The 548,912-nt window shown below is 40.7% G+C and overlaps 31 protein-coding genes across 50 annotated transcripts; 13 read left to right on the top strand and 18 right to left on the bottom strand.

The window, feature by feature from the left end:
- Positions 1-414: 414 nt before the first annotated feature.
- zdhhc18a (zinc finger DHHC-type palmitoyltransferase 18a) lies at positions 415-7,381 on the bottom strand. 2 transcript variants are annotated; one of them, XM_072394568.1, is made up of 10 exons: positions 6,735-7,381; positions 6,447-6,607; positions 6,042-6,191; positions 5,632-5,769; positions 5,500-5,551; positions 4,391-4,493; positions 4,180-4,292; positions 3,989-4,094; positions 2,779-2,849; positions 2,025-2,114 (listed from the first exon to the last, which is right to left on the bottom strand). In XM_072394568.1, exons 1-9 carry the CDS (start codon positions 6,965-6,967, stop codon positions 2,808-2,810), a joined length of 1,098 nt encoding a protein of 365 aa, XP_072250669.1. In that variant the 5' UTR covers positions 6,968-7,381; the 3' UTR covers positions 2,025-2,114; positions 2,779-2,807. The 2 variants fall into 2 exon arrangements, with proteins under 2 accessions (XP_072250668.1, XP_072250669.1); XM_072394567.1 differs by lacking the exon at positions 2,779-2,849 and having other exon boundaries at positions 415-2,114.
- A 2,280-nt stretch (positions 7,382-9,661) lies between these two features.
- On the bottom strand, positions 9,662-12,020 carry pigv (phosphatidylinositol glycan anchor biosynthesis, class V). Its single transcript, XM_072394569.1, has 3 exons — positions 11,644-12,020; positions 10,274-11,440; positions 9,662-10,182 (listed from the first exon to the last, which is right to left on the bottom strand). Exons 1-3 carry the CDS (start codon positions 11,710-11,712, stop codon positions 9,895-9,897), a joined length of 1,524 nt encoding a protein of 507 aa, XP_072250670.1. The 5' UTR covers positions 11,713-12,020; the 3' UTR covers positions 9,662-9,894.
- A 1,740-nt stretch (positions 12,021-13,760) lies between these two features.
- Positions 13,761-30,751, bottom strand: arid1aa (AT-rich interaction domain 1Aa). 2 transcript variants are annotated; one of them, XM_072394571.1, is made up of 20 exons: positions 29,537-30,751; positions 26,977-27,195; positions 26,293-26,892; positions 26,075-26,170; positions 24,526-24,766; positions 23,334-23,423; positions 23,056-23,226; positions 22,171-22,504; positions 21,891-22,036; positions 21,694-21,779; positions 21,377-21,586; positions 21,054-21,258; positions 20,753-20,888; positions 20,475-20,644; positions 20,199-20,370; positions 19,132-19,257; positions 18,331-18,421; positions 17,274-18,114; positions 17,013-17,143; positions 13,761-16,920 (listed from the first exon to the last, which is right to left on the bottom strand). In XM_072394571.1, exons 1-20 carry the CDS (start codon positions 30,449-30,451, stop codon positions 15,049-15,051), a joined length of 6,852 nt encoding a protein of 2,283 aa, XP_072250672.1. In that variant the 5' UTR covers positions 30,452-30,751; the 3' UTR covers positions 13,761-15,048. The 2 variants fall into 2 exon arrangements, with proteins under 2 accessions (XP_072250672.1, XP_072250671.1); XM_072394570.1 differs by having other exon boundaries at positions 20,753-20,906.
- A 3,584-nt stretch (positions 30,752-34,335) lies between these two features.
- Positions 34,336-38,563, bottom strand: gpn2 (GPN-loop GTPase 2). Its single transcript, XM_072394572.1, has 5 exons — positions 37,508-38,563; positions 37,176-37,332; positions 36,928-37,088; positions 34,965-35,095; positions 34,336-34,786 (listed from the first exon to the last, which is right to left on the bottom strand). Exons 1-5 carry the CDS (start codon positions 37,925-37,927, stop codon positions 34,714-34,716), a joined length of 942 nt encoding a protein of 313 aa, XP_072250673.1. The 5' UTR covers positions 37,928-38,563; the 3' UTR covers positions 34,336-34,713.
- Positions 38,564-38,629: 66 nt separating this feature from the next.
- gpatch3 (G patch domain containing 3) lies at positions 38,630-41,148 on the bottom strand. Its single transcript, XM_072394573.1, has 7 exons — positions 40,694-41,148; positions 39,931-40,388; positions 39,626-39,800; positions 39,459-39,518; positions 39,227-39,348; positions 39,008-39,135; positions 38,630-38,887 (listed from the first exon to the last, which is right to left on the bottom strand). Exons 1-7 carry the CDS (start codon positions 41,106-41,108, stop codon positions 38,704-38,706), a joined length of 1,542 nt encoding a protein of 513 aa, XP_072250674.1. The 5' UTR covers positions 41,109-41,148; the 3' UTR covers positions 38,630-38,703.
- A 5,236-nt stretch (positions 41,149-46,384) lies between these two features.
- Positions 46,385-47,726, top strand: nr0b2a (nuclear receptor subfamily 0, group B, member 2a). Its single transcript, XM_072393311.1, has 2 exons — positions 46,385-47,000; positions 47,129-47,726. The coding sequence occupies exons 1-2, from the start codon at positions 46,466-46,468 to the stop codon at positions 47,368-47,370; spliced, it is 777 nt and encodes a 258-aa protein (XP_072249412.1). The 5' UTR covers positions 46,385-46,465; the 3' UTR covers positions 47,371-47,726.
- Positions 47,727-49,786: 2,060 nt separating this feature from the next.
- On the bottom strand, positions 49,787-53,087 carry kdf1a (keratinocyte differentiation factor 1a). Its single transcript, XM_072394574.1, has 4 exons — positions 52,749-53,087; positions 51,401-52,461; positions 50,941-51,015; positions 49,787-50,137 (listed from the first exon to the last, which is right to left on the bottom strand). Exons 2-4 carry the CDS (start codon positions 52,440-52,442, stop codon positions 50,052-50,054), a joined length of 1,203 nt encoding a protein of 400 aa, XP_072250675.1. The 5' UTR covers positions 52,443-52,461; positions 52,749-53,087; the 3' UTR covers positions 49,787-50,051.
- Positions 53,088-53,577: 490 nt separating this feature from the next.
- On the bottom strand, positions 53,578-55,489 carry LOC140316659 (trophoblast glycoprotein-like). The gene is made up of 2 exons (XM_072394575.1): positions 55,224-55,489; positions 53,578-55,028 (listed from the first exon to the last, which is right to left on the bottom strand). Exons 1-2 carry the CDS (start codon positions 55,481-55,483, stop codon positions 54,089-54,091), a joined length of 1,200 nt encoding a protein of 399 aa, XP_072250676.1. The 5' UTR covers positions 55,484-55,489; the 3' UTR covers positions 53,578-54,088.
- Positions 55,490-56,642: 1,153 nt separating this feature from the next.
- Positions 56,643-59,753, bottom strand: LOC140316660 (transmembrane protein 222-like). Its single transcript, XM_072394576.1, has 6 exons — positions 59,584-59,753; positions 59,297-59,381; positions 59,029-59,060; positions 58,835-58,931; positions 58,608-58,738; positions 56,643-56,730 (listed from the first exon to the last, which is right to left on the bottom strand). Exons 1-6 carry the CDS (start codon positions 59,700-59,702, stop codon positions 56,643-56,645), a joined length of 552 nt encoding a protein of 183 aa, XP_072250677.1. The 5' UTR covers positions 59,703-59,753.
- A 584-nt stretch (positions 59,754-60,337) lies between these two features.
- wdtc1 (WD and tetratricopeptide repeats 1) lies at positions 60,338-68,095 on the bottom strand. Of its 4 annotated transcripts, none has more exons than XM_072394579.1 (16): positions 67,959-68,095; positions 67,313-67,447; positions 67,102-67,185; positions 66,922-66,968; positions 66,154-66,265; positions 65,578-65,765; positions 65,314-65,496; positions 65,103-65,197; positions 64,863-64,978; positions 64,671-64,731; positions 64,452-64,545; positions 64,175-64,345; positions 63,854-64,089; positions 63,584-63,752; positions 62,034-62,226; positions 60,338-61,911 (listed from the first exon to the last, which is right to left on the bottom strand). In XM_072394579.1, exons 2-16 carry the CDS (start codon positions 67,376-67,378, stop codon positions 61,714-61,716), a joined length of 2,013 nt encoding a protein of 670 aa, XP_072250680.1. In that variant the 5' UTR covers positions 67,379-67,447; positions 67,959-68,095; the 3' UTR covers positions 60,338-61,713. The 4 variants fall into 4 exon arrangements, with proteins under 4 accessions (XP_072250680.1, XP_072250681.1, XP_072250678.1 ...); XM_072394580.1 differs by having other exon boundaries at positions 63,584-63,749; positions 67,954-68,095; XM_072394577.1 differs by having other exon boundaries at positions 67,954-68,095.
- Positions 68,096-70,254: 2,159 nt separating this feature from the next.
- cep85 (centrosomal protein 85) lies at positions 70,255-81,669 on the top strand. Of its 2 annotated transcripts, XM_072394581.1 has the most exons (14): positions 70,255-70,373; positions 71,291-71,350; positions 71,444-71,575; positions 74,685-75,466; positions 76,657-76,787; positions 76,947-77,064; positions 77,161-77,346; positions 77,749-77,901; positions 77,986-78,140; positions 78,244-78,361; positions 79,056-79,106; positions 79,200-79,307; positions 79,413-79,656; positions 79,758-81,669. In XM_072394581.1, the coding sequence occupies exons 2-14, from the start codon at positions 71,311-71,313 to the stop codon at positions 79,919-79,921; spliced, it is 2,382 nt and encodes a 793-aa protein (XP_072250682.1). In that variant the 5' UTR covers positions 70,255-70,373; positions 71,291-71,310; the 3' UTR covers positions 79,922-81,669. The 2 variants fall into 2 exon arrangements, with proteins under 2 accessions (XP_072250682.1, XP_072250683.1); XM_072394582.1 differs by lacking the exons at positions 70,255-70,373; positions 71,291-71,350; positions 71,444-71,575 and adding an exon at positions 73,929-74,074.
- ubxn11 (UBX domain protein 11) lies at positions 81,613-85,285 on the bottom strand. The gene is made up of 13 exons (XM_072394583.1): positions 85,082-85,285; positions 84,934-84,974; positions 84,213-84,317; positions 83,966-84,066; positions 83,831-83,882; positions 83,671-83,750; positions 83,317-83,589; positions 83,148-83,225; positions 82,949-83,072; positions 82,769-82,872; positions 82,601-82,677; positions 81,985-82,125; positions 81,613-81,895 (listed from the first exon to the last, which is right to left on the bottom strand). Exons 1-13 carry the CDS (start codon positions 85,150-85,152, stop codon positions 81,739-81,741), a joined length of 1,404 nt encoding a protein of 467 aa, XP_072250684.1. The 5' UTR covers positions 85,153-85,285; the 3' UTR covers positions 81,613-81,738.
- A 369-nt stretch (positions 85,286-85,654) lies between these two features.
- On the top strand, positions 85,655-91,920 carry fez2a (fasciculation and elongation protein zeta 2a). 3 transcript variants are annotated; one of them, XM_072394585.1, is made up of 9 exons: positions 85,656-86,152; positions 87,084-87,192; positions 87,368-87,484; positions 87,612-87,738; positions 87,812-88,077; positions 88,244-88,324; positions 88,509-88,584; positions 88,661-88,726; positions 90,905-91,920. In XM_072394585.1, exons 1-9 carry the CDS (start codon positions 85,815-85,817, stop codon positions 90,919-90,921), a joined length of 1,197 nt encoding a protein of 398 aa, XP_072250686.1. In that variant the 5' UTR covers positions 85,656-85,814; the 3' UTR covers positions 90,922-91,920. The 3 variants fall into 3 exon arrangements, with proteins under 3 accessions (XP_072250685.1, XP_072250686.1, XP_072250687.1); XM_072394584.1 differs by having other exon boundaries at positions 85,655-86,152; positions 88,661-91,920; XM_072394586.1 differs by lacking the exon at positions 88,244-88,324 and having other exon boundaries at positions 88,661-91,920.
- A 2,066-nt stretch (positions 91,921-93,986) lies between these two features.
- clec3ba (C-type lectin domain family 3, member Ba) lies at positions 93,987-95,332 on the top strand. The gene is made up of 3 exons (XM_072393312.1): positions 93,987-94,204; positions 94,319-94,417; positions 94,622-95,332. Exons 1-3 carry the CDS (start codon positions 94,108-94,110, stop codon positions 95,020-95,022), a joined length of 597 nt encoding a protein of 198 aa, XP_072249413.1. The 5' UTR covers positions 93,987-94,107; the 3' UTR covers positions 95,023-95,332.
- A 565-nt stretch (positions 95,333-95,897) lies between these two features.
- Positions 95,898-104,595, bottom strand: LOC140316666 (CUB domain-containing protein 1-like). The gene is made up of 9 exons (XM_072394587.1): positions 104,335-104,595; positions 103,487-103,696; positions 102,757-103,119; positions 102,308-102,676; positions 100,930-101,121; positions 100,116-100,490; positions 99,667-100,023; positions 99,480-99,567; positions 95,898-97,789 (listed from the first exon to the last, which is right to left on the bottom strand). The coding sequence occupies exons 1-9, from the start codon at positions 104,405-104,407 to the stop codon at positions 97,348-97,350; spliced, it is 2,469 nt and encodes an 822-aa protein (XP_072250688.1). The 5' UTR covers positions 104,408-104,595; the 3' UTR covers positions 95,898-97,347.
- Positions 104,596-106,216: 1,621 nt separating this feature from the next.
- On the bottom strand, positions 106,217-107,788 carry LOC140315723 (transmembrane protein 158). The gene has a single exon (XM_072393313.1). It carries the CDS (start codon positions 107,504-107,506, stop codon positions 106,799-106,801), a length of 708 nt encoding a protein of 235 aa, XP_072249414.1. The 5' UTR covers positions 107,507-107,788; the 3' UTR covers positions 106,217-106,798.
- Positions 107,789-120,330: 12,542 nt separating this feature from the next.
- On the top strand, positions 120,331-152,164 carry lars2 (leucyl-tRNA synthetase 2, mitochondrial). Its single transcript, XM_072394589.1, has 21 exons — positions 120,331-120,478; positions 124,213-124,457; positions 128,006-128,137; positions 134,835-134,926; positions 135,031-135,091; positions 135,201-135,290; positions 135,591-135,734; positions 138,994-139,101; positions 140,125-140,284; positions 140,749-140,853; positions 141,125-141,240; positions 141,342-141,625; positions 144,853-144,951; positions 146,842-146,979; positions 147,063-147,166; positions 147,741-147,920; positions 148,163-148,332; positions 149,146-149,223; positions 149,327-149,438; positions 150,398-150,525; positions 151,815-152,164. Exons 2-21 carry the CDS (start codon positions 124,224-124,226, stop codon positions 151,992-151,994), a joined length of 2,715 nt encoding a protein of 904 aa, XP_072250690.1. The 5' UTR covers positions 120,331-120,478; positions 124,213-124,223; the 3' UTR covers positions 151,995-152,164.
- Positions 152,165-155,786: 3,622 nt separating this feature from the next.
- limd1a (LIM domains containing 1a) lies at positions 155,787-171,570 on the top strand. Its single transcript, XM_072394590.1, has 8 exons — positions 155,787-157,696; positions 162,320-162,421; positions 165,732-165,799; positions 166,796-166,858; positions 167,310-167,440; positions 168,421-168,472; positions 169,353-169,421; positions 169,987-171,570. The coding sequence occupies exons 1-8, from the start codon at positions 156,478-156,480 to the stop codon at positions 170,119-170,121; spliced, it is 1,839 nt and encodes a 612-aa protein (XP_072250691.1). The 5' UTR covers positions 155,787-156,477; the 3' UTR covers positions 170,122-171,570.
- Positions 171,571-174,634: 3,064 nt separating this feature from the next.
- On the top strand, positions 174,635-205,839 carry deptor (DEP domain containing MTOR-interacting protein). Of its 2 annotated transcripts, none has more exons than XM_072394593.1 (10): positions 174,635-175,036; positions 175,198-175,290; positions 178,276-178,454; positions 179,134-179,257; positions 186,872-187,050; positions 192,305-192,487; positions 194,286-194,423; positions 196,675-196,745; positions 197,912-198,016; positions 202,507-205,839. In XM_072394593.1, the coding sequence occupies exons 1-10, from the start codon at positions 175,023-175,025 to the stop codon at positions 202,633-202,635; spliced, it is 1,215 nt and encodes a 404-aa protein (XP_072250694.1). In that variant the 5' UTR covers positions 174,635-175,022; the 3' UTR covers positions 202,636-205,839. The 2 variants fall into 2 exon arrangements, with proteins under 2 accessions (XP_072250694.1, XP_072250695.1); XM_072394594.1 differs by having other exon boundaries at positions 175,201-175,290.
- Positions 205,840-217,590: 11,751 nt separating this feature from the next.
- On the top strand, positions 217,591-339,739 carry LOC140316670 (collagen alpha-1(XIV) chain-like). 2 transcript variants are annotated; one of them, XM_072394591.1, is made up of 54 exons: positions 217,591-218,018; positions 219,414-219,529; positions 231,233-231,349; positions 234,468-234,611; positions 235,120-235,224; positions 253,428-253,583; positions 253,752-253,871; positions 254,143-254,307; positions 254,523-254,687; positions 255,693-255,844; positions 256,747-256,876; positions 261,910-262,065; positions 262,253-262,372; positions 262,650-262,814; positions 263,030-263,194; positions 264,649-264,800; positions 265,701-265,830; positions 266,112-266,257; positions 266,369-266,498; positions 266,645-266,781; positions 267,053-267,179; positions 269,576-269,715; positions 271,501-271,633; positions 272,005-272,040; positions 273,088-273,227; positions 276,105-276,237; positions 278,177-278,299; positions 279,644-279,793; positions 283,000-283,116; positions 287,728-287,874; positions 289,232-289,306; positions 290,845-290,984; positions 293,487-293,610; positions 298,350-298,493; positions 298,763-298,927; positions 299,075-299,113; positions 299,299-299,437; positions 300,364-300,506; positions 301,053-301,162; positions 306,040-306,198; positions 308,141-308,218; positions 309,592-309,678; positions 312,785-312,838; positions 315,303-315,398; positions 315,920-315,973; positions 321,206-321,259; positions 328,170-328,223; positions 328,316-328,387; positions 330,288-330,323; positions 331,130-331,196; positions 331,411-331,602; positions 333,433-333,510; positions 334,374-334,529; positions 338,373-339,739. In XM_072394591.1, the coding sequence occupies exons 2-54, from the start codon at positions 219,436-219,438 to the stop codon at positions 338,639-338,641; spliced, it is 6,480 nt and encodes a 2,159-aa protein (XP_072250692.1). In that variant the 5' UTR covers positions 217,591-218,018; positions 219,414-219,435; the 3' UTR covers positions 338,642-339,739. The 2 variants fall into 2 exon arrangements, with proteins under 2 accessions (XP_072250692.1, XP_072250693.1); XM_072394592.1 differs by lacking the exon at positions 338,373-339,739 and adding an exon at positions 337,256-338,257.
- mrpl13 (mitochondrial ribosomal protein L13) lies at positions 339,738-349,531 on the bottom strand. Its single transcript, XM_072394595.1, has 7 exons — positions 349,428-349,531; positions 348,625-348,748; positions 347,902-347,995; positions 347,165-347,225; positions 345,397-345,483; positions 343,524-343,645; positions 339,738-340,532 (listed from the first exon to the last, which is right to left on the bottom strand). Exons 1-7 carry the CDS (start codon positions 349,452-349,454, stop codon positions 340,508-340,510), a joined length of 540 nt encoding a protein of 179 aa, XP_072250696.1. The 5' UTR covers positions 349,455-349,531; the 3' UTR covers positions 339,738-340,507.
- A 221-nt stretch (positions 349,532-349,752) lies between these two features.
- Positions 349,753-466,513, top strand: dscc1 (DNA replication and sister chromatid cohesion 1). 2 transcript variants are annotated; one of them, XM_072394619.1, is made up of 10 exons: positions 349,753-350,060; positions 350,478-350,646; positions 350,760-350,894; positions 351,120-351,210; positions 351,340-351,478; positions 351,692-351,744; positions 351,855-352,009; positions 352,191-352,339; positions 352,419-352,569; positions 466,499-466,513. In XM_072394619.1, exons 1-9 carry the CDS (start codon positions 349,891-349,893, stop codon positions 352,528-352,530), a joined length of 1,173 nt encoding a protein of 390 aa, XP_072250720.1. In that variant the 5' UTR covers positions 349,753-349,890; the 3' UTR covers positions 352,531-352,569; positions 466,499-466,513. The 2 variants fall into 2 exon arrangements, with proteins under 2 accessions (XP_072250720.1, XP_072250719.1); XM_072394618.1 differs by lacking the exon at positions 466,499-466,513 and having other exon boundaries at positions 352,419-352,693.
- On the bottom strand, positions 355,207-379,253 carry LOC140316676 (carboxypeptidase Q-like). 2 transcript variants are annotated; one of them, XM_072394602.1, is made up of 11 exons: positions 379,127-379,253; positions 378,520-378,667; positions 377,855-378,070; positions 377,635-377,751; positions 377,344-377,551; positions 377,000-377,207; positions 373,062-373,173; positions 370,782-370,873; positions 370,080-370,175; positions 369,631-369,736; positions 355,207-355,969 (listed from the first exon to the last, which is right to left on the bottom strand). In XM_072394602.1, the coding sequence occupies exons 2-11, from the start codon at positions 378,665-378,667 to the stop codon at positions 355,779-355,781; spliced, it is 1,494 nt and encodes a 497-aa protein (XP_072250703.1). In that variant the 5' UTR covers positions 379,127-379,253; the 3' UTR covers positions 355,207-355,778. The 2 variants fall into 2 exon arrangements, with proteins under 2 accessions (XP_072250703.1, XP_072250704.1); XM_072394603.1 differs by having other exon boundaries at positions 379,104-379,253.
- Positions 358,649-364,333, top strand: LOC140316673 (uncharacterized). Of its 4 annotated transcripts, none has more exons than XM_072394596.1 (3): positions 358,649-359,048; positions 362,341-362,491; positions 362,593-364,333. In XM_072394596.1, the coding sequence occupies exons 1-3, from the start codon at positions 358,671-358,673 to the stop codon at positions 362,793-362,795; spliced, it is 732 nt and encodes a 243-aa protein (XP_072250697.1). In that variant the 5' UTR covers positions 358,649-358,670; the 3' UTR covers positions 362,796-364,333. The 4 variants fall into 4 exon arrangements, with proteins under 4 accessions (XP_072250697.1, XP_072250698.1, XP_072250700.1 ...); XM_072394597.1 differs by lacking the exon at positions 358,649-359,048 and adding an exon at positions 359,947-360,384; XM_072394599.1 differs by lacking the exon at positions 358,649-359,048 and adding an exon at positions 360,490-361,136.
- On the top strand, positions 365,081-367,484 carry LOC140316675 (uncharacterized). 2 transcript variants are annotated; one of them, XM_072394600.1, is made up of 5 exons: positions 365,081-365,541; positions 366,112-366,291; positions 366,433-366,674; positions 366,811-366,931; positions 367,045-367,484. In XM_072394600.1, exons 1-5 carry the CDS (start codon positions 365,178-365,180, stop codon positions 367,242-367,244), a joined length of 1,107 nt encoding a protein of 368 aa, XP_072250701.1. In that variant the 5' UTR covers positions 365,081-365,177; the 3' UTR covers positions 367,245-367,484. The 2 variants fall into 2 exon arrangements, with proteins under 2 accessions (XP_072250701.1, XP_072250702.1); XM_072394601.1 differs by having other exon boundaries at positions 365,082-365,541; positions 366,445-366,674.
- Positions 382,413-392,526, bottom strand: LOC140316677 (syndecan-2-B-like). Its single transcript, XM_072394604.1, has 6 exons — positions 392,438-392,526; positions 392,222-392,282; positions 386,640-386,772; positions 385,799-385,950; positions 385,264-385,567; positions 382,413-385,151 (listed from the first exon to the last, which is right to left on the bottom strand). The coding sequence occupies exons 2-6, from the start codon at positions 392,279-392,281 to the stop codon at positions 384,988-384,990; spliced, it is 813 nt and encodes a 270-aa protein (XP_072250705.1). The 5' UTR covers position 392,282; positions 392,438-392,526; the 3' UTR covers positions 382,413-384,987.
- mrs2 (magnesium transporter MRS2) lies at positions 394,243-404,073 on the bottom strand. The gene is made up of 12 exons (XM_072394616.1): positions 403,130-404,073; positions 402,024-402,088; positions 401,805-401,841; positions 401,143-401,255; positions 397,538-397,699; positions 397,327-397,457; positions 397,122-397,238; positions 395,804-395,873; positions 395,635-395,717; positions 395,404-395,521; positions 395,168-395,281; positions 394,243-395,046 (listed from the first exon to the last, which is right to left on the bottom strand). The coding sequence occupies exons 1-12, from the start codon at positions 403,503-403,505 to the stop codon at positions 394,987-394,989; spliced, it is 1,446 nt and encodes a 481-aa protein (XP_072250717.1). The 5' UTR covers positions 403,506-404,073; the 3' UTR covers positions 394,243-394,986.
- LOC140316686 (integrin beta-1-like) lies at positions 398,022-401,060 on the top strand. Its single transcript, XM_072394617.1, has 7 exons — positions 398,022-398,192; positions 398,353-398,601; positions 399,007-399,217; positions 399,363-399,492; positions 399,684-399,990; positions 400,078-400,356; positions 400,687-401,060. Coding segments are annotated over exons 1-7 (1,353 nt in total). The 5' UTR covers positions 398,022-398,190; the 3' UTR covers positions 400,862-401,060.
- On the top strand, positions 404,308-410,860 carry LOC140316679 (lipid scramblase CLPTM1L-like). Of its 2 annotated transcripts, none has more exons than XM_072394605.1 (17): positions 404,308-405,019; positions 405,429-405,520; positions 405,688-405,865; positions 405,981-406,102; positions 406,510-406,588; positions 406,711-406,828; positions 406,924-407,018; positions 407,150-407,234; positions 407,380-407,480; positions 407,566-407,616; positions 407,725-407,775; positions 407,865-407,947; positions 408,196-408,230; positions 408,369-408,424; positions 408,562-408,606; positions 408,704-408,837; positions 409,149-410,860. In XM_072394605.1, exons 1-17 carry the CDS (start codon positions 404,819-404,821, stop codon positions 409,207-409,209), a joined length of 1,587 nt encoding a protein of 528 aa, XP_072250706.1. In that variant the 5' UTR covers positions 404,308-404,818; the 3' UTR covers positions 409,210-410,860. The 2 variants fall into 2 exon arrangements, with proteins under 2 accessions (XP_072250706.1, XP_072250707.1); XM_072394606.1 differs by having other exon boundaries at positions 405,984-406,102.
- Positions 414,205-468,470, bottom strand: LOC140316684 (focal adhesion kinase 1-like). 3 transcript variants are annotated; one of them, XM_072394613.1, is made up of 37 exons: positions 468,291-468,470; positions 461,514-461,540; positions 451,622-451,902; positions 451,358-451,524; positions 449,675-449,762; positions 449,388-449,467; positions 448,819-448,881; positions 448,626-448,680; positions 448,139-448,279; positions 447,775-447,852; positions 445,599-445,706; positions 444,822-444,939; positions 444,397-444,427; positions 443,882-443,952; positions 443,492-443,509; positions 442,762-442,818; positions 441,132-441,152; positions 439,606-439,703; positions 439,361-439,445; positions 439,138-439,238; positions 438,433-438,548; positions 438,113-438,213; positions 437,884-437,973; positions 437,516-437,720; positions 430,127-430,238; positions 428,422-429,273; positions 425,160-425,237; positions 424,817-425,005; positions 424,233-424,358; positions 421,075-421,137; positions 419,295-419,334; positions 418,580-418,683; positions 418,325-418,333; positions 417,187-417,342; positions 416,662-416,742; positions 416,476-416,561; positions 414,205-416,234 (listed from the first exon to the last, which is right to left on the bottom strand). In XM_072394613.1, exons 1-37 carry the CDS (start codon positions 468,325-468,327, stop codon positions 416,108-416,110), a joined length of 4,260 nt encoding a protein of 1,419 aa, XP_072250714.1. In that variant the 5' UTR covers positions 468,328-468,470; the 3' UTR covers positions 414,205-416,107. The 3 variants fall into 3 exon arrangements, with proteins under 3 accessions (XP_072250714.1, XP_072250716.1, XP_072250715.1); XM_072394615.1 differs by lacking the exons at positions 418,325-418,333; positions 428,422-429,273; positions 441,132-441,152 and having other exon boundaries at positions 468,291-468,455; XM_072394614.1 differs by lacking the exons at positions 418,325-418,333; positions 428,422-429,273; positions 441,132-441,152; positions 443,492-443,509 and having other exon boundaries at positions 468,291-468,454.
- Positions 468,471-539,455: 70,985 nt separating this feature from the next.
- Positions 539,456-542,941, bottom strand: LOC140315724 (protein NDRG1-like). Its single transcript, XM_072393314.1, has 12 exons — positions 542,891-542,941; positions 542,370-542,475; positions 541,944-542,064; positions 541,709-541,771; positions 541,531-541,591; positions 541,084-541,170; positions 540,866-540,922; positions 540,503-540,669; positions 540,269-540,368; positions 540,088-540,123; positions 539,944-539,995; positions 539,456-539,682 (listed from the first exon to the last, which is right to left on the bottom strand). Exons 1-12 carry the CDS (start codon positions 542,939-542,941, stop codon positions 539,456-539,458), a joined length of 1,128 nt encoding a protein of 375 aa, XP_072249415.1.
- Between the last annotated feature and the right edge of the window lie 5,971 nt (positions 542,942-548,912).

The raw sequence follows: 548,912 nt of genomic DNA on the forward strand, positions 1-548,912 counted from the left end.
ATTACACATAACCTGCTGCATTAGAACCTTGTGGCATATGACCCACTACTGATGTCCGGGTCTAACCCAACGGAGTCACCCATGAATTCCTCACCCGTCTTTCAGTGCAGGTTCGTGTCAGCCGCCGTCCCCACACATTTGAATCACTTTACGCATGCCTCTCTGGGCACATGTGGTCGGCACGCAGCGCCTCACAGTTTCCAACAGGGAGCTGTCGGGAGGAGCGAACCCCGCTTACACCACATAAGAACTTGACTCGAATCAGTTTGAGTGTGCCAACAGAAAATGAGGTTAGGACGATTCAATCAAGTCTGTTTTAGTCTGTATATTTTTGAAGCGCTCAAAAATCTGCAGAAAAAAATTTGTGATCCTTCCGGGGGGGCGGGGGGGGGGGTTGAAATAAATAGTCCAAAGTCCACAAAACTTATATTTATTGACCAAATGTTACAGTTCCACTGCTACACTACAAAACTCAACAAGTTTGTTCGTACAAGCACTGCTTGTAATCGTCTACCCAACCTACGGGTCGTGCTGCAGACTAATAAATGAGAGACCCCCCCCCCCCACTGACTACAGCAGAGGGGCTCTGCACAAACTCACAACCTATGTACAGCTTCAAAGCTCAGTTACAAAAAAATAAATAACATAAAAAGGCATTTCTTCTATTGCTGTCCACGTGACTAAATATTCACATCCTGCCCTCTAGTGGTACAATAGTCTCACAAGGAAAAAAATAAACTGTTAACCATCATGACAGAGGTTTCATGCTTTAAGAGCAGTAAAAGGTCACAAACATGAAAGAGGCCTCAGGGACGTGCCGGAGAACCTCTTCACATTGTGCCTTTTTGACAAAGAAAAAGCAGAAACTAAGAAGGATCCCAGCAGTTTATATAAAAAGTAAACAGTGTGCCACTGATGAATACTGCCAACCAAGTCCTGAAAAAAACAAAACAAATTCGCAGCAACTGTGACTTCAGTATTTTTGTTTTGAGGTCCAAGATATTAGACGAGGAATAAAAGAGTTCATTATGAAACACGGAGATGCTTCTTCTTTTTTTTTTTCCTGAAAGGCTACATGTTTCACTTTGTCACAAACTCATTCTATTTTAGAAATCTCTCTTTCCAAAAAGCTTCCTAACATAATTCATAAAAAGACATTCGCTATTCTAAGACCCTCTGACATGCAGAAGTGCTTACAAAAAAATCCAGCCACACAAACCTTCACAGAAGAACTGAAATGAAAAATTAAGATGCACATTACGCTCCCCTTCAGATTACCAATTTATCTCCAGACTGTTAAACCACGCCCACCTAATGACACTTTGATGATGCCGATGGAGAATGGCAGGGCATGAGGCCAACTCTTGAGTTGATAAACTTAAAATGGCTTAATATCCAGAGAATGCCCATTCGGTAAAAATACAACTTTTGTCTCCGCACTTTGTGCATTCACAGTCATAAACTCAGCATTCCCCAATTCAAACATTTGCTTGCATAAGATACTAGCAGGAACTTAAACACTGAGGTTCTGCCGAAGGTGTGAAGGCTTAATTAGGGTCTTAAAGACAGGTGTTAAAAAAAAATCTTTGTGCTTCCAAGTGTTACTAAGATTCCCCTTCATTCAGAAGGACAAACTCAATAGGATACTGGTGATATAACTGAATCAACTCCTACAATGACATCTTGAGAGACCATGTTTCAACATGCATCGTGACCACCATGAGGAAGAGGTTTCTGTGTAGCCACAGCCACGGCGTGCAGCCGGAGCTGTCCACACCGACTCCCGCTCACTGCAAAGGGATAAAACCGAGGTCAGGCGCACTGCCCAGGATCAGGGCGGTGTGGCTGAGCGATGGTGACGGAGAAGCCAGGCGGAAGGCCGGATTGATGGAGTGCAGCGAGTCCCTGTCGCTGCTTCTGCTGAATGCAGGACAAGGAGCAGCTAAAGGCTGTCGTGAGCAGCCAGCGGAGGGTGAAGGCTCTGGGGTTGGTGCTGCGGCGCTGGGAACCTCCTGGTTCAGCGGGATGGTCTTCGGGGTCCCTGGAGGGCACAAGCAGTGAAAGTCGGAGGAGTGGACCATCCTCTCCAAGATGTCCTTTGTGCTCCGAGTGCACTGCGGGAAGAGGAGGAAGCAGGGAAAAGAAGAAAAGAGAAGAAAACTGAGCACACTGCTTTATGGGAAGGGGAAGCGGCGATGACAACATGTACGACAGGGCAAGCGTGCGTCAAATATTCTGCAGTGGGATTCAGAGGATTAGTTTGGAACTCATAATCGCAGTAAAAGCAGCGGGAGCCCTGACGACATCAACAGGTTCAAATGGAGAAGCATGGAGGAGGGGAGTTAGACGCAGACAGTGAGATAAGGCAAACATGTTGAACATGGGTACAGAGAGAGTTAGATTCATCCTGTGTTTCTGACTCAAAGAGTGGACTTGTATTGATTTGTGTCACCATGCATGCACAACAACACCCAACTGTAACGAGAGCAAATCCAACAAGATCATCAGCCCTTCAGATCCAGCGCTGAGCGAGCACATGTTAATGAGTAGTAGAATGAATGATCATGAAGCATGCACAGTCACAGTAAACAGTGATCCACACCCTCACCACAAACCAATCACAAAAAAAGGGGAAAAAAAGCCAATGCAAAAAGGAAAATGTAAACGTTAAGTTAACAGCGAATGCAAAGACAACCCCAAATGTAACACTACAGAAGATTCAGTGGATGGCGAGCGAGGGGATGATGTGATTGGTTTAATGTTCAGCCCTACTCTTACCATCAACTGTCTACATGCAGCAGTGCCCTTCAGGCTGTGCAGGACAATGAAAAATCCTGACAGTTCTCCTCCTAGCAGAGGGGAATGGATACAGCACAACACTGAGTGTCAGATCTCTCATGTAGCTTTTAAGATACACCCGTACGCAAGGTTCATGATGCATAAATCATTCTGTTCGTTAACGCAATTCCTGAGGAAAGAAAAAAACAAAACAAAACACAGATCACAACTTCTTCCAAGTATTTTCAATCCTGCAGTCAGTCGTGTTAAGATGTGAAAAACTGAAGACTAAAAAAAATAAATAAAAAACTCAAAACAGACCAAAACCTTCAAAATACAAAAATAATGTTTATTCAACAAATAAAAGAAAGCCTGCGAATGCATGTAAAAATAAAAATTTGTTATAAAGCAACATACATTGCAAATAACAGACTTTTGATATGTTGACATCATTAGGACAAACGTAGAATCGAGGCGTTTGATAAAGGTCTCTCGATAAAGTGCCGATGACCCAACGGGTTTCCACTTGCACGTACTGATAAAAACACAGCATTTAAACACTGGTTTGTTTGCATAAACCTTCACCACAACATACAAGCTGACTCAGCAGTTCGGTAACAAGGAGCATGACACAGCAAAGCATTGAATTCCTGAAGTCTGAGCCAACAAATAAAACGAATAAGAACAAAAAGTGCCACAGTTAACCTCTTGAGGTTTACCTCTACACACCTGCAGCTGTCTGACGTTCTGTCAGCCACTAAGTCGCTCAACACTGACCTTAACATAAAAAATAAACATTAAAAAATCTCACAGAATCTTCTTTATAGTTCCATCTTTAATGAGCTTGTTTAATCACTTCTGCTGTGATTACTTTGCTTTGTATTGTGTATGTTCTGAGCTGCTTACACTAGCCTAATGAAGTTGATGTGGACCATTAAATCATTCGTAACTGATGAAACAATTACATGCCCCCCCCCCCCCCCCCCCCTTTTTTTTTTTTTTTAACTTTCAGAGATAATACATAGAAAATATTGGGAAGACATTAATGGCATTTCAGGTAGCCAAATCTACTTCGGGAGGCTGGAGTTGGAGGTGTCGAGAGGATGTAGGAGGACACAGCGGGTGAAGACACACAGTGGGTAGGGCTAAAAACCGCACGAGCTATGGGGCAGTCGGGACTCGGAAGGGACCACAAGCTGTTTCATCCTACCATGTTTACGTCGTTCTTGACTGTGAAGGGAGGCAGTTCTACCTCCGAGGCAGAAGCAGCAGGGATCGCTTCATCGGGAGGAAGGAAGCCTCTTCTGTCAATCAGACTACAGAACAGAACATAGGATTCTGTTATGAAGCACTAAAATTTGGAACATAAGCCAACATAAGCCTCCTAACAGTGTAACTTACCTCGGGGGCATGGGGCCACATAACGTCACACAGCAGTTGGTAATAATGTTGCTGTAACTGTACGGGTTCCCAGACTCTTCTGCACCTCTTTTACTTGACCAAGACCCTTTAATCTGTTAATGAACACGGAAAGGTTGATGCTTCTCTAAGCATTTTAAACCGAGCATCAATCACAAATTCAGTTTTGTCATTGTGAAACATCTTTACTTACATCTTCATTTGTGGTGAGATTGGAGGCCACTAAGTAGGTATGGAAGCCTGAGAGGCCCAGAATAGACCAAATGGAGAAGAAACAAATCACCAGCTCCACCACGGTGCACAGGGATGAGTCAAGGCCTAAAGTCACCGTTATCACTGCTATGAGAAGGGTGGGGAAGTTGAACTTGTTGTCCTCCCATCGTGACAAAATAAATTCACAAACATGAGAATCCCATGAAGTCTAACACGGACGGCGGCAGCTCTGCCGCAGGGACACAGAAACATCATAGACCAAGTTGGAAAACACTTGCTTTGTTAAAACTTGGGATTTTTTAAGCTACTGAAGTCAACTTCTTGTCAGCCGTGTGGAGAAATTAGCTGAAAGCTGCATTTCTTAGTTGATTTTAACACCTTGACCTTGAGCCAATTTGAAGAACTTAATAGCGCAAGTAATGAAAAATAAGCCTGCCTCTGTCCGTTTTTTGTGTCCTTTTAAACTCTCGTCCATTAGCAGCACAACTGCTGTCAAATGGGAAAAAATAAATAAATAATAACAGAACATGTTACTGAGATCGAACTGAACTTGTTCTGCGACAGTTTATTTTCATTTCTTGTGTCTAAACGCAGCAATGACAAATAGTTTGAGGCAATCGTTTTCTCGGAATTCATGACCAATTAAGTCGAATATGATTTATGAATTGACTCATATTGGAAACCGATGCCAGAAACTGCAAAACATGTCTGGATACGTCACACGAAGTCACGTTTCATAAATAAATAAAGTTCTAAATTCAGAAATACACCCACACTAAGAAACTGATAGCAGTGTCTTGCATGTCATACACACCATGAGGAAGCTAACCCACAACCTCTTTGTGGATAAAGAACTGTAGTACTACAGTTCTTTATCCGTCCTCCAAGTTCCCAAAGCAGCACACTTGCTACTTGAAAGCCATCTGCCTAAAAGCACTGCTTTGTATGATGCCAACTGTCTGATCCGATCAAATGAGCTGTAGGAAATGCCTCATCCACACCACAAGTTTTGCAATTTCTTAGCACAAAATAAGCAGCAAATAAAAAATAAAAAAAAAAGAAAGAAATCTCTGACTCCTCAAAGGATATCTCGCGGGGCTCTCCTGAATGGCTTGAACAAGGCTTTTGCCTGCTTGAGATCCTGGAAAAGAAAAGATAAATCAGGAAACCGTCCTCTATAAGATGGCAGGAACGTTCATTTCCTTCCTCTTGCATACTTACGCAAGGTGATGTGTGTGACGACGCAGCCAAATATGAAAGACGTCAGAAAAGACAGAGAGATGATGAAGCTGTAGAAAAAGCGGTAATTGCGCTTTCCAACACAGTTCCCCACCCATGGGCAGTGGTGATCAAATCGTTCTGATGGGTGAAAAGAGCACATAGCAGGGGTTAGAAACATGGGGTTAGCAATTTTGGTGTTGACATGAGCTGAAGATGAGATATACCAGGTCCCATAACACAGTTTGATTAAATCAGACAGCAGCCAATCAATCCTTACATTCTAAATCAAGAAAATGGGACAATTCAATTCAATAATTAAAAACATAAAGAGAACTTCACAGTGGGGGAAACAAAACACCCTCCAGCCAAACAGCAGCATGTTATACTCTCTACAGCTACAACAACCTTACCAACACAGTTGTCACACAGACTGCAGTGGGAGGTCCGAGGAGGCCGGAACATCTTACAAGTAAAGCAGTACTTGAGCTTTACCACCTGCTGGTTGATGAGGATCTCCCTGGTACGCGGAGGGGGGCGATATGTTGATGATCCTGAGGTATCTTAAAATAGACCAGGGGTAGTCACTCACTGACACGTCCACATTTCATCAAAACATTTGACCTAAGAAGCCACCATGTGATACGGTAACAGCTCTATAAAACACATACATTTTGGGTATGTCTAGTGTTGCTGCTTCTCAGACATGACAGAGTAATCTGCTTAGGTGTGGGTCTGTAGTTCAACAACAAACATGTCTTCCATATGGCAAAGCCATCTGTCCCACAGCGGGGATACGCTTCCAGCATGTGCCTTACCTATCTGCCTCTCTATGTCTGCAGCTTCATCTGGAGTGGCCCTGGGTAAAATGCCTGGGTCTGTAAAGCTGGTTCTCATCAGGGACATGACAACAAACACAAAAAGCACCCCACCTATCACAGGTATGAAGACGGTCAGGTGCTCCACTAGGAACGGGCAACTGCGGAAGAGAAACCATCTTTAATCAACACATATATTAAACAAACTTCCACATGCACGCCAGCAGACCCCTTTCATGTTTTAGTCAGGACCTGTGAATCAGGCATACACGGGAACAAGTTACTCACTCAAATGCAAAGAAAAGGCCACAGGTGACAACAATAAGGCCCAGTGTCAGAGGAAGGACGCCGCTCTGCCTGGCTAGGATGAGCCGTCCATCGCAGAAAAACCTGTTCTTCCCTGGGAACACTTCCCATTTTCTCCGCGTACATTGCGCCTTCCTCTCGGTGTGGTTCTGCGCCGACAGCGGCGGCGCCGACAGCGCCCGCGGGTCGATCTGCTGGTACTCGCAGTTCTTCATCGTGTAAACGGCGTCGACGCAGTTCGGAGACAGGCAAAGGCACCGACTAAACTGTCTCTATACCCCGAACTCTGGAGAGACGATTCTCTCAAAATTCAGTGTGGACATCCGTATTTCTACTAGTTCTGCTAGCGTCCAGTCGCCCAAACTGAAGCTAACCCCAGCTAGCTAATGTACCAACAAAGGCATTCTTCTCCGTAGGTCACTTGTAAGAGTTGTATCCATTCACGAGTAGATTCCGACTTAACTAGCATGTTTGGTAGGTACATTAAAGCCGTACATAAATATCGATACCCATTTGGATAAATAAAGTCGACTTTTATAAATGATTCAACACAAACTGGCCGACAGCTTCTCCGGCTTATTGCAGCAATTCACTAATTCATGTTCTCCTTTTCTGTTCCTGTCAGCCAATGTACGTCACGGCGTGACGATGACGTAGTCACGCAGGTTCCGCTAATTTGTAAAGACAAAATCATATGCGCCGCGCACACAGATTATTTGTAAATCAGGGGTTTGTTTGTGAGCCGGGATAATCTGGATTGACAGGAGCTGCCTGTTCCACTGTGCATATGAAAACTACAACAAGGATTTGTTAAAGCAGATATCCAGGTTTGGGTCAGATTGTACTCTCTTTATAAATAATTAAAACATAAATAAATAAAAAAGACATCAGTTTAAGCAAATTTGCTAACCTGAGAGGGTCATTTTACTTGCTTCTTTCAATGTAACATTTGATAATTTGGCTAACTATTCGCTCTTTGGTCCCTCTCTTTTCTCTTGTAGCTGTGGGATGTAACACTACTGTCATGGAAACAAATCCCCGTGGCAACCCTACACGTGTACAGCCATACCCATACACATCTCAAAACAGAAGCACAAAAGGTATCAGTTCACAAACCTTTCTGGTGCTACTTTAAGCTTTTAGTGACAGGTTTTCAAAGATGCAATCAAAATGCGGCTGTGTGATAGTTTACAATGTCCATTTTGTATTATTATTGTTGTAGTTGTACTGGGTGAGCTGAATGAGAATTGGAAGGCAAATTAGATTTTTCTAAAAGATGCAATAAAATGTTAATTTATTACTCACTGGGTTTGAAACATATTTCCTCCAGATAGTGTAAGACGTATCTGTGATTTGTCACTATGTGATCACCGCGACGAGCTAAAGCTCTGCAAAACCATATCACCAAAACCTAATCAGCACTTTCAGCTCCACGTTTTGTTCATGAAACCTTGTAGTTTTCTCACTGTAGTAAATGTATCCACTGTTATGCTATTTTTCTTTAAACGAGTACTAAATCTCTCTGAACATTTGCCACGTGAGCTGCTGAGAAAAAGACTTTGGAGGCTGTGATGCACTTAACAGCATACCGAACACTCCTCGTTCTTGTGATGAATAACAGATGACAAACTAAGTGTTTCAGATGTTTTATGGAATTCAAGGTCAACGACTGGTCTGCGTGACAGCTGTTCTTCAAACTTGTCATCATTAGAAAATGCAGACTCCTTCATACACCAGAATGTGTGTTAAAGTGTTTAATCACATTTGTGCTCCACGAGTTTATTCAGTGCCTTTCATTGAATGACAAATCATAGCAACCGTTCAGTCTTTTTCACTCTTTATCTTTTGCAAGTTCTTCTACAGATAAGTGGAAACCTTTTTTGATCGTCTTCTTACTTATTAAGGCAGAGCTCTAAGGGAATGAAGTGCAAGGATAGCCTATCTAAGGTAAAACACGGTGGAGGTGCTATCATGCTGTCGGCCTGCTCAGATAACAGTGAAAATGTCTGAGGTTTAGGTCTTTAGTCTTTCAGCAGCACAGTGACCTAAAACACACCAAACTGAACACGAGCAGCTCAAAAAGGAAACACAGAACAGACAAAACAGACTCTTTTCAGCTGGCTAGCGACGAGCGCCGACTTAAATCCCACGAGCAGTTTTTGGAGAGCTGAAATCTGCCGAATGGACCGAAACTGGAAGGGGGGGGCAGAACCTACCACCTGCAGAGTAGTATGGGTTCAAGATTTAAAGACAAAAAAAAACAACCATATATTAGCTGAATCAACATCCCTGAAAAAACATTCAGGTATAAGAGGCGGCCGCAGGTCATTTCATGAGTCACAGCAACCTCTACTGGTTTGAAAGAGATCCCTGCATGTGTCACATATGTAATATACAATTCGTTCTGTTTACACCGTAGTAAAAGATGCGTTTCGTAGATGAAGGGACGATACATGTTTAGAACACACCGTAACTGCAAGTTTTGAGCTTTTTTCAGTTAGATTTAGGACGTTTTGTACCTGCCCAGCACAGACTTACAACAAAACACACTGTGGAACATTTACAACATTTAGTCTCAGATAAAAATCAAAGCAAATAAAATTGAGTCTCTTTTATTTATTTATTTATTTTCTCCCCCATTTTCAGTTAAAAAGTCCCAAACCTCAACTTGGAATAATTATCTTAAACATGCAGGGGATAAGACTCTAAATAAAATGATTTTTTGTGGGGTTTTTTCTTACATCACAGCCATGCAACCACATTTGAGCTTTACTCAAACAACTACAAACACGAAACAGTGCAAATTAAACTTACCCATATCATAAAGAAATTAGCGTCAAAAACACATTTTTTTGTCACAATAAGCTGTGCGGGACTGGTGGCCCGGCGCCACAGGAACATGAGGAGCAGCAACTGAGCTCTTTCTTTTCTTTTAAATAATTAAGATGCTGATAATATGTATTGCTGATGTTTGCAATTACTTTCATGGTCACTAAATCTGAATGTTATACCACTAAATGATGTCTGGAGAAGAAAATGTTTCTGTTGGTGAGGTGCAACAAGGACACGTCTGACTTCACTATCTATAATTCAACGAAAAGTCCAGTCCGACGCGGATACGTCGAACCTTAAAAGTCTTCATTCAAGTCCATGGCAAGAAGTTGCAATGCAGTGCGAGGCCCAGTACCCAGTATGAGAGGAAGTATCCCAGTATGCTCTGTGTGGTGGGAGAACAGGATTTAAAGTGTGGCAGCAGTGCAATGACGGGGTTTTGAGGTGTGTGCGTGCAGCCGTTTCTGGAGTGGGTGTGTAGCTGCACATTAGGGTTTGATGTTTTCCTTCGGTGAAGAAGAGGCTCGTTTAGGAGGAGCAGGTGAGCACTTATCCAGAAGGGAACAGGAGAGGAGGAGGCCATGAATCTGGTCAGAACCTGGAAGAGAAGATCAAAACAGGCAGCATAAATATCCCTTACACAAAGCTTGACTTGGACGGTCCACAAGAAATTGATATGATTTTCTTACCTGCACATGCATGCAGAGCGTTCCAAACACCAAGAGAACAGCCGAATGGACAACATACACAAACACTCTGGGGTTGAAGAAGCCTGGTGCGGGTTTGTCAAGTCCTTTGTTTGCTCCGGACTCCCAAAGTCCAAGCCTCATACAAAGTTCAGGATTAGTTTGAAAATATGCATAAGCAGCCATTATACCGAGTGTAGCCATGGGCAGAGCCAGAATAAAGTTTGGTATCTGCTTCAGCTCAAAGTAACGGAGGAAGCCCACATCCCAATACACATCCTGGATGTGGGAATAAAGCAGGGGGAGGGGTCTCATACACCAGAGGGGCGGCGGACCGTTTTCATCTGGAACTCGATAGCCCTTCCTCTCAGCCAGCGACAGAAGAGCAGGGTGGATCTGTTCCAGGGAGGTGGAAGGGGTGCAAAACGTCCGATAGCCATAGTACTGGAATGCGCAGAAAGGGAGGGCAATAATTGCAGTCCCTAACAGGGAGGTGAGCATGAGGGAGATGATGACCCAGAGGTAGTGCAGGACTTTACTGTGGCCTCTTGTGGTCGTACGATATACACGAATCTGGGTAATGGCGTGCAGTGATGGGAGATATAGCAGAAACCCTATGTTCACAAGTCCATTTGAGCGAGCTGCAGTGGCTATGCTGAGGGCCAGGCAGGCTCTGAAGGTGAACCCTTTCTCCAGGAGGAAAAGCCCACCAAAAGTGAGCGCAGCAAACAGGCTCTCAGAGTACCCAGCAGTCATGAAAACATTTGCAGGCGTGATGCAGTACAGCAGGCTGGCAAGAAGAGCAAGACGTCTGTCCTGCAGAACTATTCTGCTGAGAGCATGCAGGGCAACCACACTCAGCAGGAAGAGGGCACTGTTCCCCAGAGCAACAGCCACCAGTAAACGCCCCCGCACACTCAGCCAGCTGCTGAGGGGCCACAGCAGCGTCTCTGCCAGGCCTCGAAGGATTACAGGGAACAGGGGGAAAAATGCAAAGTTGTGCTCATAGAGGTATCCTCGCTCTGCGATGAAGAGGAAATGCTCAGCATCCCAGTGTGAGAGGCCACCGAACAACCACTCCACCACAGAGTCCAAATACAGGGGCTCCTCTGTCCGAGGGGGACTGAATGCATCAGCTTCGTGATCAGGAATGGCCGCATTCAAGACAGCCTGAAAAGAAATGCTCCACATTATAGATATAAATACATAAAGACTTTGATGGTATGGGAACAGTAATGCAGACTATTGTACTTTTACACTGTGTAGAGGGCACGTTGCGGAAAAACGGGGCTGGTACGAACACAATAAACACAAAACACGAAAACAATGCCGATCAACGAAGTGGACAAATTTACAACAGTCTTTAAACTTACCTGCAAAAATAGGGACAGACCCCTGGTTACCGTGGCAAACTCCAGAACTGCTTTCACATCCATAGTCATTGATGAGACGGACCAAATGTGGAAAAGCCGGTTATGACAGCCATGAGCACTGCCGCTGCTACGAGGCACTCACTGCTGGATTTGACATATTTTCCATAAAACATACCTAGCTGAGGGGACTAAAAAAAAAAAATCTGGAAATTAGCTTTAAAACGTTTTAATCGTTTACCCACTGCAGAGATGGTAAAAAACAAAATTTCACCAAAAGGGAATTCTTCGAGCAGCATTAATTTGTCGCTTAGCTACAAGCTTTGTCCTCACATCCTCATCCTGAAGCAGGAAACTTCCTTTCAAACGGCTTTTTTACTTCCGGTGCGTAAACACGGTATCAAAACAAAAGCTTTGGAGCCGTCTTACATACCGATACAATAAATGTTTATCTTCAGAATAGTTTGTGTCTTTAACATATTACTAATCATTTATTGACCTTGATATCTTAACCATTCGCTGGTGTGGAGACTATTATTTCGCGACAGTTGTTGTAAATTTTTTATAAACCTGTGTTTCTCTCCAGCAGGAGGCGCTGCACAACGTCTTATGACTGATGCTAATACGCATACACTATATTGCCAAAAATATTCGCTCACGCATCCAGATAATTAAATTCAGGTGTTTCAATGAGTTCCATGGCCACATGTGTATAAATACAAGCACCTTGCAGACTGCTTCTGCAAACATTTGTGAAAGATTGGGTCGCTCTCAAGAGCTCAGTGAATTCCAGCGTGGCAGGCTACTGTGATAGGATGCCACCTGTGCAACAAGTACAGTCGTGAAATATCCTCGCTGCTAAATTTTCCACGGTCAACTGTCAGTGTAAACTGACAGCGGGGTCAGCGGATGCTGAGGAGGCGCATTGTGCGCAGAGTGCGCATAATCGCTACAGACCTCCAAACTTAATGTGACCTTCAGATTAGCTCAAGAACAGTGCGTAGAGAGCTCCATGGAATGGGTTTCCATGGCCGTGCAGCTGCATCCAAGCCATCCAACATCAAGTGCAATGCAAAGCGTCAGATGCAGCGCCGCCACTGGACTCTAGAACAGTGGAGACGCGTTGTCTGGAGTGATGAATCACGCTTCTCCATCTGGCAATCTGATGGATGAGTCTGGGTTTAGTAGCTGCCAGGAGAACGGTATTTATTTGACTACACTGTACCAAGTGTAAAATTTGATGGAGGGGGGATTATGGTGTGGGGCTGTTTTTCAGGAGCTGGGCTTGGCCCCTTAGTTCCAGTGAAAGGAACTCTGAATGCTTCAGCATACCAGGAGATTTTGGACAATTTCATGCTCCAAACTTTGTGGAAACAGTTTGGGGATGGCTCCTTCCTCTTCCAAAATGACTGCGCAACAGTTTACAAAGCAAGGTCCATAAAGACATGGATGAGCGAGTTTGGTGTGGAAGAACTTGACTTGGCAGCAAGTCCTGACCTCAACCCAATAGAACACCTTTGAGATGAATTAGAGCAGAGACTGAGGACCAGGCCTTCTGGTCCAACATCAGTGTCTGACCTCACAAGTGCGCTTCTGGAAGAAAGGTCAAAAATTCCCATAAACACACTCCTAAACTTTGTGGAAGGCTTGCCCAGAAGAGTTGAAGCAGTTACAGCTGCAAAGGGTGGGCCGCCGTCGTATTAAACCCTATGGATTAAGAATGGGATGTCACTCGAGTTCATTTGTGTGTAAAGGCAGATGAGTGAATATTTTTGGCAATACAGTGCAGCTTTGGAAACACCATTCTAATGTACAAGTTTTACAAGATAGTGTAGACAATGCAGAGATGTACTGCCTTATTTCAGCTTCTCCATGGACTCATCTGTACACCAGAATATGGCGACTGATGGCCAGAAACACTGCTTTGATGATTAACAAGCCTGAGTTCTTATGTCAAGCTTTATGTTGTATTACCTCATGTTTAGTCAAACAAACCCACTGGCGAAACAGACATATAGTTTTTTTTTTTTTTTTTTAATCTTACGTTGTGTGAATTCACACATTTCTTTCTCCAGGAGCGCTTACTGTTCCAAAAGAACGAAACCATCAAACAGCTTACGAAGATTTGATGTACATTTATTCTTACCACGTGGAACATATAGTATAAAGATTTCATACTGAATAAATGATATTCCTTGAGCCAAAAAAAGGGAAAGGGAGGAATTTACATGATGTCTTAGCTACATAGTCTGAAATACAAATATGCAGAATCCATGACCAGAGAAAATTTGTCGAGTGTGTGTACTTCATCTAGTTTATTCTTGTTGTACCAGGAGATAACAAGTTGGAGCTGTGTCTGTCATACTACGGAGCTGTGGAGAAACCAGAGGAGTGGGTGCAATCGGTGTGGACTGGAGGTCACGGACCAAGCTCACGTCAGCCTCCGTCCCGTACCGATGACAAGTGTGAGAGTAGTGACACAGACAGAGACAGACACAGAGAAAGGAAGTATAATGTACAACATTATATATACACCACAGCAAAGCTGTATTTGAAGTTGAAAACCAGTCCTAAGAGGTGATTTCTTTTCATAAGGGTATTCATACAATCAAGGGATAAGAGGAGGTAAGGGTGTTGTAGGTTCTTGATACTTTGGGGAAGAAAGCCATTTTCTGTTCAACACCAAACTAAAATGACCTCAGAACTCTAGAGCTGCATCATCAGCCTCTGTGTGAAACGTGTGGTACAGAATGCTTACACTCAAGAGCAGTACGGTACAGAAAATGTCCTACAATCTACTGCACACTGCACAGGCCTCCCCGGTGAAGGTGTTTATTGACAGCGCTGTCTACTGTCGGGCTGACTGGTGAGGATCCAACTATAGCAACTATAACCAGCAGGCCACTTGTCAGTCTGCTTCACCTCTGAATGTCAACCAGCGACAGACTCACTGTGCCCTCGAGGGGAGAGCTAGGGCACACTGCGTCTCCCAAACTCACTGTAAACGAGACAGCAACTTTGGTTACAGTTTTTGTTTTTCAGCTATTTATTTATTCATTTATTTATCTTTATTAAAAAGTACTTTTCCCCCCCACCAAGTGCAGAACAGTCTCCCAACCATGGTGCTCTGCTCCGTGTCATCCAGTTGGCATTCGCGTTGCAAGTAGTGTCACTTTGTCGGCGTCTCTCTGGTTTGGAATCCACCACAGCTCGGCAATTACCCTCCTCAAGCAAGGCTGGCCTGTGGAGGGCTCACATAATGTAATCTGAAGGATTTTCATAAATTAAAAGACAGTCACTTGAACTTTCCTTGCCCTGCTTTACACACACAAGCCAGGTTTACCAGGGAGGTGGGGATTGTGGATAAAAACCCCCCCGAAAAAGTGGAGCCACGGCTCTCTACAGCCGTCATGACTGGCCGATCAAAAAGAGTACATCACAGATAACATGAGAAACCAGCGAGTTCATTAGGGGAGACACTGAAAGGTCGAGGAGTCGGGACTCGTGTAGTGTGAACTCTGAGTGGTTCTCCTCCACCTTCGCTAAGGCGTGCAGCGCCCGGGCAGCTCGTCGCATCATGTCCGGGCTGGTGGGCTCGAAGTGCATCCCCTGTAGGTGCAGCAGAGAGCCCTGGCTCTGTTGAAGCTGTGTGGCAGCCAGACTGTCCTCCAAGAAACCCAGCAAGTTTCCCACACTGCCCTTCTGAACAGCGACTGCTCGGGCTGCCAGTGTGTCACCCTGGGCCAGATTGGCCAATAAGACCACGGCCATCTCCCTGCAGACTGCAATCTTCCTGTCTCCAATTAACCGCACCAGGTTCCCATACAGCTTCTCCAACCGACTGAATGGCGGAGTGGCCAAGATGAGGTCCACATTGTTATCCTGGATGCTTAGTTTGCTTAGCGTTTCCAGAACCAGTCTCTGAGGTGACAAAGCACTGTGGGGACCAAGGGTGGGGAAGGGGTCCTGGGCCTCTGCTGAGGGGCACACGGCCCAGTGAAGAAGACCATCCAACAAGGGAAAGCAGATGCTCTCAGGGTAGATCGAAAGGTCTAGTTGGCCTGAAATGTTTGCCAAGGTGACCAACGTGTTCTCCCTCAGGAGCTCCAAGCAGTCCCACCACCACTCATCCCTTTGGCCCATTCCCTCGTCTGAATCCTCGTCTTTCTCGTAGGTGAGTGGCGCCTGTTTGCGCTCAGGGTGCCGGTGGTGCAGCAGGATCAGGCGCCCGAGTAAAAGCAGCAGTCCTGGATGTTTGGACATTTCATGGTCATTGCCTGGTACAAAGGAGAGGCTGCGGACAATATTTGAGACACAGATGCAGCGACGTGCTAAAGAATCCTGCCAGTCAGCCAGTGCAACGAGTGGCCCTTCGTCTTTACTGTGAGGCTCATCCTCTAGGATGGTGCCAGTCTGCTGTGCCTGTTGGGTTAAAATACTTCCCGGGGGAAGAATTGGTCTATTATTTTCCTGGTGACTTTTACAAGCTTTCTCTACCGCCTTGGAGTCAGCTTCTGTTTTCCTCTCCTCCTCACTGCTAACGGTGGAGCCCGCCTTCTCCGAGACCGTCGATTTCTCTGACGAAGATGCCCGTTTTTGCCTTTCTTCCTCATCTTCATGCTTCTGCTTTTCCTCCTCAGAGGGAAAACAATTTTCCCGTATGTCCTCTTCGAGGACTCGTCGCTTCAGTAAAACTTGGGGAACGAGTATTCGTTCTCGCGGTTCCAAGAAGTCTTTGCATGGCTCAAAGTGGGTCAGGATGTGCTCTGTTGAGTCACCCCCTCCAGCACTCCAGTGAAGTAACCCACTGTCGAACTCCTGCACTTTGCCGTGATTATTTGCTTGGGCAGCGACAAATGGGTCTTTCTTTCGTACCACCCTCAGAGGAAACTTGTCAAACTTGCTGGCCTGTTTGGCGCGCTCATGGGCAGGTAAAGACTGCGACGAGCCAGTCTGCTCAAATGAAGAACTCTTGTTCTTCCTCTCCTCATCCGTCTTCTCATCTTGACCGTGAGAGCATTGCTCTCGGTCTTCCTCCTCTTTCACATGAGCTGGCCTAACCGTTTCTCGCTCCTCCTCATCGTCATCTTCTTCCTCTTGTTCCATATCCTCGACCCGTGGTTCCTCCTCTTCCGTGTTGTCCAAATCCCGTTTCAAGGCTTCAGGATCAAGCAGCGTCCTCTGACCAAGGTCCCCAACTTCATACTCCCGCAGGATGCCAAAGATTTCAATTAGGCAGCGTCTGAAATACTCAACCACCAACTCCAGAAAGCCAGGCAACTAAATAAAGAACACAAATTGAGAAAACATTAGACATGATCACCACTAAGAAGGCTATAAAGTGTCATAAAAGGATCAATATTAAGCCTCACCGTGTTGAGATCGAAGGTAGAAATACTGTTGTCATCATACAGGAGAATATTGATGGTATCTAAGGCCCATGTACTTTCAGCCAACAAACCAGATTTTAATGACATCATGACTCTCCAGGCCTCCGGGGTTCCTAAAATGAAAGGAATAAAAAACTAAATGGGTACAAAGAAATTTCTGTGCAATAACAGACAGCTGAGAAAATCTAACATTAAACACTGTTGTGGTTGAATGGGGTCAGCTTTTATCGTTTATAGTCCTACCGATATCTTTCATGGTGAGTCTGCGTCTGGGTTTCAGCACAGGATGTGTGGCTTCTATCGAGCCTGGGGGAAAAGGCATGTCTCGCCTTATTAGAGGCGACTGCACCGGAGGGGGCACAATGTGGGATGCAGGCACTGGGGGGCCGGCCTTGTGCATCTTCATTACTCCGTGCATATAGGGAGATTTACTGGGTGATGTCCGGCTCTCCATGGGGCGGGGCATGGAAGCTGGGCTGGACACTTGTGGAATGTGGTTCTGCACACCCTGAGGGGGCTGGTAGTTGGGCTGCACTGAACGAGGCATAGGTTGGCCAGGCCCAGCTGGACCATAGGGAGGCTGCCGAGGGCCCATCTGACCCCCCCACTGACCGTCATGATTCATGCGCTGTTCTGATGGCATCATGTCATCTGAACGGTTCATGCCGGGATAACCGGGTCCCTGGGGTGGGCCCCCAGGGCCACCCTGTCGGTTAGGGTAGTTCTGATAGTTGATATCTCGAGGTCCCTGCCACATTCCTCCCTGAGGACCATCGGGACCCGACTGCATCATCTGAGGGGGCATGTTAGGCTGAGCATTAGGCCCGGTCGATCCCTGCATCCGCTCGCGACCAAAGGGAAACGGGAACTGATTGCCGGGGCCAGGTGGACGACGGTCAGGGCCAGGGTAGGGCCCGCTGCCGCCGTACTGATTGTACGACTCCTGCTGTCCTGAAGATGGTGCAGGGGCGCCTCCTTGCTGTTGTTGCTGCGGTGCTTGCTGTCCACCAGGAAAAGGCCCGCTGTACTCAGTCTCATGACGTTTAGATGGAGGGTAACCTCCTTCCACAGGACGCTTGTAACTCTACAGAAAATTACGTACAGAGAAACATCCGATTACACAAAAACATCAACTGAACTGTTGTAGAAAAATCAAGTTGCTCGCAATTTGGTTTTACTGCTTTCTGACATTTGAAATGAATGACTGTGGCACTGCACATTCACACTAAAGTACAACTTTCAAATCTGATCCCAGTGTACTGAATGTAGTTGGAGTTGGTCGTGCAGATGGATAATTTACCGTTTGTGGGTACATTCCAGGCTGCTGATTCGGGTATGAACCAGTAGGGGGCGCTCCCTGTCCAGGATACTGATTACCATAGGAATCATGCCTGCAAACAATAATGCCTCGTCAGTTTGAACATTTAAATCTTCTGCATCTCTGACTCAGTGGCAACACATGCAGTTTGTGACAAATTTATAAATAACAGCCTCTTAAATTTCCTTTTTTTTTTTTTAACAGTTTAAACATTCGTTACATTATGTCTCATCTCAATCATACTTGGTTCCCTCAACCTGATTTTTCAATTAAACCACAAATCTATAATGTAAAATAAATAGATAATGCAATTTTCATAACACACTCAGCTTTCTCCGCTAAGCATAAATGAATATTTTTAGCCTTGAGCCATTTTAAATCGAATTCACACATTCAAAATTAAAAGTACATTTCAGTCAATGCCATCCGAATCTCACACCAGAATCATATGCGAAAGAGACCAAACCAAAAGGCTGTCAACATATAACTAAATTTGGACTGGATGTTCTATCCAAGAGAAATGACCAAGATCTGATGTTCGTGATGTGACCAAAAACTGGGCCTCTAAATTGACTGCAATACTGGAAGAAATAAGCTGCTAAAGGAAAAAGGAAAAAAAAAAAAAAGAAAGAAAGAAAAAAAAAAAGGAGCGTTTTGATCAGATTTCGGGCACTGAAACCTCTCAGAGATAATATTCTTGTTTACGTAAAAAGAACAATCAGTTTCCACTGACAGCAGTTTTAAAGCCAAGAAGTCTGCCAATCAGATGTTGAGTGAACTGACCGTGGCTGCTGTGGTGGGAAGCGATTTGGCGAATACATCCCCGCGTCGGCGTTGGCAGGCATCATAGGGTTTGGCTGAGGAGCACCGGATCCCATGTTGCCCTCCGGGCCCATTCCTTGTTCCGACCTGGGAAAAAGCAGGAGAGCACACGGGGTCATTTTCTTTGCTTTTGCTGAACCCAAATTATGTTCGAGATGTTCAAAACGACAGGAATAAAAACACCAGGACAACTCAAAAAAAAAAGAAAAGAAAAAAAAAAAAAAAAAAAAAGCACAGAACAAATTAAAGGGAAAAAAAGGAAATACTGTCTTCATCATAAACCGGAGACCAACATTAAGCAGGTACAAGAGCGTCTTTGATGGGCTCCTTTTAACATCCGGTTTGATGACAAAACACTGAGAAAAGTGGCTTAATAGGGATATTACAGGTGCCCAAACAAACTTTAAACAAAGTAATCAGCTGTAATGGACTGTTTTGAAAATAAGCTCAAAGAAATGAAAATCTAAATCCTGTCATTTTTGATGGACTCATTTGCTTCACAGTTTGTCTGCAAAACAGCTCTCTTGCTCAGTTAAATCAAAAACCACAGGGGTGACTTGGTTGATGCAAGTTCAATCGTAAAGATTTTTCAATAATTTAACGTACCAAATGAAATATTCGACAATGAATTTTTAAATGTATGCACAACGATGACATTTTCAAAAGTCTAATTTCTGTTTATTGACGCTTTTCTGCCACAAAAGACAGAATCAGCTGCCTGCATGTCACCGACCGACACGAAACAAACAGATGAAGATGAAAACATAGAATTCTATCATTGATCCACACAACAAAACATGGAAGTACATTGGAAACTTAACACCCATCTTTTCAAAAGCACAATACATTTTCTTCAGATGACAAAAAAAAAAAAAAATCAATCAAATGTAACTAAAAGTTAGACCTGCTCCTCCTGAATTGAACAGTTATGTTCAAGTTTGATCAATTAAAAAAAAAAAGATAAAAATCTTCTGAAAAAGAAAAAAGAAAAAAAAATCCATGTCTGTCATCAGTTCCACATTTCTCACCTCCTGTCATAGCCTGGTCCATAAGGATACTGCTGTCGGGGTCCCATTGGCATCGTGCCCATGGCCCCAGGCGGCCCTCTATTGAACGGAGGCTGTTGTTGTGGCGGCTGCTGCTGCTGGTCACCCACTACACTGTTAGGGCCCTGGCTAGCAGGCAGAAACTGCTCCCCGACTGGAAACAAGTTCAGAATTTAAACACATTGCGCAAGAGACGAACTGGGAATGCTAATTTTAACTTGGACTACATGACGACATGAATACATTCAGTGCACCCACCTTTTCGCATGTTAGTGAAGGGGTCCTTGTTGGGTTCATAGGGTCCCATCCTACCCTGCATGTCTGGTGTGTTCATGCCTGACTGATAGGTGGAGTTGGGTGTCATGTTCTTCCTGGGGAAAGTGGGGTCACTTCCATCAGAGAAGGGGTCCTGCAGGTTAACGCTGCTCCTAAGACAGAGGTAACATGAACAAGAGGCAGAATTAAACCGGTTGCACCAATCGCCATGTTTCCTTCATAAGCAAAGATCCATTAGTAAAATCTTATTTGACAGTTACCTGGACCCGGGTGGCATTGGGGGCATCTGGGTATGAGGAGTAGAGGCCGGCGTGGGAGGTTTTAGGTCTCCCCCCTCAGCCATGGAGCTACTGGTGGACTGGGGCGTCTGAGGGCCCTGCAGAGAGCCTGACCCAGCTGTGGAGCAGAGGGACGCTTCAGTTTGAAGCAGACAGACATGGTACAAGACTTTAATGACACTGCAAAAAAGGCAAGTTCTTGTCTTTCTTTCTTTCTTTCTTTTTTTTAAAGTGAGTAGATGTGGGCCACTGAACCACATGTTTTATCTGAGAATGCTCTAACCTGGGGAGGGAGGCTGGACCTTAGCAGCTTGGTTCTTTTTGTTGTCTGTAAAGATCTCAGGAGGAGGGTCTTCACCACGCTCGATTTTGCACTCAAAGGCGTAGAGACACTGGATGTACTGCTTTTTCAAAGAACTGGCAGCACTGCTGGATGTACCCACGTTTAAGGAGGTAGCAAGATCCCGCCACTTCTTACTCTTATTTACCTGCAACGCAACCAAAAGGAGACACGATTTAAGAAGGGTGAAAAGAAACAAAAGACGTCAGAAAGCGAACAAAACATACACTTTGGAAATGACTGTAGTTTATAAATGGCATATTAACCTGTGTCATTCCTCCAATCTCTTTAACCGACATATACAGCCGGAAGAGGTCGAGGGGTTTGCGTCCTACAGCAGGCAGGTTGCTCATGCCCATGGCTTTCTCTTCAATGAAAGCCAAGTATCGGTCAACCCACAACTTCCTGTCCGGCTCTGGTCCGAGCTCGTACAAGCGTGTTATGCTTTCACTGGTTGTCGTAGAAGAGTTGGACTTCTGTGTTTTTGGACAGAGAAATAAGAAAAAAGTTAGAAAAAAAAATCTGAGTAAGAATCTAAGTAAGAACCCCCCCAAAGATTTTCAGAAATTATTAAAATTTTTACCTTAGATTTGGATTCTGGTTTGGGCGTTACACCCCCATCTACTTTGTTATTCATCTTATTATTCATCTCTGGACTTGGAGCCATACCTACAACATGATGAAAGGGGTTGAAATTAGCAGTGATGTCTCTACATTTAAAAAAAAGGAAAATAAATAAATAAGGACAGTGCCAAAAGCAGTCATCTCTGTCTAACTTACCACTTGTATTATTGGCCATGTTGGGCCCCATGGGATACGGTGCTCCACCAGGAGTGTTCATCATTCCAGGCATGCTGTTCATTGGTGGGCCATAGGGTGGACCAGAGCCCATCATGCCTTGAGACATGTTAGGATAGCCGGGCATCCTTGAAAAAGGAGAAAATGTATGAAGATCTGATATGCACCATATGTGACAAAGTATTGGACACCAATTTCATATTCAGGCAAAGCTGTATGACATAGATAAATGTGTCCACAGGAGGACTGATGGAGAACCAACCTGTTGTGCATGGAGTTGGTGGCAGGGTGGTGCATGGCTGTTGGGTCCTGGGGCTTTCGGTTCAATCCTGGAGGGGGACACATCCCTGAGCCTACCTGGGGTGGCATGTTGCCCATATTAGGGGGCATGTTTGGACCCATAGTAGGGCCCATATTGGGTCCCATATTGGGGCCATAAGGACGAGCCCCCATCTGATTAGGAGGCATCCTTCCTGGAGGCATGCCAGCATATGGCGGCCCTCCACCCTGTCCCGCCATGGGGTTGATGGTGCCCATGCCTGGCCCAGGGTAGTTTGCATTGGGCATGTTGCCATAGCCAGGTTGTCGGGGATAACCTACAGATGATGGCACGACAACAACAAACAGAGATTTATTGCTTGTAACTGAACAATAAAAATAACTAAATAAATAAATCACTGCCACACAGTGACCTTAATTTGTGTTTGTGATTTAAAGTGGCCTGTTATATGAAAAACAAGTGTCTCTCACACTTTTCCTAAAGAGCTGTGTGAGAGACACAGAACTATGCACCCAGTGCAACAAGCCTTTGTCACAGTTTCGGCTCTACTGACAGGAGGCTAGGCTACGTCAGCTGACTCTCTGCTTCACAGCTATAAATAGCTGCAATAGAGTCAGAGGGAGGGACCAGCTACAGCATGGTATTCCTATGAGGCAAGGAGATATATTCCATAGGTTTGTCTAAAGGGATATGTACATGAGCAGATTTCACCAAAAGACTGTCAAGTAAGTGGAAAATCTTTGTAAATCACATGTTAGGCCGTGTCAAATAACGCCTTTCATTATGAGAATATTTTAAAACAGAAAAAAAAAAAAAAAGCTTTCAAGTAAAGTCAAAGTCAAACAGGGACGATTTCATAGTACAAACCTTGGGGGCCATATTGTCCTCCCTGCTGCCCATAGCCACCCATGGAGTTGTTCTGCTGGTATGGGGCCATCCCAGGATGCATCTGTCCCCCAGAGGACTGACGAGGTGACAGTGCAGAGGCTGACTGGGGGGAGCCGTAGGGGGGCATCTGAGGGTTTCTCTGCATGAACCCTGACACAAATGGACAAGAAAAGGAGACAGGGCTCAGACCCGGATGCTACAGCAAACTCTCTTGATGGGTTCATCCCCACTCACTCTGGGTTAAGTCAGCTACGTACCTCTATCCTGGGCCATAGGGGACTGGCTCATTGCAGGATGCAGGCTCCCATCTGACTGCACACTTGATGGCCTGGGAGGCATCTGGGTCCCTAAATAAAAATCAAAGTTTGGTTAGTTTGAAGTCAGGGGAGGTAGATTTTCTGATTTGAGGAAAAGGCCGTGAAAATAAATATGCCGTTTTGATGATAATTTGCATCTGTGTGAACAGAAATTCTATGACGTTCATGAATGAAAAAACAGTGTTAAGGTTCACAGAAAAATCTGTGAAATCTACAAAGTCTACATTTACTCTTTATGGGATAGAAACATGCGTCCCATCTGAGAAAAAGTCTATTCTCAATCCAAGTATAATCCAGACCTCCACTTTCCACATTACTTGTAAAAGCTGCCTATCAGACCACAAAGGCCTCCAAAACTAGCTGTGTTATATCATGAGACCGTAAACTCAGATTTCAGATGAGCCAACAGAAACTTCAGCAGTGGGTTTGAAAACAGCCTTCTAGTGTCAATCTCTTACACATCATTCCTCACAGAATGTGGCCTTCAACCTCAGCGGAGCCAAATTCTTCTTTTTTTTTTTTTTTTTTTTTTTTTGAAAGCAGCACTCTTTAAGACATGCTTTTAGCTCAAACAAGGTGAAATGTGGGTACTTGAGTTCTCACTTACTGCCTTCTGCAGAGGATGGACAAAAACATCATTTCACATGTGTGCGAGATACTGTTTGACAAATTGATTTACAACAAGAGAAACCAATAGAAATAGATTTAGCCTTCTGATCTGACTTGTCACGTCAGGTCGGTCGGCTCAAGTACTCATTTTGTGAGCAACCACCTTTAAAATAAAAACTTTACAATTACAGCCTGTGAAGTTTTCAGATAAAAATGTGATTACGCGCCACCTTTAACGTTGCCATTCGTACTATTTTTAACCCCAAAATGAGCAAATATATGCAGGTTTGCCTCGGCGTGGGTACACACGCTAATACATCAGGTGTATATGGATTTTATTAAATAAAACAAACCGGTCGGGCTGGTGCTTTCAAGCATCAGCGCCTCTAAAGCGTGAAAAACAACTTAAAAATAAATAAATAAATAAATAAAAATTGACATCCGTTAAGCGATTTGACAATATCGTGTCTCGGGAGTCTGCTACATATCAAACGCCTCATTTCTCTGTGAAGTATTGGCTCACCTGGCATGTTGGCGGGTGACAGCGGTCCTGTGCGGGGTGTGCTGGCGCTGGCAGGGGAGCCAGCGGGGGAAGGTGAGGGCCCTCGGATGCCTGGCAGGTGGGGAGACGTATGTGGAGAGAAGGGCGACTGGGCAGGGTTACTCTGCTCGCCTTGGCTACTCGACACACCCGACGTGCTCACGCCGGGACTCAGGGCGCCCTCTGTACCCGTTGGCAAGTCGTCGATGGACCCCGATAAATCCTGAAAAATACCAACAGTAAGACACAGTCAGCAAAAAGAAAAATGTCAGGTCATGATTTCATAAGATTCCCTTTCGGTGCCCGTTGTGCCGTGCAGCATCTACTTCATATGCCGGCTGTAGTATAAGTATGCACACACATCCCCTGGAGGCCTTTGTCCTTATTTATCTTTTTCATGGAGAGCATGAGCATGCATTAGAGCCATGGGTTGTCATGGATACAAAGGTTTGTAGGAGGCAAGTCGTCGAGTCAGCAAAAGCAGCAGCCTTGCCATGTGATTTCATTACACAAACAAATTCTTGTGATTTCATGTCAGATTTAGAGCCTTTCTATACCGACATTTGGACCTGGATGGGAATGAAAAACATGTTCATCTCAAAGTCATGAATGTAAGTTCACACAGGTTGACATTCAGACAGACAGGCAACTCGCAGATTAGACCGTTTCAGTGACTTTATCCAACGGTTGGTGACTGACCCCAGCTCAACGTGGACTCCTGGAGTCACAAAGAGCTGACAGAGAAGCAACTGCATATGAATAGCACCTGTAAGTTTTTACTATCTGCAGCAACTCGGCCGCATGTTGCGAATACTAACAAAGGTACAGGCAGAGCCACTGACAGATGCCATGTGTAAGAAGAATTTTTACTTGCTGGGTCTTTTTTTTTTTTTTTTTTTTAAACAGTCTTATTGAACTGAAAGTAAACATAAGATACAAGCACTAGAAAATGCTTTTGATTCTCTGACAAGGTCAAAATCCTGGTACTCACGTACACATGTCTTACCATTATTAACTAATTATTTACAGCCAGAAAAGATGTCTGCCAAAACACTCGGCGCACAGATGAATTTATAACTCACTTAGCTGAGGAATCAAATTTAAGAATGAATTTGCTTTGTTTTGAGCGAGCAGGTGTTCAATCTTCAGAATTCTCATCCACGCAAACTAAAACACCTCATTTTCACACAGCAGCATTTCCACAAGCAGCCGCCACACAGCTGTGCCCCAACAACCACAGAAGTGCAGCAGCGGAAAAAAACAAAGACAAAAATCACCGAGGAGCAGAAAGCGCAGCGACCACAGCGCGACAAAACAGTAGCAGAAACCCGTTCAAACAAATACTTTTCATTCATAATAAAAAGAGAAAAAACTGGGATGTAATTGGCCTCACGCTGACACCAAGTTGTAAAATTAACATATTGTGTGTAAAAGAACTGCCATACAAAGGTAGGAACTAACTGTCCTACATTAAGGTGAAAAGCAAAAGCACTGAATGTGACCCAGCTGTGATTTAACAGGCATTACTGACCGGAAGGCTGGAGGGGCGGCCTTGACTGTCTTCTTGGCCAGGTTTAGGCTGAGTGGATGGAGGAGCGCTGGACTGAAACGAGTCCTGGGATACGTCCTAAAAAATAAGGAAACACAAATTTTATTGTAATTAAATGGAAGGACTGGGGAAAAAAAAAAGAAAGAAAAAAAAAAAAAAGAATGAGACACACGAATTTGATCCAAGGCCGAGGGAAGTACCTGCTGCTGGGGGGGAGGAAAACGCTGATAAGGTGACTGCTGTGCTTGCTGTTGCTGAGCATTCTGCTGGTATGCTGCAGGCTGGACCTGTGGGTGTTGGCTGTGCCCCGGTGGCTGCTGTGGATGAGACTGTGCCTGCTGTTGCTGCGAAGGGGGTTGCTGAGGGCCCTGTGTGGATCCCGGGTAGTTGGATTGGCCTTGTGATCCAGGAGTAGCCTGGGAACTTGGCTGCTGTGGGGTCTGATTTGGAGGTCCCTGCTGTTGGGCGTAGGGAGACTGGCTGGGCTGGGGGGCTGATGTTTGAGAATAAGGTGGCTGAGACTGTGGGGGCCCCTGGGATGGGCCTGGCAGTGGCCCCTGGGACTGCTGGGGCATATGGGGCTGCTGATAGGGTGGTCCTCCCTGGGTGAGTGGAGCAGAAGTTGGTGTAGGGTGAGGCTGCCCTGGATAAGGCGACTGCCCGCTGGGTTGTCCGGGTGTGGGTTGGGAATACGGAGTTTGTTGCTGACTTGGGTGAGGAGCTTGACCAGGTTGGCTGTAATAAGGTGCCTGGCCCTGAGAGCCATATCCTCCTGGTCCCTGCTGCGCATAAGTTCCCATCTAAACAGAATACACAGAACAACTTCAGAAAGACTGCAGAAAACTCTAATATTCTGAAAAACAATCCAGAATAGGATCAAATACCTGTGGGCCATAGGGCATGGCACCCATGCCTGCAGGGGTACGTCCTGGCATTCCCACTGGGTATCGCTGGGGACCTGGTGGGCCGTAACCCTGGCCGGGGTACCCCGGCCCGGGCTGAGGACCTGTTGGAGGCCCCTGCTGAGTCTGCTGACTGTACGGACTGCCTGCTCCATATGGCTGAGCTCTCATTTTTCCCATCGGATCCATGGGACCAGGTGGCTGGACAAGACAACAAAATGAGACAATAACTTCAGTTAACAACTACATACGTTAGGAAATAAAAATCAACAGAGGTCAAAACTTACAAGCAGTCTTCCTCACCCATATGTAATTATGCCATCACAGCGTGTTTTTCCAAAGGCCCTAAAATACCTGGCTGCAGTGTGCCACCATTATAGACCCAAAGTATCAAAACAAACTTCGGTGAATGGAGAAGTTGTGCTTTTTTTTTTCGCACTCCTCACCTTATTTCCCACGGTCATTACCCTGATATTTTTTTTTCACCTTACTTTGCCATAGTTTCGGAAGTCAACAGAGCTATATATATCTCCTTTCGAATGGAGGGCAGTCTGCCCAATCTTAAACATATCCCAGCTGTGCTCCTGTTTTGAGCCTGGTCCAAGTAGCTTTTTTTTCCTCCCCAGAGAAGGCAGTTTGGCTTTGGATGAATGACACCAGAAATGAGGGAAGTGATTTAACAACATCCAGAGAGAGTGAAAAATGTACGAGCATGCACACACTATTACCCAGCAAACAAGTCCTAAGACTGACTCATCGGTTTTAAATTCAACAAGGGTTTCACTGTATATAAAAAGGTCAGGTCTCCCATGACAATTTCAACAAAAGAAATACGTACAAACGAAAATTGTCCCCAGATGTGGGAGATCTGTTCGAATCAGATCTCCCACATGTGCACTTTGCTGAGAGGAGCATCCTCAGCTCCAAAACCGCCCCTTTACAAACAGTATACACCATGCCTTATGTGACATACCGCAGATCCAAGATAATGAGGTGAAATAAATAAGAGCAGCACATGGCTAATCTGCATAAGACAGAGAGGAAACTCCCTTGGTGGATGAGAGATGGTGGACTGCTTTCTGATTGGCTTGGGGGGGGGGGGGTTGGGGGAATTCTTTGCAGGCACACAGTCAAACTTGTGTGGCATGCCAGATACAGCAGCAGGACACATCCTCATGGGCAGAACGCAAGGTTGGCTTTTGCAATTGTGTAATGAGTTGGAATACGTAAAAAAAAAACAACAACAAGCAAATCCATAATTTATCTTGGCAAAATTCAAGACAGATTAGACAACAGATGTTGTCATAAGCCATTACGCTGTGAACATTTAACGACTGTAGTAATGATATTATAGTTTAATTTGAATTATATATAAAATCAATCCAATCTCACACACTGATGCAGACTGTTGACATCATGATGATCTCTCTGGTGTTCTAATGGAGCAACCATGAAGCACCTAAAAACAGGGGCTAATAATAATAATGATAACAATAATAATAGGGTTTTTGGAAGAAATACACAACCATATTTTTTTTCCTGCTCTAAAAGTGTGTGTTTTTAAAGTAAAAAGTGCAGCTGGGAGGAGGAGTGAGGCAGTAATGGCCCAAGTGACCCTGTGATGAGCTAATGCTGTGTGTTCTTATCAGCAACTGTTCCCTTGCATCACATGTAATTATAAATGACCATGAGCAGCGGATGAGGAGCCAATCAGATTTCAGCTAGCATGTCAACCCAAGACCAACTATCTCCTAGCTTTGACAGTCGGATTTTACCTCCACAATTCAAATCCCACTGCAAACTGCAATCTGCAGGCTGCACTCAGTCACTCATAAGGCAGAGTTGACTGTTTACAGGCAGCATGCGTGGAAAGTCCGGGATCCTTTCACCCCACCGAACGCATTTAATCAATATACTGCCAAAATCTAACAATTTCTGTCTCTTCCTGACATCTCACGGGGCAAATGAGCAATTTAAACAGGACCTAAACGTGCCATTTAACTAACCGTGAAGGACTCATTCGGCACGCAACACATTCCTTCCGTCATGGCCGCAAAATTACAGCTTACCAGGCAAGAAACAGTATAAACATAAGGGTATAAGCAACCCTCCCATGTACTACGGTGTGAGGGCACGTTATAGAGTCGCATAGTAAAGCTTGCTTATGTCAAATAGTCTTGAAAAGTCCGCGATTAAAAAGGAGTAGCAAAGCTGTAGGTGAAAAAACGAAGCGTTGCTCTTCAGTGAGCATTTTCGCCCCCTTTTCAAAGTCAGGCCTTCTTAGCTTCCTGAACATCATTTCACCAACTTATACCTTATATAATGAACACTCTGTTGTGACTACATGCCTTAATAAATTTACTAAAAGCAACACTTATTTATTGGTGTGGTGTAAAGAGAAAAAAATACACACGAGAGGCAGCCATTTTAGAGTCTTTGCGAACTAGTATCAGACAATGGCTGGCCTGCTACGTTGTGAACTAGCTCAGAGGAGGGAAGCAGACGTGCTAAAGCCCGTGTTTCAGTAAAAAACTGATTTTACCTGGCTTCTAGCTAGCGGTTGCCCAGCACTTCCCGGGCTCATGGGCGACGGGTGATGACTCCTTTGTTGCCAAGCCGGATTGCTCCCTCCGTACTGACCGCTACTGCCCATGTCTGCTGGTCCCTTACTAGCTCCTTCTTGGCTACTGTAGTCACTAGACGGGTAGTTTGGATATGCCCGCGATGAGCTGGGGGACGTTAGGAGCTTGTTGAGTGTCGGTGTGGATGTTGGTTGAGGGTTTCCAATGTTATATCTCTGGTTACTGTAAGATCCAGCCATTGCCGATGGTCCTCCTGGTGGTGGCTGCTGCTTAGCTGGCTGCCCCCCAGCTGTCGGCGCCTGAGCACTGCGAGGCGAGTTCATGGCGTATGCTTGGCCGGGATATGGAGTCCTGTTCGGGAATGGGTTGTAATTATTAAACTGATGGTTTGAAAAGCCATGCTCGTGTGAATTAGGCTGATACGGGTCCATCATGTTGCTCGACTGCACAACCGGACCCGCAGCAGCTGCCATGCCAGGGCTTTGTTGTCCGCCATGTTGATGAAAAGGGGCCCGACCGTAGTGCTGACCGTATCCGTACGAAGGTGGAGGAAAAGCGGGGCCGTGGTGATGCACCAAACCGGGGTGGTTATTTCCCTCCGGTCCTACAGAGTCATTCTGGGTATTATTGTTAGCCCTGGGCGGGTTCCCATTCCCGTTCTTCATCTCAGGTTCCCCTCCTCCCCCTGCATTTCCACCGTCGGCCCCGTCCTGCAGATCCACCCGGCCCGGCGATCCGCTGTCCAAACCCGGCTGCTTTTTATCCGACTGCTTCTCTCCAGGAACAGACTCTTCCTTGGCGTCTCGATCCGGCTTTTTGAGTTCGGAAGGCGGGCTAGTGTTAAGAGTGGCGGCGCTGGCGACCTGAGCGGCCATGATATACCCCCCCACCTCTCTCTCCCTCTCTCGGCGAGTCAGTCACAATCAAAAGCTAGCATTGAATATAAATAATTCTTTAGAAACATTAATCCTTATGTCGATTCATTCCCACCCCTTATTCCGGACCGAATCCGGCTGCCATCCCACCGGTTCCGGCTCCGTAAATGGGTTTGAGAGATGATGGAGGCTCCATACAATGCGTAAAGAAGCAACAGAAATTGTTGTGGGAGTTGTGTTACTGAGCCCGGGTAGAGGCAGGGAGCTAACCCAACCAACACGAGGCTCCGCTACATACAGCCATTTTACTGAGCCGCACGGGTGGCCGCAAAACACGGACTGCCTCTCATCCGAGGCGGCCCGGATTTTTCTTGTCTGAAACCCTCATGTTGTGTCTCTTTTACCTTTTTTTTCTTTTACCCTATAGGTGGAATATGCTATGCACATGATAAGTCTTAATGTGTGTTCGAGTGAAAGACAATCAAGAAGCGTTCACCAGAGAAAGTGCAGCCCGGTGAATTTCCCGAGCTGAACAGAGAGCACTGACTGATTAATGAAACTGTAAGAGTGTTCGCATATGTATTGATGCCACAGTTGTACATGTAAAAAGCAGGGGTACACATACATACATACATACATACATACATACATACATACTAGCCTACAAATTGACTGGGCACGTGCAAAATTGACACAAAACACTCAAATCATGCATGTGTGTTTTTGCTTTTGTTGTGTTTGTCTCCAACTATTTGTCTTTCAAGTGGATTCAAATTTTCAATTTGTGTCTCGTTTTTGCCCTTTAATATCTATCTATGTTTATTTCGTGGCTGATGGTAGTTTGTATTTAATTTTGCCATTCTTTGTTGCCATTTTCCCTTTCAGTTATTCTATCAAGTGTAACAATTGGACTTTCTTAATGGCTTAAATAGTAGGCAAATGAGCTTCTCCTCATAGTTCTTGAAGATATTTCACCTCTCGCCCAAAATGCTTCTACAGTTTAGTGAAATTGCCCACTATTTAAGCACTTATCGTGATGTGGATGAGTGTCGCAGATATTACATCACTTTCTGCTGCCTCGAACTACATTTAGGTAATTTAGTATCTTTGTCGCCATTTTGTGACCATTTGATGTTTGTGTCACATTTTGGTAATTTTGTTTCTCTTTGGGATCATTTTGAGCTAAATTCTGGTAAATGTGACTTTTACATCTATCTGTGGCCGACACATTTTGGTCATTTTGTGTCTCTTTGTGGCCATTTTGTGGAACATTCAGGGTAATTTGGTTGTTTTACATCTCTTTGCGGTGGTTTGTATCTCATTTTGGCCCTTTTGTGACTCTATGATGCTGTTTTGTGTTGCATTTTGGTTATTTTGTGTCTCTTTGAGTCCATTTTGTGTAACATTCAGGTCAATTTGGTTTTTTTACATCTCTTTGCGGTGGTTTGTATCTCATTTTGGCCCTTTTGTGACTCTATGATGCTGTTTTGTGTTGCATTCTGGTTATTTAGTGTCTCTTTGAGTCCATTTTGTGTAACATTCAGGTCAGTTTGGTTGTATTACATCTCTTTGTGTTGGTTTGTATCTCATTTTGGCCCTTTTGTGACTCTATGATTATGTTTTGTGTCGCATTTTGGTTATTTTGTGTCTCTTTGAGTCCATTTTGTGTAACATTCAGGTCAATTTGGTTGTTTTACATCTCTTTGCATTGGTTTGTGTCACATTGTGGCCTTTTTGTATGTCTTTGTAGCTGGTCCGTGTGTCTTTCAAGTAATTTTTTTTGTCAAATTCAGGTCTGTTTGTGGTCATTTTATATTTTTCTGTGGTTATTTTGTGTCAGGTGTTGGTTGTGTGCCTCAAATATGGACTACAGTCTGTGTTTAGGAATTAATTCCCATTCAGTTTATAAGAAGCAATGGAAGTGATACAGTTGTCGATGATTCACTGCATGAATGATGAAAATTCCTTAAAATAATTCAGCGCGGCTCAGACACAGTTATATTGTTAGTCAAACAAAATAAGTAAGTAAAGAGTGGTTATTTGGTTATCTTACTAGATATACTGAAGTCATAGATATGCTTTTGCACTGTTGGTTTTGGTTATTTCCCACCAACGTCTCTGAGAGGCATTGACACAAGAGAGGCAACACACAGGTTTTTCCACAGCAGAAGGAGGAAGCCTTGCAGCAAACGAGACTAGCAATGCACATTCCCTCTTATTCCCTCCCCTGCCTGCCTGCCTGCTCTGCTCTCCTCTACCACCCCCTCTCCTCTCTGTCTGTATCTCACTCCAGCAGAAACACTCTGTGCTGAGTGTGGGGGGATGGGCGCACAGGCTCCTGCTCTCTCTCAGCCTACAAACACTGAACTATACTAAACAGAAGAAAAAAAACGACACCTCATCTCTCAGAGAGAAGAAGCGTGAACAGTTTTAAAGTCTCAGAATTTTTTTTTAGATTGTAGCATTTGAGTCCCCTTCTCCACTGACATACGAAGGGGACCTTTTTTAGCACACTGGGTGTGTGCACTGCATTGAGCAGGGGTGGGATGGTAATGAAGTGTGTGTGGTGAGCTGAAGGAGTTTTGTGTGTGTGTGTGTGAGAGAAAGAGAAATAATTAAAAGCCGAAGCAGTGAAATCTTCATGAGGCATTTAATTGTTCGATTTGGGTATTGATTAAAATTCAGATTTGGCATGTAAGTAGGACAAGGCTGCCTTTCGGTTTCTGTTCTCACTCTCGACACACAGGCGCGCGCGCGCGCGCACACACACAAACCGTCTCTCATGCTCTCCCTTTCACACACACAAACACACACATCTACCTCTAGGGGGCTTAAAGGAAGAAAAAAAAGGCAGGAAGTACCAATGAGGAGGCATACTTGATCACATGTACAAACATCGAAACACAATTTAACATTCAGCCTGACACACCCCCCTAATGCACACAGAGCTTAGCAGGCAGGAAGCTGTCCTCATATAATTTGCAGCCACATCACACAACGCAGGGTTAATGTGATTTCCCACATCAGCGCGAGCTCGCAAAGTGGATCACGCTTTTTATGTCAGTATAACTGCAACACAGCAGAAGTGCGTGCACGCACAGAGCCTCGCACTGAATTCTGGTCTGAGATTGTGTCGGTTTTAGTGGCAGGGGTACAACCAAAATGCAGATAGGATAGATTTTGAACTGTGAAGAAAGAGCGCAGTTGGCAGCAGTGGAAACAGTGGAAGTAGAGAGTTTTTTTGCAGCAATCAGTAAGACAGAAGATCTTCCATCCCAAAGACTAGACACAGGGCCAGTTGTGCAGAAACACAGATTTAATGTGGCTTCCTCTCCCCGCCTGACTTAATTTTTCTGCTCTGGCTGCTGGAAAGAATCGGAGCGGACTTTTGTGGATCTGGGAGGAGGATTTGGGAGCGCATGTGCCACCTGCTGGTCAAAACGGAGCCGACATACAGCGCGCGCACCGGTTCTTGACCCAAGTCAGTTTTTACTGCGGTTATGATGTGTTGCTGACGACTTAGATTCACACCGTCTTTCTAAAGGGGTATCGTGCAGCTGTTTGTACAAAGTAACCTGTAATTGCTCTGAATTCATAGGATAGAACACCGTTTCATTTCAACCTAAAGAACAAACAAAAGCCAATCTGACCAAATGGTCAGATGGTTCTGAAAATGTTAAAAGGTCATCTGAGGCACCGCATATTGCCATGCTCCGTTATGTTCAAACGCTTAGTAAGAGGGGAAAAGGCAGTTTTCTGACTCCTTCTGCTCGACGGCATTCTAACTTAGAAAAGAAAATGCACACGGGATGATATACACGGTAAAAGTCCTCTTCACCACAATTCACTGAAGAAAAACACCAATAATCTAAAATAAGAAGGAAAATGTTTCAACGTTTATTCCAGTCACTTCAAACATGTAAATGAGAGACTCCGCTTTCGGTGCCTCTTAAGAATCAGCATTGGTGTCAATAAGAAACTTTATTTGCCAGTACAAACATAAGATTATTCAGACAACACATCATTAATACAGGGAAGGAAATCTCAGCATTTTCTCCACCCTGTCGACCTCAGTGTGTATTTTCAAGAGGTTTAATAAAAGCACCTTCTGCACAGCACCCAGTTCTAGTTCCCGTCTTTCTCTTCCTTTTTCTGTTGAGTCTATGAATTCAGGCCAAGCGAGATAGACGTCGCCAAGACTCGACTGGTGTACTGCTGCTAGGGAGGCATCCGCTTTTGTCCTGTGACGTGGTCTTTTCATTTCACGGCTCCATCATTTCCTCCTCCACACTCTTTCCACTGGTTTCGACATACCTTTCTTGGACCCCGAGAGTACTAGAGGGTCAAATGTTAAGGAAAACACGCTAAAACCTTCCCATGTTCTGTGTATGTTGTCAGATTCAGGTTAGCTTTTGACATAATCAGGGGTATTACTGAGTCTCAAAGTGCCTTTAGGTTTGATCTTAAACCGGATGAGTCACAGTGAGTCACCGCAGTGATTAGGAAAGGATACGAGTTGAACTGGAAGTCTGCCCCCACAGCAGCTGACATCATAGCTTGCAGATTCCTCTCCTCCAGGTCTCCAAAGCAGTAGCCATTGGCCTTGTCCACAGCGCGTAAGACCTGAATCATGCTCTCTTTGTCCTGGAGAGAGCAAAGAACAGCATGTGATCTGGGGATTTCCCTGGAGAAATTCAAAGAAACTAACCACTGCCTAAGTATTTACTGTAAGAAAGAAAAAAAGTAAAACTCTCACCGAAACCTTGATAATATGCTGTTTAAAGACATTTTCGTTTCTGGTTTCTGGAGTTACGACAGCGGTATGCGGAGTCAATATCTGTAGGGCTTTCACAAGTCTGCCTTTATCGAGTGTGTTTAGCCGCCGTGCAGATTTACAGCACGAGGAGGCCTTCTGAGTTTCTGAAACCTTGAAAATGTGGTAACAGCTTCCTCAGCCTTGTGTTTTGTTGAGCAAAGTTTGGCTTGGCGAGATAAGCAACAGATGCACTCAAAGCCACAAAACCCCAAAACTTCACTGACACAAAGTTTTTGTGTTTTTTTTCCCTCTCTATCAGGGTCAAAGGTGGGTTTTTTTTTTTGCTTTTCACACTGGCTGCGTATATAAGTGTATGAGTTAACCAAGGTAACAAGTGGCTGTTATCTCGGGGGGAGCAGAAAGTAGAAATGCATCAGGATTTTCACCATGTTAGAACAAGAGACGATCTGCATTTTGTAGTCCCATTTTCAGAGCCGGCACATGGTCTAAACTTCTGTTTCTGGACGCATACGGGATCAAATCCCTCTTCATCTAGAGGCAACTTTCACCAAGCTAGTCACAGAAAACTGGTCCGATCCTCAGTTCCAAAACCGAGAAGGGATTTGTGACTGGTCTGTTCAAACAATGAAATATGACTTGGGATTTCTCAGAGGGGCTGAAGTGAATTAGTTTAGGACGCTCAGATGACTTCTACTCAGTTTGGATGCCACGCAACTATTGTACAACCCATGCAGAGTAATGTAATAAAAGGAATTATTTGTGCACACGCAGTGTCTTTGAGCAAACTCGGATCATTCCAACAGCAGGATAAATCTGAGATGAGCTGCGAATATAGCGAACAGACAATAAAAACAAACGCGTCTTTTAACTGCAAGATTGGCCTTCAATCAAAGCTCAACATAGGTTTTAATAGGCATGCTGCAATAGGAGCTTACTAACCGCGGTACACACAACTCGCACCCAAAGAGCCTGAACAGAGTAGTTCAAACATCTCCACGGCACATGTTAACTGTTCTTCTGGCTCCCTACAGCACAAGTATGTTCAAGCTAACTAACTTGAACCATCTGCACAGAAAAATACTCACCGCCGCCATTTTAACTGTGTCACTCGTGCAGTTTCTTTAAATTTGTTTGTCCAGTCAACTTAACCACATTGTAATTCCTTGGACCTGAAACAGTTTTGTAAGGTTGCCCTGACACTGACTCCCTGGGCTTTGGGTCTCGTGTCGATACAGAGCAAAGCCGCCGTACCAGTATAAAATGAATAAGCACGATTCATAATTGTGAGCAAAAAGAAAAACACCATTTTACGTGTGAGGCAACGTACGATTCTACTTTCACGCCGTTTGCTTAACGGTGGAAAATGTATAACAAGTGAAAACGTGCAGCTTAAAGGGGATTTACCCTGTTGCTAATTATTTGATGAAAATAGTCATTTGGCACTAGCGACTAGGCAAGAAGCACATAAACCTTTACCTGGAACCTGGAAAAAAAAAAAAAGGTAAACCATTCAAATTCTGCTACAAAACAACACATGCAAGTACTATCAAGTGAAAACTGTCCAGATGCCCAGAGCAGCCCTAGACATTAGCTCCTATGGAGTAGAATGAACCGCAAGGACCACATTGAGCCCGTGAGGTTAATTTTTTTGCCACACGCAGATGAAATGATTTAAAAAAGGACAAAACTGCAGTGATACCTGTACATTGAGAGGCACAAAGGAGACGAGGCTGTAATCCTGTATGACTTCTGCCAGCTTTTCGTTTAGACGGTGGAATTTTTTAAAGAAGGGGTCTGCGGCCAAGTGATCGAGAAGATAGGTCAGGTCCATCACCTCTGTGTAGAAGTCCAGGTTGAAGGCTGTACGAGTAGAGACAGCAAAGAGCGTCAGCGCCGTGGATGAAGAATTGAACTCGGTGGAGGGACGGCTAAGAGCCCTTCACTTACCAAGTTTGCCGTACTGCTCAATCAAGTCCATCTTGGAGAGGATGTTGACGTGGGGAAGCTCCACATGCAGCATGGTGGAGAGGGAGGTGCACAGCACGGAGATGAACTTGGCAGGGTCAGCGCAGTAATGAGAGTCCACGAGGTGCACTGCAGTCAGCTAAAAGAAAGAAAAAAAGAAAAAAAAGGGGGAGAGGCAGAATAATTACACCTAAATGCAGTCTGAAGGGAAACTTTATTGTGTTAATTCAGTGCATAATAATGATTGTGTGGTGAGGTTTGAGTTTCAGGGGGCTCAGGGGATGTTAGATTAATAACATCTACCGATGGCTCACCCTGAAATTCCACTTGGCCAACTGTGAGAAAACATTCTTTACTGAACTCTGGTGAGTGTAGAGCTCAACCTGTCCTGGACAGTCAAACAGGAAGTAACAGTCACTGTGCGCTTTCAGCTTATTCTCCAACCAGTCCAGATTAGCCTCCACATACTCCATGCAGTAAAGAAGCCCGCCGTTGGGCCCTAGCTTCAAGCTGTCCATCACATCGTTCAGGGTGACCAGCTCCGAGATGTCCACTCCACAGGAGTATGGTATTCCTTCGTTGGCTGGGTCCATATTCACCACAATCACCTTGCGCCCGAGGCTGGTCAAGAACTCCTGCATTCCTTGGCAGTAAGTGGTCTTACCTGAGCCCGGGGGTCCGATAACCACCTGACCGAAGCACAGAGAGGGTTTTCCTCCTCTCTGAGTGGACATGGTTCTGGAAGTCCAAAGAAAGGGGGTGCAGAAACTTCACGTCGGAAGGGATCAGGGTGTCAGAGGGGCCACATGCGATACCATGCAGAATGTCAGCATCCAGCTGTGGTGCTACCTGGCAGGGTCACACTCTCTAATAGTAGTCTGAATAAAGCAGGAGTTCAGCTTCCTGAGATTATCGGACAAATCAAAAACGCAGAAGCAATAAATCTTTGCCGTGTCAACACTCATGGAAGTTGGACAGCTTCATAAATTAAGTGTTATAAAGCTTGGACGTGCCGAAAGAGAGGTTGAATTTGACCTAAATAAACTTTTCTGAGATATAACAGTGGGCTCGTATAAAAAACTAAAAATAAACATAATACTGATGGAAAATTACCGCACGTCGACTCAAAGTTAGCATGCGTACAGCAGCTGCTAACAAACAAGCGAAGGTAGCAGATGCACTTCCGGGTTACGCGATCTGCCTGTCACAATAAACGTTGCTCCGTTATGTTCAATGAGCCCCAAAGGAAACTCTGGACTTCTGGTTTAATAATAATAATACTACAATACTTTATGCAACCCCACTTTAGCTCATGCTTAACATTCTTACATCGTTAAGATATGTGTTCACGAATTCTTGCAAAACTTTAAGTTTCATACAGGAACCAAAATCTCACAGAACGAGTTAAAGTAAATACAATCAGACATGGACAGATGTAGAGAAATTTTAATAAAATACAATAAACAAATAGTTAACAGCTGAGTATTTGATATCTAACACTGAATTAAAGTCATCTTCGTGGGCCAATGCTGCCACCTGGTTGCCACCCTCTGTACTTCATGCTGGTGTTTGGTTGGCGTCTCAGTAAGGTGTCGCCTCCATCTATGTCTTTGGGCTCATCGTACACCGTCGTTATAACCCAGTCTTTTCTGGCCTTTTTTACAGGATGCAAAAACAGTTTTTCTCCATGATATCTGTAAAAAAAAAACAAAAAAAAAAACATTAGCCTTCTGCCCATTCTCTCGCACCACAAGACATACAATTATATTCTATATGAAATAATTAGCCAGTCCTGTTGTAATGTTCACACTCACCCAAAGCCTCTTTTGCAGTGGGGATGTTGACCTTCATTCTCAAGTGCTTCAGAAATCCCAACCTGGCTGTTTCCCAGTCCTTCACCGTCTCTCCAGCCTTGCTTCTCCATCAAACGTCGGCCAAAACCCTAATCCAGGAAAAAAAAAAAAAAGAAAAAGTTCCAGACCTAACAGAACAAAAGATTACAACCCTAAACACGCTTAAGACAACTTCCTCACCTTAGTGAACTTCTCGAAGCTGCCAATCTCCTGATTGTGTCCCGATCCATCTTCGACACCTTCCCTCAGCCTCGTTTCATACCGCATTCTGACATAGTCTCGAGCGTCCATGTCACCTCCATCTGTGAGAAGAAAGACCGGTGGAAATAAATCTGACTTTCCAAGTATAACACATGGTTTAACTATCTTACTTAAGTGGTGTAATCAAAGCTGATGAACAAGCCTCAGGTACCTTTATCGTAGTAAACACTCATATCGACATCCCAGTCATCTGCCGTTTGCTCATCAAAATCTACGAAAAAACAGCAGACAGAAACATAAACATAGCTAATATTTCACAGAGACAACACACAGGTATGATTAGTGGGTTATTTTTGTTTTGATTTCTTTTTTTCATACCTCCCTCTTCCTCCTGCCAGAACTGAGCGTCAGTGTAGAACACCAGACCCGAACCCCCTTTTTCCCACTTCAACTCTATCTCCTCCTCAAAAAGCCTCTCTTTGCTTCGCTCCTGGCTTGTGACATCATCGTGCAAGGCTTCGTGGCGTTCCCACTCCTCACAGCAGTCATCGTCCTGCAACCAACCACACGGACAGACGATAAAACCACAATGAAGGAATAACTGTTCGTCCACAGCACTCCAGCCACCACAGTTTTTGACAAACAGACAGGAACCGATGGACCTTACAGTGACTCAAACTCACATCGTCAGCATTTGACTCTACATCCTCCTCTTCCTCTTTTTCCTGCGTCTCATCAGCTCCTGTCGTTTCTTTGCGATCAGCCAGCGGCCTTGGCTTTGACGATGGAGCTGTCCACGTGCCCGGTCCCGATATTTCATGTCCAGCGGCTGTTACGACGGTCTCCTCTGTGGCTGGAAGGGTGCGTGTGTCACGGTACTGGAAGGGGACGTTTCCATAACGACGGCTGGAGCTGGTCTTCGGGAAAGTTAGGCCCAACTTCCGAATGAGGCGTGGAGGCAGGCGGCAGGACTGGATAAGCTGGAGGAACACTTTCACCGGTGTGCCCACATTTCCGTTCTGCATCAGAACAGGTGGATTCAGCTCAGGTAAGCTTCTGAGGTCAGCCTCTGTGAAGCGCTCGGTGAGGGAAACACGGTGCCGCTGCTCATATTTGGTTTTATATGGGAAAGCGCCATCATCTGAGAGAATAAAAAGGACAACAATTATATACAGTGATAACACATTATAAAGTCACTTTACAAAAGACAACTGTAACTCTATCCTACGGCTCCTACAGTTTGTAGAACAGACTTCAGGTTCTTATTCTGTTGATGTTGTGTTATCTTTATGTTATATATGTTAGCTAACATTCTATAAGGAATAATAAGGAACCCTGTAGAGCCGCAAGTTGTCATATTGTTGCCAGGCGGAGTAACACTCCCGTTCATCTGTAAAATCGTAGGCAGCCCCCTTATTATGCCACAAATAGAGCGTGACACTTTACCTTCGTCTTGTGAAACTTTTATTCTTCTGACAACGCAGCGTCTGGCCAGCCAGCTTCCTTTCGAGTCGATCCAGTGATTGCCCGCATACATCTTTATGAACCTGTCGGCGTCTTTGGCGTGAACCGACACGATGCAACAGCACGACCTCACCGCCTGCTTTGACTCAGAGCCGTTCTTTGTCGACGCGTCGGGTTCCGGGGATTTGGAGCTGCCCTCTTCGCCGTCTCCACACACGGCGGGTTCAGGCCCCGCGGACTCTCTGAGAACCTCAGGTCGATGTCGGTAGTGAAAACACTGAAAACCGCCGCTCTCTATGAACTGGCTGAAGTAATTTCTCAGGTTCGCCGAGCGGAAGGCAACGGGAATGTTACTAATAGCAAGATACACGGCACTGTTAGCTTCGCTGTCCGCCATGATTGTTTATGTTGTCTAATATCAGACGTCATCGGAACAAAATTCAGCCACAACGTCACATCCGCTTCCTGAGCGTCACGACACCCTGTATTATCATTATTATTATTATTACTATCGTAAATAATCAGCAAGTAATTTCCCTGGAAAGAGTGTAAGTTACGTTACGAAATCCAGAATTAGCTAATTTTATATTATGCTCTTCTTCTTCATCGGATACTCCATGTAGCCTCGGTATTAAAAAACAAATATAATAAACTCCTTTTTACGTTCCATAAGGTCGAGAATGGTCCATTGCTACTGTATTCAAAGATCCATTGTACATGTTAATTTAAAATAATTATCTTCACATTCATGATGTGGAGATTAAACAGTCAATGGCCGTTATACTTCACTTATAACTCGAACAAGACAAATGACAAAATGTCAGGTCTTTCACGATAACTTTTCAAATCCTTCTAAATATAGTAGTATTTTGCCTGTATTTTTCATATGGGAATATGTTAAATATACTCAGTCAGAGTTCATTAACCCAGTGACTAACGCCAGCTGTGGCCTTCACCTCACCTTTTATCTTTCTATTTTGTTGTTAATAGGCAGTAAAACTGAACTCGTCTGGACCCTGACATCATTGTACACATATCACCCACATTATTATGGGTTAGTCATAGTCATTAATGGTTTAAAAAAAAAAGTCATACTTATCATCAAGCCGGGGATTTTTTTTCTTTTAGGATAGAAAAAAAATTGAGAAAATGTTTGTTGAAATTCAAATGAACTTGTCAAACGTATTATACAGAGTTATGCAGTATTGCTTTTATGTCCATAATCTCACAGAAGTAGGTGTAATCTTAATTTTTAACAGCCTTTCAAGGGCAAAATAAGAACCCTGTCTTATAATAGCAACATGTAAGAATGCTCTGCTATATAAGCATGTACACCATGCTTTACATCACTAATCTCCACTAAACTCGTGCTCATAAAATACTGAGAGAGAGAAAAGAAAAACAAAATATGTATGATAAGTGAAATAATCTTAATGATTTGTTATCTTGGAAGAGGAGAAATCTCTTCAAAGGCAAGAGTATTATCATTGCTATCATGGATCACTGCATTTGAGTTTTTGGTTTTTGGAAATTTAATATAAAAAAGTAAAGCTTTAAGGTGAAACCCAAAGTCTCATATATCACTGCCATTCTATCAAAAACGTGTCCCTTCATCAGCTAACAATTAGTTGGTTGGAGATGCAGTAAAATATGGTCTGACACACCAAAATGAGGATGTAGAAGAAATCTGTATTTGTTGACAAACCGGTGAAAATGACATAAAACTATAATTTTTAATACAACGTTCCTTTTTCTTTTGTTTGTTTTTGTTGTATTCACTCACCGTATATATTTCAAAGTAGCCTGACCCATCAGATACATAAGGAGTATGCATACCTGAAAGGGACTACAATGTTTAATCCAGGTATGTATTGATACACACAAACGCTTATAAAATTCTAAGAGTTTGATTTCCAGGATAACAATTTGATCCCTATGTGGATGACCTTTTTAAAATGGAGCCAGGCAAACATCCACAGTATTAGCAGCGCAAATAAGGTTAAGAGTCGCGCTCCTGACGTGATGTCCATCACGCTCATGCATGTGGCTGCACTGTGAGTTCAGTGACCCAGTGGGAATACTGTAACAGTCGGGAAGTAAAGTCAACAGAAGCCAGCCTCTGGTGGAAGCTTTGGAAGAACAGCAGACTGAGTTTCTGATGGTGTGGGTTTCAATTATGTAATTCTACATCAAATTATCCAATAATCTATGAGATTAATTTTTATAGTCACATCTAAATGACTGCATTATTCTGTTCAAGTTTGCATGCATCTCAAACTGTGGAATTACAAACAAGAAGACTTTGCTGTTCTTCAAATGTCAAGCATTATGTCATGTTTAACCCGAGAGTGGACAATTTGGCTTCATTGATCCCAGGATCCTGCCGTTGTTCCATTTAAGGAATGAAGGACAGTTCATCTTTACTGTCCGAACAGAGATAAGCGTCTGTCCTCCGTACATGTCTCTGCCTGCTCCTAACCTCCATAAACACAGGCCTTATCACAGGCATTTACAGCTATCATCATGCTTCATGAAGCCTGAGGGCTGCTGAGTGCATTGTAGGCCACTGTGCTGAGAGGCTCACATTTTTTTGATGGTAATGTGTCATATTGTGTTTTGCAGTCTTGTGTGAATTATCCTCAGTGGACATCGTGTCTAGTATGACTGATCACGCTGTATCATAATGAGGTTACTCATACTGAGAGTTGGAAAAATGAGGCTATAAAACATTTTCCGTACAAGTCTTTCAAGGAATAAGTAAAGAGAATGATGAGGTAAAACAAACATTCAGTGACTGGTGCTGCCAGTTGTGTCTGGCTTCTAATCTCTTTATTGCAGTCATCTACTTCATGACTGACCTTGACTCCACAGTTTGATGGTTCACATCTTCCATTCTGTGACACTTTAAAGCTTTCTGGCAGGTGTCGCACTTAAAATAAAGACTACTACGTTAAACTTTGTGTCTCCTGTGACTTTAGATATATATGGATATTTTTTGCTGGGGTTAGTGTTATTAGCTCATCATTCCGCCGTTTTGTTTATGTGTGAGAGTAATAAAGTAATTTGCTTATCAGTCTCAAACGACGGTGCCAGGCACTGAGAAGATAACAAATTGGGATGGTGGAACATTGTACCAACTGTTACAGGCACCATGAACTGAACTTCTAAGCTTTTGTTGGCCCGTTTTGATTGTTTCAGAACAAAAACACCTATCACCTGAAGTCCGTCTGAGACATAGCAGAACCTGCTCCACTCACAGCGATCAATCAGTCACATTACATAACTCTAGAAGCTGACGGTCTTGTCAGAGGTTTTTTGGCCAACATCACATCCGATGCTTTTCTTTCCCAAGGACGGTGCCGTGGAGGCTGCCTCACAAGCAGCAGAAATGACAGCTTCCTTAATAAATATAGCCTCCACCCTGTTTTTGGTGAGTCAGTAGATGCTCTGTGCACAGTTATATCGTGGCAACGAGTCAGACAAACGGAGCACAGCCCTGTCTACAGACAAGAACACGGGCTGTTTCTGGTCCTTTCTGGCCAAGAAAGTTACAGATCAGTACTGTCACCTGGCAGGTAATTTGCTAACTTAAAGACATCCCACCAAAGACCGTGCATTTATGGAAATGGCATGTATGTTGGTCCGATTTTAGTAACCAAAGAGAACCATTTTGCCTTTGACGCAGCAATTGTAAGTTTCACAGAGAATCACTTAATCAGTGTTGATAAGCAAGCCCTGTTCAAATAATCTTTGAGAGTTGAACTTACTGTTTGTACGTGTGCCAAAACAAGTAAAGCTCTTTTTTCTTTTTTTTTTCTTTTTAATAGATGAGAAATACAGATATGTTGTGAGCCACAACTGTTTCTTTTGCAAACTTAAATACTGTTTTGACTGAGATTCACAGATGGCTCCTTTGTGAATTTCTTTGGATAAAAGCGTCTTTAACATGATGATACGCGAATGTAAGAATCGAGCCAAATTGATTGTTCAATCCCTTTCATTCCAGATGCTTATAACCTCTGCGCTACCTGATGTACATCCAGTCGAATTCGGGGCAAACCTTTGAAAGCTGATGAACAGAAACATGCATCGGTCACATTTCCATGGCCTGGTTTGAAGCGAATAAACTGGGATGGTTAGTGTAATCATAAGATGGCAGCCAAGTCATCAGCTTTATTGTGTTTGACTGTAATAAATGGATTAATGGTCACCAACAAGCATTGGTTGCCTTGGCCTAATAAGAGAGAAACATTTTTAATAGGGCATACAGTGATCATTCTTCAATGTCAGGAGGTATTGGCTTTATTTAAAGTTTAGAGGAGGAAACAAAATGATTGTTAATTCAGCGTGTCATGGAAATGAAAAGTTGCTGTTTCATAAATGATTTGCAAAAGGTTGTTTGTACCTCCCATTCCGCCTGTAAATTCCTTTTTCTTAAAAAAAAAGGGAAAAATCAACTTAATCGAGTGTACAAATAAGCCTTTTATTTAATTTTCTGTCATGAAGCTTTCTCGTGTAATAAAAGAAAAAAAACCTGAACAAAACTTAACTGATGAAATCAATAACACGCTGCACATCCTCTCCTTCCAACGTAGTTACTCACTCAGAATGTTACACATAGGCTCTTAGAGAGGAAATAAATGGTCTCTGCTGTTGAGTTAAAGAATCTGAAGGCAGAACGTTGATATTTATTTGGGGTGTGACGTGTGCCTTTGTAAAACTGTTTTACACCTTTGCTTTTTCTTTGTGCGTGGACTGCTGCACACATTTGTGGCTACTCATAATTACCTTTAGCTTATCTTTTTATTTCTAGGGCATTTAATAGACATTTGGGACCATTCTGACTCCAATTTTCCTCCACACAGCTGCTTTACATTTTATCAACAACTAATGGATGACCCGTTATGAAACTCACTCCCTCACTCCCTCACTCACTCCCTCACTCCCTCACTCACTCACTCACTCACTCACTCACTCACTCACTCACTCACTCACTCACTCACTCACTCACTCACGGCTGCTCAGGAATATTTGTAATAATCTAAACTTAACTTCAACTTAGCTTACAGGAGGTTTTTGGGACAGACAGGAATCAGTTGAAAGTTTCTTCATCCCTCTGTCGCTCTCCACAATCGTGAAGTTTGTTTCCTTTTATCCATATTCATTTGAGCTTGTTAGTATTTTTGTTTAGCTCCTGTTAGCATTTAGCTTGGCACAGTTGCTGCGAACCACAGCCCACGTTACAAATATCCACGAATCATACTTCCAAAATTCCACTATTGCTTCTAGAGTAGTTACATTTATTCACTTTTATATGTCATGAGGAGTTAACCCAGGGGTCAATGCCCTTGCTGTGCCCTGGCCTTCTTCCAGCTCTACAGGTGTGAGCTGGCGGGTGCAGGGACACAGTGTGGGGCTGATTACCTCTGCAGTCCTTGGTAGCTTGGTACTGCCTGGGTTAATGACACCGGCTACAAGATAAGGCCCATCCCTCTAGATATCCATGCGTTACTCCAGCAGCTACTTTTCATTGAGAAAAGCTTATCGGTTTCCCAGGGTTATTCCAGCAGTCACCTGGCAGAGCTCAGAGTTGTTTTTCACATAGAGTATATTGACATTTCAAGGTCCTCTTAGTGGGAGGGGTTGGCCTTATAAATATAGGGAGATGAGAGGAAGCAGCACCAGTCAGCCTCATAAAGAGCCCATCCTGTGAGAGGACACGCGTTTAACTAGAGACAGTCTTACTCAGAAAAGATGGATAACAGATGTAGTTGTTCGTCTAACAGCGATAGGCTTTTAAATCCTATCCTCTACAACATCCTAAGCCAAATGGATAGCAGCAGGCCAAGCCAAGACCACTTCAGCTACAGTTCTGTTCCTCACAGATGCAACTGTGAGGTGCGACGGACAGTGTGCTTGAAAAGGCCATCCGAGACCTACAAAGAGGCTTCAGCGGTCCTGGTTAAAACCATCCATTTCATGAAGAACTTACCTGCTTTTAACCAGCTGCCTCCAAGTGACCAGTGTGCACTTCTGAAAAGCTGCTGGGCACCACTCTTCATTTTAGGTCTGGCTCAGGAGCATGTGGACTTTGAGGTGACAGACGTCCCTGCTGACAGCATGCTGAAAAAGATTCTCCTGAACCGCCAGGAGAGCCCTGAGATTGAAAGGGAGCAGCCCACCATGGCAGGTGTCAGCAAGCTCAAGTCTTGCCTCAAAAAGTTTTGGAGTTTGGATTTGAGCCCTAAGGAGTATGCATACCTGAAAGGGACTACGATATTTAATCCAGGTATGTATTCACTGGATTAAAGCTGTTTTTGTGAAAAGAAATTTACTTAACTGAAAAGATGCTGTGCAAAAATGCGTACATGCAGGCATCTAACCCTGCTTTCTTTTTTTTTTTTTTACCCTCGACAGATGTGCCAGATTTGAAAGCAAGCTTGTTTATTGAGGGCTTGCAGCAGGAAGCTCAGCACGCCCTGAGCGAGGTGGTCCAGCTCCTTCACCCGGGAAACCAGGAGCGCTTTGCTCGAATCCTCCTCACAGCCTCAATGCTGCAGGGCATCACACCCAGCCTCATCACTGAACTGTTCTTCCGGCCCGTGATAGGCCAGGCTAACCTGCTGGAGCTGCTGATCGACATGCTCTTCGGCAGATAGGATCGGTGGACCTCATGTCAAACTTCTTTGAGTGATGATGCTTTTCATGACACCCGTGCAGTGTCCTGTCATGAAATGAAGAGATGCCTGACAGTAGGTCGATGTAAAGCCCACAAAAACTGTTATTTGCTGAGCACGGGATTATAAGTTTTCTTACATTTACACTGAAGCTGAGGTCACTTTAGCAGATTTCCTCCACTGAATTGGAAATAGTTGGCTTTCCACATGAGGGCAGACTGTGCTTTACTGTCACTATACTTGATATTATGTGAAAGATGTTTTCTGTTTTTCATTGATGTAAATAGGTGTTGTTTTCATTTACAGAAAACATCAAATAAATATATTTTTGTACATGGGAGTAATGGAGAAGTTTAGCCTCAGACTCAGTGTTGTGAACACCCTCAACAACCCTAAAGCTCATTTGACAGATCCTTCATTCCTGACACGTTGTGCTCAACAATGGTTCAACCAAATCTTTCAAAAATTCTAGAAAATTCCAATGTGTCAAAGAACTGGATGCCTTGAAAAAAAAAGTAGGACTTCTGCTATTTTCTCATATCTAGAATTTTCCTTCGTCTTGAAACAAATCATACGGATGATATGACATATCTGGGAGAAAGCTATAAGGCAACAAAATAACATCTAAGGTGAGGACTGAACCCTAAACTAGTAAGCAGCAGTACGTCATAGTTAGTATTGCATATCTGTTCATCGTATCATCATGACATGGCCAAAATGGCACAGTCAGATATTACAAATGCATCTCAGTGTCATGTGATCCTGGTTAGTGTAATTTTCCTCAGACTGAAGACTGACAAAATCAGGCAGGCCTCGCATCAAGAAAAATGGTGCCTTGACATTCTTGAAATTCAGATCAGAGAGATGTTTTAATACGACCGCAAATTTTGAAGCATCACAGTCATGTTTTTGGTTTTTTTTACAATTATGCTTTGTCTCCCTCTCATGGAAAATAGTGGAAGTCAAACATTTACTCAACAGCCAGATTTTTACATAAGAAGTTGTCTAAGATTTGATTTTTTTTACCAAGTCATTTAAAAAAATAAATAAATAAAGCATTCAGCAACAGGAAAGCCAAGCAGGAAGTGATCACACTTTCTGACACATAGAAGAAAATAGAAATATAGTAAACCATAAAAAAATCCAAGCGATTAGTGTGCTATTATTTATATGGGACAGGCCCTGCTTATTCATCCACCTCTGTGGTGTGTTTGTTGTGAAACTGAGCCCTTGCAATACACCTTGTACAGGTAAAACAGGAATGTGGTGGCGGGGGCAGTGAGAAATGGGGTTACACAGGAAACCAGCAAATTACATTGAGCAGTAACTTCGAAATCTTTTCTTCTTCCAGTGAAAATCAAATCATTTCAAGAATGTCAAGGCACCATTTTTCTTGATGCGAGGCCTGCCTGATTTTGTCACAAATCCCCAACTGAACACAAGACCAATGTAAACAGACCCTGCTGTTCTCAGTAGGTTATTACCAACTAAACATAAAAGTCTGGAAATGCATACGTTTGTTGGCTGAAGCAACAGACCTGTCACCGCAAGGAGCAACACTTACAATCCGAGGTGTTCGGTATCCTAAAGTGCACATTAATTGAGGACTGTGGCTCAGTTTGTTTGACCCAAAGCAATCACAGCAGGCTGCTTTTCTCTGCACGGCTTCTACCTTTAGCAATAAATAACAAAGACAAACCCCAGGATTTTATTTCCTTTCTGTTAGAACCAGCCAAACAAGTTCCTCCTTTTGCTGAGGGCGGAAAAAGCCTGCCTGCTTCAACGCTGACCTCGGGGAGATGAGCCTGACAACAATAATCCCAGACATAAAGAAGAAAAGTTTGCCAAAGAGAAAAACTTTGTCAATACTTCTTTATATGTGAGAATATTTGGCTGAGAAATGCAATCGACAAGTTTTACTTGCGGTCTTCACGGATTTTTGTCTTGGCGCTGGGAGCGAAAAAACAAAAGGTTGACAGAAAGCTCTGCAAGTGCAGAGCAGCATATCTTATATTCTGTGTGAGCTGCGTCGAGAAATAGGTGGAAGAAATGCTTTTGTTATGACACAGCTCCTTCCTCAAAAAAAAACACAGAAAAAAGGCACAAAGCAGAGTTTTTTTTTATTTTGTTAAAAACAGAACTTATTGTATAACCAAAAAAAAAAATAGAAAATTTTTAAAAAATGGCACAGAGTAACATTTGCTTAAGAGTATTTACATCGAAATATGGCTTAGAACAGCATAGCTTTAAGGTAAAAAAAAACAACAACAAACAAAACAATACATCGCAGGTGTCTAAAGAAACGGTAGAAGACAATAAGCTCATACACTCAGATCTTGTTTAACCAACAACAAGAAGGACGGTTATGTTTTTTTTTGTTTTTTTTTAAAACCATCAGCCTCTACATTCTGGAAACACTGCATACAAATTCATAACTAGCGTCCCTGGGTGGACGAAAACAAAAAAAAGTCCCCCCTGTTGGTCACGGATTACATAGATAAAGATATTTGAAATAAAAACAATCCTGATCATGAAAAAGAGAAGTATAACCGTCCAGGTGTAAAGGTGCTGTAACAGCAGAAATGACAGCAGAGGAGTAAAAATTGTCCATTTTGGCTACATGCTTTGCCAGTGCGGGCAGCTTCGTCTCCATGTGTCGATCTTCAAATAAGCAGAGGAGCGCCCGAGGAGTTAGTTTCAGTGTCGTGATGGTAGGCCGAATAGGCTGCGGCGGAGCTGGAGGAATATGCTTTGAGAGAGGAGAAAACATTATTTAACACCGTGAAAACTGAACAAAGCACGCCGGCAGATGTTATACTTCATCCGCAGAGGGTGAGACACAAAACAGCTGAGTTTCAAGCCACCCCGCTGATTAATTCCCAGGCTTCAGTGTGAAAGTTGTGGAAGCACAATGTGATGTACCCTCATTCAAAGGCATGTAACAGGACACCCTGTCCTTTAAACAGCCTCTTCACAGAACAGCTAGAGGAAGGAAGGGGGGGGGGGGGGGGGGGTTGCTGTACTGTAATCCATCTGTAATTCAAGTTCTTTGCTAAGATTACATAATAAATCAGGGGACATTTTGAGGCATATACTTAATGTGACTCGATCTGCTGCTTTGGAAGGTGGTGTAGCGTGAACGCTGAGCTGGAGGGGGAGAGAATGAGGCAGACGGGCGGGCAGGTGTTGGGTGGCAGAAGTGGGGAGGAGGCCTCTAATGAGCCAGGGATTGTAATGTACAGAGAAAAGGGTCGGAATGCAGGGCTTTTACGGTTTAAAGAGAGGTATGCTAGTGGAAAGTAGAGAAGAGGTGAGAAAATGCCTACAGCTGCTGTGGGCACAATGGGTCGATGAGCCCGAACCCCACACTCACACATACACACACACACACACACCGGAGCCATAATTATACCTCAGTGACCACGACAAATAAAGACCGTAGCTTCTAACGCAAAATTCAATATCATGATATCTTAATTCCTCATCTGTGCTTTGAGCGCAAACGATGGTACAAGTGGGATTGCGCTGCGTAATGGAAAATTCCCAACTCACTTTTGCCGCTGTAATGTCTCATCTTCCTCGCCAGTTCGTCCGATGGCGTCTGCTCGGACACTTTCACCTCTGGAACTGCAGCAAAGACAAAAACAACCAAACCAAAAGGCACAAGGTGAACACAAGCGGACTGGGCGCCTCAACAAACGCCAACAGGGCTCTTGCGTTAGATTAAAGATGGTCATCTCTGAGGTTTTGCAATGTTTTTGTTGACAGCGTGTACTTGTATCAGCTTGCCTCAGATTAACTGACTCCTATGAGGCCACTGCCTGCAAAACGCTACAACTGTGAGGCAAACAAAAGCAGCAGCATTCCAACAGACACCATGAGTCATTTCGGGAGGACCTAATGACATGAACGCTGCAGCCAGATGGCACTGAAAATGGCTTTCTAATTGTATAATAAACACAGAGGTTATTGGTTATAAAAGCTAATCAAAGAAGCTGACTGATAGTCTTACATTCGCTGCTCATGAAGGGGTTGGTCATGGTCTCGTTGCCGCTGTCGGGGAGAGTTCCGTCGTTCCTGCCATTGGGACGCTGCCCCGTTGATTGATGGCTCTTGTTCCTCTTGCTTTTCCGGGTGCTGATGCGGATGACCCCGTGCACCAGCTTGCACTCTGCCTCCTGCTGCTCCAGGTTGTAGTCCTGAGCGATGCTGTAGATGAGCTCACTGATCTCATTGGTCTTGCGGGAGAAAGAGGAGTCAGAGGTGCACTTGGCCAGCTGGTCAATCTGATGGAGGGCATAAAGCTCAAGCAGCTTCTTGGTGATAAGGGAGTCAATGTCTGTGCTGTCGCACTGGTCATCAAAGTCATAATAGTCATTGGATAACAGGCTGGTGTTGCTGACTGGTCGCTGGCTCTCCCCCTTAACTGGTGCACGGGTCCGTTTGGGGATGTTAACTGGATACCTTACCGTCTGACCTCCAATGCGCACATCTGGGTAGCGGAAGCTTTCGTTTTGTTGCAGCTTGGAAGGTTTAGCTGACTTGCTAGTTTCCAAAGGGATGCCACAGGTGGGGTTGCTCACAGCCAGGCCATTCGGAGGGTGAGGCTCACCGCCGGCTTTGGGAGGATGGTCTGTGGAGCTCTCGTTAACAGGCAGACACGGCTCTCGGCTGCCGTAAAACCCGCAGGTCAGCACGCAGCAGATGAGAGCCTTGCAGCCACTCCAGCCCATGGAGGCACAGGAGCCACAGGTAGGTCTGCTGCTGGGCGCGCTGTCTGCTGTCCCTGGGATAAATCCTATAGTCTCCGAGCCCCGAGCCGTGCCATTTCGTGGGTGGCTTCTGCTGCGACCATACTTGTTTTCTGAATATCGGGAGTGGTCAGTGTGGTGCTCACGTAGATGTTCGCCATGAGGATCCTTGTAGGAGTCTTGGCTGGCCGTGCTCTCCCTGGATATAGTTCGATTTTGCCGGTACTTGTCCCCCCTGGAGCTGGAGGTGTGCTGTTTGTGGTGGCGGGACGTCTGGGGAGCCCCTGTGCTGTGGCCAGGCATGCCTCAAAATGCCTGGGACCTGGAGTAGCACAGGAATGTTCAGAACTTGGTGGAAATCTTTCGTCTTTTGTTGTCACACAGACTCACAACATGAAACCCGTCAAACTTAACACAAAGCATCCAGAAAAGAAACCATGGCCTGAAATCCTGCGCATGGAAATACATCAGAGTTCACCGATTGCTGGCTTAAGTTGTATTTTTGTCTTATTTCGGGGCCTCCCTCTGGCCTATGGTACCTGTGCAGTGAAGCCCAACCACCATTCAACATTTGACCGCTTTTAGTTTTACCTGAAAACGCCCACTTACCGCATAAGAAGAAACAGTTGTGATGGCGTTCTCTCCCAGATAACTTGCTCTGCGAGCAAACCGCGGAAGTCTCACAGAGAAAACTCCTGGCGCCTCAAACTGAGAGAGAAAGGCGGATTTCGACAGCCCACAGACTTCCAGGTGTTTCGGCATCCAGCAGACAACAGACTTTGTAAACTTGAGGACGGGAGTCCGGCGCCTCGACCGAACCACACAGCGCGGCTCATTCGCGTCTCCTCTGTTAGTAAAAACTAACTCCCCTGTGTTGCAGAGTCTCACAATGTTTGGCTATTACCTGCGGCTACAGCTAATCCCAGAGCCTAACACCACCCACAGGTGAGCCGTGACGTCACACGAGGCGGATACAAATCGTGCAGAGGAAGGCGGGTACGGTGATGCCAGGGAAGGAATTAAACATCCAACCTTTGAACGTTCAACGACCAGATGTTTCAGCCAGTTGTTTCAGCTCGTGGGGGAATTACATTAGCGCAGACATTTTTGCACTGTGACAAATCTGCGACTTGCTAATTCATGCACAAAGACCGTGCTGGTGACGTCACAGGTGGGGCCAAGAGAGGCACAGAGGGGTGCACAGCTGCAAAGCCAGCAGGTGTTTCCACACAGTATCTGTCATTCTGCCCTATTTTCACTGCGCGGAGACACTTAATCACGCAAATAGTAAATGGGCTGCATGTGGAGAAAAATATGAGCGCGTGTAGCATGTTGTGCCACACTGTAGTCACAGTAAAAGAGCACAGTACCTCGAGAATTAGATTAGATAGGCAAATGATTTATTTATTTAATATTTATTTAATGCACTTTTCTTTCTATTTCACAGAAGCCATTTTGTCTACTCCTTTAAATATACTAATACAGATCACAATATAAACACTAGCAAGCACAATAGACACATACTTAGTATTATATATATATATAAAAAAAAAAAACGATATTACAATTTACAGGGTCAATGTGCATTTTTCATGTCACTGAGCTGCCATCTATGTTACTTCCAGCTGCGCGTCGTCTTGATATTTACAGGTATGATAATGATCCCAAAAAGTAAATACTAAAACCGGGATTTTCTACAACATTCCACACCCTGCTCATGTTAAATTTATAAAAACACCAAACTAATCTACAGATTATGTTTGCAGTGCCCCAACACAAAGGCACTTTTTAGTGGTTAGGTTAATAGGTTGTTACTGCAGTATATATAAACTGGATGCTCCAAACATATTAAGTATAAATTCCCTGACACAACCTAGTCAAAGCTACTCCATTTTTTGTCAATTAACTCTGCTTGATGATCCCAGGTTTCGAGGCGGGGATGCTGTCACCTATTTGGCTTGCGTTTCTGTGGGAACTTGGACAATACAGGTGTCATTTGGCAGTTGTTGTGACAGAGCTAATCCCACATCCCCTTGTGCCCTGCTGCCACCTGCTGAGAGTTGTCTCAGGCGAGGGTCCGAGTCAATCTCATAGCGGTAGTGATACCCTTCAAGAATGTCCTGACATGCATCTCTAGTGTCCACGATCCACTTCTTCATATCATTGCGATTCAGGTAGAGCACAAACAGAAATATCATGCCCACCAAGCCCAGCACCAAGCCCAGGAAGACGTAGGACGTCTGCAGGCTGAGGTCAGTCACCTCAGCGAGGCTTGGAGCAACGCAGCCAATGGCCTGGACAGTGAGACCTCGCAGCCGAGAGTTGATTAAATCCGCTGGTGAGGCACATCTGACAGCATCCACATCTATCTGAGCTCTTGATTTATTCAGCCAAGTGACAAAATCGTGGATCTCACAAGAGCAGGTGTACGGGTTATTACCGAGGAGGATTCTCACGCTGCCAAGCCTCTCCAGCTCCTGCAGAGAATCAGCTCTGAATGTCTGGATGGCGTTGTGCGTCAGGTCCAGCATCTCCAGATGGTTCATGCCAGAGAAGGTCCCGCTGTAGACGGCCATCAAAGAGTTGTTAGTGAGGAGGAGCTGCTGCAGATTGGGAACGTGGGAGAACATCCCGGGGGGCAGCAGGGCCAGGTGGTTTCCGGAGAGGTCAAGGCGGAGGAGCCCCCAGAGGCCGCCCCAGCGCAGAGCCGTGGTGAGGTCTGTCAGGGCGGTGAAGTTGTACAGCGAAGAACTCAGGTTGAGCTCCTGAAGGGGGCTGCCAGGTATGCTGAGAGCCTCTGGATGGATGAGTGCCAGCTGGTTTCCACTGAGGTCCAGGAAGCGCAGGTTGATGAGGGAAGAGAAGGTGTGGGATGCCAACTCTGTGATCCTGAGGAGATGACTAACACTGTAACACTCGCTCTCAGGCATTTCATATCATTTTCAAATGCCAAATAACAACCAGACTCACAGATATATACGTTATTTATTTATTATGTACACATCAAGAAAGTTAGTCCTATTATCCAAAATAAGGGTTAATATACATGACTGAAAAAGAGAGAAACAACACTGACATTCTCACCTGTTATTGCTTAAAATAATGTTTGTGACATTCCCCAGCTCTGTAAACGAATCAGGTCCAATTTGGTGGATATCGTTCCCTGTGATGATGATGGTCCTGGCATATCCTGGAATATCTTGTGGCACGTTGAGCAGAGCCTTTGAAACACATTTCACTGTGCGCGTGACAGCAAAACACTCGCAGCCAAAAGGACACTCCAAGCACCGGTAGGGTGCAAAAAAAAGCACTCCCAAAAACACAAGGACGGCAAAAATGCACATCTCTAAATTGCAGCCGAAATGTTCAGAAAAGAGGAAAATGTGACCTTTTGTTCTCACACACTAACACTGCAGAGGCAGCAAAGACCGCTCGTCCCAGCACTGGTCCCTCCTCATCTGCTCCACTGTGGCAATGAGGGTTCCCGTAAACTGATGGCAGTTCATATCACACAGAATCTGCTGGATGAAAAAGGTACGTGGTTCCCTTAAAGGTACAGAGGATGGTTAGCACGTCCACAGCCTGTGACCTACACCACAGTCTGCCAGGGGAGACACCAGAGAAATCCAAATATTCTCTTACAAAATCAGGTATTTTCAACCGGGAATGATGTAAAATAACACTATAAATAGTGCTTATGTAGGAACCAAGCTTTAAACACAAATCAGTTTATACTTGGTCTGGGTTAAAGTAACATTCTAGCATGAGGTTGCACAGTTTGAGAGCTTTCAGTTTCTGCCTGGAGACAAACAAAAAGTATGAATAATAATAACAAAAAACATTTCACACATAACCTTTACACGCCAGAGGAAAACAGATTCATATGGGAGCACAATACCACCGGCTTTTCACATGCGAGTCCTCCGTCATTCTATCTTTGGTAGCGGCTCATATCTCTTGGACAAATAATTGATGAGTACTTTCAGCATTAAGATTTTGCGACCATCGCTGTGGCGATCCATCACCGAAATCAGCATAAGCCGGTCTGGAAACACGTTCATCAGCGAGGTTCATGAAAAATGCATCTCCGCAACTCAAACGTGTTGCTCCAGTGTGGCGCAGCACACGCCGTCACCCTCAGCACCACCAGTCCCACGGAAAACAAAAACACCGGCCAGAGTGGGAGATCACAGAGTGGGAGGAGAATATTTGAAGACATTGAGGTGGACCTGTCTGATACAGTATAAAACAGAAAAGAACAAAACAACAACAACAAAAAAAGGAAAACCCACAGTTTTAAACATGAATTATGTCAAAATAAACCAACAGTGAGGGTTTGCCCTTGACTGCCCTCCAAGACGCTACACTGCTACAGATCACAACATGTAATGGAATCCCTTGTTTGGTACTTTTTTGTGGCAACAAAATCCCGTGAAAACACGTCATTCACGTCAGTGACAAGAGAAGTCCAACCCAAGCCGTGTCCTCGTACTGCTTGCTGCATTACTGTAGGTGGAATGTCAGGACGAATGTGGCGAGGACTCCGAAGAGCATGACGGAGGGCAGCCAGGTCTTGAAGAACGCGGCCCAGCTGAGGGACAGAAAGAGCGCGTTAGAGGAACCAACATCTGGAAAGTGAGGGGTGCTGGCGTCATTTTTGGAAAGCCCAAGGACATGTGAGGCGTGTCGGGGGGTGTCACACACGTCAGTCACTTTAAATTCACACAACCGCACCACACCTGGCCTGCGTCCTGCTGTCCTATCCACCCAGTCGGCGCTGGGGGCCCCAGCAGAGAGGTGACCTCCAGCGGTGGCACAGGAGGGAGCGCCGCTGTCAGTGATGAATTACACGGCTGCCCATCTGTTTAAAAGACTCCTGCGCCGTGGGAGTGTACGCACAGAGGCAGCACAAACTGTGACGCCAGCGTTCTCTATGTGGGTCAGCGGAGAATAATGAGGGGGTTCTCTGAGCCGTATGTCTCCTAATGCAACTACAATCCAGCAGCAGAGCGTTTCACCAGACGGTGCGCATGTTTGGAATGACATTGCCATTAACTTTACAAAAGCCACTGGTGTGTTTTCTGTCCTGATTAAGGGAATCCTCCATTGTCATCATTACTTCTTACGTTCTTCCAAGTGGCTAAGGACAGAGCTAAAAAATAACAATAATCTGGACAAGAAAATCTAATTAAAAGTCCTGTTTATAATCAAAACTGCACTGATGATTGGTGTCAGTGAAGCCACAACAGGTCATGTGACAGTACCAGGTAGTTTGATCCCAGCTGATTCTGTCCATGTTTAAATGTCACAGACGATCAAAACAGAAAACGGCTCTAGATGTACACAGGTGTGAAGGAAACGTCAAACGGTCGAGGAATATATGAAATGTAATGCTGGACATAAAGACCGAGGCATTGATGATTATCTTGTCTCGGTAAAAGTAGAAGATTCCTCCTTACAGTATTTCAATAAGTAACTATAGTTCATTTCCAGAGTACAATGGAAAAGTTTGAACTGAGCCAAGTGCTGTACAGAGGGGGTATAAAAACATAAAAGAATCAAATCACTAACAGTAAGTGACGACAGTCAGGAAGCAGCAACTGTGTAGTCGTCACCTTTTATGACCCCAATTGCAAAATGTAGATGAAAAGTGAAAGCAATGATTTGAAAATCTCATAAACAAATATTTTAGTCATAACAGAACATAGAAAACTTATTCAATGTTGAAAATTAGACATTTTTCTTAAAAATTACTAGCTCGTCTAGGGATTTCAGGGTTATTGTTCGAGTGACTTTCATGACAGAGACATGCCTGTTTTTAAATTTAGTGCTGCCCGAGAGGGCTGATTTTCAGCTATGTGCCTTGCGCACAGAGATGTCTCCACATTCTCAGAGTTGTTGATGATCTTATATACTGTAAATGGTCAAATATTTAAAACCTTCGCAGTTCTACACAGAGGACTATTTTTCTGAAATGGCTTCACAATTTGTGGGCATAGTTGGTTTTTCAGAGATGACTGAACCTCTCTAAGGTGCTCTTTTTGTATCCAGTCATTGACCAGTTGCAAATTAACTCAATGAGGCTCAACAAGTTGCTCCAGCTGTTTCTTTTTATAATCGCTTACTTTTCCAGCCTTTTGTTGCTGCGTCATATTCAAGACGAACTGAAATAAATATGCTGAGGCAACAAAAAGAGGCCAAGACCCCACTCAAAAGCCGTTCTACATGTGACTTCATATGTTAGATGAGGTGGTTTAGCTTCAAGGGAGGAAGCTTTTCCGCTTTGAGGGGACCAAAGAGAAGTACTTAAGTTTCATTATGATTGGATGAAGGAAATGATCTGGCATATAACCACGAATGTCCTCGAAACAGTTCAGAGGATTAACAGTTTGATAAACAAAAGAAAATGATTTATATTATATGAATGTAGCTACAACGAATGTGTGTGAGTGAGCGTGAAATATTCACCTGACGTGTTTTCCATGAATGAGGGACAGAATGCACAGATTCACCATGTTCCAAGATGTGCTGTTGTCGTATCGCATAAGGTTGAGGGCCATGGCAACGTGGGAATGGCAGTTATCTAAGCACAGATTGTGCTTCAATGAAAAAGGGAAAAAATATACATATATTGTATTAGTAATACAAGAGTTAGAAACATGTATTAACGTGAAAAGTCTTAAATACAGTCTCACCGGCCTGCATTTGTATTCTTCAGATGCATCCTGGACTGCCTTGTCCCACGTTGCTGCACCACTACCACAGACCTTGTCCACATCCAGCCTCCAATATCTGCAACATTAGTTAACAGCGGATCAGTGGACGTTGATTTAATGCGGGACAAACTTGGGCACGTCGAAAATAATTGAATTTTGACCGATAAACCTACTTCGTTGGCTGACCAAACCCCATGTTGTCCTCCTGGATGGAACATTTCAAAATCATACATGTGAACTTATGATTAGCATCACAGTAAAACTGAACGGGCTCGTTTCTAAAAAAAATACACTAAATGTCAGATATGATATAAGCTCATTAGCAATGCGGCAGCTCCTGCTTTGCACATCTGCGTAACGTTAAATGTAAGTGTTTCAAGTTGACGGCAAATAACCTGTTAGGTGAGGATATGAATTCAGTGCAACAGCTGCAAAACTCACCGAGACGAAGTAGGATCCTGCAAAATCTCGTATGACTCCAGCAGAGGTGCATATGCCCATGTGACCAATAAAGGGGAGCACCCACCTGCAGGATGGATGCACGGGTCAGTTCACAGTCAAACGTAAGCGATGCACTAAAATGTGTAATAAAACAGATCAAATGACCGACGAGAACTAATCTGCTTTCGTTTGTTTGTTTTGAAAATAACAACCTGCCGCCCGAGTTGTCAGCTGCCACATTTGATGCTAATGCTAGCCAAAACAGGAATAATGTTATAGCCTCTTACGATAATATAGGAATAGGTGTCCAGACAACGCAGTAGGGGTAGCGGGTGCTTTTTCTATCGGTTTTAAGGAAATCACCGTGGTAGTTAATCATTATGTCGGTTTCAGCCACCTCCGCCATCACAGCCTGCAGAAACGAGATGGGGGGGATGTCAGTGACGCACAGGCGCACGGTCAGCGTGGAAGACTCTAGAAAACGGCCGGTCCGTGAACGCATCACCATATGATCCTTTGATTGACTGCGGTGTCTACTTCACGGTCAGTGGCTGAGATTCCTGTTGGGTACCGATACAGGATTTTCTATGAAAGCCTCATCTTTTTCCATCTGGTTTTACTAGTTTTTGTCTATTTTCCTTCTTGTTGAGCTTTTATTTCCGTCCCAGAAACCTTTCATTTTACGATATATATATATATATATATATATATATATATATATATATATATATATATGAAAAAGACTATTTAATGTTTAACGTGCTTATAAAGTTGGGTCACCTCACTACTACAGTATATTGGGTGTGAGACGCTGCCCCCAGTGTACCAACTTGTGTATGGAGCCTACATCTGTTGTGTGACAAGTCAGCAAAAGCTGGGAGGAGAGCGGACACTGACTAATGAGCACACTGTAGCTTCACCCACAGTACATCTTCCTAACCTAGATAGTATTGACTCTGTAATGCTGGTTTTCTCGTTGTGTGTTAGAACGAAAGGAGCAAACCATTTGTCACCAAAGGAATAAAGGGACTACCAACGAGAAGGTGTTCAATAATTTTATTCTTTGTTTTGTTGCAACAAATGTTAATACAGGAATCCTCAAAGGAAAACAAATTAATGAACAAAGTAAAACACATGGAAGCCTAGTGATGCATGTTGCTGAGGACCCATTTGTTAACATCAACCTATGAGAGGGGGGGGGGGCGTAAAGGAATCTCAATGAGCTCCTCTCTGGGCACCAGATGGAAAGTGGCTTTCTCCCCCCACCCCTCACAGCTAAGGTTAGAGGAGCCTCATAAAAGCTGAACACCTGACTGCAGAAGAGGACTACTGCTAGAGCCATGCAGCCGGGAACCTTGTCGCCACCAAATACTTTGCGCCCAGTTGTAATACAACACACATCAGCATGTGTGTCCCACTTATACCCAACAAAAGTTTGACACTTGACATTTCTTCTCAAATGGTATGTGCAATCAAAGGGACTAAAAACAAAATATATATATATATATATATATATATTAGTCAATTATTTTTTTCCCTTTAACAAACACTTGTCAATGTCTTGTGGACATGTCAATTATCTATTGTCCTAAAAGTCTTTAACTAAAAGGAGCCAAAATCATTTGCGAATGAAACAGAGAAACCAACATTAATCCTTGGCTGTTGAAATGATAGATGGCAACCTTTGGCAGAAGAAACCCTCGTTTTTCCCGACAGTTGTAAACTAAACACAGCTTTTAAATGCATTTCATTGGAGCAACAACTTGAACAATTTAAAGTTACAAATAATTTCAGGCTTCCGAAACTTCAACTAAAAATAGGACTGAGTCTAATTTTATCTAATTTCCATGTGCAGGCTTTCCGAGATGAGTGGGCACTGTGACGCTTTGCTCCATCTACTGAGCAGACAGGAGATGCAACAAACTCCTGTTTTCTGGCCTGTGATCTGTTCCTCCACTGAGACACTGTGGTCACCCTCACTTGAAAATGGATCACCTGGCCCTGCCCTGCTTCTCCTACGTGTTGCGTGTCTGTCCAACAAAAACCTCAGGAGTGGCAAGTGCTGAACTCCTCCTTCGTTGTGAGAAACTGGGAGTGACATGGAAGGTGCTCTCCTCAAAAGGTGTCCCCCCCCCCGCCGTGAAAGGTTGGAGGGACGGGCCGAGGTGTTGTTGGTGCTTTGTAAGGACGAGAGTGATGTTGTCTCCACCCTCCATAAATTCCTCTCCTTTAAGTGGCCTCCACAAATCCTAGCGTGGGACAGCGGAGGGTGATGCATAGTGCAGAGATGTGACATGACATTCACTCAATGTTCTGTCAGAGAGGGGGTGGGGTGGGGGTGGGGATTAGCTTTCAAACAGGAGCCGGGAGAATGCTTTGCGTCCTAAATCCATTCTACAGAATGGACGACTGTATGTCTAGCTTGGCCTACACTGTACTTGTCCGTCTGAGCTGTCCTCGTCATCTGAACCATCTGGGCCGACGCCATGCAGGCCAGTGATGCGATAGCCCATGTTAAACAGCATAACCTCCAGTGGATCAGCGTTCATACGCCGCTGATTGGCCTGAGCAGCTCCCTCCATGTCCTCCACGACACGCCCATTGTCGCTGTCCGTCTGCAAAGCAAGAATGCAGAGATAACCAAGCACAATTCATGAGATACCTAATTAAGACCAAAGTCATGGTGATCGGTCTTTTCTTCTCTATGAAAAAATAGACAGAAGTCGTCTTTGTTTACCTCTGGTCTGGGGTTCCATAATCGAACCACAGGATCGATACCGCTCGTAGCCAGGAAGCAGTAGCTGGGGTGGGGCTGTAAGCAGTTAACGATGGATTCATCCCCCTGCAGAATTCTCACCAGATTAGTCGTCTCCTTCTCCCAGATGAAGAAAGAGCCGTCATCTGAGCCGCTGACAATGTACTGCCCTTTGCTGGAGAGAAAAGAAGAGCATTCAGACCTTCCCCCGACGAGCCACGTTCCTCGGACGTGAAACATTGACTGGAAATACAATAATTTTCACTTGGAAACTGTGAAACTGTTTTTCATCGCAGTACAGGACTTTTTCAATTATCATGTGAAAAGATGTGAAAGATGAGCCGGATATTCAGGTATATTAGGTTCGGGAAGAACTGAAACAATGCTTTTAGTCATTCAGAGCACTCAGCTACAGAATGTGATGAGAAACAAGATGAAGTGGAGGTCAATCAACTGGTTTTTTTTACCATCACACAGCATACATTAGAATATGTGGCCTGTGGTGTCAAAGACTGAATACAATAATAATATAATATAGGTTTCATTAGTGCCACAAACTACAGTTTCACTTGTCCAGGTGATCAGTTTCAACAGCGCTGAGCCTGGCCTGCATTGTGTTTTACTTTACAAATCTGTCCGTTTGTGTGTGTTTCGTCCGTTAAAATGGCAAAATGTGCTCCTGGAAAGTCCTACTGTAACTCCCGTTAAACCACAAAGCACTTAGGCTTAAAAGTGGTGTTTATATTATGCTGTGGACAGATTTTGCAAGTAAATAATGCAAGTATTTAGTAAGTAATGACAACAATGCACAGTCACAAAACCTTACAGTCATGTAATTGAGATCTAGGCCACCAACAAGTAAAAAAAAACAAAACAAAAACGTGTGGGATCTGACTCATGAGTACTGAGTGAAGGTGCTGGTAGGTGTGGCATTCCAAGTAAATGCTCCTCCTAACATTATCCTAACAGTTAATGTATTTGTCACTTCACATCATCAACAAAATATGCCCTCTTAAAAACATATTAATGTCCACACATCTGATCTAATATCCAACTGATTTCCACAGGTTGTGATGATGCTTATTAGAATCTATTCTGACTGACGTGACATTTGACAAAAGACAAATTTGTCGGACATTTTTCTGTACAGGCAAGCAGTTAACCTAAAGACACAGGAACATGTCGAGCCACGGCGCCGTTGAGAGGAGAAAAATACGCCATCTTTACTGAAAACTAGAAGGAAAGGTAAAATGGCTCAGCAGCTTTGATCTGCAGTTAGAGTTGCAGTTTGAGGTCAGGCGAGGTTTCATCAGCAAATAAATCCAAGGGTTCACTTACTTTCCCCACCGACACTGAATGTTTGACAGGCGTTTTCAGTGCTCAGAAAAAGCTTATAATTGTTTGGTATTAGCAGCAGCAAGCTGTGCTTTGTTTACACTGTGACTATCTGGAGGCTCAGATCACATTCAGTCACACAGATGATAACTGCCCCCTAGTGAGACCAGAGCAGACTGTCGGGGAGATGCACTGACCTTCCGAAGAAGTTGGCCTCTTTGATGTCAGTGGTGGTGTTACAGTGACCACAGTATCTGTGCTTGTAATCAAAGCTGCGCTCCCTCAACACCACCTCGTCTTCAGGAATGGATTCTTTCCGACTGAATGAGTGGAATCGAATGGAGCTGTTGGCCTTCTTATCTTCTGCTGGTGAAGACAAAAGTTAAGTTCTTTCGCACATTGAAATACAAAAACTGAATTCCTTTCCTTGTGGCAAACCAGCACGGCAGCATTTCACTCTTTCCCACCTGATTCTGACTTGGAGAAAAGAGCGGCCTTGATGTCTTTGTCTAAGGCGTCGCAGGCGTTGCTCTGCGCCTGCTCCGGAAACTTTCCTTTAAAATCGTCAAGACACTCGAGAGCCTCAGCCACATACTTCAGCTCAAACAGACACCGTGCCAGCCTGAAATGTGCCTTCAGATGGCTGGGGTTTAGTGTGAGAGCCTTCACACAATCCCTGAGAGCATCGTAATGGTCTCCATCCCTGAGAATCACAGACCCAAGCGTAAACAGGAGATAACTGATTCCAAAGCATTCAGAAGAGGATTCATCATTTCTGTGACACCTACCACTTGCGTTTCATATAAGCTGCAGCCCGGTTCCCATATAGCATGGCGTTGCAGCTGGCCTCGTGAATGCCTAAACTATACAGCTGGATGGCCTGTGTCCACTGCTGGCGGGCAAATGCATCATTAGCTTGTTGCTTTATTTTCTCCAATTGGGGTGGGAGCTCAGTAGAACTAAATAACAAGGAAATAGAAAGGAGGGAACATTTTCAAAATAAAATTGCGTCACAAAGAAAAAAAAAAAAGAAGCTAACTCAAAACAAGAGGCTGTGACAGGTACCTAGAGTGCATTTTGCCTCCAGCAAAACAAATGTGGCTGGCTGGCAAGTGAAGTCCATTGGAGACACCATTGGTTGTCTTTCCATTCTGCAAATCTTCTGGAACACATGAGTAGCAGAGATTACCAAGACAAACTGTGTATGGATACCATCCTTGGTATATGCTACATAGTAACCCGCTATTCAGAATTATGGCAAAAATCTCCCGACTGACGACTTGCCTTTTTTTGGAAGCAGGAAAGTATACGGCCTCTGCTTGAATGTCAAGTCAAACAGATACACCTGTAAGAACCATGAAAATAAAATTAAAATAAACCACACACAAGTCAAACTTTAAAAACACTGTGCCAGTGAAGGGTGCAAATGAAAGAGAACCCCTCTCATCATTTGGCGTTTGTTTTGGGACACATTACCTGTTCCCCGCCCATGTTAACAAGAAGCTCGGTGCCATCTGGGCTGAAGGTAACGTACGTAGCCACCAGCACCCTCAGGCGGTTATTATAGTCGGACAGTTTCACTGGAAGGTGCCCTGAAGCATTCACACAGAAGATGATTTTACTAATCATCTCAGCTAAATTCCCTTCAACAGTTGCATTTCTCAATTAGTTCTCAGTCAGTTCATTTGTTAGTGGACAGTTAAGCGGTGTACTAACCTGCTACGTAGTACTGCCCAGCGCCATCTGGGATGGGCTTCTGCCTGTCACAAAATGTGTGCACTGCTGCCGATGTGCTCTGACTCAAAGATTTCCTTCATAAAGAACAAAACAGACTTTGAAAATCCAGTTGTGTGGGTGTGTGTGTCAAAACTGGAATGTAGCACATTCGAGTGGTCGTTGAAGAATGACAATAGAAATTGCCATTAACCTGTAGTTATGAATCATCCTGATGTCATAGAGACGGACAAAAGGGCCGTTGGCTCCCACAGCCAGGTAGTTGTTGTCCCGTGGGTTGACTGCTAGACACTTGGCCTCAACCAGCTGACCACAGAACTCTGTCAGGTCAATCAGCACCTCAGAGTGTTTACTGTTCTCCCGCAGGTCGTACTGTCTGTTGAAAGTTAACATAACACATGTGACAGCAGCAGCAATTGCTAACTCCTTTGGCTTCATCTGAGGTCCCTTATGTTACCTGATGATGCCATCTTCCGCTGCACTCCAGAAGGTGTTGGGCCACATGGGTGCTGTGGCGATGCGTTTGACTCGGTTGGTATGATCAGAAAACATGTGGATGGTTTCCTTCACCGTCAGGTCATGCACGTGGACCTTTGTGTCGGCTGCGCCTGTTACCAAGATCCTGTCCCCGGAGTGAGGAAGGAACTGTATGGACAGAGCAAAACACCAGAATATAAACTGATAAGTGCAGACTGAGTGTTTCACAGAGGTACGGTCATCCAGTTGTAGGCATTATTAGGTTGTTTACAAAGACAACCAACAGTCCATTCATAGCCCCGATAACTGTTCTGTTGAAGTCAGTTTTAAAAAACAACAACATATTCTACTCCGAAACATTATTTGACCTCAAGGCAAAGCAACATGTCTCGCCGATATAATTAAAAAAAACACAATAACAACGACTCCTCCTTTCCTCTCAATGCCACCTTACTGATACTACACTGCCAACATAAGCACACACACAGCACTTAGAACTTTAGTAATGTGGCCCCTAACCATGCAATACGTCCATCTTACAATAATTTCTCCTTACCTTTACAGAGAATATATTTGCTGCGTGACCCGTGTGCATAGTTGTCAGCTTCTTGTGTCTGAATGGATCCCAGATGATGGCGTGCTGATCATCTGAGCCAGAAGCCAGCAGACTGAATACAGAAAGAATCAGCAGGACAAGTCAAGCAACAACTGATTAGGTCAGACTGGTTAAGATGTACAGTAGTGGACCTAAAGTAAGGATCTGCCCTGTAATTTAATTGTTACATACAGTTGTCATTTACAGGCCTTAAGGTGAGCCATTGGGATTAAACGTCAGGAGCTGTAATGAGCTGAATAAATTATCTATTTGTGGACTTTCTGCCCTCTTCCTATTTGTACTTATCTAAATTATTCTTTTTAGAATGTAGAAGTCAGAATTTACATGTTATGTGCACTTGTATACATGTATACTAGTAATCTGGTTATGATTGGTGATATCCTGTTAGTGGGTTTCACATGCAAACATCTTACTCTGCTTTTAAAACCAGGATAAGGTATTATCCTGGTTTTGAGACCTTGATATGCTACCTGGACTAATCTGGAATAAACTATGATAATGTGTCATATAAAACACCTTGTGTTAGTATATAATAATTAGTTAGTTAGTATAGCATAGAATACTTAGTTTCTATAACTAATAGTTAGTTAGTATAGAAACTGCAGCTGTCAACACTCAAATAGACACTTAGCTGCGTATATGACCACATGTACAGTTTTATGAATAACCAATTGATTCAAGTGCAAAAATGCTGTGCCGAGGACTTACTCTCCCTTTTCGTTCCACTCCAAACAGTTTACACAGCCATTGTGGCCCTGTTGAAACAGGTGATACTGACTATCAGAAGAGGGTATCACAGTACAGGAAAAACATCTTGTTATGCTGCCCTACTGTTTCATATGCATCTCAATTTACATGAAAAAAGTGTTAAAAATTGCTCCATGTGACCTGAAGCTCGGCCTCCAGTCCAAGCCGTTTGATGAAGGGGTCGGTCACATGATGGAACCTTTGAAAGCCCGAAGCTCTCTTGTCCTGGAGACATGAATCAACATCTCCGTCAGTACACAGCACGAGAAAGGATTTGTGAGAGTGCCTTTACATCCACCTCTGTAATGTGAAATACATCTAAAGATGGGCACACAAGCATCGGTTTACTTACCCTGATCTGCCTGTATAGAATATCCTTGGTGATGTTGACAGTAGTCATGGCCTCACCGCAAAACATAAATTAAGTTCTGGGCTGGAGGGTTCCAGGGGTCAGAACTCAGATGACATTTATTCTTCTTTGTTGAGACTATGCAGTGGAGACATTGATTAAGAAAATACATCAGGCGTCCCAGAGACGAGGACACCGTTATTTTGCTTTTCTTGCAATTGTATAGGGTCGACATCATGGACTTGGAACAACTCGTTCCTCAATGGACACACAAACACATCAGATAACACCACCTGGTCTACAGACTTTGCTCACACCAGTGCCAGAGACAGAGCGTTTGCCCCCGTTAACGAACATCAACAAGCCGAGTTCATTAGCTGACTTGCTACTGTTAGCAATGCAGCTCTGCGAGTACAACAATCATCTGTTTGCCACAACACCAACAGCTGTCTGTACGTTAAAGCGTTGCTAACTTACCACAATCTTTAGCCACCTTATGCACCGGGCCTTTAAGAGACCTGTCGTTCACCAAGTAGCAGACGTTAGCGCACTGGCGTTACCTTGCTAGCTAAACAAAACGTCCACTTCGTTGTAACGTAAACATTTGCAGAGCTTTAATTGTAATTTACGACAGCTAAGTAAACCTCACCGTTGTTCTTTAAGTGAAAAGCCTTCTGTCAAGAAATGTCCATTGAGGAAAGGTAACAAATGACACTCTATGAGAGTTTGTTGACAGGTTTCACGCTAATACCTCTCTAACTTGAACAGAAGCCTCCTCCCATTGGAGTTAATCACACAATTTGGTTCCGCCTGCTAAAATGTCCAAATACTTCCGGTTCCTGAGTATTTCAGAATAAAAGCGTTCTCCCTGAGACTGTGCCGGTGGAGCCGCCAAAAGCAAAGCAGACGAAATTAAATAAATAGATAAACAAACAAACAAATAGATCAATTACATACTTTATAAATACTTTAAATAAATGAATTAAGTGTGATAGTCAGTTTTTGCACAACTCACAATGAGACTGACGACTAACATTTTTATTAATTTTATTATTTATCAGTTTTATTAACACAGAAGAGGATGTGCAGGAGAGCATTTTGGTTTTATAGATAGGGGGGGTTGTAAAAGGTATCTATCTGTATAGTTATCAAATGAGATTGTCATGTGCATTTATTAAGGTATCAAACATGCAACTTTAAATATCAGCAGCATAACAGTGGGGGAACAAACAAAGTACATGATCTGATCTTGATACTTCCCCTCAAAAGTTGACATCAGATAGTCCCATTTGAAGCACAGTGGTAATTTAAGAGAGAGTAAGTTTGTTTTCACTTTTAAACTACTGTGAGAATTACATTTAAATGCTACTTTTTTTTAAAACTTATCATTGAGAATGTCTTACCACTATGAAAGTCTTTCACAAGCACCAGAAAAAGCCAATTGCAAATACAAACAGATTGTTATACTGTTTCATGAATTCATGAACGATATTAACAATGAACAAAAAACAATAACGCTTTTCCAACGATAACTGTGTCAGATAACCTTTGATTTGTTGCAAATGGATAATCTTATCTCCAATCAGATGGTTTTTTTTTCTTCTAGCATTTGATACATTTAAAAGCAACCCACAGTATTGAAGCTCCGGCAGCATCTGTAATGAAATATCCTACATTTATTATCATAATGTGAATTCAGTAAACTTCCAAAATGGCCCCTCTTATCTTAAGATATTTTGTTTCCACTGAAAGCCAATTTAAACACATGTGTGCCTGATGGTGTGCTGCTGTTTTGCAGCTTCTGTCAGCAGCCCAGAAACATGTTTTGGTGAGGACAGAAAAGCAAGTTGTCGTGCTATTGTCACACTAATCAGCTATAATTCAGATTGTGTGTTTTACCATCAAAGCTACTTTAACCCCCTTTCATTTTCCTTTAAGAAACGTTTTACAATGTTGAAATTACATACATATTTATAGCTGTCAACTACATATGTATTAAATTATGCTTTCAATAGCAGGAATAAATCCCCATTGAAATTATTCATGTATTTTCTGTGTTATTGTGGATGTCTTGTGAATCATTAGAAACATGTTTTACCAATAATCAGCTTTGCACATTGAATATTTCTAGAAACATTTGACTGCATTTTGGACAATAATGTACTGCACTTTCTGAATAGAAACTGAATTATTAGTAAATCCTTGGCACAATTTACTACCACTGCACATAGGCCTGCAATGAGAGTAAGTTATACACATTACTGTAGAATATGATATTACTTGTTGTATTACAAATGTATCCTTGAAGTCCTCCCTTCCTACAACAAGCCAGTGAATTTGTGGTACTTTGATTGTTTCATTTTACAAAACTGTTTGGCTTGAACAAACTTTCTCCATTCAGTTTCAAATGGGAAAGCGGATATTTTTAGGATATAGTGGTTAAAATCAGTGGATATTTTTTCTTGGCACAATGATTAGTGCAATTAATACCAATGCCACATCCGAAATAAATAAAAAGTCCACACATCTTTTTGTATTATCGTTTACCTCAATAGCAGTCCGTTAAATGTATTTCTAAACTAATTATTAGGGTTTAAAGCGTTTGAACCCTCGGAAAATATTCACAGTTAATCTAGCCTTCTCAGCACGTCTTGCTTGGGTTCGTTCGTTTTGTGTTACCGCAGTGGTATTTGGTCATATGACACAGTTTGTCTTTCCGTCGTCTCCTGGTATTAGGAGCAATTTTAGAATAAGTGCTTCTAAGTGCTGCCACCAGAGAACTTGAACTGTAACATGCAAATTTAATCACAGCGACCGCAAACTCAGTGCAGACAGGAAACACTCAAACGGTTTCCACAGATATCGTTAACCTCCACGGTCTACCGGGTGGTGTTGTATGATTAAACAAGCGGCCATTGTGTCTTTGGTGGGTTGTCTGCCATCAGAAGAGATCAGTTTGCTAGCGGAACAACAGCAGCAGTAGTGGATGGTACAGATTCGGCATCAGTTAATATCCTGAAACCGAGATTTGTTTCTTCAGTTGGCGTTTAGGTGGAAAAATAAGGTAGAGTATGCGCTTTGTCTGCACTGACAAACAACCTTTTACCGCGAATTCAAGCACAAAGGCTCACTGATATACGTTGGGTTGACATGAACTCCTGTCGCCAAGTAAACCGCAACGCTGAGTTAGCTGTTAGCTAGCATGTTCGACGGAAACGGATTTGTCATAGATTAGCTCAAACGGTTAACGGTGCTGCGCATCTCAGTACAGGGGGAAAAAAAATTCAAGTTGTTGCTTTAAAACAAGCTTGAGCCGGTTCGTAATAACAGCCACATTTAGCTATGATTTAAACTGTTTAAACGAATTCAGTTAAGCGGTTTCTTGTGGTTCGCTCGGAGCTCGCTTTGACTGGTTAACGAGTCATTTCCTTCACGAATTAGCTAACCCTGGGGATTAGTTTTAACAAACGAGATCTTGTTCTGCCTCTACCCATCAGTTGTCACAGTTGCATGCCTCAAACAACGCACAAAATTCCTAAAGTCACTTGAGGATACAGGTATTTAAGATCGAGATTATGTAAGACATGTGGTCATGCTGTTATTTTTGTTGTTACTCGGACAACTCTGTCGCGGGTGTTGAGGGGCAGACACGTTTAATGGTTAAATAATAGTGCAAACAGCTGCTGAGCCCTGTGACATAACTCTTCAGTTCATAATGTTCAGTATGCAGCAAAGAGAAGGTTCGTTTAGTGGACATGTCGGACTGGTTTACTGTCAGACGCACATGTACCATCCTCTTTTTTTGTTTACCCGGTCAATTCAGTGGTAGAAACAGTTCTGTATTTGCTCAAATAGATAAGCAGCACACTCAACTAACCCACATGAAGGAATTTCCCATCTTTGCCAAGTGGTCATTTTGTCAAATTTGCCGTCAGTACATACAATAATGCTTTTTTTTTTCTCTCCCCATATTTCTAACAGGAGACTTTGGCTTGTATGGAATGAAAACCTCACAGAGATATATTGAATCCAAACCAGCTGGTAAGTCGACACTCAGCTGACAAAACATTTAAATGTGTGTTGTGTTGATCTAGTGCTGTGGTGACATTGTGTCTTTTCACAAACATACATCAGCTCGGTTTGCTGACATGGAGTGGCAGACACCAGCTGTGTCAGAGAAGTTCCAAAGTCGTGTTGGCCGTCGGCCTGGAACATCGGACAGTGGGGACACTGGTCTTGGCACTTCGGCATCTGACAGCACAGAAGGTGATGACTTTTTGCTTGTTCTTCTTCTGCCTGTGGCATGCGTTGTGTAACACTGTTTTGAAGACTGTTGGAGACAACAAAATCACTGTTGATCATTAAAGCACTGCGCTTGTGGAGCTGAACTGAAAGTACTGGTGTACTGCAGTGAGCCCTCATACTTGGCCTGAACACCTTTGGAGTGACGGAGTTGGAAAAGACTTTGTTTGTCATGTTGTTTCTAAGTCTATTTATGGAGCTGTAAAATGCTTGTGATCCACTGTGGATGCTGGGGAGATTCACAGAGGTGAATGAAAGCCCCAGTCAGAACTGGCCTAAGGCACTGCTTCACTGCTGCGGTGTTTGGGCTGATTGAGAGGATGAGGTGTTGTTATATACCAATGCTGAAACCTGTTATTATGTTTTGAAAAGGAAGTGGAGACGGTGCATGTGTCTGTGCACCGTGTTTCTACATGTACAAGCTCAATCTAGAAAAAATAAAGGGCTGATGGATGGTGTGAAATGGATGGCCACCTGGGGTGGTTGGTCCCCGTTTCCACAGGAAACACTCTGGAATAATAGCCTGAACATTTATCAGAGGTGTATCAGCACTGACACATTTGAGGCTCACGAAGCTGGAATTCACCGTGGCCAGTTTTATTGGACTTTACACAGATTTCCGCCTGATGACACGGTCCCTGTGCTGGATATATCTTCCAAAGAACTGATTCTGCCTCTAAATGTGTTTGATGTCTTCACATAAGCCCCAAACACAGTGATTAGTGAACTTAGGGTTGGCAAGGCAGCATTCCTAGAAGGATTGAAATCGTATTCAAGTGTATGTCGGTTTGTTATCTGATATGTTAATTGTATGGTCTAAAAGACTTTGTCCAACCCTGCATCTGTTCAAGTTGTCTTCCTTTGTATTTTTCCTGTACTACTCTCTGCTGCCACTTGCATTGTCGTGATCGTTTGATATCGTTTGCTTATTTTAAGGTCTTAGGTCTGGGAATGTGTGTGAGCGTGCATGGTTAATTGTCTCGTTTGTCTCTGCGATGGACTGATGACCCGTTTAGGGTGTACTCCGGCTGTCGCTCAGTGGCAGCTTGGCCCTGAATTGGATTAAGCGGGTGTAGAAAATGGACGGATGGATGTTTTTAGATGTCCCAGTTTTACTTCTGCAGTGTCACACCTCGTTTGACAATACTCAATTTATAAGAAACCCTCTCTCAAAACCCCTCTCTCGTGGGCCACATGTTATAAATGTCAGTATTTTTTGTCGGTAATGGTGTTTTTACAGGTTTCTGACATGCTGTAGCTGACTGTGCTGAACAGCAGGCAGTCAGATACACTGAACACCTGACACTGACTTGCTTTTACTGTATGTGATGCCTCTGTAGAGTCCACATTGTTGTTGTCGTAAAGTAGGATGGCTGCTTTATTTTATTGTCTTATCTTTATTTCTTCCTAAACCATTTACAGGGAGAAATCCAAATATTTCCAAACACTGCTTCTCGGCATGGATTTGTTTGCTTATTTCCTCCTGCTTGGTCGCGGTTTAGCAAACATAGATTAATTTTACTCAGTTACCAGGATATTGAGTGCTTTGTGCTGGATTTCAAGGCACACCAGTCCTCAGTGCAATAATTTTTTATTATTTTAATTTCCAGTCTTGTATCTTTTTAATAGTGTACATAAAGTCACCAGTAATCATGGTTTATTGATTCTGCGTTTGAGTTTCAGCCAACTTTCTAACTGGTATGAAATGTGTAGAGTGGAACGGGAACATGTTTTTGTTTACCTGACCTAACCCAGCAAGAGTGTGCGAGCGTTCAGTATTAGTTGTGTTTGACACTTTCCAAAAGCAGGAATGTCTGCAGAGCAAGCATCAAGCTAATGTTCTTGTTCCAGAGCGGTTTAGACTTGTTCTCGCCAGGCACGAATTAGTGCAGCCTGAAGGCTTTATTATATATAGTTGGAAGATTTGAATTCTTAAAAAGTGATTTAATATATTGCTTTTTGCATCTTTTTATTTTCCTTGGTGAATCCGAGGTTTTCCAGTCCAATCAGGTTATGGTTTAAACTGGACAGGGAAAAAATATCCTGTCCAGGCTCTGACTTTGGATGTACACGTGTGATGCCTGTTACAGTGGGAGGAGGCAAGGTGCTTAAATAAGCGGCACCCACAGATCACCCTGTAACTTGAGAGGTGGGCTATAAATACCCCTAACCTTTCCTGTGTATGTCTGTTTGTATGCATTTGCTCAGAGCTCCGTGCAGACTGGTTTGGCTGTTTGAGGACAATACAGCTTGGGGTCTCCTTGCTGCTCGGCCGACGGTTTTAGCTTCAGCGGTTGTCTCTTGTGTCGCTTGGAAATGCGGGAAAATGTTTTCTGTTTTCGATTTAAAGCGTCTAAGGCTGTACTCGCCTCGGTTCAGCTTTAGAAAAAAATGCCACAGCTAATTGCCTGTTTGTTGCGTTCGAGTGACTCCCCGTCTCTCCGACCTCAGCGGGTCTGTCAGGTTTGTAACGCTGCTGAAAACAGTTGTGCAACTTGAAGTTGTGTTGATGCTTGTGGAGATGTTTGGTGTTGCCTGGGATCTTTCTGTTTTTCCATAAGGTCTTTGTGAGCAGAATGTGATCCCTGAGCTTTTCAAATGACAACGGTTCATATTTTTGTGTGTTGAATGGAGGTTGGGTTCAGTGTGTTGGTACTAATCCCTGTATGTCCTCAGGGTATTGATTATTAAAGCTTACTTGAAGTGGCAAAGACTTCTTCGGTTGTAACAAAATACAACAGTTTGTTGTCCTTTATGCACACGTAAGGTGACATCAGCTTTATTTAACACAGATTTGTTTAGGTAATTTCTTTCAAGTCTATTATAAGCCTTATTCCCTGAGTTGAGTCAATCAGAGCCGGTTAATTCTTTCATTGGTGACACCTCATCATCAAAGTAGGCCACCTATAAACCCTGCTGCTTATACTTTACTTCACTGTCTGAAAATAGAGAAAATGGCCTGAAGTCATGCTCTAGATACTCTGCACTGATTTTAAAAGGGTGTGTTTGTGTAACACATAATGAGAAAATAACCATGTCATTACTAATGAAATTCCCCTCTCACTTTTTCAAGATTTCTGCAGTTCCAGCAGCAGCCCTTCTTTCCAGCCCATCCGCAGTCAGATCCCCATACCCACTGCACATGTCATGCCATCCACGGCTGGTGCCCCGGCCTCAAAGCCACTGTTATTTGCCCAAGAGGACTCCCTGTCCTCAGCTGAGGGTCACAGGTCTTCCTCAGGCTCAAGAACCACAAGTGGCTCCACATCAAAGTCCTCCTCTCTTTCCAAATCATTATCTTCACCAAACTTGGATGCTCAGGCCGGTGTAGGAGTAGATCATGTGGGACGCAAGCCAGACTGCCTGAGCCGCTACCGCAGCCTTGTCAACGGGCTGGACCACTCGCTTTTTCCCACAGATCACACACGGATGGATGAGGGCCAGCGGTTTGACACCCCCGCTGTGGAACCTACTCTAAATCAGTCAGGCCTGTTAGGAGGGTTATGTCCTGAAGTCAGACTCCAGTTACAGGCAACTGGGATTAGAGACGCTGCAGACTGCGTGTCTGAGGCCTACAGAGGAAGCATGGACCACAGCTATAAGGTTCTGCCTGAAGGCAGGCCCGGCCTCTCTGGCACAGCGGAGGCCTCTAATCAGAGGGCTGCTCAGCCTGGTGCAGCTGGATCTGCTGGAGTTTATGCGAACGCTCTCAGTCTGCAGACTCAGGCCCTGCTGAGGGAGCATACAAGCCCAAAGGGTTACGATCCCCTGCGGCCGGACAGATGTAGTGAACTTTCTAACTGGCAACAAAAGCAGCAGCTGGAGAGTTTACGCCTCCAAGTGGAACAAATGCAGGCAAGTATCCACTCCAAACAGAAATCTACTAAAATGTTAGCCAAGAGGCACAATCTGTCTGTGTGGTTAACACAGTTAAGACTACCCATCGACTTTCAAACCACCCGAAACTGTATTGTACCATTGTACTGTACTGAAGTATGTGAGAGGAAGTCATGCATGTTTAGCTTATTTCAAGGAGCAAAATTGTCATATGTTATAAAGCAAAAAAAGGCATCTTTTCAGTATATGATCAGGGCTTGAAATGAACTAACTGTGTTTGGCCTCAGCTGATCAAACCTTCTAACACACGTTACTTTCAACATGGCACGAGTGTGAACTGCTGCAGTCACATTATTGGACAGAGGCTCAGCCACGGTCGCTTAATTTGACAAGAGCAGTTACCTTATTAGATAGATGAATAAGGGTGCTGTACAAACATTCCTCCTCCGCTGTTTAACTTTACAATATAAATAGCTGCTACACAGGGGGATTTTTTTATTATTTATTTTTTTTAGTCTGAGCCAAATAACTGAGAGAGGTCTTTCAGCTGGAGCTGAAGGATCTGCTCTGTCAGCCGTTATGTTGGAGACTGTGTCTTCACGTGAAGTATATGTCACGTTATTCCCCGAGTTGATAACAGCTATGATATTTGTGCATATCAAGTGTGTCTTCGTCTTGTCTTAATCTCAGCTTGTAGTTTAAGCGGCAGCCGTCTCGAGTCTCATCTGCTGCTCCAGCAACGGGAGACGACTCGGCCCCAACCTCATCTAGTCTCACTTGCACCCTGTTGCCTTCGTATCCACAACACGGCACTTTGTCTCAGTTGCGGTGCACAAAAGGCACTCGTGCCAGAGAGGGTTCCAGCGCCGGGCTTTTAGAAATATATGCCACTTGTTTGAAATACGGAGAAAGTAAAACGCAGCCCGCTTGCTGTTGGGGGCTGCAGCTCCTCTCTGTTCGGGTCTAACAAACCTGTACCTTCAAGTTCACATTAATCAAACTTGTCTGTGTAGTTTCTATGTATTCCTCCAGCATTCCACACTGCTGCCTGTGTTGGATGAACGGTATCAAATGATGTCACTGTGAATTGTCCAGTGTTAAATTTATGGGATTCTGTGAAGTTATGCACAATACCAACAATCCCTGATGATGTAGATTTGATCTGTCAGTGACATTGACACTTATTAGGTTTCTTTTTTTAATTCCAGTTAATGAATGCAGGAGTGAGTCAGTACCCACCTCTATACTCAACACCACTGCACTCAGAATCAGGCAAGTGGGACGCTCTGGTCAAGGCCAGTGAGAGTCTGCTGAAGGAGAAGGAGCTTATCATCGAAAGGCAAGTGTTCGGAGCAGTTTTATTACTTTTCTGGAGAGGGGAGTGTAAGAGAAGCTGTCACCATCTGTAAATCGTGCCATCGTGTGTAAAATCCTCTTCCCGATACTTACTCCTACTGCATTGTTGTTCTCGTGTTGGTGTTGGTTGGACACAATCCAGACAAAAGCAGCATATGGCCCAGCTGGAACAGCGTCTGAGGGAAAGTGAGCTTCAAGTTCACGGAGCTCTCCTGGGCCGCGGGACGTCTTTCGGGGACATGTGTATGCTGCGTCTCCAGGTTAGTGAAAACACGCTTTGGTTCCCACTGACAACAATAGCAACAGTACTTTTCTCTCTCTCAAAAAAAATCTCATCTCACACGGTTGTGTTGCAGGAGGCTCAGAGGGAGAACGCATTCCTGAGGGCACAGTTTACTGAGCGCACTGACTGCGTTGCCTTGGAGAAAGCGGAGGCAGAGCACAGACTGGGGGCAGTTGAGGCTGAAACACGCCGACTCACTGAGAGTCTGAAGGAAGCCTGTGAGAGGCACGTGGAGGAGATGAAGAAACAGGAAGAGAGGGTTTGTGCTTACCTAACACCTCTTCCTAACCCAAACTGTTGCAAGCAGGGCGACCACATTATGATGACAGACAAAAAAAGACACTGATCTGGTTTTACACCAACTCAAGACAGTTGAGAAACAACATACTTGAGAGGACATGGAAAGCAACACTCCCACCACCCCAGTACAACCTGAGACGTAGATAGAACTCGGTATGAAGCTTAGCTCATGAATATATCTTATTTAATTTCCCATGGCTGTCAGTTTTAACAAGTTGACTTCCTCATTTTCACCAAAGACGGGGAGAAAAAAACCAACTGAAAGCAGCTAAAGCATTTTCTCTGAGCTCAGCAGCTGATGTTGAAACGCTTTGTCACATTTTCACCATCCCGTGTAACACGCCTGCGTATGTGTGTGCAGATCCGCAGTCGGGACAAGCACATCAACAACCTGAAGAAGAAGTTCCAGAAGGAGGCGGAGCTAAAGCGGGAGAACCAGCAGCGCATCGAGACTCTGGAGCGCTACCTGGCGGACTTGCCCACCTTGGAGGACTACCAGAGCCAGAACAAACAGGTATGAACAGTGGAGCTGCTCTGTTATACTCGGATCAGGTGTGTAAATTCTAAAATGTGGACAAACCTGTGCTCTTTGCATCAGCTCTTGGAGGCTGAGCAACAAGCAGCTCAGCTCCAAGAAAGAGTAAGAGAACTGGAAGCCAGCCTGGAGACCACACGCTCCCAACTGTGGGACAAAGACGCACAGCTGGAGGAGCAGAAACGCCGAGAAAGAGACCTGCTGACAACCATCACTGAGTAAGGACACTTCCTTACGCACCGTCCTCTCTGTAGACACTGAGCGACACGGTAATAAAGCTGCGTGTTGAGCGTTCTCCGTTTTTACTCTCGTCTCCATCAGTATGCAGCAGCGGGTGCAGCAGGGCCTTGAGGATGGAGCCAGACTCCCATGTGTGGATATAGAGAAACTTCGAGGAGAAAACAGCTCTTTGAAAGAGGAGCAACAGAAACTCAAAAAGGTGTGTGTGTGTGCTGTGGTGTTTTAAAAAGCTTCTTGGCCCACCTTATATTTCTTTTGTAAAGGGATTTCTTTATCTGCTATTTAGAATGGGTGTTCAAAAAGGTTTTAACACTATCGCTGTTTACAAATGCGAAGCACGTACATTTGAGTATATTTTGACCTCTGAAAAACGATGGATTTGGAAGCACTTCTGAGTCTTTGTGTGATAATCTCACACAGATGCTCTTGATGTTTCAGTTATGATTGCCGGCTGCTTTTCAGCCTAATGCAGGACTTCTTGCTTTGTGTTAAAAAAAAAAGGCACTTATAAACAAAGGGACACAACTTGTTGAAGACACAAATAATGGAGGTGTCCATTTACCTCCATGCCACTGATTTTCCATTCAGTTTTACCTTGTGCCGGTAAAGGCTTCTCGCCTTAAACCCTCACTCTCCCAAAGCTCAGGTCACAGCTTCACGCTCCAGCAGAGCACAGACGAGGGATGATACAACTTATTACTGAAGGATCTGTTGATACTGAACTGACCGGGAAGTTTGACTGTGGAAACACTGCATTAATGTCCCAAACCTGCGTCTGCACAGTGAATCTGGGCTTTGTTCTGTGCCTAAACTAACAGGAAAAAAAAGCATGAAATCAGATTTGTGCCACTAAAATCAAACTTTATTTTAAAGCGAAGGTCTTCTTCTTGCAGGTTATTGAGAAGCAGCATCGGATGATGGAACAGCTCGGCTCCCAGATTCAGGTGTTTCTCACTTCTCAGCGAATCGCAGTGACCGTGTGGTTTTGTCCCACTTTATGGTCTTGTTAACGTTTGTGAGTCTTTGTGCGTCTGCAGGCTTTGGAGGAGCAAATATCTCAGGAAGAGAGCAGCTCCCAAGCTCTGAGAGAAGAGGCGTTGGCCAAGGAGCAGAACGTGTTGGAGCTTCACACCGCCATGAAGGAGGTGAGATGAATGAATTCTGCAGCTCAGTTTGATGTAGAGAGAACCCAGGTTCTCAATAGAGAGCGACAGCTCCGCTCTTAACACCTGCGCTGATCACTTCTGCAGCTGTCCACTCAGAACCAGGAACTGATGGAGCAGAATCTGACTCTGCAGGAGCAGATGGGCGATCCAGAGCAAAGGAGCGCTAACCAGGCCTCCTCTGTTCTCCAGCCTGCTGGAGCTCGTCTCACACAAAGACTGCACCTGGAGATTGCCTCCTGCCTCAGTGACCTGCGCTCCCTGTGCAGCATTCTGACCCAGCGAGCCCAGGGACAGAACCCCAACCTCTCCCTCCTGCTTGGTCTCACTGGTAAGCACGGCTCAGATTTGACTCTTTACCTTATTGGTAATGCGGTGAAAGGCCCAGTGTTGAAAGCGGCATGCGATGAAACGTCTCTTTTATTTTTGCAGCACCTCCAACGGTGGCGGGGCAGGACGAGGACTGGATGGATCCCGAAGTGCTGCAAAAGAAGCTGGTCGAAGCCCAACAGCTCCGCCGCGATGTGGAGGAACTGCGTAACGTAATACTGGACCGTTACGCGCAGGACATGGGCGAAAACTGCATTACTCAATAACTGTGACATCCATGTGATGGAGGAGACTCGCAGAAGCTCTCACGCTTCCACCTTGGCGGCCTCTCACAGGCTCGTCTGTCGCTCGTAGTAAATGAATGTCAGAAAGAGGACTGGACTTTTTTTTTAATTTTCTTCTAACGAGGACAAAGGAAAACCCAAATGGTTTAGCTTCTGCTTTTCTCTCGACTGACTGAACATTGAGTCTCAAACCCGCCTGTAGCTCAGAGCCCCTCCCCTCCTCCCCCGGTGAGTTCATCTATTTCAGTCCAAGGGCTAACAGAAAATAACTTACCTCTAATACTTGATCCTTTAAGCATTGTGTGTGTTTTTCTTTTTTTGATAATGATAACATGTTACTGTCCGTTACCAAACAGTCTTATACTTAGTTCCACACTAGTGGAAAACTCTTTGTGTTGAAGTCCCATGAATATAATTTATTTAAATCTTGATTTCCCTATTTCGGGGGAATTATCCTTAAGTGGTTGACAATCAACTGAAAATACCTTAACCTGTGCTTTTAACTGAATTAGCAAAGAAATGTTACTAATGCGCCATTTTTTTTTCTAATGGCGAACACTGTAATGTTCCACTCTGCTGTGATGTATAGGACATAACAACTGAAGGATATAATACCAAATCAGCTCCTCACACCAATGGGCCTCCAACGGTTTTAATACCAAAGAAACTCCGGTCGAAGCAGTTAGATGTTTGTGAACGCAGCTCTCTGCTGCAGGCGTCGTTTTGATCGAACACCAGCATGTGCCTTTGTCACGTATGCAACTACAGCGCCGCTGCGGTTTAGACCAACCAGAAGGGCTGTTAGCAGCTGTACTCTTCCAGCATGACTTGTCTTGTCAGAGTAACAACCAGTAGGATAGTCGTTACATTCCCTGACTTTGAATGTTGAAAACTCTGGGCCTTATCACAAAAGATCGAAGAGGCCCCCCCCTTAAAACGGTCTTTTGTTTCTGCTCGATCACTGAATCGAAGTGGAGAACTAAAGCCTGGGTTGCAGAATTTAATTTAACGTCGATAATGACTGACTTGCATTCAACAGAGTGGTTAAGTGATAAATGTCTGACTTAGAAACAGTATTAATCCTCAGTATTATTTATTTTGTTTTCCGTCTGCTCTCTGGGTCGACCCGACTGTAATAATGTGTTCGGATAAACTCGGCGTCCGCAGCGTGCAAAGGTCCCATGAAGTGGCTTATTAGATTGTAATTTTTCTCAGTGGTTTTGTTGTGATGAGACGTTGGGGGGGGGAGGGCAGGTTCTCCTCAGGTGTTTGAATCCCATGCGATGATGATGATGATGACTGGAAGGGCTGGCTGGATCAGCCCAATCACAGCGTACTGGAGGGAACATTTTGTATCCACCCAGAGTACAGGAGAAGCCATTTTTGTGGGGGCGGGGGGGCAAAACAAAAACATGTCACTTTACAGGAAGAGAAAGGGATTTTAACATGAAAATATGCAAATGTTTTTTTTTTTTTTTGTTTTTTAAATGTACAGAGCAACTCTCCCCCAGGGACACACGAGCCATATTTCATTTCATGGGACCTTTAAACCTCAGCAGCACAACATTTCTCTTTGGAAAAGTCGGGCTCCGCATGCCTTAACATCTCAAACGTTTTGTTTTCTTTTTGCAAAAGGGGGAAAAAAAAAAAGGAAAAAAAGGATGTTTCTATTTTCATACTTTTGCTCTTGTTTGTATTTGCGAATTTTAGAAATAAAGATTTTCAACATTTGGTTTTCATTTAATCTGTCACAGCCTTTTTTTTTTTTTAATCACTTTGGCTCACAAGCTTTGCTAGGTTTATTGTCTTCTGCCTGTGTTGTCGCTGCGTTGCCCCCTTCGCAGCAGCAGAGCAGCGTTTGTCAGCAGCCCGCAGGATCGGAGCGTCTGGCCGTCGTCGTTGAAGCTGTGCGGCGGGTACGCGCTGATGATGTCGTAACCAGGCTGACCAGCTCCTCTGCAGCGCGGCGGAGGACAAGCGGCCACATTGTTACAGAAGCTGGAGCTCAGTGGAGGACGCTCTCGGAGCGGGAGGATGTGTCTCACCTGTGTTTGTCCAGATAGCTCCGCAGCTGACCTACTGTTTCCGAGAGGTGCATTCTCACAACGTAAGTACGACTCCCGTCTTCTGACTTCACCTTGAGCGTGATGGCAGATTGAGGTTTGTCACAGCTGAAGGTCTTACCTCTGTGTACAAACACAGGAAGTGGCGAATGAAAAACGGAAGACTTCCCTCCTGATAGCATGTGGTCAAACATCATGGCAAACTGTCCGGGGTGGCCTGCTCTGTTTTTCAGATTACAGTAATCTCCACTATCGGTCACCGTGGCCAAACCAGGATTTAATCCGGCTCTACATATACAGTATGGAGCTGTTAAATTCAGTAATTCCTTTAACCCCTCAGACTCTGGTTTCCCTCATAAAATCCCAATCTGCAGAGTCTCTGACATCTTGTCTTTCTCTCTGTTACACATGAAGCTTAACCAAAAATCAACCCTGCACATGTGAGAATCTGTTGCTATTGAATTCAGTGGATGTGGATCGTTTCAGATCGCTCAGATGAGCTTGTAGTGACCGACTCTCTCAGGTGAGGCCACTCATCGTTCATTTTAGACAACAAAACTTTTAACACTGTGCTGACATGGAAGTATTTTTTGCCTACCTGTCCAAGACTGCTTGCAGTGCTGGTGTGTCTAATAGTGTCACTGAGCTACTGCTCCGGGCATCGGATGAACCCTGCTGAAGGAGTGCAGCGCGTGCATAAAGCAGAAGTGTACATGAGCACAGATTTTCGTAGGTTTTCCTGCAACAATTCCTTGCTGCTGCTCACCTGCAGCGTTGTTCTGAGCGCGTCCCTGACGTCAATCACCCGACCCGCCTTGACTACAAATCTTGGCAGTGTGTCCAGGAACTGATCCGTGGTCAGCCTCTTGCCTTTTTAATTAAAGGAAAATCTCAAAATGACAATGAAGACAGGACTTTGACTGTATACCCTAAGTGCAGAACAGACCTGGTAACTGATGGCTGACCGCGCTTGTTGACCCATCTTTCTCCCCACGCACAGCCTTTCCCTCCCCGGGAAATGTGTCCCACGGCAGCCTGGTCACGAATTCCTCGTGTCGCATGTCGTGAACCTGGACGAAGAATTTCTAATGAGGCACGTGCGCATTTACAATCGGGAGAGAGAAAGAATAAGAACAGAGACGCACCTCAAAGGGTACACCATCTGGAAATCTTTGTTGAAGCTCAGATGGGAAATAACCGTCCATTAAGTCCCTTATACACTGCTGCAAGAACCAGAGGGAAGAGGCTTTTAACCACCTTAAAGTTTCCGGTTTGTGTCCAGACTGTTTCCCCTCGTAGTTTTAGGAAGCTCACCTGGGTGCTGTCCTCCTGGTAGGAGCGGAAAGGCCCATCGAACATGACGACGCCATTGTTGTAGAGCCTCAGTTGAACGGGCTCCTTTTTTCCCAGCTTTGCTCCCGTTGCCGTCGTTTGCACAAAAGACTCTCCTTCCCCTGCGAGGACGTTCAGCTCCCTGATCCTCAGCAGCACGAGGTCAAAGTTCACGTGAAAGCTCCCGCCAGTCTCGGACGGATCACTCGTCTCCTCATCTCCCACCCAGATCAGACCATAGTCATTCAGAAAGTTCTGCAACAGGTAGGGAACAGCTCGACATACGACCCCCACTGTACTGAAAACGCAGCAACGCGTGTCATTAACTCATCTCACCTCCATTTCATGCACTTGATTTTGCAGTTGTTGGCACCTTCTTTCAAGATCATCTCCGCCACTACGACAGCCTGCATCGGCTAAATCCACACACAAGGCCGGACATATAATTTACTTCATCTCTTGAAACGCGTAAAACTCACGTCGGCGCGTCATTTACTTGATTCCTCCTGAGCGCTCAGCCTCTTCTCCAAAACCGCAATCCTCTCGTCCTTCAGAGGAATTCAGAAAACACACAGTGAGAGTCTCGGACGATTGCCTTTGCTTTTCATCCAGGAGAGGCGTGTGTGTTCACCTTGTGCTTTATCTCCCGCTCGCGGCTCTGCACCGTCTCCTCCAGCAGCGCCACGCGCCGCATCATGGCTGACATCAGCTCAAAGTCGCTCGGAGGAGCTCCTGATTGGCATTTTTTTTAGTTTTGGAAGGGAAACAAATATAGATATATAAATTGTAATACGCTGGTTTAGATTTAAGTCAGACCCTCACAAATATATTGCACATTCTTTGCGCTGGTAGTAAAACTGTGTGAGCTGAGCTTCCACCTTGCTTTGACGAAGCTTTGGACTTTGAGGTGGAGGCGTCTCGATCGTGGGATGCGAGTGGAGGAGAAACAGAAGAGTCATCAGCAGCTAGTCCTGCCTGAAATTCTAATAAAAACATAAAAGAAAGAATTTCAGAAATGAAAACTGTTTGATAAGGCTTGTCACAGTGGTGGGACATTAGCATAGAAACTACATTTATTCAAGACCATCAGCTGTAATGAAAGCTCTCACTCTCTTTTTACGCCTCGTTACCAGAAACGGGAGTTTTCTAGTTTCATTTAAACTCTGGTGTATTTGTTAAATGAAGATTTTTCATAGGATTTATGTCCTAAAATGATCCAGTGGTATATAGGATATGATAACTACACGATTAACTGTGATCAGTCATCGCATAGATTTGTAGGAGTTGAATTTGAGCATTAGTGGGGTGTTTTTCAGTTTTTCAGCCTTTATTAACCTGCAGTTTAACAACATGTTAGTTGCCGCCTTAAAACGATGAAATAGTGTAAAATGATCTATTCCACTGTCATCTACAGCAGTATGTTAGCTACACACCAGACAAAAATATAAACTACTATTACGGTCTGATTTGCTCAGCATTTATTAAGTCTGTTTAAGTGTTGTTCCAACTTCTGGTGGTGTTTAACTCCAACTTTTGTACGGATATTTGTAGCTCCACCGGTGGTCATTTCTCTGTTATTCATCTGTTGGCACAGCTTACCTTGCAGCAGATTCCTCCTGAAAGGCACCTTTTGTCTATTCCTGTCGACCAGAAACGAGACAATGTGTCTTTATCATCTGTGCAAGTACTCTTCGTGGTTGTACAAAATAAAATCATTGGGAAAAAAGCTGCAGTTGTGTTAACCTACCGTTGCTCATTCAGGGGCCCCTGCAGAGGAGCGCGCCTCGTTTTCTTCAGCATGGCTAAGGGAGAGCTCATTTTGCTCTACGGGACGACACCTGAGAGTCCCACGGTTTGCTGTTCGAGCTCGGGCCTGTTCACGGGGATCCCTCGTTGTTATTTCAGTTTGTTTGGAGTCCGTTGTCATTAGCAACAGGAGGCCAGGAGATGAAACCCGTTTCATCCACAGGAGGTCGCTGTGTGCCCTACATCCACTGCCACAGCTCACACAAAACACTTTTTATACAAAAAAATGTAAAAAATGCTTATAGAATATGATACTTTGTCATAAGTAACGCTACCGGACAGGAAATACAAGTTAATTTGAAACAGGTGAATGCCAAATGAGTCAGATTGAATAATTTTGTTGTCGGTTTGTTTATATATATATATATATTTAGGTGTAGCTACATACTCAAAAAGTAAAAAAAAACATATCAGACTCAGCAGTTAAATACTTTAACCCACGGGCTTGTATTTATTTATTTATTTGTTCATGAATCCACTCATACATTCATTTAGAGACGAGTTAAAAGTAGAAACGACTGTCTCCGCGGTCTCGCGCACTGTTCCCACGCGGCCAATGTCCTGAGTATCGCCACTAGTGGGCCCGGTGCAGCCTCGCTGCGGCCGCACAGAGATGATGTGGAGGCCTGTCAACCCCACAGCTACAAATCCATCCTTTCCCCGGTACGATTAGCATGGTCCGGGCCATGGCCGCACCTTTCGACGGCGACTGGCCGAACCTGTGCGACCCGACCGTGCCTTCAGAAAATGGGCTGCAGCCCCACAAAGGCCGCGTCGCCGCCGCGGGAGAAGCAGCGACGCAGCTCTTCTTGGATCAGGATGATCCTTCAGAGCTGAGCGGCGGCGGCGGTGGCTTCTCCCCGGAGATATCCGGCGGTTTCAGGTCCATAGAGGATCTGATGAACGGGCTCGACGAGAGGATATCCGCGTGCTTCGGAAATGCTGACGCAAAGACGGACTGCGTCGCTCCAGTGAGTGTGATCGCGGAGGACACGCTGCTGGAGAAGGACGAGTGAGTGTTGGTGTTTGTGTGTGGCCTCCCGCAGGCTTCGTGTTTACGGCCGACGCGCAGGATCCGTCACATTTGGAAATCGTACAAAGCAATGTTATGTGCCCTCTGAGTGATGTGAGCTGCGCTCAAACATCCTCCTCCGTGAAACCACCTGCTCCTGAAAACTGGGTATCAAGTCTTAGCTTTGTTTTTTAGACCCGACCCTCCTGAAAATGGGTGCATTCGGGATGTATTATTATTTTTAATCTCCTTTCTGTCCTATATTTTTGGTCTAGTGTGTCATTTAGTCTGCTCATAAATGGTTTAACTTTAAAGACATCTAAAGTGAACCGTTTCTAAAATGAGTTGGGGATTATATGTTTGAGCTCGGCATTGGAACCGTTTAATCTGATTGTTATGGTTGTGAGTGTGAGGTCTCTCTGGCGTGCACAGTCACTATTATTGTCCTTGGGTTCCGGTAACTGACATAACTACAGAGGTACTTCAGCAATCCAATTAAAGTTAATGATCTTAAGTATAGTTGAGGCAAGTTTATTTATGGCGTCTTTCATACACTGAGGCCATTCAAAGTGCCACACATCCAATGTTGGAGAAGTAATGGCACTAACACATGAAAGCAAGAGAAGAAAAATGCAACTGCATTACAAGAATGTCCATAAAACGGCAGGAAAATGCAAAAAGAGTAGAAAAGATGAAATGGAAGAAAGACGTAAGGCTAGTTTATTAAAGGTTTCTGCCAGTTTAATTACAATTCTATGAACAACTAACTACATTTCACCGCACCCCCCCTAATCTATCCGTAGTCATACACAAGCCAAGTCACCTTAATGACACCATCAGGGTTTAAATATCCCGAGATATACGTGAACAGCCTCTTTACAAAGTGTGCGGTTTGCTGTGCAAGTCAGTAATATTCTGGTGTCCCCCACAGAGTCTGGAATGCTCTTACCAGTAACTACGGCCGCGTGATGCCGGTGGACTGGAAACGATCCCGAACGCGCTCCCTCTACATCTCCTCGTTCAACCTGGAGGAGAAACCTGTGAGCGACCCCTCTCTTCTCTTCCCTCCCTTCCCCTCCCACCTCTGCCCCACTTTCCTTTCACCCCCCCCTCGTCAAATCTCTCCCGCGCTTAGCTCACAAATCTCACATTTTCATTGTGTTGGGGTCGAGCGTGGTGATTAAATTCCCTCCCCCCTGCTCTGTTCCTGACCAGAGAAAGACGGATGTTGTGGAGGAGCTGTCGGATGAGGAGGAGCTGAGGGAGCAGCTGGACATGCACTCCATCATCGTCCCCTGTCTGGCAGAGGAGCCCCTCGCCACGGCGGAGCAGGTATGTGGCGCCGCCGCGGTTCAGCAGCTCAACACGACTGTTTTTATTGCAGATGATAACAGCCCATGCTTGCTGAGTTCTTTTGAGTGCTGCCTCTATGATGAGATGTGTTCCCTTGGCTGAGCAGGTGATTGAGGAGATAGAGGAAATGATGCAGGACTCATCTGACATGGAGGCGGAGCGCAATCCGTCGCAGTCGGACCTGTCCATGCTCTTCCTGGATGTCCAGCGGTCCAGCCCCGGCTTTGAGGAGAGTGAGTGTCCACCTCAGTACAGCAGGGCGGTTTGTCTTCTCAGCAGTAGCTCATGTTTATGTCTGTGGTCCAGGGGTCAGGGCCCTGAGTGTGGCAGAGCTGACGCAGCGTCTGGAAGAGGCCCAGACGAACATCGGGAGGTTTTCAGAGGAGCTGGTGCAGCGGCTGGCCGTCCGGGACGAGCTGGAGTTTGAGAAGGAAGTGAAGAACAGTTTCATCTCGGCACTCATTGATGTGCAGAACCGGCAGAAGGAACACCGGGAGTCACTGAGGAAGAAGAAGAAGCTAAAAGGTGGAGGTGGGACGTCGCAGGGCCTGATGGAGAAAACGCCGGCATCGGTCAGTTCGTTGTCAGGTTTTAAGGAGCCATTACCAAACTGCCCATGTGTCTTCCTGTGTCCTGGGAAGTTTGTAGAGTTAAAGCTCCTGTCAGACGAAAGAGATTTCTCCCTTTTTTGATCCTCTCTCCTCTTGTGTTTCTTCACTTTTCTTCCTTCCTCCTCAGCGCTTCAGCATGGAGGGGCTCTCCTCTGTCTTTCAGAACAGCTTCCGGCAAACATTCAGGAGTGGCTGCAGTGAAAGACAGGTTACTTTCCATTTCTCTCTTCGTCCCTGAACTTGGTCTGTTCTGTTTTCTGCTCCGGAATTGAAGCCCGTTCCTCGGCGCCACATATTTGAGCACATTTTTAAACTGTGTGTTGTCGTCTACCAACTCCTGTGCATCATCTTTCTTTAGTCTACCTTTCTGCTGCTCTCTCACGGTTTTACAGTATCTGACCACGGTCATCCCTTACGAGAAAAAAGGACACCCTCCCTCTGTCGAGGACCTCCAGATCCTGACCAAAAGTAAGCGTCTCCATCTCTGCGGTGACATCAGACTTGTTGCAGCTGAGTCGTCACTTCTGATTTATTAACTTTCCAGTTCTGCAAGCGATGAGAGAAGACAGCGACAAGGTGCCCAGTCTTCTCACAGACTACATCCTCAACGGTGAGATTTTTTTTCTGTTCAGCGTTTACACATCCTCATTCTCCTTTCAAAAATGACCTCTAATGGTCGTTGCTGTGCACCAGGACACCGGAGGTTTTGCATGTTAGAACCACTTCACTTTAAATCATCTGTACTCTGTACTCACAGAAGGTTTCAGACCCCATCAAAGACTTAACATTGTACTTCAGGCTCATTTTAAAGTAGATCATTAATCTACATGCAATATCCACAATATTCTTCCCTAATAAAAGAATGAAATGTCCCATTTATGTAGGTGTTTGGACTAACTGAGCCCTGGTGCCCGCGACCCGTGTCAGCTTGAGATTTCTAAACTGAAATTCATTTGCACCCAACTATTCATTGGGCATAGCTAAGAAAAGGAACACACCATCCTATTTATGGTCTCAAAGCTGCTGTGTAAGTTACAGTGAAAACAAATTTACGAGGCTTGAGAGAGTTGTCTATTGCCAAGTGAGACACAGCAAATATCTCAGAAGGACGCGGCATGATTTCTGCGCCCTTGAAAGTGCCTGAAAGTTCAGCAGCCTCCATCATTTTAAAATCAAAGCCGCCACTAAAAGACCTTATAGATCTGACTGCCCTAATGACCCTAATGAGTCTCACTAACGCCCAACATCACTCTTACAGTCTAACATGGCGATAGCAGCATAATTCTGTGCCGATGTTTGTCTGCGAGAGCAAACGGGAGAAAAGTCAGCACGGTGGGAAAGGTGGAAGCGAAAAAGTAAGGAGAAATGCTGAGTTTCGATCTTTTCCGAGCGCTTAAAGTCTCAGACTGTGGACACAGTGATTTGGACCTGAACTCTTCAGAGCATCTAAAAGGAGACTTGGAAAATGTCTGCTCATCAACGCTCCCCGTCCAGCCTGGCTGAGTTTAAGTCTTTCAACAAGGAAGATTAGGAGAAACCTTTGAAGAAGAGGCACGCTTAGTTTGTAGGATCATTCCACTCTACGCTGTTGCTGCTGTTAAAGGTGTTTTAACCACATTGCAAGTGAGGGGTCCTAATTCTTATGTAAATATATATATATTTTTTAGTCTTTTATTTTCAAAAATCCTTTTAATCCAGTCCAAAATGAGACTGAAACAAAATGTGAAAACCTTTTGCACTTTTCCTTCATCTCAGACAGTCATGCTGTCATTTTTTTCTATGAAAATTCTTGAAAAATGATCATGAAAAGGGATTAATTCAGACGGTCCATCACTGAGGACAGCGTGTAGTTTTCCAATGTGGTTAAACTGCACCGCTGCTGCTGCTGCATACTGATGCTTTCAAGAAGAGAATGAAAGGTAAAATCTGCTGTGTGGGCACTTCATAGTTGACTCATAGTGCCGGAGAGCAAACGGTAAGAAAACATAGTTCCTAAAATCATCATTTGTGCTTTTGTTTGTCGTTAAATGTTCAGCAGACGACTTTTAAGTCTTTTAATAAGCATTCGAACTCCTCAAGATCGAGCACGAAAATCACTTTTGCAGAAAGAGATTTAGAAAACTGCAGCCAATAATGAGAAACTCGAAACATGTGATGCACATTAATCAACCTCCATAGCACAGGCGTGTCTTCTCACATTTAACTATTCAAGATTAGTCTTTTCTGTCTTTTTTTTTTGTTCACGTTGTCCTTTCACTCCTTCTTTTTTGTCTTTCTCTGCCTCTTATGTTCTACTCTGCATCCCTCTTTGCTGCCTTACTCTGACTAGCTCTGGTGTGAGCCACGGACTGGGAGGTTTGTGACACATTCACGTGTATAGTGCACTGTTGTGGTGTTTGTCACTCGCAATGTGAGAGCGCCCCCTCGCTGCCACTGAGTGCAGTGCAGCCTGACCCCAAACTTCTCCTCACTTCTTTCCTCTCTTGCGCAGTGAGCGGCTGCAGCGTGGTTGGCGATAGCATTAGTGTTTATGACTTTTTACCCCCTTCACTTTGAGACACTGCTGTTAGTTAGTTGTGTTATAGTTAGTTAGCACTGCATAGACTGCATCTGCAAGCATTTAACCTGACAGTCACCCAACCTGCATCTGTGAAGGTTTTGTTTAGCATTAACTGATGTGCAGAAATTAGGATTTCTCCTTTTGTTTTTCCTCTTCTTTATGTCACACTTTAGATTTTTATTCAGGCTCTAATCCTTTTGTAACATTTAGTGTTGCTGTTCTTTCCAGTGTTTTGCCCGACATAGACGAAACGGACGGACCGACACTCTGCAGAGGCTTCTGATAGTTTACCATGACAACAAGATGAAGAGGATAGATTGGATTCACAAGCACAATGTTTTTACCTCAATTGTGTGTCTTGTTTTTCTCTTTCAATCTGATTTAGTTTATTTTCTTATAGACCAGTGTTTATTTTTGTGTGGAGCATTGTGGTTTGCAAACTTAATGTATTCCTGTGAATCTTGACCTTTTTTACGGCGTGTGTGTCATTCTTTGCACTATCAAAGTGGTTTAATTCTGCGTGAAATACACTCAGAGATGAGATATAAGTTGCCGGCATAAAGGGCTTCGTTTTAATCTGAAGTGCTTGAATATACTCTGAGCCAAGAAGCAAAAGCACTAAGTATGTCGATGCAGAATTTTGCATTAGTGGAGAACTATTGAAATAGTTTTTAAAGCAGTGCATTCATAAGGCATTAGAAGACAAGTAAACAGAAGACTAAAAAGAGATTCCCGGAATGATAAGTGTTGAAAGCAGCACATGAAAAGGATCAGAGAGGGGGAAGAAATGTAATACAGGTATATAACAACCTAGCTGTCTACGTAGCTACAGACAAAGTGTACAATCTGCTCATCCTATCGGTATGTTACTCACATAGTGATTATGATTTTATGGGCGATAATGTGTTGATGGTTGAGGTGGTGTAAACTGGACTGATGAAAACAAACTATGCATTTGAGTGGAAACTGAAACTGACCCATGCACTGTCTGTACTTTTGCGAGCTGGAGCTCTGAATCAGAGCGGCGCGTCGACGTGTCTGCTGTGCACAGAGCAGCCGACACCTCGACTGGGCATTTATACCCTCTGTGTGTCACTTCACACAAGCTGCCTTGGTCTGAACTTTTGTATTTTGAAAGCAACTTATTTTCAACGAATGTCCTGTCTCTGGCCGACGTACCGAACCTGTTGGTGTTTATTTATTTTGTAAATATTATATTTGAAAATTAAAAATCTTTTTGTCTCAGCATATTTGCTTCATTTCATTACAGATGTCACAGTATTGGAAATGAAGAGGGATGGCCTCGTAAGAGCGTGAGAACGTGTGCAATTGTGAATACTTTATGTATTTCTATTTAGAAAAATAGGCTGCTACAGTATATGAGAGAGGGAGGTACAGCCCTGTGCAACATAACTTAAATCTAATCATTCTAAACTATAAACACTCAACAACTGCGTCATTTCATAACATCTCCGGTGGAAATTAAGTGTGAATCCCCACAGAGATGAAGGAAATGACACAGGAGGCTCGATAACCAACTGAAAATCAGTGCAGTAAGACCCAAGCAAAGTTCCAATCATCAGATCTGCAAAGGTTGTCCTCCTCCAATGACACAACGGGCAGAGTGCTTCTTGCACAAACATGCTTTAGGTGCTTCAGATGTGACACAGGTGGGGTTTTTTTGTGGATTTGTGGGTTTCTGTGAGAGCTCAGACAGCATGAACGACACAGCATGATGTCGACCTCTTCAGAGACCTTACAGGAAAACTGGACAGTTAAATTATGTTTAGTTCCTATGAGGTTCACTATTTTTGGTATGAGCCATGACAACCACAGTGAACGCTCATTGTGGGGCTGCACAGGTGCTAAAGCTGCTGCATTTACAGGCAGCACCATGAGTGTCTCAGGATGTTTAAAATCCTTGCTGATAATATAATGATTGGTAAAAATACTGATCTTTAGTTTTGAAGCACTTTTCGCTTAAGTAACAGGGTGCCTCCTACAAAGAAAAACCAATAAAATCCAGTAAAACTGGGAAAGGCTCTCGTACAGAGGTATGTTTGAAGGATTTCCGGTCTTCAGAGGTTTGATCGAGGAGGAACTTCAACAAGATACACTGAACGCTAAAATCACAAAAACACGGAAAGCATGACTTTCCAATGGGTCATAAGCACTTTTAAGAGAACTGTAAAGAAAAACCACCCCCAACAAAGATGCAAAAATGTTTCTGAAACATGGCTGAACATCTCTTCAGAAACTTGTGTACACTTGTATCCTCTCTGGCCGAAGAGGATTGATGCAGTCATTGGAAATAAGGGTAGATATACCAGTGATTCATATGGTAGGTAGTAGCTGCTGGTTTTAAATTCTACATAATACCTTGCGGTTTAATTTAGAATTACTACAGTTTTTGTAGGATTATATGGTTTTGAATCCCTAGACATTTCGGTGATATTGCACAGGGGCGTAGTCACGTCTGCCGTGTACTGTACGTTTGCCCGTACAGGCCACAAAGGTTCACCAGAGATTTAAATTCAGTCATTAAACTTTGGATTCTGGAAATGGTTTTCCATCGGATAGATGAAATGTGTTACTTAGTTGAGAGGTGTGAAATGTGGCATCGGGCGACTTATCGGAGGCTTGGACAGTCCACGTTTTTCGTTGCAGAACATGGTAAACCTAATAAGTTTTACTGAATATTAGGAAACAGAAACAATACTTTCCTGATAGGATTGTTTCATTATGTAAGGCTCTGTTATGTGTTTAAGGCACCTCCTCCAGCTCACTGAGGAGATCCAGATGTAGACTCGGGAGGGAATCCGAAACAAGCCAACTCTGTCGCCCTCAGCAGAAACACAACAGGAAACTGAGAGGAAAACAAAAAAATTAAGTCCACAGTTCAAATGGAAAGTGAGCTCAGTGAAGCACTTGGGGTAAAAAGAAATGTTAACATAACTTTAGCAAAGTCATTTTTTGTAGTTGTTGATGTTAAACGATACAATCTGATACAGGTGTTCGAGAAAATATCCAAATGTTTTCAAGTTCCTATCATGTAACATCAACCTCAACAACTAAAGATTCAGCACACAATAACAGTCACCTGGACAGATAAGGTCCTCCTGTAATGTATTAGTGATCCACACACATATGGAACTCAATTCATGCTTGTCTGAGGACTGTTTAAAAAAGAAAAGAAAAGAAAAAAGAGCCTGCTTACCACCCTTCCCTCTCTAGTATTTCAAAAGAAACCCAAACAGCTGTTAAACATCTGTAAAACATTTGTTCTCTCTGAGATAAGATTTCCTCTGCTCTCCTAGCATGTAAAACTCAACAGTCTGTGTCTGGCCAGCGCTCAGAACTGAGAGGAGCTTTGTGTGGCGCTGCAACAGAACTGTTTCTTCACAAGGCATTTGAAGTGTTTTCCATGGATCATGGGTGTTAGAGGGTTCTGGATGGTATTTGGCCTTCTCCTGCTGTTGCGCTGCTCGCTCCAGCAGACCACCTCCAAGAAAAGAAATAACAAGAAAGGTAGGACTTGACGTGAAGGTCAGAATGGAGATGAAAACAACCTGTATGGTTAAAGCTAAACTGTCATACATCTAAAGTAATGCAATGTGAACAAATGCTGCTCTTTTGTTACAGATTCTGCAACAACTGCAGCTATTGAGAAGCTCCAGAAACAGATTAATGACATAGTTCAGGAGCTGAACTTGTTGAAAGAGCAGCAGGCTTTACAGACAGGTTTGCTTCCAGCTGTTGTTTCATAAATATCGAACAATGTTGGATATGGATTTGGAGCTCCAAAATGTCGTTCCATGACTGCACCGTACTTATATGCGTTCGGTTGCAGGCTGAATGTCATGTTTTAATCAACAGGTCTCCAGAGAAGAAGAGATGGTGCTCAAGTAAACAACTAAACCACTCTCTGTTCATTTTGTCCCTCAGTTTGTCTGAAAGGCACAAAGATCCTTGGAAAGTGTTTCCTGGCTGATCCAGTGAAGAAAAGCTTCCACGCAGCCAACGATGACTGCATCGCCAAAGGAGGCAGCCTGAGCACCCCTCTGACAGGAGACGAGAACGACCAGCTCTACAGCTACGTGCGCCAGAGCATCGGACCAGAGGAGCACATCTGGCTGGGCATCAACGACATGGTGACCGACGGCCAATGGGTGGACCAGTCGGGCTCTAGTGTGCGCTTCAAGAACTGGGAGAAAGAGATCACCCTGCAGCCTGATGGGGGCAACAGCCAGAACTGCGCCATCCTCTCCACCACAGCCAACGGGAAGTGGTTTGATGAGAACTGCAGAGCCGAAAAGGCCTCGGTGTGCGAGTTCAACATCGTCTGAGAGCTGTGCTGTTGCTTGTAAAATCTTTACTGCGCAAATATGAGCCTGTAAACGCCTGTAATCAGGTACTTATAAAATAATGTGCAGCATCTCGCCTCAACCTCACTGGAACATGATCTTTTATATTTCAATAAACCAATATTTTGCATATTTTTCAGCATTCTACATATCATCTGTTATAAAATGTAATTTTTCACTGAAGGACAATCAACCTGAGAGCAGCTTCGACGACACCTTCTTTATTTTAACTTCTGCATAACATTGCGCTGCTTTTATTTCAATATATGCTGTTAATAAACGTATCTCTATATGCATCTCTCTCATTTTCCTTTTGCTCAAATATAATGGGAATCATGTACAGCAGGAAATAAATGATTATATAAGAACTCATAAAGACAGTACATGGCTGTTCCAGCTGAAAGTAAATCTTGGTTTATGTTTGCCGTCTGTTTTTTTATGGGGCTGGTGGGGTTGAAAGTGGCCAAAGTTTATCTCATTATAAGACTCACCCACTGGATGAAACGTTTCATGTTTCCAAAGTAGCCAGACTGACGCAGTTTTCTAAAGAGTTTTTTTTTTCTTCATCTATGACTCAACTGATGTGGAAAAAATATCCTGTTGGGCTCAGTTTGTTTGTCATATGTGGACCATATGAGCAGAAATCTAATTTTTTTCCATCTCTTTATCTCAAATTTTTTTTTTAAACAATAAAATGATCAAAACAAACAATATACTTTGGCCCTCAGGGACCTGAGGCCATTGCCCACTTTGCTAATGCAAGTCCAATCTTAAAGCCAACAAGAACTTTAATTTCATGACATTTTCTCTTTTTTTTTTATTTTTTATTCGCAGAAGAACATGATCTATCATATCTACTGGAGCTGAAATGTGAACCAAGGCCAAACGGTGCAGTGAAAGTAGAGCGTAGCAAATACTGTACAAAGTTGAAGTTTTTACTTTTAGTTTCCTCTCTGGAAACATCGATGTGGGACACTCCCCACTCAGTAAGCACAGTCACTTATTGTCTCTCTACCCACATGCACAGTTTCATCAGGAATATTCAGACTCTGCGTTGGCACATTTTAATCACATATCAAATAAACATGTCTGAACATCTCCATGGAGATTAACTGTGAGCTTCAATGGACATGCTTCACAGCCCGAGCATTCCAAGAGTTACAACGATCCAAAGGACCTTAGTTTGGAGTATGCAGGACCTTTGCCACCCTCTGCTACTCTTTCGATGAACTATGAAAAAGCTACATAAAATACAAGATTTGCAAGTCCCTGTGAGCCATTACTAATTTCCTGGAGTCATCTCGGTCAGCCTGATGTCATCATGACACCCAGTATGAGTCATTTCTCTTTTCCGCTAAGTGTTCATCCCAGAAGCATTTTACAGTGCAAAGTTAAAAAAACGAGAAGCTGACTGCAACTTGGGAAAGACTCGGATTTGCATCTTGTTTGGGCTCCTCATAGAATCAGGGACTTGCCTCTCCACAACACATTAAAAGGGGATGAACACTTCCCACATTTGCTTGAATTTATAGCCTTCAGTCTTCTTTCTAACAAAGATAGCTACATTTGTTGTTAGATGTAACTTTGCTCGCAGAGAGCAGTTGAGTGCATCCATGGATTTTTGTTCCTTTTCGTCGTCACCGCAGGAGGAGCACTTTCCCCCTCATAACAAATATCCTAATATAGCTTCTGACAAAGGAGTCTCATTGATCACAAGACGTGGAGGAAAAAACACAAAAGCATTTGCTTGAAAAGAGAAGCAGCTCCCTCACCGAGTGGCAGATGTGGGGTTCTGTTTCTACTTTTCCCTTGTAACAAAAACGCCAGAAAACAATTTGAAGAAACTAAATAGAACTAGTAGGAGTGCGATGACCTGGAAAATTCATGGTGTATCTGGAGGGCGGGCGGCGCAAAAGCTGTGACAAACAAAAGAAAGACGGTAAACAAAATACATTTCGCTGTTACAATCCACCGCAGCAGCATGTTCTGAAGAATAAAAGGTTATGATGACATTTTTTTTTTTTTTGTTGCCAAAACTGAAGCTCTCTTTATGGAGGCTAAAACTTGCATAAAGGGAATGATTAAGTGAAGCTTTAGAGAAAAAAGCACCTTCATCCAGGATACAGCTCAGTAACAATCGCAGGCGGGTTACAACGCTCCACTCAAGAGAGATAGAGAGAAGGAGAAAAAAAAAAAGGTTCCTTGCAAGGCAGAGCAGCAAGCAATCACACAGTTGCCAGGGAATGAAAATCACAAAAGTTCAAGTGAGTCAAGAGAAAATCAAAAAAGCTGAATCCAATCATCTGTTCAGTTCCCTCCCTCTGGCTCCAGCCGCAGGCCCAGGTTCCGAGAGCGCTCCTCCTCGCTTTGCTTCTCTGTCTGGTAAATCTCGTTGCTCACCATGGGCTGGTTGTGGCTCGGAGGCCTGTTGGGAAGTGGAGGACCTTGAGAGGAGAACCGATACGGCTGATGAGCCTCCTTGTCATTAACACTGCTGTCTTTAGAGACCAGAGGCTTTTGTGAGTCGGTGTGCCCTGCGAAGGACTGGTATGTGTCCGACTGTCCGTAGATGCCAATCTCGGCCCCTTTTTTCAGCAGGTGAGTGTAGACCAGCGTGTCCTCAATGGTGTCGTACACATGAGACTCGTCGTCTTCGCGGGTCTTTGGGAGTCCGTTTTGTCCGGGCAGGAAATTGGTGCCAGCTGGATTATAGATGGACACTTCATGACTGAGCTGCTTCTTCTTCTTCCTATTTGGCAGAGTAGATGAAAAGAATGGAGTTTTAAGGTTGCATACGATATTACTTCTACATGAATTATAAACCAACGATCCCCTGGACACGGATCTGTAAAAGAAACCAGCATCCTTTTACAGAGCCAAGACAACGAATGATATGGAGTCTCTATGTGATCTGAGGTTTTGCGTCTCCGTATAGCGGTAGTTCTTTATTGGCAACTAAAGGTCTCTAAATCCCTTTCAGTCTCTTTGTAGTGGTTTTGAATCAGACTGAGGCGCTTTTGTTTGTTTTGAGTATTTTTCTTTTGTCTATTTTTGAGTCATTTTTGTCTGTTTGTGGCTTGTTGCTATGACTTTGTTCCTCTGTGGAAGCTTTTGAAAAATCTACTTGACAGTAAAGAAAAGCCTTTGGTGTTAATGTTTTCTTCTCTTTCAACGGAAAAGTACAGCCCAGCTCTGATAGAATCAGTGCTATAAAGAGGATATAATGTGAAAAAGGCTCCTCTTTTTGGTGGCTGAAAGCATGCACTTGGGTGTCTTAAGTGATTGTGACTCAAAAACTAAAAAAATATTACACTCGGGTGGAAAAATCTCATTCAGTGAGCGGTTCAGATTTCCAGAATACTGGTCTGTCACACTCCCAAGCTAAGTGCAGAGATGGTCATCTCCACCCACAACCTCAAATCATGCTGCTTTCATGATCCATTATGAAAGTGCCAATAATAGTCAACAATTTGCTTTAAACGGCAACTGTTGATCGACCCAGAAATCTTGTTGGTCTTTTGTTTGATTTTTGGTTCAAAGTTGCCCATGTAAGAAATGTTTCTTCATTTTAGCCCCTAAAAATTTAAACAAAACAAAAGAGTAATGGGCTGACAGCGTTGCATTGTGTCTCTGTGGTGTTTTGACCAAACTTATCCAAGAAATTTAATCAATGCTACATTCCCATCAAGAGATTTTAAACCCGATTTTCACGTTGCAGATCTGAGACAAATGCGAGTTTGATCGGCAATCATCAATTGCTCAATAAGAACATTTCAAAGGGCGTGATTTGAGAGGCTCACAGATACGTCCCAGTCTCCAACCCAATTTCTAGCTTGCCTGATAATCTAGAACGGTTGCCAGGGGATGGGTTAGTGAGTGTGAAGCTAAAGTCTCCGAGAGCACAAGAGACGGCGTCAGAGGACGCGATATGGCAGAACTCGGGAAAGGAAAGGAACAAACATAGCATGGTTTGATTCATTTTGGTCTGTTCAGGTAACCAAGCAAAAACTCTGGTTCCACATTAGTGGGAGAAGATCCCCGCCAGCAATATTTCCAGTAAGCGACATCATGATAGACTCAAGAGGGACGAGCTGTGGAGAGAAACCACCAGTTCTCTTCTGCGACAAGTTGAGCAAAACAGACCGAGTCACTCACTTAATGACGAGGAGAGAGACTTGTTTGCGTGACAGTTGCAGCTGCTTGATAACTATCAGCCAGATAAGATCATTTGGGTAGCATGAGCACAATAATACTTCAAAACCCCCGAACACACCGTTTTCTGCAATGAATCCTCTCATTGAGTCCAGGTGCCGTGCAACATTACTTCCTTGATTTGCTGACTAGAAATGCTAACAGCCGCTTCAAACATAGGCTCTGGACCACACAGTGGTCCGTGGATGCTCTTACAACTCTTACGAAAAGGCAGCAGTGTAACTCACCTAACCACCATGCAGACAACAACCAGCACTATGGCAAAGATAACCAGCAGAGCAGCCACCACACTCAGGATGATCATCAGGAGAACGTCTAAAGGAGAGAAATCAACAAATCCCATTTTTGACGTTTACTAGTTTGATCTCAAAGATTATGTGAAACTAGTAATAATACGGCTAAATGCCTTCTTACTCGTCCTCTTCTGCAGGGTGATCTTCGTGATCACACTGAAGTCTCCATCTTCAGGCACACAGTTAGACATGTTGAGGTAGAAGTTCTCGGAGACCGTGAGCTCCCTCTCTGCCTCCTCATACTCCCTGCGGCTGTAGTCTTCCTCAGGGCTGCCGACTCTCTGCACCCTGATGTTGGTGTGGCTCTTTTTGCACTTGGGCTGGCTGAGGTTGGCGAACATCAGGTGTGCTTCCATCTTCGGGGGAACTGAGACAATCCAGGAGACGGTGGACAGCGACTTCATGCCAACCGGCCAACCAGGGGTGGCCACAAGGACAGGGGTGTCTCTCGATAGAGATACCTTGAATATATATCTTTCTAAAAGTCAAGCATAAAAAGAACATTAATCCATTTCAATAGAATAATAACATATTAATTTATGTTATCATCCAGCAGAATCTGCTTGTTACCTTGTATCTCCTTTTCAAAAGTTGCCGTCAACACGTGCTTGAAATACGTTCTTAGTGCTTCTTGCCCCATGCTGGACTGCCATGTGACAGACACATTGGTATGGATGAGGACTTTTTGTATGGCTCCCTTTGGGGAGAAGAGTCCAATGGTAGGGCCACGTTCTTCATCCATCTTAATAAGGACGCTGTCATTGCAAGGCTGTCCAGGGATGACTTGTTTCAGGGGCCCAGTGGGAGAGACGAACTTTACGGTAGTATCCTTGTCAGGACGGAGAGTCCAGGTGACGCTGCTCAGAGGGGCGGGGAGGCAGGACGGCAGCAGAGGCACCAACAGTTTCACTGGAGTCTTTGGACAGTCTTTCAGATAACTGCACTCTGATGTGGATCAAGAGGGATGCAAGAATGAGACCGATTTTGTTTTTCTTCAAACTACTACAATGAATCTGGCTACATTCAAATGTGCAACGATTACAGAGTCTGCGTCAGTGGAAATCTACAGACCTAGTAGCTTAAGTAGAAAGCAGCTGAGCATTTTCTTTTGTGTTCTTGAGGACGTCTCATCTGTAATCTGCGAGGCTTCCTCAATTGTAGCTCACTGGTGGGTAGTTACCAGTATTTAAGCTCTTTTTTATACGTTTTTTTTTTGGCTGAGAGGTCAAATGTCAACACAAACCATGAAAAGTCTAATTTCCATCTAAGGCATTTCTATCTTAATCACTAGCTCTTTTAAAATTTAAATGAGAATTATAATGACCATCGAAGCCCTTTTTCCAGATCTATGGTCTCCCAGGTAAACTCTCAAATCAGCATTTACCTATAACCCTCGTGGCTGTGACCTGTACATCACCAGGAAGGCAGTCCTGAAAAGACAGTTCGCCCTTTGATACGACTGTGATGTTCTTCATCGTCTCCGAGTTCAATTTCATCTCGCAGTCGGAGTCCGGTCTCACATTATCGACATGGAGAGAAAGGCCCTCCGTCTTGCTGAGATCCACATTGCACAGCGCTGAGGAGAAAACAGCCCAATTAGATAAGAGCTCTTTATTCTGTGTCTCTGTTTATCTTACAGGCGAGCACGTGCACACTCTAAGGCAAATGTGAGGGCATTCCTCGATCGCTGCAGGAAAAGCTTCCTGGTAATGTGCCAATGCCGTCTTTACTGACTCAGAGATGAAGCAATATGAGAGCTCCCCTGAGCTCTTCAGGCCCACTCCCCACATCACTCATACTCAGGTATACTGCGAAAAGACAAGGAACATTCCGTTACACCCCTGAGTGATTAAACTGCAACCTGGTTGTAACTGTGAAAATGTGTGTGTGTGTGTGTGTGTGTGTGTGTGGTGGTGGGGGGTCATTATTTACACACATGCCTGCTGGAACATGTGACAACATTCATTTTGTTGGTGAACAGCAAAAAGCACCAGCAGAAAACATTTGTAGCTTTACTTTCTAGCTGACTAAACTGTTCCTCATACCCTTAGAGTTGTGCTTCACTCTCTTTTTGGCTCCACTTTGTTCCCAAGTCAACTGCGTCCATCTTTTCAGAGAATTCGCACATCTTTCAGGTGACATTTGCTATAGTTTAAACTAGCGTCAACACTGTTGTGGCATTTTCGGACCCCGCAAAACAGAAGCGTTTGAAAAGTGTTCACGTTAATCAGTCTGCATGAATGCATTTCCATCGGAAGGGCAGAAACAGACACCCATGTTTGATCCGTGACTAAGTCTTATCAGTCATTAGGTGTCCTTGCCTGGAACGTCACGCCTTTGCCACATGAAGCTTTTTCCAGAAGAAAAAGAAAACTGCTTTGATGTCCAAAGGTCAATTTGACACGTATAGCAAATTACAGACTAAAAAGCTTGTTAAAAGACAGACAACATTTTAGTTTTAAAACACTGTTTTAAAAATGAAAATATCTTCTAAGCTAAAGTTTTTGCATGCCACAGAGACAATGAACAAAAAAGAAAAGCAAAACAATGCTCTGCTAAAATAGAGCTGATAAATGAGGAGCTTTGTGCCATCTTCAGTAGAGAAGCAACATCTTTCTCATGAACCATCTTTAAACTCTGTGATTTTCAGCTTCTTGGACTATCCGACTGCCTCTTTAAAGGAACGTGGCATCTCAGAGGACTGGGTCTACGGCAAGAGTTGCAAGACTAAATGTGTGATCGAGCACAAATGATGTACAAACCTGATGAGCTTGTTATCGAGGCGGACACCTTGAAGTTCAAGGAGAGTCCTGGAGAATGAGCACGTCTTCTGTCCATCTCACAGTTCCTCAGTGTTAGTAAGAAGCTCCCCTGAACCTGCTTTGGTTGGGGATCGTCCAGGCTCTCAACCAACGCTCCTCTCCCTTTGCTGTGGTACTCCACTGCTGTCTCCTTCTTCAAACACTGCGGCTGTGTGACGTTCACAAACCGGATGTCTGCCTTAAATTTGTCTGGGACCTGAAAGTACCACTCCATCACGTCGTCGTCAGGAAAACTATCTGGGTAGTTTGGTGAGAGCAGCTCTGAGGATAAGGAGTCTCCTGGTAATGTCAGTGAAATTCTGGCAAGAGCTAGGAAAGGAAAGGGTAAATTAAACTACATTTTGATGATCAAAAGACTAATTTAGAGAGAAATAATAAAACTAACTTACACTTGATTTCCTCTCCCACAGACACATCAAACTGGCCATGTTGCAACTTCTGGCCAGCTGGGACATCCAAAGAAAAGCTGCCCTGATTCAGGATTTGAGCATTACTGATGGTACCCCCTCTGCAGTACTTCCCGACAACAATGTTCCCTGTGGTCTGGAATGCCCGGAGACTGTAAGTGTGTTTGTCTGGACATCCTTCAGACGGACTGATCTGTCTCAGCCTCGTCTCGGTGAAGTCTACCTTGAATGCTTTCAGAGAAGAAGCTTTTATATTCCAGGTGAACCTGCGGGGAAAATCCTGCAAAGGCAGGGAACTGGCGTCAGCCTGGATGATGTGGCCACTGCACGACTTTGTGGTGCATTCTGAGAAGAGAAAAATATTCATTCATGTCAACAAATAAAGCCAATCTTATAAACCAATAACTTTAAATATTTCAGCTCATTTTCAGCTTTGAATTTGTCTCATAAACGCTGGGATAGGTCCATGTTTCCCACTGTGTAGCATTCCATTTTATTCTAACAGGCTGTAAAATCTGGGAACTGATGAGCCCAGTTGCTGGACCTATTGGGGGAGAAATGTTGCCCCCTCTCTTGTCTGATATATAATTCTAGCTGCATCTTGAATCTTTTATCAGCTGATACGTTTTCTATATTCTACTGCCAATAAGACACTGGCTTGTGAGATTTGCAAATCACTGAATCAGTTCAGCGAGACATTCACTGACCTTACCTATATTTCGCACAGTTTCCACCAAGAAAGCATCTTGAGGTTTGGGGCATTCAAACTCCAGCGAGACGGGAGAATTGTCTTTTAACAACAGAGAGGTGGCACATTGCTGTGAGCGTCCTGAACCGGTGCACACTTTGCAGTCTTTGGCCTGTGTGCTGCTGATGCTGAGGGTGGTGCCACGCTCAGGAGTAACTGTCAACTTCTGAACTCCTGGAATCGATACAGAGGTCGTGAAACATTGACGACACAATGAGAGAATCCATCTTAAATGAGACTAAAACACATCACGAAGACACGTTGTCGGTATTTGTTAGCAACCACCGTGTTAAGGTGGTCTCTGACACATTCCTATGACTAAGCAGGCCTGAACTGAGCACACAGACATAGAACCACGTATCAGCGTGTATCCGTGTTGCTTTTTTCTGGCACATACCCTGATTAAACCTCCACTTTTTTCATCTTAGAAAACATAATCTGACACATGACACACTAAACTTTTGGAAGGCAGGATTTGATAAACCAACAACAGGAAGCAGGTCAGCCATACACAACAACAACAACAACAAATTCCACTGTCCTGGCAGATGCTGTGTTTTGCTATAATTAACCCAAACACAATAATCAAAACCATTTGGTCCAAACAAAAGCCAATTTATAGCAAACAGGATGATCTCGGATATAAACAGCCCAACAGTCTTTTAAAAAATATATATATATTTATTTATGGGACCTCCACGTCTCCTCCTGCTGTTGTTTTAATTTTGATAAAACAATCAGAGTCGATATTCTTACGGCAGGGCCAAAAATTCCCAGCGCATCTGCTCACCTGGTTAATAATCCAAACTCACCTGATACGTGGGAGATGACGGCAATAAGAAGTAAAATCTGTAGAGAGACTGCGTCCGACATGTAGGAGGTCATGCTGTAGCTCTGCAAATCTGATCGTGAGGGAAATGGAAGGAATTCAGGGGACGTTTCATAGCTTCTAGTCCAGAGATGCGAGCTCCTTGCGCCACATTTTCTTCGCCTTTTACTTGAAACGCAGCACGTATTCGCCCAGACGCAACTCCTCCATTTCCTAATGTGAGTCAGCAGCAAGGGAGTGTTGAAACAGGTAAAGTAAAGGCGTGGCCTGGACGGCCATTTTGGCAGGTACAGAGTTCAGCAGTGTCTTATAACATAAAACAATAATTTTCCTGATCAAACATGCTTTTAAATATATACGGGTGACGACAGCGGACACCTACGTTTTTCGCGTGTAACAACGTGTCAGACGTCACCTTTAAGTGCGGGTGAAAATGCCTCCGCTTTCAAGCGAAAAAGGGCCTAAAAGGTGGCGACATTAAGCAATACCCGAGGAGAAACATGCTGTTTTAAAGCTGCTTGTTATTTGTCCCACAACACTGGTCCGTGGTGCATTATTTATAATTCTGCAGCATGTCGCGGAAGGAAAAAAATAAAGAAAAAAATTGGTTGATATTTTGTTTTTTAATAACTTTTCTTCTCAAATTTTTCTGCTATTTTCTCTGAGTTGTTTGGTAGCAGTATGTAGGAGATTCCCAACAAAATAACTGCCGTATCCAGTCATCATCGTGTTTTTTTGTTTTTTTTTCTTAAATCAGGTTTGGCCCCGGGGACCAGTCCAATTCATTGAAGCACAGAGAACCAACAGTCTCCCCCCATGCTGCGTGCACAAGATTGACCCATTGCATCAGCTTGAAGTGCAGCAGACAGAGCTAACTGAGGAGCTGAGGGCCTAAGAGAAAAGTGTTGGAGAGTCTAATGAGGAAATGCACACACACACAACAATCATAAAGAGTCTACTGTTAAAACTGAGTGGAATCTTAAAGGTTAAGCAGATACATCGATCCGCTCAGATATGAAAATGATGATTAGGAATATCACCACCACAGCTGGAAAGATCCCCAGTGACACCACAGGCATGTTATGTGATACTTCATTATAGAGAAGCATATTTTTACTCTGTTTGATAGAATAGAAATTTGGACGGGGGGTAAAATGTTTTCACAGACACATCCTCCCTAGTTATAACTGCTGTTGAGGAATAAAGATTTTCAGGCTCAAATGTGGGCCAACGTTTGTCCTGTGGGACAAACGGCTTTGCTGATAAATCAGACTGATGAAATCTTTCCTACCTCGGCCTTCCGCTGACTGTCAGCTGCAAACCAGGGCAAACTATATGTGGTTCAATGTTTGTTTTTTGTTTTTGCATGGGGGAAGTGGGCGAGGGGGAGGGGGGTGTAAGGGGGCAATTGTTTGGAGAGAGGAAGAGAAACCTCAGAACCTCACGCTGTCTGATGTTGCTGCTACGCAATAAGTGTGAGTGAAATGAGACGTCCTTAAGGCCAACGGACCTGCAGGGTCATTGAAATTCTTCCCATTAATTATGAGTCCATCAATAACTTAGCACTCTGAAAGGATCTACATGATATATTAGAATAGATTTTAATGTTTAAACGCTTTCGCTGAAGAACAAGAAAAAAGAAAAACTGTATTTATTCAATTTACCCTGTTCAGCATTTTCCGATACTACATTTAGTTCTGTTTGCTATTTATTCACTAGCAAAGTGAGTTGGCTAAAGGTACCTCTCTCTAGATTAATATTTGACAGCATGGGCTTCAAATTGCTACCTTTGGAGATAAGTCTGGAGGAAAGTGAAGTGCAGAGAGAACAGGTGAGACATAATATGACCAGCTAAAGCCTATAACTGTTTTAATTTTATTTAAACTTTTGGAACATTAATACAAATAAACACATAATGATGTACTGATGACTTTATAAATCTAACAATATAGGAATTGAAACTGTCTGTATATATCCCGATCATAAACAACATCTATTTGTCAGAATTTATTGGAAAAGAACCTTTTACATTAAATTTGGACTGAACATGATTATAAGTTGGGTAACAACACACTTTCCGCTTTCAGTGCAAAAGTCCTACACATGGGAAATATAAGGCAAAGAACTGTCTAGAAAGATTAAAAACTATACAAACACAGTTTAAAGAGAAAGTTTTGCACAGTTTACATTGACATAATCTATAGGAAGGCCTACAAGGGTATACAAAACACATTGGTGTTGGTCCCAGTATAGATTACTATTGGCTAGTACAATAATCCTTCATACTTTACCTTGGTTGTCCTAACGTGGAGGAGGTGTAAAGGATAAAGAACAACCAAAACTTTCTCAGAATCTCCGCAGTCATTCATTCGTCCATTGTGTACAGCTGAATGGCTACAATTATAGTATAGGCAGCACAGGCTATGATTATAATAAAGATTTGACAGTTATCTCGGTCTCCTCTGCTCCATCCCGTTGGGCAGAAATCCTGCAATGATCGGGACTGGCCATATGAGAGCAGCAACGCTCCACACGATGATGACCAAAGTCATGAAGCAAGCCACAAGTGTCGACTCGATGGGCTTTCTGTTCAGCCTCCAACTTTTGTCCCCCTTCAGCTCGTCGAGGCTGAAATCCACGCAGCAGAAAGTGACCTGATCCCCGGTCTGCTGGCCCCTCAGTCTGCCCTGACCAAACCTCCGGTACCGGGACATCCCGCATCCAACGCACAGTCTCAACTCCTGCTGACCTCCGGTGACCCCGAGGTGCTCGATGACCACGGGCGAGATGGCCCGGTTGAAAGCCGCGGAGAAGAAAGCCCTGCCGTGGTTGTTGGTGGTGTAGATGAGCACATCACACTGGAAGCTGCTGTCCCAGCGGGCCTCCAGCGAGGTGGGCAGGAGTCTGTGGACGCTCACGTTGCACTGGAACTGAGTGGGACCGATAGTCTGCAGGGGGGAGGCGTCGGGCGAGGCTTCGCTCTCCTCCACGGACCTCTTGGAGAAGCGCACGTCCACCTCCAAGTTGGCCAGGAACCTGTTGGAGGAGTTTATGGGCGGCAGTAGGAGGTCTTCGTCGCTCCAGCTTTGGCATGGCGGGAGAAGCGCCGCCACCGCGGTCAGAGCCAGCAGGAGAGTCGGGGAATTGTTCAGCATGGCACAGGGCGCGTCTCTTCTGCTCGCATGGTGCTGTGACGATACGCAGGCGACAGGCAAGATGTGCAGTTGTTTGGAAATACGAGTGATTTCTTCAATCTCAGCTCCCAACAGGAAAAATAAATTCCAATAGAGAGGTCCGCAGTCTGTCAAATGGGCGCATCCCCCTCGCTTTTGAGATTTTCCTCTCTCTTGTTCTCCAAATGCTCCCTGTTTGTGCTGAGCAGGAGCAGCAGACTGTGCGCTCTGAGCTCTCAGCTCCGCTCCTGCTCCGTCACTTCAGGTGTGAGCACTGAGCACCAAAACACAGGGGAGTGGTGAGGAGAGAGCCATCAGTGCGCAGGGACGCATGCACAGCGCACAGCGTTCAGTCAGTAGTCCTGTAAAGTACAAGCTTAATAAAACTCCCTATTTCCACAATATAAGAATTTAATTCCTGCAGTTTTGGAGTTAACAGATGGTAGAAAGACCGTCTTGGTTTGCTATTAAAGTCATTTAAATTTGCGATTTAAATGACTTCTGTCCTCGCATTTCTCACTGAAAAGGCAAAAAATATTATTCACGTGCATGGTAATTAAACTCTTCAATGCATTTTTTAAATTTTCTTACTTCACTCAGTTTGCTTCTCTGAAGGTAACTCGTGGATAAATGAGCAGGGCCAGAGCCAGCTTTTTAGAAAAAGAAAGGTCCCAAGTTCCAGAAACTTTTTGTTTCCAGGATATACTTCTGACCAACAGTAGCACCTTTATTCTGCATTACAGCCTGAACCCCTTTATACAAACTTTCTAGTTATTTCTCCAGGGATAGTCTTGAGGAATACTTATCCAGGCTTATTGAAAGACATTTCAAAGCTCTTCTGTTGGATGTTGGCTGCCTTTTGCTCCGTGTTCTGTCAAGATGATCCCACACTGCTTCAGTAATGTAGATTCTCACACTATGGGGAGAATTCTTCACTCCATTAGACTTGGTGACACTGATTTTTCAGTCCAGTTATTGGGCCATTTGGCATACCTCAGCCTCTCCTCCCTGTTTCCTTTCATTAAAAATGACTTCTTGACAGCCACACCACCAGCTGACAAAACTCTAGTTTCTAGAACAATGCAGGAACATTGCTCATTAGAAGATATAACATTCCCTGTGGCTGTCACATGGCTCAACAGGAAACGTCAGTATCAGTTACATATTTTGGTCCGCATAATGTTCTCTGAAAGCCCATAATGTGGGGACCCTTTGTGCAACCTTTACAGAACATCCACCATCTGTTTGTATTAACGTTGTTCTTTGGTTGGAGGAATGTCCCCAAAAGTTTGTTTTGATTGCCATAAAATGATCAGAAAATATCTCTTTAAAGCCTTTAAATCATGCACTATCCCAGTGTCAGCTGGTGGTGCTAATCTATATCCATAATTTTTTTCTGTTGACTATCCAAAAGCAGAAAGGTAGCACACACATTAACCTTCAGAATGAAGTTGATTAATCTCGATTACACAATATGTTCAGATGTCAAAAATATATGTATTTTTTCCACATAGAAAGATAAGTGTTACCCCTTTGTGTATAAAGCCTTAAAAGAGGACAGAAGCATGGCTGCATGCCAAAAGTAAAACTCGTGCATTCTCTAAACATTTGCTTATGGTTCTTGTTCATCTAACTTTTGATGAACCACAGATTAACACTGAACATTCTGTGCGTGTTGGAGAGGGATGATTAAAAAATAATCAGCTTAATGACAGAAACAAAAGGCAAAGTTTAACAGGGGAGGTGACAAGGGGTGCTGCAATGTTCAATAAAACAAAAGTAATTTGTTATACATTTTTTATAACAGTAAACCTTGTTGTAGACAGTGAAATCAACATTATGTGTTTGTAAATGAGAATCATTTGGGATATTTAGGGTATTCCTATCAACATAACGAGGGACTGCAATGCTTAGTTACATTTATGGTGACCAGAAGATGAACCCTTATCACTTTAACATGTGCAGCCAGTAAACCAGCAGGTAAAAAGTTTGGAGAATTTGTCAACAGGGAAGAGATCAGCACATCTGACAGTCACAGTTCTCGATGTTGTTGCTGATGTTGATCATTTGTGAATTTATCACATGCGTTCACACTCCTTTTGAACTGAAATCGCTTTAGCAACTCTTATCGTTTCCCGTGGTGACACGATCAGGCAAAATCTCAATTTGGACACGAAGTCCCTGTCCTGAGGGGGCGTTGCAGCCAAATTAAGACATACAAATAGAGGAAGCCAGTAAAGACGCTTGAGTTCTGAAAAAGAAATAAGATGTGCTTTTAAATTTTGTGTGTGTCGATATCTATACATTTACAATACATTTAGGCTTTAGTCTCTGTAAAGCCCACTAAGCTGAGGGACATGATAGGATTTCAGTTGACTGCTGCAACAAGGTCACACCAGTGATTGTGACATTTCATTTGACTGATTGTGCTAAGAGATAAGAAGTTAATCTGCATGCCATGCAGAAAAGATTAACGAATAGATTCACGAGCATGGGCTGTATCCACTGTGCAGGCGGCCCCACCGGAGCGGCAGGAGTTTGAGTGCTCTGCCCGAAAGCCTCTCATCTGTGGTGGTAAAGAATACTGCAGCTATCTCGCTTGAGTTTTGGCACATCATTTGTCACAAACGCTCAAAATGAACTATATGTATCTGCATGTGCAGTAAAAGATATGCAAAGTCTCCTGAAATGTCTTTTCTTTTCTTTTTTCTTGACAGGATAAGAGTCATTTGAAAGTGTTTTTCCTCCCATTCAGTTATAAATTGCATGTGAGAATCTGTGGTGTCACTGTTCTATCCCACTTTCTCTCCAATTATACAAGGCCACATTTCATACAAAATGTTCCCATGCGAAAGGCAGCCAGTTATCGTTCGTCTTTTCTTTAATTCAGTCATAAAACTAAAGCACTTTACAAGACTAGTTACTATAGTTACCTACAGTATAGTGAAATAATGTAGGGAAACTGGAAAGTCAGGGCTGGTGGGTTGGAACTTAATCTCTGTTCTGTGATGTCATTACATAGCAGAGCCTGTAATTCAGGAGATTGAGAACAGAAATCATCAACGAGCTTGTAATGAATTCAACTTATGACACTTTTCTTCTTGATAATTTTTGTTCTCCTTCTCTATTTTCTGACTCGATCTAAAAGCTACGATTTCTCTCCTTGAATTGTAAAGAATCTGGCTCAGTCGCTCACATTTTTAACAATATTATGTATTTCAAATGCTGTCGTTTTAAACTTTTAAATGCTTTTAGCTGCCACCTATAAAAGATATAAAGCCGTCAGTCTCAGGGGAAGTCCAAAACATTCAGAAACATGTGGCTTAAACAATCTCCTGTGCTGCAGCACCAGAGGTGTTTGTACACAGTGTGCATAATCTGTCTGCTCTATCTGATACTGAAGAGAACACAGCCGCCTCTCCCATTGCTGTCCTGCCCCCCTTGTGTTTGTGTTTCTGATTCAGCGCTTTTTTCACAGACCGCAAATCCGACTACAACTACAGCTGGGGACACAGCTGCACTTGGTCTCAACTGAACAGAGCTCTAATAGTAGTTTAAACATGGGGGTAAACACCTGGTCGGTTTTGGCAAGGAAGGATTTGGCTCAATTCACATCGAGCTCGGGGTCCAATAAACACCCCGATGAAGCCAGGATTGAGTGCTCTCATTCGCTCACCCTTCTAAAGTTTTATACATGTATATATGAGCAAGATTGATTTGAAATCATTGTATTTATTCAGTCTAAATGGAAAAACTGCTGTGTAAGTGTAAATTAAAACAGAATGCAGGGATTTCCAAATCTCATAAATCAATATTTTATTCCCAGTAGAACATAGAAAATGTATCAGATGTTGAAAGTGTGATTGTTCGCTAATTCACAAAAGATAGCAGCTAATCTTGAACTTGTTGACAGCAACATCTCTCAAAAAAGTTGGGGCATGGCCATGTTTTATCAGTTTGTGGCATTCCCTCTTCTTTTAACAAGTCAGTAAACTTCTGAGAATTAATGAGAGCAGATAATGGAGCTTTGGGAGAGGAAAGCTGTTCCATTCTTGTCCGAATTAGGATTCCAGCAGCTCAACAGTCCTGGGTCTTTTTTTGTGTTTCATGATGTGCCAAATGTTGTCAATTGGTGAAAGATCTGGACTGCAGGCAGGCCAGTCTCAGACTCCTCCATGCTGTTGTAATAAATATAGCGTGTGGTTTGTCTTTCTGAAATGAGAAAGGCCTTCTGTCTGAAAAAGACATCATCAGGATAGGAGTGTTTGCGCCTCTAAACTCTGTATATACCTTTCAGCACTGACGTTGTCTTTCCAGATGTGCATTCTGCCAGCTCAAAAGATTCCGACAATCATTTGATTATATAATGTATTCTGGATGTTAAAGGTAGTAATATTCAAAGTATTTGTAAACAACATTATTTTGAAATTGCTTAACAATTTGTGGATTATTATTATTCTTTTTTTTAGATTGCCAGACCTCTGCCCATCTTTGCTGCTGAGAGACTCTGCCTCTCTAAGGTGCTCTGTTTATGCTAAGCAATATTACTGGCCTGTGTCAATTAACCCGATTAGTTGCAACATGTTCCTCTAGCTACATTTTTTTTATCATCACTGACTTTTCCAGCTTTTGTTTCACCTAGTGCCAACTTTTTCAAGATGTGTTGTTGCCATCAAATTGAAGACAAGCTTCTATTTCTTATTAAATTTTTAAAAATATTTCCCTCAGCGTCCAAACGTTTTTGGAATTGGTGTTGTGTTGCTACCCTTAGTGGAGTTGATGTTGAATTGTTTTTTTCCCCTGATTTGTAGTGTCATAGATGTTTTTCCTGCAATTTCATACAGTAAGCAGACCAGTTCCATGAAAAATGTAACAACACAATATATTTCAGTGCAACAACGTCAACAATTACAGTTTTAAAAATCTGATCAATGACTTTCTTGCAAAATTCGGACATGAGAAGCTTCTCAAATTTGCATTTATTCATTTAAAATGTTTATTTGAATGAATCTATTGTTCTTATTGTGTCCATCCTACAAGAGAGGTTATGGGTTATTTTGAAATTAAATTAAATCACCAGTTCTCTTGAATCACTCGGCTTATGTCTTATGTCTTCTGGTTCCCATATTCTAAATGCCATTTTAGCTTTAACTCGGGAATTGATTATGTTTTTAAGCAGTATACGCTTCCTTACAGCTATAATATAATGCATCAGAAACAATAATCAGCTATTGACAGAATGGGGTCATTGACCAGAAGGGAATTGTGATGAATTATGCTGTTTCATCTTTGCAGGCTGGGATATATGAATGCTACTTGGGCGAATCTTTTTCTCCAGTGCTATTTAAATGGCATAATTTTTTGCAGAGGCCTGCCTCTTTGTATTTGATGTAAGCTCCAGCTGAAGGTAAAGACGCTTTGGCCTCAATTTGCACCTGAATGCCCTCATCCGCTTGTCTCCGTTTAATTGTGACAGCATATTCAGCTCGACGCTTTTGCTTGAAAACAATCACCCAGTTGTTTGCTTCTCTTTTTGCTCACTCAGATGTCTCTCTGGTGCTCAGAAACACTCCCACACGTCCCCAAATGCAGGTCCCTCTGCATCAGATATGCTCTTGACAATGTTCTGGTGAAGAGAGCAAGGAAATGTAAATGACTTTCTTGTTCATTAATTATGCTATAAAAATGTAAATTGCTTGGATGACAAAAATGCAAATAGCCTAAGATAAAAGTCTCCTCTGCTGAAGGAAAATGTATGAAAGATTCATTTTCTCAAAATATGGCTCTTTATTCTGAAAACCAAAAGCAGGATCTGCAGCAGCTCCTAGTTGGCCTTCATCAGCTCCATTCTGGCTCAGACAGGTTGGTCTGACCCACCGACTCGAACACACAACCGACTTAATTAGAAGCTGAGGATTGGGTTGGTGCATCCTCAAAGCAGCAGCGTTAAATCTCTTGTTTAACATCTGAGCTCGGCGAATCCCCTGTCTGTCTCCAGAGGACATGACATACCCCCAAACACTGCCAGAACATATCACCACGGCAACAACAAGAGTGGATTCCTTGTAAGCAGCGTGCATGCTAATGAAGAAATATCCAGTTTGTTTGGTTGGCAATAATGATAATGAAGCTAATAACAAAACTGTCATCAGAGCAGTCGATAAAATTAGTAACGATGCTGTGTTCATGTGCTGTGAACGTTCCACGGGGCAGCAGGCCTGAAGTTTTTATATCAGTCAGCATATGACCATCTCAGGGGGAAAAAAAGCTCACAGTTTGCAAAGAGCTTGAGACAAAACATAAAATGCTGGAAAACATAGAGCAGAGAGTAATCACTGGGTGCAGAACCAAATCGAATAAGTCTGCTACTATAAATGCAGGCTTTTGACCTAATTTACCAAAATTAGCTTTTTGAAAAAGCCTTTTTATATATCACTTACACGGTCTACAGAAGTCTACACACTAATTTGAGATTGAGACTGAGCTGAAACATTTTTTTAGAGTCACGTGGTGTTTTGAAAAGGTGGACATCTACTATGCAGAGGAGGCGTAGTTTCACATGCTACTCGGTAGCATCGTGACAAACGCGATAATTAACTTCTTCTGGAGCTTAGACATCAGCCTGATTGAAATGCTGCAGTGGGACTTTAAGAGAACTGTGCATAAACAAATGTTGTAAACCGCAATGAACCAAATCAACATTCTAAAGAAGAAGAGGACCGAAAAATTCCTCCATAACAATATGAGACAAACATTACCTCAAGTTATTGCTGCTAAAAGTGGTTCTACAAGCTGTTGGATCGTGGGGTGCACTAAGTTTGAACTGCCTCAGTGCTAAAAAGTGCAAAAGCTCATTATCTCCTCTTCAGAGTGTAGTGTTAGAATAAAGGGTCATCAGTGATGCATTCACCTCAGTGGCTGTTGACTTAAACGAAATGCTAACTGACTGCTGAGGTGATGAATTCATATAAATGAACCACAAACTGCTCGAGGAAAATGTCAATCTGAAACATAATTGTGGCACTAAACACAGCAGCCACTGGTGCATTAAAACGTTTTTTTTTTTTTTTTTGCTTGTTTTGAATAAAATAAACGGAAGACACAAGCAGAAGATCAGCGAATTACCCTGAAGCTCATCCTGAATCTGAATAGGTAATCATTTGAATAGTTGTCAAATAAGTGTGGAGACAAAAACTATATTTTCACCTGAAGAAATGCCTGAACTTGGAATTTGTTACTTTCAGCTGTCGCTCAAATCCAGAATACACTTTGATAAATAAGAGGAATTTAAATCCTCGAGAGCACTTATCAGAGTGAAACAATTTAAGACCTCATTTTACTTTTAATCAGACTGTCACCTTCGCATTGCTTGAAGCCAGCTTGAGTCAAGAGGACTGCAGGGTGATTTGGATCTGCACATTTGAGGAGTTCTATACGAATTACAAACCTGAAATAAGGCAAAGTGGATATGGATACTGAGAGATGACATAACATGTCTTGTGTAACAGTTTGCCAGCTGCAAACACAAGTTCTTCATCCATATCAGAGAAAGCCATGCGGCTGTGTATAAGGGAAAAATAAGGATATATTGTGATGTTTCCAGAGGAGATTATGTGAGATCTTGTTCCAGCTGCAAAGTGCCTCATCTCGATCTGTACCACCATGTTTCTCCCAGAGGCCCCGGTCCTGCATGAGCACAGATAAGTGAAGGACACATGAGGTTGTCAATGTGAAATAGGCCCGGGAAATAACATCACACTTATCAGGCTCCTTGAACCACAGTCAGCGGCGTGCAGAGACCTATCAGTCTTCTCATCCTCGGTCTCTTGGAGCTGAGATGGTGCGAGATTGCTTCTCTGTGGCTCCGCCGGCCCACCTCTCACTAAGGCAGATGTAGATTGTGAATCACACTCCGGTTCATGAAAGGTCACCTTGGACAGGTAGAGACAAGTCACCCCTCCCCTGCTTTTTACATAACACATTGCTGTTCTGGCAACTCTGTGTGGTCGTTTGTCATGGGGTTCTCTGCTGGTGAAATGCAATCGTCCTCGGAAACTAGGAGAGAGGAGGTGATTACCATGGGCTGTTTGTCATGGTGGGAGCAAGGAGGCGGATGCGAGCGGAAAAGGTGGATGATTGCTGGTTTCAAGAGTGATTTGTTTGAGAAACAACAGGAGGCCTGCTTGTAGCTGCAACACAAAAGCAATGTTGAGTTCCAAAAATTCTCAACTATGCTGCAGCCAAAAATAACTTATGAAGAAAACTTTACAGTTTTTTAGAGTATTAAAAGCAAAAGATAAGGAAATGGACCGCAGAGACAAAGCTGGCAACCAGAAAGCGGATGAGATTTTCACTGAAGTGATTCCCTGGTTTATATCAGATTTCCAGCAATAAAATGTCTTTGTTCACGCATGCACTCCCAGAGGACACCGAGCCTCCATCTGCTCCTCTTATAATATACCTATCATTTTTCTTTACTCTTCATCTTCTTAGAGGACAATCATTTTGAAAAAAATACTGATCTGGAGGAACCAAGCAGAGTCCTGACAGCATTTAAAATGCTATTATCCTTATGAGTTTATTACCCAAAGACAGTGTAAACATATTTTTCAGTCTGCTTGTAACTATGGGTGGAAAAAAAACATGAAATAATAGTCAAAGTTGGATTAAACTTTTTTTTAAATTAAGCATTGGAACTTTTTATTTGACTGTGACAGGAACTTACAGGGAAAAGGTGGAACAACCGGCATTAATGTTTTTCAACCCAATGCCACACCATTTAGTGAGATTTAGATGTGATCTTTATGCTAAGCTAAGCTAACTACAGTCACACAATTCAAGCTTAATCATTTATAGTAAATTACTGTCATTTTTAACATGTCAAACTTTTCCTTTAAAACTTAATAACTGTGACAGTTGACAATTATCTAAATGCTAACTGTTTGTCTTTAGTAACTAACCCATGCTGGTGTCTTCATTCCTTCTGTCAAACCGATGGAACTCTGGTTAAAATTAGCATTGGTAAAGCATAACCTGATCTACCCTGAGGTTCTTTACAACTGAGGAGTGGACTCTCAATAAAATACACTTTGAACAGTCCCATACGGCCCATTATGGTCATATTCACATGAGTGGTGTGGCCAAAGGGAGGAAATAACTTAAGCAGAGGTATGAATAAAAACAGCGAGTGGAATGCACCCAGATTCAATGAACAACGTCACCCTACAAAGTTGTTAATTATACACCATGCTATCAACATATTTGTACAGTAGCCACAGTCAATTTGCTTCTGTCCTCCCCCTTTTTCTTGTTTTTGCTGTCCTTCTTTGACTGTCTGGACATTCCCCAAAACTCTGTTCTACACTAAACATGCAGGGTCAGTTTAGAAATCTGTAAGTGTGAATGATGTATTGGTGTATTCCACCTTGTTTAGATAAAAATGGATGTGAAGACATTTTCTGTGAGACTGCACCATTGCAGAAGGTTGAATGAGACAGGAATGAGCAAAAACGCCAGCAGGGGTTGACCTGCAACTTCGCCGATCTTTGAGCTTTGACATGTGGTTACAAACGTTTTGGTACGTGGAATGGCATAATCTGGTGTGAAATCCTCAGTGCCACCAATACTATGCGTGCGCTGTATCAGAGAAGTGTGTGCAGTGTCATCTCCACTCCCTCAGATCTGGCTTGCTCCAAAGAGCTGTCATGAAGCAGTTCCATAAAGGTTGAACCCGGGAAGTGGCCTTCATGTTTGCCTGTGGTTACGTGTACTTTGCTATCCTTACCATGTAAAACAGAGTAATTGATACATATTTGGGTGAGGTACAAAAATGTATATAGCTGGAGGGGAAACATTTCAAAATGTCCTCATGAGTTAGTTTTGTTTTCCAGAACATTAACAGAATTTTTTAGTTTTTTAAGGAAACACAACCTTCAAAAGAACCTGCAGTCTCACATGAAATAGTAAAGAGGTGAAGAAGTGAGCGCCAGCTGATTAATTTCTGTACCTGCAGATGAATCTCTGGCTGTACGTAGAAAGTTAGCACCTCCACTGTGAGAGAAACCTATTACCCTCTAATTTGTCCTCTGCAGCCACATCCTGTGGTGCCCTGGGCAGAGACGCTCGTTTCACTCTGATATACGACAGGGAGTCAGAGCGAAGCCCCGGGTTTGGCTCGCTGACGTCAGACCCAGGAACTTTCTTTATCCCCCTGCTAATGATATCCTTCTTCTCCTTCCTCAATGAGTCTGACTTCATGGCTTCTGCCTGCATGTCAGATCAAAGGTGAGAGCCACGGGGAGCGCTTGTAGGAAAACAGACTGATGAGACGTTGGCTCCTCATCATCTTCATCCTCGGTGCCTCTCTGCTCTGTGAGGAAGATCAGAGTATCAGTCAGCAGTCACTTTATGCTGGAAATTGGCATCAAAGAAATTATCTTCTTCCCTTCTATGTTACGCATAATGAACCCCCCCCCACACACACACACACAGAGGGATTGTACTGCTACAGGCAGTAAATCTGTGTCATGAAAGTAGTTCATACTACGGCCTGAGTTAGGTTATGCATGACTTGTGAGAAGATGGCAGACGTTCAAAATGACATTTAGGTTGTTGAAACAACAAGGTGCTTAAGAGGAGATTTACTCTGCTCTTATCTTCTGTGAAAGATAATTTACGCAGACAATAAAAGGGACTCATAAAACAAACAATAAGAACAACACCTAGGTTTCCAGCTTGTGAAATATATCTCCTATATCTTGTCACACTCACCCCTGAGTAAAATCATCTAAAGGAATTTTTTCATTACTGGAACAAAAGCCATTTGTCACATGAGATGCTTAAATAATTTAGTAGCAAGTATAGTTTCAGTGGTGGGTTTATGGTTTTTATTGGCACGCTTTGGAGAGTGAGAAGAAATAAATGGAAATGAACAAATTTTGTATGATCAAATTATTGACGAAAAATGGAAATGTGAAAAGTTATTGAACAACAACAAAAAAGTCTTTCATGTTGGTAAAGAAAACAATACAAACATAAACGGCATGCAGGACACAGTTCCTAGGATAAATCTGATGAATCTGAATTAGTTCCTCAGCAAAAAGCAAAGATGATCCTGTGATGATCTTCTATTCCCTGTGTTCATGTGACCTGAATTAAACAATGAATGACGGTTTTCCTAAAAAAAAAAAAAGAAGGGCAATATTTCCCAGACAAGAGATTTGTTTGAGAGCATCAAACATGTTATCAGAAAGGATCAAAACTCAAAAGGCTACAAGACAATCATTAAAAAACACCCAGTTCCACATTTTCTAATGTTATCAAAAAGTTCAATTACACTTTATGGGTATGATCCTTCAAGAAAGGGACATTAAGGGGAAACTAAATGAGAGAAGTCTGGCAAGGTTGATGGAATTATGGAAAAAACACAACACAGGAATCTAATAAGCTTGATGCTGACCTGGAGCAATCTGAAGAGGTGGTTTTATTTATATGCTGCTCACTGAAACACGCAGAGCAAGGGAGGGCCAATAATGAGGCCAGTGTAGAAATAAAGACTCAAGTTTGTAAAAACATTAATAAACCGTTTTTCTGAGAGGATTTTTACATGTTTAGAAGAAAATGAAGGGGAGGTCCTTTGGAAATGTAGCGCACATCAAAAGAGTTTTTGAAACAAAAACACAACAGAACTCCTGCCATGTAGCATGCATTAACAGCACATAATAACAGTATTTAATAGTATAATTTATCCAGACATAAATACTTTTACACCGTAAGAGTGGGACAAACTACCAGCTGACTGGTGCAAGAACCCTTTAGATGGCTACAAAAAAAAAAAAAACACATCCAGAGACTGTCACTGTTGTTACAGGTTCTTCAACCTAAAATGAACAGTTTATGGTGAAGTTCTCTGATCTTTCAATGAGACAACCACATGAAGCTCACGTTGTACAGTGGAAAAGACTTAAAAGGTTAAAAGGGAAATTGTTTCCTACTAAAATCAGATGCAAAACTCAAACATAAAACCGTAGACACAAACTTGTTATAGAAACTCACACTGAAGCAAAAAAAATGTGGTTTGGGGTCAGTTTGTGTTTCTTTGAGTCTGCAGGTCTGTTGGTTTATCTCTACATGTTTTGTGTCCAGGAAACAACAGTCTGATAACTCCTCCCTGATTCTTATCATTGTTATTTACTGTTAATAAAGCCAGGAGTATAGCTGTAGCGTATAGACTCACTATAAAGAATTGCTTACAGTGGTACCACAGCAAATGGGCACCTGAAGACTGTGGTCCTCATCACAAAAGTTTCATAAAATAAGTTTTAAATAGGTTTTTGGTTTCTTCCTGTGCTCATGCTTCGCCTCTCCAACAAGTTTCGTGAAATTCTGCCTTGTTGTTTTTGTACAGTCTTGCTGACCAACACAGGAGCAACAGGCTCAGAAGACAGATCCTACCTCTGCTTTAACTGTGGCCTTGGGCAGGGGTTAAAAAAAGGCTCTCAACACTGCATGACATTTGTTCTGTCAAATTTAGACAATTCCACTGCTGGAATCAATTTCCTGTCTCTGGAGGCTATAGTGTAAAAATAAAAAGAGAAAAAGTAATATTACGAGTCAAAGATTACACAGTTGCTAAGGTAACAAATGGAGATTTCACAAGGTGAAATCCACAATAAAAGTCTGGCATTCGCACGTGCACGCAGTGGTAAGATGCGCGCGCAGCAAGGAGGAAAAAAAACAAACCCAGCACTGTTGTGGGTTTACTTTTGTTGACGTGCATCGTGTTGATAAAGATTATTGAAATCCAAGATGGCGGCGCCTATGGGTCTGGCGTGAAGCAGAGAGTGGGGTCATTTATAAAATGCTTGAGAGTCGGACGTGATGTTTTTGACATCGATTAATTGTTTTATGTTTGTATGACCATAACGCGGTGACAGAGGACTAAGAAATAAAACAGTAAGTGGCTTCAGAAAATAAATTTTTCTTTGTCGAGTTCATCCTTCACAGAGTCAGTCTGTTAGCAAACACGACTGAAAACATTCATGTACATTTAAAGAGGTGCTCGGCTGGTCTTGCCTCGCGTTTGTGGGTGAAACAGAAGCAGAATACATGTTTATTATGAATAAAATGGACGACTTTGTCGCATAAAGGGCCGGGAACATGCACCATAACAGCTTCACGAGGAGCGAGTCCCAATAATGCTCCCTATTATCACATTAAATTAAGAGACTGTCGCTTCTGTAGGGTGCGGCTGTGATTGTGACAATATAGTTTCGTCTTCCTTGACATGAACAACAGTCTATGCAAACTGATAACGCATAATAATAATGATTATTGGGGGAAAAAAAGAAGCTTGAGTCCGAGAACGTAGTCATCCGCGAAATCCAATGCTCAAATATCGCCGTTTTAAGGAGAATGATCTGGATCCGCTCAAACACTCAATGGCTTCAAAGCTTTGCCAATGCACCACTTCTTCACCAAGTTTAACGGCATTCGGCCCTTTAATTTTGTACATAAGTGTGTTGACAGTCGGACAAACACCACTGTAAACATACCTAATGAGTGGTACTTTACGTGCCTTGTTCAAAAAGTGTAACCTCCTTTCCCTCCGGCAGCCATGAAAACTCTGCTTGTAGAGTCGGATTCTGTGATGAGCTGCTTCCAGACTATTTTCTTTTTTTGCTGAAAACTAACGCTAACCGCGTTGCTGCTTGTTTTACAGATAACTGTAGGCTAAAGGTTACACACACCCGAGTAAAAAAAAAAGACAAAAATAATGATTTCAAGAGCAAAATTAAATTGCTTCAACTTGCATGAGAAAGTAATCTGATTTGCTTAAAGTTTATGGAGTTATAGTTTGCATCTGAGATTATTTTTTCGGGCCTTTATTTTTATTTAACAGACTCATGGTCTAATCTTGAATGTGACTTTAAAGCAAAAAGAAAAGGGGGACTGCAAATAAAAAAGTTATCTTAAAAACTGTCTTGGAGTGGCAGTTATCTTAAAGCTGTTTTCTTTTTGGGATATAAATTTGATATGCATCTGCTTGAGCTTTATGAACACTGCGGGCTGGATTAACAACTTTCTGCCAAAAGCAAAGTGTCAGATGGAAGCTGTTATGCTTGTTTTTACAGATTAAGATTTTCTTTGTTGTATCAGCTACTGCTTTGCATGTTTGTTTGCTCCTCCGTTTGGTCTGCAGACTAACACTTCCGTCCGCTTTATCATCTTCTTATCTTTGATCTTCTGATCTATGAACTTCTAAGAACCTAAAACTAAGAATGGTGCTCAAGTGACTTTATTGACTATTTATATTGAATTACTATGCTTTTTATAGAAGAAGCGCTCCACTTTTTTTTGTCTGAGGGATGCTCAGGTGAGGATTAAGTGGCCAAAACTGCAACTAATGAACATCCCGTTTGTTCTGTTTGTTTTTTGTTTTTGTTGTTGAATTTGCTCTGACATTGTCACGATGAGAATGGCCAATATGATTTGATAGCATATCTCAATATTTATACAGCCTCCCTGTAATGGCTGACCAAGCCTCCTAGGTTGTGGACATACCTGGTTCCGCTTCTTTCACACTAAACATGAAAAGATTTTCTTGAATGGTTTACTTAGAAGATTTTTATTTGTAATTTTTTTTCACACAATACAGAATTTCACAGCATAGAATTGTCTTAGTGGAAAGTCTCACTATTTCTATTTAAAGCTGTCAATCTCTGATTAAAGAATGAGGAAACGTGAACAGAAGTCTAATCAAACACTGGTGCCAATTTTCTGAATTCGTTGTGTGAAACGTGCTTCGAATGGTTCCAAAACCAGTAGGTGGCCTCGGACGCGGACCTCTGACGAAGCGTTGCCTCCCGCTAATGCCTGGAGACACATCGGAGCCAGGGGGCTGTCTGCAGAAGTTTTCAGTCCCTCTTCATAGGAGACTCCCAAACGCATGAGCCCCGTCACCATAGAAACATTATCTCGGTCTCTCGCCTCAGCCCACTCACTCACGCCGTCAGGGATGCGCCCAGGCTCGAGTGCTCGGCTCTACGAGCCGCAGCCTGAGGGAGCAGCGCTGTTTGCTGCCATGCTTAGCTCATACTCCAGAGAATATAGTGGGAGGAGAAGGGGGGGGGGGGGGGTGATAAACATCCCAACAAGCAGGTGGGTGTATGAGAGGAGTGAAGAGGCTAAATTTTATTTTATTTTTTTACATTTGTCTGGTTTACATAACTCAGTTATCCCCAGGAGAGTCACCATCCCTTCTGGCAGGTCAGATTCCCTCTACGCCGTGAGGATAATTGCACTTTCTTGCATTTGAATGATGCCCTTATTCTTCAAAAACACCTGTGATCATAAAATATCAGAAAATGTTGTCTTTTTTTCCTTTGGTTTGTTTGCTTAAATCGGGTTTAAACGTTTGTTAAATGGAAAGGTATCGATGTGTTTTTGCTGATTTTCTTCTCTTTAACGTCTCCTCCACAGCTTTAGATAAGCAACGGCAATTCTTGTTTATTCACCTAATTTACATACCTATCTCAGTCTGTTGTCAAGCTGTGTGGACCGTCATTTCCTCCAGTCTGCAGCTCTAAAGGTCTCTCACTGTCTGAGATCCACATGCATCATCGCAGTGAGATTACTGTCCCTCGACAGGTCAGGGTAGCGGCAGTCGTCCTTTGGTGCCAAGGATGCAGACTGTACAGATATGTCAGGTTACCATGGAAACTGTGTTTATGTACATGCCTAAGTGCAAAGACAAATTCAGGTCAAATGTGTTTTTTTTTTTTGTTTTTTTGTGCATGCACCTGACTGTCTGACCCACATGAAACCAAAGAAAAGTTTAGTCTGCTGCTGTGTTCGTGGAAGAGAGCAAAACCTTTTTGCAGTTTGCAAATGAACAGTTCTCATTTCTTATGTGTTGTCAGTAAGTGGGAACATCCATCCAGCTCGTGTTCAGAGACAGCCGGAGTCCTTCCCCTCCTGTAAGTGGGTGGAAAAAAAAGTCTTAAAACGACTCGGAAGATTCAACGAGCAGAGATCTGTTAACTCCAAATGTCATCCACTCATCTCAGCAGACAGGCGGTTTGATAAGAACAGTCTCTTTGAGGCGTCGCGGAGATGTGGCGCCATGATCGCATCGCACTGAATAAAGCTCTCATTTCACAAGAAACACGCTGTTGTGTGAATGGCATGGTGTGAAATGCGCCAACTGTGAAACAGCAGCAGTGAGAAATAATATTACACGTAGGGCTGCAGGGGAGAGCTGTCGGTCTTTTCAAAAGTCTGACCGAGCTCATACCAACAGCAGACATCTGCAGCGGCAGATTCATTTGTAACCATACCAGTGTTAAAGTTTTTTGTTAAAATTGTGGATTAAGATGACTTTTGGGTAAACGGGTGACTGTACTAAAGCATAAAGTGACACCGCATTTCTCTAGGGTGCAATGAACTATCCAAAATGGCAACATTTCACTTACAAACAGACATTTCTTATTGCTGAGAATATGGAGCCTGTGCTGGCTTTTTTTGAAGTTTCAAATATTCTTGTCAGCGTTACATCAAACAATAATATACTTTGTGTTGCCAGTGCTTTCCAGTCTCCTGCCTGTGGTAAAAAATGTAGTTTACTGAAGTTGACCTGCCTCTACAGTAGAAATGACTGTTGGTTTGTTTCGACTGTCGCATTTTTTCAGGAGGTGCAATCATGCTGGTGTCCATGAGAAGGCTGACTCTGTATCCGCTGTGCGCTGCCCGGTCTTGTCGACGCGCGGCCGATCCCCCGACTTCAGGGCTCCGCCTTCTTTCCCCCAGCTTCCGCACCCTGTTCAGTGAGACAGGAGTTTGGGAGAAAGACTATCGAAGTGAGACCAGACAGAGAGTGGAGGAATGGTGGCACCCGCGGATCATGGAGCAGTGGCGGAAGGATGCACTGGAGGAGGTTAGAGGGGGCTTTACGTTGTCAAGCATGCCAGCGCACCTTCTTTGGCTCGGTGATGTCATGATTAACAGTGTCTGCCACTGGCTTAATTGTTGTCTGGTTTTTGGCACAAACTGGTAAACATTTACATCACTTTTCAGAAGCTGGGATGCACTTATTGTACTCAAACTGATACCTGGATGCAGAGGCAGGCTAACACTTAGTTGAGGTCTCTGGTTGTTCTCTTCCAATAAATACAAGAGTCACGAGCACGACAGATTCCAGAGCTCAAGATTAAATCTTTGATTTTTGTCTAACCAATTGTTCAAAAACAAAGTATATTCACTTTACAAAATGAAAAGCAGCAACTCCTTTTCAGAAGTTTTCAGAAGCTGGGACCAACAATAGCCCATTAATGACTATGTATAATCATCAGAGTTGTTCAAACGATTTTTGTTGACAAGCTGCAAGGGAGGAAAATGAAAGCTGTTGTGGTAAGAAAAGAAATGAGTGGCTGACAAGCTGGGTTTGGAGAAATCAATAAATGCATCGTGAAAAGGTTTTTTTTTTTATCAACATGTTGACTTTTTGATCATTGGTGAAGGTGGTATATCTGAACAAGTCAACAAGATGAATATTCATTTTCAGTCATCAATTTAATTTGAATATCACCAGAGGTAATGATATCATTATAATATTCCCCTAAATGAAAGGTATTGTTCCTTGTAACAGAAATAGGTCTCCTAGATGTTTCACTTAAATGTTCATAAGTGTTTGACATGGCATTGCTAAGGTTTTCTTACCCTTTTTTCATGCATAATTTATTTTGCGGCAGGATGTTTGAGGTTTTTCTGTATCTGCTACTTCTCCATAACCTTGTAATGGGATTCATATCTGACTATTTGACTCCAACTTTCTACAAACCTCTTTTTCTTCTCTGCTCAGTCGTTAGTGGGGTTTGCCATTTTGCTGAAAGTCATTATGTTTTTTTGAAATGTCCATTTCTGGTTCAGCTTCAACGTTCACAGAGATGGCCTCACTTCACCCTAAAGAACTCTTTTATGTGATACAAAATGTATGTATAAATAAATCAGGGACTGCAAGCTGGCCAGTCCTCGAGGCAGCAGAACAACCCCAAGCCGTAACGTTTCTACCACATTGCCTGGAAGCTGGTTCGAGTTAGATATCATGACCACATTATTCCAGAAGGTCTGGACTTTGCTTCCATGTTCAGTAACAGTTTTTTGTTTCTCATTTGAAATTCAAACCACTTGTTTTCAGTTAACCGATTTATTCTTGATCATTTGAAGATCTTTTGTCAGACTCATAGACATCCTCTTTAGATATATGATGACATTACATACTTAAGTATCAAAGAGAACAATAGGAGTTAGATGTCAGAGCTTTGAGTTAGACCTGGTCTACCTGTTGCCCTCCAAAAGACGTTTCATACCTTCATGGAGGTATCTGTCTGTGGGTCTCTCAGCCCCCGCCAATGGACATTTTTTCAATGCTGACAGATAGACTTGCAAGCCTTCAAAAAGCTAACAAAGCAGACGCCCTGAAGATGATGCTATTTATTGATCAAATGCTAATAGGTCAAACGTTTGCCTCACACAGCTAGAACTTGGAGAGGCTGACAATAACCCCTTTCACAACAAAGAGAATGAAGCGACAAGGAACCATAGATGGCGAAGAAGCACAGTTGAATAATGCTGGCATCTTCGCTGGACTATGCTCATTATTTAACTCTTAGTTTCACTAAATCCCAATGCAGATCTTTGTCCTACTTGACTTCTGTTATTTCCACTGCAGAGCAAAGCGAAATGACCAAAAGCAGCACTAACACAACTAAGAGCAGCCAACAGCTGCTACATATTGTTCTGCATATTTATGAGACTGCCCCCAAGTGGCAGCAAAACCCTGCTGCATGTAAACTTGCATTTGTGAGACACCGCTAGAGATTGTGCTGAGATAAAACTTCAGCCCTTAAGGATGCTGGAATAATTGAAAACCAACCTGGGACCCCTGATTGTGACAGCATTAATTTTAATTGGAATAAACTGACCAATTGCTAATTGCTAAAGAAAAAATGCCATTTCTATTCTATTCTATCTTGCAATTTAACATTTTTTATTTTATTAATCATCTTAAGCTGCCATTATGTAAGCTTTTTGCTGCAGACAGGAGTGACCTCCTGTACCGTTCAGCTGAGGAAGCCTCTGTCAACAGTGTCTCGTTGCCCTTGCATGCTCATTACTATGAGATGAAAGTGCAGTTCTGTCAGTGTTTGTGTGAATGGGGGAATGAGAAGCCCATTGTAAAGCACTTTTAGAACCTTGATACGATTACGACGTGCTATATACAGTAGGAATGGACCATAAACTCTGTTAAATGGCACTTTTCCAAACACAATCAAGTGTTTGCTTTTTCACATCTACTGAATGAGCGCTCGATTTTAATGGGATGCCAATTTCTTTCTTACTTTGCTGCAGCTACAGCATCGGCACACAGACAATCTTGTGCAGAAGGTTTAAAACCTACTTTTACTCATACATGTGCCGTGTAATGAACAGAGGTACCGGGCCTTAGACGGGTTCTCTTTTCCCCTCGCTGTAGAAACAGCTGTGAGTGAATGGGGGAAAGTTGAAACTGAAGTTTGCAGATTGAAGTCGCACCGATCAGTAGACCTCTTTCGCGGCTCACACTTTGGCCCATCGATGCAAGAAAAGCACGGATGTAATTGATGGTATTGAACGTGACTTGTGAACGCTGCCTCAGTGGCTGTCTCGGGCACTTGATGAACTGAGCCACTGTTAATGAAATTTGTCTCACCAGTGCTTTTCCTTTATTGACAAGTTGGAACATCTGCTGTGAAAAAGGTCTATTCTCGCCCCAGTCTGCTCCTACTGAAAACAGAAATCTTGAGAAATCTGTAAACATTTGAAGGATCTTTGGATCTCCTTTTGTTTTTCAGAATATTAGGTTGTTATGCATCCTTTGAAATGATCCTCTCAGCTATTACAGGGGCCTTGTAGATCATCTCAGATCCAGAGCTCTGGCTGATTATATATCCTAATGGTCTGAGCGTGTGGCTGTCTGGGCCAGGCTGGCAGTGATTAAGCACATTTATGACAGGACGCTGGTCCTAATTAATTTATTAAAAAATTCATGACTCAGGTTTCCTGTAATCTTGTATAGCTGGAACTGGTACTTACTATGTTGCCTCGGTAACAGTGTTTTGACTGTAAACCATCCATTATCTGCACTGCCGCCATTTAAATTCTGACACTGTAATCAGCCGCTGTTTGAGGATCATACAGTAATACACCAGAACCCAGTCAGCGCTCCCACTCTGTATGCGGGGGACTCTTGTCCTGACCTCATCAGTTTAACACAGTTTCTTCCACAGAAGACTGATTCAAAAACCCAGAACATTAGTGGAAAAACAAACTTTACCCTCTAAAAGTGTTGCTTGTCTGGATTGAAGTGAAGCCTCATGATATTTCCACTTCTCTTTATGTTTTCTCAAGCTGGGTCAGTGATTAGAATCGTCTTGTTTCTCACAGAATTTGAACAGGAAGAAGTTTTATGTCCTCTCCATGTTTCCATACCCATCGGGGCGACTGCACATGGGCCACGTGCGAGTGTACACCATCAGTGACACCATTGGCCACTTCCAGAGAATGAGGGGCCATCAGGTATGTCTGCTTTTTGTATTATTTCCTTTTTTTTGTCCTCTCTTAAACAAACAAGGCACACCAGCAGCTGTGGCTGTGTCATATGTCAAGTACCGAATAGCGCAGAGTCATTATTGGTTTGTAATTGAAGAGTGAAAAAGACCTTTTGATCTGTGAGCTTTTATTCATTAAGTTTTTAATGGAAAAGCTGTCATGGGATGAGAGGGTAAAGACAAAGGGCTTTCTTGATTGGTGACCAGTTAAAAGGTGAAAGGTGGGTCAGCTGTGGTGATGCGCTCCGAGTGTTATCAATCTGACATAAAAAGTCAACTAATAAAGAATGTCAAACACCTCTTAAGTCAAACACTACGGATGAATTTAAGAGTTAAATTCCTCGATATATTAAGGGTGCTTTCTGAAGAGGGCAGATAGTCGAGAGTTTAAGACTTGTTTGTTGAACATCCTGTATTTTTTTCTATGGTCTGCCCCAAAGTGCATAAATTCATGCTGAACCCTCCTCTCCCACCAAAAGTATTGGCAGTCTGACTGAACCTCTTGTCCTAATTTGTTGACGTCTATATAAAGAAGTTCTACCTTCTTTTCCACTGCTTTCTACTGTTGAAATGCTTAAAACCATTAAACGGTTTTGATATAAACAAACCAGACATTCTGGTCATATTTGATGAACAGAAGCCAGTAAACGAACAGGTTCATAACCAGCGGGGTTATGTTTCTTACCATGCACTTAATAAATGTAAGAATCCCCCCCCCCCAAGAAAAATAAAAGATATTTTGTTTATATGGACTATCTCTTTCACTTTTGAACAGACTAGACTCTACCATGACAATACATTGAGATTACTGCCTACCATAAATGTTTGAGCAGAAACTCACTTTTAAGGGCTGAAAGCTGATCACATTTAGATATTTATGTGTTTTCAAAGACGGACTGGTTCATTGTGTCATAAGGAGATCAAAACACAAGCTCTTAGCTCTCTAACCAGCCTACAGGCTTTTATTTGTCTCTGTGTGCATTGCTCTTATTTGTCCAAGTTGTTTACATATCCACGTACTGGTAAGAAATGCTTCATTAAATCCTTCATCAACTGCAGTCGTGCACACGTAGTGTAGATATCCGAGTGTCCTTGTGGCCTGGTTTATGTGGGACAAACAAAAAGAGCTTTAACGATGCACATATTTGCAAAAAAATCCACAATATGTACACGAAACATGGAGTATGTGATTGACTGAGAAGAATGGGCTAACCGCGGCTCTGCAGCATCAACAAAGTCCTTGAAAATCTCATCCTCCTCAAACCTTGGAGAGAGGCATTTCAGATCCATTCTTTGGATATAGTGGCACCCCTTGACTTTACTGGAAAAAGTCTATTCTTTCTTTTAATGCTACACATATTAGATGTTTCTATTCTTTGCTTCCACATTTGGCTTATTTGAGAGACGTCAGACTTTTTTTTGACGTTTTTGTTTTGGCCTACCTGTCCAGTGGCTCGTGCACACCTGCTTTAGGTTGACTGTAATTGCCTGCCTGTGCACCTTGACTCTGATGAAAACGCAGTAATGTTGAAATGTTGCAAAAATAATCAGTGAGCTCCAGCCGATGCTTGAGGAGTTTTGTTCTCATGAGTTATTACTTGGGCTTCTTGACTACTACTCTAACCTAAAACCCAAGAGATAACTGAGTATTTACTCTGTGAGGATTTTCTGATGTTTAGAGTTGACTGAGTTGCACACATTCAGAGTTTATAGGGATTTTCCATCACTTCTATGGCAGGTTGAATGGGTTGCTTCTGGAGCCTATCCTAGCTGCCATTGGGGCGAGAGGCTGGGTTTATGAATTTCAATCATCATGGAAGTATATGCACATGAATTAAACTGATCTCCACTTGCATTTTTAGCCATTAGTGGATGCGGACACTCCTGTTGGTAATCATTTGCACATGAAAACATCATTTGCACCCCGACTGAACGGACGTGATGATAAAAGCAAGAGAAGAAGCAAAGTTTTAGTGAATGTGAAACTGCTGCACTCCTCAGAGGAGTGGAGAAGTGGAGAATATTAAATCTGTTTTAGCTCATCACAAACAGAACAAAAACTGCTGAATGAATCGGAGGCATGTTGCCATGGTAACCACTGCATCTTCATGCACTGATGTGACAGAAAACAAGACATGCCAAGTCAAACATTACAATGTATTGAACAGAAACATATTAAAGTGAACAGTTATTCGTATTGCAGCTGTGCCACCTAAAGTCTCTTTTAAAAAAAAGATTCTATTCTTTTTTTTTTTTTAAACTAGAAGAAACGTTGACAAACGTTTCGTCACATGTTCAGTGGACGTGGCCGGGGAAATTGTGAAATTGAATTTTGTTTTGGCACAAATGGCAAACCTCGTGTTTAACTTCCATGTTAAAACTGCTTAAAATAAATAGATGATTAGTCATTTAAATGTCCCAATATGAATGGACACACTTATATGATTTCTTAATTATTATAACCCTCTTTTAAAAGTCTCATTTGGACCAAATGTCTCTTCTGTAATAGTTCTGGCCAAGACAGCAGCACCGGCACAGTTGGAACACACTACACATGCAGGCACATGCAACATTTTTCTAAAAGCAACATTTAATTGTATTTGTCTGTTTATCTATGTAAGATTAAGCCAACTGTGATGGAAATCTTTTAAACTTCTACTAAATACAAGAGTTTGGTTCAAAGTTCCAATATGATATTCTGAAACTTTGAACACCACAAGACTTGCTGTGTGAAAATATAGCAGCATACTGATATTCCTACCAGAGCACACTGCCTCTGTCCCCTCCTGTGCCTCATATTTCCTGCCTATAAGCTCTGTGCTTTCACAACACGCATGCCGTTCACTTCTGGACCCTCCAAAGTTCCAGCTTGTCCTCGACATTAACACACTTTCTTGGTTATAAAGACATTACCCTTGAGTTTTTTTTATTTCTTGCTTAATTCTTAGTCTATAATTTAGTACAAAAGCCAAAGGTTTGGCCTCTTAAATGTTTTTTTTTAGAGGCAAGAAATGAAAGTTTAAGTGAAAAATGTAGGGTACTCTAAATTACTTCTTCCTTTGGAAAATACATTCACCGCTCAAGCACATACTGCTTTCATTTGCCAGTTTGCCTGAATAACACTTATGCAAGAGACCTGGGAAACTGTTCAGAGGTGTTTATTCAACAGTATGGCCATCACATACCAAAATATTCCTTTTTTAATAGCTTCACTAAGGTTGAAAACTTTGATCCGTGAACAGAGATATTTTTAGTGATGCCCTTCTCCTCCTGTTTTCAAAATAAATCTGTGTTTTTATCGTTGTTGTAAGCTGTCAGTTGGGTAAACTGTAAGATCTCAAACCTGCTGTGGTAATTTTAAACCTCCCTGTGAGGTCTCCTTTTCCGGGTAGAAGTAGCTGTAAATAAAGTAAAATCCATACTTTTTGATCTTTCGCCCACTGGTGTGTTATCGACTGCACTCAGATCAAAGTGTTGCTGTCTGTAGCTCCCTCACTGCCCCGTTTGATTCCAGTAAACAGTTGTTGATGAAACTGTGGCCGGTGTCTGTCAGGCGGATCATTTTCCCAGAGTTCTTTGCTCAGTTGCTGTCCGCACAATCATTCATATCTGACAAATTGGTGTGTGACAGACATCTCCGCTCCCTGGTGGTTTTTTACATCTTCCACCTAACCCTCGGAGAGAATCCCTGTTTATCCTGCCTGGGTTCTCCCCAAACAGAAACATGGTTTCACATGACTGGTAAGGGCTTCCTGCGCTGAAGTGTTCTCTCTCAGCATCTGTCTGAAAGTAAGCATTGTTCCGCAGTATGCACACAATCTACTCTCTTCACTTGTTAATTGAGAAGTGGGTTTTTTCGTCAGCGCTTATACCCTAAAGCTGTTTTTTGGGCTTGTTGTTGCTTTTTTATTTGTAGACTTTTTCGACCAATCTCTGCTGTTTTGAGAGTGAAATGTCTTCCGATTCTTTCTCGACTTCCACATCTCAACATGTCAACATTTTCTCGGTGTACCACATATTTTAAGTGGCCACAAAGTTGGGACCATAGGCAGGTCCACCTCAGCTGTTGAAGTATTTTACTGGAAAGCAAAGCTGTTTGAATACAGTCTGAGTGTGGATTGTTTATTTCACATTTTATTAAACAAGTCGCGCCCTGAAAAAGATGTCATCCAAAATCCAGGGGTCAGCATTCGCAGTTCCCTCACATTCATGATGCAAGCGGGCAATGCCGCATTCACTCATGCACCCCAGTACCAGCACAGATTTTGACTTTTGAACTGGGAGCTGATAGCAAGCTGAATGGCCCCAGTTTTAACTTGCATTATGTTTTGTTGATTTATTTATTTATTTTTACAATTTCATGTTACGGCATTATTTGTTTAACTGTTTGTCGTCTGAATAGTGGTGAACTTGCTTCTCATATATACTTCTGACAGACTCAGCCTCTCTTAGACGCGATATTACTAAGATTTTAGTTTGTGTTTTTGCTTTTGTTGTCCCATTTTTAAAAAATAGCACCAAATTCAAAACAAGTACAAATTTTTGCAAAAATTTAAAAAACTATTTTTAAAAAATTAACTTTAAATGGGTTGGGGACCACCAAAGTCAATTATTTATTTACATATTAGACATTGTCCCAACTATTAGACAACAGGGCTTGTCCAAAAAATTTCTCCTTAAATTCAATGTTTCTGATGTTCACCAAAAATAGCATTTTGACAAAAATCTCATCGTCATGTGTTGCAACAGACAGCAGATATTATCGATACTGTGAAAATGACAAGCAACCATGTAAAGGGACATGCTTCAACATGCCACTGTACATAGTGTGCGTATGAAGGCAGCTAGCGCCAAGAAATCTTAGCTTAGTTAGCTTGAAATAAAGCTGAAACAGTTGAACTGAAAACTGAACACCAGTTTAAACCAGTTTAACTAGGTTAAAGAGAATCAAATAGTTAGGCTGTGAGCTTTAAACTTGGTTGCTGTTACTTTGTTCAGAAGCTAAGCTACGCTAAATTACTTTAACCGGCAGCTTCTTATTTACTGTACTGAAGGAACAGTCTTTTCATCTGTCAGCCAGAAAGCAAATGAGCCTATTTCACACCATGTGAGCCAAGGAACAGAATAGTTATCCAAGTCATTCCTTCACCTCTGCAGCCACTGCTGTGTTGTCACTTGTGCATTCACACAATATAGTGCAACACAAAAGTACAATTTGCCCACTGAACAAGATGAAACAATTCCTGGTGTTTGGTTAGAATCGGTGTAAAGACGAAGACCGTTTCTGAAGATGCATTTTAAAGGTGCCACAGATGGATTCAAGCCTCTCACTGGAGTTGTGTGGGTGGACACTTGCACACTCCACATTCATAAAATCAGTCTCCCTGCTCTCCTGTCTCCCTTGTGATGCATTGAGCCGTGGATGCATGTATCTGTCTCTGGATGGCACCGAGTTGTTTGATATTACAGTAGACAAATTGTCATGTAATCGGGCTCTGCTGACTCCCACGTCCATCCTCCTCTGCCTCATGTCACTCATGATCTGAAATCCATTGACACCATGATAACGGTTTGCTTAAGAGTCGGCCTAAGCAACACTCTTTATGTGGACATAATGATAAGTGGTACTATGTGGAGGCATAATTTGCCTCTGCCACGCTCTTTGAACTATGAGAATTTTAGCTCACTTATGCAGTCTTTCCATAACAGGTTCTCACAAACTCTGTGTCACTTTAACTATTAAACAACATAGTAACATAGCATTCCAGTGTGGTGCACACTTTTTTTCTGCTTTTTTTTAATCTATCTAGGCTATCCTTGGTGGGTGCTTTACTTTCTGTGTGCTTGTATTTTCCCTAAGTAGAGCAAGCTGAGCCTCTTGGTTTAACACCATCCAGCACTCAGCTTTACAAATGAGACCCATGCAGTTACCAAGGATACCAATCCGTCGGAAACATCAGACCCGTTGGAGTCCGCGCAATGATCCTCTCCAGACCTTGACTCATTGTCACTCTGCCTCTCCTCCACTTTACTCACTGCTTCCACTCATGTGCTGTCATATCGTTTCTCTCTCAGTGAGCAGAAAAGCAGCCAAGGAGCTCAAGAGATGACTGCGAAGGGACGCTGTCTCGAGTGTTTCTCTGAGCCAGAGGGGTTAATAAAATGGGTGTGGATACAAAGCACAGATAAATAGGGGGAAGACAGATACTTTGAGAGAAAGTAAAGTGATATAGTTTAGAAAGTTATTACTACAACACCTTAAGTCATTCATATAATGTTGACTTGTTCGTGGCTGTTACCTCCTTAGCTTTGCTTTTTCACTCACTTTTACTTTATGTTGCACCTTGAGTTAGTCTGCATACATTCACCTAAATGTGTAAAGAAGTTTTAATCTCAGCAGGGAACATCATATACACATTTTGGCTCCATTTTAGTTCCATGTTAAGACAGCGTAGACTGTTTTGCTTTGATAGATTAATGCCTGAAATGACATCACGGTAGGATGGAGCAAAGTTACCAACGAGCGAAAATCCATTTCTGTCATCCCCACTTAAAAATCCGACAGACGCTGTGTCGTATTTTTCACATAGCAACACAGCTGTTGACCAATTTTTTCAGTCATTAACTAATGACAACTGATACAGTGCTGGTAATCGTATTGACAGGTGCTGAATCCGATGGGTTGGGATGCTTTTGGACTTCCTGCTGAGAATGCAGCGATAGAAAGAGGTCTTGACCCAGAGGAGTGGACTAAGAGGTACGTGAAATTACATCTAATTATGTGATTTTTACATTGTCTATGTGTGCGTATAAAAGTACTCATATACAGTATTTACACAAACGCTCTTTTTAACTCCTCAGTAACATAGAGTCTATGCGGGAGCAGCTGGACAGCCTCGGACTGTGCTTCAACTGGGATCGGGTAAGCAGGAACTCATGAAAGTAGAGTATCGGCGCGTAAGACACCTTATAGTCTTATTTGCTCTCCTCTGAGTGTGCACTGCAGACCTAACTCTGGCCTTTCCTGATAGGAAGTGACCACTTGTCTTCCGGACTACTACAGGTGGACGCAGTATTTGTTCATCAAGCTCTTTGAAGCTGGATTGGCATATCAGAAGGAGGTAGGAATTGTCTTTGTCTGCCTTTGGAAGGAATGACATTATTGGATTTAGTGTGGGATTCCTGACAGTTAAAGAAGTGGTAGACGCAGCATGTTCATCACTCTTTGAGGAAAATAAATGAATTGAAAAGAAGAAAGCAGGGTTGAAGCCTTTTGATTTGTGTCTAATGAAATGGGACAGCCATGAAGTACGTTTTTGGTCTGTCTATTAAATCCAAACTTTTTCCTAAGCTTTGCTTTTTCGTTTGAACTGTGTGGGTGTTCATTTGCATGTGTGTGTGTGTGTGTGTGTGTTATTTAGGCTGTGGTGAACTGGGACCCAGTTGATCAAACAGTGCTGGCAGATGAGCAGGTGGATGAAAATGGTCGATCCTGGAGGTCTGGTGCTCTGGTGGAGCAGAAGCTGCTGACACAATGGTTCATCAAGACTACAAACTATGCGAAGGTAAAGCTGTTTTATGCGTCAGAGTGTGGTTTATAACTATATATATTGTGTGTGTGTGTGTGTGACAAGTGCCATCTGAATGGCTGGCCAGCAGTCACACAAAAACAAGCGCTGGACGCCTCTTATAACAATCATGACTGACACGTCAGTAGCAGCAGCAGCTGCAGTCCTGCCTCTCTGGTTCTGCAATCAGACCCCTGGAGACCGTCATCTGCAGCCTGGCCTCTCTGTTCACAGGAAAAAAAACCCCCAGCAGACTTTGGGTCAGCCTGCCTTACTGATGAGCCTTAACCTTTCAGCATAGGGGTGAGCAGACCTGCTGCAGGGTGAAATTAGCCCCTCTGTACTGAAACAACATTTATGCCTTTGACATGCAGCACCTTTATGTGTAATTTTAGCCATGTAGGTGTGCAAGTGCTAACATGCACTGTGTTTAGAGGTGTCAAATGTGATTGCTTCATGAGGATGTGGAAAGCACTTGCAGACAAACGGAAATATATCATTTAAAAGTAGCCTCGGCAGCCACATAACTTATAGTGCAGAAGTCCTGAGCTGTCCTTCATTTCCTAGTATTATTCCTCTAAGGAGCCAGACATGTAGTCTTCAGAAATGGGCTTTCTGAAGGTGTTTCAAAGTTTTTCTTTTGACTTTTAGATGATTATTTTCTTTTGTTAAGCTACTTAACATTGACTGATGAATCATTCAAGCATAAAAAGGCACCTAATTCAGGGGATGAACCAGTGTTGTGTCCACACATAACAGACAACACAGCAAAGAACCGTTTTTCAGTCGCATCTAAGGGCGCTTTGTCGCAAAGACACATCATTTGTTCCCACTTACTTAGTTGAATCTCGGGAAAATTTGAAAAATAACACAATTTGACAGACATGGAATAGTTGATTCCCATAAAGCTGTTAGTTGAAAACTTGACATATCTCATCATGGTGTGCAGCGTCTCATTAAGATTTAGAGGGAACTGGACAGGTAGAGGACAGAAGAAGAAGTCTAAAAACTATCTACAGCAGATTAACAGTATTTGAAAGGGTTGTTCTTAAGATCTGAGAGATGCATCTGGCCGTTCAGCTGATCCATCTGCTATTGGCCAAAGCCTCATCAGAATGGAACCGAAGGCAGGGGTTAGTTGGGTGTGCAACCAGGTGGGTGGTGTGTGGCAGAGTTTCACAAGGTTGATCAGTAGTATGTTGTTCTGTGATGAGATCATCAATATTTCAAAGTTATTTGGTCTATGGAAAATGCTAAAAAAAAAAAAAAGAGTTGTAACATCAGTCAAGCAGGCAGTTTATGATATCTTGTTGTGTTTGAAGAGTCAAAATCGTGACAAAAGGGAGCTTTAGAGTAAGTTCATTAGATTCAATTGATTAGATTTAGTGATATTGCTAATTATTTCAGCTCTGCTTGTTGCCCTCAAAATGAAACAGGCTAAAGCCTAAAAGAACGACAGGCAGAGCAACTTATATCAATATAAGTTGATACAACTTATAGTTATATTTAACTTTTAAACTGTGGTTGGCAGTCAAGAAAAAATGTTTTCGATTTTAAATATATGGATTAAAAAAAAAAAGAAGTCCTTTGAGGATTTACTCTTTACTCGTCTTTTTTTTTTTTGCTGTAAAAAAAAAAAAAAAAAAGAGGTCATTTTGTCCACCGGCGGCAGACAGTTCCAGCCGTGGCGCTGAAGTCGCCCATGCATGTCCATGTCAGAGTTGTGAGTGGAGGTGGAAGCAGCCTACTGTGACAATGTGTCCCTGCATTTCTAATTTTCTCTGACGAGCAGAGAGGTGGGAAGGAAGGAAGAGGAAGGCGTTAAGGGAAAGAAGTGAGAAAGGCAGATGGATGAAAAGGAGGAGCGTGTCAAGCCGCAGCGTGCCAAATAAAATGTGATGCAATTGGACTCTGATTTCCTGCTTGTGCGTTCCGTCTGCTTGCCTCTGCACGTGTTCAGGTCTGCTAGACAACATTAACTTCAGACAATATTAATTAATTTAACTGTCAAGTAGTTCCACGTTGCACAATGGCTGCATATTAATAATAAAATTGTAATATACAGCGCGCTGGATGCTTAATTATCAGGTGGCTGCAGCTGAGTTTTCAATTTCATGCACAATCACACTTGTTGCAGTCAGTCAAATACTGCCGGTCCATTACACCACACAAATATCCAATTTGTTCTCTGACTACAAGCTCCGCGCATTGTTCTGTGATTGTACTGTTCAAATGTGAGCGTACAAAGTTGTCTAGAAATAATAATTAATTTTGATAAATTAACCACAAACAGCTTGTGAGTTGGAGGAGTCTGGTTGAAATCTCTGAACCAGCCAAGCATTCTTGAGGCATTGTGTAGTATTTCTGTCAGAAGTACACTTGAGGTGTCTTTCTTTCAAATGCACTCTAATCATGGGTTATTGCTGTACCATGCCTTTTCTTTCAAGCTTTTCTTAGTTGCCATGGAGACTCTTGTCCTTGCTGTACATATTTCAGTTACTCCCGCTTCTGTGCCATTTCTGTGTTTTTCTGTTCCAGGAAGGAAAAACCACGCATTGCCTCTCGCTCAATAGCCATCTTTGGTTGTCTGTCATGGCTTTTCGGTTTCTCCTCATTGCTGGTTAAGTCTTGTGTTTCGATGCCGGAGTTTCTCAGTCACACCAACACAGATTTGTTGTCTCTTTTTCTCTCACTCTTGAACAAAGGCACAACTGTCATGCTCTGCACTCACGCTTGGGATGACTGTCGCCGATGCTTGTATCGATACATCCGTGATGAGGCGGTGCGTGCTGAGCAGGGCTTGTTGGTAATAGATTGTGACGGCCTGAAAAGGAAATGGAGAATTATATCTCTTTCTGCAGACCAGCTGTGGCTTTTCGGCCTGAGCCTCGTTGATATGCATAGGTTACTTTAATCACCCAGAAAAACTGTTGTTGTGTGTGAGGAAGAGACAGAGCGTGTATAAGCAATTGCTTTGTGGTTTCAAGGAAGGTAAGGTGAGCGGAGGTCAGAGCTTTTGAAAATTCCTTTTTGTCTACATGTTGCGACCTGGTGGGAATGGAATGCTTTGTCAAAAATAAATGAACTATGCCCCCAAAGAGGCCACTCTGAGTTGTAGTCATTTGCATTATCCAGTTAAATACCAAAGGTGATTTATCTGGTCCAACTGTGAATATTGAGTATGGAGTATTAGCTTTTTCCACACCTATTTCAAAGTTGTGACCGTTCGTGTTTTGTCTCTGCCTCCTTCCTGCAGCCTCTCCTGGACGCTCTGAAGGACCTTCCGGAGTGGTATGGGGTCAAAGCCATGCAGGCAAACTGGATCGGAGAGTGCACCGGTTGCTTCTTCGATGTCAAACTCAGGGTGAGTCGCATCCCTCTTCTCCTCTGCTGACTTTTCAATCATTCACTCATTCGTCATTTTCACATCAAGTGTCTCACAGTTCTCCCTTTTCTCTGCCTTTCTTTTTAATCCATCTTTCCGATTACTTGCTTTTTTGCTTGATTTTGTTGTTTCCTGATGATTCTGCCTTTAAACTCACACACAGAAGCACTGAAACCCTCGCTTTTATTATTCGGAAAATAGCTGCAAACATCCGCAAGTGGAAATTTCCCCCAAACAGATGATTAGTTTTGACTTGCATTTCTGGGAGTTGCATATACAGTTCATCACATGCCTGGAGTTTCAATCTGTGTGGCAGCAAAAACCCCACTGAGAGCCCTTTGATTATTAAAGCGTGCTGCTTGAAAATGCTGTTATTTCAGTCAGTTTCTTCTTGGAAAAGGCTTTGAGCTTTTTAGATGAATATAGATGTTAGAGAGCACTTGTGTTTTTGAGCATGAGAAGGGTTTCTCTGGCAGAATGAATAAGTAAAGTCAAAGATAACAGTTATTAAATTATTTGAATGGCTTCTTATCTTATTTTACACTCTGACTTAACACTGTATTATATCCTTTGATATTTATCAGTATGTCTTTGGCATTATATTTTTCTAATCATTGATAGGGCGTCATCTTTTGCTATTAAGTTAACTACTCTACAAAGTAGCCTTGTTATTTGTCAAAGAGCTCCACACGGCGCTGTACATGTTAGGTTCACCTCACAGCTCCCAGAGGCAATGTATCACAAGGTGCCAAAGTCATCGATTGGATCCAACAACAAATTTCGAGTTTGAGATGTTAATTTTTTTTTAGGTTTCTACTTATTAAGCGAGTAATACTGTGGTGCATGGTGAAACTCACGCTTCCTGTCCACCCACTGATTGATAATTGGATTGTTTCGGCAGTTTGGGCAGAAACGGAACTGTAATTGGAAAGCCAGCCGGGTCCTCCTCACAGCTCTTTTGAGGTGAGAAGCTCACTCGTTCTTCTTCTCTTACCTCCCCAGGTGAACGGTGAGGAGACGGGGGAGACCCTGTCAGCCTACTGCTCCTCCCCAGAGACGGTGTTCGGAGCAGCTTACCTGGCCATCCTGCCCTCCCACAGACTGCTGCACGGCAGCAGCTCTGTCCGCTCTGCGCTGGAGAAAGCCTTTCAACCGGGCAGAGGTTAGCATCTCTCCACACTCCCTGGTGCTTTAGGGCATCTATTTAAGTTTGTGCTTTCCTGGCTTATTTTAAGGGAAAATACACGTTTAGATGTTTTCCTGTCAGCAACATGATTATTACCTTCATTACAGTCTAAGAATAACATAGTTGACTCTGCATGATGTCAACAGGAAACAGCTCTTGAAATTGTTCAGCTTTTTGTATATTTTATATTTTCTTTATGCAGCTGTGCCTAATCAAAAGAAGTGCTTCAGGGGAGAAAATATATCCCTAAAAACTTTTCACCAGTATGGATGCATGTTTGTGACTCGTTTATCCTTTACATTAACCATCTGTTAATGTATAGCTGCAGATTATGTTAATTGCGATTCCTTTGAGGTGGTGTCAGTAGTGAACAGTTGTTGATAATGAGCCACCAGGGGAAGCAGCAATGTCTCTCACACGTCTCACCACTCGCTCCCCAGACTCTCTTACAGAGGTCACGGCTCACAACCTGTTCACCGGTCAGGGGGTTCCCCTGGTCATCTCTCACAAGGAGGCATTTGATGACTATCTGGACACAGTGATTGGTGAGTTACTGGGTTACTGACATCTTGAAAAGCCTTTCTTCATGTCTGCCTGTACTATGATGTGTTGTAGATGTGAAGTGAAATTAGAGGGTGTTTATCTCACAGAGTAGCGGGGAAACCCAAGGGATTGATAACCACATCACAACATGCTTAGCATCACCACAGGGAGGCTTTTTCATCTTATTCTCTCCTGGAATCAGTAATGTGTAGCTTTGTATTTCCACGTTTTATTGCATGTTTTACATGTTCACGCTGCATCCGGTGGTGACAGGTGTTCCAGACTGCAGTGAGGAGGATCAGACTGTGGCTAGAGCCCTGAACCTGAGTTGGACCACAGTGTTGAAAACCCATGAAGATGGCACACAAACTCTGATCAACTCTGAGGAGGTCAGCTCGGACGATGATGGCCACAACCCAATCCTATTTCCCTCGTTATAAACATAAAATGATAAATCCTCTAGTGGTTCTTTTTTTCCCCTTTTATTTAGTTCTCAGGACTCACCAGAGAGCAGGCTTTTGACTCTGTTACCAAGAAGGCCAGAGAGCAAAAGGTGGGAGGCCACCTTACTAGTTCCAAGCTGAGGGACTGGTTGATTTCCAGACAGCGGTACTGGGGCACACCCATCCCTGTGGTGCACTGTGGGACTTGTGGTGCAGTTGCAGTCCCCGAGGAGGAGTTACCCGTTATTCTGCCAAAGATGCCGTCTCTCACAGGAAAAGGAGCGTCGCCTCTTGACGCTGCACATGACTGGGTCAACTGCGAATGTCCCAGGTGAGAATGCTGAGGTTTGATGCAGAATAGTTTTTACTTTCTAATTAGACACCTCTGTAATACAGAGAGATTCTCCACGGTTCATCTGTACCCTGTTTGCATGCTTTAGATGACCTTGCATAATATAGCTTAGATTTTTTTGACCTGCTATACACCCCCCTGACATTTAATATCCACAGATGGAGCCTCGCTGATTGTTTCCAGGTCGAGGTTTGGGAAAAAGGAGGCTCGGGTCTTTGTTGTCCCACTTTATGAAACTCTGGCCACAAAAAACTGTAGAAACACTGAGGGGAAAACTGCCATTTGAACGGATGAATTAACATTTTAAATTGTTTTTGTAAAAGCCGGATGTCATCTCCTCTGGGATACAGAGCAGATGGACCGACCGACTATGCGTGCATTAAAACGCAGCATTTGCGATGGTATCGTGGTACATTAATGTACATCATGTCTGCCATTAATGCTGTGTGAGACACTCAGACACTTCCTGATCAGGAAAGATCTTATTTATTTTAGCTGGACATTACCAAAGCACACAGGGCTTACCAGTTAAAGAGTTGTGGGCTAAACTGGTCGGCCTGCAGTCCAAATCTGTCCAAATGAAGGATTTGGACAGATTTGGACTGCAGGCCGACCAGTTTATTGGATCTGGTCACAAAAAAACATTCCTTTATCTTAAAGGGGGTCACAAGTAAATGGGATTATGTAGAATCATCAAGCAAATATTACAAATATTTGAAAAAGACTTCTCAGGATAAGTGTGGGAAGCCCTTATATCACGGCTCTCACCAAGCCCACGACGTCTATGTTCAGTTGTGGATCTTTGAGCCATTTTCAAAGTGATCACCCCTCTGAAGAGCCCTTGACTAGGTCCGCGAATCACCAGTGTCTCTTGAAATATGGTAGCATTAGCACACAGTATCCTGGCATCGAGCTGCTTGATATTATAAGTGGGGTTCAGAATTGTTTATCTTTGGAGAAACATGAGCAGTTAGGGAAATTATGCTGTGCATTATGGAGTGAGAATTGAATTACGAGTAAACCCTCTCCGGAGAATGCCTCTCTTCCGTATTTCCTGTGTTTCCTCAGGAGACCAGCTTTGACAAAACCGCTGTCAGGCAAGCAGAGAGGACTAACAGCTTTACAGGAGCACGGAGCATTGAGAGAGAGAGCCTGTAAATTGTGTGATTAATGCTGTTGTTCAGACTAGGTTATGTAGAGAGTGGCATCTGTGACAGAAGCAGGGTGAGATGAGGATGGAGGTTACATAAGCCAGCTGTGCCTAGAGAGAGAGAGAGACGCACACAAACACCGTACATGTACAGTGCACACAGTCATAATCACATACACACACTCCACTCAGAAACTCGTCTCAGAAAATGCAGAATGACTACTCGACTGGCGTCTCAAGAGTCCCATGCTGACATGGGAATTCCTCTCTGAATAAGACTAATCACCGTCAAGGCACCATGTTGATTAAAACAAAGGCCCACTCAGTCGCAGATGGCACAAGTCATCAGATTGTGTTCACTCACTTCCGCAAAGCTACTATAATTTCTCCCATCAGCAGTGATTGATGGCAACAATCCCGAAGACGCCGTTATCTCCCCTCTACCCGCCTCTACCCGTCTCCCCTCCGTCGTCGAGTGTCTGTCGAAATTTGTTCTCTTCACTCGTCGACCATGTCCAATTAAAGTTGGAGAGGAACACAGACGAGCTGGGTGGTGAGAGATGGGCAGCAGAAGCAGTTTTATCTGTCCTTGAGGAAGTCATTTCCTGTGTGCTCATCTTGTCTCAGACCCTCTATGGCACTGTAAATTAGCCTGCCAACTGAAGCCTGCCTCGGCTTAGCCTGATTAAAAGGGTGTGCGTGCAAGTGTGTGCTCCGTGTACTCGCAGGTAAACAGAGAGACCTCCTGGTTTGCGCGGCACAAACACATTGGTGGGCAGTCACACAGACACACAGCAGATGGAGGACTGTTTTCTTTTGGAAGAGGACTTTAGTGGAGTGGGCAGCGGCCTCCCTTGCTGCATCTGTTTGAGAGCCTTTTGGCTCTTTCTGGCTCATCCTCCTAACACACACTCGCACTTTGCATACTCATTCACACAGGTTGCTCCAGATTTAGTTATCCGGTTGTGCTATAAGTATTCCTTTGAGGCTCAGAGAAGTGTTATTTACCGACAGAAAACTACGTGTGTGTGTCGACTAATCTTGTCTTCAAAAGGAGGTATAAGCTGCCAGTCAAAAAACACACTCAGGCATTCGGTCGGCCTCCTGTCTAAAGTAAGTGAAGACTTGAGAAATGTCCCTTGTTTAAGCAGTTTTTTTCTTTCTTCATTTCAAGAGGTTTCCCGGTGTTGTGTCATGATGGCCAGGCTTTATTATACTGCTGTGTTCTCATCATATGAAACAACACCTGGCTTCCAAACATTAACCTTGCTACACCTTAGCCTTGTTGCTAGGCAACACTCGGCTCTTACCTCATCATCAGAGCCTTATTATAGACTGATATGGTAGGTGGTCGAGGCATTTTTGCCTCTCATTGTGTCTGCCGGTGAGTATGTTATTAAAAATTTTGACTATGAGACCGAGAATGTCAGGCAATTAGACAGAGAGACGATACAGAAACATCCCGTAAAGTCCAGGAAACAACACCAGAGCTGTTGCCCATAGTGTGACAAAGCTCAGAGCTATTTTACTGTTTATCTTTCTGGGACACCGATTTCAAATCAGTTGAGACTCATTATAAACTCAAAGGCAGGCGCCTTCGCTGTTCCGTTAAATGCTTTAAGTCTGTAGCAAAAGAACACTCCCCAAAAAGCTCTTTTCTCCCCGTGCCTTTGTGGCTGTCCTCTCCTGCACTGTGAAAATGCCGTTGGCACATTTGAATCGCGCCCTAAAGTGTTGTTTGGCTTGGATAAAAAAAGGGCTACAAGGTGGCATTTCCAACACAAACACACAATCATGAGTGAGGCATGCCAGTTCGTTCTCTGTTAGCACAGCCTGTTAGTCAGGGCACAAGAACAGAGCTGTGCTGCCAGTCTGGCTTCAGCTGTGCTTCTCTGCAGGGACATGACCCCCAAAAGCCAGATGGAGCCAGCTTACACTCTCAAACTCACAATTCTCTGTCCATGCAAACAGGGATCGTTCATTTGCTCTAATTTGTCAACCTAATAATGATTGTGCTGCCTCTGCCATCTGTGTCTGTCTGTCTCTCTAATGCCAGATGTAAGGGCCCAGCGAGGAGGGAGACTGACACCATGGACACATTTGTGGACTCAGCCTGGTACTACTTTAGGTACACGGACCCCCAAAACACAGATGGGTAGGTGCAGCCACCTCGTGCAACTTCACTCTTTATTTTTATTTTTTTTTCTTGTTTCTCTGAAGTCAACCAGCGCTAACGTTTGTCTGCTTATTCTTGAGCACGTGTTTTTTTTTTTTTCTTTTTTCTCCTGCCGTGACAGATTTTGGCACAAACGACACCGATTATAAAGTCCTTCTGTCTGTTCGAATTGAAATGAATTGAAGCGGATAAAAGTAAAAGTTTCAGTGCATATATGTCTGTTTAGATCAGAACATAGTCTCTTTGTGATTTCTGCTGCGTAAATGCATACTTGATTTTCTCTCTTGGCTCACACACACACACACACACACACACACACACACACATTTAAGTTCACACAAACATTTTATGCTGTCGGCGCTTTTTGAGAACATTATGCTGGACCATATAATTATGCTCACTGTGTATCACCCACTCTATCTCCCACTTACCCATTTCAAACATTCATATACTGGCTGTGTACATGCACACACACACACACACACATACACATGCGCACACTCTTCCCTGAAAGTTTCATTCTCTGCCAACGGAGATTATGGAGCCATGGCTGTCACCTGCTGGGATGGTGGCGATACCCTGAGCTTAACAAAAGAGATTAATTTCCCAGTGCCCTGACCTAGCAGTAAAGCTGCTTTAAAAGGGAAGGGAACTGCTCTCTCTATTGCTTTCTCGAGCTGGACAGATTATGGCGCAACAGAAAAAGTAATTACACTATTTGTGCATTTCAGCTGGCTCCCAGAGCCTTACATGCACTGGAGGGAAAAAGGAAAATAAGAAGCAAGAGATGTTGAGAGTAGCAAGAAAGAGGAAGGGGATGAGAGGGTGGTGCCATATGGGAGTTTGTGCATTGTTATGTATTAGAGTTCCGTGAACTGATGCCATCTAATAGGCTAAATTATTTTCAGCATTGTAAGTTAATAAGTTTTGTTTTTTTTTCCTCTGGTTCAATCATCCAGAGACCTCATCAACCACAACGGGGGAAGTGAGAGGCAGAGAGGTGTGAAGGAGGGTAATGACTGTGTAAAAAAGTGATGCACTGAGATAGCAGTGTGCCTTTATAGAACATCATTAATGCTGATCATCGCAACAGTCAGGCTAACTACATGCAGCTGCCATGCAGAGATCTAGAGAAACACTTTTGGTTAACTGTTAACATGTGAGACTTCTTTTGAGTGTGAGGCCGGTTAAAGAGGAGAGGCTTCAGGATGCTGCTGTTCACCTCATCCTTGTGTGTCAGAATCAGCCTGCCCCCTGCAGGACGAGTGTGGGAATGTCTGTGAGAAATCACGCAACAGCCAGCGTCGTCTCATACAACCTTGTCTAAGAATATAATATGAAACTTACAGAAGCAAAAATCTTCTTTGCTCCTTTTAGTTGCCGACGAATCTAATTCAAGACTCTAAGACTCAAACCGATTTTGTAAACAAAGCGAAGCAACTTAGTTTGAACTGTTTTGCAACACAAGTTATGCTCTGCACAAGTATATGATAGTATGAAACGAGAAAGAAATGGTTGGTGTTTGTATAACAGTCAATAGCAGTGGAACAATCAAATACTCTTTAGGAAAGTTAAAGCCTGAGCATCTCATACATCCTCATGACGATTTGGTCTCTGTGTTTTCTCAGAAGAAAACATGATATGAAGCCATGCATTTGACATGAAACAGTATATAGAGAGACAAATAGAGACGTAAGCATGAGCGGTGCTAGATATGTTGATGTTTACGAAATAAAGAAACCATGACCTCTGCATGAACTCCATCTGCAGAACTCTTAGGGAGGGAGAAGGCATAAAGACTACTGAGCTCTTTGTTTTTAACAGCACGAATGGGCTTCGAGCCACAGTAAATTTGCTCTTCCTCTTCAGGCCTTTCCAGCGACAGCTCGCAGATCACTGGCTGCCCGTGGACGTGTACATCGGCGGGAAGGAGCACGCTGTCATGCACTTGTACTATGCTCGCTTCCTCTGCCATTTCTGCAAGGATCAAGGTCTCGTGGGCCACAGGTGGAATAAACTGTGATTTATGTGCTCTTGATGTCCGGGCGTTCTCAGTGTGTGCGTGTCAGTGAACCCTTTCTGTCTTCCAGGGAACCTTTTTGGAAACTGCTAATCCAGGGTCTGATCAAGGGCCAGACCTTTAAACTGTCAGACAGCGGCCAGTACCTGAAGAGAGAAGAAATAGACTTCACAGGTACACACTAACCGAGTCTACAGCGTGTTTGTTAATGTGACGCATTTGTAACAGATGGCTTCTTTCCATATGAATCTGCGGGATGACACAGCTTCTGATTGACACGTGAAAAGAAAAGAAGAATGCTTCTTTGAATTGTAGTAGTTTGCGATAACAGTATCCCTCTTCTATCAGTGTTTTCTGCCGAGCCCTCTCTGGTTTGTGCTTCATTGCTTCTTCCAACTGAATCATATTTTAAGCAGCCACACCTGATGAAAGTGAAATCATAGAAAATCTGCTTAGGAGACCTAAAAATTGTTCAGCTTTAAGCTGTTGCTCAATAAACGAGTAAATGTAAAAGTAAAAGTTCTTTATCCAAGCGTTCCTTCCTCTTTCTTTTGTTAAATTTGGCTGAACGGGACCCATTAGGACAATACAAGTGACATTCTCCAGATAAAATTGATTGACACTAGAATCTATTGACTTAACACTGTCAGATTGTTGTTAAATTCCTAACACTGAAGAAACTAACTTGGACATTCCTGAAGAATTTTCCCAGCTTTGTCTGACATCTGACACACCACCCTTCCTCTAGATAAGGAGCCGGTGGCACTGAGCGGTGGCCGTATCGAGGTGACGTGGGAGAAGATGAGCAAATCCAAACACAATGGCCTGGACCCCCAAGAGGTGGTGCAGCAGTACGGCGTGGACACAGTTCGACTCTACATCCTTTACGCTGCACCGCCCGAGCAAGACATCCTCTGGAATGTCAAGAGTGAGCCTAAATGCTAATGATGCGGATGCATTGAAATATTCATGAACACTAATTAGGAATGATGCAGAGGATATTAGTTTCTTTTTTTTTTTTAACGAGTAGACTTTGTCTTTACGTCATGAATCGTCACCTAAAAGAAACTGTTATCAAATTGATGACTTTTTTTTTTTTTTTTTGTTCTTTCCACATTATTTATCAAATTATCCTTTGCTTCTGCATTTGTGTGTGTTAACCCGCTCCAGCGGATGCTCTTCCTGGCGTTCTGCGATGGCAGTCTCGACTGTGGCAGCTGGTGACCAAGCTGAGAGGAGCCCGGCAACTCGGAGACGTTCCCAACCCCTCCTTGCTGAAAAAGAAGGAGATGGCAGAGGTCCAGAAGATCTGGGGAAACAAGAACTATGCGATTCAAGAGGTAGCTGCTCTGCAGCGGTTGACTTGCTGTGATCTTTGATGAGATGAAGTCTCATGTTGATGTTTTTTGAAAGTGACTTTTTGTAGGAATTCTTACCAGCAGGGGTCAGCTATGGGCTCCTTTTCAAAATCCACACCGATTTTACAAAAAAGTTTATGTTTATTCATGTTCAATTCCTTAATGTTGGTCTGCTTTCTCTTCTTCACAGTGCTAGTTATCTGTGGACATTATTTGAATGTCAATCATGACACTTTAATAACTGACAACAATAAGCTTCGTTTCTCAGATACAAGGTATAGGATGATGGCATATGAGCAATAAATCACTCAATTCAACTGTATAAAGTCTTGTGTCCCAGCATCTATTGCAACCCGAAACCCCCAGAGTGAAGAGCGACAGCAGAGGGGGATAAAAATTGATTTTAAATCCGCTCCCTCCGCTTTCACACTTTATAAATAGCCTACTTTGGCTGCCAGGTTGGATTCGCTTTCCCCTCCCATCAGAGCTTTTAAACGACCTCGGGCTGTTTGCTATGAGGCCTCAAAGCTGAAGCTGTCCTTTGATGTGCCCCACAGAAAAGTCACATTGATCAACATCCCTCTAAGGCCATTCCCTAGAGGACTCTTCTTCCCAGCAGGCTAAACATGGGGATGCTAACACATTCCCAGTTGGTACACACTCATTGTAACAGGGATGCTCCTTTAAGCCTCTCAATGTTTAGTAATGAGTCATCAGAGGCAGAAATATTCCTTGACACAATCGGTCCACATGAAAGCATTCATACATCTAATGAGCCCCACCATATATTTTCAGGTGACTGCTCACTTCACAGAGGACTTCCTCTTCAACGCAGCCATCTCTCGTCTAATGGGACTCACCAACACACTGAGTGTGAGTGCACCCTCGCATACCTTAAAGGAAACATCTCACAATTACTGTTCAAAACATTCGGATGATAACATTTTTACCAGCACGTGTCTCTGTGTGCGTTCAGGGTGCAACGGTCAGGGTGTTGCAGCACAGTGTGGAGTTCGAGGAAGGTCTGGCTGCCCTGGTTGTGATGGCGGCGCCCATGGCTCCTCACTTGGCTTCTGAACTCTGGGCAGGTTGGTGGCATTCAGACTGTTGGCAAATTTAAATTTCCCTCTCACAAACAGAGCATGCGTGTGGTGTAAAATGACTGGCAGTAAGGAAAGGCAGCTGTCATCCGTCATATGATGAAGAACAGAGAAGCAGGATTTCCCTTTGAATGTAAAATATCCATACGTCACTTCATAATTTTACAAACATTTATTCAAAAGATAATATTTACTCCGCAGTGATGAAACAAGCAGTAAATCACCTAAATAAAAAGAAACATCAAGCTTTTTATTTTTCTGTAATTAATCGCATTAACAAATCTAAAGTACATTTAACCTGTAATCCAATGACTGTCCATCAAATAAAAATGGAGAGCAGTGCTGTCAAGCCTTCTGTAACAATAAACAATAGAGAGGAAGATCCAGCGTCACTTTTCATGCCTCGAGTAGAGGCTCGCCCTGGTCCTGGCCCGGAGGACATCCCTTTATTGTTGTTGACACACGTACACAAGATTTCAGCACACAGCTGAGAGAAGAGGGGTTCCCGGAAGAACACAGAGTCCAGCTGATAGCCAGAGTCAGGAAAAGCTGGCAGATGATGGCCGGGAGGACGGAATGTGTGTGTGTTTTGTTTGTGCTCACCTACGTGCTTGTTAAACAGTTCATAAACAGGACAGACAGATGAGGGACATGTGACCTCTGCTGCGCTCTCTCGTTGGCTGGTCGTAATTTTACACACACAGTTCAGGATGGAGGAAGTTCACATCCTTCCCTTGTGCCTCCAGTAGGATGTACACTCGCTGGTGTAGCTCAGAGTCAGGATAGGAGGTAGAAGGGCAGCTGGGTTGTTGTTTGACCCTTGGCCGAGGTCCGCAGCTACTTTTCTATTTGTTGTTGTTTTTTTTGTGCCAACTATTTAACAGTACCTCAGCATATCTATATTTAGTCTGACAGTAAGTGTTGTTTGTAATGCTCATCTCTCCCAGGTCTTTGCCAGGTGAAAAACCCCCTCAGCCCCGTCCTCCAGCGGGGAGGAGACGTCCTGCAACAGTCCTGGCCGACTGTGGACCCCCAGTATCTGGAGGTCCCTGACTTTGTGGAGGTTTCTGTGCTGGTAGGATCACATAAACTCTTACTCTGACACATGAACTGCATGGATGCAGGATCCGCATGAAAGATTTGCATCGATAAAAAAAAATGTCAAGCAAAAGCCGTGCAATCACAGTGCAATTTTCAAGAGGGCCTATGATTAGACTGCACGTGCACATGTGTGTGTGTGCACCTGTATGTGTGTGTTTATGTGTCAGCATGTTGAGTGATGTGCTTTAAGGTAAATAGACAAGTTGGTCAGCCATTAAAAGCCAATAACAGAGCTGCCATGTTACTACAGTGTTGGCTACACTGTTCCTCCCCAGTGCACTTTTTCACTCCTGCCTGTGAGCTTCCAAACAGTGAAAGCTCCCGGTTTGGCAGCGGATGTTGTCTCGTGGACTTAAAGAGTGTGCGTGCATATGAGTGTGGCTTAGTTATTACTCATGTTGTGGGAACCTAAATTTATTTACAAAGTCACATTATGGGGGCGTGCCTTCCTTTTGGAGACAAAAAGCACATTCCTGTGCTGTAAATATAAGGTCAGCCATGTTTTATGGTCAGGATAGGATTAGGTTGAAATGAAGATTAGGTTTAGGATTAGGGAAGTAGTAGTTATAGATCGTGTAGATCTCCAGGAAGCTTTAGAGTTTTAGTTTTAGTGTGCTGACTGGCAGTGGGAACATCGAGGCGTTGAAGCTAAGAATGACGGGTGCATGTGAGAAAGTGGGGATCGCTAAAATGCCCTAAAATCTCCGAATGAGTCTCAACCTCAAACTCCTTGACCTCACAAAGATAGTTTTACAAACACAAATACAGAAAGAGAGCACGTATCTGAGCTCCCAGCGCTCAGTGATGATGATGTTGGTTTTCCTCTGGACTGAGCTCTCTGTTGTGGGCTTCCACATGCCTTCTTTCTTCTAATCATGCTCTTGAGGTTTGTCCCAGAAAGGAGGCTGAGGGTGAGCGGCATGGCCTCTAAGACACACACACACACACACACACACACACACACACACACGCACCCACACACCATTAATTTGCAACCGTTTCCAGAGACATGATCATATCCAGCGTGTGTATGCATACACTTGCTTCTAAACATACAGGACTGAGTGCCCTTCCCATACCTACCACTAACTATGTGTTTGAAAGGGTGTACTGTATATGCAGACTGAGAGGTGGAGTCTGTTATTTTGGGACCCTTGTGCCAGGAAAGCGTTTAGGTACAGCTTCACATAGCTTAATGGAAAACCCTAGAAAGAACAAATCAGTAACTTCTCTCATCTCTTGCCTTTTATCTCATGCCCTCAGATAAACAACAAGGCCTGTGGCACAGTGACGGTGCCTCTGCAGGTGTCCAAAGACACTGATCGGGTCCAGCAGCTGGTGTTGGAGGGCCCCATTGGACAGAAGTTTCTGAGCGAGCGCAGCATCAAGCGAGTCATCCTGTCCCCCAGGACGGCCCTCATCAACTTCCTTGTTGACGTGTAACGTTTGGGCTTCTTTTGTCTGTCAGTCAGAGACTCAGCACAGAGAAAGACAAGAAAAGTGGACTTTTCAATGTAATAAGAGAAAGACTGAATGAGAGTCTGTCATCTGTAAATTTCTTCAGAGATATTTTATTTATATTTTACGGTTTATATTAAAAGATTGAAGAAACAGTTTCAGTAGTCTCTGGAAACATTGCCGAGTGAGATTCGGCACCTTCACATCAGCCTGCTGTTAATCACAACCTCTCGACTGTCCAAGCACCACTTCAGATTCCAGACATCATTCACGGTCTCTCCTTCTGTACCACCTCTTTCAGCGCTGCACACATGACTGATGCCTCACACCTCTGAGACTGCCACAGCCTCTCTGCTCCGTGTCTCAGCTGAGTCACACAATCACGATCTGCCTTATCAGTGTTTGCGTACGTCTGTGCTTCTTCTTGTAGCTGCAGATTTCCTCTAAGCACCGTATATGGACTGTTGGCTTTGGGGTGTTCCGCTGTGAACTGTCTGTGAACCCTTCTGCCATAGAAAAAAAGTCAGGTGGAGGTAACCGAAGAGCATCGTGTCGGTGGGGATTTTTCACCTCTCCATCACATCTCGGTTGTCCATTGCCAGCAGCGCCTGCTCATCAGCTCTGTGTCTCAACCCTGGGCCAACATGACTCAGCTGTAAGTGCTGTCCTGGCAGAGCACACACGCCAGAGGCACTGAAATGTATCTGTGTGCCCACCCACAGGCCTATCTTTAAAGCCTGTGTGAGTAAGCGGTCATCTGATACGTGCAAGCATCCTGCACAACTTTTAGTGCCCACAACTCTGATTAATCTAAAAGGTTTTGCCATGTGTATGACTAACATGTCTCCTAGTGTCAGTGTGCGAACGTGCACATTCTGAAATGTGCAGTTCACTCATCGGTTTTTGCAAGGTCAGCTTCTGTTCTAGGACATGCTTTTATGTGATAACAGGAGGAACAGCACATGACTGATGAAGTCAGGCTGTCTTGTCTCATTTTGTAAGTGATAAAAATGAGGGTTTTTTTAGTGATACTTTGTGAATGAAAGCAGTACACATGGAAAAACAATATTCCTTACCAGACCCACAAACCTTTTTCCATATTTCTGGGATTTATCGCAGGCCATCAGGTGACAGGAAAGGGCTCTCAGGAGAGACAGAATAACAGGAAGAGAAACCAGGAATGAGAGGAGGGGAGCCACAACTGTGTTCGGTGTTCTCTGTATCCTCTCAAATTATGCAAATGACCTCAGCCAGACGCCACAGCACAAAACAGAAAAAGGACAGATGCAGCCTTTGTGAATTTTCTTTTGCTTCATCTTTGTGTCTGTAATAAATGATTTAATCCTCTCAACATTACTGTGTGCACTAACCATTAGATCCACTGGAGTTTGTTTGTGACCCACAATCACTTGGACTTTTGTGTCATCGCTGCAGCTGTTTTCACACTTTCCTTTTAGGTTCTCCGCTCTCGGCAGCTTCTAAACATACGAACCTGAACTGGTTTGAACAATTGGCTGAAGTGGCTGTGTCATTACATGGAGCTCCAGCGTAGCTGTTTTTAGACGGGTCAGAGACGGCCGGAAAACTGTTCCCACACTGAAAGTTAACACTCTTAGAATGAACAGATATTCCTGCACAGTGTTTCTGCTGAAATGAGGTCTGAGGTGTACTGATGCATTTTCTTTAACAATTAATGCTATCGCCGTCAGCCTCTGCAATCGTTTAGCACTTTTTGTCAGCTCTGCAGTTGCCATGACGACTGTGAATAGTCAGCGGTATTGTGCTGTGACTCACTTTCTCCTTAGAACACTGTCATAGCCTTTCTTACACAAGAGATGTGCAGCACAAGTTGTCTTTGATGATTAAGAAAATCACTTTCCTCCTCTTGAGAAACTCTACGAGTGAGTGGGTGGGTGGGTGGGTGGGTGGATGGGGGGGGAATTAGGGCGAGGCTCACAGCAACACAATTCCAGTCACCCTCCACTGCACGTCCAGTCCCTGAACTGGACTGTGCATTCTCACAGGGGGACAGACAGTAATGCATCTTAGGGCTGACCCCAAGGCTGATAATTTGGTTATCTTTGGATGTTCTTTATGTGACCTCATTCTGTGAGCAATGGTGCTTTAATTGTGTCGAGGATGACGCTACACGCGTGGGAATGCAAATATTCAATCGTACACGAGACAAAAATTGCTGCTCTGCTTGAATGAAGTTTTCCAACTGCACGTGCCTTTGCGCAAATGCTATTGTTTTATCGTACAAGAAGCTCGCCTTGAATTCAACACTTAAGTGTGCCATAAACTTTGTGATGCAGGTTGCAAAGGTATATGGGGTGCTTTGATTTAATGAGATACAGCCCGCTTGCTTCCAACATGACAGCAGCAATATTATGGAAAGCCTAAAGGCTTCATGTTGGAAGTTTTAACGACAGTAAAACACAACTAGTAAAGCTAAACTAGCTCAGTTTTTTTTTCTTCAGAGCTTCTGAGGCTGCGTGTTTGAATTATTCTCAGCAAAAAGGAACCACACAAAGAGTTAAACATATCATTTGTACAGTAACACGTCAAAGTCGGATCCCATTCGTGTGGGATATTTGGTGTTCTTCTCATGTCACAGTACATTTTCATTCCATTAGCACTTTCCATATGCATAATGAAAACCACCCTGCCAGTAACATCTCTCTGTTCTGCTTTATGAGGAAATGCGTATATATCACAACTTTGCAGCTTCTGCTGTGTTCTTTAAAAAAAAAAAACAGCTTACACTTTTAATAAACCTCCGTGTGAATAACATCAGTTGGCATGTGAACAACTTCTCTGGGGTGTTTGCTTCATGAAACCCCAGCTGTTTTCAATAAATATGTGTCAGAGAGGAGTAAAGCCAGTTAAGCACACGGCTTGAAAAAGATGTATTATCTCTGTATCCTTAAAACATACAGATGGTCGAGCCTTGCTTGCAGTAAACATGCTATTTTAATTATACCACTAGCAGCAGCGGAGAGGCCCCATTAACATCCCAGACCCCCCCCACACACACAAATTTAACTAGGACTGTCAGAAAATATATGTCCACTAAAGTTTTCTTTTATTGGAAAGAAAACTAAAATGTGTTGCTGTGGGTCCAGGCTGCAGGGCTGACTACACTGTTTCCGTCTCATATATTACAGTACAGTTTTATGGCTTTATTCATCCTATCGGTTGTTTATTGCACAAGTAGAAATGGTTGGATGTGCGTGTCCAGGTGCCAACCTTTGTCCACCTGTTCAGATCTCTGGAAAAGCACATTTCAGATATCTAAATGGTTTCACCAAACAGAATTACTCCCCCCAAAGTATGTGGTTCAATTTGAGTAAATGTCAAATATACATTGTCCTGGTATGGGCTATTTGATTTAAAAAGTATTTGTACTTTTTTGTTGTACTTGTTTTTGCCTTCTCAGTGAAGGCTTATTCTCACCACTGAAAGTGTGTATCAGGTTACCCACCTTTTAAAGTTTACCTCTAATCTGAGCTGCCCTATCATTAAAAGTAACTCTACAAGGAGGAACAATTAAAGTAAAAGTTATTGAACTTTCAGTTATCTTGTTGGATTCGATTGTTATGAAGCAAAAGGAGACTGTTGAACATTTGTTGTCTCAAAGAGAAGAGGCTGTCAGCCTCCTGATATTTTTAAAGATGACAGGACGCTAACGCCTGTTAACACACCAAAGCGGATGAAGATCTGCCCACATGTTCCGGTGAGTTAAAATAAGTTCAGGGGGGGCCGATTCAGACGAGTTCTTTTGTACAGCTCGATCGTACAAGTTCTATTGAATAAGAAAAACGCCGCTATAAGATGTGCTCGTCGTGTTTAATTCGAGCTCTGCGCCTTTAAAAACAAACTGTTCCCTGTTTCCAGTCCCCAATGTCGGCCGGTGGCCACGTATGGCCCCGCTCTCCAACGTTTCTCCCACGGTTCGGTTTAACCGCCGCTAACAACTTTTAACGGTTCGCCGTCGCGACGTTCACGACGGTTTGGCTTTTTCCCATCTCTGTGGGGAACTTTTCTTGTCCCGTTCGAGGTGTAGCGGACGAAGTTTTGGATGAAGGTTTCCCGCTGGGACGGTAAAGCTGGAGGAGGAGGGGGCAGGTTGTCGCGGGGTCGTCCAGGGTATCTGATCTGGGATCTGCTCACATTTCTAATCAGACAGACGGCGGCTTCTTCGGCGCTGAGTTGAGCCGGACGGACGGATAGTTTCACCGGGAAAAACTTTAAACTTCTCACTTCGAGGGATTAAAGGGACGGAAAGGTCGGAAATAACTGAAGTTTACTCTGTATGTGGACTATTGCCTTGGCTCAGGACTTGGAACTACTGGTTTCGCCCTGGAAGTATCACTCTTCCACAAAAACCTGTGATTAATCAAAGAGTTGGCGTTCAAATAGAACTTCTTCTAACTTTGCCTAAGCGGACGCCGAGCGTATTTTCACAATGGATAAATACGAGGATCTAGGACTAGAAGCGAGTAAGTTTATCGAGGACTTGAACATGTATGAAGCATCCAGAGATGGCTTATTTCGAATGAAGAGGGATGCAGGAAATAATCCCGATTTTGAAGAGACGAGGAGAGTTTTTGCCTCTAAAATGTCTAAAATACACATGCAGAAACAACAAGAGGAGATGGCAAAAAACAACCAGGCCATCAAAATGAATGGGGGTCACAATAGCACTCATTATACCAAAGACAGACCGCCCATTAACAGTTACAGACAGCCGGGTGAGGCGTCAGCGAAGCCCCCGATGCTCTCTGGCCCTGCGCCGAGCTCCGCGCCAGGGAGTCAGTACGCTCAGTTCGACGGCCAGAAGCACCACACGGGAATCCAATCTGAGCTTCAAGCCAGCAGGGCATATGCCTACGGAAATAATTACGATAATAAGGAACGTTTGGAGCCCCATTTATACCAGCACAACAGTGCCTCGCCGCCTACTTCTGGAAACTCTGCTGTAAGCGCGCCTTCACACACTCGCCACCCCGTCAGCCCACCGGGTACTTGGGCCCCATCAAGAGAGCGCCAGCTTTCCCCATCTTTGTCAGGGAGCAGTGCATCTCCGCAACAGCCCCAGCGCCCGCAGGCACCTTCCACTGTCAACAGTCTTCCATCACAACAGAGTCAGGCTGTCAGCCCGACACCATCCAACTCTTCTGGGGGAGCCAGAGGTTGGACCGGGGAGCCCTCTGGCTCAGCAAAACCAGACCCCATCCCTTCCTTGCCTCTGAGTGCTTTCACAGGAGCGGCTGACTTCCACATTCAGCAGCCCTTCACCCAGCCTGCAGCACATTATGTGCCAGCTTCAACTTCAAATCCCTCTGCCGGCCATAATGGTCTTGTGGCAGCTTCCTCTGTCCCTCGTACATCATCTGAAACACCTCAGGCCAAAGCCCAGGTAACATCTGCTGCCTTGAGTCCTGGCAGTGTCTCTAAAAACAGCAGCCAAGCTCCAGGTCTCCGCCAAATGCCTGCCAGCGGTCAGGTCATCAGTGGTGAAGCTGAAGGCCTGCCGTCGCCCAGGCCTGTCCAGCAACTGGCCTCTCAGCCTCTGCTCGCACAGCCCTCTGAACCGGCACCTTCAGCCGCTGAAATGAAACTAGAGGCCCTCACTCAACGACTGGAAAAAGAGATGGATACCCAACCAAAGGCTGACTACTTTGGTAAGACTTCAGATTAGCAGCATCAACAAGGGGACTTCTGTCAGTTAGACAAATGCTTTGAAGCCAACTGAATGACAGAGCTACCCACCCACAGTTCAGAACATAAACCCACTTGTTTTTGATTGCATATTATACACACACACACACACACACACTGCCGCTCTTTGTCATCTTTCCTCTGGGTTTACTTCACAAAGACAAAAACGACTTGTGTGTGTTTTCTGTGGCTTCATCTGGAGTGCATCCCAGCTGTTTTGTTTCTGATGGTGTTTGTGGTCGTCACTGATCAATTAATTAGATTTATAAGGCAGACAATGTTTGAGGCCTTTGTTGTTGGACTCTGTGGAATGCCGACAGTATAATTTTTGATTCATTAAATCTTTTTTTTTAACAGATTCGCTGTCTGACTACAAAAAAACCCCCCCTTTGTCTCTAAAAGGGAGCCAGATGCCAGAAAGAAGAATGTTTTCCTCTCGTCTCTTCCCAGAGACTTGATTTATTACTGTTGACGCATCGCTGTTAATTCAGTAGTTGGAGCTCGATCTTTTCAGTCGGAGCCGTGTGGCATTAGATTTGACTCCTGTTGTCGGTTCCCGCTTAGACATGACTGGTCTGGCAGTGGCCTCCAGAGCCCCGTGTTTCCACTGCTCTCACTTCTCCGGCCGTGCCGTACGCGCTCGTGAATGTGTTGACCACCAGCACACATGGAAAATCCTCATGAATAACATCACCTGCGAGCGGTAGCGGCTGCAGAGTTGAAAGGAATGTCCATTATCAGCAGAGCCTTTGGTTCCTGTTCTTTGTGTCGGTGTTTGCGGCACATGAGCTGCTCTGCGTGGACTGTTACGACTCTGACAAAACACACTCGTCCCTGAGATCAGTGAACAGGCTGTTGTCACAGATGGAGACGGATATATGAAAGATATATATATATACGGCTTGTTTTAGGGAGGGAAAGCCGCCGTTGGTGCTTTTGCCAGTTTCCTCAAAGCCAGTGCAGCTTGTGAATAGGGGCTGCGCGTCTTTTTACGGGGGGGGGTAATGGGAAGGACAGAGTGTGAGGTGTGTGATGTCTTGGAAGCCACAGAGCACCCCACACCTCACACCCTCACCTCCTCGCAGGAGGAATTTCCTGCTGGAATGTCACGATCGCAATTCTCAGCCTTCCTCAGCCCCCCTGTGTGCTTGCTTTGGTGTGTAAGGGAAGATGTTCTGGCATACATCACTGTCACGACGAGGCTCATAAATAGCCTCACAACACGAATATTGCGGATGTATAGAAGAGTGCGCAGCTAGCAAAGGTTAACTTTTAAAATGATTCAGTGCACAGATATTTATAGATTTTTTTTCTTCTTCTTCTTCTTCTTCTCTTCTCTTCTTTTTTTCTCTCTCTCACAGACTCATTCCCACATAGCCCACACATATATAATAGTTCCTTTTAGGAGTTTCCCACCAGACCGTGGCTCATTCTGAGTCATGCTTTCATGCTAGATTTAAAAAAGGAAAATGCTGGTGGAAGCTGGTTTCCTACACATCATCAGAAACGTTTTCAGGTTTCTTTCAGCTTGTTGTCGCATTTTAGGCTCTTACCTGTGAATACTAAGCTGTGGTCACTTTTCTGCATGTACCTTGGTCCATGGGGCCTGGTTCTTCCGCAGGGCCGGGCCTGTCAGATTTCCCATCTCTGCACTATGGGGACTGGCAACTGCAGTTGTAGGCTCTGGGAAACAGAGTTCATTGCCAAATGGCTGCACCAGGGGAACACTGAGGAATGTCTTGAGGAATTTAGAAAATGAGGCTTTAAGATTTAAAAGTGGTTGGGGGGGTGTTCCCTGACAAGTTTAGGGGTGCCTGTGGTGCAGCTGAATGGATGAGTAGACGGTTGCAGACATTTCGGGACAACTTTGTGGATGTGCCTTTGTCCTTGGCCACATGAGCCTAAAAGGATGTGAGATTTATTGATGAGTTCATCCAAGAGGGGAGAAGTGGTGGGACATCCCAGACTTATGCCTGCCCCATTCCTTTGGCTCTCTCTCTCTCACACACACACACACACACACACAAACACTCAGTGGAGCATTTAGTGTCGTGTTAAGATGGGGGATTAATTTATCCCATCTGGCTGTCTTGTGGAAAGCGTCATTTTAACTCTTCCCTGGGATTCTTGGCTTCTGCCCTGGCAGTCTCTTTTAGGCTTATTTTCATGCGTGCGAATGTGATATCCCATTGTGCACATGTGTGTGTCTTTGTGAATTTATGCCCTGTGGAAGTTGACTGGAGTTTTTTTTTTTTTGTGCTGTATCATCTCTGGGAGAGGAGTCTTGACTTAGAAAACTCTTCCAAAATTGAAATTGCCTACAGTACAGTTTTATTTCTGTGAACAAGCAAACGGATAGTTATTTTTTTGCGATGTTCAAAAATGCAATTTAGTTCAATCTATAATTCCTCTTCAGTCCATTGGCTTCATTATATGAATACTTGGGGCTAATTGGTGAAGTGATAACATTACCAGCTCTGCAAACGCACGCGCTGTAATTGGCCTCTCAGTATGCAGCTCCTTCCCAACCTGAGTGAGTCGCACCTTGAAGCCATTATCCCACGGAGATTCCATTAAAAAGGAGTAAGCAAACGGGCAAACCGATCTTGTTCGCTCAATGTAAAGGAGAGACATTTGAAGTCTTCAGACTGAAGTAACAGAAACAGGGGAAATACTTATTAGGCTGACGAAAAAGCGGTTTAAATAGTAAATGAACCTAAAGATGAGGGAATTCTGCTTGAAGGTGACACATTTCCATTAATTATGTATTGGTACTTTTTTTTGTGGGGGTAAAAAATTGTTGATTTGTTGTCAATTGTGGCTCATTACAGGGCGATGTGCTCATTCTTTATCATTTAAATTGAAAAGACCCAGCTTTCTTAACGAGAGCTTGGTTTTCTGACTGTGGTATATTAGCCCGTAAGCTGCCATCCACTGAGAGTTTTGACAGCTGGGAAAGGTGAGGGTGGGATGGGGGTTTAGCCGTGTGGTTTGTTTTGCTTCCCCTCCACTCGAAGCCAGTCAGTCCCCTAAATAATTCTGACACTGTTTGGGAATACGGGACTGCGGCCAAAGGCTTAAAAAAAGGCAGATTTGTAGTGGCCCTCGCAGCGGGGGAGAGGGGGGAAAATACACTGTACTGTCTGTGTTTTACAGGGTCTTATTCATTCTCCGTTGTTTGTTCTCTAACTCAAATGGTAAAAAAAAGTATTTAGAAGATGGGATTTCAAGGACCATCGCTTAATTGTAGAGGTTTGAGGCCGTGAATGTTTTTATTATGTTTTCATCTTGACATCATGCTTGTATAAGAGCATACGAGCAACATTCTTTTGCTTTCTAATAATATCCCCGTGTTATCTCTAAATCTTCTCTCCAGCCATCGGGGTCCCCGACGATGTGCGCGCCATGGTGGCATGCGAAGAGACTTAGCTACGCTATATATAACGCAGTTGTACATTGTCTTACCAAAAGCCCGAGAGGAGAATCGGTTAAAGTAAGGTTATTTAGTGTAGCAACGTGTTTCTGGGAGGCGACGGCTGCGCCATGTGCGGTGGACACGGCGAAAACAGAAGGTTCTTTGTCAGTGTTCTAGGAGAAGCAGGGCTGGGCGGCTCCAGTTCGTAGTCTCCAGGGAGTTTTTCTATAAAAACACACACACAAATAACCTTGTGCCCATGTACACGCAGTCCTTCTGGAATCGGGACACTTGAGGTCTTTCTTTCATCCTGCATCAGTGTTGTCGGTGCTTGTGTTTGGAATTAATTATTAATGACAGATTAGCCATGTCCTGCCTTATCTGATTGAGTCAGCATCTAACTGACTGGCCATTAGCAGCCATCGTGGTCGGTCCCTATGCCAGTTGTGTCGCGCCTTATCGAGGACGCTCGGTGACAGAAATGCAAAGCAGGGAAGTGGGATAACTAAAGATATATATTTTTTTTCGTTGGCTCGGGAAGGAATTTCATCCTTGGCAGCTCCAGAAAAATTAAAAATAGTAACGTATTGATCACACGGAAACCTTGTGTTGCTCAGGGAGCTGTCCAAAGTCAAAGGAGAGATTATGTAATTGACCTGGCATGCTCTCATGTGATTTGCTGACGTGAAAGGCCTGAATTAGCAGTCTTCATCCAACACACAGAAGAGAGGGGAAAAAAACCCCGAAAATAAAACCTGTTTGCTGTCATGGGTTTGTTCTTCTTAACGTGGCTTATTTCCTCAGCACTTTTGATCAAATGCACCTCGGCTTGAATGAACGGGTGGATTATCCGTAAGTAGACACCAGTGTCTTGATATCAAGCCACACAAAAACCGTGTGTGTTGTGAGAGTAGGCACGCTTTGATTGCTATCAACTGCTTTATTATCAGAGCTCCGGGTCTCAGAGCCAAGTCAAATAAGCACACTGAGATATACTTCCCTTTTACTGTGAAACAGCTCACTAAACTAGCTTCCTGACTTTTAGTTTTTTTTCTGCCTCTATAAATAGTGGAGCCTATAGCGTGGGTATTTGATTACCTTGGTGTTATTTGTATTGAACTTTAATTTCATGCGCGCTGATTTGTCTTTTTGTGACCTTGTTATGTTCCAGGAGCCTGCGTGAAGTGTAATAAGGCAGTTTATGGAGCCAACCAGGCCTGCCAGGCTATGGGCAGCCTGTACCATGACACCTGCTTCACCTGTAGTGCCTGCAGTAAGTATATGCACTCACACACACTGTGTGTCTCCACAATGGCCTCCCATTTGAGCAGTTTTTAACCATACTTAAAGCTTATATCAATCACTTAATAACAGGCTGCTGAGGAGACTCACTGATAGTGAATGAAAGTGGCACCCTCTTCGGTCATTTCCTTCCCTTGCAAAAACACATAATTATTGAGGGATTACTGTCATGTATTGCTGCTGTTTGGTTTCTGGGTGTGCCAGTCCCTCTTCTACAGCCCACACAAAGACACACAGAAAAACTTTTTACCTGCCTACTTCCTCCATATGTCAACGCTGATGGATGCAGAACTTGAGAACAAAAATCCCTGGTTTGAGAGGCAGCAAGAGGTGTTTGTGGCTCAGTGAGGACTTTTTTATGGGCCTATCAGTTATATTAGTCAAGCTGCATAGTTGAAATGTTAAATTCCCGGTCTACGGATACGTCTTGTTGCTGTTATTTCCACGGAAGCCCTTTCGAAGATGCATTTTTTGTTTACTTGATTACTTTGATGAATTGATTTCTGCCAAACTGAAACAGTTGAAACTCATGACCTTGGCTGCATCGCCTGCTGTATTACTGACCCGTAGCTTCATACCCAGACAACAATGAGAATCTCTGCCCCAATTATCAGATGGTGTGTATGGAGAGTATTTGCGCCACTGCGCTGGTGACCCTTGCAAAGGCTCATTATTCTGCATTCTGCTGCACCTTTGACCTCGCTGGTTACGCTCTCAAATGTCTGATAATCATCTCTGTTTTCCTTTACCCTCTGTCCCGTGTATGTGCGAGAGACGGGAGATAAAAGAGAGGAGACACTGTGGCTCGGATTGAGGCTGATGTCTGATCTGGATGGGGAGAGTTTACACACCACATACCTCTCATAGCTTGCCCCATGTGAGGGCATTAGGGCTGTGTTCGCTGAGCGTGGCCCCAGGGAAACGTTTCTCTTCTCGGGAGGAATGCAGAGTGTGGGCCCTCGGTAGACTGAGCCCTAGCAGGACAGTAGGTGCTGTTATGTCAGCTAAGTGTAAAGAAATGGGGTTACAGTGTGGACGGGGAGATCATTCAGTGGGAGCACGCACCCCCCCACATGCAGCCGGTATGCAGGGACCTGCTTAATATGCATATGCAACAGCACAGTGCCGTCAAATATTCAGTGCTTTCATCTGAAAGTATGCCTTTATTTTTTTTTCCCTCAAGAGTTTTTACATTACGTCAAGACAACTGCTGCACGAACGAGGCTTTATGAACTCAAACCTCCCGAACTCCTTTGTCCACCAGTATGCGTGTGAGGTGACTGAGGAGCAGGAGAACATTCCTTGTGGATAGGAGAGCTCAGGCTGTCTGGGGTCTTGCACTTCGCTCCAGGGGGCCTTTTTAAAGGTACAACCCAGCTCCGGTTAGACTGTCAGTGCGATTACATGCGGGCAGTCGGATCGGATTAATGGCTAAATTACAATAAGATTTATTCAGCTCATGTAACAAGTTTAATCCGACAAGAAATCGAATCGGATCGGGTTACTTGCGATCGAATTAAGACCCTGGGATAAGAGCGTTCTGCGCATGCTCGAGATTTTTTCCCGCGATCGTCACCCGGAAGTCGAAGGAGACGATATTACTGCTGATGTCGCCAGCAAACAGTTCCTGCTTTCCAAACGTATCCGATCATCTTTGGAAATGTCCAAAAAAAAGACGGAAGTGCTCTTTTCCAGAGACGTCTCACTGGTAGTAAACCGAGAGGAAAAGGCAGAACAAGGTTGAGGTCTGAGTAGGAAGTCACGGCAGGGTCATTTTTGATTGCTTATTTTGTGAATTGAATTACACGAGGGAATCCAAAGAATGCTTTAATTAGAAAGTGGCTTTGCGTTTTGTTCTGTCCCTCAGGTGTTTTACATTTTTATGAAAGCGCCGGTAGTCGTAGTCCTTTCTGCTGCTTTTCCAGCCACCGGTCCTGACTCTTGACTTTAATTAAGCGCTTATCTTTTTGCAAAGCTCAGTGCCTTCCCTTTCTGACTCTCTGGAGAAAAAGACAAGAATGTGAAGGAGAGGAATGGACCTTAACTTGCTCTCCTCCCCCTCATCCCTCCCCCCCTCACTTTGGGGACACGGTTCTAAGACTGTCGGTCAATAATTATCAAAAGCCAGTTCTACACCTTGGCAGAGATGGGAGTGGCTGGTCTTGTAAGATAGTGTGGTTTGACCCTTGGTCAGATCCTGCGAGCTGCATGATCATTACTGTTCTATTAAAGTATGATAATGTAATAGTGTGTAACCAGTTTAGACGGCTTAATCAGTTTATTGTACCACTCATTGAAAATAAGGAATCACAAGATTTCTTTCTTTGACCATCCGGAACCATGAATTAACTATAAAGCGATCAAGCTGGTCATAAGGACTTTAGATGAGAAAAGACTCTTTTGTTTTCTTTTGTAACACGCACAAAACCTTCCTCCACTTTGTACTAGTCTGTGTACAAATACCCAGGTAAACAGATATGAAAGGCTGCTGTTTGCTCTTTTTCCCTCTGTCTCCTTCCCTAACCTCCCCACTCAGAAAATGTGAGGAATGTTCCCTCTTCCTGTGGGACATGGGCAAGAATAGCGATGTGAAGTGAGCATGAAGGTTTAGCTTGTGTGTGTGTGTGTGTGTGTGTGTTGCTATAAGAAGCCAGATCCAGACCGTACACAGGCAGGAAGCATACCAACCATGGAGAGAGACGCTGGAAAGGAACAAAGAAGAAGAACAGCAGGCCGTTGGAGGCCTTGGCCTGTGGTTAACCAGGAAATAGAACGAGTCGTGTTTAATCTGTAGCACCTGTCCAGTAATTGGATGTAATGAGCATTTTCCCCACACGTGTTTGATCCAGATGTGTTCCTTATCTTACTGAAGCCTCCTTTGAGTTCCTGTAATATTATATTATGTCACCAGTACACCATAGATCTACTATTTGATTTATCTACTTGGGGTTCAGCAGGATGTGATCAATATTGCAAGAGGGCCCATTACCTATGAATGGCTGTAATTAATCATTGCGGTCCTCATACATTAGAGCTGTAACTATTTTTATGGATTGAGCCTATGGCTCACGTAGGATTTTCCATGATGACATTTTAATAATTTGTCACCGACTTACCTTTTCTAGTCGGCTTTAATCTACTTATTTCATTTATTAATAATGAAAAAACACTTCTTTTTTTTTTTTTTATCCCCTGTCTGACGCAGCCTTTTGATTTGTCTTTTTTTTGCCAGTCTTAGGTGAGAAGTAATACGATTCAAATGGACTTTTCTGTTTCTGCAGGTCGAAGGCTGAGAGGAAAGGCTTTCTACTATGTCGGAGGGAAGGTTTTCTGTGAGGAGGACTTCCTGGTGGGTGATCAATATGCAATCAATATTCCGTATTCCTCAATTCAGGTCTGTGCCCTCATATCTTTTTATTGGGATGTCAAAATGTCTCCAGATACCAGAAAGTAGCTCAGTCAGAATTCCCTGAATGTTGAGGGGGGGGTATTCCTCCGACCGACCTACAATATTCGCAGCTCGTACTCCGTCAGCCTTCAACTTTGACCCTGTGACCCAATTTTAGCATCTAATGCAGCCGCTTCATGTCCGTTTCCTCTTGTGGGTGGGACTAGAAGGAGGTCAGTAACTGGAGAAGCCGTTTTGCTTTAAGTGGTGAAGGGCAGAGAGGACGTTTCCACCTGCTGAGTTTGACCACATGCGCTTTGCAAAAATCGTTAATCGTTCAATAATCTGAGGATTTAGATTGAATAAGATTAAAACCCCTTTGGTAACATTTGGGATTTATTTAAGGAATATATTTTGCAGCCATGTTGTGTTCTCGTATATTCCCATCTCATTCTTGTATTCACATTCTCAGTAGCTCTGTGCGTTTACCCAGGAGCCCTCACTGAATAAATCCTCATCTAATTGCCCTTCCACCAAAAGCTCTTCGCTGTGCCATTAGAATCAAAATTACTTTGAAATAAATTGGCTCCGGCTTTGCTCCCTGGGTTAACTCTGCAGTGTTCCTCCAGCCCTGTTAGGACTGACTTATACATAACAAATGCGGAGTCAAATATTGTATTTTGAGTTTAACGTAGTTGAAGCCTAATTTCGGAAGCACACCCGAGCAAATTCTAATGACTTAATTTGTTCACCAGCTGTTGGTTTTGGGGGCACACTTAAAACACACACCGCCTTTTTTTTTTTTTTTGTTATAGAATATATAAAGGATGGTCTCAGAGAGGGGGAAGGAGTAATTGAAAGCAATTTTTAAAGAGTAGTTTCAGTTAAACATGCTAAACCAGTCAGAGATCTGTCGTCCATGAAGATGATGTTTTTTTTTTTTTTTCTCTCCTCCAGTACTCTGGTTTCCAGCAGTCTGCTGACAAGTGCAACGCATGCGGACATCTGATCATGGACATGGTGAGCGTCTGTCATCTCTCTGTTTTTTTTGGCTTGTGAGTCAAAGCTGGAAAGAAAATTTGATGTATAGTTATAATTTTTTTTTTTACTCGTTTTTTACTCGTCTCGACTCTGCATCTCTTTTCGTCTCATGCACCCTCTCAAAAACGGGCTTGTAGGTTTACAATAAAGCATCATGCCACCAAGTCAGCAAACAATTCCTCTGACATGAATCTACATGTGTTTCCCATCCAGCAGACAATGTGAATGAGACGTCTCAAGTTTTATTGTTCCTGCTCCTCCTCAGCGTAGCTCTCACTCTGCAAACTCGTTTTAACATCTGGACTGCAACGACAGTCCAAACCAATAGAGATCAATAACCGTCATCTGGTTATACTGATATATATGTTTCTTTTTTCTGGAATTGACTGAAGAAATGAAAACTAACCGCTTACTTGGTCTCTCTCTATAGATCCTGCAGGCCCTCGGCAAGTCGTACCACCCCGGCTGTTTCCGCTGTGTGATCTGTAACGAGAGCCTCGACGGAGTGCCCTTCACTGTTGACACTGAAAATAAGATCTACTGTGTCAAAGACTACCACAGGTGAGAATGTCAGCTTATCGCAATCGCCGGGGGAAAATACAGGCACGGACGTGGATTTGTCTTTGCCGAATTACTCCAGCTTGACACCTTGAAAAAACGTGTCTAGGGTTTCCATGTGTCACAGCACAGATGGTTCACTTTGTTAACATGCTCTGCCATGGCTGGATCAGATCGAGAAGGCCTGCACAGGCTGACTGAGGTTGGCCCTGCCACACGTGGCAGACACATGAGAAGTTTAATCTGGCATGACCAGAGAGAGGAGGGGAGGGGGGGTCACTGTTCAGTTAGAGGTGTGAAGAGTGGCATGCAGCCATGGCTGCTGCAGTCCAAATTTGACAGCAGCACACTCGGGGGAGAACAAACACGGGTCCTGATACGTTAAATCTAACATACTGACACATATGCTTGTTAACAAACTGAAAGAAACTGCCCCAACATACAAGCTGGAAACAGCAGCACCTGCAGAACCTCAGCCGGTTCTCTCTGCGAGGACAGCATGTGCAGCTCCACCGAGCACATGTGGACGTTCACTGTCTGGCAGCCCACACATGTTCTCTTTGCTGATTAAATCAGACAAACCGTGTTGTGTATACAGTGTGTGTGTTTGACTTTTAGCTCTGACCGTTTGCACCGAGAGACCCCAGACATCCAGGTGCCAGCCGAGTGTTTAGTAGTCATGAATTCAACTTTTCTCCTTGGTGGTTTTGTGGAATCCTGTGTGTGAAAGAAAGCCAACACATCTGCAAACCTGGCATCCCTTTAGTTGAATCAGGTTCTGTGAATCTAGTCGGAGGGGGGGAAAGACTAGAGGCTGAGTGGGTTAAAAGGGTTGAAAAACATGAATAGTAGTCTTTGTTTTTTGTTTTTTTTGGATAAAGTCAATTTGAATTCAGCGACTGCACTCATTCCAGTTACTGATGTTTGCATATTTCAAGTTGAAGCCCAAGCAAAGTTTTTCTCTCTCCATCTCCCTCTTTAAGGGTCCTGGCGCCTAAATGTGCAGCCTGTAACCAGCCCATCCTGCCCTCTGAGGTAACATCAAGCCTGTATTTCTACCTACTTCTTCCATTTTGATTATCAGATATTTGAAAATATTAGTGAAGTTTTTAAGCATGGTATTCTGAGGAGGTATACGAACCTTTCTGTGTAGCACAAGACTAATTTTGTCTGTATTGTTCAACCTGTGCATACCTGACGGTTTTATCATTATCATCTGACGCATCATTTTAAACTTAATTTCTTGAATAACTGATGTCATATGCATAGAAGCCCAACCCTAGACGTACAAATGATAGCATAATAAATGTTTGTAGGATGTTCAAACACGGTTTCAGTCCAGGAATACAACATTTTTCAGTCTCGTACCCTTATTGCACACATTAGGTTCATCCACACTTATCGTTGGACCTTCAGTCACCAACAGCTGAACAGACTGGAGTCATGCCCTAAACTTTAAACGTAGCTTTGCAGATAACAGAGAGCTCAGTCGTATAGACATGTGTTCCATTAGCCAGCCAACCGAGACAATATTGTATCTAATATATCTGATAGTTTACACAGTGGACAGTTCACATACAGACAGGACATGATGGCAAGGGCAAAGAAATGTTTAAAACAAGAGCAGAAGATGAGCTCTGTTTTAGTTTCTGAGTAAATTCAGAAAATACAATAAAACTACAATGTTGTGGCAACAATACTCAGAGATGCACTCAGAGATGATTGCAAAACACTTGAGCTCCCAGGTTGCAACGCGGAGCATCGTTAAGTCGCAGAGAGTTATGGTTTTCATCAAAAGGCCTCGTGCTTGTATTGATCCTCTGAAGCTTTTGTCAGACGAAGAAGCCGAATTAAACAAATGTGTTCTGGTGAGATTGGCTTCATGTGAATTTGTCTGCCTGGATTTCTTTTCCAGGGGTCCGATGAAACCATTCGAGTTGTGTCCATGGACAAAGACTATCATGTGGAATGCTATCACTGCGAGGTGGGTCAAAATGCAGCACTCTTGAAACTGTGCGTGAAGCGACTCTGAGCCGCGGTGCCTCTGAGCAGCTCATTAAGAGACATGATAATGAGTAGATCACTGATCTTAATTACTGTCTTGGTAATTATGCAGTGCTGAGTAAAGCAGGTTTGCAACCGCTCATCATCTGAATCTCATCATCTTTTTTTTTTTTCTTTCTTTGCCAAAGTCTTTCTTTGATTGACAGCCGCTGTCCTTTTTTACTTCTTTTTTTCTTCCCATCAGAATAACATTAGTGAACTGTGAGAGGCGGCCGGCTGATTTCATAACAGTCGAGCGAATGTGGCTCTAATTTTCAAGTTTGTCAAAGAGGAGCATCTAAACTTGAAAGTTCTCTCTTCGTCGAGGCATTTCTCTCGTTGAAAACTGCCGGTCGGAGGTCCCAAATGGACCAGAGCAGTGCGGCTTTAGCAATGTGGAATAATGAGCTTTGTACGCGGCAAAGATCGGATCAGTTGCCTCATGTCTCACTAATGGAGCTCAATCAGTGGATGTACTCATCTTCATTCTTGTCCTTTGCTGTTAGGACTGTAAGATGGAGCTGAATGATGAGGAGGGTCACCGCTGCTACCCTCTAAACGGCCATCTTCTCTGCCACTCCTGCCACTTGAAGCACATCCAGCCTGCCTGTCCCTCCTCGGTCCCTGCCGCCTCCTTCTAACAGTTGTGCCGGTGGAGGGAGACACCTGCTGGATCTGCGGAGGAACTTCCAGACCCGGGAAGCACGAGTGGATTTGTTCAATTCTTGTTGTAGAGGGTTGACTGATTTGATGCATCACATTCTAACACAGTTTGACGTGTCTTTTGACAGGAATGTTAATGAAGTCTCACATATGCAGATTTTTTTATGGGTGTGACCCAACAATGAAGTATTGTGATACACCGAAGCCGAACTTTGAATGCGGTGGCGTTTTGCGAGCTTTGCTGAAGTGTTGCCATATAATTATTTTTCTATGAGTATCAGTTGCGTTGGCTTTGTAAATATCCTGTTGTCTGCTCATTCAAGATGCCGTGTGCCTTCAACTTCACACTTGCACTTCGACAGCGAATTTAAAAGTTTGTACACAAAATCATCCTTTTGAAGGTTCTTTGTATGCAAATTATGTAAAGTCAGCTCTGGACTGTGACACAAATCACTGGTACCGAAACTTTCAGTCGGAGAGGAGGCACAATTTGACGATTCATGCAGCTGTTGGAAAATAATGTCAATCATAATCTTGATTCGCGTCACACAGTCTGTAGAGGCAGATGCTTTTGTTGTTTTTTCCAACATCAGAAGGAATGCTACGGCTGGTGTTCGCTTTATTTAAAGCAGAATAGTTCAGAAAAAATCCCATTGACTTGTTTCTGCTCACGTTTGATTAGTTAGAAATGTCTTCTTCATCATTTCGGACTGATGAACGACGCCCCCCGTTGGCGAATTACTAAACTATTCTGTAAGAGGACCTGCATCCACTCGACGCTTTTTAGTTTTTTAAGTGGAGACATTTTGCAATAAATTAGACCAAATAACTTCTGACCACAACCGGCCCCTGTCGACATCAGAAAACGTGCAAAGGGCCTCCTGATTCACTCTCATTGAACATTTTCTTCCTGATTAAAGCTGGGAGGAGAGAGAGAAAGCTTTGGAGAGCCTGGATATACTGTTTAGGTGTAAATAAAAAGCTGCCACTCGTCACATTCTGCCTGTTGTAAGCACTTAGAGATAGATCAATGACCTTTTCTATGCACCTATGGTATTAGGCCTGTAGATCCATGTATTTTGTTATATTTTCAAACCTTGTATATTTTAACATATATCTGCTTGGCCTATAATCAGTTACCTTTTGTCATATTAACCTTGATGCAAACCATAGACTGACAATAACGTTTGAGTCCTTTAGTCACAGACTATGGTCGGATCTCCTGGAAATACTAATTGGATTTGCAGAGTGAACGATTTTGCTTTGATGCTGTTATTCGTGACTTGTGTTGACTAACTTAATACTTACGTTGCCTGTCATTTGAAAGTGACTCTGTCACGGCCAACTGTTGGCTAAGATGTAGAGCAAACATGCCTTGTGCTATGTGACTGTTGTAAAGAAAATATTTAATAAATGTCAGTGGGCCAGCTCTTGTTTTTTTTTTGTTTTTTTCTTCCATTTTGTTCTTTTTAAGTTCACGAGTTAATTATCAAACTTTTTAACAGCGACTTTCACCTTTCACCCCTGCATGCGGTACATTGTTGATGATAAGATGCTGCAACACAAGTCTGGAGCATGATCTGTCCGCTCCAGTGACCAGCAGTTGGACAAATGTATCTCCTTCAAACTAAAACTTTGTTCACTCGAGCTGAAAATGTTCCACATCTTCTCTCTGTAACTCCCCTCGAAGGTCGCATTTGTTCAGGCGTCGCTGTCATGGCGCCGCCACTCCAGAGGTGAAATCTTTTGCCATCAAACGGGGGCTTTGTTTTAAGCTGCCTCCTTTGCCCAAGGCAGACAGTCAGGTTTATGTGCTTTAGAATTTCCCCAGACAGCTAAAACGCTTTGTGTGCTGTAAAGACTTATGTCCGTGAAGAATCTCAGATCTGCAGCTGAACGTTTTAAAAGATTTGTCCTGGAGTAAAGAGGTTCTCCGTCTGCTCCTTCGTGCATCCAACTTTGCACGAGTACGTCGTTCCCCAGCTGCGTGCTCTGAAATAGCAACAGTTACTAATATACTACTTATTTCTTAAGGAGTTGGCAATTGCAAACAAATGGATTTGCCAATAGAGCCTATGATAGTGAGTGATAAATGTTTATTCTCTTTTGAGAGGTTTAATGAGACCCACATCTTTTAATAGGTGGATTGTTTCCCTGTGCTTAGTCAGAGATGGACTCTTTGGCTGCTTTTGTCCATCACCTGCCCTGCCTGTATTATTTGTCCATCCATCTCTCTCCTGATCTTTTTATCACATTAAATCAATTTGGATCGTCCCTATTAGTTGTATGGATGCTGCATACTGTCCTCTGTAATCTGCCTAATAATGTTCTTACTCCACCCTCTCTGCATTTCCACGTCCTTTCATCAAAATGACGCTATTACCTCCCAGTGAGCTGGGAAAAAAGTGACCCAGTCAGTTAGTTCATAAATGTTCTCTTCAACCTCATTTTTAAGTGTGTTTCTTGTAGAAAAGCTTGTGTTGCCTTGCTTATATTTCAGAAATGCAAACATTTTGCATCTTTTGACTGGATACTCACTAGCACTGAAATCCTAAGACAAAAACTTTAAGACCAGAAGGAGAGCTTACAGGATAACCTTGGTTACGTTTATCTTGGATGTACGTCTGCTGTCTCCTGGGTTCTCTGACGAGTTGGAGTGCAGGAAACTGATAGTTTTTAGTTTTTTAAGTGGTCTTGCAGGATTCATCTTCTCAGATGTCACCAGTACCAAGAATAAGGTAGACTATTCACATGGTTTTAGTTGAAGTAATATTCCTGCTTCTTGAAGTCACGCTTAAAGCAAGGAACCATCCAGTGGGACAAACTTAAAGATCGGACAGCTAATCGCAAAGACAATCTTTGTCAGTATGTCCAGTTAGTTTATATCTCCACTAGATGGCAGTCAGACATCAATACAAATGCCTTTTTCTGAAGGTGATACATTACTGTTAACAAACAGAAAATGCAATAGAGTGTGACATAAGTGTTAGAGGAGCCCAGTTTATTATAAAATTAAACATTTCCAAGTCGCTCAGTCTTCAGGTCAAAGATGATTAAACAGGAGTTTAGAGAGGCTAACTTTTAAACCTTTCAAAATACTTACTGTTTTTAACACAATATAATTTGTTATTTGAGGAAATTAATAGGGTCTGACCCTCTTACATTTGTACAATAACCAATCAGACTTTTAAAATGTGAGTTAACTGCAGGCAGAAAGTTCAGGTAGGTTGAAGGTGACATAATGACACCAGTTTAAGCTGCAGATCGGCAGCATGTCCTTCATATGAAGTTTGCTAACTGAACTTTTAAGACAGAGGACTTCTTTCTTCTTCAGTCATTGTTTGGACAGAAGCTGACAGATGCTTTTACTTGCATACGGGGAGCTCCACAAGTTGAAAACACACTCTTAAATAACCAAACAGCGCAGGGGGCAACGAGATGATTTGCAACAACATCTGCAAGTAGCACACGGGCCTTCTTCATCAATCACTTGTACCAACTTTAATGAAGAAAGACAATCTTCTGCAAAGCTGTAACTATTGTACCATCAGTTGGGTATATTGATGGTTTTTCTTAAATGAAACTGCAAAGAGTTTGTGGATTTCACCATTAACGGTGCTTCACACCATCAAAAGATTCACAAAAATTGGGAGAAAAACTATGAAAAGGCTGACACCCAAGTCTAAGAGTATGGACACAAGACTGCTTCTGAAAGTCACTGTCAGTGGACACATAAAAAACATTACCAAGCAGAGCGAACACACACACATGTAGCCAATAACACACCAGATGACTTCATCTGTGCAGAGAGGAAGCACTGGTTTTAGGTTCACAGCACAGGCAAATTAAACTCAGAGGAGGATTTTGAATCTGGTACTGGATTTGATTTCCTGTGGCTTGTTTAAATTGTTATCAGACATTCCTTACAAAAACGGTTAAGACTTCATATAATGATCGTATTAACAGTGGCCTGTTTATGTTAGTGTCTGTAGTAACAGTAACAGCAGAGCCTCAGGATCTGGACATGTTTCAACTTGTTTTGTTACATCTTTGATAATTGAGCAATGCCATTAGCAGCCAGCACACCCAAGGCTTTTTCTTTTAAAACAAAAAAAGAATAAGTCTTTGTTTAGGTAGGACTACACCCTGCTCACACATCATTGGATGGAATTGGATTTTTTTTAAATTAGTTTTGTTTTATAATTCGTAGGGTTGTGAGATTCTGGTTATGGATAAAGTCAGGTGGCCCATTTGTGTGCGGGCCCCAATCGATTTTTGCTACAAAAATGACAAATTAATCTGCGTGTTTTGTGTTGTTCTTGTATATTGAAAAAGAAAAATACGAGTAAAGTTGGTGACAAACGATGTTACATAAACACACGCATGACTGTGTCAGAAACGAGCGCACCCAAACCACCCTGTAACCCCGCCCACCCGGGTTACTCCCCCCAATGACGACAGCAGAGTCCTCCCAATGCGGGGGCTTTGTGGACGGGCTCTGTGTTCGCCGTCGTGGAGAAAACGTGTATTCATGCCGTGTGGTGTCACACTGATAGAGACAAACAAAGTTGGCAGCGCGGACGGAGCCATGGTGAATTCGAGAACGCTGTTTTCACAAACGCTGCATCCAAACAGCGCCAGATAACCAGAGGGATTCGGAAAGGGAAATGCATGCATGCATCAGTGTGTGTGTGTGTGTGCAAATATTTGGAGGCTTTCTAGGAATTAAGGTCTGCTGATGCTGCTGTTGCTGCTGGCATACTGAAACACTGTCGGGACTACGGTCACTGCTGACCCCATGTGTTTCCTGGCACGGAATAATTAGCTATTCCACACATTTATCAACTGAATAATTGAGAAAGTCACCATTTCGCTCTCCATGGTGCTTGAACGGTAAGTAAAATCATTACAGTGTCATTATAGTTGATCTATGCTTTCAAATCATCCCTCTGCACGCCTTTGTTTAGCAATTCAGCTAAAAAAAAGATGCCGGTACGTATATTTGCAAAAAGAATACAAGGCTGATGTCTTATTTCTTGTGCCTCTTATGTAAGCAGAGGCATGGACAGGATCGGGACCACCATGCAGAAGAAGGCTGCGGAGCTGGAGCGACTGGCCGAGGTGCTGGTCACCGGAGAACAGCTGAGGTGGGTCGGTCAGTCCTGCTCCAGGTTACCGCTCTCACTTGGTCTGATAAAGGTTTAGGGTATTTGACCAGTTATATGCAAATTGGCACATTTGCTGTATGAATCAAAGGGATGCGATAACTGACATGTCACTCCTTGTTATGCACGTGATTTCGTTGTTTGCGTGCTCGGCCCTGCGTGGTCCTGTTCTCTGAATAAGGAAGTACAGGGACGTGACAGGACATTGCACGCTGCAGGAGACTGCTGGGTGTTGTCAGCATGCTTGACATTAAGAGTCAGTTTCAGCCTGTCGGCCGCATGCACAGCCGAACAAAGACATAGACGCATGCACAGCACCCATAAGGCATCACCAAGGTTATACACGATGTAATGGCTTTGCAAAATGTATGTTTTGCAGTACTGTATGGTTGTTTGCACCAAACACACAGGTTTTTTTTTGTTGTTGTTGTTGTTGTGCCCCACTAATACAGTGTCCTTTTAGCTCTAACTGAGACTAACTGAGCCTGCTAACCCTATGTCATTATCATGCCCTGCCCATTCACCCTATCAGGGATTGTACCAGTCACCCTGGCTGTGTTATTGACATGCTGTGCTCTTTAACCTACTGTAAAGTATGTAAAGCCTGGCTTCATTACACTGGTATTAATTGCCCCATGACCTAAACAATGAATAGAGTCTCAGTAGGGAAGCATGGCACCAATGACTGGAATTTCAGCCCCCAACTCAACTATGAGGAAAATTTGTTACGGAATGGTTTTTATCTAGCTGGGTGTTAAAATTGGAGGGAGATCTTTGCAGTTTTTCAATAAGTACCCACGGCAATGTTGTTTTAAGAGCCACAAACAGCAACACTTAAGTAAATAATAGTTTGCACATACTGCTCGGTGCATAGTGTTCTCTTGCTTAGCTCCAGAGTGTGTTTGTCTGCTTATCATTGTATACTGTGTGTGTGTCAGTGTCCCTGGCACAGCTGTGCACTGAAGCCGCCAGCTGGCAGCATGACTGGTGTCAGTGAACGGAGGTTCTCTTGGAGTTGCTGTCCCAGAGTCCTCTGAGATGTTGCTGTTCTGGGTCAGAGTACACAAGGTTATGACATACAAGACTTACAGTCTGTCTCTTTATGTGTTTCTGTCTGCCTGATTCCATCTGGTGATCCACGACTTTGTTTTAACCTTGGTGGATTGTCATGAAATTTGAAATTTGACCTCGACTTTTGAGCCACAGTGCGGTCGACTAAATTGCTAGCTGTCTCTCGCTGGGTTAGGGTCAGTGTGAATTATTCATACATTTGAATGTGTTTGGCCCTTTAATTTCATCTCGTGCCGCCATCAGATCACATTTCAGGATGTGCAGTACTATAGCTATACTTTGTTTTCAGAGTATTGTAGTTATGACTAAAATGAAAGTCAGTGGCAAACATCGTACCTGCATAGTATCTCCATGTTGTATTGTTTGTCGGAGCATGTTAGAATGCTGATGTTGGCATTTAGTTCAAAGCACTGTTTTGCTTGAACACACAGTTGCTTGTGCGGCTGTAGACTCTCACTTTTGTGACACTGCTCCATATAATCACTGGACAGTTTAGTAATTACTACTCTCTCCAATTCTTCTACCTGTTCTCTGTGATTTCATTCTGAGGTGATACTCTGATCCTCTGACCAAAGGATGTTAAAAAAAAAAAAGACTAAACATGAGCTTATAATTAAACCTGCTATGAAAAACAGCTTATATAAAATAAAGTTTTACTTAATACACACTTTTGTTTGTTCATTTTATCATCCTCAGCTCATGGAACATGAGCAACACAGTTCCTGATACTGATGAATGGCATGCAGGCTAAATCTTATCACACATTTGAGTCCCATCATGTTAACTTATCTCAGAGCAGATCTCTTGTAAGTCTTGTGACCAGTTCATAGCTGTGAATAGAGAGATTGTTGCACCATGGCAAAATGTGTGGGAGAGGGAGGCTTCATGGATGTTTTTCAGCCGGGAGCAACTGGGAGTCACTCAGAATGACTCCTGCCTGCTATTGTTTGTTGCAGCACAAAGTATTTTGTTGCCAGCCTCCCTGGAAATGATTTTTCAAATGGAGTTGGCTGAAACCTCCCAAAGCTGAGCACAGAGAGCAGATGATACGAGGCCCGATTGCAAGTTATGTCTGTTAGTTGTTCAGCTGAGTTTGTTTGCCCATCTTGAAACTTGCCAGGACAGTTTGGTTGGCCGTCATTCCTGATCTGGGGGGATGCTAGCCAGCTGCACACAGACCCAGTGTGGAGTGAAACCTCGCTGTGGGAAGCCTGGCTAAGGCTGTGGTGGGCTGTTTCACAATACCCAGGTTCAGGTAGAGGACACAGGCATAGTGTGAAATAAGTCTTTGCAATGCCATCTTGTAATATAGCTAAATTATAAGTCCCTGCAGATGGTGTTTGAATACCAGGAATCTGATATTTGATGGTGCACTGATTTGCTTTAACTTTATCAGAAAAAAAATAAAAAATTTATGTCATAGGCTCAGATTTTTCTTCAACTAAAACCTGCTCACAGGTTTTAAAACTCTTTTACAGTTTTTTTTTCTCTCAAAGAGTCAAACATAGATAACCAAAACAGGAAATGTAGGCATATGTAAGATATTTACACATTCTGTGCCACAGAGTCCAGTTGTTACAAAAAAAATCCATGAATGAGAAATAAGGTTGTACTGTACGACATGTTCCTTCAAACCTGCAGTTTATTTTGAGTCACATACACCATGCTGTTGCTCTGAATTCTCACTTCAGCAACAATTGTGTATCAACCCACAGCTGAAAATAGACCCCTGCTAGATAAAAACAGTCCTCCTGTTTGTGTAAGGCTTGTTTATATGTTCATCAGGACAGGCAGTGACTTCTCATGTGTTAAACAGAACAAAACAAAGGTTGCCCTAATTTTCTTGGAAGCATGCATCAATCACATTTCCTCTCCCGCTTGTTTGCTTGTTTCCAGGCTGCGCCTCCACGAGGGGAAAGTCATCAAAGATCGGAGGCACCACCTACGAACTTACCCAAACTGCTTTGTAGCCAAGGAGCTCATTGATTGGCTGATCGAACATAAGGAAGCCTCAGATCGGGAAACAGCCATCAAGATCATGCAGAAACTTTTAGACCAGAGCATCATTCACCATGGTGAGGCTGCGTGTGTATGTGAGGTTTGTCATGTATGCGATTCTCTGGTGTTTTCTGTAACAGCATAGGCCTCGTTTGACATTTTCTGGGAACAAGCTGTACCTCTTAATGGATGATTCTGCATGTCTCCCTGCCAGTTTGGCCCCAACACATCGTCTCCCTACCTGCTTCACATTTGACCAGACAACAGTGGCAGAGAGTGGCAGAAAAGGGCTGCCTCGCTCTCTTCAGCCAATGCTTTATATAAACTTAACCAAGCTTTAGGCCAATGGATTAATAATGTTTACATCTTAGTGGCTGGTATATCTAAACAATAAGAATTTCCATTTCTGTTTGTGCTATATCATTCTGTCATAAATGAATATAGCACATGCCAATGGCAACATGAAACAGTTTGTGCAGCCTACGATGCACAACTGCAATTTCTTGACTACTTTATTCATGCTACACTGTCCTTGGCTGACATGGGAGTAATGCCAGAGTGGAAACACTCTTAGAATTTTGCTTCAGGTTGTCTTTGGTCACATGTGTGTTACAATAGCCGTGGGTGCATTTTTCTCACAGTACGACATAGAGAAGTTACAACCTCTTATTGTTTGGGTCTTTTTCATTTTCCAGAGTGTAACTCTTGCAGGTGACGAGCCCTTTAATCTAAGTTTCTATGGCTCTGTTTTTTCAGTGTGTGACGAGCACCGGGAGTTCAAAGACTTGAAGCTGTTGTACCGTTTCAGAAAGGACGATGGTACATTCCCCTTGGATAGTGAGGCCAAGGTCTTCATGAGGGGACAGAGGATCTATGAAAAGTATGAACACACACGAACTCTGAAAAACACTCTCATTTATGTTTCTTTCAAAGCAGTTGTTCCAGTTTGGATATAAAGATGCATCTAACATTTGCTAGGCACAGTCCGCCTTCTGTTTTCATGGTAGGTTTGTGATTTCAAAGTAACTGTTACAAACCTCTAAAACCGTCATACTGTTCCCGTGTTACCCCCCTGTTGGAAATTTAGCAAATAAATTGGATTTAATATAATTCCATCAATCCTGTGAATGTACTTTAATCAAGAGGGTAAACTTCTCAAAATGCTAAACTTTTCCTTCAAAGTTAGGCATACGTTTGATCTAATAAGATGAAAACTAGCAATCGATGGGACTGATACTTTAGTAGATTTCCACTTGTAACAGAATCGTTTTTTGAAAAAGAAATGAAGCTGTGTCATCATTATGAAAATCATCAAGATTATGTTGAAGCCACCTTTATTTATTTTCCGCTTTGTACCTGTTTGCTTTCAGGCCCTTTTGTTGTTTTAGCTCTGCTGATTGGGTACATCAGAAATATTACCGCCGGTCTTTTCTGCGAAAAAACGTTTTGCTGGTAAATGGCTTCCATTAGGTTTGTGTGCATAAAATTGAGCTTGTTTGCTTTTTTTTTTTTTTCTTTTCTGATGTGATAAAAGCCTGCAGAACAGGAGCACTCAGAAAACACTGGAAACACCTTGAACAAAAGATGACTAACAGCTTTTGTTTAGATGAACCCTGTTTAGAGCAGGACATCACAAGTTGGTCTGTTTTTTGCTTGTCATCAACTCTGTATCCATTAGGCGCGATTTCCAGGGATGGTGGGATTAATAGTTTGTGTGAAAACACCAACGAGCTCCTGTTCTGTCCAAACACAGATGAAAACCGTGTGTCTGTGCTTCTCTGAACACAATAAACAGTGGCACACTCTTATAATGTAACACGCTCGAAAAGTTGTTGCATAAGAGAAAGAAGTAGTGCAAGAGGAGACATCTGTCATGTCAAGTCTCAAAGCTATGTGTTTATGTAATCACTGTGGTGCAGCCCAGCACTCTGACACACACACACACACACACACACACTCTCAGGCTTGTGGTTGCCTGCTTGTGAATTAGCATTGCTTTACAGCTACATTTACCGCGCAAATAACAGTCTTTTAACATACAGATGATCAGCATCTGTGTCTCTTGAGCCTAAGTGCAAAGGGTAAAGATCTCGTATTCAGGGAAGATCGTTATTCCCACTTCTTGTTTTTATAGAGTTCAGCAATATGTGTTTTAGTTCTCTGGTAAGCAGATTGCTTCATAAAACACTTCACACTTATATTTGTGAACTATTTTGCTGTGGGTTACAATTTACACAAGATAAGATAACTCAAACTTGTGTGTTACAGCAGATGGAATCAAACTGCCATGTTACTGCATGTTTTTGTCTTCATTACACTCTGCTTTGGGACTTTCATCCACCAGATAATAACCAGGACACACTTTGTACAGTCTAGTTGTCGTATTTCCCGTCACCAAACTTGACTCATCCCTTAAATTCACAACAGATGATTAATCTTTATGGCTTCAGTATTTCTTAGAGCAGTGGCTCCATTTGTCAGGCGTGATAAAGTTTCTATTTGTCATGTGAAATATCTTAACTACTAACCTACTATCTGATACTTCCTGCACCGCTTCACAAAAGTTCAAAATACAGACTTTGAAACTTGTTAGCAAACTATATCGACAAAATGATTAGCTTCATTTATTTATTTATTTATTACAATGCACTAAGATTGAGAACACCGTTTAACTCAGATATTTTACCATAAATCTTTTTCACAGCAGAAATTTTCACTGGTCCCTGTAAAGAAAGCAGGTCTTGGTAATAGCAATGAAATATCTCTGATCTCTTTAAGCGACATGAACAAAATCTTGTTACTGAAACTGAATTCAGTCGTCATTTTTTTTATTACTGGTTAGACTTGTGTGCTTCACATGCAGAATCCCCGACTGTTTGTTTTGTACAAACTTCATGTTCTTGTGTTACATAACGTACCATTTCCGTTTGGCCACTATAATGTCTAATTTTTCCATTGGGAAAATAAACATCCCTCCTCTCACAAGGACCGATCTCTGATATTCTCGATTGTCAAAACAGCATAAACAATATTAAGCAAACAAACCACTGACAGTTGTTGTTCCCAAATGACAGAGTTGGACTGGGAGGGCAGTTTAAAGCATTGTTCACCATGTTGTATGTTTGTATGTGTGTTTAAGGTTCAAAGGTTATTTCATATGTTGCGGGGGCGTGTTTGTGTGTGTGTGAACGTAGACTGTGTCTGTGTGAACTTCATGTTTAAGATTTCGTCCTTCCTGTGTTCAGCAGAACTAACCCTTTGATGAAACTGATGCACGAGCCTTCGGAGGAGTGTCTCAAGAGAGATTTCTGCTGATAATGATGCTGTTTACTTTAATCTTCGGCTCCCCCTGTCCACATGCCCAAGCTCTATGTAAATTATACCTATTCATTTGGTTTAATCTCTGTTAGAGGCAGGCCGATACTAGTTTTTTTTTTTAGGCCAACCCTGTCTTTAAAGGCGTAAAAACTTATCACCAGTGCACAGCTTCATTCTGTCCCACCATCTGCTTATCTGTGACGTGTGCTGCTGCAGGCGGTTTATTGTAAACAATGCCCCAATGGTTAGATAAATCAACCCAAATATTATGTCTGCATTATGTTCAATTTAAAAAAAGCATTATCTGTGGTAGTTTCAGTAGATTCACTTCACATGAATGGAGAACTCCCATATTCACAAACTTTTTCAGTATTTTATGTCAGCTTTACTGGACCAGCTGTGTATAATGTGTCTTGTTGAAAGAAGTTTTCCACACCCAGGTTTAACCTGTTGGCGCTGGTATGCAACCATCAGCCTTGTGGTAATATTCCTGCACTTTTGGTCCACCTCAGCTGAAAACAGCTCAGTTGTCTACCGAAGTCACCATCTTTAGCCGATAGAAGCTGTATTGATGACAAGATTCTATGGTTCATGAGGTAATTTATTATTGAGTTGCTTTCACCAGGTGCCACATGCCGCCACCCAGCCAGTAGCTTGAAATGTGACTTATAGTTATTGTTTTTAATTGGTCTCTTCAGATGATAGGGGTTTCCGTAGTTTTTTTTTTGTCAATTTAGTGCTGATCTGTAGCTTTTTCATCATTTGTCTAGTTGCTGTTGAATTTCGTGTGAGAAGCTGTGTCTTGGTTATTTTAGGGACTAGTTTCCTCTATTACCTGTGGCAACACGAGTGCTTAGTTACATACTGAACTGTTATCACGTGACATGAAACGTAGGGGATTTTGACATAAAGTGGTGCATCTAATGTCAGAAGTCTTGGGACATATAAATTCAATGGAGGAACACCACAAGATCACCAACTTGTGTGGTAAAATTAATTTATCACCAGGTTAATATGAACTAGCATTTGGTTTGAAATTCAACCCATTTTGCTGTGTTACATAATGTGTCATTTGTCCAGTAGTTGCGTAGCGTTCTTTTTTAGTTTTTCTAAAGGTTTTCAACCCTTCCATTTACTAGATGTATTGTCATAAACTATGCTCTGTTTTTCATGTTTTTTCATTGACATTTTGTACATATTATTTGTATGCCAGAGACCGATATAGACATTGTTGTTTATTGACTCTCAAGTCTTGAAAAGGCCTTAGTTAAAACAACAAATTGCCATTTAGCCTGAGCCTTTCCAGCTTCACGGAACCACAGTCCTTACAGGGCTGTACTGGTGGTTTTGCATGTTTTCCACAGACAGCAAATTGTATATACTTTGTATTATTGGCAACCATTTTTTTTCTGGGCTCTAGGCATCCAAAACACTGGGTTTCTATTCTGTTTTCTCATTTATGTCAGATATTTACAGACTGAAAACACTGAGAGAAAACAGCACAACCTTTTATTCCCAAGAGCAACATTTCTGAACTGTATCTTATAGTGGTTGCTCCTCATACTCAAGAATAGTTGTACCATTTCCACATGAAGGACTTATGACCTGTGCAACATATCTTTTTACAGTAGGAAATCACAGTGATGATAAAAAATGAATGAAGGTTATTGACAAAGAGTTTTAACATAAAATATTTCAGATTAAACAGTAGATCCAATGTGTGCTGAAACTTCTGATAAGTATTGCTATCATTCTTTTGTTGTTCCATGAGGTGACGGTTAAGAACCATCTGAGGCTGTGAATAAGATTCAACACTGTGGAAATGTTTGATTTTGAATTTAGTCGATTTGAATAAGAAAAGGGGAACAGAAATGGTAACGACAACAACAAAAACAACAACCAACTTTGCAAATCCCGTCTAACCTGGAAAATAATTGAATTAACATGAATTACCATTTTTTTCTGGTCTGAGATGGCAAACAATAAACTTACTTACTTACATTAATATAATAATATTATATATATTATATATAATAAGATATTATATATCTTATTATATATAATTATTGTCTTCCAATATATGATATAATATTCCACATTTTTTCAAGATGAAAGCAATTCCTGAAGATGAGGCCTCTTTCCATCCTGTGGATGTCCATCGCAGTTGTTGATGTTTTTTCCTGCTCTAGGTTTGTTTCAGGCTTGGACGACTATTTCTTCCACTGAATTGCAACCACTTACAACCAAGCCTATACCGCCACCCTCTGATGACACTATAGAGCCCGGTTTGATTGCTTCAAACCAGTTAATGAAAGTGTGTCTGATTTACACTTCTTTTTGCAGCTTTGCAAAAGATTGCCTCAGATTAGCTTTGCCAGTGAATGAAAACCTGGTTAATGTGCGTCAGCTGTACAGTCGGTCTTGTAGAAATGCATACTGTCGAAGTCATTGAACTGTATACATATTTGGACATTACTAGAAGATGTCAAGCATGGAAAAGCAACAAAAGTGGCTCTGAATCAGTTTAATTGTTTTGAATGCTGCTGATATCAAACCCAGTAACACCTCCTTGAATCATTCTCTTTTATTTAAAAAGATCTAGCTTTGCATCAGTGATAGTGTGATCTGAATACATGACAGAAATAAAACAAGCTTATTCCTCTCTGGGTAAGTACATGTATACTTTGATTTATAGGCATTTCAGCTTTAATAATTTATTTTTTATTTTTATTAACCTTTATTTAACCAGGCATGTCATGAAGGGGACAATTCTTATTTACAATGACGACCTAGCAAAAAGCAAAGCCTGTTTTCCTCAAAAGATGTAATTGAGTGGTAATTTCTAGGAGGGGAAGCTTGATTTTCTCCACTTCGGTTTTTCTTGGAAATCTCCCATATATAGTAATCACTTAGACTCTGTGTTGAATTATTAAACCCAAACCCAAAGAGAAAATCCCATATTCAGCTTTTTCCATAAAACTGCTTTGACTCGACCTCACATGGCCTTTGAATGACCACAGTCACATTATCACTGCTAAAAGTTGTTACATGTTTGTAGAGTCATCAGTGCTTCTCAGTGGACACCTTTCAGGCTGAGTTTGGTACTCTGACTGAACAGCTAAGTGCATACCCAGGTCATGATAGTTCAGGTCCACTCACATGCTGTGGTTAAAGTCTTGGGTGATGAATATTGCATTTCATTGCTCAAGTTGCTTTTATTTAAAGCACAGAGAGCCGTACTGTGAGTGAATCCCTATGAGAAAATGTAACGTGAGCTGTTTGCTTAATAAGTTTAAATAGATTAAATAGGTTTCTGCACACAGCCAGATCTCATGGAACATCGTGTCTGCTTTCAACATTTGTATTGTGATGTTGGCGTCTAATGTGAGTCATGGCAAACTAAAACAAAAATTCCCAATCCATCATGATTTGACAGCAAAACAAGCCATGTGTTCTGTGGTTGTTGACTTTAAAACTTAAAGACGTGAGCAGCTCTGGGTGTGCACCTCAGGACATTTTCTAATTCTATTTTTTACTCAAGTCAGGGCTGAAATTTGAGAAATACAGCATGACCCTGCGACCGAGTTTAATGAGGGCATAGTTTCTCTCTTGACTTGTGGGCCTCTGGCTTTTTTTGAATTATTAGTCACACCATGCATGGTTACTGAAGGCTGTACTTTTATTTTTTTAGGGGAAAGACTTTACATGTTGCACCTGATTTGAGTCTAATTTAGTTTGATTTGATTTATTAAGACCTCAATTCAGCTTAACTATTGCAGATGCAGGCCTTTATTGGCCATCATGGTTTTGCCTCTAATGTCCTGTGCCAAGCTAAACTTATTGCTGTGTACATTTATTAATGCTTTTGATTACCAACATGCACAGAACAAGCTGTTTTTGTGGTAAATTTGTGTATTTGTGTTGTTATTGAATGTTAGGTGAGGAGAATGATTTCATTTTCCATAGATACCATTCAATGCACAACCAGTTGAACAGCTAACTATCCAAACCAGTCGGAAGTGTACAAAGACAGTTTGCCTTTTCACAGCAGTGTGTGTCCTGGATTTCCTGGCAAACAGCAGAGCAGTCAATGGAAACCCCAGGCCTCAGCTAATCTGGTCTCATCTCTACTGAAGTTAATGTAGTTTTAAGGATGATCTGTTCACTGTCAGAGAGGCAGGCAGCACTTGTTCTTCCATTTGGTTTGGACCGATCTAATTATGTCGGCAGCTGTTAAAGCTTCACAGCCTAAAGTCTGATACCTTCATTTGTATAATGTGTACGCCGGATACCTTTTTATTTTTGTGCTATTTCAATTGAATAGATATTCAGAGCCTTTCTTCAAATCTTCCAGCTATTACTTTTATACCTGAAACCTGAGTGTATTAGTCTCTCTCTCTCTCTCTCTCTCTCTCTCTCTCTCTCTCTCTGTCTCTCTCTCTCTCAACAGACATTGTCTCTGACACGGCTTGCACGGCTCTTTTTATAGTTAAAAGGTTATAGTCTTTTGGTGTGAATGCATTTTAAGAGAATGGCAGAGTGAAAGAGTCAGCAGTTCTCTTCTTTACAGGTGTTTACCTATTTATTTTTGATCGTCTGAGTCTGTCACCAGTGTCATCCAGAAGAGACCACACCACCAACTTCAGACAGTATACAGATAGAAACATGCATCACATGCACCGCAACAGTAAAACACCAGAGGTGAAACATTCATTCAGTTGTTGCTGAATGAATGCTTTTTATTTTTAATTTTTTATCATGTCCATAAAGTCAATCCTACATTAATCATGAGTAAAGGAGATCAAGGGTTTTTTCTTCCATAGGAGGTGTATTCTATAGTACTTCAAGTTTCTTTTCTCAGATGGTAAAACATGGGTTATATGGGTTATATCGTGGCTATCAGTTATCAATGTTGGAGCATTGTTGAAAAACCCTCTGTATTCTGTCGGCTGTTGTGAGCTGTGGACATTGCTGCTAGAGTAAAGTGTTGCAACATTTTACAGTAGGAGCTGGAAAATGAATGAATGATCACGTGCACCCTTCTCTCATACTTGAATAATATTGTGCTGAAGATGCAACATGAACCAAAACCAAATGTTCTACTTCGTCCTGCTTTGCAGTCTCCACAAGGTTACAACGTCAGCTGGAGATTGAGTTTGACTTTTTTTCTCTACAGGATGATGAACACAGAGAACAACTTAATACAGACTCGAGAGGAGGAAGGCGAGTCGTTTGAGCGGACGCTGGTGGCCTCCGAGTTCGTCGACTGGCTGCTGCAGGAGGGGGAGATGCCAACCAGGGAGGAGACTGAGCAGCTGGGACGACGGCTTCTTGAACATGGAATCATTCAGCATGGTGAGGATGACGGTTACTGTGTGTACCGTTTGATCCCTTAAAGATGTAACGCAACAAATAATCAATTTTTTAATGTTAACTATGAAAATCAAAGTGAATATGAATGGGTCCCTCATTGTGATTAAGTCACAAAGATTCAACTGTTTGTTTTCTCCAAAAGAGGACTTTATAACGTGGTAACACTGCTTTCAATTGATCTTATTGTTATATATATTACATTTTCACTCTCTGTTTTGGTTTGCCAACCCATACCTGACAACTTTGGTTACTCTCACTGCTCTCAACACTGTCAGGCTGCTGTCTTTAGGGAACAAACTATGATAAACACGATGGAGTTGCATGTTTACTTCTAAACAGTTGATAGAAATAACTGGGAATCAAAAAACACAACTCGGAATGAAGAGTTGTAACGGCTGAATTTGTTTTAACTTGTCATGCGTCGGGAGTTTTGATATTTTCATCAATTGTAAAGAAGTGACCAAATTGTTAGCCATGAAATTATCTGCACGAACATTTAAAGAATAAAAATGTTGTTATAGTTTGCTGCATGTGCTTCAAACAGCTTCATGCAGCTGACTGTTAACCACAGATTGATGAGCGCTAAAAGACACTTGGTGACTGTAAATGTGGTAGTGCCTGTTGTTCTGGCTAATGAAATTGTGTCAGAGAACTCCTCCTTAACCTTGAGACCCTGACATTATAGAGTTCCACATTCATGTGAAAAGGGAAAATACACTCACTGTTAGATAAAAGGGAACTTTGGAGAACTTAAACAAATAAATGCATGTGACACAATACTGTCTCATTATTTATTTAACAAAAATGAGGAAGCAATGTGTGGAAAAACTCAGTCCACCTCATGAGGTTGAGGGTCTGGACTTTGACCGGACCATTACAACAACGCCTTGACTTTTTTTCCCGCAGCCATTTTGTTGTAGATTTGCTGCTGCGTTTGGGGTCACTGTCATGTGGCATGACCCAGTTTCAGCCAAGCTTGAGCTGTCGGACAGATGGCCTCACATTTGACTCTTGAATAATTTGGTATACAGAGGAGTTCATGGTGGACATGGTGCCTGTGTTCTGTGGCTGTGAAAAAAGCCCAAATCATCAGCCCTCTAGCATCGTACTTGACAGTTGGTATGACATGTTTGTGCAAATATGCTGTGTTTAGTTTTCTCCAAATGTTGTGCTGTGCATTATGACCAAACATCTCCACTTTGGTCTCGCCTGTCCAAAGGCTGTCGTGCCTGAAGTGTTGTGGTTTGTTCAGACGCAACTTTTGAGATCCTGTCATGAATTGTAACATTTAACATGCTAACTGAGACCTCTAGGCTCATTTGCCGTTTCTCTGAGCATTACATGCTCTAACTTTGGGATGAACTTGCCAGAAGGTCCACTCGTGGGAAGATTGAACACTGTTTTGAATGTTTGCAAGTTGAGAATATTTTTTCTCACTTTAGAATGAAGGTCTCCACATTGCCATTAAACCATTGAGGTTTTATTTCCCTAATTTTAACACCTGATAAGGAACAGATGACTTTTTATTACATCCCGATACTTAAAACATTAGAACTGAAAGATGGGGGAGGGGTACCTAGATTTTATGTTTTGGGTCGGAAAAGCTGATATCTGTTGGAGATGTAAAATTTCAGTTAATTCTAAACACGTGCATTTAACTCTTGCTTACTAAAGATCTTCTGTCTGAGCCTGCAGCAGTTTTAACAAAAAGAGGGCCCAGTTTACCAATTTGGGATGACAGAAAAGTTGAGAATGACCCTACAGAGATGATCTTTTTTGTTAAAAATATCTTCTACCGCTTTTGCCTTGAACAAAAATAGGTCATCATGGCCTCTTGTGGGTATCTGAAGACTTTGATATGGAGAGTGTGTTAGTTTTGCTCTTACACCGCATTCCTGCTTATTTTGAGTCTGAATGGACCCACATCATATCTCATACTGATGGTATTTCTTGAACTAGCTCGGGGGTGCATTCAACAATGAGTGCCGAGTGATGAACAACAAGAAAATGAGACCTAAATGACACAAGCTTCAGGAGGTCATCAGGTTGTTTTGACGTCGTGGCCAGGAAACATGTCTTTCTTGTTATCTATGACTGTGTGGTTTAAACGCACACTAGTTTTATGTGTTCGGTTTAGCAAAGGGGTGATACGGGGTGATACGGAATGATATTAAACTGTATTAGATAATATTTATTTGGGAAAGTTTGAAAAACATCAGTTGATTTGGGCCTCGTAGATATGTTTTTTAGTTTAGAGCAGACGCTAATTTAGAGGGGAAAAAAACGAGAGGATTTTGTCATGATTCATGACTGAAATAAACCCTGAACTTAAAAGACTAAGTTAGTGAAATCTGAAAAGTTATTGAAAACCGCCATCAGAAAAGCAGTGGTCAGGTAGAGGCAGATGCTCTAACTTCTTTTGTACTGTGTGTCAGTATTGGTAGCTGGTTGGAGAGTGCGAGAGGAATTTAAAAACCATAGTGTTTTTGTCCTTCGTTTCAGCAGCATGTTGGTGCTTCTGCTCTGTGTGCAGTGAAATCAAACACATTACCTGCAGGTGTGAATGTCTACTGCCGCTCATCACTGTTAGATAGGGAGCCGTGCTAACAGGGCTTCTAGTTTTATGGCATTTGTCTAACAGTTGTTGTCATTCTCCTCTTGTGCAGTCTGTCTCTGACCCTTCACGCTTGCTGAACAAAAGATCCTGAATGCGTCTGTAGGGTCACCACATGACAGAAAATGAGATTTGCAGCTTGTGCCTGACTCGATTAGACAGGAGAGATGTTCCATAGTGGTTAAGATTTTTTTCGTTAGGTAATTCATGCAGATTTGACTTATGTGTCTTATAATTTCTTCCAGTGATATACTAAGTTGTAGTGGCACTTGGCTATGGTTTTCGATACATGATAGAAATAGAAGTGCATTTGGGGAGCACACGCCCCACCCAAGAACTATTTCAGAATTTAAAACAAAGGGATCTTGATCCTTCTTTGCCCATGTTCTGCCTCTCTAACAGGTTTAATGAAATGTGTTCTCTTGCAGACAAACAAATGATACTTATCACACACCTTCTCCCTGGCTTTATGTCGGTCAGGGGAATAAATCTGAGGCACAGATCATTTTCAATAGGCACGTCGTTGTGATTTGGCATGGCTTAGCCTGTTCAAAACATGATAAAACCTGTAGGATATTAATGTTGCCAAGATTTTTCATCTAAATAGATTTTGACAGGAAATGAATGATTCCCTATATAAGAAAAAGGGTAAGAAAACATGAATGGAGGCACTGTTGATCACGTGATAAAGCTATTTTTGCTCCTGCTTCTCTTCTTCAGCATCAGTGGCTCTCATCACTTAGTGGGTCCATCTGTTCTGCTTCCCCCAGCTCTCCGGAGCTGTAGTATCACGGTCAGAGGAATGCGGTGATGCAATACACTCACACACACATGCCGTTTGTTATCACTTCAGTTAGTTATTATGATGCAGAGCCTGATCGTCTTCCTGCTAGCCTCATTTCCCCTGAGGAGGCTCTTGTGTCACATGGAAGACTTTGGGATCTTACACTTGTGTGTCTTGTTTTACATGATTGTTACCGAAGGAAGGATCATTTGAAATATTTCAGTTTTATATAGGATGTTTGTACAGGCCTGTGTTTGGAACCACACCCCAGCTTGACTGCATTTCTGCTTTCTGATCATTAGTGAGGTCAAGCTCATACATGTAATGTAAAGAATAAGATCTGGACTAATACTCTTTTTGTTTGGTCGTCGTATTCACTGCGGCACAATGGAAGTTATTCTTTTTAATGTCAGTCAGTCAGATACAGGCATTTCAGGTGTTTTTCTTTAATTTAGGCAAGAATTTAGACAGCCTGAGAAGTTGCAGACAGTGTGTAATAATGTAAGTGAATGTTGTATTTATAAATTAAGCTGTCAGAGTACACATGAGGTGTCATTGTGCTAAAGACAATGAAGCACCAGCAGGTTTTCTGTGGTCATAGCAGTCAAGATATTTACACAGCAAATCTTACTCTTTGTCTGACACAATTTCATCCTGAATCAGTTAACAGAGAAAGACCAGGCTGTCAACACAACCTGTGAAAGTGAAGAGGAGTGTAAAATACACTGAAGGCTGATCTATGGTGTGTGTGTGCTTCTTTTTTCCCCCTTTGTCATGCATAATAAAGGGAATATGTCAGTGTGATTGCAGCCTTGCATCCACAAACTGGCTGGTGAACTAACCACAAGCCTGAGCTGCATTGCTTACTGTACTGTTCTCAAATCAAATGAAAACCAGGTTAATATTCAGCAGAAATGCATTCAGTTAACATGACAACATAATGTGGTGCAGATCTGTAGAGGATGACTACCGTGTGTAAAGAAAATACCAACTGAATGCATAGTTTTTGTCATGGTCTTAGGGGTTTTCTTATGCAGTTTGTATCTTGATTTTCTAATTTCCATATTTTTGTCATTTTCTGTGTTTCATTTTGTTAATCTTGCTGTTCTGTTTAATTTGTTCTGCTCTCTCAACTGACCTGCGTCACACCTGCCTTTTTATGCGCCCTTAGCGCCTTCTGAGTAAATGTTCCTTTGTTTGCTTGGTCCTCTGTCAGATCCTTGTCTAGTTATGGTTGTGTTTCTCACTTTGCTATGTCTTGTCTTGTGCCAAATGCTCTATAGTTCTTAGGATTTCCTGCCATGATAGCGTCTTTTGTTTTTTCAATTAAAGTTATTTTATTTTGCTCTGGCCTGCATTTAGAATCTCATCAGCATATGTCTCCTGCACTTCTCAACACACTACACTGCGTAACACTTTGAGCAAAGGTTTTGAGAAAAAAGGGTTCTTTTCAAGTACTGTTTTCAATCTTAAGTGTAGGTTTCAAGTGCAATGTCAACAAACCAGCACAACAATAAAAATGTTGATGCTTTAAGCCATCTCATCTGGATATCTGGTTTATAATCGGGTCAAAGCTGATTTCCAGGCATGTCGATGTAGTCAGCAGAGGCTGGAGTTGATTTATTTTAGAGGACCTGCTGCTGTAAAAAAACAATTTAATCTATCTATTTATGAAATCTCTCTAAATTGACATTAAAGCTCAGCTTCTGATAAAGATATTTCAGTTAACAGATGCTCCTCAGTACTGTGAAGTTGATAAATCCATCCCTGAATCTAGCACATTCTAATTTCTAACTTTTTATGTGTCATTATTTCTCTCCATGGCCATCTTTTTTTAGTCACCAACAAGCATCACTTTGTCGACGGGCCTCTCCTCTACCAGTTCAGGATGAACTTCCGGCGACGGCGGCGTCTGTTAGAGCTTCTTCACGAGCGAGGCCGCAGCATCCCTGAGAGCCACGACAGCCCCTTCTGCCTCCGTAAACAACAGTCTGACGGAGGCAACACCAGCTTCCTCTCAGGTAGGCAGTGTACTGCACACACACACACACACGCACACACACATGCACAGTAACTGTATCTGCAGTTAAGTTTCATGCACTGTTGTGTGGTCTCAAAAAAGTTGAAGTTAAGTCTTTCTTTAAAAGGATTTGCTGACATTTGAAGATTGCACCACATGTTCTGGGAAGTGGTACAGGCCAACATTTGCTTTGTTTATCAAAAACTTTAAATGTGGGGATACTTTTGTGTGCTCACCGAGGCAGTAGTAATTATAGAAGCTGCAAATTGCGCCTGTTATTCTTTACTGAACAGTGACATAGTTATCCCATTTGTCTTATCATCAGTTGACCCACATACCCAAACGCAGGCAACCGGTGTCCTTGGTGCCGCCTGCCATGTACAGATAACAAAGCTGTCCTGTTTTGTTTTGCTCGTCAGAATAAGATTGTGAAAAGTGCTCAACTGTCATCATAACATTTCCAAAAATAAGTAGCTTCTCGGAACGTGAAGTAGCCTCATTTCACTGTAATACTTCTGCATTGTATGAATGTCTAATTAAGAGGGATCGGGATCAGGATATTTTCCTGTTTACCTAAGAATATTTAAAATCTTCCTCTCGGATTGTACAAAACTGGTGTTAGTATAAAATCATTTGACATCAGCTGCACTGCAATCTACAGAAAACAGTAGATATGAATTGGCATCAGTCAGCTCTTGTCTTTAATTTTAGTTTAGAGACTTTTTTTTTTTAAACTCGAAGCATTTTTTGCAGACGCTTACACACACACAAGAGGAAACAGGCTCTTCTCACGAGAGTGGCATAAAACTGTTGTAATGAGCAAATAACTCTGAAAGTAGAAAACTTTTCTGCTCTCGTAACTTTCCGTATGGTGAAAGACGTGGCTTTAGTTGTTAGGGATTATCCGAACATGCAGCAGCGATGGGCTCTCCTCAGCAGCTGCCTTATTTTCCTAAAATTAAAGTGATTAATGACCATAAAGCAGGAAGAGGTCATAAGACGGTAGCACAGAAATTTCCCAGAACTTTTTCCTTATTTCTTGATGTAGTAGATTTTGGCTGTTGATGGGAGTGTGGAAGTCAACTTGAAGACTGCAAGGCCAAGAAAACAGCTCCTAAGATTGATAGAGATGTAAATCTAAAGCCCATGTTTTACAAAACAAAAGAAAATGAATAACTTGTTGATTTAAAAAAAAAAAAAAATCTCTCTATTGAAAAAAAATAATAAAATAAAGCTAAACATAAAAAGAGGACAGCTTTGGCTTTTTACAGTGATCCTAACTAGACGTAAAAAATCCAAATTGGACCACCTCAAAAGGTCAAAGTTGAAGGTTTTCCCATGGCCCTCGCTGTCTTTAAAACACAATCACATATCTGTTGACAGACCTCAAAACAGTGCATGTAAGATGACCTGAGAATCTCACACAGTTAGAAGCATTTTCAAGGAAGAATGCACGAAAACTCTCCAAAAAAGAAACAAAGGACTCTTCACTGCTACAGAAAGCCCTCACATGCTGTGATACTTGCCAGGGAGTGTGTTAAAAGTTACAGACTATGTAGCTTGTCTGAACAAAGTGTCATCTTTAACCTAGTGACTTTTTTGCTTATTCATGCATGTGGATATTTTTCATATTTTGACCAGAGTTTTGCATGTCACTCCTAAAGTTCCAATGTGCAACTTTAGTAAGATGGACTTTGAATATTTGTAAAGGTAAAGGTTCTATGTACTGCTGTTAGCATTCAAATGCTCACTGACCTGCACGTTTTTTAGTGTAATGTCTCTCTGTCCCTCTGTCTCAGTGAGTCCCACCAAAGAGATAAAGGTGGTGGTCGGAGCCCGGCGGAGCAGCATGAGCAGCAGCTGTGGCAGCAGCGGTTATTACAGCAGCAGTCCGACACTCAGCAGCAGTCCACCTGTACTCTGCAACCCTAAATCTGGTAGGATCACAAGATAAAATTAAAGAGGACATATTATTACACTGTGGGCCCATTCCTCTCTTTTTGTTCTAGTTTTATGGACGCAATGTTGAACACGGCTGCTTATGTGGGCTACATTTAACCAAAGTTTGTGTTTTTAATGGCAGAATGTCGTCCATTCAATGACAAACTGCAAATCTAACTTCTGACTGGTAAAAAATTAAAAGAATGCCCGTTAGAGGTAAAATTTTCTAGTGTAGTTATAAAACATTAAACAAAGGACTGGTAAAGCATTATTAGCTCCTTTATTTGAGCTCAGGGATTTATTGGCTGCTGGCGAGAATCTGCTGTTAAAGCATAAAGCAGGAGTGAAAGAGTGAGAACTTCCTAATTTTTGGGCACAGTGAATGCAGCGCTATTTGAAGCTGAAGTTGGATGAGCTATAGATGAGGAAGCTGGGTGACAATACTCTGAACTGAGAGTTTTGGTTTACTTTGGCCCTGCAAATCTGAACAGCTCTTCGGACAATTTAAAAGATGGCACCAATTTATAAGACATTTAATATTAATTTGCATTTTTTTGCAGTTAATACACATTAATGATTGTAAAATGAATTCATCATAGATATAGAAGACTCGCAACAGATCAGGACTCAAATTCCATCAGAAACAATGAATTATCTCACCTGCTTTTTGTTGGTAGTTTATAAGTGCCAAAAAGGAGGGTTTGTTTACTAGAGACAAAAAACAGACGTAGGCTGCTTGTTCCTAATAATGATCAGGAAAATTATATTGAGATGAGCTGTTTGAACTTTTGAATGCGCATTTAAATATAGAAGTTACAGATTTAATCTTTTACTGTATGTTTTTCTGCTTTTTGTATATTCATTACTTTGAGGTTTCCCTTAATATATAATTCAGTGGACATTCAACTGACAGGACTGTCTTTGAAGCAGCAGAATCCCCTCAATATAACCCACACAATGAACAGAAAGAGGAAGGGAGACATATACACACACACACACACACACACACACACAAATATATTGTTGGGGTATTTCCCATCTTCCTCTTCTTCATCATTGCTAGTTTTGTGTATCACATGAAGAGAAGATAAGGAGGAAAGTCTATAACATTCACAGCAGATAATACAAATACGATGAGCTTAGTGTCTGGTGTGATTGCTTTTATGCACTTATGAAGTCAGACAGATCAAAAGAATTCGCCTGACATTGGCTTCTAATATGAGGTGGAAGCGACAGATGGAAAAGGTATTAAAACAAAGTTGTTCCGTATATCTAATCAGATCAGGATTCCACGGGGAGATTATGAAATTGTCCAGAGAAGAAAAAAAGGAAAAAGAGTTTTACTCAAACTTCCTTTTTCTTATCAGATCAGTGTGAGATGGTACACAGACCACAGCCCACGCAACACACTGATTTAAGCATCATGACATTAATTCATTGTTCTGTTCCACACATTTTCCTAATTTATAGGTGACAGTGTTGTTTTATTTAGTCACAGGTTTGTTAACTAAGTGCTTCTGTTTAAAATGTTTTGATTATGACCAGAAAAAGCACATTTGAATGAAAGAATACCAAAGAAAAAAGACTGAATGACATAAAAAACTGAAAAAAAAGTGTCTGAAGGAGTAAAAGAAACAAAAGCATCATCCAGTTTATTGAAGCTGGATCCAGCTTAATCCAGTTCAGGGTCGCTGTGGGGCTGGAGCCTCTCCCAGCATGCACTGGGCAAGAGGCTGCTTAAAACATGGACTTGTTACCGGTTCATCACAGTATAATCTTTAATGTAATCTGTGTACTCAGGTGTGACCCTGAGCCGTCTAAGTTTTAACATTTTTTTTAGTCATTTGCTTTAAAGAATTTGATTTAAAGTCATTTTTAGACGCACAGTTATTGCTAATCCCTGTACAGAGTTATGTTGAACTGAGTAATAGTAAGGGGAAGTTGTAGGAGTGAAAAGCTACACTGTTTCAGGAAGCAACATTCCTTCAGGCTCTGTCAGCCCGTGACCAACACTCATGTTTTCTTCACACACATGCATACGCATTTTTATAAAAACAAATACATGATTGTAAGATTAGATCTCTGGGTTTCACTTTGTGCGTGTTTTCTCATGACTGCTTTTAAATGTTTAGATATGTTGTTTAATCTGTGCTTTCTGGATTAATCGTAATCTTACTCTGGATAACTGGTTTTGTCTCACTGTACTTAGTAACATTATGTGCTGTGTTGGTGGGTTTTTCTCTACAGTTCTAAAGAGACAAGTGAGTCCAGAGGAGCTGCAGTCACCAGGAGGGCCTTTTGTAAAGAAGACATTCACTGTAGGGAACACTCTCACATACAGAACTTTGCAAAGGTCTTGAGACACCCCTCATTTCTTTACATTTTTCTTCCAAGGAGACTAAATTTCTTTTTTTTTTTTTTCGGAATCTGTTAATTTGGTTTTGAGCATTTTCAGTCCAGTTCTTGCATCTGACCATTTTCTGAGCAATGTGCTTCTTAGTTTCTTAAGCCACTTAACACTGAACTATGAGTCATTTAAGCATAATAATGGGTCCTAACTCAAGGGATGAACCAGTGTTGTGTCCAAGTAGAACAGACAATGTAATAAAAAATTACTTTTAAATTTCGACAGACATGACCTTTTTTCACCAACAAGATGATTCCTAAAGTGCTATCAGGTCAAACAATTGGCATAAAACTTGAGGAATCTGGACAAGTGGATGACAAAAGAAAAAGTGGCAGGCCTAAAAATGTACGTATAGTAGTTAAACAATATCTGGAATTTAGGAGAAATGACCTGAAGCAGTACCTGAGCATCTGGGCCTTCAGCTGAACCGTCTACTGTCCACCAAAGTCTCATCAGAAATGGTCTCCATGGAAGGGTGGCTGTCAAGAAGCCATTCTTAAAGAAGGGAGACAGGTAGAAAAGGCTGAGGACTAAAAATCTGTGGCAACAGGTCTTATGGCGGGAGGAATCCTCCGCAGAGCTCAACATTATTGAAGCAGTGCGGGGTCGAATCTGACAGAAAACGGAACAAAAGGCAGACAACGTCCAAGGAAGAGCTTTGAAATGTCCTTCAAGGAAGACTTAAAGAAATTACAAGAAGGCTTGTCTGAGAGGGTTCAGGCCGTGTTGAAGAATAAAGGTGGTCGGACCACTTATTGACTTCCAAGCTTATTGTAATTGTACAAACTCTGATTCTGTTGTATACACTGTATTTACATTTATGTTTGCCAATGTGTCAGTAAATCGCTGCAACTATTTCCTGGTTTTTAAGCAATATGTAAATTAACGAGGTGTTGCTCAAGACTTTTGCAGAGTTCTTGACATATTTGGCTAGCATACAACATAGCCACAGTGCATGCGATAGTTTATAGACACTTGATATTTTGTAAACACCCTCTGTGTACAGAGGTCTTTATTCCAGTGTGAAACACAGTGATTCATCCCTTTGACATGTAATCTGTTGCTGTGGTTTCGTAGATTGTCGGTGATGCTGTGGGCTGGGGCTTCGTGGTGCGAGGCAGCAAACCCTGTCACATCCAGGCTGTGGACCCTGGTGGACCTGCAGCTGCTGCTGGCATGAAGGTAAAACCAGGAGAGATGCGTGGAGTCCAGAAAGCACTCTGGGTCTGTTGATTCGTGGCATTAAGGGCTGAACAAAATAAACAAATCATCTTGAAGGTTATATGAAGGAAGGTAGGGAGGGATGAACAGTGAGCTGTAGTCAGGTAAAATATTAGTGCGTTATGTTTTCTGGAATCTACATAACATTAGGTGTTTGCTCCACTGTGCATTACATTGCAGGTATTTGATATTTCTAGGAACTACGTTTGAATAAGTAGGTTAGACAAGAATAGAAAAGTGGAATGGTTCCAGTGTCTTCGGCCTGCAGGATAAGGAGCTGAGTGCAGTGGAAAGGAAAAAAAGTGAAGGAGGACGAAAACAGGGCAATTGTGGTTCTGCTGCCACAGCGGGCATGATGGTATGTCAACAAGAGCAGCAGCAGGAATCCTGGGAATGCATGGTATAGCAACTTTAGCCTCAACATGGAGAGGGAGGACACTGGAAGAGAGAGGAAAGCAGTGGGAGAGGAAAAAGTCATTCTGGTGGAGAAAGAATAACATTTAAATAATGATTTGAGGCGTTGATTGATAATGATGAAATAAAAAAGTGAACTTTTAAAGCATAATGAAAATGCACCGGCTACTGGAGGATATCCCCCAGCCACCTGGAGTTCACCTGGAGCCACTGAGAAATGATTATTTTTGGTCTTGTTTTCTCTAGAAATGAAGCAAAGTGATTTTTTTTTTTTTAGTAACTGCAGTGATTATTGTTTGAATTAAAGCATGTGAACTGAAGTTTGTGGAGGATGAGGAAGGTGGTAGATGTGGAGGAGTTTAAGTATCAACACTAAAAGAGGAAACGGTCAGTGGAAATAATATCAGTTCTGCTTATTACCATGGAAACATCTACTGTATCATGGTTCAAGTCGGTCTTGAACTTAAACTATAAACTTCTCATATTTTTATGTGTGTGATTAGTCCTTTCGAAGGCATGGTGGACTGATTTTGACTTTCATGGTGGACCTTCTTTGTGAGTTTATGACAGTTCAGCCTCTAAGAGCAAAGCTGAAGAACCAGAATATTGGGTTAGATTTATCAGATTTTGTTTGTCTCGTGTTGCTGCAGTTCTGCTGTGCAGCAGTTTGTTACGACCTCACCCGTTTATTTGCTTGCACTTCCCAGAAGGTCACTCCCATTTGCCTTCACCTGAATAGTTTTAGTGATGTGTAATGAGTCAAGAGCCCAATCAACATGATGGGTTACTGAGTTTATAAAGAGTTGGCACTTCCAGGTAAAAGACCAAAGGAGAGGTGAACACCCACTGTACTCTGACTGCATGTTGTAAAAATCAGGAACAGGCTTTTTTCATTTGTCATCACCCACACATGCTCACAAATGTTTTCATTTTGGTCTCTTTTTCCATCACACACAGACGCACGTCAGCGTTGTTCTGGCCATAACGCGTCATGGCATTAATCTATTAATAACTGTCCGTTATTTTATTCCTGAGCCAATTCGGATGCACTTTCTAATGCAGAACACAGAGCAGGATGTCTGTCTCACCTCATGTCCATTTCTTCTGAATGCTTCACCATTACAATACGTCGGTGTCTAGAAAAATTTTTCATTTTTACAACATGGACGTAAAGAGGCTCGATATAAAATAAATTTTAGCCATGAAATTAAACATGTGATGTCTTAAACGTGAGATATTAAATGAAGAATACTGCCATTACACAGAAGATGCACACAGTCATGAGATGTTGAGAAAATCGAAAAAGATACCAAGGAGTAGTTTGACATTTGGAAACCTCACTTGTTAGGACTCCTGGAATCATGTTGTGACATTGAGGTTGCCAGGCGACCACTGCACTTCGGCAAGCCATTGCTCCTGGCTGTGATCCAGGCATGTATCACACTGTGAAACCACAACTCGTTTTGGCTAATAAAACCACAGCATCATGCTAAGCTGAGCCAGCTGTCTCCTAACTTCAAGGTATCAGTGGTATCAATCTTCTGCTTTCTCAGCAAGGCTTTTATTATTCTAAATGCCACATGCAGTATATAGACTGCATTCAGCCTAAATGTGCTGTGCAGTAATGTCTGTTTGAGCTCATCCATCACCTGAGTAGTTTTGCTATGAGTGATTCACCTTTGCTTTGCACAGCCGCCATGTCTTTTTGTTCATGTCCCTTTCCTTGTCTTCTCTTTTTCTGTTTTTAACCCTCTCGGCACAAAGAGTCATTAAGTTCACCTGGACCCCAGCCAAGACTAACGACTCAAGGGCCTGAAAAAAGAATAGCAATGTGAGAGAGGCAGGAGGGGGAGGTGTAAGGAGAGAGTTAAACAGTTTTATAGGAAACCTAGAACGGAGAAAGCCATCAGCTGGAATGAAGATAAAGTATCTTTATCTCTCTTAATCCGTCTTTCACTTATTCCCCTTTCTTTTTCTGAAATATTGAAGGGGGCAGTAATTTTTTTGCCGTTAAAAACGATCACAATATGTACATGAAGCATCGACATGTACGGAAGAGGTAACTTTTGAATGGCTGCTCTCTTTGTTTGTCATGCTTCTTGTGCTGCAGAGTCCACGAAACATATGTAAAGGTTTTTCCTCAAGTCAGTTTTTCCCTCACTCAGCTGTTTCTGTCCCTTTGATTTAAAAGCAATATAAATACGTGTTTTTATTTACATGCATCGTGCTTTTAGCGTTCTTGCCAGCAAAGAATCAGGACTGTTCGCATATGCCCATATCGTCCCCTGAAGACCTGAGGCAAGATACCTAAATGAAGTTTACACACAGAACCATGTGCACACCTTTTTCTACCCTCAAACTGGTATTTATAAAGGAACAATGTGCTGTGAGAATGTCTGGTTCTCATGCATTCTTCAGACCATGTGCAAACACGTTTTTATAGCAATGCAACCCTGATATGTGGTTGAAACCGAAAAAGAGGCCACATAATTTATCATAAAACAAAACAGACAATTTCATGGAGCTCTGCTCAGTATGGTAGTGATTTTCTCTTTCTTCAGAGTTTGTTTGTTATCGTCAGGTTTCACAATAAACTCTCATTTGCAGTCGTTCCATCTGTATGACTGTGTCTACCTGCTGATCATCTCCACGCAGACTGTATACAGTAAAGGCTTTGCATGCGTCCTCTGCAAACAAAACAGGAGTTGCTGGTAACCTCCGCTGTAGCCCCGATGTGATATGTGAGCAGATGCAAGTTTTAGCTGCTGGTTCCATTTCAGTTTAACCTATGAAGGTCATAAGAAAGGTTTACCTCTTTAAAAGGGTTGAATGGTATATTTAAAGTGTCTTCAAAGGCTGAGGTATAAAGTTTTTCTGGAACAGGATTAGGCTTTTCTAGAAAAACTTAAGGAGGGTGTTTTCAAAACACTGCTCAAGTTTTTAAAATGATTTTTTTTAAACAACACCTATGTCCTGAATGGTTAAATATCAGCTCAGGCGAGGTGATTTAATTTAATCTGGAACCTGCTGCACTGGTGAAATATAGATAAGAACAGCGGAACTCAGGTGTGGCAGAAGAGTGATCTGAGTGTGTGTCCTGGTGTTGTTTAGAATCACTTATCACTTTATGTCAGTCAGTCCCCACACTGTTGACTTTGGAGCTATGATTATGACTCTTTCTGTGTTTGGTTCCTTTTTATGAACTGCATCAGTTCTGATTGGAAGAGTAATAAAAAGAAAATCTAGGCATGACCAAAAATAAACAACAAAACAATCTTTAGAGTATTAAGAACCAAACCAAAGGCTAGAAATATGCTCCCTTTATGTACGCCGCTGTAAAGTTATGACTTAAAAAAACTATTTGTTGGAACAGCACACCAATGCTGAGCTCAAGATCGTCTTAAAAAAGAATCCAGATAATCATCAATCAGGGAAAAATAAATAAATAATAGACAAAAAAGTAGCAGATTCATGGATTGTGTTGGGGCGGATTTATCAGATGACTGTGTGCTTGTTGTTAATGCATGTTTCAATGCATAAAAAAAAGTAAAACCCAAAGCCATTCACTTTACAATACAAAAAGAAGAGCATCAAATCTGTGTTGAAATTCAATCAACAGAGTTCATACATCAAATATTTATCTGTTTAGAATAATGCCAATCATCTGCGGTCTGAAGGGATGACTCTAAAGGAGCCTAATTTTGCAGCTTTGAATAGTTTGGAGTGATTTCAGTGATGATCCAGAGCCATCATTTGAAATGTCATAAATCAGTAAAGACATTCAAACATATTCAAACAGCAGCATTAATCTTTACGTTTGTCACATTCCAGACACCTGACAGCATCGTCAAAGCTTTAAAACAAGGCAGCGGTCAAACTTTTAAAGTCTTTTATTGTAACTGACATGACAAGAAAAGGTTTTTTTGGGTTGGGAGTATTCCTTTATTTCTCACAATCTTTCATGTTTGTACTGTTTATCCTTTTTGATCACGAGCCAAACCATCAAGCAGCTCTCTCGTTTGTCCTTCTGTTTCTAGGTGTGTCAGTTTGTGGTGTCTGTGAATGGACTGAATGTCCTCTGTCACGACTACCGGACCGTCAGCAACCTGATTCTGACCGGACCCAGGACAATCGTCATGGAAGTGATGGAGGAGGTACAAGTTTGACAACCGTTACCAGAGAAAAGCTCATACATGTGGAACAAAAAATGCAGTAAGAAATATGGGGACTAGAAAGTCTAGTACATGACCTCAAGACCACATCTACAGAGAATCTTTGATGACTTGAAACGCAGTTCACACTATCTCTTGTTTGGACAAGGTGAATGATTGAGAAACAGGGTGTGTTTAAGAATAAATGACTCCAGAGAAACCGTGCGGGCTGTTCTGGATTTTTTAAAAACTCTGACAGGGAAAGTACAGGGGCCATATCTTTTGTGATCAAAATGTTTCCATGTACACACAAAGACTGCCAGCCTGAATAAGAATGCTCCAGACTTCCTTTGTGGAGTACAAAACATGCGTGTCCTGTATGTGTTTAGATCACACAATTGTTGCTGATCTTGAGAGAGTGTTAAAATAGCATAAAAAGCTCTGTTATTGAAACCTGGAGAATGGTGAAAAACTGTAAAAACAGACAGCTTATGAAGGACGTTTCTGGCTTTTCGAGAGTGCCCCCTGCTGGACAAGACAAGTAGATACACACTTTTTATGCTGTCACTGTGGAATTTCTGAGTGTCAGTTTATTTTGTTGTCCCCCCTCCCCCCCGTTTGAGGAACTATGATGTAAAAATGCAAAGACAGACTGCTCTTGAAAATAAGGAGCAGGGTTCATAGAAGATTAATGAGGCTTAATGCACGAAGTGAAAAGCCCTGCTTCATTGTCACATAATGTTTGATCTACATAACACTGCAGCAGCGACAAACAGATTTATAAAAAATAATTCTAAGGAGTTATTGACCCCTGAACTCTCTATTGATATCTTTGTTTTTGTTCAGAGGAACGCAGACCAGAAACCTCAACAAGATGTCATCATTTCTGCGAGTTTGTTTGAGAGAGTTAGAGTTGCAAAGTGCAGTTCGTATTAGATATTTTCTATACTTACAGCGCCAAATAAGCACCTAAACTATGGTCACTGTCATATTGTGCTTCCAGACTTTCTGGTAAAACCATCATGTAGAAATTGCAAAATATACCTTCTGATGACCTTTAATACTTTAATACTGATTTTGTTATTGATATGGTTTGACTAAAGACTGGAATGAGCACGTGAACAACAAGAGCTGTCAGAGAGTGCACCGTCCACCGAGGCCAATGCCGAAGGGTTTCGAAATCTGAGCAAAAGTCATCCTGATCTGCTCCAGCATTTAATGCGTTCTTTCTTTGCTCACACTCCAAGTCCAAGTTCATGAAATTCGACTTGATGATTTAAGCACAATATTGCAAACAAATGCACAAACGGTACCAATCGCATAACCTCTTTGGCAGAGGTTATTCAATAATTGTTGACAGAAGCGCTTGATGCAGGTACATAATCTATGTATAATTTTTTGACTACAATCTCATAACTACTGATATTAGATTAGTTTTGATTAGTTTTTTTGTGTATTGGCCAAATAATAAAACAGTGACCTCACTTAACTTCTCATGATGTCCAGCCGGGAAGCTTTTGTTTTTAATTTCTTATGCTTGTGCTGCAGCCAGATTTCACCCCCCCTCCACCCTAATATAAAGTCAGCTTTTGATCCTCCTTTTTTTTTTTTCTCTTCACATTTGATTTAAAAAATTTAATTTAGTTTATTGTTAAAACTGTCAAAAAAAAAAAAGAAAAAAGATTAACCTCCAGGGAAATGATCTCATTTGCCGGGTACAACACAATATTTTCCTAAACATATTGGCGAATCCCTTTGGGCTAGTAAAGGTTTGACGTTGAAAAAATAACATATTTAACTGTATGTTTATAGAGTGTGTCATCACATGCTCCCACACACGGATTATATCTGAAACTAGACCGTAGTTAAGTGATTCTCTCATTGGTAATAAAGTCAGTGTGTGATCTTGAGTTTTGTTTTAGTTAAAGCTACGTCCATTGATAGATACGTAGTTAAGACCTGAAGTAAAATTAGAACAGTGAAACTGAACAAATGCAGTAAAGTGAATTTGTGCTGATTCCAAATGTGACCTATTTGTAGTTTTCCTGCCGCTTTAATGTCATAGGCAGTGAAATGCATGGATGCTGTAAATAGATTCATATGTAGCTTTATCTTTAAATCCAGAGCACTTCCTCAGTCTGTTGACTCGTAGAACTGATTAACCAGACAAATCATTTTAGATGTAAGTATGCTTTGAGCCCTTAAAGATGTTTAGCTCTACATCCTCTCAGACACTGATAACGTCCTCTGATAGCCTCTGCTTAACGTTGTGTTTCATGTTGCTGATCTCATGAGTCCACTCATGTTGTTTACAGATTCTATCACGCATTATCCCAAACTCATGGAGGCTGTTTGAAAAGTTTACTGTGCATAAACAAAAAGATACAGATATTTAGATACAAATGTTTGTATTACATTTTTTTGCATGCTGCCATATCACACATTTGTACTGTACATTATTAGTTAATAATGGTTCATATATACACCAAGGCTTGTTTGATTTTTTTTTTTCTGTTTTGTTTTATCAAAACTCTTCTGTTTGCAGTTTTCAACTCACTTTGCGTTCTTTTAACTGTGTGGGAAATGATCTGGGTGAAGGTTCCTCACGTCATGCAGATGTTGTGAAATGGAAGTTCTTTTTTAAAAAAAAAATATTTTTGCAAAGGGGGTTAAAAGAGGATGATGGACATACTGAGTTTTCCAGAAAAAGAAATGGGTAGAACTTTTACATATATACTTTGTGAGGGATTTGTTGTGCTGGGTTGGCTGTCAGTAGGTTCACTGACTGTTTAACTGAAAGGGTTTGCCTTAAGCTCTCATTGTGCTGCTAATCACAGTTGGTGGTCACCTGATTTCTCAACTTTTGCATTGAAATTCTTTGTTTCCTTCACTTCTGCTGACAATCACTGTTTTAAGGCTATCACTTTCTAATAGCTCAACATCAGTTTAAAAAGCAGCGTTCTGACAGAATGTATGTCTCTGCCTTCTTCTGCATAGTACTGTTTACACTTTTTTCAACTGAAACGACTCATATAACTAAAGGGACTCTTAGATTTGTGTCGAGTTTTAGCAGGTACAGCCGCGTGTTTGTTTTTCTCAGTTGTCAGATCGAATGTTGGGTTTCGAGGCAATATAAGCTCACAGTACCAGTCTGTTTCATTATGATGTTCTTGTGTATTAAAAAGTTCAATGTTCAATAAAAACCTGATTGAACTCACATATTGTGGTTACTTGTGGATCTCATCACACATTCCCACTCAACAAAAACTGATGTATCTCATATCCGGGTTGTTATGTTGTACAGTGTGCATGTTTAAGGTATAAGAAAGCTAAAATAAGCAGTGTGAAGCAGTTTAAGTAAAAGCTGACTTGCCCAGTTTAGCTTAACGACCTGTCACCGCTGTGGAAGTCACACGATTTTTACATGTAATTAATGATTAATTTGTTAAGAAAGCTGAGTGGGTCCTTTTATACCGTCCAAACACAGTGTTTTTCCCAGTTTTTGCTTTTCGTGCAGAGTTAGGGACATTGATGAATGACTGATCAAACTGAAGCTTGCCAAATTAATTGTCTGTGTCACCGTCTCCCAGGAGTGTTCACATGCTGTGAACATTAATGTTGCTGCAGGTACTTTGCCTTTTAAGGCCTGCGTAATTTAAATCAAAAGGTTTGAATTTCTTTGGTTAGGCCTTTTGTGTTGAGTTTATTTAGTTCACGTGACTGCACATATAAAGGAAAAAATACATGATACAAGAGCAGAGCTTTTATCTATGTGAAATTAACACAAAGACAAAATGGCGTCCTAAAGTGTGAGCACTCCTGGTCTAAATTTCTGCTGTTGTGTACCACTCACCAGGTAAGAGATGATCTGATTCTGATAAGGCGTGAAGTTAAAGATGAAACATTTCTGGATGATGATTAAAGGAAAATGCAACAGCATCTATGACATAAAATGTCTGTAAGTGTGAGCATGTTGTGTTGTTTGTCTCCTTTGTGTCTGTGATAGACTGGTGACCTGTCTTGTGTGTCCTGTGGCTGAGATTGTCTCTGCCCCCCCCCCCCCCCCCCCCAACTCTGCACAGGATGAAGCAGATATAAAAAAATATATATAAAAAAAACATAATTTTTTTGACAATCGGAAGGTCAATGGCTTGAACCCCAGCTTTATCAGTCTACATGTCCATAACCATGTTGTCTTTCAATGAATTGATCAATGTGTGTCAGTATAAAAGAAAAAATCTCAGTGCAGCCCGTGATACTGAATAAAACTAAAAAAGTGCTGTATGAGTTTGGCTGAGCAATTTGAGCGGTCAGGTAGACAAGAAAATCCCTTTAAATACATGATCCCTTAAATAGGTCAACAAGCATTTTTTGTTTTACTTTTGATGCAACATTTTGAGGTGAGGACACAGAAAGTTCCTGTTACACAGTAGAACAGGGCCAGTCAGTTACATGTTCCCATAGGTCTTTTGCAGTCAAAAAAGTTCTTTGTGTCTTACTTACCGGTATTTTATTGTATTCTTATATTCTCAACTCTCATTCAGATGATCCCTGCTTAGTTGAGTACACATAATAACGACTCATGTGGACTTATTCAAGCAGACAGTACACAGACTACAATCCAGAATGATTGAGAATGAGCATCCTGAGGCATTTTAATGTGACTGTGAGAGGAATGAAGCACGATGCCGTTAACGCTCTCGATGCACTACCACTCATCTGCCAAAAGGGGGCAATCTTACTCTGCACATCACAGTCTGCATATGCTGCAGCTTCACGTCCTGATTTTTTTCCCTTAGCTTTGTCATTTTTAACATGTTTACGAAATTCAAGGGACAATACTACAACACACATTTTTTTTATAAAACTGTTTCCATCTTTACCAAGTGTGAGTGTGAATGCATCGCTGACATTATTATTGCTGTTGTTTGATTTCTGGTGTTCCACATTCGGTCTCTTTCTTCTTTTGTTCTTATCTCATTATTCTATACGTGCTTGCGCATCTTAATGGATTTTCTTACTGCTCAGAAAGCTAATCCTCCAAACTGTCTGCTAAATTTCTCTGCACTGACGTTTCTGATCTCTCAGTTTCACTGCACACATATCTGATGTCCTCTAAGGCATGTCTGTGGTTTGTGAGTGACTGCTTTAACCACAATGTGGGATGAATAATAAACTAATTGCATGTTTCCCCATATGTGATATAGCAGATTAATCTCTTTCAGCAAGTGTAGGACATTTTAGATGTCATTGGGCTAGTCCCACAAGAACATGAAATGTGGCCCAGATCTAGGGCCAGGCATTATAAATTGACTTGAACATACCCAGGGCATCATGCTGTGGCTTTAGTGGAGCAGTTGACCTAATGCTTAATGGTGTTTCTATGCTGGTTGTCAGCTTGGTAATTCAACCCAGGTTTTCTAATTTGCCCTATGAGCGTGTTCATGTTAAAGAGGCTGTGTTTGCACCAGATGAACAATCCCTAACGCTGATCTAGAGCCACGCATTCCTCGCGAGCAAGAGCTTTGGACTTGCAGTTGTCAAAGCAAGCTTTCTCCAACTAATACCAGTGCCAAGGTGAAGACTTATCCCACGCCCCCCAAAGACCAGGAAAGAGGTTTTCACTTTTTTATCGCATCTTGTCGAGGCTGCTCCACTGCACTGTATGTTGGTTTAGAAAAGTCATCTCTGTATGTCTGCAAAGACGCAGCAGTCATTGTCAAATTGCTCTCTAAGACTCACTTCTTCACCCAAGAAGATCATTTTGTATTGGGTTGCACTGATATCCTAATTCATTGTTGATTTTCCCTTTTGATTGCAGTTTTAGATTTTAATGTTGCTTATTGCCTTTATTGACAAGACAGTAAAGCATTTAACTCAACTTTGTACATCTCTAAACATTCTTCATGAATAAATTTGATCTTGACCTTTGATCTTGATATCAATAAAGTCTTAATAGCAAACAGCATTTTTTCATCCGGTTCATGAAGGTGTTAATGGCAGAAAATAAGATTTAGGAAATATTTTCAACAATGACCCTTGATCATGGGAGCAAGAACAAAACACACTGAAGACTTAAATACTCTCTTATTGGCTGTATTTCACCTTATGTCTGAGAGTAAGTGTGAGTGACTGCTCATGGGACATGAGCATAAAGCAAAGAACCAAAGGAGCAGCCAAAGAACAAATGTCCAAGTTAATTTTCAACAAAATCCAGGAAATGAAATGAAGAGAAAAAAAAGAAATATGTTTTGAAACAACATGGCTTTAATCAGTGCTTGTTTTAGATAGGCAATCAATTTAACTAAACTATTTATACCTCTAATATTGTTAGGGAAACCAAAGAGTTAAAACAGTCTCTAACCTTTAAAAGACACAGAAGAGAGTGTTGTTGTTGTTGTCAATTTTTCTTGTTAAAATCTTTACACCTGCACTGCCTCCCTGAAACTTTCCAGACATGCTCAGGAGGGTCTGCATGTATTTGCAACATTCACACCAGAGCAGCTACTAAGTTTAGAAAATGAGAGGCAGCATGTGTGAAGAGCTGCTGCTTGAAAGTCTGTTCGACTAAAATGTATGTTGCTTTCTGCTCGTTGAGAACATGTATATGTCCACATGTTTGTGGTACTGACACGAACATAAAAACAATCATCAGGGAAATGTGTCCATCATTCATGGGTAGTAATCAAAATAAGGTATCTCTACAGTGTATTATGTGTACCATGTGTCCTCCCAGCTCCACTCTGTTGAAAGTTCAGCTGTGAAAATGCTTCTATAGAGGAGACTCTCCCACTATGAATTGACTGTGTGACCAGCAACTCCAGAGAAAACCTCCAGATTTTCAGGCTGTCAAGATGGTTTTCATGTGTAAAAATGTGACTTAAGCTTTGGACCCAGCTGTGATGATTGAGATCACTTTTAGTGAGCATGAAACATGTATAATGTCTCACGGAGGGTCCTTCACACTGAGAGGAGAGAAAGGTGCAGCAGAAGGTCAACATATCTGTATATCCAAGCTTTTATCAAAGTTTATAAGAGCTTTTAAGATTTTTTTTATCAACACAAGAGTTTTATGGTGGAGACATTCCGTTACTTTTTTTTTATGAACTGACTGACTTCTGCATCACAGATCCATTAATAAGCTCACTAACTGACCTTCACTTTGTCACCAACATCTATCAGTCCAGTGAGCTGTGGACGTTTGTAGTGTGTAAACAGCGTGATACGAACGCACAGGAAATTAAAAGCCACAAAGCAGAAAGCCAAGAGCCTGCTGGACTGTTTTGCTTCAGGGAAAGATAAAAGCAAAGGGGATCAGGATGTATAGCATTTAAACCAGTGATTCAGTCCATCATAAAATGTGGGTTTTTTTTTTTACAGGGTCTGTGCAAACCAGTTAGAGTTTGCAGTGATTGGGTAGGGTCTGTATTTTAAAACTCCATCTTTGCTTTAGAACAAATGTGTTTCAAACTGTAATGGTGTTTTTGGAGGAGTGGTGAGCATTTTTTGATTAGCAAAAGTTGTTTTCAGGAGCCCTTAAAGTGCTGTAGCGCTGAGAGTACAGACACACTGCTAAACTCCAACTGGGGCCAACACACATGCACAAAGAAGCCAAGGATGAAAGTGGCATATCGTACCGTACAGTATCATATTAAGGTTTGAAAAGCCCAGTTGTTCCAATTTTAAGTAACAGAAATACAGACATTGAAAGCAGTTGGATTAAAGAAGAAGAAAACATTGTTTCTTCCACTTTTCTATTCCTCTCCGTAAATGCATATATTCAAATAAATATGAAGGTATCTGACATAAAATGATTCCATAGGTGGTATTTTTTAGGCCTGAGGGGTGCTTTATGGATCCTTTGTCCATCCATTTCCACTGCTTCAGTCTGCTCTTGCATGCGGGGTAACTTGAGGTCATTACTTGCAATTTTTCTCTGAGGATTAACAATCCTACTCTCTCAAAATAGATCATGTATATCCTCATAAAAAGGGTATGGTTTCAGGCTAGCAATACATTTTAATAACTTTTCTTTCTTTTTCCTTTCTTTTATACCATGTGATTTGTTACATTATGACAGAGCGAAGCAAGTGAAAACATCTAAATTCTCTGGGGCACTTTAATGAGCTTTTTTGATGTGGCTACTGCTTTGATTAAATAAATGTCAGCTGTATTGTCGCTCATTGGAAATAAGGAAGAAAAGGAGTCTTGAATTTTGTAAAGAATAGAAAAGAAGGGAAGAAAAGACGAGAAAAACCGAATGCAGTTGCAACTCGGAAATGTTTTGGTGCTTACTCAGGTTGACGGGCTGAATGCCTTTGAGGCGTGATTAGTGTGTATTTGGTGATGTGTCTTCTGTCCTTCACTTCTCTCCCCGCAGGCGAGGAGCACAGGACAAGTCGCAGCGAGCAGAAATGTTAGCCACCTGCCAAATGCTTCTTGGGCTGGGGCCGCAATCTGTGGATTTGGCGAGTTACTCTGACAGGAAGTCAACATTTGCCAAGCAGCATTTCCATTTTAGAACTTATTCTGACAAGACCCAGAGGAACATGAAAACAATCGTTGAACTGATACTCTATGAGAGATGAGAAAACTTTCTCATGCTTTGATATGAATTACAACTAACTGAAATCTAATTGACAATTGTTTTAGAAGGTTTTTTAAAAAAATGATCCTCATCAGAATTCACTAAAACCTGCTTTATTACTTTCTACAATGATTTCACGTGTATTTTGTGTCATTAGCTTGACCAAAAAAAGCTATATCTTGCCTGATGATAGCTTGGCTAAGAACTGTATTTGCAGCCACCTTTGTCTCGAGTTAGCTCAATTGATTTAAAAATGTGCCACTCCTATTGTTTAGATAGATTTTCAAATTGCAGACTAATATGATATAAACATGTCAGCAGAAAACAGTATTTTATCTGTTAATCATCTTTATGATCAAAATTAAATTGAATAGAGAGCTTTCTGAAATCAAAAGATACTCGTCCACTGTCCCTTCCAACAGCAGCAGCAGCAGATTGGGATCATGTGCTTTACATTGTGATGGCTTCTGAAATCAGAGCTGAATTTAGGGAGAATTAATCAATCTTGAGGAATGACAGTCACGACCACTCTGTGGTCATTTTATTGCTTTGACTTGCATAATTTTTGGGAGTGGTCACTACACGTGTAAGCACTGCTCAGCTTGGATCAGAATCATGATTATTTTCTGTTATAAGTCAGACCTGAAGAAGGAGAAAATCCCCATTTAATTTTTCAGGTTTGGTAATAGAAATGTGGATCAATATTTCTTCATTTTGACAAGTAAAAGTGGTTCGCTTTTCAGTTTTATTCCTGGCCAAGAGGAGTTTATAAGTATGCATTTGATATATGACCTCAATCAATTTGCTTCTCCTTAAAAAATTGCATAAAGCATCACAACCCCAACAGATGTTTGATGAGCAGTGCTCTGAGAACAACAGACCAGATACCAGATGACAAGCAGGCTAATAACCATGAGCATTTGAGCTAATCAGTAGGCTGTGCTCACCTCTGTCTGCAGCTGCCCTCATATTAACCCACTGCTTGTTATTAACACAGAGCTCAAGAAGTGTGTATGTGCGCACATGTGTGTGTGCGTGTGCATGGCTTTCAAAATGTCAACTCTCTTTGAACTTGTCTTTTGCTTGAGTTTATAAGACAAACAAACCATATTTCTTGTGTTAGTTTAAATGCAACCTATTGTGTGTGTGAGTGACACAGTGATTTAGGTTGTCTGTCAGTGGAAAAGGCACCAAGACCCCGTACCTCAGGTTGTCTCTGAATCTGTAAGATGTAGTACAGGGGGCTTTGGTGAAATGGAGAGAGAGCAAAAAGTGTATCAAATACACTGGACAAAGGACAGTTGCTGACTTCTGTTGCTGCAAGTGAGGCAGAGAGTGAGAAATAGGAAAGGATTACGCTGAAATGTGTGTGTATGTGTGTGTGTGTGTACAAGTGTTTGATATTATATATTGTATTTCTTTTATTTTTGTCAGCATTTTGAAAATACAACTTTCTAATATTTCATGATTTGCAGCTAATTGATACCATCCGTTCCTCTTTCATCCACTTCAAGCTTAAACTTGTGTTCTTACAAACACAAATGAAGGGGTTCCTGTTTCCTGGAGGATATCTCCTGCTGCACAGGAAATTATGCTTTCTCTGTTTGTCAAAGCGACAACGGTGGCTTGTTACTAACAATTACAGTAATATGGAGGAAATACAACAGACTGATGTACAGTTTGATCATTTTTATTGTCACAAGATGTGGCAGTGCAAACAGGGAGTGGTGGACACCATGAAATAATTGCTTATTTCCACAAACCAAGGCTTATATGGATTATCTACATTAAGGTTTCTGATTAAAGTGCTCTACAAAATCAGGTAAAATATGAAAAGGAAAAATAAACAGCTTTATTTCATTAAGACGTAGTGTTTTGTGTGGATGACACCTGCCAAATTCTCCTACATATAATATGTTCTATGCATGAGTTATTTGCAAGTTATTTTCTTTCCATACTGTCTTCCGACAAAGCACCATCCAGGTTTTACAAAAGTGACACATATCACCTGAATGCAGTGGGAAGAACTAGCTAAATAGTCTAAATTAGTCTAATTCCTGAAGAGTATTACACAGAGTTTTGTAAGGATAAAACTAAGACTCTTACTTTTTGTTACCAGCAGAACTTGGAGTTGCCACACATTTCTGAGACTATTTTTTGTGTTATTAGGATAGAAGTGTACCCATAGTTTTTACAGATATTGTTGTGACATGGCTTTAAAAGCTTTCTGAAGCACCACAAATGGACCACATGACGTCCTAAATGACCTCTGGATCAACTCTACCATGTGGGTAATGCATTTATTCAGCAGAAACAGTAATGGTGAAAATGTTGCCAGGACGTACTGAGGATGAAAAAAGAGGAATAGAACCACAAGGAGAGGGAAGAGGAAATCTAATAAAATTGAATAGGAAATACAAGAGACTGATGAAAGGGTCTAAAGAGAAATGACATGGGGTAAAAAATTAAAAAGGGACATACAGGAAGGACAAAAGTGCAGTTAATCCATTGGTGATGTCTTCAGGTGTGTCAATCAGTTTTAGAGAAAACTTCCAGGTGTCCTTTAATGGTTTCAGTGTTGTCTGATTTGTTAACAACATTACTTGTCATAGAGTGGATGCATAAATCAAGAGTGAATCTAAAATCCTAATTTTGGTGTATAAGCCTACTGTATTTTGCGATGTCTAATCTTCATACACCAAAACAGCTCTGTGAGACTGCACTGTAGCGACATGCTAATTTCAGCAGGCTAATATACTCACAGTGGCAATGCCAGCATGTCTTAGCAGGCACAATGGTTACCATTTTCCATTTTGCATAAAAGCACAACAACATTTTCTAACTAGCAATAATGGCTACATCTTCAAAACTGAGGTTGATGGAATGGGCAGTTGAGGTTGGAAACAAAAATATTAACAATATATACTTTGTCCTCGGAAACGGCTCCTTTTCATAGAAATAAGTTAATTTGAACAACTATCTCCCCGTCTCTGAGACTGGTTTGGAATTTATATTGCCAGTTTCAAATGTGTAAATCACAACAATAAGATTTGAAATGATGGCACTGACTAACTTTTTCTCTTCATTTTCAGTTGGTCAGTGGTGAATTTGCTGGTGTGTGTAGGATCCGTGTCCTTTTGAAAGGTTCCCTTTCCTTCAACTTCAACTTTCAAAAAGATGGCTTGGCATTGCCTTTAAACTCTCTTTTTCTGTGAAGCAGAGTTCAGAATTGAATCTATGACTGCAAGCTGTCCAGTTCCTTAGGCAGCAAAATCACACTAAATGATAACATTTCCACCACCATGCTTCAAAAGTTGGTCGTTATCCAGAAACTCTGCTCTTGGTCTTAACCAGACAGGTCTACTGTTACAGTGGCTTGACAACTCTAGTTACTTTACTGCCAAACTGTACTGGCCGTAATCTTATTTTTGAGCGGAGGCTTTGTCTTGGCATGCCTCTAATTCAATTTGTGCAGTCTCTCGCCGACTGAAGACACCAACTTCAGCAAGAGTTAGGGGCCTTGTACACCAAGCAGACAAATAGCCGTTGGGCACATCTGGAGTGTCAGTGAACATCTGTCTCTCTTGTATTTTCATTGTGTGCGCTCATCACCATTGTTGGACCCCTGTGCCGGGGTTCTTGGATACTTATCTAATTTTTGCATTAAACGGGCTGCTGGGGCTGAAATTGACACTGGGAAAAAACTGATGGTGCCATTTGTTGATTTCTCCCTCAATTAAATTATTTGTTTCATACAATATGGAGCTCCCTTGGAAGACTCAAAGGCATCCACAAGTTGTTTTTACCGAAGGCCTTTGAGATCTCCTTAGTTTTCAGTATGATTTCAAACATTTCAACAGCAGAGAAAACACCTAGAACAACACCTTAAACAAGGTTCTACCTTTCAGGCCCTAACAAGGTAAAGATCGTTAAGGTCCAGCGTGAAGGTCATAAGTCTAATTTTATGGATGCTGTGAGAAATCAATGTGTGTGCTTACTTATCAACTGATTGACCTATTTTCCTATTATGAAAATAATTACAAAATTCTATGATATTATGTGTCATTGTTGTCAGTAGGTACAGTTTCAAACAGGATCAGTTGTTTTGCTGATCATAATTTACAAGATTGGTCAACAATTTTGTTGTTTACTTGAGCCACCTACATCTTAAAACTACAAAGCCCAAGGTGGAGCCTTCAATAGTTAGGGGAACAAAATCTCCAGAATTTAAGCGACATTATCAAGTTGATAAAATAATAGTTAATCCAGCTGTGATGGTGGACAAAAGGGATGGACCAAACATCTAACGCCATCATTTGATGCTAGAAAGGCTAAAAGGAAAATGCTGAAATAAGACATTTTGGCAATTAGAAAACTGTGCAAAAAGTGGTGCAGCTCAAGGAAGTAGTTTTGACATTTAACTGAATACAGTCTCTGCTGCGCTGTATTTGTTTGGTGTGTGGTCTGCTGAAAATGGGCAACAGATAAAGGGGAAGAGGATGATAGAAGGACAGTAAGGGAGGAAGCAGGGAGGACAACTGAGAATCCTTACTCACCTGATTATAGTAATTGTGTCATTTGGACAGTTATTTGGAAAAGGTGTGTGCGTGTGTCTGTGTGTTAGGAGCATTTCTTTGTGAGAGTATTTACCCAAGGGACACACCTGGAGTGAAGCTATTCAGTGTTTCAACTCAGCCAGCCACTGGCACATTTCACCAGCCTGTTTCCCATGACTCCTATTCCTCCCCCCTAAGGGCAAGTCACAAAGTCTCTCCAACAGCAGAGGAGTTGAGTTCATGAACAGAATTACACAGTGAACTCTTTTTCCTTTTCTTTTTTTTCCTCAACTCAACAGATGAATTCTCTGGTTCAATGTAACACACGTATTAAGATTAAAGGAATAGTTAAACATTTTGGGGAATCCCTCTCCCTTGTGAAGAATAAAATAGAAGAGTCTCTTTCATACCTTTATGAAAGCTACAGCCACGAGATGGATTGCGTGGGAAAAAATCATTAAAACATCCCAACATAACCTGCTATAAAATTACATATTGTAATTTTTATACAAATGCTTTCTGAACAAATAAAATCAAAATAGACTGGTAGAGTTTAGACGTGTTGGTAGAAGGAGCTATTGAAGCTTTTGGACTGAGTTGTCAAACTGCATGTTTACCTCATTTTCTGTATTTTGACTTAGGCTTTGAACCTAGTTCTGTGTCTGCTCTGCTTTTGGGGCCTTGCAAACGCTCATCTAAATTATGCTGCATTTTGTTGCCACTTGGGGGCATTTGCAGAAACATTTAGAACAATCTAACCAGTAGAATGTTCTTGGTAGTATTGGTACTGTTTTTGATCCTTTACTTTCATCCCGATTCTGAGATGACATCAGACAAAGCTGACAAAGATCTTCTTAATGATCTTCTGAACTCTTAAAAAATAAGAGTTCAGTTTACGAAGACTGTCCTGTTCAGTCATTGTATGTGCTTCTTTGCCATTTCGCTGTTATTTTGGTGCTTTGTTGTGAAATCTCTTGTTGTTGGCCCCTCCTGCCATTCAGTATTCAACCGACATGTGATGTGATCTCCAGAGCCTGCATGCTCTTTTGGAGGACAAATACATTATGGAGGAAATAAAAATACCCTGAATCAGTCACTTTGCTGGGGTTGAGAGGGATACAAATGGATACCTCCATGCAAGCATAAACTGGCCCCTTGCCAAAGTACCCTCTTGTCTGCATTGTACTGAAGCTTACTGATTCACATTTGATAGACAGACACTACCTCTCACATATTGTTCTTTTAAAAATGTCAAATGCCAGTTTTCTAAAGCTTAACCAAGTCATTTTAATTTCTTAACCAGACCAAATAATGTTATGCCTACAACAATACTTAAGCAAAACAACTAAGGAAACACTTGAGACTGATGTTTGCTCCACTGTGAAAACAGTTAGGAGTCTAATTTCCCTCATGCTACTTGTGAGGGCTGTAATTTAGAGGCCACTGTTATGGGTCATATTCAAGTGGTTTAACCAACCAATTTGATCATTTACATTTGATGACTTATTCTATCTCGACTGGAGTGCTGTGTATTTGCTAAAATCAAGTTGTTCATTAAATGTCCCTTGATTTGACCTTTGTAGGATGGATTGTATTTAATTTCGTCACATTTCAAGGGACTGACTGACACTTGGGAGTTTAAAAGTCCCATCTAGCTTTATTCAGAAATTCTAACTTAGAGGTGAAAAGCTGCGTCATTGCGCCTTTAACATCAAAGCTGGCTGCGCAGCGGGGCATGGACAGGCACCTGCTCCGAGCGCACTGAGCCATCCTCACAAGCTCAAGTCATCACGCTCAACTGACTTTCAGTAATGAACTTGTGGGTCATCTAAAGCCACAGATCACGGTTATGTCCTCCTCTACGGGTCCCGTTTTGACCACGGGAGTGCACACAAAGGGGCCTGAGGGGCTGAAACCGATTTTGAAAGCTGCATACTGACAGAGGTGGAATTTCTGCGCAGCGCCACCGTTTCGTCTTTTTCTCCCTGTCTGGGATGTACTCGGACGGAAAAAAGGGTTGGGGCAGGGAGGAATAGCCAGAGGGAGGGATGGCTGAATAACGAGGAGAGAAACACCCACTCCGGACTGGCCGAATTGTATCCAGAGAGAAGGAGTGAGAGAAAGAAAGAAAGAAATAAAGAGAGAGAAGGAGAGTGAGGAGAAAGAGGAGCGCTTTGGGAGGCAGCAGCAGAAGCAGTCTTTGGTATTCAGAGGATTTCCTTTGGGGATAAAAGGACGCTTTGATGACTGGAGAGGTACGAAAGGCGATTTAATTCATTGTGAGTCAGTCAGACTCAGGTGTGCGGCTTTGGAGTGTTCAACGCAACCGGTTAATTGGTAGTAATGTGGTAGTTTGTCTAAAATTTTGCGCAGAAATTTGATTCTAATCACTCAGTACTTTGAAACGACCACTGAAGACGCATCTGTGCTGTGGTCAGCGAGGGATATTTTCAGGCAGGTGGGGAAAAAGTTATTTTCATTGATGGTTTTTAAAAAAAAAAATGTTGCGTACGTGAAGAGTGTCAACGCAGTCAAATACAGCATGCGTGTAAATTGTATCCCACGTGCAGCAATAAAATAAATAAGCTGCCTAAATTGTAGTGAAATGGACGTCTTAACTCTGTTTTTCATTGATCAATTAACCAGTGTCAAAGTTGCTTTTTTGGATCGTAACATAAAGGTCATTATGGTGCAGTTCCAGGACAAGAGAAACTTTTGCATAATGAGCTGTGTCACATGGACGAGAAAAGGTGTCTCTGTGACTGCCTCGTCTCAGTTTTGTATGGTTAGCTCTCAATTGTGTTTGTGTGTGTCTCAGAGAGACTTATGTCTCTTTAATCCTTTTCATTTCCTTCCTCATGTCTCTAGTCCGATCTGCACAGAGACAAAAAGAAAAAGAAAAAAGAATTCTATTTCCTGGAGGATTAAATACTTATTAATATGCAAGATATCTGATATTTTGGCAGTTTCTGAGTTAAGTCCTTTCAAGACCATGGGGTTACATCTGTCACTCAATTTAGAATAACTTTTGCCCCATGCGCTGTTTTAGTAATGTGACTCCTAAGAGACATATGATAAGATGCGTCCACCCTTCTTGTGATAATGAGTGGCAGGCTAAGAGAGGAGATGGTGATAGAGAGTATGCAGAGAACAAAAAGGGAAGAATGAAAGCAGGAGATGAGCTAGGGGAAAAGAGGAGAGTTGCCGTTGTATTTGCTCATCAGATGTTCTCTCTGAACTGTCAATTAAACTGGACTCTTTCTTTCTGTCGTGCTGTCCTCCTTACTTTTTCTGTCGGGCTTCTGTTAATTTTCCTCTTTTCTTTTCTCAAACAAAGTCCTCCACTGTTTCACCCTCTGTCTACACTGTGTAGGCGGGAGGCTCGGCTACTGCTTTGTGGTCAGTCCAGACTACAGGGTGCTGCTCTCTAATTGTAAAAAACTAGACTTGAGACATAACTAACTGATTCCAGATCAGTGACTGTGTGGGTAAAGTGGGTCTCGGTGACCCACAGATTGTCTGTGAAGCTGAATGGCATTCATGGTGTTTCTGTCTCTGAAATCCCCATTGTGTGCCTTCATTTCACTTCCCTCTTCTGTTCTTCGCTTTTTCCTTCACTTACTCAACGCAATCTTTTCCTCTCCATGTAGGTCTAGACAGCTGGTTGTGAGAATGTTGTCGACAGGACGAATCAGGTGGTGTTTGTGGGTTCCACTGGTGTTACTGGCCCTCATTACCTGTATCCCCAGTAAAGCTCAGAGCCAAGGTCAGTACCTCTTCCTCTTCTCTGGTCTTCTCTCTTTCCCCTTCACACCTTCTCATTGTACCTTCACCCTGCTAATCTCCCTTAGTCACCCCATCTAAACCCAGAACTTCTGCCATCCATCCTCTTCCCATCAAACCTCCTCACTTCTTCCCCCTGTCCTCTCCCAAGCTCATACCCTTACCTCTTATCTGACTTCTTTCTGTCTCCTCCCTCACTGTTTCCACGTTGCTCCTTCTTTTGTCATCCCTCTGTTTGATGTGCAGGCTCAGATCATATCGCTCTCGTATCGTTACGCCATTTCACCCCTGCAGCATGGTGATGATTGCAACCCTGCTGCCAACGCTGCGATGCTTAAGATGACTTTTAATGAATGTGTTGTGATGGTGTGCTTCATGCTGTCATGATTTTCCCACACAATATACAACACTCCAGTGTGCTTTGCAATTACATCAGCAAACCTGATAGAATCATAATACGTTTCAGCAAAAAGTGTGTTTTTTGTGAAATATTTCTGATCATGAATGGTACTCATTTGGTTTCCACTCCCTCAAAGAAACACACAATTGACTTCATTATTGGGCTGTTGTGTTAAAATGTATTTTTTTCATTTAGATGTTCTGACATCACTGCTCCAACTTTATATTTTTTGATACAGAAACTTTAGAGTCTCCGAAGCTGCATTAGTCCTTTTTAGTTAGGTGATCAGCACAAGGGACCACATGACAGGTGTCCAGTGCCAGTATTTTTGCTATGTCTGTACTGTAGGTTGCTATGGCTGCAATTATATTCATTCAAATGCAGCCAAGTGCTCTTTACTTATCTTATTGTTGCATTTTAATTTATCTGTATGGGACACTATGTGTGTGAAGGTATATTTTTAGTGAGTCCTCTTGACTCTGTATTTTCATTTGCCATCGAGTATCAGACCTACTGATGTGATGCGGATCGTAGCAGTCGTATAAAAATGACGCAGAGGGACGCTTAAAAATGTTGCTGATCCTGGTGTATGCGTGTATGTATGTGTGTGTGTGTTTGTGTAGCTCACATTCCTTCCAGGATGTGGAGGTAGAGGGGCAGGAAAGCTGCAGGTCCTGATTAAAGGATTACTTCGTAAAAAGGTCTTCAAATTACAGAGCCCACGTGTAACACAGTCCTTTTATTAATTGACTAATTTCAGTCTTGAAAATGTATTAATTCATAAACTGTTCTTCCAGAGGTTGCACAGGTTTTGTGTCAGATTATACATTATTTTTTAGTTTTTCCATCATGAAAGGATCAGTGTGTGACTGCTTTGTGTGCTTACCAGTGGGGAGTCCTCAATGAACGATTACTTTTAAATTAAAGTAGTTCTCCATTTGCTCTTAGTCCTCATTCTTTGCTCCCCCCCTTTCTTTTCTCGAATACTCTATCCCTTCATCTATCCTGTTCTGTGTTATTCGAACGTTTTTATTTTCTGCGCACCCTCTTATCACGCCCCACCCCTTTAGTCTAAGTAATTTTTTATTGTTTTTACTAGGTCTGACCAGCACTTATGTTTAGTTCTCCATCATAAGCCAACAGTAATGAAAAGTGAGACAGAAGTGTGACTGTATTAATTAGGATGGGATCTAATCCCAGAGAATGGGATCATTCACTGGGAACATGAACGACCTCCCAGACACTATGGGAGTGTACCCTTGTTCAATCCCTTCATCAGGGAGCATGTGATAACCATTAATTTTTGCCCTGTCTGTCCCCATAAGCTTCAACATCTGGTTGCAGGGGATTAGAGCTTGAGGATTAGTGTGTTCAACCCATGCAGGAAGTTTTGTGTATACAACTGAAATGTCTGGATATCATCAGGAACTCCCACCAAAAGAGTGGGCCTGCCCAGGAAGATTTTTTTTTCACAGCAAGAATTGTCACAAATAATTTGGAATTCAGACCTGACAAGCAATCTTCAAATATTACTTCCCTGATGTTTATACAATACATTTACTTTTCTAAATATGTTAACAATAACATTTTTCCACTTCACTGTAAGAAGGTGATTACCTTCTCATGCTTCTAATCAACATTTACTCTTTCACTACTCAAAAGTCTTTTGAGTAGTGTTTGCAGTTTCTTCAGACATAAATATTTATCTAAAGTTTTGCAGATGTTTTCATTTCACTGTTTGTGGATACTGTTAACATAAGTATGCAAGCCGCTCTGTGAAACCACTCTCAGGCAGCAGATGCCCTTATGACATGGGTTTCCTCGGTATGTGTTTGACCTGCATTTAGCTGCTCCAGTCTCCAGACTCCAGTGTTATTCTGTTGACAACACTGACAAAAATGAAAAGTGACACTGAATTGCATCCAGTAATGAGCCGATATAAAGTTCCAGTTTCCTGTCTCTGTATATATGCAGACTGAGACTGTGCGTAGACACAGCAGTGCTTTAATATCAGCACACTATCATTCTCACAATGGCACCGCTGAGAGGCTGATCTCATACTCCATTTAGTTTAGCAGCTGACGCTGAGGGAAGTGTTAGTTTTGCAGGTGTTTTCAAGTTAGCCAGTTCTTTTCTGTAAAGTAGGCTTTGACCTAATAATGGCACGACAAAGTAGTTATATGTATGTAATAAAATTTCTTTTTAAAGATATTTCTTGTAGCTACAAACAGTGTTGTAGTTGTGTTCCTGCCTGGCTCGTTGGGCCATAATATAAAATGGAGACAGAACACATGAATTCAGGAAAAGTAGAGCTTTATCAAAGTAAATCAAACAATCGATGTTAAACAAAAATCTAGCTGAGCAGAGCAACCACTGGTAGGGTGAGCAGCGACAGGAGAGAGGATCTCCCTGGCAACCACACTAGGCTTGGCTCCAACACATCTTCACAGGTGCAGCCAATGAAGCTAATTGGGACCGAAGGCCGTGCACCACACAAAAACTCTTACTATACTGCTGCCAAGTTTGGATGCCGAGAGGCATAAAAGTCAAGAGATGATCAGAATTGGAAGGATTGATCCTGTGTGGATCATTAACGTTAAGGTCAATACGTTGCAACAATTAATTTAAGCAGAATTATTTTGTGGGGAAGCTAATTGTTTACAGCCACACTAGACAGCTCAGTCAAAGAAGAAGACATGTAGTGGGTAAGTTTGCCCTAATATCCAAAACATAGTTGTGTCACAGTGAAAGAACAGAAACTGTAATGTTTTATATTTCTCGATGAGAGGATGCCAAACTTGTATTTATTCATATTTAACCCGAACAATTTTTATCCCTTCTTCTGACCCTGTTTGTATTAATATCTAACCATAATGGTGTAGTTTTTGCACCAAGCTCTCACCACCTGGGATCCAAAAGCATCCTCTATTTTGCAGCCATCATTTTGTCTAAGTTTATAGTAAAGTATTCCTCAGGAATCCGTTTCTTTTAGGATACAGGATTTGGACACGATCTATAGCCTTTACAGCGTTCCATTACTCCCTTGTCTAATGTGTGGGAACAGCTCTGAGACTTTGTTCAACAAAGTGAATTGTTTCTTTTTCCCTCCCTGGCTTTGAAAAGTATAGCAAAGGAAAATGTAAATTTTGCTCTCCGCTCGTCCAACTCAGCGGGTGCAATGAATGACCCAACACTCTTGATTGCTGTTTCCATTTCAGCAGTAATAACAGCAGGATAGATGACAGGAATTCTTCTCTGGAAGAATAAGATGAATTATTGCAAATCGAGTATTCATTTTTATGTTCAGTCCTGAATGAGCAAGTCATTAGAAAAATGTGTGTGTATGTCAACTCTCATAGTTGATTATGGTGATTGAGTTTGTTGATTGGTCACCAACCCAGATTGATTTTGGGCTTCAGGATACATCACAAAAGATTATGTGCTCAAGTGCACATTTGTAATGATATTGCACTTTTTGTGTGCGCGCATGTGGTTAAAAGGCAGGTCAGTGTTTTAATATGATTGAGAGTGTTGGCCAGTAATTTCCCTTATAATGACCAAAGAGAAAATCCAATGATGAGATTCATAAACAAAAGATGGATGGCACGACCTGTTTGGAATTTTAAAACCGCCAAATTATCCTAACCTCGACTGCTGTCACCCTTCTCCTGCGGTTGATGTTAATCCAGCTTGTCAAGATCAGCCACTTCAGACTGAATCGAGCATTAAATTGTAAGAGATCTGGTGTGCACAAGCAGTTTCAATTAAGTCCCTCTGTTATTGTGGAAAAAAGTGTTTTGTGAATGCAAATAAACTAAATAGAATTTCAGGCCACATGAAAGCTCGAAGAGAAATACATTTTACAAGAACTAAAACACTGCAAGCCTGTAACTGGTTAGCACACAGTATGCACTGGCGTGACCAGTTCACTCTATGTTCAGTAGGCATGAGTAAGCTACATTACAGTGTTTTTGAACATAGATGTGCCTCATAAAGTGGGATATTCTGGTATGTTATTCAAACCCTGAAGTAAATCGGGGCTGCACGTGGTGTGATGGTTGGCACCGTCACCTCACAGCAAGACAGTTTCAGGTGTGATTCCCACCTTTCAGTGTGGAGTTTACATGTTCTCCTGGTGTATGCGTATCCCACTGGGATAGGCCCGTGAAAATAATTGGCTTTAGCGGGTATCGAAGATGTATGAAGTAACTCAGGAAGACACAGACATGTATCATACATACAGATGATTGGGTGGATCAGATGTAGATTTGGCTAAAATGACCAAGAACAGCTGCAGGTAGAAAAGTGGTTACCTTTTTCAAAGTAATTTCAAAACTTCAAAAACACAAACAACATTTTCTGCTGTATTTTTGTTGATTCAAGTAAACTAATATAGTAATAAATAAACTACATTTAAGTTCTCATTTAGTTAATTTTCTATTTTTATTTTGGAGTCCTACAAGTGGATGTTAACATCCAACAAATATAACATGGTTATATTTTCTGTGCATTTACATCCAATGTTCATATGTACAGGCAGTTTTTGGCTACTAAAACTGCAAGCCAGACTAAAATCTATTTTATTTGACATAAGAATATGAAATAAACTCCTCTTCGTTGACATGACAATGGGAGAAACCTGCAAGACTTGTGCTAATCTTGTTTACGGGACTCTTTGCATGTTGTACAAAAATGTACAGAGAGGGGAGGAGAGAAGTCAGTTTGTTTGTAGAAGGCTTGAGAAAACTGAAACTGCTGAAAGCGTCTACTGCTACTCATACTTTGTGAATGCAAATGTGTTGCATGTTGATTGAGATAAGCAGCAAAAGGCAATCCTGGTTAAAAAGGTGTTTTTTTTCATGTCTTTTGCTGGATTGCAAATCTCATAAACCAATATTTAATTCAAAATAGTTGAAAGAAAACCTATCAAATGTTGACACTGAGACATTTTACTGGACCATGAAAAATATCAGCTAATCTTAAATTTGATGGAAACAACATTCCTTTTCTTTTAACCGTCCATAAACATTGGGGTACTGAGGAGACCAGCTGATGGACCTTTGGGAAAGGAATGTTATTCCATTATGTCTGATGAAGCTTTCTAACAGTCCTGTGTCCTCTTTGTTGTATGTTGTGTTTCGTGAAGCTCCAAATGTTTCCAGTTGGTGAAAGATCTGGACAGCAGGCAGGCCAGTCCAGCACTTCCACTACAAAGCTATGTTGTTGTAATAGATGCAATATGCAGTTTAGCATTGTTCTTTTAAATATGTAAAGAAAAAAAAGATGTTCAGATGGGAGGATATGTTGCTCTAAAACCTCTATACAGCTTTCAGTATTGATGGTACCTTTCCAGATGTGCAAGTTTACAATTCTTCAGGCACTAATTCACCACCATACCATCAAGGATGCAGGATTTGCTGATAACAAGTCTGATAATACCTCTCCTTATTAGTAGAGGACACAGTGTACGTGATTTAAAAAATAATAATAATTCAAATTTGGAATCGTCTGATCACAGAATACAATTTAGAAATGACTTGAATAACAAGAAATAACTTGTATGGAACAAATTTCCATACAATTATATGGTTTCATTTCAGTATTAAGTAACTGTGTCCACTAAATATATATGGATTGAGTCAACAAAGTCTTCACTAAAATGGAATTTATTCTTCATGTGTGAATGGAAACTGATCAACAAAAAGAGTAAAACACCCTAAAAAAAACCCTATAATGGTTCATTCAACAAGTTATTATTTCGAGAGCTTGATTTTATCACAACCAAGTAGGAATCCCTAAACAAACCCAAACTCGATGCATTTGCCATATTACATTTAGTAAATAAAATATTTACCTTACTTTTTTAAGTCCATTTTCAATGAGGTTTATTATGTGTTGTAGATTATGTAATGTTCCAAAGTCTATGCGTTTCATCATTCGAGAACATTATTCTGAAACTGATCTGCAATTTGCAGATAGTTTTTTGCAGATTGCTGAATCTTTCCTTATCTGAGAGACTTTGCCTCTTTGTGGTGCTCTTTTTTTTAAATATCCTAAATCATGTTACTAATATCTTGCCAATCAATCTAATTAGTTGCAATATGTTTAGTTCCAAATTTACTTCCTGTTTGATATCAGCCAGCACCTGCAGAATTATTCCAGAAGATATTTTTTCACTGTTTGTTAGCAGGCATAGACAATACCATGGCTTCTTTCAATAGACTGCACGTGGAGACAGATCCTTAAGAGAGATTTCACATGTACATGTAGACGCACACATTCACATTATGCAGCTGAGAGACTAGTGCTAAAGGAATAAGGCATCATTTATACAGCTATGCCATGAAAGGGTGCAAAAAAGTGTCAAGTCACTAAAGCGCAGGAGTGGAGAGCAGGAAGGGAGAAGATAATAAGATGATAAAAGAGCCAAAGAGAGGGAAGATGAGAGGTAGAGCAGAGTTTAAATCCAAAGCTGAGAAGATGTGATAAAAGAGAAGTGTTCCATGAGAGCAGCAGAGGAGATAAAGAGTTGAGAGGTGGTGGATTGGCGTTAAGTGCTATCTTTGTGAACGTTAGTTTACAAACAAGACGCTGACCACATGAATGTGCAGTGCACACATACACACTCAGACACACTTCCCCCATGTCCCTAATGTACAGTATAGCTACTGTATCTTATGGTGACAGCATGAGTCAATTGATGCGCAAAAAATCCTGTGTATAGCGAGCCTGAAAATTCCCAGTTGAGTCTGTACCAGGCTTATCTGTCAAGAGGAAAATGAAACCAGGGACTTAAAAGGATGAAGGGAAAAATTAAGGAGATGGAAATGTGGAAAAGAAGATAAAGTCAAAGAAGGAAACCTCTAAATATGTCTGACATAAATAGAGTGGGGTTGGTGGGGGGAATAAAAGACAAGAGTTGATGATGGGAAAGCGTGGGAAAGTTAAGGAGGGGATGGGAATAACAGAAAGGAGTGAGTGAAATGAGAGATGGGGGGGAGTCAGAGAAGACCTGCATGAGTAAGGAAAAAATGTTGAATGGCATTGAGGATGGAAGAATGACAGAGGAAGTATGAGGGTGGAGTGAGAGAAAGAGAAGAAAAAAGCTGGATGAGAAGGAACCAACAAAGATCAGATGAGAAGGCAAATCAGAAGATGGGAAGTGAAAACGTGCAGATTATGTTGAAGCAGACAAGCACAACAGGGAGGGAGAGAGCTTGGACAGCAAGCATTTATTAATTTGCTAGGAATCCCTGCTTGCTTTGATTGCTCCCAATCCTGGGAGGCCTCATCCCTTCTCAGAGTGGGGCATCAAACTGTGCTTGCATCACTTCATCCCAGATCATTTCCATTGACACTGAGCAAAAATAATTTTCTAAAAGAGTATATACTCTCTTTCAGATTTGAAATGGGAATTTTTAAATTAGGGTTCAGATGCTTGAGCGGATAACGTATGTCAAGTTTCTTAAAAAAAACCTCATTTTCATATAGGGGGATGTGCCATTTTTTTGTCATTGAGGCCTAAGTGGCTGAGACCATTTACTGTAGTTAAACTTTGTCACTATGCTGCAGTTACAAAACGTGTGGCACAGATTTGGAGCTGCATTTGTTACCTGACAAAAAGTCTCATACATTACGCTGTTGGAATCTCGATGATTACAGTGGTGTGAGTCTGTCAGATATTATTCTTTGTCTGCGTAATGTACACACAGACACACACTGTGCATTTAGGGCAGGTCTGAATCAGTTCAACCAGGGTTGGTGCTGCATTTCCACAAACTATTTTATTGCGAGATACAGAGAAGTGATGTCTTGTGTATTTTACTAAGCAGCTTGGCGCATGGATTCAGAGAGAGGGCGTGCGACATGTGAAGCTCTTCAGTGATATTTATGGCTGTACGGCAGTAAACAAGAGCAGACATGTCAGATTGTGAAGGGTAATTTATATCGGAGACCCTCATGTTCTGTCAGTATCCACAGCTTTATGCCGTAATCATTAATCATAGATGATGTCTCTGGAATTGCCTTCAACTTCTACTGTAGATATTGATGTACGTTGTTGTAGTTGGCTCATTCAGTTTTTACATTGTCTTTTGATTTAGAATTTAGTAGGTGTATATATATATATATATGTTCATTCACATGTAAAGCAAAGTAGGAGGTATTCAAGGCAAATTTCACCCAGTTATTCGTACCCTGTCAACTGACAACTTCTCTCAGACACACTAAATGATACCAAAGTAGTAATCTACTAAGCTCTATCATGCACTTAAATTATTCATAGATTCCTATTGTGCAGGATAATTATACCTTTTCATCCTATGCATTCTCAATATTGGATAGGTGGCATGGTGCGACTACTTCAGAGAAGCAGCAAGCATGATATAAAATTGTTTTGTGCTTCATTGTCTCCACAGATCAAACTGCATGAAAAATCTGATTATGAAATGTTCAAAAAGTCGCCTTTGTTTGACAACTCTAGATTGACCTACTCTAGTAGGGACATAACTACAACTTAAGATAACCGTGACTAAAATAAGATGTTTGTAAGGAAAGATTGAAATTGTTTTTTGAAAAAGAATACATTTTCCACTTTTGAACTTATTGCATTGATTACTGATCTTTACTGGGCAGAAATATTTGAATATGTATTAGAAAGTTCTGTATACTGTAAAAATGTATACTGTGAAAATGTAACTGCTGCATATGCTTTCAGTGGGGAAATGTCTTTAATATGTTCCTCCATGTGTGTCAGGATTCTTGCTTCTGAGTACATTACAGGAGTGATTGATATTGATCTTTTCTTTTGTCCACGTCTCCAGTGATCAGGTTTTATTCTTACCCAAAATCAGTTTGCTGATTTACTGCATCACTTATTAATCACTTTACCGCCTTCACTTTGAAACAGGTACAGACACGTGAAGTGGTTCTGCATTAGGTACATTGTCAGATATTTGCTGAATGTTGTTCACAAACTAACATGGGATAATATGGCAAAATGCTGCTATGTGCTGATATATGGTTATATAATAGTTATGTCAGTGACTTATGTTTTCATCTGAGGTGAATTATTCCATAATAGTATGCTATGGTTCTCCCTGTTCTTACTCTCCATATTTCTAATTTCCAGTCTTCTCTTTAGCCCTGTATCTCTCTATGTATAGATTAGAAACGGTCAATTTTTCTCTGACACACTGAATATATGACGTGTGCTGTCTGCGACTCCATCCGAGTGGCCGCTGTTACTGTTTTCAACAGGCCAGTGCAAACACAGGGCTATTACTATACGCCTGTCATTTCTATTTTAAATAGTAGCAGGTCAACATGTTTGCCTGTTTTTTTTTCTCTTCTTCTCTTTGGTTTGTTTGGACTTTTTTCTGTATAACAGATGTATTGGATGTGTCAACCGGTTTTGAGACGTGAAATCAATGAAGGAGTGCTTCAATGTGCAATACAGCTGATGGTCACTATGTGTTGGCTCCAATACACTCTCACTGGGAAAAGAAGGGGAAAAGAAAATCAATAGATTCTTTCTTTCTAAAATAATTCTGTGGTAGTTCAGAGACAATGCTCTGAGCTATGCGAACATTACAACAATACAGATGAGTCACATATCTTTGCATACAAATCTTGGTATTTGTGATGGCATTTTTATAAAAATTGGCAACAGATCTGCTGTAGCTGACGGTGTCAAATAGCAGGAAGTCAGATGATGTTGAACACCAGATGTTGTCTCATGAAAATGTGTGCTGCCTTTGCCAGCTCACCCTGGTGGCAAGCTAGCAGATGAGTCTAACAGATTTTTGTTGTTGCAGAGTAAAAGAGCAGCTTCGAGCTGACAACCTGGCAAAAGGGCTTTTCCTTTTCTTTGCTAATACACCATTTATGATGATAAACATCTCCAAATGCCACTTCTTTGATTACTCGGTGTCGCCTTTGTATTCTTTGGCCAACTTTTTGTTGAATTCCTAATTTATTACTTGATTAGATAACTTAAAGTAGCAAACATAGCATTAGTTTATTTTATGGAGTGGTTGTCAGGGCAAACATTAGGTCAAACTGATTGTGGAGTATCGTCTGCTGGATTACAAGGTAAACTGCTTCAAACTGTTTGATGCATCCATATAGATATAGTCATTTTTTGGTCATGTGGGAAAGAAAACGTGATGGCTCTTTTTGTTAAAAAGTTAATGCACAAACTGGCAGAAAAAAATCCCTACCACATGCTCATTAACTGCGGTAGTGCATTTAAACTAACAGATGAGCTGAAAACAACAAAAAAAGCTTGAAATTCTTTGTCCAAAGTTAATGAGATCAAGAATAACCAAAGACTAATTTTGAGTGTACTTCATGTTTCATTTTTAGGGAGAGTGGTAAACTGCCAATGTTGAAGTTACCAAATCTTCCATGAGCCGGGAAAACGGACTTTCAAATGTTGAATCTAAGTCCGTTCATCCATCCATTTTCTATACCCACTTAATCCAATTTTAGGGTTTCGGAGCTAGTCTTCAGTAAATTAGTTGAGAACTTATGATGCAGTCGTTGCCAAATTTAAACCTTGATGTGACGTGGAAATGTCAAACTAAATGCCAGCAGAGATGAGATCCATAAGTCGGTAACTTGGGTAGGATTTCCCAAACACAACAATAATTTACCTGATTACCCAAAAAGGAAGCTTACAGAACACATGGAAGACCTTACCTCTTCTGCTTAATTAAGTAATCGTGTCTGTTGACCAGCCAACAAAGAGACCATCTTCCATGCTGAGAATGCAGAAGTCTGAAAATTAAATTGCCCTTTCAGAGGTTCATAAAAGGCAGCATTAATCCTCTAATGGGAGACATCACAGTGGCTTGGTCCACTTTTTTAAACAATACATCATTAACAATGTATTATTTCTATTTACTACCAAGAGAAGTTGACTGGAAACCATTTCATCTAAATCTTTGTTTTTCAACCTTTTTTTTCATGCTCTTGAGCTGAAGCCATCTAAAGCTGAGCTCCTCAGCACACTGAGCTCTTCATATATTACTCTCATTGTTATAGGAGCTTCAGGGCTGAAGTCCACTCATATCTCATAAAAGGTGTTTAATTTAATCTTGGAATTACTTCAAAGTAATTCTTTCTGTATTTTGGGTTTGATATCACTACTCACTTTCTTCTATTATCACGTTGACTGATGGCTGATAACCGTTAATTACAATTGTGTCCTTTCATCACAAAGAGTTAATTTCCTGTCATTTCCCTGCTTCATTGAAGTGATTTAACTGTAACATTGTACCTCAGTTCCAGCTCCGAGGAGGCTGCGTTTCAAAGTGCTGAGTTCAAGCAAACTCCTTATTTCATGGAAGGAGCCCAAAGGAGATGTTGACAGCTACCTGCTTTTCTACAACAGCATACCAGGTATGATGTCTGGACACATGCACATATCAGAGAAAATACCATGCCAAAGAGTAATGTAACCCAAATTTGACATTTTGGAGGAAAGGCCCAATTATGAATTGGATTTTCTTTCTGCCAGAAAGGATTATATAATTTACTTCTTATCAGAGCCCTTTGAAAGGATTGCATTCCTGAGAGATGTGAAGGCCTCAGATTTTTTTTCTTCACCTTTGCCAAGTTTGAGACGAGGGAGTGTTCCCGCTTATGTGGAGCCTATTAGTAGATTTAAAAGTGGAACTAACACAGGACAGTAGGAGAGCATTTACTATGTCATGATGGAGTTCAGTTCAGGACATCTGAACGACAAAGACAACCTCAGTAATCATTCATTCAGCATTAATCTACATAATCACTACATGCAAATATTATGATGGATGCATGATGTCCTACTGTCTTACTGTGTCCTTTTCCCTCTTAAAGAGGAAAGCAGCAGGAGCTTGTGTATACACCTTAAAACTTTGAACAGCATCCTTGATGTACTCGTATTTCATATTCTTCTTTTCATTTCTATAAAGTCAGAATAACCTGTGCTATGTCCTGATTTAGGCCGTTTTGTATATATATGAGTCAGATGAGGTGAATGTCTGGTACGGTAAAACTTAAGAAGAGAAAAGTAATTTTATTCAGAATCAAACACCTTCTTTAAATAAAGGAGCAGAGTGACAGTTGACCTTTTGGATCAACAAGATATCCTTTTTTCTTAGAAGGAGCAAATTGTGCAACTGGATTCATATTGCAGCAGATAATTTACATTCTCCCTGACACAAATGACTGGCTTATATTTGTATAATCTTTAAAACACTATTTCTTGTTAGTTCCCATCATAAGCAGCTCTTTTCCTTGTGGATAACGTTACTCTTTAACACATATTGTGTTAAACTTTTGCCTGTGTTTCAGGTGGCTTTATTTTCAATTTTCTGTAAGATTTACACTAAAATAAGCTAATGATGTCTTACATGAGGTCTTTTCAATAGCCTGCCATGAGTTCTGCAATTCAGAAACTGTGGTTTGGGTCTGTGTGTACATGCATACTTGTTTCTTACTCTAGTTATTAGTTGCAGATGTCTTTATTTCTCCCTTCAAATCTCAGTGGAGATGAAGCCAAAGCCAGCTGAAACAAGTTCAGTTTTCATTGCATGCACCTGAAACTCCTGTGTGCAGCTGAATATTTAGAGGGATAATGTGAAAGTGCATTTGGTTTTCAAACCTTGAAAGGTACAACAAGGTGCTAGTGCTAAAAACCAGCTGTGACTTCAGAGATTTTAAATGGATTGTGCTATGGTATTTACAACAGGAGAACAGGGAAATGTGTGTATTAAACGGTGTGTTAACTGCAGTAGTAAAGTGTTGTTTAGTTCTAATAAAAAAACAAAAACCCAAGACTCATAACAGTAAAAAACATTGTCATTGTTGTATGGGAAACCTTTAAATTAAATAACTTTATGTAATCACGTTTTCTGTTAACTGGCTAGAAGTGAAATGTAGATGACCATAATGCAGCGGGTCACTGAGAATAGTACCTCTACATATTCATTAATGGTAGCTGGATCCAGAAGCTTAAATGTGACTAATCTTACATCATCAGGGGTGCTTGGTCTTTTTCTGACAAAATGGAAAGGTTCCCCTGAGAGGAAAATCTGATCCATTGCTTGGGAGACCCTTTTGTTCCCAGAGATCCCATAAAGGACAAAAAATCCAGTGAAGCATCTGTGCTTTAACAGAAGTTAGACACAAAACCAGAACCAAGCAGTTGATCCTTATCCAAACTGATTTTTTTTCTTTTTTTGCTCTCAAAATACAATTTAAATCTACTTGTGTTCAAAGATAAATATGAAAATAAATGTGTTGCTCCTCCAGTTTAAGTGTTCTAGTTTGCAGTATGCTGTACAAACTTATATTTTCAAGGGTTAATAAGAGCAAAGCTGATGAAACCTGGGTAGAGACTGACTTTGAATAAGGGAATAGGCAAAGACTGAGAAGTGTCAGTTCAGCCATCGTATTTTGGGGATGACGCTGTATGAAGCCCTTGACATTATCATGTGTCCAGGGTGGTCATATAAAAGTGTACAGCTATAGATGTAAATCCACTCCACCAAAATGTGGGGTTTGCTCTTAAATGCTTATGAACGTAACCCTGTGAATCAGTCTTATTTCCCAGATCAAATTTTTTCTGCTGTGACTCATGTTGTGAACCCTCAAAGAACTTGAACACAGGCTCAATTGAAGTCATAGCAGGCTACGTTTTCCAGAGCTGAGAAAGTCTCTTTTTGATATGCGCCACTAAAAGCTTGTTAACTGTGTCTTTAACTAAGCACAGAGACATATTAATTGGTTTTTAACTTCAAGTGACCATTGATATTTGAAGTGTAAAAATGCAAATCAAGAGGATGATTCATGTGTTCCGTAGTGATCAAGTAAAAGCTCAGCCTTCAACTTGAGTTCTGAGTTGTTGATAGTAATTTGGTTCATCGGCACCGACTGAGCTTCCAATATGGAGCTTATGAGTGCAGTATTATCACCTGAACTGCAGTCCCCTTAGGGAACACATCCTTTCTCCTACAGGTGTCATTGGTTATCGTGCTGCAGGGGACAGTAGAACCGGAGAAATCGGCACACTTTCTCACACAGTTATTACTAATTACAGGGTCAAATTTAAAATGGCTGATAATATAACGTGATGTGCTAATAGATATTAACCGGTGTGGAGGGGATAAAGACACAACCACACTATTATTTTTATTACAAGGACAACCAATACTAGCTTGTATCCTTTGAACAAAACGTCTTTATTTTGGATTTATTTCTATTTTTCTGTTTGGGATTTTACTGCTTGTATGATGATAAATCATATGCGCCCATATGTAGGTGCAACAATAAATGGCTAATGGAAGAGAATATTTTAACCTTAACCAGAATGTTTGCCTACCTAAACACAGAAGAATATTAATCAGCTTTCATTTTAGCTTTGTTATGTGAATACTAATTTTTGATTCCAATCAGCAAATTATAACAACAAAAATTCCTAAAAATAGATCCGTGAGCCCAACCTTTGTCGCTTTTCTTTTTCTCTTTATTTCAGATGGTCAGCAGAAGGAAATCATGGTGTCCAAATCACACACTAAGGTGTTGATAACAGACTACAATCCTTCTAAAGGTTACGCTTTCAGTGTTATCACAGTCAGAGGCAGTGAGCAGAGCAAACCACTCCAGGGCAGATTTAAAGGTTTGTTTCATATATGCTTTGTCTGTTGCTTTCTGCTCATCTTTACTTTGTTCTTCTTCTGTGTTTAACATTGTTATTTTCTGTACTACTTTATTATTCCTTTCAATATTTTGTTGTCGGTTTGCCCTTCTTTTTCAAACCGTGTTTTGTTTCTTCTTGGAACTCTTTTTTATCATCTCCTTTCTTCATATTAACTCTTCCCCTTTTCCTGATTTTATTTATTTATTTTTTCCTTCTTTGTGTAGTTTTTCCCAGTTTCTCTTTTTTTCTTCCTCCCTCCTATTATTTTTTCTCAATTCCTACATTTCTGTATTTGTCCTCTTCTTTACACTGTCCTTGTTATCATCTTAGTTAACGTTTTTTTTTGTCTTGTATTTAGTTTATTCATTTTTTTTCTGTTAATAATCCTGGTCTTTTAGAACACTGTATGCAGACTCAAATAGAAAGATACTCTTTTAAATGATACATTTAATTAGGATTCTGCTAACCTGTGATTAATCAATTCTAGCTCATGCTGGGGAAAGAGCTGAGAGTGATGGACGAGACAAGACGGAGCCTCAGAAGCTGACTGATGTGGTCTCACCTCCTGAGGATGCCAATGAGATCTCTGGAGGTAGGACAAATGCATACAAACACTGTTTCCAGGAGAGAAGGCCACATGCAACTCTCACACCTAAATGAACACATGAATAAAATTAAAAACCTCAATAAGACTCTGCACAGAGAATCCTTAATTTCAGTTGCCATAGTGATGTTTGGAGGGAGTTGTTGGTGTCGTCTTCAACACCACTTTCACAGATCAGAAAGCCAAAATGATGTATGTCTGTCCACATCCAGTTCATCCAACAGCATACAGAGCTTGTGTGCAACAAGCTACTCGAAATCCACCTTTTAAAGAAGATCCCAGACACACATCAGTCTCAGGCATACTGAGAAGCTGAAACTTATGCTGTGTTGGCAAATCACTTAAAGCTATGATCTGTGGAAAAATAAATTTCCTGATATTAGGTGAGGAACCCAGACTGTTCGCTTCTGTCTGTGCGGTTGACCATTAAATTTAGCCAAGTCTCACACAAGATGTCTGGCTTTCTGTCTGTTTACTTTTGAAACCCAAATCTTCTTTCTGTTCAGAGCATCAATGCGCACATATTAAAATGGCTGTAATTTCCACCACCTTTCAGTTTAGAATTAGAGAAGAAAAGAAGGCATTTATTTTCTTTGACAGTCTGCTTGTGCAGCTACTTTTGTCTGCTGATGCTTATTAAGAAAACCAGAGTTAAGTAAAGAATCTTTGGCTTCAGTATAATCGATTACTGTAATACGGTTTTCCGTTTGTGTTATGTGTGTAAGAGAGAACAGCAAAGTTGGTAAGATGATATGAATGGTGCTTGTGGCCAAATCTGAGACATTTTAACTGCTGCTGAAGTGTGGATGTGTTTGTTTTTACAAGATTTAAACTTTTCTTTTAATGTGGCATTTTCATCTCAGCCCTCTGGCCTAAAGTGCTCTCTCAGACAGAATTTCATTACATGGAGGAAGGGTGTTTCTTTTTTCAGCACACTTACTTTAGCCTGGTTTGTTATTTTATTTTGTATGGGATTGTTATGATCAGTATAATTTTAGAATTTGGTTTAGTTTTTCAAGTTTTGTTTTTTCCGTTTTGTTTCCATCTAGTTTTCTTTTCTGTTATTTAGCCATTTGTGTTTATTGGGATGTTTGTTTTCCTCTAGTCTAGATTTGTCTTTTTGTTCTTGGTTCCTCCTTGGTTACTCTCTGTTCTTGAGTTATTAGTTTCAGGATTTTTTTAGTCTGTAGTTGTCCGTCATGTTACATTTGTGTTTGTCTTTGTTATCTACTTGGGTCAGTAGTTTGGTCTCACTTCAGGTTCTGCTCAACCACAGTTTCCCCTCTTCTGGTCATTAGCTCTACTGCCACAACTGTGTTCAATCTTCTCAGCTGCAACCATTCACTGGACAGTTCTCCACAGTATCTAAGCTCTCTGGTTTCTCATAGTCATTGTCAGATCTTCACCACGGTTTCATCCATGGTTTGTCTTTGCTATTTCATGTTCACATCCTTAGTCACAGTCAGGTTCTTGTTGAATTATGTTTTTTATTTTTTCTCAAGTTGAGTTTATCATATTACGGCTCATTTTATGTTATAGTTCAGAATAAAGGAAGTCTGTTCATCTCCTACTTCTTACCTGTTCCATGTCTGCATTTAGATCCTCTTTCCATGTCTCACCCACCCTGACAGGGTGTTATCAGGCAGTTATCAGGAGAAACTAAAAGATGCAGTGATTCAGAAATATTCATAAAGTTGTAATTTACTGATATAGTTTCGAGGTGCAGCCTCAGTTTCAATATGGATTGTTTGCCATCGTTGTAGGCATTATTACTCTTATATATTATTTACACGGTATAATTTTGCTCCAGAGTGCTATATGAGCACTTCAGGATGGCAGGTAGAGCAGATGAATGACGCACATATAATACAACATAAAAAATCAGTCCTATTCAAGAATGAATGATAAACTAGGTCTTGGATAGAGAGCGCATTGCCTGTACATCACAAATACCATATTAACAACAATTTTTAATAACTCTTTATCTGTACTACTCTCTCTCTTTCTCTCTCTCTCTCTCTCTCTCTCTCTCTCTCTCTCTCTCTCTCTCTCTCTCTCTCTGTCTATATATATATATATATATATATATATATATACATATATTCTCTTGCAGATAATAGACTTTTGTTTGTTGACATCTTATTACTCATCCTTTAGGTCTTTCTTTTCAGCTATCATCCACTCTGTTTAATGCATGAATGCATAACCTAGCCTGTATTAATGTTATTATTACTGTCTGTGGCTATACTCTCTGAGGACATGATGCAGCCTAGTTTATGTGCTCTGAACCAGGACTCAACAAATTGAACCTCGACCTTGATGGTTATATGAAAAGCTGGCAACAGAAAACACCATATTTCAAAGGATAACTACTGTAACCTGGGGGAAGATGGAGCATGGCTAACTAAGTGAAAAACAGGGCCGTTTCACATCTGAGCTCAGGGGATTTTTCTGGACAATATACAGAAAATCTGATCTGGACTTATTCTGCTGTTGCTGTGTTACCTGTTCTTCACAGTGGGAAGCATTTACAGCTGGAAACACATGAGAGGAGGGAGAGTGATCGTGTTGGACAAAGACAACCACAAATATGGGCCACCGCAAAGTGACATAAAATCTTTTATACGAGCTCGCATAATAAACCAGCCCACCGAGCACGTATTAACAACATATAAGATAAAGCTACCACTGACCCCAAATTATGAGTAAATTTATAGAAACAAAAACCAATGATTAATCATGGCACCACATTTCTGTCTCCCTCTTTAAAATGCACATGCAGAGGTTTTATTCACTGATCTTCTACTCTTCTTCCTTCTCCTTCCTGTCAGTCGGCAGATTCTAAAGCTGGATTTCCTTCAGTCTGTCATCAGACCCACTCACCATGCACTGCAGCACAGTGACCTTGATTGGTGTTCTACCTCCTACCTAAAGGGGATTATAATAATATCCTGCTGGGCCTTAGTAGAATACACTGTGTGTCTGTGTATGCAGCCATGTGCTCTGTTGTGAAGATAATAATATATCTGTGGATCAGTAGAACACACTCTTTTGTGTTGTGCTGTGATGTGTTACTGCTCCTTCTTCTTCTCCCTCTTTGTGATGCTGTGTTTATTTATATTTCATGGTGATAATACCAATGCCCAACTGAGTTCCAAAGAGGTGGCGGTGTAGTCAGTCTTCTTTTCTGTGTGTTTGCAAGTGCATTAGCGATGCTAACCCAATCCATCACCACTTTGTTCTAGAGTAGTAATCAGCTTGCTTTCATGTCAGGGTGGCATGTTTGCAAAACATTTTATTAACAGCTGGATTACACTTCCATCTCTTCCCTGATGTGTTTGTGTGTGTGTTCATGCATGTTCGTGCATGTTTGTGCATTGCAGACATCAAGGACAGCTGTTTTCTTTTAGCACTCTTGCCAGCTGTGTGTAAAAGTGTTAGACCTCTGTCTTAAAGTATTAAGAAAGATTTATTTTCTTTTCGTGAGTTAAAGTAGTTTACATGACTGATGATAGATTGTAAAATACAGAGAGAACTGTGTTCACATCAACAGGTTAAAAAAATGAGGAGCACAAACAACTGCTTTTGTGAGTACATTATTAAAGGCTTGAAGTTGGTTGGGTGTGTTTTGAAATAGAGGGTTGTGTCTCATTAGCCAAAGATGTGCTATGAAAATTGCTCTGTAAAAACTATCTTGGCCACCTACTTTTTGTTATAAAGATATGCTACAAATTACTTAACCACATAGTGTAGAGCTAAAGCACCGGATGTTCTGACTTAAATACAGACTGTCCATTTTTTGAGCTACAAATGAAACAAATTTTCTGTCTGCTCTTGGAGTGACATTGACTGACTATGGCTCAGGAACAGGAATGGTTTGTGCAGAATATTTTACTGTAGTTTCTAATCTGTCAAAATACCCATTATAGATGTCCAGAGGTTAACTGGCTTTATGGCTACTCAGAGTTCATGTTTCAATACTTCAGAATTCAAATGAATTCCCTGCAGTCACTAAAGACAGTCCCATACATACAAACACATTCAAATTAATAGAACCGTTTCCTTCTTTATCCCAACACCAGTATTTACTGAGGTTTAATTGGTGATCAGCTGGTCGATTAGCCACATTCAGAGCAGATGAACGTCAGCGCAGATCAACAGTTCACCTCCTCTGAATGTCAGTCCTTTGCAGGTCCACAGCCCCATTAAAATCTGATTAACTGAATCATTTGTCAGAGACAGGAGATTTGGAGAGACAACTAAAGTATTTATTTTCATCAATCTCTCAGTTAATCGACCAGATTCAGCTGCTTTCTGCAGTCACAGGCTTGGAAGACTGCACTTGCATTCATGGACAGTGAAATGTACATAAATTCGATCAGCAGACAAGAGTCAGTTCAAAGTTAAACAGGAGCACCAATTTAAAAAAAACAACAACTATAGAAACACTGTGGGTTTACTTTGCTTATTGAAAGAGGCCTGTCAACAAAACTAAGTTCACTTCTGTTAGTCATCTTTTTTTAATTTTGTTTTTCTTGTAGCTCTTATTATAGTGAAAGTGCCTTTTTGAAAAAGATCTTTTATAAAACTTTATTATGGTGAAAGTATGTTTGATATCTTGTGGTTGCGTGACATGGTAGCATAATGCAAAACAGTGTGGTGCTGGGCAGGGAACCACAGTTGTGGTATCTCAGATCTTGGATACTTCAGGGCACCAAATGTGTATATAACAAAGGGTTTGTGTACTTCAAAACAAATCATAAGCATAGTTTTAAGGTTCACCATTTTTTCTGCTTGGAAAACCCACATTTTGTAAACAATTTCGTATTGATAAAACTTTGTAACTTTAGGGTTCGATCTTCAGAGCTATGGCACACTTCTGCTTGGAAGAATGCATCCTGTCTCTGTTTAAGTTCTTCAGGAAAACTTCTGGACAATATTTTAAGTCTCCTTGTGATAATATGACAGTTGAACTCTAAACTAGCTGTAAAAAGGAAGATCAGGTACTACAAAGACAACATATCATAATCCCTAAATTGTGGGAAAATAATGCTAATGTTTGAGCTGCAATGTCAAACAAAGTTGTTCATACTCTGCTTGTTTCTGACATCTTTATGTCTGACAATGAAAGTCTCCCTCTCTGCTGCTCAATCATCTGGCTATTAAAATGAAACGTCTCTGAGCACTCAGTCCAAAGTGTCAAAACACGATCATCTGTTCTTTCCACTTTGAGACAAAGAGGCGACGGGGATCATATGATATCAGTTCATGGAGCTGTCAATGTTGTTTACTTGATCCACAGAAAAGGATCCTAGACTGGTTTCAGCAGCTTCTTTCTTATCTGAATGAATGAGCTTTCCTTAGATTATTAAAAAGATTTATTTGTGAATTCTGTTTGCTAGTTCCACTCTATTTGTGAGTGTTTATTGGGGATCTTGGTGCCCTATAAGCATTACTTGTAGAGTACTATTGGTAACCCTAAGCCTCTTTCTCTGTTGATCTTTACTGTGAAGTCCAGTATGTCTTTTGATAAGTCAAAGAATGAATAGAAATTGCTTCCATTTTCCAATTCACAGTAAGTTGTTGCTGAAGATTTAATTCCTCTTTCACCCAAACAGTCAGTAAGGAGTTCTGCAACCACTAGCAACAAATATTTGTGTTTTTCTAAGAGCAAATCCATTAATGTGTCCCTTGTGTGGCACAGTAATATAATTTATTTGGAAATTGTCCCTAAACATTTTTATTTTATTTTTTATTACAGCCATTATTTGCACAGCTGTGCAGTATAAGCTCAGGTGAGTGTGTGTGCGTATGTGTGTTTCAGAGTTTTTAATGGATGGATTTGCAAATGTGGTCTGTAGCAACAGATACTTAAATTCAGAACTTGTCTCATTTTCTAACAATAAATATACATTTCTGGATGGACTAGAAATAGAAATGATCAATACCTGTTCCCCTCAGCTGACCTCTGTTAACTTCCATCACACTGATCATGCTCTAACAAGATATCAGAAAACTCAGAAAAAAAAGTTGCGATGTTGCTCAACTTTGCTTGTTAAGCCTGACCAAACGGAGGTACTTTTGTGCTGTCTGTGTTTTAGCTGGCATGATGGAACTGCAGGATCAGATGTTTCTCCTACTATTGTGACAATATTTTTAAGCTCTGACTTTCTCTGATGCCTATTCAGGTGTTACAACAGCAGTGTTTGATACAGAGAACAGCAAGGGGCAGCAAACGCACAACAGACCATTGATCTATAATCTGTCTGATTCACAGCATCCATTTGAATTGAGCAAACTGAATTTCAACATGCTGTTTTAACAATACACTCTGTTGAAAATCACACTGTTGATCATTACCCCAAATGTACTTGAGTGTAGTTGTGAGGATCAATAGCAAGGCAGTGGTGCAGATCAGATCTCTTCAGCTTCTTAAATGGTTAGACTTTGATATCATTACCAACACACTCATTAAATGTTTGACTTGCTTTTGCACACAAGCAGTCAGAGCCAAGCCAACAGCAGACCCAACAACTAGAAATCATGGATCAATAATAGGCAAAAGTCTCTTCCTCCATGCTGTGGTGTGATATGTGGTTTTGCCACCTAACAGTACTAAATCCGGAAACCAGCACTCACACTTGCACTTGCATGTGCAAGCACACGCACACGCACACGCACACGCACACGCACACGCACACGCACACACACACACACACACACACACACACACACACAGGCACACACACACACACGCGCACAGGCACACACACACACACACACACACACACACACACACACACACACACGCGCACGCGCACACGCACACGCACCCACACCCACACCCACCCACAAACACACACACACAGACACACCTACTCAAATTGAACCCGAGGGACACACATTGTTAAAATTTAACTGGAGGCCATTAAGATTCTGTTGATATTCACCATGCTGGTAGTGAGAGAGGGGGAGTCTAGCAAACCTTGTATTGTAACTGTGCATGTGCTATTTGTGTTAATCTCTCCATATTTATTTCAGCTTCATTCAGTTGGAATCTTTTGAGGCTGTCTGCCATGCTTCGTTTATTGTATTATTACTTTCCAGAATTAACAGTTATACACTTCGCAGTCTTTGCACATTTTAACTTCTGTTTGATTTGATTCTCACTGTTTGCCACTCAGTGTTATGCTCGTGGACACACAAGATGTCAAAGGCTTTGTGGTCAGGGTGATGTGCTGCTGGCCCGACAAATAGCCAAAATTACTGAGAGCAGGCTGGAGCTGACGAAGGGGTGACAAATACAATGAATACATGCAGCTCAAAAGCTTACTTCTAAGTAACTTTTGAGTGATGTTGCAATCTACTTTAAATGCTTCTTAACATTAGTTGTTTACATTTGAGAGCAAAACAAGCCAAATATGTGTAAATAAATCTATATTAATCATGATGGTTTATGTGACAGTAATTGTATAAGAATGCCTTTAAGGCACTTTGACAACTCATACTGAATCTGTGCAAAGTAAGCTTAGTGTTTAAAAAAAAAGCATTTAGATCAAAGTATTAAGATGAATGGAAATTGAGAATGCGACGAGTGAACTCAAATAAATGCCTTTCAGAAATGCACATTTCATCTCCATTTGTCTATTTTTCACTTTTTCCACTATTGCAAGTCTTGTTTTACTCTTTGTTTAGGCTTCTTTCCAACTGCTGAATTATTCCTGCTGTGGGGAACTAAAGAAATCCTCCCTTATGTTTGATGTGTGTTCAGAGACTTGGGAGCAAATCAGCATTTGCCCATTTGGCGGTTTGTGAGAGTGTGTTCTCAGTGTTGGCCAGATTTCTGTCCTTGTCCTCTTGTAGAAAAGGTTGCTCATGGGTGAGTTAAGCTAACTGTATGACAGTAGTTAATAAGTGCAATTTGTGGATGTGTTAATGGCATTTTAGTCATTGGACTCAATTGGAATTATTGTTGTCTAAATCTTCACTGCTTACCTTACTGTAGCTTCTCTTGCCGTACACTTCACTGGCTGTTATACTTCTTTCCCTTCTTCGTCTATTTCCTGCAGAAAAGCATGCAATGCAGAGACTGTTTAAGCAGAAATTGTCTTTAACGGTTCATTTTACGACCTTGGAAAACCAGTGGATGTTGTACTAGCCTCCTGAGACTCTTCCCGTTGACTACTGTTCTGTGTAGTGGACACCATTTCCCTGCACCTCCCGAACACATCCTGAGCTTTCCAGTGATGTCTCAAGTGTAAGGTTGGAATTCTGGGTGCATCAACCTCCCTCTCCCCCTTTTTTTTCTCCCCAATTGTTCCAAAAAGGCTAGTATATCGTTAGAGCATGTTATGGAAAGAGGGCATGACATTCAAATTTGATTTTTCTGACCATGATAATCAGTCTTTTTATGAATGTCAATTTTTGTTGAAACCATAGCCATCTTAGTGGTATTCATAATCGCAATGTCAAAATTTGTATGATATTAAATTGTTGTATGAGGCAGAACTTTAGAAGAAATCAGGTGGGGATGGAGATTCAGAAATGGACCTGTCAGATGATAAAATAAATGAGGATTACTTTGAACTTTTGATACTAAAAAATGGAGACGAAAAAGGGGAGGAAGATGCAGTAACCGAAGAAAATGGATTGACAGAAGCGGATACAATCAGTTACGAGAGCAGCAAAAAATCTTTTTCATTGCAGAACAAAAGCCTGTATTTTAAAGCACTAAAGTGGCACTAAATTATGGAACTGTACTGTGATGAAACACATCAATATTGGCAGTAATATTTACCGTTTTCTTTTAAAAAAATGATTTTCTTTCCATTTTCAAATCCTGAATTTTTAAAGCTCAGTGCAGAAAGCCGGCCATTGTGATAAATGGGCATTACCTTTGAGAAATGAAAAGGAAATGAATAAGGAAATGGTCTACTTTGAAAAGAAGTGCAGTCATTTTTTTTTAAGGTCAAAAGCCTAATATTGCATAATTTATGGAGCACAGTCATAGCTCTGTTTCCATCCATTTTTATCATTTTCTAATGGCCCACATTTGATGGGTTATCTGGCTTATTTTCCTTAATCTGAATTCATAAATGCATGTCACTATCCAACAAACAGTGGACTATGCTTGACTGAGACAAAGTTAAGATAGATACAGGGAGCATAGAAAAGTAGTAGAAGGAGGTGACCTGGAAAAATGTCACTGTTGTGGGCCTAATAACTAAGCTGCTGTTGTTATAGGCACAAAAAAGTAGTCTAAGCACCACACCATTATCAATTGATCTTACAATGTGTATTGTAATGTGTACAATACAATGTGTACATGGGGCTAAAAAAAACAACCAGATATGATAAGATGAGCTTGGGAACACACCGTTAAACAAGTTTCTTTGTATTTGTGTGTGTGTTTATTAAGCAGAGACGTTATAGAAAGCAAATGGAGAAAAGAGTAAGGAAAGGCAAACGGATACGTTGATATGGAGAAAAAAGGCAGAAAGCTAGAGGGAACTTTATTGATCTTGTTTTGCTCTCTGCATACATATAGCATCTGTTCTTGTCTGCATGTGTTAAATTAAGTGGAACAAAACAAGACAGTGGATTCAAGATGAGGATGCCAAGCAGGGAAAGGTCTCTCTTAGAGTGGCACAAACCTACTGAAAACAGCTGTCGGATTACACCTTAAAACCCAGTGGATCACAAAACTTCCACTCGAATACACACACTCATGCAAGCCCACAGGTCTCACAGATGAATATGAATGTTTGTGCCTGGCTGAGCTTGTCTGAGTAACACTGAGGGCCACTGAGCAAATGACAGTCAATCAATCCATTGCCTGTTTCTAGACTTTATGAACAAACTTTTCTTTTTCTTTAAACCACCAGCATCTGGGAGAAAGTTTTGTCATTAAGACGACTGCTATTTGCTTTTATCCAATTGCCTTGTGTTCCTAGAAAAAAAAAACTAGTAATATGTTTGCTGTCCTGGCTGGTCGGATCTCTAAGCTCTTGCCTGCACCTACTATGAAAGTTTTGCTCTTTTAATTTAACCAACAGCTTTGAACGAATGCTAGTGTTAATTTATTTAATTTTTCATTTAATTAATTTAAATTTATTTTTTTAATAAATTAAAGGTAAATTCAGACTCTGACTTCCTCCCACTGTCCAAAAACATGCATGTTAGGTTAATTGTCCTTAGGAGTGAGTGTGAGCGTGTGTGGTCATTTGTCTCTGTGTGGCCCTGTGATGGACTGGCGACTTGTTCAGGGTGTACCCTGCCTCTTGCCCGATGACCGCTGGGATAAGCTCCAGCGACCCGACCAACGGATTAAGCAGGTATAGAAAATGAATGGACGGATGGTAAATTCAGTAATAAATGTTGCTCCAATCAGGAGCTACTTCACTGATTGCAATTAATCTGTTACCAGTAAGTATAATCTTGATGATTTCCTAACTCTAACCAAGTAGCTGTTAACGCTTAAAACTAGCCAAACAGTGAGCGAAAGCAGAAGTGAAGTTTAAAACAAAATCACAGGTAGAAAAAAACCCAAGATGGGGCAGGAGATGAACTTGAGTTTCTTTAATGGTTGTCTTCATCTGAATTTTCTTTTTTTCAATATGGAACCTTAAGTCTGCGACTCTATATAAAGGTATACTTGCGTCAGCACAGGTATACACAAAAAAAGTCATGCAATTAATAGAATTTGTTTCAAGAAAGGCTGCAAGATTGTTGGTTGAAAATTGTCCCAACATGTTATACTTTCAGGTAAATCTGCCAACTTGATAGGCTGAACAGCTTCATAGGTCTGAACTAACTCAAGATTAAATGCTTAGACAGGTGATGATGGTATAAAAAGGCTGTCTGAGAATGGTCTTCATAAAGTTCAGACCTCCAGCTTTTCTCACAGAACAAATGCTGACATGAGTTTTGCTGCTTAATTTTCTGCTGAATCAATCATTGTGGGCATCATGGACCTGTGTCACGATTAACTGAGACAGCTGAGTGCAATTTACGGAACTTAAAGGATTGATAATGAGTTGTTAATGTGTCTCTCTACAGATTTACATTTTTTTTTTCTAAGTAAGAATAATACCCTCTTCTTAATAGAGGTTACACAAATGTTTCTTTCTTTCTTTTTTTCTTCTTGACTCTTTGATCTTAACTGACTGAAATGACCCAGAAGTATAAGTGGCCAACATGATGAGAAGTGAGGGAAAGAGAACCAATGCTTCCATGATTGTCTCCTTTAGCAGGAAACTGTGGACCATCCTTCATGAATAGAAAGATAATTCTTTCCTACATTTCCCCACAGCAAAACATTCAAAGCCGCGATTAATTATTTTCATGCTGTCACATTAACTGGGATTTATGGAGATAAATATGAGAACAATATATTTAGCTTATGTGTTTTTTTTCCCTTTCGTTGAGATAAAATATCAACCCTAGAAATGAAAATTCTATTTTGTATATATTATATGTAGGTAAGTATACATTATATAGTCTAAATGAACAACATAATGATGTATCTGGCACGTCTCTGTGCTTTTTTTTTTTTTAAAGATTGTTATTTGAACAGCTTAAGTTTCACGATTGCAAAATCGCGTCACAGCTTAGTGTGAAAGCAGTTGGATTCGTCAGTCTGTTTTTTGTTTGTTATTCCTTAAGAAATTCTAATGATCTTTCCAAAACCTCATGCCTTTTCATCAAGGAAAGCTTTTATGACTATGTGGCTGTTGCCTTGTTTTCTGAGCACTTGGATCAGCTTTGCCTCCTGCTTTGCTCCTCCACACCTGTTCTCAGTAAACTGAATATCCACTTCTGCGTTCAGTTCAGTTCAGTCGTTGGGCACTTTCCAGTTCTCTTGTTCTGTAAAATGGGCCCCTATGTATTCAGCCATGTTGAATACGATTGAAGTCCTTAGTGAGTTAGAAAAATGGAAAAAAAAGGCTAAGTTCAAAGGCATTTGTGAAATAAGAAATGAAAAGTGGTTCATCATATTACCAGAAGCTGAAATTTAAGATTACCAATCAGTTCTTGCTCCTTGCTGAAATGTCAAGGAGGAAAAGTAGAGCTTGCTAAAGAGTTCATATGTATCTGAATTTTGTCATTGTTCATGGACTCCTCGTCAATATAAGAGGTTAATAAAACAATAACGCTAAAAAAAAAAAGAAGCCTAATCATAAATTACATTCCCGACACAGGGAGCAAATATAGGGAATATGTCTTTTGTGCACTGTTGAATCAATAGCAGCTTTAGCATACTTCCTGGTTTTCTTTGCTCTCTTGCTAGATAATTTTTTTTTAATACTCTTAGTAACCATGTCTTGAGATTACTTGCCACTTATAGGATGTATAGGCATTTATAGTGTTCCTTGTTTTGGATTCTTCTTTGCCTCTTGTCTTTCCTGGATTTCCTGGAGGGTTTTTTGAGCTTTGCACTGTGCTTGAAGAGGAATGTCCCTTCCACATTTTTGGCCAGCATAGTTACTGGTGGCTTCACTGTGGCTGTCTCTTTAAATGTTAACCACATTTTCATCTCGGTTTGTTAGAGCACTTAATTAGCACACCTACACATGAGCAGGTAAAGTGGAAAAAAGCAGACCGCAGTGATTTAAAGTTTCTGCTACAACTTACAGAAAACTGCTTATACTGTATAAAAGCATTGTGTTCACCACCATACAGCAGGCAAGAGAGATGGATCTCATTATTATTCATTCTGTTGTCTCGTTCATCGAGAATATATCATTCTGAAATTATATTTTCTGATATATGGCAAAGGTGACTGTGAGATGGCAGTTTGCCCAGTGGATAGTATAATTTCACTGATGCCAATACCCTTTTGAGGTAGATGTTAAAAACCAAGTCTATCTGCTTGTCTTACAAGGAATTTGTGTTCAATTTTTTTTTTTCAAATAAATTAAACTGATGCAGAAGTGCTCCTCTAAAAGCAGGTTTATCATTAAATGTGTCTGTATGAGAGAATGAAGGAAAGTGTCTGTGGAGACTGTGGCTTCTTCTACCCATCTATCTGCATGCCTGTCACTGCCCTCAATGTTAATTCCAGACGCTGAAACACAATCACAGAGTCAGGGGAAATAAAACTTAACTAGAGAGAGATTGAAATGACAGTGCACTCTGTCTGAGCCCTGGTTAAACAGAGGTCAGGTATAAATCAAGACCAACTGGGAGGAACTACTGTTAATGGGAACACAGAGAGACAAGGCGGAGGAGGGTAGAAAGGTTTTCTAAAAAAGATTGGGTGTTAACATCTGTTATGCAACCCTGTATTTAGTTCTTCATGTATATACAAGTTTGAGTGTAAGTTCCTAAGAGCAATAGGTCTCAAATCAACCTGCTTTACTTTAGGTAATCTGCTCTCTTGTTAGATAACATCTAGCCTACTGTAGGTTTTTACAACTCTGTGTATTACTGGTGTGTTGATAGATTCTTACAACTTTTCTAAATGCCAACTGATTCTTACAATTCCTACTTGTCTTCTCAAACTCTCTCCCAGAGCAGTCTCTGTTTCTGTTCTGTTAGACGTTGTAGTCAACAGTGGCTTCCACTGTTGCATTCACATTATTACTACCCATGACTGCACTTCCACACAAGTTAATTCAATTATCTGGGAGCCACACACTCTTTCCAACATCTCTGCAGCTCTGCTGGTTTGTACGCTGCGAGATGTAAAATGTGGGCAGTAGCTCTTTCATGGATACCAGGTGGATTGTCTGTTAGATTATGTGTTTGCATGCCCGTTATGCTTGGTGTATGTCCAACTGTGCACTTGCTAGTTCAATCAGCATATTTTCTACTCATATGCTTCAATGCAAATAAAGTTGAGATGTAGTTCAGCCAAGACTGAGGTTCACTGTCAGGGATTTTAGATTTGTTCATATAAATTTTTTTGCAAAAGTAAAAAGATATTTAATTTTAATTTCACTTCAGCAATTTGGACTGTTTTGTGAAGACGTGTTGCATGAAATTCTAAAACAAATCCTCTTAAATTAGTGTCTGTAATGCTACAAAAACTGAACTGAAAGTGGGATGGATATCTTTCAGAATAAACTGAGAATCAAATTTATACTGGCAAGTTCATACTGGCAAAGACATTTTGGAATATTATTCCATTATCCAGGTTCACACCTGAACAGAACGGGCATTATCAATAAAAAGCTTCTCTGAAACACCCCCTTTTTCGTAACCCAGTACTGTGGAAAAGGCACGTTTTAAACCTCTCACATCAGTTTCCTGACTGTGACAGAAGTATTTCTACCTTTTTACATATTGTATAAACAACTGAAAAACAACTGCATTTTTGAATTTGTAATAGCCATTGAAAAGAATTTAAATGACCATTGATGGTGTCTATGGGCAGATTTTGCTGTCTCACCTACAATAGTAATGTTGTACATTTCAAAATATACATATATGTCTTTGAACATAGAAACTTACTCCGTGTCATGTCCACTTTCGAACATGAATATGATTAGTTTAGTTTACATGGCACAAGCCATTATAACATGGCAGGCAAGTGAAGCTAAACCCACAATCTTAGCTCCAACAGAGCAAATGAACACATTTGGTAGCAGAGAGAAGAAAACAAGCCAGTGTTTAATACAGAAACAGTTTCGTGTTACATTTGAAAAAGTCATTGTACCGGGAAACTTTAAAATGGCTGTTATGTTGTCTAGGTGCTATTTTCAATTAAATATAGAGTTTGGATCATTGTCAAATCATTACATTTTCTTTCCATTTTTTTTTGTGGGTAAAATCAGTTGTACCAGTGATATTTCAGAAAAACACCCAGAAGTATCTTTTTCCTTTTTATGTACCATTATTCTTTCAACTTTTTTCAGTTCTTTCTCTTGCTCATTTTGACACTTTTTCCACACAGATCCCCACTGTTCTCCCAAAGCTGCACTTTCCTCCCTATTTTGCCGTCCATCACACAAGTTGGCTGTTGGTTAAAGACGTAGAATAGTGGAGGAGAAAAAGAGGCGTAGCGAGCTTAAAAGAAGTGTAGGGACCTTTGACCAATCTGCTGTTGTCAGGCTGCCCTTCACTGACATTCAGTTACGTTCACACAACCTTTCAATAGGTTGTGGGTTGAACCACAAGTTAACAAATCACTACTTCTCAAAATCAAGGTGCTGTGGCTCATAAAAAAATACAATTACACAGTATAAACGGGCTGATGCTTCTCTTTTGATCGCTTTAGTTCTTTCTTATGTTGGGTTTAGTAGATTAGTGAGATATTGTTTCTCTAAGAATCTGTTGATTTTAGAACACAACACCTCAAATACTAGCTTGAACTGATAAATCAGTAACCTACATTTAGTCAGTATCAAGTATTTCAAAGTCTTCTAACAGAAGTTTAAAAAAAATGTTTTTATTGTTGTTCAAACCAAGGTGGAATGATGGTGTGAGAGACACTAAATTAACTAAATTACACATTCAGGATAGGAACTTTTTGGTGATCAAAATGAAAATATATTAACTTTTAGTAGTAAAATGTGTTGGGATTATTTATTAGATGATTTGTTGTGTGTTGATCTATTTTCAGATATTCTGATATTGAGCCAAAATCCTCTTTCTCAAAGTGTAAGATAATGGATGGGAGCAAATGGCTTTCTTCAACAGGCTGGGTCGTTCAAGATGTCATCAGGAATAATGTGAAGAACAGGGGCAACCTTGATTAAGGGTTCAGATGTAAAACACACTGGCATTATGTTTCACCACTGTGCAAACAAAGTTGGGAATGTTCAGTCAGCTATAATTAGCCATAATTACTGACCATCTAATCCTTTATTTACCACCTGGTTTGTCAGTCATGAAGGCTTTTCACATTTAATAATACCCTACTATCTTTCTTAACCATAAAGTACCCTTGTCTCTCTATTTGGCCAAAGCATCAACTGTTGCTATAGTTACTTGTCTATCACTGTGTGCCAAAGAATACTCCATCTGTGGCTTTGTGCATGTGTGTTTAATTGCTTTTACTGAAGTCTTTTGTTAGTTTTGGTCCTTTCTGTATAATCTTTGATATTAAAGTTTCCTTGAAGACCATTTTTTTGTTTTTTTGTAAGCAGGAATCCACAACATAGAATCATCTTTATGCTTCAAGACCTCATAGCATTTTTGGCTAAACATAGTAAAATTTGACGATATTTATTCATACCCTTCTTAGCTTTTTCAAAACATTTAATGAAAGCATCTCATTCGTTCTGATGCCTGTGATGCATTAGTAGGCCAAGAGTGTCAGCAGCTACAGTCGCCCTTGTTGTTTTGCCGCCTCTTCTTTGTCTGCTGCCTGTAGCAGATGGATGGTTCAGAAAGTCTGATGCATACAGACAGCAGACAGATGGCTCTGTCTGGAAGACCATCTCATGAAACAAATACTTGTGCAACTTTTTGTTGGACATCAGGTCTTATATTAGTTTAGTAATTTTAATCTTCTGAAAGTGTTAGTCAGAAGTACAGAAATGGTACAGGTGGTAGGCTAAATGTGACATTCAGTTGTCAAAAGAAAGCTTTACTGTGTACATGATATATTGTCTGTTTTCAAGTATGAAACCCTTTGAGAATTTAGATTTAGATGTTGACTATAATATTTTCTAAGAGAAGAATAAGAAATATAACTTTTCACACTCCTGTTTGAATGTTGACATTTAAAGACACATGGTTCCTGTTTTTTGTTTTTGGATGATTTGGGTTGCCCCTCTATGGAATCACCACTTTAATATGAAGGAGGGTTGTGAGTATCCTATTAAGTCAGGGAGCTGTGTTGTCAGGGGGCATTAGCTTCTTCTCGAGATGGTGAGGCACCAGTTAAAAATGGTCACCTTGGCCAGAAAAGGGAACCCGGAGCTAGGATTTCAGGGATAATCCGCTATTTAAAAAGCCTCCTGGCAGTAAAGTGCCGGTGATGGATATTTTGTGTGCTTAGTGCCAGCTGGATGATACGTTGAATCATTGCTCTACTCTGTAATTTGTGTCTTTATCATTTAAACATATTCTTCTGATCAAAATTGTGGAGTAATAGTTCATGTTTTCTACAGTCAGCATTCTCTTTTATGGCCTGTCTTCATCAAGACACAAATCTCTGCCCTTATCAGCATGTTCTGCATTGTTCTCCATTACACTTTTAGACAGGAATATGATCTATGGTCCAACTTTAAGTGGATAGAATCATTTTCAGGATATTGCTTAAGGCAGGATGACAAGGTAAGCGGTTATGGGATTATGATGAATGAACCAATGGAAGTGTGTGTTTATGTATGTGTCCATAAGTGTGAGTGTACATCACTAATGTTGTAGGGACATAAGTCAGAAAGTCAAGATGAAGTCAAATTGATGAAAATCTTAATTTTTTTAATGAAGAAGAAGTCAGGGTATGAGTCACTGTGAAGCAGAAATTAGATTAGAAATCAATACATGTCACAAATTATGTCCTCTGAAGTAAAAGACACAGTTGTGTGTGTTGAACTGTTTCCACAACATTGTATGATTTATTTTCACTCTTGCATTCATTTGGGATGCTTCAATTTAGGATTTCCAATGTGAAACATTCAAGTCAAAAGTGAATGAGTTTCCAGGTGGAATTTGAAGCAACAATAATGAAAAAACTCAGGAGTTTCAAGGAGGATATCAGCATGCCTTTCACATATGAAGCATTGTTCATGTCTACGTGTAGAAATTGAGAGCTCATAAAAGCAGCAGTTCAGATGTTTTAGTTTTTGACTGTAGAGTTTAGCGCGAGGAGATGCATGATGTGTTCACACTCAGGATATTATCTAGTTCAGAGTAAAAGTAAGTGTGTTTGCATTTTTGTAAGAACAAGCCACATTCACCCAAATGTCACACAGTTGTTCGCAGTGCTTGGTCCAAGAACACTCTCTCATGTGGTCCAGGTAAGCCAGGAGTTGAACGAACAACCTCCCGATTGGCAGACAACCGCTCTTCCTCCTGAGCTATAGCCCCCACCTTTTATGGGCTTACTTTTGTACTTTTCATGTTTGATTCAATAAAGAAAATCTAAAACTTGCCAAGTTGCGGTGTGTCACTAGTGTTTTATCTGAGAAACCTGCAGATCCAAAGTGAAAGATTGCTCTGTCTTTTCATGCTGTGCTTGTTCTGGTTGTGGTCAGTTTGAATTTGTCAGACTGTCTTCTCAACTGTGTTTCTTTTAGTAGATCAGTTTGTGTGCCACACTGAGGCCATTGCAGATATTGTAATCCTGGTGGACGGCTCCTGGAGTGTTGGTCGGGTCAACTTCAGGCTGGTTCGAATGTTTTTGGAAAATCTGGTGAATGCTTTTGATGTTGGCTTCAATATGACAAGGATAGGTGAGTCCTATCTTCCTTCTTGAATAGATTGGTACACCATGGGATTAATAGCATAATCTGATTTTACCCTGTGCAGATATTTTTGCTTGGATCTGTCCAGATCTGTGTCACTCATTTTATCAGTTAAAAAGTTATGCATGTAAATGCGTGTAAATCTCTGTTTTGCAGGTCTGGCACAGTACAGCGGTGATCCCAGGATTGAGTGGCATCTAAATACTTTCTCCACTAAAGATGCAGTTCTTGATGCTGTCAAGAACCTACCGTACAAAGGAGGAAACACTCTCACTGGTATTACACATAAATTATATTATTGTAATCTTGTTCTTATATGTATGTTTTTGTTGGCTTTTCTGGAGTGGATGCTGGTTTATCTTATATTTGGAGGAAGATAAAAACTTCCTCATGTTTGTCTTTGGATACTTTTTTTGTATTGAATATATTTTTTATATTTTTCATTTATGCTTTTCTTTCATACATGATGTCCTCTCTTCCTAGATCTTCCTTTTTAATCCTTCCTCTTCTCCTACTTCTATGTTTTTCTCTCTAATGCTCTCCCCAGGTCTTGCATTGACCTTTATCTTAGAGAACTGCTTCAAGCCTGAATCTGGCTCACGGGTTGGTGTACCAAAGATTGGGATCCTCATCACAGATGGGAGATCCCAGGACGATGTTATACCACCAGCAGAGAGCCTGCGCAAGGCTGGTGTTGAGCTGTTTGCTATTGGTAAGGGCAGACCCACCTGTACTGCAGTTACTTAAAAAAAACACCTTGTATTCTGTTGTTTCTAAATAGTTGCCAGCTTCCTCCTTACATTACTGACCTGCTCTGCTTAGGTGAATTGATTTTTTTTTGTCTGGATGGGATGTCAGTCAGATTTCTTATGCAGATGTTTTTGCTGTTGATGCGATGCTAACATTCATGTGCCCTCACCTTTCCAGGTGTTAAGAATGCTGATGAGAATGAATTGCGCTCCATTGCCTCAGAGCCGGATGACACTCATGTCTACAATGTGGCTGACTTCAGCATTATGAGCTCTATAGTAGAGGGACTGACAAGAATAGTATGTGAACAAGTGGAGCAGCAAGACAAAGACATCAAGCAGAGTAAGATAACATGACAAAGTCGGAGTCTGCAAGGAATACAGAAAATACCATTTTATTACCATTCATCAATGTGCATTGTGATCACTCTGGCTCTTAGAAATTTATCTGACTCTGAGTAAATCAGGTCCAACATTGGACATTGTTCCAAAGTAGGTTTTGTTTGTTTAAAATCTAATGATGTATATTTAGATAAAACTTGCATTGCCTGATATCCATCCATCCATCCATCCATCCATCCATCCATCCATCCATCCATCCATCCATCCATCCATCCATCCATCCATCCATCCATCCATCCATCCATCCATCCATCCATCCATCCATCCATCCATCCATCCATCCATCCATCCATCCATCCATCCATCCATCCATCCATCCATCCATCCATCCATCCATCCATCCATCCATCCATCCATTTTCTATACCCGCTTAATCTAATTTAGGGTCGCAGGGGGGCTGGAGACTATCCCAGCTGTCATTGGGGTGAGAGGCAGGGTACACTCTGGATAGATCAGCAGTCCATCACAGGGCCACATAGAGACAAACAACCATGTAATCACTCCTTGGGGCAATTTAAAGTCACCAATTAACCTGACATGCACCGGACAGCCCACATTTCCTGCTATGTATTTAGCTCATGTTAAATGAAATATTTGTGTGAAAACGGTGTCATACCAAATAACACCACTGCCAAATAGAAAATGTTGAAAACCTTAATAGGGAAATATTAATACTGCACCCTTTTCTTTCTCTATCTTCAAACATGTTTCCTTCTCTGTCCACGTTAAGTCACCAGATGGAAAACTAAGATGTGAATCACCATCAGAAGATGCCATAAATCCAGTTTAATATCTTTTGATTACATTTCAATTTAATCTTTTTAACCTGATCCTTAATGCATGTGAGATTTCCTCCTAAAAGCTCCTCTCTGGGAGTAATTGAATAAAAGTTTTTGGCAGTCTGCTTACAGAACTCTCCCTTCTCCTTTTGTTGTCGTCTTTTCAGAATTTACACCAGAAAAAATGGGAATGCCTCTTGACTTGATGACATCAGAGGTCACAGCCCAGAGTTTTCGGGTCTCATGGAGTCACGCACCCGGAAATGTGGAGAAATATAGAGTGGTTTATTACCCAGTTCAGGGAGGTGAACCACTGGAGGTAAATACTGTGTTCATCGTTGAGAACAACACTGCAGTTATTGAACTTAGTTCTTCAGGAAGTTAAATCAGGAAAAACTGAGAAAAGAAAATGATAACCACCTAGAATTAAGGAATATCTATCAGTGCAAGCACAATACTTAGAAATAATCAGATGTTTAATGTTTCTTAGTAATGTTGCCATGTATGTATAGAAGCACGAGCAAAAACTGAACAGTGCTGTAGTTAGTGGGAGCAGAAAGAGATGGGAACATTTTCCTATTATATCTGATTCTATTGAGAGTTACCTGGTATGGGGCAGATTTATAGCCTTAGATGATTTTTCTTTGGGATGCAGGTTGTATCACTCATCCATACTCCTTACTCTCATCTCTCCATTCACAGCTCCCCAGATAATCAGTGCAGGTTAGAAGTGTGCACTAAAAATTATACTCTGGCTGATTCAGGCACCTGCTGGATTTTTCCAGAACATTTGATGACAGATACCATTAAATCTTTTTATAGCAGAGTTTTTTAACCCAGGGACCAGATGTTCAGACTGTGCACGTGAGGAGGCTTTTCCAGCTGACTCAGCCTGGACCTAATCTTTATCAAAACTGTCATCCTACGACTTCAGAAAAAACAACTCTTCAGCTTTGGATGTTTGTGCATGGTGATGTTCAATAAAGTTGTTTTCTTTCTCCTCTCCCATTTTATTTCCATCCCTCCTTCCTTCTCTCATCTCTTTCCTCTCTTTCATTTGTCTTTTTTTTTAATCTTCATCTATTTATTGTCCCAATTTCCATTTTCCCCATCATACTTGATCCCCCTTACTTCTTCACTGAATTTTTATCCCCATTCATTTCTGCACTTTTATCCTTTCCATCCATCTTTTCTCCTCTGACTCATCATCCTGCACCTCAGGCTGTAGTGGATGGCAATGAGACTTCAGTGGTGTTGCTGCATCTTAGCTCTCTCACAGAGTACCAGCTCGCTGTTTTTGCTGTGTATGCAAACGAAGCTAGTGAAGCACTGAGAGGATCAGAAACAACCTGTAAGTTTACTCTTACGCATGTGCAGAGACATTTATACAAAGTCACACACAAAGGCCTGAGTAAACATCTGAGGGCACACGTGATTAACAATGGCTGTGTATTTTGAGAACTGTGAAAGACACACATTGTAAAAATTAAGCACTCATAAGACACAGATTTGCTTTGTTTTATGCTGTGACTCCGCAAATCACTGAGCAAACAAAGTTGGGAATGGTCCTTGAGTTGTAATTATCCATAATTACTAACCATCTAATCCACTATTTACCACCTGGTTTGTCAGTCATGAAGGCTTTTCACATTTAACAATACTCCACTACATGTCTCTGACTATATCTCTCTTAACCATGAAGTACCGTTGCCTCTCTGTTTAGCCAAAGCGTCAACTGTTGCCATAGATACTTGTCTCTCACTGTCTGCCAACGAATACTCGATCTGTGGTTCTGTCTGTATGTTTAATTACTTTTAAACATATAGTTTAAGTTTTTTGTTATTTATGGTCCTTTCTGGATATTCTTTAATCCTAAAGTTTCCTTGAATACAATTTTTATTTGATTTTTGTAAGCAGGAAACCACAGCAAAAAAATCACCATTTTGCTTCTCCAACTCACAGCATTTTTGGCTGAACATAGTAAAATCCCAACCATTACTGAACTCTGAAAAATCCAAAAAGGTTATGAATAGATATTCTCAAAGCATTTTCTTATTGTATATCGTGTCAGCAGCTATAGTCGCCCTTATAGTTTTACCGCCTTTTCTTCGTCTGCTGCCTGTAGCAGATGGATGGTTGAAAAAGTCAGACATATACAGACAGCAGACAGACGGCTCTGTCTTGAAAACCATCTCATGAAACAGATAATTGTGCAGCTTATTGTTGGACAATGTTCAGTGATATAGTGTCTGATAAATTTTGCTGTTGACAAGAATATTTTTTTAGAGAAGAATAAGAAATGTAACATTTCACACTCCTGTTTGAATTTTGATGTTTAAAGACAAACACATAGTTCCTTTTTTTCCATCTGGGATAATTTGGTGTTCTTAGTGCCACCTGAATTATACAATGAATCATCAGTCTCCTCTGTTATCTGTATCTTTATCATTTAAACATACTCTTCTGATCAAAAAATGTTGATTACTGGTTCACATTTCCTACAGTCAGCATTCTCTTTTATGGCCTGTCTTCATCAAGACACAAATCTCCGACCTTATCAGCATGTTCTGCGTTGTTCTCCATTACACTTTTAGACAGGAATATGATCTATGGTCCAACTTTAAGTGGATATAATAATTTACAGGATATTGCTTTAGGCAGGATGACAAGATAAGCAGTTATGGGATTACGATGAATGAACTAATGAAAGTGTGTTTATGTATGTGTCCAGATGTGTGAGTGTCTATATGTATCACTAATGTTGTAGGAACATAAAATGTTGTTGATATACAACTTCAATTTGTGGTCAAGAAGAGGTTTGCGTATGAGTTAAGTTTAAGCAAGTAGTGACGGTAAACTATATGTACTTCTCTGAAATATTAATATGTATCACAAATGTAGTCCTTTAACACACAGAGTTGTCACCTATACTTTGAAGTATTTCCACAACATGTCAAATTTCTTTACACTGTTGCATTCATGTTGCTGCAGTTGTGGTTTTCTCATTAAACACACTTTTAGGTAAAAAGTGAATCGCTTTTCAGATAAAATTTGAAGAAAGTCAACAATAATGAAAAAACCTCAGGACTTTACCGGAGGATCTCAGCATCCATCCATCTATCCATTGTCTTCAGAATACCTGAGGTCTGCTCATGGGGGCAATAGGCCCATGAGGAAAACCCAGACAGCTCTCTGACCAGCGACACTCTCCAGCTACTCCTGGGGGATCCCAGGGATATATAATCCCTTTACCGAGTTGTGGGTCTACCCCAAAGTCTCCTCGCACCTGGGCGTATGAAAAGCTAAGCAAAAGACGAAACCTAGCCTTTCAACTCAGCACCTTCTTTAACATAGTGGACCTGAGCAGTGCCCTTATTACTGCTGATGAAGCCCCAATCTGTCTGTTCATCTCTTGCTTCAACTTGCCATTATAAACAAGATCCTGAGATTCTTAAACTCCTCCACTTGTGGCAAAGAGCTATATTGAACCTGGAAAGTTGCAAACCATGATCTCAGACTTGGGCAGACTCTCATCCCGGCCACTCCACACTCATGAAGGTCATGGCTTTAAAAAGCTAACAGAACCACATCAACCGCAAAGAGCAGATATGCAACCCTTTGGTTTCCAAACCACACATCCTACTCTCCCCGACTATACCTATAGATCCTGCCCATGAAAATCACAAACAACATGGGTGACTAGGAGCAGCCTTGGCAGAGTCCAACTTGCACTGTAAACAAGCTTGTCTTTGCACCAAGAATGATTACACAGTTCCTGCTTTGATTGTAAAGGAACTGAATAGCCCAGAGAAGTAATTCTGGCAACCTGTACTTCTGTAGCACTCCCCACAGAATAGCCTTCTCTAAGATAACAAAACATAGACTGGATGGTCAAACTCCCGTGATCCTCTCAGTAACTCAGCGAGGGTGAAGATTTGGTTCACTGTTCCATGACCTGAACAAAAACCACACTGCTCTTCTTGGATCAGTGGTTCGGCAGTCGGTCAAAACCTTCTTTCCAACAGCCTGGAGTAAAATTTATTTGGGAGGCTGAGTATCAAAACCCCCTTATAGTTGGAACACACTCTCTGATCCCCTTTCTTAAAAATGGTGACTACCATCCCAGTCTGCCACTTCACAGGTGTTGTCTCAGACCTCCATGCGACATTGAAGATGCATGGCAGCCAAGACACCAACACCACGTTCAGAGTCTTGAGCATCTCCAGGCGAATCTTGTCCACCCCCAGTGCCCTGCCTCATGGAAGCTTTTTAACTACCTCAGCAACCTCTGGCAAGGTGATGGAAGAGAGCCTTATCCTATGTCCTTGGACTCTGCCTCCTCATTGGAGGACATAATGGCTGGATTTAGGAGATCCTCAGTGTTCTTTCTATGACTCAATGTTGTCCTCAGTTCTGGTCAGCAGTTCCCCACCTAAATCAAACACAACCTGAGATGGGCTCTGCATTCCCTTTCTTAGACATCAAACGTTTTACCAGAACTTCCTTGAGGCCTACTGAAAATCCTACTCCATGGCCTCACCGAATTCCTCCCACCCCATGTTTTAGCTTCTGCAACTGTCAGCTATTTCAGGTGTCCCGGAATAACCAACCCTGAAAGGCCTCCTTCTTCGCCTTGATGGCTACTCTCACCACTAGTATCCTCCAGTTCATGCCATGAAATGCACAAATGACTTTCTGACCACAGCTCTAGAAAATTGAATCCACAATGGAGGCTTTGAACATGGACCATTCAGATTCCATGTCCCCAACTAACAGTCATACATGTGGAAAAACTCTCCTGAAGTTCATCAGTTGACAGCTCCACCCTTCTCTTCACCAGAGTGTCCAAGACATATGGCCACAGGTCTGATAATGCGACTTAGAAATTGATCACCAACCATTGGCCTATGGTAGCTGTTAGGAGGGTTGCTCTGGGCAGATGTTCTGATGTTTTCAGTACGAAGAGGCAAAGTAACACAGGAGGCAATCATCTTTAGTGGAGAGTTTTCTTTAATACTGTGTACACAGGGTCATACAGCTTGCATGTCATAGACCTGTATGACAAAGGGCAAAGAAGCCAGGTCTTTTTTTTGTACCCAGATGTACATGGAGAACAACACGTCTATCTTCAAGTTCTATGTCCAACATTTATTTATTTATTTTTTTTAGAGGACTCCCAGACATTCTGGAGCAAGCGTTAGATACATCAACATGTAGACTTTTACGGTTTACACCATATACAGTATCTTAGCATTTGACCATCTCAGGGTGGTACAAGCATGAATCATATTTAGCTTATTCAAATGTACCATCAGTGGCCTGGTACCAAGTACACTTATGGACCACCTTATGCTCGAAAATGGTGTTTGTCATGGCCAATCCATGACTCACACAGAAGTCCAATAACAGATCAGGGAGGCCATTCCTCCCAGTCATGTCCTTCGAGATCACTTTGTCATTGCCCATAGGGGCATAGACATCCCCCATGAGAACAATCAAATCCTTTGTGGCGCCCTCTCCAGGACAGGTACTCTAAACTGCTGTTCTGTGCATAAGCACAAACAGTAGTCAGAGCCTTCCCTCCTGCAACTTGCTACCGCAGGATGTCAACCTTCTGGCTGACGAGGAGGAACTCCAACATCAAGGCGCTCAACTGGGGGCTTGCAGTAATTTCCACACCCACCTGATGCCTCTCCTCATTGGCAACTCTGAAATATGAGTGAGTCTAGCCCCTCTACAGGGGTTTGGTTCCACAGCCCACACTGTGGAGGTGAGCCCAGCTTTATATAGTTGGTACTGCTCTACAGTTTATGACACCAGGGATCGACACAGCCAGGCCCCGGCCTTAGCTTGCTATCGATGCACCCGACCTCGATGTTTCTCCCTACAGGTGGTCCAAAGGCAGGTGGTATCCTATGGCTTTTTCAGGATGAACCTGGCCAAGTCACAGGAGCGAAGACTCAGTCACCAGGTGCTTGCCGGCAAGCTCCCTCATATGGCCTGGCTCCAGATGAGTGCCCTGGTTTCCGTTTTCTGGTCAAGGTGTCTTTCCTCAACTGGTATTGCTTCATCGAGGTCTTTAAATCTCAGGAGAATCCCAGCATACCATTCTTATGTCAAGCATTGTACACGTCTTCACAACAAGATGAATAGAGGAGGCGCATATGTGTTTCCAGTCAGATGACCGACTACTCCAAACTACACGTTTTCATTTTTGTAAATTTTCTGATGAGAGAAACTGGTTTTTTTTGTTGTTTTAACATGCCTTTTTGTCATTTTCATGTGTTATGGATTTGTTCTGTCTTTTTGTGCTGTGCTTGTGCTTGTACTGGCCGTGGTCAGTTTGAATTTATGTCAGTCTGTCTTCTCGACGATTTCTTTTAGTGTATCAGTTTGTGTGCCGCACTGAGGCCATTGCAGATATTGTAATCCTGGTGGATGGCTCCTGGAGTATAGGGCGGATTAACTTCAGGCTGGTCCGCATGTTTTTGGAAAATCTGGTGAATGCTTTTGATGTTGGCTTCAATATGACAAGGATAGGTGAGTCCTATCTTCCTTCTTGAATAGATTGGTACACCATGGGATTAATAGCATAATCTGATTTTACCCTGTGCAGATATTTTTGCTTGAATCTGTCCAGATGTGGTGTCACTCATTTTATGAATCTGTTTGAACATGTAATGAAAGCAGTTAAAAATTCATGTATGTGTAAATATCTGTTTTGCAGGTCTGGCACAGTACAGCGATGATCCCAGGATTGAGTGGCATCTAAATACTTTCTCCGCTAAAAATGCAGTTCTTGATGCTGTCAAGAACCTACCGTACAAAGGTGGATCCACTCTTACAGGTATTGTACATAAATCATGTAATTGTAATTTTGTTCTTTTATGTATGGGGTTTTTTGGCTTTTCTGGAGTGGATGCTGGTTTATCTTGGTAAGAATTTGGGGGAAGATAAAAACTTCCTCATGTTTGTCTTTGTCTTCTTTGGCTACTTTTTTTGTATTGAATATATTTTTTATTTATGCTTTTCTTTCATACATGATGTACTCTCTTCCTGGATCGTCCTTTTTAATCCCTCCTCTTCTCCTACTTCTATGTTTTTCTCTCTAATGCTCTCCACAGGTCTTGCATTGACCTTTATCTTAGAGAACTGCTTCAAGCCTGAATCTGGCTCACGGGTTGGTGTACCAAAGATTGGGATCCTCATCACAGATGGGAGATCCCAGGACGATGTTATACCACCAGCAGAGAGCCTGCGCAAGGCTGGTGTTGAGCTGTTTGCTATTGGTAAGGGCAGACCCACCTGTACTGCAGTTACTTAAAAAAAACACCTTGTATTCTGTTTTTTCTAAATAGTTGCCAGCTTCCTCCTTACATTACTGACCTGCTCTGCTTAGGTGAATTGATTTTTTTTTGTCTGGATGGGATGTCAGTCAGATTTCTTATGCAGATGTTTTTGCTGTTGATGCGATGCTAACATTCATGTGCCCTCACCTTTCCAGGTGTTAAGAATGCTGATGAGAATGAATTGCGCTCCATCGCCTCAGAGCCGGACGACACTCATGTCTACAATGTGGCTGACTTCAGCATTATGAGCTCTATAGTAGAGGGACTGACAAGAATAGTATGTGAACAAGTGGAGCAGCAAGACAAAGACATCAAGCAGAGTAAGATAACATGACAAAGTTGGAGTCTGCAAGGAATATACCAAAATACCATTTTTGTGTGCTGACAAACAAAATTAGATAAAGGCAAAATATAATTAAATAAGTGTCTGACTCTGAGTAAATCAGGTCCAACATTGGACTTGTCTGAGAAAACTCTCCAAGTTTCAGATCGATAAGTCCCCGATGATCTCATTATACAGATCATATATTGAATCTGTGCTGACCTTTTCTCTCCTCCGCTGGTTCGGCAACCTTAACATGAGGTAAAAAAAATGCCCTGAACAGAGTGATAAAGACAAGTAGCAAGATTCTGGGGGTTGAACAGCGTACACTTTCAGATCTGTTCAAGAGACAGATAATCAGGAAGGCTAGTGCCATTCTTTCTGACAGCACTTTACATTCTGAGTTCCAGTTTCTGCATTCTGGCCCCCTGCTCAGACTTCTTATAACGAGTAACGGGTACAAGCACTCCATCATCCCTACAGCCATTTCCCTTTTGTATTCAGGACAGGGTAGGAGGAGTCATAGCTGATTGGTTGATATTGTTTTTTGTTTATTGTCTCCATGTGGTATCATTGATGTTGGCAGAAATTGATGATATGCACTGTTCGCTACTTTGTAGGGGGAGCTACTGTTGTTGTTTCAGCACACTGTGTTATCCCTCCCTCATAGACTTTTAATTGTATGTCCATTTTTTTACTTCTTTTTTACTTGCTGCAACACTAATTGCCCTACGGGGACACAAATAAAACTGAATCTGAATCTGACATTGTTCCAAAGTAGTTTTTAAATCAAACTATGTATATTTAGATAAAACTTGCATTGCCTGATATTCATCCATCCATCCATCCATCCATCCATCCATTTTCTATACCCGCTTAATCTAATTTAGGGTCGCTGGGGAGCTGGAGCCTATCCCAGCTGTCATTGGGGTGAGAGGCAGGGTACACTCTGGATAGATCAGCAGTCCATCACAGGGCCACACAGAGACAAACAACCATGTAATCACTCCTTGGGGCAATTTAAAGTAACCAATTAACCTGACATGCACTGGGCAGCCCACATTTCCTGCTATGTATTTAGCTCATGTTAAATGAAATATTTGTGTGAAAACGGTGTTATACCAAATAACACCACTGCCAAATAGAAAATGTTGAAAACCTTAATGGGGAAATATTTATCCTGCACCCTTTTCTTTCTCCATCTTTAAACATATTTCCTTCTCTGTCCACATTAAGTCACCAGATGGAAAACTAAGATGTGCATCACCATCAGAAGATACCATAAATCCAGTTTAATATCTTTTGATTACATGTCAATTCCATCTTTTTAACCTGATCCTTAATGCATGTGAGATTTCCTCCTAAAAGCTCCTCTCTGGGAGTAATTGAATAAAAGTTTTTGGCAGTCTGCTTACATAACTCTCCCTTCTCCTTTTGTTGTCGTCTTTTCAGAATTTACACCAGAAAAAATAGGAATGCCTCTTGACCTGATGACATCAGAGGTCACAGCCCAGAGTTTTCGGGTCTCATGGAGTCATGCACCCGGAAATGTGGAGAAATATAGAGTGGTTTATTACCCAGTTCAGGGAGGTGAACCACTGGAGGTAAATACTGTGTTCATCGTTGAGAACAACACTGCAGTTATTGAACTTAGTTCTTCAGGAAGTTAAATCAGGAAAAACTGAGAAAAGAAAATGATAACCACCTAGAATTAAGGAATATCTATCAGTGCAAGCACAATACTTAGAAATAATCAGATGTTTAATGTTTCTTAGTAATGTTGCCATGTATGTATAGAAGCACGAGCAAAAACTGAACAGTGCTGTAGTTAGTGGGAGCAGAAAGAGATGGGAACATTTTCCTATTATATCTGATTCTATTGAGAGTTACCTGGTATGGGGCAGATTTATAGCCTTAGATGATTTTTCTTTGGGATGCAGGTTGTATCACTCATCCATACTCCTTACTCTCATCTCTCCATTCACAGCTCCCCAGATAATCAGTGCAGGTTAGAAGTGTGCACTAAAAATTATACTCTGGCTGATTCAGGCACCTGCTTGATTTTTCCAGAACATTTGATGACAGATACCATTAAATCTTTTTATAGCAGAGTTTTTTAACCCAGGGACCAGATGTTCAGACTGTGCACGTGAGGAGGCTTTTCCAGCTGACTCAGCCTGGACCTAATCTTTCTCAAAACTGTCATCCTACGACTTCAGAAAAAACAACTCTTCCCCTTTGGATGTTTGTGCTTGGTGACGTTCAATAAATAAGTTGTTTTCTCCTCTCCCATTTTATTTCCATCACTCCTTCCTTCTCTCCTCTCTTTCCTCTCTTTCATTTGTCTTTTTTTTAATCTTCATCCATTTATTGTCCCAATTTCCATTTTCCCCATCATACTTGTTCCCCCTTACTTCTTCACTGCATTTTTATCTCCATTCATTTCTGCACTTTTATCCTTTCCATCCATCTTTTCTCCTCTGACTCATCATCCTGCACCTCAGGCTGTAGTGGATGGCAGTGAGACTTCAGTGGTGTTGCTGCATCTTAGCTCTCTCACAGAGTACCAGCTCGCTGTTTTTGCTGTGTATGCAAACGAAGCTAGTGAAGCACTGAGAGGATCAGAAACAACCTGTAAGTTTACTCATATGCATGTGCAGAAACAAAGTCCCACACAAAGGCCTGAGTAAACATCTTAGTGCACATTGCTTTAAATTCTGAGAGCTATGAACGCCAAACTTACTGAAAATGAAGAAGTTATAAGACAGATAAATCTCTAACAACAAAACTTTCTATTTTCATTGAAACCCTACTGAAAATACTGGTTCTTCTTGATTGAAACATACAATGTATTTGTGTTTTACCTTGCAATTTTGTGTACGTGTGTGTGTGTGTGTGTGTGTGTGTGCATGAAGTGGGTCTCCCCTCAGTGACCACCCTCCAGCTGTTTAATCTTACTCAAAGCACCATGAAAGCTAGATGGAACAGTGTAAGTGGAGTGTCAGGCTACATGCTGCTGTACACCACTCTCACAGATGACGGAGACTTGGACAAGAAGGAGGTAGTTGGAGAAAACAAACATATACGCTACAAAACAATGTTAAATGATCAATTTTGAACAGTGTCCTGCCAAAGAAAAGTTTTGTCAGACTTTTATCATTGTTGTACTAAGGTCAAAGTATCCGATGCAGTGACGGAGCTGGAGCTCGATGGTTTGATACCTGACACTGAATATGCTGTGACGGTTTATGCCATGTATGAAGGAGAGGCCAGTGACCCCATTACAAATCAGGGCACCACTTGTTAGTAATGCTCATGCACACTGATACAGTTTTTCACATAAATTTGAGTTCTCATTTTAAATATAACTTACTAAATATGACTGATCAAAAATATCCAAGTGAAAAAAATTCAAACCCATGAAGCTTAAAGTCACCTTTCCCTACAGTGCCATTGAGTCCTCCCAGAAACCTCCAGTTTTCTGACATCACTCACAACTCTGCCCACATCATCTGGGATCCAGCATCAAGTGGGGTTAAAGGTTACCGCATCATGTGGGTCAACACTGATGGAATGGTTACAGAGGTCTGTATGAATCTGTGGTCTGTTTTTTAAAATGTATTTTTGTTTCATTTATCTGAATTTCATCAAATGCCTCCATCCCTTTGTTATTGCGGAAGAAAATTCTTACAGAAATGTTGCAGTTCCCTCAATACTTTTGTATACACACAGAACCACAAAAGAAATGGACATGTCGTCATATTTAAATTTTGTATTTTTATATGCTAATTGTTATTTTATAATTTTTTTTTATTTTATTTTTGTGGGTATGTATGTATCTCTTTGTTTTCTGCAGGTGGAGGTGGGCCCAGTGACCTCCTATGACCTCAGTGAACTGATTTCTCTGATGGAGTACTCAGTGATTATCTTTGCTCTGTACAATGAGGGCCGGTCGGAGCCGCTAACCGATGGCTTTACTACTAGTAAGAAATGACCAAGACTTTTCAAGAGTGATTTACAACAAAATACTTAGATTATTTCAACTGCTGGTTTCAAACCATATTTTAGCCACCTATTTCAGTTGTTTATGAATGTTTAACTTACAGTTTCAATGAGTTATAAGTTCATCTCATTAACCTAGCTGTCAATAGACTTTTAGCTGACAAGTTCAGTTTTTTCCATATTACTTGCTGAGAGTTTAACAATTCATCTGTTGTAGTAGCTAACAACTATATGTTTATCATGCTGTTAGATAAAATTTTCATAATACTGTACTTATTTCTTTCAATGTTACTGTAATGTTTTACTGAAGTTATTACAGCAGTTTATTAACTTTTAGCCAACCGTTTCAATTGATTACAATACTAATAAAACATTATTTTATTTTCTTATCATATATTTGATAAATTTTCCACTCAAAGGATTGCACATCACACAAACATATGACTTGGTGGAAGTGTGAATAGCCATTCAAATACTTACAAGCCAACGTTTCCTACTTACTAGGCTTCTTTAGTTCTAAAGCCTTACAGAAATTAAATGTCTTCAAGAACCAATAAATGAAGGTTCAGTTGCCCTTATTCAAAATTTTAGGATTATAAAGGCTGAACACAGTCTACATCTGCACACCAGACAAACAATTTTGAGGCCAGCATAATACAAATAAAACGGAACAAAACAAATACGATATTCCCATCTCAGTGCAACATCCAAGAGAGAAAAAAGCAGAATGCAGTGGTTTGTGGTCCCCACCCCTTCTCACCAAGGTTTGACACTTTGCAACAGATGCAACTTATGAGACTTGATGACACTTTTTCACCAACTACCAAAAGTTTGACTTCATTCACTCTTTCAATCTCAATTCCCCATATATTAAATGTATTTGTCACCTTTTTTTTTATTTCCACAATCAGTTGATTTGACGTCTTTTGCACATTCAATAACAATTTATTTATGCCAAACCGTCTTTTTAGTTTTGACATTTACAATTTCAGTTAATTCTAGCAATTAAAAATTCACTCTGGAACAACAACAGCCTGTGTCATCTGCAAATCAAGTTAACCTCAGTATATCTGACACATCACAGATTTGATTGATATAAGATGAATAGTTAGGAGCCCAATTCTGAGCCCTATGGTACCCCACAGTCTTTTTGTAAATTTCATGATTTCTGGAACTGCAAATTGTACATATAGTTGTGACTTTTGTAAGTAATTACAAACCAGTCCATTGCCACACTTCTACTTTAATATTTATATAGTTTTGATATAAAAAAGCTGAATTTCATGTGTTCATTCATTCTTTCAGCTAACAACTCATTCTGTTCAGTAACATTTTCACCTATTTATGCGTAACATTAGTTAAGAATTCAGACATGTTCTGTTGACTCACGATTTCAGTAGTTTCTCACACAAATCCTATAACATTTACAGCTGTTCCTTAATAACGCTAAATATTTCAGCAGTTTTATTCACGCTTTTTGCCAGAATAATATTATAGTCAGAATTCAAACAAAATATTCATTATTTAAACCAATTATGTCAACAATGCATTTATAGTTTCACTTTTACTTTTTAAAGAATAATGTGTTCCTGACTTTTGGCTGTGCATTTCGTCTGCTTTATAAGATGAGCGAAACTCATTTTTTTAATTGAGGCTGTATAGCCCATGGCTACATAGGTGCATGTACTCATGTTCGAGTGTAGATGACTACTATTAATGATTTTATTTTTTATTTTGTATATTGTTTAATTTAGTATCACCAGTGGATTTAATTTCTCATAGAATAATTGTGTCTTATTACATCTACAGAATTACAGAACATAGTTGCATCAGTGTCCTTAGAAGGCAAACTATTTATCTTCATGTCAAATGTTGAATTTTATTTCCTTTCCAGTCCTTCTGCTATTTTGGCTCTCTGCCCATCTAATTTATACCTTGGCATAACAGCCCAGTCACATAAAATAGCCATTTCACTATCCCTGACTATTTCATCACACTAACACATATTTATTTGTTGGAATATTTCTGTAAGCCACAATCATTTCGGCTCAAGTGTTGAGTCAGCCCAAAGAAATGTTTGTGAAGTGAGCAACTATTAAGATGTGGACAGGTGGATATTTATTTATGTCCTGGAAAACTTTGTTCAATTGCCGAGGTTTATGAAAAGGAACTAAAACAAATATGCCAGCACTTCAACATTTTTTGAGTGGAGGTGGTAACAGTGTAGACCAACAAGATAACAGTTCATGGACAAACAGTGCAACAAAGTTTTAGTAAGATAAATGCTGAACTAACCATGTAAACTGGTGTAATATAAAAGCGGTTTGATAAAACATCTATATAATTGGATCAAAACGAGTCTCCCGGTGTCTTTCAGCTCCAGTTCCTGGTCCTCTAAATCTGCGCTCCTCTGATGTCAACACAGACAGCTTTAAGGTCAACTGGGATCACTCAGCCAGTGACATTGTCCTCTACAGACTCTCCTGGGCACCATTCACTGGTGGTGACACAAAGGAGGTCAGTGTAACTAAAATCAGATCAGTAAATGTATTTTAGGTAAATCACTGTGAAGCATTATACAGGGTTACTTCTCCATAATAGATCCGCACAGATAAGACTTACATTGTGTGGTTGAAATACTGTCTGGGAGCTTGAAGAACCTCTGAGATCTATTTTGTAAACAAAATGCATGACATAGCATTGGATAAAAACTGATCTGCATGAATTTTGAGCTTTATGTTAAGCCATGAGTCCTGTTTCTGCTATTTTATTTCTAGAGAAAGAAATGGCTGTACTCCGTCTGCCGAGATAAAGAGAACACTGCACTCCATAGACTTACATAGAAGCGTTATGACTCTAATGGCAGCCAGTAAAACCCCTGGCATGGTTGAGTATAAATAAAGGCTGTATAAGTCTAGAAATGACCTGCTTGGAAGTTTTATTACCATGATCTAGGGCTTAGAAACAGCTGGGAGGCAGCGATAGAGTCCTGAGTGTGTAACTGAGTGTGAGTGTGTGTGTGTGTGTCATCAGAGCTGAAAATTACACTCTGGGGAATTGGAAAGGTAAGCTTGTGGTACCAACAGCTCAGAGGAAAGAGGGACATATGCAGTTTTACTGTTTCACATCCACATATAACACATGTATGCACACACATGATGTTTGAGGGCAGATTGAGCATGATTTGTAGGCTACAGTAGTTTTATGTATAACCCAGAAGTGAAATGAATTCAGATGATTTGAGTGTTTGAGTGCAATTTGTTTTAATCAATAAACGACCTCTGGATACAAATATGTATCACACTGAAGGAAATGGAATTAAAAGAAAACACTGAGACAGTGGCTCAATATACACTTTCTCCAGGGAAAACAGATGACCTCCGTGGTGAAATTTGCATCTAATTGTGCATTGAAAGCCTGTGTAAGGAATCATAATCTGGTTACTGAGTCATCTTCAGTCAATTCTAATTTCTGAATCGCTGAAAAGCTGTACTTTTTATGACTTTTTTGCATTTAACTTGAAGTCCTATTTGTGGATATTCTAGACTTTTGAGGCAGAAGTCAATCCTACTGGCAACTTTTCTCTTTTATTCACCATGTATTATTTGGCCACTATGTTTCAATAATCGTTTCCAAATACTTTTTCATTTAATTTAACAAAACATATTCTTCAAACTTGAATGATATGTTCTTGATTAATAAGATTTTTTTTCCACATTTTATGTTGAATTAAAGGATACACATCTCTAGTTCCTTATGTTTTATGTGAGAAATGATGAGCACTGAGGCAATCTGTTTTATGTTTTTCAGCAGCTTTCTTTACTAAAACAAATTTAAATGTGCATTTCTGTTCAGAGTATAGATAATCTTTTCACATTTCATTCTTTAATTCTTCATTTCCTTTTACCAAATACAGTGACAAATAAATCTCAGGAGGACCTAACAGCACTTTTTGAAGCACAGCACGGCAGAATGAAAAATCTGTCATTCTTGTTGAACATGTTTTAATGCTCTTTAAGTAACATATAAATTAGTCTTTTCTTAACGCAAAGACCCTATGTTCTACTTTAATGGTTTCATTGACATAATATATATATAAATATATTTTATTTCCATAATAAAAACAAATTGGCTGTTGTCAAAATGCATATGGTTAGAGAATCCTAAGTTCTGAGTAGGATAGCGTGTTATAAATGGGTCATAAAATGAGTGCTGACATTTTTGGGAATACCAAAGTGAGCATACTTGTGCAAATAAAATGTAATGGGAGACTTTTATGTCTGTTTCCCTTCTACACTGTAGGTGGTTTTGAGTGGAAGTGAAAACAGATACATCCTGACTGGTCTTAGTTCCTCTACTGAGTATGAAGTCATGCTGACGGCCATATTCAAAGATGAAACTGAGAGTGACAAAGTCTCTGTCATAGAGACAACATGTAAGTGACAGTAGACTGTTTAATTGGCAACATATACCATATGGCTGTTGACCAAGGTATTTGCTTTGTCTAGTTATTTCAAAACCTGGGAAAAATCATCCTCTTAGAGCTTATTCAGGGATGTAATACCCTTCCTCTGGTGTGATGTTGAAATAAGCCAGATAAAGAAACAAGAATTTTTGAGTTAAAGCAAAGCTTTGCATAACACATTTGCATTGATTTTTCTCTCTGCTTATCTCAGAAGAAGAAAATCTATTTTACCATCAATAATTTGTAACATATTTCTGTCGAGTTGGCTTTGTTATTGACACATGATTGTTTAACAGAGCTTGTATTCAGTTATCTGATTGGTGCTCTCTGTATTTCCCCAGTGGCCAAGACAACAACGATTGCTACCTCAGCCATAGGTAAGAAAGGTCCAAACAGGCTCTCTGTAATATTGCAAAATGTCATTAGGTAGAGCATCACACTCTCCGTGTTGAACCTGTATTAAAATAGCCAAACATTGGCCTGACTCAACAGGATGTCTCATGCTGACTGAAAGTGTGTAATACAATTATTATTATTTTTATATAATTCTAGTAAGGTTAAACTGCTGGAGCCTCACTTTTAATAACTTCCCCAGCATGTGTCCACTGGGCAGCAGGCTAATTCCACTTGGTACATTAAAAAAAAAGTGAGAGCAGTGAGACTGGCCATATTCTGATCGTGGCTCAAGCCAAGGCATCTGTCAAGAAAGTCTAGAGCCATTAAATTGTGAAAGTCTTGCATTGTGAAATGCTGCCAGTACACGCTTAGTTTCCCAAAGTGCAATTTGAGATCTACAAATGACTTATTGTAGATTTTGGACATTATCACTCACTTAATCTTGGAAAGAGAAAAACTGGCAAATTCAAAAGATAAATACTGATAACTGCTGCAATTTATAGAAAAAAGTTAGTATGTCTTTCATAATTTTAGAAGTCTTCCTTCCAAGCTGCATCCTCCCCTGTAAAAACTTCAAACTTCATTATGTCAGAGGCGACTGAGGGGCCTTTGGGATTTTTCTCTTTTCTTTTCCTTTTTTTTTTTTAGAAGCAGCTAATTGGGTCAAAGCGAGTTCTCCACTTTAGACGTGTAAAAATTATAAAAGTAGAGTGTGTCCGACTATCATTTCAACTTTGAAAATGCAGTGCTGCATCTGTTTTAACAAATCAAGTCTTATAGATGAAGTCTGTAGATCTCCCACATCATTTATTTTCACCCAAACAAGTCTCAGCTGATATAAAGCCATAATTTACACTGCACCACATCAAACGGACTATGTTTAAAAGCCATTAAACACAACAATTCTTATTTTCACATGACTTTAACCAAATAAGCACATTGTTATAAATGTCATAATGCATTTCTGCCAATAGATCTGGCAAATTAGCTTTAACTCTGTACAGTAGTAACCGTTGTTGTTGTCACAGTGTCACGACAAGCTGTGAAAAAGCTTTACCTGAATGATGAGACCACCCAGAGCTTAGAAGTTTCGTGGGAGCTGGAGGACCCCAATGTGGAGAGCTACAGGGTATTCTACGCCAGCCTCGGTGGTGACCACAAGGAGTCTGTGAGTTTATCAAGTTTTGAGTTGTCACCGATGTAAACAAAATCCCTAAGAATGATTCAGATCCAGAAGTTTAAGGAGCATTTGCTGTGGGAATCCATGAATGTATGTGGTGAATATTTTCCGATTTTGTTTATTAATTTAACTTTTCAGAGCTATTTTTAAGGTAATTGTTGCTGGCTGAAATTTGTAGAAAAAAGCTGATTATTGTTCCCAAAAAGAATAACCAAAAGGAACAATTCTTTTTAAAATGTATTTCAGACCAAGAGAAAAGCTGCCATCTCAAGCAAAGCCTGTTAGAATGTAATATGAGAGAAATGCTGAAGTAAACTGGAAAAAACTGGAGTGAAATAAACCATCAATTTTAAGCTGTCAGGGCTTCAAAGCCCTAATGTGTCTGTGTGTGTCTGATGTTTCAGATCACTTCACAAACACATAAAATGTTGCGCTCAACATATGATGTCAGCACCACAAGCAACAGGCAGGTGTGAACATTAAAGCAACTTTACAGTACATGGTGACAACTTCACTGTTGATGACTAGTCCTGTGCAAGTACAGTTATTCTTTTAAAAACATTAAATCTGAATCTTGAGACAAACATTGAGTGGGATGTAGCTAATATTTTTTCAACTGCTGTGGCAATATTCATATAATTAATAATTATTTCAGTTATTAATTCCAGTTGAACGGGTGACAAACAATACTGCATTCGATGGTATTACAGAATATTTATCGTTTAGCTTTGTACACTTAATTCAAGGGATTTTTGTGGCCGAGTTAAAAAAAAAAAAAAAAAAAAAAAATTGATTCAATGCCTGCTGGTAATCCAGTTAACATCCTCTAATCTGTTCCCAGTAACTAAGAACCTGTATGCAGTGTTTTAAAAGTGACTCATGATAAATCAGCTGCTGTCAAATCATGATACCTTCTAATCTCTTAATTTAACTTATCATTTAACAACATTCGACTCATCATAGAATGTTGTCAAATGTAGTGTTTGCATCAGTAAATGATTTACGTTATGAAATAATGGATTCAAATATGCCATGTGATCACAGCAATCTGTGTTAAACCCCAGATGTTGTAGCTCTCAAATGGATGGATGTAAACATATAAAAATTCTCCTGTTGAATTGTGAACATTTATCAAGTGGAAAAGACAACGCTGAAGTTGTGTTCAGTGGAAGAAGATCTTTGTCATTTTGCACCTCCAGCCAACTGCATGTTGGGCCATCTGCTACAGTCAGAAAACCTCTTACTGCTTCCATGTGAATTAAGAGGATTAGTAGCAGCACAAGTTTTGTTAGTTTGCTGGTTTGGAGCATTTAATTGTGTGTTAACATGATACCAAGAGAGGAAAGAGATCAACAGAGAGATCTGAGAAGGCATTGTTGCTGTCCATCAATCTGAAAGGGTTTAAACGGCCCTTTCCAAGCAATTTGGAGTCCATCATTCCAGACAGCTGCCAGTCTTCTCAGGAGTGTACGTCCCACCGAGTTCACCAAAAGTTCAACGCTTAAAGAAATTTAAAAAAAATTTTTTAATTCTCTTTCCTTCATAGTATTCTGAACTCTTTTAGTGAAGCAAAACTTAATGAACTCTTTTATAGCCAACATTTGTATAACTTCCAAAAATGCTCAGTACTATGGAAACTGTTATTCTACTGCTTCATGATGAAGAAAGTGTTTATTGTGTTTTAACCTATAACGCATGAAGCCCCCATCTGTTTGCACCATGACTGAATGAGCACCCTGTTACAACAACAAAGGTTGACACTGGTTATATTTATCTACCATTTTCAACACGAGTTTGAACTGCATACAATGATGTGGAGAAACATGCACCTGCCATATGATCAGGCTTTCAGAGTCTGACAGATCGCTTCAATAAATAACTAGTAAATGATAGTGCTCTCAAAGCTTTTCTATTTCATGCTTTTTCAAGGCAATATTTGTTTAGGAACCTGCTTTTTTTACACTGTCTGAGCAAGATAATTTTTTTTGGGGGGGGTATATCTCTGAATGTTCATTGGAGCATTTTTGAGTTGGCTTGCAACTTCTCTTGTTAAACACATAAGAAGATAAGGGACTTCTTGAGCTGAGAACATTTCTTACTTTAAGAGTTATAAAGCCTCCCCGAGTATGGAGCCAGCCAGACTCCTCTGTAACACCAAAAGTCCACTAAGCTTGATAGCAAATTGTCACTGGTAGTGGTGTATCTGAATGAAGCAGTTGGATACAGTAGTTGAAAAGTGGCTAATAGCTGAACAACCGAATGCTGATGTAATATTTAATGAAGCCATGAATGTCGGCTTTACTTGTGAGTGAAAATGCCTTGAAAAGAATAAATGGTTAGTTCTAACCATGGTTTATGACGACATGTTTTTAAAACGGATTGTAAGATGTCATCATGTGTATTAGCTTTACAATTAGGCTATTATACAGAAACTCATTTTTATGGTAACGTAGCTTATTTGAAATTGAATAAACAAGCTTTCTAATATACAAAGAAATTTAACTTGAGGAATCTAAATGAAAATCCAGTGAAAGAGGAAATTCAACGCATACAAATGAAAACTGAAGAGTAATTGATTTTTCTTAGCTCCTCTCCACTTCACTTTTGGCATCAACAGGCTTTATTGACTAAACAGAAGTGAGCAGAATTCTTAATGTATTTGCAGCATTTTGATCATTCTCTCCAAATGTCCCACAACCCAGCACAGAAAAACAACAGATTTCACATTTGCAGTAGCACATACAAAATCTTTGGCTGCGTGTGTGTGATGTATCCTCCTGCTGTGTGTCACTTGCTTGTTTGCCATCTGCAGACTCCACTTTAAATTTAATGTGAATGTCAATCTCTCAATTGCTCCCTGTCTAGGTGTTAGTTGGTGGTGGTCAGAGAAGAGCAGTGCTCCAGCCCTTACTACCAGACACCCAGTATGAAGTGACAGTCACACCCATGTACAACGATGGACAAGACGGCGTCAGTGTATCTGCATTGGGTTCCACGTGTAAGCCTAACAACCCCCAGCACTCACACAATTATACCAAATATCAGCATGTCCAACAAAGCTCCTCTGAATCATTCACCATCACAGTCAACTCTCTGCTTCTCAGTTTTCTCTGCATAAAACAGATGCAACTTCTAGTTTAGAACACGTGACATAACTGAAAGCCAATTCGATCATTTAATTGCAGTGAGCGGTGTTCATTTGCATTCATTTCAAGTTTATCTATTTTCACAGTGGAGAATATGAATTAAACTGATGACATATACAGACGTGATCCTAATTGTCTTAATAAATGCTGCTCATTGTATTACCAGGTTATCTAATTAATTAAATGGTTAGATTAAATCGATCAGCTCTAATTGATTTTCTTAGCTGTTCTAATGATTAACTCTCATGGGTAGTAGCGATTGTCTCCTCAATGCACAGAAAAATTAAATGTCGGATTAAAGATGTCATCACCTCAGATGATAACACTAAAGCTCACCATAATGTAAAAAAATATCTCTACTTAGCAAGACGGTTGTAATAAATCAATGTCAAGCTTACTCAGTTAGATGATTTTCTACTTTTTGAAAGTTAAATTCTCCCCTAAATCAGTGACTGAAGGGTTTTACAACCTTGTAATTAAAAGGCCAATGCCCCATCTCCAAAGAAACTCATTTTTGTCGGCCCCAAAGTTTAATGGGTTCCACCCATGCCATGCCACACTCCACTTCTCCAATCTTATTTCCACTTTCATGAAATTTGGTTCAGTTTTTTCTGCGTGTTCTTGCTGTGGAACAAACAGATGAACATAACAAAACAACCGTTTGTTCTTGCACAAATGGAGGTGCAGCTCTTCAAATGCAAATGAAGTCTTAACATCACCAAGCACCACCATCAGCCAGCTGAATGTTTCAACTTACCTTTAGGCTGTTGCTTTCAAAACAGTTTGGCACAACTTCTCTCTGTACTCAAGATTACTACATTTGAGGAAATATGTGTCATTTCAAACTGTGGTTGAATGAATTTCCTCTCCAGTCTGTGATTACATGAATCAGTCCACTGGTGTTTGAAAAAGCAGCATTACTCCTCTTTGTTCTGTGTCAGAGCTGCAGGTCTGTTTGTGTGTGATGGGCTCACACTTCAGGTGTATTCACAACCAATCTGGCTCTGACGTACCCCACAGGGGTTATATGTGCTTCAGAGAATAACTGCTGTGAAAATATCATGGGACAGCGTTGTGTTTTACTGACTCACTGTGGTCCCTTTTAATAGAAATGTTCACTTCCTCAGCCACTACTGCAGTTGGTCTCTCTGTTGTTCATTGAAGTGGGCACAAACAGCCAAGCTTGAATGTTACATTTACGGTCGGTACCAACAATTCCTGTTGTATTTTTTCAGAGTAAGTAAACTGAACTACTACAGAGATTGACTGTGAAATGACTAAGACAGTGGGGCTGAAGCAATGCGAGCACTCAAGCAAACAAATGAGTGATTTTTATGCGACACTTAAATTCTCTCCTGGTTTGTTTTCAGCCTTTCTTTATCAGAATTTTGGAAGACCAACACAAGCTTAGTCTGGAGTGCTGTGGTCTAAAATCAGGTCTAATTCATCTTGTTTGTCAATGTTGTGCTCAAATGTTAGTTGATAAAAATGTGAAAACAAAGCAAAGTTACATCTGTCCCTCATCTATAGTTTTAGAAGTTAGACTGATATTGCAACACAGAACCAAATAAATATGATGCAATCTCTGTGTGTCTTCTAAGATTGTTGGGCTTGAAATGCAAAGGATTTTATTTTATTAACAATTTTCCTCAGCACCACTTTGAACTTGCAAGTGATATTAAATCCAAGACATAATGTGTGCAGTCATAACTCGTGATGACCTAATTTACAGTATTTAAGGGAAGTCCTGACGAGCTCGCCTATATTCTCATTTTTGTCTTGTTTTGGCAGTGCCACTCTTGTCTCCTGAAAACCTTCATGTGTCAGAGGAGTGGTACAACCGTTTCAGGGTCACCTGGGACCCACCTCAGTTTCCTACAGAGGGTTACAGGATCATCTACCAGCCCATATATGGTACAAAAATACGCATACACCAAAAAAGAAAAACAAGCGCAGGGGTACAGACTGAGCCTAATCTAAATATTATTTTTATAAATTAGCAGGAATCCTAAATCTAATAATTTTTTCTTGTGCTTTTTTAAATTTTTTTTAGAACTGAGATACAAAAAGAGGAATATTTGTTTATTCAGCTTATCTATTAAACACAAGTACACGCACACACCCACACAAACTGATGCACTGATAGATAAATAGTGTGCTCTGCCATGAGGCTCAGTCTTGTCCAAATGTACTTATCTGTTTGTTATGGGAGAGCCTGCAAGGAGCAAACCAGACCTTTTTTTTCCTATAGAAGTTTTGAGGCTTCAAGAAAACTATCATCAGTCCAGCACTAAAATAACACATCACCATGCCTCATTTATTTTCTTGTCTTGAAATATCATTAAAAGCACTTCGACAGAACTCCAGTCTTTAGTTTGCACATCTGTTTTTAGTCATCTAATCACAACTATTGTGTCTCAGAGGATCCAGCTTCAAACAAACAGGCCGCAGTAGTCTGATTTTAGGAACAATGTTGAGGGAAATACATTCGAAGCAGGAAGGAGATATGCATGTGTGCAGGCATTTCCACTTCTTCCATAGATTGATAGTGACGACAGTGCACGCACTGTCAAAGACACCTGGCCACAGGCGTATTATACATTATGTTTCCTATTAAACACTTTGTTTTCAGTGGGAGGTGTTGTTGTGGTAGCCTTTTTTTCCTTTTAAATGATTTTGTTTTTTACAGTTTTGTTTTTGATTTGTGAATAAAATATGCATCCTTTTAATATGCAGTTAATATTCTGTAAATCAGATTAGCAGATGTTTGAAAAAAGCTGTATTATGAAAGATAATTTTATTTTTGTTTTAGTAGTCTTGACGAGGATGCATGTGTGTGTCAGTGAATGTAATGTTAGTTTATCAGAGCAAGCCTCCATTAGCCTCTGGAAGCTCGGGGCATGTTGCTCACAAACTACTGCACATTAAGATTTCTTCCTTTCTCTGCTATGGTTGAATTCTGAGCAGCAAAGTTTTTGTTGTTTGCTTTTGCTATACAACATCCAACTGAACAGAAAGGGATAAACTGGGGATGTTTTAACACTGGAAAGCCATAATGTATGTCAGTGTATGATTATTACACTAAACCTGAAAAATTCATGCTTTCTTTCCTATCTCATTGCTTTTCAATTCTTAATGGGATTGAAGAGGGGACACTTGTTACTGTGTTTACTAGGTTTGTAGACTGCTTAAGAAGAGTAACTTTTCTTATCGTCTGGCCTTTCTTTCTGTAGTAATGTGTGCATGCATCTTTCTCAGTTCAAGGTCCCATTTTGGAGACGACAGTGGCTGAAGATGTGAACTCCATCCTTCTTCTTAATCTACTGAGTGGGACAGAGTACAGTGTTCAAGTGACGGCTTCTTACTCTTCAGGACAAAGTGAACCACTACTAGTTAATGCAAAGACATGTAAGCATCTTAATGATCTATTTATAACATCACTGATATCTACAGAGAAATGACATTTTCATTCACAGAGATGACACCATCTCTTTAACAACAGGAGGAACATTTGTGCATTGGCCGACTGCAACTGTACCAACTGACCTCAGTGTAGGTCAGATGGTATTTATGAAAGATTTAAGAACAAGTAAATCTAGTCCAAATTTACTTTTTATTGAGGATAACCTGATTTACTTTTGTAGTTTCAAAAGCAAGTTATTCAAAAGTTCAGAATATATTCGGACCATCACCACCTGAAGCTTAAGTCTAAATTCATCATGCCATTGTGACTATTAAGAGGACTGAGATGGGAGAAAAGCAAACCAGTTTGAAAGACAGCGGGATAATATGCATATTAAATCCTTGCTTTTACCAGGTTCTCTAATTTCCATCGAGACTCTAGCAAACAGACAAAAAGACAGAAGGATATTAATATTTTGCCCATCAGTCTGCAAGAACAGTCCTTTTTGCATATAGATTTGGTATCTGTGGGTCCTAATGCAGACTTTAATTTCTCTCTCTTCTAAATCAAATAGATTAAGAAATTGAGACTCAGTGGCTGACGGCAATAAAAAAGAAAAGATTATGTATTGCACATTTGTGTCTACCTGATGCAGGTTATAGCTTTATTCTTTGTTTTGCATGATAATACTGTGTCACCGAAATCTTTTTAGCTTAGGGACTGTATTTTTGTGTATATGTGTGTGTATGGTTTGCATAAAATTGATGTTTTATACCCTTACTTTAACCTTACTTTACCCTTAATCTACTGTTGTCCTGAAGGCTTACTGTCTGATTGGCAATAAGGGATTCTACAAGCGGCATGATTAAAATAAATATACTAATTTCTATAGCTCATGAATTTCTCATTAACAATAATAGACTCGGCACCGAAAACATGTCTGTCTTTTCTGAGGAGCTATATCCTAGAACTATGAAGTAAAACGCTGGAAAAACAGAACGTTGAAGGATGATTCAATTTATATATATTTGTCAAAAGAAGGGAAATGCTTTTGATTCACGGATCCCTTTTTTCTTTGTTCTGCAGTGATGTGTCATCCATCATCTTTTTAATTAATCATACTTCTGTTGGATAAGTTATGACTCCCTACCTGTCTCTCACAATAAAATATTATTTTATAAGGGAGAAGGATCGAATACCAAACTCTCACATATAGATTTAACAGCACTTCACTGTTAAGTCCCACTCTGGTATGCGCTGGCACAGAAGAGAACTACCACAGTAGCATTTTTAATATGTCTATACATACAGTACAGTATATGTTACTTGTCTGAGATTCACATTTCTATGTGTATTTATCAAATTGTCCTTTTCTCTGCTGCTGGAAGTCATGGCTAAATATTTAGCGGAGGACAAACTATCGAATGCAATCAATTCCCAGTGCCCTGATATATTTTCAGATAACTACTGCACTATGTGGGTATTAGTGTTATTTATTTTACTGTATCATCTGAGAACTGAAGGAACTGATTTGTTATATGCGGTGGATTCACTCCTTTATCATTTTTTTGTGTCTCATAACATATTTCCCTGGGCACCGTGCTTTCATTGTAGACTTGGAACTATAGGAACCAACTGGCCTGTTTGCGCCAATAAATTACGGATGCTAACATGTCGTATAAAAACCTAATTATAGCTACCCAGGAGAACGTTTAATGAAATTAAACTATTCCGCCCAGATAAAGTTCTGTGTGGTGCTGCGGCTCACAGCGTCACAAGATGAGAAAGTAATTTGTTTTTAAGAAAAGCTGAAGGATGCTCAGCCAACACAGTTCCAAGGAATGTTTATAGAATTTGCTGGATGTTTAAAGATTGAAATAATTTAAATAAGAGAGACAAGTTTGACTTGAACTCCCCCATGAGGAAGGAAAGCACAATGCAAAACAAGTGTAATAAACTAAATGTATTTTCTAGAGGGTTCCCATGTTTTTCATACTGCTTTTGCAGAGGAGAACAAATTCAACCATTCACATGGATTGAGTGATTTCATTGAGCAAATGTGCCAGGATGGTTTTGTTTGGGGTAAACTTTAGCAAGAACATCTATATGTACAGCATGCACGTGCAACTACATGTGCACTAATATGACGTCACACGTCCATATTCATGTATGTCTGCATGTGCCAGTGAATGCTGCACTTCCAAGTAGGTAAGGTTAAGTTTGTGTGCATCTTTGAATATTATTTTTAGGATTGACTGGATGTCAAATGCATTATCCAAAAGTAAATAACATAAGGCACCTACCATATGGTCCCAATATCCATTTACTGGCACAAGTTATTTTATATCATCAGCAAATTTAGTTAACAAGGAGGAAAGTACAAGAGTGGCTCCTGGGAGGTTTGTTTGCTCATGGTACTCTGAAGTTCCAAAACAAGCACCAACTATTTAAATTGCTTGGGCTGCTTTGCATTTTGCTGCATTATGCCTCTGTATTTCTCCACAAAACGGCTTAACTCCAACTAATTTTGCTTCTTCAGGATTTGTTCTAAAATCTACCCAACTGAATGTTATAATGAGATCCATTACTTCGATCACCCAGCAACAGACCAAGGAAAAGAAAATGGAGAAACATTTGTCTAGATGTTGCATAATATTGTCAGTGGTACGCCAACCACTGAAAATAGCCTTGCCCCAACTTTAATACTTTCTGCTTTGCCTGGACCTTTTGCCCAAGTGTATTTGAAACACGTGTTTAAGTACGTATGTGATGAAACTGAGGATGAAATTATTTTGAGGGAGATGAAAGTAGTGAATTTGAGGTGAAGTGATGAAAAGAGAGGACCTGCAGGAACAGCCCAAAATCATGATAAATAGACAGTGAATGAGAAAGAGGTTTTCTTTTGTGAACTTGTGCACATGATCAGTGGCTGCAGCACATACAGCCTATGAAAATCTCTCTGGTGTCATACGATGACCAAGAACAATGAGTGCATTTATAATTAAAGAATGTCAAGATGTGTGTTCAGTTAAACAGAAACTAGTATTTTTATTAATTCCCTGACAGATGCAGATTAATGTTGTAATTAATCATAGATAAGCTCTTGTGTTGGAGATTGTACACTTGGGTCCGTTTATTTCTCACCTATCAGAAATGAAAAAGAACATGTTAAACTGATCTGTCCTTTTTCTCTTCATTTTTATCTCCTCAGTGTTCCTCGGTGTCTCTGGCTTGTCAACCTATCAGGTGCGTCCCAACAGCATGTGTGTTCAGTGGCAGCCTCTTCTACATGCTACGTTGTACAGAGTCTCCATACAGTCTACACTCAGTAAGTACAGTTACTGTGTCAGCTCAACCAATGTATTTCAAAACATCCCACCTCTTAATTCTTGTTTTTGCTGGGTTTTGTTCCTGGTGAAAGGTGGATCTACATAACAGAGAATTATTATTCGAGCCATATTATTCCAATTATTAGAGCCATAGAAGAATAATTAATCACCGAAGACACAGTCAAATTAAAATTTCAGTACTGCCTCTTTCAGATTCAATGTTTAGCAAAATAGGATATAATTTTAAGAAAAAAATCCCCTGATTCATATCAGGTAATACAACCGTGGATAAACATCACTATGTATTACTGTCATTATTTAACCAAAACTCTGCCACAAAATAAGCAAGAAGCAATGTGTGAAAAAAATAATAAAATAAAATAAACACCCGCAATTCAACAGCTTGTAGAAACAGTAGCAGCAGTAACATCAGTCTCGCACATCACTGAAAGGGAATTTCTGTCTACTCCCTTATTGATGTTCATTGATGTTTGTTTGCATTTGTTTCTGCGTAGCTCTCTTCAGGTCTCACCATAACATTTCAGTCTGTTTAAGGCCAGGCCAACACATTGATTCTTTTCTTTGAGTCATTCTGCTGTAGATGTGCTGTTGTGTTTGGGATGATTGTCCCATTTCATGACTCTGTTTCAGTCAAGCTTGAGTTGTTAGACATATGATCTCACATTTGACTCTGGCACACATTGCTATAAAGTGAAGTTCATGGTCGATTCAGTAACTGCAAGTAACACAATCGTGTTTGACAGCTGGTATGAGGTGGTTGTAACGATATGCTGCGCTTGTTTTTCTCCTAATGTTGTGCTGTGCATTATGACCAAACATTTCCACTTTGGTCTCATCATGGTCTTGTAGTTTGTTCAGATGCAGCTTTGCAAACCTAAGACAAGTTGCCATGTTCCTTTTAGAGAGAAGATGATTTCTCCTGGTAGCCTTTCCCAACAAGCCATGCTAATTAATTCTTTTTTTATAATTGTAATGTCATTAACTTTAATATTTAACATGGGAATTGAGGCCTATATGGATTCTTGTAGTTCTCGGGCCTTGGGATGAGTTGACGAAACTTAAATATTTATAGAGGTGCTCAAACTTGCTCATGATGAAGTAATCAAATGTATTTAATTAGCAGCACCTGGCTGCCACTTACCCTCTTAATTCCTTTGGAATCAGTAATTGTGTTATTTGTTTTTCATACATTGTTTTTACATTGTAGTTTAGTAAAGAAGCTCTAACTCTGTGTGGAAATAAAGTCAAGGGGTTGCTATTTTTAACAGTTTTGCATGTTCATCCAACTTGTCTCAATTCTAGGTGATGAAAAACAGCTCTTTTCCCATCTAACTGGCTGCAATACTGTTCATTCAATAAATCAAAAGCTTTATTGGAGTCGTGATATTTGGTGATGTGGATGAATTCAAGCTCCAAGCTCCTATATTTCCTTGTAGATTTACAGCCTGACCTCATGAAAATGTCTCCTCTGTTTATTATCAACACAAAGAGCTGTCAGGTCAAGACTTAGATGTGTGTTAGTTACAGTACGTACCTTTCACAGTCATCTGAAGTCATATTGATATGACTCTGAGGGAAAATGTTTTATGTATTTCTGACATTCTCATGTGTTGGTGGTTTATGTCATAATTGGAAATCCATGAATTATCCTTCTACCCGACAGTAAGGGAGACTTGACATGCACAATAAATGGCATGGGAGGATACTGCTTTGAGATCACATCAGAAATAAAATTAATTTAAAAATGTATGACCTTTTAAAGTCTGAGACACCTAAAATCAGATTATCAAGTGGGCAAAAGGCAGAGAAAGAAAATAAACTGGCTCTTACAAATAAACTAGCAAAAGTATTTAAGAAAAATATGTTTAAATCAAATCCATTAGCTAAATATAGCTATATTTACCCCCACTGGGGGGTGAATAAAGTATTTTTCTATTCTATTCTATTCTATTCTAAAGAGAGAAGTACATTTAAAACCCAGACTTCTTGTATTTTGTCATCTTTCATCAAATCAAATGTCAAATGTGCATAATGTGAAATGCCTAAAATAAAGTTCTCTTACGGGTCGACTGTAGCCAAGAGAGTATTTTGGAGCTAATCCATTAACAGTGAACACTTTCAAGTTCAAGTTTTATTTTTATTTGTCTGCAGAGGGCAATTGCTCTTGCATCAATAGCTTTAAAGTTTTCCGACAGCATTTGTGATACTTTCAGAGATATTTTTGCCCACAGTCAGACCTGGAAAATACCATATAGTTTATTGATAATTTTCAACGTAGTTGGTGTAAGCATGACCTAATTTGTTTTGCTTTGTTTTCAGCCAAGTCTTTTGATATTATAGAACATTCATGTGATATACTGCTGACCTCAACAATAGTCAGCCTCATTTTAGGAGTTACTTCTAAAAAAGAAATACTATTATATACGTATTGTCACAGTTTATGTTTTGATTATTGTTATATTCAGGTTCTGTCACGTTTTATGTTTGATCTTCATGTTTTCAGGTTCTTTGTTATGTTCTTGTCATGTTTTTCCCCTGCCACTTAGTTTCACTCAAGTCACCTGTTTTCTGTTCCACAGCTGCACTCACTCACTAATCACCCTTCTCAGTATTTAGTTTCCTGGTTCACTAATATTCATTGCAGAATCCTCACTAACCTTTTCATGCCACAGCCTCGATTGCCTCGTCAGGTTTTTGCCACCATTGCCACAGTAATGTCATAGTCTTGTTAATCATAGTTCTTTTATCTATCCATAGTCTTGCCTTGTTTTTCTAACACTAAGTATTTTGATAATCTGGCTCAGCTGCACTTTGTTTTTTGCCTTGTCTTGTGTTTGGAATAAACCTTTTGAATTTGAAGAACTGCATCTGGGTCCTACCTTCACCACCATTCGTGACACGTATATGAGTACATGGTACATGAGTATGAAACAGTATCTATACTAACATATTTGACTTCTCAGTTGAGGGAAAACCCTGAAACTGATGATATATGTTAACAATAACTCCATCTAGGCCTCTTACATTGGTTGCTTGTACTGTAATATTTTAAGGCAATGGCACCTAATTGTTTTAATAATACCTGTTTAAGAAGAAAAAAGTAAAAGCCTGTTAGTGAAAAAAAACTACCTAATTACCTAAAATATACATTCAGACGGTGAAATATGCTGTGTGTAAATCTTAACTGTCATAAAAACAGCAGCAAAAACAGGGAGGAAGATTCCTCCCCTTATCCTTCGCATAATTCTCTATGAATATGTCGCTCCCCAGTTCATGCCTGAGGAGAGACTTGAGTTTAGGATTTTTCTTTAATTCACACAGAGCCAACTAGCTTACACATGTTCTGAAGAATATGGTGTTTCAAGGACAATCATTTTCAGAAACTTTGGTCATATATTTATATCCCAAGTGGAAGGACAGCTGATCTATCTCTCTCCAAGATGGAAACAAAGGGAAATTGAATTAGTGACGACAGTCACTGGAGTGTGTACTGTATAATGTGAGCTATTAGTTTGTTCCTTTTCAGCTGCAAACATAAGTTTGTTTTCCTCCTTTACCTTTAAAATAAAGAGTCAAACTGAAAGTCTTGTCACTCAGATGTCCACTCAAAGATATGAAGATGGGGATTTCTTTTTCATTAGCTTTAAGTTTATAATTTCGTTATTGGTTGACCTTTTTGTTATTTTGTTATTTGGTGCAGTGAATATACCAGCACTACAGACTTGTTTTCTGTTGGTTTGTTTTTCTGTTGTTTTAGGCTTGTTTTTAAATTTTTGGGTGCTTTAATATTAATTTTAGATTGGATTGAGGATTTTATCTGCTGATATTGTAGAAAATGTTTCTTTCCAATGCTATACTTCTGGACCAGCTCAGAAAATGGTAATGAAGAGAAAAATGTGTTTGAGATGTGTGATATCTTGAAGTCTCATGAAGTCTCATGAAGTCCCATGAAGTCTTTGAGATTGATTTCTTTGCATAATGTTTGTTTCGAGTCTATCCAGAGCTCATCAGATTGATTCGGATGGATCCATTTACTGATGTATCAAAGTTGATGGCTTATGAAATAATGTAGACAGTTTGTAGCTTCCAAGCCTCCGGTGTATTTTGGGTTTTCTGTAAAGTGCTTAATTTGATACGAGGTGTGGTATGTTTAGTTTTTTATTTACGAGTTACGAGTTTTAATTTACATTATATTAATTAATCATAAATATGCCTGAGAATGAACTGCTTTGAGTCACAAGCGATCCTGTTAAGTCAATCCCTTTTGTTACCCAAAATAGATTATTTTCAGCATTGGTTCTATCAATATTTAATTATTGTTGTATGTCACAAGTGTATTATCATGAAGTTAGAGTTGAGATTGTTAGTTGTTTTGATTGTCCAGATGGTCTGAAGACTGTCCTGTTTCACAGCCTACTTTAAGTCTGTTCATTCTTTACCTCCCAGCCAACCTGATACTGTACTTCTCTGCTGCACTCTCAAATTGCACATGTCAGCATCTCACAACTCCTGATCTGAATTTGATCTGAACTCCTGATCTGTCAGCTAATTATTTGACTTTATTTTAATTTTTTTTTGTTCACTTGCAGATGGTCAGAGACAGGAAGTTAACCTCGGAGGTGGAGCTTCCCGACAGTGTTTCTATGACCTAACTCCCAGTAGTCAATACCAGATCAGCATTCACACACAAATGCAAGAAATGGAAGGACCTTCTGTATCCATCACTGACATGACATGTATGTATACACCCACACTTGTATATGTGGGACGAAGCTATAACTGTAAACCCTAAGAAGTTTTGAATTTCATCCTTTTTTTCCCCCCATTTTTTTCAACGATCAGCATTTTTATGGAAGCGATCAAACACTCATCTCCTTTATTCTTTCTTTTACACCCATTTATCAACTGCTGTCATTCACTCACTGTTTTTTTCCCTCCATTTGTTGTCTACCTCATTTTCCTCAGCTAATGCATCCAGTCTGTCCCACTGAAGCCACCCTCTGCCATGCATCTGTCTCACCTCTGCAACTTTGTTTTCTACCTATTGCTTCCCTTAGTGTGGTCGGCCTCTCTCTGAGGAGATGGAGTCACCAGTTAGGTCTCATTGGTCAGCTGATGAGCTGAGATGAACCACACAGCTCCAGGGACAAAAAGGGCTCACCTCACAACCAGGGTTATAGATAGAAAGTCTCACACAATCACACACACATTACCAGTCTAATGTAAAACATAGCCGGTGACTGGATTTGATATTCAGCTCCACAGTGTGGATTCAGCAGTATTTTTTTGCTGAAATGAAACTTTATTACTTCATCAAAAGTAACTTGAGGAAAATGTTATGTTTTTTCTATGATTTATCTGTACTCTTTAAAAGTATTTTAATGATACTTTTTAGAAGAGCGCAGTGTGTAAAATAAATAAATGAATGAAAAATAACATCAGACCTGTACTGAACTACTGTAATGAGATTGTTCTCGGCCATGAGAAGTATTCTTAAACTCTAAATGTTGGTTTTTCGTGACAATATTGGACCAGACAAATTGAATCAAACACAACATTATCTGATAATCTTATTTTTAATCATATGTGATAGTCGTAGCTATTTCTCTTAAGTATGTGCTTTTATTTTTTATTTCTCTTTCAGGTGACAGATTTCTCAAGGATGATTTACTTGCTGTACACTGGTTTAATTGGCTAGACACTGGACCAAAGAAAGATGTATTTTTGCTGTCTCCTACATATAAATGATAAGGATGATGGTTGTGTAAAACAAACATGGAAAGATAAAGTATACTATAATGTAACTGAGCAATTCGAGGAAGGATTAAATGAAACACAGCAGTTGTATTGTTTTTATGTATAGACAGTCTGAAAAACTTTTTTTAATGTCCATGACTAAGTTAGTGGAGGAAAGAACAGAATTGTCAAACTCTTCACTTAATTGAAATGGGCTAGTGTTGCCTCTCAATGTGCCAACTAATTGACTGTTTTTTGTGTGTTCATGGTCAGCAGATAAACCCTATGATGGCACCACTTGTCACTGCCATCATGATTGATGACTCTCATCTTGTTTTCCTGCTTGTGTGTATCTAGTACCAGTACCCACTCAGGCTCCAACTGAACCACCCACCACAGAGCAACCACCCACCATCCCACCTGCTAAAGAAGGTGAGTAAGAAACATAATACAAATGTACACACATCCGTATTCATATTTAGTGTTGTGAGTAACCTTATGAATACTGAAAAATAGTGGCTTGTATTGCATACAAACGCACATCATGTGGTGAGAAAAAGACTTGTATCACATTTGCCAAAAAAAAATCTTACAGCCACTGGCTATCAACTGATGATAACTTAGCTTTTTATTAGCTTTTTAAAATGCATCTTCATTGCAATGATGACCGTCACACGTAACTGGGAGTCTTGACTTTGGCATAATTTATTTGTTATCTAAATATCTTCTGCCTACACCTAAAGATCCACCCTAGGATTGCAAACAGGCTAAACTGGTTCTAATGTAGAAGAGTCACCTTTAACAGCTGACTCAGCTCATTATTACAATATATGAATGCAAACTGTAATAATGCTAACATTTTCTTTACAATTGTTAATTACATGAAAATATATTAATTCCATCCTGTTTGATTATTTCATACCTAAAAATGTTATCAACCAAAGATCAAGAACAAAGGAGTTATAATGTTGTAGTCTGACCATCCACCTCCCACCCAGACAATCCCTCTCTTAAAAGGTTGCCCCGCAGTATGACGCCCACAGATGTGAACCGACACACCTGCTGAGTCCATCTCTAAGCATTTCTGTTTTAGTTTCTGACCTTTGTCACATCAGTGCCTCCATCTGAAATGACAGGCAACCTTTATTCAGGACAAGAGATACTAGGGAAAGAAAAGAGTTTTTTTTCTGCAAGATGTGCAACTAAAGCAAAAAGAGGAGACAGTGGGGGAAAAAAGTGTCATGTAAAATAAAATAAATGGACTAAAATAGGCCAGCAGACAGTAAAAAAAAAAAGCAGAATGGCGAGAAAGTCGCGGTTTTAGTTACAGAAACAAGAAGAAGGCTGCATTACAAAGAGGTGCAGCAAAAGGCAAACCGAACAGATGGTAGCACAGGCAGGATACATGAAGAAGTGTCAGTATCATCATCACAGCTCCCCCCTCTGTGCTCTGCTCTGGTCTTCTCGGCTTTGATTTAATAAGAGTTATAATCATTTTTTATGTTTTTCCTGGGAATTTATGGAGGTTGACATTGTCCTAAACAGGACTTGGACTTTAACGACTTGAAGTCTAAAAACTTGTTAAACCCCAAAACGAAATTACAATATCAGTGATAACGCTACTGGGAGTCATTGGGGAACCTCAGAAGAATTAAAGCAGAGAGAAAAGTCCCTGCAGGACCAGGGATACCACTGAACAGCTAACAAAAGTAATCAAATTACATTCACACAATGGATAGAGAAAACTTTTGTAAGTTTTAAACTGCAGGCACACCATACTGTTAATCTTTTGAACTTTACCTTGTGTACACTGCTCTAAAGATTCAGTCTTTATTCACTTTTTCTGGTAGATGTTTGCAGATACTGGAAATATTGACAGTCTGTATATTTTAGGCACCTCATTAAAATCTTCCTCTGCTTTGTCTTCCAATGACATGCTGACTAAATCTATGTCTTACTTTTCTTTCTAGTATGTAAGGAGGCAAAGGCTGACCTGGTGTTCCTAGTTGATGGCTCCTGGTCCATTGGAGATGACAACTTCATGAAGATCACACGTTTTCTCTACAGCACCATGGGATCATTGGATCTGATTGGACCAGATGGCACCCAGGTCAGTCATGTGGCCATATCCAAATTCTATGTAATTTTACATCAGAGTGAGATTACTCACAGTTTTTCTTTTTTCCAACCTCTCATTTCCTGATGCCATTTTTACATGGGCTCAAATTTCACTCTTGATGACCTTATTTTGAATGATTTTTCAGTGAGTGCCCCTGGAGTGCTGGTATTTACATTCAGGCCTGCAAGAGGTTCTTGTGCTTAGTCTAAACGTCTGTATCTGGTGAAAATGATTATATTACAGAACTATAATTTAACTTAGACAGTTATGTCTAAGGTTTTTCATTTTAGCTCACCGTCTTTGTAATTTATTCTCTTTGTCTCACAGTTTATCTCCTGCAAAAAAAAAAAAAGAAAAAAGAACGATCTCATGAGAAATGTAATGTAAAGCAGATGCCGGAGACAAAGACAAATGTAGCCACAGTGAAAACCACGAAAATGAATAAATAACAAAATTACATATCTTAGTGTAAACTTTAGAGAAAATGTTTTGTATGGGGATGTTGATCCTGCAAAAGAAAGATTTCCAACCACTTTAGAATCAACATGATTTCCAGTGTTTTATTTATTTTACAGGCACATTGTCCAGTATAAAGGAGAATTCAACAATATTTATTATCCCATTACTCGCTAATGCTACTCTATAGCCAACTATCTCATCCTCCCCAATCTCTTATGAGTCTTATCCTCTACCTTTTTACCAAAAGAGAGAAACAAATATTAATAATAATAATACATTTCCTTTAAAGTCTGCTTTAACTAGCTTTCCATTTAATAAACAATTGCATAATGTAGATAAGATGTAGATGATGAAAAAAAAAAGAATAAATTAAAATTATATCAAGATCTGCAACTTATGTTTCTGTTCCTTCCTTCTTTTTGCCTCTTCTTACATTTTGAGACATAATTATGGAGAATGTGCACCATTCCCTGATCTCTTGAGTCATTAATTTTTCTTCCCTTTCCTCCTTACCCATATACTCGGCTGTTGTTTGGGGAAGGTACTAATGTTGGCATAACTTTACATTGAAAGGTTGCTTTTTTTCCCACTCAATTTGCTGTGGCAGTCCCCTGAGAAATCAGCAGGGCCACAGCTTTATATTGTAAAGTTCAGAAAAGTGAGAACGAACTTTAAACCCCCAGTGAGTCAATCTTTACTTTCTGGAAGGACTTCACATTGCTGAGTTGTATTCGATTAACGGAGTTAATTTGCTGCCACTATGTTCTCTGGCAGGAAGCATTACTTCTCTGGTATGAATGAGGGTTTTCATAAGATAAGTTTACATGCAATAAAAGCTGAAATAAGCATTAAGTGATTCAAGAAGAGTCTAATTGCTATGTGGCAATTCTCAGGATCATATTACCACTGTATTATCATTTCCACTGCTTTAGACTGTTTCTCATTAATAGGTTCATCAATAGTAATGCCAGGCTCTATCTTGGGGCAGTTGCTTCCCTACTGTCACTGATTTATTTGTTCCTCTTACCTGCATGGCTTCCACTGTGTCAGCAGACCTCAGCTGGTTCATTTGTCACCCTGTAGAGGTGCTGGCTAAACCTTTTTGTTACATTTGTGTAATTTTCTGCTGTTAAGCAGTTTGCTTCTTCTCACTTTTCCCCATAACCCTATGGCAGGAGGTTACCAACAGCAAAACACCTGCTACAATGTGAGAAAGTTATAGTTGCACAGTAAAGAGAGTTGGCTGGTAAACTGAGCGAACAGCAGCACCGTTAGCGGTCTGGAGGTAATGATAGCTGTTTGTCACTCTTAGAGCGCAATCAGATTGATTATACTTCTGATGGGAGTCTGGACATGTAAAGTGAGTAAGCTGCTCATCAAGTTGCACTGCAATATTCTGCTGAGAGAACTGAGAAAAGCTGCGCCCTGGCATCCCTGTGGATGTTACTTTAGCATCCACGTGAATGTTACTTTTGCATCCATCGTCACAAACAGGTGGTCATGTTTAATCAGTGTATAAGCATCATTGTGTTTTAATGTTAAGGCCATCAGCAGCCACTGGGTAAAAATATGTGAAACATGTGATCCATCATTTATTAGACCTTACCCTTAAACCTGAAAATGTGATATTCCACCTACTTTTATATTATTGGACAGTCGAACTTATATGTAGATATTCACAATTTCCTTCAGTGGAAAAACAGCAGCATCTGCTTAATGCTGAGTTTCCTGTTCTTAATGATTTCAAAATTTCAGGTGATGATGTTTCTGTAAGGTTGTTGGACCCAGAGTACAGCCATTTAGTTTCATAACTCTCAGACAATGTAATATAAGTTATCTTGAGAATTATGGCTTTCTTCTGTTTGTTTTGGAGGCCATTGAAACAAACTGACATCAGTGCAAACAGATGATTTCTTTTTTTTTTTTTTTTTTTGATTTTTGGGGAGATTATCCCTTTTGCTTCAGAAAAAAAGGAAATTTAACTTTAAATAATTCTATTTGACATGTGTATTGAACTTCTCTGTATCCCTCCAGGTGGCCATTGCTCAGTTTAGCGACGATGCACGGACAGAATTCCAGCTGAGTTCCCATGGCAACAAGGAAGCGCTGCTGGAAGCTATTCAGAGGATCAGATACAAAGGAGGAAACACCAAAACAGGTTGGAGCAGGCTATTATCAGAATTGTTGCGGGAATACTTTCAGATATCACTTTAAATAGCCAAGACTAAGTTTACCTCAGCTTGTTGACAAAACGAGCTCACCACACAGTTGAGGAAGATTTTGTGACACAGTCTAAAGCTCCAGAACAGACACCTGGAAGTCATGTGTAACATGATATGATGGCGACTAGAAAATCAAAGCAAAATAGCAGTTAAAAAGCAGCCCACTGCAGTAAGATAAAGTATTTAAATTAATGGTCAGAATACATGACAAGGCTCTTGTAAAAATCAGGTAAGAGCTTCCACTGTGCCATTAAACACACAATGAATGTCAATAACTCAATGTGACTTTACAGATAATGTTGGAAGTTCAGAGCATTTCATTCTACTAAAGTCTTTACCATGGCTCAGTGTCTGCTTAGAGTAATTGTGTCCTTGAGGAATACCTAGCTGCTTCAGCACTCATCTCTCATCTCATATCTCGACTCCCATGCTCTCATTTATCTTTCTCTTCTTTTCTCTCCTCTACTTTCTTTCCTGTCTGCTACTACTCTCTCCACACTCTGTTTCCTCCCTCTTTTTCCTCTCTTTCAATTTTCCTTTCAGGTGTTTTATTCTCATGATTTTTCCTACATCTTCTGAACTCTCTTGCAAAGCAACAACAAAAAGGTGTTTGCAGTGTTTTAGCTGACATGGCAGTGTGTACAGGACTGGATGTATATGCACGTGGTATGTAACGGAGCAGAAAATAAACCATGAAATCTCATCTCCACCACATGATGAGTGATAAGAAGCAGTTGGCTCTCTTGAGGTTATGCTAATGCTCACAGACTCGTATCTGTCTGACATTCCCTCTATCGTCTGTCGTCTGCACACACATTCAATGCCTACTGTGCAATTTGCATTCAATGTACTGAAGATCAAAGTTTTAGTTCAGATGACAAAATGTATGAAACGTAACGATAGAAAAGAATATTATTTGGATCTAAATTTGTGCTTTACCTTCTGCCACAGATTAAGACGAGCAGACGTTACCCGTTTTCATGGTCATTTTTTTTTTCCTCTGTAACTTTGCATGCTTAATGCTGAACTGTTTTAATCACACAGGACAACATTCACTGTTTGTGGCGTTATTGTTGGACAGATTTAGGCATTTACATAGTGAGAGGATAATTGTAGGGATTCAAGTAGCTTTAGTATCAGTCATTTTATATAATCTGCAGGCTTTTGCAGCAGGACTCCTCATTCTTCTTATCAAGTTTATTGTTTATGAGCTTGGCTGTATTTTATGGAATATGGAACAAACAGGATATCTTCTGATAGTATTGCATAATAGTTTAGAATATAAATCCCCAAACCTTCCTATTTACATTGTATATTGTACCGCTGGTCCATTGAAAGCATAGTTTATCTTAGTTTCAAGGCTTTGGCTTGTATTCCAAGCTTTAAGTATTTTTGCGCTCCAAACCCAAACTGTTCCCTTGGTCATTATAAAGACCGTAAATTCTTTTCAGAGTGCCCATCAGGGCTTCTCACTGTGTAAATCTCCAAAAGTTCTCAAGAACATGACTGTAATTCTCTACTGTAAAGAGTTGGCCTACATTATATGGCCTGTTTCACGACCCTTTGGTATAGCAACTATATTCAAAATTACACTGTAAAGAGTAAAGTCTGTATATTCATCTTCTTTTACTTTGAGAAGTATTGTTTGACCCTACATAGTAATGTAAGACTATCTCACATCACACTAGAACCCGCCACTGCAGCAACGGTAATAGTTGAGATTCAGATTCTTCCTCAGTGGGATTGTTGAGGCTATTATCAAGAGATACGAATAAAGACTATTATCCCTCTTCATCGCAACTTCCATTTATGGTTGTTGTCTCTCTATCCATTTCACAAACTGTCTGTAAAGGGAGCTTCCTCTACAAACCCTGTTTTTTTTGCTACAAATATGCATAAGAAAAACATTTTGAGAATTCAGGCTATTACAGGTGATATTATGGGATTTGGCTTCTTACTATGAATTTGTTCATTGAGGTATTAGTGAGCTTAGCTAATAGTTGTTTTAGTGTTGTGGCAGTCCCTGCATATTCAATATATTGGCATGCACGTGTGTGTGTTTTAAGTCTACAGTAACTGCTTGATTGGACTGCATACAGACTGAGGAACTGATCTACCTGTAGGAAATATGAAAGCAGCACAGTATGTTAACACATTAAATGACTTACTGTGTGATTTGCCTTCTGTGGTTTTATGTAAGTAGTGACCATGCTTTAGCTGCTGTAATTCAGCTGTTTGAGGCCTATGTGGCACATGAATATTGATTCATTGACTAGAAAAGCAGGTAGAACCCATTCAAAATCCATATCCTGAATTTTCAATAGTACATTTGATGACTTGGATTTTTTTTTTTTTCAAATTATTCATAGGAATTTACTGTAACTATATGGAGATTAGAGAACCAAATTGCCCTGGGACATAGCAGTACAGGTGTCCTTTACAGCCAAAAATGAGAAAAGGGTTTATCGTTTTAATGTTTTGCACCAAGCCTTTGGCAGCTAAAACAAAAAGAGGATTTAATTGTTTTGAGTCGTATTGTTTCTCTCCTTAGATGACAGACAAAGCTGTCAAACTGCAAGACACAAAAACAAATCTAATTTGACATTTCAATCACAGTATCTGATGGATCTTTGATTGATGATAGGCTTTTGAACACACGCTGCCTTGACAAGTTGTTTTCTATTTTTACTTTTTTATCATACTTTCTTTTTTACATGCTCTCATCTGATCTATCTCTTCTTCCCCACCTTTCTACCATCTACCAAGCTCTATCTGGCTGCCATCCCTTCCCTGCTCTTCCCTGTGTCATTTCATGCCTGGCTTGTTGTCGTAATTTCAGTCTTGTCCGTCATGATCAGAGGACAGTGTAGAAACAGATGTACCACTGGCACATATCTGCCGTAACAACATTTTACAGGCCAAGCGCCTCTTCATTTTTCATCACTGACAGTTTACTTAAAAGAAAAAAAAGAAGGCGGTGGTGATGATATGTTTTGTTTTTGTTAAAAATGAAGAGGCAGGGACACAATGCACGCTGTATACTGTTAATCAATTTACACTGCACATACTTTTGTGGTTGTTGAATTTGCGAGCCATTTACTGTTGAAACTGGTCCTAATAGGTCAAAAACACTCTGAAGAATGCATGAGGAATTAGAGGAGAAAGTTGGTGGTTGTCGCTTTGACTTCTGAAAAGGTCAGATGGAGATGAGAAGTGAAGCTATATGAGCAATTAATGTAAATTATGATGGACATTATGCTAATATTGCCATTTAGTAGAAATGACCTGTGTGTGATGATCATACAGCTTCCCTGCTGGCTTGCATTAACATAATACTTTTTAAAATTTTAGTTTAATTAAAACCGCTGAGGAGACTCTGCAATTCCCATTATTTTCAGTGACCATATTGTCTAATTTGGTTAGTTGTAGTCTAGCTCTCTTCACTGGACAGCAAGAGAGGGAGCAGTCTTGGGACAAAAAGGGTTGAGTTTATAGTATAAGACTCCAAGTTGTTTTTTTCTTGATGATCTCAGTAAATCATCATTAAATTCACTGGCCGTAGCTTTGGAAACTGATGACTCATTTAGTCCATTAATAGATGTTCTTATTTGTTCTTATTTCAACTTGTCTGTCTCATTTCACAGTGAGCACATTTATGTAAAAAAGATTTTTTTTTTAAATCATTGTTTAATTTTGACCAAAACTGGACTTTAAAAATATATATAAACATGTAAGTTTGACTGAAATTGTGTGAAACTAAAGCTGTCAAAGGTGAGCTAACAAACTCAGATAATGTGGTTATGGATAAAATTTAAAGCAAGACTCAAATTGGACTTGGCACTCTACACAAGCACCAGAGGTCTATATTTTTCATGTTTTTGTAGAAACAGTTAAGCTTGAGCACAAATTTATACAGCCAAATTCCCAATAAATCTGCTGTCATTCAAATTTTTTTCTACTTTTGTCAGACAGCTAAACGCATCAGAGTTTGTGAAAATCAGCCCTTTAAGACTATGACAACTCTTGGTTGTATTACTAGAGAGTTGCTCTGCTGTAATAGAATTATGAATTATTATTTTTTTAAAAATACAGAGCTTCATCTGATAAAATGAGCACATAGGATTCATCTGAGAGAGCTCACTGCATCATTATATTCACGAAAGACCACTTCAATGTTTGTTTAATCACCTATATGTAATGACAAAACGAGGAATCTGGTTATAGTGGAGGCAGTTTCAACAGTTGGCTTGAGAAGAAGTGTCAGTGATGGGAGAAGCATTAGAGTCCATGTTTTATATTGTTATGCTAACTACAAGTGTGAATGAGTTGAAGATTTGGAGGTTTATTGGAAACTTCTGAAGCCACTTAACCAGTATAAGTGTAAGTATAGTCAGGGAAAACTGAGACAAGCTTTTGTGCTGAAATGTTTTCCAGACCCTAAACAAACTCCCGTTGCCTTCTCTTTAAGCACATCAATATGCTTTAGTCATTTAAGTCATCAATGACCTTGATGTTTGAGAATTCACACACACAACTTCAGTATTTTGCTTAAACCACCGTGGTTAACTTGAACCTATGTGTTGCATAAATGGCTAAAACATGCCAACACACGGGTGTTTGTTTAGGTATGGTTGTTTATATTTTTATCATTTTGGTTTATGTTGTTCTTTCTTAGGTCGAGCCATCAAACATGTGAAAGAATCCATTTTCACCCCCGAGGCAGGAGCTAGAAGGGGTGTTCCTAAGGTCCTGGTTGTTCTGACTGACGGACGTTCACAAGATGATGTCAACAAAGTGTCAAAGGAGATGCAAATGGATGGTGGGTGTTTTATCAACTAAACACAAATATGATAGTTTAAGTAAAAAACTTATGGAACTTACAAAATTAATTTACTGGATGTAAAGTTTCTTGTGATTTCTTGACACTGTTACATGCTGTGTGTTGGTGCTCTATAGGATAGACCTAGAATAGATTCTAGTTCTTCCTCTCAGTTGTTTGATTGTATATCACAAGTAATGTTACAGAATATCAGACTATTCACCCACTCTAAACCTATAATGAGTCTTCTTATTTAATCCCATTCTCAGGCTATATCATCTTCGCAATTGGCTTTGCGGATGCAGATTATGGTGAGCTGGTGAACATTGCCAGTAAACCCATTGATAGACATGTCTTTTTTGTGGATGATCTGGATGCTGTGAAGAAAATAGAAGAGGAGCTTATTACCTTTGTCTGCGAGGCTGCCACTGCCAGTGAGTAACACCACCTCATGTTTTAAACAGAAATAGTCTCGTCAGGGATACAGACAGAGTCACAGAGGAATGTCTAAAGAATTTACCTTAATGCTGAGAGTCAAAGTATTAAGATAGTGCTAAAAAAAATACCTTTCTGTGTTCCAGCTTGTCCGTCTGTTTTGATGAGCGGTAACACAATGGCAGGTAAGAGGTGCAACAACAAGATCAATTTACAGGAGAACAGTCACAGAGGTCCATCCATTAAGAAGTAAATAGCAATGACAGCAATGACATAATGATGGTCCAAATGGTGTTTCTGGTAATGAGTATGATGGCAGTGATTACACAGAAAGGTGCTATTTATGATGATGATAATGATACTGCTTCAGGTTTCAAAATGATGGAGAAGTTTGGCCTGGTAGAGAAGGAGTATAGCAACATACCTGGAGTTTCTCTGGAGCCTGGTTCATTAAACAGCTACCCCTGCTACAGGTTACACCGTGACGCCCTGGTGTTACAGCCCACCAAGTGAGTAAGAACATCTCCACACTAAGGCGGAAGAATTGACACAGTAACAGAACATGCAAGGACAACGTCAGTTTACAAGATTGTTTTAGAAAATTCTGCTCCATAGAATCATCTTGTAAGGTACTAGCTCAGATTTTTGTGGACGAATAAACCTCCATCATCACAGCTCCTACTATTTGTCACTTATGCCATGATGAGTGATTGCTGACCGAATTAGCTGTTGCTCCATGTATTTACCTTTTCCTCTTGCCAGAATACTTTGCCAATTATATACTTTATTGTATTTACAAACTTGCCTGAGGTATTTAAGACTGATCAATTTGTTCTCTGCACAGCTGGAGAAGACCATTTGTTCAGGAATAATTTTCAAGAATTCACGTGTCAGCAACACTAGATTGAGAGATATAATAAGCCAGTTCTTGCTAGTGTACTGATCACTGGCATCAGTTTCTTCCAGCTAAACGTATCCACAAAAAAGCTTTAAGTACATTTATCTGGCACGATCTTACAATGGGAGCTGATAGTGGTTTGAGTTCTGCTCCTGTAGGTTCTTCCTTTTTGTGATGTTAGGATAGGAGTTGTTTTTTTTTTCAGTGTATGCTGTCAACAAGCTATAATATCATTTTAGCTTGCTGCTGTGTGATTGCTCAGTTTGAGAAAAATGTCAGCGACGAACACTCAGTTTAAGCTGAGATTTAAACCTGATGTGCTTAGAGGCACTTATTCAAAAAGGCAAAGCTCTGTGATCAAAAAGAAGCTGGTGCTCAGTCAGTCAGAGGCAGCAGAAAGCTCTCTGCAGGCATCTGCAGCAGCTGAAAAGAGACAGTGACACTTTAAAAGACATTTAGTGGATACATGACTTTAAGACACAGCTAAGCCCGATGTTTGTGTGTGTGTATTTGCCTTTTCCTTCGTATGTGATCCAGGTACCTTCATCCTGAAGGTTTACCCTCTGACTACACCATTTCTATGATGCTCCGCTTACTACCTGAAACCCCGCAGGAACCCTTTGCATTGTGGGAAATCCTCAACAAGGACAATAATCCATTGGTTGGACTAATACTCGACAGTGAGTCTGAATTATTTGCATTTTTGCTTCTTTATCTTCCTTCTTTTTCTCTCCTCCTGTCTTCCAAATTAACAGGAGAGTTTACAGCGCAGCCACATTTAGAAGTGAAATTGCTAATTATAGGATTATAGGGTTTCAGTATTAATTTAATTGTTATCCACTACATCTGTGCATTAATCTGTAAAGAAACAAATCTTCATCTTCCCTCTCTACTCAAATTGTTAATAAGATGAATTTGTTCTTTGATTGGGGAATGCTCCTATTTTTTAATGGGACTGGCTTTCAGTGTAAGCAAAGGCCATGACCTCAGCTACACTGCTGTTGAACCCCTGATGTTCAAGACTTTTTAAAACTGGCTTTATTTAAAAGTCAAAACAGATGACTGCTGTTGGTCCAGATATTTGTAATGATCTTACAGCATTTGAGAATCTTGCCAAGGTACATGCTTGTTGCTGGTAGTGTGAAGGCCATGTGTGTCTGAAGAAAGTTTAAAGTGGATCGGGACATCAACCTTTTCAACCTTAACTACCAACTGTCTGTCTGCAGACTCTGGAAAGACATTGACGTTCTTCAACCATGACTACAGAGGAGATTTCCAGACTGCTACCTTTGAAGGACCAGAAATAAAAAAAGTCTTCCACGGAAGCTTCCACAAGGTTTGTTTTCAAAAACTGTGTGTTGAAAATGTCTTGAATAGCTGGTAATGGCAGTGTAAAGGAGCCACCAATTGTAGATTCAGAATGTGAGTGAAACAGCATCACTCATCAACCTTTAATGAAACCTCCATCGTCCTACACTGGTTATTGTTCAATTGGACTGCTTTCATTAGTTTTGACATACCTTGACTATATAATCACACAAAAAAATTGGATGAATTAGTATAAACTGCTTTTTTTTTTCACACACATTCCGCTTAATCCAATTTGGGGTTGTAGGGAGGCTGGAGAGAGGCAGGGTACACCCAGACAGGTCACCAGTCCATCACAGGGCCATACAGACACAAATGAGACAAACAACCATGCAAGCTCACACTCACACCTAGGGTCAGTTCAGGACTGCCATTTAACCTGACATGCGTGTTTTTGGACGGTGGGAGGAAGTACAAATACCTTGCGATAACTCACACATGCACATGGAGAACATGCAAACTCCTCACAGAAAGGTCCAAGGTGAGATTTAACAAGAAACCCTCTTGCTGTGAGCAGACAGTGCTGAATAATTACACGCAAGAAAGGTTTTACTGTTGTAAAAGTTTAACATACTGTCCAAAAATCATTATAAGAAGGAAATATTGTGATTGTGGTAGTTTCCATGACCTTGACTGTTCCTTGATGACATCAGATTGGACCAGTAAAGTCAATTTCTTAGAGAAATTTAGCATCTACCTAAAATTTCATGTAAATTGTGTTGTATCAAGAAATCAATTTTCTTTACCGCTTACCTGAGAGGAAACAATAAATTGTGAAATAAGTATTCTGCAAATACAGCAGAATAGATAATGGCATTGATTTGTCTTCGGCAGGCAAATTAGATTACTAATTCACTTTCGAAAATACTTTGGATTGAAATATCAACACCATAAGCTGACAGAAATTACTCAGTGAAAAATAATCAACTCTTTTGTTCTAACGAGATGTTCTTTGAATAAGCTTAATTGTTCAGAGATGATGAAATTGATCTGTTGCGTACATTGTTTTGTTATTTCTGAAAAAACGAATACATATGCTTGACAAATTGATATATGTAAATGTACTTGAAGATTAATGGAAGAAATGTTTCTACTGTAGAACTGATGATTTGTGTTTTATTTTTTTTTTCTTCACTCTGACTCATTGTAGATTTTGATGAAAACAAACTAACAGCAGCCCACCAGCTCTTGGTCTTTCTTTCTTTTTCTCAGTTCCTTAAATGTACAGGAATAACTGTCCATCATTCTGGGCCTTTTTCTTCTCTTTTTTTTTTTTTTTTTTTGTCTCTGTCAGAACATGACAATGTTCAGAGAGTGAACAGATGCAGAGGACTGCCAAACAAGAGGAAGGGTTTGTCTGTGTTTAGACAGGATGACAAGTGAATAAGAAGAGTGTTCTCGTGCGTAGGCTTGTTTGTGTGGCCCCTGTAAATGGATTACCATATGAAGACACAGTGCATGAAAAGGAGGAATACCCAGCAGGATCCGTCAATGCTCAGTGAAGCACACTAGCACAGACAGATCTACTAACTGAGAAAAAGAGAAGAAAAATAGAAACAGATGAAGGAGAGGTAAAGGAGACCTGACAAACAAAAAGATTAGACACTGACTTTGAGACGCAAAGAGAAATATAGACAGAACAGTGTAGAGATGTCGACACAGTAGGATGAGTTGAAGTTTATCTTCACTATAACTCACAGATTTCTCAGAGCCATATTATGCTCCAGATGTGTTCAGATACTATAATTTGCCTCGCCAAATTATTTAATCATGCACTTTAAAACGTTACTAGTAGTGCTTTAAAGCTTTCCTTCTCTGCTGTAAAAAATTTCATCATGGCTTCAGCTCTTTTGGAGCTATTTAGCTTACAGCAATGCACCACATCTTAGGGTGAAATTCACTCATCCATAAATTATCATTCATATCTATACATGTTGTTTTACTTTACATGACCAGAGTCTTGTGGCTTCTTGTGGCTGATTATTTGCCTGAGCCAGATGGAAACAAATATATTAACTCTGTCTTACAAAATAGAATTGAAGAAATGTTTTGTGGCATTGTTGGTAATATTTGCATGTGTACAGTTCTGTCACCTCCATAATATTTGTGTAGTGGTACTAACATCTACAAACCTAGTTCCAAACTACTCGGGATGCTGTGTGAAATTTAAATCTGAACAGAATATAATAATTTACATATCCCGTAAAACAATATTGTATTCACAAGAGAGCATAAAAACACATCAAATGTTTATCAAATGGAAACAGCAGTTAATTAAAAGAAAATATTTTTTTAAAGATGTCAGGTGTGTACTACATTTGCCAACATCCATCCATCCATTTTCTATACCGACAGTCCGGGTAGCGGGTAGCGGGTGGGCTGGAGCCTATCCCAGCAGTCATTGGGCGAAAGGCGGGGTACACCCTGGACAGGTCGCCAGTCCATCATAGGGCCACATAGAGACAAACGAGACAAACCATGCACGCTCACACTCACTCCTACGGACAATTTGGAGTCACCAATTAACCTGACATGCATGTTTTTGGATGGTGGGAGGAAGCCGGAGTACCCGGAGAGAACCCACGCATACACGGGGAGAACATGCAAACCATTTGCCAACATTCACACGCTAATTCCAACATTGGATCATGCTGTAATGATCTCAGATAAGAACAACAAAAGTTCTTTTCGCTACCTAATTAGCTGCTCATCAGAACAGCAGATTCAAAACAACTCCACATAAATGTATATACCAAGTGGGTCATAAACACCAGCCATGTCTTCATCTGTAATTAAAACTTTTGTTTATATCTCTGTTTTTTTCCTCGCATAGCATTTTATTTGCGCTCCAGTCATGTTAATTTCTGAGTGGAACATGAGGCCAGAGAGAAACTGAGTGGGCACAACTAACTACTGTAAACTAAACAATTGGTTTATTTGTGTGAATTAGCAGTTATGTTACCTTTCATGGCTCAAATTGCGGGCAGCATAGGAAAGTATTCATAAATACAAAGTAAAACATGTAAGTATTTACTGTGCAAGTGTATTTATAAAGGCAGGTCTTTAATAATAGTCATGGTTGATTTTAAGATATCATTGGGTTTTGGCTACCACAGAGTTATTAAAAAACCCTTTACATAGAAAATGTAATTGTCAGTCATTAAATCTAATTTGTACTTTGTCTGAAAAATGAGATGAAAAGAAACTCTGATAAAGGGGAAAACACAATAAAATCTGATGTGTTGGCAGAATGAATGAAGAGCTTTATGTGACAGGAAGATGCTGTTGACCTTAAAGACAGTTGTTGCATTAGAAAAATAAGACAATAAGTTTTGATTTATAACTTTGTAAGAGGGGAGAGGGACTGCGACTGGACAATATATCTCCTGCTGGCACTTGTTGTCGTAGATGACCTGCCAAGAAAAAGCACAAAGCAAAAAGTGGTACGCTAGCTATATCTTTTGCTGACTTCTAAATTCCCTTGGCTCAGATTTGAGGCTTGTCTCCTGTCAGCCTTGTGGGTCTCTCAACAAAAACAAGAACAAAACTCTTCTGTGATCTTGAAATAACTGCAAAGTCACATATTCATGTCAGCACACATGTGAAAATTGAGCTTTTCTGTCATCAGGGCTGTGATAATAAGTGGACGATGCTTGTACTCATTTCAGTTGATTCCCCTTGGTTTATTGAGTGTTTTGACATTGTTTGGGTAACCTTTAATTGAAACTCGCTTAATATTAATATTATATAGGTTCACCACACAATGATCATGCGGCTTGTAAACATCTTTGTTAACTAAAGTCAAAGCAGGTTTTAAGTCCCCATAAATGGAAAACTGTACAGACATGAAAGAAAAGTAATAGTTGGCTGGAAGGAAAATGCATCCAGAAAATGTTAAGCTTTCTTACGCTTCAGTCTGAAATTTAGTCTGAGTTACTGCTGAGGTATGTGGAGGAGCTAACTGTAACCTAAAGGACACAAACACTTACATGCTCACACGTGTTAGTATACCATAGACATTTTACTGCCCTATATTCATTCCCAAACCATTACCATTAACCTCAACTAAATCCACTAAATGCCACAAAATGCCAGCAAAATGTCTGCACCTCAGAGGATTTTCATCATGTTTATTTCACAAAAGTACAACACATCATGCCCAGTGAAGTGTGCAGAATGGAGAACATGAACAGAAGTCACTACAGAGCAGCCATTCAGACGTGAGCAAAAGAATGGGCTCTGACACTCAAATATGAACTTTGTCTTGCTCCAAATTAACTTTACCTTGTTTGTGTTGTTAATGGAGGTATGTGTGTGCTTTGAGGATGAAGAAAAGCAAACATTATAGAGAAACTCCAATAATAGTGAAAAATCAGTCCTGTTTACTGTCTTTCACACGACTGCAGCTTTCCCTCCTCATTAACTGTATCAGCAGCTGAATGTGAGCTGGACAAGGTTGTTTGTGTCTTCACTGTATGTTGTTAGACTGTGTTTAGTTAAAAGGGTAAAGCACCAAGACTAAGGTATTTGTTAATAGTTAGTGGACTACTTACGAAACGCACTTGGAATACACAGAGTCCAACTTTTATAGTCTTTCTTTTCAAGGTTTGTGTCAATGCTGTGTTTATAAGCATGTTTTTATTCTCTTTGACTCCATTTTTTTTTTTTTTTTTTTTTTTAGTGTAAAGTAATCTGTTTTTGATAGCAGTCCTGGTGGATCACGGAGATTTAATGAAGATTGTTATTGTTTGCAGAATATTCATTAAAATGTTATGGACAGCCTATATGTATTTGTTGTTTGGGAAACTCCATTTCTAATGCCCCCTATACTCTTTCTCCATACAGCTCCATGTAACAGTCAGTAAGACATCAGTGAAGGTGGTGTTGGACTGTTCTGTGGTTGGAGAGAAATCAATCCATGCTGCTGGTAACATCACCACTGATGGAGTGGAAATCCTCGGGAGGATGGTTCAATCCAGAGGCAGACGAGACAGTTCTGCTCCAGTCAGTATATAATACTACTTTGCATCACTGTAATGTGCTAATAAGGATATTAAGACAGCACAATATACAAGGTCTTTGAAAGAAAAATGATACAGCGAATTTCAAAGCGAATTTGAAAGATTTCATGCTGTGCACCCTCGGCCACACGTATATTACATATGGGATATTTTGGTCAGAAGGTATGATAATTACACAGTTAAAATAAAGAAAAAGAGTTTGGTTAATGTTTTATTCTATTTTCCTTCTTTGACCTGCTGTCTGTCAGTGTGTGTGTGTGTGAACAACTGCAGTGTGGTTGGTAAGATGCTAACCACAGATATCCACAGCCATTCCAGAGTTAATTTTATTTATATATTGCAACTGGAAATGTACAAGGTGCCACATATATACTGTGTTAGCTGTTACTGCTCCCTATAGACAGACTCAAGCAAGATGGTGAGATATTCTGAGTTTCTGGAGATACCGAGCGCTGTGGTAGGAGTATTGGTAGTTTTATACTTCTAAGCTGCTTAAAAGAAAACTATCAGCTGTAAAATGAAAGGAAATAAAGAAAATACTATTTCTGACACTGCTGTAATGTAACTGTAATTTTATCAGCGCCTGGCTTCTAAGAAGGTGCAAATTAATCAACCTTCATTGTCTTTACTTTGAAACAGCCTAAAGTAAAGTCTTGTGTAAAGATCTGCTTTCAGGCTCCAAGATGGACATCCTTTTTTTTGTAAAGACTGTGAAAGTCTTAAAGAAACTTAGTTTTTATCCTGCACATTATACCAGTGAAACCTGATTTTCAGGTGAAGGCTTGAATAAGGGGATTACAAAAGACAGTAACTTATACATGACTAAATCAAATCATTTGATACAGTGAGCCCATGATTTCTGTAAATATGGGTCAAAACTCCCAAATCATCACAGCAGATCTGTATCTTTAAGTTGAAGCATGACTCAAAGTTCTGATGTCTTTTAAATCCAAAACCCCCTGTAGTGCCCAGATAGAAGCAGCATAATTAGAAAGATAAGAACATTGCAGACATACTGCAGGGGACCCATTCACTCTGGGAATAAAAAAACATTTGTCTCAGAATACCATTACTTTCTTCATGATTTCCAATTGATTTAGAATCCTCATAGCACAATTTCCCATTGGATGCCTTTTAACTTTGATTTAACTGAACTCAACGCATGAAGCTTAAGTCTAGTTTTCTGTTCTTTACAAGTGAATGGCCCTGATACTGCAGCGCAAATAATACCCTGCAGCAAATCCACCCACTTTAATGAGATAGCACAGATAATGATTGTGGAAGTAATACAGTAGCAGAAAGAAACAATTTCAACCAACTGACAGAATCTCATCCAAAACTGTGGTATTATGGGATGTCTGGTACGTTTTCAACTTTCAAGATGAAACTATTTCACTGTGGTTTGGTTCTACAGGGGTGATGTCAGTGTATCTGATGCACTTATATGTTTAGTCTGACATAGATTTGAAGGATGGATGATAATCAATGATGAATTGATGTTTAAACTACAAAGTAAACTGTCCCTCTACTAAGGGGGAAGGCCTCTCTTTAGTTTTGCTGCTAACGTTTTTAAATGAGCTACAGTTGGCCTATTAGTGTAATAGTATTAGAACATTGCATCATCCAAAACATTTGGTCTATTAAAGCTATCAGCCCACCTCATGCATATGTCCTTTAATGCATTCCAGCTGCTAATTCAACCTTGTACAGTAAGCAGCAGATAAACTGTCTTCTCTTTTCATATCAAAAAACACCACAAAACCACATCACCGTACAACATCAGAGCTGATGCTCATGTGTACTATTACCCATTGTTTTATCTCTGTGTTTTGAAATGTGTTAAATGATAGAATTTTATTTTCAGCATTAATGGCATCGGTTATGTGTGCATGTGTGTATTTATGCTTGCATGTGTATGTTTACAGTTCCAGCTCCAGATGTTTGACATCATCTGCAGCACGTCCTGGGCCAGCAGAGATAAGTGTTGTGAGCTGCCAGCATTGGTAAGAAACTAAGACCAGCCTCTTCCACCCTCAAAAGCTTGCATTAGTTTAACATTCTGTATAAAACAGCCCCAAATAATTCAAATGACAATAAATGGTTCCGATTAAATCTTGATTACCTTTTCATCTAATTTAATGTAATGTGATTCAACTAAGTCTAAAACCTTTTCACAAATGCAGAAGTTGTGTGTGTGTGTGTGTGTCTGTGCCTTATATGAGAACATTAATTATCAATGAAGTAGTAGTCCAGCAAGAAAACACTCAACAAACTGATAAGTATTATCTGGTTTAAAAAGATGCTGCAATAGCTGTGTGAAACAAAAAATGCTTGGTCATTAATAATGCTCAGAGATGTTTTGATGCAATTCTCTGGTATTTTCTGAGGTTGAGTCACTACAGCTGCATAAGTTCTGTTAAGTTAGAACTTATTTTACTTGCGCTAAAAAACAATGTATGTTTAGCAATGTTAGCTGGCTCTTCAATGGCCAAATAGTTCTAGTTGAATAAGGAAAAATTAATTAAAAAGATTTGACAAAATTTGTGGACGAGTTGAATTTAAAACTAATTCTGTTCGATCATCTCAGTGGAGTGTTGAAATGAATGACAGAAAAGGATAGAAGAGAGTCTGTTATTCTATTCCCCCATCCACCTCTGAAGGCAGACACTTCTGATGAGGCAAAGGAGACTTTTAAAGAGCAGAAATCAGATTGATTGGACCAGAGTAGTGATGCCAGACTGACAATGACATGAGTTTTGACAGTGTGGAAAAGACAGAAGAGAAGTGTAGCAGGATAAAAAGTCTAAACACCTGAGAATGAGGGCAGATGGGAAGGAACAGATCTTTCTCATTGAAATTTAGGATTTTGTGAAAGTGGGGGGGGTTCTTTCTTCCCACCTGCACTTATTCCCTAGTGTTTTGAATTCCCTCCATTACTTTTGTCACTTCCATTTTCAATTTTGTACTGTTAATTTGATGCCACTCCTGTAGTCCAATTATCTTCTTGCACGTTGTTTTCCTGAGCCAATCAGCCAGAACCATTTTTGTGCAACCCACCTCCTCCCAGTCTTCACCTCCATTTCATGCCCAGCAGCCTCATCAGAAGTCTTTCCCTCCTCATCCTGGCTCATCCACCTTCCCTCCCTTCATCAGTGCTTCACTCAGCATGATGTCCCATCACAGTCTAATCGCGAAACACTTTCTAATTCTGTAAATCGGAGCGTTTTCTTACTCACAACTGTCTTGTCCTTCTTGAGCTTATGTATAAACCTAATGTTGTGCTTTGAGTTCGCTGTAGCCAATAGTATTAGTAGCAAAGAACACCAAACAAGCACTGGTTTCATTGTGCTGTAAATCTGATGCTGTCTCTTTTCAGAGAGTTGAAGAGCAGTGTCCTCCCATGCCTCACGCATGTACTTGCTCCCAGGACAGCAAAGGGCCTCCAGGACCATCAGGACCCCCTGTAAGAACACATACACTAATCTGTTATTGGATTTAGTGACTTGTACTCTCCTATGCTCAACTCAGGGGTTTCAGTCTCACTGAGACCTGCGAGGAAATATTTTTTTTGTATTTGTTTGTTTTTGTACTTCCTCTATTATTTCTGAACTGCATTCCAGTTTTTGTTTCCTCTGTTATTTTGGATTATCTTCCATTATATCATATTATGTTGTTATTCTCTGTCTTACTGGACTCTGGAAGCAGTTTGTAGGAGAAAATAAAAAGTTTGTCTTTTGACAGCTGCCCACAGCTCCCATTCTAAACAACTATTGGGGCGTCTCATTAAAAATGATTTATTATTATTTATATTATTTATATAATAGTTCAATTTGATTAAGTTTAACTTAATTAAACATCACCTGTTAGCAGTTTTAATGCTGTGGCTGAAAAGTAAATCGAAATGAAATTCATAGTACTATACACATACTATATATTTGTCTCTCATTCACTGATTAATCAACATCTGAATACTTTTTATACAGGTTTTATTTGGAGGAAGTGGCTGTTGGGTTGAGTAAATATGGGCATATTTAGCAGCTGTACTCCTGCCACAAACCTGGAACAGCTTGTGAGATGAGGGCAAGTAAATAAGACTGATGAAGATTTATTGTCTAGATTGTCTGTCAAGTTTTCTCTTGACAATCTGTTGCCTCAGTTTTCTTCACTTCAATTTAAGCACTAGATCGATTTAGCATAGTAAATAGCTTAGCTTTCAGTGTTTCATTGTTTCTCTTTTTTCTCTTTTATTCTTTTTCTTCCACATCCTCCCAATGTCTGAGGCTCTTTCATTATCACCTTAAGCCTCTCTCTGCCTCTGCCTTCCCTCTGTCAGTGTTTGCTGCTCATTCCTGAAGTGAAAGGGGCTCTAAATTCACATTTTAACTGCAGCCCATGGGTATATATGAATGCTTTATTTGTTTAATCATAGATGTTTTTTTCTATTTGCTGACGCTGCTCAGCAGTGTTAGGGGGACTTTAGAAAAGATGAAAATGCAGAGTACTTTCCTTTACTAAACACAATATAATACATAGAAATGTACATTATCTGAAAAGGAATTCAAGCTTCCTGAAGACTTGAATCTACCCAAATCATCAGACTGTAAACAAACAAAACAGTGGATGGATACAGGATTTGTTATTCTGTTGCAAATCCCTGAGTGTGAATAAAGGCAAATATTTGGATCTGTGGTGATACCTAATGCTGCTGCCACTGAAATACAACTGGGAAGCAAATGACAGATCAAAGAATTATTAAAGCTTATTAAGGAAATGTTAATCATAGATTATTGGATCAAAAGGTTTTTTTTTTATCCAAAAGATCAATCCTGAGAAAGTGTTATAATTGATGGAGCTGCTACTTTACTTTATTTATCGACAAACTTTTTAGATCACCACTTTGCCTTTTCGTGCAGGTAATCAGCCTAATAACATTGTTATTTTCCTCCTGGGAGGAATTTTGATGCTTGTGCTCCCTTGTCAGATGTTTGTCTTTTCCTGTCTCACACAGCAGCAGGCCTCTTTATTTTTCTATCTTCCGCATTGTATTGATTGCCTCAACTGACCTGCAATCTGTGCTGTCTGATTTGACACAGACAGCTCAATACTGAACATCAGTCAGCAATCAGTCTAAAATTAAAGAACACAAGCCATGCTCAGCCCACCTTCTGTTTGTTAAAACTGAACGGTGCTCATGCTGCTTCAGATCCATGGCTTATTTGAAAATTTCAATTTGCAGTTGGCGTCAAATTGCTCAGTACCACCGAATGAGCTGTGTTTTTTCAGTCATCATTGTAGACCTATGCAAGCAATTATTAGAACTGCTGCTGTTGAAAGGCAATTTCAGTCTTTGTGCAGGTTTTGCCACGTCTCCAAAAGTAAAAGGATTATACTGTTTAGAAGATTTCATAAAGACAACAAAGAATTAATTGCTCTACTGTTGTACAAGATAATTTTTTACTTTTGCATGTTTGAATACCCATTTCATGCCCATTTGATTTGGCTAACTCTGCCTGTTTTGGTTTAAAGTGATAAAACATTTTTGCTCTGACTGATGAATGGCGATTTTGTCTCTTACATTTTACAATGAAAAAGATGAAGTCACAACCAGTTTAGACAGGAAAAAGTATGGGTATCTACAAAGATGGATGTATCATAAGTGTCATTAGTATCACCCCTCATCCGAGCAGTTGGAAATTGTGGGGAAAAACACAAACAAGCTTCATGAAATTCCCATTTAGCATCTTGATACATTTCTGTCTGTAGATCCATAGTATATGTTCGTATACATCTTCTGATTGATCAAGACATCAAATTTTAGACACATTTTAGATTTAAATTTTAAATTGATAAAATTGAGAGACTTCAATTTTTCAATTTCAATTTTGCTCCTGTGTGATAAAACATTTTAATGAACTTGAGACTTAGGTCATTAGTTTGGTCTGGGTTTTGACTTTTCATTCATATGAATGCTGAAATTAAATTCACACTTGTTGTCATTTAGCAAGCTCATATAAAATCTGAAATAGAGCTGGTAAAACACAAAAAGCAGCTTGAATAATCCATCTGTTACGGCTGACATCTTCCTTTTTTCCACTTCTGTATGTCTCCTGTAATATTCCACCTACTCTGCCCCTCTTGCTAAATAGTTAAGCAACTAAATAGCTGCTCCATGGTTCCCAGAGAAGACTTATTTAAGCAAACACAGGAAGAGGATATATCCCAAATGAAGAGATTATAAGCAGATGCGTGCTGTTTGCCCCCAGATGAACCGTAGGGTAGGAGAGGTGAGCCCATAGTTTTTTGGGCTCCAGATTCCTGATGAGAGTCACAGGTGCAGTGTAATAAATTGTAGAGCTTAAAGGACAGTTTATAGTAATGTTCACCTCATCATCATATCCATAACCCACTGATATGAAGACCCATATGGTTCTACTTTTATTATAGTCTTAAACGTGTTTGAAAGAGTTTCACATACTTTTGCTGAGGCATGTATCTCAGCTTTTATTCTGTTTTCTTTCACAAACCTATACTTTGACCTAATGTTACATTGTGGTTTCGGGCTGTTTCAGGGTGGTCCCGGCATAAGGGGGGCCAGAGGAGACCGAGGAGAGCCAGGAGTGACGGTTTGTAAAATGCTCTTAAATACTGAGACACTGTCTTTTCTGCTGAGGCATCAGCACAAAATAAGCTTCAAATCTTTCACTTTGATGTAATATGCTCCAACGTGAGGAACAAACCTCCCCTCCCAAGAGCTAACAGTAATCAGGTGCTCAGACAGGGTTTTGCCAGGCAGAATTTTGTGAGATGCTGTGGTAAAAAAGAAAATGGCCAGCATTATTGTGGGTACAGCTGTCAGAATAAATTGGAAAAAGCTGTCATCATTTTTATGTTTATGGATGAACTAATTTAACTGCCAACAATTGCATTTTCTTGGATCAGACAACGATCCTAACCACCAGAGCTTTGCGATCTCACCTGGCAATGTTCAGTAAGACTGAACTCTAACAGAAGGAGGTCCAGTAGCACATTTAAATCATACTGAAAATAACAGTTAACCCAGAAGACTTGTTTTGAGTCTAAATTTGCATTTGCTTGTGTTTTCCTCTACACCCAAGAACAGAACAACTCTCATCCTGTTCAACCTAGAAATTAGATGATAAAAGGAGGAGCTAAATGTGTGAAATGATTTCCCAACAACAAAAGCCTTTCCAATAAAAGTCCTTGTGCCTTCATAATGTGAAGTACTTCTGAGTTGAGAGAGATGCATATTTAAAAAACCCACCTTATCAGTATTTCTGTTTTTCTTATCTTCTTTTTGGCTGCAGGATGAAAGCAGACTATAATCACTACCATTACTATTCTGTCTGTAGGACAAAGTATGCCGCAACGCTAGTAGTAAAAGAAGTTTTCTTTTATATTTCTTTTATAGCTGTTTTATAGCTGTTCCAAACTGGTGCAAATCATCCAGCTGTGGTGGTCAGCACACAGCCTAATGAAGTTGGAAATTTCTCAGCAACTCCCATGATGTGATTTAATTGCGGGCTTAAAAATGTTTCTAAGCTTTTCTGTTATTTAAAGAAGCAGCATGGGTCCCACTGATTGACAGTATATTAAGTGCAGGATGTGAAGTGGTCCATCCACAACACCATCTCACACATTTTGCCTTTTCAAAAAGAAAATAGAGAAAGAATCTCAGTCAATCTCATGGAAAAGTTTACCAGTAAAGACTGTATTTTGTTTCATACATACATGTTCAGTTTGAATAGAGATTTCGGTCTAAACTCAGACGTACACTAGAAGAACATACATTTTTACCTGCCAAATGCCTCTTGTAGTTCAGTTGTAGTTGTAACTTTATGGCTTTGGCCAGATTTATTTGAATAGTTGTTTTAGTCTGATGTATGAGTTAAGCTCCTCAATGAGTCTCATCCTTGGGGGTAAATTTATTCCAGAATTAGCAGATTTTCCAGTCTGGGAATAATTGCAGATCATCTTGGTCTTCTTTCAGTTGACTTAACCTTACAGATATCTTGGTGCCATATTTGAGTGCTATTTATCATTAAGTTTAGCATGAAATAACACTTTTTTTCAGTCTTTTTATGTATACCTGATCCATGGTTTCTTTTGGCTGCTTTCACGGATTAGAAACCTCCAGAACCTGTAAGGTTGAACAGTAAAACAATAAATACAGCAAGAGTGAAAGCTGTTATGGCTGCTGCAGCCACTGAACCAACAAGCTGCATCAGCTGTGGTTTGTAGGAATTTCTCTTCTCTGGCTCCCATAGCAGGAAGTCTGTCTACACCTCATAAACTTAAATCAAACAAGCTGCTAAATCAGCACAGTGTGAATGTAGATGAATGGACAAGTGCTCTAATTTGTTTTCTGCTGTAGATCTCATTGTTAATCAGTTGTTGCAAAAGACCCCAAGGTATATAGAGATTAAGTTGATCAGGGTTTATAGATTTAACTTTGAGCAGGTTCAACCCTCAAGTAAGTAAGAGCACCTCCATTACCTCTTGAATGAGCAATGTTGTCAAATAAATAATAACCATTAACCATTAGGCATTTGTTGGTTACAAGAACACCAGGAACTAACATGTACATTTTATGTGTTTGTATCAGCATATTCTTAACCTGGAGGAGTCCTGGGGTATTGTTGGAAGGGTGCAAAAATAAAGAAATGTTATATAAAATCATGTGGAGTAATAATAGCTTTTTTGCATTTGTGTCTGTCTCCACTCGGCCAACATTTCTGCAGTCTGTGGCTGCTCTGTTCACTCGCACACACAACCACAAAGAGGACGGAATTGATCTCAAAGCAATTTATCAAACACTTGTTGGACGCACAGAACACAACCTCACACAAATCTCAAACTATTTTTCCAACTCATTGATTCTATCCATTTCTCCACTGAACCAGAATGTTCAGACCGCACTGAGTCTGAGTCTGAGCCATCCCTTTGCCTATTTACGAGCTGTCCTAAGTCATCAATGCTTTGATTAAATCATTTTATTATTTCTTTATGGTAAGTGTAATTTGTCATTTTAGGGTGCTAATTTGGTTTCATATTGCATTCTCTAAACAGGGACCTCAAGGGCCAACAGGAGAAATCGGCCCTCCTGGACCTTCGGGACCACCTGGTCCTCAGGGACCCAGTGGCCTCACCATTCAAGGACCCCCAGTAAGTTTATGATTATGTTTTCATTAGTGCAATGATACATGTCGGAATTTCCTAAAATATTTTGGATTATTTGGATTTTTTCATGTGATGATCATGGTTTATAGAGCAAACAACTGCAGTCCTAATGTTAAGATAGGGGGGAAAAATGCAACTTATCAGATCTGCGTCTGAGATAAAGACAAATATGGAATCAAAAGTTTTCTTTTTACCCAAACATCTCAGTAGATTATGTTGGAAAAACAACTACTAAAAGTGTACTGTTTGCCCTTCGTTTTCACCTCTCTCCAGTAAGTTCTAAATATGTGTGCTGTTATAAATCAACATATTAACTCATCTGGCACCTGTCAGTGTTAAATGGCAGATGTTGAAATATTCCACAAATAGACTTCCAGACATGGACTTCCCGTCCAAATTCAGAAGCCTGCTGAGGCTTGTGGTGGCCCAGCAGCTTTGTGAGATAACTCATGTCTTTGGTGAAAACACAAGTCCACTGGAAATGCAGTGACATTTTTGTTTTACAGGGCTCTTCTGGGGAGAAGGGGGAGAGAGGAGAGATTGGACCAGCCGGACCAATGGTGAGAAGATTTCCCAGAAGGTCATGGTAGTAAGATAGAGTGGTGGAGTGTTTGTAAGAAATGCTGATAGGATTCCCAACCAAAGTAGAACCCAGAGAGGCATATACTTCACAATTTTCCTGACATATATTGTCTATATATATATCTTCCAAATCAAAGACACCAAGTGGGATTGGGTTATAACTAGTGGGGATTTTAGAGTGATGAAGAGGGTTTTAAGGGTGATCAAGCATTGTCAGCAAAATTACCTAAATTAATTCAACTTGTTAACCTGTCATCTCTGTTTGTGTGTTTGTTGATGATTGGGAAGTTGGAACCATACTCCCATTGGTTCAAATCACCAACCAGTTATCATACACCCAGCTGATTGCGTATTGTTCCACAGTGTGTACACTGTAGGGAATACAAATGAACTTTGAAGCTGTTATCTCTGAGGTGCCATGTGCCTGCAGACTCACAGAAAACAGACCTGTTTAACAAAGGCACAACCTCATTCCAGTTGAGGCTGTAATCGAGTTTATCCTCTCTGTCTAAATAGTTTTTAGTGAAGTCAGTTATTTGTCTCAATCACCAGTATACTTCAACCTTATCAGTTAAGAAAAATGTAAATACTTAAAACTATAGTGGTGAAGTGTGGATGATGAATTCAGTTGCATCACAGCTAGAGGAAATAAACTGCTCCAGAAACAAAAAGAGTGAACAGGATACATATACTGCCACAGAAGGTTTTTTTTACTTTACAGTACAGAATATTCTTGCCACTTGAATAACCTTTATTAAATTTGGACCAAATTTTGAGACAGACAAACGACTTAAAGAGGAAGCATTTTTAAAAAAGGCTCATTATCCAGCCTATTAAAGAATCAGACCCGCTCATCCCGCTCAGTCTTACGAGCGTGGCTTCATTCATTCAGTGTCGTTCCAGCTGCAGCTCTTTTAAATAGTAATTATTGAGCTCCTGGATAATATTATATTGTTTCTTATATTGCACTTTTGTCCTGATGGATGCAAAACCACAACAATTTAAGTGAGTAAGAGAGCAGGATGAAAGTGAGAGCTGACAGGGAGATGGACAAGAATAACAAGATTATTTAAGTATACATATGCACACAGTCAAAAAGCAATTTAATGGAATCGCTGAGATGTGAATAATTATTACCAGCCTCTCCATTATTGGGCAGTGAACCAATAAAAGTAATACTGAATTAATTAATGGTGTTCTCCCAAGGAGCCCTGGATACCAGCAAAGACAGAATCAATGTTCTAATAACTCAGCACCAGGAGATGTTATTTTCCATGGAAGATTTGTGGTGAGATTTTTTTTTTTCTAAATTCTTTTCTAAATCTCTAAAAGGTTTTTTTTATTGCATTCTTGAAATAATAACGTTTTGATACATGCTTGCACTACACTCTTATTTCCATTAAAAAGAAAGCCTAAGTCTCTCTCCTATGCTGCAATAAAGACATGTACACAATATGTTGGGGATTCTGTCACATTTCCTCACTGCTAGTTGAACAACAGTTGAAGCTGCTTCTCTGGGCTTTTCTGTTGTTGAAGAACTATTCTTTTGTGCGTGCGTCCATCACCACCAGCTCAGGGTAATTCCACAAATTCTTTAACACACAGATTCAATTTCTTATTTGTCATTTGATCACTTCAGAATGATGAGACAAAAAGCAACATTCATTTCTGGGAGATTTCTCTTAACTTACTTTACTGTTACCTTTATCAAAACTTAAAAATCTTCACCCAGAGGAATGATATATGAGTGTGAGCACCAAAGCATCTAAAAGCTCTTACAGCAACCATCCGTTTATTCACACCGAGTCAAAGGGAATCCTGATGTAGCACTATCTGCACTGTAGTCTGCCTATTGTAGAAATAGTAGCTTTTATCAGACCTTTGAAGTGGAAAAAGAACACAAATATTACTGGCCAGGAGGCTCTTTGAGAAAATCCATTCTGAATGGAGCAGTGTCCTCTTTACTGCTTATAGTATTTATCTAAATGCATTAGCTGTTTAAGATGGAATATTAGGATTTAGCTCATTTTGGAAGCAGTGTTCATGTAATTTGTTAGAACCTAAATTCATATTGTTCTGATAATGAGTAGATCAACTCATCTAAGATCCATTGCCATGTTTTTATGTTCCAGCATTTTGTTTTAAAGCACTTGGTGAAATTTATCTTGAAAGATGCTATACAAATAGAATTTTACTTTACTTTTACTTACTATTTCAGCCAGATAAAGCTCTCTGTGTGGAAGTGACAACAAAAGTTTGGGCATTGATGGAGAGCAAACAGGAGCCTCGTTTTTATCATTTTTGTCCCATGTGTTTCATTGCTCCCATCTGCAACTCGATGATGATGTCAGACTGGTACATCACTCTACCTTCAGAGCACATTGTAACATGATAGGATGATCACTCTCATATGGTATTTATGTACTACTACTTTAACATAATTCGGGGCTGTCATTAAAACTGATTTAGTTTTTTGAGTCAAAGCTTTTCAACTTAAGGACTGTATTTCACACCTGAGTGGGACAGGTCTTTATTATGATCCAGATAAACTATGTCATTAGCAAAAGCTTTTAAGAAAATTATTTGTAACATTGCTGTTGATCATCTTTCACTGATGACTCTTTTGGGATTTTTATCAATTTGTATTTGCTATTATAGAGGTTTGAATCAGTAAATCCTCTTTTGTTAAGTTTTGTGAAGATTTTATGGGACTAGAATTGATTGATACAGGGCTAGACTGTGAGTGACTCTCAGTGTTTGTTTCTCCAAGATCTGGTTCATTTGTATGAGAGCAGTAACAGCAGCCATGAGATGAGAACAACTAGCCTTTAAACAGAGAACTGCAACACTTCTTGAGGCAGCACAATCCAGATCCCTTTGTCTGCATAGCCCTATTAATAAAAGTTGGCAGTACTGCCCTGCTGCACTGTTACTGAGTAATAATGTGTTTGTCACAGAGAGGAATATAAATGGTTGTGTGTGGCACATTGGGGGAATATAGTAGCTTCCAGGGCCCTTTTGTAATAAATAAGGGACCACAGAGAATATCAAAACTCCAAAGCATCAGTTATCTCACTTTCTTTCCTCTTCCTGTTTCTTTCTCTCACTCTGAGTTCCCTGCTGCAGTAAATACAATTCAGCCGTGTCACCAGCCTCTTCTCCATCTTAATTTCAATCTGACAGAGAAGAATGCAGCTGCAGTGAATTGCAGTGAAGTCTGTGGATGCTTGTGTGCTCATCCTTCTCATCTTTCACTTTCATTCTGCTTTTCAGTGTGCCAGTGTGGATTTTATTTATCAGATCATATTTTTTGTCTTGTCTGAGAGGGGTGTGGATGCTTTATGTGTGTGGTTGTCTCCTTGTGGATTTGGTGCTGATCTATGAGGCTGCCTCTCTTAGTTCCCCAATCCACTCAACACTGAATCTTCAGTTTCTCAGCTGGGCTCTAAGATACTTTGTGTGCATTTGGAAATGTGTGTTTGTGCTTGTGGGAGTATATACACATCCTTCTGCAACAAATTGATGCCAAGGCTAATGTGTCAATGCATCACAGTGCACAGCTGGATTTTGATTGTTTGTTTCTTTGGTCTTCCTGCTCTGCTTTCCTCAATTTAGAAAACATTTAAGAACAGACTCTGCAGGTAAAAATGTTTAACTACTAGTTATTAACATGAAACACCGTAGGAGATTACTTTCAGTGAGAACATTTTTTTGTGTGTCTGCAATTGTATAATTAAATATGCAAATCAGGTATTGTATATAAAAATAGGCTCTTATTATATACAATTTTCAGACTGCAATACTGGAAGTAATCTTAATTTTATCAAGATAAAATAGTCAAAAGTGTTTACTGAGGAGGCTTTTACTGATTGATTGTGGATTGAGGGAGAAAATTTAGTGAAAAGCAAGACTTAATCCGTTTTAATCATATGTTTGATCTAATACGACTACAAATGAGGTGTGAAAACTACTACAAAAACCATCATTTGATTACTTAACTAGTTTTCTAAGAAGTATGCAAATGAGACATCGTCTAAAGTTAGGCCCTGATATGCAATGATATCCAATAGATTTTGTTTAGTGAAATGAACACCTAAATGCATGAATATTATGTTTCCAGCGGTCTGAAAGAAAACAGGCCTATGAGACAGAAAAGGCCAATATTAAAATTTTTACCAATGCATTTGGAACATTCTTTGTCTTTTGTCTCTCTCCCTTATAAACAAGTATTTCATTAGTGAATTCTTAATGTTTTATAGTTGCAGTGTTGATAAGGCAATTTTTGCGAAGATATCTGTACATTTCAAGATTTTTTAAGTATTTTCCAAAGTCCTTATGAACTTTTGGTTATTATACTTCATTGTTTCTATAATATGCCTGGAAAATGTTTCTCATTCAAACTAATAATCAAATTCTTTTGGACTCGATTACTGCCTGTATACTCCGCAGCATCACTGTTTTGTGCAGATGTGGAGGCTAATTTCCCAGCTACATGTGTCTTTATAAGTGAGTGATAGTGATAACAGAAGAGATATTACCCTAGATGTTGTGGGAGAATGCACATCAGCCAACATCTGAACAATCGTACATCATCCATCATATGAGACCTGTCCTCTGCGACCCCATCTTGTAATTTGTAGAACTTTTAGAAGTGTTAACTGTCCTGTTTTACGAGCCTTCCACTAATACTGAAGTACAGCAATAAATCATCTCACAGCACATAATCTATGGCTGTGTTTTGGAACTGGCTGTGTGCATTGACCTGCACAAAGGTGGATGAGGGGGAAATGGGGCAGGAGAATGAACAGTAGGGTCACCTGCTGTTGTAAAGATTGTCTGTGTCCAGAGGGTTAGAGGGTGGATATATATCAATCAAATTAGTCTTCTCTGATGTCAAAAACACTGCTGAACAAGACACCAAACTATTGGCTTTTATTATCATGTTTATAACAAAAGACATTCCATGATACACTCTATGGGATTTGGGAAATGTATATATAAAAAAAAAAAAAAAACTTTGGACGTATTGTTTGGTGCTCTGCACCATGTGTTTCCTCCTGTACACATGAAACACTTTCAAAATAAAATATTTGTGGGATTACCATGGCTATTTCAGTTTAGCTGTTTTTGTCCAAAGAAATGGTTGTACTTTACAGTTTTAATGTGTATTATTTTAGTAATCCAGTCATGTATTTTTGTGTTTTGTTTAGGGTGTTCCTGGAAGTCCCAGCTCACCTGGAAGAGATGGTCCTCCTGGAGCGAGGGTAAGATACAAGACTGATATCCCGGTTACAGCTGACCTTTGCAATGACTGCTTTGGTGGTCCTCGGTAATAAGCAGTATAATATACTGTAGGAGTTTTGTAATTCATAGATTAATCTGAATTTCCCTTTTTTTGATTTGAGTAAAACCGATTGTAAAGCACAATCCAAAAAGTTGAATTCTGTGGATGAGATGCATATTCTGCTATTAACATATTCTTTTGCTGACCATATAATTACCGGTAGAAGAATATGCTCCGATTTCTTAAACAAACTTAAAATGATCATCACAGAAAATATTAGGATCAGAGGATGGAGTTCACAGATTTAGTATACGGGTTTAGGAAACTGGAGAACTGGAAATTGTCCACTAAACCTTTTGTTTCTCAGCCTCAGAAGAAAGTAGAAATATAGAATAAAAACAACTGAGTTAGATTTTTGGCTTTTATTATAGATTACTGACATTGCTGTTGATAATCGTTATTCATGTGTCTTTAAAATTATGATGCAGCATGACTGTCACATCAGGCTTGAAACATTGAAACAGACATACTGTATGTTGCACACGGTCTGAATGGGTGGAGATATAAAACTTACATTTTTATAGGGGCTTACTCAGTTGAGACCAGATGATTTACTGAAGAATATTTCAAATCTTTACATTCAAAAGCTCTGGGATCGTTTTCGTGTATGTTTTGGATTGTTGCCCATCTGTGCTGTGAAGAACCTTGCAGCTGGCTTTGCAGAATTTGGCTGCATCTAAGCGCATATTTTAACCTAATTTATCCAGCTTATTCTTACTTCTGCCACATCATTAATAAACACTGGTGACTCGTGCCTTTGGAGACGGTCATGCCATCGCACTGCTTCCATGTGTTTTACATTATGTTGTTCCAAGCTTTCCAAGTACTTTTTTTCTCACTGTTAAATCTATTCTAAAAATGCTATTATAGAACTTGAAATTTCATGTTATTTATTTGATATTATCTGGTCTTTCTATCCTTAAAGCTTATGGATGGTTTGCACCCTTGTATTTAATGTTGTGCAGGAGTTTTACTTATCATTAAGAGGATCCTGTGATCATCAACCTGTTATTTTCAGTGAATGTTCAGGCCTTTTTTTATTACGCACCCGTGTTTTCTTTTTTCTCAGAATAAACAAAACTGTTTTGGCCTCTGCTAATGTTCCCACTGCCTCTCCCATGGATTTAAGTTGCTGCAGACCAAGTTTGTTTTCAGTTGCATTTAGAGCTCCTTTCACTGCATGTTGTGGCATCACAGCAAGAGCTTCCAAACACATTTGCCATGCTTATAATCAACTCCCAACTTGCTTTAATTGATGAAGAAATAAAAAAGAAATAACCCACACCCTTCTATAAAACAGCTTTTGAGACAACTGTTCAACTACTTTTGGTCCCTTGGGACTGAACATTTGACGAGTGAAAGAGTTGTAACTTCTAAACCTTTTCTCCAATTTAGATAGTGTCAAATTAAAAACGAGAGTGCACTCTAAGCATGTTTGTTACATAAATGTACTTTAAATTTGTTTTGAAAAACAGTTAAAATATGATGTCAGTCTCCAAATATTGCCAGATCTAACTGTATTTGCTGTATCTATCCAGCTGTGTACAATGTCTAAATGTCCAGCTGTGTTTGTCTGTTTGGTTTTTATGTCTCTTCATAAAACTGCACACATCTTTTCACACTTTAAAAATGAGTCCCAATTTAAAAAAAAAAAATTATTGTTCAGACTAGATGAGAACCTGTTCATGACGCTTTGTGATGCCAGCTGGCTATAGTTACTGCTGACAGTGGGATCAAATCTAACAATACCCAACTGAGCTGTAAATACCAACACAGAAATGCAGCCAGAGGGTAAAGTGCTGCTAAAGAGCGCTTGTCCAAATATGTAATATGATAACAGAATAGTTATGTCTTGGCCTGGTTCCTGTACTGGTGTAAGAGGTGGAAGACGGCGAGTAATCCATCTGCCCTCTATTTGCTTGCTGACAGGAGCTGAAGCGCTCATGCCCTCAGTGGTACTGAACAGTTTTTGTGCCTGTCATATGCTTTTATTCAGGACATTTATGTTGAACCTAGCTTCTTCTCACTGTGACAGATGGGTTTAGAGTTCACAAACATTCAATGATAAACAAATTAACAGATTTTGTTTTAAGTAGAAAATTTTCTTATCAGTTGCTTTAAAAAACAAAAAAACTGTGTGCTTTCACTGCATTTGACAGAGTTTCAAATGGATGATCTGAGGCAGGCAGACGTATGTAGCCAAAAAATCTGACAAATTAAGCAACATACCCGTGTTGGTCTGAAATTTGTACTTAATTTGAAACACTTTCTTTATGTCTAAAGGGGAATTAATCTATCTATTGAAGAAGAATAACCAAATGAATACCAACATAACAGCAATATATAATAATTAATTAAAAATCAGGTCACAAGGAAAATATATACATATATATACATATATATACATTTTCTTAGGAAAATGTATAAGGATACTCAGGAATATTGTCTGAAATTCAAAAGCATAGGACATTTAATCATGTTGCAACAAGGGGACATCTACATACAGAGGCTGTGGTGCAAATGTTCAAAGACTTCTCTGCTTTTAGAGGGTATAAAGACTTTTTGCTGATACGAGACATGAGACATTCCCTTCTGCCCTTCTGGGAGCAGAGAGTGGTGACTTCTCCGAGTGCAGCAATAATTCTCATGCAAGTACAATATGTGCAACATAAGCAGTTACACAGAAGTAGTAATACTTTTTTTTTTTTTTATCACTCTTGGAAAGTGTGGCAGAGTATGGAGTAGCTGAAATCTTCAGAGATCACTGTGAATGCGTTGGAGTGTTTTGTTTTTGTAGCCTGGCAACAATTTTGCTGTTGATGTGACATTCAGTTTGCAGATAACACAAATGAATTCTCATTATAGACAACTTGGAACAAAACTAAAAGCCGACACTTCAACATGCTCTATCCGTGGTCTCTAGGCGAAAGATATCTAGAATATGTTTCTGTCGCCAAGTCTTCATATAACACACTGTCCTGAATTCCCAATATTTCTCATGTCCTCATTAGCGCTCCAAGCTCATCCGCCTTACTTACTCGATCTCCATGAGGATCAAGGGGAGAAAAGCTTTAAACTTCTTCCTCTTCGCTTTCCAATTTGCTTCTGCCCTACATCCTAGACATATTGTTTTGAGTTTGATGTGGGGTTTTTTCAGGTATTACTTGGGCTTTGAAAAGTTTTCTCAGCTGATCCCATATCCAAATAACTTTCCCACTGATGTGGGACACATGGTAACAGATGAAAAAATGCTCGAAATACCAGTAGAAATGATTCCAGCGACACATCATTCAACCCACTGTAAAAAAAAAAACCTTGGTAGAAAAAAATACAAAGAAAATTACAATATGTCCAGAGCTACTGCAACAGACTGCTAGTGCGGTACCATGCTGGAACAAACACCTATATCATATCCTACCTGAATGTTAATCATGCCTGCCAGCAAATGTAGATCCAGAAATGCTTTATAATGTGTTACAGAAATACAAGGACAAACTTTGACGGAATGGGATTTACAGCTTTTTAACTAAAATACCATGTCAGCTGGTGTGGTTTTTTCAGACAGTTTGACTTTAGTGTTGTAAGCCAAACAAAGATGTTACTTAGAACATTATTTATGGTACAGTCCTGTTTAACTTTGTCAGAAAACCAGGACAATAGGTGACACAATTTGTGTAAAATGTCAACAGGTTTGTTGTGTAATCTACTGGTTAGTAAACTATGTACATGTAAACTTTTCAAATGCTTTTCGAATTAGTTGTGATGAAAACTGTTACTCAGCAGTTGAAGGCTATAGATAATATTGTATCCTGAATCACCATAAAACATATCTGTGGTCAGAAAGCTAATCTTTATTCAGAACATTTCTAGATTTCTCTACACCAGGCTACACTCCTCTGCTTCACATAGGACAAGGTCCTTGTTAAACTTAATCTTTGAGTCTGTTAACAACAGAAAAAAAAATTCAAACCAACAAGTTACCATCAGGTGTGAGGAAAATTGGTTTTACCCTTCACAGCTCAGTATTTTGTTTTTGTTGTCTGAATTGAACCAAAATACATTAAAATTTGCATTACAAGTCTGCATTTTCAGCTGCTATCAATAGAGTAAGACGCCCCCTCTGCAACACTGACAAGGACTGATCTGACTGACATTTATCCAATCAACAGCTACAAATCTGTTGTGTAATTTTAAGTATTGCAGACCCATTGAATAGAATCCACAATGCATACATAGATTGAAGAATTGCACAAATTCAACTTTTCTTCATTTTCTGTGCAAGTCAGGAAATATCTCCAATCACTACTTTAATTATAACCGAGGTGTCCAGCAGCTTGCTCAGGCTGTGTTTAATAGATTGAAAGCAGTAGCAAATTTTGATTTAAAAAAAAGTGGGACACCAATTTCTTCTACAAAAATGATTTTGACTGCAGCATAAAAAAGTAGATAATAACTCATTAAACTGTAGGGAGGGAACCTTTGAAATCTAATTTTCACACATGGGGTTGCTTTTTGAAATTTCCATTGCATTGGGATTTACAGCAGCAACTCCTGGGTATCATCCAGTGTGTACAGTGCAGGAGGGAAAAGCAGACAGCTTTTTATTGATTCACAGTGAAATTGTTTCAGCATCTCTGTGGTCCTTTCGACATACACACTGTGCACAATGTTTATTAGATGCATACAAGCCAAAGACAGCCTGGCTCAGAGTGAAGAAGAACACAAGTGTGGCTAAAGGTTTGTTGCAACAGCCGGTTACATCAACTGAAAGAGAAACCGTCTCCTGGGTATTCCATTAGTTCATATCACAATAAAATGGATCCAAGAAAGCTATAAATCTTGATTTGTCCTAGCTTTTTATTCCAGAGTTTTTTTCAGCTCAAGACCAGGCTGAGTAGATCTAAGTTTGTTCCAAGATCCATGTTCAAAAAGCCGTGTCATCGTTTTGGTTCACACCCTTTTCATTTGGGATATACTGATGACCTGGAACTGATCCAGCATCGGGAAGGTGTAGTTTTTCTTTGAATTGCTCTTCACAGCCTTTTTCACAGGGGGGGTTTAAATTAATAAGAAAGTCTACAGAGGTGACACAGAGAATCTGTTTGTGGATATTTGGGCATACAAGAGCAGGAATGAGATTGGAATAAAAGCAACTACAGGTTTATGATCTGACTTTTGTCTGAAAACAAATGGCCAAAGTGTTACAGTAGCCTTTGACTTCTGCTAGAGAAGGCAAGAGATTGGATTTCTTTTTTAAATCTAAAACGGAAAACATAAGATAAGATAGAATTTTATTCATACCGCAGTGAGAAGATTTCTTTGTCACAGCAGCAGGATACAAGATTGCGAGTGACTAAACGAAAGATCACACATCAAGTTATCGTAATAATATATATGAAAAATCGTAAGAAGAAAAAATAGAATAACATAAAACAGATAACATATTTAGAAAAGAATGGTAATCTAAAAAAAGTATAATATTCAGTATTTAGTAAGGTAGGGAATAAACTGAACATATTTCAGTTTTAAGTCCGAGTAATGAACATGTTGCACATTTTGAAAATTGTGGTATGTCAGCAATGGTTTTTGAAGACTGATGGCTGATGGGATGAAAGAAGCATTCACTCCTGCACTGTGGAAGCAGCAGTCTGTTGCTGAAAGAGCTAATTAAAGCCCCCACAGTCTGAAGCAGGGGGTGAGAGGGGTTGCCCATGATTTCCCATGTCAGCTTGGCCAACATGTTCCTCTTCACTTGTTTAGTCTTTTCCTGTCAGCATTTGATTTAGCCTGGATTATAAAAACTGGAATTGATGTATGGGATTTTTGTTCTATGTATTTCTCTAAAGCTGGGCTGATAGAATATTTCTCCATTATCTTCCATTGGTAATAGTTGTTATTTACCAGTGAATACTTACAGTGAAAAGCAGTCTATCATAAAAAGGTTTTGCTGCCCTTCTGAAGTTTCTGATGTCACATTCTGACTCATACATATGTTGGATGGTGTGATGAGTGGTTATTGTTGTGCAGTCCACTTCAGCATGAGAATTTAACTAAGCTTGATGTCGTAGCTGATTTCACAACCACAGGATGGAAAGTTTTCTCACTATCACACACAGTTTTTCTTGCAAAGGCTGACTTAAGAACTGTATTTAAGTATCCATATTGGAAGACAATTAGCCTCAATGTGAGACCACAAAGTTCAGACATCCAAACTGAAATAAAAGTAATAGCTGAGTCTCTGATCAAGCTGTTTTTCTATGCTGGGTTCAGCTTCCAAATTGTGCATTAATAGCACTGGATTTGTTTAATTTGAATGACCCATGAAAGCTGCTGCAACAAATCCATCAGCACGTTATTACATATTATGTTATCATATGTTGTATAACCAGACCGATGGCTACAGAACTGTCAATGTGCATCAGATGAAAGCTGCTGTTTCATACTCGTCTATTTGTCTCTCTGCTTCAGAAAACCACAACATCATTGTGAAAATATCAAGAGCTAGAGATACTGAAGCTCAGATATAATAAAACTTTCAGTCAGGAATGATGCACCTGTTTTTATATAATCTGTCTGAAAGTACAAGTAAAACCAAACAAAGGTTTGATCCCAGGGAGCAGTTGGCAGATTTTCAGTGTGTAAAGTGACAGGATACACAGACCCAGATGCTACTCGGTTTGTTTTTTTCCCAGTAGTGTGTATCTTCATTGTTTTTTTAATGTGTTTCTGGAGACTTACCAGAAAGTCATCACACAGAACAACCAACAATTAATGAATGAGCGCCATTATATGATTTGCTGAATGAATGTATTTCATAATCACTCTGTCAGGGTCTACCGGGTAATAATGGACCACAGGGACGACAAGGACCCCCTGGACCTGTTGTAAGTCTGTTTTCATCTCATCATTCTTTTCTCTGGAAAACCGCCCCAAGTCACCTTGCTTCTCCATTTGTCTCTTTCTCTTACTGTTTCAGGGAGCCCCAGGAGCTCCAGGAGCTCCAGGGCCAGGTGGATCAGCAGGGTCTTCGGGGGAACAAGGACTTCCTGTGAGTGCTTCCACTACTTTTTGTCTTGGTTTTTTTTTTTTAAACAGTTAGCTCTCCTCTCTCATAACTGGATGTAGCTTCTTTGTTTTGTGAACAGATCCCGTGAACAGATTTGTGAACTGTAAAATATAGTCAGAAATTGTTGTTGCTACATTAATGTGGTCTTTGGATTGTCCAAAAGGCACTTATGAAACGATACATTAAAAACCTAAATGTTATGATCAGATTTTATCAAGCCCCTTGAATTTGTGTTTGCAACTCAAGCGCATTTGGTCTGTTTTTGTTTTTTTTTACCTGACTTCAGTACCTGTTCTGCCCCGTGCAGGTGAATCATTTTCCTCCTGAAAAAGTTGTTCTCATCTGATAGCAGCAGCCAGTTAGGTCCTGAGGAAAATTTGCAGAAATGTGCCCTGCCCAATTTTGTGATATAGACCCACACATCTGTCTGAATGTACTGAGAATTTAATCAAACAGTTGGTTTATACCTTTTTAAGGCTCAATAACATGTAAAGCTGCAAAATAGATTCCCATTGATAATATTATCCTTAAATTCCTGACCTTGGCACCTGATACAAAATCCAAACTATTCAGTTTTAGAAATAATACCGTGCACCTGGAGATGTTGTGCTACATCTGTCAAGATCAGTATTCAAGAACCCTGGAGATTAACATAACAGCCAAGAGAAAGATTTGGTTCACTGTTTGTATGACCCACATCTTAGGAAGAACTCAGCATGGTTGTCAACAGGTGTACATATTTGAACAAGTCCTCCAGGTTGTTAAAGCTCTTGTTGATGTTGTGTGTGTGTGTGTGTGTGTGGGTGACCTGGACCTAACACTGTCTCTGAAATGTGGCTTCCAGTTATTCAGCCACCTAAGGTTTTTATTCTTTTTTTTTTTTATTTAAATTTCTATTTCTTTTTTTCTTGTTTACTTGATGACAAGTATGCTTATTATGTTTGTCGGTTATGAAAAAAGAAAAAAAAAGGAGGGGGGGGTCTTCTTGGATTGAATAAACTCATGTGCTTGGCATAATAGGACAGTTTTGATTGAATAATACATCAAATCAGACTTTTAGTAGAGACAGTCATGTCCCTTCAATCCACTTTAGCTCCATCATTTGACTTGGTTTTTCCACGTCTCTCTGACAAGATAGCAGACATTTATGTGCCCAGGAAGACTTGTGGGATTCAGACACATATGCAAAAGAGGTCCAGGACCAGACTTTTATTGTTGAGGCCCGCACTTCAATTCAGCGTCTGTGTCAGTTGTTGGCAAGGACCTTCTGTCATCAGCAGTATAATATGCATATAATATCCCAGGCCTTACACACAAATGTATCCCTCTCTGCCCATCAGCCACCTTCGTATACGAACACAGCCAGTCAGTCGGTGATCAAGGGCATGTTTCCCCAAGATAAACAAACCGTTATTCAAAATCTGTTCTAGCTTTTGAGTAAAGTTGTTACAGCTGATATTTATCATATCAGCACATGGTTCTGTGGGCAGGAAATATTTGCCTTTTATATGTCTCTGGATTACACTGCGTTACACTCTGATATGCACAGGCTATGCATCCCCTTGGTTTATAGTGTTTGCAATAGCAAAAAGCAAGTTCATCCAAAGCACAGATCACTCACAGTCACTCTCTGTTTGTCCGCTTTCTAACGTAAGGCTTTGTTTGGGTGCTTATGCTGTATACAAAGAATCTGGATGCACTTTGTTATTGTTTTTAGTAATTCTGGAAGACAAGAGAAGGAAAGATGAGATGACATGACATGAAGAAGGAGAGATGGCGAGTGATTTCCCTGAGCGTTGAGAGAGAAGCTAATAGCATGGCTGCTTCAGAGGGACATGTACTTTTCGAGTGTTTATTCTTCTCTTGTGCTTTCATGTTCCAGGGTCCTGCTGGTACCAAAGGCGATAAGGGAGAAAGAGTAAGTTTCTTCATGTGCACGCTTGAGCCGCTGTTGGAGCAAATCGAGTTTTACTGCTCCATTCTGTGGTGGAAATTCTGTTATTTTGCTCAAGTAAAACTCACAATTACTAACTTATGCTTCACACCCTTGTTTTGAAGAAATCCCATTACTCTCCAGAACACAGTCACTTTTTCCCATTTGCCTTTTGCACAAACATACACTTTATTTCTCTTCCACTCCCTCAACCTCATTTAGAGCAAACCAAATCAAATCAGTGTTAATGGTTTACATTTGCAGCAGGGCAGACTATTTTTTGCTGACACAGTAGCGAGGCCATCACTGCCGAGGGCTTGAGAGACATGCCACTTGCCAACTTGAATCAAACCTGTAATTCCTGTTCCTGCTACATTTAATCAACTGCTGGGGACATTTCTACCCTGCTACGGTTCATTTCATTTCTAACACCCAACATGAAAGTCTCTGAAAAAGTACATGACAGGATTTTCTCCTCACTGAAGTGGCCCACTTGCGAGTTAACCAGACAGACAGTGATTATTTTGTTTAGTGTGAAGTCCTGAATCTCACTTTGTTTTATACAAGTCAACAAAGATAAACCCAAATCTAAAGTGTATTTTGAATTTTTACTCTACACTGCCATGCTTAAGTTTCTTCTAATTTTTGGCCAAAATAAATGAAACAGCATCAGTGTTGAAATAAAGGTGGCGAGTGTTTATTAAACACCTGCCTACCAATTTGTCAACCACAAGTTTGTAAGTGAATGGTCTGTCTGCTATAAGATTCTGAGCACTGTCTCCGCTCTTCAGGGCGATGTGCAGTCCCAAGCTGCGGTGAGAGCTATCGCACGGCAAGTGTGTGAACAGCTCATCCAGAGTGAGTAATCAGGGATTTTTACCCATGCATGCAAGCCTGTATAAGTAAAAAAACATGTAAAACATTTGCTTCTTTGCAGAAAATGTCTGAGCTGAGCTTCACTGCCTTAACTTTTGTTAATATCTTTTGTCTTTAAAACGTCAAACTGAAATATGTTTTAAAAATTCTCAAAAGGCTAAAAATACTGTTAAGTATTTTTGTCCTCTTCTTGCAGGTCATTTGTCCCGGTATAACTCCATCTTGAACCAGATCCCCTTACAATCATCAGTATCACTCCGAACAGTACCCGGACCACCCGGAGAGCCGGGTAGGAGAGGGCCCCCTGGTCCACAGGGAGAGCAAGGCCCTCCTGGTAGACCGGGATTCCCCGGTACCAATGGCCAGAATGGCCGACCGGGTGACAGAGGTGAGACGAGACAAAGACAGGATTGTGCTCATGAGTGTTCATTGGATGAAAAAAGCCTGTCAAAATAATTATTTACTTATCATATGTATTTTTGCTGAGCTCAGTGTTTATTTAGTCTCAACATAGATATTTTTTTACATAAACATGTCATCGATATTGGAGTCAACATGCCAAAGTAAACAGCGTGATTTTTACTTGAGCACGGTGACGAAACCGAAGGAACAGTAAAAACACATGTTGCTGTTATTTCTGGTGGCGCTGCTTCTGTCTGAGTTTCACAATGGGCTGGGCTCCTTCAGTCTACACTGCATCAAACATTCCAGTCTGTAAAATGATGCACTTTTATGTTAACAAACATTACAATGGGACAGAAAAGAGAGACACAATTAATCAAGAAATTGTCTATTGTTTGAGTTGACGTGTTGGCCTTCCTGCTGTATCTTGCGGTCTGGCCGGCTCCCACACTCGCCACATAAGCCCACAGTGCAGGCCAGAGGACAGTAACTTCAATATCCATGAGGTCATTCCTCTTCCACAACGCCTTTAGAGGACAAACAGCCTTTATGAGGCTCCTTCTTCATCACTTAAACACGTAACTCACACTGAATGACTTTGTACCGGATGAGCCCCCACACACACTCACAAAGGGCAAGGAGAGCTGAGAGCAGCTGAAAGTCAGTCAGAATTGTTCAGTGTTGATGAATTTTTCTCAGCAGTTCAAACCTTTGATTCTCCCAAGTGGGATTTATGATCTGTAGCCACTGGTCCACCACACACATATACATTGCATTAATGTTTTATAGGCTGAAGTGAAACCAGAGTCAGACAAATATTATATGTTTGGCTAAAAGATATAAATGCAAGGATACCAGAAACGGGAATAAAGGCTGCGACAGACATATCATTTATCATTCATAGAGAGACAATCACTGCTGCTTTTTTTCTTTGGAGTTTGTGTAAAATGTCTTCTCCTCAGCCTCACTGTACACAGTTAAGACTATCATAAAGGCAGCTGTACAGAAAATGTGCGCATCAGAGTTTAATGTGTTTCTCTAATATTAGGTTGTATGAAAGATATTCCCTGAGGTCATTCAAACAGCTGCCTTATTGAACTGAAGCAGAGAGCAGACTCTGAGGTTATCGTATATTTCATCAGCCTCACCATTCAGGCATCCTTTCATTCAGTACACTTACAACGATAAATAGCAGTGTACTGCTGATATAAAGATCTGCAATCGATTGGAAAACGCTTTATGAAGGCAAACGTACCAATACATGCAAAAGTAAAGACCTGCAAACTCTAAGTGTTTACAGCCGAGTTGGATTCATTAAAGATAAACATTGATGCTTCAGTTTTGACTACTTGAAATGGCTTGAATCATTTAGAGGGGATCACAAGATGAATATGAGGACTGGCCCATAAAATAATTAATGATTGGTGAGGAGAAAACTACACTTCTGTATTAATATTTTGGGACTTTTTGTGTGTAACTTCCACACATTTATGTGAAACCCTCTGAAAAGTTGACAAAATTGTAAAAGGCTTTAAATCAGTTGTGCAATATATTGTGATTTTACAAATGTATTAAATGTTTTTTGGCTGTCAAATATATGTTGTGGTGAAACTAAACAGTATTGCTCTGAGATAAGGATTGGATTAGAAGTGCATTACGAAATATTTCCCAAGTCTTGCATCACTCCTGTACTCGAGCCACTTCTTAACACTATGAAGCCTTAATAAAACCCTTGCGCAGCTGAGTGGGCACCAAAAAAGGCAAAAATGAGAAGAGCTTTTCACCTAATGCGAGTCTCTTTAAACTTTGTTTCCAGGTCCATCAGGAGAAAAAGGAGAAAGGGGGAGTCCAGGGATTGGAAGTCAGGGACCTCGAGGACCGCCTGGTCCTCCTGGTAAGATGCAGCACAGTTCTGAGGGGGCAGATTTCACTGTCTGCATTTTCTGGTTTTGTATTTGAGCCCCAAGTCTCAAATGTCATTTTAAGATCTTCAGCACACCTACAATTTGTGTTAAGTTTTTCAATTAACCGAAAGAACACAGATTGAATGCGTTTTGAATTTACTTCACCTTCTATTGAATATCTGTGTGAGAAATGCAAGCAGACATTTTAGGCCATGAACATAATTCTCTGTATTGATCTTCCTGAGGGCTGTGTGGAATTTGAGGTTTGTGTTATGAAAATATGTAAGTGTTGGGATTTCTGTATATCAATACTCATAGAACGAGCCGGCAGAACTCCCCTGAAACTTTTCTATGATCAGATAACAGCAAAGAGTCAATATTTGAAAAGAAAGGCTTTATTCATTGTGCTTTTATTGAATATCTGTGGGGTGATAATTCTGGCACTTGGAAAAAGAAGCTCCCATCAAAATATTGATTAATTTTTTTTGCTGACTGCTGAACTGAGTCCTAGTGGAGCAAATTCTCTTGTCAAAACATAAAACAGAAGCCTCTGGTTATTCCTGCTCCTGCCCTCAGGACATTCACTATCAGCTCCAAACGTTTGCAGCCTCCTAATATTTTATGTCCTGTTGTTCCAGCCACAGAGAAGAGGATTTAAGAGATTGAAGGGCTGATATTACTGTGACAGGATGTAGCCTGGATGGTGCATTTTCAGCTTATATTCCTCACTTGTTTAAAATATTTTTTTATCCACGTTTACCAGGTGTCACACAGCTGGAGTCATTCAGCCTAATGTCAAATGATATTGGGTTCCAACCCGCCTTTTAACACAAACCTTTTCCTCCATCATCAGGCCTGCCAGGTGAAGGAAGGACAGGCAGCCAGGGCCCACCTGGTCGTCCTGGTAACACAGGAACAGTAGGCAGGCCGGGAAATCCTGGAGCCGCAGGACCAGCCGGCTCCCCAGGATACTGTGACCAAAACTCGTGTTTGGGGTACAACGTTGGAGGTAAATATTATTCAGCTGTTCTCTAAAAATTGGTAATGCCTCATATCAACTGCTTTATTCAGCATTTATAAGCAGACCACATACATTATGTTGTAACACACTAAACAGAGGTTACCGTGGTGACAGTTTAATGTATGAATATTAAGACATCTCTTCTTTAGGAGCCCACAGAAGGAGTTATACTGCTTACAATCATGTTAGAATGTGTCATAAACAGTTATAATAGCATTGATTGGGTGGAAAATATCAAGAGAATAGATTGACTCAAGTGATAAGACAAAAGAAAGAGAACTGTGATAATCTTTTTCACACGACAAAAATTAGTGGGAAAAAATGTTTTTAATGATCATATTTATCAAAGGTTTTAGACAGAATAAAACATTTGGAACCAGTGCTGCAGAAAAATGAACACAGCAGCACATGCACACAGTGTACACAGCAGGTCAGGCAGATCTGGCAACTGAAGCCAAAATAATATTTTCACTGGAATATTTTCGTGAGCGTAGTGAAAACACAAACTCTGCAGACCTTACCAAAGCATTCGCTGTGGTTTACTTGGCCCTATTTGTCCTGATTTGGCCTTTTTGTTTCAGAACAATAATAATTTAAATTCAGTCTTTTTTTTTCCTCATTCTAGTAGACTTTAAACATTTGACTACACAAGAATTAGGATACAATTATATGGTTTTCTAGATACACATATTCAACTTTTATTGTCATATCAGTCATTTTCTGTTATGTTATTTTCACAGCAACGTCAGGCTGTTATTGTTCTTGTAAAGCTCTCAGAAAATTGGAGAGTGATGTGACTTTTATTGTCGTTCCACTGGGAAGTTTATGCATTCATGCCCACTCTGATGGATTAAAGAGGTGACGGGCCACAGCCATTTGTCTGTATTGAGATCTAATAAAATATGCTGTTACACACACTGAGGTACACACACACTGATGATCTTTGAATATTTATACTAATGAGAATCTTGAAGGGTTCTGCAGAGTTCATTGTTGTGGGTCACATCAGCTCGGTTACCGTACATTTAGCGGCTTCTGACAAATTGCCCTGCTGACACATCTGCTAAAAGTAGCCGATGGATGAGACATTACTTCACCGATCAAACCCGATTTACCAGTGGATTCAACTCTGAATGTTTCCCTTTTTTTTGTATTTAAGAATCCTGTCTGCTTTTCCCAGCCATGGAAGCATGAAATGCAGCCTTTCAGACCACTTCAAAGAAAAACTGCAGTTAATAAGTACAGGATTTTTATCTATTTATTTATTTATTTCACAGCAGCTAAATTTTTACCTTAAACATAACTATTTTCTTCATGCTTGTGATTCAGTTTGGTAGTATTTACTCCTCCAGCTCAAAGCCAGAGCAGCTGGGTTTTTTTTTTCTGTTTGCAGCAAGCTATGCAAACAGTAAGTTTACCACATAACAGGTTAGTTACTGGATTTTAGCAGAATCATTGATTCTGTGTGAGGTAAAGGAAGTTCATCTTAAACAAGCCCAAGAATTGGGCTTTTTGTTATTTCTTTGAACCATTCTGTCTTGGGCAGACTGAATGTATAACAAACATCTTTTTAAAAAAGGCAGGAAAAAGGAAAAGGAAAAAACCAAACATTTAATGGTCTTCTGAATTTATTTCAGTGAAATAATTACAGAAACAGAATAAGCGGAAGTACACCCACATGGATAATTGATTCATTCTGTCTTCCTGTCAGTAGAACCACTGACTTGAGCTGCAAAGGTCTCTTGACTTCCTGTGTCTGATCATGACTGACAGCAGTAAATGATCTCTGCCAACATAGAAATTTGTATTTTTGACAGCACTCAATAGACTGACCAACACAGTAAGTCCAAGGAGCTCAGTGCAGATCTGTGAAAAAGGATTGTAGATTTATACATCAGGGACGTCTCTTGGAGCGATTTCTAAATAACTACAAGAAATTGGCTTCTTGGTTGGGAGCAACCCAGGAACCATCAAGGCAGAGAACTGCCATGAGCTTCCTGGGGCTGTTGAACTGCCAGTCGAGCTGGTTGGTTGCACAAAATGGATGGAATAATGAAATTGAATTGTCCCAGAATTCTTCAGGATAACCACAGAACTTGGATATAATATAACTATGGAGTGTTCCTGCAGGACAGTGACCCTAAACACATGTCAGACTGGTGGAAAGGTTTGGGGAAGTCTTTCTAAAAAAAAAAATTTCTGTTTAAGATGTTGTATAATTATGATATATTATGAATCAGTTTTGCAAAGTGTATTATAGAATTACATGCAGGTAAATAAATGAAAAGAGTATATATATATATATATATATATATATATATATATATATAATGGTAAGTACTGCCTAATGCCCTCCTTTCTTTCTGAATACACCACTGAGAGAGTATTTAACACTGCGTGTTAAATGTCACCTTAGTGTGTAATTGCAACAAATGTGTCCTTTCACTGTGTCCCAACGCATGTTGTCCTTATGCTGTTTTCTGTGTTACAAATCTTTATTTAACTTTCTTGTGAACGGAAAGGGAAAAATAGAGATCTGACACATTTTACATTCCTCCAAACATTTAATATTAATGTCAAGGTTGTTTGTTTGATGTTAAAAATCTTTGGTGTCACTGGGTTTTCATCTAGATATGAGGTAACATCTTCCCTTTAACTTTTTCTCTCCTCCCTTTGTTCCCCTTCCTTCATCTTCTCCTCCTTCTAATCTGAAGTTCAACGGGACTATGGAAATGATTACTGAGGGGCACTTTCCAACCATCTTCCTCTCCTCCTTCCCCTGAGCTCGCCCTCCTCCATGCCCTGGAAAAAAAATGTTTGAAAGTCATTCCCTCAAGGCAGCCGAATTTTACCAGGATGGATAAGCACTACTGAAACTCTTCAACCTTTAAAACTTGCCGCAGGGGCTTTTCAGAATTTGGTTCCTTGAAGTTTAAAAATGATTCTTTAAACATACACTTAATTTTTGTTGCAAATTATTTTTTTTCACCTTTTCTGGAGGTGCTGCTATTTAAAAGCAAGGTAGGCTTCCCTAATATAGTCTGTTAACACAAATTTGTGCCCTCATCAGTGTCAAGTGACACTTTTTGAAAACATCGTCTACCACAGATTTTTAGTCTAATTCCATGTGACTCCTGAATAATAGAGGTTAAACACTTATCTACTCTCAGATGAATTCCTTGATTCAAACAGGTTTCTTAAACTGGTTGTTATCACTCAAAGAAAATTTAAAAAAAAAGAACGATCCCTTAATGCTGCTGTGACTATTGCCACCACTGATCACATTTCCATTTGGCAACAATTAATCATGTACTTTGTTTTACTGCAGCAGCCTACTCTTCCCCTGCTTCATGTTCAAATCTCATCAAAGCTAATCACATCTTTCAAAGTCAGATCAATCGGCTTTGAAAGATGTGGCTTCAGCTACCTGTGCATCTCATTCTCTAAAATAATTTAAAAAAAATGTAATTTTACCCCAAATATATTGGGATTTTAAAATAATGTTCTTGCTTAAAGCACTTTGATTCATCCTTCTTGTCCCAAATCTGGCTGTGTGCAGTCTCAGAACTAATTTCATCAGCAGTGTAATGAGACATGTTAAATGCTGAAAATCATTAAAACCTGATGCAAAGCAGGATCTCAGTCGGCATGCCGCACATTTCTGCTGTGCCTCTGTCCAAAGGCCCTACAGCTTTTTATAACACACTACCTACATGTTGCTTTTAAGTGGTGGTGGTATCTATCATGCCTGTTGTCCCACAACTGGATTTAACCTCCCTCCAATCCAGAAGCACAAATTCCAACTGACCCTAAATATTCCCACTGCTTCAGTCCAACCCCTGCCTCACGGCGGCTACCAGCCCTACAATCCACCATACAGACAGCCGCACAACCCTGCTGCAGTGGCTTACAACACGAACCAAGGAGAGGAGGAGGAGGAGGAGGAGGAAGAAGAGCGCGATCCCTATAATCGTGGTTACCCTTCGTACTACCCACAACAGCCCTCTCAGTTGGCTCACGGTCGCCATGGTTACCACCCAAGCCACTCTGAAGATGTGGAGCTGAGGTCACCAGGTGTCGCCAGGAGGTATCATGGATGAGAACGAGGAAGGACTTAAGAGGAAGGACGGACTCACCTTAAGTGCTTGAGCCCTACAAGCCACAACACGCACACGCACACAACAAATCTGACACCGACACGCACATATATATCACCGCCCATCTGAAACCGGTGAGAAGCCCCCCCCCTCTCCCTGCGTCTCTACCAGAAGAAAAAAAAAACTATGTAAATAGCTCTGTATGATATCTTTGTAAAAGGATGGTCCGAAAAGTGCCTGATCTATGTTGTAACGATAATACCTGTTCCTTCCCATCTTAAAGCTGATTTCTGGACTAAACCCCACATTTGCATGTCTCCTTTGAGCCGACCAACAAGTGTGTAACTGGACACACATTTCTTGTTTTGGAGTGTTTCACAGTTCGAGTCATCGAGGATCAGCAGGCAGCATTTGTACAGGCTTTTTATAATGACGAATTTTGATTCCCCTGCACCCGAGCAGTGTGTAAAAGACTTGTAAACTGAATTCTTCGTACAGTATTGTGTTGGGTTGGGTTTTTGGCTGAACAATTAGCTTAATTGCCAAACTAAAAGGTGTATTAACTATTAAGCTAATCCTCTAACATGAAATGGAAAACCAAACACAACAGTTACTTTTTAAACAGTTGTGTTTTCATTTACAAATTGACAACTATTACATCTACTGCAAAGTGTCATTCTCTTCTCACAAAGATTTGTTTTGGGTTTTCATACCAAAACTAAAGAACTAATGTGTGTTATTTGTGTCTCGTGTTGGCGCCCGTGTTTCACTTTTCTCATGCAGATTTGGGCCCACTCACTGTGGAAGATGTGAGGTAGCTGCTCACAAACCTAGCTCTGACCTCTTGCTGAGACCTAAAGATGGTTACTACTGAAAATCCAAAAATATTAAATCAGAAAGGACCGAAGTGAAAACTGTTCCCCTTCTGGCAAACTGGAATATTCACAGTGAGCGGGCCCAGGTCTAGATTTAAACTGTTGAGTGCAAACAGCTTTTATAAGTAATGTGTTACGCTACCACACCCTTCTGTTCCATATGAACTTATTTATTTTCTGTTTTGCTTTCTTTTATGATCAATAAACCTGTAATGAGACAAAAACATTGTTCTTAGGTCATTTCTTTACTAGAGAAAGGTTAAATAAGCAGATTTTACAACATTTATGTGAAAATGTGTCTTGACAAGAGCAGGTTCATTAAATGTTTATCAGCCTATTTTAACATTCACTGAAACAGGACTGATTTATGCGCTGACAAATCTATGGAAACACAATGAGAACACAAGTCCTGATTAAAGTTAACATTTGCAGCACACTTATGTTGTCATAGTAACACAATTGGTTCCACAGCGAAACCTCTAAAAAGCAGGACCAGTTCTAACAGATGTCATTTTCACGGGCCAGATCTGATCGTTTCATGCTCGTTTAATCAGACAAAAAGCCACAGAATCGGATTTTCTCTGATCAGAGCTGAGCCACATGGTGAAATCTCAAGCTGTTCCTGGATAATTCAGGTCTGCCGCGGTGGCGTCAGGCCCAAGACAACCGACAGAGAGCTTCTGTCTTTAACCGCACACAGAGAAAGGGATGGAGTTTGTGTTGATGCTGTTGGCATCTCCATTATGATCTGCTGCTCAAAGTCCAGTCGAGCCTTGATGCCAGTTTTGGAGGAAAAACTGAACTTGAGTGAAGTTCCAAAAGAGCATAAAAGCTGTTTCATTGTTTGTTTTTGTCCAACTCTCATTAAAGCTTGTTTGGCCAAAGATTTGTAAGTATTATAAGAATAACGAGGAAACTGTTGCTGACAGTATTCAATATTTAAAACAAATCAAACAAAGACTTTCAACTTTAGTCCTGTTGGGCAGCTTTGATTTCATTTCATCTTGTAGTCTTCAGGTCTGTGGAGAAAACACAGGACAACACATTGTTACTGGGAGGAATAAAAGTCCATTTTAGAGGGAAAAACATGGATTAAAAAAGTGACGGATAAGAAAACTATGCTGATCTAATCTTTTTTCCTTTAATTTCCAGCTAACATTCGCAGCAGACAGATCTTATCAGAGCATGCTGTATTGGTTGCGATGCAAAGCAGAAAAAAGTGTATGTAATGGTTGCTGCTATCAACCACAGCAGCACGTTTATGTTGTATGTCTGGGCGCTTTGTGTGTATTGTAAAGGAGTGGTGGAGGCACATATCTAATAATCCTCTCTCGCCTCTGCTCCAGCGATCTTCTGAGAGAATATTAATTATGTGTTTAATAAAGGGTAACGATTGAATCGCCCTCTGTGACCTCAACCTTAGCGCCCCCTGACACACACACACCTACACACACATTTGATCAGTAAAATGAGTAAGGCAGAGCAAGAGTGAATTTTAACTAGGCTGAGGCACTGGTCTTAAATAAGCCAGGATTAGTTTGACCTTGACAGCTGCACAACAACCAGACTCAACACACGAGCTGATTGGCTGACGAGACAGAACCAGTAAACAATAAGGAGAGGCTCATTTATCACTTTGCACACACACTGACAGCCATGCTGAATGCAGGAAAGACATGTTGTACATATGAGATGCACACACAGCACTAACAGAACGGATGCATTGAGACCTTAATATTGACTCCATTTTTTTATATATATATTACACAAAATCTAAGCTATTCAGGCCAAATATGGCTTATATTGTTTAAATAGTTTTTTATAAAAGTGTCACTCCACCAAAATTAGGTTTCCTCTTGTAATAACTAACCGTGTGTTTGAGGGGCTTGAGTAGCACTAAATGATATTTTGTTTGTAGTGTATCGAAATGTGAAAAGCTGTTTCTGTAGTTTCTGCACCTATTGCTGATGTCTCAGAATAAGTTATGTCTCACATGCAGTAAGGTCTCTGTTCACCTCCACTGTATTGTGAAATCAGATGCAGACACCAGAAAACTCAGGTGAATCCAAGCAAAACAGTAACCCATGCAGCAACCGATGTGAGACGGAGAGGGAATTTAACATGCAACAAAAGTCTAAATAAAAAAAGGTTAGTTGCATTCTCCGTATTGAACACAATGCTATAAATAGCATTCATGCCACCCGTGCTGTTCTAAGTCTGAGTCAATAATTCTCAGGTCAAGCAGCAGTTTAGTTCATGTGTGAAATATTTACAACCTTGAGAATCTAAGCTTTTGAGTCTACTGCCTGGCTGAGGAACTGTTCCCATGGAGAGCAGTGACCCTGACCAGAGCAGACATCTGGACGATGGACAAATAAATGGATGTGTTGGTGGATCAATGGATGCAAAGGCTACTGCTGAGCAGCTGAAGAGAGAATGCTCTCTGCTAACCCGTAAGAATGAGGTTTACTGCAGGTGAGAGCTTAGAAATGCAGCAGCATGACATTATCATGCCAGCAAACTGCGGGTCACAGTGTCAGTCTAATCTCCAACCTGAAAATACTTGAGTCAGAAAAGCCATGAATATGATTATAACCACTAACAGATGCTTTCTCTCTCTCTCACACGCGCTGCAGAGACCTTGTAAATCCAGTAAGAGAAAAGGACTGAGCTGACTCTCCCATGTGTCTTTGTGACATTTGATAATTTCTGCTTTCTGGTTCAGTGTTACCATGTGCAGTGGCCTTCGTTTACTTCACAGTTTGTCTGTACAGCTCAAATGGCACTCAAACCGAGTTAGATGAGAGACTACAGCTCATATTTATGTAGCAAACTCCCGAACTAAGTGGCCATCCGGCCAACAGCTGGTTTTTGTATGAAGTGACAGCTCCTATCCACCCGTGCAAACCCAGAGCTTTCTACACGTTTGCACCCATGATCCACATCCAAAGGTTTCTGGCTCCTTGCATTTATTATTTGTTTAAAACGCCGGTCGTCAGGGTGAGGATATTTACAGACTTGTGTTACCCTGCTGTTGTGTGGAGGGTATCTGGGGTTTTTTGGCTTTCCACATCAGACTGTGCGCCTGTTTGTCCTTTGTGTGCCATCAGGACATTGGATGAGACCGAATCTGACCTGAATTTGGTGGAACATCACTGAAAACAAGAGGTGTTTGCTGTAAAATAACAAGAACATTTTCTGTTGTCTCTGGGTGAGACGCTTCGCCTGAACATTGAGACATCTGGAAAGAGATGACCTGTTAAAGCTGTCAGAGATTGTGTACAATAAAGGAGCTTTGGAAAATAAGTGGGTACCACCTGCACTCTGTACACAGTTAGCTGTGGGACTTGTGTTGATCTGTTTGCCTCCCTGTCAAATACCCACATTTATGTGAACAAGGGCTGGCGATCATGAACTCCACACTCACATGTGTTTGTGGTTACAGTTCAAATATTGCATCACAATATTCTCAACATGAGGGGAAAGTGTCCAAGTCAAATTGGCTTGAAAAAAAGGGGGCTTTGGCCTGCTTTCTGATATGAATTCATTTAGGCATCTGTTGCTTAGTAAGACAAAACAATACGGAGCTGCGTCTGTAAGAGAGCCTGAACTGTCATCTGCTAACAAGCGCTCAGCAGCATGAGGCAGTGAGCCAGTCCAAACCATTCATCCACACTTATTTTACTGCACTGGCTCCCGAGCAGAGACACACCATCTAATGCCCCTCACCTGTGAACGTCTACAGCTTGAATTAAATCGCTGCTAATGATTTCTAAATACGTCTTCATAACAGTGCACAATCCAAATGTTTGGCTCGGTGGCGTGTTTCAGTACACAGAAACAAGTGATCCAAAGAATCACAACATGTCAAAAAGCAGAGCACACATTCCTCTGGCTCATCAACACAACACACAAAAATATTCAAGTGTGTTTCATTATTGGGACAAAGTTCCTCAAAGGAAAAGGATTTTTGTTCTAAACACTAAAAGAATGCCTGTGTGTGTACATACGGAGTCCACAGCCTGGGGAAGGCATCAATCTCCTCCTGGCTGTATTCGCTGAGTTTTCTGGGAATCTTTCTGGGCTGAAGAAGTTCCTCTGTCAGGTTGGCTCGAACGTCATCTGGCAGCTCCTAAATGGAGGCGAACGTACGAGACATTGATGACATTTTAGGCAGAAAACAGAGCTCAAAAGAAAGGAAACAGGATGAGGACACGCAAATAAAAAGGCAAATATATTGAAAATAAATAAATAAATAAGCCTCATTTAATTCAGATATTCTCCTCAGAGGCCAGAGAGGGAGCGGCAGGGTCTGTCACTTTTTAGTGTTAAGGATCTCATTCACATTCATTGCTGCTGGATTTTGGCCAACAGCTTCGTTTAAGGACAAGTCAAAAGTTCAGACGATTAGACAAAAACAGCAATTTTGGAGGGGTGGGGGGTGACTTTCAAAAAGTACTGAAAGCAACGGTACAACAGTTTTCTCAGTTGCAGAGAACACTGCAGACATTCACATGCTCAGGAAGCTGATTCCCAATCAATCCAGGAAGCATACTTCACACTTAATTCAGCATAAAATATCCTATCAGCATCAAAGCAAAATAAAAACCTGATAGCCATCTCTCCTCTAAACTCTAACACAGCAAAGTCATGTGTTATGTCAAAACATAAAGATCTGATCTGCTGTGACAAATGCTTGGAATTAATGACGGTGTTCTCACAGTGATGGTTATTACATCAGTCAATATTTGGACACTTGTATGAATTAACACCCTGCCAAGCACTTCCTTATGTTTAAATCCATCTCAGAAGCTGTGGTGAGACGTTCTGGTTGTTATGACGTAATACTGAACCAATTAAAATGCTCTGAAGCACCAGTGGTGAACTGCGGAGGGAAAAATAAAGAATTAAATCAAGTTACTGTGTCAGTAACAGAATCGCTGTGTTTACTTTCAAATCAACAGGTTTGGCTCCCTTTAACAACTGAGAGGAAAACTGTTGGTCACAGAATACTTAAATGTGTGTGTTTAAAGCCGTGTTTAAAGCCGTGTTGTAAAGCGATATCAACTTGTAAAACAGTTGTGGTCGACACCACCTCCTGAGGGAGGTATCTGTTTTCTGATTTTGGTCAGGTAGCTTCCAGCTTTTGGGATTTTTAGCTAAGCAGCTTCAACAATAAAAAAAAAGATAAAAACAAAGCCATGAGAGCAGTGAGAGCAAAGTGAAGCAAAGCTTACTAAAGCTGGCCGGGGATCTTTTCAGTTTACACGGAGAAACGCACAGTTAATGCAGTAAAAAAACAGCTTTAAGTAGACTCTGCTTTCTCAAAGGGGACAATCGTGTTTAGAAATATCTTCTATTAGCCGATATGAACAACAAAGGTGAAACGGTAACATTAAAGGAGACATTATGCCCTTTTTTCCACATCATATTTGGGACGTTGATTTGACCCACTTGACTCCATTCTGTCCCCCTCTTCTTCAGGGTCTGCCTCTTACTTTGAGTTTATTCTAAAAATACTCATACTTTCCTCATCTGCAGTTCAACCTCTGTGTTATGTTTAGGTTTTCAGCAGCTAATGTTAAGAACTGTTGCGTATTTGGGAAATATTTCACCTATTTTCGTTCTTGTAACAGCAGCCACCGGTGCATTCAATGACAAAGGCAAAATCAGAAATTCTACCTTCCAAATAGTAAAACATTAAGGAACGGCAATAAGATTATAAAGTGACACCAGTTCGCTCTGCACACGTACGGCCCAAAGCAAAATGCCAGGGCTGTGCTTTGTGAATTTTTGAGTTGGTAGTTACTTCAGACAACCAAATATATTCTCTCAAAAAGTGACTTTTTTTCTTTTTTTTTTTTTTTTTGAAGCGGGACTTACATCTTCAGGAAAGATGTGTAATCGCTGCATCATTGTGCGCCGGTGCAGATTTCGGGGCAACATGCCATAAACCGCCAACTTCACAATCTGGAGAGAAGAGACAGAATGAAAAGCACGACATGCAGTCAGTTAGTTTATTCTCAGAAAATAAAGTCAATAACCACCTTTACACACTTACTCCATGTTCTTCTTGTATTTGCCACTAAAATGCAGCCATGTTTTGCGGCTTGAGGCAACTGACACAACTTGGACAGAGTTACTAGAGAGAGATGTTGAAGAGAGGCCATGCTGACAAGCCATTCCCTCAGTTCAGTTCCACTCTCCCGCCTTCGCTCACCAACCCACCAAACTTCCCTTTAACTAAATCACCAGACTGACGTGAGACCTGCCTCAGCAGCAGAGCCAACAGCAGAGTAAATGTCTCTCCTGGAACTGTCAACAGCAGACTGGAGACCAGAACAACTCATTTACCCGATTCCCACACTACAAACCCAGCTTCACGGTTCTGTTATTAGCTTACACTAGATGCATGTGGGAAAACAAATACCAAATCTGGCTGGCTGGCTGGCTCTTCTTGTGTTGCTGCAGCTGAATGTTAAATGATTCTGAACAGGCTTGTTGTTTTTTTTGTGCAGATCAGCATTTAGAGGAGCAGCCCCTGAGGTGCTCTGAGAGACTTTTAAATGTTGTTTAGTTGGGATCAGTCAAACATCGATATGAATTTACAACAATAACCTGATTTAACATTAAACAAGGAAATCTAAGCGCACTGCATGTCAGGATTAAGTGTACCGTGCCTTTTATCTGAGGTAAAAGCAAACCTAGCTCTACTCTGCCGGAGTGAAATGCCAATCAACAACCTGAAAAACACAAAGACTCTCCGTGTTACTTCAGTTTGACAAATAAAGCCAGTGTTGTAATATAGATTTCTCGTTTTTTCGAGCCCTTGTCTGAATAGCTCCCGACTGTCTCATCTTGTCTGTAGGCCTCAATGCCCCTCATTAAAAAACAGGTCACAAATCCATAGAAGCGCCTTATAAAACGGTTCCTAACACCGTTTTATTTATTTTCAAAATAAAACAGCACTATGACAGGATAAATTACGTGATTTGCTGGGGATTGGTTTCAAGTGCAGAATACACAGTTTGATTGTTTGACTACATTTCCCAAGTTTAGAATGGGGGGGAAAGGTATGGTTCACTGATGTGTTGGTGTTGAGTCTCTGGACAGTAATACAAGTAAAAACAGAGAGGTTTAACAACTGGCTCGAGTGGTTTTACTCTCCCTTTTGTAAAATAAATAAATAAACGTAGTAACACAGGGTTCCATTTCTAGCTGGCTTAGTTAGTTTATACCATCAAGCTCTGTGGGTAACTATCAATCTTAATGTCATGCTGAGCTCAACACTTCTCTTAAACCAGCAAAGAGTCGAACCGTGGAACCATGAATATGCAGCAAAACCAAAATCTCAGGAATTATCCTTAAACTGACAGCAAACACTACCTTCAGCAGCGCAAATCCACTGCCACTTAATCCCACTTCTCTGCAAGAGTCATTAATATTCAAACACGTATGAAGAAAGGGATGAGTGTCAAACCAGGAAACGCCTCCTCTGCTCTGCGGGTGGGCACACACTAAATGTGTACTAATCTCTGTGTGCGGGGTCTTAAATCATAAATAATGAATGAGGAAAACATGTGGTGCAGGTTATGGAGCAGCGACGCTGCTGACACCAAAAAGGTTAACAGAGTGTGGTAACACAGCTTACAGCTTTTGGGTCCTTTAGATGAAGCTGCGTAGCTGTGACTTGTTTAAATCCACCCGGGTACCTTTGGAAAAAGACAAAGTGGTGTCAGTTTTACAGAGAACAAGATTGGATCTAAATGATTGTTTTCTTTTAAACAACAGAAACACATTAGCATTTTAATCCTTTTCGTACAGCTCAGGAATATCCAATCACCGAATGCAAACTTTACTGCGTGCCCCTTTAAAGCACCACACAACTGGAGATGGACATTTTAAAGAAACATCAACCTCTGCTAATCATTTTGTACAGTGTCCTCCATCATGTTAAAGAAGCAAGTCTAGGTATCTTATCCCACCATTAATGAAGCGATAAGCACGGCTATGTAATCAAACACGTGGGAAGCCAATTCTCGCAGACATCACAGCGCCCTGAAATGAAGGGACTGTGTATAAAAAGTGCTGTAATTTCTACACGGTGGAACTGAAATGTATGAAAATTACTTCAAATTAAAGTCTGGAATCTGCAGTATAATCACGTCTGAATTGTTTAATTTAGAACTTCACACTGAGGAGCAGAGTGGGAGCTCAAAGAAGAGTGTGACTTTGTCCCAAACATTACGGAGGACATTGTACACGATGCATTTATTTTTTTGTTTTGTTTTGTTTTTCTTGGAACAATGGTTCAAAGACACTGAAGATGAAAGACAAAGTGCAAGCAAAAACAGAGACAGAAATTAGCAGGTAGCATCATACACTTACTGCGTGTGTGACGAGTAGACTTTCTGCTCCCACTTATTCCCAGAGAAAGCAATGTGTCTGGAGTTTATTACCACCACGTGGTCTCCACAGTCACCTGTGAGCACAGTGCAGAGGTCTGCTTTATATATATATATCTAAGCGTTTTCACTTTTTAAAATCAAATTTACTCTAAAGGAGATCATTGGAATTTCTCATGTTTGATGATTTTAGAGGTGTTATGTTAGAGATGAGACAAGAAAGATGTCTCTTGTTTCCATTAAGAAACTGAAAATCAAATAGTGCATCCTCATATGTAGCATTTTATGGGACAGATATGCACTTTGTGTTCAAGCTGCTGCTAGATTTGTCACCTTGATTTGCCACAACCATCTTTACGGGGAAGTTTCTACAGATTGAAATACAATGAACATTTTTGAAAAGGTATTTTCTAAGAATGAGATTTTTTTAGAAAAAGAAACAAAGATTGATCTTTAAATATACATCTCGGATTCCCAGCGTTCAACTTGAAGGAGTAATAATGAGAAATGTTGTCCTCTGCTGCCACCGTGTGGCCGTTTCATAGAAAAACAACCATAAATTAAAAGGATTGTGGGTTGTGTTTACCAAACCGGGAAAACAGCGGGTTATATGTAGTGTAAGGCTTATGTTAAGTCAGAAAGGCGTTACAGTTACAGTTGTGGCTTATTATGCACGTCCTGTGATCCATGTGGAGCCCTTACTCACTCAATGCATGGTAGATAGGCTTGTGTTTCCCCTGTAATCTAACAGAACACATAGTTGCGATCTTGCCAGGCGGCTGCATCCTGGCATCGATGAGGAACCAGGAACGGGCGAATGTCGCCCATTGCTGAGGGAAGAAAAAGAAAAGAGTAGTCTTAATAATGAAACAACCCAATGACCATCCCACTGTAAAGAACAAATGATAGGCTGCACTTGAAGTGACTGATATATTTTCGTGGGAGACGTGTAGTTTCAACACTTAGTTGTAGGAAACTACAAGTATAGGTAATAACGTTAAAAGCTGGCTGGTGTAGTTGGCCATGGTGCTAACATAATGCATGCTGACTCGCTTTCACATATAGCAACAAGAGAAAATGACGACTGGAGGTAACTACTTGATAGATTTATTCAAATCCAATAAATAATATATTTCCATCTTTAAAAAATGATCTGTTGTAACTACTTGGCTCCAAAATATCCCCAAAACAGTTCTTCGGGTTGAATTCATCTGACAGATATGATAGCTCAGAGAGGTCAACGTGTAACTTGTATCGGGACCGGTTTTAGGTTTATAATGCTTGACACGCCGTGTATTGTTGTTGTTGTTAACAGTTTATTACACACTCGATTATCGTTCTCCTAACGACTGACGGAGCGTTGCTAGTTCGTTAGCTAACCGTTATTCTAATAAAATCACACATGTTGTGGCTACTTCGTTAGCTAACACATTAGCCACATCACACGTACATACGTAAAAACTGTGCCTTAAAAACAAAAGTTCGGCTAAATAAATGTACAGCAATTACCTGAGCAGATCTGGAGAAATTTGACATTTTGACGACGCTACGTGCACATCCTCATAACATTTGACCCCAACGTGAGATGCGGTCCGTTTAGTAAATTTGTTCGGCTGAAACACGATCTAAAACTTCACTGTTCCTGGAGTATCTACAGGCTAATCTTCATTCGACTGACGTGGTGCAAAGTAATAATTCCACTATCTGTGTATATAATACAACCTTTAAACGGATCGTATAATCATCATTATTTTTTTTTTTTAAACTCAAAAATCCAAATAAAATTTTCGGGAGTTATTTTTACGTCGCATCTAAACGTAGTTACCTCACTTCCGTTCCGCGACAGAGAGAGCGGGGAAATTTGACAATCAGGAGACATCAACAGAGTAACATTACTGTCGATTTGTTGTACAATAGAAGGGGTCTCGTCTGTAGGAGTTTGGACGTTTGTTCTCCAACCTATTAAGCGAAGATGAGAACGTTAGAGGAGGTGCAGGCCACGCTCCAGATCGCCAAGCTGAAAGAGGAAGATTTACACACAACAATCCACTGTCTGACATTCGGGGAAAATGTTTCTTCTGCAGACTACTGCCTGATGGAGCTGGATGACACGCTGTGCAAACACATCGAAGCTGGCCAAAGGTAAAGTGTTGATAATGTGAATTAAAAACGCCTAACGGGACATGTATATTCTGTTCTCCACACAAGGTTTAATTGTTTTGTTTTTTTGTGATTTTATGTTTAGTGTCAACTAAATTCAAAATTTCCATAATTTCAGTGGGTCTAACAAGTGGATATTCAGCATTTTAAGTGCCTAAATAAACTTTCAAAGTTGTTGCCAGTTTATGCCAATGATGAGGAATTAGTCTTAATCATTTCAGAAGGCTAATTTAAGCCTAGTACCAAAAAATATATATATTTTCTTTCTAATTCTGAAAGTGTTTAAGGTGATGATTATTATCGCTGAGAGCAGCGCAACAACACATGACACCTGAGCAGCAGGAGGGATGTTTGTGTACCGTAAGTGATAAACTTGTACTTATTTTTCCTTGTCACCAGCCTCATCATTCGAGGGGATAAAGATGAGCATGCAGTACTTTGTAGTGAAGACAAGACCTATGATCTAAAAATAGCCGACACATCCAACCTTCTGCTGTTTCTACCAGAATGCAGAACACCAGACCAACTAAGCAACAGCCAGGACAGCTCTCATGTAGTGCACGCTCAGGTCTGAAAATCAAACACACAGTTGTCTTCTTGTGACTGATGAGCTGCTTCCACATACACACACTATGGCACAAATGATTAGAGTTGATGTTTGATGTCCTGCCTCTGTTGTAGATCTGGGGGTTCTGTAACAGCTACTGGGAGCTGAGGAGACAGCGTCCGAAGCTGAAGAAGCTGAAGAAGCTTTTAATGGAGAATCCTTATGAAGGACCTGCTTTAGCAGGGCAAGAGGAAAATACAGAGAACAGGGTGAATACATCTCACTGTGTAATCCCGGGTCTATCCCACTGTGAGCGCTTCAATTTAAGCCTTTACTCTAAAAAGGGCCGTGGGGATAACCTTCTATTTCTTAGCTTGTCTTGTAGCATTTAAAATGACTTAGCTTTGAATAACTTTGCATGCTAAAACATGCTTACGAAGGATATATCTGCTAGGCTATTGTATCTGTTAGTGATCTGTTTGCTCTGTTGGCAGTACACACTGCAGGATCTGTTGGAAAGGATTCAGGCCAGTGAAGAAGAGATAAAGTCCCACTTGGAGACCATCCATGCCTGTCAGATAGATGGTAAATGTTATCGTTGTTATTCCTGCATGTGCACGTGCTGAAGTTTATTTTACTCTACCTAGATAGAGATACCTAGAGATACTAGATAGAGCTGATATTTAGAGGGTGTCTTTCTGGGTTTTTTTCCAGGCTACTGGCGTGTGCTGGACTTTGACTATGAGATGAAGCTGCTCGGTCATGTGACCCAGCTAGTGGATTCTGAGTCGTGGTCCCTCAACAAGGTCCCCCTTCAAACCAGTCTGGAGGAGCTGGCCCCACTGGAACCTAGGTAAGTTAATAAGTGAGATCCTTCTGCTCAGGTTAGGGCAGAAACTCTTCTCTGAAGCAGAGGTGTTTTAGGTTGTGTTTAACTTTGGGAAAGAAAGCTCAAGATTACATAACCAAAGAGGTGTCAGTGACTGTCAGAGCGTCGGCTTTAAGGCTGCTCGTTTTTTTGGAAAATGAGTAGAGACTCAGCCAAAATTGTCTTGCTCATTCGCAGGGAGATGATCGAGCACTGTTTGAACTGCTACGGGAAACGCTACTCTGAAAACGGTGAAGGAGAACAGTCTGCAAAGATGCAATAACATTTAACTGGTAAACTGGTGGTGAAATCTCACTCTTTGTCAGTATTGAAATATATGTATCCTCCTCCCTCTGCACAGACGAGGTGTATTATGCATTATATGAGGACAGAGTGTGTCGGGGCACGGCACTGATGCTGCTGCATAATGCTGTCAAGTTCAACCTGAGGGAGTTTCAGGAGGTCTGGCAGCAGAGCGTCCCAGAGGGCATGAGTACGAGTCTGGAGCAGCTGAAGGTGATTGTCTTCATTATATACAGAATTCTGGGTGCAAGAGATATGATTTTTAATTAAAGATGTACACCTTTAATTCCCTTTTAAAAATGTTTATCCTTGTCTCACGTCAGCCTGCATATCCTTGTATTTGAGTTATTGTTTGCCATGTTCCAGCTTCCCTGTGGCTTTGTAAATCTTTCAGGGAGTCGCACTGGTGGACCGGACCTCCCGCCCACAAACCATCAGTCTGCTCCAAGTGGAGGATCTCCCAGAGGACACGGCGGCGCGCTTCAACCACCTCTTCACACTCAGAGAGAAATGGACAGAAGAGGACATCACACCATACATACAGTGAGTGTTTTCTGTTTGGCAAATATAATGAAAGAAGATTTGATTTCTGATCTGGTTCCTTTCTCTTCTTCTTGTCCAGTGACCTGTGTGGAGAGAAACAGACCACCGGAGCCCTGCTGACCAAATACGCTCGATCCTCGACGCAAAATGGGTATAAAGTCTTCAACTCCAGACGACCCGTGGCCACATGAACACGTCAGCTGTCGAGCAGTCGGTTCACTTTTGGTTATGTTTATTTCCAGTGTGACTAATTCAACGAATCCAAATTGGTTTGTTGAAATATTAGCATTGAAGACACGACTCACCCATCTTTCTGTGGTAAACTTGTACAGTGTGTGAAAAATAAGTAAAAAAAGTCAAAAGTGTTCAAAGGTCAGTTTGGATCTCTCATTTCATTTTGTCCGATTTAACAAATGATACACAGTGAAATAAGTTATTGAAATATTATCACATTGTTGGATTTCTCTGTCTTCTATAGACTTGTATCTTCTTGAGTTTGACAAATTATTACCACCTTCAGGGGAATGTTAGCAGAATCTGCTCTGCTGATTGTCCACAAGGTGGGGACCTACACTGATAAATGCCCTGAGCATCAACTCCACACACCCACTTGATAATTCTGCCCTCTTTACTGCATTCAAATGACACTTAAAGCTTATGGTTTTGATTTACTGACGAGCTTAACGAGCCCAGTTACTTAAAACCATGCGGTTACTGCATTTTGAAAAACATATACAGACTTTAAACTAGTAGTTCATCAATTGATTATTGTGAAAGGAAATTGATCAACAGTTTTGACATTTGTGTATGAAAAAAAGGGCAAAGAATTTGCTTCTATTTTCTTTATCCCGGTTGAGTATTTTATCATTTCTGACAAAATACGTCAAGATGGGCTGTTGATTTGTTTTTCAGACATTATTTTTAAAAATGGTCTTTATCAGGGCTGCACGGTGGTGTGGTGGTTAGCACCGTCACAGCCCCCCCGCAACCTGACCGACGGATTAAGCAGGTATAGAAAATGGATGGATGGGTCTTTATCATTAATTCTTCTTGTGAGGGGAAAACCACAAAGTGGTGTAAAGTCCACAAAGTTGTTCCCCTTATAGCTGTAAATGTTGATGGTAAAAATGTTTTAGAGATGATAATGAGGAAGAAGCTTCTTGTTTCTGAAGAAAACGGGAAGAGCACGAGAGAAGATCAGAGAAGTTGAGATTAAAAAAATTTATTAAAATACATTATGAAGGCTTAAAACTCACATTAAAGTTGCACTATTACCTTTTTAAGCCTTTGCATAATCTGGTCTGAGCATGTGGGCTCTTAGCAAAAACTAGTTTATCCAAGTGTACTACAAGTATACTTATTTTATGCTAAAACTGAGGCAGTATACTTGAAGTTTACTTTTTATATTCTATATTTCATATACTTAAGAACAGTATAGCAAAGTATACTTGGCTTATACTGAAAAGTATAAAAAGTCTAAGACTAAGTACATTAATACTAAGACTTATACTTATTCTTTAATATTAAAGCTTTTACTTGTACTTTAGTATACTTCTTACTTCTTTCTGCCACAAAGTACTAATACTTAGTTTATCTTGATCCAAGAACAGAATAAAGTCAAGTTGTTGACTCCACCTTTCATGTGGGTACCCTGTGTTCAGATCCCATGCATGAGAGGTACTACCTCCAGCAGGGTTCCTTAGGCAAGACCCCCATTATCCTACCAGTGTAAGTTGCCTTGGATAAAAGCATCTATCAAATGCATAAATATGAATAGCATGCTACAAGTAATATGCTAAGTAACTGACAGAAAAAAAGTATTTTTTCAGTTTTTGTAATTCTAAGTTCATAAATGTATACTTAAAGTATACTTCAATAAACTAAAATGTGGACTGGAAGTATATAGATGAGTGTACTTGTTGTGTACTTTTGTAAACTTAAAATGTTTCAATTTAGTCCGAAGAAGTATTAAATTAGTAAACTTTATGGTACACTACAATTACATGGTCTGTAGTATACTTCCTCTACTTATACTCAAGCATACTTAATAAAATTAACTTCAAGTATACTACTTTTTGCTAAGGGGGGGCATTTTGTTAAAAGTTCATTATGTTCCATTACATTTAGGTTTTCAAGTATAGAAAACTTTGATAAGAAGGAAAGAGATCAATCTGCTGACTCCTATGTGAGCTGGAGTAGCTGCAGTGAATAATAAGCTTTAGCTGATCTTAAATCTCATAGAAGAGGTCCGCCGTCACTTTATTTAACTGGTAAAGTAAACAGCTGTGTGTGTAAAGAAAACAAGTTCAGGTGTGCGTGTGTTTTTTTTTTCTGTAAGTCATGTCAGGAACATGTTAGTGACTCAGTTTAACATCCACAGATGCAGACTGTTTTACTTCACTAACAAAACCTTCAGTGCGTGAATCACTGTTTCTGACGCATGTCACTAGACGATGACAAAAACATTTCTGGGTTTCAACAAACATAGACACAGACTTTATCTGCACTGACTGGCTGACTAACCCTGACATCACCCACTGGAAGAGCTGACTTATCAGTTCATGGGGTAAGAGGTCCCAGCTGTGTGTTTGTTGTAGCTGTTATGATTGTCTTCATAGAACCCGCAGTGATTAATTCCCTTTACTTCCTCTGTTCTGCATGAACTCTTCTTCTTTTGTGTCTTTTCTTCACATCATTGTGTCTCCTTCTGCTTCCCAATTCTCATTTCCCCTTCCTAAAAACTGGAGACTGGGGTAAGTTTTTTGTCGTCACCATGTCTTATCTTCCCCTTTTATTTCAGAAACTATGTGATCGGCAAAATAAGAAGGATTACAGAAAGAGAGCAGAGGGTGTTTTTAATACTTTAATGGTGCTGTGACACTTTTTATGTCAGATACAGTGTGAGGGTGGCATCATGAAAAAAACAGGCAGGAGTAAATCAGGAAACAGTAAAAATAGAACTGACAGGAACTAGTTTTAGCATCATCCATACTGTCTGATGACATTAATGTTGCTCATTTGCTTTGGTTGCCCAGAGACTGACATATTCACACAGAACATGCTCTCTTACAATCTTATGAATTATATTCTACTTTTTTTTTTTAAATCTTCAGTCTCTCACTTTCAGACTAATATTCCATCTTCATCCACTCTGCAGCACAATTTATAAAACAGTACCTGAGAAAATCCTAAATTCTCCTTGTCCAGCTCTTGTCTAAGACAGAACATCAGAACCAAAGATTTGGTTTTTAAACCTGGAGACACACCAAACATAATGCGTTTTTCTTTTTTCTTTGTAGCTTAATGACATAAGCATTAGTCACTTGGGTTGGGTTTTTGTACACACTTGCATTGAGACCCTTCAGGTTTTGACAAAGGAAGTCAATCCATCTGTTTTTATATCTTCTCATTAATCAACAGTTTAGGTGTTGAGAATCAACTAATTAATCCCAATTTGGTCGTCCACGTGCTGCCTTGGCAGCATGTCCTGCAAGTCGGCCACGACGTACGCAACCACGGCCCACAATGCTGAGCAGAGGTCCATGTCTCGGGGGTCCTGAACAGTCATGGTGTCTCCTTCACTGTGGTGGAACCAAAAGTAACGACTGTCTGCCACATGAAGGCTGGCGCCTGAATGAAACATACAGCGAAAGGGTCCCACACAGTTATTAAAGGTGAAACACAAACTGTCACACAAAGCATCACATGGTGAGGAGTCAACTCAGAGATCTAAAATCTCTCATCCTGAAAACAAATATTATCACTGCATCACTGGTTTAAACCATTGTGGAGGACTTATCAAAACTTGTTGGCAAATTCTTGTTCTAAAAAATACCGAAATATGAAAAGTTTTATTGGTTTTCATGAACTCATTACACTTGAATGTATTGACCTTTTTTTTTTCAATCTGTGCATCAGTTTGTCCTTCAGACACTTAAGTGTGCTTTGCTTTTGGTGCCGCATCAGAAAACAATCTGTTTCATTGATGGCAGAAACATTATTCTTATATTCTAAATTTAAAGAGATGATTACCATTAAAGAAGCGTACTCATAAGTCAGATAATAGTGACCGTAATGGGAGAATAGTTTGAGTACAAAAAGGACTTGAGGAATACTGAGGAGGTTAGTGTTAAACCTTTGCAAGGAGGAGCTTATTTTAGTGACCGCAATCCAATCCAGTTAACCACATCAATAAATGAAGAAGTTGAATAGGTGAAGAGTGATCGAATACTGAGAAGTAGGTCGTAGTTTGTTACTTAAGAAAATGCAATGCTCTATGATTAATGACAGATAATTGGTTAGATGAGTTAACACTGGGATTCCAGTCAACAAAACAGTAGAAGATGTTAAAGGGAATATTTCAAAAGCAAATGTAAGTGAGGTCAAACGTCTGAAAACAACCAGGCACGGGATAAAATGTGATTCATTCAGTTCTGGTTCTTTTTTATGAAGAAAGACATGCGTTATGAAGTGAGACATTATGTTCCCCCAACACTTGGATGTTTTAAATACCAGAGATTTGAACATGTAGCAGCTGTGTGTAAAGGAAAACAAAGGCATGCAGGAGAACGTGAGTATGGTAAATGTGCAAAGGGGGCAAAGCTCAAATGTTGTAACTGTGGCACAGTATACCATAGGTGTGAAAGTAGCAACAGAGCAGCAGAAGTGCAGTGAGTAAAAGTGGCTCAGGGAATCAGCTATGCAGAAGCACTGAAGAAAGTTCCAGAGAATGCACAATAGATGAGACAAAATCCCACAAGCATTAGAGATACTGCTAAATGTAAAAGATGTGACAAACTGTATGAAGAGACTTCACAAGTGAATAAGATTGCTTTTATACTCTTTATGGTTAGCTGTTCAGCACGATCAAAAAGGTAGAACTGAAAGGATTTAAATCATTATCAAAGCAGCTGAGAAATATCTAAATGTTCAGGGACTTCACTGGGGAATAGTTCAATTCTAAATGAGGAGACACAACCTTCTCAGACATGGGCTGGATCATCTTAATTATGTTCATTTTACTTTGGTGTAACAGAAGAAAAATACAGAGATTAAGGCAAAGGAAGAGGAGGTGCAGTATTCATACAGAATTAAATCAGTTATAAGGTTATGCATATAGGTAACTATCAGGAATGGATTTATATCTAAGAATGGACAGATAAAGGTACTATAGATATAATGAATTACTATAATCCATGCAGTAAATTAAGTTGTTATATTTTAGGGGACATTGGAGAATCACTACAAGGCAATATAATATGATGTGGATTTCAATCCACATAATACATCATAGGAAAGCAATAAAACAGATGTGAATTGATAAGTAGACGTCCCCTAAGAGATCCGGAATAAGATGAACAAAGACTGTACCTTGACTGAATGGCAGCTGTATTAAGGCCATAAAATCTAGAAAGTATCCAGGTGCCTAAAAAAAAGAAGCTGCAGACACATACTTTGATTCAGTATAAAAGGGCCCAAGCATTAGAAAAGAAAATTCTACTGGGCAGGCCAAGAAATGTAGAAATGAAATCCATTGGAATAACCCTAATTTATTAGAGGAATGAGAGGTGTCAGGAGACCCACTGGATTTGCCTTTCATTGTGAATTTAGAAAAGGGATTATCAGCCAGTATTTCTTCGCCTGCCAGAATCCATGTCCCCTATGCAATTCCACTAAATAAAGACAAAACTTCTGCAAAATTACTGTAGTTATAGGGTATCACCTGAGGTATCTATGGAGAGAGAAAAGATGGTGTAGGTTGTAATACAAACTATAAAGAGAGAGAATACCATTTTTGGCAGGCTGGCAGATGAATCATCAATATATTTACTCAAATATTGAAAAAGCATGCGACATGTAGAACATTTTATTTACTGTAAAACAAAACAAACCAAGTAAACAGCTAAATGTTTCTCTGCTTAACTTTTATTTGAAAATAAAAAGTCACAGCTTCAACATAAGTAGGCTACGAGAGTACAGTTTATATTTTAATCCATGTTTTAATCTCGAATAAACTAATTGAACTGGAGAATATCTTGACAGTGGTGCAAGTCATAAACTTCTTACAACGTGTTATTGGACACCGTTTTTGTGCAGTAGACACACATGCATTAAACATCGTCAAAATATTATGAAACCGATTTTTGAAGCATGTATTAAATAACCAACATAGTGTTATTTTTGTCTGGAAGTAGGGGGAAATAGTTTGTAATAGCTGCACAGAGTGAATGCGCGCTCCCGCGTCAGGGGATACAAATCCTGGCAGGGATAACTACTTTGGCGCGACACCGTGACGTCATCCACACACCTCGCGCGAGCCATCGCGGCAACCATGTGGGAACCTTTATTTACTCCATCCTCTGTGACGGTCGGCTATCTTCACACGGAGTTTGCTACGGCTAGTAACATGGTTCATGCTTGCGTATTTCCAAATTGTCCAAACAAAAGTATTTGGACGAAGTTCAGCTTTCACAGGCTTCCTTTTCGCGACCTAGATTTACTAAAGCTCTGGCTAGTTGCGCTGAAAATGGACCTGAAAACTGAAGTGGGAGCATTGAAGCGTATGGATCATCGGGTTTGCAGTGCTCACTTCGCTCCGGAAGACTTTTGTCCCCCTAAGACACAGAATGAAGGCCAGAAAGGACGGCGTCTGATTCTCAGGAAGAATACCATCCCGATGGTTGCAGAAGGCAAAAGAGACACAGTGAAGGTAATGCATTTCTTTTGAAGCTGTATAATGATATTATTAGGCTATAACGTGTGCACATGGATCACTGTATAATATCTGAAAGTTCAAAACGGTGAAATGTCCGTCGATCCGGTGGGGTGGGTGGGGGGTTTTGCCCGTTCGGTCCTGCAGGCCTTGGCTGGGTCTTTCAGATTACTTTAAGGACACGAAAAAACGTCTCTACCACTGCCCGGTTGATCAAAGAGAGAAATCCTCTACAGTTGTGAGTAATTTCTGGAGACATACAGACGTGTGTCTCTTGGCCTCAAATTCCACTCGGAGCAATAAAGGCATTCCTCCTCTGTTGGCACAGGTCGTCCACAAGAACGCCACCAGTTAGTATCGATTCGCTGACGTGCAGCGGTTTGTTGTTCTCTGGCCAGCTGTTCCTCTCTCTGATTCTGCATCCTCCTTTCCAGGAGCTCTTCAACCGTATGCTCTAGCTCAAGACGGTAAGGACGTCCATCGTTCTCAAAGTAACGGTCGTCAAAATCTGATAAATAGTCTGTCATGTTGCACAAAACTAGCAATAGCAAACCCCGTGTGAAGATAGCCGACTGTCTCAAAGCACAAAGTAAATAAGCTGTGCTGCAGCGGCGCGTGTCGATGACGTCACCGCACTGGACGCGTGTGTACAAAGTCCCCAATAACATCAACAAGGCACCTCTGAACAGTGCAATAGTACGCATTCATTAATTCGTCTTAAAGTGTTGTGAAATAAAGACAGATAACGCCTTAATTAGAGGCTGTATTGTCTATTCCCACTTCACTCTTTTGTTGACACACAAGATGAGGAGAGCAAGATTATAACACATTTAAGAATAGAACACACAGGTCTCGAGCATACATTAAATAGAGGAGGCAGCTGGGAAATGTTTTTAAAAATCTCCTGTTCCACACTCTTGTCCAGTTGGTGGCGGTAATGTGCCTTTAAGTTAGATCGTCAATCACCAATAAACCTAGAAGAAGAAGAAGAAAAAGAAGAGGAAGCCTCCATCTTTTCCTTTTATGTACGGAACCAGCAGGAACCATGAAGAAAGCTTCATATGCGAGATGCTCTGTGCTCAGCTGTACAGATGAGCTGCCAACGTTGCACGGACCCCCAGCCACCGGTCATTTAAGAGCCCAGTGGATAGACTTTATTTTTGAGGGCAATGCTCCAGCAAAAGTTGGCAAAAGACTACTGGTGTGTTCCAGACACTTTTCCTCAGACTGTTTTAGCAATCTTGGCCAGTTCAATGCTGGACTTGCGTCAAGACTTTTTCTAAAAGAGGGATCGGTACCAACTATCCGTGGCCGAAAAGCAGACGAGGAGAATGTAAGTATGTGAGTCATAATTAAGCTTTGACTCTGCCATTAGCATGTTAGCTGAAAGTTTACGCTCTGTAATTTTGACAACCTAAATGTTTTTGCAGTGTGTGTGTGTCGCTGTCAAAATGAGCCCTGAGGAAACTCGGCTTTTCAGGAATCGCCACTAAAATTCCCAGTCCTGTCAGTTTGGTGTGAGCTCAAAAGATTGGTAGTCGGTGCTCTCACATATGGTATGATGTGTTCTGTGGTTGCTCCATCATTTGAGGAAAAACTGGTGACTTCCCTGAAAGCAGGAGTGACCTGATGGAGTAAAAGTTTGCCATTGTTTTCACGGACCCCTCGCCTTCCTCAGTTCACTTTCTAGTTCAGTCCAGTAGGGGGCGGTAATGCGTGTTTCACTAATTACATTATCAGCTACCGAGCAGTCCAAACAAGGAAGAAGTTTAAGTTAGTTTTAGCATGGTTAGCTATTCCTGCCTACTGTCACAGGGCTGGCTGTGAAACATGGGTCGGAAATGTGCTTATCCCGAGTGTAAAAGCACGGAGGGACTGCACGTTTTGCCGTCAAACAGAGAGATGGCCCTGCGCTGGCTGCATGCTATGGGACGGTTCGACATGCCCTCCACCCCTCTGTACGTGTGCAACCTCCACTTTACGACCGAGTGCTTCTCCAACCCTGGAGAGGTTAAAGCTGGATTTATGAAGCTGCTTCTCCTGAACCCCGATGCTGTCCCCATCCCCACAGAGGTGGTGAAACAGGTTTGTCAAGCTTGTAAAAGCCCGCCATACTGCCACTGGTCACGTTATTGCGAGACCATCGGGTTAAATTGCATGAGCTTTAAAAGTTGTATTAATTTTTCTCGCTCATCGGGGGTGTGAATTGTAAAGAAGACATTGGAATGTGACGCAGTCACTCCCAAAGCATGGCGTCTGGAATAAATATAAATGATCTATCTTTTGTAAGTACGTGAACACAGACTGAAGATTAGTTCAATCTGAGTAGCTTTCACATTGCTTGTACCCTTGATTAGATGGACAGTTGTAATTAACGGTGTGATCCACTCTCCGGGGCAGAAGGTGGCGGTAACGGTAAAGTTGGATGTTCACCGCCATAAAACGAGGTAGAGTTTTTTTTTTATAGTGGTATCGCCATGTCGAGGAGACGCTGCATTCTTCACTGCGAGCGCAAATATCCTTTGTATGGACTCCCAAAAGAAGACGAAGAGAAGAGCCAGTGGTTGAAATTCATCTTCAACACTATCCCCCAGCAGTACAGCCCCAACCTCGTATTATGTTCGCTTCATTTTACGGAGGACTGCTTCCTGAACCGGGCACAGTTTTGTGCTGGGTTTTCCAGACGGTTGCTGCTGAAAGACGGAGCAGTACCCACTCTGATGAGCCCGCCGGAAGACTCACCAGCACCGATATACGTAAGATTACGAAGTTGTGGGGTTGTTTTCCAAAGCAACACTATAGCTACAGCTTGGTATTGAGGTGTGGAGCTGCTGGGTGGAACGTCGCCGCGCACCCACAGCTCGGCTGTAGACGCTCACATGTGAATTCTGTTCAAAACAAAGTAAAGTGCCTGGAAGTTTTGCGCAATGCAGCCTCTTCAAAGCGTGGTTTGCTTTGAGCTGAGCACGGGCTGGATTGAAAGCAAAAGAGGAGCGATTTTAAATAAAGTACAGATCAGGTGATTTGATGGACCATCCATCACTGGCATGCTTCGACCAATCAGATCAAAGAACGTTTTACTTTATTTATTTTTATTTAGAGGTTAGTCCAACGATCTGTGCCCAAAAATGCAATCTTCCAGTTTGGAATGTTGTGTCCGTCATCCCAACATTGCTTGCAAGACTGAAATACAAAAGTCATCTGTTGACTATCATAACTCTTCTGGTTTAAGATGTTTGATTTGATGATGGGCGAATAAAGTGCTCCTATTCTCTGTGTCACTGTTTAGGAATGTCGTGTAAACGCCAACTGTCAAGTGTCTCCTATTATAAGACACGTGGCGTCCCAGACTGACCCACCAGACTTTGATTTCCCGAAAACGAGGTCGGTCGGCACGCAGCTGTCCATGAAAACTCTGCAAAATCACTTCCGGAGTACAGGTATGTTGTCCTCTATGAAACTGCTCCGTATACTACTGTGTAATATTGCTAAATCAGCCACAGCCGCGAGGATGACTTTTTGTTTTTAATGTGCGTTGAAGGTACCCAGGTTAAAGTGACCAGCAGAGATCACGGTATGTGCACGGTCACGCTCCCCTTGAACAGTCCCATGCTGTTCCTACAACCAACCCTGGTAAAGAGGCCGTCCAAGAGACCTCGACTCAACCTCGCAGAGGACGAGGAGGAAGGCCCTTCAGAATGCAGCACGTCGACAATGGTTCACAAAGCAGAGGATTCAACATGAATCTGAAGACTACTGTGGTGTAGCGTTTCTGTCTTTTACCTTTTCAGTCATCTTGGATAGGAGCTGGTGAATGACAGACCAAAGCTAATAACGGGGTGTGTCCATATAACACTCTCTTGATTTGGGAAGAGCTTCATCCCAGCATTTCACCCCCCAAAAAAAATCTGAAGTGAAGTTAGACTCCACAGCTCACCACCGCGCTGTGCATACTGCGACTGAAAACTGAGCTCTCGCCAACAAAATTCAATGTCTGACTAATCTGCTCCCACAGGTGAAATGTTGCGATCACCTCGGTCCGCCATCGCAAATGACTACACTTTAGGAAAAGACGGAGCCGGAGCTGCCCCGTTTCTACATCAGAGTTCTCCTCATGGCACTGGTTGCCAGGAAACAAGTGAAGGTGGCAACATCGGTGTGTTTCTCCACAGTTCAGAGATTTTTAAACTCTGTATGTGGAGCAGACTCCACAAAAAATGGCACACTCTGACACAAGATGCTGGGGAAGAGCTCTAAGGAGCTGAAAACAACTGTATAAGTGGTCAAGAAAAGAGTGAACAGTAAGTCTGAGAAACCCGACAACTTGGATTTTGGAGTGAAATAGTTGGTAGGTAAAACTACCTTTTTTAAGTGTCCTTGGCACCAAACCTCCAGCTGCTCGATTGAAATATGTTAATATCAGTAATAGACTGTGACAGAGTATCTTTTAGTAAATAATTCTGATCTGTTCATTACTGTCTCCACAACTGTTTTTCTAAATACTGTGCAGTTTGACTGCTATTAAAACTAGACAGCGGTGGTGAAGATTTTAACGTAAAAGAGAAACGATAGTTTAAATGGGGTTTTAAACTAAGGTAATCGATGGCCCAGTACAGTTTTTCTCCATTCTAGCTAAACGGGCTGTTTTTAACAATAGTCTTGTACTAGAGCTGAGGATTTAAAAGTCTGACACTGTAAGCCTCCCCTCAAAATACAAAAAAGGACATCAAATTCATCCTTTATGCTTATTTTTGCTCAATATTTGGATATCTGTAGGATCATGATTGGTGATTAATCACTATTCACTTTGCAAGTGAACCAATGAAATAACACATTACTGGTGGCTGTACGTTGAATAAATGGTCTGTTCTAACCCTGAAGTGTTAGGAGAGAGGCTTCCTCTGTATTAGAGTGTTGGCAATAATGTAGATCTGCATGAAAACAAATTTTTCTGTTGACTGGTAAAACGTCAGTTGCCTTTTTTTGGACTTGATCCTGTTAAGTTTTACATCGTACCACTGGACTCTTTTACTTTGCTGTCCATTACAGATTGTGTCCCCTCAGAGTCAGCTGTCTGTTGTCGTTCTGCTGTGTGAAACTGCGGCACCACAAGAAACGACACAAAACTACCCTAAGACTGTAGATGGCTGATGCACTGTGTGAGTTGAGCGGCTCTGGAGAACCGCCAAGCTGAGTGAGCATAATAGCTGTACACTACAGACTTCACCAGTAGTCTGCTAAGAAAAAGAATCCTGAATAAATCTGTACCGTTTATAAACTGAGTTCTTGGGTTTGTAGTTCATGTGCATGGATATATGCACCATGTATGTCTGTACATCCTCACAGATGTGAAAGCTGTGTGCACTGTTGCAAATTAATTCTGTTTCCCACAAACCGGCAGGTCTGTGTATGCAGAACTTGTGCGCTACTGCAGACACTAATGGCCATGGATGAGGATTCTTTGACCAATGACTGATCTGCAGTGTTTTTACTATTAATGTAGGCACAGCTTGCTTGGAATGTCAGTTGATGAAAAGCTCCGGATACCACGTACAACTCGGAGTGGAAAATCAAAGTAAGACTTTGAGATGAGCTACTCGCACCATATCATGTGTTAAAGGAGCATCATATGGGTGTAATTATTTTATGGGGTGCCTTTTGCGGGACAAGGCACCATGAGTTAACACTTGAGCCTGAAAATGACAAGGGCACAGTTAACAGGTTAACCATTTCTACTCCTTGAGACAAAATATTCATGTTCGGTTGGCTTAATTACAACCGACTGTATAAATTAGATTTGCAAATGTCTTAAAGCCTTAAGACACACCAGAACCTGGTATGTGGCTCACCTCCTGTTTTCAAATTACAAATAATTTATATGATGTTACAGAGGGAAAAAAATGGAATTAGTGTAAATAAAATCCTCACAAATAAAATACCTCAGTTAGAAATGACACCCAAAATAATGCGGCTGGGAGTCGAATCTCTTGCGTGTATACATTCAATTCGACCCAGTGGCAAAGCGTTCAGCGCGTGCGCCACAGTGCTGGTCTCGGGCTTTGACCCGGAAGTAACAGGAAACCAAGAGCCCAATTTATTTCTCTAACGGACCATTTTAACAAGAACATGGCGAATTCAAGACCCCTTCATTTTTGGAGTGACGAAGAGACCGAGCTCATGCTGTACCAACTGAGAGACTTAAATATTTTGAAGTACATGGACGGTAGGAAAACACGGAATGGCCGTCTGTTTAAACAAGTGGCAGAACAAATGGAAGAGGCTGGATTTAAAAGGACGGCCGAGCAAATCCGAGTTCGTTGGAAGCACCTTAAGCAGGCCTACTACAATGCCAAGAAGAACAACCAAATAAGTGGCAGCAATCCACTCTCTTGCACGTACTCTGAAATATTGGAGGAGCTGCTTGGAGGACAGCCATTATACCGATCCGTAGAGCGAGGCCTGGACATAGGGTTAATTCCCTCCGTCTCAGGTGAGTTGTTTGAAGCTAACTTGATGTGCTGCAAGCTGGTGCATGAACGCCCATGCACGATTTGACAACTGGTGATTAACGTTATCGCGTAGAAGATACATGTGAGGTTAAAAAAATATATAATTACACATGTATTTAACTTTTTAAAGTATAGTATTGTGAAGTGCATGAGTAGTTAAGTGTTTTTTCCCCGCAGTACACAGCTGTAGGACTGTGAGGCGGTGTAAATAGACCGTGTTGAAACATGGGCCATTTTTACACGGGCCGCGCTGCACGAGAGACGTTTTTCGCTTGAGAAAATGTGTCATAGCTAACTGTTGCAAAAGTGATTCGGTCTAAAAAGTCTGTACGGTGAGGTTTGTTTGAATCGCTCTGAAATCTTTGAGTTGTTTCCGGTGGCGAAATTCGCTCATTTGTTCTTGGCTTGGCTCTCCTCTCAAGAAGTCTGCACAAAACCCCTTGTAAAATAAACTAAACTTTGACCGTACAATTTAACAAATGCCTAACACGATAGCGTGTTTGGGATTTTTGAAAGCTCTTTTTTTGTTTGTTTTGTTTTGTTTTCTGTAGACAGTGTGTTGGAAGCGGGTGACCTGGAGGGGGCAGCAGAGGAGGAGTCGCCCGAGACAGTGCTGGAGCTGGATGAAAACTCATCAGAGTCATCAGAGAAGATTCCCACATCACAAATGCAGAGTAGCAGCACTCCTCATTTCCAGAGGACTACCGGCAATCCTACCTTGGATTTACCGAGTGAGTTCTTCAATATTCTGTCAGCATCCAGTGCATGCTAGCTTATGTTTCCAAGACGCGCTTCCTATTCCCAGATTGTAAAGTTAACCACATTGCATTATTTTCCTTTGGTAAGTACATACAACATATATAATTTTCCAGTTCTTTCTGTAGAGCCAAGAGTGGCACCAGCAGAGAAGAGGAGGCGTCGTAAATCTGATGTGGAACTGCTCATCCACAGGATGCAGCAGATGCAGAGGACCTGGATGGAGCAGATCCAGCGAAGCCACGAGAGGGAAGAACGCCTTGTGAGCAGCATTCTGCAAAGCAATGAAATTGTGGTGTCTACACTGATGGAGGGCATCCGCGGCCTGCGTTCCTCTATGCCAGCAAATTTGTCGCAGGTACCAAAATTTGAAACAGACAAGAGGGTCGGCCATAAAGGAAGCGCCACTAATATTACAGCTGCATCGCGCTACCATGTTTTCTGTTCATGAGTTATATTTGTGTTGAGGGATGAATTGTGTTTCCTTCATTCAGAGCAAAGAGGATAACAGCGGCACGTCTCATATTTCACCTGTTCTAAGACATTTGGCCTCTCAGACAGACCCTTTAGAGAAAAGATTAGTAGGCACACCGCAGAATAATGTCACAAGCACAGGTTTGTAGTCATAAGTAGTAATTGTTTTTACACCATTACAAATTTCTGTGCTCGGTTTTATTCCTGCTAAGATTAATCTAGCTTATTTTGTGTTTTTTGGATGTGTTTTGAAGCTACCCAGACAAGAGTGCCTCGCAGTGATTGTGGTGTTTCCACCCTCACCTTCCCTTTGGACAGCCCGCAACTTTTCCTTCACCCAACAGTAGCAAAGCGACCATCAAAGAGACCTCGACTAAGCCTTGAAAACGAAGAGGAAGGCCCCTCAGAGTGCAGCTTATCTAAGGTGGTTCGAGAACCAGAGGATTCGGCGTGACCACTCACTACTTTGTCAAGTTTTTCCATACCTGTAAATCTTTTTACAGTAAGCAGTTGACATATGTAGGATATGGAACAACCAGCAATGCTGAGGACTTGGAATATTATGGTATCAAAGCACCAAAGAGCAAATAGCGTATACAACCTTATTAGTAACCCTGTCAGAATAAACTTGAGACTGATCTTTTACTAGTTTATTTACTGGTCTTATTTCTAAGCAAATTTGCATGAGAAATTTCTGGAGAAATTCCACTTCCTCATGAGTTCCAAGGAAGGAAGGTACAAAGTACCAACCTCACCAGCTCCACTGTTACAAATAAATGTTTGATTATATAGAATATATATTATGTGTCTTCTTTTAGTTCCTTGTCCAAGTGTTAGAAACGCATTCTCTTTGTGGGTACAACCTTAAAATGATGGAATCGCCCCACTTGACTTCATTCAGTACGACACTGCTGGATGTTAAGTACAACATTCTTGAGATTTTTCTCCCCCAATGGAAGTAATGCATAAAAGTAAAGTCTCAACAATAAAGTTGTTATTTCACTTATAAACCGCAGTTCAAAATGAGCTGCAGTGGAATCGGAGTCTTACAGAAGACACCACATTCAACAGAGATGACACTGAAAATAGGTCTGTGTAAAAAGGAACAGAAACATTGTCTGGGGAAATTTGAAAAGTCACACCACACATTACATTTTTATCTGATTTGAATGTGGTTGTTTCTATTTATTCCACATTAGGCAGTTGAATTAATAGGTTATTGATAGGCATTAGCCCATGTGTATAAATATATATATATATATATGTATATATTAGTGTTGTCAGACCATTGCTAAATAAATGTTTAGCAACTAAAAGAGTCACAACTTCAGTGCAAAAGAAATCAGTTTGCATTATCCATTTTGCTCTTTTGATTTTGAGAGTTTGCGTATAAAAATCCCCAAAAATCTCAACTGAGTTCATATCGCTGACCAAATACCACAGAAAGAAGCAAGAGTACAGATCTGTTCACTGAGTAAAGAAATTACAAAACCTAATGGTGTCCGACAAAGGGGTTCACTACACCCTGAAGAGTAGAAGAAACTGGAAGTTATGACGATAGAAAGAGGAATGGAAGAACGTGGGTTACTACAAAAGCAGAGGATAAACATGTCATTGTCAGCAGTAAGATGGATCGGCAAAAAACAGCGCCACAAAGAAGGGAGGAAATCAACACGACAAGGTCAAAACCCATATCCCTGACAACTGTGAAAAGACACTTGAGAAAGGCTAGTCTGAAGGGTTGTATGTCTGCAATAAACACTAAAAGCTATATGAGTGGGCAGCAGCACACAAAAATTGGACCTACGATGAATGGAAACAAGTCCTCTGGAAAGAACAAAAACAAGTTTGAACTATTTGGTTCAAATCGCAGCGTTTATGTCCGCAGACAAACTGGTGAACCTCTTAAAGCACCATGTGTAACGCCCATCGTAAAGCATGGAGGTGGTAATGCCATGGAATGGGGATGTTTTGCAGGTGATAAAGTAGGAGATTTGTTTGAAGTAAAGGGTATTGTGAAGAAAGAACAGTACCACTCCATCCCAAAGCATCATGCAGGTCCATCTGGACTAAGACTTGTGGGTCGAAAGTTTGTTTTGCAACAAGATAATGAGCCTAAGCATTCTCTCAAGCTCTGTCAGGGTTACCTAGACAAAAAAAACAGAAGAACAAGGTGTTCTTTGAAAGATGGGCTGGCCCCTTCAGTCTCCAGATCTCTCTCTGTGTGAGCTTGTCTGGGAATAATTGGGTCGATCAAGTGCGTCCCACGGATCGGCACTTTTTCACTAGATGAACTTATGAAAGCTTGGAATGCAATTCCTGGCACATACCTTAAAAAGCTTTTGTGGGAGCCTCGTATATGCCATGCTGTTGTTATAGCCACAGGAGGTTACTTTGAACAAAGCAAAGTCTGAGCAAGAAAACCCTAATACCTGATAATTAAAGTAAACTGTTTTCTGATAAGGGACTCTTCATATAATAATCATGAATAATAATTACTCCTTTTGTTGCAAAGTATACAGTGATTTTTCATCATAGATATCAAGATGGATGTCTGGAGATTCGATTGGAAAACTAGTTCACTGAAAACTAAACATCTTTTAAGAAATTCTGCTTAAAGTGAATTGCTGCTTCCGTTTCTCTAAACTGTAGGAAGGCTGTGATACTTTCCATGAATCACTTTCAGGAGATGAAGTCACTGAAAGCATAACAACTAAAATTAACCAAAGCTTTCTAAACTAACACAGCGTAGGGACTTTTTCCAAAGATGTTAAACCGTGACGTCCTATTAATATAAACACTTGCCCCAAGTTGTACAGAGATATATTAATTGAACTGACCTGGTACTCCTGCCTGCATCCACGGTGAAATGTCTGTGCCCTCACCATTGGCCTCCAGTTTGGTCGTGTTAATGGGAGCCAGAAGTTTAACCACCTCTTCCATCACCTGTTGATATGAACACAACAACATGCTTTTCAACTCAATACACTGAGGCTGGAGCTTTTCAAGCATGGTTCAGTATTATTTAATGGGCATAATTGCCACTCTGAGATCATGTCATCCATTACTTGAATGATATGATCATTGTACAGCAGACCCTAGAAGCTGAAATGGTGTGAAAATGTCCTGGTGTCACATCTACATAAAATATACCTCAGTCAAGCTTTGGTTTTCTCTGCCTTCATTTTGCAAAGAAGGTGAAATATTGTCTCATCTTAGAGAATCTGTATCATTTAGGCCTGTGTAATTGTGGGTGTTTTTTTAGTCACAGTTTGACCTTTGAACTAACCTTTCGAGCCGCGTCACTGCCAGTAAACTGGAGAGCCACTGGGGTGAATGTCCCCAGGTCGGACTCCATAACAAGGTCAAAGTTGGAAATGTTCACCTGAGTTGAGAAAGTGCAGAAGGGACAGAGCAAATTTAAGAAATGAATACAAAGAGAAAGCTGAAAGACCAAAAAACATGGGCATACCTTGAAATTGACTTTGAATTCAAATCTACACTCGCTGCATTCGTACTGAAACGACATTATACCTTTTAACACCTACTTTCGAAGAGTTTGTGCACTCCAACAGCCACCAGGAGTTGCTAGAGCAGCTGCCACAGCTAGCTGAAGCAATTCAAATTCTATTCATACAACAAAAGTATGAACTGTACATGTCATGGTAGACTGGTGAAAAATGTACTTTTTCATGCACAAGATAGCACCTCTGTTTTTTTAGTATATAGTTTATTATAGGTCAGAGCCTGGTAGGCAGCCAAAGCTCTGTAGACTGTGAACTGTTGCATAGATCCTTTACACTGAGAAAAATCTGGTAGTTAGCCAAGGCCTCTCCAGTTTGCTGGAAGCACATTTCCACACTCCTACACAGCTTTCACAATGCTCTGACCCTTCCTGTTTCTTATTAGGGGGGGGGGGGGGGGGGGGGTATTTGCTTTATGACTCTCACGTGGTGTTTTCTTGTGGCACAGCAACAGACTGTAACAGTACCTTGTGGAGATTGAAGTACTGCTGTGCTCCGACTCCACCCTGCTCCTCAGCTGTCCACAGCACTGCTCGCAAAGTTCTCCTTGGACGCAAACCTACAAGCAGGTGAAGACACGAATGAACACAGAAACAATTCCCGCATAATGTATAAATATTACTAAAGATAACAGCTGCAATTAGTACTACTGGAGTTTTTCTGTAAAATTTGTCACGATTAAAAAAAACTTGATTGTAAAAGTTCTCGTCAATGAAATGAGTCTTTTCGAGCTGTCAGTTTATTCTGCTGCATTCTGTCGTCCCCAAGAACGTCGAACTCTTGATTTGAGTCAGGTGCCCTGATATGTCAGGTATTGTTCTTCTAAAAACACCTGTTTAATTTCATTGTTTACAGTTTGAGGAACTGATTGTCATTTTCTCATTATTTGTGAGAACTGATACTCTCTGCTCTCACCTTATGGTACACACTCAACAGGTTGTTGGAGTTTACTGGATTATGATTATGGAAAAAAAAAAGTTTTCTTTCTTCCATCCTGGATGATATATACTTACAGTATATATACTATATATATCCATTTTTTTAAATTCAACATTTAGACATCTACTTCCTGAAAATTTCCCAATACTTATAATGCTTCTTGTACGCTTGCAAACCTCTGACCTCTGCTCCTGTTTCCTGTAACAATTCAAATACAAGCATGTTGGGATACTTTAGGATTTTTGACTGGCTGTAGGTATGAGTGTGAATGCTGGTCCGTCTGTGTCACAAACCAACATAGAGCCATGTTGGAAGGGGGTTAAGGTTAACCATTAATTCAAGCAGTGCAGGTTATACCTAAAGAGGCGTCAGCCAGTTTGGTTCTGAATGTTGTACGTTTTAGGTTTGCTGTTTGTTGTCAATCAGCGTTAGGTCACATTGAGAAAAAAAAGGCAAAGTAATCATCCAAATTCGAAAAAAGCAGCCCGATCTGAATGGTCGCAGCATGAGTATTACTTAGTTAGTCCCTAACGTCCTTCTTTCCCACAACATGGGAAAGTTGGAACTCTTCTGAGAAAGACTCTAAGGGAGAACAGCAACACGATGGCCCCAATTTTGAAACAACTGCACTCACTAAAACTATCTGAACATACTATTTAGCTTTACAGTTGAATATTTGCACTGTGATTGAGTCACATTTTAAATCAAATTATCACAACAGAACAAACCTCAGAAGCTTTTTTGGCAAAGTCTCTGTGGATCACTGGGACATAATCATGTTCATGTTTCCAAGGAGATAGAGCCCTGTTTGACATAACTGTTTCAGGGATGCAGCTTTAATAACTTTCATTACTAAAAATCCTCTGAGCTCAAGGTTACATATCAAAATTGGACTTTTTTTTTCAACCAACAATTCAAAACATACTCAATTAATAATGATCGTTAACAAGAAATATCCAATTCTAACAATAAAGAAAAAAAGGGGTCGTTATATTTAAAAAAAAAAAACAACTAACTGCCAATTAATCCATTAGCTCTCTGTTATACTATTTTTAAAAAAATCAGGTCAGTCAAAGGCAAATAACAGAAATATTTGAGATTAAAGAAACTTTGATATTTCTCCAGGGTGAATCTTAATATTCATTCTGTTCGATGTTATCAGATTACCGCTGTTAACATGTCAGACAGATGCACTGCAACATCCACTGTTCAGTACTGTGATCACTTAAAAGTCTTAGATATATAAGACACTGATTAGTGATTAATAATTTCCCTCTTTTAGATTGGCCAAACTGACAAAACTGCTCTATCAACATGTCACATCGGACCTTATGTAAATGTGACACTCAGCATCACATGATAATGTGAATAACATTGCAATGGTGACTAATATGAAGTTACAGTGAGGCCATTAAGCAATTATTCTATTACAAACACAAGATTTTAGTTGAAGTTGAAGCATTTTCCCTCTTTAAGCCACAGACATTCTACTCCAGAGGTGAATCCAGCCTTGAAGACACCACTGATTGTAAAACCAGACCAAAACCAGCCACAGCAGTCTGTGAGGGGTCATTCCTCATCAACCTGGAGTTGGTGGCTGAGCAGAGATTTAGAGTGGCATCAGCTTCTCTACACAGATGGTTATGTAATCAAACATGAGGGAACTATGGCAAACAGGCTGAAGCTAAAACAGCAGGAAAATGTTTTAACTTGCAGCTGTCTGCCACTTTTCCGATTTCTGCAGTAAATACATGTGTAAGTTCATCTTGTATTTCACCACGCTCTGTAGATGACTGTCTCTGTATTACCTAAGTCTTTGATGAGTGACAGGGCTTCCCACGAAATCATGGCTCCACCTCCATCATCCATAGCACCCTGGCCCACATCCCAGCTGTCCAAATGGCCACTCAGTAAGACAACCTAGTGGATTGTTCAGATAAAGAGAAACTGTGTAAACACAGAGAAAAGCAACTGAGGGAGCTGGTGGGACATAATCAGGGAAATTCAGCCATTTTAGATAACACTATTTGAACTGTATCCTGTCTATACTTCATGAAAGTACACATAATGAAAACAACACCCGTGACATTTTATTCAGTACACCTAATGAGAAAGGCTTTTGTCATCAATCAAGCAAGGAAAGAAAGGCTCCTGAAAACATGATAATAAAAAGGAGAAGCACACAGTTCTGAGTGTTATGGCCTCTTCCAGGAATTTAAGAGGGAGGGATTCCTGTCAGTGGGACGAGTCTGACCTCATGCTCCTGGTTAAAAAGAAAAAAAATTCTGACCTGAGCAAACTCTGGACAACAAACCAATGGTCCAACATTCCTTTAAAATGCAAGTAAGTAAAAGAATGTGAAAAGATATTTTTAGGGATTCAGTGACATGGCCTCAAGGCAGAAAACGCCACTTTGGTCGAGACTGAATTATATACAGATGTTGATCATCTGTACATGATGAACAGAAATACATTTTTGAAGCCTAATTTTTTTTCCTCTAAAGCTGGTACTAAGTGGGAGATGCAGTTGGTCTCAAATACTTGCGATATGGCATAGTTACCCTGTGTTTTTTTTTGTACTAACTGGCATTCTGAGTAAGAGTGAACATGTGATAACCCTATTCTATCTGCTTAAAGCAGATAACACCCATCCTGACAACTTTATCTACATATTTCTGTAGGGGTTCTCGTCTAGAAAGAGGTACCAGCATATAAGTATAAAGAAATATGTGAATGAAGTAGGTCTACAGAATGTGGGAATGTAAGATGTTCTATGCACAGATGTATTCTAGTACAGACTCACAAACACTCTGCTGCTGTCTGCAAGTTCTGTGAATCACTTGGATTGCACACAGTACCAGAACTATCTCCATCTGTTTCCTCATCTTTATACATGGTTGTGTCCTGAGACTTTAACATCCAGTTCAATGAAATGATCTCATAAACGCGCATATAAAATAATAATTCAGGTCACCATCCCAGTTGTATCATTATTGTAATTCTTAGACAAGTTTTACCCTCAGAACATAACTTTTCCCCTTGTTTGAGTTTTAGTTGTTACATTCAGCTCCTCGGTTTAATCATTTACTTTGTAACTGAAGACCAGATAAGCTGCAAGCTTACATTAGGAGCCGGGAAAATTTTTCAACAAAAGAAAAGAAAAAAAGAAAACACTTATGATTTTGCAATTTACAGCGAAATTTGGGTTTTAGCATAATCATAAAGTATGTGCATAAAAACCTTTGGAATTTGGACATTTCTAGTGCCCACATGCTCATTGAAATGTTATTAGTCTTATTTTGGGTATCTACAATAATTTGACATAATTTAATGTTAAAAAAACACATTATTTTTCTCCTACTGTACCTTTTGTCCCCTTGTTTTTTAAATGACTCACTTTCGGCACCTTTTCATTGTTTATTTGAGGAGTGTGAAACTAGCCAGTAGTCAAGCATTCGGCAAATATGTTTCACGGTGATGACAAAATGCGAGCGGAAAAAAAAAAACTCCCTGACATCAAATGATTCAGACAGTTCAGGGTAGTGTCTTCTGTGGGAGAGAATACCTCCCTTTAGTATAGACGGCGGTTAACTTTGAAGACCTTTTACATGCATAAAAACGGCTGAAGCAGAGTGAAAAATGCAAAAAAAGTACATGTTCCCTTTGAAATTTCAATTTTAAAGAGAGATGGGAAGAGAGGAGGTTGAGTGGGTGGAAAATATCCTAACAGGTCAGCAATCTTAGAACACTCTGAAGGGCAAGAGATGACTCACCAGACCTCAAATGTACACTTCTGCTCTAAGCAAAGCCATGCATACTGCTGCTCCTGCAAGCTTTAGCGCAAAGTCTCAGGGCCAGAGATGATGTCAGCCACATCATGTGTTTCATTTCCCTTTCCTACAATGACAGAATAAGCTCTGAGATCAGAGTATATATTTGGTCAGTGCTGCCTGCCAAAGAGCCAAAGTCAGAAATCTTGTGTTTGGTCGCCTTGGATTGAGCAGGTGGGACGTGATGTTTTGACAATGCCTAACAAGAAGCTCCATCCCAGTTTTCTGTCACAGATTTTATCTGAAATAAAACAACACTGGCACCATCCTGTGCAACTAAAACTTACATCGCCCCACTGTGCTATTGTAGGAGATTTTCAATCCAAATGGGGATCTCTGTGGAAATGGGAATTGTTGATCAGACAGAAGCAATCATCAAAAGCGTCAAACTTCCCTCGCGCTGGTCTTTACAGGAAAAAAGTCATGACTGTGCAGGAAAACGGCACTCTGCTTCGTTTTCCGACCACTTTCACTGTGTGCACCTCTGTGTGCACACATGAAGCATCATGCAACTCAGAGCTGCCTAAGCAGCACTTTGGTCAGTGGGTTTTTATTTCAGGGGCATCCTGCTAACTTTGCTGTGAAGAAATCACATGCATTAAGAGATGTCTGCAGCAGCACTTTATCTGTTTATCAGGTTCAACCTGCTAGACATGTTTTGATCGTTATCCACATCCACACAAAGAAACAGTGTGCAATAAACCGTATGGCATAGCTGCGTCACGTAATGTGTTCGTTTAGCACACCGATGAGTTTCAGACTTTCAGTATAAGCATAAACTATGCTTATACTTAAGTATAAATGAGTATAAGCTGTCTGTATAAATGTGTTCACCCTGTGACATACCAACAACCATACACTGCAAAAGAAAAGAAGGCTACAGAGCCAAAGAAGAAATTCCCTGAAAACTTAATGCCATCACTAGGCACTGCTTACCATAATAATTTAGTCTTATGTGCATTCCCATTAAAAAGGCATTAACTTATCTCATGAAATACAAAACACATTTTACCTACAAGTTATTATGGCTTCACTTGATAGAAAAACTCCTTCTCAGTCTGCTTTTGGTCAATTTGGTCAACAAATCCCATAATCAGTTGTATTCTCATCGAAGCTTCTCACTTCTGGCTTGAAAAAGAGACCAACATGGCAAAGGCAAAAAAACAACAACCCGATGCTTCAATACAGCAGTGCAATGACAAATGGTTTCACTTCTTATTTACATCACGGAAAATAACTTCACAAGGCGTCGGGATGTCTTTCAGACAATACATCATGGGATCAGATCCTGTCTTTACTTCCAGCTAAGTAAGATTCTGCATCCCATCTGACTCCAACATTTCATACACATAAGCTAAATGACTGCAGGTGGTGCTTTGGCACAAGTTTAAAAAATTAGAGTAGTTTGATTGAGTTCAACAAGCCTATTATTTTTGTTGAGTCGCCATTTTTTTTCCCCTCAATTCTTTATACAGAAATAAATCTTTATTAAAATGGTCAAAGTTTGGGAATCTTTGGAAATGGGAGTGCAAGTCAAAAGAAAAACAATCTACTCCGCGGTAAACGCAGCTGTTTTCGACTGACACTGTGGACATGTGCATAATAAAGGCAGACTAAACATCTGTTGGAATATCTGCAATCAGTAAAACCAGGAGACTCTTTGTTGTTGAAGAAAAGACAGAGCAGCTAACTCAGAGCAGTTACTAACTCAGAGGAGAACAAGTCAAAGAGTCTTTCAGCCAAAAGAAGTACATTGTAACATTTGCTTTCTGTCTAATTTACTCAGAACATCCAGTCAAACAGACTAACTCTGACACCAACCTAGAAACTGATCTGAAAAGAGCGTGTGGCATGATGGTACATAGAGATAAACAAGTGAGACATGCAGGTATATGTGATGAGTGAGCCAGTGCTACCTGATCAGGGTACTGCCAGCCTCTAATCTCAGCCACTGTGTTAAAAGAGTCAGCATCTGGCAGAGTCTTAGCTCCCATTGTGAGTCTAACCACAATCTTCTGTCCCCTCTGAGCCGTACGCCACATTAGCTCAGCATCCTCCACAGTAATACAGGCTGTAGGGATGCGCTTCACTCCATCTTCGTAGTCCTGCCAACCTGTGTGGGGGCTACACAAAGAAAGGCAAAGACGTGATGTACTACTGTTGACTGAACGAAAAAAAAAGTTGAGAATGAAGTGCCAGTCTCACAGGAATGTACACAGTACCACATAGTGAGAAAGTGTGGAGACAAACAGGCAGATACCTGTTAATAGAGAATGGAGTGACAGATCGAATGAGTGTGGCCACCGCTCCTACTTTGGCTGCCTCTGAGGCACCAAAAGCACGGTAAGCCACCGTCTCTCCATAGCTGACAAATGGCTGGTTAAAAACCACGATCCTCCCTGCAGCCTCGCTAGCTCTACGTTTCAGTTCCTCAAAAGACTGAACCACCAATACCTCAGCCTTGATACCTGAAGGGATAAGGGCGATGCGGTGAGCAGTAAAAGGGCAGTGGATGACGGGTTTAACTGGCTTCACAAAGTATAGTCTTTACCCTCAGGAGGTGTTCCCACACTGCTGCCCAGCCCCAGTATAGCAAAGCTCTTGGCCCTAGGCAAAATCATCTCTGCACTTTCCTTTCCTCTGACCCAGTGTGGGATTTTGACTGGCTCTGAAGAGGAAGCCACACAAGGACACAAAAAAAACAAAGTTATAACACCAAGAGTTTGTGAGACTTCAATGTATCACTCGAGGTAAACCTCAAACACACTCACCCAGGTGTACATCCAGCCCATCCTGTCTCATGGCATTGTACATGTATTCAATAGCCATATCCAGGCTGTGGGAGCCACTGACACGGCTCCCTATGGTGTCGGTAAAGTCAGCCAGTCGTTTGTACGAGCGCTTCTGGGCAGCACCATTCACAGCCAGCTCAATGATCTGTTTAGCAACATCAGTATAGCCCGCTACTTCTGCTGCTACGTCTGAGGCTGGGGTTAGAAAGAAAGTGTTAATCCCAAGTTGTTTTTCCCCCAGGAATCTTTTGAAAAATGTACAAGAGGAACATAAACACAAGTTAATGGATCTCTTCAGGAGATAAGTAAAGAAATAAATATGTACATGGACAAATAGATAGCTGCACATTCAAAAAGTGCAAAACTAGATGGTAAACTGCCCAAACACCTCTACGTAAAACCTTACACGTTACTTTACACAGCATAGGTCAGTGACAACTGAGCTGTGCTTAATAACAGAGCCATTTTACACCAAGCAGTGATAAATAAAGATGCACTCCAATATTATTTTATACAGTGTATTCCAAAACAATGACTGCCCTTCCTTTTCCATTAGATGAGATAAGAGCTCTGTAACTAAAAATAGTGCAACCCTGATTTGCATACAAGACTTTTTTCCCCCCACTGCATATCGGATGCATTACCTCTCCGCATAGTTTTATTGGATGCAGACCCAGAAACAGATGTAGAGCTCATGAATCGAGCGAAGTGGGGATGGCTGTCGCACACACTTGACAGCATGAGACATATGAAGAGGGTACTGAGGAAGGTCGTTCTCTCCTCCAAAGACATCTGCAAAACAAACAAAACAAGTATTAGTGTGATTGCAGAATAGTTCCTAGAACTGACCCCACACTTCTGTAAAATGAGCATTAAAACAATGTTTCTAGCGCAATATTACTCAGTAATTATTGCACATACAAAACAATAGCCAGACTGTACTACTCTTATTGCCACCACACAGTTTTGCTTTCAGTTAAGGCATTCAGAGTATTTGAATCTGAATGTGTATCTACTCCAAAACACAAACGTTATTAACGTTATGAGGAAGAATCCCCCTGTAGAGATTTATTTGTACATCTTTTCAGAAACCAAACACTGACAGGGTGACATCTGTGGTGTATTTTCCAAACATATCTATATATGCAGAGGAACTGAGGATGGAGAGAAACGTTACAGTGGTTAAAAGTCTTGACAGTAAAAATGAAAGGAACGTTTGCACTTAAACCTCCACAGCAGATGAACCCAGACCCTTCACGTCAACTTGGTGTGTTGGTTATCCGCTGCAAGGCATCCCAAAAAGTAAAGGTTTTAAGTAACTACGCCGCAAAAATACCGTAATTTGTAAACTATGTTTTCCGTATTCTCGATGACAATCAAAGACTTCCGGTGTGACTGTTTTCACAATAAAAGCACAGTTTCTACCAAGAGTAAATTGTTTTATGACATTTTTGTGTATATATATTTTTTCTCCTATGAAATATTGCACAATAAAGAACATATGTACGTTTCTCGTCAACAAATACATCGACAGAACATCTGCAAATGCATCCATTGAAAAAAAAAATCTAAGAAAATTACTGATAAATAACATTAAGAAGATTCTTTATGATCAAACTGTACTGATGAGTTTGTTTTAATTAGAAAATAAATGTGGTTTATTCGGTGATTCAGAGTGTGTATTTCACTACTGTACTCACTTGAGGAATGTTGCATTTGTGCTTTCACTCACCGGCTGTTTTAAGTAAAAGAAATGGTTTGTTTAAATCTTACATTCGACTCCATCCCTGAGGAAAATAATGCACTTCGGACCTTCACTTCAAACTATACTACCCAAAAGTAAATGCAAATGCGGATTTAAACAAACGGTGGATTGATGAATTAGTTTGATGAAGAATGTTGGCAAAAGTTTTGCCAATCATGTGGAACACTTGTGGTAGCATTGTTTCATTTTTTGCGAAGTGAAAATAGCCATCAGTCTTTTGACGGATTACCGCATGGGCAAAGTGGGCGTGTGCCCAGGGCCCCAGAGCCAATAGAGGCCCTTGGCCTTCAGAGTTGTTGTTTTGTTTTGTTTTTTGGAACAATTTAAAAAAAATATTGGAACGAATATGGCTTTGAAATGTAGTATGATAATAAAATCATTTGAATGTTTTAGAAATTATAAGATTAATTGGTAATGTGTGATGACACAATTGACCCTTCGCTAAGCCCCTCCCACAAACAGCTTCTGTCCAATCCTACGTTAGCAACCGTAACTATGCACAAGAGGCCGGTCAAGCTTAAGCAGAAAGCAATATGCCACAACGGTGTGCGTACGGGACTTGGAAGTCCGACAGTCGATATCCAAGAAGTTTGGAGGGTGGTGTTAAATTCTTTCCCTTCCAAGCCCAAGACGCAACAAGAAAGATGCCCGGTGTGTATAAAGCAGTGTGTAAGACCACATGAACAGCTGAATCCCTCCAAAATCAATAAGTGCTAGCCAACTTTAGCTAACCGTAGCTTTGTGTGATAACGTCAACAAAGACGTCTCTGTTAAACCTTGAGCCACTGTGTGATATTTAAGCAAAATGAATATTAACAGATAGCAACAATCTACGGGTCTCCGCTTGCGCTCACGCCTGGCTTTGTGCAAGACATTGCTGGGCTTTGACGTGCCTTAATAAGGTCAAATGTGTATAACAGCCCCACATATGTGAGCAATATCCTGGCGCACTGTAAACAAATGCAAGATAGTTTATTTTAGCAAGAAATTGGCAAACAGAACGACAGTGAAAGCTAACAAAACATTTAATTTATATTTAAAGAATACATATCGAGTTACCCTGCTGGCTGTTTTTTTTTATTCGAAGTGTCAACACATGTGGTGCCTGGCACTTACAGTGAAAGAGAGAGCGGTGTACTTTTCCCTCTATTTTGAGTTCCTCTTCGTTTGAATCTTTCAAACGCATATTGGAAACCTTTTTGTCTGCTTCTCTGTAACACCTCTGAAGAATTTTGCCAGAAAATTTCAGATAATGCCTGAGGAATATGACTATTAACGGTACAGGTGTTGTGCCGAAAAGAGACTGCTTGCCGAAAAACGACTGCCCCGACGGGAACGCGCGTCAGCTCAGAGGAAATGAGCGTAGATTTACTAGTAGATATAATATACAGGACAGCTGGCAGGCGCAACAGAGAGATTTTATTTTTTACTATGAAATAGAAATGTCCTGTAGCCCAAGTAAAGAGGCTACGGAAAACGAACGGCGCAGATAACCTATTAGGTTACCTATATTTTAATTAAGGTGTGTTTTATTCTATAATACTGCAAGGGTTGGCTATTTGAGCGTTCTCTCTCCCCCATAATATGTATATTTATATTGTTCTGTACATGGCAGGTGCCAAACAAAACAGACCTTAAATAACAGTGTCGTGTTGCCTGTTGTTGTTATGTGCGCGCGCACTGTTTGCGTGTGTAGGCAGGGGTCTGTGGCAAGTTTGTGTCCAGGGTCCGTGGTCATGATAATCCGTCTATGCATCAGTCTTATTATAAATGTTGAAAATGAGCTTTACCACCAACATTATAGCAGTCACATCCCTGCATTTATAGTAACACGTGAGTAATAACGTGATTATATAATGTCTATGCATAATATATGCACTGTGATATATTATGACATATGCATTATATAACACTTTCCCCTTTAATGCGTATACATTTTTATGATAATTACATATTTTACTGAATTTACTTGCTATGTGGGGCTTTGACTTCTAAAAAAAGTCTATACGGTGTTTGTGTTTTTGTCCAAGTAAAGGATCTTGGTATTTACACCACTTATAATATCACTATAAACAGGCCTTGCTCCTCTAGTGAACATTTTTAGTTGACATAATAATGCCTGTGCATGGAATGTATTGTATCCACACTGTAGAAAACACAGCACTTATCTGCCCACATCCCAGTCTGTGGTTTTCATCCCCCCAATCTTTCTTTACCACTAATCTGCATTCCTTTGCAGTCCCTGCTGTGCTTTCCTCTCGAAGTGTCCCACCCATATCAAATTAACTTGGGTTCATTACTACTTGCGTAATATTAGGTACTTATGTGCAAGTTCTTTTTAGGGAACTGTTATTGACTTTCATCAACGTAATAAATCTCTCAGCCTTTCGTCAGCCTCCACTGTCAGATGAGCTTTGTTCTCAGCATCATCAGGTCTTGGAAAACATCTGACCATTTGGCTCAGTCCAAATGCTGCTCACTTGGTTTGACACTGTGGTTTGAAAACCTCTTTTTCTCTCTCTTGAGATTACACTAGTTAGCGAAGGCTGGGAGGATTTCTTCCCCCTTTTTTCTACAGTACTGTGCAAACATGTAGAACAAAGAAAGATTTATAGAAAAGTGAGAATGAGAAGGGGTCAACAGAAGGGCAGAAACAGCGGCACACGCACTCAATACATTTGTGTTGTTGACGTGTGTATGAGAGCAAAATATGTAACGCTGAACCAATCCCCTGAGCAAATGAAAATTAAACCAGCCACATTTACCTCTGAATCAAAGCCACATCTTTTATTCAGCAGTGCAGCTCCAAAGATACACCAGCAACATCAACAACACAGTTGTCTCTTCGACGCCACCAGACACAAATATCATATTGCATGGTTGTTGATCACTGCTGTGTAGTAGTTTATTTAATGAAATCAAAGCTTCAATCCACCCATATTCAACTGTAATAAAGATAGAGGTGCACTATCTAGAAATAACTTTATCAAATGCACCCATACGAGAAAGAGCATTTTTGATAACAGATAATGAAGTTGAAAATGAATAGAACAAATCTAGTCAATTATGCTTAACACGATTATATGTATTTATAAAAGCCTGGACAGAAAGCATACAAATAGGCTTCTGTACAATACTACACAATCCTAATCATCACTGTCATACTGTCCTGGATTCTAATCTAAGCGAGTATAATTTAATCTATATAAATTATATTGTAACATACATTCTGTATAAACTCAAAAATCCCAGAATTGGTGGGTTACTGTGTATCCTCACTTGTCTTTACGCCCCTGTTGGGTCTGGTTCACGCAGACAGAAAGTTTTCTCGATCGCACTGGTTCAACTCAAAGTTCAAAGCCTGACCCTGAAGACTGTAACCGCGCTGCAAATGAAAGCGCACGAAAGCACAGCAAGGCACTGACGATTCAAGCGTTCACCACATTTTTTACGTTAAAAGTATGTCACAGTGTGTTGGTGACCACATCCTCCTGCTTATTCCAGACGGTTTGCAATTAATCACAAGAAGCTTTTTAAAGGGTAACTTCTATTGATACAGACCAGAAAAAAAAAAACGTCAGAGTAAAAAGACAACGACCTTCGACTCAAACATGAAGAAAAATATTCATTAAACCTCTACACAGGAATGAGATTTAACAAAACGCAAAAAGCTCTGAAATATAGGTATTTTGGTGAGAATTCATGCGTCTGCTGGCACTTGCACTTGGCACCTTTCGACCTCAACCACTGTTTATAAAAAAAAAAGTTAATGTGACCTTTACAAAAATACAGAAACTCTGCCTCAGTAAGAAGCAGCTGTAAAACTGTCCCCTCTGACATGTTGTAGGCATTAGGAAGCTACTTTAAATCCGTGCACATGGCAAAGTCCTAGAATCTATTATCAAAATATATCTTCAGCAGGGTGTTTATGTGCTTTCAGGAGGGAATACCACCCTCCAGTCACTGCTACCGACTGCCCTCCACACCCTCACTGCAGCTCCCGCCACTCTCTTGGCTGTTTGAGGTAAAGTCTGAAAACCAGGGAATACTTCTTTAAAACCTATTTACACAAAGATCAGATGATGAAACAGAAGGTTCTTGTCACAGCAGAGTTTTTTTTTTTTTTTTACCCCGCTGTGTAAACTGACACGACGCACCGTGTGAAAGACGAAATGCCATCACTGTCCCTTTAACTTCCAACCCACTGTTACAGCTGTATGCAGCAGACAGTCAGAATGGAATGTGCTTTGGCTGTGGCCTGAAAACGTCGGTCACTTCTTTGGGTTCTGAATTATAGTCATCAGCTTTGGCTTCACCTGTCCCACGTGCCTGCAGAAAGCAGTCACCCAAATAAAATAATCCTGAAAATATCCCAAACGCTCTGAAGATGCACACGTGAGGGACTTTCACCGAGGCTTCCAACGTAGCCCCACAAGAGAAATCTCATCGAAACTGGCGTAGTGAAATATAATCTCTAAACATTCAAAACACCTGTGAAAAGCTACGCAAATTCTTTTCATTAAACACAAATAATGCACATTTATATTTGGTCAGTTCTATAAGTATCATATACCTGTGAGAAAACACACATTTGTACCTGCAGAGTAACAAAATCTCTCGTAGCAATACTGGACAGCATATGAAAATAACAAAAATATTCATTACAGCGAAAAAAAAAAAAAAAAAAATGAAATGTAACACACAGCTGTTAACAAGCAGAGCAAACATGAGGGGAAATTAATTCAGTTTTTAAAGGCCCTTCATCACAATAATCCTATATCTAGTACTGTAGTATACTAAAAGCATTCCAAAAACATTAAAAAGGTGACTTTATTCGTGTTTCTGTCATCTCCCTCAAGCTGTGGACCTGAGCCGGGCTCTTTCAGCTGCAGATCCTTTAAAAAAAGAACACTTAATTTCAGTGTGGTTCAACTTAGAGAAGTTTAGCGGGTCTAAAGGCACAGTGTTATCAGAGGTTACAGGTTGACAACTTCACAAACACTACAACAGCTTTGATCGATCGTGATGCAAGGGAAAAGATTCCTTTCCTAAAATGTAGGATGTGTAATTATGGCCGAGTCTTTCCCGAACAGGAAATGACGTGAATGCACCAGAAGAGTCTCGTTTGGTTTCGTTATGACCCTTTCTGCACAAAAGCTAAACATTTCGTAGAGCAAAAGATGAAAAGGAAAAAAAAAAAAAAAAAAAAAAAAAAAAAGGGGAATGATGAAAAATTACTTCAAACTTCATCAAAAAGGAATCTTATGCAGCCGTTTAGAGATCCGTTTTCTATCCTGATTGGCAGGGGAAAAAAAAATCTCGCTATAGATCGTCTCTGTTGGTCAGTTCAGGCGTAGAACTCCTTGGTCGGCGCTTTGTGATAAGCCGTTGCAGAAAGTTTGGTGTCTCCCAGGTCATAGCTTCCTTCGTCCTTCTTCTTCATGCGATAGGCGAGGAGGAGGAGGAGGAAGACGGCAAAGAGGAATCCAACCACTCCACATGCTATCACAGCTGGAGAGGACAAAGGAATAAAATAAGTCAAAACAATCACGGTAAGTTTTTTTTTTTGTTTAGAAATAAAAGCCATTTATGAAGCACAGTCAGCAGTAAGATCTATCCTCACCTGCCAGCACCTCCGTCCTCTCCCACATGTTCTCAGAAGTCACTTCCTCGTGAGTTCCTATCTCATGAAACTTGCTGTCTCGATCTACATTGGCAAAAACCTCGTTTTTGACTACTTCGCTCAGGACCTCCTCTTTGGGCGTCACCCCATTCCAGGTATCCAGCCTTTCGTCTTCGCCGGCATACTTGGTTACAGGGATGTCCGTGCTGAATTCAGCCGCAGTGGTTTCAGTCAGAGGAACATTGCTCGGGTCGGGGCTGGACATATCGAAGACACCGTTGGATGTTGGGTTTGTGCCCAGCATCTGGAAGAATGCATTAATTGAGAAAATACACGATGCACTTGATAACAAGACATTCCCTGGTTATAAATACGGCATCATTTCGACCACAGAGTGGGGGGAAAACACTGTCTGACTCATAATTTGTATCCATATTTTTTTTTGTTAAGCCTTGAAAACATGAGAAATAAACACATATGTTGTTTAGGAACAGAGTCTTAAAGGTATTCAGTATTTCTGTGAGGATTATTTTACCTCTCGACTCCAGTCCTCTGTTGTAAGTGCTGCATCCTGGCTGTCTGACACTGTGGTTGCAGTGGAGACTGCTGTTGGCTGAGGTACGGAGAATGGGGAGACGTTGAAGGCTCTCCTGTTCATTTCTTCTTCATCCAGTCGGTTGCTGGGAGCTGAGACAGAGGAAGCAGTCAACATCACAACCCACACGTCGCAGAGCACCTTATTTTGAAACTTTTTTCCTTGAATAGTGAGGAATAAAGAACTTCTATATGGCTGCCTACTAAGACAAAGCATTTTCACGGTGGCGGTAAAATTATATGCTTGTCAACCAGTTTTCTACAGAATGCGATCTGTGAGTGTACATCTTTCTTCTGATTGCACCAAATGTTCAGGCAGATCCTGCATGATGTGCATCCAGTACAGGTAAGTCATTCACAGAACTGGCAAGGATTATCTGAGGCTTCAGGACTTCTAATAAAACCTCACCTGGTTAATGACACATCCCCCCCAGGACAAACATCTGGCTCACTCAGAGCGCTTCTGTGTCTCACTGTACAAGCACTAGCATGCGTTACTGCTCATCGGCTTACAAATGTACAGGAACCGGGTTAATGTCTTATCATTGTCGGAATTGTTTTCCACTATCAAAGTTCCCGTTCAATGAGCAAGTAGAGGAATAGCTGTAAGAAATGCCTGTGAAGAGATATGATGGAGGACAAGTGATTTAGCACTAAATCCGGTTCATAAGCCACGCGTGTTGCATATGTTCACAAAACCTTTCAAACATCCCTCGCAGAGATTTCGATTTTCTAAAAACGCGTTACAAACAAAGACAGTTAAAAAGACAAAGTCTATTTACACCAATCTCCAGATCCGGAGCCTGACCCATCATCTGCACCATCTTCATCATCTACAGGGACGCCACCTGATGTTTGGCCTTCAATGTACAAGTCATCCGCTGTGGTAGCGGTGGGCTGGGATGAGACGTAGAGCTGCAAGGGAGACGAGAAAAATTAAATTAAATACAGGAACCATCATTCAAGTAGAGGAGGAAAAACTAACAAAAGACAAAAAAAATAAAAAATAGAAGGAGAGTCGAAGCCAGACATAAATTCACACTTGCTGAATTCCTTCCTCTAATTGAAACCATGTGAACGTCTGCAGATTTGGAGTAAGACAATACCTCTCAACCAATGATGTAAGCTCGCCAAATATGCTGGATGTGATGGAAACCAGTGTGTGCTGCATCCATACTATTGTATGCACAGCAGATCGGAGCTCAATTCATGTGCAGCGGCAGTAATTTGCAATACATCACAGAGCCAGTTAGCAAAGATCTAAGTGTTTTTCAGCAGAGGAGGGGCAGAGATAAAGCAGCTTCAAAGAAAACACACACGTGCACACGCACATGGAAAAGACTGCTCTGGAAAACCTCCCACTAACCAAAACACTACAGAAAGAAGTGCGATCAAGACCAAAGACCTATTTTTCTTTTCATCTAAAGCCCAGTCAGACAGCGGGTAATTCAACAAACGCCTGAGGCGAACTGGAAGACAAACAAACAAAAAAAAATGGAAGCCTGACAATGGCTGAAATTCAAAAAAAGAGAGGGGAAGGGAAGGATCACACAAGTTGGTGTAAAGACAGAGTGGAACACACACATGCACATGGATGAATATGGCCCATTGAGACTTAAAGTATGTCTGGTATGTATACTATGCTTTCACTAACACAGGTGCTGAGAGTTAGAAAGGAGAGACTGGAGAACGGAAGGGAGGGAGGGAGACAGATACTTCTGTGTGCGTTTCATAAAACAGGTGCTAAAGACAAAGAAGAAGGCGTGTAGCGAGGTGAATCATTCTGTCTAACTGCAATGAAGAGGGTTTGAAGGACATCTTAAAGAAAAGAGCCTCCACTTGTCAGTACCAGTTTTGGTGATCAGGAGGTCAAAACTAAGTGAGCAGAGACTCAGACAAGTTTGCATATCCATCCTGTAATTGCACAGTAAAGATTTTTCGGAAAGCTACGAGAACCCATTTTGGTACTACAAACTAGAAGAAACTCTGCACAGACTTTTTCTTAGTTTAAAGGTTGGCCCGAGATTTCTGAGACTAACAATATGGTAATACATTTGGAGACAATGAGACAAGCCAGATGGGTTTAAATTGCGGGGACAGAAGTCGACAACATCTATTTCAGAAGACAGCAGAATGTCATAATATCAAGCCCGACTAAAATAGCAGAGGAGTAATTCCAGCTGTCTTCAGCCAGGGATTACAAAACCAGATGCTGTGCCTGTCAAAACCAAACACACAAGCACTAATACACAAAAAGGACGCAATTGTTAACAAAATACATGCAAGGCACCCGCTTCCATCTAAAGACTGATACGTCTTTAAATTCAGACTGTACAGATGAGCTGGAAGCTTAAAAGTAGCTTCAATTCACCTTCAAATACACGTGCCCAAGCTGGACTGTTTGTAGCTCTGTCAGAGAGCAGGTCAATACTGACATAAGAGCTCCTGTGAGGGCGGCAGGATTCCCTTGTAAGGACAGAACAAGTAGTCCAACTGTGACCTCAGGTGCTGCTGAACACCAACACCGTTCCCACCACGTGCATTTACTTTAAACCCTGCTGTACACTAAGATGGTGCCATGTTGCAAGGTTGAAACCATAATCCTCATTTGAGAGAATACAGTCTGACATCAATAATAAGAAATAAGGCAGACGCACAAATCACATATGGAAAGAAAATCTGATAATTGTGGGGGGAAAAAAATAAAAAAATGTGGATAATTGTGGATGAGAAACATCTTTTCTACAGATTTAAATATTCATAAAGTAGGAAATATGGTGTTTGAAAGACAAGTAATGTATCATAAAATTCAAAGCGTTAAATCACTTTCTTTGTGTGTCCCCTGAGACGGAGAGAAGTTTTGCAACAGAGAAGATGCGACACAGAGGTTGCTAACATCTGGAAAACATACATATGCAACATACACACACGGAGCATATATAGAAATGTGGTATCCTGATGCTTTGTCACAGAGAGGACGGTTTACTGGAACCAGCCGGATCAGACTGGTACAATTTAACAGACATACCGTACAGAAAGTGTTCTGGAAGAAGACACTATAAGATCTAACAAACCCAATATTTTAAAAAGCTCTGTGTAAAAGACTGGAAAGACCCGCAAATCTCTAAACAATAATCTGATTCCAATCAAACAGAAAACAGATCAAATGAGACATTTTACTATTTCAATCTTATCTTCAATCTGATGGCAGCATTACATCGGAAAAAAAGAATTGGACTGGAGACGACAAAAGGCTGGAGGAACATGTTGTAACTAATTGGGTTAACTGGCAACAGGTCAGTGACATGATTCGGTGTAGAAGGAGCACCTTAGAGAGGCAGAGTCTCTCAGAAATTAAGTTAGAAAAAAAATGTGTCAACAAACTGGAAAAATTTCATGATGATGTTCCTCAACATAAAAAAGGTGAGGAAGTGGAATATTCCATCATCTACAGTGAATGACATCAAAAGATTCAGACAATCTGGAGACCCAAAAATCAAAACGGGATGCCCATAATCTTTAGGCCCTGAGGTGACGCTGCATTATAAACGCTTGGGATTCTGTCATTACAAAACAATATATAAAAGTCACTGTATAGACTCAAGTAAAAAAAACTGCAGAAAGTCTCGTCTGTGAACACAGTTCACTGTACCATTCACAAATGAAGTTCCATCTCTATCATGCAAAGCCATAAGTAAACACGACCCAGAGACAGAGAGGCTTATTCAAAAGTAACTGTGGCAAAAGAGCTTGAAAACGGAAGCTTAAAAATTAAATAAGGGACGCTGCATTCTCTGGAATATGGAGGAGAGGGACTATCTGGCACGTTATAGGAGCTCAGTTCAAAAGCTTGCATTTCTGATTGGAATTAGGCTTGTTAAAATGAACCAATCTTTTTTTTTTTTTTTTTTCTTGTTTGCTGGACTGACACATGATTCGAAAATGACATGGAAGTCAATAAGAGAGCACTGGGGTCAAGAGCGAGGTTGTGCAAAAAACAAAAGCACACAAAAGAAACTGTCATCAGCATCTAGTTGGCCAGGGCCACAGACACAATGCTGCGTAAATGAGATATACAAAGCCTTACGAGCCACAATATGTTTGACCCCCTCAACATCAAGACATGTTTTGTTATTTACCAGCTGCTGTGGCCTCAATATCTGATACTGAAAGAAACAGAACTTCTGATAGGGCTCAGCAGGTCTTGACGATGTTTGATAAGACCATCTTTCTCTAAACATACACATGTGATGCGATATGTGACACGTGGACGACGTTAAGCATTAACTACTGACCCCATACTAAAGGACCTAGCCAACACCATTTAACAATAAAGCTGTGCGCTGATCGTAGAACAGCATGCGCTCAAAACTAGTTTCTGCTGTTTCTCACAGCCAAATGCTTTGTAATGCTTTTTAATGAGTCTTAGGAGTTTAGTCGGAAACATCGGACGAGGGCAATGGACACGGACATGTTGGATTGGAAGTCAACACAATATCATATAGTCTCAAAGCCACACAAACATGAGGTCTTCCCTTCTAACACTTAACAATGTTGTGGCTAAAGCTGATAACTGAGCACATGAAGCTTCAGGCAGACTTAGAACAATTCTCCACAGCAATACACATCTATATAGAAAAAAAAAAAGAAAAAGAAAAGATGTCTGTCCCAAAAGGAGCTCAGCCACCATATATGTGTTTTAGTATTGTTCCTCAAAGACACCATGAAAATATTCATAAGTGATGAGGTGTCACCCTCTTCCTCATACCTTGTGTGGTTGGATGTATTCCACGCAGTTATGTGCTTGCCTGGACTAGCCCTGTGGGACTCACTGTGAGTCATCCATCCAGAAAATGACACAGCTACCAGCCCACAAACTGTCAGGGTGGAAATCTTGTTTCAACATTCATATTTCAGATGGAAGCACCATCACTGCTGACTAACCGGCAATTGTGTAGTCACCTCAGCCCCACTCGGAGAGAGAGATCATTTAGATATACGATGCAACCCATCACGCCCAGCAATTTAGGGCTGCATTGGAAGCATGAAGCGAAGAGGAAACTACGAAGGGTGGCAAATTAGCACAAGCCACTAACTTCCCTCCAGCAAAATAGGAAAGTGGGTGGTAGTTTTCTGACAAAAAAAAAAATCCCCAAACAAAGTGTACACGCAATTAAGTGGTCAATTGAAACATTTATCTGTGTTTGGCTTGTGGATATTCAAATTTAAGAAGAAAAAAAAACATTCTATCCCGAATCTAAGCATGTGTGTGTTGCATTGTATCCACAGGAGATGGAATACTGTATCAGATACACAAAGCATGGGATCTTAAGCAGGAACACACAAAAAAAAAGCAGTATAAAACAACTTAGCGTCTCCCTTCCCTTCAGTCAGCAAAGTCTCAGGTTTTATTTCTCTCCCTTTAACAATATACAGTCCATAAATCTTAAATATTCATTTCTGGAGTGCTGGTGAAGTTCCTTGGCTCTCATTTGGGAATTTTACAGTCAATAAATCACGCAACCAGGATATTTGTGACAAGAGCAGAGCCGTGCTTGAGCCTGCCATTTCCAGGTGTTTTCCCAATTTTTAAAAAAAAAAAAAAAAAAAGAGACACCATCGAGAGAGGGAAGCACTTATCTACTTTTAAGTTAAGACAGATTTGTCAGTTCAGCCAGAGGGATGTTCAGATTCATAGCAAATTCTGGTTCAATATTAACCATCTACTGGTTCAGAATTTCATTTAGCAAAGCTTTAAATCGGGGCCTAAACCCTGTGCGGATGATTAATTCAGTCCAGGTCTGGAAGTTTTGGTTTAAATGTCAAAGCTGTGAGCTAGAGGATGAACAGACTGGTGAACCTGACACCAAATGGACGCTTGAACTTGGCTTGAATACACAATGCATTGCCAAATACCAGAAAACCCTGTATTAGTAACTTATCTCATATGTAAACACTATTGGTTCCGAAGGTATAACAGTTGATCATGCATTAAAAAAAAAAAAAAAAAAAAAAAGTGGTTGATTGTCTACATTTGTTTTATTCACACGCTTTCTGCTACTGGACCACATGGATGTGAAGAATCTGCTAAAAGTGTTAGGACACATTTAACGACCAAGGACGACATGGCATTAAAGGTTGGGAAAAGACCGTAAAACACCCATCATTTTAAAAGGAGAATGTTTAAGAAGAAAAACAAACAATAACACCGAACAACATCAAACGTTTCGGAGGTTTGACTTTTCCAAACGTATCCTAACGGCTCAAAAGTGACTTTGTTTGTGGGTGAAAGAAAGACAACAAGTTGAGGCTGTCGTCTCCAAGTTTACGTGCAAAACAAAACCGCATATTTAAAGGTACTTACTTTATCACTGATGAACCCTGTCGTCAGCCCGACGAGGAACAACAACATCAGATTCCTCATCCTCACGACCAGAGGAAAAAAAACAAGAACAACGGTAGGGGGAAAAAAAGCAAAGCGACGTTTAAAAAAAATTAAAATATGTAATTATAATAATAGCGTTCACTTGAATAAACAAAGCACGGAAAAAAAAAGACTGAAAAAAGTTCGACTAATTACTCGTCACGCTTCCGGTGGTATTCTCGGGTACTTCGCTCAATATCTGTAGTTCCAGGCACAGCTCCTGGATTCGTTGTGATCAGAAGTTGGACTGTGGAGTATTTAGACTGGCTGTGCAGCGTGGCTCCGCAATGACGTCAGCACGGAAGAAGGGGGCGTTTCTTCTGCGCTCGCGCACACGGACTAACACTTAGGATTTTGTGAAAAGTGCCAGCAAAATTATTTAATACATGAATACCCAAAAGCCACTCTTGTACCAGGTTAACATAGATATTTAACGAGATATTTAACCGCCTTCACGTATCAAGAAAGACAAGAAGTGTAGGACTAGTTACACGAAAAGGAAATATGAATAAATACTAAAGGACTACGAAGTGGACATTGTACTCCTTCTAATACAATTTAATTGAGTTTCTTCAACCCAGAACGTAAGCGGTCCCGTCACCTTTGCCAAAAACAATAATCACCAACAGTTATTGAGAAATGCTTATATTTTTTGATAAAAGTTTTTATTCAAAGGTGATTTTATTATAATGTGCTGTATTATACTTCAGATAAGGGACCAACAGACTGTAGATAAAAAGATATTTGCAGTTAGTGGGAGACACCACTAACTGCTGTGGATGGGACTCCCTCTTGTGAAGAATGACCGTTACAACAACCAAATAAACCTCATCAACTTCAATTACAAAGAAGTTATATTACCAGCAAAACTGTATGTTCCCAATTTTTTTTAATTCAGTTTGACCAAGAGAAACTTTTATAGTTGCACTTTTCACATAAAGATCTTTCTTTTTTTTATTGTAAAATCATCCACATCCATAAGTTGACGTCATAAGCAGTCAGCTGGCCTGTTTTCAGTAACTGACATAATTTCAGTTTGGCATTAAAGCACAGCACAGCAAAATATCATTGCTTCCTAGAGTTTTTAATGAGTTTTTATAAACCCCCTTAGAATGGATAAAAAGCACTTGTCAGAGCCAGCTTTCTCCAACTGAGGGCCTTTGCTGGATTAAGTCCGAGCTCTCTCTCACTGATGTTGAGAGTAATTCATGCCTTTGTCTCATCCTGGCTCCACGATTGTAAGCCTTTATTTGGGTATCAACTTGTCCAAAACACTAGCTCATGTTGGCATCTTTACACAGGATCCCATTAAATCAACGAAAGCAGCTGACCCAAGATCACGGTTGCCAAAGCTAAGAGACAAAGTACCTTTTAAAGATCTGTTAGAACCAAGAAGAAGCTCCATCCTGGCTGCTGTTCTGCAGATCACATCATCGCCACAAAGAGTGGTTACAGAAACCGGTTTCAAAGTGGACCAAGCATCACCCACCTCCTCTACATCGAAAATATCAGGCTATGTGCCAGGAACTGAGTGAGACATTGACTCATTGATACACCTCAGTGGGATATACAGCAAGGACACCAGATTGTCGTCCAGACTAGATAAATGTGGCAAAATGGTTTAAAAGAGACAAAATGTTACCAAAAACATTAGGTTGAACTACTAGAAGAAAACAAAGCAGATTTTCAGGAAAGCCAAAAATACCTTGATGTTTAATTTGTCTTCTGGCTTTGACCAAGTAAAGTACATAATAAACTAATATTACAAACATTTAATAAAGTCATACTCATCTTAAGGAACTGATGTAACTGTAATTTGTATCTCCTTACCCATGGTCCTCATCCAAATCAAACCAACAGTATTTGATTACTCTCCAGCAGTGTGCAGGCAAACTTTTAAGTAAATCTCACTCAACAGATCAAACTCACTTAAGTTTGTTTCAAGTTAAAATAGCCCAAAGTGATAAGGCCTCCCTTTATTAGCTGACGTTCATGTTTCCACTGAGGTTCTAACTTAAACATTCAGAATCATAACAACTGGACAAAGTCATAAAACAGCTGGAAAATCATACTGCAAGTATTTCTCACGTATGGAGAGTATTTTATGTAAATATAACTGTATTGTCTCCTTTGGATTACTGCTATTAATGACAAGATGACATGGCAACACCACATACCAGATTATCACCTGATACACACTTGTAGCAGTATGTTGTGAAGTGGAGTCTGTTTTTAAAAAAGGTTTCCCTACGTACACGCTGAGCACAAAAGAAATACTGAACATTAGACATTACAATAACTTAAATAACAGACTTCTGCCCTTGAAACATGTACATTTGTGAAACAGACAGTCCAACTGCAGAGTAACACGATCGTCTGTTTTAGTTTAAGCACTGTCACTCACCCACCCACACAGCTCTGAAACCAGCAATGACACAGCAACACTCTGCCCACTCGTTTGTCCATATGGATAAAGACATCAAAATATCTCATCGAGGATCTCAAAAAGAGGGAGATGGGGACACAGGCGAAAAAAAATAATACAGTGGAGTCTCCAGAAGCGTGGATGCAGTGTCAAACTCTGCTGTGGGCGTGGGAGAGTGACACCCAGAGGTGTGTTAGCCTTCATAAAGAGTTCAAGAGGGCTGGCGTGGTGAGATCATCATCTTTAAAGCTGTGGCACTTCACAGAGTGGAGGTGGGACTTCATCTGACTCCAGGTTTGATGTCTGACGGTTTCAGGTTTCTCTTCCAAACTGGAGGGATCTGTATGGGCATGCAGAAGAAATCATCTTCAAAAAGAACTGCTCAGGCATTCTCAAATAAAACTATCAGAGTAAGTCAGAGTATGGACTGGACTCAGTACGGACACGTGTGTTTCGGTTACCAGCGGGGGCACTGAAGGCTCTAGATGGCGTCCCAAAAATGACAAAAGTCGTCTCCATATCAGCCCGCTGCCCAAGAACATGAAGCCTGTCACCAGCCAGAAAGCACGAGGGTCCTGTGACAAACACAGACAGGCCAAAGCATGCGTAGATGTGTGTGTGTGTGTGTGCAGACATGAGAAAATGAAATGATCAGACTCCAGCTGTGGTACAATTATTTCACAGCCAAATGTCTCACATCTTCAAAAGCTGTCGTCAAATTCATTCCAAAGGCCACTCCGATAAGACCGAACAGCGTAAGGGAGAAGGAACCCATGGTAAGCTGCAGGTTCAGCCGCATCATCACGTTACGGTGGCTGAAATGAAACGCACGGCCATTTTTATTTCAAGACGACTTAAGATGTTTTCTCTGAATACTTTTCAGAAATATCAAAGATAAAGAAAAACAGAAGCTGCACACAATCTGTACCTGTCCAGATTGATAAAGATGACGCTCTCAGAGTCGTCTATCAGTCCTTTCAGCTCTCTGGCCTTGTTCCCCAACTCCTCAGCCTGTGTGCAGTGTGGACACTTCAGAGCTGACCCACCACATCTACAGCAGCTGATATGTGTCACAGCTTTTCATACTTGCACTATACCTGCATGTAGTAATTCTCCAGTAAAAGTTCCATCTCCTCAGCGTGGTCAATACCCAAACTGCTCTCCTCACTGAAAGAGCAGCAACATATACAGATACGGTTAAAGCTGATAGCAAAATACATTTTTCAAAATCAGCGTGACTATTTATATATTTAAAATTTGTTGGTTTACTATTAGGGGAAAAAAAAAATCTTACACAAAAGATTAAGACCTCAGAGTAAGTAATCTTAGGAAATTATAAACAGGTATCATTGTAACATCATGCAAATTCTAATTGCTTCCTTTAATCTGTTTTCTTTTACTGTGAGGCTTTACTATGAGTGTTTGAAAATCAGATTAACCAAACAAAATCAAGTGTGAGTGTGAACCAGGCCGACAAAATCTCAGATTTCGAAACATCAAGAAATCACCCGCTGAAAGCTTCAACAAACATAGTTGTGATTTGCTGTATGAGAGGTTCAAATTGAAAATAAAAAACAGGTATTAACAGCTGTCAAGGACGTGCTTAGAACAGTTTTATTCATATAGCACCAAATCACACTTTAAAGATACAGCCCGATTCTAATCCAGTTTGATCAAATTAATCAAAACTAAACAATTTCTAGATGACTCGTATATCAAAGTCTGCGCAGCATTTGAACTTTCTTAAGCAAAAAAGAAAACTAAATCTAAAATGCTGTGTGGGAACGTGACATGGGTATGAGCCACTGCTGGAACTACGCCTGATGACATGTTGCCTTCTGCTGCATCACTGTGTGGTTTGAGAACTGTACAACATTCTTTGTGAGGGCGGCCGACATGCTCATCCCTCCCCTCCGTACGTGACAGCTTCCAAGCATGCTGTGCATGCAGGCTGAGGTGGCTTCTGCCATGCTGAGGGACACTTCTCAGCCCTCACATACTGTTTGACTCTACCATTAGGCCTGGGATTCTGCAACCTCTCCATGCACAAGGTTAGTCAACAGCTTCTATCAACCCCACCACGCACATAATAGACAATGGCCGTTCCACACCGCTGTTTTATGTAAGTCGAACTCCCTTTTATTCCAGTTTTCTCCTTTTTTTAGACCTGACCTCATTTTTTAGACCCTGACCTCATTTTTTAGACCCTGACCTCAACAAATGAGGATGGTGAACAAAAAGCATTATCTGGAGGGAAAATGACCATCAAAGGGGAAGCAGACTTTGACCCTGTGGGGTTTATCAAAGTCCTGTCTCTCTTTATCTTATGATGCAACCACTGACTGACTTCACAGATGTTTTTAAGAGGCCACTTTAGTGCTCGTGTAGGCAAACTAGAGTGCAAAGGTAACGTACAAAACTCTCGGGTCGGTCCACTTTGTGAGACAGAACTCTTCAATGATCTCATCCTCATCCAGGATCTTCAGCAAGGAGTCCTTAAAAACTTTGATGTCTGTTTCCAACTCTGATAAGCTGTCAAAAACAAGAGGAAGACAGCAAAAAAACATGTGAATACATAAATGTTTAAATCTAACACGTGTACTTTGTTTGTGTACTTTACCTTTTGCTGTTCTGCAGCAGAATATGCAGTTTACTTCTATCGGCTGAAAGGATTTTAGGATCCACGAGGGACTCCAGGGTGTCCAACATTACTGGTTCGACATCATTCAGCCGGATTTGTAAAGTGTTTACCTACCGACACAGATACATGAGGACAAACACATCCCACCTTCACCTGAAACAGCGTTAAATACACAAGCATAATCTCTCACCTTGTGCTGCAGGATGGCCTCCAGTGCTCTGAACTCAAACGGCAGAGAGTGCGTCTGTGATGCTAGCTGAGGGGCAAGCTCCAGTACCAACCAGCGCTCCAGTCCCAGACCACGAAAATCCAACACCAAAAGGGACTGTGGGGTCAGAATGGCTTTCAAAGACTGAGAAGAAAACAAGGGGAGAAAGGGAACGGTTAGCTGCTTATGGAAATCACAAAGACGCCCTCTGACCTATACTAGCTGCAACTACTCTGAGAACACCATTCCAAATTTCACTCAGACTTTCAGATTTAAAGTCTTACGTGGCTTTTTTATGTTGTGATTGTCTGCATGACTTTTCAAATGAGTGCAAATGTGTTCGACTGTGCAAAGTGAGCGTTACATAGCCTGCCGTCTCCATAGTTGACTTTGATCTGTAAATATTTGCAGGGGGGATAGCTGACCAATGAAATCCTGCTGATGCCCTGTGTTCATTTTTCCAAAGCAAGAATTAATAATGCAAAACCGGCACACCAATCAGGATCAGATTTTCCCCCTCGTGTCTCCAGCAGCATTAGGCATGGCCAATATATAGCTGCAGCATGTCAGTAGGTCACACTGTGGTGAAGTAGATCTTACAACAGAGATAAAGCATCGAAGGGTGTCAAGACTTCATGTAACGTTCCAACATTGCTCTGTATTTGTGTTTTGATTTATTTAGCCACAGTCCTTTGTTTACTTATTTGTTCTGATCGTGGTATTTTATGGCAGCTTCCATCTTTGCAATGGACTAACCTTTATTTGCAATGCATTGAGCAATTTTATTGTGACAACAGGATGGCTTCGAAGCTGCTCTTTTTCTGCCTGCTGCTGCTTGTGCTGGGTCTCAGCCAGGCCCAAAAAGAAGAGTGTCACCGATATGCGTCCAGCTGTGATGAGTGCATCCAGTCGGGCTCAGAGTGCGCTTGGTGCCCTCTAAGTTACATTCGCTGTCTCAACATGAAAGAGCTGCGGAGAGAAGCCTGCAGTAAAGGATATTATTATAACCCTCAAAGCAGCACGCACGTTGTGAGGAACGACAGCAGGTAAGCCTCCTGCTTTAAAGAGCCACGACGAACACGTAGTTAAAGGAAATGTTCACGAGCTTGTGTTAAACTGATGGCCAGTGCCCATATATCCACTGAATCAGTTATCTTTAAAATTCCAACAAGTCTTTATAAAAAAAATTAAAAATCAATCAAATAGAATATCAGGCAGCTTTTGTCTTGTCCATATTATTATCACAAAGAAGAGGAGGCGATCCGCAAACCTGTGAACATATCCTGAAATATCTAACCCAACTGCGTAAATCTATCAAATCTCAGTGTAAATAACTAACAGCAAGTGCAGCACGGACATGCAACAAATAAAATAACAAGACAGCGATGCAGAACATTGCCGTGACCTTTAAGGTAGTGATTTTCTTGTGTGTGACTTCTGAACATCTGCAGCACAGACCCAGTAGATGGCAAAACTCTGTTCATCCAGCCCCAGGAGGTCTCCCTCCATCTTAGGCCAGGAGTGAGCCAGTCTTTCCCTCTCACCATCTCCATGCCAACGGACCAGCCTGTAACAGATGTGACTATGGACTCCAGCAATGTGCCAGCTGGAGTCAACATCACCTTCAGTAGTGTGACAAAAGGAAACCCCCTGCACATACAGGTCGGAGTAATAACGGGAGATGGGAGTGTTGAGGATATTAGAGTCAACTTCTCATGAAGAGAATGTGGTGCTTTTCATTTGTGCTCTTACAAAATACAAATAACATTATTAATAATGATAACAATAGCTCCTTTTTCCTCTTTAGGTTAATGTGGAAGCTGCCCAGTGTCCCAGTATGAGTGACAGTTCCAACCAGAACTTGACCGGGCCGTGGTCCATCCTTATTGCACCCAGAGGCTTTTCACTGAGTGTGAATTTAAACATAACTTTGCTGTGTAAGCACACAGAACCACCACCAAAATCCAAATATTGGACAGTGAAAAAAAAATCCGTCCCCTATTTAATGTCTTAAATAAATGGTCTCCTGGTAAAAAACAATCTTTCAGTAAAAGGAACAACAAAGCATGTGATGTCAGTGTGACGATCAGCTGGTGTTGGAGTGACTAAATAAATCTGCTTCTCACAGGTCAGTGTGATTGCACTGGAAACCGTGAGGAAAACCACCCTGCCTGCAGTGGCCAAGGGACGCTTGAGTGTGGCCGGTGTAAGTGCTATGCGCCTTATATTGGAAAACATTGCCAGAAGAACAGCGACGACTTGTGGTCTGGAGATGACAGCGCGTGCCGCTCAGGCCCAAATGCCCCAGTTTGCAGCAGCAATGGGGTGTGCGAGGAGGGCTTCTGTGTGTGCGCGAAGCGGGAAGATCCAAGCGAAAAGTACTCTGGAATGTACTGCGAGTGCAACAATTTTAACTGTCCACACCATAACGACAGGTATGATGCTGAAGGACATGACTAATAAGGACGCAATACTCTGTGAAAAAGATTGAGGCTTAAAGTGCAACAACTTTCATTTAACAGAAAGTGTGGCGGTAATGGGAAGTGTGAGTGTGGACAGTGCATTTGTGACTCCAAATGGGTTGGCGAGGACTGCTCCTGCTCCGTAGAAACTGCTTCCTGCAAGGCAACGAACGGGATGCTGTGTAACGGAAAAGGATCGTGTCAGTGCGGAATATGTCGATGTCCGCCACCGTACAGTGGCCCGACGTGTGAGGAGTGCCCCAGCTGTCACAACAGATGTGATCAACATGCTGCATGCGTGGAGTGCCGGGCATTTGGGACAGGAGCAAAGGCAAACATGTGAGATCAGATAATCATTCCAAGAATGCAAAATATAGGTATATAGGTATCAAATACTTTGCATACAGTGTTATATCGCTAAGAAAGAGAGCAACGTATGTCACAGGTCCCATGGACCAGTTTCTGAGCAAGTTTAGAGCAAAACGCATGACTATGTTGCACCTTAGTTTACATCATGCCCTCAGCATGATTGTTGGCTTTAATGTCAGTTATCACTCTCGGTGTATGCAAATTTGTTTATCAAACAGCTGTTTCACTTAGGTATCTGTTACTTGTCTGAAACAGGGCTTTTCATTGATAACCTTACTGTGCTCTCTCATGTGTCCTCAGCTGTGACAGAGACTGTGGCTACCTCACAGTGGCGATGGCGGACACAGGGGACGATATTCCAGGAGAAAATGAGGTTCTCTGCAAAATGAGGACGTACAACTCTTGCTTCTTGTACACCCTGTCCAGACTGCCCTCGAGAGGACAATCGGTTGTGTCTCGGGTTAAAAAATGCTGACAAGCTCTCTCTCCCTGTTCTTGGAACTTTTAGCTACAGTTTTCATTCATATTCACACTCTTGCCTGTGGTTTAAATAAAACTGTAGAAAATGTTGCACTAGCAGACGTAGATGTGAGTGTTTTTGCAGGACTAGTATATTGCTGACCGTGGATTTAACAGTTTGCAAGCTTTATAAATGGTTTGGATTACAATGACAACTATGTTTCGTAATCAGGAGCCAGATTACTGATGATCTCGATTTGCCTGGGAATGTCTGAAATGAGAAAAAGGAGAACATACCGCCATTCGTATGATGATGCAGTTGTTTCTGGTAGCGAGGCTGGTGCTGTGCTGGAAACGAAGGTCTCTGGCCTGGAGGCCGAGCTCCTGGCAAAGTTCTGTCTTCTTCTTTTCTGTAAGAGAGGAATTAATTAGAAAAGCCAAGGCAGAGTAGATACTATAGGCACGACACTATACCAGCTATTTCCTTTACATAGGAAACAGCATACGTATAATGAGATGATTTATAAATGACCCAACAAGTCATCTCCCATGGTTTGAGTCATTTCATGTCTCAAAGCATAACAACTTAACCCTGACCTTACCCTTAATCTTTTCATGTGTTAAATTAAATGCCATATAAGAAGCAATAAGTAAGTTCCATTTAAAAATATTTATACAAATTCCACACTGTTGGCTTCACACACAAAAAGTAGAGGTTACAACATTTCCACCATTTTTCTTGCAATAAGAAAAAATATATCAGAGCAAGTGGGGATATATCAGAGCAACTCAAGCCATTAGAGACTTGTTACACAACATGTCACAGCAGCAGCGCTAACGAGTAACAACAAACTCTGTGTCAAGCCCTGCCTCGTTAAAGTTGAAAGGTACGCTTCACCACGCAAATGACCGCAAGGAAGTCACTAACAGACTGGAGAGATTCATTTTCCTACACTTACCAAATGTGGTCACATTTCCCTCTTGATCAAACTTCATCTGTCAATAAAAAAAAAACCAAAAGGGATTAATGACATTTCGCAAACAGTCTAACACTTTACTGCTGATTATGTAAAGCTTCAAAATCTATGAAATACAACTGTCTGCATCAGTTCCTCAAATAGCATCTTAGTATATATGTACCATATGTCCAAAACCCTTATCAATGTGGATTATCTCACCGCTACAAAAGTCGGAGACACGCCGGAGATAGGGCTGTCTGTCACTCTTCTGCGGAAAAAGGACACTGTTGAAAGAAAAGAAGGAGTTTTACATTTAAAGCTGAGCGCAGACATGTGCACGACACTTCACTTCTTTAATAAACAGCTTTGCAGTTTTAAGCCCTGGAAAAAAGGGGGAGAAAAAAATAATCATCCAGTTTGCTGTTATAATTCAGGACTGACTGTTGCATCACTCGAGACAAATGACGACCATGTCCAGATGAGGCAAAACAAGCAAAATCCAAAACGCTAACAAGAACTTGTTTCAAAGGCAGAAAAAGGCTCCTATGCTGGAAACCAGTGTTGTCCTCCCATTAAAAAAAAATCTTGAGAAAAATGGATTTTTAATCCATGTTTTCCATTTGGCTACGTTGACTTGCTGCGCATCTCTTCATGCTTCAGTACTGATGTCATTTTAATGATGCTGAGGAAGCCAGTTAGTTGCTACTGACGGGGTGTTGGTGTATGCAGAGCATCTTGAACAGCGTACTCTTTTGTAGTGATCAAAAGCAATTTTGAATTGAATTTGAATCAAGAATAGTTTTTATTCAGGAATGGATTTTTGATTTGGATCCTGACCTCAAGAATCGTAATCATTCAAATCACGTGACACCTTCACTGCCCCGCTTGCCCGTCTCATCTAACCACAAAACCATTTTTTAGCAGCCTTCTGGCAAGTCCACGTGATCTTCAGAGAACTCCAGACAGCCTGCAATGTTCTTTTTGGAGAGACAGTGGCTTTTCTCTTTGAAGCCCCGCCAGACAGTGCTCTCCTGGCTGTACTCTCGCTCCTGGTTGTCATCTCATGCACTGAAAACTGCTCGGACCATTTTGACCTTCAGATTAACCATCAGTCCGAAAGGTTTCACATTGCTCTGATCCATTTATGTCACAGCGACCCATTTCAATTGACCAAAATATAGTATTTCAGACTAATTTTTTTTCAGTTGAGCTCTCTTGATCTACTTTAAACACTTGCTTTAAAATCTGATGACATTTTAGAGTTTATTCATGTGTAAATATTGAAAATATAGATATATATATAGCTAATATTCTCTTGGTCTTACCGGGCCAGGCTGTACCTCCTCGCAGCAGGGTTGCCTTTCCCCACCCAACAGCCTGAGACCCTCTGGGAAGACATCTCGCCACATGTGGGGCTTGACTGCAAACATCACTGTAGCTCCTGCTGAACAATCCCACTTTGCCATTTCCATGTGGCACAGCGTGCTTCAGTGGGTACACCACTACAGACGCACCACAAAGGATGAGGGTTTCAGTCCCATCAGGTCTTGAAGGAAAGGGACGCAGAGAACTGAAAAGGCGCTTTGGATAAAACTTGCCAACAAATGGCATTCTGGAGGAGTTCACACATCCAGCCAGCAGCAGCTTGTGCAGTTTAATCTCCACACCACCAAAACACACAGCCTTCACACAGACTGCCATCCCGCCTTTGGAGAGCTGGTGTTCACCACAGCCAAGAGGTCATGAGAAATGTGGTAGCAGGCGATGGTGGAGGAAACGAAAGGAAGATTCAGCCCCCATACGTGTGGGACATACGTCTCTGCGTGTGTAAAATGCTTGACTTCTATCATTAGTTGTAACAGAGTTTCTTGGTTGAGTACACTTATAAGCTACAAGAGGGAAACTACTAATATCAACGTCTCAGCAAATGTTGGTTAATAAGTAAACTAATGTGGTCTCTGCTCGACTATTGTTACCTATTTTAATAACCTTCTTCCCAATGTTTTCCACAGTGCTCTGCACTTCGGTTTGTTAAGCTAACTGTCTCAGCTGCTTGTATAACGGACATGTTTTTGCTCATCGTATAGTTATCAGGATTTTACGTAACATTAACCAAAAACACCAAGTAACGTCAACCAGTTACCTACTACTAACTAGCGACTGTCCTGAACCAACACATGGGGTTGTGTTTCAGTCCATAAATACAGCCCTCCAGTTCGGAGTGATATAAGGAACTAGCATACAGGAGGACAGAGGCAAGAGCAACGATTGTATCAGACCACAATGCACCGCGCCGACAACTGCCGAAGATCGTTTCTGCATAAGTCAATCACTCGGACTGCAAAGGCAAGTTTGTCACACAGAGCAGAGCAAAGACTGCAGGCCTCGTGAGATATTATATTATTCATAAAATAGAGGGCCATCATTTGAAAACAGAGAGGGGCACTAGGGGCTAATGCTAATCATTAACTTATAATGATAATATTGTCTTTGTGAAGAGGTTGGTCGTGTTAACTTAAAAAACAAAGACCTTTAAAGTTTTATTTTATGTATCGGTGACCCAATCGCAAACCCAAAGACAAACAATTAGTTTCTGAACGTCGTTTCTATTTTTCTGTGATAAAGGTCCAGCGTTGTGTCCAGGTAGCTTAAGTTACGGAAGAATTGCAGTCCCCAAATACAAACACGAATAAGATGTAATAAGATTACTCATTTTATGTTTTTATAACGTTCGACAAGGGTATTTTCTTGAATTGCTTTATTAATCTTTCAGTCTGTGGGTTCAAGATCAGTATAACAATGTGGGCGCTGCCAGCCGCGGAGGTTTTTGTCAGCATCAGCATCTCACTGCTGGCTGGATGCAGATAACCGGAAGGATGCTGCGGCACGGAGGAAGCGTGGGGATTATATTGTTTGATGCTGTATCCGATCATATTTTGTCGGGATCCTAAACCACACCACGTCTTTGTCTTTATTTGATTTTTTTTGTGGGGGAGGCTATAACGTGATTCGCCATGTTTCCATCGTGTTACTCTAAACCCGCGGATAGCGGAGGTAAGAGGAGCTCGGTTGGTAAGGTGCTGCTCGGGGTGTTTGTGGTATATATGCTCCACACCGCCTGGCTGCTGTACGGCTTCCTCAACACCAAACCCTGCGATGAGGGCAGAGGAGAGCTCTGCATCACCTCCTACCTGACAGCCAGAACCAGACTGCAGGTTTGCACGATTTTTATTTTCTTTTCTTTTTTTTTTTTTTACCTTGTGGTAAATAGACAAATCAGAGATAAGCAACATAACATGTTCAGTCTGAGCCACGATTTACATCGATAATAAAAGTCCATATATGTGAGCATTCAGAATAAGGATCCAGAATATTCTGAAACATAATTCATAGAGTGATCATTTCACTATGGCTTAATTATTTTTAACATAATGGTGTCTATGAAACATAATTCTGAGTTGTTTGTCAGTGGTTATTTCTGCCATGAAAAATGAATGGACATTTTTAGAACACAGTCTTATTTTTCTTTCTTCTTCAGATTATATTTCTGCTCCCACTTCACTTTTTTTTTTAAAAATCTGAAACGTTGAGTGCTTATATACTGTTCTCTGCCCCTGTATTCAGCTGAGTGTCTTTACCTGCCTCGTGCCAGACAACAGCCAGCTCAACCTCGCCGTGAGAGTAGACCCATTTGACCCCCAGTCTACGTTTCAGAGGTGGGTTTGATGCACTGAAACATGTGTTAACATGGACAAATATTATTCAGACGAGTCTGCCTGCCCATCACCGCCACAAGAGCAACCCTAAAGAAAATTATGGTGGCAACACTGCCACTGCATCTCTGTGTTTCTAACTTTTTCTAACATGTCTTTCCCCTCGACAGTCAGGTGAATATCTCTCTGCCAGAGGAGACTCGGGCCAATGGCACTCTGTATGCAGTTGTTTATGTTCACAAAGCTGGTGTTTCACCTCTGGAGGACAGAAGAGAAGTCCACTACGCAGCCCAGCTGACAACCTACATCACTCCTCCACACACCGACAGCCAGAAGGACACACTGACGGTAGCATGTAAACTCTATCTGTAATGCTGTGTGATATTTCAGCTTGATGCCACCTTTATAGTAGATTTACGCGTGCAGCTTCCCTGATGACAAATCATTTTCATGGCCCCATCAGCAGCCTGGATCTGGGAGTCCTGTATCACACTGGAGACCACACTTGTCAATCACTATGATGTCAGAGGACTTCAGCTTCAATAAGGCGGGGCTTCCAAGTGATGTGCGTCGCTACATGAGAGTGTAAGTCACATGGAGCAGTGAAAGAGCGGCTGACCTCTGCTGCTGCTGTGCATGCTTTTTTATTCTAGGCTTGAGGAAAAGCTATTCTCTGCAGTTGTATATCACAATCAAACATAGATATGCTTTTATTGTAGGAAATAAAACTATATTCTTAATAGCCTGGACCTGTTAAAAGCGTTTTGGGTGGAAATTGTGCTTCGCAGATTATGTGAGGAGTCGTCAGCAAGCATAATTTGTCAAGAAACTAAAAAGACAAAAAAAAAGTCTTCATAAAATGCCAATTAGGCCTGTCGGAACTCCCAACTGCAAAAACAAACTGTTTCAGTGTACTTGTGCATTTACTTTCACTGTCAAACTTCCCTGGTGCATCTGTTTAAATCGAACCTCCTGTCTGTCTCTTCTCACAGCTCTCAGGAGAGCAGGCAGATGATTTATCTGCCTCTGCTGCTGGTCAATGAGGTCAGCTTCAGAGTCCGAGACCTCGTGGTAGGAAAGTTTTTAACACAAAGTTTAACACACACTAATACCTACCAGTTGTCTTTTTTTTTTTTTTTTTTTTTTTAAATCAAGGTGGTCAGACGTGAATCTATCCATCCTTCTGTTGGCAGGAGATCAACAGCAGCACTGTGCAGCTCCCTCTGACTGTGTCCTATGAGGGAATCTCTCTGAGGAGATTCAGGTTTTGGGTCCATCTGCATGACATAGTTTATTCCCTTCGTCAGTTTGGTGAGTTTAGGAGATACAAGATGTACAAGAAGTTAACAGTTATACATATGGAGCTGTGGGCCACCATGACAGTACATGTGTATGTATTTATACAGGCTTCACAGAGGAAAACATAGATGAGATTAAAGAAACTCTTGTGGACTCCAACCTGTACCTGTTAGTGCTGACTGCACTCATCACAGCTTTACAAGTAAGAGAATTCAACATCAGTGGGGTACTAAGAATGGACTGTTTTAGCACCTAAAATGGACGCACAAACAGTCCAGATAATTAACAAATTAAGCTGTATAAAACAAAGAGTGCATTTTCATTTTCATACAGCTCATCTGTGAATTTCTGGCTCTTAAAAATGACATCAGCTCATGGAGGAAAAAAAAGAACATGACGGGAATGTCAAGGAAGTCAGGTAATAACCATCAGGCTAAAAGAATCTCTACTTTTTGAAATTTCCAGCATTCCAGAGAGACATTCGTCTCACCACATTTGACATAAATAGAAAGACAGAAGTACTGGGAAATATCAAACCAATCTTCCTCTTCCTCTGTTTTCAGTTTTGTGGCGTTGTCTCAGCACTTTGCTGATTTTCCTTCATCTGCTGGAGGAGACCAGCCTGCTGGTGCTCCTTCCTGTTGGACTGGGAGCGTGTGTGGAGGTAACTCACTCCAACTTGTTAAACAAATCAGAGTTGAATAGATCAATAAAGACAGCTTGAACCCAGTAACCTTTCATCTCTCCAGGTGTGGAAGGTGTTTAAAGTGTTTAATATCCAGTTTAGCAAGAAGCTTCAAGTGAGTATGGAACATTTACCCACCCATGTTCTCATTGGCTGCAACGTGTGTACAAAGACATAATCTCTGTGGTCTAAGTAAATCCTAAACTGCCATGGCCTCATGCAGATAAACAAGCTGGATGAAGAAGAACGAAAGACAGTGGAATATGATACTCAGGTATCTGTCTTTATCTTGTTCATCAGAGTTCTGAGTTTTATTTTCCTCAGGCTTTGTTTAATTTCAGTACTTTGTGGTTTCCCTTCTAGGCGTCCAGATACTTGTCCTACTTGGTGTTTCCTCTGTGTATCAGTGGAGCCGTTTTCTCACTGGCCTACTTACGCCAAAAGAGGTGAGCGGATGAGAAGATTCAACTCTCCTCATTGCCTGTTAATTAATTGCCCTTATATGATGTGTCCAAATGTCCCATTTTTTTTGCCACCACCTTAAACACACGCTCTTTCCTGGCATTATGCAGTCAGATTAATGTTAGAACTGAAAGTATGTTGAATACAAGTAAGATGTCTTAAGATGTAAATCACCTGTCGGAGTATGTGCTCATATCCACTATATTAACATCAAGTTATAATATGTTGACAGTTATTACTCCTGGTTGATCAACACTCTGGTAACTGGTGAGTTTTTCTTGCTTTCATCTTCGCATCAGCTCCATCATAGGATACATTTTACTGAACCCCTGGCAGAGTTCCTTTGAAGTTTTTATAAGAGACGCTAGTAGTGCTGGCACTTAACTTTCCCTCTCTTCCTCTCAGGCGTGTATGCATTTGGTTTCCTGTCTATGGTCCCTCAGCTCTTCATCAATCACAAGGTCTGATCAATTTGAGGCAATTCCTGCCGATTTATTTTTTATTTTTTGACAAACATTGACAACTGTGCTGTATGCTTAAAACCGTGTGTTTAAACTGCTGTCCACAATCTCTGTTTGGTCATCTCTCTGTTGAACAGCTGAAGTCTGTTAGTCACCTGCAGGGCACTGTGTTGATGTACAGAGTGAGTATTTATCCATCTCAGCTTCTTGTTGTGTATCCATTGTCAGATTCTTTCTGGACAATGTTATACTAACCTGACCACATTTTTTTTCCACCAGGGTGTGAACACGCTGATTTCAGATCTGTGCACCTGCGCCTCCTTTTTCTCCTCTTCTTTCTCCTTCTCCTCCTCTCATCAACTCTCCTGCTTCAGAGATGAGATCCTCTTCTTTCTGTACCTCTACCAGCGAAGGTACGACAATCCTAATGCACTACAATTCAAACACAAACAGCAGGCATTGGGGGTACTTAAGAGCCAAGAAATCATAGAAGAAAATCAAACACTACACAACACATCTATTTCATTCAGGTTAGCACCCTTGCATCATGTAGAATTTATGTTGCACTATTTTTCACTCCAGTATTGGTATATACTGCATAAAATGACCCAGAACATGTCTTCCTTTCCATTTGGATTATTTAAAATCTGCTTGGATTCATTTGTTATTAAAGTTGCTGAAATAAAACCAACAGCAATTTGCTGTTATGTCTTATCTTCACCAGACGTTACGTTCCTAAACCCAGAAGACGGGAGTCTGTTACCAAGAAACTGAAGACTCACTGAGGAGAAGACAGGTGGATGCACACAAAATGCCAGCTTTGTAAAGCAGACAGGAACTAATCAACACAGAAAATGTTAAACAGAGACACAGCCAGACAGGACACCTGCCCAAATGTGTTGCAGTACTTACAGACTGATCCGAGGCCAGCTGTTCCGTTTTAGACTCTGCACCAGGATTTAAAGGTGGAGCTGCTGCTTTTGGCTCGGCATTGATGGAGCCTCCCTTTAGTGCTGTGAGAAAGAGTGAACTCAATTTATTCTGGTTTATTTCTCAATAATTATTTCAGTCACTACTTATGATGCACACTTGCTTGAATTTGCTCTTTCTGAAGGCGATGAAGTGTCTTGTGTACTGTGAATTATTCATTTATAAATTAGTGCACCTTATAAAGTATTAATCTCTGCATCTCACTGACTTTTTTAAGGTCTCAGGGGCCTAAATGCGGATTCTCCCTTTAAAATTTACTTTACGACGCTGCAGATGTTTCTTTTTCCATTATTGCTTGCGGTGCATTACTATATGTATGTACAGAATATTCCATGTGCTTGTTCCAGCATTTCACTGAAGCACTGAACATCAACTTTTTTTATGACTGCATCATTTGATCAAATGGAAAACAATCTGGTTATCTTTTTACATCATATGACATTATTGCAATACAATTTAATTGATGGCTTTCGAAACCGGTCTGTTCTGAGTTGAATGTTAAATATAGCCCTGCCATTTGGACACTGCAGTACTTGACAAAACATGTCTGTAATTATGAACCTGCTGGGTTGCAAGCACATCTTTCAGATCAGCGACGACAACATCAGGCCCACAAAGTGAGGTCCTTTTTCTCTGATCGCACAGATTAAAAAGAACAAATAACTTAGGTGACATATCTGATGTGAGTTTACCTGCGTGGGTCAAAATGTGTTTCCAGCATCTTTGCTGTTGTGTATGAAGAGCAAAGACTTTGTCTTTTAAAAGAATGATGTTACAGCATTACCAGAGATGAACGTAGAAACGAAACATTTCTACCAGAGAGGGATGGAAAAAAGAGAACAAAATGAACAAAAACATGTGCAACATGTCCACAGATACGCATACAAACCATTTTGTGTCTATTTAGGATGTTCTGTGGAAACACAGTTTCACTTATAAGAGATAAAACAAGCAGTACAGCTGTTCAGCTGCTTGTTACCTTTCAGTCAGCACACAGACGCACTACACAGTTTGAGAAACACTGTAAATGGACTCACTACTTATGTTTGCTCCTTAGCCGTCTGAAGTGCTTCAACCCCGACTCAGAACCTTCAATCATTGTTTTCTTTTTTGAATAAATGGATGACAAAAAAAAGCTGTTAGTGACCTTGAGGTGCCTGTAAATGTGAACAAATCAGCTACCAGGTTAAGGGTTTAGTGTGTGTGTATGAATGAAATTACACGGCTTGACTCTTGGTGTTTTTTTTCCCTAAAAGATGAATGAATATTCTCAATGCGTTACCTTCAGATTGAGCATTGGGATGTGAAAGTTAATTGAAAGTGTATCCTTAAAAAGTGCTTGTGCATGTGTGTTGGGTGTGTCGTGGGTGTGTACATTCCTCTGAACAACAGCAGACAAAAACAATTGCTGTCATGCGTTTTGTGGGCATCATAACAGAGTGAACCTTTGATGTATATTGTAGATTAAAGATGGTTCCGTTTTTTGGGGTGTCTGTTCTTATTTGCGTATGTCTCCCTGAAAATGTAAGTGTTTGTCAGAGGAATTGGAAGTACACATACAATCAGAAGAAAATTAAATCATGGTTATTTTGAGAAACATGGTATCGGTGTGTTGACACCTTCGCTGTCTAACCTATTAAATACTTTGATTTATGATTTAGATACAAAGCTCTAATCTTACACTTTGTCTAATCCGAAGCTGACAAATATCTAAGAAGTCCTGCTGTACGGGTGGAGCTGCACACACCGAAAGTCATGACATAAGACCTGTTGGCTCGGCTCGTGTCTCTGATTGACAGTGGATAAAAAAGGAGCAAGTATCTGTGAAACCACAGTGAGGTGGAAGAATGTGAGACAATATGCAACCACTGACTTGTAAAAATGTTTTTACAAGTATCTTTCTCAAGCCATAACGGTAAAGAAAAAAAGTGAATCCATTAAATGTGACCATAAGATGCTTTAGTGTCTTTTTAGAGAAGGTTGCTTCACTGTGATATTAATTCTCAAAGTGCATTTTTGGGCTGTGGCTTATACTGGACACATACTTTCAGCTTTATGATATGATTGTGGCTGATGTGGGAGGAACAGCTTCAGGAGCTCCCTCTAAAACAAAACAGAGAAACTTAAAACTAACAGAGAGCAGAACACAACAGGTTGGACCGCAGACGCTCGGACGACAGCGAGCAGACTTTATCATCTGTTAACAGGATGGTGCTGCGTCTCGCATTCTTTTTCCTCCTCGTCTCTCCAGGTATGTGAATTTGCCTGAGAATAGTCGCACTCCATGAAACGGGACAGATTTATTTATTTATTTTATGCGAACATAGGGTGACAAATGTATAAATTCAGTCTTTGAGTTGTAACCAGAGATATAACGATAACTTGTGTTTATGTGAAGGATTTCAAGCCTTCTGCTGAAATTAGCCACGACTTCAAACTTCTTATGGACTTCATCATTTGTTCCAGCAGAAGCTTTATCATAGTAATATTGGAAATGCGTTAATTTAAAGATTTAAAACTAAAGATGACTTACTATTGCATTACCTTTCCACGCTTGGCCTGTCTGTTTCTCATCTGTGTACACAGTGTCATTTCTGTCTTTAAATTATTTATGGCAGTGTTTTACTGCAACAACTAGTCATGAGAAGCTTGAATCTTTCACAAGTCCATCGATTCACAAGAAAAATAGCATTTCACAGGTGTGAAAACTCTGAAACCTGTGTGAAACTAGCACTCTGAAAATGATATGCATCTAAATAACACATGATACAGGGCAATAGGCTGCCTTCACACAAAAATCAAGTTTTCATGTAAATATATACTTAGTAAGAAAGCTAAAGCATGTGTGTTTCAGACGGGAGCCATTTGCTTACCTTGCAACTGTCTGATATGAATATGATCACATGCAATCATCCAGATTGACTCAGCCATGTTGAAGTCAGCTTCATTTTCCACTGAAGACAGCCGATGGATCTAGTTGTTAATTTCGTCCTAACTGTAGCAGCTGTCCTGCCATCTTTAACTGTTTAACTCTAATACTGAGCTTACCAGACTGATCCTTTTGGATTGTAATACCCACATATCCCCCATTATTCCAAAGTTAAAGATTATACTATGCAACCGTAGGTTGTGTGCGTTAATGTGCAGTTTATATGTGGAACTGTCTAGGTGTGACCGATAGTAAGAGAGCTGTCAAACCGGACAGAGCCACACATACCAGTGAACGCAGCGCACGTGAAATGCCCCAAACACCACATGGATTTCTTTAATGTGAATTAATCACATGCGAGAGGTTGCATTTGGGTTTTTTTTGGTAGGTTGTTGCCTTGCTTTTATCAGATATTAGAAGTAAATCTTTACGCTGAGGAGAGCAGAACAAAAATCTCTGAATGGGCGGAACAACACACAACCTCTATGATTAAAGAAGCAAGTCTGACAAGTTAGACAGTGGAGGTGGCTCTCTTTCTACTTTGGACGCACTTCTATGTGAGTTTCTTGTACAAGACTGTTAATTACCCCCTTCTCCATAAGCACCAAGGTGACCAATAAATCCATATAAAAACTCCTACACGATAGGTTTAAACTTTTTTTTTGTGGAGCCCTACATTGTTGGACCATTGAATTGTAAAAACAATATTCCCAATCTTCAATTCAGTCAAGCAGATTCTTTTCAATTCAAATATATATATATTTTTTCAAAGATCAACTCTAACAATCATTTCTAAAGATTGTAACTTTTACCTCAATGACAAGTTTAGGTTGAGTTGATCATTTATGGTCAGATTGAGGGGGTTCTTATGTTAGATGTAGAGTTATCTGCTTAGCCATAGCCTTACATGACTATCAGCTTAAAATACGGATGTGTGACACCTTCAAATACGGTGAACCATTCAGAAATATTACCCACAATGACGTTGGTCGTGACCTCTGAAGCTGTTCCTGTGGTTGTGGCTTCTGACCATCATGCACTGACTCTAATGGCATGCAGTTTATCGCTTTATCTCTTTAATCTTCCTTTGGATCGTGTTTCTGTGCAGTGCTGTCGTTGAAGTGCTACGTGTGCAGTTCCTCGGCCACCAATGAAGAATGCAATCAGAACAGTCAGGAGTGTAAGCAGCCGCTTGACACGTGCATGATCATCGTGGACACTTTGGGTAACAGGCACAGAAATAATGCAATAATACTACTACTAATAATAATGAACATTAGGGCAGCTCATACCAGTCCGCAGCAACAACTCTGCTCAATAACTCCTTAACTGTAACTGTCCAGTGTTTTGATTCTTAATGCTGGATAATATTTTCTCATTTTCAAGTGGATACATTTCTGTGAAGTTCATTTTTGGTTGTATATCAAGTTCGATTATTGAAGGGAACTGTGTGTATTATTGCGTGTTCAGGGGTCATGAAGGCCATAGTGAAGCAGTGCGCCAGCCAGGCCACGTGCAGAGGAGCTGCCTCAACCGCGTCGGTCGACTCAGAGGGAAACGGAAATACCGTGAACTGCTGCAGTGGCTACGACTTCTGCAACTTCAGTGGAGCAGAGTCCATTCACACGCACGCGACACGGCTGCTCCTCACTGTCGGTGCTTTACTGCTGCTGTCGCACTGAGGTTCAGACACAGCAGTGCTTTCGCAGAGACAGCACTCTGAACAATCTGTTCGCCACATACCGCTTTGTGTAAATATTGTTTCAATCGACGGGAAACCGCTGTAAAAAGAAGTACAAAACTCTTATTTAAATGGGGGATTAAAAGAGGCACGCAAACATGAAATAAAAACTCTATCGTATAACCTTTCATCATTATTTTATTCTTTGTTTCTTCCTCCTATTTGACAAGATGGCCGATTTAGCCGAGAAGACAAAATAAAAACCAGTGTTTACTAGTACGAGTTCTGTACAATTCACCAGTGATACACACCAGTATAGCTTACAATATACCAACATGAGCAGATCTACGCAACAACATTAAGATAAAATAGATTGTTTTGTTTTTTTGTGTGTGTGTGTGTTGTTGTTGTTGTTTTGTTTTTTTTACATTTTAATCCATATAACACCCAGACATTTGATAGTTCAATTGCTGGTTAAACATGGACATCATATCTGGGTAAAACAGGATTAAAAAGGAGTTTAGGATGTGTTTTTTTTTCCTTTTCTTTTTTTTGGTGCTGTGCAAATAGGCTCCTCTCCATACCGGTATATCATGCTACACCAGTACAGTCACCGGTATGTTTCATATAGCATTATGTAACACTCCATATGGGGTCAAGATCAACGAAGACACATGTGATCAGCTGTATTTTCCGTTCAGTGTTTCTTTTGTGTCTGCAAGACAAGTTCCAGTCATGTGGCTCCACATTTCATGGGTGCGTTTGTCTCTCTGGAGACTATCGTTGGCAGGGACATTTTTAAATAGTTACACTAGACTTGCAAAGATTCCAGATGTGTGTGTATGTCTCTTGGTAATACAGCATTTGTGTCACTGCTGGGAGATAAGACCTAGAAAGGTGTAACATCAGACTTGTACGAGGACTATACCCGTCTTTTTTTTTTTTTCCATATTAGCTCATCAGTCCTTGCAGGGGCTGAATATATGCTTGTATTCCAATTTACAAACAGTTTTCAGAGGAAGAGGACGGTGACTGCTAAAACAACATAAAAAACATGGAGCCAGCCGATAAAGAAAGAGCAGACTAAACTGGGAAGTGGGAGGTTTCCTGCCTGTGGTGTTTATCCAGACAGATTTGGATTCTTCACATTTGTAGTCTTTAAAACCTGCTCAGAGAGGAGCTGAGGAAGACTGCAGGAAGAGAAGACCAGTGAGGTGGAAAAGTGAGCCAAACGGAGAAGAAGGAAGAGGATGGTGTGCTCTTTCTCCAGTCAGAAGAGCAGTGCTAAACTGTCCTGAAGTTTTAATCTGCTTTTCCTGTTCCTCCCTCCATCTCCTCTGTAATTTGAGTTTATAAATAAAAGATGGTGAGCCGGAGGGAACACAGGAGTCGAAGGAGACGTAAAGGGTGGAAGGCTGCTTTCCTGGACCAAACCGAGTCGAGTCTTCCTTGAACGTTGCCTTGTTGAAGCATCCATCCAAAGCATCAACACAGAATACAAAACATCAAGTCTGACTGTGCCATTTTCCACAGATCCACACATATGATCAACGTCAATGAGCACATTGACACGTCTAATGGCTGGTTTTCCAATCTCACTGTGAAGTTTCATAAAGATATGTTTCAGATCGATGGACTCCACTGAGACACCCGATGTCGGCAAATCAAGCTCAAATAAGCTCCCACGATAGTGTCGCATGCTGTCAGAAGTTTTGTCACCTGTTACGCCTCCAGATCCAGACCCAGAGTTGAAAAATCAATTCCTGTTATCCTCTCTGCTGTTCCTCCTCACGTCCCTGTAATCCAGTTCAAAGAGAGTGAAGCTGCCAAGTCTCTGATTCAGGAAGCGTTTTTGCTCTGTTCTTGAAAGTCACAGTGGTCGAGAATCTAATCCCAGCACAACCCAGGATCGAACATACAATGATTTTTTTCCCCCCCAGGGTGTGATCGCAGCAGAGGAGCGATTGTTCTCCAGTGTAAAGCAGTCGCACCCCTCAACTTTGCCAAATCCAGGAGTCTTAAGTTCTCCACAGGTACCGTAGAGGTGCTGAGTCTTCTGGGAGTCAGCTCAGCCAGCGGGGGGCTAGTGCGGGCGGGAGTGGGCCATCATCTTGAGCCGAGATTGGTCGATGACGTCCAAGAGGTTCTTGGCATCAACGGCAAGTGCGTGAGCCGCTGTGAGCATCTGCTTCTTGTAGTCCTGCTGGAGACTGAGAGCACAAAAAGGAACATTTAGTAAGCATTACATTACTATGTGTGGAGATGCAGCCTCTACTAGAGGTAAAATATATTTTAAAAAAGCAAATGTGTTAAACAGCAGTGCGCACTGATGAGTTGCTGTCAGAGACAACACTTCCAGAGGCCTTTTACTATGTTTTCTTGTAGCTGACAGAACACTAGCTGTCACAGAAAGCTATTCTTTGTATACATAGTAATGTTGTTGGCACCTACCTGGTCATCACATATTGTTGGGCTAACTTCATCTTCCCGATCAGCTCTGCCAAGTCAGAGTTCAACAGCTTCTGTGCCATCTCAATCTGTTGAGTAAAGCAGAGTGTGGCACATAGAGCTGTTGGTTAAACCAGGAGATTTAAATCAGTCCAACACAACAAGTGTGCCAGAGTGTATTTTTTTTACCTCTCTGTGTGTACTGGCTGGAAGTTGAGGTAGAGTCTCATCTACTGTGGCCAATAATGTCCTCAGTGCAAGACCAACATCCTGAACAACAGAAACACAAATAAATTAGATTTCAAAACGCACAACGTATAAAGATTATGATCAGACTTGGCGATATCAGTCATTTCAGACACCAACAGAAACTACAGCTGCATCTAAATGGCTACAAATGCATCTGAGCTGGCTGTCAGATTAAAAATCCTCTTTGCATAAATCTGGTATCATTTACTGAAATGGGCTGTTCAGGCTGTTTATCTTAAGGAAGAACAAAGCCTGTGCAAGAGCCTTGGAATGAAGAGTAAACATTTTATAGTCTCAATAAAAGCAGTTTATTTTTAATGCTTCTGCTGAGACTGTGAAAATGCAGCAGAACGTCACAAGAATACATATCAACACCGTGAGGTGAATTTAAAAATAACAAATGAATAATGACTAGTGAGTCTCAAAACCTGAATTTAAAATGTACTGGGAGGACATGTGCGTTACCTTGACCATGGGTACATATTCTTCTGGTGGAGCAGGCTGAATCTTGCTTGACATCTCAATCACAGCTTTGACCAACCCTGTCACATTCTCGTACACTTTGTCGTTCGAGCGGTCCAGATTGGCTGTGGGAGGCGGGCTAATCTCCTGAGGCTGCAGCTGAACGATGAGAGGATAAAAGGCAGTGAGTGACGGCTGACTAAACGAATGGGAAAAACAACTGATGGAGGGACAAAAGCAAAAAAACGAAGATCTCTCAGATTGAAAAAAAAACAACAACATTTCTTATCAGAGCGATCCGCACAGATCCTGTGAGGATGTCTGTTGAGATGCACAGATTAATGATGCTCTTCTTAACCAAGAACCATCTGCCCTCATTTACATCAACTAAGATAATCACAACTTCCTCAGTGCTGATAATATTTTCATGGTATCAGGTGCAGAGGAGAAGCTGCTGAAATCTTAAAAGGAATTAACTAAGTCACTGAGGTAGACTGATGAGTAGATTAATTAGATTAGTGAGCAAATTAATTAATGACTGACTGATGACTGATGATGATTTGGATCCTCAATGCTTAAAGAACCACAGCAGACAAATGTTAATAGATGTAGCTCTCAATTCTGGCCATTAGATGGCAGTATCGCACTGATGATGACAAATTCAAGCCAAAAAGGATCTTCAAACAGATCGGGAATGGCCCTACTCTCCGATCTGCGTCTGACCTCTCCTGACCATCTATACGCCCCCAAATTTTGAATACCTGTAACTATGTATGTATAAAATATAATCCTATGAACAGTTTCTTTATATACTGATCACGAGGAAAGGCTTCAAAAACCTTTTAATAATGTCAACAAAATTAATTAAGTTTGACAAGAGTAACACGGGCAGCCTCCTCTGTCTAGTTTTATAACAGTTTAAACGGTGCTTAACAACTTAATAACCAGAATTAGATGTTAGCCTGAAGGAAAAAAGACTATCAAAACCAATAGACAACAGGGATGACTGCAGGAACAGAATCAGCGGATTCAAATGTTGATAATACAGAATGTGATTAGTTGAACAGAGAAATCAAGGACCTGATAGACCAACCGGTCGACAAGACGCACAGTAAACACACACAGACAGTGTGCTGCTTACCCGCCAGGGCTAGGGGTCAACAGTAAGGCAGAGAAGAGGAGGAGGAGGAGGAGGAGGAGGGGGAGGAGGAGGGGGAGACGGAGCAGCCAAAGAAAAGAAGATAAAAAGGAAAATATTAATGCTGTCAGCATTAAAAACATGCGTGCATAACTAGTAAATGTTGTATCCTTTCGTGTGTGCATGTTGCCGTTTCAGGTGTTCTTACAAATGTGAGTTTTTGCCGTTGTTATGTACATCATTTATGCGCACGTGTACCTTCACTCCATCGTTGTAGCTGTCTCCAGTATTTAGACAAGCCAGACTACCCACTTGGCTCTGGGCCCCCGGTCGGGGGGGTTTCTTTGGGGGGGCCGCATGCTCTGCAGGAAACCAAAAGTAAATGTAAAAATGTCTTCCTCAGGTGCTGTTGTTGGTTAATTTAATCATTTCCTGTTTTCCCTTTTTCATGTTGGACAATGATCTGTTAAATGATCAAATAAAGAAATAATCTATCAACCTGGATGAGACAAGCTTTCCAATCGATACAAGAAGTAATGAGGAAAATTGGTTTAGGAAACATAGAAAAACCTTGTGTTTTCTATTTTCTCTGAGCTGGGCACGGTTTGATAAATTCCCACAGCATGTTGAGCCAAATATGCTGTCTGGATCCAGTTACGCAGAGGATGATTTCCTCAGTAGCAGAAGAATAGACTTCACAATCGGATTCGTCATAATGAAGCAACAGGCTGTAACCTCTGCAGGCAGACAGTGCTACACACAAACTAACACTTGAGCTTCTTTGTTAAAGAAAGAAAAGGATGGCTACACGATCTGTGCAGTGAGAGGGGATAACAGAGCTGAGAGAGATGTTAAATGTGGGAGCGACATATTTTGGGAGATTAAGGAAGAGAGAGGAGCAAAAAAAACAAAACAATAGTGGTTATGTGTCTGAATTATGTGGTTATGGGAATTCTGGAAGCCTGTCAATTACCTGGTTTTCCGACGGGTTGGTATATGTGCTGATTTCCTGTCTGTGAAAAAAACAAAAAAACAAACAAACACAACATTGGTTTAGCAAGTGTACAGTCACAGACATAATCAGAGGCTCGGCAGGAAATTAGAACTCCACAGACAAAAAAAAAACAAAAAACCACCAGCGGTCTCTGAGAAGAGAAGAGATTCCAATTTAATTCTGTCACATGGCACCAATTCTCAATTCGTAAGTTCACAGTCGTTTCCACTTGAGGAGCTGTCTCCGTTTTCACTGGTGTGTGGTCTGTGTTACTTTTGTTAACAAGAATGTTCTGCGGTGCTACGCAGGGAAAACAAAGAAGTCTTTTCCTGGCTTAAGAGCTGGAAGGTAATTGAAAATGTCCTCATGATTTGATGGCTGTGAGCATAAGACGATGCCCACAAACTCTCTAGCGGTGCCAAGCATTTTCATATCCACTTTGTTGTATTATTCCTGCATCTGTGCTGTTTTCTCTGTGTGAGAAAACAGCACAGATGGCTTCAAAATCCTTGGTGCCATCGGAGTGTTGTGGTCTGACAACCGACACCCAAAAATACTCCAGTACAGTAATTTACACACACGCACAAACTGGGAGATTTTCCCACCGCAAGCCACAGCCATTCAATGGGAGGAGGACAAGCAGAGAGATGAATTACAGAGACGGAAATATCTGGCCCGTGGCAACTTCAGACTGCTACAACAACTTCTGCTGGAATCAGGGAAATAACACATGTCAACAATCGGCTCAGTGTTCAGCTCTGCAGACTCCAGTTTTGGGAAAAAGTTACACATGAGCTCTGACCAACAACGGAGTTAAGATCCAGGATCAGAAAACATTATCCCCAGAAGAAATAAGGGAGGAAGTTTTCACAACCGTCGGGGGTGTTAACAGCATGTAATCATCAGTGTGTTTTGTGAAATGAGCAAATTTTGTTCATCAAAAAGTGCACAATTCAAAAAAGTGGTTTAGTCTCTCAAATTATTAGAAATGACACAGGCCAGAAATTCCATCTGCTCTAACAGAACAAAAAAACAAACAAAAACAATTCATGATTTGAAACCATGGTTAAAAAAAAAATAAAAAATCATCACAAACCAAACAATGTTCAGTTTATGAGACAATGAAAAGTCTTAAAAGTTTAAATGTTTTATTCCTGCAACCTATAAGCTACCAACAGGGCAGCAGAACACCCCGTTAACGCATGTGACACTCAAAGTTTTGGCTCTACGAGACCACATCCTCCTCTAATTAAGCTTTTCACACTCTTAAATGAATAGACCCGTGGCGAAGACTGATAAACTACTGACGAACAGCATGCTGAGCAACTGTGGGCAGCACTGAGAAAGAAAGACGATGGACAGCTTACTTCTCTTGCAACAGACTTCTAATAATATCCAGTGATGCTGTGAGAATCCATTGACCCCACATTGCTGACCCCACCCCCCAAGAGGTCACTTCCTCTCCCTGGATTGATACTCTCAGCTCGAATCAAAACAAACAGATTCAGCAGCTCACTGCAGACGAGTCCGACCACAACACCGACTAGTTAACATTCATCTTTAACAGACATCCTCCTTGCTTAGAAACACACAAACAGCTAAGAAAAATGGTTGCAAAGGGTCATAATTATGACAGAGAGCGCTTAAAAGTACCAGACTCTGACAACATGGATATTGGATGAGGGTAACTAACACAGAGATGGATGGAGCCAAAAAACAGCCACAGACCGAAAAAAATAAGAATGAAAAAGTTACTCACTGGGGGTTGGAGTCCACTTTCCTCTCTGTCCAGACTCCCTCTAGAACTCCTTGTGTCTGGTTTCTAAGAAAGCACAAACAAGCACAAGCCTTAGATCTCCATATCTCAACAGCAGTTGCTCACGATGTATTTCAAACTGCAGTCAATGCGATATCTTTAAAGATCATTACAGTTGTGTGATCATAGAGGCTATTAAGGTTAGAAGAGATGTTTGGGTTTGTTTTTCCACAGTAAAATGAGTCACATTTCTTTTCTACTTGTGACTTTACAAGTGCAAGATTTTCATTAGCGCTACATGCTCCGAGGCAAAGCTGTTTTTATGGACTTCAAACGGCGCAGTGGCCCCTGCTCTTGTCACATTCGCGCCGTGTCGGGTGCAAACTCTTTCCCTTAATTCAGCGGATTTACTACTTCATCAGATTTTTGGATTCAGACAAACTATTTTGATCCAAATTCTTAAAACGAATGCCTAAACTAAGGAAATGAATGACTGAACTTCACCAAGAAATAAACAAACGTATCCTTTTCAACAGATCTCAGTTAAAGATAGAACACGCTGTCCAAATCTGCAGAAAACAGAAGAATCAGCGCTTTAGGAGCTACCCGTGGGTATGCAACCCTAAATGCCAACAAATGAAGCCAACATAACACTGGTAACCTCTACTCATGCAACACAACCAGACCATTTCACCAGCTCTCTCTCGCACACCCATCCTCACATACCAGTTTTCCAAGACAGGACTTGAAGACCAGCATTGCCCTTGAGTTCATCAAAAGTTGCCTGATGAATCGTTTGTGTCCGGGATGTCTGGTGTTTCGTCTTTTGTTATCTTCTGATCTCACAAAATCATTCCGCCTCCGTTTGAATGTTTTCCTGTCTGTCTGTTGCCTGCCTGTATCCTCGTCTGTGCCAGCAGCTTCATCAAGAAAAGAATTCAGATTCAACTCCAGCTTCCTGCCTCCAGCATACTTATATCTGACTCCGACAAACAGAGAGTGAAGGAGAGGAGAAGGAGGAGGGAGGACGGATGGAGAAGGCTGCCAACGAGCTGTCTACTCTTCTTTCCTAAACTCTTCAGCCTTTCTCCTCCCCTTCTCACTGAAGTAAAGCTGTTATAAAAAAAAAAAAACAGCCAGCCTACAATGCACACTTTCACATGCGCGTGCTCACACACACACTTAATGCCTCCTCAGCTTTTCAGCAATCTTGTGTGTTGTCGGTTAGTGGTTATGGGTCAAAGACAGACTGTTGACTGGGCTGTCAGAGTCTGTAAGTCTATCATTAAGCCTGGAATTCACACAGGCCACACCTGCCTACAAACTCACTCTCTCTCTCTCTCTCTCACACACACACACACACACACACACAATAAAATTCCTGGGGAAGAAAAAAGGCAGACAGCTACTTCTTTCAGTGTTCACAGAAAAATGCACAAGCAAGAAGCCCTCCTCCCTCTTGTCAACGTTGTCTTTCTGTCAGTGAGTCTATCTATCAAAAACAACATACACTTGATCTCCCGGGCAGTGTCTAATCATGTATCTTTTTAAAAAAAATCTTTTTGTGTCTGAGTTTAAAGAAGTAAGCATTTAACAGTCTTCCATTCAAAATGGGATTTCCTTTCAAATTGGTCCGAGAAGCCAAAGATAAGACGGCCGTGTAAGTTGCTACTTCCCAAAACAAAAAAAGTGACAACATTTAGTACATTTAGCACAACTAAAGCTTCAACAGAAGTTAATTCAAGAGAACTCTGAAACTGTTAAATGCAGGGGGAAAAAAATGTCATATCACAAGACACCGCAGAGGGGCTTGGCTGTGTACACAGTCATGGTAGCATAAGGAGGCAATCTGCCATTAAAGAATCCTGAAGAGAAATCTACAGGAGAGGCCATGATTTATGTCCCGGAGCTCCCCCAAACAAGCCAAATGTCTGCTAAAGTGGTGAAAAAACGATCCAGCCAGTCTTAGTGTCGCGCTGACTCGAAACCTCGGGTCAAATAAAAATTAAGGAGGATATTGCACATATTACCAGGAAAGGTGAGCACTAACACAGAAGTGAGTCAATAATAGTAGGTGTCGTGAAACCCTGTACATACAGGCAGATTCATGGAAAATATTTCTAAACCTCAATGAGCACCTTAAAGTTTTCAAAATATTTCCCCCCAAATCAGACATGATAAATGTGGGATTTGTATCGCAGCATGACCATTGATACAGTTGTGGGCCTCTTTTTTAAATTTTTAACATCATATTGCACAAAACTTGGAATATCAACATAGTCGATGACAAAAGTCAGCATAAGTGACCAATCAGAGCGGGTTCAGCAGGCCTTTTGGGGAAAATGGGTGGTCTCTCCAGCTTCTGTCTTCACATGCAGTGTGTAAATATACAGAAAAATGTCACTGCACTCGCTGCCTTATGGGAAATCCAAAAGGTCGTGGATTCAGTGTGTTTCTCACCCCCCCAATGGACTGAATGCAAATATTGATGATGGAAAGTGCCCTTAAAGAGTACAAACACCTTCAGTAAGACATATTGTCAAGTTATGGCTTAGGTAACGTAATTGAAAATACGAGTACATTTAAATTTGTTTATGTCAAAATGGTTTGATGGTGTTTTGCTTTTTTGTGTGCTTTCACATGTTTCCATCTCACTGAGCTCTCAGGGCCACTGTAAAAATGTAAGCATATCCTAATCTAATCTTGTTGGTAAAGTAAACCAATGAGTGTAAGTTTATTGTGCTGAGACGCTGATGATTTAAAAAAAAAAAAGAACAGACAATGATGAGAATTTGAACATGCACTGAGTAACTAATACAATGGAGCATGCACAACGTTACTGTGAATAAGGCAAATATACAGAGTTGTTTCTTTATGTCCACAATTATGCAGATTCACTGTGCTGTTTTTCGATCTTTATGCTCATTCGAGAATAAAATTAATTTGCAGCAGTTTGTTTTCATCACATGTAAGCAAACTGAAATATAGAGTTAATTTAAGTTCAGATGTGCAAACTGTGCTCACATTACAGCAGCGATGTGAAGCCACTAACAACATACCGTGAATCAAACGAGACCAGCTGCTAAATGTACTGTTTAAGTGATGTGCATGTGCCAGATGTGCATGAGCGCATGTTGCGTTGTGTGTGCGGTGTGTGTTACCAGCAGCCTTTCCTCCTGTTCCAGCCACCTCTGATCCTCCTCCATCTGCTGCTGTTGTATCATCAGCTGTTCCTCCATTAACAGGCACTGCTGTTCTACACACTGCTGCATGTCTACTTCCCTGTCCTACGCGCACACACACACACACACGAAAACAAAAGTGCAACAAAAGACAAGCGGAGCACAACAGACATGCACACCGACACAGGAAAACATACAAACGCATACACATGAAGAGAAACATGCACACGGACAAGACAGAAACAACGCAAACACCAGACTGATGAGAAGCTGAGCTCAAATGGTGGACGTGCAGTAACAGAAAATAATGAACGGCAATGAGGTGTTGACGTGTACCAGAATTTAAATGTAAACTGGGAGCCAAACCTTGTGAATTCATGTATAGGCCGCAAATTTTGTGCTCAATGTTACATGTCTATTTTTTATGTTAAAAAAAAAAAAAAGAGTTTTTACTCCCAACGACTGAGCATTTTAACTGTATTCACACGGATTTATTTAACGAGCTGTGACCGTGACAAAAAAACCCAAAACATTTCTACCTGTGTGTGTAAAACTGGTCCTACCTCCACTACAGAGCCCCAGAGCGCCATGTCCGGTCCATGCGGCTGGGGAAGGTGCTGCGCGTGCGAGTGCGAGTGGACGTGGTGGCGGGGGTGTGTGTGTGCGTGGTGTGTGTCCAGCATAGCAGCTTGTGGGGGGTACAGGGCGCTGGGCACCGAGGGGAGCGTGTGAGGGCCTGGATACGCCGCCATCTGATGCAGAGTTAGAACAGATATAAAGACACTTGGTAACACGGGAACCAGTTCTCTTTTAACACCTTATTTAAATGTTTTAACATGCTTTGAGTTTTGGAGTTACACAGTACGTACTAACCAAGAAGAAGACTCAATGGGTTTGTCTACATACCTGGTAGTGTCCAGGATGCTGGGGACTTGGGTAGAAACCTTCACTGGAGCGAGGACTGGGATAGCCTGGCCTACTCGGCTATAGACAGAGACAGAAGAAAAGAAAGAGAGAACGAAATGAAGAGAAAAACAGATGAATGAAGGAAAGGGGAATAATAATAATACTAAAAACAAAACAGGTTTGATGCTTCATCGTCTTTATCCTGAGTTTAATGTTAGGGGACAGGACATTCAGACAGTCAACACACAAAAGCCCAGTTTGTGTGGCCAGGTTAGCTGTCAATCAGAACAGGGAACACCCACTGGGCTGCAAGTCCAGCAAGCTGTTAGTCAAAATGCCACAGAATACTGTTCTTCTGCTACAAACACCAAAACCCATGGATTAGTGATTTTAAAAAAAAGAAGAAAGAAACTATGTTATATTTGTGATCTGTTCCTCACTGGTTAGATGTGATGTGGGTGTGTTGCATGTTCACCAAAGACCTCTCTTTCAAGCACGTTTTCAGACTGTAAAGGTTGTACCGCTGCTGACCAGGCAGAATGAGAGAAAAGTTCAACAAAGAGGGTTTTTTTTCCCCTATTGTGTGGCATTTAATACAGAGCAATCCAAGCTTCTGCTGGACACAGATGACCAAAAAGATAGAGTTCGAGGTAAAACTGAGAGTCTGACACCCGAATCGTCCAATTCTAGTACTTTCAGCTAAAAATTAGAAGTGCTTGGTGAACCCACAAATGTTGATTCTTCTGTTGACTGGTTGGGATGAGGCTTTTGAAAGTTGAGGAAAAGTTCCCCCTCTTAGAATGACAAAACGTTTCTTTTAATGACGCGACACAGAAGCCATTGCTGCAACCTCTACCTTCCACAATCTCTCACAGTAGCTTTCTCTGGACCACACCTCCGACAGCAAGACAGACACAAAGACACACAGGGAGGGTGATACGAAAAGGAAAGGAAAGTGCACGGAAGGAGACAAGGACAGGAGAAAAGAAAAAAAAGCAGGATCGTGGGGAGAAAGAGAGGCAGACAGGACAAAAACACTGAAGACGAGACAAACAGTAGCTTTGAATGTGCAGACACATTTGGAAACAAGCTCACACGCAGAGGGACAAAGTTTCTTCATATTTGGAAGTTCAAATTTGCCCAAGCAGATTCATTCCTTGTGGCAGTCAGCCATCAGGGAGGGAAGTTTCCCAGGAAATATTCGGCTTAAAAGCAGAAATATAACCACGGGGACAACGGACTGAAGCTTTGTCAGGCAGGACGGTCACACTGAGAAATGGAAACTTTTGGATAAATATCCAAATCTGAGAATAAATGACCCAAAAAAAAGTAATGGTTTTGGACACAGAGCATCAACAATCAGGTCAGTGTCGGGAGCGTCCTACTTACACTTTCTAATATGAAAACAAGTATCAGCCTTAGTTTGGACCCAAAAGTGTCAGTATACTGGTGGAATTTGTGCAGCCTGCAGTCCTTGACCATAACTGCCGTCTCTGCTTTTCCTTTCTCTCTTTTTTTAACAGCCATATTTGTTCTTTTGCATCTGCACCTCGCTGGAAACAAATGCACAAACGTGTGAGTTTGCTGTGAGGTGCTCAGAGGTTTGCTTTGCATCGGTTACAAATGAACAAAGGAGCGCTGCTACCAAATCAATTCTCTTCCCTTATGCGCATGGACGGAATGCGCCCAACACAAATAAAATGAGAGCATGGAAACTGGCTTCTGTGTGGTTCTGAAACACGAATTCTGAAAAAAAACCAACAACAAAAAAAAAAAACAAGCCGAAAATGATATCCAAGCATGCGTTTTTCCGATAGTTTGTGTAATTTAAAAAAAACGGAAGAGATTTCACAGTGGCACATAAACAGTGAGTGGAAATCTACATTTTCAAACCAACCCATCATTGTGAAACACATTAGCTGAAAAAAAAAAAAAAAAAAGGAAAAAGAAATAAATTACGTAACTCCGTATGAGCCTTGAGGGAATGCTGAACAGCACTGTGTAATTAAGGTTTTCTTTTACTTCATGTATCACTCCGGGGCACAGCTCATCGACTCCCACGCAGACACATCCATCACCACTGAGGGCAACAGTGTGGGGCAAACATACAGTAATAGCTCTGAAACAGGAATGTCTCACGGTCACTTTTAGCAGAAGCAGATTCTGACTGCTGTAAAGATTTAACTTTGTGCCTTCCAGCTGAGAACTCAACAGAAGCCTGAGTGAAGGTAAACTCATGCTGCGTTCAGGGAGTTTTTTAACCAGTCAGAATTGCAACCGTTCTTTTTCCCCCTTTATCTTTGAAGGCTTCAATATATACTCGTAAGTGCAGATTCAGAGGCAGTAGGGGGCTTCTACGGGTGAAGTGGCAAGACTTCACCCAAAAATACGAGGTATCTGTACAACGCCTACAGTTATTCAAGGTGTCAGTATGAGGAGACTTAGATGGCGACAGATCTTTGAACTCTGGCGGTATTTATAGACACTGTCTTAATCCAACACTTCAGTCGTGTTCATAGGCTTCAGTAGCAAATGGAATAAATAAATGACTGTAATATGATTCAACACATAATATATGACTGAACTGTAACGTAGGTTACGTTAAGTGAAGCGCTCTCCTCTTCAACATGGAGAGGATGTGCACTGTACAGCAACATTACTTCTACGCATTGGTTTCCATTTAGTTAAAGAATTGATTTAACAACATTTTAAACAAATACCACATTAACTTTGTGACCAGAGGGCATTATTGTCCTGTGAACGTTTGCTTTTTAACCTCAGCGTGTACCGATCGGACGTTTTACGTGCGTTACACGAGTCGGACTGTTAGCCCAGTGGACTTAGGGTTCATCACAGGCATTCTGAGCAGGCTAGAAATAGGGGTGCAATAATCCAAGACAAAGGCAAACAAATACAGGCCGCGACATTCAAGTCACAACAGATAAAGAACATTTCAACAGCAGGTCTAGGATAGATAAAGCATGCTGCCAGGGGGTGAGTAGACACATGCCGGTTGGATCGGGCTGGAAACGTAAATATCACTTCTGTAAATCATGACTGATGAAACAAAGACTATTAATCTAGGGATAATAGGGATAAAAATGTTTTCCTCTTTTTTAAAAGCATTCAATTTGTAATAACTGAACGTATCGGCTACATGGCTGTTTCCTTTTACATCTGCTTTACTGGATATGTTCAAAATGCTTGAAAAACTGGAATGACACGGCGATTTTTGATACAGACACTTATTTTGTTATCATGCCTTCATGGGTTTTGACATAGCAGAGAAGGGCTTGTTCGTAGTTACCGGGAGGCTGGACAGTGTGCTGGGGAGGTGATGGTAGGTGGAGGACAGACTAAAGGCTGAGAACACTGGAAGCGCTTTCTCAGCATGAGGAGGGACCAGCTGGGGCCTCCCACACGACTGCACAGCAGGGTGTTTGGTCTGGGTGTTGGAGTCGGGTTGGTGTGGGGCATTAGGATCAGTCTGGCTGTCAGGGTGAGAGCTGGGCAGTGGCGGGGTTTCGGGATTGGAATTTGACTTGGACTGAATATTTGGGGGAGTGTAGGGACAAATACTGTACATGCTGCAGGGCAGTGAGTCACAGTGCAGACTAGACTGGGAAAGGAGTGGAGAGAAGTTCCAGGGATGGGAGTTTGACAGGGAAGAGCTTAGCATATGAACATTAGCTTGACAATTTGTCTTGTGGGGGCAGCTGTCGTTGGACAGGCTGTCTGAATATGTGAGAGGTGAAGAGTACATAGTTTGCGCTTGGAACAGCAAAGAGGGATGAGGGTTGGACTCGGGATTTAACTCAGCATTGTTCTGAGACAAAGAGTATTTGTAGCAAGTGGTGCTTGGGCAAGAAGATGAGAGAGGCTGAAGGCCGCCGGAAGAGGGAAAGTGATGGGAAAATTTCAGAGGTGGTGAGCAGAGAGGAGGAGTGGGCGGGTGAGAGGAGATGCAGGGAGATGGTGGATGAGAGCTTCTGTTACAGAGGGAAAGCTGTGAGGCAAAGCGCTGGTTTTGATGGCAATGATGATGATGATGAGGAGGAGAAGCAGAAACACAATCCAGACTGAAGGTGGGCTGCAGGAGGGGACGACGGCTGGGCTGCAAACATAGAGACAAAAGCAGAGGAAGGACATGTGGAGGGAAAAAAATAAAGTACCACATAAGGTAAAGAGTTGTAGTGGACAGGTTAAGGAAACAGGAAAGTACCAAAACACAGGCGGAAATGTAAATGAGTGAATCCCAAGCCATAAAGTCAATGAGCCTAAAGAAAGTGTCTGTACATATAGTGAAAAGGCTGCTTCTGTTGTCAATTTAAAATGAAAAAGTAAATGTCTCCGTCGCTGACAGAGTGACCAAATTTAGTTTCACACATGGACAACTGAATGACTGGAGGCCTGAAAACTGCTGTTCAAGATATATGGCTTTGGTTGAAACCAAGAGGCAGTTAACAGATGCTGACAGCAAGGGAATGGTGGCAATAAGTTGGGGTGAAGCAACGAGCAGCTGGGGCAACAAGCTGTGAGGAGGGACAGTAAAAGTTGAGGTGGGGGAGGGGGGGGGGTGTAAATTATTAAGAGTAGACATTAAACTAGAAAACAAATATTTTAAAAAGGTGAGTTTTAGGTGTCACATTCTTCACAAGTTTTGCACCTTCAGAACCACCGCCTTTTGTGGATGGGAAGTTTTCCCGTAACGGTGGACTTAACGACTCACACACCTCATGCTGTCCCTTAAAAAAAAATCATGGATTGAAGCACTTTCTTTTAACATAAATCTGCCTCGATGTGAGCTATAGAAACAAGGTCTGGCACAAAGAATAAAACGAGGACTATAATGTCAGACAAAGAGTGCAAGATCAGGGTGACTGACTCAGAATAGCACAAACACAGTGGACTTTCCACCCATATAAACGAGGCAAACGCACACACAAATCAGCAAAGTAGTGTCTTACTTTAGGTGGTGCTTCATCAGACCCTCCAGAGTCCCAGGAAACGGTAACTTGTCTCCTCATCTCCATCCTGCTCCTTTCTTTCTGCTGGAGCTTCTCCTCCTCTAATATCGTGCTGGAAATAAAGAAGAAGCAAAAAGGAAATTGTAATTGACATTTAAACACTTCTATCAGCATATGAAGCACTGTGCTAGCTGCTATGGTGTTGAATCAGGTGGGAAGTGAACAATGACCACAACAAACAAGCAAGTCCACCTCTGCTGACTTCAGAACAGGCATGACATGCCCTGCAGTGAGGGTGTTGTAAAACGTCCCTTCACAAATGTGGAGAAAACTCGGGGCTGCTCTATTTATGATGCATATCCTCTCCCATCCTCTGTCAGGTCCTATCAGGAAAGGAACTTTATGAAGCAGTGCTACAAGCTGCTACAGAAAACACAATTGTACATTCGAGGGTCGTTTTCTATTAAAGGAGCCAATAACACCAGAACCCCATTAGAAAGCACAGAGTGTTCTCTGCCAGAGTTTCATTACACTGTGCCGTGCACTCATTAAAACTTTAGCATACAGAGCATTCCTCACACACAGCGCAGACCGTCAAAACACAAACTACTACGTGCGGAGGGGAAAATTCCATTTCGTCACAAAATGAGTTATTGCGCCTCTTACCGCAGCCGTTTATCCCTGAACACTCAAGTACCGTAACTCCCAATAACCTTCAGAGAGTCGTATCAAATCACTGTCGAGAGTTTTGGCTTAAAGAAACAAAGCAAAAACCGAGTCTCTCCACTCAACTTGCAGGTGTCCTGGAACGCCAGTTGTGTTGTGATTCCGTAGGAAATGCTGACACTTCCCTCCAGATTCATGCTAACGCAGCTGAGATATTTTTTTGTGTTTGCAGGCAAACTGTAGCAGAAACTACAAGAGTAAATCTTTGGGTAATACTGCTTAAAAACAAACACTTTGAATTTTAGCAAAAATCCCATGCCGATAACTTTGCATTTACAGGCCACGTACAGTTAAAGATAACAAACTGAATTAACAGAAAGAATAAAAAACCGACCAGTTCCTGAGGCCAAAGCGAGCCGTGAATCCTAGAGGAAGGAGCCTATTGTGAGGAGCTGTTGGTTCCACAAAACGGAGAAATGCACTGTCGAACAATCCAGTGTTTAAACACACATTCTGTTCGCCTTCCCTCCACATGGGTAAGAGCTATTTCTAGTAACATAATTGCCCTCCTGTTCTGTTGTCTCCTGCTGAGTGTTTGTGTGTCCTTGCACCTGTCCAAGTCAGTCTCCCTTTCCATCACAGCACACAGTCGCACTCATGTAAAACAAGATCAGCAAACATGGCATTCCCTCCTACAATAAGGCACCCTGAGTGACGGCTTAGGCATCAATTCATGTGACCGATGACCGGTAACAATATCGCTATACATTAGAATAAATAAAAAAAAAAAAACAAACAAACATAAAACAGCTGTAGAGAAAACAAGTCGTTTTCTTCTTTTAATATAGTTAAAACTCCTGTTTTTACTTCCAATTTTGAGCTTATGAATGAAATTTTCACTTACGGTTTTGTATTTAATAGTAATACAACCAAAAGATTAAAACACTAAATGTTTTGCACCCAAATAACAAAAAACTGCTTTTATTGGCTGCGTGTGTGTTTTTTTTTCTGTGTTTTGAATGGCGTAACTGCTGAATAATTTCCTTGTTCTTTAGAATCTTTATGATCAGCTCAGTTCATTAGAAAGCCACATGCAAGCCAGGCCTCCTTCATAGTAATAACTGTAAATGACATCACGCATTAGCATGAGCAATGATGATACAACCGGCACTTGGAAACATCAACACACACAGTTTCGTCCCCCGCCCACACCAGCACTAGCACCTGGAACAACAAGGCCTCCTTAGTTTATTTACTCAGGATCGGCCGGCCGCACAGGCTTAAAGATTTTCTGTGACAGGTTCACGAACAGTGAACAAGGTGGTATACGATAACCTGAGTCTGAGATATTACTCAGTAAGAGCAAAGACAGAAAGGTCAAACTGTGACTTTAGAGCTGGTATGAAAAGTGAGCCATTTTCAAAAAGAGAGCTAAATATAATCCCTTTTTCATACACTTGCAATGTACAGAGACACATTCCAGAAAAAAAGATTCTGGGATTTGAAAATGATCTGTTTTGGAAAAATATACGATCCGTATTCATGAAAGTGGAAAACCACAAATCAAATTATTCACTCTGCAAAACCCAAGATGTCGCGGAGGCCTAGTTGCCCTTCATTTCAGATCACACCACACAGCAAATCCCCTTCACCACATCCATTTGTCTACAGGAGACACATTAAATACACCAACCCCGGCTGGATGTGTAATCGAACGATCAATGATCAATGTCAAACCTTTGCTTTCAGACTCAGTCAATAAAAAAAAAAAGAAAAAAAAAAGGAGTCTGCTTTAAAAAAAAAAAACAGCAAAAATGACGAGACATTCAGCACCATCTAACAAATTAACTGAATTCGGTGAGCATTATATTACAGGCTGTCAGATCTGTTAATAAACTACCAGCACTGGTAACAACTTTCACATTTAAAACCAGAAGACTGTTTAACAGGAGAAATCCACACATTAAACAGCTCACTGTAACCACCCGCAAACAATCAGTTTAAACTTTCAATCTTAAATGTTCCCAAAAAAAACACAAGTCTACAAATTTTTAATAAAAAAAAACAACAACAACAAAAAAAGACAAGCTCAGTAATTCCAAGACTTATCCTTATCCAATAGGACTTACTATCAAAATTCTACCCCGAGGTAACGCATTATGAACCACGTAAATTGGGGTAACGTATGATCCCACCAGGCCCGTCCATTCAAACAGTCTGTAACAGCGTCACACACGCAGGCCGCTCAACCGCAAGTCACAACATTCCAAACTTTCCATCTATACGTCCGCCAGGAGGTCCCACATCAGTTGAAGTATAAGCGATCCATTCTGGTCGCCCCAACAACTGCTAAAAAAACCGGCCCTCCAGGTTTGAGAAGATGGAAATGTCCTCTCACAATCTCTGCTTCCAAAACCCTTTTCAACAGAAAGACGTGTGGCTCCAAAAACAATCACGTGCACTCTTTCCATAGACACCGTTTTACACCATTTATCAATATCACCCACGTTTGGACACCTCTTGGACACATTGCTTTGGACAGATATAACGAATACGTCCAAACTTTTGTGGAAACACAGAAAAACAACCTCCCCACAGCGCCTGCGACATCAGTGGCCGTTTCATCCTTGTCCGCGCCTCTCTAGCCGGGTTTATTCTTGTAACGCTTTCTTTCTTTTCATTGCTCGTTCCTTGTTTTTTTTTTTTCTTCACAACAAAACACAGTAATGAGGTGATTATCACTTTGATTATTTTAAAACATGCAGTCATATAATCCTGTAGTCACATAGTCACAGCTGCAAATTATCCATGAGGGGGCGATCAGCCTAAATCTGAACCCATCTGGGGGGCTTAAACTCAAACTGAACTCATATACAGCTGAAGATGATATAAAAGAAACAACAAGTCTGCATAGGCACCGCAACGTTAACAAAAGTCTAAAGACTGAGAGGAATGTTCACGAAATGGGACTTTACCTTAGAAAAGAGCTAATCCAATCGGCACTTTTAGAAGAATTACGTAGCCACTAGAAGGATGATGGGCCAGAAGCACTCAGCCCCGGCTCCCCGCTGAAGGTCAGCATGAACAACTTCAAACGCTCGCAACAAGAAACGGATAAATCCTACTCCTCCTAGAGGGATTACACAACTATGCTCTGTTTCAGCCGAATCTGACAACGCCAAAGGCCTCACTCCTTCCACGCACACATCACTACCAGGAGAATATCATATCTGAGTGTAAGAAGCTTCAGTAGGAAAGCTTAGACCGTAGGAGTGTGGGGCTACAATATTTCGGCTTGCCTTTTTCCGTCTTTCTTTCATTTTCTCAGTTTTCTCTCTCTCTCTCTCTTTTCATTGGAAAGTTGTAGCTCCTGGCAGCTGCCCACTGTGTAAACACCCCCACACACATTCATGCTGCTTCACCATCCAGCAACACTGTAGCAGTAGCTGAGAGCTGCATATTTTGCAGGAGAGACCTATAATTGATAATATGATACAGAACCCATCCAGACCAAAAGTAGCCCAAACTCTCTTTACCGTTGATCTCACGAGTTTCTCCTATTAATAGCCGGCGGCCACAACGAACGTGGTCAATATTGACTCTGTATCCAAGACACTTGATGAGGTTCATTGAGGGGTTCTTACATTTTTTCCTAATGCTGAGCTTTCACAGTCAATTTGAATAAATGTCCTTAATTTTGTCAACTTAGCACCGAATGCAGATCTCAAGTTCCACATTTTGTTCTGAGCCTGATAAAACATGCAAACCACAAACATATGGTCCGTGTCAAACGAATAAGCCGACCTCCATGATATGGAGGCCTGTAACTAATTTGGAGTCAAAAACAAAGAAAGTCAGATCAAGAAAGGTGCAAAGGTGAAAGAGGTCACGAGGAGGGGACAAAGAAAGAGCACAAAAAGTGAGGATGGAGAAGGAGGAAAAATAGGCACGACAGAGGTGGAATAAGGGGGAGAAACAGGAAAGCTGAAAGGTGGAATTTCAGGTGTGAGTCATGCTGGTTTTAAGCAAACTCATAAAACCGCAGGAGAAAAATGTCCACTTTATTTTCCTGTTTCTGTGTTGGCGAGAAAAAGCGCAACGGAGAATGTGCGTGCTGAGGGAAACAATGATGGCATCTTGTGTTCTTTATGTGGAGTCAGTGAGGGGAGCATATCATACCGCAATGATTTCTTTTTTAAGTACGAACAAGGGTACATGTCTATCTATACAACTAGTTTTAATGGTCATTCAGTTTCAAAGTAGGACGCTAAACGTTTATCACAAATTTATTTAATGTTGTACTTTTCTTTTGAGATAGCTGAGCTATCGGGCAACACGAGGCCTATAAAGGCTAAATACCGGACATCTGTTTTTACAGATATAACAAATGTCAACATTTCACATTATTGTGCGCTGAATCTGCAGCTTCCTTTATGACTATGCGACCGTCTTATCTGATGCTCACATACTGACTTAAGTGAAATCTATGTGCAAATATCCAAGCACGGCAAAGCATGAGCATCACTCTAGACTGCAGACTGCAGTCTCGCTGTGCTCTCAGGAGATTACGCTTTCACATCAAGCTTTTCCATTTCCTATCAAGGGGCAATGGTGAGAGATCACTTCCAGAAAAGTGCAGGTCTGTTCTTGTCTCAGTGACTATGACTTGTTGAGCAACGATGGCTGTGAAAAGCCCTAACCTGAACAAGACAACAAGACAAGACAGTTTTATTTTCCGTTTCTCAGAAATACAGTACAGAAACGTCACTTCACCCTGGTGTCGCAAGGGCCTAAGATTTAAGCTAAAACACCATCTCCATCCTCACAGGAGTACCGGAACAGTTAAGTTTTCTCTGCATTCTCACAGCTGGTGATGACACTTCAGCAGAAAGATCGTAGCATTAGCATCACTCAGTCTGTTCTGGGGTCTCTTTCTTTGACTGCACCCGAATGTAACTGATTAAACTTTTCACAAACTGTAAGCTCTCTTTCACTAGTATTCTGACTTTATTTGACTCATGAATAGGTTGGACACTTCCTGTTCTCTGTGATTAACTACTGTAGGGCTTACTCAGCAGGCTTTTATAAAACCAACATTGACGTCTGTCCCCGTCTTATCTAACCACAACATGCTCAGGATATTGTGTCTACAAAGGTAAGGCCGGATTCCACACAACTCCAGTAACAAGGTGGTGATGCATCATTTACCAAAAAGGCAAAGCATAACCAAGGTGTCAAAATGCATCTCTATCATCATCATCATCCCAACAACTATGTTGCCAAGCCGTCTCTGGACTCCTGGCTCAATGGATAAATACAGAATGATAGGATTTCCGAGTCAATAACAAACAACAAGTCAGTTGTTTAACTGAGCAAAAACGTCCTGTCTGCGGCTTTGTTGAGGCAGAAGAGACTCCCGGACATCAACTTTATCAAATAACAGCAACGGTGTGTCCCTCAAAGTGTGGATTCCTGCAGTAAGCAAGCTGCAGCTTAAAGGAGGCATATTTTGCCCTTTTTTTCCTTAACAGAAACTGATGCAGTTTAGTGAAGTCTTACTTTACTGAAGGACAAAATAATCAGAGAACGACGGTACAGACGCTCCTTTTTTAATGCACTAATTTACAACCCAATGTAAGAGGATCTGTTCAGTGCATGGAGTGAACCTCTTCACTCCACTCTGTCCCTCTCTCCCTCAGGGCCTACGCTCTTGTGATCTGTAGTACTCGATAACCCTAAATGGCCAGAGAGCTCAGACCACATGTAACAGCTGCTTGCTGGTTAGTAACACCGTCAAGAACTCACCATAACTTTGTGTGGAAAGACTAAACTAAACTAACTTTTTGTTTGCAGACATTAAGAACTTTTGCTTGTTTGGTCTATATTTTACAGATGTTTGTATTTCATAAAACAAAAGTCACCAGTACTGTACTAATCGTGTATTCAATAAGAATTTCTAACGTAACAACAGTTAAAAAAAGAAAAAAGAAAAAGAAAACACCAATTAGAAGTGAAAACAACTTGGAGAGCTTTATCTGGACTTCCAAATCATAAATCAACGATGCATTTTTTCTACGAACGTTTTGTCGCACTGTTAATGTAAAAGTTTAATATCCGTTGTCATTGATGTAGTTGCCTCATACAGAGAGTGACACCTGCTGTCAGGAAGCTGTAAGCAAACGCTTCATCTGGAAAACATTTACCGAGTCACATTCTTTTAGATTAACCACTGACGTGAAAGCAGGAAAGGAAATCCATGCACTGGGAATTCAAAAAGATCAAGGAGATCAGGGAGATCAAAAACTCAAATATTCACCTATAAAAAGACAGGCAGGCTGCTCTGTCTCTATGCTGCCTAATCTATTCACTTAAACTCCGGCTGGAGTTTGTTGGGCAACCATTTTCAAATATGATTTAAAGAAATGTAGCAAAACAGAAATATGATGCTGCTGGATCCTTTTACTACAACATATAATACCATCAAAGCCAAAGCTACCAAAAACCTACCAAAAAGGATGTGAATACCTGCTGCAAATACACGCAGAACAATGGAAAAAAGACACAAAGAGACTTAACTGCAGGCTTATCCCACTTCAGCCAAAGAAAAAAAAAAACACCCTGTATTGTAATCACAATTCAACCTTTCCATTAATAAGGTTTATCCAAACACACACATGTAGAATCCACATGCACGGCACCTCACAATAACACTTCCCCACGTACCTCAGCTGTGTTTTAAGCTCATTAAAGCGCGGCCTCTTGCTGGGATCGTACGACCAACACTTTGTCATCAGGCTGTAGAGAGTAGGAGGGCACTGAGGAGGCATGGCCAGTCGTTCTCCGTTCTCTATCCTGCCAATGACGTCGTTGTTCTTCACACCCTGGAAAGGCTTGATGCCATACATCAGAATCTCCCACATGCAGACGCCTATGGACCGACAGGTTAACATTAAAACTTCATCGAAATGAGCCAGAAACATATTGGCTGACCAGAACAGAAACTTTAAAGCATATGCCCGCTGCTCCGCAACAAGAAAATGAGACAAAACAGACACAAAGATGAAAAGAACACTACAGAGGCTTAGACTTACCAAACATCCAGACATCACTGGCTGTTGTAAATCGTCTGAAGTTGATGGATTCTGGAGCCATCCATTTAATAGGCAATTTACCTTTAGATGCTGGGGAATGGCAATGAAGAGAACTGTGTTACACTTTACTTATCAGTTCTGTTCACATATGAGCTATGAATAATAATGGAGCTTTCTCCCATCTGATCAAACAGAAGATGCACAGACTGCTGAGTGTGTATTTAGTTACCTTTATAATATGAGCTATCCTCCATATATCGTGACAGACCGAAGTCTCCCAACTTTACACAGTCGACCGTGGACACCAACACATTCCGTGCTGCGATGTCTCTGGTGAAGGGAAAAGAGATTTATGGTAAGAATGAGACATGCTGACATTCACTTCATACTTAAAAACTGATGCAGCTTTCAGCCAGATAAGCTTTTGATTTTTTTTTATCAGAACACACGTATAATTAATAAATCCTAACAAATTAAATAATTCCTTCAAGAAGGTGGCCACACAGGGTTATGGTTACGTATAACGCTTCACGATGTGCTCGTTCATACCTGTGTACGAAGCGTTTGCTCTCCAGATATGCCAGCGCCGTGCTAAGCTGAGAGGAGTACAAGATGAGAGTGGCCAGGTCCAGACTGTATTTCCTAACCTGGAGAAATGACCGTAACTACGGAAAAAACAGCAGGGAGAGAAATCATTTAGGACAAAAAAACCCCCAAAAAACCCCAGAAGTGGCAGAAATGATGAGAAAGAAAACAAAAAAAGCAACATAAAAGAAGGAAAGAGTATATAGAATAAAACAAGTGGGACAAAAGAAGAAACTGAGAGAGAATAGAAAAAAAGAGTTCCAAACTGAGGAAAAGCACTATGTGAGAATAACAACCTGCACATGCACAGCTGTAGAAAATGTGCAACAAACAATGCAAACAGGAAAACATGAATGGTTTGGATCATTTATTGTGAAACCAATTAAATATTTGAGGAAGAGTTCAACTTTGCACAGAAATAAATCCAATTTTCTCCCTGATTTTTGCCAAAGGGATTCAAACTAAACAACACAGTTCACAATGAGCAAGACTAAGAATGCTTCACCAGTAAATGGTAAATTAATTTGAACAAAACTGAGTGTGATGTATGATGATCTAAATGATCTAAGAAGAAAAAAGTGTAAAGTGTAAAGGGTTTTATAAATGTTTTTAATCATCATTTGTTCGTCTGCGTGACTGCATGATGAATACTAACTATTAGTGACCGACCTCTCCGAGTGTGCAGAGCTCCATGATGATCCACACTGGATTCTCAGTGATGACTCCCATCAACTTCACAATGTGAGGGTGATCAAACTGACGCATGGTCACTACAGGCGGACAAAGGAGAAGGTCACACTTTTCGCAAAGGGCATTTCGCGCTTTTTTGTCTGCAGAAAACGCATGACTTCATTGGGGTGAGGTGGCTAATGCACACACACAAGGACCTTACATGCTTCTTGGAGAAATTTTTCTCTGACGCTGTCTGACGTCGAGTTCTTACAGGTCTTCACAGCCACGGACAGAGCTGGGTTCTCCTGAAACATTAAAAAAACCGATACTACATTAGCTACAGAATGTGAGCGAGAACAGACAAAGTGCGTATTAGGCTGCATTTGCATTTTGTTTTGTTTTTTTTGTCTCCAAACGTGCGACAGAGAAAGAAGTTCTGGTCTCCATGAGACGGAGGCTTCGTACCGGGCTGATGTAGACTCCTTGGTGGACGTCTCCAAACTGACCCTCGCCAATGCAACGTCCCAGTTCAATGCAATCCCGCTGAATCTCATAGTCCCATGCTAGACGCAAAACACACAAAGACAAGACACGCACAAATACGAACACGCAAATGGGAACAGAGTAGGATTTCAGATCAATCGCACGAATTTATGTCCACAAACGGGCGTTGCATTTTCCAAGCTTGTTAGAGTGCCTTACGCAGAGTACCTGTTCATTTCTGCATTCAAAGGGCAGGATTTGCCTCCGACTAAAACTTTAGATTGTCTCTTTTCTACGTGATTCACCTAAATTTGCTGATGTCTGACACCAGGCCATTTCACGTCAGCAAAACGCAACAAAATGCCATCGTGCGTGGAATCTGACGTTGATTACGGTGATGACCCTCTGCTCTGACAAGCTTGGTTTTCTTGCTATCAGCAAAGCTCGTCAACAGCATGCAACAACAGCATCAGCAAACCACAGCGACACATGCCATGTAACACAGACGGACAGCCAATAACACTTAATGTACATATGACCATGAATTACTGTGTTGATTCAAATGTTATATGGATAAAGTCAGGCGAATTGTAGAATAGAAAATCCTTCACTGACTAATATAAGGCCAGTGTATTATTTGCCTAAAACAATCTGTTGACAGTCGGTATTCTCTCTTTTACATTTTTCATACTAAAAATAGGAATCCAATGGTCTGTGAAACCCAGGCTGTTGGAAGCTGGTGGTTTGCTCTGCCTGACAGGCATTACACTGTTGGCCTGACTTTGTCCATGTAATAGGCATATGAGGATGACACAAAGCCATAACTGTCAGGTTACAGAGGTCTGAAACTTCCCCTTTGTTTTAATTATTGCTGTCCAAATGTCCAGCACGTGAGCGACTTTTAAAGACAATGATGTCAGGCAGTAAAAAGCCATAAAACTGTGCTTTCATTTATGCTGTGCCTCTGAAGTCGCCCATGTAGCTGGAGCTTCAAGAAAAAACACTATTATGGTTAATCAATGAGGTGGGAGTACCAGGTTTGTTAGTGGTTTGGGTTATAAATTTCAAAGTATATAAGGATATGTATCAGTTCAAAGCCCTCCCTCTCACTACACTTCGTCCTCAAGTCCAGAGTTGTAAAACGGAACATGTTCTGAGTCAACCCGCCTGGTTAAATCGTGTAAAAAGATTTTTCTGAACCGGGCATGTTGTTGATACTCAGCAGTAACATCGGTTTGTGTTACCGTCGAATTTTCTGTATGCATTTAGGAAATAAATCTGTGCATTTGATTTTCTTCTGCACGAAAAATAGAAACAGGATCGGTGTCCAACAACTGGGACTCAGTTCTGAAGCTAAAACCTGACGGGCCAAAAATCAACAGAGGAGGGTCAAATGAACAGGGTAAAGATTTGGGAAAATATTCACTTTATTTCATAGGTGCAAGCAAACATAAAGAGGGTCACAACAACCACCAAATCAAGTGCCATCACAATGGTACAATTGTTACCTTGATCTAGTCCATAGTATTCTGGGAAAAATGGTTAGTGATAAGAGACAGAAATAACTAGCTGTGAGTACAGTGAGCCATAAATAGTTACTGCTGTCCTTATTAATCATGTCAGTATCACAGTGACATAGATAGGTTAGGGGGGCTGCATGTCAAAGTCTTTTCTGAAAAGTGTTAATAACATCAGTGTGCACACTGTTAAATATTCAAAACCTTTTGCTCTGTTTTGTTAGATGTTAGGTTTACCAAAGTTTGGCCAAAACAAAGGACAAAAGAAAGCTAAAGTCACACAACCGCTGGTCACTACTGAGCCGAACATTTCTCAAAGGCTATGATGGCGGATTGCTTGGTGAGCTGGTGCTAGCACAGCTAGGACAGCCACCCCGACTCTGTTTAGTCCCAGCAGCGAACAGCTGCTCATGAAAAAGGTCAACGAATTTCTGGACTTTTTCTAACAAAATCCCTCACAGTCTGAGACAGTGATGCCACGTGCTCAACAGAATGGATACAGCTATCATAGTTTAACTGTACGGTGTCACCATTTCACTGATTCTCTTCTCTGTGAGGGTCTTTGTGTTTCTAACTAACTGCGAGTCCAGAATTCTGATTCAGCTGTAAAACAGCATGAATGGTCAAAAAGCAAGCGCTGTTCACTTTTTGTTGGATGGAACATGAGTTTACAATATCCAGGCAGCATTTTGGGGCAGTTTAAATGGGCAATTCCATAAAGTCTTTTTTAAAAAGTCAAGTGAAATATTGTGACTTAATGCCCCAGCTTTGCCTCCCCTACATTTAGGTCACATCACCCATCTTCTCTGCCTCTCAATGTTGCCCATTTAGCGTTGCAGTGAGCATAATGTGAGCAACAGTCCTAAACCTGATGAGCAGGCACTACTCAGCAGCTACAGCAGGCTCTCCTCAATTACAATATCTTCATTAACTAATGTTTCACACTGAAAATAATAACACACTCTGAGATAGGAGTGATCGGCGAGAATCATTTAGAGTGTCGACTATAATGGTGCAGATAATGTGTCAAAGGAAACTCCCCAAATCTTGCTTAATCCTGTGGCAACTCACCAAAATAAATATAGACTGCAAGCGTAATAGTACACAGTGTGTGGTTCAAGAAGCTTCCTCTTCTGAAGACTATGAAGACTGCATGTTACTATGGAAAATGTAGTTTCATTCAAAGGTCAGTCATCCATCTATTTAGCCATCTGAAAAGAGCTCGAATGAAAGCTGATGTCTGACTTAATTCAACAACATACGGTTAATAACATATCATGGTTCTGAGCTTCAAAACTGAATCTGGTCTTTCATGTGACTTTAAAATTCTTTAAGAAGAAATCCTACTATCTGGTATTCACACAGAATAACGAGGTTGCCACGTAAAAAGGTTTCTCCTAACTCACATCAGCTTCTCAAATGCAGCACTTAAAGTACAATCACACACAGACACGTCAACCTAATTCTCTACACATCACCCCGTAACCTTTTCATCTGCACGCACATCATTAAACGCTTGCACACACTCGCAGTATTCTCCACACGATCAGCACACACACACCTGACACATTAGCAACCGTCAACATTTTGAGTGCATGTGCATCTGCGTATGTTTACTTACTTGAAGGCATGGTATAAGTGTCCTCCTCATCTATGATCTCAGCATAGTCGTCTGTTTCTGCAGAGGCAGAGTGAAGTCATGAGAAGGGAAAGAGCCAAGAAACATCACGTCTCAGTTGGTGACAGATAAAAGACAGAGAGCTGACAGCAAAGTCAGATCAAAAACTCAAAAAGATGACAGTAAACATCTTTGACATAGCACGGACCAAAGAGTTGGATCACCGCTTTGTATTACGAAAAACTGTAACCCTTCTCCTGACATTAACCACTTCCCATTAACACAAATCACTGCACGCAGCTAAATAATTCAGTGAACACACCCTCACAGAGACAACCTGCAACAGAAACACTCATCAGACAGAAGTGCCTTTCCGTAAGACTGCCGCCATACCCGATTCAAAACACAAGCGGGACAGCTAACATGTTCATGTACCACTGAACAGATGCACAAAAGAAATGAGCCAGGGCAGTTCAATAGTAAGAGACAAAGGCAGAAAAATGCAGGCAAAGAGGAAGGGGGAGGAATGGAAAGATTCTTTCTTTCCAGAGAAACAAGCTAAAGAAAACCAGCCTGAGTCATGGGTCACACAAAAACATCTGCAAGCGCACACACACAAAACAGAGACACAAAGATACAGTGTATATGTACAACACACTAACTGCAAAAGAAAAAGCCCACCGACTTGATTGTGTTACTACCTAAAGAGGTTTAATAGAGAGAATGAGTTTACCATCGCCACTAATGTGACCTGCAGAAGCCACATGCAGCATGAAACACAAACATAATAGAGAAAAACACGGCATTAGTTTACTCTTAATGGGATAAAAATCTAGAATTGAAGCGCCAACCACAGCACTGAAGGTGTTTTCATTCTAAACTGTGAGTCAGTCAGAGGTCAGAGCAGAACCAGAGTGACAGTGACTAAAGCTCTCCATTAGGACATCTGGCGAGACAAGGACTCTTCACTGCACACACAGATGAGGCTTTATCATGGAAGCTGGGCACACACACACATATCTATGAAGCTTTTATCCAACACTCACTGTCATTCGTGACATTTAAAGCAGACGATGGTGAAGTGGACCAAGTGGCAAAGAGAAAACAAGACCGGGATTTGTACCTGACACACAAACGGCTCGTGTTCGTACTCCTTCCATCCGCTTCTCCATCCGCTTCTCATGATTTGAAACTCTGCAGCAGAGATGAGAGAATCGTTGCTGAGATTTGGCTCGCATTACCGTAAGCAGCATAGTCAGAAAAAGCTGCTATCTGCAGGAAGCTCCTGCTGTCATGTGTGCTGCTTCACTGTGTTAAACTAAGAACCCAGATGAGTGTCTGTATATCCCCAGGAATATTCTGTTCATCGCATCAGCAAATCCAAGGCCGAAAATCTTATCAATATTAAGGCGTCGCTGTGGATTTGAGCCAGACTGCAATCAACCTTTTTTTTTTTATTGAAAAAAAAAGGCTGCATGACGTCCTGGAAAAAGTGAGGTAACACATGCCGTTTTCTTAACCATAAGCATAACCTTTGATAAAAAAATAAATAAAAATAACACTTCTAGTGTGTGAAAAGAGCTAAAGCTTTCACATCTTACATCTCTTTAGAACCATAAAGGGAATTAGTTTACTTACTTTGGTATAGAAGGAAGGGCTCTATCACCCTCTGCAGAGACAAAATGAGCAGATGAATTAGACTGACCTCCTGTTAGAGCCCCAACTTAACTGCAGTCATTTCTTTGCAGCCATAGCTATTTTTAGAGAGGACTAACAACACACGGGCTGGTTATTATTCAAAGTGACAAGCACAAAGTCTCTCTAGCAACAATCAGACTTAAGTACAGTTTAAAATTTCAGGCTGAATACTATTTTTACTATAAGGTTTCTTTTCCCCTTTGTTTTCAGCCACAGCTACTGTTCAAATAACAGAAAAAAAAGATCACAATCATCATGTTGCTCTGCAGAACTCTGCCACTAAGTATAATGCTGTAAAACATTCCAGGAAACCCAAATTTGAGTATACGAGTGTAGTGTAATATCAGAGCAGTTGTGCACCCTACCTTTGTGAACTCTGACAATGAAGGAGCGAGAAACTGAGGAGACGAGCCGACAGTAGCCGTCAATCAGGTCAGCCATGTTTTCCGCCGTAGTAAGCAGTGCTGTAGTGACAGTGAGGGGCTGCACACCCACACAGACAGAGGGATTAGTGTGAGAGTGGCACAGGGAGTTGCTTCACAGTGGCACAATGAGAGCTTTATTGGGAATAACGTCCCCTACCAGTCCGTGCACATGATCTCTGCGTACACACCCCTACACTGATTCTATTGCAGTGATGCACACATGCTTTTCCATCAACTGAGGCCTGCTGCAAACACAAACCCACTCTGACTCTCAAGTGGGCATGGCAACAGATGCCTTCACATACTCAAATGCTGTTTTTTTTTTTGCCAACATCTTTTTTCCTGTATTTTTCCTGTGTGGTAATACAGCTTCAATTACTAAACAAGATAAATATATATGTTTGTTCCTTTCGGTAAAAGGTATTTTAGGCCCTATCTTGTAGTACCTAAAATACAATGCGCCAAATATCGTTAAAAGCCAGCAAAAACAAAAAAATGCAACAAATGTACATGCTGGCAACATTATTTTGGATTTGGATTCTCCTATAAACACTGTTTATAGGTATAAAATTAAATATATTTATAATTTCAGAGATATATACAGTAAGCACCCTAAAGTACTTGTGCTTCTAATGTAACAAGCAATAAGTAACGTTTTCACAAGTCATCCTTTAATGAAAAAGCAAAAGGAAGTGGATTCAAGCTGCGTGTTCTTACCTCCGGAGCTCCTGCCACGTTTAGCTGCAGCATCCCTTTCCTGTCCTTCTCTTCCAAAGCGGAGTACTGGATGGACTGGACTTGATTAAAGTTAGCTAAGTGGGTAGGCTGCAGAGACAAAAGACATTCAGACCCATAAAGAGTATCGAGTGAGGTGCAAACTTAGGAATTAATCACAAAGTGCATTCTTTTAGAAACGGAAAATGAAAAAAGAAGTTTGGTCCTTAAACTGAGAAAAAACTATTTCAGATTCTGCATCATTGCTCCGAACTGAGCACTTTTTTCCCCACTCAACAGTCGAGCCGTCGGCAGGATCAATAAGAAAAAGCTTTTTAAAAAAACTTAGGTGATTTGAAGCAGTATCTGATTATAATAGCCAGAAGTGTACTTCAGCCAATCAGATGGATCAAGCAGAATCACACAAAACCAGTTGAAAACCTGGTGACTACCCATGTGGGACACTAACTGGTTCTAACTTTTACGATTTCGCCACAAACTGACTGTGAGGAGGCTGGCAAGATAGATTCTAAATATATCTCTAAACCTAAAAATAAAACCCAGCCGCTTTTAAAAGGCAACAGTTTTTCAGATTTACTTGAGATGTATTTATTGATGTGCCGCTGAGACTGCACACAGAAGCAAGTTCAAGAAAATCCTCTTGCAGCTTGTCACGTGTGATTGTGTCTCAAGTTTCCACCATACTACTGCTTTGGAAACAGCACATCACAAAGTAATAGTGGAAAACACGATAGTAATAGAGAAGCTTTTTCAGCATCAAACCATGTAGGCTGGAGGTCTCTAAGGAGGCAGGGAGGCACTTGGATACGCTGTGGAAACTAGATCAGTTGAATCAAATGATGATGTGTTGTTTCTATTGCAACAACAGATCATCAGAGGGTAAAACTAGCCGGTCTCACAGCAGTCTAAACCCAGCACACATTCCCTTTGAACGATGCTTCGCTTGGCGAATTAAACTTCACAATGATAGGGAGAGCCGACCTTGAAGGAAGGCGTGATTTGGCACTTTATGAATGAAACTGAATTTAAATCAATTGAAAATACAGCAGAAATAAAGATAACAGTGCATGTAAGTTCTATATATTCATCAATCCAAGGTAAGAGAGGACTTCATTTAGGAAGCTGAACAAGAAGGGCATCGATGCAGCAGGGTATCAAACCCAGAGTGGAACATGGTGGTGGGAACATTCTTGCCCAGGGGTGTTTCACTACTCTGGAGTTGTACACTTTGTGTATTAAACATTAAAACCTTGTAGAACTTTGACTGAGGAAAAAGCAGAGCTGTTTAAGTGTGCACCATTTAACATTTAGAAGAGGTCAAAAAGTTTAAACGTCATAGGTTTTTCTAACCAGTAAGTCGAACATTTCAAGAAGTTCTTCAGAACCTTGTTAAACCAACACAAAATGCCCAATCGGGTGTGCATCAAATGCTAAATTAATGCAAAATAGGTGTATATTCCGAGACGTTTATGCTACTCAGGTTAATGGATGATAACTATTCACTTCGATATAAATTACTTTAAAGAAAAGCACATCATTCATGTAAAAGTGCATGTATCATAGCAGTCTTTTCACTGTACTAGGGACAGTTGAGTTTTTATTTTTGCACACAGTCAAGCCAAGACAGTACGCCAAAGCAATTTTCATATATAAACACCAACATTTTCGAGGACAATGGATGTTGAATTTAGAGTGGACTTTCTCAGCAGCTGCTGTTGACACAAGCACTTCTCATCAGGGGATTCTGTGCCTCCGGGTGTTATCTCTACTGTAAATGTGAGGAAGAGTTGACAGGGTAGAGGACGCAGAACATGGAAGAAATCGCTGAGGTTTGCTTACAGCACAAAGAGGATGATATTATTGTTTTTGTATAGATGTCCATACGACATCCATTGAACGTGTCCATTGTATTTTGATTCCTTTTTGCAATACCAGCTTAGTGCTGTTCGGTTTTCCCAGTTACATTTTGACCTGGTGATGACACATCTGGCCTTTTAGCTGCTTGGGCTTTTAGGCATTTCAAAAACTCATTAAAACTAATTGTGAAGACGAGAGGAAATCTGGCTTACACAGACAAACCAGTAGGGGGCTCTATGGTGGATTGCAACCATTCATCCCAATTAAGTGCATAATGTATAAGATCTGTGCACATACTCACCGTTGAGCCCTTATCTGTGAGGTAGCTGATTCCTTCCTCTGGTCCAATTGCCAACTCTACTGATATTACCCAACTAGACTAAGGGCGAGAAGAAAAGACACATAAAATGAAAGAAAAACATTCAATTAAAATATCTCATATTACGTCATCTTCAGCTCTTTTCTTTTTATCTTAATATTGTACAGACAAAAAATGTCTGGTGAAACATTACAAAATAAAGACTAATGCTCATCTGATCTCATTTTGACATAAAAAGCCCCCCAAGACAGGATACAGGTTTGCAAAATTCTAAAACTGAGTAGGCATGTGGTACAAAAACTGCAAATGCAAGTATTAAGAAGGAAAAAGCAGAGCGTCATCCTACCCCTAAAGCACATTTGAAGCACTCCTTGTCGAAGCGATAGATGGGAGAGAGTATCTCAAAGAACTTATGGATACTCTGCTCATCATTGAGGTTAGCAAACTGCTTAAAGGTCTGCTGGATTTGCTTACGAAGAGTCTTCGCCTAAAGAGGGAGACGAGAGGGAGAAAAAAAAATGCATTACATTAGGGTTAAATCCCTCTGAGAGAAAGTTGGTTCACAGCCAAGAAAAGTACAACACATAACTGATGGGGCATGCTGCGAGATGATAACAGGAGGTTTAACTAAATTCAGAGCAATCATCAAATAATCAGACATCCATTCAGTCATAAAGATTGTTCTCCCGTTACAGCCTGTCAGCTGTAATTCAACCAGCACATTAAGGAGGGTTTGGATAGCCTTTCTGCTTTTGAAGCATCCAGTTTTCAGACAGTGGGAGACATAAAAGGCCCTAACTGGCTTTGTTTGCTTTACAGCGGTTTCACCTCACCTTCAGGGAGTCCAACAGGCTTTTGGGGAAGAACCTTCTCAGACCCACGTCTTTCCTACAAAGAATAACAAGGCCAAGCGTTTATCTTTGGGCAGTAACAAATATACATTCACACACACTGTTAAATATGACCATGAGAGTTGAATTTAAGGGAACATAGTTACACACAGTGTGGACCAAATATCAGTCTTACTCTAGTAGTTCATAGTTGGATTTCTTATCCAGCGCGTTGCCTGGCATCTCTCTGAAGAACCTCCTGTACAGTTCATCGGCAGAAGGTGACATTGAGTATTAGCAGAGTTAAAAGATGTTTGCAAGTAAACTAGAATTTCTGTCTTTGTTTAAACAGCGTATGTGACATAAGCAACGACCAACACACCGAGACTGAGAGCGTCAACTTAAAATCTGGCAGGTGACAAATGCACAAATAGCCAGACAGCTGTTACCAGTGGGCTTCCCATCTATTCTTTTTATATGCACATCGCACATTAGAAAATGCTAAATTCTTTAAGGCGTTGTCACTGCACAAGAAAGTTTTCATTCTCAAAGAGTTGGTGGGTATCAGGGTAAAACAAAGTGTGTTACTCACATGAACGGTCATCTGGTATCACTTTTACAGAATAAGCATGGTTCATACTCGCACAAAAGAATAGACACAACCCCACCCGCAACAAATTCCTGACCCGACGGCTGCTTGACGGCTGAGTGGAAACACAGCTACTAACTGCATTCGATGAAAGTTTACTCCCGTTTTTTCCTCACCTTATTTCCAAACAGCCTAGTTTCAGCGCAACATCTTGATCCACCTGGTCAGCTATATGTTGCATATAGTCACTTTTCACCTGGAATGACACAACATCATCATCCCATTTCAGGTTGCCGCAAAGTTCCTCGAGTGTATCTTTCAGTGATTTCGTGCAATCAGCGTGGTAAAAGATGTAAAAGATGGGAAGCAGTCGTGTATAACAGGTGCCAATAAAAGACAGACATAATTCAAAGCAAACTTTCTCTCTCTCCTCTTTCTCTGCGATCCTGCTGGGTGTCCTCACCTGGTGATAGAGGTAGTTAAGAGAAGGTTTGTCTTCAGAAAAATGGCTGAGATAACCTTTAGGAAGGTACCGTATCCGCAACTCATACCTGAGAATGACAGGGACAATGTGACAGTGGGATATTTCCCCCATGTGCACAGAGAGGTACAGAGAGCATCTGACAGGACAGTACTGATGGATCAGGGTAGATTCTGTGTGTTGTGCTCGTTTTGCTGCATCACTTCAACATGGTGGCTGTTTGCCAGCAAAAGCTGAGTCTTGAAGTTGAAGGACATAGCTCTCTGTATTCACTGCACTATATTCGGTGGTGCAGTAAAATGTTACGCAATGATTTGCTGACACATAAACTGACTGAAAGTGATTAACCTGTAATAGGACAGAGCATAATCAGACTCATGCATCCACAGATGTGCCCACAGATGTGCCCACATAGGGCACCAATGTTTGCAGTGGCATATTTGTTCATAAGTGACACATTGCAGTGACTAAAGGAGAAAGAAATAGGTCAGGAGAGTAGTGAGCTCCACACTGCTGTGATGCTACATGCCTGCAGTTAGATAACAAGGCCGAGGACAAAATGAATAAAACATTTCTGTTCTCTTATGAATCAATCCAAAAGAAAGAAACTAATGTGCTCGAGAGAAATGAGGGAACGCAATATGAAAAAAATAAATAAAGGGTGAACAGAAGGATCAAAATGAAAGGAGAGAGCGTGCACACACGAGAAAGAATGAAACAAAACACGCAAGGTACAGAGAACGGAGTGAGACAGAGTGAGTCCATCCCCTGAGCTGCTGCTGCTGTTCTAACAATAGCTTGGCAGCAGCAGAAGCTCCTGCAGGCTTGCAGCTCTGCCGCCCTCTGAGGCACACTGGCTGCAACAAATGGCAGACCTCGTCCAAATTCGGCTTTGAATTCCTTTAAATCTTAATGACTTTGGGTGGAACATCAAACGCAGGGCAGAGGACTGAATTTTGAGGAGAGCTGTTAAGAACATCAACTGACCTGAGGACGGCCAAGTGCCAGAATGGTTTGGGTGCAGGCTAAAAATGGACCGAGCTGGCTTCAAACACTGAGCATTAAGAAAAAATAATGAATGATTCTTCCATAAAACATCACAATTGGCAACTGCGTCACCTAATAAGATGAAAAGGGCATATAAATGATCTGAATAATAGACAAACATTAGTATAGTACAGAAAAATGATAAAGATCACCTTTGGGCTGTATTAAAGTATCAGGAACTTACTCCTGGGGTGAAATTTATATTATTTGCATAGAGTAGCTGACATAGGCATTTTTTTCCACGTCTTGTTGTGATGTTTCATGAGACTATTAAATGATCTCAATGGGATCCAGCAACAGCTTGTAAGGCAGATGTGATAATATATTGTTAGTTGGCAGGGTTATTTATCGATCAGCCAGTTATCTTAATTTGAGCCGAGTGAAGACAGTTTTTTTGCCCTGCTGTTTTATATTAGCACAACATTGTGGAATGTGGGATGTCTACTTTCTAAGCCGAGCATAAACGACAAGCAAAAGAGACTCTGTCAGCCTTAACTGAGCACTGATAATCTTCTACAGACTGTACCCAAATATTACTCTCTAGCATTCCTGAAGTAGGGAGTTTGAGGAGGGCAGGAACAAGGAGTGGAAGCAGATGATGAATCTTGGGAATTTTACCTCCACTCCTCCTGTGGATGCCGTTTCTCATATTTCTCTCTCACATGAGACACACCCAAATCAGGGTGTAACCAGTGCAGAGCGTCAGAGTGCAAATGGGTTAGCCGGAGGCCCAAAGAAGATACACAGCGCAGTTTGTGGATTTCTGCTATTTTCTGGATAACACCCTGTGGAAACAAGACGACAAACAAAGAAAGCGACAGTAAAGGTCACTCGGGGAAACGGTTGAAGACTTGGCATGCGTGAAATGTTGGTGCATCTTACCCTAACATCTGTGGCGTCGCCATGCCTGATATTACTTGCCCACGTGCATGGTTCGCTGTTTGTCTCAAAGTAATGGAAGATCTTAAGAACCCGGTCCATGGAGCCTGGGGGCCGCTCTAGTCCTCCAGCAGAGCCACTGGTGCTGGGACCGCTAGGCATTCCAGGCCGGGACTTAACCCCACAACCACCCGCTGCGGAGTGATTGAGGCTTGGTTCCAGGTAGGAAGACGATGCCATGCCAGACTCAGACGGTCCTGCTGGGGCTAACTGGCTGTCATATTCTGAAAATGGGACGGAAAAACCATATTAGTGGAAAGAGCATTAGTGGCCATTATATTATACTCTCATGAACTTCAAAATTCCTCAGGGGAAAGTCCTTTAATTATCTTCAGAATCCTTTGGTATTACAGTATAACACAGCTAATATGATGAGAGAATGTCATAAAATACTTGTCTTCTCAATCTTGTTTTACACATATCTGAAAAATGGAGTCACTCACACAGCCTCTCAGTCAAAAAAAACCCAAAGTCTTTTAAAAAGGTCTGAAGGGACTAAGTGTCCATTAAATATTTTAAACCATGATAATAAAACTTCAGTAATTGGGAAATAAAGCTGTAAAACTGGACAGTCAGTTTCTAAATCGACTGTGTCGGCAGTTTTGTTAAGCATTAGGTTCAACAGTGCGTAAGTGAACTGGTCAGAACATCCTCCCCGCAGTGAAACGAGCACAAGGCCCACATCTACAAGCCAGAACTGAGCCTCTGTTGTGTGCATATCGAGCAGCCCGATCGGCTAGAAGCAAAAATAAATAAACAATATGTCAGACACGGAGGATGAGCAGATTGTTCTGGACCTACTAGTCTTGGCCCATGATAAGAAAGCCTTTCCACATCCAGGTATTTCTCAACCCTGATTCTTCATCTGATACTCGGAGCTCGACTTTCACTACAGATCCATCCTGGAGGCAAGGCTGCACATTTACTGACACGGAAGTATGAAGCTACAAGAAATATGTGGCAGAGCTTAACTGATGCAAAGCACCGGTAAACAACCAGAAGTGAGCAGAAACAACAACATCCTTTATCACCCATCTTTGGTTTTGAGTTATAGAGTCATCCTCTCTTTCTACTGTAGTCTTGTTTGGTGAGACATACCTCACACCCTGATGCTTCCTCCAGCTTACTGGCACTTCCTGGATATCCCAGCTGAGTTTGTTGACTCATCATCGCTACAGGAACTGGCCACTGACCACCGACTGTGATTTTGGGCTATCATATTAAAACAACTGACGAAAATACCAATCAAAGCTAGAATCGGCACGCTCCGTTCGTTAGATTACACACCTCATCTAGAAAATATTGAGACAGTCGATTCAACCGGCATCATTTGAGCAAACAGCACAAAGTCACTGCAGTGATTGGTTTAGTTCACAGATCTGTAATAGAGATGAACAGCCTGCAGCAAGCAGGGGGAAAAAAACGGAAAAAAATAACTTGCATTAACATTAAAATCAGTATATTCAGCATTTCCTGTGTTGCGCTCGGGTCACAGCCAGATTGCTTTCTACTGAAACAGAAAGAGACAGAAATACAGAAACTGATCCAGAATACATTGTTTCAGCACTTTCAGGAGCTTGACCATCAGCAGCCTCTTTGACAACAACGCTGTTAAATATGTGATGTTTTGTGTGATTGACTGCAAAAGTGTATCTGAGGACAGTAAATGTGGCTGTGTCCGTGCACACCTCGCACACACATTACTTCTTGTGGCTGTTTTGGCTTGAAAGATTCTCTATCTTCAGTCATCACTTGCTAGTATTTATTTACTTTTTTTTTTCAAACCGTTCTGAATCAGTCATCTAAAACAGCTGTTTCACATAAGCTTCATTTCAGATTGTTATATGCTTTATCGTGTTACAGCGGGCTTGGTTTTTTTTGGCAGGGGGTCACCTGCAACAGCACAGAAACACGACAATGACTAAGGTGGAAAGATCCCAGAAACAAAAGCAGTGAAATAATAATTATCTATAACCTATCATTACAGAGAATATGTTAAAGCTGTAACATGAGATCATGTTGCTCATTTGAACACAATAAATATATAAACAGGGTTTTACATTATAGGCTGTTAAGAATCCCTCTTGATACTTTTTATTGCTGCTGAAATGTTAAGCTTCACAATGAGGCAATAAAAGCCTGGTCCTGTGTCTTTGGGTGACAATACTTACATTTTCTGAGCTGCATTCCTTACAGCTCCTTTTTGTTTAGCTGTTTTAGCAGCCTTGCTTAAGATCCAAACATGCATTTAAAAAGGTGCAGGCACAATGCAGCTGCTGACGCTGCTCCTGACTTTTCTTGGACTGAGCTTTGCGTTTTGTGTGACGCGCTATGCGGTCCCAGGCAGCGTTTTCATTATCGTTTTGAACATTTCATTTGAGCGAATAAACTTCATAGTTTACTCTATGAAGAATGACTGTTTTGGGTTTGTTTTGGTGCATATAAGAGTAACTTCAGGACATTTTGTCATTTCTTGTAATAAATATCGCCACTGAGAAACTAATCCCACCACGATCATTGGATTTATTGAAATTAAATTAAAGAGGTTTTAAGGAAGAAGACTGCACTGACTATTCTTAATTTGCAGTCCACACATATTACTGTAAGTTTCTTACACTTTCTGAATAATCGTGACTCAAGAAAGTCCTTAATTAGTTGGCTCTCACGTCCTCGTCTGTTTTAACATCACCATCTCCTGCTTTCATGCTTCCTTTCCATGGAAAATGTATCAGGGGGACATTGTTTTGCATTTTTAAGTAGGAGCAACAGTGTCACAACAAATAAAGCACAAAGGTGAAGCAAAATCACATACACAAAACCATGATCTAAATACAACACTCAGCTTTTCTAAATCCTATTAGAGAAGCAGGAATTTCTATATTCCTGCGCATGCATACGGCCCACTTCATACTTCAAATACCGTTACATCACACCTGGGAAAAGTACTAAAACTATGTCTCTGAGCACGATTGTGTTCAAACCTACGAACATGTGATGGACTCTGTGTATTGTACTGTAATAAGGAAAATACCACTGACTAATCATGAACAGATTCATGAACTTGATGTTTAGTAAAGGGCATTTTTAGGGGAATAACTTATGGGGCATTATCAGTTCTTCATCACTTCAGCATTGAAAGCCCTGACACCTGGTATGTTTCTGATAAACAGAACTGCATTCCTGTCCATCAGTCTATGAAAATAACAAACCAATATACACTATAGAACCCTATAACTTTTTATATGCCCGCAAAACCATTCCATGGGTTTCGAAGATACAGTGTACTGTTACATTGATTGTGTGTACTATTTCAAAGTAGGTGCATTCCACAACATATTGCATATTAAAGCATCTCTCATTTGAACCAATTTCTCCCCAAACTGGCAGCACTAAATTCACACACAGATGCCCTTACACTCTCACAAGGACAGAAATCAAATCAAGTAGGGCAGCAACCAGGATGGGAGCAAGCAGCTGGCAGACCCACCAGCCTCTCCCCCTCCGCGGGGCTCATCTGACTGACAGTGAGCCCATTAAACTGCAGTAGGCTGTGGTTGGGCCTTGCCCCCATAGCAGCAGCAGGAGGACTGCTTATCTTCTTCTTTAAGAGTATCTAGGTTACTGGAGTTAGCCCGTTCCTGGGGGATCTGAGCCCTCTCCATCCATCCCTTTTCCACTCAGTTTCAGTTGTCATCCACCAAATTTCCTGCATCCATCCGTCTCCATCTTTTCACCTTTCATCTGTAACTCATCTCCTCCCTGGAACTCCTCCCGTCTTACCTCTTTCATTCTTACAGACCTTTCAGTTCCTGTCTTTCCATCTCCATTTGATCCTCCTGTCCTATTGAACCAGCTCTCTTCCTTCCTGCCTCTCAGCTTTCTTTTAACCACAAACAATTCCCTCTGCCTTCGCCCTCTCTCACTCTACTTATCCACCACTTTCCTCTGCCGAGGATGCACATCATCTGCAACAAAGGCGAGGCAAAGGTGTAAACACTAGTTGTACATTTATAAAAACATGTGAAAGAAATAAATCAAATCAAATCAAACTTTTTGTCTCTTCAGTGACAGATACAGAAGACGGAAACTTTTCTATTATAATTTTTGCAGTATTTTGTCACCTTTTACAGTAAATTGCAATAATCTTCCAATAAGAAGTTCTCCAAATACTCAGGAGGTAAAATGATTTGTCGCACCACCATCAGATCTGCATCATTATAAAGTAGAAAGTCCAGTTTGGTGCACATTTTTTTTTGGGAGAACATTTTAGCTGAAAATGTGCACCAAACAGGACAGATGAAAGAATAGTGCAGACAATGAGGTCATTTTAGAGGCTCTAATGACAAAGAGCAAACGATTAATTGCATCATACAGTTTTCTAGTTTGACTGGACATGTAACTTTTGACAGAGACCATTTTTAGTACATACTTGGTAAGGAGTGCTGCGCATAGATGCAGGCAGCTTTGCTCCAGCAGAGAGGGATGCAGCCGCTGTTCTCCATTTTCTCAGTGGGGAGGCAGTGTCAGGTTGGGCTACGGGGCCCAGACAGAGATTCTGGGCCCAAAACAAGAGCATAGAGCCAAAGACTAGGACCACTTCTTAATCTGCCACTCTTGTGTCTATTGTAAAAAAAAAATTCCAGGTAGATATATCTGGATAAGTCGAGGAAGAGGAAGGAGAAGGATATCTAAAAACATTCAGGCGCGCAGTACTGAAAACTGGCTGCTGCAAACAAATGGTCCAATAAGAGGAAATGGAAGGTCAAATAGTCGTCTAAAATCTGGTGATGAAGAGGGTCCAGGAAAGACTCGTCCGTGACTCTCTCTTTGTTGTAGCGGTCACTGCATTTGACATCTGTTATCAGGGACTCGTCCAACTGATGGACGAGACTCAAAAATATTCATCTTTGAGAAAGAATGAGATAAAAGTCTGCCCGGGCATCTTAATTTGTCCAAAGCAATGTTCATTAGAAGTCTTTTCTATAAAAACCTATTTACTAATCAAATAAGATCCACTCAGATTTGAATGTAGAGTACCCGAGGAAGAAAGAAAGCAGCCCTCTCCATCTTGTTGAGACGTTTTCATGACTTGAAGCAGCTTGCGTTGGAGGTCCACATAATCAATCCATTCAATTCACTGCATGACCTTTGACCCGGCAAAATACCTTCACCATCGTGCAACGTGATCTGTAATGATCTCCCGTCGGGAAGCTCTTTTATTTTAGCTCCTTCATCTGAAGGAGTCAGAGTCTCAAAGGATACAGATAGCTCGGTAATTTTATGAATATTTCAGTTGGGTGGAAGCTTTAAAATCAGATACTCAAGCTTTGCTTCTGTAGTTAACAGATCGTTTCCTTGCCCATTAGGTCATCCCGTGGTCCAATAAATCCTCACAAATGATCAAATTCAGGCCATCAGTGCAGACCTAATAGTCCAATTCATCAATCCGTGACATGAAATTCAAAGACGGTCTTGTCCACACAGCTATAAATCTTAAGTCACTCGGCTTGGCAATGCACATCAAATATCCAGGTTAGAAAATGACACGGGCAGCTTTCACTGGATAACTACGGTCAGTACCATCAAAGAGCATCAAAGAGCAATTTTCCAAAAGAGTAGTAGTTTTGTTCTGTAAATCCATGCTCAAAGAGAATGGTAAAGCACATAAAGAAGAAGTGAAAAATGGGCATCACCGGAAAAAAGAAACAAATGTAGGGCAGAGAGGGGACGCAGAGAAATGGAGCATAGTGAGGGAGAGGAAGAGGAGAGCGGCGAATGCAGGAGGGAAAAGGGAGAGCAAAGACGACAAAAGAACACAGAGAGAGCAAGAAGGCAGAGAATAAGATTCAAGGATGAGTTGGAGAAGATTGAAACGATCAAAAAGGAAAGAAAACATCAATTGTGAAGAGAAAGAAGGGCTAATAAAACGAGCAGAATGAAAAAAAAAAAAGAGTAAACTGAGAAACCCCAGGGAGAAGCTGAGCCTCACATCCTCCAAAGCTCGCTCGCATTGTTCAGATCCTGCGAGAGGTAGCCAGGCCAAAACAGGTATCTGATGTTGGAGAGGAACATGAGACAGAGACCTGAATGCAGAGGGAGAGGAGTTTAAAAAAAAAAAAAAAAAAGGAAAAAAAGGGATGGAAGGAAGACTACGAAAGGAAAAATTAGATTGAAGGAGCGGGCTTGATGCAGTAAATCCGTTCTTAAAGTAAATCCACTGAGTGTTGTTTAGCTTGGCTTTTGAAGGCGTTCTTCTGTGGCAGTGCAGGAGAAGTTAGATCACGGTCTCATTTCCAACCGTTCACACACAACACAGCAAAACATAAACACAGAGTTCATCCAGATGAATCCTGGAGCAGTCAAACTGAGTGCGCCAAAGAGCCTGTGGAAGGAGAACGTGTGTGTGTGTAAGCCAGGAGGGGGTGAACAAGAGTGTGTGTGCATGTTGGTAAGGAGGGACGCAGCTGTATGTGTGTGTGTGCGTGTGAGAGAGAGAGAGAGAGAGAGAGAGAAATATCAAAAGTCAAATCCTGCGAGTGCATGTGTGAGTGTCAGCAAAAAGTGAGCATGAGCCAAGTGTTTCTCCTCTGCTGTGTCCACGCTGTGAAAAAGCTGCTCTGATCTCTAACAGGCAAAACCATCGAGGAGAGCAACGATGGTGTGTGTGTGTGTGGGTGTGTGTGTAGGGCAGGGAAGGAGAGAAAGAGGAGGAGGAAGATAGAGAGATAGAAATATTGTAATTGAGACCTGATGCAGTGGAAAATAGGCAAGCTGATTGGACACTATGATAAAGAGGACCACACTCCCCATCAATAATCAACTGGCACCCATATGACCGCGTACTCACAAGGTCTTAGAAGGATCAGTGCTAAGCTATTGAAAACGTACTTTACTCCCTTTTACAACACCTGATTCTCTCCTTCCGTTTTCTCCTTCTCTGTCTCCACTGCCCTCTATCTTCACTTAGTTTTCTTTCCCCTGCTCCTGCGAAATGTAACCCCTCATGTGGCACTGAACTTCACTGACAAAGAAATCCCACTGGTGTGACAGAGCACAAGAAGATTCCAGCTAAGATTCCAGCCGCGACACACCGGCAGCCACCACACTTAAAGCGTCGTGTACATTAAATCCTTACTGTAAAAGTTTCAGAGCAAACTAAATTATCACAGTTTCGAAAGTATTAATTGTCAGGCGGTTCAAATCTTCCACTGCATGACTCTTTGCTGTCATTTAAATCCAAATTTTATGCAATTTGAAATCTTTCCAAAGAAAAGCTGCTTAAAAGCACATTCAGTCCATGCAAATGCAGAACTATTACTCGACCAGCCGAGCCCACTCTTTTAAGAAGGATGCATTGTGGGTAATGCGATGGTGGTTGTGGCATAGTGGTTTTCGAGAAGTTGGATGCCGCTCTGAAATATGACCAGACAGCGTTGGTTAAATTACTCAGAATCAGCCAGTAGGCGTGTAGATGGGCCCGGATTTCAGAATAACCGTTATCTAATGCAGTGGCTCCCAACCTGGAGTCCCCCCCATCCCCTACGGGGGGCGCCAAAGATCACAGGAGGGGCAAGAGAGCTTCACTCCACGGAAATTGTCAAAATTATATTTGCAAATAGCAACACAAATGCTGGATTATCAAAAGTCTGCCTGTGGATGAAGCACATAAAACGCTGATGTCAGGTCCATCGGTTGCCACATTGAGAAAAGTGCTTATGTCTTTTGTGAAACTGCAATAAATTAAATAACTCTTCAAGAAAAACATCTACAGCTCTGTCAAATCAGCTGACTCCTACATTTTCGATTAAAACAGCTAAGCTTGTGGACAGATTCCCTCTCTATAATGAGAAAGAGCAGATGCAGGGTCCTGAATTAAACATCATGCAGTACAAAGACAGTTTTCATGCTCAAATTTATGCACCGATTTGCACATCTATTTCCCCCGGCATATCAGCGCCCTTCAGGACTAAATTAGGCCTCATCTTACAGATATCGACACGCATCTGTCAAAGGAATTGTGAGACTTGGACCTCTACATTTCCAGTGTTTAGGATGCAAAATACCTTTGCTTTGAAGACGCGCTCTTCAAAGCAAAAAATAAATAAAAAGAGATTATCGAAGGACACTCTGGTGCAGCTCGACTGGCGTAACACACAGTTTTATCCTGTTCAGCACGAGACTGAAGACTGCAATAAAAATAAGTTACAATCGCAGTCAGTACAGAGTTGCTAGTGAGTCATCAGCCAGGAGACACTGTATAAGCAGGAAGGTGGTTTCTGTAGACATTACAACACTTCAAATGATCAGGTAACTGGATGACTACTGTTGATTTGCTGGAGGCTGATTGACGGACCGTTTTTAACTGTGTAGCGCACACCATGGTTCATTGCACATGAACTCAGTAGGGGACTGGCTCAGAAGGAGCGATCAGTGGCACAGCGTTGCCAGGACACCTGCCACAGCCTTGGTGCTAGTTTAGTGCTCGGCTTGCCTGTGAATTTGTCAGCGGTACACACTCCATTTCCCATTTGTTTAGCAGCCAGTGAAAAAAGCTCAGTGGTACTTTGCCAGCATCAGCTAGATTGAACCGGAGATCAGGAATCTAATTATACATCCACCGTGAGATTGTGTTAACAGTCTGTTAACTTTGACATAATTGTTATTAATACAGTAAAATTATAGTTTCATTCTCTTGTTTCCTATTTAGCCTCGACAATATGAAGCACATAGACAATTCCTGGGGGAGCACTACACATAAATGTATGCTGTTTTACAGAATAAGCTGAGACCTGCTTAATACAAAGGATAATAAAGGAATCCCAGGCAGACCGGCTTTGCAAACCAAGAACCCGGAACTTTCGGCTTTTAGTTTTAACAAAATACTCTAGGATATAAAATGTGACATGACAGACATACAGAGGCTGCATGTTATGCTCAGTGTGTAGACTGGGTGGCTTTGGCTCAGTGCTTGGTTGCTCACAGCATCAGAGGGCAGCTTTGTTGCCATTGTTCAGAGAGAGTATGTTCAAGTGGGTGAAGAAAGCAACAACACTGTCAAGCACTTGAGAAACCCTAGAATAACACGAGTGCTCAGTCATCCCATCATCCGCCGAGGCCAATGCTGCATCATTAGGTTTTAATTCAAAGTAATCCCGAACAGCAAAACAATTCATTAACAAATAGGAAAAAAAGGATCATCTCGTTTAAAGTTTCAGTTCATGTGAATCTCAGAGAAACAAAGCAGTACACCTCCCACTGGAGAGAAACCAAACTTGAGTTTCGGAAATCTAAATGACTATTCGGTTCCTTTTTAAGAGTGAGAGGTTCTCAGCTCCAAACGTTCTGATGGAAGGCATGCTGTAGGATCAGCTGTTACCTAGCAACAACCAAGGAAGGAGAGAGGAGCTAAGGGCCACGAAACATCTTATCTATACCTCTAAAAATGATTCTGCTCTTCCTCGATTCACTCCGTGACACAGTAAATGCATCTCCATCCGACTGAAGCAAAGCCGCATCATGATTTTTGAAAAAGTATGAGGACGGTAACTCTAGGTATTGATTGTGAAAAACTGATCATATACCGTCATTTTCATTTTAAGAGTTACATTGAATCTATTCAAATCAAAACGTGCCAAATGTTCAAAAACAAAAGTATATTTAGGAAAAAACAAGTGAAAGATCACCGCTGTAACAGAGATCCGACACAAGAACTGATGCAGAGCACAGCTCACCCAAACACACGTATGCAATGCTGCAGAGTATTCTGTGACAGATGGAGGCAACAACATGTAATTAAAAAAAAGAAAAAAACCTGTTCACATTTGTTTTTACTCACCAGTGTAGTAAGATATCCTGGAAATATCTGGAACAGAAAAGACAAGAAAAAAAAACAACATTTTACTTCCACAAATCTGTCGGTGAAATTCAGCGACTTACAAAAAGGGAAATAATTCACAACGATAGCATAAAATCAATTAATCGATGAGAGCCAACGCACTACACTGCCCAGCTTTCAACCACAGTGCAATTATTGCAAGACTGTTCTGTGTTCCGAAGAACGTGGCGTTTCTGAACCTCGATAATAAAACCAATGCAACAATCATCTCATCATGCTGATGACAAAGATTTGTCCTGCCTGAGTGAAAAGACAAGACAGCCTTCTGTGCATCCTTCAGCGTCTCTTTGTAAGTGCGGTAAGGAGCGATTTGTTTGCCTACGTTCTCCAGTCCAGTTTCAAGAGCTCCTCATTATCCTTCACAACACGACGGAAAGGGATACAAAATAATAAAAGGACAGAAAACAAGTGGCACAAAGAAAGAGCCATAGAGGGAGACCATGTTAAAGAAACCAAATGACAAACAGCAAATATAACTAACAAGTTACAGGAAAAATCAAAGAGGACTTTGAGCCCTCGAAAAGCCTAATGATTCAGTCTAAGTGATCGCCCACTTTATCGGCATGAGTCAATTCGTAATCTCGCTAAGCACATCCACTTGTTTACATGTCAGTCAGCATTTGCCAATCAGGCCATGCAGCAGGTTTAATGAATCAGGAGGATGTACGATGTGTGCTGCATCCCAGACAGCTGGAGCGAGGCGAGAGCCATGACTTGGCAGAGTGTATCTGCTCTGTCATGCTGCAATAACTTTACCCCGACCGTCAAAGCTGCCTCATGACCTCCAGGCACCCTCTACTCACCACTCCTACATTCAACCTTTTTCACAAACACTTTGTGGCATTCTCTTGCAAAAAAAAATTACACCAAAATTAGCAACATGATGACAAATCCTGCACTCTAATGCTATGCCGACTTCTGTCGAAGCCACATGGAATAAAAGCTTTGCTCTAACTCCTTACAGCCTATGGCGAGCAAACACTGTGGAACCCGCTGTTTAAAGTAAGCTCTTGCTGCAGATGTTATGTACGTACTTCAGTTTGTCCACAAAACATAGATACTATCCCGATATTAAAACTTTATTCTTGTAAAGACTCACCCAAAAGAGTGTGGAAAAATAAAAAACAAGACAAATATCCTGAAAATCAAGCTCACTAAAGGTTTATTACAAAAAAACCCCTTTCCCTAAATACATTCCTACATATGTGGCCAGCTGCTGTGCCTCATCTTTCATGTATTCTTTTCTTTAAGTCTAGTTTGGATAGAAATGTTGTTGATATGCTGATTTCAGAAGACTTTTGATTGACACCTAATTCAAACCTATAGGGGCTCTCATGTCACGTCCGCAGGCTATTGCCATCAAATTCTAGATTTATTTCAGGTAAAGATCAGAGATACTTTTTAAAAAAAAACTAAAAAAAACAAAACAAACAACAACAACAGACCACAATCAAGCATTTACCTAGACGTGGCCCTGCATTTTAAGCAAGTTTACAGAAAACTAATTGCTCAGAGAAAATACTGTAGAGGTTGTTTTTTTAACCATATTTTAGTTGGTAATAAAAACATTTTACAGATTTATTTTTACTTTTTTGCGAACACATCAAACTGCATGACATTTGCATTCTGCACAGACATTATGTGGAAATCTTAATCTGTTCCTTTATGCAATACAATACTTTACCCGCTTTTACTGGGTGCTCAGTGTGCGTTTTGCCACCTCACATTAATTTGTTATAATCACATAATCCAATTTGTTCCTTGCAGCATTGTGTCCAATTGTGAGCTACAAAGTAGCTATTAACAAACAACATGACACCAATCCTGCCATTATTCTCTCTTACTTTCATTCTAACATCCACCAGAGATAAATACGGCATTAAAAGGCATATTTTAGCCAGGACTGGCAGCACATTCAAGAAAAGGCGGCCAACAGAGTACTGAAATGTTTCCTGGTCGTATCTGCGAGCAGAATTTTGAGGCTCCATTCCCCTTGAAAACAGTCCACAAAACTTTTTACTGTAAATTCAAAAGGATTCCAGCTATGAACACGAAGGAGTGCAACCATAACAGCAGCACACACATGCATACTTTATAAAGACATATTCTCCCAGCGTCATGAAAATCAGCCTAACTTTAACCTTTCAATGCCACAAATCTGGAACCGCTGCAACATCTGTTGCTACAACTGCCTTTCACTGGTCCTCACAGACTCTCCCGTCCTACTCCATCACATTCCCCCTCTCATGAGCTCAGCCTGTTTTGTTCTCTCTCCCACTCAAAGTGTAAAAAAGAAAAAAGAAAAAGCTGTAGACCACAAAGGCTAAGCCAGCTGAGTCCACGCTAGGGGCATTGCACAATCCCATCCTCATCAGGGAAACAACAACAGGCTTTTGCAGCTTGTCATGAGTAATGAGAGTAACGTACAGCAGAGCAGAGAGACGATGCAACATCAGAGAGAGCGGCACAAAGTCACCACAGTGGCAGCTACGGCTTTAATGAGGTGGCTGTCGCTGTGAGCGGCAACAAAAACAATCTCGCTGTAGTAGTGGAACTAATGCGGAGGCATGAGAGAGAAGACACAATTCACTCTCGTGTAGACCGCCACCCTTTTTCACATCTGCATTTTTAATGTTTGGCATCCTTACACGTGCACAACTACTGCAAGGGCTTCCGCTTGGATTCAGAGAGCTCGGCCGTAAACACAAGAAAAGGCCAAGAAAGTTCGGCACAAGTCAAAAAGACGAGGTCGCACTTCGGTGGAGAGCTACGCCGAAAATCCAACAAGTTTTCCAAAACGTTCAGAAAGGGTTGCACAACTCAACGTCTAAATTAGGAAGAGAGAAGCACTCCGAATCCAGCTGTTTGCTCAGGTCACATCACAAGCTCTTTTATCTGAGATCAAATAGAAAACTATGCACAACTACATCCAAACAGATAAACAATCTCCAAAAAACATTTGAGGCTGAGGTCATTATTGGGTCTGTGATATGGTACCATAGAGTTAACTGTATAGATCCAAAACAACTACCTCCGCCCGTTATATTTTTCAGGAGAGCACCGACCATCGAAAATGTGTCATAGACAAAAGAATTCATGGCTCACACCACCGGCATGTACAGATGTTGTAACTGTGCTTGTTGCAACAGTGCGATACAAATCAAACCGTTCAATCCCCCTCATACAAGGAGGAAAACTCCAATTAAGGACTTTGTAAATTGTAAATCCACCCAATGCAATCTATATGTTGTGATGAGCCTGTGGTTTAGTATACTTTGGACAAACTAAAAGAGCTTTGAAGCGACAGGCATCAGTGAACAAAAAGCAGCAACCTGTACCGGCAGCACGGATTGTGCAATTGCAAAACATTATGTTGAAGCAAAACAAGCGTCACCTGCGTCACTGAGGGTTTGTGGAATTCAGAGGGTTACAACATCAGCTTTTAACACTCAACCCTATGATACCAAATGGGCTCAACGATTACTTTAGGCTTAGATGTATTTTGAATTGTAACTGTTTGGAAGTGCTTTTCCTCTGATTTATATTTGAACTGCAGAGAACGAGCTGTGTGGTTGGGAGCGGCATCTATGCTGATACTGGATTGTAAATAATTCGGTGAAGTCGACACCTGTATATGATCATTTTACTTCATGTTTAGTGTGGATATATATGCTGCTATTCTAACCTACCTCGTAAGCATCTTTAGATCTTTAGAAGCTATTTTTGGAGGAATAAGGAAACTGGAACCCCATTTCGTAAAAGGGAGGGGTGCTGTGTAAGATCTGAGTAAAAATAGAAAATAGCTATTAGTAAATCATTTTAGCTGTGCATACGGGTGATAGACCGAAAAAACAGACTTTTATTACTTTTTAAAAGACCCTTTTACTCTGAAGTGATGTCGATATCTAAAGAATGTGGCTTGGGATCGTCTACCTGAAATTACCAGGACCTTCCTTGAAAAAGACTTTGTTTGAAAGCAGCACATGATGCTCCAAAACATGCATGTTAGGCCTTTTTGGCGTCTTCACAAATGTGCAACTCACTCCTTTCCACATGCGTTAATGCTTCACATACCATGAAGGATGTCGGGACTTGTTCTGAGCACTGATAACAAATCAGATGGTCCCTTCTCCTCCTCTAACTCCAGGAGGCGCTTCCAAAATGAATTTCAAACTTTGATTCACGTTAGCCTCCAGGACAGTTTCACACTTCACTTCTGCCCAACTTAAATTAGCACCGGCTCATTTAAGAAATGTTTTTTTTTTTGCTTTGCACGCTGTGAAGCTTTCACTTGCATTTGACGATGCAGCAAAAAGCTGTTTTCACTCTCACTGATTTTAAAGCAAGCCTCTCATACCGGTTGTTAGCCTTGTCACAATTTTTCTACAAATGATCTGAAAATTTTAAATGCCCGAAAAAAAAAAAGACATCCATGACATTTTACCGTGACAAACTTTATTTTCAAACTGTTGCCATTCAGCCAATCACAAACGCTCTCTTTAAACCCAATCATATTACTAACTTGTGACCGACTAACCTAATCAGTCATGAGATGTCCCTCTACATGTTTTATTTCATTTTCTAACATAACTTTTCAAGTCAACTGTTGCTGTCGTCTGATGTCAGATAGAATTATGGAGCCATTATGCTGCACCCTGTTTCCAGCTTCAGGCAGTTTCAGGCGCCTTCGTGTCGTGGATGGAGGTCCAAAGGTCTAACGTCCGAGCCACTTTGATACATTTTGCAATAAAATAGCATTTAAAAAAAATCTAAAAAAAAATAAGCATAAGCATTAACATCTGAGATTTGTATTATTTCAGTCACAAAGTGTTGTGCTGATTTGCAGATCCTCACAGTATAGCTTTACATTTTTAACTCTGTCCACTAATTTGCACAGGTTCACCAAACAATGACGACTTCAGAAGTCATTCCAATGTGACAAATGATAAACTTCATAATTCTAGGTCATTTGTTCGTGACAGATGAAACAGTTGGAAGAACAATTGCTCCATCTATGGCAACGCTGACCTTCTTCCATATTGGGCTGCCTAAGGGTAATGCTATAGACATATGGAGGAATGCCACAACTTTACGTCAACTCAAACAACCATAGTACATTACAATGAGGTGTGTTTTGTCATTATACAACCTCTGTACCTGAGTCAAAGTGCTGACCACAGCGAATAACATAAGCAAAACAGCGAGCTCTTGATGCAAATAAGGGCCAACTGATGATGGCGCAGGAGTGCTCGAATCTTTTCTTTCTCCTTATTTTTTGACAGGCAGCATAACCTGCTCATCGAAATAAGAAAACCACTGATCCAACCAACTGTGTCTTCTCAAAAGTTTGTTGGTTTTTAACTAAAATGGCGATCGGATGTGAACATGTCACTCCATTATCATTCGTGGATACTGCAGCTTAAGAACTGGGCCCATCGGTGTCTTCTTTCTGCTTTTTAAAGAGGATATATGATCTGAAGCATATGACAGAAACCATAAGGTATCTTAGCTGCCTATTAGTGCAGCAGCAGAAAACATGGCCTGGGGCACAGGTTGGGTGTCGAAGGCTATCCTATCCTGAAATTCAATACAGCACAATAAAGTAACCACACTGGAAGCAAGATTATGAGACGCACAACTTAACTACAGGGTAAAGTTTTAACTCCCTAATAGATCGGGAGGGTGTGCATGTTTTTGTAAACACACTATGTATTTAAGTCCATAGACCTGAGGACCATCCGTATCTGGCTGCAAAGTCAAGACGGGATCTTTTACGTTATTACTCCTCTACAGCGTCAGTTGTGAGAAGAGTGTTCTTAGCTTTTCGAATTGTTCACCACTAGTTCTCATGTTGTGATAACAGTCGCGCACCCACATGTTGTCCTGTGGGCGACAAAAGGGACATTTGATAGCTGAGGCCTGTCACGTTTAAGCTGCATTTGTACAGAGGAACATCTGTTAACACTAGCACAGGTATGATCAAACCTGGAGGCCCTAAGAAGTCTACAAGATCAGATTCCATAAGGTTCTTCTGCACAGTAAACAACGAAAAAAAAGACACCAGCAGAGCCAGATTAAACATAGAGACCCTATTGCCTCAATTAATGCAAGATTGGCTGAAGAAAATCACCTCCAGACATTATCACGGGGTCATCTGATTGAAAATTGATTGAAAGTGGCTCCTGCGAATGAGCGGTTTGTTAAATTATGGCTGTTAACCTTTTGGCGAGTTTAAACAAGTGAAACAGTACTTTGAGAATCACTGTGATACAGTCTGGATTGGTTGTCATACCCCATCTCCAGGTCGGCAGGCATCGAAAATCTTTCCCCAGAAAAATATGAGTATACTCTGATAGGACAGCACATTTTTCCTGGAAGCAAGCCTGGCAGCCGCGATCCAAAGTAGGTTCAGAAAAAGAGATAAACACATTTGCGACACTTAACCCATCTGTCAGATCTGTTGTCAGCAGCAACCAGCCAGGTTAATCAAAGTGAAACAGAACAGCGCTGTCATGGGATGGGATGTTCACGCCTCTTTGTTTGTGCTCTGCTCTCTACCTGTCTGTGAGGTTTTCGCATGCAACTGCTTGCTCAGCGGTGAGCAACACAAATTCCTTTCCAGCCCTCAGCCTGCCAGACCCTCTCTACCTGCCGATCACCCATACACCAAACAGTGGGACTCAGCGAGCCGTCTTCATGACTACAGCTCCTACATACCTCCAGTGGTGCAGCCCAGAAAATTCAAGAACTGCATGTTGGCAGTTGATTCCCAGAGGGTCTAAAATCACAAAGCGTCCGTGAACGTTCCTCTCCTGTCTCTCCACTTCCTCTTTGCACTGTATGCTGTCACTGTGTAAAAGAGGGAAAACGCCCGCCCACTTGTTTCGGAGCGACACACCTGGGGGCTGAGTTTTACCTCCAAACAGCTGCCTCTTCTTTTTTTTTTTCTCTCTCTCATTCCCATAACCTTCTCACCACTTCTGCTTCCCATTCTATCCACAATCCTCCGCCTCTCGCCTCCACCGTTCTCCAACTCAAAATAGACACCGGATGAAGACGAGTCCAGCATCCTTAATGTTGCTGTCCTCACCCCTACATCTTCATATGAGCAGAGGTAATAGCAGAGAGGGTGAGGAGAAGTTCTCTTCCACGTCTCTTGCAAAAATACTCGCTCTGATTTATTTTACTTTATTAAAGTTTTCTGTTTTTTCTAAAGTTTTTCGGAAAATTCAATGTTTTAACATAGCTGATGGTGTACAACACAGCAAAATTAAAAAAATTAAATGAACGTTTGCTGTATAGAGAAGTGAAATATGACAAATATCAACTGGAGCTTCAATAACATCTAGACAGAAAGGTGTCCGTGTTCATCTATAGGAAGGGAAGTGATGTACTGTAAATGCAAGGAAGTGAAATTACTTGTTAATCAACTAACAAAAAAAAAAGGACCTAATGTCATCCTTTACAGCCTTTTAATCAAACTGAGAACTTTATCATGTTGCCAGCAAGCTGTTAGTTCATATTAGAGCCAGTGTTTTTTCTTCAAAACTAAATCTAAATATCTGATACCCTACTATTTAGTTTCATGTCTAGGTTCTCTTGTTTTTGTTCTGTTGGGTACAAAAACGTGATGTGGGCTAATAGTCATCTACTGGCGGAAAACAAAATAGGAAAAACGGCAGGACTCGAGAAGGCAGATTTGACATCATGACCGCTTAAAGGCACCAAAAAGGAAAGAAACAGACACATCCACAGAGCTGCGGGGGACCACAGTGGAGAAATCCATTTCTGTTTGATCCTACAAAGTATGCCGAATTGGTGTTTTTTTTTTCTTTTCATCTTATTTGAATACTGACATAGTTCAGACGGCCTCCAACCAACATATGAATGTGCGTTATTGTGGTTGACAAGGCAGCGCGTAAAAAATTGAAGACGCTCAGGTTAACACAGAACTATCTCCCAATTTTTCTAAGAAAATAAGAAAAGAAAAAGGGGGAAGAAAAAAATGCCGTCGCTTGCAATAATGAGACCAGGTCCGGGAAACTCTTTGCTCAACAAAAACACAGATGTTTCGCCTGAGCGTTGTTGCTCCCGCTGACAGAAACCCTCCTTGGTTTGGACCTTTGCACCCACCGGAGAAGCACAGAGGGGTGGTTTCGGCCACTGCACCACTGTCTGTCTGTTAGGAATACAAATGACTAGGTGATGTCAAAAATGTCCCATCTTTCGTATCAGTTGGTCCACGATATTTTCCCTTAATCCTGATTCCAGCTACTGAAAACACACCCACGCGTATAGCATTAACGTTAACCCCATTGTCTGTGTGTGTGTGTGTGTGTGCGTGTGTTGCCCCCCTTTAATGCTAAGCTAGCTCGGCTAACGGTGGGCTATTCCCACTCAGTCCGCCCCCAAGAGGGGCTCAATACTCACCCGCTTCAGTCCCGAAGAGCGGCCGCGCCTTCTCTCTGAAGCCGCTCACCTTATCCTGCAAGTAGGTGTGAATTTAGCATTTATTCCCGCTGATATCAGGACCGGTTTCAGTGCATGGGTCTGTCTCCCTGTCTGTTTTTGTCCACAACAGCGCCGTGCCCGGCTGAAGGTGTCCACTGACGTTAGCTGTTAGCACTGCTGCTGCTGCTGCTGCTGCTGGAGGAGCCTGATTCTTTCCAACATGGCTGCAGCTGGCAGAGCTCATTGACAGGAGGAGAGGGGGCCGTACGTGTCCAATAATACATCAAGGCTCCCTGAATGTTTTTCGACGAAGGATCCTAGCCCCCTCCCCAACTCCCCCATCGCTCATATAAGGAGGCATAAATCTAATAAACTTCATAGCAAAGAGTGTAAACTGCGCAGAGTGCACAGGAGGCAGCGTGATCACAGTGATGTTGATGATGTGTTTGATGGGTGGCTATACATCGGTTTTGTTTAAAACTTATCTGTCACCACAAACGTTAACTAGTTGATTACTGACATAAAGACGGCATGTTTTGTGTTACATCGTGTTATTTGAATTAAACGTGATTAAAATTCAAAATTCTCCATACATGTCTTTGACATAAATTCAGAAGTTTCAGTGGTCCAGAGGTGCAAAAAACCCCAAAAACAAGTGACATTGGACGAAACACACACAAAAAAACGTCTCCCAACAGACAAACAGACTTTTCAACAAATCGGTAATGTCTACATTTAAGCAAACTACAAGCAATCTACTGCAGAGAATTGAGAATTTTTTTGCCTTTAACTGAAATGTGCATTTTGTCACTTTTTGTTGTTTTTTTTTTCTCTCAAAATGCTGTGTTTTGTGGTTGTTGTTGTGTTCTCTGAAGTACTTTGTTGAGGTGTTTTCTGAGAGGTGGTTTCATTTCTTTGTCTGACTTTTGCTTTCCCAATTTTTTTTTTTCGTTTTATTCGTATTGTGTTTTCTGTATTTTCTGCTCTATTGTGTTCTGTCGTGTTGAGTTTACTGCAGCAATACTGTGATTTATGTTTCCTTGTGTGAGTGTGTGTGTGTAGGGAGTGTCAAAATAGATATATACCCTGAGATGATTAAAAAAAACGTGCTATAGGTCAGTGAACTGCTCTCTAGTTTATCAGCCTTTCTTTGGGGAAGTGATCAATACAGTGTCAGAGTAGCCATGTTATCCACTAGGATATGTGATTTCCTGTTTTAAATGGAGCAGACCAGTACGGCTCAATTAAAGAGCTTATACATGTAAGGTTCCAACTCCTTACCAACTGAGAGCTGACATCTTATGTCTAATTAAAATCTTAAAAGGTTTCTACCATAAATTATTCATTATAGTATTCTGCTGCAAGTCAGACAAAGGAGGCCTTGAAATAAAGATGCACCCCAAACACACGCATGCGCACACAAACAAAACAATTGTGACTTTGATGCCGACTGTCATTTTGCTGCCTTGGATCTGTATCTTGGCTGTTTCTCGTCATAACTCAAAACAATCCGTCTACTCACCAGCCTACACAAGCAGTCTGCTTGCATGCGTGCAGCTCATTTCCATACAAACATGGATTCATGCAATGCTCTGGTTTCTGAGATTTTTTTTCCTGCTCACACAGATGAGGTATGGAAATTATGGTGTGAGGGAGGGTTAGATTTTTATGGGTTAAAAACTCAGGATGCCACGATTACATCATGTTGAGCCAACGGTGCCTCCCACATTTCCAAGTTAGCATCATCATGTTTGGAGTAAAATGATTTTCCGTGTTATACAATTGAAATAAACCTCCATGCAGTAGAAACCACGTTTCAGGTCAGGCAAAAGAACAAATAAATAACATGGTTTTACAATGATGCTTGTAATTATTTAAACAGTCATATAGTTTATTATAGATTTATTGACCTGTTCTTATGATAAAGTTATTTTGAGTGATTCTAGTTTTATACTTTATCAGCCAAAGACTGGCATTTACCTCATAATGTTCTCTGTTGTCCTGTTATTTTCATATGCATGCCACATATTTCGGCAGTGCAGATTTTTGAGGTTGCCAGGATTTGCATCCCCCTTTTTTTGAGCCACTATGGATGATATATGCATGGGAGTCTTTCCGATAAGTCAAAACAGATCCATTATGATATAGGAAACACAAATTCTTCACCAGTAGGGGGTGCATATATCTTTTAAACATTTTCTGCACGGACGTTTTTACTATAAACTAAAATGCAAAAAAATTAATAATTATTGTATACAACAGGGCTTTGAGCAAAGTTTTTACCATAGTGATGCAATGCGTCTCAGAAATGCATGTATCAAATTTGATGCCCACATTGTAGGTAAACTGGTAACAAAAAAAGGTAAACAACTAACTTTAAGTGTACTAGAAATTGAACGTGAACTCATAACCTCTAGAACATAAATCTGCCTCTGATCAAACTAAACTGTCAACAGAGCTGTGGTCTTCAGAAGCGAAAATCCTGGTTAACAAACAAGAATAGAACCTCTGTTGCAGTTCACATTATGTCTGAGTGCAGGTGCAGGTTTTCCTGAGCAGCAAACACAAAGAGCTTGTTAACACACAGACTTTATGGTAGTAGGCTACACTCCTCTGGTGTTTTAATGTAACACAGGGGAACTCAATTGTTGAGAGGGATTCATAGTGTCTAGCTCAGCTTGGCTGCATAAACTAGCGTGGACAGAGGTTATTCAGAGAATGACACAGTAAGAAAGTTCCAAAAATGTAATTTTACATCAATGTATGTGCTACAAATGGACAGAAGTATTTTTAACTTTTACAAAGAAATTAGAGACAAACATAAACCACTTTTCCAACACAAATTCCCATCTGAACTCTCTTTCACATTTCTTCCACACAGCAGAAAGCTGTGAAGAATGATCTTGTTTCTGTTTTTTTTTTCATCACAGTCACATGAAGTTTTCCTGCAGTGTGACACAACATCTTATCATGGTTATGTATCCGAATGAATGAAAATATGCACTTGACCTCGACCACAAGTAGGGAAAGGGCTAAAGAAAGTGCAAAAAAGCCTTCACAGAATAGCACATTTCACAGAATACACTACAGTGTGATGTTGTGTGCTGTTCTGTTTACAGACGAAATCCCTGCAATTCAACATTTCACGCACAGGTTAAAGCATTTCAGCCAGCAGGGGCCCAGTGACAAACGCTTCAGTCTCAGTTAACATCACACTAAAGTAAGGTAGCCAATCTTCAGCAGCAGGTAAAAGAGTGCAACTTATAAAACAACCAAGAGGCACGTGCTCTGACAGACACTATCTAAGAAAACAGACCAGCAGCGTGCATGGCAGAATCTGATGTGGGGAGCAGCACAACAGATAAAATCACACTCAGCGGCAGGGAATGACACAAGTGAAGATAGTTGGTGAACATGCAGCAAGATCAAAACATCACTGGAGCTGTTCTCTGGCTTTCTGTTGTCTAAAGTCTTCTGTTAAATTACTCTCTCTTTTTATCTTCTTCTGAACCGACTTTTAGTTTGCCACTTATATCATTTCCTGTTTAAATTACATCTGTACATCTATATAAGGAGGCAGCACAGAAACATGCCTGATTTAGTTGAAAACTTATGAAAAATATGAACGCCATTCAAGAAAGCATTCATTTTGATGTGTTCATGAGGGAACACTGGTCATTAAACTAATGAACAGCTTCTCATGTTCTTACGGTACTCATGAATGACATTAAAACATGTCCCAGCTGAGTCAGAAAAGAGAGCAACAGTCTGAAAACAATAAGAAGAATCTGAACCAGGTAACTCAGTAGTTTTTGCAGTGTTCTTCATATGTGAAGAGATGAAAAGGAGAAGATGGCTGAAAGAAGAAATTGTGACTTCCACAAAACAGTTTTATACTTGTCGGTGTTGATCAAACAGCTTTCTAATTTTGCTCATTCTAGTTTCCAGATGCTTCATTCAGTCGGATGTGTCCAGATGTTGGACTGTTCCTTTCTTAGTGTAGAACAAACTAAGTATTTTCAGGGTGGAGCCTCCTGGTGTCCAATGGTTGACACCAGGTCTGAGGTGGTGTAAGTGTGTTCCTCATCCTCATTCCAAACCCGGAGAGGGCATTCCACCCATTTCCGGCTGAGGACCATGGTCTCGGATTTGTGGGTGTTGATTCTCATCCCAGCCGCTTCACACTCAGCTGCAAACCGCTCCAGTGAGAGCTGGAGATCACGGCCCGACGACACTAACAAAACCACATCATCTGCAAAAAGCAGAGACCCAATTCTGAGGTTGCCAAACCAGAACCCCACAATGCCCTTGCTGCACCTAGAAATTCTGTCCATAAAAATTATGAACAGAATCGGTGAAAAAGGACCAAGAGTGTCTGGTTGCAGACCTCCAGTGTGAGGCTGCTTCTGTTGCAGGCTCCACTGTCAGGCTGCCTCCGGTCTCAGGACCGGAAATGACAAACTTTTTGTGCGTCTCTTAAAGGACTGAACACCCTGAATCCACGGGTTCCATTTGCAAATTGTCGAATGATAATACAGAATGTGGATGGTTTGTAATAAATAAGTTACGCTAACGTTGGCTAACGGCTGACTGACGATCAGGTTACCTGACAATCTCTCATGCTCAAGAAACTTCATAATAAAACTGTATACACCGTTTTGGATGAAGCCGCTTTGTTGTTGATTTATTCTTAATTCATTCTTAATTAATTCAAACCGCAAACACCCTATCAAGAGCCCGGAGCACCCCCCACACAGGACTCCCCGAGTGCCACGGTTGAATGCCTTCTCCAAGTCCACAGAACACATGTAGACCGGTTGGGCAAACTCCAATACACCCTCCAGGACCCTGCTGAGGATGTAGAGCTGGTCCACTGTTCCACGGCCAGAACAAAAACCACACTGCACCTCAGGAATCCGAGATTCGACCAGCCGACGGATCCTTTTCTCCAGTACCCCTGAATAGACCTTACCAGGGAGGCTGAGGAGTGACTTGAGATCCTGTTTTTTTCCTGTCTGACACAAATATTCATCCAATCTGAATTTATTGAAGTCTGTTAAAAATTAAAAATGCGTTTTGATGTCCAACGACGTTCTTTTAAATATTTGATGCCAATAATAAAAGCTCCACATTGTCAGATTTTATGTTCGAAGCAGAACATGTGAAACAGCGTAAAAAGTGAACGTTCACTTAACAGCATCCATGTGTAACTGTGCTGTCGACAGTGATGTAAACACTAGATAAAGAGAGAGAATAAGCTTTTTACTGTCGGACTGTGTTGACTAAAGTGGGGGCAGAAAACAACAGACTGAGCGAACAAGGAGAAATTCAGGAGCCTGCAAGGAAATCTTGCCCCACAGCTGAAAGTTTCTCCTTGAAACAGAGAAGTTTCAGTGTTTTTCTGTTTTCAGCGTACTGTGAAGAATCGGAGCTGAATGACTTCAGGCGTTGATGCTGATCATTGTTTCCTGAATTGTTCTGTTTTGTTGAATACCTTTTGTTGTAAATGATGTTGTCAGATTGGTAATTAAAATCTACTCTTTGTTCCACTATCTTTATATAGAAAGTCTAAGATCTTTAATACTTCCGCAGTAAAGAGGGAACATGGCTCTGATGAGGGCTAAAGAACACGAGGAACAATTTCCTAAAAGTTTACTAAACTTTTTGCATTGTTTCAAATACTCCTGCAGTTAAGGTGTTACACACACATACTTTATCTAACTTTTTAAACAAAATCACATGTATATTTAATTTCTATTGAGAAATGCAGCAGATCGCCAGAGTTTCCTCATATGTAAAAGGATGGAGGTGTGTTTTGGTAACTACTGATGGGTCAAACACACAAAAAACACCTGAGCAGTCAGATTAAGCAGCTTTAAGCAGCCTGGTGGTTTTACTCTCTTTGGCTCCACTCTCTCAATATGTTTTCTGCAACCTCCAGAGTGGAGTCCTCCTGTTAGACACTAATTCATAAGCTAATGTACATTCCAGCTGTCGTGACACTAAACAATGAAACTCATCTTTTAATACCAGTAAAATCTATTCCTGGTCCAAAGGTTTTGACTTGTTTTGACTCCCCCTGTAAGCATGTAGTGTTCTAACCCTTCACACTGTGGGGTCAATGCTTGATCCTTTCAGAAAGGAGTGTATCAACTCTATGTAAGCACAATGTATAAATATGTACAGTAAAAGGGGGTATCAAACCCTCAACAATATGAAAAACACCTTATTTGTCCTTGGAAGAATATTTTTTGAAGAAAATTACCTTTTAATTGACAATTAAAACGATAAATTTATTTTTTGCTTCATTTATTTTTTTTATTTTTTTACAATGTATTATTTCATCTAAACATACGAGATCAATGTAATAATAATTTGTGTAGGAACATATTCATATTCTTATTTGAATGACACAATAATGCTTTTAACAGTTGTGAGAACAATGCACTGATACTTTCATTCAGTGCAGTTGTTCAGGATGAAAAGATAGAGCTGTACAAAAGATATATACATTTTAAGTATTTTTATTGATGTTACTGTAAAATGATGTATAGAGATTCATTGGGTCTTGTGCGCGAAGACTAAACCCTGCTGCTACTTTCTCTCTTGATGTTGTTTTCTTTGTATTGTCTGCAATGTTTTGGTGTCATATATTTTTTTAAGCACCTCCACAGTGAAGGCAGCTCTGGTCTTTCTTCTTTCTTCAAATGGTTAAATTCATCCACTACTTGTTCTGGTACTGCAAGTTGAAGAGACAAGTCTTCTGTGGCATGTAAGGGGTTTGATGTTGGAGAGTCCTCTGAATGTTTAGAGGCTGGCTCCATTTCAATGACAATGACAGTTCTTTCTCGAATTTTTTTTGGAAGTGGTTCCTGGACAATGACCGGTGATGAAATGTCCTCAGGCTGGTTGTTCTTTATGATGGTTTCTACCGTCCGTTTGTTTTTGCGCCGACGCTTTTTTGAAGAAACCTTCTCTTTTGGTGACTCTGACACATCTTTTGGTTGTTGGACTAATTGCATTTCGATGTAGCTCGCCAGTTCTGGGACCACGTCTGGTTGTAGCACTCCAGTCTGATGAGCCAAATCTGATGCAATCACTTCCTGTGAGTCTTCAGAAGCCCTTTCAATTTCTTTTTCTTCCAGGGGTTCGGAAATCCTCTCTGGTTCCTGGATATGGATCGGTGATGAAATGTCCTCCGTGTCTTGAGGTTCCTGGATGACTTCCGGCTGGTTGTTCTTTATGATGGTTTCTACCGTCCGTTTGTTTTTGCGCCGACGCTTTTTTGAAGAAACTTTCTCTTTTGGTGGCTCTGAGACTTCTTTTGGTTGTTGGACTAATTGCATTTCGATGTAGCTCGCCAGTTCTGGGACCACGTCTGCTTGTAGCACTCCAGTCTGATGAGCCAAATCTGATGCAATCACTTCCTGTGAGTCTTCAGAAGCCCTTTCAATTTCTTTTTCTTCCAGGGGTTCGGAAATCCTCTCTGGTTCCTGGATATGGATCAGAGATGAAATGTCCTCCATGTCTTGAGGTGCCTGGATGACTCCAGGCTGCTCGTTCTTTACGATGGTTTCTGGCGTCTTTTTGCTCTTGCATCGACGCTTCTTTGATGTAAAATTCTCTTTTGGTTGGTCAGGGATCCCATGTGGTTCTGTGTCGTTGACTCTCTCCACTTCTAGATTCGATACTTCCACTTGTGAAGCCAACTCTTCTACAATTATGTTCTTTGATGGAAGACGTATCTGAGATAAATGGAGTTCAGGGAGGATGTACAGCTCTGTTTTTTCTTCTGGCTTGGGGATGACGGATAGAAATAAAGCATTCGTAAGTTCTGCCACCTTCTTTTGCTGTGTCTTTGTTGCCTCCTCCTGTGCCTTTAATTTGGAGGCAAGATCAATATTGGAGGCAGTCTTTTCTTTAAGTTGCTTATTCAAGCTCTCTACCTCTTTCAGAACTGACTGATATTCAGTTTCAGATACCGGTGGTTTCAATGTATCGCACAATGCTGCAATTACTTCATTGTATTCCTTTAGCTCTTGCTCACACTTTTCCCGGAGATGACGCTCACACGTCAAACAGTTTTCCAGGTCCTTCAGTTTTTCCTCAGACATGGAACAGGCGTCCTCTGCTGCGACTCTTCTGTCTTTCTCTCGTGTGAGAAAGAAATTCTTTTTCAGCAGCTTAGTCCTGACAATATCCATCCGATGGTATAAATAGTTGATATTGTCCTTATTATCTTGGTAAGAGTCCTGTAATTTCTCTGATCCATCATCATTGTCTGCAGCAGAGGCGTTAGAGGGAATCTCCTCGGTTTGTGAAATCGGAAACTTCCACTTGACGCGACGAACTTTGGAGGCCTGGGGATGCGTGTTCACAAGCTGGACATCCCCGGAATGAGGAGTCACAGCCGCAGCAGAGACCTGGGATTGTTCTTTCTCCAACAGGTCATTTTCTGACCTAGATGTTGAAATTTCTGGCTTGTTGGTGGGTTCCTCCAGACGTTCGTTACTGCCAAAAGTAATGTTATATTTGTTGGACGCCTGGGATTGTTCTTTTTCCAACAGGTCATTTTTTGACCTTGATGTTAAAATTTTTGGCCTGTTGGTGGGTTCCTCCAGACGTTCGTTACTGCCAAAAGTAATGTTATATTTGTTGGACGCCTGGGATTGTTTGTCGGTTTGTGAATTTGGAAATTTCCACTTGATGTGACGAACTTTGGTGGCCTGGGGATGATCTTGCACAAGCTGGACATCCTCGGAATGAGGAGTCACAGCCGCAGCAGAGACCTGGGATTGATCTTTTTCCAACAGGTCACTTTCTGGCCTGTTGGCGGGTTCCTCATAACTTTCGTTACCGCCAAAAGTAATGGTAGATGTGTAGAAATCCTCCGGCAATTCATCTTCTACCATGTCACACCACTGACGTGGAGCAGATGACATTTTGATTTGACTCATTTTGCTTCTTGTTTTTAAGTGCTTGTCAAAATTACTATTTAAGATAGTAATTGAGTGTTGTTTTTTTAGGCGATTTGTGAAAATCGTTTGCTGTGTCTTTGAAATAGGCTTCGAAAAAGGGATGTGTTTCTTCAGATAAACTCCTGACGAACTGTGAAAAAGGAATGAAAATGTCTGGCCTATATAACATTTGTGATGTCAAACAACATCAGAGGTGACATCAATTGTGATGTCAAAACAACATCAGTGGTGACATCAATTGTGATGTCATCATCAGAGATGACATCACAATTTTGTGATAAGACTCAAAAAGAGCAATGGCGCTCCTTTCTCAGTCACCATCTTGTGTGTTGTTTTGCTCTCTTGTTCCGTTTTATGATTATACATTTTTAAACTTTTTTTTCTGTGAAATCTCAAAATATTATTGTCCAGGTCAGATTTAATGTATTAACTGTATGTTATGGTACTCACGACTGCTTTCTTCATGCCTCCACTGGAAAATTGGACCTTATTCTGTGATGATCAGCTTGTTTGAATGATTCTGTTCTTTCTCTCTTCTGATCTGTGGTTCCATCCACAGATTCTGGATGGAATTGAAGTCCAGAATGTTGATTTATGTTCTCTGTTAATCTCTTGACGACTTCAGCTGAATACTTCATGTCACTGTCACATTGAAAGGTCCACTTCTGACAGTTTTTCAGTGTAATGTTTTCCACCAGCAGTGTTTTCCAAGACAGAATAATGTCAGTTTCTAAAATCTTTCCAAAATAAAATAAACCTTCTTTTTCCACATTTGATATGTTTTACTTGCAAGTCAATTCAGTTTTATTCATATAATGCCAAATTACAACAAATGTCATCTCAGGGCACTTCAATGATATAGTCCAATTCAGGCCAATTGGAGTTCAATTCATTGTAATCATAATCCAATTAATTCATGAAAAAATTAATCCAATTCATTCATATGGAGCCAATTCAAAAACAATTTCCTGGCTAAGGAACCCAACAGATTGCACCAAAACTTCTCTTCAGTGCAATCTCCACTATTTCTAATTAGACATAACTTTTCAAGAATTCTAAGATCATAGCTTTCTGGTTTTATTTGCATTTTACAAAAAGTCCCATTTTGAAAGTGGGGTTTTACTTTTAAGTAAAAGCTTCAATATAAAAGTGATTTTTAGGTGGCTAGAGATAGAATAGAATAGAAAAGAACAGAAAATACTTTATTCATCTCCCAGTAGGGAAAGTTCAAATTAGTCAAGTAGCTAAAAAAATTATAAATATTTTCAATGATTGTATATTACACAACAACAATAAGAAGTATAATGTTTCTACTACTACTATTAATAATAATAATAAACGACTAAATAAATAAATTTGAGAAGAACATGTCAGCAGTCACTGTTAAAAAGCCTTATGGCTGTGGGGACAAAGGCCTCCTGAATCTTTCAGTCCTCTCAGCTGCTCCTCTGTCCTGACAGGATGCTGTGGAGAGGATGTTTATTATTCTCCAAAACAAAATATAATTCCCTCCTCATCCGTTGCTCCACCACAGCATTGAGAGGGTCTAGCCTTCTGCCTACAACAGAACCAGCCTTTTTCACCAGTTTGTCCAGGCGACTAACGTGTTTTTGTCTGTAGTGCAACTCCCCCAGCAGACAACAGCATAGAACAGTGCACTCGCAATGATAGTGATAAAACATGCGCAATGCATGCACTGCATGCACACACACACACACTAACTGACTACTCAAGGCAATGGTGATTCTTATAATAGTAGGTGGAAAACGATCGCTTTACACTGCTGCTGCTGCCTCTGTTACCCCGTCATCATGAGTGCTCATTGTTGCAGAAGTTGAGCTGGTTTTCTCACTTACTGTATCCGTTGGAGCATCAGGACGTTTTAAAAACCTCCTTATATCCATGTCATTTTATTGTCATAGTTAGTAGATTAGTAGGTTCATAGGTACCTTATGACTAAGGTAGCAGAATGGCTGCAGGAGAGTTGTATGAATGACAGACGACAGTCACACGACTTGAACTCCAAAAAATGATTTATATTTTTATTCATTAACCACAGTAAGGTTTGGGTTGCTTAAATAAACCCAGAGCAAGAGAACAGAAATGGTTATATTGTTCCACCTAGTGGTCACTTTGAAAGAGTTCAATCACTCAATCTATCTATCTATTGAAGTAAATGTTATTAAAAATAGTATGATAAGGAATGAACAAAGTTTTAGTCACAGTTGAGTATAGAAACATTGAGATATTTTACTCTTTCCCTTAAAAATATCAGCTCATCAGCAGGGCCACGTTTAGTCCTGTGTTGCACCCACATTTCTTTTAACAGCAGTCCGTTGTTTCAACAGTCAGTTTTGCATAATGTTGTTTAGCATGGTCTTTAAAAAGATGCTTATTGAAAAATATACACTGCTAACACAAGAGATAGTTACGTATGGGGCTGTAATAATCACACTGAATGCAAACCCTCAATTGAGTCGTAATATGACTTTATTTTCCAATTCATGGCATCTTGTGAACTATGGCATTGTTTCAAATACTCCTGCAGTTAAGGTGTTACACACATACTTTATCTAACTTTTTAAACAAACTCACATGTATTTTTAATTTCTAATGAGAAATGCAGCAGATCGCCAGAGTTTCCTCATGTGTAAGAGGATGGAGGTGTGTTTGGGTGACTACTGATGGTCAAACACACAAAAAACACCTGAGCAGTCAGATTAAGCAGCTTTAAGCAGCCTGGTGGTTTTACTCTCTTTGGCTCCACTCTCTCAATATGTCCTCTGCAGCATCCAGAGTGGAGTCCTCCTGTTAGACACTAATTCATAAGCTAATATACATTCCAGCTGTCGTGACACTAAACAATGAAACTCATCTTTTAATACCAGTAAAATCTATTCCTGGTCCAAAGGTTTTGACTTGTTTTGATTCCCCCTGTAAGCATGTAGTGTTCTAACCCTTCACACTGTGGGGTCAATGCTTGATCCTTTAAAAAAGGAGTGTATCAACTCTATGAAAACACTATTAATAAATATGTACAGTAGAAGGGGCAATCAAACCCTCAACAATATCAAAAACACCTTATGTGTCCTTGGAAGAATATTTTTTTGAAGAAAATTACCTTTTAATTGACAATTAAAACGATAAAAGAATCCGAACAACTGCGTAATTTTTTTTTTTCAACTTTATGTAAGCACAATGTATAAATATGTACAGTAAAAGGGGGTATCAAACCCTCAACAATATCAAAAACACCTTATTTGTCCTTGGAAGAATATTTTTTGAAGAAAATGACCTTTTAATTGACAATTAAAACGATAAATTTATTTTTTGCTTCATTTATTTTTTAAATTTTTTTACAATGTATTATTTCATCTAAACATACGAGATCAATGTAATAATAATTTGTGTAGGAACATATTCATATTCTTATTTGAATAACACAATAATGCTTTTAACAGTCGTGAGAACAATACACTGATACTTTCATTCAGTGCAGTTGTTCAGGATGAAAAGATAGAGCTGTACAAAAGATATATACATTTTAAGTATTTTTATTGATGTTACTGTAAAATGATGTATAGAGATTCATTGGGTCTTGTGCGCGAAGACTAAACCCTGCTGCTACTTTCTCTCTTGATGTTGTTTTCTTTGTATTGTCTGCGATGTTTTGGTGTCATATATTTTTTTAAGCACCTCCACAGTGAAGGCAGCTCTGGTCTTTCTTCTTTCTTCAAATGGTTAAATTCATCCACTGCTTGTTCTGGTACTGCAACTTGAAGAGACAAGTCTTCTGTGGCATATAAGGGGTTTGATGTTGGAGAGTCCTCTGACTGTTTAGAGGCTGGCTCCATTTCAATGACAATGACAGTTCTTTGTCGATTTTTTTTTGGAAGTTGTTCCTGGACAATGACCGGTGATGAAATGTCCTCAGGCTGGTTGTTCATTATGATGGTTTCTACCGTCCGTTTGTTTTTACGCCGACGCTTTTTAGATGAAACTTTCTCTTTTGGTGGCTCTGAGACTTCTTTTGGTTGTTGGACTAATTGCATTTCGATGTAGCTCGCCAGTTCTGGGACCACGTCTGGTTGTAGCACTCCAGTCTGATGAGCCAAATCTGATGCAATCACTTCCTGTGAGTCTTCAGAAGCCCTTTCAATTTCTTTTTCTTCCAGGGGTTCGGAAATCCTCTCTGGTTCCTGGATATGGATCAGAGATGAAATGTCCTCCATGTCTTGAGTTTCCTGGATGACTCCAGGCTGCTCGTTCTTTACGATGGTTTCTTGCATCTTTTTGCTCTTGCATCGACGCTTCTTTGATGTAAAATTCTCTTTTGGTTGGTCAGGGATCCCATGTGGTTCTGTGTCGTTGACTCTCTCCACTTCTAGATTCGATACTTCCACTTGTGAAGCCAACTCTTCTACAATTATGTTCTTTGATGGAAGACGTATCTGAGATAAATGGAGTTCAGGGAGGATGTACAGCTCTGTTTTTTCTTCTGGCTTGGGGATGACGGATAGAAATAAAGCATTCGTAAGTTCTGCCACCTTCTTTTCCTGTGTCTTTGTTGCCTCCTCCTGGGCCTTTAATTTGGAGGCAAGATCAATATTGGAGGCAGTCTTTTCTTTAAGTTGCTTATTCAAGCTCTCTACCTCTTTCAGAACTGACTGATATTCAGTTTCAGATACCGGTGGTTTCAATGTATCGCACAATGCTGCAATTACTTCATTGTATTCCTTTAGCTCTTGCTCACACTTTTCCCGGAGATGACGCTCACACGTCAAACAGTTTTCCAGGTCCTTCAGTTTTTCCTCAGACATGGAACAGGCGTCCTCTGCTGCGACTCTTCTGTCTTTCTCTCGTGTGAGAAAGAAATTCTTTTTCAGCAGCTTAGTCCTGACAATATCCATCCGATGGTATAAATAGTTGATATTGTCCTTATTATCTTGGTAAGAGTCCTGTAATTTCTCTGATCCATCATCATCGTCTGCAGCAGAGGCGTTAGAGGGAATCTCCTCGGTTTGTGAAATCGGAAACTTCCACTTGACGCGACGAACTTTGGAGGCCTGGGGATGCGTGTTCACAAGCTGGACATCCCCGGAATGAGGAGTCACAGCCGCAGCAGAGACCTGGGATTGTTCTTTCTCCAACAGGTCGTTTTCTGACCTAGATGTTAAAATTTCTGACCTGTTGGTGGGTTCCTCCAGACGTTCGTTACTGCCAAAAGTAATGTTATATTTGTTGGAGGCCTGGGATTGTTCTTTTTCCAACAGGTCATTTTTTGACCTAGATGTTAAAATTTCTGGCCTGTTGTTGGGTTCCTCCAGACGTTCGTTACTGCCAAAAGTAATGTTATATTTGTTGGACGCCTGGGATTGTTTGTCGGTTTGTGAATTTGGAAATTTCCACTTGATGTGACGAACTTTGGTGGCCTGGGGATGATCTTGCACCAGCTGGACATCCTCGGAATGAGGAGTCACAGCCGCAGCAGAGACCTGGGATTGATCCTTTTCCAACAGGTCACTTTCTGGCCTGTTGGCGGGTTCCTCATAACTTTCGTTACCGCCAAAAGTAATGGTAGATGTGTAGAAATCCTCCGGCAATTCATCTTCTACCATGTCACACCACTGACGTGGAGCAGATGACATTTTGATTTGACTCATTTTGCTTCTTGTTTTTAAGCGCTTGTCAAAATGAATATTTAAGAAGATGAGCAAGCGTTGTTTTTAAGTGCTTGTCAAAATTACTATTTAAGATAGTAATTGAGTGTTGTTTTTTTAGGCGATGTGAAAATCGTTTGCTGTGTCTTTGAAAAAGGCTTCGAAAATGGGATGTGTTTCTTCAGATAAACTCCTGACGAACTGTGAAAAAGGAATGAAAATGTCTGGCCTATATAACATTTGTGATGTCAAACAACATCAGAGGTGACATCAATTGTGATGTCAAAACAACATCAATGGTGACATCAATTGTGATGTCATCATCAGAGATGACATCACAATTTTGTGATAAGACTCAAAAAGAGAAATGGCGCTCATTTCTCAGTCACCATCCTGTGTGTTGTTTTGCTCTCTTGTTCCGTTTTATGATTATACATTCTTAAACTTTTTTTCTGTGAAATCTCAAAATATTATTGTCCAGGTCAGATTTAATGTATTAATTGTATGTTATGGTACTCACAGCTGCTTTCTTCATGCCTCTACTGGAAAATTGGACCTTATTCTGTGATGATCAGCTTGTTTGAAGGATTCTCTTCTGTCTCTCTTCTGATCTGTGGTTCCATCCACAGATTCTGGATGGAATTGAAGTCCGGATTCCAGAATTTTGATTTATGTTCTCTGTTAATCTCTTGACGACTTCAGCTGAATACTTCATGTCACTGTCACATTGAAAGGTCAACTTCTGACAGTTTTTCAGTGTAATGTTTTCCACCAGCAGTGTTTTCCAAGACAGAATAATGACAGTTTCTAAAATCTTTCCAAAATAAAATAAACCTTCCTTTTCCACATTTGATATGTTTTACTTGCAAGTCAATTCAGTTTTATTCATATAATGCCAATTTACAACAAATGTTATCTCAGGAAACTTCAATGATATAGTCCAATTCAGGCCAATTGGAGTTCAGTTCATTGTAATCATAATCCAATTAATTCATGAAAAAATTAATCCAATTCATTCATACGGAGCCAATTCAAAAACAATTTCCTGGCTAAGGAACCCAACAGATTGCACCAAAACCTTCTCTTCAGTGCAATCTCCACTATTTCTAATTAGACATAACTTTTCAATAATTCTAAGATCATAGCTTTCTGGTTTTATTTGCATTTTACAAAAAGTCCCATTTTGAAAGTGGGGTTTTACTTTTAAGTAAAAGCTTCAATATAAAAGTGATTTATAGGTGGCTAGAGATAGAATAGAATAGAATAGAATAGAATAGAATAGAATAGAAAATACTTTATTCCTCCCCCAGTAGGGGAAGTTCAAATTAGTCAAGTAGCTCAAAAAATTATAAATATTTTCAATGATTGTATATCAGACAACATCAATAAGAAATATAATGATTATACTACTACTACTACTACTAATAATAATAATAAACGACTAAATGAATAAATTTGAGAAGAACATGTTAGCAGTCACCGTTAAAAAGCCTTATGGCTGTGGGGACAAAGGGCCTCCTGAAAATATAACTCCCGCCTCATCCGTTGCTCCACCACAGCATTGAGAGGGTCTAGCCTTCTGCCTACAGCAGAACCAGCCTTTTTCACCAGTTTGTCCAGGCGACTAACGTGTTTTTGTCTGTAGTGCAACTCCCCCAGCAGACAACAGTATAGAACAGTGCACTCGCAATGATAGTGATAAAACATGCGCAATGCATGCACTGCATGCACACACACACACACTAACTGACTACTCAAGCCAATGGTGATTCTTATAATAGTAGGTGGAAAACGATCGCTTTACACTGCTGCTGCTGCCTCTGTTACCCTGTCATCATGAGTGCTCATTGTTGCAGAAGTTGAGCTGGTTTTCTCACTTACTGTATCCGTTGGAGCATCAGGACGTTTTAAAAACCTTATATCCATATCGTTTTATTGTCATAGTTAGTAGATTAGTAGGTTTATCACATTATGACTAAGGTAGTAGAATGGCTGCAGGAGAGTTATATGAATGAAAGAAGACAGTCACACGACTTGAGCTCCAAAAAATAATTTATATTTTTATTCATTAACCACAGTAAGGTTTGGGTTGCTTAAATAAACCCAGAGCAAGAGAACAGAAATGGTTATATTGTTCCACCTAGTGGTCACTTTGAAAGAGTTCAATCAATCTATCTATCTATCTATCTATTGAAGTAAATGTTATTAAAATAGTATGATAAGGAATGAACAAAGTTTTAGTCACAGTTGAGTATAGAAACATTGAGATATTTTACTCTTTCCCTTAAAAATATCAGCTCATCAGCAGGGCCACGTTTAGTCCTGTGTTGCACCCACATTTCTTTTAACAGCAGTCTGTTGTTTCAACAGTCAGTTTTGCATAATGTTGTTTTGCATGGTCTTTGAAAAGATGCTTATTGAAAAATATTCACTGCTAACACAAGAGATAGTTACGTATGGGGCTGTAATAATCACACTGAATGCAAACCCTCAATTGAGTCGTAATATGACTTTATTTTCCAATTCATGGCATCTTGTGAACTATGGCATTGTTTCAAATACTCCTGCAGTGAAGGTGTTACACACACATACTTTATCTAACTTTTTAAACAAACTCACATGTATATTTAATTTCTAATGAGAAATGCAGCAGATTGCCAGAGTTTCCTCATGTGTAATAGGATGGAGGTGTGTTTGGGTGACAACTGATGGGTCAAACACACAAAAAACACCTGAGCAGTCAGATTAAGCAGCTTTAAGCAGCCTGGTGGTTTTACTCTCTTTGGCTCCACTCTCTCAATATGTTTTCTGCAACCTCCAGAGTGGAGTCCTCCTGTTAGACACTAATTCATAAGCTAATGTACATTCCAGCTGTCGTGACACTAAACAATGAAACTCATCTTTTAATACCAGTAAAATCTATTCCTGGTCCAAAGGTTTTGACTTGTTTTGATTCCCCCTGTAAGCATGTAGTGTTCTAACCCTTCACACTGTGGGGTCAATGCTTGATCCTTTAAAAAAGGAGTGTATCAACTCTATGAAAACACTATATATAAATATGTACAGTAAAAGGGGGTATCAAACCCTCAACAATATCAAAAACACCTTATTTGTACTTGGAAGAATATTTTTTGAAGAAAATTACCTTTTAATTGACAATTAAAACGATAAATTTATTTTTTGCTTCATTTATTTTTTGAATTTTTTTACAATGTATTATTTAATCTAAACATACGAGATCAATGTAATAATAATTTGTGTAGGAACATATTCTTATTCTTATTTGAATGACACAATAATGCTTTTAACAGTTGTGAGAACAATGCACTGATACTTTCATTCAGTGCAGTTGTTCAGGATGAAAAGAATAGAGCTGTACAAAAGATATATACATTTTAAGTATTTTTATTGATGTTACTGTAAAATGATGTATAGAGATTCATTGGGTCTTGTGCGCGAAGACTAAACCCTGCTGCTACTTTCTCTCTTGATGTTGTTTTCTTTGTATTGTCTGCGATGTTTTGGTGTCATATATTTTTTTAAGCACCTCCACAGTGAAGGCAGCTCTGGTCTTTCTTCTTCTGGTCTTTCTTCTTTCTTCAAATGGTTAAATTCATCCACTGCTTGTTCTGGTACTGCAAGTTGAAGAGACAAGTCTTCTGTGGCATGTAAGGGGTTTGAGGTTGGAGAGTCCTCTGACTGTTTAGAGGCTGGCTCCATTTCAATGACAATGACAGTTCTTTCTCGATTTTTTTTTGGAAGTGGTTCCTGGACAATGACCGGTGATGAAATGTCCTCAGGCTGGTTGTTCTTTATGATGGTTTCTACCGTCCGTTTGTTTTTGCGCCGACGCTTTTTAGAAGAAACTTTCTCTTTTGGTGGCTCTGAGTCATCTTTTGGTTGTTGGACTAATTGCATTTCGATGTAGCTCGCCAGTTCTGGGACCACGTCTGGTTGTAGCACTCCAGTCTGATGAGCCAAATCTGATGCAATCACTTCCTGTGAGTCTTCAGAAGCCCTTTCAATTTCTTTTTCTTCCAGGGGTTCGGAAATCCTCTCTGGTTCCTGGATATGGATCAGAGATGAAATGTCCTCCGTGTCTTGAGTTTCCTGGATGACTCCAGGCTGCTCGTTCTTTACGATGGTTTCTTGCGTCTTTTTGCTCTTGTATCGACGCTTCTTTGATGTAAAATTCTCTTTTGGTTGGTCAGGGATCCCATGTGGTTCTGTTTCGTTGACTCTCTCCACTTCTAGATTCGATACTTCCACTTGTGAAGCCAACTCTTCTACAATTATGTTCTTTGATGGAAGACGTATCTGAGATAAATGGAGTTCAGGGAGGATGTACAGCTCTGTTTTTTCTTCTGGCTTGGGGATGACGGATAGAAATAAAGCATTCGTAAGTTCTGCCACCTTCTTTTCCTGTGTCTTTGTTGCCTCCTCCTGGGCCTTTAATTTGGAGGCAAGATCAATATTGGAGGCAGTCTTTTCTTTAAGTTGCTTATTCAAGCTCTCTACCTCTTTCAGAACTGACTGATATTCAGTTTCAGATACCGGTGGTTTCAATGTATCGCACAATGCTGCAATTACTTCATTGTATTCCTTTAGCTCTTGCTCACACTTTTCCCGGAGATGACGCTCACACGTCAAACAGTTTTCCAGGTCCTTCAGTTTTTCCTCAGACATGGAACAGGCGTCCTCTGCTGCGACTCTTCTGTCTTTCTCTCGTGTGAGAAAGAAATTCTTTTTCAGCAGCTTAGTCCTGACAATATCCATCCGATGGTATAAATAGTTGATCTTGTCCTTATTATTTTGGTAAGAGTCCTGTAATTTCTCTGATCCATTATCATCGTCTGCAGCAGAGGCGTTAGAGGGAATCTCCTCGGTTTGTGAAATCGGAAACTTCCACTTGACGCGACGAACTTTGGAGGCCTGGGGATGCGTGTTCACAAGCTGGACATCACCGGAATGAGGAGTCACAGCCACAGCAGAGACCTGGGATTGATCTTTCTCCAACAGGTCATTTTCTGACCTAGATGTTAAAATTTCTGGCCTGTTGGTGGGTTCCTCCAGACGTTCGTTACTGCCAAAAGTAATGTTATATTTGTTGGACGCCTGGGATTGTTCTTTTTCCAACAGGTCATTTTTTGACCTAGATGTTAAAATTTCTGGCCTGTTGTTGGGTTCCTCCAGACGTTCGTTACTGCCAAAAGTAATGTTATATTTGTTGGACGCCTGGGATTGTTTGGCAGTTTGTGAATTTGGAAATTTCCACTTGATACGACAAACTTTGGTGGCCTGGGGATGATCTTGCACAAGCTGGACATCCTCGGAATGAGGAATCACAGCCGCAGCAGAGACCTGGGATTGATCTTTTTCCAACAGGTCACTTTCTGGCCTGTTGGCGGGTTCCTCATAACTTTCGTTACTGCCAAAAGTAATGGTAGATGTGTAGAAATCCTCCGGCAATTCATCTTCTACCATGTCACACCACTGACGTGGAGCAGATGACATTTTGATTTGACTCATTTTGCTTCTTGTTTTTAAGCGCTTGTCAAAATGAATATTTAAGAAGATGAGCAAGCGTTGTTTTTAAGTGCTTGTCAAAATTACTATTTAAGATAGTAATTGAGTGTTGTTTTTTTAGGCGATGTGAAAATCGTTTGCTGTGTCTTTGAAATAGGCTTCGAAAATGGGATGTGTTTCTTCAGATAAACTCCTGACGAACTGTGAAAAAGGAATGAAAATGTCTGGCCTATATAACATTTGTGATGTCAAACAACATCAGAGGTGACATCAATTGTGATGTCATACAACATCATTGGTGACATCAATTGTGATGTCATCATCAGAGATGACATCACAATTTTGTGATAAGACTCAAAAAGAGCAATGGCGCTCCTTTCTCAGTCACCATCTTGTGTGCTGTTTTGCTCTCTTGTTCCGTTTTATGATTATACATTCTTAAACTTTTTTTCCGTAAAATCTCAAAATATTATTGTCCAGGTCAGATTTAATGTATTAATTGTATGTTATGGTACTCACGGCTGCTTTCTTCATGCCTCCACTGGAAAATTGGACCTTATTCTGTGATGATCAGCTTGTTTGAAGGATTCTGTTCTGTCTCTCTTCTGATCTGTGGTTCCATCCACAGATTCTGGATGGAATTGAAGTCCAGAATGTTGATTTATGTTCTCTGTTAATCTCTTGACGACTTCAGCTGAATACTTCATGTCACTGTCACATTGAAAGGTCCACTTCTGACAGTTTTTCAGTGTAATGTTTTCCACCAGCAGTGTTTTCCAAGACAGAATAATGTCAGTTTCTAAAATCTTTCCAAAATAAAATAAACCTTCTTTTTCCACATTTGATATGTTTTACTTGCAAGTCAATTCAGTTTTATTCATATAATGCCAAATTACAACAAATGTCATCTCAGGGCACTTCAATGATATAGTCCAATTCAGGCCAATTGGAGTTCAATTCATTGTAATCATAATCCAATTAATTCATGAAAAAATTAATCCAATTCATTCATATGGAGCCAATTCAAAAACAATTTCCTGGCTAAGGAACCCAACAGATTGCACCAAAACTTCTCTTCAGTGCAATCTCCACTATTTCTAATTAGACATAACTTTTCAATAATTCTAAGATCATAGCTTTCTGGTTTTATTTGCATTTTACAAAAAGTCCCATTTTGAAAGTGGGGTTTTACTTTTAAGTAAAAGCCTCAATATAAAAGTGATTTTTTGGTGGATAGAGATAGAATAGAATAGAAAAGAACAGAAAATACTTTATTCATCTCCCAGTGGGGAAAGTTCAAATTAGTCAAGTAGCTCAATAAAATATAAATATTTTCAATGATTGTATATTACACAACAACAATAAGAAGTATAATGTTTCTACTACTACTATTAATAATAATAATAAACGACTCAATAAATAAATTTGAGAAGAACATGTCAGCAGTCACTGTTAAAAAGCCTTATGGCTGTGGGGACAAAGGCCTCCTGAATCTCTCAGTCCTCTCAGCTGCTCCTCTGTCCTGACAGGATGCTGTGGAGAGGATGTTTATTATTCTCCAAAACAAAATATAATTCCCTCCTCATCCGTTGCTCCACCACAGCATTGAGAGGGTCTAGCCTTCTGCCTACAGCAGAACCAGCCTTTTTCACCAGTTTGTCCAGGCGACTAACGTGTTTTTGTCTGTAGTGCAACTCCCCCAGCAGACAACAGCATAGAACAGTGCACTCGCAATGATAGTGATAAAACATGCGCAATGCATGCACTGCATGCACACACACACACACTAACTGACTACTCAAGCCAATGGTGATTCTTATAATAGTAGGTGGAAAACGATCGCTTTACACTGCTGCTGCCTCTGTTACCCCGTCATCATGAGTGCTCGTTGTTGCAGAAGTTGAGCTGGTTTTCTCACTTACTGTATCCGTTGGAGCATCAGGATGTTTTAAAAACCTCCTTATATCCATATCGTTTTATTGTCATAGTTAGTAGATTAGTAGGTTTATCACATTATGACTAAGGTAGCAGAATGGCTGCAGGAGAGTTATATGAATGACAGACGACAGTCACACGACTTGAACTCCAAAAAAAGATTTATATTCTTATTCATTAACCACAGTAAGGTTTGGGTTGCTTAAATAAACCCAGAGCAAGAGAACAGAAATTATTATATTGTTCCACCTAGTGGTCACTTTGAAAGAGTTCAATCTATCTATCTATCTATCTATCTATCTATCTATTGAAATAAATGTTATTAAAAATAGTATGATAAGGAATGAACAAAGTTTTAGTCACAGTTGAGTATAGAAACATTGAGATATTTTACTCTTTCCCTTAAAAATATCAGCTCATCAGCAGGGCCACGTTTAGTCCTGAGTTGCACCCACATTTCTTTTAACAGCAGTCTGTTGTTTCAACAGTCAGTTTTGCATAATGTTGTTTTGCATGGTCTTTGAAAAGATGCTTATTGAAAAATATTCATTGCTAACACAAGAGATAGTTACGTATGGGGCTGTAATAATCACATTGAATGCAAACCCTCAATTGAGTCGTAATATGACTTTATTTTCCAATTCATGGCATCTTGTGAACTATGGCATTGTTTCAAATACTCCTGCAGTTAAGGTGTTACACACATACTTTATCTAACTTTTTAAACAAACTCACATGTATTTTTAATTTCTAATGAGAAATGCAGCAGATCGCCAGAGTTTCCTCATGTGTAAGAGGATGGAGGTGTGTTTGGGTGACAACTGATGGGTCAAACACACAAAAAACACCTGAGCAGTCAGATTAAGCAGCTTTAAGCAGCCTGGTGGTTTTACTCTCTTTGGCTCCACTCTCTCAATATGTTTTCTGCAACATCCAGAGTGGAGTCCTCCTGTTAGACACTAATTCATAAGCTAATGTACATTCCAGCTGTCGTGACACTAAACAATGAAACTCATCTTTTAATACCAGTAAAATCTATTCCTGGTCCAAAGGTTTTGACTTGTTTTGACTCCCCCTGTAAGCATGTAGTGTTCTAACCCTTCACACTGTGGGGTCAATGCTTGATCCTTTCAGAAAGGAGTGTATCAACTCTATGTAAGCACAATGTATAAATATGTACAGTAAAAGGGGGTATCAAACTCTCAGCAATATCAAAAACACCTTATTTGTCCTTGGAAGAATATTTTTTGAAGAAAATTACCTTTTAATTGACAATTAAAACGATAAATTTATTTTATGCTTCATTTATTTTTTGAATTTTTTTACAATGTATTATTTCATCTAAACATACGAGATCAATGTAATAATAATTTGTGTAGGAACATATTCTTATTCTTATTTGAATAACACAATAATGCTTTTAACAGTTGTGAGAACAATGCACTGATACTTTCATTCAGTGCAGTTGTTCAGGATGAAAAGAATAGAGCTGTACAAAAGATATATACATTTTAAGTATTTTTATTGATGTTACTGTAAAATGATGTATAGAGATTCATTGGGTCTTGTGCGCGAAGACTAAACCCTGCTGCTACTTTCTCTCTTGATGTTGTTTTCTTTGTATTGTCTGCGATGTTTTGGTGTCATATATTTTTTTAAGCACCTCCACAGTGAAGGCAGCTCTGGTCTTTCTTCTTCTGGTCTTTCTTCTTTCTTCAAATGGTTAAATTCATCCACTGCTTGTTCTGGTACTGCAAGTTGAAGAGACAAGTCTTCTGTGGCATGTAAGGGGTTTGAGGTTGGAGAGTCCTCTGACTGTTTAGAGGCTGGCTCCATTTCAATGACAATGACAGTTCTTTCTCGATTTTTTTTTGGAAGTGGTTCCTGGACAATGACCGGTGATGAAATGTCCTCAGGCTGGTTGTTCTTTATGATGGTTTCTACCGTCCGTTTGTTTTTACGCCGACGCTTTTTTGAAGAGACTTTCTCTTTTGGTGGCTCTGAGTCATCTTTTGGTTGTTGGACTAATTGCATTTCGATGTAGCTCGCCAGTTCTGGGACCACGTCTGCTTGTAGCACTCCAGTCTGATGAGCCAAATCTGATACAATCACATCCTGTGAGTCTTCAGAAGCCCTTTCTATTTCTTTTTCTTCCAGGGGTTCGGAAATCCTCTCTGGTTCCTGGATATGGATCAGAGATGAAATGTCCTCCGTATCTTGAGGTTCCTGGATGACTTCCGGCTGGTTGTTCTTTATGATGGTTTCTGCCGTCCGTTTGTTTTTGCGCCGACGCTTTTTTGAAGAAACTTTCTCTTTTGGTGGCTCTGAGACTTCTTTTGGTTGTTGGACTAATTGCATTTCGATGTAGCTCGCCAGTTCTGGGACCACGTCTGCTTGTAGCACTCCAGTCTGATGAGCCAAATCTGATGCAATCACTTCCTGTGAGTCTTCAGAAGCCCTTTCTATTTCTTTTTCTTCCAGGGGTTCGGAAATCCTCTCTGATTCCTGGATATGGATCAGAGATGAAATGTCCTCCGTGTCTTGAGTTTCCTGGATGACTCCAGGCTGCTCGTTCTTTACGATGGTTTCTGGCGTCTTTTTGCTCTTGCATCGACGCTTCTTTGATGTAAAATTCTCTTTTGGTTGGTCAGGGATCCCATGTGGTTCTGTGTCGTTGACTCTCTCCACTTCTAGATTCGATACTTCCACTTGTGAAGCCAACTCTTCTACAATTATGTTCTTTGATGGAAGACGTATCTGAGATAAATGGAGTTCAGGGAGGATGTACAGCTCTGTTTTTTCTTCTGGCTTGGGGATGACGGATAGAAATAAAGCATTCGTAAGTTCTGCCACCTTCTTTTCCTGTGTCTTTGTTGCCTCCTCCTGTGCCTTTAATTTGGAGGCAAGATCAATATTGGAGGCAGTCTTTTCTTTAAGTTGCTTATTCAAGCTCTCTACCTCTTTCAGAACTGACTGATATTCAGTTTCAGATACCGGTGGTTTCAATGTATCGCACAATGCTGCAATTACTTCATTGTATTCCTTTAGCTCTTGCTCACACTTTTCCCGGAGATGACGCTCACACGTCAAACAGTTTTCCAGGTCCTTCAGTTTTTCCTCAGACATGGAACAGGCGTCCTCTGCTGCGACTCTTCTGTCTTTCTCTCGTGTGAGAAAGAAATTCTTCTTCAGCAGCTTAGTCCTGACAATATCCATGCGATGGTATAAATAGTTGATCTTGTCCTTATTATCTTGGTAAGAGTCCTGTAATTTCTCTGATCCATCATCATCGTCTGCAGCAGAGGCGTTAGAGGGAATCTCCTCGGTTTGTGAAATCGGAAACTTCCACTTGACGCGACGAACTTTGGAGGCCTGGGGATGCTTGTTCAGAAGCTGGACATCCCCGGAATGAGGAGTCACAGCTGCAGCAGAGGCCTGGGATTGTTCTTTCTCCAACAGGTCATTTTTTGACCTAGATGTTAAAATTTCTGGCCTGATGGTGGGTTCCTCCAGACGTTCGTTACTGCCAAAAGTAATGTTATATTTGTTGGACGCCTGGGATTGTTCTTTTTCTAACAGGTCGTTTTCTGACCTTGATGTTGAAATTTCTGGCCTGTTGGTGGGTTCCTCCAGACATTCGTTACTGCCAAAAGTAATGTTATATTTGTTGGACGCCTGGGATTGTTTGTCGGTTTGTGAATTTGGAAATTTCCACTTGATGTGACGAACTTTGGTGGCCTGGGGATGATCTTGCACAAGCTGGACATCCTCGGAATGAGGAGTCACAGCCGCAGCAGAGACCTGGGATTGATCTTTTTCCAACAGGTCACTTTCTGGCCTGTTGGCGGGTTCCTCATAACTTTCGTTACCGCCAAAAGTAATGGTAGATGTGTAGAAATCCTCCGGCAATTCATCTTCTACCATGTCACACCACTGACGTGGAGCAGATGAAATTTTGATTTGACTCATTTTGCTTCTTGTTTTTAAGCGCTTGTCAAAATGAATATTTAAGAAGATGAGCAAGCGTTGTTTTTAAGTGCTTGTCAAAATTACTATTTAAGATAGTAATTGAGTGTTGTTTTTTTAGGCGATGTGAAAATCGTTTGCTGTGTCTTTGAAAAAGGCTTCGAAAATGGGATGTGTTTCTTCAGATAAACTCCTGACGAACTGTGAAAAAGGAGTAAAAATGTCTGACCTATATAACATTTGTGATGTCAAACAACATCAGAGGTGACATCAATTGTGATGTCAAAACAACATCATTGGTGACATCAATTGTGATGTCATCATCAGAGATGACATCACAATTTTGTGATAAGACTAAAAAAGAGCAATGGCGCTCCTTTCTCAGTCACCATCTTGTGTGTTGTTTTGCTCTCTTGTTCCGTTTTATGATTATACATTTTTAAACTTTTTTTCTGTGAAATCTCAAAATATTATTGTCCAGGTCAGATTTAATGTATTAACTGTATGTTATGGTACTCACGACTGCTTTCTTCATGCCTCTACTGGAAAATTGGACCTTATTCTGTGATGATCAGCTTGTTTGAAGGATTCTGTTCTTTCTCTCTTCTGATCTGTGGTTCCATCCACAGATTCTGGATGGAATTGAAGTCCAGAATGTTGATTTATGTTCTCTGTTAATCTCTTGACGACTTCAGCTGAATACTTCATGTCACTGTCACATTGAAAGGTCCACTTCTGACCAGTTTTTCAGTGTAATGTTTTCCACCAGCAGTGTTTTCCAAGACAGAATAATGTCAGTTTCTAAAATCTTTCCAAAATAAAATAAACCTTCCTTTTCCACATTTGATATGTTTTACTTGCAAGTCAATTCAGTTTTATTCATATAATGCCAAATTACAACAAATTTTATCTCAGGGCACTTCAATGATATAGTCCAATTCAGGCCAATTGGAGTTCAATTCATTGTAATCATAATCCAATTAATTCATGAAAAAATGAATCCAATTAATTCATACGGAGCCAATTCAAAAACAATATCCTGGTTAAGGAACCCAAAAGATTGCACCAAAACTTCTCTTCAGTGCAATCTCCACTATTTCTAATTAGACATAACTTTTCAATAATTCTAAGATCATAGCTTTCTGGTTTTATTTGCATTTTACAAAAAGTCCCATTTTGAAAGTGGGATTTTACTTTTAAGTAAAAGCCTCAAAATAAAAGTGATTTTTAGGTGGCTAGAGATAGAATAGAATAGAAAAGAACAGAAAGTACTTTATTCATCTCCCAGTGGGGAAAGTTCAAATTAGTCAAGTAGCTCAAAAAAATATAAATATTTTCAATGATTGTATATTACACAACAACAATAAGAAGTATAATGTTTCTACTACTACTATTAATAATAATAATAAACGACTAAATAAATAAATTTGAGAAGAACATGTCAGCAGTCACTGTTAAAAAGCCTTATGGCTGTGGGGACAAAGGCCTCCTGAATCTCTCAGTCCTCTCAGCTGCTCCTCTGTCCTGACAGGATGCTGTGGAGAGGATGTTTATTATTCTCCAAAACAAAATATAATTCCCGCCTCATCCGTTGCTCCACCACAGCATTGAGAGGGTCTAGCCTTCTGCCTACAACAGAACCAGCCTTTTTCACAAGTTTGTCCAGACGACTAACGTGTTTTTGTCTGTAGTGCAACTCCCCCAGCAGACAACAGCATAGAACAGTGCACTCGCAATGATAGTGATAAAACATGCGCAATGCATGCACTGCATGCACACACACACACACTAACTGACTACTCAAGGCAATGGTGATTCTTATAATAGTAGGTGGAAAACGATCGCTTTACACTGCTGCTGCCTCTGTTACCCCGTCATCATGAGTGCTCGTTGTTGCAGAAGTTGAGCTGGTTTTCTCACTTACTGTATCCGTTGGAGCATCAGGACGTTTTAAAAACCTTATATCCATATCATTTTATTGTCATAGTTAGTAGATTAGTAGGTTTATCACATTATGACTAAGGCAGCAGAATGGCTGCAGGAAAGTTGTATGAATGAAAGAAGACAGTCACACGACTTGAGCTCCAAAAAATAATTTATATTTTTATTCATTAACCACAGTAAGGTTTGGGTTGCTTAAATAAACCCAGAGCAAGAGAATAGAAATGGTTATATTGTTCCACCTAGTGGTCACTTTGAAAGAGTTATATCTATCTATCTATCTATCTATAGAAGTAAATGTTATTAAAAATAGTATGATAAGGAATGAACAAAGTTTTAGTCGCAGTTGAGCATAGAAACATTGAGATATTTTACTCATCAGCAGGGCCACGTTTAGTCCTGTGTTGCACCCACATTTCTTTTAACAGCAGTCTGTTGTTTCAACAGTAAGTTTTGCATAATGTTGTTTTGCATGGTCTTTGAAAAGATGCTTATTGAAAAATATTAACTGCTAACACAAGAGATAGTTACATATGGGGCTGTAATAATCACATTGAATGCAAACCCTCAATTGAGTCGTAATATGACTTTATTTCCAATTCATGGCATCTTGTGAACTACAGTAGCTGTCCATAACACATTCCTTCAGTTAATAGTACACAGCTGTTCATACTCGTTTTTTTTCTTTTTACATCTTTATCATAACCTCTATACATAAAATCACATCAAAGTTTTATATAAACATTTTTTGCAAAGTATTTATACACATTTTTCTTATTTCCTCCTATGCTGGTGAGAAAAGACACAATGGAATTTGATGGACAAAGAGAGGGATGAAAGAAAGTTGAATAAAGTATGACCTGTGGATTTTCACAGGTGGAAGGGAATGCAGTCACTGTATCACTTGAAGATGAGCGCAGAGGGAAAAGATAGAAAGAAGCAAACAAATGGGTTGCTACAATGAGGTAAGATCATGAGACTTGGAGCGGTGTGCACTCTAGCATACCACTTCAGTGGTCTTTAAGATGCTCTGGTTGGCATTGGAAGCACTTTCCATGGACATATCAGTGTGGGCGTTCTCACGCTTCCCCTCAGTGTTGTCTGAGTGTGTTCGGCCACGGTGCAGCTCGTTGGTGTGTGAGCGGCTCCGAGAGCCATCAAAAGATACTGTGCTGGAGCTGGAGGCTGTTCGTGAGCGAAGTCTGGTCATACTGGCACTGGACACTAAAGAAAACGGAGACGTGCATTTGTCAGAAAAGAGAGCAACAGTCTGAAAACAATAAGAAGAATCTGAACCAGGTAACTCAGTAGTTTTTGCAGTGTTCTTCATATGTGAAGAGATGAAAAGGAGAAGATGGCTGAAAGAAGAAATTGTGACTTCCACAAAGCAGTTTTGTACTTGTCAGTGTTGATCAAACAGCTTTCTATTTCTGCTCATTCTAGTTTCCAGATGCTTCATTCTGGTGGATGTGTCCAGATGTTGGACTGTTCCTTTCTTAGTGTAGAACAAACAAACTATTTTCAGGGTGGAGCCTCCTGGTGTCCAATGGTTGACACCAGGTCTGAGGAGGTGTAAGTGTGTTCCTCATCCTCATTCCCAACCCGGAGAGGGCATTCCACCCATTTCCGGCTGAGGACCATGGTCTTGGATTTGTGGGTGTTGATTCTCATCCCAGCCGCTTCACACTCAGCTGCAAACCGCTCCAGTGAGAGCTGGAGATCACGGCCCGACGACACTAACAGAACCACATCATCTGCAAAAAGCAGAGACCCAATTCTGAGGTTGCCAAACCAGAACCCCGCAATGCCCTAGCTGTACCTAGAAATTCTGTCCATAAAAATTATGAACAGAATCGGTGAAAAAGGGCCAAGAGGGTCTGGTTGCAGACCTCCAGTGTGAGGCTGCTTCTGTTGCAGGCTCCACTCTCAGGCTGCCTCCGGTCTTAGGACCGGAAATGACAAACTTTTTGTGCGTCTCTTAAAGGACCGAACACCCTGAATCCACGGGTTCCATTTGCAAATTGTCGAATGATAATACCGAATGTGGATGGTTTGTAATAAATAAGTTACGCTAACGGTGGCTAACGGCTGACTGACGATCAGGTTACCTGACAATCTCTCATGCTCAAGAAACTTCATAATAAAACTCTATACACCGTTTTGGATGAAGCCGCTTTGTTGTTGATTTGTTCTTAATTAATTCTTAATTAATTCAAACCGCAAACACCCTATCAAGAGCCCGGAGCACCCCACACAGGACTCCCCGAGTGCCACGGTTGAATGCCTTCTCCAAGTCCACAGAACACATGTAGACCGGTTGGGCAAACTCCAATACACCCTCCAGGACCCTGCTGAGGGTGTAGAGCTGGTCCACTGTTCCACGGCCAGAACAAAAACCACACTGCACCTCAGGAATCCGAGATTCGACCAGCCGACGGATCCTTTTCTCCAGTACTCCTGAATAGACCTTACCAGGGAGGCTGAGGAGTGACTTGAGATCCCGTTTTTTTCCTGTCTGACACAAATATTCTTCCAATCTGAATTTATTGAAGTCTGTTAAAAATTAAAAATGCGTTTTGATGTCCAACGACGTTCTTTTAAATATTTGATGCCAATAATAAAAGCTCCACAATGTCAGATTTTATGTTCGAAGCAGAACATGTGAAACAGCGTAAAAAGTGAACGTTCTCTTAACAGCATCCATGTGTAACTGTGCTGTCGACAGTGATGTAAACACTAGATAAAGAGAGAGAATAAGCTTTTTACTGTCAGACTGTGTTGACTAAAGTGAGGGCAGAAAACAACAGACTGAGCGAACAAGGAGAAATTCAGGAGCCTGCAGGGAAATCTTGCCCCACAGCTGAAAGTTTCTCCTTGAAACAGAGAAGTTTCAGTGTTTTTCTGTTTTCAGCGTACTGTGAAGAATCGGAGCTGAATGACTTCAGGCGTTGATGCTGATCATTGTTTCCTGAATTGTTCTGTTTTGTTGAATACTTTTTGTTGTAAATGATGTTGTCAGATTGGTAATTAAAATCTACTCTTTGTTCCACTATCTTTATATAGAAAGTCTAAGATCTTTAATCCTTCCGCAGGCAAGAGGGAACATGGCTCTGATGAGGGCTAAAGAACACGAGGAACAATTTACTAAAAGTTTATTCAACTTTTTGCATTGTTTCAAATACTCCTGCAGTTAAGGTGTTACACACACATACTTTATCTAACTTTTTAAACAAAATCACATGTATATTTAATTTCTAATGAGAAATGCAGCAGATCGCCAGAGTTTCCTCATGTGTAAGAGGATGGAGGTGTGTTTGGGTGACAACTGATGGGTTAAACACACAAAAAACACCTGAGCAGTCAGATTAAGCAGCTTTAAGCAGCCTGGTGGGTTTACTCTCTTTGGCTCCACTCTCTCACTATGTCCTCTGCAACATCCAGAGTGGAGTCCTCCTGTTAGACACTAATTCATAAGCTAATATACATTCCAGCTGTCATGACACTAAACAATGAAACTCATCTTTTAATACCAGTAAAATCTATTCCTGGTCCAAAGGCTTTGACTTGTTTTGACTCCCCCTGTAAGCATGTAGTGTTCTAACCCTTCACACTGTGGGGTCAATGCTTGATCCTTTAAAAAAGGAGTGTATCAACTCTATGAAAACACTATATATAAATATGTACAGTAGAAGGGGCAATCAAACCCTCAACAATATCAAAAACACCTTATGTGTCCTTGGAAGAATATTTTTTTGAAGAAAATTACCTTTTAATTGACAATTAAAACGATAAAAGAATCCGAACAACTGCGTAATTTTTTTTTTTTCAACTCTATGTAAGCACAATGTATAAATATGTACAGTAAAAGGGGGTATCAAACCCTCAACAATATCAAAAACACCTTATTTGTCCTTGGAAGAATATTTTTTGAAGAAAATGACCTTTTAATTGACAATTAAAACGATAAATTTATTTTTTGCTTCATTTATTTTTTAAATTTTTTTACAATGTATTATTTCATCTAAACATACGAGATCAATGTAATAATAATTTGTGTAGGAACATATTCATATTCTTATTTGAATAACACAATAATGCTTTTAACAGCCGTGAGAACAATACACTGATACTTTCATTCAGTGCAGTTGTTCAGGATGAAAAGATAGAGCTGTACAAAAGATATATACATTTTAAGTATTTTTATTGATGTTACTGTAAAATGATGTATAGAGATTCATTGGGTCTTGTGCGCGAAGACTAAACCCTGCTGCTACTTTCTCTCTTGATGTTGTTTTCTTTGTATTGTCTGCGATGTTTTGGTGTCATATATTTTTTTAAGCACCTCCACAGTGAAGGCAGCTCTGGTCTTTCTTCTTCTGGTCTTTCTTCTTTCTTCAAATGGTTAAATTCATCCACTGCTTGTTCTGGTACTGCAAGTTGAAGAGACAAGTCTTCTGTGGCATGTAAGGGGTTTGATGTTGGGGAGTCCTCTGAATGTTTAGAGGCTGGCTCCATTTCAATGACAATGACAGTTCTTTCTCGATTTTTTTTTGGAAGTGGTTCCTGGACAATGACCGGTGATGAAATGTCCTCAGGCTGGTTGTTCTTTATGATGGTTTCTACCGTCCGTTTGTTTTTACGCCGATGCTTTTTTGAAGAGACTTTCTCTTTTGGTGGCTCTGAGTCATCTTTTGGTTGTTGGACTAATTGCATTTCGATGTAGCTCGCCAGTTCTGGGACCACGTCTGGTTGTAGCACTCCAGTCTGATGAGCCAAATCTGATGCAATCACTTCCTGTGAGTCTTCAGAAGCCCTTTCAATTTCTTTTTCTTCCAGGTTTTCGGAAATCCTCTCTGGTTCCTGGATATGGATCAGAGATGAAATGTCCTCCGTGTCTTGAGTTTCCTGGATGACTCCAGGCTGCTCGTTCTTTACGATGGTTTCTGGCGTCTTTTTGCTCTTGTATCGACGCTTCTTTGATGTAAAATTCTCTTTTGGTTGGTCAGGGATCCCATGTGGTTCTGTGTCGTTGACTCTCTCCACTTCTAGATTGGATACTTCCACTTGTGAAGTCAACTCTTCTACAATTATGTTCTTTGATGGAAGACGTATCTGAGATAAATGGAGTTCAGGGAGGATGTACAGCTCTGTTTTTTCTTCTGGCTTGGGGATGACGGATAGAAATAAAGCATTCGTAAGTTCTGCCACCTTCTTTTCCTGTGTCTTTGTTGCCTCCTCCTGTGCCTTTAATTTGGAGGCAAGATCAATATTGGAGGCAGTCTTTTCTTTAAGTTGCTTATTCAAGCTCTCTACCTCTTTCAGAACTGACTGATATTCAGTTTCAGATACCGGTGGTTTCAATGTATCGCACAATGCTGCAATTACTTCATTGTATTCCTTTAGCTCTTGCTCACACTTTTCCCGGAGATGACGCTCACACGTCAAACAGTTTTCCAGGTCCTTCAGTTTTTCCTCAGACATGGAACAGGCGTCCTCTGCTGCGACTCTTCTGTCTTTCTCTCGTGTGAGAAAGAAATTCTTCTTCAGCAGCTTAGTCCTGACAATATCCATGCGATGGTATAAATAGTTGATCTTGTCTTTATTATCTTGGTAAGAGTCCTGTAATTTCTCTGATCCATCATCATCGTCTGCAGCAGAGGCGTTAGAGGGAATCTCCTCGGTTTGTGAAATCGGAAACTTCCACTTGACGCGACGAACTTTGGAGGCCTGGGGATGCGTGTTCACAAGCTGGACATCCCCGGAATGAGGAGTCACAGCCGCAGCAGAGACCTGGGATTGTCCTTTCTCCAACAGGTCATTTTTTGACCTAGATGTTAAAATTTCTGGCCTGATGGTGGGTTCCTCCAGACGTTCGTTACTGCCAAAAGTAATGTTATATTTGTTGGACGCCTGGGATTGTTCTTTTTCCAACAGGTCATTTTTTGACCTAGATGTTAAAATTTCTGGCCTGTTGGTGGGTTCCTCCAGACGTTCGTTACTGCCAAAAGTAATGTTATATTTGTTGGACGCCTGGGATTGTTTGTCGGTTTGTGAATTTGGAAATTTCCACTTGATGTGACGAACTTTGGTGGCCTGGGGATGATCTTGCACAAGCTGGACATCCTCGGAATGAGGAGTCACAGCCGCAGCAGAGACCTGGGATTGATCGTTTTCCAACAGGTCACTTTCTGGCCTGTTGGCGGGTTCCTCATAACTTTCGTTACCGCCAAAAGTTATGGTAGATGTGTAGAAATTCTCTGGCAATTCATCTTCTACCATGTCACACCACTGACGTGGAGCAGATGACATTTTGATTTGACTCATTTTGCTTCTTGTTTTTAAGCGCTTGTCAAAATGAATATTTAAGAAGATGAGCAAGCGTTGTTTTTAAGTGCTTGTCAAAATTACTATTTAAGATAGTAATTGAGTGTTGTTTTTTTAGGCGATGTGAAAATCGTTTGCTGTGTCTTTGAAATAGGCTTCGAAAATGGGATGTGTTTCTTCAGATAAACTCCTGACGAACTGTGAAAAAGGAATGAAAATGTCTGGCCTATATAACATTTGTGATGTTAAACAACATCAGAGGTGACATCAATTGTGATGTCAAACAACATCATTGGTGACATCAATTGTGATGTCATCATCAGAGATGACATCACAATTTTGTGATAAGACTCAAAAAGAGAAATGGCGCTCCTTTCTCAGTCACCATCTTGTGTGTTGTTTTGCTCTCTTGTTCCGTTTTATGATTATACATTTTTAAACTTTTTTTCTGTGAAATCTCAAAATATTATTGTCCAGGTCAGATTTAATGTATTAACTGTATGTTATGGTACTCACGGCTGCTTTCTTCATGCCTCTACTGGAAAATTGGACCTTATTCTGTGATGATCAGCTTGTTTGAAGGATTCTCTTCTGTCTCTCTTCTGATCTGTGGTTCCATCCACAGATTCTGGATGGAATTGAAGTCCAGAATGTTGATTTATGTTCTCTGTTAATCTCTTGACGACTTCAGCTGAATACTTCATGTCACTGTCACATTGAAAGATCCACTTCTGACAGTTTTTCAGTGTAATGTTTTCCACCAGCAGTGTTTTCCAAGACAGAATAATGTCAGTTTCTAAAATCTTTCCAAAATAAAATAAACCTTCTTTTTCCACATTTGATATGTTTTACTTGCAAGTCAATTCAGTTTTATTCATATAACGCCAAATTACAACAAATGTTATCTCAGGGCACTTCAATGATATAGTCCAATTCAGGCCAATTGGAGTTCAATTCATTGTAATCATAATCCAATTAATTCATGAAAAAATTAATCCAATTCATTCATATGGAGCCAATTCAAAAACAATTTCCTGGCTAAGGAACCCAACAGATTGCACCAAAACTTCTCTTCAGTGCAATCTCCACTATTTCTAATTAGACATAACTTTTCAATAATTCTAAGATCATAGCTTTCTGGTTTTATTTGCATTTCACAAAAAGTCCCATTTTGAAAGTGGGGTTTTACCTTTAAGTAAAAGCCTCAAAATAAAAGTGATTTTTAGGTGGCTAGAGATAGAATAGAATAGAATAGAATAGAAAATACTTTATTCCTCCCCCAGTAGGGAAAGTTCAAATTAGTCAAGTAGCTCAAAAATTATAAATATTTTCAATGATTGTATATTAGTCAACAACAATAAGAAGTATAATGATTCTACTACTACTAATAATAATAATAATAAACGACTAAATGAATAAATTTGAGAAGAACATGTCAGCAGTCACTGTTAAAAAGCCTTATGGCTGTGGGGACAAAGGCCTCCTGAATCTCTCAGTCCTCTCAGCTGCTCCTCTGTCCTGACAGGATGCTGTGGAGAGGATGTTTATTATTCTCCAAAACAAAATATAATTCCCTCCTCATCCGTTGCTCCACCACAGCATTGAGAGGGTCTAGCCTTCTGCCTCCAACAGAACCAGCCTTTTTCACCAGTTTATCCAGGCGACTAACGTGTTTTTGTCTGTAGTGCAACTCCCCCAGCAGACAACAGCATAGAACAGTGCACTCGCAATGATAGTGATAAAACATGCGCAATGCATGCACTGCATGCACACACACACACACACTAACTGACTACTCAAGCCAATGGTGATTCTTATAATAGTAGGTGGAAAACGATCGCTTTACACTGCTGCTGCTGCCTCTGTTACCCCGTCATCATGAGTGCTCGTTGTTGCAGAAGTTGAGCTGGTTTTCTCACTTACTGTATCCGTTGGAGCATCAGGACGTTTTAAAAACCTCCTTATATCCATATCGTTTTATTGTCATAGTTAGTAGATTAGTAGGTTCATAGGTACCTTATGACTAAGGTAGCAGAATGGCTGCAGGAGAGTTGTATGAATGACAGACGACAGTCACACGACTTGAACTCCAAAAAATGATTTATATTCTTATTCATTAACCACAGTAAGGTTTGGGTTGCTTAAATAAACCCAGAGCAAGAGAAAAGAAATGATTATATTGTTCCACCTAGTGGTCACTTTGAAAGAGTTCAATCTATCTATCTATCTATCTATTGAAGTAAATGTTATTAAAAATAGTATGATAAGGAATGAACAAAGTTTTAGTCACAGTTGAGCATAGAAACATTGAGATATTTTACTCTTTCCCTTAAAAATATCAGCTCATCAGCAGGGCCACGTTTAGTCCTGAGTTGCACCCACATTTCTTTTAACAGCAGTCTGTTGTTTCAACAGTAAGTTTTGCATAATGTTGTTTAGCATGGTCTTTGAAAAGATGCTTATTGAAAAATATTCATTGCTAACACAAGAGATAGTTACGTATGGGGCTGTAATAATCACACTGAATGCAAACCCTCAATTGAGTCGTAATATGACTTTATTTTCCAATTCATGGCATCTTGTGAACTATGGCATTGTTTCAAATACTCCTGCAGTTAAGGTGTTACACACACATACTTTATCTAACGTTTTTAAACAAAATCACATGTATATTTAATTTCTATTGAGAAATGCAGCAGATCGCCAGAGTTTCCTCATGTGTAAGAGGATGGAGGTGTGTTTGGGTGACAACTGATGGGTTAAACACACAAAAAACACCTGAGCAGTCAGATTAAGCAGCTTTAAGCAGCCTGGTGGGTTTACTCTCTTTGGCTCCACTCTCTCACTATGTCCTCTGCAACATCCAGAGTGGAGTCCTCCTGTTAGACACTAATTCATAAGCTAATATACATTCCAGCTGTCGTGACACTAAACAATGAAACTCATCTTTTAATACCAGTAAAATCTATTCCTGGTCCAAAGGTTTTGACTTGTTTTGACTCCCCCTGTAAGCATGTAGTGTTCTAACCCTTCACACTGTGGGGTCAATGCTTGATCCTTTCAGAAAGGAGTGTATCAACTCTATGTAAGCACAATGTATAAATATGTACAGTAAAAGGGGGTATCAAACCCTCAACAATATCAAAAACACCTTATTTGTCCTTGGAAGAATATTTTTTGAAGAAAATTACCTTTTAATTGACAATTAAAACGATAAATTTATTTTTTTCTTCATTTATTTTTTAAATTTTTTTACAATGTATTATTTCATCCAAACATGCGAGATCAATGTAATAATAATTTGTGTAGGAACATATTCATATTCTTATTTGAATGACACAATAATGCTTTTAACAGTTGTGAGAACAATGCACTGATACTTTCATTCAGTGCAGTTGTTCAGGATGAAAAGATAGAGCTGTACAAAAGATATATACATTTTAAGTATTTTTATTGATGTTACTGTAAAATGATGTATAGAGATTCATTGGGTCTTGTGCGCGAAGACTAAACCCTGCTGCTACTTTCTCTCTTGATGTTGTTTTCTTTGTATTGTCTGCGATGTTTTGGTGTCATATATTTTTTTAAGCACCTCCACAGTGAAGGCAGCTCTGGTCTTTCTTCTTCTGGTCTTACTTCTTTCTTCAAATGGTTAAATTCATCCACTGCTTGTTCTGGTACTGCAAGTTGAAGAGACAAGTCTTCTGTGGCATATAAGGGGTTTGATGTTGGAGAGTCCTCTGACTGTTTAGAGGCTGGCTCCATTTCAATGACAATGACAGTTCTTTCTCGATTTTTTTTTGGAAGTGGTTCCTGGACAATGACCGGTGATGAAATGTCCTCAGAATGGTTGTTCTTTATGATGGTTTCTACCGTCCGTTTGTTTTTACGCCGACGCTTTTTTGAAGAAACCTTCTCTTTTGGTGACTCTGAGTCATCTTTTGGTTGTTGGACTAATTGCATTTCGATGTAGCTCGCCAGTTCTGGGACCACGTCTGGTTGTAGCACTCCAGTCTGATGAGCCAAATCTGATGCAATCACTTCCTGTGAGTCTTCAGAAGCCCTTTCTATTTCTTTTTCTTCCAGGGGTTCGGAAATCCTCTCTGGTTCCTGGATATGGATCGGTGATGAAATGTCCTCCGTATCTTGAGGTTCCCGGATGACTTCCGGCTGGTTGTTCTTTATGATGGTTTCTACCGTCCGTTTGTTTTTGCGCCGACGCTTTTTCGAAGAAACTTTCTCTTTTGGTGGCTCTGACACATCTTTTGGTTGATGGACTAATTGCATTTCGATGTAGCTCGCCAATTCTGGGACCACGTCTGGTTGTAGCACTCCAGTCTGATGAGCCAAATCTGATGCAATCACTTCCTGTGAGTCTTCAGAAGCCCTTTCAATTTCTTTTTCTTCCAGGTTTTCGGAAATCCTCTCTGATTCCTGGATATGGATCAGAGATGAAATGTCCTTCGTATCTTGAGTTTCCTGGATGACTCCAGGCTGCTCGTTCTTTACAATGGTTTCTGGCGTCTTTTTGCTCTTGTATCGACGCTTCTTTGATGTAAAATTCTCTTTTGGTTGGTCAGGGATCCCATGTGGTTCTGTGTCGTTGACTCTCTCCACTTCTAGATTCGATACTTCCACTTGTGAAGCCAACTCTTCTACAATTATGTTCTTTGATGGAAGACGTATCTGAGATAAATGGAGTTCAGGGAGGATGTACAGCTCTGTTTTTTCTTCTGGCTTGGGGATGACGGATAGAAATAAAGCATTCGTAAGTTCTGCCACCTTCTTTTCCTGTGTCTTTGTTGCCTCCTCCTGTGCCTTTAATTTGGAGGCAAGATCAATATTGGAGGCAGTCTTTTCTTTAAGTTGCTTATTCAAGCTCTCTACCTCTTTCAGAACTGATTGATATTCAGTTTCAGATACCGGTGGTTTCAATGTATCGCACAATGCTGCAATTACTTCATTGTATTCCTTTAGCTCTTGCTCACACTTTTCCCGGAGATGACGCTCACACGTCAAACAGTTTTCCAGGTCCTTCAGTTTTTCCTCAGACATGGAACAGGCGTCCTCTGCTGCGACTCTTCTGTCTTTCTCTCGTGTGAGAAAGAAATTCTTTTTCAGCAGCTTAGTCCTGACAATATCCATCCGATGGTATAAATAGTTGATCTTGTCCTTATTATCTTGGTAAGAGTCCTGTAATTTCTCTGATCCATCATCATCGTCTGCAGCAGAGGCGTTAGAGGGAATCTCCTCGGTTTGTGAAATCGGAATCTTCCACTTGACGCGACGAACTTTGGAGGCCTGGGGATGCTTGTTCACAAGCTGGACATCCCCGGAATGAGGAGTCACAGCCGCAGCAGAGACCTGGGATTGTTCTTTCTCCAACAGGTCGTTTTCTGACCTAGATGTTAAAATTTCTGGCCTGTTGGTGGGTTCCTCCAGACGTTCGTTACTGCCAAAAGTAATGTTATATTTGTTGGACGCCTGGGATTGTTCTTTTTCCAACAGGTCATTTTTTGACCTAGATGTTGAAATTTCTGGCCTGTTGGTGGGTTCCTCCAGACGTTCGTTACTGCCAAAAGTAATGTTATATTTGTTGGACGCCTGGGATTGTTTGGCAGTTTGTGAATTTGGAAATTTCCACTTGATGTGACGAACATTGGTGGCCTGGGGATGATCTTGCACAAGCTGGACATCCTCGGAATGAGGAGTCACAGCCGCAGCAGAGACCTGGGATTGATCTTTTTCCAACAGGTCACTTTCTGGCCTGTTGGCGGGTTCCTCATAACTTTCGTTACCGCCAAAAGTAATGGTAGATGTGTAGAAATCCTCCGGCAATTCATCTTCTACCATGTCACACCACTGACGTGGAGCAGATGACATTTTGATTTGACTCATTTTGCTTCTTGTTTTTAAGCGCTTGTCAAAATGAATATTTAAGAAGATGAGCAAGCGTTGTTTTTAAGTGCTTGTAAAAATTACTATTTAAGATAGTAATTGAGTGTTGTTTTTTTAGGCGATGTGAAAATCGTTTGCTGTGTCTTTGAAATAGGCTTCGAAAATGGGATGTGTTTCTTCAGATAAACTCCTGACGAACTGTGAAAAAAGAATGAAAATGTCTGGCCTATATAACATTTGTGATGTCAAACAACATCAGAGGTGACATCAATTGTGATGTCAAACAACATCATTGGTGACATCAATTGTGATGTCATCATCAGAGATGACATCACAATTTTGTGATAAGACTAAAAAAGAGCAATGGCGCACCTTTCTCAGTCACCATCTTGTGTGTTGTTTTGCTCTCTTGTTCCATTTTATGATTATACATTTTTAAACTTTTTTTCTGTGAAATCTCAAAATATTATTGTCCAGGTCAGATTTAATGTATTAATTGTATGTTATGGTACTCACGACTGCTTTCTTCATGCCTCTACTGGAAAATTGAACCTTATTCTGTGATGATCAGCTTGTTTGAAGGATTCTCTTCTTTCTCTCTTCTGATCTGTGGTTCCATCCACATATTCTGGATGGAATTGAAGTCCAGAATGCTGATTTATGTTCTCTGTTAATCTCTTGACGACTTCAGCTGAATACTTCATGTCACTGTCACATTGAAAGGTCCACTTCTGACAGTTTTTCAGTGTAATGTTTTCCACCAGCAGTGTTTTCCAAGACAGAATAATGTCAGTTTCTAAAATCTTTCCAAAATAAAATAAACCTTCTTTTTCCACATTTGATATGTTTTACTTGCAAGTCAATTCAGTTTTATTCATATAGCGCCAAATTACAACAAATTTTATCTCAGGGCACTTCAATGATATAGTCCAATTCAGGCCAATTGGAGTTCAATTCATTGTAATCATAATCCAATTAATTCATAAAAAAATTAATCCAATTCATTCATACGGAGCCAATTCAAAAACAATTTCCTGGCTAAGGAACCCAACAGATTGCACCAAAACTTCTCTTCAGTGCAATCTCCACTATTTCTAATTAGACATAACTTTTCAATAATTCTAAGATCATAGCTTTCTGGTTTTATTGGCATTTTACAAAAAGTCCCATTTTGAAAGTGGGGTTTTACTTTTAAGTAAAAGCTTCAATATAAAAGTGATTTTTAGGTGGCTAGAGATAGAATAGAATAGAAAAGAACAGAAAATACTTTATTCATCTCCCAGTGGGGAAAGTTCAAATTAGTCAAGTAGCTCAAAAAAATTATAAATATTTTCAATGATTGTATATTAGTCAACAACAATAAGAAGTATAATGATTCTACTACTAATACTAATAATAATGATAATAAACGACTAAATGAGAGGAACATGTCAGCAGTCACTGTTAAAAAGCCTTATGGCTGTGGGGACAAAGGCCTCCTGAATCTCTCAGTCCTCTCAGCTGCTCCTCTGTCCTAACAGGATGCTGTGGAGAGGATGTTTATTATTCTCCAAAACAAAATATAATTCCCTCCTCATCCGTTGCTCCACCACAGCATTGAGAGGGTCTAGCCTTCTGCCTACAACAGAACCAGCCTTTTTCACCAGTTTGTCCAGGCGACTAACATGTTTTTGTCTGTAGTGGAACTCCCCCAGCAGACAACAGCATAGAACAGTGCACTCGCAATGATAGTGATAAAACATGCGCAATGCATGCACTGCATGCACACACACACACACTAAGTGATTACTCAAGCCAATGGTGATTCTTATAATAGTAGGTGGAAAACGATCGCTTTACACTGCTGCTGCTGCCTCTGTTACCCCGTCATCATGAGTGCTCGTTGTTGCAGAAGTTGAGCTGGTTTTCTCACTTACTGTATCTGTTGGAGCATCAGGACGTTTTAAAAACCTCCTTATATCCATATCGTTTTATTGTCATAGTTAGTAGATTAGTAGGTTCATAGGTACCTTATGACTAAGGTAGCAGAATGGCTGCAGGAGAGTTGTATGAATGACAGACGACAGTCACACGACTTGAACTCCAAAAAATAGTTTATATTTTTATTCATTAACCACAGTAAGGTTTGGGTTGCTTAAATAAACCCAGAGCAAGAGAACAGAAATGGTTATATTGTTCCACCTAGTGGTCACTTTGAAAGAGTTCAATCAATCTATCTATCTATCTATTGAAGTAAATGTTATTAAAATAGTATGATAAGGAATGAACAAAGTTTAAGTCACAGTTGAGTATAGAAACATTGAGATATTTTACTCTTTCCCTTAAAAATATCAGCTCATCAGCAGGGCCACGTTTAGTCCTGTGTTGCACCCACATTTCTTTTAACAGCAGTCCGTTGTTTTGCATGGTCTTTAAAAAGATGCTTATTGAAAAATATTCACTGCTAACACAAGAGATAGTTACGTATGGGGCTGTAATAATCACACTGAATGCAAACCCTCAATTGAGTCGTAATATGACTTTATTTTCCAATTCATGGCATCTTGTGAACTATGGCATTGTTTCAAATACTCCTGCAGTTAAGGTGTTACACACACATACTTTATCTAACTTTTTAAACAAAATCACATGTATATTTAATTTCTAATGAGAAATGGAGCAGATCGCCAGAGTTTCCTCATGTGTAATAGGATGGAGGTGTGTTTGGGTGACAACTGATGGGTCAAACACACAAAAAACACCTGAGCAGTCAGATTAAGCAGCTTTAAGCAGCCTGGTGGTTTTACTCTCTTTGGCTCCACTCTCTCAATATGTCCTCTGCAACATCCAGAGTGGAGTCCTCCTGTTAGACACTAATTCATAAGCTAATATACATTCCAGCTGTCGTGACACTAAACAATGAAACTCATCTTTTAATACCAGTAAAATCTATTCCTGGTCCAAAGGTTTTGACTTGTTTTGATTCCCCCTGTAAGCATGTAGTGTTCTAACCCTTCACACTGTGGGGTCAATGCTTGATCCTTTCAGAAAGGAGTGTATCAACTCTATGTAAGCACAATGTATAAATATGTACAGTAAAAGGGGGTATCAAACCCTCAACAATATGAAAAACACCTTATTTGTCCTTGGAAGAATATTTTTTGAAGAAAATTACCTTTTAATTGACAATTAAAACGATAAATTTATTTTTTTCTTCATTTATTTTTTAAATTTTTTTACAATGTATTATTTCATCCAAACATACGAGATCAATGTAATAATAATTTGTGTAGGAACATATTCATATTCTTATTTGAATGACACAATAATGCTTTTAACAGTTGTGAGAACAATGCACTGATACTTTCATTCAGTGCAGTTGTTCAGGATGAAAAGATAGAGCTGTACAAAAGATATATACATTTTGAGTATTTTTATTGATGTTACTGTAAAATGATGTATAGAGATTCATTGGGTCTTGTGCGCGAAGACTAAACCCTGCTGCTACTTTCTCTCTTGATCTTGTTTTCTTTGTATTGTCTGCAATGTTTTGGTGTCATATATTTTTTTAAGCACCTCCACAGTGAAGGCAGCTCTGGTCTTTCTTCTTCTGGTCTTACTTCTTTCTTCAAATGGTTAAATTCATCCACTGCTTGTTCTGGTACTGCAAGTTGAAGAGACAAGTCTTCTGTGGCATGTAAGGGGTTTGAGGTTGGAGAGTCCTCTGAATGTTTAGAGGCTGGCTCCATTTCAATGACAATGACAGTTCTTTCTCGATTTTTTTTTGGAAGTGGTTCCTGGACAATGACCGGTGATGAAATGTCCTCAGGCTGATTGTTCTTTATGATGGTTTCTACCGTCCGTTTGTTTTTACGCCGACGCTTTTTTGAAGAAACCTTCTCTTTTGGTGGCTCTGACACATCTTTTGGTTGTTGGACTAATTGCATTTGGATGTAGCTCGCCAGTTCTGGGACCACGTCTGCTTGTAGCACTCCAGTCTGATGAGCCAAATCTGATGCAATCACTTCCTGTGAGTCTTCAGAAGCCCTTTCTATTTCTTTTTCTTCCAGGAGTTCGGAAATCCTCTCTGGTTCCTGGATATGGATCGGTGATGAAATGTCCTCCGTATCTTGAGGTTCCCGGTTGACGTCCGGCTGGTTGTTCTTTATGATGGTTTCTACCGTCCGTTTGTTTTTACGCCGACGCTTTTTTGAAGAAACTTTCTCTTTTGGTGGCTCTGAGTCATCTTTTGGTTGTTGGACTAATTGCATTTCGATGTAGCTCGCCAGTTCTGGGACCACGTCTGGTTGTAGCACTCCAGTCTGATGAGCCAAATCTGATGCAATCACTTCCTGTGAGTCTTCAGAAGCCCTTTCAATTTCTTTTTCTTCCAGGGGTTCGGAAATCCTCTCTGGTTCCTGGATATGGATCAGAGATGAAATGTCCTCCATGTCTTGAGGTGCCTGGATGACTCCAGGCTGCTCGTTCTTTACGATGGTTTCTTGCGTCTTTTTGCTCTTGTATCGACGCTTCTTTGATGTAAAATTCTCCTTTGGTTGGTCAGGGATCCCATGTGGTTCTGTGTCGTTGACTCTCTCCACTTCTAGATTCGATACTTCCACTTGTGAAGCCAACTCTTCTACAATTATGTTCTTTGATGGAAGACGTATCTGAGATAAATGGAGTTCAGGGAGGATGTACAGCTCTGTTTTTTCTTCTGGCTTGGGGATGACGGATAGAAATAAAGCATTCGTAAGTTCTGCCACCTTCTTTTCCTGTGTCTTTGTTGCCTCCTCCTGTGCCTTTAATTTGGAGGCAAGATCAATATTGGAGGCAGTCTTTTCTTTAAGTTGCTTATTCAAGCTCTCTACCTCTTTCAGAACTGACTGATATTCAGTTTCAGATACCGGTGGTTTCAATGTATCGCACAATGCTGCAATTACTTCATTGTATTCCTTTAGCTCTTGCTCACACTTTTCCCGGAGATGACGCTCACACGTCAAACAGTTTTCCAGGTCCTTCAGTTTTTCCTCAGACATGGAACAGGCGTCCTCTGCTGCGACTCTTCTGTCTTTCTCTCGTGTGAGAAAGAAATTCTTTTTCAGCAGCTTAGTCCTGACAATATCCATGCGATGGTATAAATAGTTGATCTTGTCCTTATTATCTTGGTAAGAGTCCTGTAATTTCTCTGATCCATCATCATCGTCTGCAGCAGAGGCGTTAGAGGGAATCTCCTTGGTTTGTGAAATCGGAAACTTCCACTTGACGCGACGAAGTTTGGAGGCCTGGGGATGAGTGTTCACAAGCTGGACATCCCCGGAATGAGGAGTCACAGCTGCAGCCGAGGCCTGGGATTGTTCTTTCTCCAACAGGTCATTTTTTGACCTACATGTTAAAATTTCTGGCCTGTTGGTGGGTTCCTCCAGACGTTCGTTACTGCCAAAAGTAATGTTATATTTGTTGGAGGCCTGGGATTGTTCTTTTTCCAACAGGTCATTTTTTGACCTAGATGTTAAAATTTCTGGCCTGTTGGTGGGTTCCTCCAGACGTTCGTTGCTGCCAAAAGTAATGTTATATTTGTTGGACGCCTGGGATTGTTTGTCGGTTTGTGAATTTGGAAATTTCCACTTGATACGACAAACTTTGGTGGCCTGGGGATGATCTTGCACAAGCTGGACATCCTCGGAATGAGGAGTCACAGCCGCAGCAGAGACCTGGGATTGATCTTTTTCCAACAGGTCACTTTCTGGCCTGTTGGCGGGTTCCTCATAACTTTCGTTACCGCCAAAAGTAATGGTAGATGTGTAGAAATCCTCCGGCAATTCATCTTCTACCATGTCACACCACTGACGTGGAGCAGATGACATTTTGATTTGACTCATTTTGCTTCTTGTTTTTAAGCGCTTGTCAAAATGAATATTTAAGAAGATGAGCAAGCGTTGTTTTTAAGTGCTTGTCAAAATGACTATTTAAGATAGTAATTGAGTGTTGTTTTTTTAGGCGATGTGAAAATCGTTTGCTGTGTCTTTGAAATAGGCTTCGAAAATGGGATGTGTTTCTTCAGATAAACTCCTGACGAACTGTGAAAAAGGAATGAAAATGTCTGGCCTATATAACATTTGTGATGTCAAACAACATCAGAGGTGACATCAATTGTGATGTCAAAACAACATCAGTGGTGACATCAATTGTGATGTCATCATCAGAGATGACATCACAATTTTGTGATAAGACTCAAAAAGAGCAATGGCGCTCCTTTCTCAGTCACCATCTTGTGTGTTGTTTTGCTCTCTTGTTCCGTTTTATGATTATACATTTTTAAACTTTTTTTTCTGTGAAAACTCAAAATATTATTGTCCAGGTCAGATTTAATGTATTAATTGTATGTTATGGTACTCACGACTGCTTTCTTCATGCCTCTACTGGAAAATTGGACCTTATTCTGTGATGATCAGCTTGTTTGAAGGATTCTGTTCTGTCTCTCTTCTGATCTGTGGTTCCATCCACAGATTCTGGATGGAATTGAAGTCCAGAATGTTGATTTATGTTCTCTGTTAATCTCTTGACGACTTCAGCTGAATACTTCATGTCACTGTCACATTGAAAGATCCACTTCTGACCAGTTTTTCAGTGTAATGTTTTCCACCAGCAGTGTTTTCCAAGACAGAATAATGTCAGTTTCTAAAATCTTTCCAAAATAAAATAAACCTTCCTTTTCCACATTTGATATGTTTTACTTGCAAGTCAATTCAGTTTTATTCATATAATGCCAAATTACAACAAATGTCATCTCAGGGCACTTCAATGATATAGTCCAATTCAGGCCAATTGGAGTTCAATTCATTGTAATCATAATCCAATTAATTCATGAAAAAATGAATCCAATTAATTCATACGGAGCCAATTCAAAAACAATTTCCTGGTTAAGGAACCCAAAAGATTGCACCAAAACTTCTCTTCAGTGCAATCTCCACTATTTCTAATTAGACATAACTTTTCAATAATTCTAAGATCATAGCTTTCTGGTTTTATTTGCATTTTACAAAAAGTCCCATTTTGAAAGTGGGATTTTACTTTTAAGTAAAAGCCTCAAAATAAAAGTAGTTTTTTTGGTGTATAGAGATAGAATAGAATAGAAAATACTTTATTCATCTCCCAGTGGGGAAAGTTCAAATTAGTCAAGTAGCTCAAAAAAATATAAATATTTTCAATGATTGTATATTACACAACAACAATAAGAAGTATAATGTTTCTACTACTACTATTAATAATAATAATAAACGACTAAATAAATAAATTTGAGAAGAACATGTCAGCAGTCACTGTTAAAAAGCCTTATGGCTGTGGGGACAAAGGCCTCCTGAATCTCTCAGTCCTCTCAGCTGCTCCTCTGTCCTGACAGGATGCTGTGGAGAGAATGTTTATTATTCCCCAAAAACAAAATATAATTCCCGCCTCATCCGTTGCTCCACCACAGCATTGAGAGGGTCTAGCCTTCTGCCTCCAACAGAACCAGCCTTTTTCACCAGTTTGTCCAGGCGACTAACGTGTTTTTGTCTGTAGTGCAACTCCCCCAGCAGACAACAGCATAGAACAGTGCACTCGCAATGATAGTGATAAAACATGCGCAATGCATGCACTGCATGCACACACACACACACTAACTGACTACTCAAGCCAATGGTGATTCTTATAATAGTAGGTGGAAAACGATCGCTTTACACTGCTGCTGCTGCCTCTGTTACCCCGTCATCATGAGTGCTCGTTGTTGCAGAAGTTGAGCTGGTTTTCTCACTTACTGTATCCGTTGGAGCATCAGGACGTTTTAAAAACCTCCTTATATCCATATCATTTTATTGTCATAGTTAGTAGATTAGTAGGTTTATCACATTATGACTAAGGTAGCAGAATGGCTGCAGGAAAGTTGTATGAATGAAAGAAGACAGTCACACGACTTGAGCTCCAAAAAATAATTTATATTTTTATTCATTAACCACAGCAAGGTTTGGGTTGCTTAAATAAACCCAGAGCAAGAGAATAGAAATGGTTATATTGTTCCACCTAGTGGTCACTTTGAAAGAGTTATATCTATCTATCTATCTATCTATACAAGTAAATGTTATTAAAAATAGTATGATAAGGAATGAACAAAGTTTTAGTCGCAGTTGAGCATAGAAACATTGAGATATTTTACTCATCAGCAGGGCCACGTTTAGTCCTGTGTTGCACCCACATTTCTTTTAACAGCAGTCTGTTGTTTCAACAGTCAGTTTTGCAGAATGTTGTTTTGCATGGTCTTTGAAAAGATGCTTATTGAAAAATATTAACTGCTAACACAAGAGATAGTTACGTATGGGGCTGTAATAATCACATTGAATGCAAACCCTCAATTGAGTCGTAATATGACTTTATTTTCCAATTCATGGCATCTTGTGAACTACAGTAGCTGTCCATAACACATTCCTTCAGTTAATAGTACACAGCTGTTCATACTCGTTTTTTTTCTTTTTACATCTTTATCATAACCTCTATACATAAAATCACATCAAAGTTTTATATAAACATTTTTTGCAAAGTATTTATACACATTTTTCTTATTTCCTCCTATGCTGGTGAGAAAAGACACAATGGAATTTGATGGACAAAGAAAGGGATGAAAGAAAGTTGAATAAAGTATGACCTGTGGATTTTCACAAGTGGAAGGGAATGCAGTCACTGTATCACTTGAAGATGAGCGCAGAGGGAAAAGATAGAAAGAAGCAAACAAATGGGTTGCTACAATGAGGTAAGATCATGAGACTTGGAGCGGTGTGCACTCTAGCATACCACTTCAGTGGTCTTTAAGATGCTCTGGTTGGCATTGGAAGCACTTTCCATGGACATATCAGTGTGGGCGTTCTCACGCTTCCCCTCAGTGTTGTCTGAGTGTGTTCGGCCACGGTGCAGCTCGTTGGTGTGTGAGCGGCTCCGAGAGCCATCAAAAGATACTGTGCTGGAGCTGGAGGCTGTTCGTGAGCGAAGTCTGGTCATACTGGCACTGGACACTAAAGAAAACGGAGACGTGCATTTGTCAGAAAAGAGAGCAACAGTCTGAAAACAATAAGAAGAATCTGAACCAGGTAACTCAGTAGTTTTTGCAGTGTTCTTCATATGTGAAGAGATGAAAAGGAGAAGATGGCTGAAAGAAGAAATTGTGACTTCCACAAAGCAGTTTTGTACTTGTCAGTGTTGATCAAACAGCTTTCTAATTTTGCTCATTCTAGTTTCCAGATGCTTCATTCAGTCGGATGTGTCCAGATGTTGGACTGTTCCTTTCTTAGTGTAGAACAAACAAACTATTTTCAGGGTGGAGCCTCCTGGTGTCCAATGGTTGACACCAGGTCTGAGGAGGTGTAAGTGTGTTCCTCATCCTCATTCCCAACCCGGAGAGGGCATTCCACCCATTTCCAGCTGAGGACCATGGTCTCGGATTTGTGGGTGTTGATTCTCATCCCAGCCGCTTCACACTCAGCTGCAAACCGCTCCAGTGAGAGCTGGAGATCACAGCCCGACGACACTAACAGAACCACATCATCTGCAAAAAGCAGAGACCCAATTCTGAGGTTGCCAAACCAGAACCCCTCAATGCCCTGGCTGCACCTAGAAATTCTGTCCATAAAAATGATGAACAGAATCGGTGAAAAAGGACCAAGAGTGTCTGGTTGCAGACCTCCAGTGTGAGGCTGCTTCTGTTGCAGGCTCCACTGTCAGGCTGCCTCCGGTCTCAGGACCGGAAATGACAAACTTTTTGTGCGTCTCTTAAAGGACTGAACACCCTGAATCCACGGGTTCCATTTGCAAATTGTCGAATGATAATACGGAATGTGGATGGTTTGTAATAAATAAGTTACGCTAACTTTAACTAACGGTTGATTGACGATCAGGTTACCTGACAATCTCTCATGCGCAAGAAACTTTATAATAAAACTGTATACACCGTTTTGGATGAAGCCGCTTTGTTGTTGATTAATTCTTAATTAATTCATTTTAAATTAATCAACACTAACACAAAATAAACGTGAATTTATACGTTGGATTATAAAGGGCAGTCCTGGCAGAGACCAACCCTCACCGGAAACACGTCCAACTTACTGCCGGCAATGTGGACCAAACTCTGACACCAGTCGTACAGAGACCGCAAACACCCTATCAGGAGCCCGGAGCACCCCACACAGGACTCCCCGAGTGACACGGTTGAAATCCTTCTCCAAGTCCACAGAACACATGTAGACCTTTTGGGCGAACTCCAATACACCCTCCAGGACCCTGCTGAGGGTGTAGAGCTGGTCCACTGTTCCACGGCCAGGACAAAAACCACACTGCACCTCAGGAATCCGAGATTCGACCAGCCGACGGATCCTTTTCTCCAGTACCCCTGAATAGACCTTACCAGGGAGGCTGAGGAGTGACTTGAGATCCAGTTTTTTTCCTGTCTGACACAAATATTCATCCAATCTGAATTTATTGAAGTCTGTTAAAAATTAAAAATGCATTTTGATGTCCAACGACGTTCTTTTAAATATTTGATGCCAATAATAAAAGCTCCACAATGTCAGATTTTATGTTCGAAGCAGAACATGTGAAACAGCGTAAAAAGTGAACGTTCTCTTAACAGCATCCATGTGTAACTGTGCTGTCGACAGTGATGTAAACACTAGATAAAGAGAGAGAATAAGCTTTTTACTGTCAGACTGTGTTGACTAAAGTGAGGGCAGAAAACAACAGACTGAGCGAACAAAGAGAAAATCAGGAGCCTGCTGGGAAATCTTGCCCAACAGCTGAAAGTTTCTCCTTTAAACAGAGAAGTTTCAATGTTTTTCTGTTTTCAGCGTACTGTGAAGAATCGGAGCTGAATGACTTCAGGCGTTGATGCTGATCATTGTTTCCTGAATTGTTCTGTTTTGTTGAATACCTTTTGTTGTAAATGATGTTGTCAGATTGGTAATTAAAATCTACTCTTTGTTCCACTATCTTTATATAGAAAGTCTAAGATCTTTAATCCTTCCACAGGCAAGAGGGAACATGGCTCTGATGAGGGCTAAACAACACGAGGAACAATTTACTAAAAGTTTATTCAACTTTTTGCATTGTTTCAAATACTCCTGCAGTTAAGGTGTTACACACACATACTTTATCTAACTTTTTAAACAAAATCACATGTATATTTAATTTCTAATGAGAAATGCAGCAGATCGCCAGAGTTTCCTCATGTGTAAGAGGATGGAGGTGTGTTTGGGTGACAACTGATGGGTTAAACACACAAAAAAACACCTGAGCAGTCAGATTAAGCAGCTTTAAGCAGCCTGGTGGGTTTACTCTCTTTGGCTCCACTCTCTCACTATGTCCTCTGCAACATCCAGAGTGGAGTCCTCCTGTTAGACACTAATTCATAAGCTAATGTACATTCCAGCTGTCGTGACACTAAACAATGAAACTCATCTTTTAATACCAGTAAAATCTATTCCTGGTCCAAAGGTTTTGACTTGTTTTGACTCCCCCTGTAAGCATGTAGTGTTCTAACCCTTCACACTGTGGGGTCAATGCTTGATCCTTTAAAAAAGGAGTGTATCAACTCTATGTAAGCACAATGTATAAATATGTACAGTAAAAGGGGGTATCAAACCCTCAAAAATATCAAAAACACTTTATTTGTCCTTGGAAGAATATTTTTTGAAGAAAATTACCTTTTAATTGACAATTAAAACGATAAATTTATTTTTTGCTTCATTTATTTTTAAAAAATTTTTACAATGTATTATTTCATCTGAACATACGAGATCAATGTAATAATAATTTGTGTAGGAACATATTCATATTCTTATTTGAATGACACAATAATGCTTTTAACAGTTGTGAGAACAATGCACTGATACTTTCATTCAGTGCAGTTGTTCAGGATGAAAAGATAGAGCTGTACAAAAGATATATACATTTTAAGTATTTTTATTGATGTTACTGTAAAATGATGTATAGAGATCCATTGGGTCTTGTGCGCGAAGACTAAACCCTGCTGCTACTTTCTCTCTTGATGTTGTTTTCTTTGTATTGTCTGCGATGTTTTGGTGTCATATATTTTTTTAAGCACCTCCACAGTGAAGGCAGCTCTGGTCTTTCTTCTTCTGGTCTTTCTTCTTTCTTCAAATGGTTAAATTCATCCACTGCTTGTTCTGGTACTGCAAGTTGAAGAGACAAGTCTTCTGTGGCATGTAAGGGGTTTGATGTTGGAGAGTCCTCTGAATGTTTAGAGGCTGGCTCCATTTCAATGACAATGACAGTTCTTTCTCGAATTTTTTTTGGAAGTGGTTCCTGGACAATGACCGGTGATGAAATGTCCTCAGGCTGGTTGTTCTTTATGATGGTTTCTACCGTCCGTTTGTTTTTACGCCGACGCTTTTTTGAAGAAACTTTCTCTTTTGGTGGCTCTGAGACATCTTTTGGTTGTTGGACTAATTGCATTTCGATGTAGCTCGCCAGTTCTGGGACCACGTCTGGTTGTAGCACTCCAGTCTGATGAGCCAAATCTGATGCAATCACTTCCTGTGAGTCTTCAGAAGCCCTTTCAATTTCTTTTTCTTCCAGGGGTTCGGAAATCCTCTCTGGTTCCTGGATATGGATCGGTGATGAAATGTCCTCCGTGTCTTGAGGTTCCTGGATGACTTCCGGCTGGTTGTTCTTTACGATGGTTTCTACCGTCCGTTTGTTTTTGCGCCGACGCTTTTTTGAAGAAACTTTCTCTTTTGGTGGCTCTGAGACATCTTTTGGTTGTTGGACTAATTGCATTTGGATGTAGCTCGCCAGTTCTGGGACCACGTCTGGTTGTAGCACTCCAGTCTGATGAGCCAAATCTGATGCAATCACTTCCTGTGAGTCTTCAGAAGCCCTTTCAATTTCTTTTTCTTCCAGGGGTTCGGAAATCCTCTCTGGTTCCTGGATATGGATCAGAGATGAAATGTCCTCCGTGTCTTGAGTTTCCTGGATGACTCCAGGCTGCTCGTTCTTTACGATGGTTTCTGAAGTCTTTTTTTTCTTGCATCGACGCTTCTTTGATGTAAAATTCTCCTTTGGTTGGTCAGGGATCCCATGTGGTTCTGTTTCGTTGACTCTCTCCACTTCTAGATTCGATACTTCCACTTGTGAAGCCAACTCTTCTACAATTATGTTCTTTGGTGGAAGACGTATCTGAGATAAATGGAGTTCAGGGAGGATGTACAGCTCTGTTTTTTCTTCTGGCTTGGGGATGACGGATAGAAATAAAGCATTTGTAAGTTCTGCCACCTTCTTTTCCTGTGTCTTTGTTGCCTCCTCCTGTGCCTTTAATTTGGAGGCAAGATCAATATTGGAGGCAGTCTTTTCTTTAAGTTGCTTATTCAAGCTCTCTACCTCTTTCAGAACTGACTGATATTCAGTTTCAGATACCGGTGGTTTCAATGTATCGCACAATGCTGCAATTACTTCATTGTATTCCTTTAGCTCTTGCTCACATTTTTCCCGGAGATGACGCTCACACGTCAAACAGTTTTCCAGGTCCTTCAGTTTTTCCTCAGACATGGAACAGGCGTCCTCTGCTGCGACTCTTCTGTCTTTCTCTCGTGTGAGAAAGAAATTCTTTTTCAGCAGCTTAGTCCTGACAATATCCATCCGATGGTATAAATAGTTGATCTTGTCCTTATTATCTTGGTAAGAGTCCTGTAATTTCTCTGATCCATCATCATCGTCTGCAGCAGAGGCGTTAGAGGGAATCTCCTCGGTTTGTGAAATCGGAAACTTCCACTTGACGCGACGAACTTTGGAGGCCTGGGGATGCGTGTTCACAAGCTGGACATCCCCGGAATGAGGAGTCACAGCCGCAGCAGAGACCTGGGATTGTTCTTTCTCCAACAGGTCATTTTCTGACCTTGATGTTGAAATTTCTGGCCTGTTGGTGGGTTCCTCCAGACGTTCGTTACTGCCAAAAGTAATGTTATATTTGTTGGAGGCCTGGGATTGTTCTTTTTCTAACAGGTCATTTTCTGACCTTGATGTTGAAATTTCTGGCCTGTTGGTGGGTTCCTCCAGACGTTCGTTACTGCCAAAAGTAATGTTATATTTGTTGGACGCCTGGGATTGTTTGTCGGTTTGTGAATTTGGAAATTTCCACTTGATGTGACGAACTTTGGTGGCCTGGGGATGATCTTGCACAAGCTGGACATCCTCGGAATGAGGAGTCACAGCCGCAGCAGAGACCTGGGATTGATCTTTTTCCAACAGGTCATTTTCTGGCCTGTTGGCGGGTTCCTCATAACTTTCGTTACCGCCAAAAGTAATGGTAGATGTGTAGAAATCCTCCGGCAATTCATCTTCTACCATGTCACACCACTGACGTGGAGCAGATGACATTTTGATTTGACTCATTTTGCTTCTTGTTTTTAAGCGCTTGTCAAAATGAATATTTAAGAAGATGAGCAAGCGTTGTTTTTAAGTGCTTGTCAAAATTACTATTTAAGATAGTAATTGAGTGTTGTTTTTTTAGGCGATGTGAAAATCGTTTGCTGTGTCTTTGAAATAGGCTTCGAAAATGGGATGTGTTTCTTCAGATAAACTCCTGACGAACTGTGAAAAAGGAATGAAAATGTCTGACCTATATAACATTTGTGATGTCAAACAACATCAGAGGTGACATCAATTGTGATGTCAAAACAACATCATTGGTGACATCAATTGTGATGTCATCATCAGAGATGACATCACAATTTTGTGATAAGACTCAAAAAGAGCAATGGCGCACCTTTCTCAGTCACCATCTTGTGTGTTGTTTTGCTCTCTTGTTCCGTTTTATGATTATACATTTTTAAACTTTTTTTCTGTGAAATCTCAAAATATTATTGTCCAGGTCAGATTTAATGTATTAATTGTATGTTATGGTACTCACGACTGCTTTCTTCATGCCTCCACTGGAAAATTGGACCTTATTCTGTGATGATCAGCTTGTTTGAAGGATTCTGTTCTGTCTCTCTTCTGATCTGTGGTTCCATCCACAGATTCTGGATGGAATTGAAGTCCAGAATGTTGATTTGTGTTCTCTGTTAATCTCTTGACGACTTCAGCTGAATACTTCATGTCACTGTCACATTGAAAGGTCCACTTCTGACAGTTTTTCAGTGTAATGTTTTCCACCAGCAGTGTTTTCTAAGACAGAATAATGTCAGTTTCTAAAATCTTTCCAAAATAAAATAAACCTTCTTTTTCCACATTTGATATGTTTTACTTGCAAGTCAATTCAGTTTTATTCATATAGCGCCAAATTACAACAAATGTCATCTCAGGGCACTTCAATGATATAGTCCAATTCAGGCCAATTGGAGTTCAATTCATTGTAATCATAATCCAATTAATTCATATGGAGCCAATTCAAAAACAATTTCCTGGCTAAGGAACCCAATAGATTGCACCAAAACTTCTCTTCAGTGCAATCTCCACTATTTCTAATTAGACATAACTTTTCAATAATTCTAAGATCATAGCTTTCTGGTTTTATTTGCATTTTACAAAAAGTCCCATTTTGAAAGTGGGGTTTTACTTTTAAGTAAAAGCTTCAATATAAAAGTGATTTTTAGGTGGCTAGAGATAGAATAGAATAGAAAAGAACAGAAAATACTTTATTCATCTCCCAGTGGGGAAAGTTCAAATTAGTCAAGTAGCTCAAAAAATTATAAATATTTTCAATGATTGTATATTACACAACAACAATAAGAAGTATAATGTTTCTACTACTACTATTAATAATAATAATAAACGACTAAATAAATAAATTTGAGAAGAACATGTCAGCAGTCACTGTTAAAAAGCCTTATGGCTGTGGGGACAAAGGCCTCCTGAATCTCTCAGTCCTCTCAGCTGCTCCTCTGTCCTGACAGGATGCTGTGGAGAGGATGTTAATTATTCTCCAAAACAAAATATAATTCCCGCCTCATCCGTTGCTCCACCACAGCATTGAGAGGGTCTAGCCTTCTGCCTACAACAGAACCAGCCTTTTTCACCAGTTTGTCCAGGCGACTGACGTGTTTTTGTCTGTAGTGCAACTCCCCCAGCAGACAACAGCATAGAACAGTGCACTCGCAATGATAGTGATAAAACATGCGCAATGCATGCACTGCATGCACACACACACACACTAACTGACTACTCAAGCCAATGGTGATTCTTATAATAGTAGGTGGAAAACGATCGCTTTACACTGCTGCTGCTGCCTCTGTTACCCCGTCATCATGAGTGCTCGTTGTTGCAGAAGTTGAGCTGGTTTTCTCACTTACTGTATCCGTTGGAGCATCAGGATGTTTCAAAAACCTCCTTATATCCATATCGTTTTATTGTCATAGTTAGTAGATTAGTAGGTTTATCACATTATGACTAAGGTAGCAGAATGGCTGCAGGAGAGTTATATGAATGAAAGAAGACAGTCACACGACTTGAGCTCCAAAAAATAATTTATATTTTTATTCATTAACCACAGTAAGGTTTGGGTTGCTTAAATAAACCCAGAGCAAGAGAACAGAAATGGTTATATTGTTCCACCTAGTGGTCACTTTGAAAGAGTTCAATCTATCTATCTATCTATCTATCTATCTATCTATTGAAGTAAATGTTATTAAAAAATAGTATGATAAGGAATGAACAAAGTTTTAGTCACAGTTGAGTATAGAAACATTGAGATATTTTACTCTTTCCCTTGAAAATATCAGCTCATCAGCAGGGCCACGTTTAGTCCTGTGTTGCACCCACATTTCTTTTAACAGCAGTCTGTTGTTTTGCATGGTCTTTGAAAAGATGCTTATTGAAAAATATTCACTGCTAACACAAGAGATAGTTACGTATGGGGCTGTAATAATCACACTGAATGCAAACCCTCAATTGAGTCGTAATATGACTTTATTTTCCAATTCATGGCATCTTGTGAACTATGGCATTGTTTCAAATACTCCTGCAGTTAAGGTGTTGCACACACATACTTTATCTAACTTTTTAAACAAAATCACATGTATATTTAATTTCTAATGAGAAATGCAGCAGATTGCCAGAGTTTCCTCATGTGTAAGAGGATGGAGGTGTGTTTGGGTGACTACTGATGGTCAAACACACAAAAAACACCTGAGCAGTCAGATTAAGCAGCTTTAAGCAGCCTGGTGGTTTTACTCTCTTTGGCTCCACTCTCTCAATATGTCCTCTGCAGCATCCAGAGTGGAGTCCTCCTGTAAGACACTAATTCATAAGCTAATGTACATTCCAGCTGTCGTGACACTAAACAGTGAAACTCATCTTTTAATATCAGTAAAATCTATTCCTGGTCCAAAGGTTTTGACTTGTTTTGATTCCCCCTGTAAGCATGTAGTGTTCTAACCCTTCACACTGTGGGGTCAATGCTTGATCCTTTCAGAAAGGAGTGTATCAACTCTATGTAAGCACAATGTATAAATATGTACAGTAAAAGGGGGTATCAAACCCTCAACAATATCAAAAACACCTTATTTGTCCTTGGAAGAATATTTTTTGAAGAAAATTACCTTTTAATTGACAATTAAAACGATAAAAATCCAAACAAGTGCGTAATTTATTTTTTAAATTTTTTTACAATGTATTGTTTTATCTAAACATACGAGATCAATGTAATAATAATTTGTGTAGGAACATATTCATATTCTTATTTGAATGACACAATAATGCTTTTAACAGTTGTGAGAACAATGCACTGATACTTTCATTCAGTGCAGTTGTTCAGGATGAAAAGAATAGAGCTGTACAAAAGATATATACATTTTAAGTATTTTTATTGATGTTACTGTAAAATGATGTATAGAGATTCATTGGGTCTTGTGGGCGAAGACTAAACCCTGCTGCTACTTTCTCTCTTGATGTTGTTTTCTTTGTATTGTCTGCGTTGTTTTGGTGTCATATATTTTTTTAAGCACCTCCACAGTGAAGGCAGCTCTGGTCTTTCTTCTTCTGGTCTTTCTTCTTTCTTCAAATGGTTAAATTCATCCACTGCTTGTTCTGGTACTGCAAGTTGAAGAGACAAGTCTTCTGTGGCATGTAAGGGGTTTGATGTTGGAGAGTCCTCTGAATGTTTAGAGGCTGGCTCCATTTCAATGACAATGACAGTTCTTTCTCGATTTTTTTTGGGAAGTGGTTCCTGGACAATGACCGGTGATGAAATGTCCTCAGGCTGGTTGTTCTTTATGATGGTTTCTACCGTCCGTTTGTTTTTACGCCGACGCTTTTTTGAAGAAACCTTCTCTTTTGGTGACTCTGAGACATCTTTTGGTTGTTGGACTAATTGCATTTCGATGTAGCTCGCCAGTTCTGGAACCACGTCTGCTTGTAGCACTCCAGTCTGATGAGCCAAATCTGATACAATCACTTCCTGTGAGTCTTCAGAAGCCCTTTCTATTTCTTTTTCTTCCAGGGGTTCGGAAATCCTCTCTGGTTCCTGGATATGGATCGGTGATGAAATGTCCTCCGTATCTTGAGGTTCCTGGATGACTTCCGGCTGGTTGTTCTTTATGATGGTTTCTACCGTCCGTTTGTTTTTGCGCCGACGCTTTTTTGAAGAAACTTTCTCTTTTGGTGGCTCTGAGACTTCTTTTGGTTGTTGGACTAATTGCATTCCGATGTAGCTCGCCAGTTCTGGGACCACGTCTGGTTGTGGCACTCCAGTCTGATGAGCCAAATCTGATGCAATCACTTCCTGTGAGTCTTCAGAAGCCCTTTCAATTTCTTTTTCTAACAGGGGTTCGGAAATCCTCTCTGGTTCCTGGATATGGATCAGAGATGAAATGTCCTCCGTGTCTTGAGGTGCCTGGATGACTCCAGGCTGCTCGTTCTTTACGATGGTTTCTGGCGTCTTTTTTTTCTTGCATCGACGCTTCTTTGATGTAAAATTCTCCTTTGGTTGGTCAGGGATCCCATGTGGTTCTGTGTCGTTGACTCTCTCCACTTCTAGATTCGATACTTCCACTTGTGAAGCCAACTCTTCTACAATTATGTTCTTTGATGGAAGACGTATCTGAGATAAATGGAGTTCAGGGAGGATGTACAGCTCTGTTTTTTCTTCTGGCTTGGGGATGACGGATAGAAATAAAGCATTCGTAAGTTCTGCCACCTTCTTTTCCTGTGTCTTTGTTGCCTCCTCCTGTGCCTTTAATTTGGAGGCAAGATCAATATTGGAGGCAGTCTTTTCTTTAAGTTGCTTATTCAAGCTCTCTACCTCTTTCAGAACTGACTGATATTCAGTTTCAGATACCGGTGGTTTCAATGTATCGCACAATGCTGCAATTACTTCATTGTATTCCTTTAGCTCTTGCTCACACTTTTCCCGGAGATGACGCTCACACGTCAAACAGTTTTCCAGGTCCTTCAGTTTTTCCTCAGACATGGAACAGGCGTCCTCTGCTGCGACTCTTCTGTCTTTCTCTCGTGTGAGAAAGAAATTCTTTTTCAGCAGCTTAGTCCTGACAATATCCATCCGATGGTATAAATAGTTGATCTTGTCCTTATTATCTTGGTAAGAGTCCTGTAATTTCTCTGATCCATCATCATCGTCTGCAGCAGAGGCGTTAGAGGGAATCTCCTCGGTTTGTGAAATCGGAATCTTCCACTTGACGCGACGAACTTTGGAGGCCTGGGGATGCTTGTTCACAAGCTGGACATCCCCGGAATGAGGAGTCACAGCCGCAGCAGAGACCTGGGATTGTTCTTTCTCCAACAGGTCGTTTTCTGACCTAGATGTTAAAATTTCTGGCCTGTTGGTGAGTTCCTCCAGACGTTCGTTACTGCCAAAAGTAATGTTATATTTGTTGGACGCCTGGGATTGTTCTTTTTCCAACAGGTCATTTTTTGACCTAGATGTTAAAATTTCTGGCCTGTTGGTGGGTTCCTCCAGACGTTCGTTACTGCCAAAAGTAATGTTATATTTGTTGGACGCCTGGGATTGTTTGGCAGTTTGTGAATTTGGAAATTTCCACTTGATACGACAAACTTTGGTGGCCTGGGGATGATCTTGCACAAGCTGGACATCCTCGGAATGAGGAGTCACAGCCGCAGCAGAGACCTGGGATTGATCTTTTTCCAACAGGTCACTTTCTGGCCTGTTGGCGGGTTCCTCATAACTTTCGTTACCGCCAAAAGTAATGGTAGATGTGTAGAAATCCTCCGGCAATTCATCTTCTACCATGTCACACCACTGACGTGGAGCAGATGACATTTTGATTTGACTCATTTTGCTTCTTGTTTTTAAGCGCTTGTCAAAATGAATATTTAAGAAGATGAGCAAGCGTTGTTTTTAAGTGCTTGTCAAAATTACTATTTAAGATAGTAATTGAGTGTTGTTTTTTTAGGCGACGTGAAAATCGTTTGCTGTGTCTTTGAAATAGGCTTCGAAAATGGGATGTGTTTCTTCAGATAAACTCCTGACGAACTGTGAAAAAGGAATGAAAATGTCTGGCCTATATAACATTTGTGATGTCAAACAACATCAGAGGTGACATCAATCGTGATGTCATACAACATCATTGGTGACATCAATTGTGATGTCATCATCAGAGATGACATCACAATTTTGTGATAAGACTAAAAAAGAGCAATGGCGCTCCTTTCTCAGTCACCATCCTGTGTGTTGTTTTGCTCTCTTGTTCCGTTTTATGATTATACATTTTTAAACTTTTTTTCTGTGAAATCTCAAAATATTATTGTCCAGGTCAGATTTAATGTATTAATTGTATGTTATGGTACTCACGGCTGCTTTCTTCATGCCTCTACTGGAAAATTGGACCTTATTCTGTGATGATCTGCTTGTTTGAAGGATTCTGTTCTGTCTCTCTTCTGATCTGTGGTTCCATCCACAGATTCTGGATGGAATTGAAGTCCAGAATGTTGATTTATGTTCTCTGTTAATCTCTTGACGACTTCAGCTGAATACTTCATGTCACTGTCACATTGAAAGGTCCACTTCTGACAGTTTTTCAGTGTAATGTTTTCCACCAGCAGTGTTTTCCAAGACAGAATAATGTCAGTTTCTAAAATCTTTCCAAAATAAAATAAACCTTCTTTTTCCACATTTGATATGTTTTACTTGCAAGTCAATTCAGTTTTATTCATATAACGCCAAATTACAACAAATGTTATCTCAGGGCACTTCAATGATATAGTCCAATTCAGGCCAACTGGAGTTCAATTCATTGTAATCATAATCCAATTAATTCTTAAAAAAATTAATCCAATTCATTCATACGGAGCCAATTCAAAAACAATTTCCTGGCTAAGGAACCCAAAAGATTGCACCAAAACTTCTCTTCAGTGCAATCTCCACTATTTCTAATTAGACATGACTTTTCAATAATTCTAAGATCATAGCTTTCTGGTTTTATTTGCATTTTACAAAAAGTCCCATTTTGAAAGTGGGGTTTTACTTTTAAGTAAAAGCTTCAATATAAAAGTGATTTTTAGGTGGCTAGAGATAGAATAGAATAGAAAAGAACAGAAAATACTTTATTCATCTCCCAGTGGGGAAAGTTCAAATTAGTCAAGTAGCTCAAAAAATTATAAATATTTTCAATGATTGTATATTACACAACAACAATAAGAAGTATAATGTTTCTACTACTACTATTAATAATAATAATAAACGACTAAATAAATAAATTTGAGAAGAACATGTCAGCAGTCACTGTTAAAAAGCCTTATGGCTGTGGGGACAAAGGCCTCCTGAATCTCTCAGTCCTCTCAGCTGCTCCTCTGTCCTGACAGGATGCTGTGAAGAGGATGTTTATTATTCTCCAAAACAAAATATAATTCCCGCCTCATCCGTTGCTCCACCACAGCATTGAGAGGGTCTAGCCTTCTGCCTACAACAGAACCAGCCTTTTTCACCAGTTTGTCCGGACGACTAACGTGTTTTTGTCTGTAGTGCAACTCCCCCAGCAGACAACAGCATAGAACAGTGCACTCGCAATGATAGTGATAAAACATGCGCAATGCATGCACTGCATGCACGCACACACACACTAACTGACTACTCAAGCCAATGGTGATTCTTATAATAGTAGGTGGAAAACGATCGCTTTACACTGCTGCTGCTGCCTCTGTTACCCCGTCATCATGAGTGCTCGTTGTTGCAGAAGTTGAGCTGGTTTTCTCACTTACTGTATCCGTTGGAGCATCAGGATGTTTTAAAAACCTCCTTATATCCATATCGTTTTATTGTATAGTTAGTAGATTAGTAGGTTCATAGGTACCTTATGACTAAGGTAGCAGAATGGCTGCAGGAGAGTTGTATGAATGACAGACGACAATCACACGACTTGAACTCCAAAAAATGATTTATATTCTTATTCATTAACCACAGTAAGGTTTGGGTTGCTTAAATAAACCCAGAGCAAGAAAACAGAAATGGTTATATTGTTCCACCTAGTGGTCACTTTGAAAGAGTTCAATCAATCTATCTATCTATCTATCTATCTATCTATCTATTGAAGTAAATGTTATTAAAAAATAGTATGATAAGGAATGAACAAAGTTTTAGTCACAGTTGAGTATAGAAACATTGAGATATTTTACTCTTTCCCTTAAAAATATCAGCTCATCAGCAGGGCCACGTTTAGTCCTGTGTTGCACCCACATTTCTTTTAACAGCAGTCTGTTGTTTTGCATGGTCTTTGAAAAGATGCTTATTGAAAAATATTCACTGCTAACACAAAAGATAGTTACGTATGGGGCTGTAATAATCACACTGAATGCAAACCCTCAATTGAGTCGTAATATGACTTTATTTCCAATTCATGGCATCTTGTGAACTATGGCATTGTTTCAAATACTCCTGCAGTTAAGGTGTTGCACACACATACTTTATCTAAATTTTTAAACAAAATCACATGTATATTTAATTTCTATTGAGAAATGCAGCAGATCGCCAGAGTTTCCTCATGTGTAAGAGGATGGAGGTGTGTTTTGGTAACTACTGATGGTCAAACACACAAAAAACACCTGAGCAGTCAGATTAAGCAGCTTTAAGCAGCCTGGTGGTTTTACTCTCTTTGGCTCCACTCTCTCAATATGTCCTCTGCAGCATCCAGAGTGGAGTCCTCCTGTTAGACACTAATTCATAAGCTAATATACATTCCAGCTGTCGTGACACTAAACAATGAAACTCATCTTTTAATACCAGTAAAATCTATTCCTGGTCCAAAGGTTTTGACTTGTTTTGATTCCCCCTGTAAGCATGTAGTGTTCTAACCCTTCACACTGTGGCGTCAATGCTCGATCCTTTAAAAAAGGAGTGTATGAAGTCTATGAAAACACTATATATAAATATGTACAGTAAAAGGGGGTATCAAACCCTCAACAATATCAAAAACACCTTATTTGTCCTTGGAAGAATATTTTTTGAAGAAAATTACCTTTTAATTGACAATTAAAATGATAAATTTATTTTTTGCTTCATTTATTTTTAAATTTTTTTTACAATGTATTATTTCATCCAAACATACGAGATCAATGTAATAGTAATTTGTGTAGGAACATATTCTTATTCTTATTTGAATGACACAATAATGCTTTTAACAGTTGTGAGAACAATGCACTGATACTTTCATTCAGTGCAGTTGTTCAGGATGAAAAGATAGAGCTGTACAAAAGATATATACATTTTAAGTATTTTTATTGATGTTACTGTAAAATGATGTATAGAGATTCATTGGGTCTTGTGCGCGAAGACTAAACCCTGCTGCTACTTTCTCTCTTGATGTTGTTTTCTTTGTATTGTCTGCGATGTTTTGGTGTCATATATTTTTTTAAGCACCTCCACAGTGAAGGCAGCTCTGGTCTTTCTTCTTCTGGTCTTACTTCTTTCTTCAAATGGTTAAATTCATCCACTGCTTGTTCTGGTACTGCAAGTTGAAGAGACAAGTCTTCTGTGGCATATAAGGGGTTTGATGTTGGAGAGTCCTCTGACTGTTTAGAGGCTGGCTCCATTTCAATGACAATGACAGTTCTTTCTCGATTTTTTTTTGGAAGTGGTTCCTGGACAATGACCGGTGATGAAATGTCCTCAGGCTGGTTGTTCTTTATGATGGTTTCTACCGTCCGTTTGTTTTTACGCCGACGCTTTTTTGAAGAGACTTTCTCTTTTGGTGGCTCTGAGTCATCTTTTGGTTGTTGGACTAATTGCATTTCGATGTAGCTCGCCAGTTCTGGGACCACGTCTGCTTGTAGCACTCCAGTCTGATGAGCCAAATCTGATACAATCACTTCCTGTGAGTCTTCAGAAGCCCTTTCTATTTCTTTTTCTTCCAGGGGTTCGGAAATCCTCTCTGGTTCCTGGATATGGATCGGTGATGAAATGTCCTCCGTATCTTGAGGTTCCTGGATGACTTCCGGCTGGTTGTTCTTTATGATGGTTTCTACCGTCCGTTTGTTTTTGCGCCGACGCTTTTTTGAAGAAACTTTCTCTTTTGGTGGCTCTGACACATCTTTTGGTTGTTGGACTAATTGCATTTGGATGTAGCTCGCCAGTTCTGGGACCACGTCTGGTTGTAGCACTCCAGTCTGATGAGCCAAATCTGATGCAATCACTTCCTGTGAGTCTTCAGAAGCCCTTTCAATTTCTTTTTCTTCCAGGGGTTCGGAAATCCTCTCTGGTTCCTGGATATGGATCAGAGATGAAATGTCCTCCGTGTCTTGAGTTTCCTGGATGACTCCAGGCTGCTCGTTCTTTACGATGGTTTCTGAAGTCCTTTTGCTCTTGTATCGACGCTTCTTTGATGTAAAATTCTCTTTTGGTTGGTCAGGGATCCCATGTGGTTCTGTTTCGTTGACTCTCTCCACTTCTAGATTCGATACTTCCACTTGTGAAGCCAACTCTTCTACAATTATGTTCTTTGATGGAAGACGTATCTGAGATAAATGGAGTTCAGGGAGGATGTACAGCTCTGTTTTTTCTTCTGGCTTGGGGATGACGGATAGAAATAAAGCATTCGTAAGTTCTGCCACCTTCTTTTCCTGTGTCTTTGTTGCCTCCTCCTGTGCCTTTAATTTGGAGGCAAGATCAATATTGGAGGCAGTCTTTTCTTTAAGTTGCTTATTCAAGCTCTCTACCTCTTTCAGAACTGACTGATATTCAGTTTCAGATACCGGTGGTTTCAATGTATCGCACAATGCTGCAATTACTTCATTGTATTCCTTTAGCTCTTGCTCACACTTTTCCCGGAGATGACGCTCACACGTCAAACAGTTTTCCAGGTCCTTCAGTTTTTCCTCAGACATGGAACAGGCGTCCTCTGCTGCGACTCTTCTGTCTTTCTCTCGTGTGAGAAAGAAATTCTTTTTCAGCAGCTTAGTCCTGACAATATCCATCCGATGGTATAAATAGTTGATCTTGTCCTTATTATCTTGGTAAGAGTCCTGTAATTTCTCTGATCCATCATCATCGTCTGCAGCAGAGGCGTTAGAGGGAATCTCCTCGGTTTGTGAAATCGGAAACTTCCACTTGACGCGACGAACTTTGGAGGCCTGGGGATGCGTGTTCACAAGCTGGACATCCCCGGAATGAGGAGTCACAGCCGCAGCAGAGACCTGGGATTGTTCTTTTTCTAACAGGTCATTTTCTGACCTTGATGTTAAAATTTCTGGCCTGTTGGTGGGTTCCTCCAGACGTTCGTTACTGCCAAAAGTAATGTTATATTTGTTGGACGCCTGGGATTGTTCTTTTTCTAACAGGTCATTTTCTGACCTTGATGTTAAAATTTCTGGCCTGTTGTTGGGTTCCTCCAGACGTTCGTTACTGCCAAAAGTAATGTTATATTTGTTGGACGCCTGGGATTGTTTGTCGGTTCTTGAATTTGGAAATTTCCACTTGATGTGACGAACTTTGGTGGCCTGGGGATGATCTTGCACAAGCTGGACATCCTCGGAATGAGGAGTCACAGCCGCAGCAGAGACCTTGGATTGATCTTTTTCCAACAGGTCATTTTCTGGCCTGTTGGCGGGTTCCTCAAAACTTTCGTTACCGCCAAAAGTAATGGTAGATGTGTAGAAATCCTCCGGCAATTCATCTTCTACCATGTCACACCACTGACGTGGAGCAGATGACATTTTGATTTGACTCATTTTGCTTCTTGTTTTTAAGCGCTTGTCAAAATGAATATTTAAGAAGATGAGCAAGCGTTGTTTTTAAGTGCTTGTAAAAATTACTATTTAAGATAGTAATTGAGTGTTGTTTTTTTAGGCGATTTGTGAAAATCGTTTGCTGTGTCTTTGAAATAGGCTTCGAAAATGGGATGTGTTTCTTCAGATAAACTCCTGACGAACTGTGAAAAAGGAGTGAAAATGTCTGACCTATATAACATTTGTGATGTCAAACAACATCAGAGGTGACATCAATTGTGATGTCAAAACAACATCAGTGGTGACATCAATTGTGATGTCATCATCAGAGATGACATCACAATTTTGTGATAAGACTCAAAAAGAGAAATGGCGCTCATTTCTCGGTCACCATCTTGTGTGTTGTTTTGCTCTCTTGTTCCGTTTTATGATTATACATTTTTAAACTTTTTTTCTGTGAAATCTCAAAATATTATTGTCCAGGTCAGATTTAATGTATTAATTGTATGTTATGGTACTCACGGCTGCTTTCTTCATTCCTCTACTGGAAAATTGGACCTTATTCTGTGATGATCAGCTTGTTTGAAGGATTCTGTTCTGTCTCTCTTCTGATCTGTGGTTCCATCCACAGATTCTGGATGGAATTGAAGTCCAGAATGTTGATTTATGTTCTCTGTTAATCTCTTGACGACTTCAGCTGAATACTTCATGTCACTGTCACATTGAAAGGTCCACTTCTGACAGTTTTTCAGTGTAATGTTTTCCACCAGCAGTGTTTTCCAAGACAGAATAATGTCAGTTTCTAAAATCTTTCCAAAATAAAATAAACCTTCTTTTTCCACATTTGATATGTTTTACTTGCAAGTCAATTCAGTTTTATTCATATAACGCCAAATTACAACAAATGTCATCTCAGGGCACTTCAATGATATAGTCCAATTCAGGCCAATTGGAGTTCAATTCATTGTAATCATAATCCAATTAATTCATGAAAAAATTAATCCAATTAATTCATATGGAGCCAATTCAAAAACAATTTCCTGGCTAAGGAACCCAACAGATTGCACCAAAACTTCTCTTCAGTGCAATCTCCACTATTTCTAATTAGACATAACTTTTCAATAATTCTAAGATCATAGCTTTCTGGTTTTATTTGCATTTTACAAAAAGTCCCATTTTGAAAGTGGGATTTTACTTTTAAGTAAAAGCCTCAAAATAAAAGTAATTTTTTTGGTGGATAGAGATAGAATAGAATAGAATAGAATAGAATAGAATAGAATAGAATAGAAAATATTTTATTCATTTCCCAGTGGGGAAAGTTCAAATTAGTCAAGTAGCTCAAAAAATTATAAATATTTTCAATGATTGTATATTACACATCAACAATAAGAAGTATAATGATTCTACTACTACTACTACTAATAATAATAATAAACGACTAAATAAATAAATTTGAGAAGAACATGTCAGCAGTCACTGTTAAAAAGCCTTATGGCTGTGGGGACAAAGGCCTCCTGAATCTCTCAGTCCTCTCAGCTGCTCCTCTGTCCTGACAGGATGCTGTGGAGAGAATGTTTATTATTCTCCAAAACAAAATATAATTCCCGCCTCATCCGTTGCTCCACCACAGCATTGAGAGGGTCTAGCCTTCTGCCTACAACAGAACCAGCCTTTTTCACCAGTTTGTCCGGACGACTAACGTGTTTTTGTCTGTAGTGCAACTCCCCCAGCAGACAACAGCATAGAACAGTGCACTCGCAATGATAGTGATAAAACATGCGCAATGCATGCACTGCATGCACGCACACACACACTAACTGACTACTCAAGCCAATGGTGATTCTTATAATAGTAGGTGGAAAACGATCGCTTTACACTGCTGCTGCTGCCTCTGTTACCCCGTCATCATGAGTGCTCGTTGTTGCAGAAGTTGAGCTGGTTTTCTCACTTACTGTATCCGTTGGAGCATCAGGACGTTTTAAAAACCTCCTTATATCCATATCGTTTTATTGTAATAGTTAGTAGATTAGTAGGTTTATCACATTATGACTAAGGTAGCAGAATGGCTGCAGGAGAGTTGTATGAATGACAGACGACAGTCACACGACTTGAACTCCAAAAAATGATTTATATTCTTATTCATTAACCACAGTAAGGTTTGGGTTGCTTAAATAAACCCAGAGCAAGAGAACAGAAATGATTATATTGTTCCACCTAGTGGTCACTTTGAAAGAGTTCAATCTATCTATCTATCTATCTATCTATCTATCTATCTATCTATCTATCTATCTATCTATCTATCTATCTATCTATCTATCTATCTATTGAAGTAAATGTTATTAAAAATAGTATGATAAGGAATGAACAAAGTTTTAGTCACAGTTGAGCATAGAAACATTGAGATATTTTACTCTTTCCCTTGAAAATATCAGCTCATCAGCAGGGCCACGTTTAGTCCTGTGTTGCACCCACATTTCTTTTAACAGCAGTCTGTTGTTTCAACAGTCAGTTTTGCATAATGTTGTTTTGCATGGTCTTTGAAAAGATGCTTATTGAAAAATATTCACTGCTAACACAAGAGATAGTTACGTATGGGGCTGTAATAATCACACTGAATGCAAACCCTCAATTGAGTCGTAATATGACTTTATTTTCCAATTCATGGCATCTTGTGAACTACAGTAGCTGTCCATAACACATTCCTGCAGTTAATAGTACACAGCTGTTCATACTCGTTTTTTTTCTTTTTACATCTTTATCATAACCTCTATACATAAAATCACATCAAAGTTTTATATAAACATATTTTGCAAAGTATTTATACACAACTTTTCTTATTTCCTCCTATGCTGGTTAGAAAAGACACAATGGAATTTGATGGACAAAGAGAGGGATGAAAGAAAGTTGAATAAAGTATGACCTGTGGATTTTCCACAGGTGGAAGGGAATGCAGTCACTGTATCACTTGAAGATGAGCGCAGAGGGAAAAGATAGAAAGAAGCAAACAAATGGGTTGCTACAATGAGGTAAGATCATGAGACTTGGAGCGGTGTGCACTCTAGCATACCACTTCAGTGGTCTTTAAGATGCTCTGGTTGGCAGTGGAAGCACTTTCCATGGACATATCAGTGTGGGCGTTCTCACGCTTCCCCTCAGTGTTGTCTGAGTGTGTTCGGCCACGGTGCAGCTCGTTGGTGTGTGAGCGGCTCCGAGAGCCATCAAAAGATACTGTGCTGGAGCTGGAGGCTGTTCGTGAGCGAAGTCTGGTCATACTGGCACTGGACACTAAAGAAAACGGAGACGTGCATTTTTACAATAAATAATCAGAAAAGTTAATAGTCTCTTATTATCTATCTCAAAGTGTTTGTGTGAACAAGATTCATTTCTCACATACAAATTCCTTATTTCTCCCACTGTAATTATTTCAACCTGTAGTGAATCTCCTCACTGTAATGGTTTCTATTTATCTATACCTTTTTATTTATTTGGATTTTTTTTATTTCTACTGTAAGTATTTTATTTTTGAGTTAAGATATTTTCACTTACGGTATCCAAGGCCCTGGATGAAATATTTGAGGGCTTCAATCACATTGGCTGGCTGTGGAAAGAAAGATGAAACTTATTCGATACATTCCTAACCAGTCAAGAGCAGACTGTGTTGTCTAAGTGTTGTCTGCACAGCCTTCGTACCTGATCCACCTGAGGAAGCCCTCCGCAGTCTGCCATCTAGGTAATTACAAAAGAAAAGTGATGCATGGTAATTGTTTTACTACAGCACAAAGTGATATTAGAAAGAAACTAGATCAGAATTTACCGTAAAAAAGATGGCAACTGAAGGATTTTAATGATTAAACAGTATATATGTGTTTACCTTGAGAAGTGTGGTTTTGGTCGGGTTGAGTTTAGAGTTACAGTCAACCACAGCTTCCACAATTGGAGAATGATCCCCCACAATCAGCAGAGACGCGCACCTACGTTAAAAACCCACAGAGAGGTGAATTAGGCGGAGGGGCCAAAATCTTCAGGCTTGGAACGGGCCTGCAGGTAAATGTGGAAGCCAGTGAGTGACATATATCGTCTTTAAAGGCAAATAGATTTTGCTCACTTGAGGGTCCTGGCATTGATGTTTCCTCCAGGAATGGGCCTCTCCACCTCCAGGCCATTGCGGCTGCTGTAGGAGCGGTAGAACTGACTCACGTTGAACTGGTTCATGGTTGTTGTGATGTAGTGACGATAAGTTGCTACGAGGTCATGGTTTGTCTGGATTTCCTCCTGTGATTAAAGGTAGAGCAGAAACAGTCTGAATTCTGCACATTTGCTCTGTAGATCTCTATCCTCATCACTTTGTTTACTTTAAGAGAAAAAAAGAAGATCAAATCCATTTATCGTTTTAAGAGGCATAGTCTTTTTAGCTTTTCTTGTCATCGTAATGAAAGCCAGCACCTGTTGAGTGTCCTTGATAGCTTACCTTTCCAAACAAGTGAGTGATGACTTTGTCTGGGAGAGTATGGGTCCAGTCAGTAATCTATAACATAAATAATTGCACCAGTTCCTTTAATTATATATAAATAGGTTGGTTTTAAAATGATAATTATGGAGAAGTTTTTTTATACCCGTCATTTCCACATGTTAACATGAATAAGAATCATCCTATAAGTGGTTGATGAACTCACAAATATTGCCTACCTTGTTTGCAACAGTGTCCATTATGCCTTCGGCATCGGGGTTGATATTGATTAGAACCAATCCATCCACCAAATCAGGGTGATTCAGCTACACACAGAGGATAGATGAGAATATTGTTATGTGTTTGTTTGCACTGTAAAGAGACATTTCCATTCAATGCTTTCTTTTCCATGCACAAAGTTTAGGTGAGTTCATGCATCACTGTCATGTCACTTTTACACTTTCTATACACATTTTATATACCACAAAGGTCTTATTCATGAAAGGAAGATGGTTGTTAGGAACTAAAAAACTCAATTTATCAGTGGATGAGTTACCTCATCTTCTAAATCTATCTCTGCTACCAAATACAGCGGGAGAAACCAAAACCAGGTTCGGATCTGTACTTATGTAGCGTCAATGGCATTTTAAGTTTTAATTTGATTTGGAGGAAAGATTCAAACTTACAGCAAATCTGGCCAGGATGTGTGCTCCTGCTCCAACTCCCAGGCCAATCACACTACGCAACCTGCAGAGAACAGTCAAAATATGTTGATTACTCAAAAGTTACCATGGAAGAGAGCCCAACCAAAAGTGTTTCTTATCAGATATGTAAGAAATTTGTAAAGTTACAGGGCAACCATACCCAAAGTGTTTGAGGACAACGGGAAGCGCTTCAGAAAGTTGGTCCATGGAAGGGTAGGTATACCTGAGGGGTCAAAAGTCAAATTTATCAGCAGCAGACAAAGGGTCCACTAATGGGTAGTCATGTAACTTGTTAAACAATTGTCTAATTACAAAATGTAATGAAGATATAAACACAATGAGAACTAGACATCTGTGGAAACATAGACTTAGAAAGATAAGGATCATCTACTGACGCATCAGGCAGAGTTTTGGCTCCCTCATGTTGTCCCGGTGCTTCAACGTGACAAACAGGTAAGTGTCTGACGATTTCATGCATGTCTACATGGTTGAACAGAGTCTCAAAACAGGTCTTGTCTACAATGAAAAAAACATAAAGATGCAATAAAATTATGTTGATGTAAGATTATGCAAATTCAACAATAGGAATACACACAATTTATACTAGCATTTATTTTAGGCTAATTTAGAAATTGTGAGATAGCATTTAAAAGAAAAAATCTTGGATTAAGCTTAAAGATGACAGAAGATGCTCAAGATAAAATATTTCAAGCGGATGAAACAAATCAAAAACCTGGGTTATACCAAAATTAATATGAATATGATTGAAGAATGCAAACATTACAAACACTGCACTGTTGGGTCTAAGAGCTGGGACTTACGGTTCAGTCCGACATCATGAAAGGTCAAGATGACGGGGCATTTTGTCTTCAGAGTCCCTACTATGGTGCAGTGGACATCCCCATACGGAGTCTCCACATGCTCTTCCTAAAACAAAAAACACACACATTCAATCATTACAAACTTGCTGCGGTTTGTGTCCCTTTTTTACACAGACAGAACAAATCAGTTGAACAGTGAACATAAACTAAACAAGCCAAAATTATACAAAGTTGGTCACTCTGCATGATTTAGAACATGGCAAATTATAGATACATTAGAATTAGAATACATTAGAATAGATACATTAGAATTTTAAAAGGGGACACAGTGTTATTAACAACACAGTACATTTATTTTTACCGTAAAATTCTAATGTTGATTGAAACCAGATATTCTTATGCAAAGCTCACTCACTACTACAAGCCAACTAAAAAAACATCTAAGATTCGGTCCGAATGATCAACTATTAAGTCATTAAATTTGAGCTCTGAGGTGGACTGGAGTTTTCTATCATACTCACAGTGACATGGGGCTCAAAGACAGAGTCGCCGTCATGATCCTCCAGAACCATGGCTTCTGTTTCAAAGATGGATTACAGTAGCTATACACAGAGATGTGAAGTAAATGGTTTGTTTCAAATGTGATTTTGTTTCAGCCTGTATTTCTGCCTAGCCCTTCAGGAAGACACCGGATGAGAACAGCAGTTCAGTATATAAGTGACAGACTATATGTTTAAGCTGGTTTTTATATCCTCAGGCACTGATCTGTTTCTAAGCCTTAACACCAACCTGGCTCAGGTTTGGCCAACTGGTCTAGTCTTCTTTAATCTGACCTCAGGCTGCTTGATTCCACAGAGACAGCACGAGATCTTTTTTCTTTTTCAAGGAGTTAACATCAACAATACAAAACAAACAGGTTAATGTGAAATTAACATGCCTCTTAAAGTGCTTAGATGAAAACATAAGATATAGATAATTTATTCATAGCCCTCCAAGATTACTTTTTTCTTGGACTTTCTTAAACTTCTTTTTTCTTACATTTGGCTTTGCTTTATATATCTTTAGTACACCTGAAAATGACTGAAATCCATCATAGGTCTTGACAGAGGTTGACTGAACTTAGATCAACAAATAAAGCTTAGTATATTTCTGGTTTTGTTGTGAGGCAACAGTCGAATCACAACACGGTCAGCCAAGTCATGAGCAGGTCAGCTGTTTAATCCCAGTGGCCCATCTGTTTTTCACAGTAAAGTAGGCTGCTCTCTGTACATCGGTAATCTTGACCTTCATGTTAATGTTGGTTATTGAATGAATTAGAGTTGCTTCTCTGAGTTCTGCACGTGCATGTACTGTAAGTACAAAAGCTAAAATGAACTTAACTTGGGTATTACTTTGGACACAGACACACACACACTCACATATGCGCACAAAAACATCTGAAAAGATGTCCTTAAACAGGTTAATCCATGTTGACCTAAAAAAGCTCTGATAGTGGGCCATCATCTGGTATTTTCATTTTTACACTTTTAAGGCAGATTGTGGGTTAACTTTAAGCAGATGTGATCCCTCTTTTGGAAAATACAAGAGAAAAGTGATGGGTGACAACTGGATGATGACTTCATTTTGTAGCAGACTTGTATAGTGCAATGTCTACCTCCAAAAGGGAGCTTTTTAGTCATTTTTAGAAGGGATTTTTGATTGTACAATCATCTGACGTCAGCCAAATTTTCATTCTCTACATGTTGGAGATTCACAGCAATAACCTCCAAATGTCCCTTTTGGAATCAACTTCAAAACTTTTACCAGCATATGACTGAAAGAAATGGGAAAGGAAAGGCCAACACCTGTCCATAAAAACATTATATCAATAAACTGTGCAAGTTCTTTTAAACCCCAGAAAAAAGTGGGTTTTACACATTATAAAACTACAATTTCCAAACCTTCCCTCCAAATTGAATCTTAATCAAATTAACATATCCAATTAACTTATTCAGACCCAAGGCTTTATTTAGAACAGCCTTCGAAAACCTGATGGGTTTTCCGGAGCATTTAATACTGTCCACTAAAACATTTTATCTCTCAACCTCAACTAGAAACATGAAATTGAACCACTTGAGAGGTTAAATTATTGACTTGGTCCTCATGTTAATCTATATTTTCGAAGGTTTAACATAGTGTGTCCACTTCAGGCTTGAAAAGTATGATAACACCTATATTGCACCAGGTCATAGTGGGTTGTATCAGAGAATCTACTTTTTAAACCTAATTACACAGACTTGAAACTTTAAGGTGTTTTGGGAAACAACTAAAATGGTAAAAATTGGATTAGTGTTAAAGTTTAATCGTGTGAAATAGTCGTAAGAGCTTGAATATGGTCAACTGATCTTCTTGGATCTTGAAGACGTTTCACCTCTCGTCCGAAAGGCGTCTTCAGTTCTAAACTAGATGGTGAGGAGAATCAGCTTATAAGTAGCAGAGAGAGTCATCACAGTCACGTGACACTGAACCCCCTGGAGCCTATTCCAGCGGTCATCGGGTGGAAGGAGGGGTACACCCTGGACAGGTCGCCAGTCCATCACTGGGCCACACAGAGACAAATGAGACAAACAACCACACATGCTCACACTCACTTCTAGGGGCAATTTTAGAGACACCAATCAACCTAACATACATGTTTTTTAGATTGTGTATGAAGCCGGAATACCCAGAGAGAACCCATGCATACACGGGGAGAACCGAACCCCCCCACCTCGGCCTCAGTATATGAAATAGTGTTTGTCTCATGGCTAAAAAAAAAAAACAATAGACAAATGATAACTGCTCTCCTCTCATGTTGACCCAAACAAAACACTGAATCTTGAATTAAAACACACTGAATCTATGCAGTAATAGCAAAGGCATCCAGTGGAACTGTTGAAAAAGACCCCTTGCTGTGTTACCACAGAATGTCATTTAAATTTAGAAGATTTATAAATCAAAACCAGTCAATATAGGAGGCAGATATTTGTATCTAGACTACCCAGCAGACAGTAGCAGCTGGCTAAGTGGAAACAGCAGATTGCACCACCTTCCTAAAGACATAATGCCACAACTGTTCGGAGCATACACACAGTGCTGGAGAAAAGCCGTGTGGGCAACAGGTTTAATCCATTTAGCAGTGACCGATGAGCAGCGGAAGGCAGATGGGTCTTATTCAGCTTCACGTCATTCTGATGCCTCTAAGCTCTGGCCTCCAAACCTATTTCAACATCAACCTCTAGCCCATATTCCACCAGACGTCTTACATACAAAACAAGTTCATTTGATCATTTTTCAAGTTCAAAAGTTCCAAGTTCACTTACTTTCAATCACTTATAGCAAAATTTATCAGATAGATTCCACTTTGTTAATGTAAGTAAAGAATTTTCCTCATGCTTTTCATGAGTGAGTCATGAAATTCTTTTGGACTGATAATGTTCACTCTGTACATGCCTCTGTTAGTTAATTTTAGTAGACAGCATGACATAAATTTCCATTGCCATGCAAATCACACTCAGTTGTGCTTGCCAGATGAAACCAATCAGTTGGTTAGACTGCAAGCATGTCTTGAAGACTTAAGGGCCTAGATGACTGAATTATCTGCTTCTAAATTCAGATAAAACTGAAGTGCTTGTCATTGGACTATAACAACTTTAGAGGACACTTTCTAGTTATGTATTTACCAGGATCTTTCTTTTGAAACACATATAAAACAGTTTTCCAGCACAGTTGCTTTCACCTTTTTAATATTGCCAAAATTAGGGACATCTGGTCTCAAAGTGATGCAGAAAAACTAGTCCATGCATTTCTTACTTCAAGAATGGGATTCTTTATTATTGGGCCATCCCAAAAATTCTCTGAAATGCCTTCAGCTGATCCAAAAGGCTGCAGTTAGAGTTCTGATAAGAACTCGCGCGAGAGATCATATTTTAAAGAGCTGTTACCTCCATATGTCAGAACTCCTTTTTCCATAAATCAATTCTATTGCTCAGCCTTCACATTTGTCTCTTATTCCACAGATAACAATCCAATGATAAGAGTTTAAAAATGCTGTGATCTAACCTTGTTTCTTTATTAGATGCTACATTTTCTGCAAAACCTTGTATCTCCCCCCTGTCTCTATCTTCAAACCACTTAACTAACTAATATTTTTTCTGGAAAGTGTTTCTCTCTTTTTTTATTTTAAACACCATTATTTAAGTTTATTGCCATACATAGGGAGCAGTACTGAGACATAATTTTGTTAGTTACTGAAAGGTTGCTTCTCTGAAGGTACAAGGCTTCTGATCAACAGCAGCAGTATAAGACTATAACCTCAATAACTCTCTTAGCGCTTAATACCCAACCTTTATCATATCTTGATGCTCAGTGACCGTTGCTCAGTAATTTCCCAAATGAGCGCTTTGCTTCCAGACAGCAGCCTTATCAACCTTACTGGTTCCAAGAGTTCCTAAAAATAGAATCGGAGATATAACCTTCAGTTGTCAGGTTGCTCTCTCATGAAACAAGCTGCTAGTGTGGGTTTGGGAAGCAGACATCCTCTCTCTTTAAGAGTAGGTTTAAGACTTCTTCTTTTGGGGGAGCTTGTATTCTCAGGTGACCGTAAAGCATCCCCACAGTTATGCTGCTAACAGCTTAGACTGCTGTCCCCCCAGCATCCAATGATACACCTTTCTTCACTGTGTTCTTCATGTACATATGAGACCATTTTTGTCATTAACTTGTGTTTCTCTTTCTCAGCAGGTATCCCTGAACTGGTGTTATGGTGCTTGTTGACCCCTCTTTCCTGTCTCCTCAGTCTCCATAAGGTCGAGGCAGATGGCCGTCCTCCTGAGTCTGGTTCTGCCAGACGTTTTCCTGTTAAAAGGAAGTCTGGTAGCGGATGGTTGTTTGTCTCGCTTGTCTCTCCCCAATGGTGGCTGGGAAAGGCTCCAGCTCCCCCGAGACCCTGAATTGGATTAAGTAGGTATAGAAAATGGATGGATGTGTTCCAGAAAATGTGTTTGAATTTTAGCGTCCATGCAATTAAACCACATGTACTTAATCTTACTTTCACCCTGCCAGCTCACAATATTTCTACCCAGTACTGATATGTCTGACAATTCAAATATTCCAAAACACATTAAAGGAAACACACACACCGTTATTAAGCATTATGATAGTTTATTATGTGGCTCAAATTTGTGTACACAAAGACTCAACAAAGTCTGATTTTAAACTGGATACTGCTTTGAGCTCATTCCTCATTTAGAAACAAAAATGGAGGGCACATTGGTTACTATTATTTCAATCAATTAAGTTTAAAATCAAAATAATTATCTGATTATAAAAAATAAACAGGTGAGTGTGACTATTCAAACATGAGTGCCTGTCCTGCCATTGCCAAGCAGGAAATATACCTTAATAACTTTTTTTTTTTTTGGAAATGATGGGCCAAAGTCATTGCAAAGAGTGGTTTAAGCTGCACAACTTTGTGTCATTTCCAGTTAGAGTCCACTAGATGGAGTTTCATGTCCACTTTCTTAATGTTGTTCGTCATGTGACTGCATGAGGAAGGTCGGGATGTTATCCTCATGCTTTGTTTTACAAGGTGAGAAATGAGGGACATCACTATCCCTTATCATCACATTATGTAAGTTAGTTGATATTCTTTTATTTTATGTGTATTTTTAGCTGTAAATTTCCAATTAATATATTTTTCATTTTTTTGGTTGAATTTAGTTTTAACAGGAAAAATCCAACTTTCGGCAGAGTCCAGGCCCACACAGCAGTAGCCCAGTTAACAGAATGTCAATGGGAAGATTTTTTTGAGAATCCACTTGGATTCTTACTTCTCTTGATAATCCCATGCGTTTTCTCCACGGACAGTGAGATGGAAAAGTTAGAAAAGTAAAGAAGTAACAATCAACTAATGAACATTTCTTTACATCACTTTCTGCATTCTCTAAATTTCTCTAATGTTTTATTGTCAAGCTGACAACTTGTTGTGGAGACTCTTCTGTCTGCAGGTAAAAGTCTGATGTCCGTTTCTCAGCTTTCAAAACATTCTAATTATACACACAGCAGCTGCTGCTGCTCGCCACATGCCTGGCTATGTGTGTACGTGTGTTCCTGAGAGTGTTTTTTCTGTTTGTATGTTTATGAGTGAGTCTGTCTGTGTGATCAAGGACTTACTCATGCTGTGGAGACATAAATCTGTTTACAAGTTCTAAGTACAGTATGTGTCTTCCTTGTGGAAAACCTCATGACCTAAAGCACTAAGTCTTCAAATATAGAAATGTTTTAAGATCAGGGTTGGGGTTGTGACTTTTGTTAGTTAATTAGTCATTTTTGGCTGAGATCAGCTTGAGTCTGCAGGTATTGAAAGTCAGTGTAAGGCCCTCTGTGTGAGAGAGTTTATGTCTGAGGATGTGTAACTGATCAAAAAAAATCTCTGGCTTAGAACCGCTTCAAACAAGTCATTTGTACCTTCGTATTTCATATGGTATGATCATATAGAGTACACTGGCGCACTCCATCATTTGT

The sequence above is a fragment of the Leuresthes tenuis genome, unplaced genomic scaffold (assembly GCF_036924035.1).
Source record: "Leuresthes tenuis unplaced genomic scaffold, fLeuTen1.0.hap1 SCAF_10, whole genome shotgun sequence".
Lineage (NCBI taxonomy): Eukaryota > Metazoa > Chordata > Actinopteri > Atheriniformes > Atherinopsidae > Leuresthes > Leuresthes tenuis.

Coding starts and splice junctions, on each gene's coding strand:
- zdhhc18a (XM_072394567.1), bottom strand. CDS start 6,967: ATGAAGAACTGCGAGTACCAGCAGATCGACCCGCGGGCGCTGTCGGCG. Junction 5,552..5,631: donor CGTCACACACATCACCTTGC/GTAAGTATGCAA, acceptor TTTCTTTTCCAG/GATCTCAAGCAGGCAAAAGC. Junction 4,293..4,390: donor ATCTCACCACAAATGAAGAT/GTAAGTAAAGAT, acceptor GTTCATTAACAG/ATTAAAGGGTCTTGGTCAAG.
- pigv (XM_072394569.1), bottom strand. CDS start 11,712: ATGACTATGGATGTGAAAGCAGTTCTGGAGTTTGCCACGGTAACCAGG. Junction 11,441..11,643: donor GTCTGTCCCTATTTTTGCAG/GTAAGTTTAAAG, acceptor ATTTCTTTTCAG/GCTGTCTTGAATGCGGCCAT. Junction 10,183..10,273: donor CGCTCTGCATGCATGTGCAG/GTAAGAAAATCA, acceptor CTTCTCTTCCAG/GTTCTGACCAGATTCATGGC.
- arid1aa (XM_072394570.1), bottom strand. CDS start 30,451: ATGGCCGCTCAGGTCGCCAGCGCCGCCACTCTTAACACTAGCCCGCCT. Junction 23,424..24,525: donor GTCACCCGCCAACATGCCAG/GTGAGCCAATAC, acceptor ATTTTTATTTAG/GGACCCAGATGCCTCCCAGG. Junction 20,645..20,752: donor CCAATGCCACCCGGGTCCAG/GTAACTGTCAAA, acceptor CCTCTGTCTTAG/GAGCAGCGTTAACCTGCAGG.
- gpn2 (XM_072394572.1), bottom strand. CDS start 37,927: ATGTCCACTCAGAGAGGAGGAAAACCCTCTCTGTGCTTCGGTCAGGTG. Junction 37,333..37,507: donor TGGCCAAGTGGAATTTCAGG/GTGAGCCATCGG, acceptor TCTTTCTTTTAG/CTGACTGCAGTGCACCTCGT. Junction 35,096..36,927: donor TTGTGCCTCTCAATGTACAG/GTATCACTGCAG, acceptor TGCTCTCTCCAG/GACAAAGAGAGCATGATTCA.
- gpatch3 (XM_072394573.1), bottom strand. CDS start 41,108: ATGGCGGACAGCGAAGCTAACAGTGCCGTGTATCTTGCTATTAGTAAC. Junction 40,389..40,693: donor AAAAGTTTCACAAGACGAAG/GTAAAGTGTCAC, acceptor TTATTCTCTCAG/ATGATGGCGCTTTCCCATAT. Junction 39,519..39,625: donor CTGGCAGGAGGAAGAGGGAG/GTATGAAAAAAA, acceptor GTTTTTTCGTAG/ATTTTGATGAGCAAACGGCA.
- nr0b2a (XM_072393311.1), top strand. CDS start 46,466: ATGGATAACAGATGTAGTTGTTCGTCTAACAGCGATAGGCTTTTAAAT. Junction 47,001..47,128: donor GACTACGATATTTAATCCAG/GTATGTATTCAC, acceptor TACCCTCGACAG/ATGTGCCAGATTTGAAAGCA.
- kdf1a (XM_072394574.1), bottom strand. CDS start 52,442: ATGCCTGGCCACAGCACAGGGGCTCCCCAGACGTCCCGCCACCACAAA. Junction 51,016..51,400: donor CCCCTTCATGAGCAGCGAAT/GTAAGACTATCA, acceptor TCTTTGCTGCAG/TTCCAGAGGTGAAAGTGTCC. Junction 50,138..50,940: donor GAGACATTACAGCGGCAAAA/GTGAGTTGGGAA, acceptor CCTCTCTCAAAG/CATATTCCTCCAGCTCCGCC.
- LOC140316659 (XM_072394575.1), bottom strand. CDS start 55,483: ATGTGCATTTTTGCCGTCCTTGTGTTTTTGGGAGTGCTTTTTTTTGCA. Junction 55,029..55,223: donor ATTATTTTAAGCAATAACAG/GTGAGAATGTCA, acceptor TCATCTCCTCAG/GATCACAGAGTTGGCATCCC.
- LOC140316660 (XM_072394576.1), bottom strand. CDS start 59,702: ATGGCGGAGGTGGCTGAAACCGACATAATGATTAACTACCACGGTGAT. Junction 59,382..59,583: donor ACACCTATTCCTATATTATC/GTAAGAGGCTAT, acceptor TCCATCCTGCAG/GTGGGTGCTCCCCTTTATTG. Junction 58,932..59,028: donor GGGTTTGGTCAGCCAACGAA/GTAGGTTTATCG, acceptor CTAATGTTGCAG/ATATTGGAGGCTGGATGTGG.
- wdtc1 (XM_072394579.1), bottom strand. CDS start 67,378: ATGTTTTGCGGTGAGGCCATGACTACTGTCAACATCACCAAGGATATT. Junction 65,198..65,313: donor AGGATGATTCATAACTACAG/GTTAATGGCAAT, acceptor TTCTTTATGAAG/GAAATCTTTGAGTCAGAGCA. Junction 61,912..62,033: donor TATGGAACCCCAGACCAGAG/GTAAACAAAGAC, acceptor CTTGCTTTGCAG/ACGGACAGCGACAATGGGCG.
- cep85 (XM_072394581.1), top strand. CDS start 71,311: ATGAAAACCTCACAGAGATATATTGAATCCAAACCAGCTG. Junction 71,576..74,684: donor GGCATCTGACAGCACAGAAG/GTGATGACTTTT, acceptor CACTTTTTCAAG/ATTTCTGCAGTTCCAGCAGC. Junction 78,362..79,055: donor AGCAACAGAAACTCAAAAAG/GTGTGTGTGTGT, acceptor TTCTTCTTGCAG/GTTATTGAGAAGCAGCATCG.
- ubxn11 (XM_072394583.1), bottom strand. CDS start 85,152: ATGAGCTCTCCCTTAGCCATGCTGAAGAAAACGAGGCGCGCTCCTCTG. Junction 84,067..84,212: donor CAAAGCTTCGTCAAAGCAAG/GTGGAAGCTCAG, acceptor AATGCCAATCAG/GAGCTCCTCCGAGCGACTTT. Junction 82,678..82,768: donor CGCTCAGAACAACGCTGCAG/GTGAGCAGCAGC, acceptor GCACTCCTTCAG/CAGGGTTCATCCGATGCCCG.
- fez2a (XM_072394584.1), top strand. CDS start 85,815: ATGGTCCGGGCCATGGCCGCACCTTTCGACGGCGACTGGCCGAACCTG. Junction 86,153..87,083: donor ACGCTGCTGGAGAAGGACGA/GTGAGTGTTGGT, acceptor TGTCCCCCACAG/AGTCTGGAATGCTCTTACCA. Junction 88,078..88,243: donor TGGAGAAAACGCCGGCATCG/GTCAGTTCGTTG, acceptor CTTCCTCCTCAG/CGCTTCAGCATGGAGGGGCT.
- clec3ba (XM_072393312.1), top strand. CDS start 94,108: ATGGGTGTTAGAGGGTTCTGGATGGTATTTGGCCTTCTCCTGCTGTTG. Junction 94,205..94,318: donor GAAAAGAAATAACAAGAAAG/GTAGGACTTGAC, acceptor CTTTTGTTACAG/ATTCTGCAACAACTGCAGCT. Junction 94,418..94,621: donor GCAGCAGGCTTTACAGACAG/GTTTGCTTCCAG, acceptor TTTGTCCCTCAG/TTTGTCTGAAAGGCACAAAG.
- LOC140316666 (XM_072394587.1), bottom strand. CDS start 104,407: ATGACCTCCTACATGTCGGACGCAGTCTCTCTACAGATTTTACTTCTT. Junction 100,024..100,115: donor TTTTGAAAAGGAGATACAAG/GTAACAAGCAGA, acceptor CTTGACTTTTAG/AAAGATATATATTCAAGGTA. Junction 99,568..99,666: donor CACCCTGCAGAAGAGGACGA/GTAAGAAGGCAT, acceptor TCTCTCCTTTAG/ACGTTCTCCTGATGATCATC.
- LOC140315723 (XM_072393313.1), bottom strand. CDS start 107,506: ATGCTGAACAATTCCCCGACTCTCCTGCTGGCTCTGACCGCGGTGGCG.
- lars2 (XM_072394589.1), top strand. CDS start 124,224: ATGCTGGTGTCCATGAGAAGGCTGACTCTGTATCCGCTGTGCGCTGCC. Junction 128,138..134,834: donor AGAGAATGAGGGGCCATCAG/GTATGTCTGCTT, acceptor TCGTATTGACAG/GTGCTGAATCCGATGGGTTG. Junction 148,333..149,145: donor AGAACTATGCGATTCAAGAG/GTAGCTGCTCTG, acceptor ATATATTTTCAG/GTGACTGCTCACTTCACAGA.
- limd1a (XM_072394590.1), top strand. CDS start 156,478: ATGGATAAATACGAGGATCTAGGACTAGAAGCGAGTAAGTTTATCGAG. Junction 165,800..166,795: donor TCTGTGAGGAGGACTTCCTG/GTGGGTGATCAA, acceptor TCTCTCCTCCAG/TACTCTGGTTTCCAGCAGTC. Junction 166,859..167,309: donor GACATCTGATCATGGACATG/GTGAGCGTCTGT, acceptor CTCTCTCTATAG/ATCCTGCAGGCCCTCGGCAA.
- deptor (XM_072394593.1), top strand. Junction 178,455..179,133: donor CCAGAGCATCATTCACCATG/GTGAGGCTGCGT, acceptor CTGTTTTTTCAG/TGTGTGACGAGCACCGGGAG. Junction 179,258..186,871: donor GGACAGAGGATCTATGAAAA/GTATGAACACAC, acceptor TTTTCTCTACAG/GATGATGAACACAGAGAACA.
- LOC140316670 (XM_072394591.1), top strand. CDS start 219,436: ATGTTGTCGACAGGACGAATCAGGTGGTGTTTGTGGGTTCCACTGGTG. Junction 266,782..267,052: donor CTGATGGAATGGTTACAGAG/GTCTGTATGAAT, acceptor TGTTTTCTGCAG/GTGGAGGTGGGCCCAGTGAC. Junction 328,388..330,287: donor CGGGGGAACAAGGACTTCCT/GTGAGTGCTTCC, acceptor TTCATGTTCCAG/GGTCCTGCTGGTACCAAAGG.
- mrpl13 (XM_072394595.1), bottom strand. CDS start 349,454: ATGTCAAATTTCTCCAGATCTGCTCAG. Junction 347,996..348,624: donor GCCTATCTACCATGCATTGA/GTGAGTAAGGGC, acceptor CTGTGCTCACAG/GTGACTGTGGAGACCACGTG. Junction 340,533..343,523: donor TTCCCCAGGCTGTGGACTCC/GTATGTACACAC, acceptor TTTTCTCCACAG/ACCTGAAGACTACAAGATGA.
- dscc1 (XM_072394619.1), top strand. CDS start 349,891: ATGAGAACGTTAGAGGAGGTGCAGGCCACGCTCCAGATCGCCAAGCTG. Junction 351,211..351,339: donor CCATGCCTGTCAGATAGATG/GTAAATGTTATC, acceptor GTTTTTTTCCAG/GCTACTGGCGTGTGCTGGAC. Junction 351,745..351,854: donor GAAACGCTACTCTGAAAACG/GTGAAGGAGAAC, acceptor CCCTCTGCACAG/ACGAGGTGTATTATGCATTA.
- LOC140316673 (XM_072394596.1), top strand. CDS start 358,671: ATGTGGGAACCTTTATTTACTCCATCCTCTGTGACGGTCGGCTATCTT. Junction 359,049..362,340: donor GCAAAAGAGACACAGTGAAG/GTAATGCATTTC, acceptor GTCACTGTTTAG/GAATGTCGTGTAAACGCCAA. Junction 362,492..362,592: donor AAATCACTTCCGGAGTACAG/GTATGTTGTCCT, acceptor TGTGCGTTGAAG/GTACCCAGGTTAAAGTGACC.
- LOC140316675 (XM_072394600.1), top strand. CDS start 365,178: ATGGCGAATTCAAGACCCCTTCATTTTTGGAGTGACGAAGAGACCGAG. Junction 366,292..366,432: donor TCCTACCTTGGATTTACCGA/GTGAGTTCTTCA, acceptor ATAATTTTCCAG/TTCTTTCTGTAGAGCCAAGA. Junction 366,675..366,810: donor TGCCAGCAAATTTGTCGCAG/GTACCAAAATTT, acceptor TCCTTCATTCAG/AGCAAAGAGGATAACAGCGG.
- LOC140316676 (XM_072394602.1), bottom strand. CDS start 378,667: ATGTCTTTGGAGGAGAGAACGACCTTCCTCAGTACCCTCTTCATATGT. Junction 373,174..376,999: donor GCTGGCAGTACCCTGATCAG/GTAGCACTGGCT, acceptor ACAATCCACTAG/GTTGTCTTACTGAGTGGCCA. Junction 355,970..369,630: donor GATGCAGGCAGGAGTACCAG/GTCAGTTCAATT, acceptor TGTTTCATTCAG/GCGCCAGCCTTCATGTGGCA.
- LOC140316677 (XM_072394604.1), bottom strand. CDS start 392,281: ATGAGGAATCTGATGTTGTTGTTCCTCGTCGGGCTGACGACAGGGTTC. Junction 386,773..392,221: donor CAGGGTTCATCAGTGATAAA/GTAAGTACCTTT, acceptor TCTCCCTTGCAG/CTCTACGTCTCATCCCAGCC. Junction 385,568..385,798: donor CAGAGGACTGGAGTCGAGAG/GTAAAATAATCC, acceptor GCATTCTTCCAG/ATGCTGGGCACAAACCCAAC.
- LOC140316686 (XM_072394617.1), top strand. Junction 399,493..399,683: donor TTTAAACATAACTTTGCTGT/GTAAGCACACAG, acceptor TGCTTCTCACAG/GTCAGTGTGATTGCACTGGA. Junction 399,991..400,077: donor TGTCCACACCATAACGACAG/GTATGATGCTGA, acceptor TTCATTTAACAG/AAAGTGTGGCGGTAATGGGA.
- mrs2 (XM_072394616.1), bottom strand. CDS start 403,505: ATGGCAGTCTGTGTGAAGGCTGTGTGTTTTGGTGGTGTGGAGATTAAA. Junction 397,700..401,142: donor GCATCATCATACGAATGGCG/GTATGTTCTCCT, acceptor TTTTCTTCTCAG/TCTTTGAAAGCCATTCTGAC. Junction 397,458..397,537: donor AGGCCATCCTGCAGCACAAG/GTGAGAGATTAT, acceptor CTGTGTCGGTAG/GTAAACACTTTACAAATCCG.
- LOC140316679 (XM_072394605.1), top strand. CDS start 404,819: ATGTTTCCATCGTGTTACTCTAAACCCGCGGATAGCGGAGGTAAGAGG. Junction 406,103..406,509: donor GTGCGTCGCTACATGAGAGT/GTAAGTCACATG, acceptor CTCTTCTCACAG/CTCTCAGGAGAGCAGGCAGA. Junction 407,948..408,195: donor GCCTACTTACGCCAAAAGAG/GTGAGCGGATGA, acceptor ATATGTTGACAG/TTATTACTCCTGGTTGATCA.
- LOC140316684 (XM_072394613.1), bottom strand. CDS start 468,327: ATGCAGTTCTTGAATTTTCTGGGCTGCACCACTGGAG. Junction 443,953..444,396: donor GCCCTTCCTTCTATACCAAA/GTAAGTAAACTA, acceptor TCTCTGCTGCAG/AGTTTCAAATCATGAGAAGC. Junction 419,335..421,074: donor AAAGTGGACTCCAACCCCCA/GTGAGTAACTTT, acceptor TTTTTTTCACAG/ACAGGAAATCAGCACATATA.
- LOC140315724 (XM_072393314.1), bottom strand. CDS start 542,941: ATGGTTCTGGAGGATCATGACGGCGACTCTGTCTTTGAGCCCCATGTC. Junction 540,124..540,268: donor CCAAAACCACACTTCTCAAG/GTAAACACATAT, acceptor GTAATTACCTAG/ATGGCAGACTGCGGAGGGCT. Junction 539,683..539,943: donor CATCCAGGGCCTTGGATACC/GTAAGTGAAAAT, acceptor CGTTTTCTTTAG/TGTCCAGTGCCAGTATGACC.